We start from the raw sequence: 576,716 nt of genomic DNA, 5'->3' as shown, positions 1-576,716 counted from the left end.
GAATTCTCTAAGCAATGTGTTAACCATTCAGTTGCAATCTAAATGCACGTTTATCGTGCAAATTGGAGAGCTTTTTATCTGGCTGAAATTTGAGGCATTATCAACTATAGGGCCCAATTGATAGATGTTAATAACATTCAATAATGCGAAAATACTTTGTACAGAAGTTATTGTACCTTGGCCCGCACACTCGAGTCTACTCTAAAGGTGGAGCTAGTCATAACACATGGGGGCCAAGAGTGGATACAACCATCATCTGGCTATTTCTGCTCCTAGGCCTTTCATGTTGTGGGTATGCCTCTGGACTAGTCCCCAGGGAGTTATTTTTTAAGTCATTTGAAGGAGTTCTCTGCTCTTCATTGGGCAGTGTGCCTTCAAGGATAAGATTCAGCAGTATGTATGTCTTTCCAGAGTTCTTGTTTTCATAGGCTTGTTGATCCTGATGCAGCCTTATTAGAATCACAGTAAAGGAGAGATGTTATGCCAGGTTGGGGCAACTAGGCTCGGTTGGCATTCCCAAGTGGTAGCCAAACCTTGTGTGGAAGAAACGTTCCCTCTGGATTTAAGAAGACTATGGAACATGGCCAGGTCTGGGTAGTCTACCATCGACTGTATGGTCAGGTCACTGGTCAGATAACCATGACCAAACATCTTGCAAGTGCAATGGTATTACCCATGAAACAATGCACCATTTGTTGCTATTCCGCCCCTTTTATATGTACACTTGTTAAAACTGTTCAAGCAGCCTATCTCTTTTTGCCCTCTACGCATACCAAAGTTTAACACTTTCTTGTTGTGCAGTTCCTGGGGCAAAATTGGGTCATAAATGGAAACTGGAGTAGCACTATATTGTTTGTTTTCTTTTCTCCAATTTAAGCTTTGGTAGGTTGAGTTGGCTTGAGCTCACGTATCCCCTGATGTTTCGGTTTGTTGCTGCTGCAGTGTTTACGTGCTGGTTTTAAATGATCTTTTATCCAGATGAATAGTCGTAATGTACATTGTAATGACTTGCTGATGATAAATTATGAAGATTTATTAGATAGCTTACTGTACTTCACCCGTTTGTAGCAAACCCTGGCATGATTGAGAATGCCATTAACCTCCTGCCACATGGCACTAATTCATATCTGAGGCACAGCAGTAGAAACATGTCCACTGTGAGAAGCTGCTGTACTGGAAGTCAATGTAGACAGCTATGGTTTGGCTGTAGGTATGTTGCCAGTTCTTGATGGCCGCACTACGGTGATTCTTCTGCGGTCTCCCGGTAGCAGGAGGACGCTTGCAACACTTTCACACCAATTTCAGTAGAGTTCAGCTAAGAGTGTGTTGCAGTGTGCAGTGCAGGTTTTGTGCACTCGGCATGGATCACAGGCACAGGCAGGCTGCTGCGCCTGTCTGATGTCGGCTGGAAGAGATTGAGCTGGACAATGTCTCTATGAGCTAAATGAAGCTTCAAACCTTATTAGTATTTCCTTGCTATAGTACTCTCCAGAGTTTCTAAAACAAATGGCTTTTCAAATCTGTGTTTGATCTTCTATAAGTAGTCTCTTAATATTTACTTGTCTTTACTCAGAAGAGGATAGCTTTCACTTCTTGTCCTTCTTAAGCCAGTCCCGAGTCTGCTTTGCTAGTTTTGCTCCATGTGCCAACTAAGGGTTATGCAGGGGTGCTACTAAATAGGCGCCATATATTAATGGGACTAGTATTGAATGCAGCACACATGGAAAGAGGAAAAAGCAAGAAGTAAATATATTTCTTCTTATTCCGCCTCCCCTGGGGAGGCTTAATGTCTTGGCGCATCCCCAGGTTTGCATGGTCTTGTAAATCTAGGGATGCATTTAGATCCATGGTTGTTGCATGCGTTGCGCCCATGGAGTGCCTCCCTAGTGCAGAGTAAGGCAATGCAGTGATTTGTGCTGCCTTGCCTTACCCCATATCTATGAGGCCATTCACAGCCATGCAAAGTGGCTTTGCATGACTTCATAAATAAGATTTTGTACTTTGCCCCTAAGTGCCCTTTGCTCCGATCTCAAAAATACTACATCAAGAGACGTTTGAGTGTGTTCAAACTGCCCTTCAAACTAAGAATGAATGGGCCTGTTTACTTAACCAGGTTCTACCATCCAAGGCAATCAGTGGTGCCCACATATATCCCAACAGCAACTACTTCATCAGTATTGCGATTGACATTATTTTAGATTGTATTCGTCGTTTTGGCCCTTGGAACCATTTCTAACCCAAAGGGCTTTGGTGGTGTTGTCTAATAACACTATCTTTTCACCAATAGGATGGCTTATTATTGCTGCAATAGTCGCCTATTGTGCTTAAGTCAACCAGATTAATTTGACTGCATGTGATTAGCTGATCTCGAACAATGTTCATACACTTTACTGGCTCTTGTTGTAAATGCTGATGGATGATGGTCTATTATAAGGAGTTTCGAAAAGTACGAGTTAGATTTTCAAGGACTGAATATTGCATAAGAGAACAAAAGTTTAATTGGGGGAATTGAAAGTGTCATTGGGGGAAGTAACTACAGCACTGAGAGCACATGTAGCTGTGCAGTACGCACTCTCAGTTACCTTTTAACATTTCTAGAATCTGATGCAGCTGAAAATGCAAGGAAAGTGTTTCTAGTAGGGGTGGGCAGTAAACTCCGCTCCGCCGGCGGAGTTTGCAGAGTTTTTTTCTACTCCACACTCTGCTTGGAATGCGGAATTCTGCAAACACTCTACCAATCACCACGGTGTGCACTTTACCGACCTTCTCACCCCTAAACTTAATTCCTCAACAAGTAGTGTGTCATGAGGTGCATTTGCAGTGGTTGAGAAAGTGGGCGGGCCGCCGACGAGGTATCAGTAATCCCATTATGGGGGACTTGTTGTTGGTAACAATATGGGTTCTTGGCCCCCAATGATCCCCAGCACCCAAGGGAATTCATCCCCCAACCAGTAGTGTGCCAGGAGGTGCATTTGCTGAGTGGTTGAGAAAGGGGCAGGGCCTGCAATGAGGTCACAGCAGTCCTGCTGTGGGAGACTTACTGGTAGTAACAATATGGGTTCTTGGTCCTTGACGACCCTCCGCAGTCAAGGGGACTTCATCCCCCAACCAGTAGTGCGCCAGGAGGCACATTTGCCGAGGTCTCAGCAGTCCCGCTGTGTGGGGCTTACTAGTGGTAACAATAGGAGTTCTTGACCCTCCAACTACTCCTAGCATCCAAGGGGACTTCATTAGTGGTGGCAGAGCAATACTCTGCCTGCTCACGGAACTCCGTGGAATTTGGGGGAGTTTATCGGTAACCCTGCAGAATTCCACAGAGTGAAACACAGCAAGCTACTCCCAGGCCGAGTTTTCAGTTCTCTTGAGGATTTGTTTCAAAGAGAGACCGCGGATGCACTTTGTGCCCCAAAAAAAACTAACTACAATCCAGATGGAAGAATACAATCCTAGGCGAAAGAGCATGAGGACCTTCTTATGGCTATTGAATGCAGAGCTACATAATGCAACTAGCACAATATTCAATAGCACCATTATTTAGGTACCCTGTGAACAGGGGGCTTGGCCTGAGCTGATGCAGCTGGACGCCTCCATGTTTTCTCTTGACTGTACAATGCTCACTAGCTACACAATCCTGCCAAATTCTGGATAATGGCAGCCTAGAAAACACCAAACAGACTGCGCCCACAACTGGAATGGCTAATGCAGACAACACAACAAAGGTACGCCCCCTACTGTAAGCCTCTGCCACGCTGCAGCTATGAATGGTTTCTTTGTTCCATGAATTAGGAAATGTTGATGTCCAAAGCGGACATAGGTAGTTGGGGACTTTGGCAGATATAACATCAGTGACGTGGCTAGGCTGCGTCCCATCTTATTCTGGTCGAGGATTAGAAGGTCCCCCCAACTCCACCACTTTGCCTTAGCCCTAGATGAGTTATTAAACTTGGGAGCAGACCACAAGATCCCCTGGATAATAAATTTGAAAAAACAACTGCAGAAGATTGGTTTGGAAGAAGCGTGGTGACCCAGGTCCCACCCCCCAAACTAATGCTAAAAAAAATCTACTGGGATTGTGTTATGGCCGAAAAATTAAGAAGCCAGGATGGTGTCCTCACTGTGCGTTTTTTAGATATGAAACCAGCTCCTAAATTGGAGCTTTTTCTGGATTTTATTGAATCACCGCACGACCGATCATTATACCTCAAGCTCCGGTATGGTACCCTTCCTCTCTATGATTTCCAATCTAGTTGGAACAAGGTAAATGCGCACCCAACAGGTTGCCCTGGCTGTGCTTCGCCCACCGAGGCCATCGGCCACTTTATGTTTGCTTGCCAGGCATACAGGCAACCCAGACTAAGGTGGCTTAAACCTGTTTGTAAAAATCTGGGCATAAGGTCTGCAAGGGCAGCATTGCGCATTTTGACATACGACACAACTGTCCCAAGTGTAATCTGCGGGACTGCCAAGTATCTGGGTTGGGCTTGGAGGTTAAGACGTAGGTTGCTTAAGGTGCATCATCTGCAAGAATACCATCCACCCACATGAATTTGCAACCTTTTTCTGCTTACAACACCAATGTTAGAGGTCATGTGAATATAACTTGAGCATATATGACTTTTTTATTCTTTTTAATTTCATATGAATTTTAGTTGGTTGCTGTAGTATGGTCTATTTTAAAATGTTTTCATATACATTGTGATGAACTTTTTTATATACATTGTGATGAACTTTTATGACATTTTTTGCTAATGTCGAATAAAGTACTACAACAACAACAAAGTTGGGGATAGACCCTGGGAGAGAATAGTTGAGGGCTGTTATGTACAGATCCTAGTACAGAAAGTAAATTCTAGTGGCAACAGTAGGAGAAGTGGAAACATTGCATCATCACAGAACGGTAGTCCACTAAATTATGGAGGGAATGGAAGACTGGTGTGATAATGCCGGATTCTTATCTTATCTTACCACCTCTTACCACTCATAAGAATCCTCAGGTCGACTGAATCTTTTTGTCTGTTGTGAAGTGTAAAGGGGAGAAACCAATTCATTTAGACAATACAAATAGCCAATCAATACCAACTCTGAAGGATAACTGACTCTGAATCAAGTTTTAGGGGATTTATTACAAAGCCATAAACAAATGAATATACTAGCACCTCATGACGAGGTTAAAAAAATACATGGGTACTAATACAAAATTTAGTCTACTCAACAACCTAATTCGATGAAGCATAAAAAGGATAATAAATTCCAAAAAGATTACGCTTGCTATGATTGCTCCAATATCTAAGTCAGTCTTCATTAGGCTGCAAAAGAAACAATTAGTCTGTCCCTACACTAACACTAAAGTGGCATCCCTACTTAGGATGTATGACGTTACAACGCACACTTTTACAACGCATGCACTTACAACGCATTTTTTACAACGCATAATCCATTACAACGCATGACATTACAACGCATGACACTACAACGCATTTTTAAAAAATACCTTTACAACGCATTGCCATTACAACGCATACTACCTTTACAACGCATACCATTACAACGCATTATATTAAATTACATTTAAGGTAAGTATTAGATAGTATAGGGGTAAAAATAACTTTTCTAACTCCAGGGGGTGCAACAGTAGGGTAAGAGTTGGATAGTATAGGGGTAAAAATTACTATTCTAACTCCAGGGGGTGCATCAGTAGGGTAAGTGTTGGATAGTATAGGGGTAAAAATTACTATTCTAACTCCAGGGGGTGCAACAGTAGGGTAAGTGTTGGATAGTGTAGGGGTAAAAATTACTATTCTAACTCCAGGGGGTGCAACAGTAGGGTAAGTGTTGGATAGTATAGGGGTACAAATTACTATTCTAACTCCAGGGGGTGCATCAGTAGGGTAAGTGTTGGATAGTATAGGGGTAAAAATTACTATTCTAACTCCAGGGGGTGCATCAGTAGGGTAAGTGTTGGATAGTATAGGGGTAAAAATTACTATTCTAACTCCAGGGGGTGCATCAGTAGGGTAAGTGTTGGATAGTATAGGGGTAAAAATTACTATTCTAACTCCAGGGGGTGCATCAGTAGGGTAAGTGTTGGATAGTATAGGGGTAAAAATTACTATTCTAACTCCAGGGGGTGCATCAGTAGGGTAAGTGTTGGATAGTATAGGGGTAAAAATTACTATTCTAACTCCAGGGGGTGCATCAGTAGGGTAAGTGTTGGATAGTATAGGGGTAAAAATTACTATTCTAACTCCAGGGGGTGCATCAGTAGGGTAAGTGTTGGATAGTATAGGGGTAAAAATTACTATTCTAACTCCAGGGGGTGCATCAGTAGGGTAAGTGTTGGATAGTATAGGGGTGAAAATTACTATTCTAACTCCAGGGGGTGCAACAGTAGAGTAAGTGTTGGATAGTGTAGTGTAATATTATGCGTTGTAATGGTATGCGTTGTAATGGTAGTATGCGTTGTAATGGAATGCGTTGTAAAGGTAGTTTTTAAAAATGCATTGTAATGGTATGCGTTGTAATGTCATGCGTTGTAATGGATTATGCGTTGTAAAAAATGTGTTGTAAAGGTAGTGCGTTGTAAAAGTTGCGTTGTAAAGGTTGTTCCCCCCCTACTTAGCATTTCCCAGGCAAAGTCAAGAAAAGGTGTCAGTTTGTGAAGACTTCCTAAGAAGTGCATTCACGTTAAAAGTCGGTAACCAAAGCTTCCAAACTAATTCTAAGTCTCCTTCTCTGTTCTTTACCTTCTCTCATCTCTCTACTTCTTGCTCTCTGCTCTGCTCCCTTCTAACCTGCGTTCTGCCTCTCTGTCTCATCTCCTAACTCTTCCCTCGGGGGACTGACCCTAATACAAAATGCACATCCTGAAAGACACGCCTCCAGAACACCTCCTCTGGGTGGACACCTTCAGGGGGTAGTTTTCCACCGAAACCTGCATCTTGTCCAGCAACGGTCCATGTGTCCTTGGATCCCAGGCCCTTCCAGCGCAGAAAGTATAGGCCCAACCTTATCTGCATTCTTGTAGAGTATTGTAACTATCCTCCTTCGTACCTAACTCCTAAAACAAAAGGTTAGTTCAGCTAACGAGGACGATGTCCTTGCACTTGCAACAGAAGCCTGAGAAACCAAAATCTATGCACGCACACCATCCCAACTGAATTTCTATATGAGAGCTCTCCAAGGAAAAATACATCTCGGCCTGCACAATTCAGCTAACATAAGAAATGCGAATAGGCCTTCTCATAGCAATATATGAACGTTCCATTAGGCCTTTACACATTAAAACTACACGCATTAATAAACATTAGCACTATTTTCCATTACACTAGATACATAAATAATCATTCCTACGCACGCAACTTAATATGGTGCACGTTTAAATCTAATGCATTACATTACACATGAACGAATTCATTAGGCACTTGCAATAAACAATTACATCTAAAAGGCATTTTACTCTTTCAACTAACACGAAATACATTTCAAACATTACATTCACGATATTTATTATTGCATGTTACTCTTCTAATGATCATCTGTTAATGAAACACGAAAATATGTGTATATATTTATGTGGGTGCAGGCTATGCACGATTATGATGCACCCCTACAATTTTCAAAATCTTATGGTGCTCTATCAGGTGCTCCCCAGTGCCAGGTGCACGGTATGCACAACACTGTGCAAATCCAAACACCATAAATCACGATCAAGACGGGCAGTTATACTATTATTGGATGGAACATCGGATTGGTTACAACATGCTATTAATGTTATACTATTGCTTTGGTGAGGTTACAGTAAGTACTTCCTTACTGCACATTCAAAAATAACAGATTTGCCAGCAGCAGAAGCTGCTTTTCCAGTCCTGGCAGCGGTTTCCCACTGAAGGCTCATTGTCTTACCAGCAGCCCTCCACCAGCTCAGCCTCCGTGCTATAAGCGGCTTTGCGGGATTATTAGCTACCTACAGAGCTTTTTACACAGTTCACGGCGCACGTGTTGGTGTTGCCAGTGCTTGTTTGGATCTTGTGTTCTGTCCATGGTGCCTAGTATGCTGCACCTGATAGCACTGCAGCTGCCACATCTGCTCAGTTCCGCCAGGCGCCAGACTTCATCAGTACCTGGCCACTTCATTCTCTCAGACAGGGATTGGAAAACCTACCTTTTGAAAAGTGTTGAATCAGAAACCGCACAATTGAATTCAGATAGATATTTAATACAACATGGGAGACTCTTCCGGATCCTAGGGACCCGAGTCTTTTGGGTGTGTGGGAGAAAAATCCTGTGATGTCACTTCCTGTAATGAAGAGTACCCACACTAGCTTAAGAAATTAATTATGTTGTGCCTGTGGGGCAGACTGGCCTATTTTTACACTGCAGTTTACTGTGGAATGGGCAGGGTTCTTTCTTATGTGTCGTGTTCGGAGCATCCTTGTTTGCCCCTTTCACACTTTATCAGTTGTGCTCCTAAATTTGATTTCAGGTGGCAGCTGGCTTCTGGGAAACGGTGCACTGAAATGGGCAGCATCACCGGCTGCGGCTCTGTATCTACTCAGGAGCTGCACTCCCACGTGCAGCCAGGTTGTCCAAGCCTCACTCTGGCTTCCTTCCCCCGCTTCCTCCACGTGGGCTTCGTCTGCCACAACAAGGCTGCAGAAGTAGAGGTCGGCAGTAGTGTCTGTCCTAGGCGCCAACACCAGAGGCATTCTTTCATAAGCAGCGTGGGGATATTTAAGGTCCTTCTTTCCCAAGATACCTCAATAAAAAACGGATTATTTAATTTGATAATAAAATGCAGGCTAGGTATAAGCAGGCATCCTGGCTCGACAATGCTTGCGCCCTGACTGTGGCAGTGGCGTAATGCAGAAAAATGGGGCCCCTCCTGCAAAATGTGATGAGTCGCCCCTAAGCCTGCCATATCTCACCGATATTTATTGGCTGTGAGCTGCATGGGGTCCCCTGAAGGTTTGGGGGCCCTCTGCGCCGCAGGGGCCTGCATTACGCCGCTGGACTGAGGTGCATTTGGCACGCTCACCACAGGCGGAAACATCTGGGGAGGCAGAGGCCTCTGTTCCTTCTAATGACAGGAAGCACAGAAGGAAGGAGCCCCAGGAGGAGATTAGGGCCAGCTCTGCAGTCTCGTGGCAGACAGACAGCGCTGTGCCCATCTGTGTTTCTTTTTTTTTTATCCCTTTCTTGTATTTTTCCATGTCTCCCCCATCTACGTGTTCGACCCTAATCCCACACAGATCCTGTTTATCGACAACTCCTGATGGGCTCCTCCGAAGCCCTTGGCTATTACCAGCCACGGTTTAGGAGCCATTTGTGAATTATGCATGCATGCACTAAGAGCACAAGCCCTAAAAAAGAAGTGGGGAGACTAACCAAGGGGCATATCAACAACAACCGGCGATAATTATCGCTGAGCGCACTTAGCGCTCGGATAATTATCGCCGGCTAGCGCCGATTTTTATCGCTGAGTTAGCGTGCTATTAGCAACGCTTATCTCATCAGCGATAAAAATCCTAGCGCTAACTGGCTAACGTGACATTATCGCTGGAAACCCAGCGATAATCTCACGTTAGCTAGTTGATAGGGACTCACAAACTTAGCCATGATATCCACCTTCCATAGGATATCATGGCTAAGTCAGTCCTGAAGCAGGTGTTAGGAAAGTAGCGATAACAGGTGTTATCTCTACTTTTCCTGACGCTATGCTTCATAGCGTGGGGCTTGATGATAGGAGAAATGTCGCTTAGTGACATTTCTCCTATCAGGTCAGGAACGCCCACTTTGCATCTCATTAGAGATGCAAATCTGGGCGTTAGACATCCCCACGCTAAAACAAGGTTTCACGCGTTAGCGTGGCCTTGCTAAAATAGCGATAAAATTATCGCCGCTTTTCGGCCGAAAACAGCCGCTAAAGCGGCGATCATTTTTTATCGCCTTGTTGTAAATATGCCCCCATGTGAGATAGTGTGCAAGTGACATGATGGCGCATGACATCACAGCGTGTGAGATCACGGCGCGTGACATCGCACGTGGCATCACAGGAAGTGGCTTCACACCCCAGGACCTCCAAGTAAGTGACATCACAAGAAGTGACATCAGATCTTAAGACCTCACTCATATGTTTAGCAGGTGTATTGTGTACATTTGCCCGCATTACAATATTTAACAAATGAGATTGTGCATCAGAGTTGTGCCAAAAAAGGGACGCAACCCCAAAGTGACGCAACCCCAACGCAAAATCCGGGCCACCATTTATACTTTTTTTTTTTTAACTCTGCCAAAAATAATTCGGCAACAAGGAGAAACATGGCAGTAAATCTTTTCTGCTTAATTGGTTGCAAAGTCTGCATTTTAAAAGATCTTTATGTGTCAACCAAATCTTGGAGAATAATAATAATATTTGTAAGATAACTCTGGAGGTTAATGCATTTGCTGAACAGATCTATCTGTGTTTTGTCTAGTCCCAGTTTTGAATCAAAGTAGCATAGAGGGTTGACATGTCTTCTGCAAAACACATTGGGTAACACGCAGATGACAGATTTTTGTTTTACGTAAATGGGTAAGTGGGCTACTGCTTTTAACAAAGCGATCATTTTGTTACTTCTAGTTTATAAATCGTAATCCTCTTAATATAGCACAGTGAGCTATGTAGGACATGTGGCTCCTACACCTTGTAACCCTCACTGTCTCATGTAACGCATCCTACATACACATTGATTTACTTACACATATATGATTTATGATCAATGTATAACGTGTATGTGTGATGTAAAGCCCTCTGACACCCAGCATTAGGATGTGTAGCGCTATAAAAGAAATAAAGCAAAATAGTGGTATTTAAATTGTTATTTGTGTAAATACTGGGAATTAAAAACCCATCTGGCATTCTGACAGTGCATGCATATCTCTTATGTACAGGGACTGAACAATGTCTAAGTATGCGTCTTTTAAGTACCTGTGCAATGATGAGCTGTGTGCCATTGTTTCCCCGCTACTGCCTTAAGTGTGAGGAGCTTGATAGCTCCCAGCCAGGATACTCCTACAAAAGGATGCCTGATGTCTCCTCAACTTTTTTTTGCATCTTTTATATAGCGCCAACTCAACCCGAAGGTATTGGAGCGCTTTACATAGCACCGTATTTACATTACATATTCAGGCACAAGGAGATTAAGTGATTTGCCCAGAATCACAGGATGTGGACGCGACCTCGAGGCTCGAACCCTGGTTTCCTGCACCCAAGTCGGCAGTTTAAGCCGACGGACCACATCGGCCTTTGCTATGGGCCCAGCTGTAATATGACAAGACCCCTCCCCACCTGCACGTTGCTGATCGGAACGAAAGCAGACAAAGTTCAGGTGAACGTGCCCCAGTGTCTGAAAATTACACAGGACAAATGTAGCATTTTTCTGTTGGGCCCAACCTCTTTGCAGGGTAGACAGCATCCATCCTGTGAAAAGAGTGGGTACATGTCATCTACACATGTGTACCCTCAACTTGTGTCCTGTATGTACTTATGTATGTGGTATTTGCATAGGGCAAACTTAGCCAAAAGGCACCGGAGCCCAGTGTAGGATGAAAGGCAAAGATAAAATCAGTGAGTGATTAAAGGGAAGCTGGGTTCTGAGAGAGGAAGTGGACTGTTACTATAGCCTTATAGTCCGCCGTAGCGGGCTATACCGGCTATTAAAGGCCAGCTGCAGCGTTAAAGGCCCGAGCCGAAGGCGAGGGACTTTAACAAAAGCAGCGGGACTTTAATAGCGGTATAGCCCTGCTACGAAGGGCTATAAGACTATTAGAACATTCTGCCACTAGAGGGCAGAATGTTCTAACAAATTAAACAAAGGCTTCTCGAACCTCGAGGGGATTTAAATCCCCTCGAGCTTCGATAGGCTTTTGTAAAACATTGGAATGTTGCTCTGCGGGCCTTTACCGGCCCGTAGAAGCATGGAGCACTCCATTGTCTACAATGGAGTGCTCCACATTCCAATGTTCTAATTTGTCATAATGTAGTGCTCTTTAACAAGGTGTATCTTCAGTGCTTCCAAAAATTGCAGCAGGGTTGGGGCAGTCCTAATGGATACAAGGATGTAGCTCCGGGTCCTGGTGCATGGCCTTTTGCCTGGTTTTTTTCTCCATTTTTACACTTTTTTTGTGGCCAGTATGATGCTGGCATGGCTGAGGGTGAGCGAAGCACCACTAGAAGTGGTGAACTTGTCAAGCAGAGCGGTGCAGGTGCTGGTTATGTGGCTTTATAGATGATGCAGCTGGTTTTGAAGATGGTGGGCGCGGTTGTGGTGGGTACCCTGAGACTAGTTCACATTTTTTGGTTTTTATACATGTAATTCGGATTCAGTGGTTCAAAATAATATTGAGAGAAACAGCAAATAGAAAGAGAAACAGACTTGAAAAAGCACAGCAGATAGAACAACTAAGCACAACAAGCACTGAGAATGCCAATAGGACTTGTTTTACAAGAATGTTGTATGGCAATATAGAGCATTACAAGTAAATAGCTTGGAAATGGATGTGCACTTGTATTGAAGCAAAGAACTGTAGAATAATACTGGTGCAGGTTAAAAGGTCGTGTGACAGTTTCATTGTCAAGACAGACCTAAACAAGCATTGGCATAGCCAATAGGTCTCGCCTTTGGGACCTTATAAGTGTTTAGCCATGCAACAGTTGCATAACTAAATACTTATAAGGTCCCAAAAGCGAGACCTATTGGCTATGCAAAGTGGCCGTGTGGCCGCCAAAGTGATCGCGATCACGATCAAACATCAAAGCGGCCGTGTGGCTGCTAAAGTGAAAGTAATCGCGGTGAAGCGCGGCCCGCGCACATGCACTGTAGCTCCAGGCTGGCCTGGTAGCACTTTTTGGAGCCCTCTCAATAAGTCTCGCCAGACCAGTGCATGCGCTGGGTCAGGCGAGACCTAAAAAACATGTAGGTTAATGAGGTTAGGAGACACATAGTCACTCCCGGGTGTGCAGTGGAACTAGAGCTGCTATGAAGGTTGGATGGGCCACGAAACCTCAGTCTATCAAGTCACGAAATCAGCCTACGTGAGCAGCAAATAAGTCTCTAACAGGTACACAGAAGAATTACTTTTGCTAAGAAACTTGTCTTCAGAACATCCTGTAAAGCCTATGCCTTCTTAATCTACTAGTTAAAGAGTGCTGGAAAATTGTAGCATTTTAAGAATAAAACTATAGGGGCGGCGAAGAACCCTCTCCTTGAAGTCCCATTGCAGGCGCCCAGGCTACCTCCTAGCCCACTGCAGTCTATGGCTAGTATTAACATAGGTCCCAGGGCCAGGGGTGCTCTTGGCTCCCGGTTCATGCTGGTGGCGAGGCGGGTACTCGTGATGGTCTGAGCTCGGATTTCCTCCATGTTGCGGGTGTTTGAAGCTGATTGAGTTATGGTGTTAGGAGGACATATCTTGATTCATGCAATCCGCTGTTTTCGGAAGGGGGGGGGGGGGGGCTAGTCTGTCGGCGTCGTTTCCTCAGGCAGGGGGACGTGCATTGGCGTGTCTTCAGCTGTCGGCTAAATGCGGAGTCATTCGGTTAACTCTTAAGGCCCTGGAATGCACGTGACAGCTCGCGCATCAGCTGTGCTCCGCTTATATATACGCATGACAGAGGGCAGCAGATATGTGGAGGTTTGACGGTTGGAGAGGTGAGTCAGAGGCGTAACGGGGGCCGCTGTAAGCCTGTAACCCTTGTAACGGCCTCCGCGCAGTCCAAGGTATTGGTGTGTACACTACATAACAGACAGGCAGCCGACGTCATATTTAAGGACACCTCGCCAACGTATCAAAGTGACAGGGCCTCAGCGTGACTCCTTGTCATAAGTGCTACCAATTTTTGGCCTGGCTTTGCAGCGAACAACATAATGCATTTTGGGTCTTGTAGTTTTGCATTGAAAGTAACTCAGCTAACAATGGGTTGGGAGGGGGGGGGGAGGAGGTAATGGCAGCTATGCTATATGGAAAGAGAGGGAGGCTGGAAAAGGAGGCGCGAGATGACAGATGCCCATAAAATCAGGAGATAACTCATTTGGAGGTACTGAGACACCTCTAACTTGCTCCCTGCTACTCCCAGTACCTCCTTTGCGACCCCTGGTCTCAGATGGGGCAAACGTTTTCCCCCCTCTGAGGCCAGGGGTGACAAAGGAAATGCCTGGGGTAGCAGGGAGCAAGCTAGAGGTCACAACTGCGACCCCTGACTACCTCCAAATGACGTTCACGAGAGAATGTATGAGAGTGACATTGAGCAAGAGGAAGAAAAGAGGAGGGGCGTGAGGTGAAAAGTCTAAACAGATGGAAATGGTAAGAGGACATGGGTGCACGACAGTGTGTGTTATGAAGATAGGCCTCGGCACACCTGTCTCTTTCTGTCAGGGAGAGGCCCAATACATTTCCCAGGTGGCCTGGACACACCAGGGTTCAAGTTTGTAGATACCCTCTGCATAACAAGTACGGGTGTGTCTAACAACCCCCCAAAAGCTAAGAAACCAATTTGCCATGCTTATATTAAGGCTAAAGACACCCTTGATACGCCTTTGTCTGTTTGAAAGCTTTAGTTCAGCCATTTTCAACCCTTTGACTTCTGTGGAACCCCACTCAATTAGTACTGGAAGTCAGGGACATAAGCAGTTTCTAGGATTTGAGCCTTAAAACAATATACAGAAATAATTACATAACAAACGTGTTCACAGATTATTAAATATTTAATTTAATTCACATAGTAAAAATATACAAAAGAGACGTTTTAATGTGAAAGATGGTGCTTTTTCAAAATGTGCTTTTATTTTTAAAAGATGGAGCAATATTCTAAATTCTAGTGTATCACTTTCATATTTTTGCTCCTAATGAATGCACTCTTTTTTGCTGCCTTCTTTCCAGCTGAGGCAATCGTCCATGATAGATTGAGTTTGTTGTACTTGCTTTGCTCCCACAAATCAAGTTAAGGATACCAACTTAATTTTAGCCTCAACATTTAAATCGCTTCACATTTACAGAATGTTTTAAAATTTTCAGTTAACATTTAGCTTTTTTTTGTTTATATATGTTATGAATCTGTTAATATTATTTAATTTTTGAAACGGTTGCGGACTCCCTCAGTAGGCCTTGCAGACTCCAGGGTTAAAAACCGCTGTTTCCAAAAGGCCTCTATCTCACATCATTCTGTCAACTGTACTGTGTTTGGGGTTAGGCAGCATTTTTGCCTCCACTAGGGTCTGATGGGACTATACTGTCCTGTAGGGTTGGGAATCTGTTGTTAATAACAGGAATACGGTTTGGTGACTGGCGCAAGCAGTATTTATGGGATTATTTAGCTTTTGTGATCTTATATGCAGAAGTGTAACATTTGCGCTTCTGACAGAGGCGACTTCCTGACTCGTTCAGCGCTAGAGCAAATCCACTCTTTTAGCTTCCATTTCTTGTGCCAAGAAAATCAAAATGAACAACAGAATATTCAAGTTCATCTCTGTACTTCCTTAAAACACACAGAAGAAAAAGGATGGAAACAAGGAGGGATAAGACCAAGAGTCATTTTACTTATTTTGTACTACTCAAAGACTGATTTCTCAACTTCAAAGGCTTTCTCTGTCCAATTCCCAGATGTTTAGCATTGTCCTTCTTATGGTGGGGTGTGTGACCGTCATGGCTAAGATGGCCAACGTAGCTTGAGCGAACTCTTGCCCAATGCTCCCAATGCCTGCCATTCTCCTCTGCATCTGTCAACATCCTCATGCTCCTGGCTTCAATGGCAGCGGAGAGCTGTGAGAGCATGACAGGAACTCCCCCGACGTAGAGTATCCAGCTAGCTGGTTGGCCTGCAGGGGCCTCGGCAGGGCGAGCCTTGTGGCTCAAGGCTTACCTATTTGGTGACTCTGTTGGCGGCTCGGCAGGCTGGTAGCAACTAGTGGTGGACCTTGGGAGCTTGTGGTGGCCTGCCCTGACCCTGGCTTTTTCAGTGGACCTCTTTTATGCTTCAGCGTTTGGAACACCAGGGTTACGGAGCGAGCTGTTGCTGCAGGTCCTCTTCCCCAAATAGGCCTTCGGCCTCTGGGCCTGGTGTTTCCAGGGGGCGGAGGGGGGCAGAGGCCCACACCCGAAGGGTGCCTAGAGGGGCGGGCGCAGTGAACCGTGCCAAGGTCTGGACGTAAGGTGGTGTCCCAGAAGGGACAAACAAAAGAAGAGGCCGGAAGTGGAATCCCAAACTCCAAAGGGGGAGGTAAGGGGGGGCAAATGCACCAAGAGAAGGAAAAATGGCGCAAACCCCTCTGGTCAATGGGGGGGGGGGGCAGATCATGTTTCAGAATTGGCCCTGGAGGCATGGTAAGCGCTTTTAAGGCTCTGCTGTGGCGGAGTACCATACTGTCGGGACGGGTAGCGTGGCGTCAGGAAGACCCACTCAGCCACCCACACCTAACAACAGAGACTGTCACAGTGAGCAAGGGTCGTCGGTAAAGGAGATGAGCTCCAGGATGATTTGAAAGGCCACACTCGAACACGGCAGGGTGGCAGACCAGGCTACTTACCTTGGGATGTCTTACGACAGGGTAAGGTCAGAGATGGGTACACGAAACACGGCACTCACAGCCCAGGCCTGCAGGACAGCGGACCAAACAGTGCAAGCAAAGGTAGCCAGTTAAGCCTAAAAGTGGTTGTGGGATTACCCCTCACACAGAAAGAAAACTCCAGCTCAAAGACTCCAATGACATCGCTAACAGTCAAAATGATTTATGGTATGATTTATGACTGTATGACAAGCCTGCAATAATCCTGTCTAGTTATTTTATGACGTGATTGATGATGGCCTGAATAGTCTTATGGCTTGATTCATGACAATGCTTAACCATGGATGGTAAGTACCTTGACAGTTATTGATTTATGACCTGCAGGTAGGCAGAATGATTTGTAGCCCCAAACAAAGCAAAGGGGGCACATGCTGCAAATGCGTTTGAACTAAAAAAAATTGTGACCAAATACTTCCAAACATATACAAGTGGTGGTGTGCTTCATTACAATGGGAGTGGCCGTGTGTGAGGTTTAAAGACAGGCGATCTTGTATTCCGGTCGAGATTTATAAGGCCTTTGAAGACCTCTTGGTCCCTAAATTGCTGGGGTTTTATTAAGTGGTGCTTGAGGAAGTAAGTTTCCCTCTACCTAATCCCTCATAGTCTCATTGGCGAAACCTGACAAGGACCCACTAAAGTGACGTTTTACCGTTCTTTGTCAATGTTAGGGACGGATTATAAGATACTTAGTAAGGTTATTGCGGGTCGCCTCCTAGAACATATGCCCCAGCTAGACAACATAGACCAGAATGGTTTCATCCCGAATCGTTCAACCACTCTAAATATTCGCATGTCTTATAGAGTGTTGGAGCTGGCGCCGGCCAGCTGGTGTAAGCAGCTTGCCTAGTGATAGATTTGAAAAGGGTGTTTGACACGGTGGACTGGACCTGTATGTTTGCAACACTCTCGAGGTTAGGCATTCCCAGACACTTTCTGCGACTCATCTGCCTCTTTTATACAGCCCCCACGGCCCACGTTAAGATTGACAAATTGATCTCAGCTCTATAACGATCAGCCAAGGTACACGTCAGGGGTGCCCTTTATCGCAGCTCTCGTTAGTGGTGGAATCGTGAACCCAACGGCTTCGATGTGAAGGAGAGGATTGAAGTATATCCCTGGGGGTAAGAGCTGCATGCAGTTTCCCTCTATCCGGACCATCTCCTCATCTACATCTGGGACATCAGGCGGGGGCTTGGAAGAACTGAGACAGCCCTTGAAGAATTCAGGGCTTCTTCGAGACTGGAAGTGAAGTGAAATAAGACCTGTCTGTTCCCTCTGAGCCCATATTGTCTGCCAGATCACCCAACGGTGGGGCTCTCCCTGTACGGTGGGAGCCAGAGCGAGCAATCCAGGCCCTCCTATAAAAATAGTACTGGGGTAAAAAAAAAAAACATGCTCTACAGTTTCCTTGGTGCCAACACGAAAGGGACAACTCATCTCCTACTTAGGAAGGGATCTCGCCTCTACCATATAAAGATCCTTTATAGAACAGAACAATGTTTTATTAATAACTGAAAAGGGCTCCCATGAAGTGGCTACATGAGAGTTCCCTCCCAGCGCAAGAACTGCTTCTAAGGCAGAAACAAGCAACTGAAAGAGTTGCAACTGGATAAGAGAAGTCAAGGTAATAACAGACCATTTAATCCTGCTGCGATTAGTAGTGGGAATCAGCCTCCTATCAAGTGCTTCATGTTGAAGTAAGATAAAGTAGCCTTTTAGGTTCAAAGATAAATCCAAGACATTGTGGTCACTATCCTGGCGTGGGACCACCTCCATATCAACAACCTGCTGCCACATCCTAATATCGACCAAGATGTAATCGATATGGCTTGAGCCGCCTGTCCAGTTAAAGGTGACCTTCCCCTCTTTATCTGAGGATGTTCTCCCATTACAAACTCTCAACCCATTGTTTAGGGTGTAGGCATTGATTTGCAAGGCAGCTGCCGTCCACTTCTTGACAGGGTCTAAGGAAAGCTCCAAAACAGCCCAAACTTCATCCTCATTCCGCCAAGTGTGACAATACCAATACCAAAAGGTTAAAATTACAATGTAGGTCACCAACCACAATTTTATAGACGTCAGCCGGGAGACTTGGTAAATAGGAATTAACTATATCAATAACAGGTATGATGGGCTTGCTGCTTCCGTGTCTACATTGCACATTGATCAAGCATACCCTAAGCACATTAGCAAGTTGTAAAATTACACTCAGAATATTGGGTGAGCAAAGATCAATCACTTTTAGAGAACAAATAAGAGTGGATTTAAACCAAATAACAAAGCCCCCTGATGGCCTGCCACTTCCAGATGAAAGGGCTGGTCGCTCAAAGTCAAATAACCCTGACCGAAATGGCGCAGTTACTGCCCAAGTCTCCGGAAACATGCAAATATCATATTGATCTACAAAATCACCCTACTCTTGACATGCAAGTTTACTACTAATAGTGGCAAGGTTCCAGGAAACAAGCTTGATTGAGCAACCACTTCTAGATGGAGAATCACAAATAATGGGCACACATGGTTCAGGCGTTTCAATAGAATGCAACTTAAATGACGGACAAGAATACAACGCACTATCAACAGAAACTATAATAGCATTGGGTGAGGAATGGCAATCACCAACAGCTTCGTCTCTCAATCTACTATTGAATCTATTGCCATCATCCTTGAGACTCTGTGGACTAGACATCCTCAAAAGAAGCGATAGTTCTTCAAGTCAATCGTGAGTATCGAGATCTGAGAGTGGCAAAATTCTGTTGGAAGTAGGAAGAGTAGGGAGTCCCATTGCTTGAGTTTGCAGGTGAGGGGATACCCTCATTTTCTCATTACTAGGGGGATAAGGGCAGCGTGTTCAATAAAAGAAGCCCAGGGGGGCAACACTTGCCACAAGACCAAAGTTAGTAGGCCTGTGGCCTGAGACAGCCAACCTATGAGCCAGGACCGGAGCCCTACAGTTAATAGCTATACAGTCCCCCTCAACTGATTTCGGTGAGCTGCCAATTCACCTAGTTCTCCTCACCATAAGGATGTCATTGTATTCAGAAATATCTCAGGTGGTATTGCGTGTAAGCCAATGGCAGACTTTGTTTTTCAGTTCCCATTGGGTTTCCATTTTATTGGAATTCCGAGGTGGTACTCCAACCAGAACCGCCAGATACAGGCAAAGAAATCGATGATAGGCTGCCTTAAATTGGGGTGAGGATGGGGTGTAGGAGAATACCTGGGATTGGTCACAGCTGCCCTAGAGTGTCCGGAAACCACTGTGCCCATGCTTTGTATGCACGCGGGCTCTCCCCCTACAGGTGGCGTAGTCACTGTCGAAGTATTAGAGGGTGCCTTTGAACCTGAAAGAGAACGATGGGAGCAGCCAGTGGTGGCAGCGCAAGGACCATTGGTAAGGGGTGCTTGGGCTTGAAGCTGTATAGGGGGTGCAGGCGGTGATAAATGATCCGATTTGTATGACAAATCCCGAATAACTCCTTCCAGCGAACTAATCCTCTCCAAAAGGGGAAAGAACGCTGATACAACTATTGTTTTTACTTACGCCAAAACATCATCATCATTGGTTAGGACCTTTCCATTCCTTGTTATGTGGGTTTGGGATGACGTATCCTCAGCAGCAGAACCAAGCACAAACTGTGGGTTGGTAGAAGAGAATGCAACAGGCCTTGATTTTCCTTTTCTTCCTCACTGCAGGTGTGCAAAAACTATCAGGAGGTAACGGATCAAATGCTTCCTCAACAGGTTTCCTAGTCACTGGTGTCAGAGAGGCAGAACGTAGCGTGGATGCAAGCTTTAGACTCGGGCGTCTCCCAGAAGTGAACCCAGGAGAGTCAGACCTGGTAGATTCCAGGTTAGGGGAAACGGCCAAGTCTCTCCCCCATGACCAAAGAAAGGCACCTTTCCGCCAACTCGATCTCCTTGGCAACAACGCTGACAGTTCGAACCAAAAATTAGTCCAGAGATTTAGTAGTGGCCACCTCCTTCCCCACAGTCAGCTTACGCTTGCCCATTTTAACAACAAAATAAATAAATTGTGGGCTTTATTAGCACAATGTGGCCTTGGTTCCCACACGCCACAGGGACCCCACTCCCTGCTGTCAGTTGCTGGGGTGCCTTTCCGGTGGTCAAATCACAGACCAAGTGCCCAAATGTGGTGACAGAGTTGGCCATTGCAGAATGCACATCACTTCAAACAGTCTAATTTCTGATCCATCTTTGGCAACTCCAACCCCCCAACGCAGCGCAGCGCCACTTACCACCTGGTCGCCGACCGAGCACACCACTCCAATGCGAGATGCTGTGGCAGGCTTCGCCCTATTGTCCTGTCTCCAGTCAGACAGCTCCTTGTGCGCGTGTCAGACCCTTTGCTCTGAGATGGAGCTCTGCTGTTGCTGGGGCTGGCATTGCTGGAGAGCCACTGTTGCTGCGGTTGCTGCTCAAGGGTTGCTGCTGTGACTTCTGGAGCAGGCTTAGCATAGCAACTCAGTGTAGGGAAGCAATGGCGACATTATGTGAGCCATTGCCTCCCTGTGACAACAACTGACATTTTGGAGTACACTTCAACTTACGGTACAAGGCTGGCTATCAGTGTCCAAGATGGCGATGCTCCCACGTCTGCTTTACTATATCCATAACCTACCAGTCCATATTCCATGCTCCACATTCCATACTCTCCAAGGCATTTTAGGGACCTTTATTTGGAATGGGGGGAGAAGGCATGTAGCCCTTCGGAAGCTCCAACTGCTGTTTGATAAAGAGGTCTGGGTGGCCTAATTTCAAACATTATTATTTGGCATCGCAGCTGCAATGGCCATGTAGATGGTTAGCGGGCCGCCACTTGGAAGAGCTGAGCATCCCAATGTTGGATTGTGCTAGCCGAGCGATCCATGACCTGTTGTTGCCAACCAGCAAACTTCCTATGTGATTGAATAAGTTGCTGACGGTAGTGCATGCCAGCTACACTAGAAGCCTGCAGCTGTCCCCTACTCTAATACTGTACACACCGGAGATCTGCATAAGCTCCTTATGCCTTTTCAGGAGTTTCTCGGCAGGGAGTTGATGGAGCTCTGGAAGTCAGAGGGATTAAATACCCTGGGTGCTGTATTCCAAAATTCCACCCTTGTTCTATTCAAGCTACTGTGCACAGACCACAAGATGCCTTTGGGCCATTTTCTTGCCTCCAGCGCCTTACTGGCTGAGCTGCAGGTCAACTGACAGATTACGGACACTAAACCAGATGGCCATCCCCTAATACACTCTACACCATATGGGCAGTGGGCGTCGCCTGATCACGTGGTCACCCGTGCGTTGGCATAAGCCCTCAAGACTTCCTGCACCACATCAGTCAGGATTCGGAGCATGATATTGGTTGAACCCTGTCACAAAAAGAGTGGGATAATGTTCTTCTGTACCCGCACAAGCTTTCTCGCAATGTAAAATTCCAATATATCGAGCACGACATTCTGCATAGAGCGTACCTCATGCCTGCGCGCCTACATAGAATATATTGTGCTGTGACGATGTGGCATTCAAGGCGCTGACTTGTCCCATATGCTTTGGACTTGCCCGCAGGCAATGTCACTGTGGAAGGCGGTCACAGATGTCCTGACAACCATCATGGGGAGGGAGAACTTATGCATTATGGAAACAGGACTATTGGGGCTGTACAGGCGCAGGAAGGCGGGAAGCGCCACTAATTGACTTGTAGGCTTGGCATTGCTAATAGTTCGGAGAGTAATTGCAATGAAGTGGAAGGACTGCCTTACTGGTACACGGTCACTCTGAAATGGGGTAAAGCCGAATCATAAAACAACACAGAGATTCCCTTCTCCTAAGATTCAATTATAAGGGTTGGATCCAACTAATACTAAGACCCAAATAACTTAACAGACACAATCAATCAATCCGTGATCTGAATCAAATATAAAAAAAAATTATAATAAAAAAAAGGGGGGTTTCCAGGTCGCTAAATTACAAACTTCTATATACTCAAATAAAGAAGACAATAATATCAAATGATAAATTCTGAAAGAGAATGTTATATCAAAATAAATTTTATTTTTTAGTGAAAGCAATATATCATACATAAACATATGCACGAGTTTCATATGTTTTCAGCTAATTCACATCATTAAAAACACTTTAAAGATACTTGAACATATTATTAAAAACACATTATTAAAAAACAATGCAAAATAACAAACTGTCAACGCGGCATTTCGGTGTACAGGTGTTTCATCACCTTCTTCAGGACAATACTTCATTTATTAAAAAAATCTAGACATCCAGTATAAAAAAATTATGTTAGAGACCAAGTTAGATGCAATTTAATGAAAACATTCCCTTTTTACAAATTATTCTTTTAGCGCCATGGAAAAAGATTTTTAGATATCCTGAGTAAAGCCGAATCAGTTACTCTCCGTAGGGAAGAAGTTTGAGGCTTGCGCAAGGCCCCGATTGTACTGGAGTGGGACACGATCCTCCATGAGCTGCAGGTACTCTCAGAAGAGCCCTAATATCATGAGATAGGTGGGGAGCTGAGATGTCCATCATACTTTCTTACACGTTGTGAGGATCCTTTGCTATGTCCGCTTCCCCGACCTTCATGTCCACTTCCATCTTCTTGGTCAGGACACCGTACCTGCAATCTGTTGTACTTCTGTGTAGCTCTTACTTTATCACACTAATCATGACTAGATAGGACCTATATGGGTTTTGCCAACGAGTGCCGCTGTACATATATATAATTTTTGCTGTGATCTAGAGTAACTGTGACTGTTATAACTTGCCAGTTGTAATTGTTTACAGGTTTGTTCATTTATGCAATGTTCTGTACCAATGCCTCCTGTAGTGTACAATGCCATTGCTAATGGTATCCGGACCCTTTGGGAACAAGTAATGTGATGTTGCTCGTCATAGACTACTGTAATTGATGCACAACTGTCTGTATTAATTAAATTAAAAAACAATGGTTAAAAAAGAAATAAGGACATGCGATCTTTAGATAAACAAGACAGACTGCCTGAGACACTGCGGGGGCACCGGTGCTGGACTGTGGTGCCTGTACCCACTTTTTATATCTTGTTATTTGTCTTCACGCTCTCTTTGGGGACTTTGGGACTTGGCCCACTGCTGTGGCTCCTCCACTGCACCGGCACTTAGTCTCTGGGCCCTGCAATCCCGTGGGATTATTGGACTTGCACCCATTGGACAGTACATGACGGATTGCCAGGAATAATACGGGGCCAGCGGCGTGGGATGGTAGCCTCCACCCCCTTTAATATTACTTTATGTGGGTGCTTGCTCTCCTCTAGGGTTATGGAAATGGTCCAATCCGGTGATTGATGTACCCTTGGCTACACCTGTGTCTGTCTGAGAGGAGTTTCATGAGGGGGTTCCCGCAGGACCCCTCTACCAGTGCTATGCTACTGGTGTCTGGCACAAACCTGGGTAGAACTTCCCGCATGGCAAAACTAGGCACTCTAGCTATATTATGTTATGTGTATTTGTATAGAGCACAACTCACTCTGGAGGTTTCCTGTCACTGCAGCAGGATCTGTATGGTACGAGCCAGAGTGAGGACTAGGAGAAGAGCCAAGTCTTCAGTTTCTTGTGGAATCCAAGAACTGAGGAGGTAGCTCTGATGTTCAGTGGCAGGCCGTTCCAGCCTTTAGGAGGGAGGTTGAAGAAGGCATGACTGCGGGATCCCGTTATTAGTACGTGGGGGTCTGTGCAAGTAGGAGTCCGGCTAAGCGTCTGGTAGGTTTGCAGAAGTATATGTGGTTGTTGAGGTGTGTGGGACCAATGCTGTGTACAAATATGGATGCATGAGGAGTTTGAAAAGTGCTTGTTTGTAAATTGGGAGATCTTTGAGGTGAAGTGTAATGTGAGGGTGGGGGGAAGGAGGGAGGTTGAGGGTGAGGCTGGAGGCTACACTTTGTATTGTCTAGAGTCTTCTGGTCACCTGAGTGTTGATTCCAGCATAGAGAGTGTTGCCGTAGTCCAGCTTGCTGATGATGTGAGCTTGGGTGACTGTTCTACCAGTGTTGATGGGGAGTCACATGAAGATCTTCTCTTGGAGTACCTTGAGTGTGTGGAAGCGGGAGAAGAGACTGCGTTCACTTGGCTGGTCATGGTGAGTTGATTGTCGATCACTATTCTGAGGTTCTTTGTGTTGGGTTGTTGGGAGGGGCGTGGGTCCCAGGAACGCAGTCCAGTAGGTGGAGTCCCACAGCAAGCTGCCTTTGCTGAAGATTATTACTTCCCTCTTGCCTGGGTTGAGCTTGATGTAGTTGCAGTCCATCTATGTCACCACTTCAGTCATGTAGGTGGAGAAAGTGGTCCGGGTGTTTGGTATCTGGTTGGAGAGGGAGAGTATGAGCTGGGTGATGTCAGCATAGGATATGATGTTGATTTCATGGGTATGGATGATGCGGGCGAGTAAGGTCATGTAGACATTGAACAGAGTGGGCTGAGTGAGGATCCCTGTGGAACTCTTCAGATTAAGTAATCTTGTCTGAGGTGATGGGGGCCAGGTTGACTTGCTGGGTGCGCGGCCTGTCAAGAATGAGCAAATCCAGCAAAGTGCGGGATCCTAGATGCCAGCTTCGTGCAGTTGTTGGATAAGGATGGGGTACGAGGTGGTGTCAAAGGCTGCAGAAAGATCAAGTAGGACAAAGGCCCCGGTACCACCTCTGTCCATGATCATCCGGATGTCATCCATGGTGGAAATTAGGGCGGTCTGTGTACTGGGATTGTGCCTGATTCTGAATTGAGTGGTGTTGAGGAGGTTGTTGTCAGTGAGGTGGGTGGCTAGGTGTTTGTTTATCATCTTTTCCATGAATATTGCTGAGTAGGGTGCCAGGGAGATAGGCTGGTAGTTGGCTATCATCTCCTGATCTGTTGAGGGTTTCTTAAGGGGGAGATACTGTGGCGTGTTTCTAGCTGTCCGGGTAGGTGGCTGTGATGATTTAGTTGTTCAGAATTGGGTTCAGGGCTGCGCTGATGGGGTCCAGTCCTTTGATAAAGACATGGTGCGGGAAGTGGTTGGAGGGTACTCCAGAGTTTATAGACTGCATAGTCATTGCGATTTCTTGAGTGGTGAACATAGGCCAGTTGTTCAAGGTGGACCTCTGGGTGTTGGTAGAGATGGGTAGGAGAGATGCAAGGGTGGATGGGTCTGGTTGGGGTTTGAAGTTTTTATGGATGCTGGTGAATAGGGACTGCTGGGAGCACAGGTCCAGATAGAGGGTTATGCTGGTACAGATTGCTGCCAGATAGGTAAAGTCTTTTCCTATGGCAAAGACTTTCTTGGTGCTGCTTTCAATGCAGTCAGTGGTAGCGTCTGAGGGCAGATTTTTAGGTGCTCTTGTTAGTGTCGTTCTGGCTTTGTCTCCATCTGGTTTCAAGTTGTTTGTAGTGGCATTTGGTAAAACTGAGCTCTTCAATGTACGGGATTGCCTGCAGTCTCGTTCTTGTGGCTTTGTAGGCTTTGAGAGGAGCCAGGTGCCACCAATGTTGTTCTTTAACATGAGGGTCACAAGTGGCTGGTAGAACGGTCGCTCAGTCAGAACTCATGATGAGTTTACCAGCGGGGTACCTCTTCTCGGCCAGATTCGCCTCAAGGGTGGGAGCTCCTGGCCGCACAGTTCATGTGCCAAAGATCCAAGCTTAACTTTGCCGGGCACGTTGGCCCTGTGGTTGCTTCTTCATGGTAGCAGGCCTAGAACAGCAGGTGATTGGCACTTGCAGTTGCAGCCTCCTTCCATGAGCTGACAAGGCTGACAAGGGCCTCGGCTCCTACAACAACTGATGCCTCAAAGTAAAGCTATTGCATTCATGCTGTGGTTGGAGCGCATAGGACACTCAAGAGGAAACTGCTCAGGACAGAGGGCTCTTAGATCCAAATGAGCAAGAAATGCCAGATGGAGCAGCTGTCAGAAATTCCCTCAACCCTGCGCGAGAGGATCAGACTGCTCTATCTGAACGATTGTGCTGCCTTGACTACATAGCCTACACAGTGAGGCCCATATTGAGGAGGACAGGGCGGGTAGACTACTGGCTTGGCTTGTGAATCAGGAGCACAAGTGTGCACCTCTCCCTTTGCTTCAAGCTGCACAGGGACATGTCTTGTGAGCACAGCAAGGCATCCATGTAGCAATCTATGAGCACTATTATGCGCTCTGCAATTGTAGAGCTGGAAACAGGAAGACAACAGCTGAGGAATTTCTTGGAGGGCTGCCCCTTGCCCAGGGTCTCCTCTGAGCTAAGGGAGTAAATGGCCACTCCTGTCTGGATGTATGATGAAACCACGCATGCCATTACCTTGCAGCCTTTACCACGAAAATGTAAGTATATATCAGGTAAATTAAAACCCTTGTGTCTTTAAAAGTTAAAAAGACAAACTACACCCTCAGAGGGTAAGCAGATGTGTATAAAAGACTGGTTAATCTGCTTTATGGCTCACCTTCAACCACCATCTCCACCACTTACACACACAGACCCATCAAAATACCTTCTGAAATGCTTGACGAGGAATACAATATAGAAAAGCAATACTATTGCTATCCTCATACAGCTAATACCAGCACTAATGACACTCCTGCTACAAGTTAAAAAAATACTGCCCACTCTTCTACAAATCAAAGTCACACCACCATCAAAACATAGTCTCTAAACTGCCCACTAATCAATGCTTGATCACTCTCTAAAAGCAAGCAACACATCTACGACCTACTTACTGACACACAACCTGACTTACTCTTCATACCTGAATCATGGTTGGGAGATGACATAGCTCCAGTGTTGCATGAAGCCGTTCCTCTAGGCTATTAAACTATCGCATAAAATTGTATAGGCAAAAGAGGAGGTGGACTGGCTGTTAAATTCAAGCAAACAATATTTCTCACTAAACCTGACGATGTTTCCGTACAAGGTTGTGAGGCCCTCTTCACCAGATGCAACCCTACACCAAACTTCTTCCTGTAACTTCCTTCTCCTTTACAGACCTCCACTTAGCAATGCAACTTTCCAAGACACATTTCTAGACACAGTTTCAAACCTAATAACACTACACTCCAACCTGTGCGTTCTTGGTGACCTAAACATTTTAATCGACCTATCCAATATTCCCCGTCCAAAAACTATCATCACTGGTCTAGACACGCTGAACCTATATCAGATCATCTACAAGCCCAAACACATTGCTGGACACATCCTAGGTGTCCTTTTGCAACTCCAGAACTAGTTACCTTTCACATGGTTACTCCAGTCATATAGTCAGACCACTTTTTGCTAGCTTTCCAACATAAAACACCACAAAGCAACACACCTAAATCCACCTTACATGCATCCATCTATTGACTGTGAAACAAACTCAATTTTGAATACTTAAAAACACAACTAACATCCAACACAGATCTAGACACAATGAATTCTGTTCGAAAACTATATGAGTGGCTACAGGAAGCTTTTGATATCCTAATGACACTCAGAAAAACAAAACAGGAAAAAAGAAAACAGGCACCTTGGAGAACACAGAACTAAAAGAGATAAAATAGCAAATTAGAAAGCTGAAGTGCACCTGGTTCAAAACAAACAGCAATTGTGACAAACTTCACCAACAGAAACTAAACAGATTATACAAGTGAACAATCAAAAAAGCTAAAAAAGGTTCTATTCAGACAGAATTCAAAATGCTAAATGTGCAAATAAAGAATTTTATAAAATTCTCACCAAATTTTGTAAACCCAAATGCACAGAAGGAACTCATCTCATTACTCAAGAATTCACTGACAAACTGGCAAATCATTACACAACCGAAGCAGACACATTGGACTCCTATTTAAAACAAAGGAAAACCATCAGCACCAACCCATTTCCAAAACTTCTCTCCAAGAATAGGCTAATCCAGCCTCTGCATTCCGTCAAACAAATACCACAAAGTTAATTTATGGATCTGGTTAAAGCAAAAAGGCCAAACAGCAGCCCTTCTGAGCCTTGTCTACCATAAAACATGATCTGGGGATTCAGGCTTGTAAGAATGTCTTTAGGGACAGACCATAGACACGCATGACCACTCCAGCATATTGCTCAAGATTCTTCAGTTTTGCGTTGAGAATAACTATTTTCTGTTCGGCAACCACAATGGTATAGACAACTGACGGGGACTGCATGGGTAGTTGCTTCACGCCTGTATGTTCATGGGGTGATGGTAATCAGAATTTGTGTGGTCTGAGGCTTTTGACAAGTACACCAAACAACTAGTCCAGTGCCAGATACATTGATGATATTTTTCACATCTGGGACGGGCCCCAACCCCTCTTAGATGAATTTCTGGATATCATTTTCAGCAATGACCTGAACCTCAAATTCACCAGCAAAACCAGCACTAACAGGATTGATTTCCTGTATGTTGTGGTTGAAAATGCTGGATGGGGCTATACAGACCAGTCTCCACAGGGAGAAGACTGCTGGTAACAGTATTCTACATGCCTGAAGCCACCACCCACCCAAACTCAAATGCAGCATTCCCTATGGGGAACTCATTAGAGCTAGGAGAAACTGCAGTACATTAGAAGCCTACGAGCTTGAGGAAGGGAGGATGGTTGAGAGATTCCTTCAGAGAGGATACACACCTAAGGTTCTGGAGGATGCTAGACGCAAGGTCAGAGGAGTGGCGAGAGGGACTTTACTCAAACCTAAGCCACGTACGAATGTCAAACTCGAGATCAGGCTCATAACTACATATAACTCGAGCTGTACTGAGGTTCAGGCAATAGTGAGGAAACATTGGCATCTGGTCAAGTCCCAACCCACAAATCACATACCGCAGGAGTAACTCTGTGAAAGATATGCTGGTGCACACCTTGATTGAGCCAGGCCAATCTCAAAGCAGCACTTGGTTGAGGGAACTCCCCGGCTTTTATAAATGCGGCAAATGTAAGGCGTGCACACGCAGTACCAACATCAAGTCTGTTTCCTTACCCAGTGGCAAACAACATAAGATTAAGCCTTTCATTAATTGTAACAGTGACTATGTTGTTTATGTGCTGATCAGTGTGTGGCATGAGATATGTGGCGAGCACAATCTTTCCCTTGAATAAATGAGTCCTAGAGCACCTCAGGGCAATTCGTAACAATGACCGGACATATCCCATGGCTAGACACTGTAACACCTTTCATGGTTCCATTGATGCTGAGAATCTCAAAATTTCATTTTTTGGAATTGACAGGGTGCTGGCCAATACAGAGGAGGAGACTGGGAACGAGCCCTCAGAAGTTTGGAATCCCGATACATAATCTGTCTCAGCCGTAAATACCCGGGAAACCTCAACCAGGATGAGGACCTTCATGGGGATAGCTCTCTCCGCTGTGTTATTAGTCTTTTTTACCCCAGTGTCACCACTGATGTTACACCGCCCACTTGATGTATTCTCTTACTTGTCTCACACTTCCGGCGGGTTGGGTGTTCTGCTGTACTACAGTCCTGCACTTGCATAGGAGAAGCTCTTGGCTTGTGGGCCTTTACAGGGGTGGGTGATTATAACCTCACTCAGGTTTCCACTGCCACTCTGGCTCTGAACCATCATTACCCCCCAACCTCTCCGCGAAGCAGTGCCCTCTCACCTCTCTCCCCCCTTCCCTCCCTCCTTTCCACCCCCCCAACCATACCACCCCCAACTGTTTTGTTCCCAAGGTCACGGCACTGGACCGATACTCTACTTCACTGGACTCAGGTCCGAGCACACCTGAGAGATACTGTTTTTCTAATGAGCACATGCACTTCCATGGTTTTGTATTATTTTCTGAGTTGTAATTTGCTGTTTTCTTTTTTGTTTTATAATTAGCTTTAAAATATATTTATACATGCATGATGAAATAACATGTTTATTTATTTTAAGGGAAGAAACATTTTTTTATGTTGGACACATGAAGTCTGTTTTCCAAATACTGATGAGCACAACTTTTTCAAGAGTGCATAAGTCTTTTGCCTATGTTTACTAATTATGCAACAGTGTCTCTGTGAGTGTATAGAGAACACTGTCACAATGTTTCCCCAGCTTTAAACAAGACCCTTTGGTTGAAAAGAGTCAGTGAAATAAAGAATTAATTTGGATTAACCTGGAGTGTGGCTGCCTTAGCAAGGGATCTTTGGAGATATATATACATATATATATATATTCACTGAAAAAAACATAGGTTTCAGGGGCGTCATAGTTAGCTGGACTTTTCACTCATACAAAACCATTGAAATTCCCCCGTTATAGTTAGTTCAGCTAACTATAACTCGCGCGCCCGCAATGCACTGCTGATGACGTCACATATTACATCACTCATGACATGGTCAGTGACATCACTCATGACATCACTGATGACATCTCAAATGACATCACTGATGACCTCACTGATGACATCATCCAGTGAATGTGTGTTTTTCTGAAAATTACATATGTTTTATATATGTATATCTCAAGGTCGATGGAAGAATAAATGGGTATATAAGTGTCTAAATGGATGATTTGTTTTTGAAAAATTGATTGTATAACTGACTGATTAAGTGTATCTTAGTGAATACATGGCTTAGTGAGTAATGTTTAAATATGTAAATATCTGTATCAGTCTCTCACTTTGTGTATAAGTGGTTGCATGGGTTGGGGAGTAGCTACATGAGTGTCTATATAGGTTATTAGTTGGTTTTTTGAGTATCAGTATGAGTGTCTGAGTGTCTGTATGGTTCGGTGGGGGGTATTACGTAGTGCATAGGTGAATGAATGAGTGACTCACTGTTTGTATGTGTTGAAGACAGCATGTGTGCAGGACTGTATGGGTGGATGCGTGTGTGCATGGGTGTGTTAGTGAGTGAATGACTGTCTCAATAGTTTCTTTATGAGTAACTACATATGTTTTAAACTAGTATATGTGACTATTGGTGTATATAAGTGAGTATATCTGAGAGTGAAAGATTGGAAGAGTTCCTGTATGAATAAGTATGTGTTTCTATAAGTGATTGTTTAAAAGACTAAGTATATGTAAGTTTCAGTAAGTGTGGTGGTGTGTGTATAACTGTATATGCAAGTAAATGGATGTTTGATTCTTTATTAGCATGAGTGACTATGTGTGTGAGTAACTCTATGGATGAGTGGCGTTGTGTAACAGGATGTATAGGTGTATGAGTACATATGATGAGTGAGTACATGTATGAGTAACTGTACAGGACTGTTGGTGAATGAGTGGATGTGTATGTGGATCTTAAAATTACTGAATAGGTTGTTGTAACTGGTATTGGAATGTCCATTGTTTTGAAAATTTCAGTTTCTATTTTTGAATGTGTGTATCAAAGGTTATATTAGGGGGAGAGGAGGTCTGCCACTCTATCACAAGGATGATGTCATCAGTGATGTCATCAGTGATGTAATTTGAGATGTCATCAGTGATGTCATGAGTGATGTCACTGACCATGTCATGAGTGATGTAATATGTGACGTCATCAGCAGTGCATTGCGGGCGCGCGAGTTATAGTTAGCTGAACTAACTATAACGGGGGAATTTCAATGGATTTGTATGAGTGAAAAATCCAGCTAACTATAACCACCCTGAAACCTATGGTTTTTTCAGTGAATTTTTAAGGTTTTTTTAAATGCTAATTCTTAACTATAACGTGCCTGAAACCTATGGGTTTTTCAGTGAATTTCAAAGGTTTTTTAAATGCTAATTTCTAACTATGCCTACAGAGATAGGACATGTGAAGAAAGGAGAAAAAACGCACAGAAAGAAAAATAAGAAATGCAGAAAGAAGCAGCAGAAGTCCTCAAAGACGAAGAAAAGTGCAGGAAGAAGGATAACGTGCAGAAAGAACAAACAGAAGAGCAGAAAGAAGCCTTGTTGCAAAATCATCCTGTACCCTCAACTTTTTCAGACGGATACTGGTGGTAACTGAGTCTGACTAACCAGTCCTAGAGCCAGTGCTATGTTAAAAGACACTCAGAATACAGTGAAAACACCTACATACACTAGGGAACACTATGCGTTGGGGTCCCCCTGTGATTAACATGACCTCCTCTGTAAGCCCCTAGTATATAATAGGGCAGGGGATTAAAACTACCTCTTAAAACATGCCACGGGCGTGTTTGCACACGTCACCTCAGGCCACGTCCCCTCCCTTCCCCACTGTGTAAACACGCCCTGTGGCCGTTTTAAGTTGGGAGATTAAGTCCCCTTGAATCCTGAGGGTCCCTAGGATCCAACTAGCCCACGAGGTACCTCCAGTAAGCGCCACAGAGCTGCGTTGCAGAGAGGTGTAAAAAGTGGCATGGCCTGGACCACCTCTCTGCAGCGCAGCTCAGTGGCGCTTACTGGAAGCACCTGGTGGGCTAGTTAGCCCCCAGGGGCCCTCAGGATTGAAGGGGAATTATTTCCCCAACTTAAAACGCGCCTTAGGGCGTGTTTGCACACGTCACCTCAGGCCCCGTCCCCTACCTTCCCCACTGTGTAAACACGCCCTGTGGCCGTTTTAAATTGGGAGATTAAGTCCCCTTGAATCCTGAGGGTCCCTAGGGGCAAAATAGCCCACTAGGTACGTCCAGTAAGCGCCATTGCAGAGAGGTGTAAAAAGTGGCACGGCCTGCACCACCTCTCTGCAACGCAGAGCAGTGGCGCTTACTGGAAGCACCTGGTGGGCTAGTTGGCCCCCAGGGTCCCTCAGGATTGAAAGGGAATTATTTCCCCAACTTAAAACGCGCCACAGGGCGTGTTTGCACATGTCACCTCAGGCCCCGTCCCCTCCCTTCACCACTGTGTAAACGCGCCCTGTGGCCTTTCTAATTTGAGAAATTAAGTCCGCTTGAATTCTAAGGGTCCCTAGGGTCAAATTAGCCCACTAGGTACCTCCAGTAAGCGCCACAGAGCTGCATTGCATAGAGGTGTAAAAAGGGGCGTGGCCTCAGAACACCTGTCTGCAACGCAGCTCCCTGGCGCATACTGGAGATACCTGTTGGGCTAGTTGGCCCTCAGGGACCCTCAGTATTGAAGGGGAATTAATTCCCCAACTTCCAACTGGCCAGGGGGCGCGTTTGCAGAGTGCTGCAAGGAGGGGGCGTGGCCTCCGGCGCGATGCCGGTCTTTTATTTATTTTATTTTTTAAAGAAGGAGGGCTGTGTGGCCCCCCTTCTTTTTCTAATTTATTGGCCCTGGGGACCCCATCCCCCCAGGGCCTGCACCCTCATTTTTTTTGTTGAAAAAAAATAAATTTGGAAGGGGGCCGCGTGGCCCCCCTCCCAAGGCCTTAATTGGCCCCGGGGACCCCAACCCCCGGGTCATGGCCTTTTTTTTTTTATTCTTTAGGAGGGGGGCTGCGTTGCCCCCCTCCTCAGGCCACTTATGGCCCCAGGGACCCCATCCCCCGGGGCCGGCCTTTGTTTTTTATTATTTTAAAAAATATATATATTTATGGAAACACCTAGGACATGCTGGACAAACCGTATGTACCTATCACCATGACAATTTGCGTGATATTCATTAAAAGGCGACTATGCATACAATGAATCCACGTAGAATTTATTTACACCGCTAGTGAAGCTCTGACGTGTCTGATGCCCTACCGTGCCTAATCCTGGCGCCCCCGCCGGTGGGTACTCTCCAAGTAGACACCCTTGTTGTTTATTTTTACAAACATGGGTAGCTATTGACGGGCACATTTAATACACACGCACACCAAGCCATTGAAAGGGGATTCGACAAAAATTCGACCAAACTATGCAAGAAACCCCCCTCACGGTTAATAAAGCATACATCCACTGCTGGATGTGTAATACTTTTTATTTTACTCTCTGGAAAGAAGACAAACCTCACTTAAGAGTCACAGCGTGCTCCTGGCTGAGCCCAATGCTCTGTTACACCCACCAGTGCCCGCCGAGTGCCACACACCTCTGTGTTGTATTCCACCAGCTAGTGAGTATGCTATGACACTCTCTAGCCCATGTGCACTGTAACACCACCCCGTGAATATGTCATGCCACACTTGCCTTCGCACGGGTTATATTGCCCCATCTAACCTGCCTTCCTCGATGCCTATGTTCTAACGCACAGCACTATGCCATACATATTACAATCTGGGATCCATATCTTTGTCACACTGCATGTGCAACGTTACACTCCCCAGCACATATTTTATATTACAACTTTAGAGACTAGTTAGGTTAGACAACACTGCCCTGTGCATATTACACTCCAAGGCGCATATCGCATTGCACGTGCTAGTGCCTGTGCTATCTCGCGCTCTCCAATGAATCTGTCATTGCGCACAATGTATTGCATATTATATTTCACGCCCCGGTTCATCTTATATCGCACTATTTGGTGCATAGTTTATACCATATACTATATCTAGTTTTCATTTTCAATCGTGCTCTCAGGACTATGTTCTATATAACACTGCGTCCACCTACCCTTTTCACAGGCATTACATTTTGCGATGGGGTGGAGGGTCAGGGGATGTTTCTGCCAAGTGAGCCCGGAGTCACAGTCACAAACGTCCTCTTCTTCCTGAATAAAAGTGAGATTATGCTGCATACTTGTTCATATTTTAAGTAGTTCGCACAGACACACATTTTAAAAACAATAAAGTTCCTAATACCCACCTTCTCTGAACAGTTAGCTTGCTGCCCCATCCACCTCCTCCCTATCCTCTGTTGTCTGAATCCATGGACTAGCCTCCTCCCTCCTGCCATGCATGGTCTGATGTGCTGCCACTGCCCTCCATTTAGCATGATGTACCAGTCCACTCCTCCTGCCCTCCATTGTCCCAATTCTATGGCCCATCATTGACCTCCTGCTTAGCCTCTGTGCTTAGCTTGCTGCCCCTATTCTCCTTCCCCCTGCTCTCCGATGTCTTTGTGCATGCCCCTGCTCCATCCTTTTTGCCCACAATGTTCCATGGACCACGCCACTCCTATCTACTCTGAGTGTTCTGTTGAGCTGCCACTCCCCTCCCACCTGCCTAGCATTGTCAGATGACTGTAACCTGTTCCTGCCACCTCCACCCTACCTGTCCACATGCCATGCCCCTATCCCCTTCCTCCTGTCCTCCATGGTCCATTTTACTGCCACACCCTTCTGCCCTCCCTGGTCTGTTGTGCGGCAACTGCTCCTCCTGCCTGCCCCGCCTGGTCTGTTGTGAGGCCCCTTCCCCTGAACTCTCTTGCCTGTGCCCAGGTCCTGACCCTCCCTTCTATCCTCCATGGTCCTTTGTGCATGCCCCTGCACCCTCCTTCTTGCCCATCATAGCCATTGTGCTGCCACTAACCCTCCTGCTTGCCATGCATGGTCTTCTGTGCTGCCACGGCCCCTCCCACCTTCCCTGCGTGGTCAGCTAGCTGCCCGTGACCCCCTCCCACCTTCCCTCCATGTTTTGTGTGTATGCCATCATAGTCTCACTGTTGCTCTCCATGGTGTGTCTTGTTTCTAGTGCCCATCCTGCCTGACCTCCATGGTCATCTTGCTGCTCCTGCCCTGCCCCTTTGCTCCCAGCCCTCTGTTTCCATGTGCAGACCCCTATTCCCTCCCTCCTGGCTTGTCTGTTCCATTGTAATGCCCCTGATCCATCCCTCCTGCCCTTTATGGTCTGTTATGCTGCAGCTTTCTCTCCTGTCTGTCCATTATGGTCAGCTAGCTACCATTGCCTCTTTCCCCTCTGTTCTCTGATGTCCATGTGCATGGTCCTGTCCCCTCCCTATTGCTTTCTATGGATTGTTGTGCTGCACTCCCGTCCCGCATGCCCTGTGTGGTGGATTGTGCTGCTGCAAACCCTGATGCCTGCCCTGTAGGATCAGTTTGGTGCACCTCTCCATGTCCCTCCTGTCCTCTGTTATCCGAGTCCATGTCCCTACCCCAATTCCTCCTGCCTACCATGATCCAATGTACCATACTTGCGAACATTTTGAACTTGGTAAGAGGGAGATTTTGAAAAAAAACTGGGGTATTGATTTTCCCCTTTGAGTTACATTGAAAAAGAGGAGATTGTAGAGAGGAGACAGATCAAATAAAGCCCATTTGAGCTTAAAAACATTGGACGTTTCCTGGCTGAAACGGGTCTGTTGGCATGTATGGTTGTACTACCACTGCCTCTTCCTTCTGCCCACAATGGTCTATTATATTGCCACAGCCTCTCTTGCCAGTCCTGTATTGTTGGTTTGTTGCCCCTGCCCCCCTTTCCACTGCCCTCCATAGTCTGTTTTGCTGCCACTGCCCTTCCTGCCTGCCCAGTGTGGTAAAATATCTCAAATATTTTATATAAAAAACAGGTTTCCCTTACCTGATATATACGTATATTTTCGTTGTAAAGGAATGCATGGTAAAGGCATTGTGGTAATGACTACGTGGTACAGATAATTTCCCCTCCGGTCTCAGTCCAAAATATTAGGGAGACTATCCGGAGTTGCCACAGGCATAACACCAGGAACATACTGGCTGTCGGTGGAGTGTTATAAAACATTAGCCAGGCAATTAGCACAAGAATTTGCCCTTCTATATGAAGCAGCAGCTTCAGAGGATGAATTGTCAACTTTGCTTAGTGAGACTAATGGTATTGATACCTAAACCAGTATATGTCCCCTTTGAGCTTTCTTCCTACTGACCAATAGCTATTTCGAACTCTGATTATAAAATTGTCAGGAAGGTTCTGGTTATCTGACTCATTAAAAAAAACATTATTGAGCAGAAACATAGATAAAACAGGAAATTAATGCAAACAGTTTGACAAATAAATGTCCCTGTATACATATTGAATTCAACACAACCAGTATGTATTAAGTGCAACATGCCAAATTTAACAAATATGTATCACTACACCAAAATTAAGGTAGGCTCCTATAAGTGCATCTTTCCATAAAGTGCAATGTGCCAATTTTCCGTCTGAATATGGTGGTTGAGATTATTCTTCAACGGAAACTTGCGAAAGTGCAACCAGTTGCAATTTAATGCAGTGCTTACCAACCCTGATAATACTAAAGTGCAGTGCTAAAGTGCATTTTTTGTTCTAATGGAAGCTTCGCATGACCTTACAGCCCTAATTTTCCGGAATGATCTCTGGCCTCTCCATATATTTCCATATATTAGTAAGTCTTTTATTGGCACCTACTCTCTTAGCATATGCTTCTTCAAATATCCTAGTGCATATAATTGTATTAAACCATTCTGGATAAATGGGTACCTTAGGGGTTCTCCAATTCTGAAGTATCAGAGAATGCGCAACAAGGGAAGCAATTGCTATAAAAGTCCCCTCACCTCTCGACGTTACTAGGTTTGGACTCAGACTAGCGATACTAAAAAGTGCCACAGCTGCCTCAGGATCCAGTCTTTTCTGTAATTCACGACTTAGAGCAGAACAATCCTTTCCCAAAATTGTCCTAGCTTTGGGCAGGTAAAAAAAGTGTGGAGAGAACGTGTTAACTGGTGATCTGAATCATGTGGACACTTCCCAACTTGATCCATTATGCTCAAAATGGCTTTGTGCCTGGTGGAGGGGCGTCCTTGAAAATTAGGAGGTTTTACAGAATTAAGGAGATGGCTCCTCCAGTGTAGTCTCATTTGGACTGCCAGGTGTTTGTCCTTGAAAATGCATTAGACACTCTGGACTGGGAGAATTTTTTCCAGGTGATGGGCAGATTTGGTTTCAGCGAGCACACCACGCAGCTCATTCAGTTGCTTTCCACAAACCCACTGCTGACGTACAGAGGGGCCAGATGACCTCAGCTCTGTAGGAAAGTAGGATCTGCTTCTATGGGTACCCCTACTTTTTGCCTGGTGCTAAGCTGTATTTGACTAGCCTGAATGGTATCCTGCTAATCAAGGCCCCAGTCTATCTGTTTTCTCCCTAGATTGTTGTCTTCAGTACTTAGGTACATCCCATATTGGATACTGGGGTGCCCATATAAGTCCCTAGTTTATGGTACTAAGGTACCCAGGGCATAGGTACCCCAGAGGTCCCCCATGGGTTGAAGCATGTATTATGCCACCCAAAGGAGACCATTCAAAATGGAACTACAGGCCTGCCATTGCAGCCTGTGTAAGCTGCTGCTAGCACCACTCACTAAATATATAGCTTTACGCCGAAGCTTTGGCACCGCAGAGGGAACCGCCGCATCGCCGCACCGCAACCCAGGTCTCACCGGCGGCGCCTGTTGACCCCGCCACCAAGCCGCTGCTTTCACCGCGACCTCTGGGCACCGCGCATTGCCTCGCTTCACACCTCGCTTTGGCACCGCAGAGAGCACCGCCGCCACATCGCACCGCGACCCTGGTCTCACTGACGACGCCTGTTGACGCCGCCACCGAGCGGCTGCTCGCACCGCGACCTGTGGGCACCTCACTCTGCACCGTCTTGCTTCATGAGGACGCCTTGGCCTGCCTGACACCGCCACTTCCCGCCTCATCCTCCCCCGCAGTCTTGGCCTACCGACGCCGGCGCCATCAACTCCAGTTCGTCCGCCGAAGAAAGCGCTTCAGCAACAACTATACCGTTGCTTGCACCGTGGCCTGCTAGTACCATGGCGAGCACTGCCTTCATCTCGCACCGCGACCCTGGTCTCACCGACGACACCATCTGACGCCACCACCGAGCCGCTGCTCGCACCGCGACCTGGGGGCACCACATGCCGCACCGCTGCACTTCACACCGCAGCACCTGATGCCTGCCTGCGCCAGCGCTCCTGATTCCACCAGAGAGGAGCTCGACCTGCAACGCGAGTGACTTCAAGGGCCTCAACGCCCTGCATTTCTCACAGGTACTGTTTTGCGGGTCTTCCCGACACCATAGCTGGCCAGCGAACCAGCGACCAGCCAGAACTGTTGGATTTGTTGTTCACGACGCCATGGTAGCCCAAATGGAGCTATCCACACAAGGAACTCTTTTTAATCAACGTATTTTTGGGAACTGTGAACTTTTAAGTTTAGTATTGTGGGCTTTTATCGTTTTTGGTCTTGTCTTAATTATATAAAAATATTGGATTTTTTTCTAAGCTGGTGTGGTGTCCTTTTGTGGTGCGTACACTGTATTACTGTTGGTTATGTGCAAATGCCTTACACACTGCCTCTAAGATAAGCATGGCTGCTCATGCCAAGCTACCAATGGGGTGAGCAGGGGTTATTTTAGAAGTGTAACTCCCTTATCCTGACTAGAGTGGTGGTTTTTGCCTGGCTTTGGCCCACGCCCTAGCCTACCAAAAAAAACATTTCTAACATTGGTTGTCAACGGTGTGGATAGGACTTGTGTTTGCACTTGACCTGCAGTGATTGGTGTGCACTACTACCATATCGCAGACCATTACGTACCACATAGTAACCCGTTTTCCCTTTGGCCGATTTTTGTGATCTTGCCAGGTGAACTTTCTGCTTCATCATGCCGGAATCAATAGCATCATCCATTGCATGCATGGACATTGCTTTTGAGGAGGATAGGTTGAAGCTCTACACTGTTCGGGAATTGAAATCCGTTTGCAAAAACCTAAAAGTCCAAATCAGAGGCCTCACAAGAAAGGAAGAGCTACAAAAGGCGCTGAGGGCCTGGGTAGCAGCTAGAGACGCAAGTGGGCAATCTGGTGACCTTAGTGGAGAGCCGGGGGAGCCTAGACCTAAGATGGATGTGCATTTGGGAGGAGGGAACCCTTCCGACCAGGCAGCAGTGGCATATCCCTAGAGGAGCTGGAGGACAGGCGGGAAGCAAGGAGAGCAGCCACGGAGCTAGAAAGATTAGATTGGCCATGGAGGAGAAGAGAATACTATTGGAACATGAACAAGGTCTTAAAGAGCTGGAGCTGAAGAGTACTGCCCGGCTCAGATAGTGGCAGCAACTGGTCAAGGCAGACAGACCGAATCGTACACATCCCTAAGAATGTGGGCAGAGAGTTCAAGAAGGGGGATGACATACAGAGGTGGTTTCAGGGTTATGAGGCAGCGATACACATGAATGGGGTCCCTGAGGAGAATTGGGGAGCAGGATTGTGGTCTCTGTTTCCAGAGGAAGCCAGGGATACTTTGACAGCATTGGGCAAGGGGCCTAACCTCACCTATGCTGATATGAAGGAAGCCCTTCTCACTAGGTATGGTCTCACTCCTGAAAAGTACAGGGATCAGTTTAGGTCCTGGAAGAAATCTGATGCCAACACGGGGCTGGAATGTGTGGATGGGTTTTGTCGGTCGTTGGATGGCTGGGTGAAGGGCAGTAATGTGACAGATTTTCGGGGGCTCTACAATTTGATTGCGTGGGAGCACCTGTCTAGTCTATGTTTTGCAGATCTGCGCTAGCACCTGGTCGATAGTAAGCTAACTGACCCCAGGAATCTTGCTATGGAGGCGGACCGCTGGGTGAGTACCAGGGTCCACAATAAAGCGTTTGGGGGAGACCCAGTCAAAGGTGGGCAGGTCCCCAGCAGAAAAGTGGGGTGGGGCAAGGGTAAAACACAGGAGTTCTCGAGAGGGCCCCAAAATAACACCCAGGGTAAAGGTTCCCATCCCCACTGTCATGGTTCCAGCCAGGGAAGAGTAGCGGTGCGTGTGGTGGTATGTTTGGCAGTTACCGGTCTATGGTTGGTGCGCAGGACGGCAGGGCAGGTCAGCGGTCTAGCGCTCCAACCATGAAGCGCACTCAGTCTGGTGGGATGCACTACCGGGTGAGACCGCATAAAGCTGCGGTACTCTAACCCTTCGGTGCTTCCAGTACTGTTCCTGATGAGCCTGCCCATGTGACCCACGACCAGCCTACGGACGCCTTGGAGTTCCCGACCAGCCCGAGACCTCCGCCCTTGCCGCCACATGTTGACGTTCTCCCTGCCGACAACAGCCCCAAGGCTCTCTGGCGCCTAGACCACGACACGCATTATACGCGTGGTCACAGGTTTCTTGACTTCTCCCCGCGGCGCAGGAGCGCCTTGTTTTATGAGCCCCGCGACACGCACAGAGAGCACGTATTCGCTGCTTCTTGTTTATTTCCCCACAGCGCAAGAGCGCCTTAATTTGTTGCATATTATTTGCCCTTGTGGAGCAGGAGCGCCTTATTTTGTTACAGCGCGACATGCACAGGGAACGCGTATTTGTTGCTTCTTGTTTGGTCCCCACAGCTCAGGAGCGCCTTGCTTAGCGACACCACGACACGCACAGGGAACGCATGATTGTGGTTTCCTTTGTTCTCCTCACCAAGTAGGAGTCTTCCTTGTTTTTCTTTACATTTCTACCCTGCTGCCACGCAGGTGAGCGTGGTAGCCCTTCCTTCTCCCTTCACTGACGTTTGGATCGCTGATGCCATCTTCTTCCAGTGCTTCAGGAACTGGGGTATATCGTGCCTGCCCTCGAGTTGTTCCTTCTCCAACCTTTGTTTCAGGTGACTATACTGACCTTTACTCAACGTTCCTTATATTGGTGTGAGTGTTGTGTGTATGACCAAGCTAGAAGTGTGGGCAGGCGCACTAACCGATTGGTTCCTCTCTTATGTAGCTGGCGATACCGAGACAAGTGCCCTCACCAGGTCTTCACAGGCGACATCCCTTCCCACCACCTTTTGACTCCTTCCCCTGGTCCCATCCTTGCCTTGGTCTGTATATCCACCTTGATAGGGTAAGGAGGGGGACGGTGGAGGTTGTTCGCGTCGTCCCTGCGAGATAGCCCCACGAGCATCCCAGGTAAGCCTTGTGGGGTTCTGACAGAACCGGATGCCCACGTATTATATCTCGCCTGGACTACATGAGCAACCCCGACATCACCCTATAGGACATGGCAGCCATGTTGACCTGTATACAGGCAGAGAACCTGAGCTTACGCCAGGATATCACGGCACTACAGGGCCAGATAGCGGTAGGGCAAACAAGGGCTTGGGTCCCGGACCCTGCTGTCAGAGCCAAACAGGGGGGTGTGTTGCGCTCTCCTGTGTTCAATCCGGGGGGGTCAGTACCCGACTCCTGTGACCACAACTCACCCATACAGGTGATAACCCCTCATCCCGTCCAGCTAGCACCCCCAGAACGCTTTTATGGTGATAGCTCCAAGTACAGCATTTTTCTAAACCAATGCCATCTGCACTTTATGGCGCATGCTTCTGCCTTCCCTAATGACGCCTCCAAAGTCGCTTTTATCTTGTCCTATCTCGGAGGAGAAGCCGCCCAGTGGTCCATACCATTGGTCGAAAACGATGACCCTATGCTGTATAGTCTACCCGTCTTCAGAGATACCTTACGATGGATGTTCGCTCACCATACATTCGTGCAAGCTGCAGACAATGAGCTTCTCAACCTGAAACAAGGCTCTTCTGACCTACTGCACTATATTACCACCTTCAATCGGCTTGTTATTCAAGCCAGATTGCCAGACTCCAAACAGATATCCGTGTTTTACAGAGGATTGCGAGATGAGATCAAGGACCTCCTCGCACAACACTCCGATCCCCCATAAGACATCGGTTCTTTTATCGACTAGGTGCTAAGGATGATTTTCAGGCTGCAGGAGCGAAAGAATGAAAAAGCCAAAAGCACTGACTCCCGATACCTTGCGTTCCGAGAGAAGGCCAGGAGTGAACCAATAAAAGCCCATGAAGCACCCGAACCTATGCAGATAGGTGGAGTCCGTGGCCCCCTAACCCGGGAAGAAAAAGAAAAAAGACGAAAACAGAATCTATGCCTGTACTGTGGCAAAAGCGGACATTTCGTCAGAGAGTGCCCTGTGAAACCTGCCAAAACAAGGGCTAATAAACCCTACACTCTTTCTGTATCTCACTGGGAGGGTGCGGGAAAGGACGAAACCCAGCAGGAGAAGGGGTCGCTCTACTGGGTTCCTACTCCATGCGGACCCCCTTTGCCGGATCCCTTGTCAATGTCCAACACATGGGTATAACAGTGACATTACGGTCTTTGGCATGTCAGGTATGGACTGTTACAGCCCTCATCGACTCTGGTGCCACAGGAAATTTCATCGACACTCGGTACATGGAAGGATTAGGCATACCAATGGTGACCAAGGACAAACCAGAAAGCGTGAAGGCTGTAGACGGCACCGACTTAACCTCTGGGCTTATAAGCTTCCAGACAGAATCCATGAGGATGACATGAGGGAACGGACATACAGAGACCATCGCCTTTGCCGTGATTGACGCACCTCAGTTAAAGCTCATTTTGGGTCTCCCATGGTTGGTGACTCACAATCCACACATCAACTGGGAACCCCGAATCATGGTTCTGGATTCCTCTCATTGCACCGCTACCTGTTGTCCACAGGAGAGCGCATCCAGCATCCAGAAGATACAAGCCCACCAAGTGCCCTTGGTTGGAATGGGTACGGTTACACAAGAGGACATACCTGAAGCGTATGCTGACCTGGCCTCTGTGTTTGACAAGAAAGGGGCTAACACCTTGCCACTACACCGCCCTTTCGATTGCAGGATAGATTTCATCCCTGGTTCAACCCTCCCATGTAGCCGTGTTTACTCGCTCACAGAGAAAGAAAATCTCCACTTACGCGCCTATCTGGATGAGTTCCTGCAAAACGGATTCATACGCCACTCCAAATCACCCGCCTCTTCTTCCCTCTTTTTCGTGGCCAAGAAGGAGGGAGATCTAAGAACGTGCATTGACTATAGAGCCATAAACACCATAACCATCAAGAACCGGTATCCCCTACCGCTCATTTCCAACCTCCTAGACCAAGTGAAGGACGCCACAATTTACACCAAACTGGACCTACGGGGTGCCTACCATCTTGTCAGGGTCCGAGAGGGTGACGAATGGAAGACCGCGTTCAGAACCAAATACGGTCTTTTCGAATACAGAGTCATGCCCATCGGACTCTGCAATGCCCCGGCGGCCTTCAAGTACTTCATCAACGAGGTTCTAAGGGAGTTCATCGATCGTTTCTGTGTCGTTTACATCGATGACATCCTGATTTTTTCCAACAGCATTCCTGAACACATCGGTCACGTACGTGCTGTCCTGCAACAACTACAACTCCACGGCCTCTATGTCAAGTTGGAAAAAAGCGTGTTCCACACCACCATGGTTGAGTTCCTGGGACACATCCTAACCCCTGAAGGGGTCAGAATGGACACCAGACAAGTCGAAGCGATACTGCAATGGCCATCGCCCTGTTCCATCAAACAAGTCCAAAGATTCCTGGGGTTCGCCAACTACTATAGGCGCTTCATCTCCGGATTTTCTAGCATCGCTAATCCCATCACCAGCCTGCCGCGCAAAGGGGTGAAATTTTGCTGGAACCCCACAGTAGAGGAGGCGTTTCAGGATCTAAAGAGGAGGTTTTCCAGCGCTCCCGTCTTGAGGCACCCAGACCCTGGACAACCCTTCATCGTGGAAGCAGACGCATCACAAAACACCTTGGGAGGTGTGTTGTCACAACGCAACGCTGAATCAGGTTTGTTGAATCCGGTGGCCTTTTATTCCCAGAAACTGCTACCAGCCGAACACAACTACACCGTTTCCGGCCGTGAACTTCTCGCCATCAAGGCTGCTTTCGAAGAATGGCGCCATTACCTCAAAGACGCCAAACACCCGGTGACCATATACACTGACCATAGGAACCTGCAGTTCGTTCGTTCCGCCAGAGCCCTCACTGCCAGACAACTGAGGTGGACCCTGTTCTTCAATGAGTATGAATTCTTAATCACCTATCGCAGCGGAAAAGAGAATGCCAAAGCAGATGTCCTATCCAGATTAGACGAAACCGAAGAAGACGTACCAAAAACTGAGCCCGTATCTATCCTACCTGAACACAGCTTTCAAGGGGTAATCCAGTCCTCCTCCTTCTTTCACATATTGCATGAAGACCTGGTTGGAATCACGGTAAGGGACGGTTACTTATTCAAAGGAAACCAGTACTACCTTCCGCTGGAGGAGCACCAGTTACAAGCCTTGTACCTGTGCTATGACCATCATCTGTCCACACATCCAGGATTCCACAAAACCTTGGACCTCTTGCATAGACACTTCTGGTGGCCTGCCATGGACACTGCCGTTCGTTCCTACTTAGACCGTTGTTCTGTCTGTGCACAAGGAAAAATCCATTCCAGTCCTTTGGTAGGACTGCTGAACCCAATCCCTGTTCCTCCTCATCCTTGGCATACGGTTTCCATGGATTTCATTGTTGAATTACCCAAGACCAAGACGGGTTTTACCACCATCCTCACCATTGTGGACCACCTAACAAAAATGGCACACTACGTGCCCCTGAAGAAGCTGCCGTCTGCAATCGAATTGGCCCTGATCTTCGCCCACAACGTGATCCTGTTACATGGTGTGCCCTCAGTGCTGATCACAGATAGGGGCTCCCAATTCATATCCAGGTTCTGGGGTGAGGTGTGGAAAAACATGGGCATGGAAACACGTCTCTCATCAGCATATAACCCCCAGACAGACGGGCAGGCGGAACGAACAAACCAGATCATGGAGCAATACCTACGTTGTTTACTGCTGTCCATAGAACAAGAATGGTCAGAGGTGCTCTGGATGGTGGAGTACGCATACAATAACAGCAAACACACGTCAATAGGAATGTCACACGTCTTCTGTCTACAAGGGCGACACCCGCGATCAGAACCTTGGGAAAAGCCATTGGTCTGCCATATGCCTACCGTACAAGAGTACCATGCCCTTCTACGCGACCTATGGCAGGAGGCACGGTTCGAGCTCGCCAAAGCCAAAGACAACTATAAACAAAATGCCGATGCTCACAGACAAGCGGAACCCGATTACAAGATAGGGGACGAGGTATGGGTGTCCATAAAGAACCTCAATGCACACAGACCCAAAAAACTACTGCCACGATACGTAGGTCCTTTTCCCATCGAGAAGGACATCAATCCAGTGGCGGTGAGACTCACCTTACCACAGCAGATGAGACAACACCCAGTGTTCCATGTGTCCCTCCTACGTCCTGTCCATCCTGAGAAACATGTTGTTAGTCCTCCACCTCCCATCCTCATGGACGATCATGAGGAATATGAGGTGAAGGCCATCCTCGATTACCGTAGAACCAGGGGGAGGCTGTTTTACCTAGTGGACTGGAAAGGGTATGGGCCAGAGGAGCATTCATGGGAACCCTTGTCTCATGTGCATCATGCTCCCCTGTTGGTTCGTGCCTTCCATGCTCGACATCCGCACAAACCTCGCCCTGCCACCCCTGTGTAGAAGGGGGTTCCTTCTTGGGAGGGGGTACTGTCATGGTTCCAGCCAGGGAAGAGTAGCGGTGCGTGTGGTGGTATGTTTGGCAGTTTCCGGTCTATGGTTGGTGCGCAGGACAGCAGGGCAGGTCAGAGGTCTAGCGCTCCAACCAGGAAGCGCACTGAGTCTGGTGAGATGCACTACCGGGTGAGACCGCATAAAGCCGCGGTACTCTAACCCTTCGGTGCTTCCAGTACTGTTCCTGATGAGCCTGCCCATGCGACCCACGACCAGCCTACGGACGCCCTGGAGTTCCCGACCAGCCCGAGACCTCTGCCCTTGCCGCCGCATGTTGGCGTTCTCCCTGCCGACAACAGCCCCAAGGCTCTCTGGCGCCTAGACCGTGACACGCATTATACTCGTGGTCACGGGTTTCTTGACTTCTCCCTGCGGCGCAGGAGCGCCTTGTTTTACGAGCCCTGTGACACGCTCAGAGAGCGCGTATTCGCTGCTTCTTGTTTATTTCTCCACAGCGCAGGAGCGCCTTATTTTGTTACATATTGTTTGCCCTTGTGGCGCAGGAGCGCCTTATTTTGTTACAGTGCGACATGCATAGGGAACGCGTCTTTGCTGCTTCCTATTTGGTCCCCACAGCGCAAGAGCGCCTTGCTTAGCGACACCACGACACGCACAGGGAACGCGTGATTGTGGTTTCCTTTGTTCTCCTCACCACCTAAGAGTCTTCCTTGTTTTTCTTTACATTTCTACCCTGCTGCCACGCAGGTGAGCGTGGCAGCCCTTCCTTCTCCCTTCACTGACTTTTGGATCGCTGATGCCATCTTCTTCCAGTGCTTCAGGAACTGGGGTATATCGTGCCTGCCCTCGAGTTGTTCCTTCTCCAACCTTTGTTTCAGTTGACTATACTGACCTTTACTCAACGTTCCTTGTATTGGTGTGAGTGTTGTGTATATGACCAAGCTAGAAGAGTGGGCAGGCGCACTGACCGATTGGTTCCTCTCTTATGTAGCTGGCGATACCGAGACAAGTTGCTTTGCTTACAGTGGAGGTTGTTCGCGTCGTCCCTGCGAGATAGCCCCACGAGCATCCCAGGTAAGCCTTGTGGGGTTCTGACACCCCCGGAGATAAGAAGCAAGGGATCTCCACAGGAAAGCCTGCCGAGACTGGCCCCCGCAAGTGTTTTGCCTGTGACCAGGTGGGGCACGTGAAGGGAGACTCCAGGTGCCCAAAGGGGACACAGCCACCCACCGGTGGACTATCCAAAGTGTTGGCTAGCGTAGCGCTTGGGGAGGAGGAAGTGACCAAACAGGAGAGTGGAGACCCCGCAGAAATGACCCTCGTCTCACTAGGGGAGAGTGAGATGGTCCCAGGAGCCCAGGTGCCCCCTAACACAAAGAAATACAGCACCTGGGTGACCATCAACTGGAAAAGGGTAGAGGCTCTCAGGGATACTGGAGCCAGCGTGACCTCAGTTCGGTGTCACCTGGTACCTGAGATGCAGGTAGTCTCTGGGGCATTCCAGCAGGTGATTGCAGTCAACAATTCAGAGCACCAGTGTCTGGTGGCACAGGTTCCCTTCGAGTGGGGGGGGGGGGTCACAGGTCCTTTAAGGGTAGTTGGGAGCCCTTCCATGCCTGTTGATTGTCTGCTCGGTAACGACCTGGAGCAGTCCTTATGGAAGGATGTTGAGCTCAGGTCTCACTTGGAAATGCTGGGGTTGCCAGAGTGGGCCTGCATGTCCACTCAGTTGATGGCGGCCAAGAGGGTGATCAGAGGGACCTGGAGCCTGAAACAGTGGCCCAGGTCCCTGCCAAGAGCAAGCGCAAGGGGTGCAGGAAACCAGCTCCTGAAGTTCCGACGGCCCGGGAGGAGGCGGACCTCGAGGGGGACGCCCCGGTGCCCACAGGGGAACAGGTAGCCGAACTGGGAGACATCTCTGAGCTGACCCATTGGCAGCAAGAAGGGGGTCCCACCAGGGAGTATTTCTGCCGGGAGCGGAAAGAGTGCCCTTCTCTGGAGGGTCTGCAGCAGCAGACCACAGCCCAGGCGACTGGTGATCAGTCCGGATCACATTGGATATATTGGGAGAATGATCTCCTGTACAAGGGGCCTAAGGTCGCGGAACCTGGGTCAGCCCTTGTGCTGGTGGTACACCAGCGCTTCCGGACCTTCCTACTGGGTCTGGCTCACAACGTGCCATTGGCAGGACATTTGGGGCAGGGCAAGACCTTTGACCAGCTTCTCACCCACTTCTGGCCTCAAATGCGAATGTGCATTGTCGGTCTTGCCAAACTTGCCAGGCAAGTGGCAAGAGTGGGAGGAAGGTCAAAGCTCCCCTCCAACTGTTCCCCGTGGTGGGGACACCCTTTGAAAGGGTAGGAATGGACATTGTGGGACCACTGGACTCCAAGACAGCCATGGGCAACAGGTACATCCTGGTCTTGGTGGACCATTCCACCCGGTACCCGGAGGCAATCCCTCTCAGGACAGCAACGGCGCCACTGGTGGGCCGGGCGTTAATGGGGATCTTTTCCCGCGTGGGGTTCCCCAGAGAGGTGGTTTCAGACAGGGGGACTAATTTCATATCGAAATATATGACATCCCTATGGAAGAAGTGTGGTGTTACGTACAAGTTCACAACTCCTTACCACCCCCAAGGTAACGGTCTGGTGGAAAGGTTCAACCAGACCTTGAAGGCATGATCAAGGGTCTCACTGAACCCATGAGGCGTAAGTGGGACGTCCTCTTACCGTGCCTTCTCTTTGCGTACAGGAATAAGTTAGCTCAGGACAATAAATACATTACAGGAATAATTTAGATAAATACAATAAATACAGTACCCTCAATAAATAATACCAGCCAACAATGACATTTGTAAAATCAGATCACATTTAAAATACTATGGGCTGATTTGGCCCAGTCACAGCTTGTGGTTAGGTGGATGGCCTGTGGGTGTCTCACCTAGCTTGGGTAAGGCTGAGGCTAAAACTGAGGTAGATCAAGGGTAATCTAGGAATCTGGCTCTCCCAAACTACACCACCCCTCACACAGGTCACTGTATCAGTCTCAGTCCACCCCTGGCACTTCCAGGCTGGTTCTAACACCTCTTTATCCCTTAGGATGGTCTCTTAGAGCTCCACAGGGCCTTAGGCGCCCTCTATTCCACTTACTGCCCTTTTTATGAAGCTCCGACGCCGCTGGAGTCGTGTCGACGCCGTGAGGCGGTTCCGGTTCGATGTCGGCGGCCTCGGCACAATGTCAGTTCTTGACGACGCCGGTAGGCGGTTCCGGTTCGATGTCGGCGGCCTCGGCTCGATGTCGACCTCCGATTCGATGACGTCGGGCTGTCTTGGCTCGATGTCGACTCCCGCCGGCTCCGGAGTGCGACCTCCACTCCCGACCTCCGGCACGATTCTCTTCAGGTTCCGGCGACTCCGGAGTGCGACCTCCACTCCCGACCTCCGGCACGATTCTCTTCAGGTTCCGGCGACTCCGGAGTGCGATCTCCACTCCCGACCTCCGGCACGCTTCACCTCGGTCTCCGGCGACTCCGGAGGGCGGACTTCACTCCCCCGTCGACGCCGCTCACTCGACCTCGGGTGACTTCCTCCTCGACCTCTGGTACTCCTCACGACCTCCGTCGGCGCCCTCTCTCGACCTCTGGCGGCTCCGGGTACGACGTCTGCTTTCCAGTCAGCGCCGCTTCTCCACCTCGGGCTCCAGGTCTCAGACTTCTCGACGTCGGACTCCAGGGAAACCAATAAACAGGTCAGATTCTTGCTTTTCTTTACTTCTAAGGCCTGTTCCTGCTGTCCAGGTCCTTAAGATGGTTTTTCTTGCTTTGTCCCACACAGGGCTCCAGGCTGGGCTCAGTCAGTAGGGACTAGTATCAAGGGTGGGTTTATGGACCCCACTCCAGGCACAAGTTTCCACCCCTGCTTCCTCACTCCTTCCTCCTTCAGGTTTCTGCTCCTCTCTCTTCACCAGTCAGGTGCCAACTGCCAGCTCCAACTGTCAACTCTGGCTTTAGCTTCTCAACATTCCAAACCGCCTCCAACTGTCACAGGGTTCTGGAATGTTCTGGAAGGTGCTGGTAGGTTCCAGTGGGTTCTGATGAGGTCACAGGTGGCCACCATTTTGTGCTCCAGGCCCTCAGACAGAAGTTCCAGGGGTAGGTAAAATGGCTCCCTGAATCTGCATCAATACGAAAAAGTCTGGTGGTTCCCAAAAAGGAAAAATACTAACAGGGTTTGAGGCAAAAGTGGGACAAAATAAATAATGATGAGGAGGGACCCCCCAAAGGGCTGACAGGTCTAAAAGGGAGGTACCCCAGAAGTCTCTCTGGTTCAGTCCCTTCCAGCTTTTGTACGGTCACCCCGTGCAGGGACCTTTAAGCATGGTGAAGGAAGGCTGGGATGAGGCTCCCAGGAAGACACCCTAGGATTTGTTCAGCTACATGCTGGCCTTCCGCAACCAAACTGCCCACTTCAGGAAACTCGCTCAGGCGAACCTCGAGGCCAGCCAGGAAGAAATGAAGAAGTGGTATGACCAGAATGCCACTCTGGGCGAATTTCAACCTGGACAGAAAGTGTGGGTCATGGCCCCTGTGGAACCTTGTGCTTTGCAGGACAAGTGGACCGCACCCTTTGAGGTGGTGGAGCACAAAAGTGAGGTCACCTACCTGGTGGATTTGCAGGCTCCTTGGAACCCGTTACGGGTCCTCCACGTGAACCACCTCAAACCCCACTTCGAGAGGTCCGAAGTGAGCATGCTCTTGGTGACGGACGATGGGGAGGAAGCGCAGAGTGAGCCTCTCCCGGACCTCCTGTCTGCCCAAGAGGGGGATGGGTCGGGGGATGGTGTGACCCTCTCTCCGGCCCTGACCGCTGAGCAACAGAGCGAGTGTCGCCAGTTGTTGGGGCAGTTTGACCCCAGGTGTACTCACTGGTGTACCCACGACGTCGATACCGGTGACAGCCCACCGGTGAAACACAAAATTTACCGGCTGGCTGACTGGGTCAAGGCCAGCATCAAAGAGGAGGTCTCAAAGATATTGGCGTTGGGGGTGGTTGAGCCATCCCGCAGCCCATGGGTCAGCTCCGTGGTCTTGGTCCCGAAGGCAACGGCACCCGGTGCCGCCCCAGAACTGCCGTTCTTTGTGGACTATCGGGGGCTCAATGCCGTCACGCGGACAGACGCCCACCCCATCCCCCGAGCTGACAAGCTCATCGACCGGTTGGGAGTGGCCAGATTCCTGAGTACATTCGATTTGACGTCAGGGTACTGGCAGATCGCTCTAACTGAGGGAGCCAAAGAGAGATCAGCATTCTCAACCCCGTATGGGCATTAACAGTTCCGGGTGATGCCCTTCAGATTGAAGAATGCCCCAGCCACCTTTCAGAGGTCAACCAGGTGTTGGCTGGGCTGGAGGAATTCAGCGCCGCATACCTGGACGACGTTGCGGTGTTCAGCTCCAGTTGGGACGAACACCTACAACACCTCAGGGAAGTGTTGAGGGCGCTGCAGACGGCAGGCCTCACGATTAAGGCCAGTAAGTGCCAGATCGGGCAGGGTTCGGTGGTGAGCTTGGTACACCAGGTAGGGAGTGGCCAGGTGGCGCCCCTACAGCCCAAGATTGACACCATTTTGGCTTGGGAGCCCACCAAGACCCAGACAGAGGTGAGGGCCTTCTTAGGACTCACCGGATACTACAGGAGGTTCGTTAAGGGGTACGGCACAATCATGTCCCCCTTAACTGAGTTGACTTCCAAGAAGCAGCTGAAAAAGGTGATCTGGACTGAGTCCTGCCAGAAGGCGTTTGATACCCTGAAGGCCGCCATGTGCACGGCCCCCATGCTCAAGGCCCCCGACTTCTCCAAAGAATTTGTCATGCAGACCGACGCGTTAGAGCAGGGAGTGGGAGCGGTGCTCTCACAACTGAACGGAGAGGGCCTAGATCAGCCGGTAGTCTTCCTTAGCAGGAGACTACTCCCCAGGGAGCAAAGGTGGAGTGCCATAGAAAGGGAAGCTTTCGCTGTGGTCTGGGCACTGAAGAAGCTGAGACCATACCTGTTTGGGACTCACTTCCGAGTTCAGACTGACCACAGGCTCCTCAGGTGGTTAATGCAGATGAGGGGGGAGAATCCAAAACTGTTGAGATGGTCCATCTCCCTACAGGGAATGGACTTTACGGTGGAACACCACCCTGGCACAGAGCACGCCAACGCAGATGGCCTGTTCAGGTTCTTCCGCCTTAGTGAGGAGAACTCCCAGGCGAGTGGGTAGTTCCCCCTACTTTCAGCTGGAGGGGACGTGTGTTAGACTTGCCATCTTTTGGTGTGTTTCCCCTGAGTTTTTGCTTTCTGCCCTCCCGGGTTTTGACTCTGTTTTTTTGCTGGTGTAACGTTTCTGCCCGCTTTTCGCACTGCTGATCAGTGGTAAAGTGCTGGTGCTCCTGTGGTAAATTGTGTTATGATTGGATGTTTGATTTACTTGTGAGTCCCCAGTAAAGGGCACTGCGGGTGCCGGGGCTTGTTAGTCAACTGCTACTCGTGGGTCTGCTGCACGGATTGTGCCACCCACGTACGTAGCCTTAAAAAGGTATCAGTGAATGAAGATTGGTATGCCTGAACTCAGCGTCTAAAGACGCAGCCTTTAGCAAGGGTGCTCTTTTCATTCTGAGTTCATATTACTTTGCTCGGTCATCCCGTGTGCCTCTGCTGGAATGTGGATTGTCTGTCTGGGTTTTGGACGACAGATGGCTAGGAAGCAGGATGGCTCCCGATAATCTAGGTAGGTCGAGAAAAGGGCTAAATAAACTTGGGCTGCGATGGGGGAAGAGGAAGGAGATTTCCTTGCACCTCAAAGGGCCTGGTCTGCCTCTGACAAAGCCGTCTCCACCTCCTGCCAGGAATTCACACCAGAGAAGGCCGAACTGGTTCTGGCCGGGAACAGACACCCTCTGCCTGGAAGATCAAAGGATTTTTGTGTACAAATACTGTGGCCCAGACACCTGAACTTTAGAACTCATCTGGATCAAGAAGACCGCCAAGAAGAAGAGCCGGAGAAGCTGCAAGAAGGAACGACTGCTTTGTTGCATGCTCTGCTGGGCTGACCTGCACTGGCTACTTCTGTCTTGGGCAGTGAAAGGCCTGGACTGGACTTTCTGCAACCTAATTTGTGAGTCTCTCCAAGGGCTTGAGGTAGAGCTTGCCCCCTGTTCACGAAGTCTCAGGAATAGCAAAGACTTCAAGTTCTTCGACCCACAGCACTGGGGACTGTGCGTTTTGTGCTGCCACCCGAAGAACACCAACTCGACGACGTCTACGACGCCACTGCCGACTCCATGTCCTGAAGGCACCACAGAGGGCACCGCCACAATGCCGAACCGCAACCCTGGTCTAACCGACGACGCCTGTTGATGCTGCCACCGAGCCGCTGCTTGCACCACGACCTGTGGGCACCGCACTCCGCACCGCCTCGCTTCACGCCGAAGCTTTGGCACCGCAGAGGGCACTGCCGCACCGCAACCCTGGTCTCACCGACGACACCTGTTGACGCTGCCACCGAGCCGCTGCTTGCACTGCGACCTGTGGGCACCGCACTCCGCACCGCCTTGCTTCACGAGGACGCCTTGGCCTGCCTGACACCGCCACTTCCCGCCGAAATCGACGCTGCTGTTTGCACTGTGGTTCGAGGGCACCGCTTGTAAGTCACATGAAGCACCGCCCTCATCCTGCCCCACAGTCTTGGCCTACCGACGCCGGGGCCATCGACTCCAATTCATCAGTCGACGACAGCGGTTCAGCAACGACGCCACCGCTGCTAGCACTATGGCGAGCACCGCCTTCATCTCGCACCGCGACCCTGGTCTCACCGACGACGCCATCTGATGCTGCCACTGAGCCGCTGCTCGCACCGCGACCTGGGGGCACCGCACGCCACACCGCTGCACTTTGCACCACAGCACCCGACGCCTGCCGGCGCCAGCGCTCCTGATTCCACCAGAGAGGCGCTCGACCTGCAACTCGAGTGATTTCAAGGGCCTCAATGCCCTGCATTTCTCACAGGTACTGTTTTGCGGATCTTTCCGACACCGTAGCTGGCCCGTGACCCCGCGACCAGCCAGAACTGTTGGATTTGTTGTTCACGACGCCGTGGTAGCCCGAACTGAGCTATACACACAAGGAGCTCTTTTTAATCAACGTATTCTTGGGAACTGTGAACTTTTAAGTATAGTATTGTGGATTTTTATCGTTTTTGGTCTTGTCTTAATTATATAAAAATATTGGATATTTTTCTAAACTGGTGTGGTGTCCTTTTGTGGTGCGTACACTGTATTACTGTTGGTTATGTGCAAATGCTTTACACACTGCCTCTAAGATAAACCTGGCTGCTCGTGCCAAGCTACCAAGGGGGTGAGCAGGGGTTATTTTAGAAGTGTAACTCCCTTATCCTGACTAGAGTGGTGGTTTTTGCCTGGCTTTGGCCCACGCCCTAGCCTACCAAAAATCCCATTTCTAACAACACCGTATTGTGTGAACCGTGGCCTGCATCTTTTGGTGAGCTGCTTGAGGTCTTCTTGCAGCTCCAGTGCCTCCAGCCTGTGGGTTTACTTGAGGTTCACACTTGTTTACTTTGGGCTCCCCCGATTGCTCGGGCCTGCCCTGACTCCCCTGCTTTTTGTGAACCCCCTTGCTGGTCCCGGAGTTGCCCCTTCTTCGATCCCTGTGTTGGTTGCATTTGCCAAGGCTTGTTGGTGCTCCCGCCGGACACCGACCCCCTCAGCACTGAACATTCTCCGTGGGACAGCTTGTGCATGGCTCCTTGTCCTCCACAGCGTCGCCTGGTCCTCACAGCTGCAGAGTCAAGGTCATTATCATCCATCCCTCAACACCCGACATCGAAGGGCATTCGTCTTCCAAGTCTCCTGGTCACTCCTGAGTGACATAGACTCTGTCCCCTCTGCTTGCAGGTAATTCTCACCTATAATCCACCTTCAGATCCCACCGGACACTTTCTCCTTGCACTTTCCTGAAGTCCTCCATTGGGTTCGACAGTGGTTTCCGACACCACTTCACACGTATGCATCCGGATTCCCTGGTGTAGGTATCGTGGGTACTGGGGGGTCCACGGGTGGGGTGGCTCTCCAACCTTCTGTCTTCCACGGGGTTTCTTCAGGGTCCGATAGGAAGGGTCCTTAATCTTAAAAAATGCAACAGAGACTTACAAGTAGAGTTGTACGGAGCACGCGGTCGTGTTCCCACACTGCACATGCTCTCCATGGGGTTCCTATCTACTCACCTTGGGTGGTTCCTTGGGTCCCCAGCACTTCTACATCCTCTTGATATTGTCTTGACCCGTATATGGTTTGGTCCCCCCGGGGTCCACTGTGTATTTCGTGCTTTTTACTGCATTTCTTTGCTAAAGTATTGTGTGCAATGTGCATATCTCCGGGTAGGAGATATTTGTATGTGTTAGAGAGTATTATATAATAAATACATATTTTTATAAATACCTTGTGTGGTTCTTTTTCACTTAATCTATAACTATAAGTTTGCATTCTGGTAAAACAAGCTGCTTTACACTCCTTCTGGACTGAGCCTAAAGGCTGCTATCCACAGCTACCACTTAGAGAGCTTTCTATGGTTGTGTAAGACCTCTTAAATCACCATAAGGGTTGTCTGGACTGGTGCAAGGTGTCCACTTACATAAGTGTACATCATATACCAGGCCAGCTTCTGAAAAGCCCCCTCTGAGATGCAGAAGGGAGAAAGTCAGGTGCCTCTTGTCCTGTCTATCATACCCTACTACCTAAGAAACCCTAGCCAACAGACTGAGATTGAAAGGACATGCCTGAGGCATCCCATTAGCTGATCGAACCCACGGGATAGCTCTGTACGCAGCTGACATTATGGTCCACCTCAGAGACTTGGAGGGTGATCATACGATCATAGGTCATATCCTCATGGAGTACAATTCTGCTTACAGACTGCGAGTCAATTGGGCTAAATTCTGTCTTGTCCCACTGTACTCTGACACTGCTCCAACCAGGCTCGATCCCGACATGAATAGCCTTTTGGAGAATGCTCCCTCTATCAGTTATGGAATGCATTGCTTTGGATACAGTGGTACTTCCCTTGTCTCCCTTGTCTGTTCATGAAGAAGGTCTTCTGAGACCTAGAAGTCCAGCTTGGGAAACTAATATGGAGCAGATGGAGGCACAGGGTTGTCTTGGCCAAGCTGCATGTCCTGGTGTAACATAGTGTATGGGGTGCTGTGAACTTTGACCATTATTACTTAGCAGCACAACTCCAATGGATAAGCCATTGGCTCTCAGGACATTCGCTTGTAGAAACATGTTCCGGCAGAACCCTCCTTTGATTTGGAAGGCTGCATGAGCTGCTTCTACTGGACTCCAAGACCGGGTGAGACTGCCCAGGTTGTTACACGTGACTCTGGGCTGCCTCATACAAAGCGAGCTCCTCACCAAGCTCATCGTACCCTATGCCCGTCCACCATCTTGCTTGGTCAGTCCAAGCACCTACCTCATCTTCCACCTGGCAATCTACTTGTTGGGAGGACCTGAGCATCACATCTTTGAGGGGCCTATTTCAGGACTGCCAGCTCTTCTTGTTTCCAGAACAGTTTAACTTACACAAAGGATAGTTCCTGACATACCGGTTCCTGGTGAAGGTCGCTAAGGCTAAATGGCACATTTCAGAATCTGAATCAACGACACATTCACTGGTGCAGGTGTGATGGGAAAGCGAGCTATGCAGAGCGCTTATAGATAGGGAGTTGGGGTGGGAGAAGGCAATAGAATATCCACACACCTCCTCATGAAATGCCAGGTTCAAATACATACAATTTAACATTTTAAACAGGACCTACTTATTTCCCCGACTAAGTCAATCAAATCTTCGTATGTGCCACCGCCTCCTTTCTACGCTGCACAGCACCTTCAGTGAATTTCCATCATATGATCAGGAATTTTGGTGGCCTACTAGTTTGCAGCTAGCAAGCTGACCGCCATCACATAATTGGTTAACATTAACTGTTGGAAGGCAGACTATTTAAAAGGGACAAAAAAGATAAAGAGCCCGATTTGGAGTTTGGCAGAGAAGGTACAGCGTTGCAACAGAGATGGGGTGTGGATTATGAATCAGATTTACACTAACGGAGTAAATCTGCAGGGCCTTCCAGGCAGTGACATAGGTTACAGAAGAAAGATCTCTGAGTGCATGACCAGTTCGTATTTTTGGTCCTTCACTTGTAAATGCAGCTGCAGGACTGCTCTAGCAAATAGCTGAAGCCAGGACTGCAGCCTGAATGATTTGAATGTTGAAACAGGGAAAATTTAGGGCACTAGCTTGCAGGAATGGAGCAAGAGGAAAGGAACTTTAGAAATATTCAGGAGCTAGCAACTTGCTGTCCAAAGGCGTGGACGTTTTTTTATACCAATTACAAAGGAAACATGTGACAGGAAGAGGCAAACTGAGGAGCAGCCATAATTAATTGTTCTAAATCAAAAGTGGAAAATGGGCTAGGGGGGAGTGGTGAGAAAAGCAATGTCTTCTACAACAAAGAACTACCTCCAAATTGCACGTGCCACCTTATAGTAAGAGTGGATGCTTAAGGAGTGATTTAGAGCAGGAACTCAGTTCCTCTAGATACCTTCATCATTAATAAACCATACTTACCAACCACCATTAATCTGAAGTTAATGGGACACAGGATAAAAGGTAATGGTATACCACTTGTTCTCCACGTTTCTGGCATGTAAAACATGTAAAATACTACCAAACTAAAAATGGTGCCCAAAGAAAAGCTGCTGGTACCCAAGAAAGCTTATTAGGAGGATATCCTTTCAAAAATGTAAGTCTCTCGAAGAATGTAAGAATAACCAATATTTTCTACCTCAAACGGAGGATTCCTATCTACAATGATTAACAGAAAGTATAGAAAATATTATAGGGTTTCCGAGAAGCTTGTGGAACACAGGATGAACACTCCAAGAATGGGGAAGACGTATCCAGGCATCAAGTAATTAACTAAATATTTCGCAACAGTAGAACCAGGGTGCGAAAGGGGCCATTGTAAAAAAGGGTGCAAACTTTGTTGTATTAAATGTAAAGGCAAAATAAATGAAGAAAACAAGATCTCCCCCACCCCCATGAAGTGGAACCGGACCTCTGTGGTGATCAATGGACGAATTGGTAGCGTGCTTGAAATGTTGCTTTTGTGACCACCATGACAGGAAGGTCTGATAATTTCTGCAAAAAGGCATCAGCAGCGGGAGCCACATACTCAGGAGGAAGAATAGCGGGCAAGACTAGAAGAAGCAAATGGTGAAAGCTCTGTGTCAGAATGAACCATTTAATTAAATGCAAATTTGTCCACTGAAAATAGTAGTTTGAACTTAGTGTGTGGGATTCAAAAAATAATAAGGGAATTGCTCTAACACTTGATTTAAACATGGGGAAAGTAACGAATGTTAGAGCACCCCATATTCCTAACCCAAAATAAACAGCCTACCGAAACTTGAGTGAGGAATAAAGCAACAGACTTTTATCGATTTCTGTGGCAGGCTGTTAGACCTGGTATCTTTTGGCGTGTTTCCCCTGTCTTTTTGTTTTCTGACCTTCTGGTTTTGACTCTGCGCACTTTCTCGCTGCTGTTCAGTGTTAAAGTGCAAGCACTCCTATTGTAAATTGTATTATAGATTGGTGTTTCCGTGATTGGTATGTTTGATTTACTGGTAACTCCCTAGTAAAGTGCACTGAGTGTGCCACGGCCTGTAAATCAAATGCTGCTAGTGGGCCTGCAGCACTGATTGTGCCATCTACAGAAGTAGCCCAAAGGTATCTCAGACCTGCCACAGCAGTGTCTGTGCGTAGTTTTTACTGCCATGTCGACTTGGTAAGTGCACCTACTTGCCAAGCCTTAACCTTCCCTTTTCTTACATGTACGCCACCCCTCAGGTAGGCCCAAGGTACACCTGTGGGCAGGGTACAGTGTATGTGAAAGGTAGTACATGTACTGGTGTGCGTGACATGTCCTGATAATGAAATACAGTGTATTTCGTTTTTCACTATTGAAATGCTATCTGCCCTATAGGATTGAATGGGAGATGCTTTGTACTATCTTACAAGTATAACTTGCCACTGGGACAAGATAGAGAAATGGAGTTTAGTATGCCAGAACTCAGAACGTTAAAATGCATCTTTTAGTAAAGATGATTTTTATGTTCTGTGTTTGAAAATACCACTTTTAGAAAGTGGGTATTTTCTTGCTTAAGTCGTCCTATGTGCCTCTACTGGTTTGTGTATTGAGTGTCTAGTTTTGGAGTGACAGGGACTGCACAAAGCCACTGTGGGGGTTGAGGTGTATCCTGCCTTTCCTGGGTGACTCAGAGCTTGGCTGAATAGACCTGTGCTGCATTTAGAGTAGTGGGAGGAGTTTCACTAGCACCTGAATAGGCCTGGTCTGAATTTAGAGCGGTGGGGGGAGATTTTCATTGCACCTGAATAGGCCCTGTCTCCCTTGCACAATGCTGTCACCACCTCCTGCCAGGAAGCTGGGCCAGAGAGGATCAAACTGATTTGGACTGAGCACAGACACTCTCTGCCCAAGAGAACAAAGAGAAACTGAGCATACATATTGGGGCCCAGACCCCAGAACTTTAGAACTCTTTTGGACCAAGAAGACTGCCAAGAAGAAGAGCTGGAGAAGTTGTGAGGAGGAATTACCACTTTGCTGTGTGCTTTGCTGTGTTGGCCTGCAGTGGCTGCATTTGTCTTGGACAGTGAAAGGACTGGACTGAACATTCTGCAACTTCTTTGTGTGAGTTTCTCCAAGGGCTTGAGGTAGAGCTTGCCCCCTGTTCAAGAAGTCTCAGAGACAGCAAGGACTTCAAGTTCATTTGCTAACAGCACTGGGAACTGTGTCGTTTGTGCTGCAACAGAAGAAAAAGCAACCGGGCGCCGTCAACGCCGCCGCTGCCGACTCTGTGTCCTGAAGGCACTGCAGAGGGCACTGCCGCACTTCACACTGCAACCCTGGTCTCACCGACAATGCCACCCAATGCCGCCACTGAGCTGCTGCTTGCATCGCGAGGTGTGGGCACGGCACTCTGCACCGCCTTGCTTCATGCCGCCGCCCTGGTTTCACGGACGCCGCCGCTCCACGCTGACATCAACACAGCTGCTTGCACCGTGGTTTGAGGGCACCGCTCATAAGTTACACAACGCACTGCCCTCATCCTGCACTGCATCCTTGGCCTACCGACGCCATCAACTCCAGTTCGGCAGCTGACGACAGCGCTTCAGCAACAACGATGCTGCTGCTTGCACCGTGACCTGTCAGCACCACGAGTACCACATAAATTCTCACCGCAGCCCTGGTCTCACCGACACCGCTGGCCAACCGTCACCGAGCCGCTGCCTGCACCGCGGCCTGAGGGCACCGCACGCCACAGCGCTGCACGTCAATCCGCATCTGCGATGCCTGCCTACGCCCCCGACTACAACCGTGAGGAGTTCGATCTGCAACACGTGTGACTTCAAGGGCTTGACGACTCCTGCACTGATCTCTGGAACCGACGCTTGCAGACGCTGGCTCTTTGGAGCTCAACGAGAGGTCGCCGACGCCCTGCATTTCCAAAGGTACTGTTTTGAGGCTCTTCCTGACAACGTAGCTGGACTGCGACGACATGGTCAGCCAGAACTGTTTGGATTTCTTGTTCACGGTGTCGTGATAGCCCCGGATGGAGCTATCGACTTCAAGGAACTGTATTTTATGTCTGTTTTTGATTCGTGAGATTTCGGAGAACTGCATGTTGGATTTATGTCGTCTATGGTCTTGTATACACAGATAAAATATTGGTTATGTTTCTAAAACTGGTGTGGTGTCCTTTTGAAGTGTTTTCACTGTATTACTGTTGGTTATGTGCAAATGCTTTACACACTGCCTCTGAGATAAGCCTGACTGCTTGTGCCAAGCTACCACGGGGGAGAGCAGGGGTTATTTCAGTAGTGTATCCCCCTTATCCTGACTTTAAGGAAAGGGTCCCTATTTGGACAAAGTAGAGTAGTAGAGAGTGAGTAGTAGAGAGTAGTAGAGAGTGAGTAGTAGAGAGTAGTCAGTCAGTGTCAGTCAGTGTCAGTCAGTCAGTGTAAGTGTAAGAGTCAGTGTCAGTGTCAGTCAGTCAGTCAGTGTCAGGCAATCAGTGTCAGTCAGTGTCAGTCAGTCAGTGTCAGTCAATCAGTGTCAGTCAGTCAGTCAGTGTCAGTCAGTCAGTGTCAGTTAATCAGTGTCAGTCAGTGTCAGTCAGTGTCAATCAGTCAGTGTCAGTCAGTCAGTGTCAGATAGAGCAGCTCTGCTGACCTGGTTCTCTGGCTCAAAAGCAGATCTGCTGACCTGATTCTCTCCCTCTAAAGAGCTCTGCTGACCTGGTTCTCTGGCTCTGAAGCAGTTCTGCTGACCTGGTTCTCTGCCTCTAGAGCAGCTCTGCTGACCTGGTTCTATGGCTCTAAAGCAGCTCTGCTGACCTGGTTCTCTGGCTCTAGAGCAGCTCTGCTGACCTGGTTCTCTGGCTCTAAAGCAGTTCTGCTCACCTGGTTCTCTCCCTCTAAAGCAGCTCTGCTGACCTGGTTTCTCTGGCTCTACAGCAGCTCTGCTGACCTGGTTCTCGGCCTCTAGAGCAGCTCTGCTGACCTGGGTCTCTGAATCTAGAGCAGCTCTGCTGACCTGGGACTCTGGTTCTAGAGCAGCTCTACTGATGTGCTTCCTAGGCTCTAGAGCAGCTTTGCTGATCTGGTTCTATGGCTCTACAACGGCTCTGCTGACCTGGTTTCTCTGGCTCTACAGCAGCTCTGCTGACCTGGTTCTCTGCGCTCACGATGCACGCACCCGACTTCGCGAAAATATATTTAAAAATAATATAAGTTTATTATAAGTACAAATATATTATTTTTATGAATATCTTAGATAATCCCTTGCCTTAATATGTATATTAAAGACACATACATATCATTTTGGAACATACATTTTTTTTGCGGGAGTCGCCCACCCAGCGCGCCCCAGCATGTATATGACGTCACGCGGGACCTGCCACCGCGCAAGCATCTCGTACCGTAATGCGCATGTGTCGTGAATGTGCAGGAGCAGGAGTCGCGGACTGGTCGCATACCAATCGCGCACATCACGTAATATTAAATCTATATGATGTAACTGAAAACCACGAAGCCGTCGCACACCGTACGCGGATCCTTCACAACTTTTCTAAAATGGCGGTTAGAATCCACTGTGATGTGTACGCTTTGAGTGCGCGACTCCGAAAAAAAAAAGATTTTTTTTATTAAAAGAAAATAATATGAATGTATTAAAATACAAAATGAAAACAAAAAATGTATCAATATTTCAGTTTGAATGTTTGAACATTTTTTTTTTGCAATTTTCAGAAAAATATATAATGTTATTTAATGAATAAAATATTTATAAATAAAAAGTTAAAAAACTGTAGAAAATCAGTACAAAAAATAGGTATAACTACTATCACACTTAAAATTTAGCATTTAAAAATCCTTTGAAATTCGGTTTCAGAGACGTTATAGTTAGAAATTAGCATTTAAAAAAGCTTTGAAATTCACTGAAAAAACCATAGGTTTTCAGAGACGTTATAGTTAGAAATTAGCATTAAACCTTAGAAATTCACAGAAAAAAACATCGTTTTCAGGGGTGTTATAGTTAGCTGGCCATTTCACTCGTACAAAACCATAGAAATTCCTCCGTTATAGTTAGTTCTGCTAACTATAACTCGCGCGCCCGCAATGCACTGCTGATGATGTCACATATTGCATCATTCATGACATGGTCAGTGACATCACTGATGACATCACTGATGACATCTCAAATGACATCACTAATGACATAATCCATGTGACAATCTGATACACCTCATCTTACACTAGTATAACCTTTCATCACTCACTGTAAAATACAGAGTACCATATTTGAAACCATTGACACACCAACACCAGTTACTACATAACTACTCACCAATTCCTAAGTCTACACACACAACTCCCCATTCAACAACAGAATCCTTTATACATGCAGTCACTAATTAATAAAACACTATCAAATGCACTTATACACATATATAGACATTGACACATCAGCAGTCATCTTAGTCAGTTATGCAGTCCTCCTACTCACTCATGAAAAAAATTCATCACACTTACATTTACTCACTTACACAATTATCCAACAACACCTCATTTATTCAAACACATAGTAACTCATAGTTAATATGTTAAAAAATCACCATTACAATTATACACTCATTCATATAGTTACTCTCACAATCACTGACTCTTACACATACTTATTTATATACATCAACTCTCACATACAATGCCTTTTATTTTTTTACTTTGTTGAAGATGTACATCTAAAACATATATTCGCTCACCAACACACAAATAAATACACTCAGTCACCCAAACAACTGTTTCCACATGCACTCTTAAACCTATACACCTAGTCAATCAACCATTCACACATCTATGCAGAGTTACACACACCCCATCCAACCACACACAAACACAGTGTCCCATACAAATACTCACCCAACTAATCAATAACTAATATACACACTCATGTAGTTAGTGACCAACTGATGCAGCATGTTATACAACAACAGAGACAGTGATGCACACATTCACATAGTTTAGTTACTAATCCATGTATTAAGTGAGATACTTTTAATTACTCACTTAAACAGACAGTCAGACAGCTACTAAATCCTCCATCCAATTATATATCCACTCAATTTTCAATACAGATTGGTATATATATAATACATATTTAAATTTCAAACTAAACCACATTCACTGGATGATGTCATCAGTGATGTCATCAGTGATGTCATTTGAGATGTCATCAGTGATGTCATCAGTGATGTCACTGACCAGGTCATGAATGATGCAATATGTGACATCATCAGCAGTGCATTGCAGGCGCGCGAGTTATAGTTAGCAGAAGTAACTATAACGGACAAATTTCTATGGTTTTGTACGAGTGAAATGGCCAGCTAACTATAACATTCCTGAAAACTATGTTTTTTTTCTGTGAATTTCTAAACTTTTTTAAATGCTAATTTCTAACTATAACGTCTCTGAAACCTACGTTTTTTTCAGTGAATATATATATATATACATATTACCTACTGGCGGTCGCCAGTAGGTAGTTATAGTTAGGACCTCTTAGCCATAGGGAAATCGTAACATTCTTTTCCCAATAACTTTGGTGTCGGTTGACGAATCTTTGCGAAATTTTCAAAACACATGGGGCGCTCCGGTCAGCTCCTATCTTAAAAGTTTCTGGGTGATTCGTCAAGCGGGGGCCGAGAAAAAAGGGGGGTCCCAAAACGTGTTTTCTCCATGTTAATTCCCATAGGAAACTTTAGACACGCTACAGCCCGAACTGCTGAACGGAATTACACCAAATTTGGTTAAAAGGTAGCCCTTGGTTCAGAAAGATCCCTTTTTGTGAAATGGTGTAAATCCGTTCAGTAGTTCATGAGAAATTAGAAAAAGATAAAGTTTAAATGTCTGGGCAGAGCCTAACGATACATCTCATTGTGAGATCTGATTGGCTGTCAGCACTTCATCCTGGAATTGCTGGCAGCCATCTTGGGACCAAAATACATGAAAGTACCCCATTGAAATGCATTGTAGTGAATCAAAGATTTTGAGGGTCACCTAAAGGAGAACTATAAAGGGTGATAACAGACTTTAGTTACATTAGAATTCATTTGTTGATTGTACCATACTAATTTCAGGAATTGTGGTGTGTTCTAAGGTGATTTTACCCTGTGAAAAACCTTCTGCTGGGATATCATGAATCATGCTTGAGAGAAAACTGAAGCTAAAATGAGAGCATATTTTCTGTAAATTCACATTATATTTCTCAGTCATCTGAGAATGAAGTCTGTCATTCTCACTAAATCATGTACATCCAACAAGGGCAGAGACTGACAGTTGATTCCTTTGTGTTCTACTGCAGCTTCCCAGAGTGTTCTAAAGAACAACTAGAGCGCTAACAGCCCTACTTATGACAAACATATGGCACACCTGAAGCCATCTTGATTGGAATAAACTGGTAACACTTAAAACATTTAATTTAAAAAGGAACAAAATGATGGGGTTCATTTTGTCATAGAAATTATGGTTAGTGCTGTAGAAAGAAAAATTAGGACATGTTTCAAGTGTGATCTCAAATATCTTCCTGTTATATTTCAACAGGAGCAGCCTGTCAGTTGATGCCTTTGTGTTCTACTGCAGCTTCCCAGAGTGTTCTAAAGAACAACTAGAGTGCTAACAGTCTTACTTATGACAAAAGTATGGCACACCTGAAGCCATCTTGATTGGAATAAACTGGTAACACTTAAAACATTTATTTTAAAAAGGAACAAAATGATGGGGTTCATTTTGTCATAGAAATTATGGTTAGTGCTGTAGAAAGAAAAATTAGGACATGTTTCAAGTGTGATCTCAAATATCTTCCTGTTATATTTCAACAGGAGCAGCCTGTCAGTTGATGCCTTTGTGTTCTACTGCAGCTTCCCAGAGTTTTCTAAAGAACAACTAGAGCGCTAACAGTCTTACTTATGACAAAATTATGGCACACCTGAAGCCATCTTGAGTGGAATAAACTGGTAGCACTTAAAACATTTATTTTAAAAAGGAACAAAATGATGGGGTTCATTTTGTCATAGAAATTATGGTTAGTGCTGTAGAAAGAAAAATTAGGACATGTTTCAAGTGTGATCTCAAATATCTTCCTGTTATATTTCAACAGGAGCAACCTGTCAGTTGATGCCTTTGTGTTCTACTGCAGCTTCCTGTTGCGGAAGAAGTCAAATACCAGTGGTGGGTGATAAATTAGTATTTATTTTAAATATATGTATTAATAAAGGCCCACAGGCAGCATAAGATAAAACGGACTTAACATCTTTATTGCCTCTTGGTATTCATCCAATGGAATAAACACACCTGGTGGACTTTCATATTCTGGCAGACTATCAAATATCTCTTGCCCAGCATTTCCAAGGAGACCAAAAAGCAATGCTTGTTTTCTTTCTGCTTTATATTCTTTACCATCAATTGATACTATGTAATTTTCAAAAGATCTTAACCAGTTTTTCCACTTTCCTGGTGGTTTTCCTGGCTCATTCAAGAACTGTTAAGGAACAAATATGTTATTGTTTTGAGCCACTATGTTTCTTTTATTTTATGATATAGTCACAAAATATATATTCACAACGTCGTATATTTATTTTTTTCCAAATATTTCCTTTGTTAAGAGTAAATTCAAAGCTTTACAAATGCGCTGCACATTGCCTTTTTTCAATTATTTTCCTTTGCGCGCTAGCCTTCGGTGTAATTTTAGTAATTTTCAATCTGTTGACAGACTTCAAAATGGCCGCACGCTATTACGCGTATGCGTGCGTGTGACGTTTCCGGCATCCACTCCACAAGAAGCAGAGAAGAAAACCTACGTCTCAACAACTCGCATGCGCAGGGGCCGGTTCACTGTTAACGGTAACTGTCAAAGGTAAATCCAAGTTATATAGAATTATACAGCGACTTACTGTTATTTTGATCTTCAATGATATTCGCGTTGAACTTGCAAAATGAAGAGACCAATACTTAGCCACTCTTGAACTTCGCCGTAACTCCTCACAATACGATGTCGATAATAAATTGTATACTTCTCTGTGGGCCTCGGTTCTCATCCCATCCTCGTCGCCAAATTGTTGCGGAAGAAGTCAAATACCAGTGGTGGGTGATAAATTAGTATTTATTTTAAATATATGTATTAATAAAGGCCCACAGGTAGCATAAGATAAAATGGACTTAACAGCTCTACAGGGAATAGACGAGTGAACGAACGTTCTAATGCGTCACATAAATACCCGGAGAGGGTTCCACGGTGACACATAGACGCGCGAGGCACTCAAGAAAAGAAAGAGAAGAAAGACATGAGTTGAGAGTAAGTAAGGTAGAAATGAAAAGAATACATAGCAACAGTATAAAGAAAAAATCGGAGGTACAACACTTCCCAGAGTGTTCTAAAGAACAACTAGAGCGCTAACAGCCTTACTTATGACAAAAGTATGGCACACCTGAAGCCATCTTGATTGAAATAAACTGGTAACACTTAGAACATTTAATTTAAAAAGGAACAAAATGATGGGGTTCATTTTGTCATAGAAATTATGGTTAGTGCTGTAGAAAGAAAAATTAGGACATGTTTCAAGTGTGATCTCAAATATCTTCCTGTTATATTTCAACAGGAGCAGCCTGTCAGTTGATGCCTTTGTGTTCTACTGCAGCTTCCCAGAATGTTCTAAAGAACAACTAGAGCGCTAACAGTCTTACTTATGACAAAATTATGGCACACCTGAAGCCATCTTGATTGAAATAAACTGGTAACTCTTAAAACATTTAATTTAAAAAGGAACAAAATGAGGGGGTTCATTTTGTCATAGCAATTATGGTCAGTGCTGTAGAAATAAAAATTAGGACATGTTTTAATTGAGATCCCAAATATCTTCCTGTTATATTTCAACAGGAGCAGCCTGTCAATTGATGACTTTGTATTCTACTGCAGCTTCCCAAAGTTTTCTAAAGAACAACTAGAGCGCTAACAGCCTTACTTATGATAAACGTATGGCACACCTGAAGCCATCTTGATTGGAATAAACTGGTAACACTTAAAACATTTAATTTAAAAAGGAACAAAATGATGGGGTTCATTTTGTCATAGAAATTATGGTTAGTGCTGTAGAAAGAAAAATTAGGACATGTTTTAAGTGAGATCTCAAATATTTTCCTGTTATATTTCAACAGGAGCAGCCTGTCAGTTAATGCCTTTGTGTTCTACTGCAGCTTCCCAGAGTGTTCTAAAGAACAACTAGAGAGTTAACAGTCTTACTTATGACAAAATTATGGCACACCTGAAGCCATCTTGATTGGAATAAACTGCTAACACTTAAAACATTTAATTTAAAAAGGTACAAAATGAGGGGGTGCAATCTCTAACAAAATAGTTGGAGCATTACAAAGCTCAAAGGACACTATCCTGCCTCTGCAGTAAATAATGGTGTACACTTTACTGTGCACCTCTAATAGATTCCAGAATGTAACTTATTAAGAATAATTACGATGCTATTCAATTCTCTGACTCCCCCCGATGAAACTCCTTTCTAGAGTCATTCTCTACAAGACAACGGGAGTAGTTCACTTCCACTGGTACCCATGCAAATATAGAGGATTGAAAAAAAAATGTTTTGAAAGTAAAAAACACTTTTCATCTTTTGAAGTCTTTGCAATCAATAAAGGGCATAGATTGAAATGTCTTCTAAGATATATACTAAAAACCAAGAAACAGCGGCAGGTGAATGAGAAGAGCACTGAGTCTTACTTTGATTCCTTTGGAGATGCTCTTTTGGTCTCATTTAGGCCTGAGTGGGTGCACCACATCTTCTCGTGCCTAAATGCTGCCACCTTTCTGCCGTCCAAGCTCCATGCCTTCCTGTGATAGTTGACCTTGTTTACTGGAGCAGCAAAGTCATGGCTGTAGAATAGCGAGGCGTAGTGGACAACAGTACAGTAGTGCAATCACTGCTATGTGAATGCCTCTGCTTCTGTCTGGAGTGAAATGATGTCCTGGCAAACCCTGATTGTTCGGCAAGGGTATCCCAGGTGTCCCATGTGCACTGGTAATCCCAAGCGGATCCTTTCTGGGGTGCTTTTGCTCCCCTTGACAAAAGGCGAATTCAGTTGAATCCCTTGCCGACACCATACTCCCACATGTAGCTCAAATGGGAACCTGACCTGCACAGTTTATCACCTCCCTCTGCCAAGTTTTAAATGAGGCTGTGTAATACTTTGTTTTGTTGCGTAAATTGAAAAGTTGCATCCAAATGAAACAACTGCAAAAGGTTTTGTATCCAAGGCACCTTTGCCTTCACAGTGCGTCCGTAATGTGGGTGTTGGAGAACGACCCTCTCTGAAGGGTCAACCCAAACTTTTTGCCTTCCTTCTCCTATTTTTCTGAACTTCTTTTTGTTGGCCTTAGGACATTGAGCACGTTACCACTGTTAACCAGTGCTAAAGTGCATGTGCTTCTCTCCTAAACATGGTTACATTGACTTCTCCACAACTGGTATATTTATCAGTAAGTCCCTAGTAGAGTGCACTGCGTGTGCCCAGGGCCTGTACATTAAAAGCTACTAGTGGGCTGCAGCATTGATTGTGCCACCCACACAGGTAGCCCTTCAAACATGTCTCAGGTGTGCCTCAGCAGAGCCTATAGGTGCAATTTTACTGCAATGTCGACTTGGCTGATTTCTCCTGTTTGGTGCCACATTAAGAACAATGAAGATTCCATTGGGGGTACTAAACCACCTGAAATTAAGACAATTTTCCATATGACTCTGGATATGGGAGAAATTTTGTACTATACTGGGATATATGGCACATGGGTACACCAACCCTGATGGAGTCCTCTTAGAATAATTGTTTATTTGATGGAATGCACAAAAACGTTATGTCCTGATCCGTTAATCTATTCAACTAATACGGAGATTTAAAGGGATCTATATGTAAAAACTGTGAACAGTGTATATAAAAGCAAAGTTTAGCCCGATAATAATAATTGATGTTTTATTGTTGACTAAGTACCACAGGTGGATTTGACTCAGTAGAATTCTGTAGGTTCGTGTAAGGTGATAGTCCAAACTCTAGAGGGTTACTAGCCATTCCCTGTACCATAAAAAAACAGCTGACCAGTGGCAACAGGACCTGGCCTAGACCCTCCTGTGGGCCTCTGTCTGAGTATGTGGCTCCCTATATATCCTGTGGGGATTGAGAAGCGTACTCCAGTGGTGGATTGGGATTTAAAGAACTAAAGTCAGAAAGTTAAATCTTTGACCAAGATAAACCTGGTTAGTGTATCTGAGCCGTACTCCATTGTGGTCAACGTCAGATTGCTCCTAGGTTCTGTCTACCACGACCATTGACTATCTTTGGCACTTTGAACTTCTTGACGCTATTTACAGCAGCATCTGGTGTAAGGGGAATGTGGTAGAGCAGCACGGGGAGTGCGGGGGGCTGGGAGAGTGCAGGGGTTGAAATAGTAAAAAAAAAGAAAACTTACCTGCTGGTCTTTTGCATGCCGTGCTCCTTTCCTGGCATCTCCTCTGGGCACTGGTTGAAGCTCCCAGCTTCCCCAGCAGCCAATCCCGACGTGGCTGTCACCATGAGAGCAGTGTAGGGATTAGGCGTAGTGCACTGGTTTTGCCCTCCATCGGGAGTTTGAAGCCTGTGCCTGCTGATCTCTCCACCCCTCAATACAGCTGGGTTGGAGAGATGACTGTGCACATGACGGTTTGGCTGGCCTGTGACCGCCGGCCAAACCGGCATGCGCACCGACAGCAGGGTCCACCACACCTCCTCCTCTCCTGCACTGCCGTGGACCTGCACCCAAGACTCAGTCGCATGATGAAAAATAAAATGCTCTGCAATAAGATAATTTTATTTTTCGTTTGCTTCAGCGGTAAGTGTCGCGACGTACCTCCGCTTTAGCGGAGGTGGCACCCCTGGCTATTTCTATGTAAAACTTTAATATTCATAGCTACAGTTCCCCTTGTTGGATTTTTAATTTGGTGTCATTTTGTTAATTACATTTCACTCAATTTATCTCATTTGTTTTGGATTTTTATTGTATTGCATTTCAATTTTATTACTGGTTTAGTACTGCATAAATACTTTACACATTACCTCCAAATTAAGCCAGTCAGCTCTGAGCCATAGTTACCAGGGGTTGAACTCAGGTTTATTCATTGCCTTTGGAGGCTCACCATGACAAGGACTGTGAATATTATTTGAAGTGGGTACTTACCCACCTCAACGAATAATGCAGTTTCTTACACCTGAGTTTTCCCAATCCCAACAGTTTCAGCAAATAATGTATTTGCCAAGGCACCCATGAACATTGCTGGAAGTCTCGCAGAGCTGTTCTGAAAATCCTTTAGCTTAAGGGTGAAGAAACATATAATTAAATAGTTGCATACCTCTTCAAATATGGACCATTAGTATTAACTACTAAACTGACTCAGGACAAGGCAGTGCTTGTTAGGCTACTTTAAGCTACTTTGACACAATCAGTAGCAAACTGAACCAGATAAAGCCTGTGTGGCTGATCTGTGTGGATAGAGGGATCAGAAATTCTCATATATTGCAACTTCCAACGGGTCAAAGGTAGAGGTCCTTAACTTTTGAGCCTTTCCTGAAGCCCCTCTGCAGTCCTGAGAGTAAAAGCGGTCAAAGAAGAATGTCTTTTGAAAATAGCACTAGCAAGTAAAACGTTACAGTGGCATAAACCCATCTGTGAGCAGGGACTGGTTTCTGTACCATATCTTATAGCTGGAACTTCTGTCTTCTGTATGCTGCTTTGGAGTAGCAGGATTGACATCATATTGAGCAATTGGCACCTTGAAACGCTGGGAATATGAGACAGAATGTTGCTGTGCTAGAACACTGATGCCTGAACCTTGAAGTGAAGAAAATGATGGCTCAAAGGTGCAGAATAGAAAGACAAGTTGCAATAAGGCTCGACTCAATGCCAGTGTATATGCCAATTGCACAGGAAACTTCTGATAGGAAGAACCAAGCCAAGAACCAGCCATGATGTACTGGTCTAATTCCAGTGTACAACAAGCACTGGAAAAGCCAACAGGACTCGCCTATGAGAGCTATTGGCTTTGGCAATGTTTTGTAGCCATGCTGTACAGCAGTGCAGATGCTTGTACTGTGACTAAAACTAATTTTAAAAAGCACTGTGATGCAGCCAGGGCTAAAGCGTTTTTTCAAGTGCATTAGAGCTCAATGTATCTTACTCCTATTTTTATTATTATTTTTAGCTATTCTGCACAGCAGCCATGCTGCTATGACTACAAATCATTGCAAAAATCAGCAATGCCCATGCACAAAAAGCAACAGCATAACCAGAAGTCTCAAAGCGCACGCGCACACACGCTGCAGGCTCAGCAGAGCTCCGGGAGCAGCGCGGCTCAGAGCGCAACAGGTGGGGGCAGAGCTCGGCGGAGTCCCGGAGAGGACCTCGGAGGAGAGCCCGGGACGGGTTTTGGTTGCGGGCGCAGGAGCAGCTGCTGAAGTTTTGGCAGAAGCATCCCCGCGGACACAGAATGCAGCATGAGGAGCTGCGCGCCTCCCTTCTCGTACCACGCTATGGCTCCTGCTGAACCGGAGGAGGCCCGGGGCTAGAGCACGGCCTTACCACGCAGAGAGGCGCTGCCAATCACAGCCGGCCACTGGAGCTCAACCTGCCTTACCAACCACGACCCCCGCAGAGCGGAGGAGAATGGGCCTCATGACCTGTAGACTGGACCGGAGCACCGCCGAACCAACCGAGGACGCCACCAGAGGTAGCGCTTACTTGTATTATTTATGTAGCGCCTACTCCCCCTGAAGAGGCGTTGAAAGCCGGCCTCCGAGAGTGGTTTGCTGGACCTGTGGGATTGTCCGCAGTGCTCCGGGTGCCCTGTTGGTGCCCTGTTGGACTGGCCTGTGAGGGATTGAGCCCCGGGGACGGTATCAAGTGAGTCCCCGGCTGTGTTGTGGCCTATGCGCTGCTCCCTGCTCCCTAGCCTGACCTACGGACCCCCTCTTTGTAAAATCGGACTTCTGTGCACACTGAGTCAGGCAGACAAACTCCTCCCCACACACCAGACCTGCTAGCTGAGGGGGAACCGGGGTAACGAAGCCGTGCTGGGGGCGCCACCGGTGCCGAGAGGGGGCAGCACAGTGCGTTGACACCCACGCACCCACGCAGCCTGAGTAACTTGGGGGGGCCCAAAGGAAGGATTATTTTACCGCTGAGCCAAACACCGAAGGAGTTCCAGAGGATATAGGGACTGCGAGGACCACAGGCCAGTGCGAGGAGCTCCTGATGCATCTGGCCTGCTACACGCCCTCTTCCCGCCCACATCTCTTATTTATTTTACCGCTGAGGGAAACGCCGAAGGAGTTCCGGAGGGCATAGGGACTGCGAGGACCACAGGCCAGTGCGAGGAACACTGACGTATCTGGCCTGCTACGCGCCCTCTTCCCGCCCACATCTCCTATTTAATCTATCAGCCGCTCGCGCGGGACGCCTGCAGGACCAAGCCCGGGCAAAGGTCGTCGGAGGCTGGGTCGGATTGGGTCACTTTCCTAAACGCCCTACCATCAAGGTTGCCTCTACAGTTCCGCTTGGTTGTCAAGAAGCTTGGATTCAATAAAATGGCCACTAGAAAAACTAGAAGTAAGACTGTTTCCATGGTTTCAGGTACTTTGGATAATTTTCTGGTTAAGGCTAATACAGTGGTCAATAAGAGACTCCCTGTGTTGGGAAAGCAAATTGCGGAGGGTTTGGAAAACTCGCATCTGGCTTTATCAGGGACACCGTCCACTGTTGGATCATCGCTACTACTTGATGCCACGCACTTATCGCTCATGGACAGCATTGATCAAACCATAGAGTCGGTCCTACACCAAATAAGGTCACCATCTAATTCTCACAGGGACAGAGACTCAGTACGTATTATTGATGAGGTGGAACCCCCCCCCCATTGCTGAGTTAGTGCCATCTAGGGCTCTGGGGGACGGTGCCACACCAGTGGAATGTATGGGACATAGAGAAGACGCTTCCCCGAAAAGGAAGAGATCTAGGAAGTCCAAAGGCGCCAAAAGGGCTAAAGTTGATCCCATAATGAATGTTACTGTAGATAGCCCGGATACCCCCGTAACATCCACCACGGGGAATGACACGGAAACGGTGAGGACCCCCCCCCCACCTCAATACCCATGTACACCGGCCCATTTATTTTTGGTGGTGCTGCCCCCAACATCTCAGAGCACATTATCCGCTCATTTACTGGTATCCTCAAAAGCCTGCTGGATCCTCTCTCCCTCAAATTAGACTCTATAGAGGCTAGACTTCTAGCTATAGAAAGATTAGGTAGTGGGGGTAGGGATCAGCTAGGGCAAAGAGCAAGTACACACGGAGCCCATGGGACAAATGCTGGGACTCCTCACACCTCAACTGATTCAATCACTGTGGCTCCTATTTTACCAACAGCTACCTCCCGGGAAAACACCACTATAGTCCCCTTGCCACAACTTGCCCCTGTACCTCTCCCTAGGCAACTGCCTCCGGCACCAACTGCCAGGAGGTCGACGCCGTCTGCTCCGGCCTCTACACCAGGCCAGGAGAGACCAACAAATGACACAGTTAACTGCCCATTCCGGGCAGTTAGCCCTCATAACTGGCGAAAAACAGTTAAATTGCCCCCAGAGGCGGAAGCCTATACTGTGATTTTGAAGGGGGTACCAGAGCTCTCCGGCAACATGGTGGAATCCTATGATTCCCTACGTAATAAGGTTACTAGCTGGTTAAACATCCAAAGGCCTCTACCACCTAATCTAAGAGGAGAAATTCTTATGGTTAGAAGGGTTCCATGGGTCGGGTACACCGTCAAGAAAAGTGTGGGGGATTGTATAATTGTAAGCTTTAAGAGTCCGCAGGTTGCGCCTTATATTTGTAATTGGCTTGGGAGTGTAGGAGCCACATCCATCAAATTGGTCCATCTGTCATATTTTTACCCCAACGCACGTGACTTGACTACGATGAGGGACGATGGCTGGACAAGGGTGGGTTCTGCTGCTGATGGGTCTAGATACAGGACCACCCGTAATGTTATCACTGCTCATGGCAACTATATACACTCTAATAGGTAACGTTGTCTTGACCAGGTTGATTGACTATATAAGGGTGCATCCTCACGGCATACCCAAGGTATCACTAGTAAACCCGTAGGACAGGGGACCGTGAGAGGTGATATAGATGCTATCACCCGAGAATTTGATGCACCCCGTCGGGAGAGCTTAACTCTTATTAGCTCCCGGGGCCAAGTAACCAATTTACTTCAGAGCCCACCTAGTCACAACTTAACATCGATAGTCCCGCCTGGTCCCAATGCAACATCTACTGCCCCATCCATTTTTGAAATATCACTGCAAGGGCCCCTAGTCTCATCACTGGACATCGCATCTGAGAAAACTGGGGGATTGGGATTAAAACCTCCAGTTGAAATCCTGAAGGTTCTCTCTTGGAATGTGGCGGGTATTGCCAATAAACTATATACAAATGACTGGGACTCCCTAGTAGGCAACAGTGACATCTGCCTTTTTCAAGAGACCTGGGTCAGGGAACCGCTGTGTAGAGTAGGATATGCAGTTTTCGAAATTAAAGCCAGTTGGACTGGTAAAGGGAGGCCTTCAGGTGGTTTGGCGGTTTGGGTAGCTAGTCACATTGGGTGTAATGAGGAGAATGTAATTACGCTCTTGCAAGACATACAGTGTGTTCTACTCAAGTGGCCCAATGCCTTAAATCTGGCAATCATTAATGTGTACTCTCGCCCAGTCAGTGCGGCTATGGAATCACCCACACTAGATGATCTCTCGTCTTTTATGGGCCAACTTCCAAACGATTGTAAGATAGTGATGGGCGGTGATTTTAATTGTCACTTCGAATCCCTGGAAGGTCTAAAGGAAGGTGCCCTTACTGCTGAAGACGACTTTTGGGGTGTTCCGCCATGTCAATCCCCCCACCCCAAATCTTGGTCCCCTCTCGCAGTACAAATTATGTCCCTAACACTAAACTTTGCGCTAAGGGCCTGTAATAGACGCACTCCTTCTGACATTCCTTCATATGTACCTTCAATAGGAAGGATCATGAATCGCGGCTGGACTACATTTTTGTAGACATTGGTTTGTGGTCCAAGGTCCAGGATTTTAGAGTAATTGTAAGAACGGACAGTGACCACAACGCACTCCTACTGGATATGGTGCACCCCGCATGTGCTGTTGGATTACTCCCCGCTGAGCCCAGTGAGGACCCAGGGAATTTGGTTCTTAGTTCCAACAGATGCAGGGTAAAATGGGGGAAATTGGTAAATTCAGAAGAGAGTATAAGCAAAATTTATCAGCTAGCACTCCCTAAGCTAAAAGAATTGGATGTATTAATCAACCAGCCCAGACCCTTAGAATTTAACGAGAAGCTAGCCCAAATCCACGAAGACTTAGTGGGAGCCTTAGGTGAAGTTTTCTACCCAGTGGTACCGCCACGGAAGAAAAAGACTCAAACCCCAACCTGATACAACTCCTCCTGTAAAAAGATCAAGACAGTTCTAATAAACACAATAAAAATAGGTTCTGACAAGGGCAAGGTCATTGAGCTCAGGCGGAAATACAGGAAAGCCATGGCATCAGCAAGATCGGAATGGGACTGGAATAGATGGCAGGACCTCTCCCTAGCATTAGAAGCGAGGGACTCGAGAAGATTTTGGTCTTTGGTAAATACTGGCACAGGAGAACCTAAAGCTGCAGTGGAGCCAAACATTGCAGCTTTTGTTTGGGAGGCCCACTTTGGCAAATTGTACCAAGAAATCCCTGAATTTGCTAATGATGTGGCTTCCGATGCTTTATCCAATCCTGTAGCTGGATTGGAATTTACCCTCGGCGAGGTGGTCAGTGCAATAGAGGGACTGGCGATGGGGAAGGCCCCGGGACTCGATAGATTGCCCGGTGACCTCTTTCGACATCACTCAGAGATCTGGGGCCCTTACCTCCTTATTCTCTTTAATTCCATCGCGGCAGGTATGGAGATCCCCTGTACTTGGTTGGGGGCGGAGATAGTACCTATTTTTAAAAAGGGCCCTCCTCTTCTCCCAGCCAACTACAGGCCGATCAGCCTCATAGACGTTCCCCAAAAACTATTCTCTCGCCTCCTCCTGGACCACCTCTTAGATTGGATGGAGGAAAATGAAATCCTTAGCCCCCTCCAGGCTGGCTTCAGGAAAAACACGTCCACCATGGATCAGATTTTCCGCCTCGTTCTCCTCTACTGGAAAACTGTGAGGATCGAGGGGTGGAGGCTGTACATGGTGTTCGTGGACCTGAGGTCAGCCTTTGACCTGGTCCCCCGCAAGAAATTATGGGAGGTCCTAAAGGAGCTGGGTGTTCCTACCCATCTATTACACGCCATAATTAGGCTTCATGACAACAACTTTGCTTAGGTTAGGTGTGGGAGGGATGGAGCGCTGTCATCTAGGTTTCCAGTCCTTAGAGGGGTAAGATAGGGTTGCGTTTTGGCGCCAACCCTGTTTTGCCTCTATGTTAACAGTGTCATATCTCATCTTGACAATGTTGGGGACAATGACGCTCCCTTTTTGGCGGGCAGGAGGGTCCCGGCCATCATGTTTGCGGACGATACCCTCCTGCTCTCAAAATCCCCGATGGGGATTCAACGGATTCTAGATGGATTTGGTCTTTTCTGTAGACAATATGGTCTAGAGATCAATACAGAGAAGACCAAGTTCATGATATTTAACCCCTCACCCAAAACCAGACCTAACCCATCACTGAGTTCAGTAAGACTGGAGAGGGTAAAAACTTTCCAGTACTTGGGGGTAACCCTACATGAGAACCTATCTTGGGAACCCCAAATAGCAAGATGTCGGCTTAAGCTGTCCCAATTGTCTGGGGCAATTTTGAAGGTTGTAAACACTTCTACTTTTAAACCTATCAGTCCAGCAGTAGAAGTGTACAAAACCCAAGCTAAAGCGGCTGCATCTTATGGTGGTGAGCTATGGGGGTACAAAGCAGGTGCAGAACTTGTCACTGTAGAAAATAATTTCCTCAGACGTCTCCTGGCCCTTCCTTCGTGGCACACCCCTGTTCCCCTTAAGATTGGATATGGGTCTTCCCTCTATAGGAGAGGATTTGGAACTAATGCCATTAAGATTTTGGCACAGGCTCTGGTCCACTGGCGAGCTTGTACACTATAGGCAAGAGCTCATCCATATAATGAACTTGAACCAGCGTGATAGAATCCCGTGGTTGGCCTTTATAAAGAAAGAACTGTATCGGTTGAGACTCCGTGAGCTATGGGAGTCTCCTGAACAAGGCTGCCAAAGGGTCCCTCGAAAAAGACTTGTGGAGATATACAAGGAGAAAAGTCTAGCTTCTCTGGTCTCTGCATCCAACAATGGTATTTTAACTGATCGGTTCCTGGATTCCAAAAATTCCTATCATTTTGAAGGTTTTATGGGCATTATTTTCCCTATTTTAGCAAGAAAATTGTTCATTCAATGGAGGTTAGGCACTTTGCCTATTAAAACTTTTACCTGCAAATGGACAAAGAGGGATGATAAAATCTGTCCAGGGTGTAGTAATCATGATGAGGAGGAAATCCATGTACTGTTCTTCTGCCCAGCTTACAACAGACCAAGGAAATATTGGCTAGCGCCACTATGCAGAAACCTGAGTATAAGGAGCCACTTGTACTCGTACAGAATATTGAAAACAAGTACCCTCCCCCATATAGTTTTTGCAGTTGCCAAATTCATAATGGCCATGTGGCAGATAAGGAGAAAATTACTAAAAGACTGAATATTGATGATATGAACTGTAATTCCCTCCCGTGATTAGAACCCCCATGCAAATGGATTTTTACGATTTTTATGGAGTGGTCTTAATACAAGTGGATGTTTTTATGTTGAATTATATTATTTTATTGTATCTTTTATGGCCTAATAGGCCAATATAAAGAAATAAAGAAAGAAAGAAAGTAGTCTCAAAGGTGAGAGCTATTGGATGTGCCATTGCTTGTTATGCCTCGGCACAACACTCCTGTGATTCTGAAAATCAGTTAATCTCCCATACTTGAAAAAGATAAAAACATAGGTCAGTTGGCAACAAATCCTTTCACATAAAGAAAGCAGTTGCATCCATGTCCATGTCTTCATGAAAATACATTTGGAAGCAGATAACATCTATTGTCACATAAACATCCATTTCAAAGGAGAAAATGGCTTATATAAAGTCTGTGTGTCATAGTAGAACACAAATGGTAAGAGGTTCAACAAGAACAGGGAAGAAGATCAATTAAAAGTAGTACCTCAATCAGGGTGTGATCAGCGGAAGGACAGCAGTCAGGCTGAAGCAATCAGTACTTGGTCCATGCTCCAGGCAAAAGAAGGAATAGGAGGTGTAGTCAGCACGCACCGGCCAATTAGAAGGCAGCAATTATGAGTGACAATGAAGTCAACAAATGTTTAGCAATGGGAGTGCTTCAAACCCCTTATTGTATACAATAGCTCTTGTAAGTGAGAGTGCATGTAGGGCATGTGCTGTCGCAGGAGAGACCTAAAAAGTAAACTGTGGGAGGAGGAGCCTAGCGCGCACCCAAGATGGCCGCGTAGGTGCGAGGCTCCCGAGGACCTCCGCGACCTCCTGCATAAATCCTGACCGAATCCTGTCCTAGATGAGGGGACTGTGTTTGTGAACCCGAGTTGAGGTGACGCCCGTTTTCCGTTTTCAATTCGGACTTCGGACACCGACGGGAGCACCGATTAAGGTTTGCGGCCTTCTCCACACCGGCCCCCCGTACTGGAGTTGTGGGGCGATCCGGCGACAAAGTGAATAACAGCGGCGGGCAAGGCTGGGCGACTCGCGCACCCCGCACTTTCACTTTCGCTTTTGCGCCCTCCTTGCTGCCAGGCGAGGTAGGGTCGCGAAGCGGTGTGCGGTGGTGTGGCCTCGTTGGGGTGCCCTGCCGGCCCGCCGGCTGCGGTCCGTCCTGCGGAGCGGTGGTCGCCCCCCCCCAGAGCCCTTGAACGGGATTTTCTACCCCCTTTTTGAGGAGATTGGCTCGATTTGGGGACCGCGACCATGGCCACAAAACAAGATGGCGACCGGGCTAAGGTGAAGTCGACCCGTCGTGGCGCGGCCCATCAATCCAACAACATGGACCGCTACACCCTCCAGAAGGGATCTCCAGAGGCGCTGCGTAGGTCCCCTACGGGCCCGACTGATGCTCCTGCTCTGCCCACGGACCTGACCCTCCGAGACGTCATGGGCGCCATCGCCGAGATGAAGGCCTCGGTGGACCAGCGCTTTGACACTCTGGCGCAGAAGATCGACTCGGTCCTCGTGGACGTGGGCCTCGTGAGAGCCGATCTGTCAAAAACAAATGACCGGGTCGATTCTTTGGCCCACTCTACCTCGGGCCTCACATCTGACGTGGCGGCCCTCCAACAGGAGGTGCGCAGGCTTGGCCAGGCGAGCGCCCTGATGCATCGTCGACTGGAGGATTCCGAGGGTCGGGCCCGGAGAAACAACGTCCGCATTATCGGGGTGCCGGAGGGACGCGAGGCAGAGGCAGCGGATCTGTTTGTGGAGGACTTGGTCCTCACCCATCTCCAGCCTCGGGGGCTGAGTAAATTCTTTGCAGTGGAACGTGCCCACAGGGTCCCCGGGGGTAGGCCTAAGGCCGGAGCCACTCCGAGGCCTCTCATCGCCCGGATTTTCAATTTTCGGGACAGGGACGCTATCCTGCAGACTTCCAGGCTACAAGGGCCGGTCAGACTTGACAATATGGATATAAATTTCTATCCTGACTTTACTCCGGCGGTCCAAAAGCAGAGACTGAGCTTTCTCGGTGTCAAGCGTCGCCTACGGGACCTGAATCTCAAATACGCGATGCTTTTTCCGGCTAAGTTGAGGGTGGAGGTTGATGGCCGCACGCACTTTTTTGATCGTCCCGAGGCGGCCGGGGACTGGCTGGACACTTTGCCCGGAGATCGGGGCCGGGGGGGTGGGGGGGAGCGGTTGGTGGGGAGGGCCCGCCGGATCAGGACTGAGGGACTAATGGTAGGCCTTGCTCTGGACTGTGTTATTGTCACCATTGACTGTTAGGGTAAGTTCCCCTCCTGTGGAGGTCGTGTGGGGTCTCTTGGGGGATCTCCCTCCTCCTCTGGGGGACCAGTTAGTTTTCTTTCTATGGGGCGACAGGCACACTGCACTTTGGGGGGGCTGTTTGGGCTCATGCAGGGGTGCAGGGTGGGGGGAGTTCTGTTGGGATGGGTGGGTTGGGGTGGGGTGTGGTTCGTTTCTACCGCAAGGCAAACCCTTCATTGTATTGGTGTTTTTGAGATGCTCTCGGGGGACAAATGATGGCTTCTGTATGTGATGGGGGGTAGGGACCTGACTTTGTTGTCCTGGAACATTAACGGACTGGGTGATAGGATTAAGCGGGGTGTGGTCCTGCAATATCTGAAACGGATTTCGCCTGATGTGGTCTTTTTGCAGGAGACACACCTCATTGGTAACTCCTTTTGTGCCATGAATCGACGTGGCTATCGTTTGGTGGCCCATTCGGGCTTCACATCAGGCTCACGAGGGGTGGGCATTATGGTCAAGACCTCGCTCCCGCTAGAAATAGACGAGGTGCGCCATGATGAGAGGGGACGCTACACTGTCTTGGTGGGGAGAATGGAGGGCAAAGTAGTCGTCTTTGTCTCAGTGTACGTCCCACCGGGGTTACAGTCCACCACCTTTGCGGACCTGGGACGCCTCCTGCTTGACCTTCCGGGGGGGCTTCTGGTGGTTGGGGGGGACTTCAATGCGGTGGCCTCTGGGACTATGGATCGCTATCCCCCTAGGGACCTCCCCCGGGCACAAGCGTGGCTGTCTGGCCTTTTGGACACACTGGGATTGGTGGACTGTTGGCGTCTAAAGCATCCCACTCAGCTGCAATACACCTTCCATTCGGGGGCCCATGGTAGCCTTTCGCGGCTTGATCATGTCCTTGTCCCTGCGGCCTATGCCGGGAGAGTGGGGGAGGTGCGCCATCTGGCGCGGGGTATTTCAGATCATTCCCCACTCCTGTTGCACTTCGATGTCTTCCCGAGGGGGGAGGGCAGGGTAGCTCCAATCAATGCCTGGTACCTGCGCGACCCCACTATTCGTGCTGACTTGATTAAATCCTTACAACGGTATTTTGAGGAGAATGTGGGGTCTGTCCCGTCGGCCATCTCCCTGTGGGAGGCTTTCAAGACAGTGCTTAGAGGGGAGGCCCTCTCCTTTATTTCCCATGCCCGGAGGCGCGCACAGGAGGAGGTGACCCGGGTGGAGGCTGAAATTACTGAACTGGAGGGTGATCTGGGGAGTGGGGTGACTGACGCTGCGCTGCACGTCCTACACCTTAAGCAGGCGGCCTATAGGTCCCTCGTCGCGGAGGCGGCCAGGGGCCTCAGCAGAGAGCAACAGGGGCGATTGTATGATGTGGGTGATAAGGCTGGCAAGTTGATTGCGTGGTTGGATAAGAAGGAGAGAGCTAGTCGTGTGGTCCCGCTGATTGAGAGAATGGATGGTGTACGTGTTACTGAGCCGGAAGGCATTGTCTCTTGCTTCGCGGATTATTTCCGCGAGGTATATTCCCCGGTTTCTCCCTGCCCGGAGGAGGATTCCCATGCCCTGCTGCGTGACATCGCGCTGCCCTCCCTCTCAATGGAGGACAGGGAGTTGATGGATGCCGCCCCCACCTCGGACGAAATTGCCCTCGCCATCCGCTCGGTCGCTTCTGGCAAGGCCATGGGCCCGAACGGCATTCCTATCGAGTTGTATAAACTGCGACCGGATGTACTGGCACCCCACCTCCGCGCAATGTTCCTTGCGGCCCACTCGCGGGGCTCCCTCCCGCCGGACCAGCGTCTGGCTACCATCGTGGTTATCCACAAGGAGGGGAGACCGCGAGACCGGGTTACATCCTACCGGCCTATCTCGCTCTTGAACGCGGAGCCTAAAATCCTCGCCAAGGTGCTCGCCAACCGGCTGGTCGGCGTGGTGGGCGATTTGGTCCACCAAGACCAGTCCGGCTTTATTCCCCATCGCAATACGGCCCTTAATCTGCGGCGCTTGCACGGGGTGCTCGCGCGTGTTCCGTTCGTGCGGGAGCCGGCCATCTTGGCGTCCTTGGACGCCACCATGGCGTTCGACACGCTCGAATGGCCCTACATCTGGGCGATGCTGGCGAAATTTGGATTTGGCCCGGGATTCATCAGTTGGGTCAAATTGTTGTACTCGGACCCATTGGCACAGGTGGTGGTGAATGGTCGAGTCTCGGCCTCATTCGTGCTGGGACGGGGCACGCGACAGGGTTGTCCCCTGTCGCCGCTCCTTTTTGCACTGGCCTTGGAACCCCTGGCGGAGTGGCTGCGGTGGCACCCTTCTATCCGAGGTCTCCGTTGGACCCCCGAGTATGAGGACCGCGTGTCCCTCTACGCTGACGATATCCTTTTGTACTTAGCCTCCCCGCGCAAATCACTGATTGTCCTGGTCGATGTTCTGCGCTCCTTTGGCCGTAATTCAGGCCTTGTCATCAACTGGGCTAAATCCTGTGTCTATGTGCTTTCCGGGGAGGCTCCTGTCCTCCCTCGGGGCTGTCCGATCCAGATTGCCTCGCAGGGATTTCGATACCTGGGGGTCTATATTACGCTGGACCCGGTGGCCCGCTACGAGCAAAATTTGCTTCCCCCCCTCCAGCGCTTGAGGGAGGACGTCGCGCGCTGGCGGCGCTTGCCGCTTTCGCCGCTCGGCCGGGCGGCATTGTTCAAGATGATGTCATTGCCGCGCTTTCTGTACGCTCTCCAGAACACTATGGACTTGGTCCCGGCGCGCTACTTCCGTGAGGTGGAAAGCTTACAGCGCCGTCTGTTTTGGGACGGGAGGCCGCGTATAGCCCTGGCAAAATTGACGCTCCCGTGGTACGACGGAGGGATTGCCCTCCCGGATATTAAGCGGTATTACTGGGCCTCCCAGTTAGCTGCAATTAATCACGGCTTCTATGGGCCCGCCCTAAACCCGGCATTTGAAATGGACAAAATGCTCCTGCCCGGTGGCGACTACAATCGAGCGCTCTACACTAGCGTGCCCGATTCCCGCTTGACGGGACCCACGCGTGTCATGGTGCGAGTATGGCACGCGGCTAATGCAGCTATGGGATGGAAGGACCGTTTGACCCGGGCGTCACCGTTGTATGCGTCGGAGAGGCTGGGCTCTTTGTGGACCTCGAATGGCTTCGAGAGGTGGGACATGATAGGCATCAGTACAGTGGGAGATCTCTGGACGAGGGGAGGATTCAAAACATTCGAGACGCTGCAGGCGGAGTTTCAGCTGCAGGGCAGTGAATACTTTCGCTACCTGCAGGTCCGTCACGCATTGGGTTCCGTCTTCCCAGACGTGGCCTCCATCCCGGAGTCCTCCCCCCTGGAGGATAGAGTGCTAGATGGCCACGTTCCGGACAGCACGATCTCCCTCATTTACAAGAAATTGATAAATGACCGCTCGAGCTTACTGACTGGCCTCCGCGAGGCTTGGGTTGCCGATGGGCTGGAGTTGGACGACGAGGACTGGATTTCCGCGGTGGCCTCTCCGAAGGAGGTGGCCATCCCGGCTCGCCTTCGCTTCGTCCAGCTTAAGATACTCCACCGGGTGTATATGACGGGGCCAAGGCTTCTGCGTATGGGCTATGCCGAGGATGGATTGTGTAAGCGTGGGTGTGGTGCTTTGGCGACTTTTTTGCACATTCTGTGGGAATGTCCGAGGGTGGAGCGATTCTGGCGTGGTGTGCATGAGGTCCTGCGAGCGGTTACACATGTCGCGCTGTTGCCTGAAGCGAGGAGATGCTTGTTGAATGTGTGGGAACCGACCGATTACTCGGTTCCGCAGACGCGATGGGTGACTCTGGGATATATGATAGCTAAACGTGACATTGCTCAACTGTGGGGATCCCAGAGGCCCCCGGCGGTGTCGGCCTGGAAAGAACACATGGATTGGTGTATGTTCCGAGAAAAGGTGGTGTATGTGGCGCGGGGTAAGCCTGGGGCATGGGTGAAGATATGGGGCCCCTGGAACGCCTACCGCGGGGGTATTTGCGAGCCGCCGTTGTTGCCTCCCGCTTCACCAGCTCCATATCCCTAGTTGACCCCCTCCCTCAGCCCCGGGCACATTGTTCTCCCAGTCCCGGATCTGTTTCCCTTCCCCTCTCTGGATTTCTTTGGATGGTTGGGGTCCCCCACTTGAGGAGCACGTGTTGTCATTTTCGATCGCGGGTTGCCTTGCGGGTGTGGTTTTATGTTGTTGTGTTGTATAAAACGAAACTGTATTGTGGGCTCAGAGTCGTGTGGCCCACGTTGTTGATACCTCCTGCTTTATCATCTCTGCAAAGCCAAGTGCCTCATTGTATGTATGTCATTTGCTTCTGTCACTTTAGCGGCCGGCCGGAAGGTTGTAGGCCCATACCTGTATATATTTGAGATTGCAATAAACGGTTTCAAAAAAAAAAAAAAAAAAAAAGTAAACTGTGTACCAGAATTGTGAAAAGAAAGTGCTGTCTTGGTAGAACTACTGCTAAAAAGCACTTGCTATCCAATGGTAGTACCTGCAGCACTTCGCCTACCACCCAAATGCCTGGAACACAAAAGTGAGCTTCCTGAACGCTTGTTGGTGAACAGGAAAGTACACAGAGGTCCAATGCTGATGCAGCAGCGCTGCAAGTATTGTGAATGCGTTATGGGGGAATGACTGCTCAGTACAACTGAAGATGATAAAAGACATCTTCACTGCCAAAGAATGAACACGGCCACCACCGGTAACTCTATACAGACACATAACAAACTGTAACCGCCACAGCCATCCTTCTCACAGAATGGTGCCCTCTTCTTTTTATGACTATGGCCCCTCCTCCTCCTCCTCGTGGGATGATCTAGAGCCTCCCTTTCTCCCAGACACCATGCTTATGTCAGGTCTGGAGAGGATTTCACAGTTGTAAATATGTTTTTATTCTTTTTGGCACCTTAATATCTTGCCCTTGTCTCCAGTTCATAACAGTACTGGAGCTTCTCTCAGCACTGCTCACACACCGTTCATTCCTCGCTCCTGTTCAACCAACTCCTTGTGCAGTCCTCCAGGCAAGCAGTATCTCACAGCCCTCTCTCAGAGCCATCCTTAAATCTTCTTCTCTGTTTATATCTGCCCATTGTCTCCCTCGTTTGCAGTGCTGTAGATGTGCCGGAGAATACACACTGTGAAAAGGGAGTCGCTATGGTCCACTCAGTGAAGGCAGAACCCCAGTCTTATATTCTTCAGTCAGTCTGTGTGAAATTCAGCAAAAGAAGTGCTTAAACATTTCAGATTTCAAATCTTTCCTGAAATTGGTGTAGTTCAGAACTGCCCTTTGAAATCTTGTTGGGCAATGCCGTGTGCGGTCACCGAGTGAAGGCTCATCTTGGGCATTCTGTAGATGTTTTTTCAGTATCCTAGTATGGTCCAAAGAACTTTGAACATGGCCCTGGGTGCAGTAGATCAAGGTTGCATTCATATGGTCACACGCCTACAGGCTGAGGCCTATTGTGGCTGCTACATTTTGTAGAGTTTTACATTGCCAAAGAGCCCTTTAAGAGCCTGGTGTAAACAATGTTGTAGCAGTTTAAGTGTGCCTTCACCTGAATCGGCTGCTACTGCTCCAGAGCCCTTGGAGGGGGCTCGCTCAGGAACTCTGGCCTCTGCGGGATGCAAGTAAGACTGATTTTGGGCCAATCCGCCCCGGGGAACTTGCTGCTAATGAGTGTTGCAGCACTAGAATACTGTTGTGGCATATCAACAACGATTAGAGATAAACATCGCTAAGCGCGTTTAGCGATGTTTATCCTATCGCTGGATTTCATCGCTGTGATAGCGCTGTATCAACAACGCTTTTCACAACGGCAATAAGAAATCCAGCTATATCGGGGAAATCGCCGTTTTGCAGGGAACATCGCTGGTTTTCCAGCAATGTTCCCTGCAAAACGGCGATAACCTTGCTGATACAACCGTGTGGTCATATCAGCATAATCCACCCCCTATGTTAAGCATAGGTAAGTCAGGATTTTAGCAGACGTTAGTTTTTGGCGAAAACCGCTGTTTTCGCCAAAATCTAACGTGTGCTAAAATCCTGTGGGCTGCCTTGTAAATATCGCAATGTGAACATCAGCGATATTTTACAAGGTAGTCCATCCGGGGTATGCCCAGTTACGCCCACTTTGCATCTCATTAGAGATGCAAAGGGAGGCGTCGGGAGAAAGGGTGCCAACATGCGATTATGCATGTTAGCACCCTCTTGTAAATAGGGCAATAGTTTTATCTCCGCTTTTTTGGCTTTTTAAGCCCTTGTTAATATGCCCCGTTGACTTTTAAAATAGAGTGAAAGTGGGGTCTTGAGACTCTGACTGGGGCTTACGCCGGATGTTGCCTAGTTTGAATGGGGAATAACCACTACTGCTAGAAGTGAGAAGGGAGTAAGACCAGAGGGACTGCCTAATGAAACATGAGAGGCGGATCCTCCATGTGAGCGGAGGAGCGTCGCCCACAAGCCCCAGAGCTGGGAAAAAAAATGGTAATAAAGTTGATTTATTAGAATTTTCATTTTCAGCAACCCGTCCCGAACTAAGTGTCAGGAAGGGGCAGATTCAGCACTGCCCAGTGACAGCAGCAGGAAGCTGTGTGCTTTAAAATGCTCATGTCTCTTTGGCTGGCCATCTTGGGAGGGGCGGCCAGCCAGCCAGACATGCACATTTTAAAGTTCTCTAAACTAGCTGTCTTAGAAAGCTGGGTTAGAGAAAGTGCAGGCCGCCAGTGCTCTTAGGAGCGCTGAGAAAGCCTGCTCTATCCAGTCCTGCCGCTGCTCTCATGTTGTGAGAGCAGCACCAGGATTTGGGTAGTGCAGTTTCCTGCGTCCGGAGCTTCCTGAAGACATCTGGGAGAGAAGGACGCCTCGCTGCTAAGGTGAGTCAATCTATTACTCTTTCTTGTGTGCCCCCCCCCCACCAACCTCGGTACAAGCCAGTCGCCACTGCAAACACTAAAACCCTAACATCAGGGAGACTGCATAGTTGTTTGTGAATGTCATAGTTCTCCTTTGTGTCGGTAACAGTAAAAATAAAATACTTTTTTTTCTTCATAAAAGTAACTGTCTAAATAATGATTTATTGCCTCTACTGCACACATTTTGAGTTGTGAGCCAGTGTTCACTTCCCTGTATCCACCTACCCCCTGAGGTAGCCTTGGACTGCTCGAACATGTTAATACTGAAAGTCAAGTGCAGAGGACGTGCTTGGCCCCAGGGTCGGACTGGGAACCATAACCGGCCCTGGCAAAGAGCTCGCTGCCCCCAACCCATATCCCCCCCCCCCCAGGTGCCGCCGAGCTCTTTGCTAGGGCCGGTTTTTTAGCCTTGTAACAAAACGGCCCCTGGGGGCCCATAACCGGCCCCCACCCGTGCAGCGCACCGGGGGATTGCCCGGTGCCCGCTACAGCCAGTCCGGCCCTGCTTGGCCCAGTGCTCAGATTCCATAGTAGTTCTCCCCGGGACATCAGGGATAAAAGGCCTCGACCCCCACAGTGGGAACAAGTAATCCCAGCTTGCCCATTGGACCACTGAAAGGGGTTCTGACACTTGAGAACTCGCACTGACTTATGTGTAGATGATCAAGAATGAGAGAGTGGCATGAGGACACAGTAGTAGGACATTCCATGTCCTCTATTACAGTATTTACCGTAGTCCAATGTTCCGTTTTGGAGACATATTTCCAGGAGCCTGTCACAGTCCTGGCAAATGAGGAGATAATGTAGCAAAATACAGTATCTGAGAGAGACATCTAGCTGCAGATTCCTTACTGTAGAATCTTCCCCAGGCGCAAGAATAGATCCGGAAACTTTTTTCCCACAGTACATCTGCGCGCCAGCAGAGAGCATCGAGCGACTCCGCCGTGACAGCGTCCCCCGAATGTCACGTCAGGGGAGTCCATATAACCCCTCCGCCGACGCGCTGATGTCAGTTCCTTTTTTTCTGCGCTTACAACGCAGATCCGGAGAGGAATTCGGGCCCTTATTGGGCCCTTCCTCTTTCTTCATTGGCAATGAACAGTGAGCCAATACAATGTCTTCTGGGTTTAAACCCTGTTGTTCCTGTGAAAGGCAGATATAGATCACAGATTCACATACTGTCTGCTTGTGGTCTCTGGGTGAACACTACTACTCCGCCGACTGCGCCTCCTGTCAACGTCTCCGGCCAAAGGCATTGAAGGAACGCCGTATGAAACTCCTCACGGCGCAGATGTCGGATGAATCACTGTGCCGTTCGTCTTTCACGCAGTGGCCTTTGGATGAGCCGCTGCGTCATACGTCTCCCCCGATGCCGGGAGACAGGTCGAGGAGTCTCTCAGGTGAGGAGCCATTGCCCTCCCAAAAGGTGCTGAAGACCCAGCACTCCAAACGTAAGTGGGACGTCGTCCCCCACCCTTCGGTTGCAGAGGCCTCTCAAGCGACCCCGTGCCTCCCTGAATACAGTGGAGCCTGGGCAAACTTAGATCAGTGGAAAGAGTATTTTCTTTCACTTCAGCGGGTCTTCGACCCACTGACTTCCTCTGGTGCGGTTTCCAACTCCAAAGAGGTAGGGACTACCCTGGCTGCAGCGGGCCCCCTGAATCAGTTAGCGGATTTGACACGGTGCCGGTGCATAGCCCTCCAGGGTTCACACCTTCGGCGTCGTTGCCTCTTCAGCCTGCAACGTCGGTGGCACCGCTCAATGTGCACCTCATTGCCATGTCTAATGACGAGTCGGTGCAGCAACGACACCGGGTGGCGTCGAGTACGGCATCGGCAGCGACGCTCATTGTAGATATGTCTACTTAGGATCTTATTCAATCTCTAACGGGGTTCTGTGTGGGAAATCCTCATTTTGCAGGCGAAGAGGAGGATGTGGGGCAAACTCTCTTGGCGCTCTTCCCTCACAACCCGTGGGAGTAAACTAGCTGACTGATCAGGAGGGGTGCTAGAAGCCTGCTTTTGTCCCCAGCCTCAGACATGCTCTCTCCTCTGGCCATTGCAATGAAGGATAGCTCCTCTCTGTGAGAGGTTCTGAGAAGAGCAGCTGTAATATTGCATTGCCAGTTCCCTTCTGTGCAACTAACCACAGATCCTTTAATGCAGATTCTCCACCAAGGTGAGATGGGAGTCGTCCTGTTACTCCCTGTTGGACCTGCGATGGGCAAGCCCAGCACAAAGGGGGGTAGCTTGGCTCGAGTGACAAGGCGGTAGAAGGCTGTTGTGTTAAGCCGGCTATGACCAAATAATAACTCCCTGCACACCACATAAAAAGAAGGACACCACACCACTGTTATAGAAAAATAAGTTTCGTTTATGTAAAAGTTCTCTGGGTTGGAAGAAGTTCAATTAGTTAATCACATTCACCTTTCTTACATTGGTTTGATTAGCTGTGTACTGGTTGCGTAGGAATAAATGGTTGGACTCTAATAAATAAATATACTGGATAAATATCAGGATTCAATACATTTGGAATAAATATCAGCAATGACTGGAATAAATATCAGCAAAACATCACAGTTGCATAGCAAGTTAGATACCGATCGTTTCACATAAATATCTCAGGGTCATACTGGTATCGCTGCCACCAATTAATCACTTTCAGGGTAAACACATTTGGATTGCCATTTAATGCGGAATGCGCGCTCTTACAGTTTTTGAAGTGTTCACGGGTTTGGGCTCTCTGGGCACAAGATACTCGTGATAATCCTTTAGTTGCACTTAAGCATATTGCGCGTGTATCTGGAAGATAAAGACATACAATGACTACGGCAATTACACTCCGCGGCCAGCCGGTTTAATACTACTGCGGCCGGAGGAGTCTGTGCGCTTCTGTCAACGCAGGCGGGGTCTCCGAAGGCGGCTTCAGTTCACGAGTCCTCAGACCGTTGAACGGGCTGCCGGAGGGGTCAAACTACCTGCGCGCACAGTTCAAAATTGGAGCCGCACCTCAGTCCCGGAACAATGCGGCAACTTCAGGGGAAGAGACGGTCCCACCTCACTTTAGCTGCGCCGGTAAGCGCTCCAGTCGGTATGGCCCTTCTCCCAAGGGCGAAGGGGGGTTCCAGGGGCTCCGCGATCCTCCCTCCGATCTCACTCACGGGGGGGCTCCCGCCCACAACAACAGTCCCCAAGTCACTCGGGCAGGGCAGAGACGGTACTCTCGCCCAAATGAAGGCCAGCCTTTCCCCGCCCCAGCGCAGCACCTCACCTTCTGTCCACGATCAGCGCTTCGACGGCGGTGGGTTCGGGACGTCCGAACGCCCGCCAGGAGGCACTTAAGTTGAAGGGGCCCTGTCAAGGGTCGCAGTCGCGATCTCACCACTGGGGGAGGCGGGGAGGCTCTAACTATGGCCAAAGTCTCTGAGGGGCAATTGGGCACTCGCTGGCCAGGCGCTGAAGGCGAGAGGTCACTGCTCGCGCTTCTGACTGGAACGCCAGTCAGGGTCCACGCCAACAACCTCGGCTGTGCTTCTGCCTGCGCTATCAGCTGCCTCGGGGGGGGAACAGGGCAGGTGTCAATCTGGTGTCAAGTCCTCTTCTATGTTTCTTCTCTTCTCCACTTTTTCTCCTCATGGCCGCCAGGGACTGGGCCTTTTATAGCCAGTGCCCTGGGGTGCCAGCATGAGCCAGAAGGTTCTAGAACCTTCCCTGGCTGTGTCAATGACATGGCCCTTCCAAGGTGTCTTTTTGGTCATTAGGAGCCACCATACTGGGCTTCCTAAGGCAGCCATTTTGTGTACTTGTAACTTCTGAGGGGATTCCTGTCAGGTTTGCAGGTTACACAAAGTGCGCCAAAACCTCCAAAGGGTCAGAGGTCAGAAGGACTCCAATGGGAGTCACTCTCATAGGGGACAATGGTGTCCACCATTTTAGGGTTGACAACCTCAGTGTGTAATGCCACCGGTTCCGTCAGGCACCTTGTACATAGGTGCCAGGAACTTGGTGAGCAACTGAGCGTCAAGGAGCATCTAACCCCATGGGACAACACACAAAAAGGTCCTGGTAGACAAATAAAAAGCGACAAATTTTAGGAGGCACGGGGGAACAAAATAAATCATGGTGTGAGGGGACTCTCAGAAGCAGACAGGTCTAACACGCGTCCCCCCCAGCTGAAAGTGGGGAGAGCTACCCAACCCCTTGGGAGTCCTCAACACCAAGGCGGAAATACCTGGAGAGACCGTCTGCATTGGCGTGGTCAGCTCCGGGCCGATGTTCCACCCGAAAGTCCATTCCCTGTAGGGAGATAGACCACCTCAACAGTTTTGGGTTTTCCCCCTTCATCTGCATGAGCCAACGAAGGGGTCGGTGGTCTGTCTGAACCAGGAAGTGCGAACCAAACAGGTATGGTCGCAGCTTCTTCAGTGCCCAGACCACCGCAAAGGCTTCCCGCTCAATGGTACTCCATCTGTGTTCCTGGGGAAGTAGTCTCCATGACAGGAAGATCACGGGCTGATCCAGACCCTCTTCATTGAGTTGCGATAGCACCGCCCCAATGCCAATGTCGGATGCGTCTGTCTGGACAATTAATTCCTTCGAGAAGTCTGGAGCCTTCAAAACTGGAGCGTTGCACAATGCCTGTTTCAGAGTGTCGAAGGCTCGTTGGCAAGCCTCGGTCCAGATGACTCTCCTGAGTTGCTTCTTGGCCGTGAGTTCAGTAAGGGGAACCACGATAGTGCCATACCCCTTCACGAACCGTCTGTAGTAACCTGTGTGGCCCAGGAAGGCTCGGACCTCAGTCTGGGTCTTGGGGGGTTCCCAGGCCACGATTGCCTCAATCTTTGCCTGAAGGGGTTGCACCGTTCCCCGGCCCACCAAGTGACCTAAGTACACCACCGACCCCTGCCCAATCTGACACTTGCTGTCCTTGATCGTCAGACCAGCTTGTTCCAGGGCCTGGAGAACGTCTTGCAGGTGCTGCAAGTGATCCTCCCAACTGCTACTGAAGACAGCAATGTCGTCAAGGTAAGCAGCAGAGAAGGATTCCTTCCCAGTGAGGATCATGTTCACCAGCCGCTGGAAGGTTGCAGGAGCGTTCTTGAGCCCAAAGGGCATCACACAGAACTGGTAGTGTCCATCAGGTGTGGAGAAGGCTGACCTTTCCCTCGCTCCACCAGTCATAGGAATCTGCCAGTACCCTGCTGTGAGGTCAATGGTACTCAGATATTGGGCAGCTCCCAACCGGTCAATTAGTTCATCCGCCCGAGGGATCGGATGAGCATCGGTCTTCGTGACCGAATTAAGTCCTCGATAGTCCACGCAGAATCGCAATTCTGGCGTGGTGCCAGGTGGTGCAGCTTTAGGAACTAAAACCACCGGGCTAGACCAAGGGCTATTTGAAGGTTCAATAACTCCGAGCTCCAGCATCTTAGCTACTTCACTTCGGATGCTGGCCTTCACCTTGTCCGACTGCCGGTAAGACTTAGACTTCACAGGTGGGCTGTCGCCGGTGTCCACGTCATGAACACACAGATGGGTCTTACCCGGGACAAGGGAGAACAGAGGAGAGAATGACCCCAGGACCTGGCGGCATTCCTCCTGCTGCTCCGGAGTTAGGGATGGTGAGAGTTTCACTCCCTCCAATGACCCATCCTTTTCTTGAGACGCCAACAGGTCGGGGAGAGGCTCAGTGTCCTCTTCCTCCGATCCATCAGTCACCAGGATCAACATGACTTCGGGCCTCTCATAGTGGGGCTTCAGGCGATTGGCATGCAGCACCCGACGTGGATGCCGTGGGGTCTTGACGTCCACCAGGTAGGTAGACTTGCCCATCTTTTCCAATACCTCATATGGGCCTGTCCAACGGTCCTGAAGAGCGCTTAGCTCTCCCGGTTCCATCACCCACACCTTCTGTCCAGGCTCCAGCTCCACTGGGTGAGCGTGTGGTCATACCACGCTTTCATCACTGCCTGGCTGGCTTCCAAGTTGTCAGAAGCTTGCTTCCACAACTTAGCCATTTGGCTCCGGAAGGCCAGCATATAGCTCACCACGTCCTGGGGAACTTTCCGGGGAGACTTTTCCCATGAGTCCCTCACCAGGCTGAGAGGTCCACGTACAGGGTGCCCATACAGAAGCTCGAAGGGGCTAAAGCCCACTCCCTTCTGTGGCACTTCCCTGTAGGAAAAAAGTAAGCAGGGTAGGAGGAAGTCCCATTTCCTCCGCAGGCTTTCGGGTAGACTTCTGATCATACCCTTCAACGTCTTGTTGAACCTTTCCACAAGGCCATTGGCCTGTGGGTGATAAGGAGTGGTGAACCGGTAGGTCACTCCACACTCCTTCCATATTGCCCGCATGTATGCTGACATGAAGTTGGTCCCCCTATCAGACACAACTTCCTTGGGGAAACCCACTCGGGTAAAGATCCCCATCAGGGCCTTTGCCACCACCGGTGCAGTGATGGTGCTCAGAGGAATTGCCTCTGGATACCTTGTTTAAAGTCACAAGAGCAACCCTTATGTCCCTGCGAACCGGGTAAGTACAATGTACCACAAAACAATGTTCACAAGGAACTCATTTGAAAGTAGTTATCTATCACATACAACATCAGTAGTTGTCTTTGAGTTAATCTCTCACCAAACTAACATAGAGTTAGCAATTCACGCAGTAAGCCTGTACACAACCAATATTTTACAAAGCCTCAGCCGAGGTCTTTTATTTAGCAAAAAAACTTTTTTCAAAGCACATATAAAAACATATCATATATACAATACTCCTCTCTTTTTCTTACATTCACAGTGCAAAGTGACCCCAGTGAAACCATAACCATACAGACACAAATAAACAAAAACAATTTTTGATAAAGATGCAAAGGGTTATTGGAAAAAATTAAACAAGGACAGTTTCGTAAATAATATAATAATTCAGTCAGAGCTGTCTCTTATTTTGTTTGTCGACGGCGTTTCGACCCACTTCTAAATACCGGGTCTCATCAGGACTGTAAATATGGGGACTAGTGGAGGGAAGAAGAAGAGGGCGTGTATAACTATATTTGAATCAGAGTAAAAATGTATACAATTAAACACTTTGAATGTATTACATATAGTTATTCGTAGGCTTACCTAGTTTACGGCATACACAATGTCCATTTCGGATCCAGTATGCAAATTAAATAATAGTATCCACACCTATAGATAATGAACATACACATATTATAGTTCAATGTTCAAATGAAATTTTGACGGTTTTTTGTCAACTCACCACGAAGTGGAATATTTAAATATACTCACTTTGACTTCGTTAGAAAATAAAGCATATAATTATATCTTCCACTGATATGGGTTAATTGGTAGGTCGAATAATTCGCGGAACAAAATTCCTATTAAGTGAGGAATAGGGGTAGTTAATTGTGTTTCCATGATATTTTAAATTAGCACCACGGTGTCACTAATTCAATCAAAACCACTTACTTGGGATTTTATGTTAATATTAATCCCTATTTTCAGGGTGCCCCATCGTTTTAGGGAGATGCGACCTGTTCTTGTAATGCTTTTGCTGTAATGTATTGGAAACAATATCAATACAATGCTCCATACATCACTACCTCAGACTATTGGCACTGCCGTAGTGATTGCAAATACTCACATTTCTGTTGAATTGTAATGTAGGAAAAGGGGTCCGCAATACATGGAACAACTTTAGCCACTACAAGATGGCCGCCATTATTTCCTTTTCTGAGGTCGATAGAAATAGAGATCGTCTGATCGTTTTCCGAGTCTAGGAGCCAGCGTGATTCAGTCCGTTACTGGCGAGACACGGACTAAGAGCGTGTTGAGGGTGGAATCAATCGGCTATTGCCCGTTTGTATTACGGACCCCTTTTCCTACATTACAATTCAACAGAAATGTGAGTATTTGCAATCACTACGGCAGTGCCAATAGTCTGAGGTAGTGATGTATGGAGCATTGTATTGATATTGTTTCCAATACATTACAGCAAAAGCATTACAAGAACAGGTCGCATCCCCCTAAAACGATGGGGCACCCTGAAAATAGGGATTAATATTAACATAAAATCCCAAGTAAGTGGTTTTGATTGAATTAGTGACACCGTGGTGCTAATTTAAAATATCATGGAAACACAATTAACTACCCCTATTCCTCACTTAATAGGAATTTTGTTCCGCGAATTATTCGACCTACCAATTAACCCATATCAGTGGAAGATATAATTATATGCTTTATTTTCTAACGAAGTCAAAGTGAGTATATTTAAATATTCCACTTCGTGGTGAGTTGACAAAAAACCGTCAAAATTTCATTTGAACATTGAACTATAATATGTGTATGTTCATTATCTATAGGTGTGGATACTATTATTTAATTTGCATACTGGATCCGAAATGGACATTGTGTATGCCATAAACTAGGTAAGCCTACGAATAACTATATGTAATACATTCAAAGTTTTTAATTGTATACATTTTTACTCTGATTCAAATATAGTTATACACGCCCTCTTCTTCTTCCCTCCACTAGTCCCCATATTTACAGTCCTGATGAGACCCGGTATTTAGAAGTGGGTCGAAACGCCGTCGACAAACAAAATAAGAGACAGCTCTGACTGAATTATTATATTATTTACGAAACTGTCCTTGTTTAATTTTTTCCAATAACCCTTTGCATCTTTATCAAAAATTGTTTTTGTTTATTTGTGTCTGTATGGTTATGGTTTCACTGGGGTCACTTTGCACTGTGAATGTAAGAAAAAGAGAGGAGTATTGTATATATGATATGTTTTTATATGTGCTTTGAAAAAAGTTTTTTTGCTAAATAAAAGACCTCGGCTGAGGCTCTGGATACCTTGTGGCATGATCCACCAGTACCAGGATAAACCTGTGACCGGATGTTGTCGGTGGATCTAAGGGCCCAGCAATGTCGATGCCCACCCTTTCAAAGGGGGTGCCAACGACGGGAAGTGGTTCCAGGGGAGCCTTCAGCTTCGTCCCTGTTTTCCCACTGGCTTGGCATGACACACACGACCGACAATATGCGTCGGACGCCACCCTCATTCGAGGCCAATAAAAGTGGGGGACAAGCCTGGCAAAGGTCTTGTCCTGACCCAAGTGTCCTGCCAAGGGAATCTCATGAGCCAACTCTAACAGGAAGGCTCGGTAACACTGTGGGACTACCAGGGCCCGTGACAATCCGTGTACTGGCGCCCTGGGTTCACTGTAGAGGAAGCCATCCTCCCAGTAAATACAATAGTTCCCAGACTCGTTACCCGCTGCTTGGGCTTCACCTGTTGCCTCAGACCCTTGAGGGTGGGACATTCCCTTTGTTCCCCTGCTCAGTTCCTCCCTGGACGGACCTCCCTCCACTCGCCAATCAGCGGGGATAGGTAAGTTCTCCAACGGAACCATGTCCTCCTCCGTGGACTCCGGGTCCACCTCCGTAGGTGGCCTATCCATCTCACGGGGCACGGACGTCGAGGCAGGCTCCTCCTGTCCTCGGCATGCTCCCTCATCAGCAGCTACGGGGTGGGCCATTGTTCCAGACTCCGACCCCTGCGACTTCTCCTCCCGAGCAGTCGCCGAACTGGTACTCACACAGGCCCAATCAGGTGTACCCAGCATCTCCGAATGAGTCCGGTATTCCACCTCCTTCCAAGCATTGTGCTCCATATCATTGCCCAGCAAACAATCGACTGGCACGGCGGGGCTTACGGCGACTCGAAGTGGACCTGCAACCCCTCCCCACTCAAAGGGAACCTTGGCCACAGGATAGTGGCCTATTCTGCCGTCAGCCAGTGCGGCTGGATGAAGTACGCCCGGAACCACCTGCTCCGAGGACACCAGATGACTCCTTACCATAGTCATACTGGCTCCTGTATCTCTCAGAGCTTCCCCTCTATGGCCATTGATGGTGACCCACTGCCCATACTTGGTAGTATTCGAGGGCACCTGGATCTTTGGAACCATCTCCCGATCACCCAGGGACACTAAGGTGACTCCCGCCCACTCCCTTCCCTCACTTAAGGGCATCTCCTCCCCGAGCGCTACACTAGCGACTCCCGGGGCCTTTCCTCCAGCGGGAGGGGGTGGTCTCTTTGGGCATTTCGGGTCTCCTTTGTAATGTCCAATACCACCGCACTCAAAGCAATGGACAACCCTTGGCTGCTGACTCTGGCCAGGGTTAGGGTTCTTCTGCGGGTTAGCCTTAGAGTTGGAAAAGGTGTTTTTCCCCTTAAAGTTATTTTGGGGGCCTTTGGAGAACTGCTGTTTCTTGTTATCTCCCCCCTCTTTCCTTAGGGGAGCGCCCTGTCCGGACTTCTGAGAATCTCCTCCAGTCCCCTTCGTGGACACTCGGGTACTTGCCCAAATGTCCGCCTCCTCAGCAAGCTTACGGGGGCAAGTAAGTTTGCTGTCTACCAGGTGTTGCCTCAGCTCGGGAAGGCATTTCTCGAGTAGATGCTCCTTGAGGATTAAGTCATACAACCCTTGATAGTCCTCCACCTCACTACCTTGGACCCACCCTTCCAGGGCTTTCTTGGCAAAATCCAGGAAGTCAACCCAATTTTGTGAGCTCAGCTTGTGGCTACCCCTAAACCTTTGCCGGTATTTCTCCGGGGTCAACCCAAACTTCCTAATGAGCGCCACCTTCATTGCGGGGTAGTCTACCTGTTCCTCCCGGTCTAGGGCCAATAGGGCATCCCTTCCTGTCGGAGGCATGTACCGGTATAATCCACCACCCCAGTGCTTCTCATGGATCCCATGGGCTCTTAAGGAGACCTCATAGGCTGCCAGCCACTTGGCTATGTCGTCCCCAGCGGAATAACTGGCGACTACGTCCTTTGGTGAATGGGGCCTGGGCTCCCTGGCAATTTCCTTGGACTCGACACCCCCCGGAGTATTGTTAATGGTCTTGAGGTCGAGTTCTCGTAACTTGAACTCATGTTCCATCCTCCTCCCTTCCATCTCCAGCTTGGCCAACTCCCACCTTAACTGTCTTTCCTCTCTCCTGTCGGCTAACTCGGTTTCTGATAACCCTCTTGATGACACACTACTGCCCTCCCGTGAGGCTACCTTGGGGCTGATAGACATCGCACCCACCCCCAGGGGACATTCTGTAATCATCTCCATGACAGTTTCCCTGTCTGATTCCTCCTCCTCTACCGTTCCCTCCATGTGTGCTTCCACCCAGGCTCGCAGACTAGTACGGAGCTCCTCTCTCTTGGCTCCTCGCCTAACGAACACTCCCCTTTCCTGACAGAACTCCCTGAGATGTGCCACAGTATAGGTCTCCAGCTCTGACATTTTGAATTCCATTTTTGTCAGTTGAAAGTGTGGACCACCACCCCGAAGTAGGTTATGAAGATAGGAACTTTCTCTGAGGATCACCTCCACCCACCACCAGGAAAGAATTTAAAAAAAAACAAAATCACAGAATTAGAAGGCCGCTGGGAGAATACTCCGGGTGTGTACCTGTGATGCACACTGAATTATTATGAGGTTCACAACAGCACGGCTCGAAATCCCACCGCTGCCACCAATTTTATGTTGGACCTGCGATGGGCAAGCCCAGCACAAAGGGGGGTAGCTTGGCTCGAGTGACAAGGAGGTAGAAGGCTGTTGTGTTAAGCCGGCTATGACCAAATAATAACTCCCTGCACACCACATAAAAAGAAGGACACCACACCACTGTTATAGAAAAATACGTTTCGTTTATGTAAAAGTTCTCTGGGTTGGAAGAAGTTCAATTAGTTAATCACATTCACCTTTCTTACATGGGTTTGATTAGCTGTGTACTGGTTGCGTAGGAATAAATGGTTGGACTCTAATAAATAAATATACTGGATAAATATCAGGATTCAATACATTTGGAATAAATATCAGCAATGACTGGAATAAATATCAGCAAAACATCACAGTTGCATAGCAAGTTAGATACCGATCGTTTCACATAAATATCTCAGGGTCATACTGGTATCGCTGCCACCAATTAATCACTTTCAGGGTAAACACATTTAGATTGCCATTTAATGCGGAATGCGCGCTCTTACAGTTTTTGAAGTGTTCACGGGTTCGGGCTCTCTGGGCACAAGATACTCGTGATAATCCTTTAGTTGCACTTAAGCATATTGCGCGTGAATCTGGAAGATAAAGACATACAATGACTACGGCAATTACACTCCGCGGCCAGCCGGTTTAATACTACTTCGGCCGGAGGAGTCTGTGCGCTTCTGTCAACGCAGGCGGGGTCTCCGAAGGCGGCTTCAGTTCACGAGTCCTCAGACCGTTGAACGGGCTGCCGGAGGGGTCAAACTACCTGTGCGCACAGTTCAAAATTGGAGCCGCACCTCAGTCCCGGAACAATGCGGCAACTTCAGGGGAAGAGACGGTCCCACCTCACTTTAGCTGCGCCGGTAAGCGCTCCAGTCGGTATGGCCCTTCTCCCAAGGGCGAAGGGGGGTTCCAGGGGCTCCGCGATCCTCCCTCCGATCTCACTCACGGGGGGCTCCCGCCCACAACAACAGTCCCCAAGTCACTCGGGCAGGGCAGAGACGGTACTCTCGCCCAAATGAAGGCCAGCCTTTCCCCGCCCCAGCGCAGCACCTCACCTTCTGTCCACGATCAGCGCTTCGACGGCGGTGGGTTCGGGACGTCCGAACGCCCGCCAGGAGGCACTTAAGTTGAAGGGGCCCTGTCAAGGGTCGCAGTCGCGATCTCACCACTGGGGGAGGCGGGGAGGCTCTAACTATGGCCAAAGTCTCTGAGGGGCAATTGGGCACTCGCTGGCCAGGCGCTGAAGGCGAGAGGTCACTGCTCACGCTTCTGACTGGAACGCCAGTCAGGGTCCACGCCAACAACCTCGGCTGTGCTTCTGCCTGCGCTATCAGCTGCCTCAGGGGGGGGGAACAGGGCAGGTGTCAATCTGGTGTCAAGTCCTCTTCTATGTTTCTTCTCTTCTCCACTTTTTCTCCTCATGGCCGCCAGGGACTGGGCCTTTTATAGCCAGTGCCCTGGGGTGCCAGCACAAGCCAGAAGGTTCTAGAACCTTCCCTGGCTGTGTCAATGACATGGCCCTTCCAAGGTGTCTTTTTGGTCATTAGGAGCCACCATACTGGGCTTCCTAAGGCAGCCATTTTGTGTACTTGTAACTTCTGAGGGGATTCCTGTCAGGTTTGCAGGTTACACAAAGTGCGCCAAAACCTCCAAAGGGTCAGAGGTCAGAAGGACTCCAATGGGAGTCATTCTCATAGGGGACAATGGTGTCCACCATTTTAGGGTTGACAACCTCAGTGTGTAATGCCACCGGTTCCGTCAGGCGCCTTGTACATAGGTGCCAGGAACTTGGTGAGCAACTGAGCGTCAAGGAGCATCTAACCTGATGGGACAACACACAAAAAGGTCCTGGTAGACAAATAAAAAGCGACAAATTTTAGGAGGCACGGGGGAACAAAATAAATCATGGTGTGAGGGGACTCTCAGAAGCAGACAGGTCTAACACTCCCCTACAACGAGTCTCTCTTCGACATACTGTTGGGGACTTGGGCTCAACCTGTCACGGGCCACCTGTTGTCCAGGCAGTGGGCCACATGCATCGCCCTGCCCCAGTCAATCAATCAATCAATCAGTGACACTTGTAAAGCGCGCTACATACCCGTAGGGTCTCAAGGCGCTTGGGGGGGGGGGGGTGCCGCTACTGCTCGAACAGCCAGGTCTTCAGCTTCTTCCTGAAGGAGAGGTGGTCTTGGGTCAGGCGCAGGTCGGACGGGAGGGAGTTCCAGGTCTTGGCGGCCAGGTAGGAGAAGGACCTTCCTCCTGTAGTCGCTCTTCGGATGCGGGGGACGGCGGCGAGGGCGTGGTTGGCTGATCGGAGGTGGCGTTTGGGAGCGTAGAAGTTGACTCGGCTGTTGAGGTAGCTCGGGCCTTGGTCGTGTAGGGCTTTGTGTGCGTGGGTGAGGAGGCGGAAGGTGATTCTCTTGTTGATGGGGAGCCAGTGAAGGTCTCTCAGATGTCCGGAGATGTGGCTGGATCGTGGGATGTCGAGGATGAGTCTGGCTGAGGCGTTTTGGATCCGCTGGAGTCTCTTCTGGAGCTTGGCGGTGGTCCCGGCGTAGAGGGCGTTGCCGTAGTCCAGTCGGCTGGTGACGAGGGCCTGGGTGACGGTCTTCCTGGTCTCTGTGGGGATCCACCAGAAGATCTTTCGTAGCATGCGTAGGATGTTGAAGCACGCCGAGGAGACGCTGTTGACTTGCCTGGTCATGGAGAGGGAGGAGTCCAGGATGAAGCCCAGGTTTCGTGCATGGTCTGTCGGTTTGGGTGCGGTGCCCAGGGCGGGAGGCCACCAGGAGTCGTCCCAGGCGGAGGGTGAGGAGCCCAGGATGAGGACCTCCGTCTTGTCCGAGTTCAGTTTCAGGCGGCTGGTCGTCATCCACTCGGCTACCTCTCTCATCCCTTCGTGCAGGTTGGCTCTGGCGGCGGCGGGGTCGTTGGTCAGGGAGAGGATCAGCTGGGTGTCGTCGGCGTAGGAGATGATGCTGAGGTGGTGTTTGCGTACGATGGCCGCGAGGGGGCTCATGTAGACGTTGAAGAGGGTTGGGCTCAGGGATGATCCTTGGGGGACGCCGCAGATGACTTCGGAGGCCTCTGACTTGTACGGTGGTAGGCGGACTCGCTGTGTTCTTCCGTCGAGGAAGGAGATGATCCATTCCAGTGCCTTGTCCTGGATTCCGATGTTGCTGAGGCGCTGTATTAGGGTGCGGTGGCAGACCGTGTCGAATGCCGCGGAGAGGTCTAGGAGGATGAGGGCCGCTGTTTCTCCCTTGTCCATCAGGGCTCGGATGTCATCGGTGGCGGCGATGAGGGCGGTCTCGGTGCTGTGTTTGGCTCGGAAGCCGGACTGTGAGGGGTCGAGGGATCCGTTCGTCTCGAGGAAGGCGGCCATCTGCTTGTTGACGGTCTTCTCGATGACTTTGGCTGGAAACGGGAGAAGCGAGATGGGGCGGTAATTCTTGAGGTCGGTGGGGTCCGCTGTTGGTTTCTTGAGTAGAGCGCTGAGTTCGGCGTGTTTCCAGCTTTCGGGGAAGATGGCGGTGTCGAAGGATGTGTTGATGATTTCTCGCAGGTGGGGTGCGATGACAGTGTCGGCCTTGTTGAAGACGTGGTGAGGGCAGGGGTCGGTCGGTGATCCGGAGTGGATGGAGTTCATCGTGCGGATGGTGTCTTCGGTGCTGATCGGGGTCCAGGCGTGGAGGGTGGTGGTGGGGGGGGGGTGGCTGGTCGGTCGTGGTGTGCGTTGGTTGGTTGTTGAAACTGCTGTGTATGTCCGTGATCTTGTTGTGGAAGTACGAGGCGAGGGAGTTGCAGAGGTCTTGCGATGGGGTGATGTCGTTGTTTCCTGCGCTGGGGTTGGAGAGCTCTTTCACGATGTTGAAGAGTTCCTTGCTGTTGTGTGCGTTGTTGTCCAACCGGTCCTTGTATGCTGTTCTCTTGGCGGCGCGGATCAGCTGGTGGTGTTTCCGGGTGGCAAGTTTGTAGGAGGTCCTGTTGTCCGGTGTCGGTTCCCTTTTCCAGACTTTCTCGAGGGCTCGGCAGTTCTTCTTGGAGCTCTTGAGTTCGTCGGTGAACCATGGGGCCTTCTTGCTGCCGGGTCTGCTAGGCGGGGTCCTCAGCGGGGCGAGTTTGTCCGCGCAGTCGCTGATCCACTTCGTGATGTTCTCGGCGGCCTGGCTGGGGTTCGCTGAGCTGGCAGGAGGGTGTTGGCTCAGGGAGGTGGCGAGCTGGTCTGCTGTGATCTTGTTCCAGCTTCTGCGGGCGGTGTGTTGCTGGTGTTGGTGGGTCGTCGTTCTCTTGAAGGTGAAGTGGACGCAGCTGTGGTCCGTCCATTGAAGCTCTGTGGCGTGGCTGAAGTCGATGTCTGTGCTGGATGAGAAGACGGCGTCGAGTGTGTGTCCGGCGAGGTGGGTGGGGGTGGACACCAGTTGCTTGAGTCCCAGGTTGGCGAGGTTGTCGAGCAGGGTGCTGGTGCTGTGGTCGTTGTTGTTCTCCAGATGGAAGTTGAGGTCTCCCAGGAGGATGTAGTCAGCGGAGGGGAGGGCATGCGGGCTGATGAAGTCGGCGATGTCCTCGCTGAATTGCGTGCGTGGTCCAGGGGGTCGGTAGATCAGGGTGCCTCAGGAGATCCCCCTGCCTCTTACACCATCCCGCCACTGGAGGATTGGTGATACAGGCTACTACTGCATCAGCGGACTCTTCTATCATTCAGGTGGATCCTCTTGGCAGGGGCTCCAGGTGGCTGGATAATTGTGGTTGGAGTCTCTTCTCTTCTGCCAGTGCAGCCTTGCGATCTTTAAATACTGGCTGTGTTTTAGCCAGAATGTCTCATGCTCTATGGGACTCTTTCAAATAGCGCTTGCCCTCGGTGTCGGAGGAAGCTAGACAGGAGCTCCTCCAAGTAGTACAGGATGGCCGAGAAGCCGCCAAATTTGTTATTAAGCATAATTAGGACACCAATGATTCTGCCGGTAGAGGTATGGCTCAGGCTGTGGTGCTACGCAGGCATGCGTGGCGGCAACAGTTGGGATTTTCGGAGCCTGTCAAAGACAGTCTTCAAAATATGCTATTTGATGGTATTTATCTCTTTGGAGAGCAGGCTGATTCAGCCCTGCGTCGGTTCAAAGCTAACCGACCTGATAAATCACCCTCATAGGTTCATTGTTATATATAGTATTCAACTCAGAGCGGTATTCTACAGATCCAAGTTCCGCCTGTTTTTGTTATATGCTGCCAGCACCATTTTGAGGTAACAGAATGATTCTGTTTATGTTACCTGCACTCCTTTTAGGAAGTCCCTCTCTATTCCACTTGTTAGTTTCAAGTAGGTGGCGCACAATTAGTGCTGTGTTGCCCTTCTCTGCTAGGTGCAGAATTGCCTCCTATGTTGTCTGCAACAGATCCAGCTGCTTTATTTGTAAGGGTTTTCTTACGTCCTATTGAGTTGTACCTTCGTGGTGTAGCCTATACCCTATGTAGGGTATCTCTAGTATGCTTTCGTCCAGCATTTCTAAATTCATATACATTTTGTATATGCATGTCTATTCCCTGCATCCCTACATGGGAAGACGGGTTATTCGCCTAGCGTAGGCGTAGTGTATGTTGTATACTCTGCTTCTTCAGATGTGTATTGCATGTAGGTATGGATATATATCTATGGATAGCTGTCCTTCACTAGACATGTCCGAATGTGTCTTCATGTATTTAGCACAGTGGGCTTTCCTGATGTGATGTTTCTAGGGCCCTTCGTCCCACTCTTTCCAAATGATTGTAGTCGTACCGCTGGTGGGTACTGGTCCTTTTTTTTACTCATATGGCCTGAGGAGGTCCTCTACCCTATATGTAAATTTGACCACACCTTAATGCGTTCTGCGCATACTTGTTGTCAGGCTGCTATACATATGTGTATATATATATATATTCACTGAAAAAACCATAGGTTTCACACACGTTATAGTTAGGAATTAGCATTTAAAAAACCTTGCAAATTCAGTGAAAAAACCATAGGTTTCACACACGTTATAGTTAGCTGGACATTTCACTCGTAAAAAACCAATGAAATTTCCCCGTTATAGTTAGGTAAGCTAACTATAACTCGCGCGCCCGCAATGCACTGCTGATGATGTCACATATTGCATCATTCATGACATGGTTAGTGACATCACCATTTTTTCAAGTAATTTCAATTACATTTTAATTAAAAATTAAATTGTTGGGTGGGTCAGGTAACTGAGAAATTAGAAGGTCTCTTTCTTCCACTTTATCTCAAAAAGATTTTTAGTATTTAGTTATTAATTCCTCAAGGATCTTGAGATGTGGTAATTGATTTTTAGTGTTTTAAAAAAAAAAAAAAAAAATACGCTTACCGTACGCGTACGGTAAAAAAATAAAAAAAAGTTTTTTTTTTTTTTGTTTTTTTTAAATCTTTTTATTAGATATTTTAACATTTTATATACAGGGCACAGTGCGTTGTTACAAAAGAAAAACAAAGAAGGAGAAAAATAACAGCAGAGAGACATCCAGTAAACAATGAGTACAAATAGGGCAAGAGAGAGATACATTAATTGATTGCAATACCTACTATCCCCCACTCTAACGAGATACAAACTGTACAGCTTCTAGGCATCAAGGAAAGCAAAGCGTAAAAAAGAAAAAATTAGCAGGCCTATTTAATTCATTAAGCTAAATTAGAAGTTCCCTTCTTTCCATCTAGTAATAGGATCCCAGATTATCCTGCCCAATTTCCTCCCTTTTTTGCCTTTCCTAGCATATATCTCTTTCTCAAGGTGATACACATAGAGTAATTTAGCAAGCCACTGATGATATGTGGGCGGTGAAGGACTAAGCCAAGCAGTGGCTAAGCACAATCTAAAAACTGCAACCGCTACAAACAAGAACTCTCCCCCTGACTGCATCCCTCCTTCCTCCTCATTTATGCCTAACAAAATAATTGGGGGAGTTAACGAAAAGGCATTTATTCCTAAGACAGTCTTTATGAAGTTCCCAGCGTCTTTCTTCAGCATATCTAGGTGCGGGCACGTAGCAAACACATGCTCTAAGTCTGCTACATCGCTTCCACATCTAAAACATTTTGTTCCTAAAGTTCCTCCCCATTGGGCTATTTTGAATGGGGTATAGTACAAACGGTATAACGTTTTATAGTGCTGTGCCTGCAGAGATGCAGAGCATAGGAGCCTGTGCCCCTCTTCCAGGGAAGATTCAAAACAACCCTGACTAACACTCAGACTATCCTTCCACTTGTCACTCCACTTTACTAAATCATCCTGCTTTCCCTTCATTAATTCGTAATAAAATCGTTTAATCGAACAATCTTTCCCTATCCGAATCAGTTCCATTACCGAATTCTTATCAAACCCCGAAGATCCACCTATTTTATTCATCAAAAAGCTCCTAATTTGCAAAAACTTAAAAAAATGATTATTTTGCAAATTGTACCTATTCTGGATTTCGAAGTATTGACAAATACCTGAGTCCCCCATAACGTCCCCTATGCTTCTCACCCCCTTAGCTACCCACTCTGTAAACACCGAGTCCGCGAAGATCTCTTCAGGAAAATTAGGATTATCATTGAGTCTAGTATAGCGGTTGAACCTTCCCAAGCCTGCCCTTTTCCGAAATGCTTTCCAGACTGCAAATGCTGCCATGAGAGTCTTAAATTTTGTGCGCTTATAGTAGCTGGGCTCCGTGAATTTTAATAACACATTTTCAGCCTCCATGCCCAAAACCAACCCATATATTGCACCCGTACCTAGATCGCTACCCCCTTCAGCCTCAGCACCCCCCACCAACCCTAACATGTTTTGGAACGTTGCGGCCCAATAATACAATTTCAAGTCGGGCACTGCCCACCCTCCCCTTTCCTTTGGCAATGTCATAAATCTAAGTGCCCTTCTTGTCTTCCCTTTCCCCCAAATAAATCTATTAAGCATATGTTCTATTTTTTTAAACCACTTAGCATCAAACAATAGGGGGATTGCCCTGAATAAATATAAGAATTTAGGGAGAATTAGCATTTTGATTATATTTGTCCTCCCCACTAAGCTCAGGTGCAAGTTCTCCAGTCTGTCCAAATCTTTTCCTATTTTACCCATTAATGGAGCAATATTCATTTCCACTAAGGAATCCAGATCAGCCGAGATAAAAATTCCTAAATATGTACCTGAATGAGTGACACGATTATCATTACAGATCGCAAAACGATTTTCTTTGTTTTGTTTTTTTTTTTTTTTTTGTTGAAACCGTTTATTGCAGTTTATAGAAGTTACAGGTATGGGCCTACAACCACCCGGCCGGCCGCTAGAGCATCAAAAGCATATTACATACATACAGCAAAAATTTTCTCAGCGGTGCACAGTAGGAAAACAGGAGTGATCAATGGTGCAGGTCTCCAAGCTCCATGCCCACAGTACGGTTCCATTTTCTTAATACAAAACAACATAAACAAACCACAACCGCAAGGCAACCCTCGATCCAAGTGACAACACGTGCTCCATAAGTGGGGGATCCACACCAGCAGCGAAATTCTGAAAAGGGGGACGGGAGTAGATCAGGGACTGGGGGACCGCGCGCCAGCGGCCAAGGGAGGGGCGCCATCTAGGGAGACGGAGCCGGCGACGCAAAACGATTTTTAATTATTTGTGTTTTTCCCACATTCAACTTATATCCCGAAATATAGCCAAATTTTGTGGCCTCAAGCTCAATTTGATTAATAGACTCCGTTGGTAATGGTGTAATCACTGCCACATCATCAGCATAAGCTAACACTTTACACTGTCCAGTTAAAGTAGGGAGAGCACTGACCAATCCACATGCCTCAATTCGGCGAATAAATGGGTCCATGTAAATGGCAAACAACAGTGGCGAGCAGGGACACCCCTGCCTAGTTCCACGACTTATTTGAAATTGGCTTGTACATCCTGCATTGACCCGAATGAAAGCGGCAGGATTCAGATACAGGGCTTTAATTGATTTGATGAATCCCTGTTTTACACCCGACTTTTCCAAAGCCCCCCATAGATAGCCCCAGGAGACCCGATCAAATGCCTTTTCCGCATCCAAGAGCATAACAGCCATCGGGTCTCCTGCGACTTCCATGGCGTCGAATAACGTGATCACTTTACGAATGTGGTGAGTTGTCCCCCTTTCTGGGATAAAGCCATGCTGCATTCTACTCACAATATCCGTAATCACTCCTGCAAGCCTTGTAGCCAACACCTTAGAGAACACTTTTGCGTCGGAATTCATTAAAGTGATAGGTCTGTAAGTCCCAGGCTCCTCCGGAGGTTTCCCTTTTTTAAGTAATAATACGATTGCCGCACCCCCCCATGATGCAGGGATTGAGGATCCTATTTGCGCCTGCTGCATTGTATCAGTTATAACCTCCTTTAGTGCCCCCCAAAAGACCCGATAAAATTCTACAGGGATTTGATCCGGCCCTGCTGCCTTGCCTGCCGGCAATTTCCAGACTGCCTCTTTTATGTCTTCTAATTGCAACGTCTCCTCTAAGCGCTCCGACGCATCCTCCTCCAATGCTGCCCCCGGCAACCCTTCAAAGTACTCATTAAAAGCCCGGTTGTCAAATTCCCCGAGATCCTCGGTATATAACTTTTCATAAAAACTCCTAAATACGTCCCGAATTTCCTCTGGGTCTGTATGTAACCTACCCACAGTGTCCTTTATCTCCCTTATTGTTCCAACAGACTCCTGTTGTCTTGCCCGCACAGCAAGGTGCCTACCTACGGCTTCACTGCACTCATAACACTTCTCCCTCTTTGCTGTGAGCAACTCTGCTGCTTTAATAGCCACGCCCCTTTCAGCCTCGCCTTTCAATTTCAGTAGCTCATTCCATGCGTTATCGACTTGGATACCATTCCGGAGACAGTCTTCTAGTTCCGCCTCAGCCAGAACCAGCTTTCCCCTTACCTCCTCACCCCTCAAGCGTTCTTGTTTCCGCTGATAAGAACTAAAACTCATTGTCTCGCCTCGAATTCCTGCCTTAAAGGCATCCCAGACCACTCCCGCTGTAGTGCTGCCTCTGTTAATCAGAAAGAAACCTTTAATCCACCTGACCATGTGCTCTACATAGGCCTCATTTTTTAACAATCTCCTCTCGAACGTCCAATTACTGCACTGTCTCTCATTTGTTTTATTTGGTTTATTTACAAAAGTAAGTATTAATGGGTTGTGGTCGCTGAATAGCCTTGGTAATTTATCTATCTGCACATTCGTTGCGTCTGAGCTAGGGATCAGAAAGTAATCCAACCTAACACACACTTGATGCGGGGCCGAATAGTACGTGTACCCCTTGTCGACCACCCGTTTTATCCCCCAAACATCGATTAAAGCATTATTGACGATTAGATTTTCCAATGCCCGGCTCACTCTTTTCTTTCTTCCTTTATATTTACCAAAAGAACCTTGCCCTAGCCCATCTGCCCCATTAATATTAAAATCTCCTGCTATAATAACTCTAGGGGCCCAGGTAGCCATCTCCACATCCAAAAATTGAAAAATTTCGGGGTCATCTTCCGTTGACCCGTAGACCGATATAAGTGTAGTCCATACCCCATCCAAAAGACACTCTACCATGGCCCACCTTCCCCACTGATCCTGCGCTTTCTTCCTTACCACGATAGTCCTATTTCTAGCAAGAATAGCGACACCTCTCTTCTTCACCCCCTGTTTAGAACTCACCTATAAATGGAAACCCAGCTGGTTCAACAAATATACCTGCGTATCCATTATATGTGTCTCCTGTACAAAAACCAAATCAACATTCATTTGCCTTAGAGCAATAGAGATTCTCATTCTTTTTTGTGCATCATTTAATCCACACACATTCCACGTTACGCACCTGAAACCCATAAGAACCCATAAACATCGTTACTCAAAACCTCTCCCCTTTCTTTCTTTTTCCTTAAATTATCTTTTATTGCATCCTGACTCGCCTCCCTTAGAACAACATCCCTCTGTGCCCAATCACCTGCTTTTTCCAAGTTACCTGAGCCTACTAGCCCTGGTACCACCTTTCTTACCCTCTCATTAAATCCTCCTTGCCCGTTTTGCCTCACTTTCTCTGACTCCACCTGTCCAATACGTACCGTGCCCTGTCCCCCCCTGAGTGCCACAGCCCACTCTCTCCTCCCCCCTTCCCCCCCCCTTACCGGCAATTAGGTCGATCCCGACCTAAGTGTGACGGCCGGCCCTCCATGGAAACACCCCCAGCCTGCCCGTGCCCATGCCTCTTAAATCTTCATTTTGCTGATGCGATTAGCCACACTGTTGTGACCAAGTCTAATCTTCCCCTCGTTCCATTTTGTTTCATTTCTTTCTACTCTTCACAGAATTACAATACTGTAGATAGATAACCCTATGTTAGGCGTTCTGTATTTCTAATAGCTACACCTCGATCATTTTGCCTGCTTTGTTCCCTTTCCCCTCTTCGCCCCTTCTCTTCCTTTAAAAAAGTTAAGTATTCCTGTGCCACAATTTCCGAGTAGAACACTCTGGTCTGCCCATTGACGATAACCTTGAGACGTGATGGGAACATCAAATACACTTCACACCCAATGTTCTGGAACGGTGTAATAAGTTGCCTCATTTGCCATCTTCTCTCCACTGTTTTGGGGCAAAAATCTGGGCGAGCAAAGAAAGAAATGTCTTTATATGTTTGCTTCTTCATTGGCTTAGCTTTCGTAATTATCTCTTCCCTCAGCAGATAGTTCCCAACATAAACTAATATGGCTCTCGATTTGGCTCCTGAATTGTTCTTCCTCTGAACCAGCGGGAATCTATGTGCACGCTGTACCTCCTTGTCCCAATCCCAATTACCCAGCTCCGGGAATGCACCTTTCAACAACTCCACCACGAACACCCTCATATCTCCTTCTTCTCTTCCTTCTTCCACACCAAGGATTCTTACATTGTTTCGCCTCTGCCTATTCTCGAGATCTTCTAGCTTCCAGAGGACATCCAGTGCTGTCTTCTCCTGCTTTTGTCTGAACTCTTGTAGCATCACTACCTCCTCCTCCACCTTGCACGTTCGGAATAAAAAAAAGTTTTAAAGAAAAAATAAAAAAAAGTTGAGAGGTAAGGTTGGCTCTTAAAAGAGCCGTTGTGTTCATGCAGGGACAGAGGAAAGGAAGTATGGGAACATTAGCTGGTTGGACATTTGAGCTGGTCTATTTTGTTGTTAATGAGGGGAACACTGGTCTCCCGATGAACAATTAGACCATGGCAAAATGAACACCGCATAGTAACCCTACCAAACCGAGGGTTCGTTTCCAAAGGATCAGAAAAAGGTGAATGTGCCCCCACAGATGAAGGGCTCTGCGGAGTTTCCGAAGAAGAACTCGGCTGAACTGCTGTGGATGTGCTTGGTTGACTTACTCTAGGGTTGCCCCTAGTATGTCTAGCATGTGTCCTAGGGTGTACGTCGTGAAGGTGTCTCAACATAGTGTGATTCCCGAAGGAATACTTCTTGTTGGGATTACCTCGCGAAAGTACACGCTGGCACAGCTTGCAAGTCACCAAGGCAGCATTGACTTTTTTCTCACCCTCTGGAAAACTGAAATACTCCCATATGAAAGAGCTCTTCTGTTTCCTCTTTCTCTGCCTGATGGTGGTGCTGCTAGCCTCACTCTCAGTAGAAGAGTGCTGGTCTGCCATCGTATCACAAAGACAAGTCAGCTCCTTCTCCTAAGGGATCACAAGCAGAAATGAGGGGAATGGGTGTGGTGTAGGAGAGTTCTAGAACTGAAAGTAGTTTCAACCAATCAAAAGTTGTGTTTCATGATCACATGACCCACCGTGCGCGTACGTTACGCTTACGTTACGCTTACGGTGCGCTTACGGTAAAAGTGCGCACGCGCGTAAAAAAGACACGGAGGAATTTCTATGGTTTTGTATGAGTGAAATGGGCAGCTAACTATAACACCCCTGAAACCTATGGTTTTTTCTGTGAATTTCTAAGGTTTTTTAAATGCTAATTTCTAACTATAACGTCTCTGAAACCTATGTTTTTTTTCAGTGAATTTCAAAGGTTTTTTAAATGCTAACTTTTAAGTGTGATAGTAGTTATATCTATTTTTTTGTACTGATTTTCTACAGTTTTTTAACTGTTTATTTATAAATATTTTATTCATTAAATAACATTATATATTTTTATGAAAATTGCAAAAAAAACCCAATTTTTTTTCGGAGTCGCGCACTCAAAGTGTACACATCACGGTGGGTGCGCGCATTCTAGCCGCCATTTTAGAAAAGTCATGAAGGATCCGCGATGGTGTGCGATGGCTGCGTGTTTTTCAGTTACATCATATACATTTAATATCACGTGATATGCGCGATTGGTATGCGACCAGTCTGCGACTCCTGCTCCCGCGCATTCGCGACACATGCGCATTACGGTACGAGATGTTTGCGCGGTAGCGGGTCCCGCGTGACATCATATACGTGCTGGGGCGTGCTGGATGCGCGACTCCCACAAAAAAAAATTCGGTTCCAAAATGATATGTATGTGTCTTTAATATACATATTAAGGCAAGAGATTATGTAAGATATTCATCAAAATAATATATTTGTACTTATAATAAACTTATATTATTTTTAAATATATGTTCGCGAAGTCGGGTGCATGCATCGTGAGTGCAGAAAACCAGGTCAGCAGAGCTGCTGTAGAGCCAGAGAACCAGGTCAGCAGAGCTGCTCTAGAGCCTAAGAACTAGGTCAGCAGAGCTGCTCTAGAGCCAGAGAACCAGGTCAGCAGAGCTGCTGTAGAGCCAGAGAAACCAGGTCAGCAGAGCTGCTTTAGAGGGAGAGAACCAGGTCAGCAGAGCTGCTTTAGAGCCAGAGAACCAGGTTAGCAGAGCTGCTTTAGAGCCAGAGAACCAGGTCAGCAGAGCTACTCTAGAGCCAGAGAACCAAATCAGCAGAGCTGCTTTAGAGCCATAGAACCAGGTCAGCAGAGCTGCTTTAGAGCCAGAGAACCAGGTCAGTAGAGCTGCTCTAGAGCCTAAGAACCAGGTCAACAGAGCTGCTCTAGAGCCAGAGAACCAGGTCTGCAGAGCTGCTGCAGAGCCAGAGAAACCAGGTCAGTCGAGCTGCTTTAGAGGGAGAGAACCAGGTCAGCAGAGCTGCTCTAGAGCCAGAGAACCATGTCTGCAGAACTGCTTCAGAGCCATAGAACTGGGTCAGCGGAGCTGCTTTAGAGCCAGAGAACCAGGTCAGCAGAGCTGTTGTAGAGCCAGAGAACTAGATCAGCAGAGCTGCTCTGTAGCATAAGAACTAGGTCAGCAGAGCTGCTCTAGAGCCAGAGACCCAGGGCAGCAGACCTGCTGTAGAGCCAGAGAAACCACGTCAGCAGAGCTGCTTTAGAGAGAGAGAACCAGGTCAGCAGAGCTGCTCTAGCTGACACTGACTGACTGACACTGACTGATTGACACTGACTGACACAGATTGACTGACACTGACACTGACTGACACTGATTGACTGACACTGACTGACTAACACTGACTGACTGACTGACACTGATTGACACTGATTGACTGACACTGACTGACTGACACTGATTGACTGACACTGACTGACACTGATTGACTGACACTGACTGACTGACACTGACTGACACTGACTGACTACTCACTACTACTCTACTACTGATTCTCTACTACTCTCTCTCTACTACTCACTCTCTACTACTCACTCTCTACTACTCTCTACTACTCACTCTCTACTACTCTACTACTCTCTACTACTCACTCTCAACTACTCACTCTCTACTACTCTACTACTCACTCTCTACTACTCACTCGCTACTACTTTCTACTACTCACTCTCTACTACTCACTCTCTACTACTCACGCTCTACTACTCTCTACTACTCACTGTCTACTACTACTCTCTCTACTACTCACTCTCTACTACTCTCTACTATTCACTCTCTACTACTCACTCTCTACTACTTTCTACTACTCTCTACCACTCACTCTCTACTACTCTACTACTCACTCTCTACTACTCACTACTACTCACTCGCTACTACTCTCTACTACTCACTCTCTACTACACTCTCTACTACTCTCTCTCTCTACTACTCTCTCTCTCTACTCTCTACTACTACTCTACTATTCACTTTCTACTACTCACTCTCTACTACTCTCTACTACTCACTCTACTACTCTCTGCTGCTCTCTACCACTCACTCTCTACTACTCTACTACTCACTCTCTACTACTCTCTCTCTACTACTCACTCTCTACTACTCACTCTACTACTCGCTACTACTCACTCTACTACTCTCTACAACTCACTCTCTACTACTCTCTCTCTACTACTCACTCTCTACTATTCACTCTCTACTACTCACTCTCTACTACTCGCTCTCTACTACTCTCTACTACTCACTCTCTACTACTCACTCTCTACTACTCTCTTCTACTCTCTCTGCTACTCACTCTCTACTACTCTATCTCTACTACTCTACTACTTACTCTACTACTCACTCTCTACTATTCTCTACTATTCACTTTACTACTCTCTCCTTCTCTCTACCACTCACTCTCTACTACTCTACTACTCACTCTCTACTACTCTCTCTCTACTACTCACTCTACTACTCACTACTACTCACTCTCTACTACTCTCTACTACTCACTCTGTACTACTCACTCTCTACTACTCACTCTCTACTACTCTCTACTGCTCACTCCACTACTCATTCTCTACTACTCGCTCTCAACTGCTCTCTACTACTCACTCTACTACTCACTCTCTACTACTCTACTACTCTCTCTACTTCTCACTCTATACTACTCTCTCTACTACTCACTCTCTACTACTCTCTACTACTCACTCTCTACTACACACTCTCTACTATTTGTTCTCTACTACTCTCTAGTACTCACTCTCTACTACTCACTCACTACTACTCTCTACTACTCACTCTCTACTACTCACTCTCTACTACTCTACTACTCTCTACTACTCTCTCTACTACTTACTCTCTACAATTCTTTCCCCTCTTCGCCCCTTCTCTTCCTTTAAAAAAGTTAAGTATTCCTGTGCCACAATTTCCGAGTAGAACACTCTGGTCTGCCCATTGACGATAACCTTGAGACGTGATGGGAACATCAAATACACTTCACACCCAATGTTCTGGAACGGTGTAATAAGTTGCCTCATTTGCCATCTTCTCTCCACTGTTTTGGGGCAAAAATCTGGGCGAGCAAAGAAAGAAATGTCTTTATATGTTCGCTTCTTCATTGGCTTAGCTTTCGTAATTATCTCTTCCCTCAGCAGATAGTTCCCAACATAAACTAATATGGCTCTCGATTTGGCTCCTGAATTGTTCTTCCTCTGAACCAGCGGGAATCTATGTGCACGCTGTACCTCCTTGTCCCAATCCCAATTACCCAGCTCCGGGAATGCACCTTTCAACAACTCCACCACGAACACCCTCATATCTCCTTCTTCTCTTCCTTCTTCCACACCAAGGATTCTTACATTGTTTCGCCTCTGCCTATTCTCGAGATCTTCTAGCTTCCAGAGGACATCCAGTGCTGTCTTCTCCTGCTTTTGTCTGAACTCTTGTAGCATCACTACCTCCTCCTCCACCTTGCACGTTCGGAATAAAAAAAAGTTTTAAAGAAAAAATAAAAAAAAGTTGAGAGGTAAGGTTGGCTCTTAAAAGAGCCGTTGTGTTCATGCAGGGACAGAGGAAAGGAAGTATGGGAACATTAGCTGGTTGGACATTTGAGCTGGTCTATTTTGTTGTTAATGAGGGGAACACTGGTCTCCCGATGAACAATTAGACCATGGCAAAATGAACACCGCATAGTAACCCTACCAAACCGAGGGTTCGTTTCCAAAGGATCAGAAAAAGGTGAATGTGCCCCCACAGATGAAGGGCTCTGCGGAGTTTCCGAAGAAGAACTCGGCTGAGCTGCTGTGGATGTGCTTGGTTGACTTACTCTAGGGTTGCCCCTAGTATGTCTAGCATGTGTCCTAGGGTGTACGTCGTGAAGGTGTCTCAACATAGTGTGATTCCCGAAGGAATACTTCTTGTTGGGATTACCTTGCGAAAGTACACGCTGGCACAGCTTGCAAGTCACCAAGGCAGCATTGACTTTTTTCTCACCCTCTGGAAAACTGAAATACTCCCATATGAAAGAGCTCTTCTGTTTCCTCTTTCTCTGCCTGATGGTGGTGCTGCTAGCCTCACTCTCAGTAGAAGAGTGCTGGTCTGCCATCGTATCACAAAGACAAGTCAGCTCCTTCTCCTAAGGGATCACAAGCAGAAATGAGGGGAATGGGTGTGGTGTAGGAGAGTTCTAGAACTGAAAGTAGTTTCAACCAATCAAAAGTTGTGTTTCATGATCACATGACCCACCGTGCGCGTACGTTACGCTTACGTTACGCTTACGGTGCGCTTACGGTAAAAGTGCGCATGCGCGTAAAAAAGACACGGAGGAATTTCTATGGTTTTGTATGAGTGAAATGGGCAGCTAACTATAACACCCCTGAAACCTATGGTTTTTTCTGTGAATTTCTAAGGTTTTTTAAATGCTAATTTCTAACTATAACGTCTCTGAAACCTATGTTTTTTTTCAGTGAATTTCAAAGGTTTTTTAAATGCTAACTTTTAAGTGTGATAGTAGTTATATCTATTTTTTTGTACTGATTTTCTACAGTTTTTTAACTGTTTATTTATAAATATTTTATTCATTAAATAACATTATATATTTTTATGAAAATTGCAAAAAAAACCCAATTTTTTTTCGGAGTCGCGCACTCAAAGTGTACACATCACGGTGGGTGCGCGCATTCTAGCCGCCATTTTAGAAAAGTCATGAAGGATCCGCGATGGTGTGCGATGGCTGCGTGTTTTTCAGTTACATCATATACATTTAATATCACGTGATATGCGCGATTGGTATGCGACCAGTCTGCGACTCCTGCTCCCGCGCATTCGCGACACATGCGCATTACGGTACGAGATGTTTGCGCGGTAGCGGGTCCCGCGTGACATCATATACGTGCTGGGGCGTGCTGGATGCGCGACTCCCACAAAAACAAATTCGGTTCCAAAATGATATGTATGTGTCTTTAATATACATATTAAGGCAAGAGATTATGTAAGATATTCATCAAAATAATATATTTGTACTTATAATAAACTTATATTATTTTTAAATATATGTTCGCGAAGTCGGGTGCATGCATCGTGAGTGCAGAAAACCAGGTCAGCAGAGCTGCTGTAGAGCCAGAGAACCAGGTCAGCAGAGCTGCTCTAGAGCCTAAGAACTAGGTCAGCAGAGCTGCTCTAGAGCCAGAGAACCAGGTCAGCAGAGCTGCTGTAGAGCCAGAGAAACCAGGTCAGCAGAGCTGCTTTAGAGGGAGAGAACCAGGTCAGCAGAGCTGCTTTAGAGCCAGAGAACCAGGTTAGCAGAGCTGCTTTAGAGCCAGAGAACCAGGTCAGCAGAGCTACTCTAGAGCCAGAGAACCAAATCAGCAGAGCTGCTTTAGAGCCATAGAACCAAGTCAGCAGAGCTGCTTTAGAGCCAGAGAACCAGGTCAGTAGAGCTGCTCTAGAGCCTAAGAACCAGGTCAACAGAGCTGCTCTAGAGCCAGAGAACCAGGTCTGCAGAGCTGCTGCAGAGCCAGAGAAACCAGGTCAGTCGAGCTGCTTTAGAGGGAGAGAACCAGGTCAGCAGAGCTGCTCTAGAGCCAGAGAACCATACTCTACTACTCTCTCCTACTCTCTACCACTCACTCTCTACTACTCTACTACTCACTCTCTACTACTCTTTCTCTACTACTCTCTACTACTCACTCTGCTACTCACTCTCTACTACTCTCTAATACTCTCTCTCTGCTACTCACTCTCTACTACTCTCTAATACTCACTCTCTGCTACTCACTCTCTACTACTCTCTACTACTCACTCTCTACTACTCACTCTCTACTACTCTCTACTACTCACTCTCTACTACTCTCTACTACTCTCTACTACTCACTCTACTACTCACTCTCTACTACTCACTCTACTACTCTCTGCTACTCACTCTCTGATACTTTCTCTACTACTCTCTACTACTCACTGTCTACTCTCTATTACTCGCTCTCTACTCTCTACCTCTCTCTACCTCTCTCTCTACTACTCTCTACCTCTCTACCTCTACTTCTCTACCTCTACACCTCAACCTATACACCTCTACCTCTCTACCTCAAGTTCAAGTTCAGGAATTTGTATAGCGCACTACTCACCCAGAGGGTCTCAAGGCGCTTGAGGGAGGGTGGGTGCATTACTTATCGAATAGCCAGGTTTTTAGTTGCTTTCTGAAGGAGAGGTGGTTCTGTGTAAGTCGGAGGTGAGTGGGGAGCGAATTCCAGGTTTTGGCCGCTAAGTAGGAGAAGGATCTTCCTCCCATGGTGGATCTGTGGATGCGCGGAATTGCGGCGAGGGCTTGATTGGATGATCGTAGTTGGCGGGTGGGTGTGTAGAAGGACAGTCGTGTGTTGAGGCATTCGGGTCCTAGGTCGTAGAGGGCCTTGTGTGCGTGGGTGAGGAGACGGAACATTATTCTCTTGTTGACGGGGAGCCAGTGGAGATCCTTCAGGTTACCGGAAATGTGAGCATGACGGGGAATGTCCAGTATGAGTCTGGCTGAGGCGTTTTGGATGCGTTGGAGTTTTTTCTGTAGTTTGGCTGTGGTCCCGGCGTAAAGGGTATTTCCATAATCCAGTCGGCTGGTGACCAGTGCGTGGGTGACTGTCTTTCTTGTTTCGGTGGGGATCCAGCGAAAGATTTTTTTGAGCATGCGTAGGATGTTGAAGCATGAAGATGAGACGGCGTTGACTTGTCTGGTCATCGAGAGGGAGGAGTCTAGGATGAAGCCCAGGTTACGTGCGTGATCTGTAGGTATGGGTGCTGTACCCAGGGCCGGTGGCCACCATGAGTCGTCCCAGGCAGAGGGGGATGATCCTAAGATGAGGACTTCCGTTTTGTCCGAGTTAAGTTTTAAACGGCTGTTCTTAATCCATTCGGCTACTTCTTTCATTCCTTCGTGTAGATTGGTTTTGGCGGTGTTTGTGTCTTTGGTGAGGGAGAGGATCAGCTGGGTGTCGTCTGCGTAGGAGATGATGTTGAGGTTGTGTTGGCGCGCGATGGATGCAAGGGGACTCATGTATACGTTGAAGAGGGTGGGGCTGAGTGAAGATCCTTGTGGTACACCACAGATGACTTCGGTGGCCTCTGATTTGAATGGGGGGAGGCGGACTCTCTGGGTTCTTCCGGCGAGGAACGAGATGATCCAATCCAAAGCTTTTCCTTGTATTCCGACGTTGTTGAGGCGTTGTATGAGTGTGCTATGACATACTGTGTCGAAGGTGGCGGAGAGGTCAAGTAGGATGAGGGCAACTGTTTCTCCGTTGTCCAGTAGCGTTCGGATGTTGTCTGTAGCTGCGATGAGGGCGGTTTCGGTGCTGTGTTTGGCTCGGAAGCCAAACTGTGAAGGGTCGAGGGAATTGTTGGATTCAAGGAAGGCGGCGAGCTGACTATTGACGGCTTTCTCAATGACTTTGGCAGGGACTGGGAGGAGTGAGATGGGGCGGTAGTTCTTAAGTTCAGAGGGGTCTGCTGTGGGTTTCTTAAGAAGGGCGCTGAGTTCGGCATGTTTCCAGCTTTCCGAGAAGGTAGCGGAGTTGAAGGAACAGTTGATGACATCGCGGAGATGGGGTGCGATGATGGAGTCTGCTTTGTTGAAGATGTGGTGGGGACATGGGTCGGTTGGCGAGTGTATGGAGTTCATCAGGCGGATGGTGTCTTCAGTGGTGATTGGGTTCCAGGCGAAAAGGTTGTGAGAGTGCTGTTTTGGTTCGGAGGTGGGTGGAGTGGGCTGTTCATCGGACTGGTTTTCAAAGCTGTTATGTATGTCGGCGATTTTGTTGTAGAAGAAAGAGGATAAAGAGTCGCAGAGGTCTTGGGAGGGAGTGATGTCGTTGGTGCCGGCGGTGGGCTTGGTAAATTCTTTGACGATGTTGAATAGTTCCTTGCTGATGTGGGCGTTGTTGTCGAGTCGATCCTTGAATGCTGATTTCTTGGTGGATCGGATCAATTGGTGGTGTTTGCGGGTGGCGTCCTTGAAGGTGGTCAGGTTGTCAGAGGTTGGGTTTTTTCTCCAGGTTTTCTCGAGGGCACGACATAACTTCTTGGATTTCTTAAGGTCATCGTTGAACCAGGGGGCCTTTTTGCTACCTTGTTTGATCTGACGGTTTTTCAAGGGTGCTAATACGTCAGCGCTGTGGGTGATCCATTGTGTGAGTTTGGTGGCAGCTTGGTTTGGGTCCGATGATATGGCAGGAGGGTTTCGGTTTAGCGATGTGAAGAGTTGGTCGGTGGTGATTTTGTTCCAGTTTCTTCGAGGAATAGGTTGTGGGGGCTTGTGGGTCGTGGTCTTTTTGTAGCTGAAGTGAACGCAGTTGTGGTCCGTCCAATGGAGAGCTGTGGTGTGATCGAAGGAGATGTGTTTGCTGGAGGTGAAGATAGGGTCGAGCGTGTATCCGGCAAGGTGGGTGGGGGTGTCAACAAGTTGTTTGAGTCCGAGATTGGCCAGGTTGTCCAGAAGGGTGGTGGTGTTGCTGTCGTTTTTCTTTTCCAGGTGGAAGTTGAGGTCTCCCAGTAGAATGTAGTTCTCGGAGGTGAGGGCATGTGGGCTGATGAAGTCGGTGATGTCTTCGTTGAATTGTGTGCGGGTTCCTGGTGGTCTGTAGATGAGGGTGCCTCTAAGTGTGGTCCTGGGGTCGGTGTGGATCTGGAAATGAAGGTGTTCGGCGGTCGCGAGGTTATCGTCGGAGCTGGTCGTGATTCGGATGGTGTTCTTATGGACGATGGCGATGCCTCCTCCTGTTTGGTTGGTGCGGTCTTTTGGATGATCTTGTAAGCGTCCGGGATGGCTATGGCGATGTCGGGCGCTGATGAAACGTTCATCCAGGTTTCTGTAAGGAAGGCAACGTCCGGCGATGCAGTGTTGAGTAGGTCCCAGAGTTCAGTGGCGTGTCTGTGGACCGAGCGGGTGTTCAGCAGGATGCACTTCAGGTGGTTGGAGTTGGAGCTGTGTTTGGAGGTAGTGGATTTGGTGTGGGTCCTGGTGCAGGCGAACTTGCAGGAGTGGCAGGCGAATGGACCATGGGTGTGTCCTGGGGCAGCTTCGCAGCATTGTGGTGTGCGTCCGGGGTTAAGGGCAAAGAGGGTAGCGGCGTCATACGTTATGCGGGAGGAGTGGGTTTTGCGAGGACCAGGGGGTCTGGCGCTGGGCGCGGTCCAGGCGCGGACGGGCGTAGACGGGCTTACCTTTGACACACCTTCGGCGCGCATGGGGCACGATCGCTGCGCGTGAACGCTGCGCGCAAAAGCATCTGTCATAAGTGGATGGTGGAGGGGGGTGAGGCGTGGGAGGAGCAGCTGGGAGGCGGTAGCGGGGTGGAGAGACGGGCTGTGAGGCAACAACAACAACAAAATGGCAGCAACAAAAAGAAAGCGAAACAGGGCGAGACTGGGGCACAAACTAAGCTGACTGTATGGGCAGATGCACAATCGGGCAAAGATTACTTCAAAAATTAAATTAATGCGAGCAGAGCAATGCGAGCGCTACAGTTACAAAGCAGGCAATGGCGCACAATCACACTGAGATAGCGCCACAGGTACAGACAATGGCAGCAGAGCGAGCGGTGCTTTAAATTATCCTGAAAGCGCTACGATACCACGGAGCCTCGTCAGCAGATTGGTGCGCTACGATGTCACAGTGCCTTGGGAGCAGCCTCTCTGTACATGCACACATATGCACATATATATATGCATATATATGCATATTCATTTATATATATGCATGTGTATATATATACATATATAAACATATAAATATAATCTGCATATCTATATAAATATAAATGCATGCAAACATATACATATACATATATGCATACATATGCATGGTATGTACATGAAAGTTTGAAAAACTCTAATACAAGCAAAGCTAAAAAGCCACCTAATTACAAACAGAATTGCTATAACTTAAACGAGGGCGAGACCTATTGCATTTTCAATGCTTGTTTACTTTGATCCATCAAGAAGGCATTCAGATGTGTCACACATTTTTCATAAATTCTGAATGATAGCACTCTAGTTGCTCATTAGATCACTGTAGTAAAGCTACTGCTCACCAGGGAAGTCTGCTGCTGGTATTCAAAGTGCATTTTTCAGTCTGCATGTCAGAACTTTTTAATGAAATGGAAGAGGATTTGAAAAGTCAAAATGTGCCCTAAACTTTCTTTCTGCAGCACTAATCATAATTTCTATGGCAAAATGAACCCCCTCATTTTGTTCCTTTGCAAATTAAATGTTTTAAGAGTTACCACTTTATTCCAATCAAGATGGCTTCAGGTGTGCCATACGTTTATCATAAGTAGGAGTGTTAGCGCTCTAGTTGTTCTTTGGAACACTCTGGGAAGCTGCAGTAGAACACAAAGGAATCAACTGACAGTCTCTGCCCTTGTTGGATGTACATGTTTTACTGAGAATGACAGACTTCATTCTCACATGACTAAGAAAGATAATGTGAATTTACAGAAAATATGCTCTCAGTTTAGCTTATAGATCACCTTCCAAACCTCTGTGGGAAAAGCATGTGAAAATAGTTTTCTCTCAAACATGATTCATGATATCCCAGCAGAAGGCTTTTTCACATGGTAAAATCACCTTAGAATATACCACAATTCCTAAAATGAGTATGTTACCATCAACAAATGATTTATAATGTAACTAAATTCTTAAAACCTTCTATTAACTGCAATGCTTTTTAATGAGGTGCTATCATGTATATTGGTCCCAAGATGGCTGCCAACACTTCTTGGATGAAGTGCTGACAGTCAATCAGATCTCACAATGAGATATGTGGTTAGGCTCCGCCCAGATATATATGTGATTTTACTTTTGATTTTCTCAGGAACTACTGAACGGATTTACACCATTTAAGCAAAAGGCACGACTCTGAACCAAGGTCTACCTTTCTGCCAAATTTGGTGTAATTCCAGTTCGGGCTGAAGCTGCATCAACAGGTCCTATGGGAAATTGCATGGGAAAAACGTGTTTTGGGACCCCCCTTTTTTCTCAGCCCCCGCTTGACGAATCACCACGAAACTTTCAGGATAGGAGCGGACCGGAGCTGGCCAAAAGTTTGGACAATTTTGCGAAGATTCGTCAACCGACGCCAGACGTATTGGGAATAGAATGTTGCGGATTTCCTTTGGAAAATAGGTCCTAACTATAACTACCTACTGGCGACCGCCAGTAGGTAATATATATATATATATATATATATATATATTCACTGAAAAAACCATAGGTTTCACACACGTTATAGTTAGGAATTAGCATTTAAAAAACCTTGCAAATTCACTTAAAAAACCATAGGTTTCACACATGTTATAGTTAGCTGGACAGTTCACTCGTGAAAAACCATTGAAATTCCCCCGTTATAGTTAGTGCAGGCAACTATAACTCACGCGACCGCAATCCTCTGCTGATGACGTCAGATATTACATCACTGTATTTAGACACTTATTTACCCATGTCTTCTTCCATTAATTTTTAGCTATACATATATTACAAATATATTTTTTTCAGAAAGACACATATGTCATCAGTGATGTAATATCTGACGTCATCAGCAGAGGATTGCGGTCGCGTGAGTTATAGTTGCCTGCACTAACTATAACGGGGGAATTTCAATGGTTTTTCACGAGTGAACTGTCCAGCTAACTATAACATGTGTGAAACCTATGGTTTTTTAAGTGAATTTGCAAGGTTTTTTTTTTTTTTTTTTTTTTATTATTTTGTTTTTTTTTAAAACCGTTTATTACAAGTCTCAAGAGTATACAAGTATGGGCCTACAACCTTCCGGCCGGCCGCTAGCAATGACAGGAACATACGACATACATTTATGGAACACGTGGTGTTGCAGAGGAGCATGCTCAGGAGGTAACAACGTCAAAAGCCACATCATCCAGACCCCACTATACGGTTTCATTTTAAATTAAGAACAACAAGAAAACCACACCCACAAGGCAACCCACAATCGGAAATAGCAGCACGTGCTCCCCTAGAGGGGGGATCCCAACTATCCACAGAAGTCTAAAGAGGGGGAAGAGAGCAGAGCGAGGACTGGGGGAACCCAATGCCCGGCAGAGGGGGAATGAGTCGGCTAGGGGGATGGGGCTGGCGAGGTATCAGGCAGCAACGGTGGTGCACAGATACCCCCGCGGTAGGCGTTCCAGGGGCCCCATACTTTCACCCATGTCCCAGGCTTACCCCTCGCCACATACACCACCTTTTCTCGAAACATGCACCAGTCCATGTGTTCTTTCCAGGCCGAGACCGTCGGGGGCCTCTGGGATCCCCACAGTTGAGCAATATCACGCTTGGCTATCATATATCCCAGAGTCACCCACCACGTCTGCGGCGCCGAGTAATCAGTCGGTTCCCACACATTCAACAGGCATCTCCTCGCTTCAGGCAACAGCGCCACATGCGTAACCAGTCGCAGCACCTCATGTACACCACGCCAGAACCCCTCCACCTCCGGGCACTCCCACAAAATATGCAAAAAGGTCCCCAAAGCACCACACCCACGCTTACACAACCCATCTCCAGCATAGCCCATACGCAGAAGCTTTGGCCCCGTCATGTAGACCCGGTGGAGTATCTTGAGCTGGACGAAGCGAAGGCGAGCCGGTATGGCCACCTCCTTCGGGGAGGCCACCGCGGAGGTCCAGTCCTCGTCGTCCAACTCCAGCCCGTCGGCAACCCAAGCCGCGCGAAGGGCAGTCAACAGGCCCGAGCGGTCATTTATCAGCTTTTTGTATATCAGTGAGATCGTGCTGTCCGGGACGTGCCCATCCAGCATTCTATCCTCCAGGGGGGAATATTCCGGGATGGAGGCAACGTCCGAGAAGACGGAGCCCAGCGCATGACGGACCTGCAAATACCGAAAGTATTCACTGCCCTGCAACTGAAATTCCGTCTGCAGCATATCGAACGTTTTAAATCATCCCCTCGTCCAGAGATCCCCCACTTTACTGATACCTATTATGTCCCACTTCTCAAAGCCCTTAGAGGTCCACAGGGAGCCTAACCGCTCAGACGCGTATAGTGGTGACGCCCGGGTCAAACGGTCCTTCCACCCCATAGCTGCATTGGCCGCGTGCCACACTTGCACCATGACACGCGTGGGGCCCGTCAGACGAGCGTCGGGCGCGCTAGAATAGAGCGCTCGATTGTAGTCGCCACCTGGCAGGAGCATCTTGTCCATTTCGAATGCCGGGTTTAAGGCGGGCCCGTATAGGCCATGGTTAATTGCAGCGAGCTGGGAGGCCCAATAGTACCGTTTAATATCCGGGAGGGCAATCCCCCCGTCATACCATGGGAGCGTCAACTTCGCCAGGGCAATACACGGCCTCCCGTCCCAGAACAGGCGGCGTTGCAGACTCTCCACCTCACGGAAGTAGCGCGCCGGGACTAAGTCCATAGTGTTCTGCAAAGCGTACAGGAAACGCAGCAGAGACATCATCTTGAACAATGCCGCCCGGCCGAGCGGCGAAAGCGGCAGGCGCCGCCAGCGTGCGACATCTACCTGCAGGCGCTGGAGGGGGGGAAGCAGGTTCCGTTCATACCGGGCCTCCGGGTCCAGAGTAATGAAGACACCCAGGTACCGAAATCCCTGCGGGGCGATCTGGATCGGACAGCCCCGCGGGAGAATAGGAGCCTCCCCAGAGAGAACATACACGCACGATTTAGCCCAGTTGATGACGAGACCGGAGTTACGACCAAATGAATGTAAAACATCAACCAGCACTATAAGTGATTTACGTGGGGAGGCTAGGTACAGAAGGATGTCATCGGCGTATAGGGATACGCGGTCCTCATACTCGGTGGTCCAACGGAGACCACGGATGGAAGGCTCCCACCGCAGCCACTCCGCCAGGGGCTCCAAGGCAAGCGCAAAAAGAAGCGGCGATAAGGGACAGCCCTGTCGCGTGCCCCGGCCCAGCTCAAACGGGGCCGATACTCTTCCGTTCACCACCACCTGCGCCAATGGGCCCGAATACAACAATTTGACCCAACTGATGAATCCTGGGCCAAATCCAAACTTCGCAAGCATCGCCCAGATGTATGGCCACTCAAGCGTATCAAACGCCATGGTGGCGTCCAAGGACGCCAAAATGGCCGGTTCCCGTATAAATGGGACGCGCGCGAGCACCCCATGCAAACGCCGCAGGTTAAGGGCTGTGTTGCGGTGGGGAATAAAGCCGGACTGGTCCTGATGAACCAGATCTCCCACCACCCCGACCAGCCGATTGGCCAGTACCTTGGCGAGAATTTTGGGCTCCGCATTCAGTAGTGAGATAGGCCGATAGGAAGTAACCCGGTCCCGAGGTCTCCCCTCCTTGTGGATCACCACGATTGTAGCCAGACGTTGGTCAAGCGGGAGGGAGCCCAGCGAGTGGGCCGCCAGGAACATTGCGCGGAGGTGGGGCGCCAGTGTATCCGGTCGCAACTTATACAACTCGATAGGGATACCATTCGGGCCCATGGCCTTGCCAGAAGCGACCGAGCGTATGGCGAGGGCGATTTCGTCGGAGGTGGGAGCGGCGTCCAGCGACACCCTGTCCTCCCCGGAAAGGGACGGCAGCGCGATATCCCTGAGCAGGGCACGGGAATCCTCTTGAGAGCAAGAAGAGACCGGGGAATACACCTCGCGGAAATAATCCGCGAAACAGGAGACAATTTCTTCTGGCTCAGTTACACACACACCATTCGTTTTCTCAATCAGCGGGACCACACGATTCGCTCTCTCCTTTTTATCCAACCACGCTATCAGTTTACCAGCCTTATCACCCACATCATACAGTCGCCCCTGTTGCTCTCTACTAAGGCCCCTGGCCGCCTCCGTGACGAGGGCCCTATAAGCCGCTTGTTTGAGTTGGAGGACATGTAGTGCAGCATCCGTCACCCCATCTTCTAGATTACCCTCCAACTCGGCTATTTCAGCCTCCACCCGGGTCACCTCCTCCCGCTCGCGCCTCCGGGCGTGGGAAATAAGGGATAGGGCCTCCCCTCTGAGTACTGTTTTGAAGGCCTCCCACAGGGAGATAGCCGAAGGCACTGACCCCACATTCTCATCAAAATATCGCTGGAGGGATTTAATCAAGTCAGCGCGAATGGTGGGGTCGCGCAGGTACCAGGAATTGATTGGGACCACCCTGCCCTCACCCCTCGGAAAGACATCGAAATGTAACAGGAGCGGGGAGTGGTCCGAGATACCCCGTGCCAAATGGCGCACCTCCCCCACCCTCCCGACATAGGCCGCCGGGACAAGGACATAATCAAGCCGGGAGAGACTACCATGGGCCCTCGAGTGGAAAGTGTACTGCAGCTGCGTGGGATGTTTTAAGCGCCAGCAGTCCACCAATCCCAGTGTGTCCAAGAGGCCGGATAGCCACGCCTGTGCCCGGGGGAGGTCCCTAGGGGGGTGACGATCCACAGTCCCAGAAACCACCGCATTGAAATCCCCCCCCACCACCAGAAGCCCCCCCGGAAGGCCAAGGAGGAGGCGCCCCAGGTCTGCAAAGGTGGTCGACTGCAGCCCCGGTGGGACGTACACTGACACAAAGACAACCACTTTGCCCTCCATTCTCCCCACCAAGACAGTGTAACGTCCCCTATCATCGTGGAGCACCTCATCAATTTCTAACGGGAGCGAGTTCTTTACCATGATACCCACACCCCTTGAGCCTGACGTGAAGCCCGAGTGGGCCACAAGGCGGTAGCCACGCCGATTCATGGCACAGAAGGAATTGCCAATAAGGTGTGTCTCCTGCAGAAAGACTACATCGGGCGAGAGTCGCTTCAAAAACTGCAGGACCACACCTCGTTTGATCCTGTCCCCCAGTCCATTAACGTTCCAAGACAACAAAGTTAATTCCCTACCCCCCATCATACACAGAAACCATCATTCGTCCCCCCGAGAGCACCTTAGAACCAACACAAAAATAAGTTTGCCTTGTGATAATAACGAACAACACCCCATCCCTGCCCACCCACCCCAACAGAACTCCCCCCTCCCTGCACCCCTGCATGAGCCCAAACAGCCCCCCCAACGTGCAGTGTGCCTGTCGCCCCATAGATAGTTAAACTAACTAGACCCCCAGAGGAGGAGGGAGAACCCCCAAGAAACCCCACACAACCTCCATAGGAGGGGAACTTAAGCGAACAGACGTATGGTCAAAAGTGGCATCATTTTTGTCCCGAGCGAGGCCTAATATTAGTCCCTCAGTCCTGATCCGGCGAGCCCTCTCCCCCCGCCGCTCCCCCCCCGCCCCCCCGATCCCGATCCCCAGACAGAGTATCCAGCCAGTCCCCGGCCGCTTCGGGACGATCAAAAAAGTGCGTGCGACCATCCACCTCCACTCGCAGCTTAGCTGGGAAAAGCATGGCGTATTTGAGGTTTAGGTCCCGGAGACGGCGTTTGACACCGAGGAAGCTCAGTCTCTGCTTCTGGACCGATGGGGTGAAATCAGGATAAAAATTAATGTCCATATTGTCAAGTCTAATCGGTCCCTGTAGTCTGGAGGATTGCAGGATAGCGTCTCTGTCCCGAAAATTAAAAATCCGGGCAATGAGAGGTCTCGGAGTGGCTCCGACCTTAGGCCTTCCCCCGGGAACCCTGTGGGCCCTCTCCACAGCAAAGAATTTACTCAGCCCCCGTGGCTGGAGATGGGTAACAATCAGGTCTTCCACGAAAAGGTCCGCCGCCGCCTCCTCACGTCCCTCAGGCACCCCGATGATACGGATGTTGTTCCTCCGGGCCCGACTCTCGGAGTCCTCCAGGCGGCGATCCATCAGCGCACTCGCCCGAGCAAGCCGGCGCACCTCCGTTTGTAGGGCCGCCACATCTGTCGTAAGGCCCGATGCGGTGTGGGCCAAAGAATCGACTCGGTCGTTGGTCTTGGAGAGATCGGCCCTTACCAGGCCAACATCCACGAGGACCGAGTCGATCTTCTGCACCAGTGTATCGAAACGCTGGCCCACCGAGGCCTTCATCTCGGCGATGGCGCCCATGACATCCCGCAGAGTCAGATCCGTGGGCAGATCGGGGGCATCAGTAGGGCCCTCAGGGGACCTGCGTGGCACCTCGGGAGATCCCTTCTGGAGGGTATATCGGTCCATGCTGTTGGACTGATGGACTGCGCCACGCCGGGTCGATTTTATCTTTGCCCGGTCACCATCTTGTTTCGTGGCCATGGTCCCAGTCTCCCGGTCGCACCAGCCACGTCGTGAAGGGCAGGCAAGCCGGTCCACGGGCTCCGGGGGGGGGCCACCTCAGATCTGCGGGGCGGATCACAGCCGGCGGGCAGGCAGGGTCCCCCGGCGAGGCCACACCAACACACAAAGCCCCGCGACCCAACCTCGCAGAGACAGCGAGGGGGGTGCGAAAGCGAAAGTGAAAGTGCGGGGTACGCGAGTCACCAAGCCCTGCCCGCCGCTGTTGTTCACTTTGTCACTGGATCGCCCCACAGCGCAAATCCGGGGTTCGGCTAGGAGAAGGCCGCAAACCTCGATCGGTGCTAAAGCCGGTGTCCGAGGTCCGATTTGGAAGCGGAAAACGGGTGCCACCTCAGCTCAGGCTCACCAACACAGTCCCCTCATCTGGGACAGGATATGTTCAGGATAATCGTAGGAGGTCGCGGAGGTCCTCGGGAGCCTCGCACCTACGCGGCCATCTTGGTTGCGCGCTAGGCTCCTCCTCCTGCAAGGTTTTTTAAATGCTAATTCCTAACTATAACGTGTGTGAAACCTATGTTTTTTTCAGTGAATTTGTACGGTTTTTTAAATGCTAAGTTATGTATTTATTTATTAATTTTTTTAAAGGTTTTTCACCGTGCGCGTAACGTACACGCACCATGCGCGCGCTGTGGGCGCGCTTCGCACACCGCGCGCCCATGTTACGCAGTTCGTGTAATTTTTCCGTTTCTATCGTACGCGCACGCTACGCGTACTCCGCGATTTTTCGCAAAAATATTAAAGGAAATTTTGGCCCTTGGGGGTCCTTCTGGGACCCCCTGACAAAGGCTAGGGGGTCAGGAACTGTCCACCCTGCCCCCTTTTCACATTGTCCACCTTTGTTTTTATCCCCCTCAGACTGCGAGAGACAAAATGGCGGCCAACACTTCCTGGTTTCGACCGATTCGAATGTTTACTAAGATCTAACAACCAATCAGAATCGCGCTCGCGCACGGCAGCGTGCGCGTACGGTAAGTTTTACCGTACGCGCACGGAGCGCGCCTATAGATATATATATGCTTTTAAATGCTATTTTCTCAGGAAATACTGAACAGATTTACACCAGACCTGCAAAAGGCACATCCCTGACCTGAGGACTACCTCTCTGCCAAATTTCAAGTAATTCTGTTCAGCCGTTCGGGCTGTAGCTTGGACTAAAGGTCCTATGGAAAAATGCATGGGGAAAACGCGTTTTGGGACCCCCCTTTTTCTCAGCCCCCGCTTGACGAATCCTCCCGAGACTTTCAGGGAAGGAGCGGAGCGGAGCGCCCCACCTATTTTGAAAATTTTGCGAGGATTCGTCAATCGGCGCCAAAGTTATTCCAAATAGAATGTGGCGGATTTCCTATGGAAACACGATCCTAACTATAACTATCTACTGGCGACCGCCAGTAGATAATATATATATATATATATATATATATATATATATATATATATATATATAGATATATAGATATATTCTTTTATTCTTTTATCATATTTATGACACCAACAAGAATATTTATTTATATACTTATATTTATGTATATATTTATATATAGTTCTTTTAACAACCGAACAACGTCATTGCCCTTCATTAGTAATATGATTGAATGTTGCTTATAACAATGTCTTTTGCCATAATTGGGCACAACAAAATAAGTGTGTTTTAAAAAGATTGTTCATTATGATTATTTAACAATTATGATTTTTTTTAATTTCAATGTTTTTATAAAAAAAAGACATACAGACAACAAGAGAAGATTGAGAAATTGTTTCTATGTCTATGGTGCTTCATTAAGTATTCATCACGTGATTATGCACTGGCACTTTAAAAATGTGGCTGTTTTCCTCACATGTCATGTGATCAAGGCCTCTGGTAGGCCAAAACGCGTAATGGCGGCAGTGCTTGGTGAAAATAAATAGAAAATTCTTGCACTGATACCTGGGTCTGTGTTCGTATTTTCCTGAGCAACGTGGAAGCTGGTGACGAATTATACAACATATATATATATATATATATATATATATATATATATATATATATATATATATATATATATATATATATATATATATGTATATATATATATATAATTCACTGAAAAAACCATAGGTTTCACACATGTTATAGTTAGCTGGACATTTTACTGATAAAAAACCAATGAAATTCCCCCGTTATAGTTACTGTAGGCAACTATAACTCACGCGACCGTAATCCTCTGCTGATGCTAATACTGTATTTAGACACTTATTTGCCCATGTCTTCTTCCATTAAATTTTAGCTATACATATATTACAAATATTTTTTTTTCATAAAGACACATATGTCATCAGCAGAGGATTACGGTCGCGTGAGTTATAGTTGCCTACAGTAACTATAACGGGGGAATTTCATTGGTTTTTTATCAGTAAAATGTCCAGCTAACTATAACATGTGTGAAACCTATGGTTTTTTCAGTGAATTTGCAAGGTTTTTAAAATGCTAATTCCTAACTATAACGTGTGTGAAACCTATGGTTTTTTCAGTGAATTTGTACGTTTTTTTAAATGCTAAGTTACTTTACGCCATTTGTGGCGTGCGCGCCCACTTAACGCAGTTCGTTCCGTGCGCGCACGGTGCGCTTCGCGCACCGTGCGCGCACAGTGAGCACGCGGTGCGCTTCGCACACCGCGTGTCCACGTTACGCTAGATGGGCCCTGAACGCACGATGCGCTTCGCGCACCGTGCGCACATGGAGGAAACATATGATGAGCATCGTTGTGACAGGTAAAATATATGTTTTGTAATGTCTACATGAGCCATGCACAACTGGTGCCCTTCGGGCACCAGTTGCACACGTGGTGGGGAGAATGTGGATATTTTTTTTTTATTTTAATATTTTCTACCGTACGCGTACGGTAAGCGTAATCGGCGAAATTTTCAAAAAATACAAAATTGCTTTTTTTCACTTGGGGGATCGTTGGGGACACCCTAGACATGGCTAGGTGTTTGGGAGCTGTCTAAACAGCCCCTTTACATGTTTTTTCACTTTATTTTTCAACACCCTGACAGAGTGCGAGAGAGAAAATGGCGGCCGCCGCTTCCTGGTTAAGACCGATTCGAATGTTTACTAAGATCTAACGGCCAATCAGAATCGCGCTCGCGCACGTCACCGTACGCGTACGGTAAGCGCACCGTAACCTGGCTCAGATATATATATTGATTTAAAGGCTATTTTCTCAGAATCTACTGAACAGATTTACACCAAACCTACAAAAGGCACTTCCTTGACCTGGGGACTACCTCTCTGCCAAATTTCATTAAATTCTGTTCAGCCGTTCGGGCTGTAGCCCTGTCTAAAGGTCCTATGGAAAAATGCATGGGAAAAACGCGTTTTGGGACCCCCCTTTTATCTCAGCCCCCGCTTGACGAATCCCCCCGAGACTTTCAGGGTAGGAGCGGAGCGTAGCGCCCCACCTATTTTGAAAACTTCGCGAGGATTCGTCGACCGGCGCCAAAGTTATTCAAAATAGAATGTTGCGGATTTCCTATGGAAACGTGGTCCTAACTATAACTACCTACTGGCGACCGCCAGTAGGTAATATATATATATATATATTACCTACTGGCGGTTGCCAGTAGGTAGTTATAGTTAGGACCCCTTTTCCATAGGAAAACCTCAACATTCTATTTTGAATAACTTTGGCGCCGGTCGATGAATCCTCGCGAATTTCTCAAAATAGGTGGGGCGCTACGCTCCGCTCCTACCCTGAAAGTCTCGAGGGGATTCGTCAAGCGGGGGCTGAGATAAAAGGGGGGTCCCAAAACGCGTTTTTCCCATGCATTTTTCCATAGGACCTTTAGAACGAGCTACAGCCCGAACGGCTGAACAGAATTACTAGAAATTTGGCAGAGAGGTAGTCCCTAGGTCAAGGAAGTGCCTTTTGTAGGTTTGGTGTAAATCTGTTCAGTAGATTCTGAGAAAATAGCCTTTAAATCAATATATATATCTGAGCCCGCTTACGGTACGCTTACGGTACGCTTACCGTAAGCGTACGGTGGCGTGCGCGAGCGCGATTCTGATTGGCTCTTAGATCTTAGTAAACATTCGAATCGGCCGAAACCAGGAAGCGGCGGCCGCCATTTTGTCTCTCGCACTGAGTGTTGTTTATCAAACAAGATGGCCAAAAACATGTTACGGGGCTGTTTTGACAACTCCCTTCCACATAGTCATGTTGAGGGAGTCCCCAAACATCCCCCAAGAGCAAAAACGGTTTTATTTTTTTTTCGGCAATTTCGCCGAGTACGCTTACCGTACGCTTACCGTAAGCGTACGGTAAAAAAAAAATAATAAAAAAAACACTATCCACACTTACCCCACCCCCTGTGCTTTTGGTGGCCGTAGGCCACCAAATCTACAGGGCTTATTAATAGGTAAAAAAAACTAAATTTTGGCAACATGAAATTATAAAATCGAAATAAAAAAAACACTATCCACATTGACCCCACCCCCTGTGCTTTTGGTGGCCGAAGGCCACCAAATGTACAGGGCTTATTAAAGTTGATAAAAACCGTGCACGGAACGAACTGCGTTAAGTGGGCGCGCACGCCTCGAATGGCGTAAAGTAACTTAGCATTTAAAAAAACGTACAAATTCACTGAAAAAACCATAGGTTTCACACACGTTATAGTTAGGAATTAGCATTTAAAAAACCTTGCAAATTCACTGAAAAAACCATAGGTTTCACACATGTTATAGTTAGCGGAAATTTTACTGATAAAAAACCAGTGAAATTGCCCCGTTATAGTTAGTGCTGGCAACTATAACTCACGCGACCGCAATCTTCTGCTGATGACATATGTGTCTTTATGAAAAAAAAATATTTGTAATATATGTATAGCTAAAAATGTATGGAAGAAGACATGGGCAAATAAGTGTCTAAATACAGTATTAGCATCAGCAGAGGATTGCGGTCGCGTGAGTTATAGTTGCCAGCACTAACTATAACGGGGCAATTTCACTGGTTTTTTATCAGTAAAATTTCCGCTAACTATAACATGTGTGAAACCTATGGTTTTTTCAGTGAATATATATATATATATATATATATATATATATATATATATATCGCCAAGAGATCCTGTAGTGTTGTCAGCAGAGAAAAGCACACGAGCACAGACCACAGTTGCAATTGCAGTAGTTTAATCCGATGTTATATGAACACGTTTCGGCCACCGAACTGCTGCCTTGATCACATAACGCGCTATGTGCAAGTAGCGTCATTTAAAGGCTGGTAAGTTTGCTTTACGATAGGTTATCAAGTTACATTGCTTTACGGTTGTTTTACCTGTATGAGATGCATATGCTTTGCTGTTTTTACACACGTGTTTCCTCATAGACTGACTTACGTCAGTGCCCCAAGTCATCATGAGAGATTTCGACAGGCAGGTAGGTCAACAGGCGTAACGATAGAGAAAAGACTGGAAAATGGCAAGTAAGAGTGTGAAAAAAAAACAAGTATGACAGTAGTAGTCTGACCCAAACATATGAAGATGTATACTAGCGTGTAATGGGCGCTGTACACATATTACTGCTAAATGCTGAATGTTAGTACAGAACGCCTGAACAGGTGGAGAAAGGAATCTTTGAGCTCACATAAAACGTAGTCAACGGAACATAACATGGAGACATGTTGCAATATTCACATAAGGCCAAAAGAAACAGTACAGAATAAAATCACAAAGGAAATGGAAAAAAGATGGAAACAAATCCGGCTATTGGGCTGTCAGCGCACAGCACAGACTGTGTGGAGAGACCCGAGGGTGGAGAGAGCCCAAAGCATTGACTGGTGGTGACATACTGAAACCAACAGAAAATATATATCCTCTTATATGTATATGTATAGTGGCCCATTCCTCAGTGCATTGGTTCACACACATTGTCTTCTGCGTTGCAGTTGTTTCATTGCACATGGACACTGTCTACCCGTCAGTACTTCAGTGGGGCCGCCTGTGGCGGCATGTTTGCCTCCTGTGGATGGCACGTAAAATTGCTGTCTATCAGGGCCCTGGTGACCCTTCCTGCTTCTGGGGGTTCCAAGTTATGAACCGGAACACTCTTTAGTTGTGTTTTTGGTTCCCTTATCTTTGTTGGCTCATGGCTGTGCTGTAAACTTGCACTTCTTTTGCATGCTCTTGGAGTGCTATAATGCTATGTGTAACTCCTTACGCTCCCTTTTCGGGAGCATGAATTCCTCTATTGGGTGTTCTCTATGGCTATGCGGATTTCTTCACCATTACCTCGTCAGGCAACTGCTTTTTGCTTGCTTTCGTCTTAGAGTGATGTAACGTTCTGTGTTACTATTCTTGCCTCCCTTTTTCAGGAGTGTTAATTCCTCTATTAGGATTTTTTTCTGGATATGATGGTGTGCATAACCATCGTCCATCAGCAGTAGAGATGCTAGCCTTCTGTTTTTTGCCACTGGTCACTTCTTCTTCTCTTCTCTCATTCAGGTTCTTGTCCCTCTGGGGATGGTCCCTTTCTTTTCTTGCCTGTTTTGCAGATAGTTGGGACTGGATTTATCGTTATGGTCCCTGTTTGCCTATATATGGCATGCTTATGTATCTCTATTGGCTGCCTTGTACTTTACATACCTGCCAGCTACTTCCATACGGATTCATTGCTATGAAATCCATCTTTTATTACTTCTGCGGTCTGGAGACCTTTTTCTACGTCAGCTGGTCGATTCTATGTACAACATTTGTGGTCAAGCACGACTGCACTTGAGGTCCGGCACTGCATTGTGCTCTAGGGGTTTCCTTCAGTTGCACCCCTTTTTCGTTATTATGTTACCTCCTTTTTGGGTGGTTTCCATGCACCTTTCTCTCCCCTTCGTGGCAGACATAGGGTTGTTTTCTATGTACTGTACTACTCCGTTTTGCTGTGTTGTCATATCGGTGCTTCGCAGCGTTATTCCTGTCATTCTTCCATATTATTAGGATGTCTTTCCCTTGGGATAGCGTAAGCTTTCTATTACGCTCTACCCTTTTTTCATGGGGATATACGTGTATATCTAGATACCACTTGTGTATCTTAATAAGATTTCTATGTCTGTATACTTTTATATATTTATTCAATTTCTTCAAGTAAATGCACACTCGGAGTCTCAGGTATGCATTGCAGCCGTTTTATTGCTCGTTACGTGTTTCGTCCGTAGACTTGATCACATTGTGTGATCAAGTCTACGGACGAAATGTGTAACGAGCAATAAAACGGCTGCTTTGCATACCTGAGACTCTGAGTGTGCATTTATTTGAAGAAATTGAATGAATGAAAATTGCCGGTTTTCGGGCATAACCGGTGTCATGCACCACCTGACAAGGGGCTCGGTCTCTGAATGATCCGACTTTGAGGAAGGAATACTTATATATATATATATATATATATATATATATAAATTCACTGAAAAAACCATAGGTTTCAGGGGTGTTATAGTTAGCTGGACTTTTCACTTGTACAAAACCATTGAAATTCCCCCGTTATAGTTAGTTCAGCTAACTATAACTCGGGCGCCCGCAATGCACTGCTGATGACGTCACATATTACATCACTCATGACATGGTCAGTGACATCACTCATGACATCACTGATGACATCTCAAATGACATCACTGATGACATCACTGATGACATCATCCAGTGAATGTGTGTTTTTCTGAAAATTAAATATGTTTTATATATGTATAGCTCAAGGTCGATGGAAGAATAAATGGGTATATAAGTGTCTAAATGGATGATTTGTTTTTGAAAAATTGATTGTGTAACTGACTGATTAAGTGTATCATAGTGAATACATGGCTTAGTGAGTAATGTTTAAATATGTAAATATCTGTATCAGTCTCTCACTTTGTGTATAAGTGGCTGCATGGGTTGGTGAGTAGCTACATGGGTGTCTATATAGGATATTAGTTGGTTTTTTGAGTATCAGTCTGAGTGTCTGCATGGTTCGGTGGGGGGTATTACGTAGTGCATAGGTGCATGAATGAGTGACTCACTGTTTGTATGTGTTGAACACAGCATGTGTGCAGGACTGTATGGGTGGATGAGTGTGTGTATGGGTGTGTTAGTGAGTGAATGACTGTCTCAATAGTGTCTTTATGAGTAACTACATATGTTTTAAACTAGTATATGTGACTATTGGTGTATATATGTGAGTATATGTGAGAGTGAGAGATTGAAAGAGTTCCTGTATGAATAAGTATGTGTTTCTATAAGTGATTGTTTAAAAGACTAAGTATGTGTAAGTTTCCGTAGAAGTAAGTATGGTGGTGTGTGTATAACTGTATATGCAAGTAAATGTATGTTTGATTCTTTATTAGCATGAGTGACTATGTGTGTGAGTAACTCTATGGATGAGTGGCATTGTGTAACAGGATGTATAGGTGTATGAGTACATATGATGAGTGAGTACATGTATGAGTGACTGTATAGGACTGTTGGTGAATGAGTGGATGTGTATGTGGATCTTAGAATTACTGAAGAGGTTGTTGCAACTGGTATTGGTATGTCCATTGTTTTGAAAATTTTAGTCTCTATTTTTGAATGTGTGTATCAAAGGTTATATTAGGGTGAGAGGAGGTCTGCCACTCTATCACAAGGATGATGTCATCAGTGATGTCATCAGTGATGTCATTTGAGATGTCATCAGTGATGTCATGAGTGATGTCACTGACCATGTCATGAGTGATGTAATATGTGACGTCATCAGCAGTGCATTGCGGGCGCCCGAGTTATAGTTAGCTGAACTAACTATAACGGGGGAATTTCAATGGTTTTGTACAAGTGAAAAGTCCAGCTAACTATAACACCCCTGAAACCTATGGTTTTTTCAGTGAATTTCTGAGGTTTTTTAAATGCTAATTCCTAACTATAACGTGCCTGAAACCTATGGTTTTTTCTGTGAATTTCAAAGGTTTTTTAAATGCTAATTTCTAACTATGCCTACAGAGATAGGACATGTGAAGAAAGAAGAAAAAATGCACAGAAAGAAACAAAAGAAGTGCAGAAAGAAGCAACAGAAGTCCTCAAATACGAAGATAAGTGCAGGAAGAAGGATAACGTGCAGAAAGAACAAAAAGAAGAGCAGAAAGAAGCCTTGTTGCAAAATCATCCTGTACCCTCAACTTTTTCAGACGGATACTGGTGGTAACTGAGCCTGACTAACCAGTCCTAGAGCCAGTGCTATGTTAAAAGACACTTAGAATACAGTGAAAATACCTACATACACTAGGGAACATTATGCATTGGGGTCCCCCTGTGATTAGCATGACCTCCTCTGTAAGCCCCTAGTATATAAGAGGGCATGGGGATTAAAACTACCTCTTAAAACAGGCCACAGGGCGTTTTTGCACACGTTAACTCAGGCCCCGTCCCCTCCCTTCACCACTGTGTAAACACGCCCTGTGTCCATTTTTAGTTGGGAGATTAAGTTCATTTGAATCCTGAGGGTCCCTGGGGTCCAACTAGCCCACTAGGTACCTCCAGTAAGTGCCACAGAGCTGCGTTGCAGAGAGGTGTAAAAAGTGGCACGGCCTGGACCACCTCTCTGCAATGCAGCTCAGTGGCGCTTACTGGAAGCACTTGGTGGGCTAGTTAGCCCCCAGGGGCCCTCAGTATTGAAGGGAAATTATATCCCCAATTTAAAACGTGCCATAGTGCGTGTTTGCACACGTCACCTCAGGCCCCGTCCCCTCCCTTCACCACTGTGTAAACGCGCCCTGTGGCTGTTCTAAGTTGAGAGATTAAGTCCCCTTGAATCCTAAGGGTCCCTAGGGTCAAACTAGACCACTAGGTACCTCCAGTAAGCGCCACAGAGCTGCGTTGCAGAGAGGTGTAAAAAGGGGCTTGGCCTCAGAACACCTGGCTGCAGCGCAGCTCCCTGGCGCATACTGGAGATACCTGTTGGGGGCGCGTTTGCAGAGTGCTGCACGGAGGGGGCATGGCCTCCGGCACGATGCCAGTCTTTTATTTATTTTAGTTTTTTAAGAAGGGGGGCTGTTTGGTTCCCCTTCTTATTCTAATTTATTGGCCCTGATGACCCCATCCCCCAGGGCCAGTCTCCTAATTATATTTTTTTGACCCCAATCCCCAGGGCCGGCCACTGTTTTTTATTATTTTTAAAAAATATATATTTATAGACACACCTAGGACATGCTGGACAAACCGTACGTACCTATCACCATGACGATTTGCGTGATATTCATTAAAAGGCGACTATGCATGCAATGAATCCACGTGGAATGTATTTACACCACTAGTGAAGCTCTGACATGTCTGATGCCCTACCGTGCCTAATCCCGGTAGACACCCTTGTCGTTTATTTATACAAACTTGGGTAGCTATTGACGGGCACATTTAATACACATGCACACCAAGCCATTCAAAGGGGATTCGACAAAAATTCGACCAAAACTATGCAAGAAACCCCCCTCACGGTTAATAAAACACACATCCACTGCCGTATGTGTAATACTTTTTATTTTACTCTCTGGAAAGGGGACGAACATCACTTGAGAGTCACAGCGCGCTCCTGACAGAGCCCAATGCTGTGTTACACCCACCATTGCCTGCCGTGTGCCACACACCTCTGTGTTGTATTCCACTAGCTAGTGCATATGCTATGACACTCTCTAGCCCATGTGCACTGTAACACCACCCCGTGAATATGTCATGCCACACTTGTCTTCGCACGGGTTATATTGCCCCATCTAACGTGCCTTTCTCGATGCCTATGTTATAACGCACAGTGCTATGCCATACATATTACAATCTGGGATCCATATCTTTGTCACAGTGCATATGCAACCTTACACTCCCCAGCACATATTTTATATTACAACTTTAGAGACTAGTTAGGTTACACAACACTGCCCTGTGCATATTACACTCCAAGGCGCATATCGCATAGCACGCGCTAGTGCCTGTGCTATCTCGCGCTCTCCAATGAATCTGTCATTGCGCACAATGTATTGCATATTATATTTCACGCCCGGTTCATCTTATATCACACTTTTTGGTGCATAGTTTATACCATACACTATATCTAGTTTTCATTTTCAATCGTGCTCTCAGGACTATGTTCTATATAACACTGTGTTCGCCTACCCTTTTCACGGGCATTACATTTTGCGATAGGGGGTGGAGGGTCAGGGGGTGTTTCTGCCAAGTGAGCCCGGAGTCACAGTCACAAACGTCCTCTTCTTCCTGAATAAAAGTGAGATTATGCTGCATACTTGTTCATATTTTAAGTAGTTCGCACAGACACAATGTTTTAAAAACAATAAAGTTCCTAATACCCGCCTTCTCTGAACAGTTAGCTTGCTGCCCCATCCCCTTCCTCCCTATCCTCTGTTGTGTGAATCCATGGACTAGCCTCCTCCCTCCTGCCATGCATGGTCTGATGTGCTGCCACTGCCCTCAGTATGATGTACCAGTCCACTCCTCCTGCCCTCCATTGCCCAATTCTATGCCCCATCATTGACCTCCTGCTTAAACTCTGTGCTTAGCTTGCTGCCCCTATTCTCCTTCCCCCTGCCCTCCGATGTCTTTGTGCATGCCCCTGCTCCATCCTTTTTGCCCACCATGTCCCATGGACCTGCCACTCCTATCTACTCTGAGTGTTCTGTTGAGCTGCCACTCCCCTCCCACCTGCCTAGCATTGTCAGATGACTGTAACCTGTCCCTGTCACCTCCACCCTGCCTGTCCACATGCCATGCCCCTATCCTCTTCCTCCTGTCCTACATGGTCCATTGTACTGCCACACCCTTCTGCCCTCCCTGGTCTGTTGTGCTGCAGCTGCTCCTCCTGCCTGCCCCGTGTGGTCTGTTGTGAGGTCCCTTCCCCTGAACTTTCTTGTCTGTGCACAGGTCCTGACCCTCCCTTCTATCCTCCATCGTCCTTTGTGCATGCCCCTCCACCCTCCTTCTTGCCCATCATAGCCATTGTGCTGCCACTAACCCTCCCACTTGCCATGCATGGTCTTCTGTGCTGCCATGGCCCCTCCCACCTTCCCTGTGTGGTCAGTTAGCTGCCCCTGACCCCCTCCCACCTTCCCTCCATGGTCTGTGTGTATGCCATCACAGTCTCACTGTTGCTCTTCATGGTGTGTCTTGCTTCTAGTGCCCATCCTGCCTGACCTCCATGGCTATCTTGCTGCTCCTGCCCTGCCCCCTTGCCCCCAGCCCTACTCCCTCCCTCCTGGCTTGTCTGTTCCATTGTAATGCCCCTGATCCGTCCCTCCTGCCCTTTATGGTCTGTTATGCTGCAGCTTTCTCTCCTGTCTGTCCATTATGGTCAGCTAGCTACCATTGCCTCTTGCCCCTCTGTTCTCTGTTGTCCATGTGCATGGTCCTGTCCCCTCCCTCTTGCTTTCTATGGATTGTTGTGCTGCACTCCCGTGTGGTGTATTGTGCTGCTGCAAACCCTGATGCCTGCCCTGCAGGGTCAGTTTGGTGCACCTCTCCATGTCCCTCCTGTCCTCTGTTATCCAAGTCCATGTCCCTATCCCATTTCCTTCCATGATCCAATGTACCATACTTGCGAACATTTTGAACTTGGTAAGAGGGAGATTTTGAAAAAAAACTGGGGTATTGATTTTCCCCTTTGAGTTACATTGAAAAAGAGGATATTGTAGACAGGAGACAGATCAAATAAAGCCCATTTGAGCTTAAAAACATTGGACGTTTCCTGGCTGAATCGGGTCTGTTGGCATGTATGGTTGTACTACCATTGCCTCTTCCTTCTGCCCACAATGGTCTATTACATTGCCACAGGCTTGAAGGAGGGTAGATTTTGTATCACAGGGGGCCCCTGGCCCGTTCTGTCCACACCTGAAGTATGAGACCCTTGTCCTTGCCCTGCCAGCTGCATTTGTAGGCCGTATTAAATTGACCAGCGGGTCCTGTGTTGCTATATAATTATCCTGAGACATCCTTACCACTCAGCCAGTATAAAACCCCTGTGTAGGCCCTTCTGTTCAATATGTAGGCCTCTTTGTTAAATTGACCATAGCTCTGCAATTTTAGTGTATAGCAGTCTGAAGGCAGGTCTGCGAGGCCTTCTGCTCCAAACCAGTAGCCCCCACCCTACCCGAGTGCTCCGTGCTCGGTATCAAAGTTCAACATCCCCCTGAAGCTGTCGACATACAGTAGGCTGCATCCTGGACTGGTACTTGCTTCCTGGGCAGGTTTCCCGCTTTTAAGGAAGTGGCAACCGCAGAGCGTCAAGTTAGGAGAACTGAGGAGATTTTATACATGAATATATTGAATTCCCGTACAATACCCATTATTTTCTGCTTGCTCTATGGAACTTACGATAAGCGATTGGCCTGAGAGACTGACCTTTTCACCCAGTCCATTGTCAGCATTAAGTGGGTAAATGACGAAATGTCTGGTAAAATCTGCAGACGAAGCTTTTGGGTAGCATACGTAGGTAGATGTAGCGTGCAAAGGAGCCCACAAAATGATATAAAAAGGGAGCACCCACAGATATCGACGGACTACCTCGCCGTCTGTATGTAGGTTAACAGGCAGTGCAGGTTTTCCCCAAGAGCTGGGAGCTCTTGTCTTCCTTTGCTTAAAATGTCTTGCTCTGCTTTGCTTGAAGTATCTTATTCTATTTTACCTATATGAAATGTCATGTTATGTTTAACCATTGTTCTCTTTACTTTTGCATTTAAAAGATTTTGTATTGTAATTGCAGGAATGCTTGCTCTAAGAGTAAACGTGAGTGTTCCTAGGTAACATTTTCCTTGGTGTAACTTGTTTCTCATGATGCATTTATAGATGTGTTTTCTCTCTCTCTCTGTCAGTACATTAATTGAGATACAGAGAATATCATGACAGCTGTATGATTATCTGGATTCTGTATTTTGTACTTTATGTCTCTATTCTGCGGTTTCTTTGAAGTTGCATCTTCTCATTAAACTGCCATTGTATTCTGCCTCCAATTCCATGTCTCATATGTCTGTTTTCTTCATTTTTGGAGCAAGCGTTCCTAGGCACCCCGGCTCAAATTAAGGTGCCCCTTTTGTCCCTGACTCACTCTCCTGCTCAGTTCTGTGGTGGCTCCCGGGGATCTGGGGACCGCCCCTAGCTTCCTTGACCCGTAATAGATCTTGCCTCCAACAGCCTCTCTTGCAAGTCCTGTATTGTTGGTTTGTTGCCCCTGCCCCCCTTTCCACTGCCCTCCATAGTCTGTTGTGCTTCCACGGCCCTTCCTGCCTGCTCAGTGTGGTTAAATTGTTGCCTTTGCACCCTCCTACCTGCCTTCAATTTTCAGAGTCCGTGCCCCTGGCCTCTGCCTCTCAACAGTATCCTAATGAACAACTAGATTGCTAACATTCTATATTTATTACAAAAGTGTGGAACGCCTGAAATCATCTTGATGTAATCAAAACTGTAATACCTAGAGCATTTCCTTTAGAAATTACATATATGAGAGGGTCTTATTGGCATCAAAATTATGGTTAGTGCTCTAAAAGGCTAAAATAAGGACATATTTTCTGAGTTTTCAAATAGCGACAAAGCACTTTTAAATTATTTGTTATCTTTATGTTTTTTTATCCAGTTGACCACTTGATTAAATGTTGCACTTAGGGGAGATGATGTGGTGTTACTTCCAGAACTGCAGACTTTGCAACTGGGGAACCAGGTTGAAGTTTCTGCTTCAGCTCGACATTCTGTGATTCTGGTCAAATCACTTAGTCTCCCCATGTCTACAACCAAAATGAATGTGTTCTTGTGTGATGTAACCAATGCTCATGTAAAGCACTCCAATACCTGACAAGTCTGCACTATATAACACTGCAAAAACACAAAATAATAAGTGTTTTGCACACTTCTGTCATTGGGCTATATTTGGGCTACATCTGGGTGATTTTGGGCTACATTTGGGCTCTTTTGTCTCCTGTGGCCATCTTGGGAGATTTATTTGTTATGAAGTTTCCTAATTTCCTCATGTACTGCAGTCTCCTCAGTAGGAAATGCTTTCAGTTTTTTACTTTGATTCCATCATGAAGGTATTCAGATATGTCACACATTTGCCATAAATTCTGAATGTTAGCACTCTAGTTGCTCATTAGATCATTGTAGTAAAACTACTGCACCATGGAAGTCTGCTCCTGGTATTAAAAGTGCATGTTTCAGTCTGCATGTCAGAATTTTTTTAATGAAATAGAAGAGGATTTGAGAAGTCACTCAAAATGTGCCCTCATTTTCTTTCTTCAGCATTAATCATAATTTCTATGGCAAAATGAACCTCCTCATTGTGTTCCTTTTTAAATTAAATGTTTTAAGTGTTACCAGTTTATTCCAATCAAGATGGCTTCAGGTGTGCCATACTTTTGTCATAATGAAGACAGTAAGCGCTCTAGTTGTTTTTAAGAACATTCTGGGACATTCTGTCATTGGGCTATACTTGGGCTACATCTGGGTGATATTTGGGCTACATTTGGGCTCTTTTGTCTCTGGTGGCCATCTTGGGAGACTTATTTGTTATGAAGTTTCCTAATTTCCTCATTTACTGCAGTCTCCTCAGTAGGAAATACTTTCAGTTTTTTACTTTGATTCCATCAAGAAGGCATTCAGATGTGTCACACATTTGCCATAAATTCAGAATGTTAGCACTCTTTTTGCTCATTAGATCACTGTAGTAAAGCTACTGCTCACCAGGGAAAACTGCTGCTGGTATTGAAAGTGCATGTTTCAGTCTGCATGTCAGAATTTTTTAATGAAATAGAAGAGGATTTGAGAAGTCACTCAAAATGTGCCCTAATTTTTCTTTCTGCAGCACTAATCATACTTTTTTTTGAAAAATGAACCCCCTCATTTTGTTCCTTTTTAAATTAAATGTTTTAAGAGTTACCACTTTAATCCAAGCAAGATGGCTTCAGGTGTGCCATACGTTTATCATAAGTAGGACTGTTAGCGCTCTAGTAGTTCTTTGGAACACTCTGGGAAGCTGCAGTAGAACACAAAGGAATCAACTGACAGTCTCTGCCCTTGTTGGATGTACATGTTTTACTGAGAATGTCAGACTTCATTCTCACATGACTGAGAAAGATAATGTGAATTTACAGAAAATAAGCTCTCAGTTTAGCCTATAGATCACCTTCCAAACCTCTGTGGTAAAAGCATGAGAAAATATTTTTCTCTCAATCATGATATCCGAGCAGAAGGCTTTTTCACATGGTGAAATCACCTTAGAACATACCACAATTCCTAAAATGAGTATGGTACCATCAACAAATGATTTATAATGTAACTAAAGTCTTAAAACCTTCTTTTAACTGCAATGCTTTTTAATGAGGTGCTATCATGTATATTGGTCCCAAGATGGCTGCCAACACTTCTTGGATGAAGTGCTGACAGCCAATCAGATCTCAGGATGAGATGTGTAGTTAGGCTCCGCCCACATATATATATGCTTTTAAATGCTATTTTCTCAGGATCTACTGAACAGATTTACACCAAACCTACAAAAGGCACTTCCTTGACCTGAGGACTACCTCTCTGCCAAATTTCAAGTAATTCTGTTCAGCCGTCCGGGCTGTAGCTGTGTCTAAAGGTCCTATGGAAAAATGCATGGGAAAAACGCGTTTTGGGACCCCCTTTTATCTCAGCCCCCGCTTGACGAATCCCCCCGAGACTTTCAGGGTAGGAGCGGAGCGTAGCGCCCCACCTATTTTGAAAAATTCGCGAGGATTCGTCAACCGGCGCCAAAGTTATTCAAAATAGAATGTTGCGGATTTCCTATGGAAACGTGGTCCTAACTATAACTACCTACTGGCGACCACGTTTCCATAGGAAAACCTCAACATTCTATTTTGAATAACTTTGGCGCCGGTCGACGAATTCTCGCGAATTTCTCAAAATAGGTGGGGCGCTACGCTCCGCTCCTACCCTGAAAGTCTCGGGGGGATCCGTCAAGCGGGGGCTGAGATAAAAGGGGGGTCCCAAAACGCGTTTTTCCCATGCATTTTTCCATAGGACCTTTAGAACGAGCTACAGCCCGAACGGCTGAACAGAATTACTCAAAATTTGGCAGAGAGGTAGTCCCTAGGTCAAGGAAGTGGCTTTTGTAGGTTTGGTGTAAATCTGTTCAGTAGATTCTGAGAAAATAGCCTTTAAATCAATATATATATCTGAGCCCGCTTACGGTACGCTTACCGTACGCTTACGGTAAGCGTACGGTGGCGTGCGCGAGCGCGATTCTGATTGGCTCTTAGATCTTAGTAAACATTCGAATCGGCCGAAACCAGGAAGCGGCGGCCGCCATTTTGTGTATTTCACTCTGAAAAAAAAGAGTGAAAACAAGGAAAGGGGGCAATGAGGAGAGTTACAGACCCCCTAACATTTGTAAGGGGGTCAAAGAAGGACAGAAAAGTACAAAGAAAACATTTATTGATTTTAAAAAAAATCACGGGGTACGCGTACGGTAAGCTTACGGTAAGCTTACGGTAAGCGTACGGTAGGAAAAAAAAAAAAAAAAAAAATGAAAATCAGATTTAAGTGTTTAGATATTAGGGGGCTCTAAAAAGAGCCGTTGTGTTTATGAAATGATTTTTTAGTGGTACCTACAAGTAAGTACCGATGCAGAGTCTAAGGTTCAAGAGGAAGACTCTGTTCCCTTCATCATTGAAGTGCACACCATCTCCTCTATAAATGTCTTGCATGTCATAACGCAAGTTGTTGTGGTAAATGGCACCCATACCATAGTCACGGAGGAAAGCAGAAACAGATTTGTTGACGTGCTTTCTTGCTTTGTCATCGCACCGCGTGCCCACCGTGCGTGCACGGCACTAACTGCGTAAAGTGGGCGCGCGGTGCGCGAAGCGCACCGCGTGCTCACTATGCGCGCACGGTGCGCGAAGCGCACCGTGCGCGCACGGAACGAACTGCGTTAAGTGGGCGCGCACGCCACGAATGGCGTAAAGTAACTTAGCATTTAAAAAACCGTACAAATTCACTGAAAAAACCATAGGTTTCACACACGTTATAGTTAGGAATTAGCATTTAAAAAACCTTGCAAATTCACTGAAAAAACCATAGGTTTCACACATGTTATAGTTAGCGGAAATTTTACTGATAAAAAACCAATGAAATTCCCCCGTTATAGTTAGTGCAGGCAACTATAACTCACGCGACCGCAATCTTCTGCTGATGACATATGTGTCTTTATGAAAAAAAAATATTTGTAATATATGTATAGCTAAAAATGTATGGAAGAAGACATGGGCAAATAAGTGTCTAAATACAGTATTAGCATCAGCAGAGGATTGCGGTCGCGTGAGTTATAGTTGCCTGCACTAACTATAACGGGGGAATTTCATTGGTTTTTTATCAGTAAAATTTCCGCTAACTATAACATGTGTGAAACCTATGGTTTTTTCAGTGAATATATATATATTCACGTGTCCCCTGATAAAAGACATTTAAAGCTACAACACGCTTTTATATAGCAACATGATGTCGGCCGACAACATGATGGAACGGGAGGAAGCAGCATTGAAAATGTTCGCAGACGGTCCCCAAGTAACAACAAGCACACGGGACAAGACGAGCGGCGAACCAACGACTCTGAACAATACAGTGAAAGAGAAAATAAAAATACTAGAAAAGAAGCTACGTAATGAACAAAGTAAGTGGTGGGAAGCCAAATCATTACAAAGTTACCTGGACGTTAACCGGATACCGAGGGGATTACGTATCTTAATGGCGCCGAACTACGAGAGCCCCAACCCGGAAATGATGAAGGAGTGGGCAGACAGCAATTTGGAGGCTTCCAGACGTCTAGTCCAAATCCTTGTTAAATACGCAGACATTGACCGGGCTAAATTACTAAAAGATATCTCGGTAATACAGGATGAATTACAATCTATGGAGGACAACGAGGAAAAAAGAAAATTAATGGACGAAATGAAGGAAAGATTGAAAAAAGAACAAACTAAGATAATGGACAGAAAGGCGTTTAAATTTCAAAGAGACCGCAATGACTACGAGCTAGGCCAAATCTTTACCTTCTCAAGGAAATACGATGCTTTCAGAGGTCCGAAAACCAGAGGCCCTAATACTGCAAAAGGTATGGCCAGCAACAGAGAACAAAATGAGTCAACGGGATCCGACATCAGTGCTTACACCAGTGGCAATGAATCGGAAACGGAACAACGATCTGAAGCTGTGGGCACTATAACCAAACCTCATCCAGGGGAAGAAATGCATTTTTTATGCCAGGAGAGAATGCAGTCCCTACGCCCCCGCATTCCAAAGCAGCAAGAAGAAAACTCGCCAATTACAAACGTAGGCAGAGGTACAGGGCGCGGAAGGGGCACCTACTACAGAAGGAGAGGCAGAGGCCAGTGGAGAGCGAAAAATCAGCCTCAGTAGATGATACAACCATCGTAAATTTAACGAATACTGACCTCACCCAGGAGGAAGAGCAGATCTTGAAACTTGGCCTTTCCTATGCGGCTCATTCCAGGTTCAACTACATCAATACAAGATTTGATACCTACAAAGCCATACGTAAACTTAAACTTCGCAAATTTCATGCTTTAAGAAAAACAAATACGTTGACATCGGATACTGGTGTTATACCTGATACAGGAAGTATCTTGACATCACAAATACCCAATGAAATTGTGGAACTATGGCAGAATGAGGATATGAGCACACAGGTTGCCTCACAGACCCAAGGCAATAATGCAATTGGACAACAGATGACCGAGCAGCAGATCTCTCCCTTAACGCCATTCAAACCAATCTCTACTTTTGTCCCAATACTTCTACGTGATTCTATCGATATATACAATGAGATTGTCACAACCCAGATCAAAGAGCTGCACAAGCGTACTAGCGTTAAAAAAAACCCCTTCAATGCCAAGCAAGCAAGATACTTTGCACTTATTAAAAAATTAAAAACGGATAAAAAAATGATTATAAGGGGCAGTGACAAAGGAGGAAATATCGTGCTGATGCCAAGAGCAATGTATGATGAAGAAGCATATTCTCAGTTGAACAATAGACAACACTATGAACGATGTAATATATCCGATTTGAAGACCTTACAATTGGAATATCACAAGAACCTTTTGAAATGGAAAAATAAATCTCTCCTATCCAATGATGAATATGCATACTTGAAAACTGACTTTCCTAGAGTTCCATTCATCTATTTCATTCCAAAGGTACATAAGGATATGACTAATCCCCCTGGCAGGCCTATCATATCAGCCAGGGGAGGCCTTTTGGAAAAAACCTCTGTATATATTGACTATTTTTTACAAGGTTATGTCAAGTCGCTCGATTCTTACATTCAGGACACGGGTGATTTTTTATTGAAACTTCAAAAAATTGAATGGAAAACAGGATATTGGATGTTAGCATTGGATGTATCGTCCCTGTACACTAGCATAATACACAAGGATGGCTTGGCAGCGATTAATTTTTATTTATCTAAAAGGGACAATGTCTTTTCTGACCATACCACAATGCTATTAGAAATGGTGAAAATCTGTTTACATAACAATATTTTTATGTTTAATAATTTGATGTACCGACAGCTCCAAGGAGTAGCCATGGGGGCCAGCTTCTCTCCAAGCTACGCATGTTTACACATGGGAGCTTGGGAGGAGCTGGTCCTCAGAAGGGAATACAAGGCGATAATGGATACAAACGTTGTAACATGGTATCGGTACATCGATGATCTATTTGTGGTATGGGACGGTACTAGAGAAGCAGCTGTTAACTTTGTGGATCTAATCAATATCAATAATTACAATCTCAATTTCACGGTGAATCTCAGTCAGTCCGAGGTCACTTTCTTGGATACTGTAGTGTATATCCACAATGGGACCATTGAAACTAAACTGTTTAGAAAAAAAACAGCTGGCAACACTATCCTGCACGCGACTAGCGCACACCCCCAACATCTCATCATGAGCATACCTTATGGTGAGATGCTTCGAATTCGAAGGGTCTGCAGTGATGAAACCGAATTAAAAGCGGCCCAAGAATCCAGCAAATCTAGATTCTTGCAAAGGGGGTATTCTGTGAAAACTATTGAGGGGGCCATTAGTAGATCTCTAATGAAATCTAGACAAGAGCTACTCAACAATTATGACACAACTAAGGTCATTCAGCCCTTTAACCCATCTCAAAGTAAACCTCAAAATACTTTCAGGATAATAACAGGATATAGCAAACAACATGCGGATCTTTATCGCATATTCAAACGTAATTGGCCCATTTTGCTAAGTGATCCTATCATAGGTCCAACTTTACCACGCAGAGCTACTTTAACTTTTAGTCGGGCATCCTCCCTAAAAGATCTTATTGTTGATACTAATCCGGAGGTGATGGAAAAAACTGGTTGGCTCCAATCAAATGGAGGATTTTTTAAATGCAAAACGTGCAAAGCTTGCACACATGGGGTCAACACTAAGTATTTTAAAGATGGTTTTAGTGACAAAAAATATAACATAGAGAAGGTTTTAACTTGCAAAACCGAATACGCCATATATGTGCTTCAATGCACATGTGCACTTAAGTATGTAGGGAGTACGAAACTGGAGGTACACAAACGTATCCTCCAGCACTTGAGAGCGATTACAAATCAGGACAACACCTACCCGGTGGCACGACATTTTAAGGAGGTACACCGTAGCAACAACAAGGACCTATCTTTTTTTGTCATTGACTCGGTGCCACCGAGTAGACGTGGGGGAAATCGGGAAGCGAGGTTAAGACAGATGGAAACAAGATACATACTCCAGCTGAACTCGAAATCCCCCATTGGGCTTAACGTCACTGAAGATATGCATACTATCTTACATTAAACCGCTCTCAGGACACATATCTATTTACTTATGTATTCAAATATTTATTGGAACCAATAGAGTGTAATCGTTAGTAGCAATATGAATGAATTCTGGCCCAAGATTTGGGACTATAATAAACCATTAAGGGTTTTTATCAAAAGGTTATTTTAAAGGGGGAAATTATTTTTACCTTTTTGTAATTTATTTATTGTTTTAAAATAATAAATATAGTCACCATCCCTTGGGATGAATCATGCCAGAATCATATCAATAAGATTGCGCAGCAATACATACCACATCACCAATTAGGTTCCCTAGGGTTGATGGTATGCTGAATTATATGTACTAACATATGGAAAGCACTCGTCCATCTGTGTTTCATTAAATATATCTCAGCCTATTCTCTTTGATATCTTTAAATACTGCAAACCCATGATGTAGATAATTTCCATCACTCTTAATCAACTATCTGGACTACTCATAAGTATTGTATCCTGTATCAGAGATTGGGAAGGCAGGTCTGAGGTCATACTAAAATAATTTGGCAGCTGGGATCAGCTAAGGCCATCCTTTCCCCATTTGCACTTACATTGCACAGAGTTGTTGTTTTTTATGAAATTGCCAATGTTTTTTAACGTATCTTAATTGGTTTTAAGGTTTTTTTCATGTATAACTGTTTTTTTAATGCATTGTATTTGAGTGTTAAATTATTGAATTCTGTGTTAATTTATTAGCATAAATTTTGCACTCAACGAACTACCTCATACCGCAAGCACGACTGTAGGGAGCTGCAGTTTAATTAATATTAATGAAGGTATTAGGAATCATACTTGGAGGATGATGTGGGATTTATCCCGATAGCTGATTTTATAACAATATATACAAATATCGGATATTGTTTCGTGGATATTAATCCAACCAGTAAACAACTTTGGGTGTTTATTACAAAAACCTAAATGTAAATATCGTTTGGTTTATAGCAACATTCCAAACTAAAGTCTGTCTTCCATTCCTATACCCCAATGATATCACGTGCTTAGCAAGGTTCCTCCTATTTAAGGAAGTGATGTATTTTCATTTGTTGTCATGTGATCAAGGCTCAAGGGGAGCCGAAACGTTATGGCGACATCAAGCAGTTGAGCGAATAAATTCCTTGCACTAAAGAAGGTGGTCCGTGTTTGTGTTGTTGCGCGGGGGCTACGAGGAGGCTGCCCTGCCAGGAATGCTATATATATATATATATATATATATATATATATATATATATATATATATTATATATATATATATATATATATATATATATATATATATATATATATTATCTACTGGCGGTCGCCAGTAGATAGTTATAGTTAGGACCGTGTTTCCATAGGAAATCCGCAACATTCTATTTGGAATAACTTTGGCGCCGGTTGACGAATCCTCGCAAATTTTTCAAAACTAATGGGGCGCTACGCTCCGTTCCTACCCTGAAAGTCTCGGGGGGATTCGTCAAGCGGGGGCTGAGAAAAAAGGGGGATCCCAAAACGCGTTTTCCCCATGCATTTTCCCATAGGACCTTTAGTCCGAGCTACAGCCCGAACGGCTGAACAGAATTATGTGAAATTTGGCAGAGAGGTAGCCCTCAGGTCAGGGATGTGCCTTTTGAAGGTCTCGTGTAAATCTGTTCAGTATTTCCTGAGAAAATAGCATTTAAATCAATATATATATCTGTGGGCGCGCTCCGAGCGCTTACGGTAAGCTTACCGTACGCGCACGCTGCCGTGCGCGAGCGCGATTCTGATTGGTTGTTAGATCAAAGTAAACATTCGAATCGGTCGAAACCAGGAAGTATCGGCCGCCATTTTCTGTCTCTCGCACTGAAAAACAAAGGTTGATAACATAAAAAGGGGGCAACGAAGAGAGTTGCAGACCCCCTAGCGTTCGTCAGGGGGTTCACGAAGGACCAAAAAGTATGAAAAATAAATTTAATAATTTAATAATTTACGCGTACGGTAAAAAAAAAAAAAGAATTAACAATCACATTTAATATATAAATCTAAGGACCCCCAAGGGAGAAAAAAACAATTTATATTTTGTAAAAAATGGCGAGGCGTGCACGGTACGAAATGCGCAACGTGGGCGCAAAAATTACAAATAAATACATAACTTAGCATTTAAAAAACCGTACAAATTCACTGAAAAAACCATAGGTTTCACACACGTTATAGTTAGGAATTAGCATTTAAAAAACCTTGCAAATTCACTTAAAAAACCATAGGTTTCACACAAGTTATAGTTAGCTGTACATTTCACTCGTAAAAAACCAATGAAATTCCACGTTATAGTTAGATCAGGTAACTATAACTTGCGCGACCGCAATGCACAATGTGTCATTTCAGATGTCATCATTGATGTCATGAGTGATGTCACTGACCATGTCATAAGTGATGTAATATGTGACGTCATCAGCAGTGCATTGCGGGGGCGCAAGTTATAGTTACCTGATCTAACTATAACGTGGAATTTCATTGGTTTTTTACGAGTGAAATGTACAGCTAACTATAACTTGTGTGAAACCTATGGTTTTTTAAGTGAATATATATATACATACATATATAAACATATATATATAATCTGCATCTCTATATAAATACAAATATAAATGCATGCATACATATACATATACATATATGCATACATATGCATGTTATGTACATGAAAGTTTGAAAACACTAACAAAAGCAAAGCTAAAAAGCTACCTAATTACAAACAGAATTGCGTTAACTTAAACCAGGGCGAGACCTATTGCATTTTCAATGCTTGTTTACTTTGGTTCCATCAAGAAGGCATTCAGATGTGTCACACATTTGCCATAAATTCTGAATGTTAGCACTCTAGTTGCTCATTAGATTACTTTAGTAAAGCTACTGCTCACCAGGGAAGCCTGCTGCTGGTATTCAAAGTGCATGTTTCAGTCTGCATGTCAGAATTGTTTACTGAAATAGAAGAGGATTTGAGAAGTCAAAATGTGCCCTAATTTTTCTTTCTGAAGCACTAATCATAATTTCTATGTCAAAATGAACCCCCTCATTTTGTTCCTTTGCAAATTAAATGTTTTAAGATTTACCACTTTATTCCAATCAAGATGGCTTCAGGTTTGTCATAAGTAGTACTGTTAGCGCTCTAGTTGTTCTTTAGAACACTCTGGGAAGCTGCAGTAGAACACAAAGGAATCAATTGACAGTCTCTGCCCTTGTTGGATGTACGTGTTTTACTGAGAATGTCAGACTTCATTCTCACATGACTGAGAAAGATAATGTGAATTTACAGAAAATATGCCCTCAGTTTAGCTTATAGATCACCTTTCAAACCTCTGTGGGAAAAGCATGAGAAAATAGTTTTCTCTCAAACACGATTCATGATATCCCAGCAGACTGCTTTTTCACATGGTAAAATCACCTTAGAACATACCACAATTCCTAAAATGAGTATGGTACCATCAACAAATGATTTATAATGTAACTAAAGTCTTAAAACCTTCTATTAACTGCAATGCTTTTTAATGAGGTGCTATCAAGTATATTTGTCCCAAGATGACTGCCAACACTTCTTGGATGAAGTGCTGACAGCCAATCAGATCTCACGATGAAATGAGTGGTTAGGCTCCGCCCAGATATATCTATCTATTTTTCCTTTAATATCTAAAAAACTGCTGAACAGATTTACACCATTTAACCAAAAGGCACGAGTGTGAACCAAGGTCTACCTTTCTGCCAAATTTGGTGTAATTCTGTTCAGCAGTTCGGGCTGTAGCTGCGACTAACAGTCCCTATGGAAAATTGCATGGGGAAAACACGTTTTGGGACCCCCCTTTTTTCTCAGCCCCGCTTGACGAATCACCCCGAGACTTTCAGGATAGGAGCGGACCGGAGCGGGCCACAAGTTTTAAAAATTTTGCGAAGATTCATCAACCGGCGCTAAAGTTATTCTAAATAGAATGTTGCGGATTTCGTATGGATAATAGGTCCTAACTATAACTACCTACTGGCGACGGCCAGTAGGTAATATATATATAGATATTCACTGAAAAAACCATAGGTTTCAGGCACCTTATAGTTAGGAATTAGCATTTAAAAAACCTTAGAAATTCACTGAAAAGACCATAGGTTTCAGGGGCGATATAGTTAGCTGGACTTTTCACTGGGATTTCTTTTTTTTTTTAAAGAAAATAATATAAATATATTAAAATAAAAAATGAAAATAAAAAAATTAATCACTATTTCAGTTTGAATTTTTTTTTTTTTTTTTTTTTTTTTTTTTTTTTTTGAAACCGTTTATTGCAGTTTGAAAAGTTACAGGTATGGGCCTACAACCACACGGCCGGCCGCTAGAGCATCAAAAAACATATTACATGCATACAGCAAAAAGTCTCACAGCGGTGCAAAGTAGGTAAACAGGAGCAATCAATGGTGCAGGCCTCACGGCTCCCTGCCCACAGTACGGTTCCATTTTCTTAAAACAAAACAACATAAACAAACCACAACCGCAAGGCAACCCTCGATCCAAAGTGACAACACGTGCTCCATAAGTGGGGGATCCAAACCAGCAGCAAAACTCTGAAGAGGGGGACGGGAGTAGATCAGGGACTGGGGGACCGCGCGCCCGCGGCCAAGGGAGGGGGGCCATCTAGGGAGACTGAGCCGGCGAGGCAGCCGGAAGCAGCGGCGGCTCACAAATACCCCCGCGATAGGCGTTCCAGGGGCCCCAGAGTTTCATCCACGCCCCAGGCTTACCCCTCGCCACATACACCACCTTTTCACGAAACATACACCAATCCATATGCTCTTTCCAGGCCGACACCGCAGGGGGCCTCTGGGATCCCCACAATTGAGCAATATCGCGCTTAGCTATCATGTATCCCAGAGTCACCCACCGCGTCTGCGGTGCCGAATAGTCATTAGGTTCCCAGACATTCAGCAAGCATCTCCTCGCTTCAGGCAGTAGCGCGACACGCGTGACCACTCGCAGAACCCCATGCACACCACGCCAGAATCGCTCCACCTTCGGGCACTCCCACAGTATATGCATGAAAGTCGCCAACGCGCCACAGCCACGCTTACACATTCCGTCACTGGCAAAACCCATACGTAGAAGCCTTGGCCCCGTCACGTAGACCCGGTGAAGGATCTTGAGCTGGACGAAACGAAGGCGAGCCGGGATGGCCACCTCTTTCGGAGAGGCCACCGCGGAAATCCAATCCTCGTCGTCCAGCTCCAGCCCGTCGGCAACCCAAGCCTCGCGGAGACTAGTCAGTAGGCAAGATCTATCGTTAATCAATTTTTTGTATATGAGGGAGATCGTGCTGTCCGGGACATGGCCATCTAGCACTCTGTCCTCCAGGGGGGAAGACTCCGGAATGGATGCAACATCCGGGAAGACGGAGCCCAGCGCATGGCGGACCTGCAGGTACCGAAAGTACTCACTGCCCTGCAGCTGAAACTCCGCCTGCAGCGTCTCAAAAGTTTTGAATCCCCCCCTCGTCCAGAGATCTCCCACCGTGCTGATTCCGATCGTGTCCCACTTCTCGAAGCCCTTCGATGTCCACAGGGAGCCCAACCTCTCAGATGCATACAACGGAGACGCCCGGGTCAAACGGTCCTTCCACCCCATAGCTGCATTAGCCGCGTGCCAGACACGTACCATGACACGCGTCGGTCCCGTCAGACGGGAGTCGGGCGCGCCAGAGTAGAGCGCGCGATTGTAGTCGCCACCGGGTAGGAGCATCTTGTCCATCTCAAATGCCGGATTCAGGGCGGGCCCGTAAAGGCCATGATTAATTGCAGCTAGTTGGGAGGCCCAGTAGTACCGTTTAATGTCCGGAAGGGCGACCCCTCCATCGTACCACGGGAGCGTCAGTTTAGCCAGGGCAATACGCGGCCTCCCGTCCCAGAACAGGCGCCGCTGGAGGCCCTCCACCTCACGAAAGTAACGTGCCGGGACCAAGTCCATGGTATTCTGGAGGGCGTAGAGGAAGCGCGGCAGGGACATCATTTTAAATAAGGCCGCTCGGCCGAGCGGCGAGAGCGGCAGACGCCGCCAGCGCACCACGTCCTCCCTCAAACGCTGGAGGGGGGGCAGCAAGTTCCGCTCATAGCGGGCCTCCGGGTCAAGAGTAATATATATACCCAGGTACCGGAAACCCTGGGAGGCAATCTGGATCGGACAGTCCCGTGGCAGGACCGGAGCCTCCCCGGAAAGCACATAGACACAGGATTTCGCCCAGTTGATGACCAGGCCTGAGTTACGACCGAAGGAGCGCAAAACATCAACCAGGACGATCAATGACTTGCGCGGGGAGGCGAGATACAAAAGGATATCGTCAGCATAGAGGGACACGCGGTCCTCATGCTCGGGGGTCCAGCGGAGGCCACGGATAGAAGGGTGCCACCGCAGCCACTCCGCCAGGGGCTCCAGGGCCAGGGCGAACAGAAGAGGCGACAGGGGACAACCCTGTCGCGTGCCCCGCCCCAGCGCGAATGGGGCTGATACTCGCCCATTCACCACCACCTGCGCCAACGGGCCCGAATATAGCAATTTAACCCAGCTGACGAAACCCGGGCCGAACCCAAACTTCGCCAGCATCGCCCAAATATATGGCCATTCAAGCGTATCAAACGCCATGGTGGCGTCCAAGGACGCCAAGATGGCCGGCTCCCGCAAAAAGGGGACACGCGCGAGCACCCCGTGTAAGCGCCGCAGATTGAGCGCCGTGTTGCGGTGTGGTATAAAGCCCGATTGGTCTTGGTGGACCAAATCGCCCACCACTCCAACCAACCGGTTGGCCAACACCTTGGCAAGGATTTTGGGCTCCGCGTTCAAAAGCGAAATCGGCCTATAGGATGTGACTCGTTCACGGGGCTTCCCCTCCTTATGAATCACCACAATTGTAGCCAGACGCTGGTCCAGCGGGAGGGAGCCCTTCGAGTGGGCCGCAAGGAACATCGCGCGCAGGTGGGGCGCCAACACGTCCGGGCGTAGCTTGTATAGCTCAATGGGAATACCATTGGGGCCCATGGCCTTGCCGGATGCAACCGAGCGAATAGCCGAGGCAATTTCGTCCGAGGTGGGAGGGGCGTCCAGCGAGTCCCTATCCTCCACCGTAAGGGAGGGCAATGCGATGTCCCGAAGCAAGGCACGGGAATCTTCCTCCGAGCAGGGAGAAACCGGGGAGTAAACTTCGCGGAAGTAATCCGCGAAGCAGGAGACAATGGCTTCCGGCTCGGTGACACACACGCCATCCACGCTCTCAATCAAAGGCACCACGCGGCTCGCTCTCTCCCTCTTATCCAACCACGCAATCAATTTGCCAGCCTTGTCACCCACATCATACAATCGCCCCTGCTGCTCTCTACTGAGGCCCCTGGCCGCCTCCGTGACGAGGGCCCGATAGGCCGCCTGCTTTAAATGCAAAACATGCAACTTGGCGTCTGTTACCCCGCTCCCCAGGTCACCCTCCAGTTCTGCAATCTCGGCCTCAACCCGGGTCACCTCCTCCCGCTCGCGCCGCCGGGCATTGGAAATAAAGGAGAGGGCCTCCCCTCTAAGAACCACCTTGAAAGCCTCCCACAGGGAGATGGCAGACGGGACCGACCCCACATTCTCATCGAAATAGCGCTGTAAGGATTTGATCAGGTCGGCACGAATGGTGGGGTCGCGCAAATACCATGCATTAATCGGGGCCACCCTGCCATCCCCCCTCGGGAAGACATCGAAATGCAACAACAATGGGGAGTGGTCTGAGATACCCCGTGCCAAATGGCGCACCTCCCCCACCCTCCCTGCATGGGCCGCCGGGACAAGGATGTAATCAAGCCGCGAGAGGCTACCATGGGCCCCCGAGTGGAAAGTGTACTGTTGCAATACAGGATGCTTCAAGCGCCAGCAATCTACCAGGCCCAGCGTGTCTAAGAGGCCGGGCAGCCACGCCTGTGCCCGGGGGAGGTCCCTAGGGGGATGGCGATCCATAGACCCAGAGGCAACCGCATTAAAGTCCCCTCCAACCACCAACAGGCCACTCGGAAGGTCCAGAAGGAGGCGCCCTAGATCCGCAAAAGTGGTGGCTTGTAACCCAGGCGGGACATAGACTGATATAAAGATAAACACTCTACCCTCCATGCGTCCCACCAGAACAGTGTAGCGTCCCCTCTCATCATGGCGCACCTCGTCAATCTCAAACGGGAGCGAGTTCTTGACCATAATACCCACCCCCCGCGAGCCCGAAGTGAAGCCGGAGTGGGCCGCCAAACGATAACCCCGCCGATTCATTGCATGAAAGGTGTTACCTATAAGGTGCGTCTCCTGCAGGAAGACAACATCCGGTGAAATGCGTTTTAAATACTGCAGGACCACACCACGCTTAATCCTATCCCCCAGGCCGTTAACATTCCATGACAACACAGTCAAATCCCTACCCCCCATCATACGTCGAAACAATCGGTCGTCCCCCACCGAGCATCTTAAGAACAATAAAACAGTTGCGGGTTTGCCCTGCGGTGCTAACAAACAACACACCCCCCCCACCCCCCGGTCCCAACAGAACTCCCCCCTCCCTGCACCCCTGCATGAGCCCAGACAGCCCCCCCAAAGTGCAGTGTGCCTGTCGCCCCATAGCTAAGTACTAACTAGTCCCCCAGAGGAGGAGGGAAGCCCCCAGCAGACCCCACCCGACCTCCATGGGAGGGGAACGTACGAAAGCAATATGTGGTAAAGGAAGAACATCCCGAGCAAGGCCTATACAGTCACCCCTCAATTCTGATCCGGCGGGCCCTCCCCGCCAGCCGCGCTCCCCCCGCCCCGATCTCCAGGCAAAGTGTCCAACCAGTCCCCAGCCGCCTCGGGCCGGTCGAAGAAGTGCGTACGGCCATCCACCTCCACCCTCAGCTTAGCCGGAAAGAGCATTGAGTACTTGAGGTTTAGGTCCCTTAGGCGACGTTTAATACCAAGAAAGCTCTGCCGCTGCTTCTGGACCGCCGGAGTAAAGTCTGGGTAGAAGTGTACATCCATGTTGTCCAGCCGGACCGGTCCCTGTTGCCTGGAGGTCTGGAGGATGGCATCTCTGTCCCGAAAATTAAAAATCCGGGCAATAAGAGGCCGCGGCGGGGCACCGGTCTTAGGGCGGCCCCCGGGGACCCGGTGGGCACGCTCCACCGCAAAAAGCTTACTCAGCCCCCGGGGCTGGAGATGGGTCAGGATCAATTCTTCCACGAAGAGATCCGCCGCCTCCGCCTCTCGGCCCTCCGGCACACCAATAATACGGACATTATTGCTCCGGGCCCGACCCTCGGAATCCTCCAGTCGCCGGTCCATCAGGGCGCTCACCTGGCCAAGCCGGCGCACCTCCTTCTGGAGGGCCACCACGTCCGTCGTGAGGCCCGTTGTGGTGTGGGCCAGGGAGTCGACTCGGTCGTTTGTTTTTGACAAGTCTGCCCTCACAAGGCCCACATCCACCAGGACCGAGTCAATTTTTTGCGCCAAGGTATCGAAACGCTGGTCCACTGAGGCCTTCATCTCTGCGATGGCGCCCATGACGTCCCGGAGGGTCAGATCCACTGGGTGAACAGATGCCTCCGTCGGGCCCACCGGGGGTGACCGCGATGTCTCCGGAGAACCCTTGTGGAGCGTGTAGCGATCCATACTATTGGCCTGGTGCGCCGTGCCACGGCGGGTTGTCTTCATCTTCGCCCGGTCGCCATCTTGTTTGGTGGACATGCTGGCCCTTCCACCGTCGTGCCAAGATCTCCAAACAGGCCACTATACCAATTCACGGGCTCCGGGGGGGGCGGGGGCGACCACCGATCCGCAGGGCGACCCACAGCCGGCGGGTCAGCCGGGCACTTGGACAAGACCACACCACCGCACCCCGCTCCGCAGCCCGACCCCGCTATAAGCAAGGAGGGCGCAAAAGCGAAAGTGAAAGTGCGGGGTACGCGAGTCGCCCAGCCCCGCTCGCCGCTGTTGTTCACTTTGTCCCCGGATCGCCCCACCACTCCAATCCGGGGGGCCGGCGAGGAGAAGGCCGCAACCTTTGGTCGACGCTCCCGCCGGTGTTCGGGGTCCGATTCGGGCCCAAAAAACGGGTGGCGCCTCCGCTCGGGTTCCCAAAGACAGTCCCCTCAACAAGGACAGGATATCACCAGGATTAATTCAGGAGGTCGCGGAGGTCCTCGGGAGCCTCGCACCTACGCGGCCATCTTGGTTGCACGCTAGGCTCCTCCCCAGTTTGAATTTTTTTTAAAGTTTTGTTTTGCAATTTTCAGAAAAATATATAATGTTATTTAATGAATAAAATATTTATAAATAAACAGTTAAAAAACTGTAGAAAGTCAGTACAAAAAAATAGGTATAACTACTATCATACTTAGAAATTAGCATTTAAAAAACCTTTGAAATTAGCTGAAAAAAACCATAGGTTTCAGAAACGTTATAGTTAGAAATTAGCATTTAAAAAAGCTTTGAAATTCACTGAAAAAAAGCATAGGTTTCAGAGACGTTATAGTTAGAAATTGCATTTAAAAAACCTTAGAAATTCACAGAAAAAACCATAGGTTTCAGGGGTGTTATAGTTAGCTGGCCATTTCACTCTTACAAAACCATTGAAATTCCCCCATTATAGTTGGTTCAGCTAATTATAACTCAGCCGCCCGCAATGCACTGCTGATGACGTCACATATTACATCACCCATGACATGGTCAGTGACATCACTCATGACATCACTGATGACATCTCAAATGACATCACTGATGACATCACTGATGACATCATCCAGTGAATGTGTGCTTTTTTAAAAATTACATATGTTTTATATATGTATATCTCAAGGTCGACGGAAGAATAAATGGGTATATAGGTATCTAAATGGATGATTTGTTTTTGAAAAATTGATTGTATAACTAACTGATTAAGTGTATCTTAGTGAATACATGGCTTAGTGAGTAATGTTTAAATATGTAAATATCTGTATCAGTCTCTCACTTTGTGTATAAGTGGCTGCATGGGTTGGTGAGTAGCTACATGAGTGTCTATATAGGTTATTAGTTGGTTTTTTGAGTATCAGTATGAATGTCTGAGTGTCTGTATGGTTCGGTGGGGGGTATTACGTAGTGCACAGGTGCATGAATGAGTGACTCACTGTTTTTATGTGTTGAAGACAGCATGTGTGCAGGACTGTATGGGTGGATGAGTGTGTGTATGGGTGTGTTAGTGAGTGAATGACTGTCTCAATAGTGTCTTTATGAGTAACTACATATGTTTTAAAGTAGTATATGTGACTATTGGTGTATATAAGTGAGTATATGTGAGGGTGAGAGATTGGAAGAGTTCCTGTATGAATAAGTATGTGTTTCTATAAGTGTTTGTTTAAAAGACTAAGTATGTATACGTCTCTGTAGAAGTAAGTGTGGTGGTGTGTGTATAACTGTATATGCAAATAAATGGATGTTTGATTCTTTATTAGCATGAGTGACTATGTGTGTGAGTAACTCTATGGATGAGTGTTGCTTTGTGTAACAGGACGTATAGGTGTATGAGTAAATATGATGAGTGAGTACATGTATGTTTGACTGTATATGACTGTTGGTGAATGCGTGGATGTGTATGTGGATCTTAGAATTACCGAATAGGTTGTTGTAACTGGTATTGGTATGTCCATTGTTTTGAAAATTGTAGTTTCTATTTTTGAATGTGTGTATCAAAGGTTACATTAGGGTGAGAGGAGGTCTGCCACTTTATCACAAGGATGATGTCATCAGTGATGTCATCAGTGATGTCATTTAAGATGTCATCAGTAATGTCATGAGTGATGTCACTGACCATGTCATGAGTGATGTAATATGTGACGTCATCAGCAGTGCTTTGCGGGCGCACGAGTTATAGTTAGTTCAGGGGAATTTCAATGGTTTTGTACGAGTGAAAAGTCCAGCTAACTATAACGCCCCTGAAACCTATGGTTTTTTCAGTGAATTTCTAAGGTTTTTTAAATGCTAATTCCTAACTATAACGTGCCTGAAACCTATGGTTTTTTCAGTGAATATATATATATATATAGTTATAGTTGTGATCAAGGCCGTGGTAACACGGCCGAAACGCGTCATGCCTACTGACTCTATGGAATAAACCTTTTCTACGACAATATTCAGCGTGCTGTGGTCTGTACCTGTTCCAGCTATCTACTGGAGTCTGGGAACTCCTCTTGTGATATATATATATATATATATAGGTATTACATACTGGCGGTCGCCAGTAGGTAGTTATAGTTAGGACCTATTATTCATAGGAAATCCGCAACATTCTATTTGGAATAACTTTGGCGCTGGTTGACGAATCTTCGTGAACTTTTCAAAACTGGTGGGGCGCTCCGGTCCGCTCCTATCCTGAAAGTCTTGGGGTGATTCGTCTAGTGGGGGCCGAGAAAAAAGGAGGGTCCCAAAAGGAGTTTTCCCCATGCAATTTTCCATAGGAACCTTTAATCGCAGCTACAGCCCGAACTGCTGAACGGAATTACACCAAATTTGGCAAACAATTAGCCCTTGGTTCAGAGTCATGCCTTTTGGTTAAATGGTGTAAATCCTTTCAGTAGTTCCTGAGAAAATCAAAAGTAAAATCACATATATATCTGGGCGGAGCCTAACTACACATCTCATCATGAGATCTGATTGGCTGTCAGCACTTCATCCAAGAAGTGTTGGCAGCCATCTTGGGACCAATATACATGATAGCACCTCATTAAAAAGCATTGGAGTTAATAGAAGGTTTTAAGACTTTAGTTACATTATAAATCATTTGTTGATGGTACTGATGGAGCAGGTAAAGCAAAATTTTGTATAGCTTCTCTATTTTGCATGAAAAATACTAATGACGTAACCAATTTATATATTAATTTGAATTAACTGCGTGCTGTGATAAACTAATCCACAATGTGCATTTTTGGTAAACACACATTACACGTGGGACTTATTGCTATTTGCATGGCAGAATAACTTAATAACTAATTTTTGTACGCCTATTAATAATAGAAGCTGGGGTGATAGAAAATTGCATGATTTATGTTGCTTTAGTGACGTTTGCGTTCCTGTTGGAGCCAAATGGTGAGTATTATTGCTTTAAATGTCGCTATAAGCTATGAAAATTACTAATATATAAAGGGATTAGTGTAGGTTTAACATTAGAATCTTCATTTCCACATATGAATTATTCTTTTGTGTTTGTTTTGCTTAAGTTGGCATTCGGGCCTACCAAGCCATGACATACAAAATGGAGTTCGGAAGTGGCCACCGTCTTGTGAGCGCGAAGTCTACTGCACAGACTCGGATGGCTCCGAAGATCTCCAGGCATCCTCAAATCAGAGCACAGTGTTCCTGGTCAAGGATAGGAACATGGAGGACTGCCAGATTTCAGTCAGTAAAACCACCCGGACAAACAATAGTCACCTATGATGAAGATTTAACTTTGTTGCACGAGCATGACATAAACTGAGGATATGACCAGGCGAATTCTCTGGGAACCCAAGACAGTGGAAAAACTGGACGAAATTACTAAATTTGCCAGATGGACCAATCATAATACTTCTCAGCTCCATAAATGTTTCATGTTGCCCAGAATGTTATTATAAAAAGGGTAGATGAGTAGGGAGGGGTTAGCTAAGTGTGTCCCGAGGGAGGAGTGCGTTCCAGAGGGGTGTCTCGAATTTGCGTGATCGACTTGCTTGCAGGATTGCTTGGTCCTTTGGATATCTTTGGGACTATGCTATGCTGAGCAAAAGAACTTTTCGGACATTTTGAATCTTATCCTGCATTCGATTGGGACGATTTATCAAAAGAGATTTGAATTATGCAGAGCTAACAGAATTAGAGGAACGACCGCAATAGCAAGAATAGGTAAATATAAATGTCATGCAAAATTGTGTTGATTAATTAAATTGGAACTTTGATGACAGAAATGCTAAATTATGCAACTAAAAGCACGAAATTAGATAAACTACATATTGATTAACAGAAAATGAGTTTGTGGTTCTTTAAGTAAGTCACTGAAAGGATTCCGAAGCTTTAATGTGTTTTAGCTGGTTCTAAATCACCATCAACCAGTCCAACTAATTGGTCCGTCGCCAAGTGGTGGAGTGCCTTGATGTTTAGGTTAGGATTCTACAGGGGTTAATGTAAATATGTATATTCTGTAATAACATTTTCCTTCCCTATATGTAATAAGGTACCCCCCCACATGTCCAGCGCATTACTCATTTTCCCCTCCTGCGTGCGGATTCGAGAGACATATGAATGTTGGTGTTATGGGCCCCACCAATGAATGCTTGCGTGAATGAGCTTGTGTGGGTGACGGATCTGTGACGCAGGGAGGATATGTAAATTTGCCCTTTTCGCGCAGGATCAGTACCATACTCATTTTAGGAATTGTGGTGTGTTCTAAGGTGATTTTACCATGTGAAAAAGCCTTCGGCTGGGATACCATAAATCATGTTTGAGAGAAAACTATTTTCTCATGCTTTTCCCACAGAGGTTTGGAAGGTGATCTATAAGCTAAACTGAGAGCATATTTTCTTTAAATTTATATTATCTTTCTCAGTCATGTGAGAATGAAGTATGACATTCTCAGTAAAACATGTACATCCAACAAGGGCAGAGACTGTCAGTTGATTCCTTTGTGTTCTACTGCAGCTTCCCATTGTGTTCTAAAGAACAACTAGAACGCTAACAGTCCTACTTATGACAAACGTATTGCACACCTGAAGCCATCTTGATTGGAATAAAATGGTAACTCTTAAAACATTTAATTTAAAAAGGAACAACATGAGGGGGTTCATTTTGCCATAGAAATTATGATTAGTGCTGCAGAAAGAAAAATTAGGGCACATTTTGACTTCTCAAATCCTCTTCTATTTCATTAAAAGTTTCTGACATGCAGACTGAAACATGCACTTTGAATACCAGCAGCAGACTTCCCTGATGAGCGGTAGCTTTACTACAGTGATCTAATGAGCAACTGGAGTGCTAACATTCAAAGAATGTATGGCAAATGTGTGACACATCTGAATGCCTTCTTGATGGAACCAAAGTAAAAAACTGAAAGTATTTCCTACTGAGGAGACTGCAGTAAATGAGGAAATTAGGAAACTTCATAACAAATAAATCTCCCAAGATGGCCACCAGAGACAAAAGTGCCCACATGCAGCACAAATATCACCCAGATGTAGCCCACATGTAGCCCAATGAAACAAGTGTGCAAAACACTTTTTATTTTTTGTGGTTTTGCAGTTTTATATAGTGCAGACTTGTCAGGTATTGGAGTGCTTTACATGAGCATTGGTTACATCACACAAGAACAAATTAATTTTGGTTGTAGACATGGGGAGATTAAGTGATTTGACCAGAATCACAGAATGTCGAGCTGAAGCAGAAACCCCAACATGGTTCCCCAGTTGCAAAGTCTGCAGCTCTGGAAGTAACACCACATCCTCTCTCCTAAGTGCAACATTTAATCAAGTGGTCAACTGGATAAAAAAACATAAAGATAACAAATAATTTAAAAGTGCTTTGTCGGTATTTGAAAACTCACAAAATATGTCCTCATTTTAGGTTTTTAGAGCACTAACCATAATTTTGATGCAAATAAGACCCTCTCATATATGTAATTTCTAAAGGAAATGCTCTAGGTATTACAGTTTTGATTAAATCAAGATGACGTCAGGCATTCCACACTTTTGTAATAAATATAGAATGTTAGCAATCTAGTTGTTCATTAGGATACTGTTGAGAGGCAGAGGCCAGGGGCACGGACTCTGAAAATTGAAGGCAGGTAGGAGGGTGCAGAGGCAACAATTTGACCACACTGGGCAGGCAGGAAGGGCAGTGGCAGCACAACAGACTATGGAGGGCAGTGGAAAGGGAGGCGGGGGCAACAAACCAACAATACAGGACTGGCAAGAGAGGCTGTGGCAATATAATAGACCATTGTGGGCAGAAGGAAGAGGCAGTGGTAGTACAACCATACATGCCAACAGACCCGATTCAGCCAGGAAATGTCCAATGTTTTTAAGCTCAAATAGGCTTTATTTGATCTGTCTCCTGTCTACAATCTCCTCTTTTTCAATGTAACTCAAAGGAGGAAATCAATACCCCAGTTTTTTTTTCAAATCTCCCTCTTACCAAGTTCAAAATGTTCGCAAGTATGGTACATTGGATCATGGTAGACAGGAGGAATTGGGGTAGGGACATAGACTCGGATAACAGAGGACAGGAGGGACATGGAGAGGTGCACCAAACTGACCCTACAGGGCAGGCATCAGGGTTTGCAGCAGCACAATACACCACAAAGGGCATGCGGGCGGGAGTGCAGCACAACAGTCCATAGAAAGCAATAGGGAGGGGACAGGACCATTCACATGGACAACAGATAACAGAGGGGAAAGAGGCAATGGTAGCTAGCTGACCATAATGGACAGACAGGAGAGAAAGCTGCAGTATAACAGACCTGAAAGGGCAGGAGGGACGGAGCAGGGGCATTACAATGGAACAGACAAGCCAGGAGGGAGGGAATAGGGGTCTGCACATGGAAACAGAGGGCTGGGGGCAAGGGGGCAGGGCAGGGCAGGAGCAGCAAGGTGACCATGGAGGTCAGGCAGGATGGGCACTAGACGCAAGACACACCATGGAGAACAACAGTGAGACTATGATGGCATACACACAGACCATGGAGGGAAGGTGGGAGGGGGTCAGGGGCAGATAGCTGACCACACAGGGAAGGTAGGAGGGGCCAGGCAGCACAGAAGACCATGCATGGCAAGCGGGAGGGTTAGTGGCAGCACAATGGCTATGATGGGCAAGAAGGAGGGTGCAGGGGCATGCACAAAGGACCATGGAGGATAGAAGGGAGGGTCAGGACCTGGGCACAGACAAGAGAGTTCAGGGGAAGGGGCCTCATAACAGATCACATGGGGCAGGCAGGAGGAGCAGATGCAGCACAACAGACCAGGGAGGGCAGAAGGGTGTGGCAGTAAAATGGACCATGGAGGACAGGAGGAAGGGGATAGGGGCATGGAATGTGGACAGGCAGGGTGCAGGTGGCAGGGACTGGTTACAGTCATCTGACAATGCTAGGCAGGTGGGAGGGGAGTGGAAGCTCAACAGAACACTCAGAGTAGATAGGAGTGGCAAGTCCATGGTACATGGTGGGCACAAAGGATGGAGCAGGGGCATGCACAAAGACATCGGAGGGCAGGGGGAAGGAGAATAGGGGCAGCAGCTAAGCTCAGAGGCTAAGCAGGAGGTCAATGATGGGGCATAGAATTGGGCAATGGAGGGCAGGAGGAGTGGACTGGTACATCATGCTAAATGGAGGGCAGTGGCAGCACATCAGACCATGCATGGCAGGAGGGAGGAGGTTAGTCCATGGATTCAGACGACAGAGGATAGGGAGGAGGTGGATGGAGCAGCAAGCTAACTGTTCAGAGAAGGCAGGTATTAGGAACTTTATTGTTTTTAAAATGTGTGTCTGTGCGAACTACTTAAAATATGAACAAGTATGCAGCATAATCTCACTTTTATTCAGGAAAAAGAGGACGTTTGTGACTGTGACTCCGGGCTCACTTGGCAGAAACACTCCCTGACCCTCCACCCCCCATCTCAAAATGTAATGCCCGTGAAAAGGGTAGGTGAACGCAGTGTTATATAGAATATAGTCCTGAGAGCACGATTGAAAATTTAAACTAGATATAGTGTATGGTATAAACTATGCACCAAAAAGTGTGATATAAGGTGAACCGGGGCATGAAATATAATATGCAATACATAGTATGCAATGACAGATTCATTGGAGAGCGCGAGATAGCACAGGCACTAGCGCGTGCTATGCGATATGCACCTTCGAGTGTAATATGCACAGGGCAGTGTTGTGTAACCTAACTAGTCTCTAAAGTTGTAATATAAAATATGTGCTGGGGAGTGTAACATTGCATATGTACTGTGACAAAGATATGGATCCCAGATTGTAATATGTATAGCATAGCGCTGTGCGTTATAACATAGGCATCGAGGCAGGCACGTTAGATGGGGCAATATAACCCGTGCGAAGTCAAGTGTGGCATGACATATTCAAGGGGTGGTGTTACAGTGCATATGGGCTAGAGAGTGTCATAGCATATGCACTAGCTGGTGGAATACAACACAGAGGTGTGTGGCACTCGGCGGCCACTGGTGGGTGTGACACAGCATTGGGCTCAGCCAGGAGCGCGCTGTGACTCTCAAGTGAGGTTTGTTTCCATTCCAGAGAGTAAAATAAAAAGTATTACACATCCGGCTGTGGATGTGTGTTTTATTAACTGTGAGGGGGGTTTCTTGCATAGTTTTGGTCGAATTTTTGTCAAATCCTCTTTGAATGGCTTGGTGTGCGTGTGTATTAAATGTGCCCATCAATAGCTACCCATGTTTGTATAAATAAACGACAAGGGTGTCTACTTGGAGAGTACCCACCAGCGGGGGCGCCGGGATTAGGCACGGTAGGGCGTCAGGCACGTCAGAGCTTCACTAGCGGTGTAAATACATTCCACGTGGATTCATTGTATGCATAGTCGCCTTTTAATGAATATCACGCAAATCGTCATGGTGATAGGTACGTACGGTTTGTCCAGCATGTCCTAGGTGTTTCTATAAATATTTTATTTTTTTAAATAATAAAAAACAAAGGCCGGCCCTGGGGGATGGGGTCCCCGGTGCCATAAGTGGCCTGAGGAGGGGGGCAACGCAGCCCCCTCCTAAAGAATTAAAAAAAAAAAAAGGCCATGCCCCGGGGGTTAGGGTCCCCGGGGCCGATTAAGGCTTCGGGAAGGAGGGCCACGCGGCTCCCTTCCCCCCAAAATTTTTCTAAAAAAAAAATTAGGGGGCAGGCCCTGGGGGATGGGGTCCCCAGGGCCAATAAATTAGAAAAAGAAGGGGGGCCACAGAGCCCCCGTTCTTAAAAAAAAATAATAATAAAAGACCGGCATCGCGCCGGAGGCCATGCCCCCTCCTTGCAGCACTCTGCAAACGCGCCCCCTGGTGAGTTGTAAGTTGGGGAATTAATTCCCCTTCAATACTGAGGGTCCCTGTGGGCCAACTAGCCCAACAGGTATCTCCAGTATGCGCCAGGGAGCTACGTTGCAGACAGGTGTTCTGAGGCCACGTCCCTTTTTACACCTCTCTGCAACGCAGCTCTGTGGCGCTTACTGGAGGTACCTAGTGGGCTAGTTTGACCCTAGGGACCCTTAGGATTCAAGGGGACTTAATCTCTCAACTTAGAACGGCCACAGGGCACGTTTACACAGTGGTGAAGGGAGGGGACGAGGCCTGAGGTGACGTGTGCAAACACGCCCTGTGGCGCATTTTAAGTTGGGGAAATAATTCACCTTCAATCCTGAGGGACCCTGGGGGCTAACTAGCCTACCAGGTGCTTCCAGTAAGCGCCACTACGCTGCGTTGCAGAGAGGTGGTCTAGGCCATGCCCCTTTTTACATCTCTCTGCAACGCAGCTCTGTGGCGCTTACTGGAGGTACCTAGTGGGCTAATTGGACCCTAGGGACCCTCAGGATTCAAGGGGACTTAATCTCCCAACTTAAAACGGCCACAGGGCGTGTTTACACAGTGGGGAAGGGAGGGGACGGGCCCTGAGGTGACGTGTGCAAACATGCCCTGTGGCGTGTTTTAAGAGGTCGTTTTAATCCCCTTGCCCTATTATATACTAGGGGCTTACAGAGGAGGTCATGCTAATCACAGGGGGACCCCAACGCATAGTGTTCCCTAGTGTATGTAGGTGTTTTCACTGTATTCTAAGTGTCTTTTAACATAGCACTGGCTCTAGGACTGATTAGTCAGACTCAGTTATCACCAGTATCCGTCTGAAAAAGTTGAGGGTACAGGAAGATTTTGCAACAAGGCTTCTTTCTGCTCTTCTGTTTGTTCTTTCTGCACATTGTCCTTCTTCCTGCACTTTTCTTTGTCTTTGAGGACTTCTGTTGCTTCTTTCTGCATTTCTTTTTTTTCTTTCTGTGTGTTTTTTCTTCTTTCTTCATCTTTGTAGGCATAGTTAGAAATTAGCATTTAAAAAACCTTAGAAATTTACTGAAAAAACCATAGGTTTCAGGGGCGTTATAGTTAGCTGGACTTTTCACTCGTACAAAACCATTGAAATTCCCCCGTTATAGTTAGTTCAGCTAACTATAACTCGCCCGCCCGCAATACACTGCTGATGACGTCACATATTACATCACTGATGACATCTCAAAGACATCACTGATGACATCACTGTTGACATCATCCTTGTGATAGAGTGGCAGACCTCCTCTCACCCTAATATAACCTTTGATACACACATTCAAATATAGAAACTAACATTTTCAAAACAATGGACATACCAATACCAGTTACAACAACCTATTCAGTAATTCTACGATCCACATACATATCCACTCATTCACCAACAGTCCTATACAGTCACTCATACATGTACTCACTCATCAAATGTACTCATACACCTATACATCCTGTTACACAACGCCACTCATCCATAGTTAGTCACACACATAGTCACTCATGCTAATAAAGAATCAAACATCCATTTACTTGCATATACAGTTATACACACACCACCACACTTACTGGTACAGAAACTTACACATACTTAGTCTTTTAAACAATCACTTATAGAAACACATACTTATTCATACAGGAACTTTTCCAATCTCTCACTCTCACATATACTCACTTATATACATCAAAAGTCACATATACTAGTTTAAAACATATGTAGTTACTCATAAAGACACTATTGAGACAGTCATTCACTCACTAACACACCCATACACATACTCATCCCCCCATACAGTCCTGCACACATGCTGTCTTCAACACATACAAACAGTGAGTCACTCATACATGCATCTATGCACTACGTAATACCTCCCACCGAACCATACAGACACTCAGACACTCATACAGACACTCAGACACTCATACTGATAGTCAAAGAACCAACTAATAACCTATATAGACACTCATGTAGCTACTCACCAACCCATGCAGCCACTTTTACACAAAGGGCCCGATTCACAGAACTAACTTAAGACAAAATCCTAAACTTACTACCATTTTGGTATTCACAGAAGGCACTTACTCATTTTGGTATTCACAGAAGGCACTTACTCATTTCGGTATTCACAGAAGTTAGGAGTCCTAACTATAGGACTCCTGAATGCCATCTGTGAATACCGAAAGTCTTAAAGTTAGGATTTTTCTCAGTTTAGGAGTAGTAAAGTTTGGATTCCTAACTTTACTACTCCTAAACTGAGAAAAATCCTAACTTTAAGACTTTCTGTATTCACAGAAGGCATTTAGGAGTCCTAAAGTTAGGAGTCCTAACTTTACTACTCCTAAACTGAGAAAAATCCTAACTTTAAGACTTTCGGTATTCACAGAAGGCATTTAGGAGTCCTAAAGTTAGGAGTCCTAACTTTACTACTCCTAAACTGAGAAAAAATCCTAACTTTAAGACTTTCGGTATTCACAGAAGGCATTTAGGAGTCCTAATGTTAGGACTCCTAACTTCTGTGAATACCGAAATGAGTAAGTGCCTTCTGTGAATACCAAAATGAGTAAGTGCCTTCTGTGAATACCAAAATGGTAGTAAGTTTAGGATTTTGTCTTAAGTTAGTTCTGTGAATCGGGCCCAAAGTGAGAGACTGATACAGATATTTACATATTTAAACATTCATCACTAAGCCATGTATTCACTAAGATACACTTAATCAGTCAGTTATACATCAGTGATATCATCAGTGATGTCATTGGAGATGTCATCAGTGATGTCATGAGTGATGTCATTGACCATGTCATGAGTGATGTAATATGTGACCTCATCAGCAGTGCATTGCTGGCGCGCGAGTTATAGTTAGCTGAACTAACTATAACGGGGGAATTTCAATAATTTTGTACGAGTGAAAAGTCCAGCTAACTATAAAGCCCCTGAAACCTATGGTTTTTTCAGTGAAATATATATATATCATCCCAAGGATTCACTTCGCAGTGAATCAAGTAGCACGCACTCACAGTCTGTTAGATTATCCCAATTTCTTTATTTTTCTTTTAGTAGTTCTCCAGTTTCCAAATCAACCAACGCGTTTCGCCATCCACCGATGGCTTGGTCACGGTTAGCATTGTACATTACATTTGCCCAATAAAAACATTTGTTGTTAGTCATGTGGGTGTTGATGTCACACCTTCCTCAAAACATGGAATTCTGGTATATGTATTTTTTCACCATACATTGTTAACAAGGTATTTGCAACTACAACCAATTGTCGATATGTGGGTCCCTTGCCGCTATTATGTTTTATTTATAACAGAGAGCCGGTTCTCAATGAGTTTCACAGGGAACCCATTATTTTGGTAAGTGACGTTTCACTGATTATATGCAAGGTCACCAACTTGTGTTAGTGTGATACCCTCTAGTGGGTTAATCCTTCCAATATTGATGTAAAAACACATTTATTTGTGTCCCCTCTAGTGGGGAACGACTCTCGCCGGTTTAGTACATAATAGTTCTTACTAACTGGAAAAGATATGTCTATATGGTGTCGACCAAAAAGTGATTTTAATGTGTATTAATTACATGTGTGTGTTTTTATGTGTTTTTTTGGCTATAAGTGTGTGGGTTTTGTGTGACTATGTAAATGTGACTAACAAAAGGTTAAAAAATCATTTGTGCTTAAAAAACGACTTCCTCTCCTGTTCACAGGTATCCCACTCATTAAAGCAACATAGTGAGTCAATGTTTCTACAAGTGGGCGTACAGTTCCTCACTTTGATTAAGGCCCCATGGCGTAAAGGTCCTGAAATTAAGAATCTGGTATGATTCTCTCCGTCTTAAAGTCTTTTCCCGGTCACCCCCTCTTTCATGTAGGGGTATGGTCTCCAGGGCATAAAAACATAGGGATTTCCAATCTCCTCCATGGTTGGTCTCCATATGTTTCGCCACAGCATTACTCCTGTCTTTATTGATTGTGGCTCTGACGTGTTCCAAGATTCTCTTTTTGAGTTCGCATTTCGTGCTTCCTATATACTTCAACGAGCATGGACACTCGATTACATATACCACAAACTGGCTTTTACACGTGATTAGTTCCTTTATCTGCCACATTTTGCCGTTTGGTAGTTTTACTTCTGTTGTATTTTTGGCAATCTGACAAACTTTACACATGTGGCACTTTTTAAAGCCTTTCGTTGTTAACCATTGTGTGTCTTTCTTTTTAGTTTGATCTTGATGGTGACTATGTATCAGTTTATCTCTCAAATTCTTTGCTCGGCGATAAGTAATTTGGGCATGCTTGCCCACGATTTCTCCCACTGTCGAGTCCAATTGTAGAATTTTCCAGTTTCTCCGAAGAATGTTCGCTATTTCTTTTGATTCCTTGGAATAGTCCAAAATTAATCGGATTGTTGTGTTTTCTGAATGATTCACATTCCTGTTGGTTATATATATATATACATATATATATATCAAAAGGAAGATCACTTGGCTGAAAGCAATCCAAGGACACAACGGGGAAAGTTTCAGGAATCCTTTATTCACAAAGCGAATTGCGGCATAATGCATTTCGGCTTCCTAGCCTTCGTCAGATGCCGCTTTCAACTGGTTCACATCTTCTCCCTCCTTTGAAGTTGCTACGACGCTCCCATTGGTGGGAGAACAGCTGACCATGCACCTATCAGGATAGCCGTAGTCAAATGGGAGACTACAGATCCCAGCGTGCATCTGGATGGTATACTGCAACAGGGTCAGGGTCAAATTGTGCTCGAATGAGCGCTGTGTTTGCCTCGCAAAAGGGGGGGCCATGTAGTGGCAGATGTTCTCCATAATAAAAGTGTCAGGGATTCCCTCCAGTCCCCAACGTACAGCCACAATAATTGAACAAGCCGGGCCGTGGGGCAAGCTGTAATAAACTTGCCTCCCCGTGCAGTCACAGGCTGCTCCTGGCAGCGGCACTGGCAAGGCCCATTCTCATGGCGGACCTGGGATGAATCAATCCCTTGATGCAAAAAATATATATATAAATGTTACAATGGATTTTCCTAGATTTCTTCCATTGTCTATAGCTCTTTATTCTGTTTATGGCCACTTCTTGCAGGTAGGTATTGTAATTGTTTCTACTTTGCTAGCATGATTACTCTGCGATATTAGGAGATTGCTCAGAGGCTTTTCAGAGGTTCTGTGTTCCACATGGCCTATTCAGGTGTTGTGTTTCGATTTAGATACCCGTATATAGGTTTCCCTGAATCATGTCCTTATATAGGCACAACACGCTTTGCCCTTATTTAGGCATAGAATCCCAGTCCTTGTTTAGGCATTAGTCATGCTAACCAAATACAGGCATGGTCACCTACATCCATCCATCTCACGTCACAACGAGTTCTTAGAAACCAGACCCTTAAGCCGAACGGGACTTTCCCTAGCTAGGATTATTGATCTCTCCAAGAACTCATATATTATGCATGAACTACTATTCCTTAGGGGTTCATCCATGACGTCTTCCTCTGCCCGACTATACGTCAATGCTAGCATTCCTAAGCACCTTCCAGGTATAAATATGCCTTCCCTTACCATGGCAAACCACGGCACGACTCAGCATGACTTAACTGCACGGTTCGCCACGGCAAGTTTGGAAGAGACCATATCCCGGCCTGACGAACTGACCAGACGCTGTCATCCCTGCTCGCAGAGAATCTAGCTTCCAGTGTTCTGACTCCCTTCACGGGGTGATAGAGTTTGAGACCCGGATAGAGATTCCCACCTCGCTCATTCAAAAGGTATGGAGCCGACTAGAACCTAGAGAGACTCTTGGCATACTAAACTTAGTATATACCATACTATAGAAAACAGCACCTACTTCTTACCTCGTAATACACTTAGGATAGGTACACTAGGGTAGGACTATTTTAGAAGTATCAGACGAGTATTCACTTTTTAGCCTGTGTTATTTATGTGTATATATATATGAATATATGTCATAGCTAAAAGACAATGCTATTGCAGTATTATTTCTTCTTACTGTTTACGCTGTGCGTATTATATCTTGCTTACTGTCTAACGTTTGTAACAGCTCTTATCTCTTACACGAGAAACAAGACTGTTCGATAAACCCCTTTTATTGAAATGCCCGTCTATCTATTTCTGTGTAACTCTGAAGAAACTGGGCATGCACGACTGACTGAGTGAAACTGTTATCTATTGTTTCCACGATTCTGAGTTGCGTTCCGATTCTAAGGGAAACAAAGTTGTCATGTTTATCCGTTTGTCAGAAACTACTCCCTTCTTGTTTATTCGAGAAGTTTCTAGTGACCTCTGAGTTAGCTGGCACACACAAGTAATTAAGTTTAATGTACTCGATAGGAGCATACTGACCTTAGCCCTATGCAAAAACTATAGTGTATATTATTCCAATGCGCAGACCCTATAAGGAAAATAGGAACTATACTACACATGGTCCTAGCTCAGTGGCTTTTCATAGGTTCTGTGTTCCACATGGCCTATTCAGGGTCCTAGATTCGCTCTATCATCACTATGTCCTTTTTGGGTCAATTAATGGCATTTCTTCTTGCCATGACTAATTTCTCTTCACACTGTGGGTGTTATCTTGTCTACCCTGTGGTTATTTCAGTTGTGGGCGCCTTATATATCTGGGTCTGATGCTGTTGGGTCGAAACTTCTTGTTTCTCCTGTTGTATTTCTTTTGACTTGGTGTGGCAGGTCAACCGGCATTCTGCTCCCATGGTTTTCATCTTACAATTCTTCGACACCTGGTTCACTTTTTGTGACTACGTTATTATGTGCTGGACTTGTGTGACTGAGTGTGATAATCTCCTAAGTCCTCCTTTTCCCCGGTCTCTTGTTTTCTGACAGGGTTAATATTACTTGTGCATTCTTTGTAGTCCCTGTTCGTAGACCCTCCTCAGGGGATGGTAAGGCTTGGGTATCTGATTCTAAAATCACGAATATTTGGCTAAATGTCTCTATCTGGTGAACAATTTACTTAGCTTTGGTAACAATGTAACTGGTAGAGACAGGATCTAGCCGAAGATTCCTTACACCCCTTCCATCCTCCCCGCACTGCGAACTATTTTTCTTTCTTTTTCCTTCATATTGAGCCTGTGTTGGGATGTCCTGCTTGTAGACATTTTTGTTGTATAGTAGGCTCATGGGATATCCTACCTGGGGATATCCTGGTTGTGTTGCAGGTTTGTTACTGCATCATTTCTGCATACTCCTCTGTTCAGTATGGTAGCACCTTTGGTGGTTATGTCTATCTCTTGGAGGGACAGAAGACCATTGCTGTTCATGTTTTCTGTCCCGAGTCTTCTTGGACCTCTTGCATCCTTGACTGCTTCATTATTTCTTTTGCATTCAATAGATATGGGACACATGGTGTCTATTGTCTTGGCAGACTGTTCCAATAGGCTATTTCGGTATGTGGCACCACGTTTTGAGTGCGGACTCTAGTCTCAAAGAAACTGACATCAGCGTGTCAGCGGAAAGGTTATATGGACTCTGCTGACGTCATATTCAGGGACGATGTCGCTGCGGAGTCGCTCGACACCCTCTGCTGGCGCGTGGCGGTACTGTGGGGAAAAAAGTTTCCAGATCCAGTCTAGCGCCTGGAGAAGATTCTAAAGTATGGAATCTGTGTGTAGATCCTGTCTCTACCCAATACATAATTGCCAAAGGTAAGTAACTTGTTCCATTTTCACTGAGAAAAGTGACCTGTTACAGAGCCAAGGCGATCCCCCCTTGCGTTTGAACAGAAAGTAGCACCAGGAAACAGCAGAACAAAGACCAAGGCCAGGGAGTCATAAGGTGATCCTGAAGAGTGGTGAGTCAATAGCAGGGGAAGGTATAGTTGACTGAAGTATATGGAAACCACTGTTTTGAGGGCAGCTAGTGGTGGATAGCATTTAAGGACAAGCACAATCCCTGATGAAGCTTGTTTAAACAGTTACATGTCACTACACAGAAATCAACAATATTGCCCTACAAAAATATTGTATCCACTAAATCTCCTATGTCTACATCATCTATGTAAGTATAATTACAATTCTTAACTCAACATCTACATAGCTTGATGATGTTGTGTTAGTCGATGGAATGGGTGCAGTATTTTTTGCCATGTGATGAATTGCATGCTATATATTGATCCCTACACCACATTGTAAAAATGCAGTGATTTGAAGCGAGTATCCTAAGAGCGATGTAGGGTAAGTGTGGATGAGATAAGAATTGAGATGGTTCTCGTATTGTTGGATTCGGTGTGATTTGTATGTGGGGTGACTGTGCTGTTTGAAGCAAGGGGGTAATGACTGCTATATAGCGAATAGTGAGAGAGCCAAGAACAAGGATGGACTACCGCCAAAGTGAAGCATTAAATTGCAGGGGAGGAGAGGCATCAGATGGGGCAGAAAGGATTAACCTAGACTGGCAGCAAGACCAGTGTAGCTGCAATGGAGGAAGCCCTCTGTGTTTAGAAGAAACCACCCTCACAGAAGTTGAGTATAATTGTACCATAGACATACTTCGACCTTAGTGTGGGACGTTTCAACTCAGATGGAGGGAATCATATCGCTCTTCCGCATTGGGCAAACTGATCCTATCATTTTGTGTTATGTTACTGCTCACTTTACCTCTTCCAGACTCCTTACCTCAACACTGCCCTCCTTACCTCTTACATCCCCTATATATTAAGATACCTTTCATCTATCACCTCAATGATTCTTTCAGATCCTCCTTGCCGCCTCCCACCCCTTTGTACCTCCTTTCCTCCATCCTCTCCCTCTCGCCTCTACATAGTCCTCTTTACATTCTCTCCCCCAAGACTTAAGACATTCTTTTCTCTTCTTCTGTCCACATTCTCCCTTATCCCATCACCTCTTGCATTCTAAGCCCGCTCCCCAGCACTGTCCGATAATCACTGGCCCCTTTTTTGACACTACCTCCCACCTATCTTCTCTCCCTCGCATCTTTGCTCTTAATGTTTCCTTCTTTCCTTAACTTTTCCTAGATTATATATCTCTCCAAACCCCTCCTCTCACCACTTTTCTGTCCAAGACAACCCACCCACTTCCCCCTACTTAAACTCCGAGGTTTTTCAGTTTCAGGGGGGGGGGAGCAGGGATGTTTTCCCACCTCATGAACTGTATATCATCTCAGTGATTATGTGTTTCAAGGCACTGCTTGCCGCCTTACTGATTGTTTCAAAAGAGAGATTTAATAGTAGTCCTAAAAGGTGGCCTGTTGTAGGAGAGTAGGATCTGCGCTTATGTTGCCCCCACTTTTTTTCTGATGTATACACTGGTTTCTGGCTATAGTCTGGCTGGGTCCCTGCTAATCAGGGCCCCAGTCTCTCTGTTCTCTCTAAACGACTTGGTGTGCATATTAGATGCACTAGTGATTGGATACTGTGGTACCTTATGAGCCCCTAATATATGGTACCTTAGGTACCTAGGGCATAGGCACTTCACAGGCCTACCATGGGCTGAAGCATGTATTATGCCACCCCTGGGAAGCAGACTCAATCTGACACCACAGGCCTGCTACTGCAGCCTGGGTGAGGTAGTGTTAGCACTCCTCACAGAGGTATAGGTTCCTATATCTCACCATACACACACATATAAACCTATCAGCCACCCCTATGGCAGGCCCTATCAATCCTGAGGGCAGGGTGCTTGGTTTACAATGTGAGGGGGTGCCTCCGCATGAGCAGGACCCCTCTGCAGATGGCAGAGTCTATTCTCTGTGGCTGTTTGTGGATGCGGTTAAACCATATACTCTTAAGTGCATTATAATGCTAACTTTGGAATGGCTGCATCAAAACATGTTGTGTTTGGTGTCAAACAACTTGGAATAATACCCCCACATCAGTCCATGATGTGGGAGTATGATCCCACCCTTCTAGAGGGGACGACATGTACCTACTGTGGTAACACAGTAGAAATCTGAAAGAGCCCTGGCATCACAAAATGGATGCCACCAGCACAGACTCTGGGCTGCCCTCCTGCTGCTGACTGAAACTTGCAGTGGAGGAGGCCCAACAATAGGCATCCTGTCACGGGGAGGTGTCACCACCTTCCAGACAGGATTTAGTGTATTGGGGCTGGGTGAGTGCACTTCTAGAGTGCTTTGAAGTCCTGCACTGGGGGAGCAGTAGGCTCCTCTGCATATGCCAGCTCAAACCGGTTCAAAGACTACCTGTCCCTGCTCTGGCGCGAAACTGGACAAAGGGAAGTGGGTGTAACCACCCCCGACCCTGACCCTCCCAGAGGAGTGGTCATAGAGCTAGTCCCTCCCCTATCTTCAGTATAAGATAGCAAACCTTGCCATTGCAAAGCAGATAACCCTGGAAGACGCTCTACAAAGAAGAATCCTGGCCCCTTCGACATTCCACTACCTTTGGAAGACAGAAGAATCTCCCTTGGAGTCAAAGAGTGACTCCCCTGCTTGGCAGGCACCAGAAACTCTAATCAATGGTCGCAAACTTTCCCACTCTAGCCAGAGTTCGAAGTCCCTGCAGCCCCGGAAGTGGATTTTCTGACTTCTTGACGGCCATTGTGAGTCCCCAGCAAAGCTGAGGCGAGTGGACCCCACGAGTGACGAGCAACTGCAATACCTGGGTACCGTGCACTATTGTCGAGTGCAACCCCTTCACGACATTCTACGAACCTGTGCTTTGGACCATTTGTGGCCCACGCTTCCAGCAGATTGTGCACTGAAAATCAGAGGCCTACCCCGTCCCGAGTGACCGTGGGCTCCTGTAAAGCATTTCCTCACGAGGCGTCTTCGCGATCCCCTGCCCGTTGGCTTGTGGGTCCCCCGAAGACTTTCTTATCGACTCAAAGGGCTCCCCCTGGTTGCTCCAGGCCTGCCCTCGCTGGGTGAGTCCCTCCGACCTTGCTGGTCTGCAACGCTGACCTTCTTCGATTTCCACGAGACTTGCTGTTGCCAAGGCTTGTTGGCTCCAATCCGGTTGCCGACACCTCAGTAAGCTGCAGACGTCGTGGAACATTCCGAATCCAGCTGCTGGTCATCGTCGATCCTTCCTGGACTTCGTGACCGAAGAGTCAAAACACCCTTGATCACCTGAAATCACCCGACTTCCGTGGGCAACCAGCTTCCTGGCCCCCGGTCACTGGCAATTGACTGTGAACACTGTCCCCTCAATTTTCAGGTCATCTGCATCTCGAATCCATCCTTGGATTCCACCGGACACTTCTTCAGTCGACGCAAGCAGCAAGTCTTCTTTGGTCTCCATAGAAAACAGCGACGCGACCCGACTCCAAAAGACACCTATGCACCCGGCTTCCCTGGGTGAGGTAACTCGTGCACTCCGGTGCCCTAGTGTGTGTTGGCCCTTGAATTACTCACCTTGTAAGTGGCTTGCTTGTAGACTTCCTCGAAGTACCCTAAAACTTTAAAAATCAAACCGCGACTTGCTCCATTATAATCAATAGGGAACCCGCTGCTGTGTTCACACACTGCATGCGTCTCCCGTGGGTCTGTTACTTACCTGCTTTCCCTGCAGTAGTGAAGCCCCAGCGATTCTACAGGCCCTAGGCCTTGTCATTCTGCAAGTCGACTTTCCTAAACCTCTTTTTTAGTATATGGTCTGGTACGCCCCTAGGGCCCCAGCCATATTTGTGCTTAACTTATTGTGAAACGTTGATATTTGAATGTGTTCTTGGCTTCTAATCTCATAAAGAGATTAGTAGAGTGTGTCTAGAAATAAATACATATATATTTGATATATATACCTGTGTGGTGTCCTTTCATTTGGTAATTCAAGAGATTATAAGGTAAAACAAGCTGCTTTACATTCCTCTGAGACTTAGCCTGAAGGCTGCTCTCCACAGCTACCCCTAGGATAGCTTTCTTTAAAAGGTTGTTTTAAACCTATCTACCATAAGAGTCGAATTGGACTGGTGCAAGGTGGCCACTATAACTAGTGACCAGCATATGCCAGGCCAACTTCTCACACCTGTGTTTTGACATCTGTTTTGTAAAGGCAATAACCCACTGAGCTATCCACGTAAAATACAGTTTGCTATCTGCATGTCACAACTGCCACCAGGCAAACCGCAGATTGCACTCCAGCAGGGTCATTAATCAACCGAGTTGTCTTGATATTTTTATTGTTGCCTCGCATCTGTCTGCCATGATAATAATGAAGCAACGATTTTGAATGAAGTGTACAGCAAGTATATGTTTTGCCGAGCCTTTGCAGATTCTAAAAACATGAACAAATAGCCACACACTCCCGCAGCATATCCTTTCTAACAATTGTAGAGCGCTTTGATACCCGCGAGGGTCATGTTCGCGCTATTTAAAACTCTTCGAATAAATAAATAGAAAATAGGGATTCTATTAAGGGAGCTGCATTGACTCCCAGTTGAGAAGCGAATCCAGTTCAACCCCCTGTGTTCAGTGCAGAGGAAGAGCAGGGGCTGGCCCACGGTACCTGCAGGACTTTGTCAAACCATGCCAGCTCTTCGCTCTAGTGGGCTGTCCCTGTGTGTGTGATCCCCACAGTGAAACGGGCAGGTACGGGAGGGCGATCGTCTGCCTGTCAGGGCCCTAAGCACTGAACAGAGCCTCTTTCCCTCCTATAGTGCGGCTGTCAGTACCTACCGCGGCTAAGGCCACGGTGACTCACTTGAAAGCGTCACCAGAGCGTCGGAGGAGGCACACCCAGGGCTCCCCTTGCCCTATAACCTCAGCACGAGTGTTTTTCTGGTACAGATCCTTGCCAACAGGCCAGTACGCTACAGACAAGGCCTTTTAAACATGTTTGCATTGCAATAAAACCTCTGAAAAAAGCGAACAAAGGCAGAAACGCCTTCCTAACAAGGAATACATGGCACTTTAGATAAATTCGTATTCAAATACCATCTCGCAGACCCCCTAGAATCTCAGACACGAACAAATAGTCGTTAATCCTATTTACAAAAAAAGGTGGAAACTCTATCTGCAGCGACCCGTCCCAACAGAATATCATACCCCACCAAGATGACTTAAATATAAGACGGACGAAGGAGAAAGGTGTGGCCCCCGTCTGAATTTTCTTTGTGGCAGGGAGGGCTATTCCAAACGACTTCATGCAGGTACCGGAATACAGTGCGATAAAGTAGTGCGCGAGCCCTGCGGGCCTCGCGTGTGGGGCAGGCAGCCCCCACCTCTTGCTCGTCGCGGGGAGCCTCGGCCTGTCACTCTCTGCGTGCACAGTAAAAACTTTCCGGCGCAGGCAGGGGAGCCCGTGAGCAGGCCCTGCCCTGCCTGCCTTCGCGGAGAGGCAGGAGGCCGGCCCACTTCTCTTCTTCCCTTTAACCTCTTCGAGCCTCACAAGTGACAGGAAACCCGGCAGCCGGAGCGCGCGGCCAGAAGAAGCCCCGGAAAGCGAAAGAAACGCCCGGGTGAGGGAATAAAGCAGGGCAAACTATTTCATTTCACGGGAGCTTGCTTGGGCAAGGGGCGCTCTCCGTGAAGAATGAAGTAACGCTGTGGGGAGTAAGGAAGACTTGGCAGCCCCTCGGCACCTGGGGAGGGCACACTTCCCTTTCTAAAAGAAGCGGCATGTGACAGAAAATATCAGCCAGATGAAGTGCGGGAGGGGTCATTGCGGCGGGCACGGATAAAGCTTGAATATCTCACGTGTGCGTCGACTTAAGGCTACGGTTAAATCATCGTGTCCTCTCTTCTTCAACAGGGTGCGTCGGTGACCCCGAAGGACGGCGGCGGCGGAAGGGGGTCCCGGAGGTGTCGTGGAAGGGCCGGGGTGACCTTCGGGAAGAGCCTGGAGTTGGCAATGGGCACCGCGCCCCAACGGGGGCCTGGCATGGAGGTCGCGTGCTGAACGGGCGCTCCGGCAGCCGGGGCTCCACACCGCTTAGGAAGTGGGGGACATTTGTGGTGGTCAGTGAGAAGGAGCGTCCTGCAGACCAGATAAAATGACTTCGGTGTGGAAGCGGCTGCAGCGGGTGGGCAAGCGGGCCTCCAAGTTCCAGTTCGTGGCCTCCTACCAGGAGCTAATGCTGGAGTGCAACAAGAAATGGTAGGTCCAGGGGTGTGGTAGTCGTGGGGGAGGGAGTATATCTCTATGGAAGAATGTGAAGTTAAAGCGAACTGTGGGAAATGATCAGTGCTATCGATGTGATATTAATATGCTTCGTTTTGTGGGTTTGCGTTGGCATGCAGCGCCTGGCTGCATGCTGGTACTGTTGGGCACTGAGTGGTGCAATCACATGTGAAAGTAAACCAACGTAGAATAGCGCAGCAGAGTAGAATAAAAGCAGAGTATACCACAGCGTATAATGACGTAACCCAGGATTAAATGAAGTATCGCACTGCACCACATTGGACAATGCAACACGGCATAACAGAAGGCAACCCAAGAACGCAACGCATGGCTTAATGCAGCATAGTTTCTATAGCAGGTCAGAGCATTGCACAGCTGCATAAAAGGCGCAAATGACAGGCCATATGGTGACATAATGCAGCACAAACGCATACATTGACCCAGCGTAATACAGCATGACAGAACAGGTAGCAAAGGTTAGCATAGCAGCATGACGTAATATAGCATAGTGTAACAACGAACAGCCTGAAGTAAACAGCGTAACAATGGAGCGTAACACAGCCTGCACACTATATCATAAAATCACGGAATTGCAGAATAGCGCACTGCACCGTAGTGTTTGACATAGCGCCTCAGCCTAGAAAAGTATAACGCCCCTCCTTACTAATTGCGAGCACTCACCTAAGGAATGGACAACGGCTGGCACTGCTGCCCCAGTTCCAGGAAGTGACGCGAACACCATTGGTTTCAGACCTACACTCGTTTGTTTAAGTTTTAATCAGAGCTTGTATTTTTCTCAACAGTTTTATGATGAAGGTATTCGCAAACCAGTACCTGGGTGTTGTGTCAACACCAGGTGCGAGTAGAGGCATGCTGCCAGTCTGCGCCGGGAGGGGTCATTCAGGGGGATCTGTTTGACAGCACCTGCTGAGAAGTGCTGGCACAGCCTTTTTAAAGTTGTGCACCCCTTGAGAAGTTTGTGTTTATGTGCTGTACAAAGACGCCCTACCAGCCAACCTACTACTGTCGATTAAAAAATCTCCAAAGACAACTTTGTTGAGTAACCTTTTCCAATAGCTGAAGCGCCTAGCTGTATTTAGCGCCCTAGAAAGGTGTGACTTGACCAGAAAAGAATCGCAGCCCTGCTGAGAAGTGAATGCGCTGCCCCCATTAAAGTGCTGCAGAAGTGCACGTGGCGTCCAGTGAAAAGTGCCATATTAGCGGCCACTATTCTCGCTGTTTGAAAACGAATTCTGTATTTTGTGAGACTTTTCGGCCCTTTGGGAATCATGTTCACAAACATCAGGACCTTGGTATTATGTTATCGATAATTCCATTGCTCAAAATAAAAGTGTGGGTGCCCAATAACTAACATATTTACTGTGCTCCTCAAAAAATATTATTGGGGGAGGGGGGTACTAATGTGAGACAGAACACTGTCTTTTTTTATACATTAGAAAAGAAACATTCCACTTCAATCAAGTTTTCACCAAACTATAAACACACCAGCAAAACGTGCAAGTGGGAAAATGTAAGAGGGTGGTGGGGGGCTGTTTGGAAATGTTGTTTGTATGTAGGTCAATTATCTTATTAATGTTTGTGTCCAGCTGTGTGAACCGGGAAGTTTGGGGAGGGGAAGAGGGGTATGAGTCAAGAGTTTTTCTATTTCAGGAAGCATTTCTGGGCAGGCCTCTTCTGTGCCCTGTGGACCCCCCTCCCCCCCTCCCACTGGCAGACAAGTGTGATCCACCCTTCCGTCTGCTGAGTCAGTCAAACCTTGCCCCTGCTCTCTTCACTGAAATACTGTGGCATGAGGGGAACAGACAAGCTCAGGGGCAGCATGGGCCCGTCGACCTACTAAACTAAAAACCCTCTAAATACAGGGCCGGCGCTAGGCATTGGCAGTGTGGGCAGCTGCCTAGGGCCTCGCCACTCAGCCTACCAGCATGTGGCACTCACAATTGCAACACACCACTAGTCCGCATGTACCCCTGCCAATCCAATTGAAAGAAAGGTGTTTCTTTGCATCTGGGTTCATGGGAGGGATGGTATGGGTAGGCCTACGGGAGGGGGACACTTCCTCCTGTCCCAGTTGTAAGGAGACACATTTTGCAGGTTTGCCCTGCAATCAGGCCTCCTACCCGGCTGCCCATTCAGAGACACTGCAGGATGCCCTTTGTCCAGCGCTTTAGTGTCCCCACAGTTTTAACTCTCAGCCTCCAAGCAATCCTCACACCTTTTGTCCTATTTGAGCTGTAAAATATGTGCTTGTAGGTGGCTGAGAGGAGGAGCTGCGGCCCAGGAGAAGTCTCCACAAAGCAGCTGCTGGAGCCCTGAAGGTGTCACTTTGAAAATTAGAGGGGCCTCACACATTTCCCTTCGCTCGGGGCCCCAAAAATCCTAGAACCGGCCCTGTCTAAATATCCTAGAGAAAGACTAACAGGAGTGCTTTCCAATCAATGTTTCTCAGCTGACAATAGGAGGAGACTGAGAAGCCAAGAGGGAACAAGAGGTCAACCTGTGAGGTAATTGGTGGTCAGAGTGTGCTTGGTTCCACGTTTACCAACCCTAGCATTTTGACAGATTGAAGTCCTCAAATTAAAGGGCAGTGAATATCCGTGAATGAGATCTTGTACAACATGGCCTCCGAGCTCACCAAAACACCAAATACTTGAGGGTCTAATGCAGGGTTTGGTGGTAATGGAAAAACCTCTAATTTCTGGAGGTGCAAGTGGAATGTCCTGCACCATACTGTGCCTGAAATTGAAGAAGAGAGCATAAACCAGTAGATATTGTACTTGGGGATGTATGGTACCTTTACAGAAGACAAGCTAGGATGTGTGGCCCATTCTTGGAAACAAAACTTTAAGCATACATGCCACTAGACCCGATTCACACGGGAGACTCTAGATTGTGGAAACCAAAGATGACTTTATTTTTACTGTCTCCTGCCTGAAATTGACTTTGATTCAATAGAAGTCAATAGGGAAAATACAGTCTCCCGACTATTTTTTAAAGATCTCCACTTACCTCTCCTAAAATGTTGGCATGTGTGTTTAAGGGTTTAGGATTGGCTTCAGTAGTTTAATCTGCCATCCTGGTCAACTTTCTGGAATTCCTGGGATTAACTCCCCTGGCTTGTTACCATTAAGTTTGTTTGAGTAGTCCCCTCCTTCTATCCCCAATCCATAACAGAATTTAGATTTTAAGATGGAACACGTGAATCAGTCAACCACCAGGGACAAGCAACACAGGGAGAGAGTTCATTCTCACTCCTGGGAGAGTTACTGAGGATTCCAGCAGCACACGGACCCAGTGATTTTGAAGGTGATTGGGGGTGCTGTATTAAATATAGTAATGAACCCGAAAAACAATAGTTTTAAGTGAGTTTACAACTGCCATTTTCCTTTTATTCTTTTGGAGGCAGTGATTGCAGACCAATCAAGTACAACTCTCCTCAAGGGTTAGGGGGCAAAGGAGTTGTCCCCGCTCCTGAAATTTGCTTTTTCAAGTAGAGCTGAATTAACTCTTGAAATATTCCAGTGCTTTAACATAAGTACCCTGATCATTCTCTCTCTGCAACAGGAAGTTGTGGGCTGCATCCTGATGACTGAATGGGCTGAGGACACCGCATACCTAAAAGTGGTCCACTGTCCTTCCCCTCTGGGTCTAGTCTTTGCAGCCTGGTGATCCATTTTACCCACCCTTTCCTTGTTATTCGCAAAAAGAGCGATCATTTATCCCAGATTTGAATGCTAAAATGGTTTCTGCCCTAAAATTTATTTTAAAAATCTAACAACCATTCAAAATATGCTAGCTGTTCCCTGGAACTCACCCCAGAGAACATGTCCAACGAGGCCTTCCCACCAGCTAAACCTCCACTGAATAGATGGACCGATTTTGAGCCATATGCCTACTTTACTTTGGCCTTCCACAGGGTCCAACTAGCTTACAGAGCAACCAGGCAGTGCCCGAGGCGCTTTTCTAAAAAGTTAGTGTATGGGCCGTTTTTAGGTCTCGGCTAGCGAAGGCTGCGCTTGCGCAGTCTCGGAGATTTAATGACTTGGAGAAGAGGGGCTTGAACCGGCCTCTCTTCTCTCCTCTTCTCCATTGGCTGGCCTCTTAAATGCTGGTCAGCCATTGGAGAAGAGGCTTGTCTCTCCAAACAAGCCCCGTCGTTTTGCGATTCGGGGGCGTGTTTTTTGTCGATTTTTCTCTGGGCGTGTTGTTCGAGAAAAACACGCCCCCGAATCCGAAAACGCCGCTGCCTTTCTCCGAGGCATTTCTGCTTTCACCTCGGAGAAAGGCAGTGTTGTGCTTGTTTTCTTCTGGGAGTAAGCCTCTCTTTATTCAGATGCTGCCTGTGTGCCTGTTTTCTGCCTCGCCGTGTGCTGGAATCCAGAGTTCGTCCCTCGGGGTCACGTCCACATCCTTCCCCGTGCCTGAATGGGTGACGTAACCGGCGCTCATGTAAGGCGCTACTAATCTCCCCGTGCCGAGATGTGTAATGAAAAAACGGTGCTATGTGGCGCGCTCCAACACCTTCCGGTCGAGTTCACGCTATATCATTGCTTTGTCCGTCGGCTAGACTGCCGACTTTTGTGCTGGAGACCGGAGTTCGTGCCTCGGGGTAGCGTCCACATCCTTCCCCGTGCCTGAATGTGTAACGTGACCGGCGCTCATGTAAAGCGCTACAAATCTCCCCATGCCGAAATGTGTAAGGTAAATACGGTGCTATGTAAAGCGCTCCAATACCTTCCGGGCGAGTTCACGCTATATCATTACTTTGTCCGTCGGCTACACTGCCGACTTTTGTGCTGGAAGCCAGAGTTCGTCCCTCGGGGTTGCGTCCACATCCTTCCCCGTGCTTGAATGTGTAACGTAAATACGGGGTTATGTAAAGCGCTCAAATAACTTCCGGGCGAGTTCGCGCCATATAAATATATAACTCTGCCAGCTGGTGCTTTCGTTCTACTGCTGCCTACATCGGGAGAATAAAGGGGGTTAAGAGTGCTGGTTAAGTGTTGTGTTGAGGGTCGTGTCCACATCCTTCCCCGAATGTGTAACGTAACCGGCACTCATGTAAGGCGCTCCAAATCTCCCCGTGCCTGAATGTGTAATGTAAATACGGGGCCATGTAAAGCGCTCCAATACCTTCCAGGCGAGTTCACGCTATATCATTACTTTGCCCGTCGGCTAGACTGCCGACTTTTGTGCTGGAAGCCAGAGTTCGTCCCTCGGGGTCGCGTCCACATCCTTCCCCGTGCTTGAATGTGTAACGTAGCCGGCACTCATGCGGGGCGGTCCAAATCTCCCCGTGCCTGAATGTGTAATGTAAATACGAGGTTATGTAAAGTGCTCCAATAACTTCCGGGCGAGTTCGCGCCATATAAATATATAACTCTGCCAGCTGGTGCTTTCGTTCTACTGCTGCCTACATCGGGAGAATAAAGGGGGTTAAGAGTGCTGGTTAAGTGTTGTGTTGAGGGTCGCGTCCACATTCTTCCCCGAATGTGTAACGTAACCGGCACTCATGTAAGGCGCTCCAAATCTCCCCGTTCCTGAATGTGTAATGTAAATACGGGGCGATGTAAAGCGCTCCAATACCTTCCGGGCGAGTTCACGCTATATCATTACTTTTTCCGTCGGCTAGACTGCCGACTTTTGTGCTGGAGGCCAGAGTTCGTCCCTCGGGGTCGCGTCCACATCCTTCCCCGTGCTTGAATGTGTAACGTAGCCGGCACTCATGTGGGGTGCTCCAAATCTCCCCGTGCCTGAATGTGTAATGTAAATACGGGGTTATGTAAAGCGCTCCAATAACTTTCGGGCGAGTTCGCGCCATATAAATATATAACTCTGCCAGCTGGTGCTTTCGTTCTACTGCTGCCTACATTGGGAGAATAAAGGGGGTTAAGAGTGCTGGTTAAGTGTTGTGTTGAAGATTTGTGGTGGGGGTTATGAGCAATGCCAATAGCTCTAACTTTAACAATGCCGAGACCGTTGCATTGTAAATGCTTGTTTTAAGGCTTTTGGTCCTGTTTTGATGGTCTGCTGGGCTAGTTTGTACAGTTGATTTCCACAATATTACCACAAGCATTGGCTGCAGCAAGCACAAATGCATGCATACCTTGCAAAACACCTATACAAAGTGTCTTTACAAGTTCAAAACTGCCCCTTTTGCAAATGTGGGCCATTTTTTAAACTATCTGTTACACTCATGGAGGCCACTTTTAATTTGGTGCCCGGACCTATTTTCTGTCCTAGTCCGAACCTGGTCTTTCCCCTACAATAGGGATGAACTCAAATATGCTCCTAACATGCAGCTTTAGCCCCACCAATGAATAACCTGTTTCCAAAAACAGACTCGGGGAACCCCATGCCGTTCAAGTCACACTCTCTCCAGTGGCAAGCCGCCAGAGGCCCAACTAGAGCCAAATTTCGGGGGGGGGGGGGGGGGGGGTTTGTGCTAAGAAAAAAATTCGGGGGGGGGGGCTGAATCTTTTAAGCCATAGGCAGAGTGGAGCTGCGGGAGCTCTTAGAAGGGGTGAAACAACAGCGAGGCCTCATTAACATGCAAATTGTCTTTTAAAGACCTGTGAAGTGCTCGGGTGCGGCTGTGTGTGCGCCGGGAAGCTGTCTCAGCACGGGCTGCCACACGCGACGGGGGGGGGGGGGGGGGGGCTGAAGCCCTGTGAGTCCAATGGGTGTTGCGCCTGCAAGCCGCCATGAGAAATAAAATGCATTTCCGCTGAGCACAGAAGAGTTGCCACTCGGTCGGTCTTTTTCTAGTGATCAGGGCCTGTGCTTCTCAGAAACAATGCTGGACTGCAGCCTAGGGTGCAACAGGAAAACAGGAAGAGAGCACAAGAATACCAGGAAGAATATCAAAACAATGGTTGTTCTTAGAGCGCATATGCTGTTAGCAAATTCAGGAGGCACAGTGCTTGGCTGGTGTAAGCTTGGCTGCCTCACCAAGCCAATTATTAAGACACTCTGATCTTTCTAATCCCTTCTGCACACTTATTGTGTTTGTCCATGCGGTGAGGAGCATGCCAGAGCATGCCTTGTCCAGGAGCTCTGGGCGATAGTTAACCAATGGAGCTAGACTCAAGGCCCTGAGCCTGAAAGACCCTCCCGGCTCCACCATTGCCTGACAGAGTCTGCCTTTACTAGAGATAGCTGGACCGCTCCTCGGCGGCCATTGTGGGATGGAGCCACTCAAGTTTCTGAAAATAGAGATGGTTCCAGCCGCCATTGTGTGACACACGGGCAGTGAGGGCCTCAAGTGAGTTTATTAGAAACAATTTGGCCCCTGGTCATCTGCCATCGCGGAACACAGTGGCTGTTAACGCCTTAAGGGCCTTAATTCGAGATAGCCGGCCTGCCACAGCCAGCCATTGTGTGACTCACAGACCACGAGGTCTTCAAGTGACCTTATCAGAGGTAGCCTGGCCTCGCTCCAGGCCGGCCGCCATTGTAGTGACAACAGTCTGTCAGGCCCTGAAGGGCCTTTATCAGAGAAGTGCCAACAGAGTAGCCACTCAGAGCCTCTTACGCGTTATCGGCCATGATAAGTCGTCTCGGGCTGCCTCTGCAGGGAGTGCAGCAGGACTTTGGCCTTGTTATAAAACTGCGCACACCTGGCAGCAGAATGGGGCAGAGCAGAGGGAAGAGAGTAGGAGTCAGGGGGAAGCACTTCGGGTGAGAGAGCAGGGGTAGAGGGGAGAAGGGGAGTCTAAGTCAGTAGGACAGCTGAGAAGGGTGAGGGTGGCAGCCAGAGGCCGAGGGCAGGCTGTGAGGAACCAAGCGAGGGGATAGGACACATCTAAGGGATACCGGCGAGGCCTGAGGGGGAGAGCGGCGGCAGTCAGGGGAGGAAGCGCGCGCGGCGGCCTTGCAGGACTAATATTGTATTAACTCCCACTGGGTCTCATAACACGCGCTCCCGCGCGCTGGGCTCCGGATGCATCCGAGGGCCGAAAGGCCACGCGAGCCCGTTGAATGCCTTACAAGGGGCTGGACGGCTATAAATGGAACAATGCATCACCAGATGCCGGCCGGGCATCTCTGTGTAAATTATGCCACCAGGCCTCGGAGAGGCGGGAGCGGGGGACGTGGATATTCAGGAAGTACGGAGTGTGAGGGTGTGGAAAGGAGAGCGGGGCTAAGGAAGTATCGAAGGACTGTGAGGGCGGTACGAGGGCAGACCTGAAGATTGACGAGGAAACATGGAGTATTAAAGGGTTACGCAGAAAACCATAGCGAATTAGAGAGTCACGCAGAAAGCCATGGCGAGTAAATACGCAGTGTGTGGCCTAATGATGACACGGTGGGAGATACATGCCAGACCCGATTCAGGCGGGATACTATTGTTTAAGTCCAAAAGCGCTTTATTTTCCATTGTCTGACGCCTAAAATCTCATCTTCAATGTAAGTCTGTCAGTGTGGAAAAGCAGTTCCTTCCAGTTTTCTTCTTCAGAATCTCCCTCTTACCATGCACAACATGTTGGCATGGAGAGTGCCTCCACTGTGGGCGGACTGGTGGGTGTAAAGAGAGAGAGAGAGAGAAGAGGATTAAATATGCAATCCGACATTTGATGGAGAGGAAAGTGTTGGGGAGAAATTAGAGAGAATAGACGCGTAGAAATGGAGAGAATGAGACCAAAGGATGAAGAGAATGAGGAGGGAGAGTATAGTGGGTAAGGTAGTGGGTAAGGGAATAACGAGAACATAATGAGTTAGACTATGTTTTCAGGGATCTGTGAGGAAATAGGATTGCATGTGAATGTACAGTGAAGGCTGATGAGAATATATGTCGTGGGAGTTGTACAGGCCAGGTGAAGAAGGAGAGAGATGCAACGGGGTGTAATGATTTTAGGAGGTTTTAAAGGTGTGCAGGGAGATGTGTTGAAGACACAAGGAAGAAGAACTTGAGATTCCCCTACTGGTTAATATTCAAGCGGACATCTTTAAATTCTGGCAGGCTTTCAAATAAAGTGACCGAAATGCCACCTGCTCTAAGATTTTGAAAGACCTCGTAATATAATCTGAAAGGACCGCCAGGAGTGTGGAATTTAATAAAATATCTACTTGTCCTCGGGACAAATTGCTTCATAAATCTACTTATCCTGTAACAAAATGCACTTGTCCCTTTTGCGCCATGTAATGTGGAGACAAATTATGTCAGCAATCTCATTATATAAGAGCTCTGATAATAGCTTCCCTGATTATGCCAGGGCTCATACCATAGTAGGGTATGAATACTAACCATTTCAAACCTACTAACTTGCATGTTTTAAGGGTTTTCACAAACTCTCTCTAATCTTTTCCCATACTGAGAAAGGTTGGAAATTTACTCCTGACAGTGGCAGATGTAAAACTTTTTCCAGGGTTGGGAAAATAGTGGTTGGTGGAAAAGTTAACTTGCAAACAATCGAATTTTCGCATGAGCAAATCCACAGCAGCATATTTTCTCATGCTAAAATGCAGTTCACAAATATTTTTCAAGAGTATTATTTCTTGCCCTACTTCTGTAAATTCTTGCGAATACACTACATTTGTATATCTGCATGTAACACAAGGATATATACAACGGGGCACTTTTGAGATTTTCTTTAATAATTGGGCCCCTAACTAGGTCTAGCGTTAACCATGACCTTTTGTATTTATTAATTCTCTGTCTCTCTCTCTCTCTCTCTATTGGCTGCTTTCACTGCGAGTGACAGCATTCTGCTCTGTCACAAGGAGCATGTCGGCAAGCATAGTAGTTTTGTTCAGTGCCAGAAACTACTGTGGCAATGTTTGCTTTTTGAGACCAAAACATGTTTTGTTTTGCCAATGTTTGTTATAATGGTTAGAGCCCAGCAGCTCCCACATCAATAAGGTTTTACAAAAAGCTTGCCAAAACAAGTCACGCACTGACAAAACCAAAAGGCTGACAACCAATTTCAGACCTACTGGCTTTGCCAATGTTTATTTTTGTTTCCTGTAATCTTCTTGAAACTGGTTACACTGATTTCCCATTATGAATGTTTTTGGCAAATACTAGCATACATCAACACATTTTACTAAATGATGCTCCAAAGAAATGATACCTAAAATTTTAGAGTAGTTTAGTAAAAGTTTTTTCTCCTACTTGCCTGTTTTTTGTGAACATTTTATTTTGAAAGCAAAGAATCGTCAATCTTGCTTTCAAGCTTCTGCAAATATTTGCATCTAATCAGAGAGAATTCTGGGAACATTATACATAGCCTCATTTTGATAAACTTTGAAAACGTGTGCACCCATTTTTATACTGAAACCACTGTCAGTAGCGCAGTCGGAGCTTACATTTACTTAGAGCACTCACCCTAATAATAAAGATTTTGCATTAATGAACCAAAAATACAAGTTTTAACAGCGTTAACACATGGAAAAAAATATTACCTTAACTTCAGATGATGCCCTTCCCTAATCCATAATGTGGTACTGTAAACTGGCAGCCAAAGGGTTCATGCTGCAGGAGGTTGAGCCTAATTATCCCAAGTACAAAATACATATGAAATCTTGTTGCCCTTGACTCCAAACAATATGTCCTGGGCGTCGGGCTATAGGAAATCCACATCCCTGGATCACTGTTGGAGAGTTACAAATATTTAATATACTTTACATGTTTAACTTGGCCCCACTTGTCTGACTTGTCATTGTCATGCTAACAACGGATCATATATTGGATTGTACTGAATTAGGAGGGCGGGGTGTCCTACAGGAGAGACACGAATGATGAGCGATTGATGCTTCGGGGTGTATGGACAAGAAATGAAGAGGAGGAGTGATGTACAGGGAAAGGTGGCAAACAAGATAAAGGGCTTAATTAACATTGCCCCTCTAATTCCGATACGGCTGGTACCACATGGGCCACTTCGCGTTGTTTTGTGTGGCTGTTGTCTCCACAGTAAACTCTTTCTTCCAGAATTTCTTCTGGGAATACATGTCCTACTGGAATTCTGGCAATTCGTGATGGACACATTCCTTTTGGACTTATGTCCATTCATGGAGTCTTGGAAATTACTGTGCAATTTGAAGAACATTTTAGAAGTATCTTTTGGAGGTTCTACACGTTTTGCTTGTGTTGCCGTAGACATTTGTTTTTGTTTGCTACCCATCCGCCATCTAAGAACTTTATTTCCTTATGTTCAGCAGTATGCAAGTCAGAGCAGCTCATTCTTTTTAGTTGGAAAGTTGTTTCACATGAAAAAGGGTAATGAACCCTTCATAGGGTATTACCCTTCTCCTGGCCATTCGGCCACACTCCTCTGTGCATTATGCATCCAGATCTCCTATGAGGTATGACTTGCTGTCTACAAGTCCTTGAATTCGTTTAGATGCTGAGCAGGGAAAAGCCCAACTTCCATACAAGTGTGCCTTTAAAGTGTGCATATTTTTTCTCTTGCCATCAGCTAATTCCAGAATTGGTCCAGTAGGGCTGGCCTATGTTTATCAACTGTTTCCCAAGCATTTCACTTGCACTGTGGCAACGTGTTCAGCCATGCCCTCTTATCAGAACCTATGAAGTGCTTCCTCTCTAGACCCTCGTAGAATTGGAATGAGTGATGGAAAAGTTAACAGCAGCTAGAGCTTCCTTCAGTGGGGACCTGGGCTGCCATTTGCTGTCTATTGTTCTAACTAGAGTTGCAGGGCATTCTCAAGTGACTTTCCTTCCATCACTCTTTTCACTATGTTGCTTTTACTCTTTCTCTTTGTGCTCTATTTTTCTTTCTCTCATTCCTCTCTTGCTCTCTTTCATTCCTCTCTGTCAAGTTGAGCTTCATTTACTCTTTATTACTCCAGCCCTTTCTCAGGGCCTCTTGCATCTTGTCCTCATGCTTCCTATGTCAGAAGCAGTGAGTGAGGGTAGAAACACGACTCACCCAGGAGACAGGGTTGTGAATGGTAGGAGAAGGGGCAGCTGGAGGAGGGGGCTCTGTACTGGGGAACAAATCACACCACCTCCTGTCCAGTCTTTTTGGCCTGCCCGAGTTTTCTTACAGTCTTTTTATCTGTCTCTAGGGGACTCATTGTTGAGTTCATCTATAGTCATGATGGCCAGCACAGACTTTTCTTTTGCCTGTGTGCCACTCATCTCGTATCCGGCCTTCACTGTAAAGTGACTGAGCAAGAGTCTGGGTATTTCTTTTGTGTTCAGAATCACTTGAAATAACTTGGTACTCAGTTCTTTCATGAGACCCCTGCCAATGAAACAGAAGTCACAGACACATTTCTTCAAAGTATTTATGACACAGCTGCCATTTATACTAGTTTCTGAGTGGCCCTTGGTTCAACTTCCTGAGAATCTGCCAAAAATATCGCTACGGATAAACGCGAAAAAAAAGAGCTGGTCTAAAGTCAAAATGTCAACTTGATGGGGTTGTGGATGTGGATACGGGCAGAACTGGATCGAGTGGTTACAAAAAGTTAGTGGTTTATATTTCACTAACAGTTATTCACACTTTTGGATGCAGGGGCAACTACATCACCTTCTATTTACTAAAGACAACCATGGAATAAGTTCATCTTTGGTCCAGTTGAATTTTGAAGCCATGATTATCTCTGGAACTGCAAGGACTGCAACGATGGGTCAGATCGTTTCAGAAACAGACTGGCTGCCCTCAGCCGACACAACGCTATCCTAAGACATATGGTCAAAGGGGAAAACACTTTATTTCTCACAGCCTAGAAAAGGTCTGATAAATAGTCTCCAAAAGTCATTGATTTGTGGGGAAAGAGTAAGGGAGTTGTGGGCTCACTCCACTTGCAATTCTGGAAAATCTCCTGCAGCTCATAAGTTATTTTGCAAAGCAAATGTGTTCAGTTGGCATCTGGCCAGATGGGCTGCAATGTCTTTGTGGTTGCTGAGTTGCTCTCTTCCACACATTCTCCAGTGAGTTGTGACTGTATGAAGCTGAAAACTAACAAGACCTATATCGTGATCTTCAGGTAGCGAAATTCACCATGGGGCTCCATGTGGTGGCCAACAGAGCTAGGGCTGACACCCCCCCCCCCCCACCCATACCAAGAACCTCAGGCTTGTTATCAACAGCAAGATCAATCAATAAACAACAACCAACCCCTTTCAATAATATTCACTCTAGAACTGTCCCACAGAAAAGATAACTCTAAATCTATAGCATTATTTTATTTTATTTTCAAAATTATTTTTCTTTTTTTATAGGTTAATATCCATAATTTATAAAATATACAAATGTCCATTTAGCCAAAATGAGAGAATCTCAAAAGACGACAAAGCTATACACTTTGTTAAAAGTACATGATTCAACAATATATAATAAATAACAACACAAACAAAAAACAAAGGAAAAGTATCAGTCGGTCAGAGACACAAAATAAACAGTTGACCAAGAAAACAAAGACAATATTAACAAAGCAATACATAACCATAATTTACATTACAAACAGTATATACAACACAAATGCGCCGAGGCGCGTTTCGGAATTCCATTTCCATCCTTCCTCAGGGCGCTGATGGTGAATTCAAAATAATCAAAATTAGCTCATACACGAATTTCATTCGGTACACTGATACTTCCAAATATAAGTCAAAGCTCCGTCAATAGTATTTGTGGGAACAGTTACAATATATTTCTGCTATCTGAATTAATCATATATTTAACATAAAATGTCTCTAAAGAGCTAGGTCTGAAAGTCAACAAGTCAGTGTATCTCGATAGGGTGAATAAAAAAGAGCCAATCCAGATCCATAGAACTTGCGGAATCTGGGTCTATAAGAGTCAAGAAGAATAATAGAAAGAACCATAGAACAGTTACCCAGTGGGAAAGAGTAGACTGGTGAGTATAGAAAAACCAAATACACCTAAATTGAAAGCCAAAAACTCAGATTCTACATACTTGTTATTGCCAGGAACAGTCTATCAATAAGCAATGGCTGAGTCTTTAGGGCTTTCTTCGTATGAATCAATATATATATATATGCCTTCAAATAAAGATATGGTAAGAGGACACAGGCTGTTAAGTCAGAAAATGTCAGACAGCGAAGTAAATGGATATTCGCCGAGGTTGAAGGTTAAGGTCTCAACAGGCCTCCACTACAAAAGAAGGGAATAGGTATTCAAATTTCGATCTAAAAAGTCATACAAAGAAGTTCTATGAGAACCAAAAGAATGGCGACGGCTCTGCGTCGTGTTCCCAGTATCTCCGCAGACTATATGACCACTTAGTACTCAGGTGAGGTCTATTTGTTAATTCAGTTGACATACTAGACCTATATATAGAGGTTCTAAGATGGAGACCCAGTATGTCTGGCTATGTATAAGCCGAAGCTGCATCGCGGACCCCCGACTCTAGAGGAACTCCACTATCGAGTAAGTGCGATCCCATTTGGGTGCCTATAACATTTGCTTGTTTCGCTAAAAAAAACTTTTCAGCTATAGTATATAATCTCTGTGGAATATTTTGTCATGATGGACTGTAAACGGTCTTTATATCTGACATTATACCCTAGATGTTATATTAGCCTTACTTTTGGCTATCTATACTAGCCGCAAGTATTTTTGAATATACGATCGCCGAGGCGGATATATGTTTCTAACTTTATCGCTATTTTTTCTTTTTTCTTGTTTGTGTTTAGATCTGTTGTATTTTTGAATTATTACAAGGCTGTGCTAGCTTTTTGTCATAAAAAGCACGGACCAGATGGGATAATACCTTTACCATTCCAACTACTCTAAATATCGAGTAAGCCACTTTGACACTAGTAGGTGTTCCGCTACCATAGTAATACTAAACAGAACTTTTAACAACTTTTGCTCTATTGTTCACTTATCGTATAATTTCTTCTGGTTATTGTAATTTCCGGATTTGAATGTGTCCTTTTCAAATTGTATCGCCTAATCCAGTGTGTTACTCGCTTTGGACACATAAGCACTTCACCCGATATAGGTTGGTGTGTGTTCTTTTGGTTCTTATAGAACTTCTTTGTATGACTTTTTAGATCGAAATTTGAATACCTATTCCCTTCTTTTGTAGTGGATGCCTGTTGTGACCTTAACCTTCAACCTCGACGAATATCCTTTTACTTCGCTGTCCGTCATTTTCTGACTTAACAGCCTGTGTCCTCTTACCATATCTTCATTTGAAGACATATATATATTGATTCGTACGAAGAAAGCCCTAAAGACTCAGCCATTGCTTATTGATAGACTGTTCCTGGCAATAACAAGTATGTAGAATCTGAGTTTTTTGCTTTCAATTTGGGTGTATTTGGTTTTTCTATACTCATCAGTCTACTCTTTCCCACTGGGTAACTGTTCTATCGTTCTTTCTATTATTCTTCTTGACTCTTATAGACCCAGATTCCGCAAGCTCTATGGATCTGGATTGGCTCTTTTTTATTCACCCTATCGGGATACACTGACTTGTTGACTTTCAGACCTAGCTCTTTAGAAACATTTTATGTTAAATATATGATTAATTCAGATAACAAAAATATGTTGTAACTGTTCCCACAGATACTATTGACGGAGCTTTGACTTATATTTGGAAGTATCAGTGTACCGAATGAAATTCGTGTATGAGCTAATTTTGATTATTTTGAATTCACCATCAGCGCCCTGAGGAAGGATGGTACATGGAATTCCGAAACGCACGTCGGCGCATTTGTGTTGTATATACTGTTTGTAATGTATATTACGGTTATGTATTGTCTTTGTTAATATTGTGTTTGTTTTCTTGATCAACTGTATATTTTGTGTCTCTGACCGACTGATACTTTTCCTTTGTTTTTTGTTTGTGTTGTTATTTATTATATATTGTTGAATCATGTACTTTCACCAAAGTGTATAGCTTCGTCGTCTAATGAGATTCTCTCATTTTGGCTAAATGGACATTTTGTATATTTGATAAATTATGGATATCAACCTATTGAAAAAGAAAAATAATTTTGAAAATAAAATAAAATAATGCTATAGATTAAGAGTTATCTTTTCTGTGGGACAGTTCTAGAGTGAATATTATTGAAAGGGGTTGGTTGTTGTTTATTGATTGTGTTTCCCTGCTCCTCTTTCCCTGACTTTGATGGTACAGGGACCCTCTTCTGTATTATTAATCAACAGCAAGATCGACATGACCACCCAAGTCAATACCATCACCGCCTCATGCTCCCATTCCACGAAAATGCTGAGGAAGATTTTCAAATGGTTCCCAATCAGCCCTTGGAAACCCGTCACACACACACACTCGCTTCACAAGCAAGCTTGACTACGGTACCACCCTCTATGCTGAAATCAATAAATAAACTCACCAGAGGGCTGTTGATCATTCATAACTCAGCGTCCAGAATTACTCTTAACATCCCACTCTGCACTGACATCACACCCCACCTGAAAAAGAAAGATCTCCACTGACGTTTCATACACAAACAAGCACAATTCAAACCATACACTAACACTTTCAAGGCATGTCATACCAGTGGGCCAGCATTACTCAAGAGTCGCATCTTCTTTCACAAACCTTAAAGACACGTCCACTCATCCTGCAGATAAGGAAAGCCAGATCCAGTTGTCAAACCTTCTCTTTCATTGCTCCTAAAACGTGGATGCCCTGCACATAAACACAAAAACCTCCTTCTCATTTCTTGAATTCTGCTACAAGCTGAAGACCTGGATTTTCGAGCTGTCCCACTAGGCCCTAGGTTTGGCTAGAGTCCATGGGTACTCACAAACATTTTCCCGGGGGCTCCAAAGTTTGGTCTTAGGTGAGACCGAGGGATGCACTGATGCCAGCAGGGGAGGAGGGGTGTAAAGAGGGTGTAGGGGAAGCAAAGCATATATATCTAGTGGCTGAACTGAATTGAGCAATGTAAAACCAGAAAACCTAGACAAATCCCGGCTTCTCCACTTGACTAAATTGTGTGACCCTGTGCAATTGTTTTTTTTCTCTCCAATTTCTCTCCTTTTTCTTCATTATCACATGTAAAAGGACCTTGAAATACATGACTACTGGATGTATGCTGTACAAAACTTCTCACTCAAAGTTGCACAAGCGTGAAACCCTTGGCCACGAGTTCCATGCAGATGGACTTCGACCTGAGCATAGTGTCAACATGAAAGGAAGACCCAAGATAACGCTAGGAACCGACCAAAGAACCTCCACCGAAATAGGGAACAACACAGGGTACTGACCCATGGACATAAAACAACCTCCCCTAGATAGGGTACACCACAGAGTCCTAGCCCTGAAAAAATAATATGGGGCATTGACTACCCACATACCACACAGCTTCCCCTAAGTAGGGTAAACCTATAAGGGTACACTGCAGGGTGATCACTCTGGGAACTGCTACGAAGCATTGACTACCCACTAACGACAAAACCTCAAGTAGGGTAGTAACCCTGAAAAATAACACAACAAAACTACCACCTCATGGCAGAATACACCAAAAGGCATACATCACCCTAAAAGAAAACTTGCCTCCCCATGGCAAGGTACACCAAAAGATATACATCAGCCTAAAAAAAACGTAAAAACCTCCCCTGATAAGGGTACACCACATGGTAAGTCTGAAATGGGCACAAAACACCCTCACGGCCTCCCCAAAAGAAAAGGGTACACTCCAACTTTAGTGACACAACACACCGTTCTTCAAAACAAAGTTGGAGCACTGGGGCATTAAACACCCGCTCAAGACAGAGTGTTAAAACATGAATTGAGATAATGAGTTCCCCATGCCCCTTACACGCCAATACAAGAAACGCTATGTGAGTAAAGGCAAGAAGAAATGTTAGGCACCGGTGATCGGTTTTTCACCCGAGGTCTCCAATCAAAGAAGTCCCGCAGCTACCAACATACCATGCAAAACATTTGAGTTTCTTCAGTGTGCACTCGCTGAATTCAGCCATAAAAATAAAATGTGACAACGTTGATAGGTCCATCCTAAGTCACACACCTGATCGTGAGTCAAAAGTTCCAAAAGGCGCAACATCCTCCGCTTTTTATGCCGCGCCGCTCGTTGAACACAAGAGAGAACTGTGTGACTGGTAATATGTTGTCCGCAAACCTCATTAGTAACGCGGTTGGCAAGATAAGTATACCGCAGCGAAGATTTCCATGGAAGAAGAAGAGTTCCAAGCGCAAAATGGCGGCACGCATTTTGACGCCACGCCGGATGGCTATCGGCAAGGGCGTGCACCACAACGTAGACCACAGTAGGCAGCTTGAAGGAGATGCGAACGTCATAGGAGGCACGAAGGTAAGATTGCGCGTGTTGAAATATGCGCGTGGTGGGAGATATTTGAACGGTAGCAGTTTAACTGTAAGAGTGTAACGCCACCACTTTTAAGCAGCCCAAAAAAAGCAAAGTAAACTGTGTGCACTCACCGCACAACTCACTGCACAACACGCGATTTCTGCCCCCGCTGACATGGACGTTTCGCGCTCACAAAACAAGACGCCTTCCTCCAAGGTGCAGTGGCAGTGCGTTTAAAATCCACACAAACAAAATCGACCCATACTTTTGGTTCCTCTGCGAAGCTCTATGTTTCTCTCGAGTAGGCGGTAACTTCCACACTCAGGGTGACCACAAGAAGGTTGACACGACCCGTGAGGAACAGATGGAGGAACTCCCTCACATGTAACACTGCCAAGACTCACACATAGTTCAAAATGAATGTAGGCAAAACAAGCTGTCAGGCCACAACCCTTCCCACTCAGATTGAGGGCCAGATAAGGTAGATAAACTCTGCATGCCTCAAGAAAGTCTGATGCTGGAGAAACTACTTCAGACGTCTTCCAGAAGGCAGCAGGGTGACAGCAGGCTCACCATTGACAAACGCCCAGACTGCAGGCTGTCCGGATGGTACAGGACACTGGTGGGGCTGTCCAGGGCGTTTCTCTGATATCCAATTGACGTTTTGAAAGTCTTTAATTGCCTTGGTTCCTTGTCCTTTAGTTCCTTAGTTGTCCTTACTCCTTACTGCTTGCGTAGGTTCAAGATCGTCGCCAAAATTGTTGTAAAGGATGATACAAAGTCCATATGTACATGTAGGTTACTTCTTTATTAGTAGCTTGGTTCCAGTATAGGAGATCAGGATGGTAGGAGAAGATAGATGGTACAAAGACAACCCCACCAGGAGCAGGCTCCTAACAGCTCAGCCTGAGTTGACTAACTGACACTCTAACACAGAGGGGCACTCAGGCATTCTATGATGTCATGGAACATTCTAGCAGAGCAGTACAGTGGAGAATAGTAGACAAGTAATTTACTACACGGTACATGTTTAAGTGATAATTATTTTTACTGACCATCTTGACTACTTATTGATTGTGCATGCAGTAACTGAGCTACTGCATCTGGCTCGGTGTGCTCATCACCTCCCATGAACTGGGCCTGGGCTGCTCGATCTTGCTATCTAGATGTGTCGTGGAGGCGCTGATGGCTCTTTTTTACTTCACAGACAACGTACTCGGGACACCCCGGTCAACAGGGAAAAGGTGTATTTTCTCCTTACCTGACCTGGCGTTTACCACCTCAGAGCAGTTCCAAAATTCGAAGTCTCTGCCTTCACCCATGGCATGTGTACAGACCTAGCCTGGGGCTTCAAGCTGCAGGTCTTGTTTAGCTCCTATTTACATCCTTCCTTACTCTGCAGTCGCAAAGTGCTTGGGTCCTGTATCTCTCTAGTACTGGAGTTTCGCTGCATTAAGCTTTCTGGCCTTCTAATCTTCATGACTCCCTCTTGTGAAAGGTCCGTCTTCCGCTCGGACTCAGAACAGCATATCTGTGATTCCTTCAGGTGCTTTCTCTTTTCAGAGAGGGAGTTTGAGACCCTTTTGGGTTCTCTGCATTTCCAGGATTTATAAGCCAGGTCTGGGCAACATCTTCCAACCAAAGGAATTCTTCCACAGCATCCAAGTCCTCCTTTTCTGGCAGGATTATGCAGAAGTCATTTAGTGCTTCTCTAGCCATCTGCTTTACATATACGGGAGTCATGACCTTTCCTTTACAGGAGACATTTAGTCAACAAGTTGCACCTCTCTTCCACCAAAAAGGTATTTCTTCTCCTTCTGTGATATGATGTCTTATCCCTTTTTCTACTGGGTTGCATTATAAAATACCACTTGTGGCATCTGGTGACCAGTCCTGAGGCTGCTTTCTTTGGGCCATTATATGGCCAGCCAGCACCTGTCTGTCATCCTCCCCTCTCTAAAGTAGACACAGAGGCTATTGCATGTGCTGACCTTACTTTATTTAAATGTGGCTCCTGTGGATGCTGCTCAGATGAGCCATCCTGTATTCTCTTCTGGCTATTGATTCCTTTCTGATCAACTCTGCCATAATTTGTTCAGCTGTGTCTGATGATCCTTGTGTTAGATCAGTTTCTTTGTGTAATTGGCAGCTGACATCTGCTGCCTGTACATTCCTATTTGTTTTTAGGTGTGGCGTTAGCTCAGACCTTTTGATTGTAATGAAATTATAATGGTGCTTTCAGCCAGCCCGCTTTATCCATTGGTCGACTGTAGTATCACTCATATTTTTATTCCCCCTCACAAAATACAGCATGGGGCTGCGCTTCAGCCACTAACTAGCTGACTTTACTGTGTGACAGCATTCTGCTCTTTCTTAAGGAAAACATCCACATACAAAGTAGTTCCGTTCAGTGGCATGGACTAATATGGCAATGGGTGTTTTTTAAACCAAAAATATATTTTTGTTTTTAGCAAATGTTCCTTTTTAAAATTAACTAGGGCCTGCCAGCTCCCCTGACACCGTTTAAAAAAAAATGATGACAAAATAAAAAAACATTGAGAAACCGAAAAGGGTGGCAGCGAACGCCAGATGTATCGGCTTTGCCAATGCCTTTTATTAAAGCTCTGGTTACAGATATCCGTGATGTGTGTGTGTTCTTGTATTGATTTCCCATGTTCCTGTTTTGCTCAACCAGGATTTCCGGGAGCTGAGTGGGAACTGTGGGCTCCAAAAGCCTTCACCGGTTTGATTGAAACACACTACAAAACCAAATAAGACTTGTGAATGGGGCGGATATTGTTCTTGGTGAAACACGTAAGCTGATAGGTCACCTGACAGAAATAGTGCAGTGACCTCTGGCATAAAGTAGCCAGCTAGTATGACTTTCTCCAGTCCCTTACCTGCCATTTGACAGGCTTCATTCTCGTTTCAGTGGCATGCAGGCTTGCAAAAAGCAACATGCCTCCATGGACTTCCATAAGGTCTCCCTCTGCATACATTCATAACTCTCCAAAATGTGTTTTTTCTCATTCACTTTAATTGGATCAACCTTGCAAACATCTAGACTTATCCTCATTCGAGAACTAACAGGTTGGCATGTATCCTGTCGGCGTCAAGATCCCCAATCTCCTAAGTGCAGCCCATAAAATCTAAAATAAAGTTACAACTGGGCTCATCCATCATCTTGGTATATAGAAATCAAATAATGCTTTAAGAACACAGATCTATATTCTATTGCAGCTATAGAACCAGCTGGAGTCAGCCAGCAAAAGGCTCTAAGCAGTTTCGCGGTAAGGTCCAGTAATTCCAAAGTTCATGAGTTTTGTGAAGGGTTGCTTCTTTGTACAGTGCCCAGTCTCTGTCAGTCAATGAGGGACATTTGCAATGCACATTGTCATGATAAGGACTGTGCAACTGAGTTCCACTGAATGTAAATTTGTCTCATGTGGATTTCCTGAAACTCTGAATAGAGCTCTCCTAACCTCACCTTTGGATCCTCACTCTTAAAGGTCTCCGGCAAACCTACTATGGCACAAAATTGACCAACTGGACAAAGTCCAAGGAAGGCACCATTGGGACAAAGCTAGGCATAACCCAACACCATTTACAGAGAGCAGAGTAGTAGAAACAGGAATATCACGAAACACTATGTTTCGAGTTGAAGGCCTCCTTAGTCCGATGCCTCTAATTGATAGTCTGTGTCTCGGAAGTGTTCCTTCCTTTGATCTGTGTTTTTGCTTGTACCTGGATCCCACTGCAGCTGCTCATTGAGCATGCTTTCTCAAATCATGCTACTACACTGCACAGATTCCATGTACACAATAGCCAACCATGGCCAGTAGGATTATGAACTGAGCGATAATGTTAGAAATCCAGTTGGGAATATTTTGGAATGGTTCTCTGTGGTAAACTCGCCATAACTCTAACACCAGCGACCGCCTCAATTCCACAAAGATGCATATATTGCACTTTCAGTTCTCTAAGACAGATAACATATAACGAATGGTACACATTTATGAAGTGTGCATGTACAGTATATTCTGGACCTCCAACCTACTATGGCCCAGTCTAGAGCCAGGTATTTGACAGATGTACAAAGGAAGTCAGTGAGAGGAAATAGAAAGAAGACAGCAACGGGTTATAGAGAGTGATGGTGAGATGACGTAAGAACAGAAAGACATTTGTACAAGGAGACATGGAAACCAAGAAACAACAATGGAAGAGGGAGGTCACAGCGTAAAAGTGAGCCTCGGTAAGAGTAAATAAGGAAGCTATATAAGTGTATGGAAAGGTGGTACTCGATTTAATGTGGTGGAGAAGAATATTTAGAGAAATGTGCGTTGAAATATGGAGAACAAATGGAGAGAGAGAGTTGTACAGCAAAGTCAAGTCCTTAATAAATATGTCAGTGAACTAGTAATTAGCATATTCACTGTTCAATGACATCACATGAAGTGACATCATATGAATTTCGCTTCCACAAAATCGCAGGGAGTGGCATCACAGGAAGGTGCTAGCAGAGGGGGACATTATATTCATTGTGAAACCTAACCCTTGGCGATTCCTGATTTAATTGGACTTGTGTTAAAAACAGCACATTAAATAGCTATCTCTAGATTGTTAATTTATGTATCTGGAGAACTGGACACCTACAATTTGTCTGTGTATCTTTCAAAACAATAAGGGCCAGATTACGAGTTCAGTGGTCCATCGGACCGCCAAACCTGTGGTGGAGGTGTAAAAAGTTTGCATTTATATAGCTTTTGCTACCCCTGATGGGTTGCTTAAGTTCTTTTTCGACAAGTAGCGTGCTACTCTGGAACCCATACAGTGTTAGTGGTGAATTAGTATTGTGAAATATTAAATCGATTTGAGTGGTGGACATGTGGACTGTTATTTGGATGGAAAAGGATAGTGGAGGGATATGAGGGAGGGATTTAGAATTTTTTGTTTGTTTGTTTTGGAACTCATAGCAGTAGGAGGAGCCTTGGTATGAGTAAAAGGGAGGTGGAGTGGGATGAGATAAACGGAGGTGGAGGGGGAAGAATCAGAGGGAGGGTTTATGATGTTGGTGGGTTCGACACTGACGCCACGTTGGTGTCTGACCCCACGACATCTGGCCCTGCGGTCCACCCGCTGCGTTATGATGTGACAGGTGAAGGGACCGTCCATGGCATTTCCGACGGGCACAAGTAGCCCGTCGGTGTGTCGGAAACCAAACATAATCTCTTCATGACGGCGACTCCGCCATCGGGATTATGATGTTGGTTTCCGACAGCCATTCCATGTCGGCCTTTCCGACATGGAAAGGCTGTCGTAAAGCAGCATTGAGCCCACTTCTGTCCTGGCCCTCCACTCTGGGTTCTGGGGAGCATCTATGGTACGCCCTTAAACATCCTTGCACTGTGTGGCCCCGTGTGGTGCCTTCCACACGGTGAATTGATGTTTCAAAACATCCATTTCACTATCGCTGCTTGTACTGCGGGCCTTTTCCTCCCGTTGCATAAGCTGCCATAATGAAATGGATGTTTCCAACCGCCCCATGGGTGGTCGCATCTAAATTGGAATGTCAGAACTGCGGACCTATGGTCGGGCGGTTCTAGACCGATATGGTGACATCGTAATTAGGGCCAGAGTGTTGACATAAAGACATTCTGTCTCGGAGAGCTACTTCTTTGAATGTCAAACAATTTCAGTGGAGTACTTTTATTCCTCAGATCATATACAAACATTTCTGCATTTGACATATTCACCATTATATCTAAGAGCCTTCAGCACTGTAAATGTTACAGGGGGTGTTTAACTGTGTTTGCTAGAAATATCTACCACCCTGCAGATGGGCCGAACTGAATACGGGCTTATCACCTTTAGATGAGCAACTATATAGTCTTATTTACATCTTCATTTTTTGTAACCTTTATTTATTTATTTAGATAATCCTCCTGTGAGGGCCAGTAATTAAATACATTGATCTCAAGTGACGAGGACATGATCATTCCCTATTCCTTGGTGACGTATGTTGTATGACATGAAATCAAGTTGCATTGAATCTGTGCTCTCTCTCATTAACAGTATGGATGACTGACTCTACAAACAAATATTTCAAATTTTAGTGGTGAGGCAACTGCAATTTTTCCTAAAGGAGAAACAATGACATGCTTAGTTATAAGCAGTATGTAAGTAAAAACATACTACTGTTTGAGCTTGAAGGATGAAACTGACATTCCAAGGCACCTAGTGAGATAATTACTGGATTTGGGGAAAGACTGAACCCTGTGATCTCTTACGTTACATGATCTGCCTCACGTGCTATCCATCCTTTTACTGCATATCATGCTCTTTACCTCTTTATATTGTATCTTTTGTTTGCACATCTAGCATTTCAAACACTTCGTTAAACCATTTTTCTAATCTGTCAAGCGCTCCATTTGATTTTTGTTCCTTTTCTGTTTTCCATTGATTCTGATTTACTATATGCAACATCAGGCCTAGTTCGCAATATTTTTTTCAGAACTTTTTCAGCATTGTAGTCCACAATGCTTCTCTGTGATATTTTTCTATTTCCCTGTGCTTGTGTATTTTATCAATGGATAAATGTGTATTTTTCTTTTCATTATCCCCATTCATGTGGCCATGTCTTATTTCTCCTGGATACACCTTGCAATGCGTACTTTTCCCTCTTGCTTTTGTAGAGACTTTGGTTTTGGGCTTTGCTGTACCAGTTGGCCATCTCTGCTGACAAACGAGCAAATTGTGGACTCTGGTCACTTTATGAGCTGTGGAGTTTTATCTACAGGATAACGTGGTTCTAAAATTTACTTTTCACATCTTTGGCTCTATTGTTATGTCATTTTGATTCCGTTTATGAGCTGCTTACCTCTGAAAAGCTGCTTCGCCACATAGCACCCAGACGTAGGACCCAGGATAGACATTTTAAATGAATGACAAAGCTTGAGAACAGTTAAATGCTCAGTGAAGACCGTATATAAGGGAAGTTGTTAGATGCTTTGAAGTCAATTGTGGCATCAAGAAGGATGAGATTACCTGGCCAGAAATTCATGTAAATGGGGGGAAATTATATCAACCTGCATCAGAATCCCTGTTTCTTAAACTCTGAATAGCTATGAATAGAAGACTTGTTTTTTAGGATGTCTTTGTACCATTTTAGGTCGAACCTGGGCAGCGCATTCGCTGCTCTGCGGCATGCTGTTTTGGAGTATGGAATAGAAGCCCTGCCCACTCTCCGCCCATATTTGTCAGTGGCTTGTCTCATTGCCCTTCATAAATGCTGGCTTCTGATTCGTTAATAGGCTTGTTAGTCCCTCCTTAGTACCGCCTTGTCTTTTTCATTTGTAACCTCCCATGAGGACTGGCCCTTTTAGTTTGGTTGTTACACGGTTTTTAGTCTGCAAACACACATTGCAAATGCTTGTTATATACGTAAATGAGTTGTTCCTCTTGGTTGTTGATGAGCGATACAAAATAAATAAAACTTGACATGCCTTATGACTGACAACCAGTGCAGCTGGAGCAAAATTATCTACACTAAGGGCCTGATTATGACATCGGCGGTCATATCGCCAGAACGCCTATATGGTGGGTGGGAGTACGCCACCAAGCCTGCGGCATCCCGACTTCCGTATTATGAGAACACTGCTTGGCTGGCGGTGTTGTGTTGGCGGTGCCACGGCGGCGGCATGCTTTGGCTCATAGAGAGCCTGTAGCATATGCTGCCGCCATGGCAGTGCAGCTTGACCATCGGTGCACTATGTACCATACACCATGTTGTGCATGGCACAGAGTGCACTCACAACAGTGCAAGCAGAGAGATGCACAACATGTCCCCCTCATGGGCTAACATGCCATGGGACCCTGTTTGGGGCCCCTTCGCTTTCCTTTCCGCTGAACTTTCCATGGCGGGGTCCCAGCCATGAAATCTCGTCGGAAAGGCAGGTTGTAATCTGTATGGCGGTGCTCTCATCAGCACCACCATCACAGACCACTGATTTCCCCACTGCTGCCCTGTCTGTATCCAAGATCCTGTCGGTGGTGGCAGACTTGCGTCGGGCTTGTATCGGTCTGACCACCATCCTCGTAATACGGCGGTCAAATCGACAAGGTGGTGGCAGTCAACCACATCCGCGGGTACGGTGGTCTTGGGACCGCCGTACTTGTAATCAGACCCACAGTTCCTAAACTTGGCGGGAGTGATGGTCCTGGCTTCTGTGCTTTAAACCAGATGCTGCCTGTGAGGTGACCAACTTAGATGTGGTTGTTGAAGTCAGTCTTTTAAATGGTTTATTTAGATTTCAGGTAAAACAATAACAAAAAAGAGACAAAGAATTGATCCAAACATATTAAAACAGGCCAAGCAAATCTTCTCTGAGTGCACTTGGTTGCAGTTATTTGTGTTAGAAGGAAAATAAGAAACAACATTTAAAAACAATGGTGCCATCATAAAAAAACAGAAGCGAGGCAACCAAATGCATGCACACTGTAAACCTGCTTGTATTTCAGGACTACCAGCAAGTCAGTCCCCCCTCTTGCCAGCCCAGTGCCCACATAAATCCACACACTGCCAAGGAATGGGTCAGTCCAGTAAACCAGTCCAAATTTCTTGGGTAGCCACTTTTCTGCTGCAAAAATTCTGCACCTTTTTTTGAGAGGTGGGTGTTTGATGCTTTAGAATACTGGTTAACCTGGAGCATGGTGGAGAGAGAAAAGAGGCCGATCTCTCTCCTCTCGTCGTCGTAAATGCCCCCGTCCTGGATGCCTCCTAATGACGTCATGAGCTTCCTGACACAAATGATGGACTCCTCATTCTGGGTACTCCTGCCCATAGGCAACTAATGGCGCCCCTTCTGCTGTTTGGGGGGGGGGGGGGGGGGGTGCCTAGCCACTCAAAATTTTCAAACCGAATTCAGTGTGAGTTGGGGTTATGGTTTATATCAAGAACTGAAGAATATGAGTACTTGCAACTAGCATGTCTAATCAGTGTTAGTATGGCAGTACCAGGAGGCATCATAATTGCATTACAGTTGGGCGCACACCGTGAGTTAGGCAAATAAAAGTACTTAAATGTGTATTTAGAGCTCAAATAGGCATAAGAATACCATGCAGGAATTGGGTAATGGGAAGACAGTGCTCAGTAAAGAGAGAGGGACTGACTATTTGACACCTTGGACAATAACATTTGTAATAAAAGACATTCCCAAATCGTGTATATACATATGTCCCACCAGTGTTAATTAGCAAGGGCTTGTTTGAATCAACTTTGTTTGAATTAGCTATGCAATATTACATCTTTAGCTAAACTGATATCAGATCAGCCTTTTTGACACTAATTTCACCAAATCATAGCCCTTCTTCCACTCTGTTGTTAAAAAAAAACAGTGAGGGGCCGATTCTGATCCGGGTCAGAAGGGCACCGAACGCGATCCGGCCGGAAAAACTACGCGCCGTACGCGTGTTTTCCACCCGACTCGTACAGCTGTACGAGCGAGCAAGTACGATGCAAGCTACATGACATTCACCGACCGACTCGTTTACGGGTCCGAACCGCTCTGTACGTCTCGGTCGGAAGCTAACCGTGGCATGCAATGGATGCGATTCACGACCGAGCCAGTACGATGCACGCGTCGGAAAGCCTGTGCGAGCCGGAGTGTCCAGCTCGCAAATCGTCCGGGTGGTTGCCTTTGGGGGTCCGCGTCGGACCCCCTGTCACCCGCAGCCCTACGACTCGGACACAGGGGGAGCCCCATGGGTCTCCTCGACACAGGCATGTACGGTGCGGATGGCACCGACACGTACTCACTGTAGGGGGCACCCTTGTCCGCGACGTACCCATTCAGTCAGTGGGAGCCCATGTACGCGTCTTACGACTGGCTCCCATTGACTTCTATGGGAGTCTGACCGAACCGAGTCCGACCGCATACGGCCGCATCGTACTCGCTCGGTCGGACTGCAGGATTCCGGCTCGGTCGGAAAACACTCCGGATCCGGCTCGGTCGGAGTGCTTTCGGACCTGGATCGGAATCGGCCCCTTAGTATTCACTTGCATTAGCCCTGCATGAGGAGCTCCTGGGAAAGACCCAGGTAACAGAGCACCTTGTTCCATAGTATAGTAGGGACAAACAAGACAGGTTTATGGGAAAGCCTGAGAGGGTGCAAGATATATTAATATTTCCCACCTCTTGCGTTATATGGAGATTGGAAGGCTCATTTCCCAGAATGTACGAGGCAAGTTTCCTGTAGGCAGCTGTCAATTCTTGATAAAATGACATCAAAGCCGAGATTAGGGAGCTCCTATATGGTGCTGCAAATGAGTAATGCTCCAGGCCAACTTAACATGTTTGCCTCACAGAAAACATCTGACCTTAAAATAAAGCCAAAATGTCCCGTTGTTGGTTATCAGATGAGGGACAGCACTCAACTCGGTTGGCTGGGAAAAAATAGTGCTGTTAATGTTTGAGGAACCAGCAATCATCGCTTCTGTCTTTAACCATTAAGTAAAAGGCAAATGTCCCTCACCCAGATTCAGATGTTCTTCTCCACCATTAGATCTGCCGCGCCCCCTCACAACAGCTTTGCACGGTCCACATTCATCTGAATATTGAGACAATGCTCATGGACAATGATTGTCAGTGACTTCACAAAAGATTTTAAACACTAGTTTTGAGACACCTGATCCCTAAGAGAGGCCACAGGTTATAATCATAACTGGAGGCCAGAAAAGTTTGTGTTTCACTTCTGACGCTCTTCCTAGATATTAAGCACCACTCATGGAATAACTGACCCTTGAGGGTGGCGACTGGCGATAAAAATATTCAGATCTGACTCATGGCACTTTAATCTATTTCGGAATGAGTGCAGCCAGGATGGATCCATCCTGTCAAAAGCAACCAAAGGCCAAAGGGCTCTCAACTTGGCTGCACCGATTCAATGTGCAGTAAGAAGCTGACAGATCAAGTCATATTGAGAGATACCCATTGCCTGAAGTCTAGCGAATGCAGTATGTATTCCCTCATGCTCCACAATGCCCGCTCAGTACCCTGGGTTAGATGGCATCCAGACAGGTTAGAGTCCGGAAGCAGCTTGTTCTCAATTTAAGGCTTCAGTGGTTTGTTCTCAGTCTGCTTTGTTCCTTCTCCCTTGCACTGAAGCTGCGCTCGTCGAGTAACAGAGATAGTGTCCCCTCAGGCTACACCACTAACTATACTATTCAGTGCCTCGACACCCCCAGCCCAACCCTGCACCGTTGGAATAACGAATAAATTGTCTTTTTCATCACATCTTCGTTTTTGGCAATATTTCGATTCCTCAGTTTTGTTCAATATTTTGTAATGGTCAAATTGTCCATTTTTAATCAGTCCGTTTTAACCTCTTGTTTGTTTCGTACTTGCACTTAGAAGGCAATACATTTCTTGACCCCTCCTTCAGTGGTGAAACATCAAATTCGCTTTTATTTGTATCAATTAACTAAGACGTTTTCAAATATTTTTAAGAAGCATCTAAATCTTCACTCTCTAAACAGAGTACTTACTATGTGTTCATAGTTTGCTCACTTTCACCATTGTTCCACCGTCTGAAGTGGATGTTCCGATAGCCAGGCCTCTGCTGGTCAGTGCTGCCGCTGGGTTCTAAAACAATGACATATTCTATCTTCTTTTTCACGTTGTGTTTCCAGTTGCCACTCTTTGTGCTGTATTTTCTCTGTCGTGCCTCGCTCAGAAAATGTCACAGTGGTTCTCTAGTAGGCTATAGAAACAATCTTCATTGAAGTGCAGATGCGTCTCATTGGTATGCAGAAGGTGCTGTTTCAGTGCCCACCTAGTTCACTAGTGGACAGGAGGAGCTTTGGCAGTGCCCATGTCGTTCACTGGTAGTCAGCGGAAGCCGTTGCAGTGTCTACATAGTTCACTGATGGTCCCCAGTAGTCATCTCAGTGCCCAGGTAGTTCAGAGGAGCTGTTTCAGTACTAACCCAATTCCATTAAAGGCTTGAGGAGCTGTCTCAGTTGGGTGTAGCAGTTTTTGCATCACGTCTGCTTCAGACATTCGACCATGCCCCATTCTATGCCTTCAGCATCGACAAAGAATCAAGTAGTAGTCCTGAATCCTCAGGTTCTGTTATGTCTGGAGCCAGCACGCACGGCACTCGCATACTGGAGGAAGACAACGCAATATGCGCATGACTGTCCCCCGTATGCTGATAACACACCACGCCTCGGTATTCCCACACCAACGGGCCTAATTACCAAATGCAGAATCCTCGAGTGGTTGGAGGGGTGGGGTTGCCACAGTTGGGGCGTTATTTAGTGATGGAGCCCTAATAGATCATTAGAACTTTGTCAGTGAACCTATCTTTAAATCATGCTGCAATACAACACTATGTCAAGAAGCACTGGGCTCCAATGAGGGTAGAACCTCCAACACATGCTCTGGTACATGCAATTTATTTAATGGGGGAGGGGGGTCATCTTACAAAATGGCTGTATAGAGGTATTAGGGCACATGCAGGGATCCCACTTTCTGGGGTGCGCAATAAATGGGCTGAGGATCTTGAGAAGGATCTTACCGATAAAGAATGGGCGGGGATGTTAAAATACCCCAAAAAGGTGTCCCGCAACGGCGAATTTAAATTCATCCAAAACATGGTATTACATAGAGCCTATCTCACCACGCACCGCCTGCAGTGTATGTTTCCCAATTCGCAACAGTCCTGCCTGAGATGCAAACTGACGTAAGCGGATCTCCTCCATATGCTATGGTCGTGCCCGGTAATCAATGAATTTTGGAATAAGATAACCATAAGCATTAAAACGGCGACGGGCCTGCCAATCCGGGAAACGGCTGGCATCTGCCTGGTGGGTATGACTAGACGCCCGATAACACAGTAAGTACAATTACGCTTTGTTGACCTAGCGAAACACTGCATAACAATGCGGTGGAGATCAGCCAGATCCCCCACTGAGGAAGTGCCGAAAGCGCGGCCATAAGACGGGAAGAAGCCCGGGTTCTCAGCAAAAGACCTATTTCAATGGAATGGGACCTTATAATGGAAGTATTTACGTCCCTTGCACCTGCACCTGTCCACATGGCCCAAGAAGAATAGATGTGCACTACATCTCAGTCTCTGCACATGAATAAGACAACTTTATATATGATAATGCTGCGTATAAGCACTACATGAGCACAGGCAGCCCTAACAAGTATGGCTGGGTGTAATACGGCAGAATTTAGTGAAAATGACATGTACAGGGGTGAGACCAGTAGAGGTGGGAGGGATGGGAGGGGAAGGGGTTGGGGAAGTTACTTAAGTTTCGGAATAATGTTGAAACACTTGCATATGAATCTAGACAATATGCTGCAATCGTGAGACAAGAACATCTGTTAAATGTATGATAAATCACAAGAATGCTATGTCTCGCGAAATACATTCTGGATAGAAGTGTCAATGTAATAGTTCTGATTACCACTGTTCCAAGCTGCATCATAGACTAATGGTGGCGTGATGTACTGCTTGTACGATGTATAAAACTTGAAAAACCCATTAAAGTGTGTTTAAAAAAAAAAATGTCTGGAGCCAGCGTTGGAGTTCCCAAACTGGTTGTGCTTGGGGCGGGTACAGCCAACAGCACTCGGCTCCTCCCCTTCTGCTCTTCGAAATATGGGCTGGTGTTGGAATATAGTAAGCTAAATACTAAAGGTTTTGCGTGATTTTGTAAATTACTGAATTTTGTTTGGAAGGAAGATTCTACAGACAAGTCGTGAGGTTCCACCAATGTCTCCAGATGTTGATGTGCCCTGTAATTTTCAAGATCAATGGATTACAGATTTCCCTTGTGGTTGTCAAGAAGCCCTGCTTGGCCTCAATTTCCTGGGCTCATGGGACATGTGTGGCAGTAGTAACTACATTTTCAAGCAAAAGGGTACTTCCGTTCCCAGAATAAGGTAAAGACGTTGACAGCATCAGCTACCTTGTCTGAAATTCCTGTTCTGGATTCTTAACATATCAATGTAACTGGCTGCGAAGCAACTTTGAAAACAATGACAATAACTCGTCATATTAGAGAAGGACACAAAAGGAACACTGGTGCGGTGAAGCAGAGATGCTTCAAGGCATGGGCAAAGTGGGCAATTGCGCACGGCCCCCACTTTGGCAGGGTGCCTCTGGTAAAGTCCCATTCTATTATGCCTTTGTCAATTTCTTTATCCGAACATCTGTTTGCCTATCTCTACCTCTGACTTTCTCTACCCGCTGTCATTTTTAGGAATTTTGGTGTCCCGGGAAAGACATGTATTTGTTTTTCTGTTGAAGTTAAAGTTTAATCCAATAGTGTTTGGCATTGGGTAAACATAACATGTGTATTTTTGTAAAGCGCACGTTCACCACTACGGGTATCTTGGCGCTGAATAACAGATGTTTATTGTTACCCAACTCAATGGTACTCATTTTATCGACTCAAACACAGGCCCCTGCAGCAGACGCATTAGTCCACTGAGCCACCAGACCCGGCTACTTAAACTAGTCGAAAATAGGTAATACAAATCCATTTTTTTCTGAACCGGGGCCCCAAAATTATTCCTTGCCTAGGGCCCCGAAAATCCTTAAGATGACACTGGGGTGAATGATGGAAGAAGCATGACCGAGAAAAGTAGGAGGGTTGCCAGTAGAGTGTGAGAGAGAGGGGAGATAGAAAGAGAGAGAGAGAGAGAGAGAGAGAGAGAGAGAGAATCAGTAAACGCAGAGAAGAGCCACATGGTTACAGACGGAGAGATGAGACATCAAGGTGAGAGACCGGTTGGCATCAAGAAGCAGGGAACGGAGAGAGAGGGAAAGAAGTGAAATAGACTGTCGGAGGGCGTGTCAAAAAGTTGGGGAAGAACGGTATCGTTCATTCATTCATTCAAATGGTATATGAGGCAGAGAAAAGTTAGTGTAATAGAAAGGAAGTCGATAAAATGTGACAGAAGAGAAACACAAATATCAAAGAGAGAGCAGGATCTCGAAATGAATGAGAGCGCGCTATGGAGACGGGAGATGGGGCCCTGCGAGCGAAGAGGCGAAATGACAAACACTGCGTCAGACCTCCTGCCGGTCTCATGATCCTAAGCAGGGCCAGGAGGCCTGCCCTCTGCGTCTCGGTTTACAAGATGCGACACTCGAAGCACAGGAGGGGAAGGTATAGTAGTAAAGGAGGCGGGAGATGGTGCCACAGAGAGAGGACAGGAAAAGGCTGGTGGCGAGGGAGAGAAAGGTAACATAGGGATGGATACCCACGGGAAATGCGGTCCAGTGAAAGGAGAAACGGAAAGAAAGTTACCCTGTTGGTTATAGTTTTGCATGACAATATATATAGGGGCCCTCAGGCCATCCTAGGATCGCTCTGCTTCCGACTTATACATCTTTCCTCACCTTAATAATTTTTTCTCGAGGTGGCAGACTGGTCTGGAAAAACCTCCCCCTAGCGGTAACACTCCAGCACCTCAACATGGCACCAAGAGGCTCCAGTAGAGCCTCCGCACGTCAGACATGACGTCACTGGCTTGAAATAAGGGCCACCTTCTTGCTGAGATCAGTTCTTGTTTCTCCACACCTCATCGACATGGTCTAGAGCCCTCTCTCAGTGCTTCATGGATTACATTATTGCGTGCTTTAACAGTGACCAGGTCAAATGTCTCCCCCAAAGGGTGCACGGTACAAAGCCTGCCGCAAGTGGATGTCTTTACCAGATCCTTACGACAGCTGCATGTGGTGTCTTGGGTACGACCATGAAGCCACATCTTGAGATTCATGTTCCAAGTTATTCTGGCGAGTCCTGGAGGGACACGCCAAAGTGCACTTAGTCTTCTACAGATTAGTTTCTCGATAGGGTGCAAACCCCCAATAGATTTCCCCACAAGAATCACAAAAAGTGCCACAGGAAGGAGAAATCTTCTTCCTCCTTTAGATAACGATCCTGTTCCTGGGAACGCTTGAAGTAAGGTGTTCTTTGTTCCCTGCCGCCAGGCTCTTCCTTGTGCTTGGAGTTGATTCTAAAGCTGTAGAATATTCACCATAGCCCTGCTCTGGTAGACCCCACATTTTTGTCCTCACACCCATTGTTAGAGAGCCTGGGGGTTCAAACAGTATCTTCCAAATCGAACCCCAGTGCCTTCCTTATGGCCCTTTTTCGCAGGGCGTTAAAACTGCTATACAGCGTGAGTAGGAAGGTTTTTGCTTCAAGCTGTCCGACTTTCTATATGCCGAATGCTACATTCATGGCTTGTGGTCATTGGTAAAACTGGCACGCATAAGTCTACAGGAAGAGAGAATCCCTTTTCCAAATTGGTCAGCGGTGGCTTGAATGGCTCAAAACAATTCTGAAGTGCAGCTGAGGATACTATGTCGCAGTTCACGGGTACAGCGTTACATTATGCCAACATGCCTCGATGTGTTCTACCTCCTTTTATGCTGTTGTCTAGGCCACTCTAATGGACATGCCCTTTAATAGCGAGAAGCCCTTTGGTGAAAAATTCGAAGCATCCCTAGATTGCTTCTAGAATAACAGGGCTATTCTTTGCTTGCTTGACCTGGCTTTGCCTATGAAGCAGTTCCATTATCAATACCAAATGGTCACAGGCAACTCCAGACCCCTGCAGTCCTGGATAGCTGCTCCAGATATGTCAGCATTGCTCCACTCCTTTTGTGGCAGGGTTGGATCAAAAGGTGGCCATCAGCAGCAGATTCAGTACCCTCCATTTTATGCCTCATCTCTCTAAGTCCTCCCATTTACAATACCATCTACCCATGGGTGGTGTGGGAGAGGGTCTCTCACTTTTCCACCAGTTGGGAACCAACCATGATGGATTGCTGGGTTTCAAGTTGATTTGCAAGGACAGCGTCCTACTCTTCTTGCTCTTCCCCACAGGCCTTTCTCTGTTCATCAATGTGCTCTCCCTAGCTCACACCTCGGTTCTGGAAATGGAGGTCTTTACCCACTGAGGAAGGGGCCACATAAGTGGCACATCTTGAAGAAATGGGAACAGGATTTTACTACCTCTACTTCTTAATCACCAGGATGGAGAGAGTTAGAACCCTTCCAAAAGGTCAACCTTCTGAACTTGTTCACTCAGCAGGACAAGCTCAAAATGCTCTCTCTAGGCCATTTTCTTCTGGCCCAGGATGCAAGGAATTGGTTGGCATGCCTGGACTTCCAAGACGCCTACTTTCATCTTCAAATTTGACTAGCTGATGAAGGCGTGGCACAGTGACTCTTCTCCATGACTTGGGCATCATCAACACTCAAAAGTCTCACCCAACGCAGAGGTTGACTTTTATAGGTGCTTGATATGTCCTTCAAGAAGGCATTTTTGCTTCCTTCCATAGAGTATACAGCGGTGGCTCCTCCACAATGGTGGAGAAGCGTCGCCACACTGCCTGGCTCAGAGCCATCAAATGAAAAATAAAACGATGTTCCTTCATTGTTTTATTTTTCATTTGCCGGCTCTGAGCCAGTGCTGTAGGGCGAGGCCGAGACATGGGAGGGGGGAGGAGGAGTGCTATGTGCACTCGCTAAGTGCACATGTGTGTTGGCCTGCCTTCTCAGGCCCGCCAAACACACATTAGCACTTAGGTTTCTCCAGCCCGGCTGCATTGAACAGCAGGGCAGGAGAAACCTCACAGACTTCCTGTTCTGAATGGAGCCTCTTTCCAGCCCGCTCAGGCCAATCCTTGTGCTGCATGTGGATTGGATGGGAGTCTGTCCCAGGGGCGGCTGGGACCAGGATGAGGACAGGAGACGTGACACGGGAGGCATCCGACAGCTTCAGGTAAGATCTTTATTTTTTTACATATATCATTATTAACACCCCCACCCACGTGTTCCCCCTCCCGCGCTCCCACTCCCTTGTTCCTTCCATCCACCTCACCACCCTTTGTGGCGGTCGCCAGTGAGAGACTCATGTATTTTACCTGCATGTTTTTATGGATATTTATTTTTCTCTTTTATGGTTATTGTGCACAACTGAATAATGATTTATGATGATGATGAGTATCATTTATATTTGGGAGATAATGCCAAGATTTAATACCTGAGTACAGATCTCGGTCCTACAGATCTTTAATCTGCTTGGCCTCATGGTTTCATGCACCCTGTTGGTGCCAGACGGGAGTGAGGGCCACAATGGCAGTGGTTCCAACACCAAGGGAGTCCCTCAACTCAGATCTTTCCGTCTTTTTACCTAGACCTGCCCATCCAATCTTGAGTTGGATCATCCATTCAAACCTCTGCACACGCTGGCTACCATAGTTACGGGCACTTCCTTGCTGGGCTGGGGCACCCATCTTTTTTTTTTTTTTTTTAAAAACCTTTATTGACATTTCAACCAAAGACAAGTATGGGCCTACAACCCCCGGGGCCGGCCGCTAAGCAGTTAGAGTAACAGAAAGCAAATTTTAATCACATGCAGCACCTCGGGGAGCAGATTCTCCACGCTAGTATACTCTTAGCCACTGAACAGCACTAGTAGGAAACCAGGATATAAAAGGTTTTCATTTTATAATAGAGGATGGAAGGGTCAGGTGCCAAACAATTTCCCAGGAGCGAAAAATGGCAGGCAGAATAGTAAACGTCAACAATAAACAGCAATCGATCAAGTCAATGGCGCTGAAACAGGAGGTTCAGGATGTGGAGGAATATCACGAGCAATTGCGCCTGCAGTCCCCTGCCCTAAGACCCAGAAAACACCACGGAAATTGAGGCACAGATGAAAAAGCAGTGATTGACAGCGAAGGAAACCTACCGTACTGACCCCAGAAAAGAAAAGACAAAGAAGGATAAGAGAAGAAAAAGGAGGCCATAGAAACAAAGTAAAAAACTAAAAAATCCCCTCCCCCAACCCCCCACCCTGCACCCCTGCAAATGACTACGGCTCCCCCCCCAGCAGTGTGCCTGTCGCCCCAGAACCAGACCCGAAATATAGAAGAAACAGAGAAAAAGGAGAAAGAAAGGAAACCCCACCTGACGGGGAAATGGAGAGATTATTAATAAGCTGGAGGAGGGCCTTCAAACATGCCCCCGGCTTCTCCCTCCCGCACAATATGTTCCTCCCCAAGGTAAACAGTAAACAACAAAAATCGACCATGTCAAAGAGAAATGGGGAGCATTATTCACCTACTACACTATTAGTTATGCCGTGAGAGCACGCATCCCCCGCGCCCGCCCGCCTATTAAATGACAACCTCTGAAGGATCAGCCTTATCCTTGGCCTCTCTTTGCGAATCCACCAATGCATACCCCTCGACCCATTGCCATGTCTAATGTGACGAGGAAGAGGAGCGTCCAAAAAAGACCAGAAAGCGACACACACATGTAGTGTGGACGTCGCTGAACACCAACACAGTCATCATCCTGGAGGATCATCTTTCCCGGTACTGCCCCAGGACATGCGTTGCACACAAGGTCCAGGAAGGAGGAACCAGCCAGAGCAGGCGACCGTTGCTTGAATATTGCCTGGGTCGCCGGAGGCCGTGCGCGGGACAAAGTCACCACCTTCTGCTCAAATCCAAAACCTCCGGAACAGACCAAACCCACAGCCAGCCGACCACACGCTGCCACATTGTCCGAAGTTTCCAGCTTTCCCTTATTCACAGGGGCGGCCATGACACTTTCCTCCTGTGTAAAGTGAAACAAATCCTTGTGTACCGGGGGACAGGCAGATCGCAACTGTTCCGACGCTGACGCGATACCATCAAGCTTTCTCCCCAATACCCGGGCGCCGTGAACCAGGGTGGAATGAAGGGCACCGAGAGCTTCGAGAAGGTCGCCGTACCCCAGCACAGCTCCCCGCGCCCGCTCCGCTACGCTCCTCTTCGCCACACACTCCCAATCTTGCTGAGACCCAGTATACAGGATGATAGACTCCATCCAAGATGGCCGCAGGGTAGTTCCACCCCAGATTGGGACCGGGACTCAGGCACAAGCGCATCCAGTTCCATGTCACTGCAAACAGGGTTCCGGGGGCAGGCAAAATATGTGTCCAGTGTGTGGTCACAGGTAACAGCCATCCTCACCCTGGACCAGTACCCGCGAAAATTCGGGAGTAGCCCGCGAAAATCGGGATGAGTTACAGGCAGCGTCCGAGCAGCTCACTGGCGAGGGCTCAGGCAATTACCGAAGAATCTCGGAATTGCCACCTCGGGCATGCACTCGTTCCGCTACGCTCAGTGGCAGGAATGACCACAGCGAAATTCAGGCCAATATTCGCACCGCTCCGGTATTCCGACTCCACCCAGTCACCAATGGCCGCTGTTATTGAACTGCTACCCGGCCATGTTGTCCACCCGAGGTCCCGGTTCCAGGGTTGCACAGGCCGCAAACTTCAAATGAACATTTCTCCGGCGGTACCGCCGCCAGAAACTTCAGAATCACACGATCGGTCGCAGCTCTCAATCACCAACACGGGCATGTAGCGCAGGCTAAGGATCTCATGCAGGATATCTGTGCGGGATGTGGAGGTTCACGGAGCCGGGAGCCTACGCTGCCGTCCCGATCGCCATCTTGGCTCCTCCCCCCTGGGGCACCCATCTTGGTGAGATCGTGATAGAGCAGCGAAAAGCCTGTGGACGCAGACCAAGTAGGTGCGCACACTGGGAAGGACCCTTGACGTTAGTTTGACTAGAGGGCTCCCCAACAACGCTGCGATCCCTTGAGAAGCGGATACCTCCCCAAGTTGGGATGGGATTTTACATACCTACCAAAGAGTAAGATAAGTGATCTTTTTTCGGATGGGTTAGACTAAGGAGCAGCTATTTGCCCTTATAAATATAGCGATAGGTTTTCACCTTTTGCGGTAATCACCAGGGAGGACATTTTTGCCCTGAAGAAAGTCCGGGACCTGTTAAGGCCAATTTATTTGGACTGAAACATGTTGGCACTAGGGTCATAGGACCATAATACTCCTTGCGACCCACATAGTTTTTGTATTTTAATATCCCCTGCAGCACCACTAATAAAGGGATACCGGGTTCTGCAGGAGGATTTTTAATCTTTATACCCCCTGGCCATGTCTCACTAAGTGCTCCCTGAAATATGGTCGAGCCCACCGTGAACTTTAGGAGTCAGGGTGAACCCGATGATGAAGCATGACACTACTAGAGTGTGTGAGGGTTATTCTAACAAAAGGAATTGCTTCCTTTCCCACCATCTAGTGGGTAATAGTGGAAAGGTCTCTTTCATTTTTCCTATTCCGTTGCGCTTTTCGACGTTCGTCTAGTAGCCCGTGGGGTACTTAATATGGCAGATAGAGCAGCGTCTGCACATGAACATGCTAGAGTGCTCTGCCTTGCCCCAAAGGCATTTCTACTTCAGTATTAGGGAGCACCATTAAGATCCTGTCGAACAATACTACCATCATCCATTATACCAATAGATAGGGCAGAGTGAGGTGTTCAGCTGTGCTGGTAGGCGATTTGCCTGTGGCAGTGTGTGCAATGAAGGAAAATGTTCCTGATAGTGGCCTATCTGGCATATTCTCTTAACCTGAGAGTGGATGCTGTCAGTCACCTCTCACTGGAGAACTATGACACAGAACTACACCCAAGGAGATCTTCTCAAGATTGGGTTGTCCATCCATTGACTTCTTCACCACATCTCAAAACAAGAAGTGTCCTCAGTTTTGTTCCATACAATTGCCTCTGAAAAGTCCCTGGGGCGATACACTTCGGGTGAGTTGGTCTCAGAGCTTTTTCACACATTTCCATAGATTTCACCTATACCAAAACACCTGTGGAATATGCAGGAGGATCATGTACTCTGACCCCAACCATCCTGGATTAGGCAAGAAGGAAGTAGTACGCCAATCTGTTGGTATCCAGCACCAAGCCACCTTTCTCTCTCCTTCTCTCTCCTCCACAAGGCGGACCTGGTTTTGTAGCAGGACGGTCAGGTCCCCTACCCCTATCCCCAAATGTTCAGCTTCATGCATGGAGATTGAGCCTGCTAGGTAGAGTTCTTTTACCTCCCTTATGCAGTTGCAGACATCATCTTGACTCGTAGAAAACCCGGTATGAAGTCTATTCATGTGGGTTGATGGAACAGACTTGTGCAATAGTGTCTATCCAAAGGATTTAATGTTTTTATCCACACCAGAAGCCAGCATTTCTGATATCCAGCATTTCGCACAGCAATGTATGACAGTGGCTTCTCTCAAGGGTTAGCTTTCTGCCCATGGTACTTTAATTTAGCTCCTAAATGAGCCATCATTGTTTAGGTCTTCATTAATGGCATATTTTCTGAAAGTTTTGCGTTACGTTTTTCGTCCCACTCTGTTCATTATTCCTTAGTGGGATTTAAATGTTGTATTGACTTTCTTGATGGCGTATCTTTTTGAGCCAAAGCAGAGTTATACAGTTCGATATCACACTTTGAAGATAGCTTTGTTAATTCCATTAACTTCTGAACTAATGTTAGAGAATTTCAGTCCCTTTCAGTTTCTCCACTTGAGATAGGCTTTCTCCTAGACAAGTTAACCCTGCTAACTTGTCCATTCTTCTCGCACAATGTGATTTTGCCCTTTCTTAGCACCCATTCAATCACTCTCCCAACATTATTTCCTCCCCTGAAGCCCACCAAGGAGGAGGAGAGAAAGCTTGGACTGGAATGCAGGCTTGCAGTCATATACACATAGACAGCTTTCAACAGGACAGAATTTATAATCATCTCTTTGTGCGCTTTATTGGGCAAGGTGATGATCAAACACATCAGTTTGGGTTGGATCATCCTCTTGATCCTTGGCCTAGAAAGCCTGTCCAGAGCGCATTCTTTCCTGCTCCACTAGGACCACGTCTTCTTCATCGCTCTCAAAAGAGGTGTTCCTGCGGCTACTTTGTGAACCATTGACTGTTACTTTGAGCCCTGCTCCACCCATGTGGAGCTCTGTTCGCATTCTCCCAAATCACATATTTTTTTGCATAATGTATTGGTACGTTGCTGAATAAAGCAATTGGTTCATTTGCTGCCAGCACACCTCTTTACTGCCAGCACCCCACTATCAGGAGGCCGAGTACCACGACTTCTTTTGGTGATGTCAGGTGTTACCGTTATGAAGCTTTATTTGGCTCCGCTGATATGTCGGGGGGCAGGTGCTCCTATGACTTCCACTTTTCAAGCCGGGTCACACCACATAGAAGCCCATGCCAAGCAAGCCGCAACATTAATGGCAAGGCACCTTTTCTGAATATTGCCTGTTTTTAGGTCTCGCCTGGCTATCGCGTAAGCGATCGCTCAGCGAGACTCTAGTAAAGGGGCTCCCAAAAGCGGATTGCATGGCGAGCACGCGCACAATCACGTGCATCGTGCCGCCATGCAACCCGTTTGGCATCGTACTTCAAAGGGTCCGCTCCCCCGCCTGGAATGCGCTCCCCCGCCCCCGCCAAGCGCGCGCACCACGCTCCGCTGGGCTTGTCTTGTTGTTTTTGTCAGTAAGCACTTTCAAATCCAACCTATATCACGCAGTGATATATAAAATCTATAGTGCAATACATGACTTATATCCCAGCGGATTTTCTTAATTTCTCTTGGCAACTAGAGAATCTAGCAGAGTGAAAATTGAATTTATAACTCCCTCCAATCCTGCATGCAGCTGAAGCGATTACACTCATACCACCACATGCATCTGTATATGGTGATGTTTCTGTGTATTGTTAATGCAGCGGGAAGTGTGAGACACAGCCGGCCATTAGCGATGGAAAAAGCAGAATCATAAAAATTACAGAAAGTGAAAAGATTCGCACTTTCTATTGGATTTGTCCATTTACTCCAATCGCTGGAGATGTTTAACCCATTTTACGAGCTCTGATCCTGGACATAAAATGCGTGCCTTCAACTAGAGGGGCGCAAAGAGGGCCATTAAGCATGGGTGCCACCCATGAAGTCATACCCAGCACCATCATTACCAAGCCGGAGCAGCCCCACCTGGCGAGTTATGGACCATATTTATCTTTTGCTGATGACCATCAAAGGAAAATCGTTTTACCTGAGGAGGGAAGCAGTATCCAGCCAAGCCCAAAGTAGAATAAAAATGAAACATGGTGCCAATGTCAACTTTCATAGTGTATGGTGATTTATTTTATAATAGTGACAGGGAAAATGAGCCCCTATGATTAGTGTCAGTATAAGATTAGGTTGATTTAGAAATATTCTTTTTCAGATGTGAATTCTTTAAAAGTAATGGAGAAGTACATTTGCTGGCCTTTCAGTGGTAAAATGCCTTTGTCCTTTCTCACACTTCTTTCTGCTTAAGTTTCCTCAGCTCAGGATCCGAGGCTGTAGCAGTGAAAAGTTTAAGGATTTTATTTCATGATAAATCACTGGGTTTCCAAATCAATGCAGGTGCAGCATGGGGATCGGAGCGTAAGAGAAACATGGCCATGCAAATGTACCCCGACAGGAGTTAAAGACTGCAATCCCCTGTCTGCTCATTTCCTGAATGGGTGCAATGCCACAGACTGGTCAATCTCTATCGATGGATCTCCTCCAGAGCCGAACTGGGAACCAAACGCAGCCATGGCAAGAATGTTCAAAACTCACTCCCTCACTCACTCTCTCGCTCTCTCTATCTGTCTCTCTTATCTCTCTCTCTCTTCTCTTTCTCTTCTCTCCTCTCTCTCCCTTGCTTCTCTTTATCTCTCTCTTCTCCAGCTCTCTCTCTCTCTTCTCTTTCTCTCTCTCTTCTCTCTCTCTCTTCTCTCCCTGTCTTCTTTCTCTGTCCCTCTCTCCTCTCTCTCTCTCTCTTCTTTCTCTCTCTCTGTCTCCCTCTCTCTCACACCCTCTCTTCTCTCTATCTGTCACTCTTATCTCTCTTTTCTCTACCTCGTCTCTCTTCTCTCTTTCTTTCTCTCTTCTCTATCTCCTTCTCTGTCTTCTCTCTCTCTCCCTCTCTCTCTTCTCTTTCTTTCTCTTCTTTTTCTTTTCTCTGTTTCTCTCTTAGCTCTCTTCTCTCCCTTTCTCTTCTCTCTGTCTCTCTCACTCTCTCTTCCCTCTCTCTTTCTCTCACTCTCTCTTTCTCTCTCCTCTCTCACTCTCTCTCTCACTCTTCTCCCTCTATCTGTCTCTCTTCTCTCTCCCTTCACTCTCTTTTCTTTCTCTCTCTCTTCCCTTTGTCTCTCTCCTCTCTCTGTCTTCTCTCTCTCTCTTCACCCTCTTCTTTCGTGTCTCTTTCTATCTCTCTCTGTGTCTCCGTCTCTATCTCTTCTCTCTGTCTCTCTTCTCTCTCTTCTCTCTCGCTTTCTATCTTCCTCTCTCTCTCTCGCTGTGTCTCTCTCTCCCTTTCCATCCATCTTCAGTCTCTCTCTCTCCTTGTCTCCCACTGAGACAGCTCTCTCTGTCCTGGGCCCCCCACCGCAACTGCTGCAACCAACAATGGGGAGCTGGAGAGACAGAAAGTGACGCAGTGATCATCAGCAGCCCTTGATCTTCGAAAACCAGTCTCCAATGATTCCCACTTCCCCTCCCCACCGCCACCCCAAAATGGCCGATATGATAAATGGCACTGCACTTCACTGATGTCTGTTTCACTCTTTATATATGGCTAAAGGAGGTTTGAGCTCTCTCACGTTCAAAGCCAATAGTTATGGTCTTGGCAAGTCTGCAATTTATTTTGCAAAAGGATGCAACGGGGATTGAAATAGTGACAAAAAGTAACAAGCATTTGCAATGCAATAGGTCTCACGTTATCAAAGTGTGAGCAGTTGGCATTGCTAATAATAATGCAACACTAGCTATTGGCATTGTAAATGATAATGGCATTTATTTATGGGTTTGTTTTATGAAATAGATAAAAAAGGCATTATCATGAACAATGCCAATAGCTTAAACTTTTGCAAATGCGAGACCTATTGCATTGCAAATGCTTGTTCATTATACTAGAGGAAAGTTTTACTGCGGACCACCTTGATTGCTGTTTTAGGTGGAGTATATTCTATGTTGATAGTCTCAGCCTAATTCAGGCAGACTCTCTCATACTCAAAAGCCTCCGTCCACCACAGTTGTTAAGTAAAATGTATGCTTTAGCTGGTGGTTGCACAACTGAGCTAGGAATTAAATATCCACAGACACTCAAGACCCCTCAGGAGGAGGGATTAGTAGTTTGGGGAACTTGTGCAACAGCCCAGTCAGTAGAGCTGAAGATATGAGCACATATGGCCATGTAGTGCAGCAGCGTGTAGGGAGAATGCTCGATCTTCATTCCTCTGCCCCTTTCACTCCCTCTGGGTTTTGCTAGTTGTGCATCGCTCTCCCGGATGCCGCTCCCCCTGACTTCTCATGATCTTTTCATGTTTTCCTTCCCACCGTTCTGTGTTCATATTTCATGTGCCCCTCACTTCATCTAAGGCTTGGACTGCCCTATATAGCAGTAGTGCAGTGTCACAACAGCTGATCCAAAACAACCAATGTGGTTTCGTAATGTTGGATGCATTACCACGGTAAGAGCGGGCGCAGATGAGCAGACCTGAGGATGGGGCTGATGTTCCCGATGGGCCTTAATATAGTAGGCAAGGCGGATGGACTGAAAGTGATTCCGATACACGGCTTGGGCTAGGTGAGCTCAGCGATGCGCCTCCGCATGCCTTATTTGCCTCTCTTTTACTCCCACATTGGTTTACCATATACTCCGGGACCCCCTGTAAAGATGCCTATAGGGTTACTGTTTCAAAATGTCTTTAAAAAACGGGTTTGCCACAAATTTTCAGCATTGATGCTACCAAAACAGTGTCATGAGAAGCCTCCATCCATCTACAGTTTATAAATATATGGCCAACCTTTTTTGTGGCTTAGGGCCTTGAGTGACCCAGTCCAACCCTGCCCTCTTCCCTAGGCCATCTCCCTTCACCCTCTCTTGTACACCCTTTTCCACCTTAAAACCCCTCTCTTCCTTCTCTCCTTCTGTGCTGTCACCACCTTTACCGTCTCTCTCCTCTCCCTGCCTCTACCATCACTGTCACCAGTCTCTCCCATGTGTTGTCCCTCGCCCCCCCCCCCCCCTCGGTTTCGAGCTACCTCCACCATCGCTCCCCTCTCTTTCTCTCGTTTCCTAGCCTACCCTATAACCATCTTTCCCGTTCTACTCTTCATTCTTTCACTATGTATCTACTATTATAAGATGCTTTATCGTCCTCTCTTCCTTCCTCTGCCGCCACCGCCCTTTATCTCTGGTTCACTAACTCCCTCCCTCCCATTTCCTCCTTCTGGGCCCCTTCTCTCGTTTTTCCTCATCCTTCGCCACCTCTCCACCATTTTCTTCTGTTTGCTCTAAGTTCATTCCATCAGTTCTTTCTGGCTCCCCTCGTTGCTTTCGAGCGCCTGCGGCGTCAGTCCGCCCGAGGCCTCGGTGACTCAGCTTTCTGTTTGGCAACGGAAGGGTGTGGTGGGTGCTGCACGTCTTGAGACGGAATGGTACACTGTACACGCGCTGCTGCAGGCGGGGGTGGGGAGCGGGGGGTGTGTGGGTGGGGAGGGGGTCTGAGAGCCCAGGAACAGGACACCATGCATACTGACAGGGATTTACTGTCACAGGGCACGGAAGGGGCTGGGTACAGACCAGGAGTCTGCAAACCGTTAATAACGAGCAGTAACGCACGCCTTGTCCTGTCTGCTGTGGCGCGTGCTTCGTGTTCCAAGTTGTATAGGGGGACTTAGAGAAAATGACTCTCTTTAAAGGATTTCCCTTCCCCCTACAACGCTCACCTGGCATGACGTCATGCCGTCAAATCTCCACTAGTCAGAAGTGAGCAGTGTACATCGACGTGCTTGCTGTCACTGCAGTCCGGAAAAAGAACGGACCGCCCCCGATAGAGGCTCGTTTCGAGGCCCCGTTTAAAAAACTGTCCACTTAAAGCCCTGCTTCTAAGCACAGACCAATATATACAGAGGCAGAGGCGCAACTGGAGCTAAATTTCGGGGGGGGGGGGCTAAGGAAACATTTCGGGGGGGGGACTGAATCTAAGCCATAGGCAGAGTGGAGCTGCAGGGGCTCTTAGAAGGGGTGAAACAACAGCAAGGCCTCATTAACATGCAAATGGTCTTTTAAAGACCTGTGAAGTGCTCGGGTGCGGCTGTGTGTGCGCCGGGACGCTGTCTCATTCCGGGCTGCCAGACGAGAAGGGGGCAGCTGAAGCCCTGTGAGTCCAATGGGTGTTGCGCGCCTGTACAGAGGCCTGGCTCTTTGGACACTCAAAACTTTTCCAAAGGGTCACAAAATATGGTCTTTGGATTCTGGAGGGCCTAATTGATGCCAGTGGTATGGGAGTGGGGCTTTGCGGCCTGGGTGTAAGGTGGGCGTTGGGGAAGCAAAGCATGTACATAATGTGGTCAGTGAGTCATGGAGTTAAATGGAGGGTTTTAGTCCATACTGCCCTCTAGATTAATCCCCTAGTCTCTAGAAGAGTCATAGATTTGACAATACTGTGCTAAGCAATTTCTGAATCGCTATCCCTTTACCAGCATTCTCCAGACTCTTGCTATCACTACCCAAGGAGAGTCAAGTGAAAAAAAAAAGTAACTTCATTGTTGAATTGGAATGAAATAGAATTGTGCAATGTGAAACCAAAAAGCCAATGATCGGTCCCGGCTTACCCACTGTGATCCTATGCAATTGTTTTATTTCGCTTTGCCTCCTTTTTCTTTATTTCACATGTAAGAGCACCTTGAAATATCCGTCTTCACAATATACATGGTACAAAACCTTCTATTGTGTTTGATTTAATAAACTATAATATTGTCCATGTTTAGTTAGAACCCAAGCCACCCAGACGGTTCAACAGGACAACTAACGTGCCTCTTAGTTCACTATTCGCATTATTGTCCGGGTGGGGGGGAGGCATGAATGTTACTTCGTTCTTTTTTTAAAACCATCACTTTTAAAAAAGACTTCTAAATGCACTGATACAATCTTATGTATTATGATGAAACGCTTTTGCATGTTAATGGAAAAACAGTTTGAATTTTGACAGAGGCTTTGTCATTTTTATACACGTTTATTGTAAGATCTCTTCAAAATTAATGAGTTCCGAAAGTTAAGTGGTGCAGGATACCTTTTTAGGTCTCGCCTGACCCAGCGCATGCGCTGGTCTGGCGAGACTTATTGAGAGGGCTCCAAAAAGTGCTACCAGGCCAGCCTAGAGCTATAGTGCATGTGCGCGGGCGCGCACGCCGCGCTTTACCGCGATTACTTTCACTTTCGCGGTCGCTTTGATGTTTGATCGCGATCACTTTCGCGGCAATAGCATAGCCAATAGGTCTCGCTTTTGGGACCTTATAAGTATTTAGTTATGCAACTGTTGCATGGCTAAACACTTATAAGGTCCCAAAGGCGAGACCTATTGGCTATGCCAATGCTTGTTTTCTTCTGTTCCTTTACTTCCATTTTCTTGTAGATAAACGCTTGTCCGTTTACATACCATCTTTGTGAAAGTTAGGGCTCTCTTAAGTAAACAGGGGATGCATGTGAAGGTCAAGAGGGCTGCAATCGGCCGCGGGCCATACTTTGAGTATCACTGCGTTAAGCGATACTGATAAAGATATACCATCACAGGGATAGTGACTGTGCATGCCACAGGCAACCTGCAGTGCACTTGGACAAAGAAACACTATCCCTGTTCCTGGAAAGGGAAGGGGATGTTTTTCAGACCTACAGCAGTCAAAGTGCATTAAAAACAGTAAGGGAACTGTGATGCTGTGCACAATCGGGGCGGGGTCAAAGGCGTGGCTAAAAAACGAAATATTCTGTAACTTTTCAGCCTTTCACCTTCAGGTATGTACATATAATATAACACACAGTTTAAATGTAAAATAAATGCAAGTTAAGTTAAGCAGTGGGAAAGGCAGTTTCCTTTATTAGTTGATGCACTGCAGAGGTCTCTAGATGTAACCAGAGCAACACAGCATTGAATCCTGGTTGGATCAATGGTGAATAGTTAGGAACCGAACACAGGGCCCTGCAGGCCTTTGTTTCGCCCCTTTAAAAAGCACATACTTCACAGCTCAGCCGGAAACTCCTTTCCAATACCTCAAAAAGAATAAATTGGTCTCATCAGGAAGCACAAGTGAATCCATTATTTAAAGCCAATATGACTTTCCGAGCTCCCTTTCAATTTGCAGATTGACCTGTTGTTCACATTTACACTTCTTACAGGCAAGCAGACACTCTGGAAAGAAAGATTGTTTACCTGTCTGGAGGGGTGGAGCCTAGCCGGGTAGCAAGATGGCTGCTCTGCAGGCCGACTTCACTATCTGACAGATATCCTGCTCCAGCGGGCTCCCATTAAGCTCACAACCGAATGGCAGAATGCCTGACATTGCCGCCGATGTGCTTGATGAGCCTTTTTGGTGTCCGGTGGGACAGCTCGGCGACATGCTTGCCTAAGGCTCGCACGGATCCCGGGCCGCAGCCTGAGTATCGCAGTCACATTGCGGCCTGGAGTCTGAGGGGCGTGCACGTGCCTGGTCTCCCTGCTACACCCTGCAGAGGTGGGCGCTTGGGAATTGCCCTTGAACCATTATCCCAGCTGCTGTGCTGATCCCCGAGGTCGTCGGAATCCGGCCCCTGGGACTGTGTGGTCCAGAGTGCTGGTGATGCTGCTGGAGCCTCCTGAGGCCTACTCCGGGACTGACTGGGCCTCCGGCCTGACTTAAACGGCACCAACCACACTTGATCTGGGGGAGACGGCATGGGGAATTGCATTGGGCCGCCTCCTCCGTGTCTGCTGCGACATCCTGCTAGCTCGCGTTTCTGACGCAGATGATGACACTCACGCCACCTCCAGTGAGCATGTACATCTCCTATAATTGGACAAAGTTCACGACCTCATCAAAGCGAAGTACGAAGACCCCGAAGTGCGCTCACAATGCAATAACCTTTGCATCACGAGGGTTCCGGAGTCCACAGCTATTAAAAATGGAGGACTACTATGTTGAGTCTATGCTCTGCACATTATTTGATGAGGTCCTATCTCTGATCTCTGATCTTTATTGTGGCGCGTGCCTATCGCTGCCCTGGACCGCATCTCCCCCCCCCCCCGCCCCCAGGAGCCCTGGACCAGCCAATAGTCGCTAGACTCCTTAATTACAGGGACTGGGACGCCATCCGGTGCATAGCCAGGGAGCGCTGATCAGTACAGTTCAAGGGCAACGCAGGTTAATTTTGCCCTGACTTCACATTAATAGTACAAGCTGCCCAGTGGGAGCTTTCTACCGACCACCAGAAGGCAGAGATTCAGTATGCACTCTTACACCCGGCCAAACTCTACATTCCCTATGAGGGGAAACCTCACTACTTCTCAAATGCTAAGGATGCGCTCAAGTTTGCTAAGCACATCACCGCTGGGATAAGAATGCTCAAGGGATCCCTCCCTGCAGGGAAAGGAGGAAGCCTACCTAGGCGACAATGATTAACTCTCTGGGGCCAGGCAGGTGTAGATGCACAGTTGGTGGGGGGCTGCATGGCCCCTGTTTGGCAGGAGCTGGCCTAGCGCTTCCTGGCGACCAGTCTGTGCGGTGGGTGTACCTGCATAAGCGCACAACTGCCACTGGGATCTCTTCAGCCGCACTACACAGAGAGCTCCTGAACTAATGCTGGGAGCTTTGAGCCGCGTCGGCCACCCAGTCAACTCTTGACTGGGAAGGTCACCAGGACGGCTGCTGCCCTCAAGAATGATTACCATGCCAGCAAAATGTTTCTGGGACAGGGTCATGGGAGAAAGGTGAGATCGCTGCATTCAACCATATTTGGGGGTCGCAGTGTGTGCTGGGTGGGTTTTGTTCGCGTTCAAATGTTTGATTTTTCCTTCTCACCTAGCATGTCCCCCACACAGCTACACAGCAAGCTCCTTACCGCCCTAGTGACAAACTGCCGTTGTCCCCCCTAACAGTACCCTGATATCCCATACACACATTGCTGTGACTACAACTAGATGTCTGACCTGGAATATCCGAGTGCTTAATGATCAAAGAAAGGCACGACTGTTCCGGGAAACAACCATTACAGCGCAGTCTTTACAACGCAACAGCCTTTACATCGCATGCCTTTACAACGCATGTAACTACAACGCGTGCCATTACAACGCATTATAAGGTAAGTAATGGGGAATAGTAATTTTTAACCCTACACTATCCAAAACTTACCCTACTGTTGCACTCATTGGAGTGGGAATAGTAATTTTTACCCCTACACTATCCAACACTTACCCTACTATTGCACTCACTGGAGTGGGAATGGTAATTTTTACCCCTACACTATCTAGCACATACCCTACTGTTGCCTTAAAAGTATTATGCGTTGTAATTGTATACGTTGTAAGGGAATGCGTTGTAAATGTAGTTTCTAAAAATGCGATGTGATGGCTTGCGTTGTAAAATCATGCGTTGTAATGGATGTTGCGATGTAAAAACGCATTGTAAAGGCATGCATTGTAAATGTTTGCATTGTAACCTGTCCTATTCGACTAGTCCATGCCTACCTCAACAGACACCACATAGATATTTATTACCTCCAGGAATTACACCTAACACAGCATACAGCGCATAGGCACTGCTCGGTGTTGGGTGGGGAGGCCCATACATCCCTATACTCCAAGTATGCATGAGGGTAGCAATACTGATGTGCAAAGGCATACAGTGGCAATTGAGGCAAGCCCTCTGCGATGATAACGGGAGCTACGTACTCCTTGCCGGCACATTATCCAAACACCCTGTCATACGAGCTGCAATTTATAACCCCAACACAGACATTCCTAACTTTTATTCTGAGGTCTGGAGGCTAAATGACAGCCTGGGCCTGAGGGTCCATCCTGTTTGGGTGAGACTTCAAAGTAACACTAGACTGGATGGACCGATCGGGCGCCTCTAGACGCCCTGATCCTAAAGCTGCATCCCAACTCAAGATGCTCATGCAGGACAGCTACTTGAGCGATATTCGGGGGCTTACATACAAGACTAGTACAGAGAGCATTCGCATTACATCTTTTCACAACGTGTGGTCACGAACTGACTACTTACTGGCTATTATCAGGCAACTCACAACCTAGGCCATCTTGGTGGCACAACTGCCTCACATTATCGGCCCACACCCCTGTTTTATTGGAGCTCACCCTGCTGCAGGTGGCCCCCGGGGCGCTCCGTGATGCGGTTTTCTGCTACGAGATCTACACTGCAATTGTGGACTACTTTACAATCAACGAGGGCTCCGTGACCTCCCCTTCGACACTATGGGAGGCGTTCAAGGTAGTTCTTTGCGGCACATGTATCACAAAGCAATCGGGCATCCTCAAGTTAAGAGGGTAACTTGCCAAGCTGCAAAGGGAACTTCGTTCCTTAGAGTTGGATTATTACACCTCAAAAAGTACTGCCACTATGGCTGAGTTTAGGGCAAAAATAACCGAGTACGACGAAGAGGCAGCACACGAACTGGGCCGCGAGGCAATGGCGTGCTGGTCTGGGGAGGGCGATCGCCATGGCAAACCGTTGGCTGGCATGCTCCGCAGGCCCCGGGCCTCTGCCTTCATGCTGGAGCTGCTGGGTGAATGATAGGAGCTCCAGACCACCCCTATCTGGCTCATGCAAACAATGATCTCCTTTGCTCTAAGCTCTACAAGGCCACAGCAGTACACGCTGCGGAGGAGCAAAACACTTATCTAGACTCCATCCAGCGGCCATGGTTGGACAGGTGCGCTGGGCTACCTAGACACGCCTTTTAAAGTGGAGGAGATCGTGCAGAACATTCAGAGCCTCCGGGGCAACAAAGCGCTGGGGTTGGATGGGCTGACCACCACTTTCTACAAAGAATTTGCTTCTATATTAGCCCCTCACCTATTCGCTATGTATGAGGACTCCTTGCAGGTCAGGGCACTGCTGCCGTCTTTGCGAGAGGTGGTTATATTATCACTTTTAAAACTGGACTAAGCAGCGGACCAATGTGACTCCTAGGCTCAATGTGGATAACAAACTCTTCGCCTAATTGATAGTTAAATGCCTCCTCCCTCGGGTGCACACTATTGTGCGTCCGGATGAGTCGTGCTTTGTACCGGGCCGGTTCACCTCACAAAACCCCCCGTACAATTATTGCCCTCATGATCACCCTGAACCCTCAACTTGCTGCCACAGTTTTGGACGCCACAAAGGCCTCCGATTCGCTTTAATGGCCACATTTGTTCCTGGTACTTGCACAAAAGAGCCTCAGCCCTCGATTTCTTGGACAGATCCCGCTCTTGTGCACCTCACCTTCCGCCTGTATCCAGCTCAATGGTATGTTGTTTAACACTCCCGGGTGTCTGCTGTGTCCGCTCCTGTTTGCGGTGGCAGTGGAGCCCCTCGTTGCCCGATTACGGTAGCACCACACCCACTGCAGGCTTAGATTTACAGCCAAGGGTCTAGTGGTATCGATGTGTGCAGACGAGGTGACACTATACATCAGTAAACCACAAAGGAACCTCGCCCCAGTAATTAGAGAGGTAATACACTTTGGGAGATATTCTGGCATCCAAGTTAATTGAACTAAAACTATACTTTTCTCAATGACTGATTGCACACGGCTCTTCTCTTCTGAATACCAATGGGCCTCTGACCCAGTTCACTGCCTGGGCATCTGGATCAGTTGTGACCCAGATGAGCTCTGGAGGGCCAAATATGGCTGCATTATGGCGTAGCTCGAGGACAGGATCCTACATCATGGCGTGGCTGAAGGGCAGGGTCCTGATCTGGACCCAGCTGCCATTATCCGTCGTGGGACAGATAGCCAGTGCAAAGATGGTCATCCTGCCCACATTTGTATACCTTTTTGCGAACCTACCCCTCCCTCTGGGACGCGTCTTCAATGAGCCAGGGAGCAAACCACAACCCCCAGGCTCCTCCACTTCTCGGCAGCCTCATTCTTTCACGCCTGGAGGCGCTTATAGCCAGCTCAGAGGTCCGGCAGCAGGGGACGCGCGTGAATTGCGCCTGGGCCAAGGGAGAGCCAGTTCTTGCCCTTCACTGACAGGAGGAGACCGGGCCGGGCCCTCCCCTGACATCGGCGGCTCATTTTTACTGGAAGGGGCCGCATATCTTCTTCTCCTCATCATTCCGCAACTGTTGTCATTGTTTCCTGTAGCTGTGTGAGAGACTCGGCCCATCAGCATCCTATTGGACAGGGGTGGAGACAGGAGTTGTGCACCTCCAAAAAAGCCCAGAAGCAGTCATGTCCGGAAGAGGCCAGGCTGGGCCAATTTCTCTTATCTCTTATCTGGAACTAAGTAAGTCGTAACTTTCAGGGCCAGATGTACGACCCTTACATTTTGCGACTCGCAAATTACATCGCTGTGGGACTCGCAATTTGCGACGAGCAAAATGCAATTTACAACAGTGTCTCAGGCACTGTTAGCGATTCCTAATAGGGTGGTAAATTGCCTGCCTCATTATTATTCAAGGTACCAATTCTTTTATTTGCAGATGATTCCCTTCTCATTTCCAAGACTCCTGTGGGGCTCCAGCTCCTGGTTGACAAATGTTTAGGTTTTTGTGTGTCAAGGGACTTGGAGCTCAATGTTAACAAGACCAAATATATGGTGCTTGGGAAGAAAGTGGCCAAAAACTCAATTATTCGAGTAGGTCGAAAAGCCTTAGAGAGGGTGCGGAGATTTGATTACTTGGGGGTCAAAAGTAAAGGAGAACTTAAGTGGAAAGGACAATTTAGCAAAAGCTCACTACTGGTTGAGCACAGAGCAAATGCTATCATTAGACTGTATAGGCGAAAAAGCTCACATGCGGTCTCACCGGCCCTTGAAGTATATCGTGTTAAGGCACAAGGGGCCGCTGTTTACGGTGCTGAGACCTGGGGTTGCACTGATGTTTCTTCACTTACCACTGCAGAAAACAAATTTGGGCGGCAGCTGGTCTCTGTCCCAACTAGTTCACCGTTAATTCCCCCTTTCTTTGACCTAGGACTAAAAAGAATTGCGGGTCTGGCCGCACTCAAATGTTTTTTAGATATTAAACCGTTCCCTCGTTTTGAGGAATTTTTAGATTTTGTTTCTTCTCCCTTGGCGAAAAGTCTCTACATCCGTTTTCGATTTGGTACTCTACCCCTGAGATCTTTTACTACTAAATGGAATAAGGACCTAGCCTCTACCACTTGCTCGGCGTGTGGCTTGGCAAATGAAGAAGTGATACATATACTGTTCTTTTGCCCCGGCTATCTGGGGCCGTGCCGGAAATGGTTCGCTGCACTGTGTCGTGGTCTGGAGCTGACCAGATATTTAGTGACTCACAGAATTTTAAAGAGCAACACCTCTCCTGTAATTGTGATCGCTATTAGTAAATTTCTTCAGGCGGTTTGGTTTAAACGTGGTAGACTGCAGTCTGAGATTGCTAGGGAATATGATGCACTTTGATTATTATTCAATTTTCACTAAATACATACTTTTTAATGGAACTTAAGGAAAAACTCTTGGACCTTTCTTGTTGCTTGTTTGCACACTGCCCTAGTACATTGTGGTACTTTTTTGTATATAGCAATGATTGCAGGAATACATTTGTAGTAGTATTTTCTTCTTGTTACACAAATGAGTTATGTGTTGTTTTAAACGTGTATTTTAATGTTATTTATTGTAACACTTTGTGTTTGTACACTTTGATGGTGTTTGGATACCAAATAAAGTATTAATACTACTACGACCCCTCCCTCTCACTGCCCAGTTCCTACGCCGGCTGCGCTCTATCTTTGTGTCACTGATCTAAGCCAGCAGACCGCACAGGATCTCATGAGCAATTCTCACCTTACCTCTTGAACAGGGGGGATTGGGCACCCTGGTAATAATGGCCCTCTACGCGCTAAGCGCTCAGACACAATACACTCACTGTTGGCTCTACCCTATGCAGTTCCAACTACACACCGCCATCGAGGCGGATCATGCGTACCCTGCCCTCTGGCCACAGTGCTTTATGCACCCTACAAACTGCTGCGAGCTGTAGTGAACACAGTGGCGTGCGTACGCTGAGCGTGGGATGTCATGAGGTGGCACGCTGGGCTCCTGCGTCTTTTTGCGCCTTCGATGCCCTTCCGAAACAATCCTCTCTTGCCACCCCTGCAAGACATGGATTCCAGGATGAGGGTGCGCACGACCTTGTAACCATTGCCGATCTATACCATGACTGCCACTTCTTACCCCCATTTGCTGGGCCGACACATCCCACTGCTTTCGAGATCCTACTGTACCATCAACTCCATGCCACTTGCCGCGCAACACTCACCGATCTAGCTCCTCCCACGCTTCAAGCACTAGAGCACATCCTCACTACTACCTCACCACGCAAACTGGTCACTCTTCTGTACTCTATCATGCAATCCAGGGCACCTGTCCGGGTGCCAGTAGCATGTGCGGCTTGGAAAACAGACACAGACCACCCCACCACATAGGCTCAGTGGTCCTACTGCTTTGGCCTGACGGTGGCCCTTTCCCCTAACTACAAACTGTGGCTTATACACTTTAAGCTCCTCCATCGACTCTATAGTACCCCAATGCAGCTTCTTCGAATGGGTTTGGCAACGGACGTGCAATGTTTTTGGTGCATTGCTCCTCAGGCCTCCTTCCTACACCTGGCATGGAGTATCCACAGGTGGCAGATTTCTGGGCTGAGGTATTCTCCACCATACACCCCATCACAGGTCACTCCCTACCGCAGAGCTGCATAGTTGGTCTACTGGGCTATGTCAGCCACGTCCTCCGCAGGGATCGCCGACTAACAGCCATACCCCTACTCCTGGCCAAACAACGCCTGGCTATGCATTGGGGAAGAAGGCCCGACCCCACCACAGAGACATGGCTGCAAGACGTGAAATACTACCAGGGGCAACTATCCAACTACTGGGAACTCATGCCACCATGTAATCGCCCAAGGACATCTGGGAGCCTCTATTATCCTTCCAAAGACGAAGAGACCCAGCCCCCCTCCCCCGCAGGAAGCCAGGCACACCCAAAACCCTGGAGATGTCTCTCTACCCATGCTCTAAACATGCTTGCCAGTGACATCTTAAGGATTCCGGGGGCCCTGGGCCAAACTTATTTTGGGGGCCCCCTTTCAGCACAGCTGTGAATTTAGGATCCAATGGCTCTTTCATGACCTCTTTGGCCAGGTCACTGCCAGTGCGTAGGCACACTCGTCCAACTCTATATGTGTTTACATCCAATAGTCAGGAATAGTGACGTGTTTCCAATCTTGTAACACAGCAGCAGCTCTCTAATGTTGCTGCAAATAACCTGTGACACCCTCTCTTTTCTCATTTGTGAAGTGCTCTTTTTTGATCTAAAAGAAACTTTTTTTATGGATGTTGCATGAAATATAAACACAATATTTCTCTGCAAAATGTCTGTAATAGACTCACACGTCACCCATATTAAAAATAAATTAAAGGAAAACAGTGTTTAAAATAATCTGTTTAAGAATTACTGACGGTCATAAGAGCAAGACTCTGTAGAAAAGATGGCCCTATCAGGGGCTCCCTAAAAGGCTGTGGCCCCCGGGCCAGAGCCCACTTTGCCCATGCCTTAAAACGTCTCTGACGCTTGCCACTAGGTCCGAGACTGACCCCGTATAACCGCACCCCGATACTTGTGAATAGGTCACTGGGCACCTGGCAGGGGTATGCTTCATTGAATAAGGATTGTAAAACAGTGAATATTGTATATGGGGACACTCTAGCTGCAGCTCTTGTATGTGCGACCCTCGTGGATGGACCAACGTGTTAGTAATGCTGTACCTATGATCGACTCGTGCTGTGCAATTCCCCCCGCACTCCCCTTTGCTGTTGTTGCAGTAATGTGTTCACTCTCTAATACCAATAAAGATTCTTTTTATCGTGCCCAGACACACTTTCAAAGGGTTCGGGATCAATTCTGATAGGTCTGTAGGGCTTGGGGTGCACCGGCACGCTGTGAAAAGATTTCCGATCTTTAGAGGACACTTTGAGACAGCGCTGCAGGCACACCGCCGGGTGTCTCACGAAGGTTCGCCGTGACTGGCTGCATGTTGGGACATGGAGGAGACGCTTTCCAGAGCTGAGCCCGCGAGGAAGGGTGGGGCGAGCAGGGAGCCGATGAGAGGCGAAAGAGACAAGCATTGGCAAAGCCAATAGGTCTTGCCTATGGGCTAGCTATTGACTTAGGAAATCGGGTGTGGGCAGTGATTTAAATGGGCTGGTACTGTCCGATATGGAGTACCGGCACTTTTTTATTTTGATAGGGAGAGCGCTGACACTTCTCAAGAGAGAGGTAATACTTTTAATTGGGGAGTACCGGCATGTCTCAGAAACAAGCAGGTACTCTGGTACAGAGTACCTGCACTTCCATTTTTCCATTTCAAGCACTGGGTGTGGGTGTTGTTAGGGGGTGGTAGGCAGGTGGTTGTGAGTAATGGGACAGTTTAAAGTGGATAGCGCTGGCCGCTTCATAGGATTTTAAAAATATTTTTACTTTTGTCAGTGGGAGAGGGGAACAGGCCCGGCTCCAGGAACTTTTATTTGGGTGGGCCAAGGGTGCATTCGGGTGGGCCACTGCTTGCCCGATTTGTCACTTATATATCTAGCAAGGCCTGCTTCCAGGCCCTCCTTTATCTCTTCTTAGTCTTACAAGGCCCAGTAAAACGCACTCTTTTCCAAATCTCTTTCTAAATGTTATCACTCTCAAAAAGTGTTTTTTTTCCCCATGTAATGACCCTTTGATGGGAAGATGAGATTTCTAAGGTGGGAGTATCAGGCAAGTGACACTACTAGGGCTCCCTCAGGGAGAATCCCTCTTCATTACTACCTCCACCTGACACCAGACTCTGCAGTGCGCTCCCTTGCAGGCTTGATTATCCAATTTTCTACCACCCCTCTTCAGTGCATCTTATCTCACAGCTGACCTTTGCTGACCTTGGGCCCCAGCCCCATATCAGCTACCATCTGGTTCCACTTCCATTATTCCTGGTAAAAAACATTAGTAAAATCACTTTCAAACTTGAAACATTGAATTTAGCAGTAAATGTAATTAGCATGCACTTTAAAGTATGCTCCCCAGTTTTCCTAATCACCCGACTGTTAATTAAATAAACAAAAACAGAAAAACCATGACAGGGCAGGCTTTAGTGTTGGTGCAAAAGTCTTTTTTGGGACCCCAACAATGACCTCTTTCTCTGTAGATACCTTTACTACCACCCTCCAACAGTGTCCTTCATCTCTCCGTAGCCCCTCCCCCTCATGACCTCCTTCACAGACTCCATCACTGCCACCCACCACTAGTGCCCCTCAGCTCCCTCACCCCATGAACTCCTCCTTGGATTCCCTCACTTCCACCCTCCATTAGTGCCCCTCATTCTCCGTAGCTCCCCCCAACCCATGACCTCCTCCTCAGCTTCCCTCACTGCCACCCTCCACTAGTGCCCCTCATTTCTACGTAGCCCCCCTACCCAACGACCACCTCCTCGGATTCCCTCACTGCCACCCTCCACTAGTGCCCCTCTTTTCTCTGTTGCCCCCCCACACCATGAACTCCTCCTTGGCTTCCCTCACTGCCACCCTCCACTAGTGCCCCTCATGTCTCCGCAGCCCCCCCTACCCCATGACCTCCTCCTCGGCTTCCCTCACTGCCACCCTCCACTAGTGCCCCTCATCTCACTGTAGTTCTCCCCACCCCATGACCTCCTGCTCGGATTCCCTCACTGCCACCCTCCACCCGTGCCCCTCATCGCTCCGTAGCTCACCCAGCCCATGACCTCCTCCTCGGCTTCCCTCATTGCCACCCTACACCAGTGCCCCTCAACTCTCTGTAGTTCCCCCCACCCCATGACTTCCTCCTCTGCTTCCCTCACTGCCACCCTCCACTAGTGCCCTTCATCTCTCCGTAGCTCCACCCCCACCTCAGGACCTCTTCCTCGGCTTCCCTCACTGCCACCCTCCACTAGTGCCCCTCATCTCTCCGTAGCTCCACCCCCACCCCATGACCACCTCCTCGGCTTCCCTCACTGCCACCCTTCACTAGTGCCCCTCATCTCTCCGTTGCCTCTCTCTCATATGCTTTTCATTTGTTGTTTAGCGCTACTCATATCAGTGTAGGGTGTCACAGTACTTTACATCGCGCACACATTATACAGAGACAATAAATCAGTCTACGGAGAATGTCACATAAGCCAATGAGGATTACAAGGAATCACATGTCATCCATACTGGTGGGCAGTATAGTTTACGAGGGTTTGGTCTGGAGAAGCTCAAACTCAGGATTTAAAGAGTATTCCAGTGGTTGGGGGTTGGCTTTACTGATAAAAATGTAAAACTGCCCAAACAAACTATTTTTACCAACATTAGAAAAATGAAAGACTAGAGAAGTTCTAACTATATCACAACACAAAAAGCGAAGTTTGTATGCAGCTCTTTGATGACAGTTTCTAGGTCACTGTCTTTTTTTAGGATTGTAACTCCTGAACTGCAAGTAACACAAGAATCTCTTTGAGAAAAGTAGTAACCCTCTGAGCTATCTGCATAAAATTCAGTGTCCCTGCATTTAAAAACTACCAACAGACAAATGATTCCTCTCCAGCAGGATCATAAATCACCAGTTATCTGAACATTTTGTATTGTTGTTGTACATCGGTGGCAGATTTATTGCCATTGCCAAGGCTCATGTTTGGGTGGGCCAGGCTCATGTTTGGGTGGGCCTGGACCTAGAACCGGGCCTGGAGGGGAATAAGAAATAGGGATGGATGGGCGGGCGGACGGATTAGGAGTGAAAAAAAGGATTTGAAAAAACGATGGGCGGAGTAAAATACGACAGGCAGGTGGGGGAAATAAAAAAATGGCACTATGACATGGCCAGCGTTCACCACTCCCTAGCGCTTTAAAAAACACAGAAGAAAGAAATAGTACCTGAATCACAGCGCGAGCAGTGGATGGCCAGTGGAGGGACAATAATTAAACTTAATTAATCTGTGCGTGGTCCATGCGCCACCAAAGGGGGGGAAAAGTGACGCATGGCAAACACTGTCCAATTACAAGGCAGCAAAGTAGATTAAAGACTATAGGCAGTGTTCTTCTCACAGTAGCTCATAAGAATCCAGTTTAGCCCCTTTCCTTGCTGCTCATCATGGTGTGCGAGGCCCGTGCACTTTGCAGGAGGGTGCAGGCGTGCAGTGAGAGATGCAGTGAATCCCTGAACTAGACCCTCTGTCTATATTCAGAGCTACTAAGGCCATATTCACATGTGGGTGAATGCCAGATCTCTGGGGGCAGCTGCCCCAATGTAAAGATATTGATTTCCCCATTGAACGTTAGATGGCCTGTTCTAGGCTTGTTTGTAAGCAGAGCCACTGTAATTATGCGGGTTGTCGCATTTGCCACATAATTCATCGTCTCCTGCAAAATTTGCAGAATTTTTACCATTTTTTTTTCTAAATGGATCAAAAGCTTTCAAAAGATGCAGCGGCGTGTGTTACCATGAATTGGAAGGCCCTTTGCTTCATTTGGGTATTGAACAGTTTCTAATGAAGAGGAACCTTTGCTCAGACACCTTTAACTTGTAAAAAAGACATAATAACGCATTAATACTGTGACCAGATGTCCCGCATAATTTGCCTTTTCTTGCCACATGATTTAGTCATTCCTGACTCATAATTTGATCCTCCCCTGTCGCATAGTTCCAATGACCAAGCCTGTAAGGCCAGAGTGTGTCCCACACACACAGTCAATCATGTGGGAGTCTTGAGTTCACAAGTGTGATGAGCTCCTGGGCAGTAAGATGCGGTGCTGTATTAAGTTTGGAGGTAGTGATGTTCTGGGGGTCGAGTCCACATACATATATATGGCTTAGGCATGTGAACACTCACCTATGGCGGGGTATACTGGGCAGCTCCAGTGGGGCATACTGGGCACCGCAATACAGAGGCTGCTAGGTGTGGCGAACAGGGGGTTATATTAGGAACAGGGCTTTAAGAGGGCCGGTGCTGAGCACCGGCAGTTTTTTAAAGGAGGCCTCGAAACGGGTCTCTAGCGGGCTCTGTTTTGTGCCCAGGGACAGAAGGTCCGTTTTATTCCAGACTGCAGTGACAGCAGGCACATGATATGCGCATGCTCACACTGCTCACGTCTCACTACTGAAGGAGTTACATCATGACGTCATGCCAGGTGAGCGCTGTAGGGGAAGGGAAATCCTTAAAGAGAGTCATTTTCTCTCTGGATTTCCCTTCTCTTTTTGAAACTCAGAAGCAGCAAAATTGTCGTGGTGTCACCAGGGCTTTAAGTGGAAGCTTTTTCAATATTATATACAAGCCACAGTTGTTGCTGATATATCTTATGCAACTAAAAACCTTTGACAAAGGCAATAGTCCTGACTTGTTGTAGGTATGATGTTACTTGTTGTTTCATAAATCTGGACATAAACAGCAAAATACAAGTCAGTCAGCACACTATGCTAAGCACAGATTTTTAGCTTACGTGTTTTTAAGCTACGCCCTTAATTACACTGGCCACGCCCCTTTGAGAGAGCCCCCCAGTTTTTTCATCCCACTTAAAGCCCTGATTAGGAAGCAATCCTTAATACTGGCTGAATGAAACAAGGTTGTATCATCATCATTATCATCATCGCTTGTATTTCGTCTATAAAACATAGCCTCTCATGGTGTGTCAATGAAGATAGGATTAGGATAATTATCCAGTACATTCCGTCTGCTTTAATCCACGTCCATATACTTTTTCTCCTCCCCTAAACTTTTGTTTGTGCACCATGGGAGGAGCCCTCACTCTCAAATATGGAATGCCTAGCCAATGCCAATTGGACACAAAACACATCCTGTTTTACAGCTCAGACCGTTCCTAGCTCCTCTCCACTTGAGCAGTGGCGATAGTTAGACCAGCACGCAGAGACAGGCAATACCAAAGATCGATCGATCGATAAATCGATCTATCCATCTATCTATCTCTATCTCTCTCTCTCTCTCTCTCTCTCTCTCTCTCTCTCTCTCTCTCTCTCTCTCTCTCTCTCTCTCTCTCTATCTATCTATCTATCTATCTATCTATCTATCTATCTACCTGTCTACCTGTCTACCTACCTGTCTATCTGTCTATCTGTCTGTCTGTCTGTCTGTCTGTCTGTCTGTCTGTCTGTCTGTCACATGTGGGTCATAGATTTGATTCCGTGAAAGCCAGACTCATCCCAGCCCACCAGGAATTGTACAACCAGTCTTTGAGATAGTATCCATACCACTGAGATGGTCTCCAAGAAAGCTAATATTCATGCTAAAAGAGACATTAGCCTTTCTGTGATCCCTTCCACCCAGACCAGGCGGCGGTGGAGAAGCCATGATCCTGAGTTGGTGTATCGGAACTAGAGGGATTTTTAGTGTGCAGCTGGATGGGCTTGTGGGTCGAAGGTCAACGTAGGGCATGGAATTAATTTTAGGAAAGAGAGGCGGATCATTGCTTCCAGTTAAGGAGGCATGCGAGTGAAACATTCTACTGAGCACTGTTATTCTTTCCTGTTTTGCCCAACCGTGTTAACGTGAAGCCAGGTTTGTCAACAGATTCTTGACTGTCGTGTTTCTTTGAACTAAATTGGTTTACAATGTGTGCACCTTGCTCTTTTTTCACCTGCAAGCTAGTGTTTTACTTTAACTTGTATCTGGTGCTGGACCACCAGTCTAGGGCAGTGCAGGGCTGAATGTCTCGGAGTCGCCATGTTTGTAGACCCGTATGTCGCAGTGGTCATGTAGTACCCTGGTAGTCTGGAAGGGTTGTCAGAATGCACAAGTAGTTTACTGGAATCCCTTGGAAGGTGTCAGTGCACCCAGCCATGCTTTGCTATACAAGATAAATTGTTGCAGTGCTCTGGAAGATGTGTGGAAGTGGCCTAATGCAAAAAGATGGGGCCCCATGCAGAATGTAAAGAGGGGACCCTGATTTGCTGTTATCTCACAGATATCCATTGGCCTTGGGATGAAGGGAGAGCCTCATGAAGGGTTTGGGTCCCCTTGCAAGCAGGAGCTGCAGGGGCCTGTGTTACGGCACTGGGGAAACAGCAAATACTACAACCGCCGAACAACGTGTTACCTTAGCAATGCGGGCGGAACAACGAATGCGTCTGAGCCACGCATTTCATTTACAACTCAAGTTGTTCGGCATGCGTTAGGTAAAGTGTCGGGGACTGAAGTTCAAATAGTAAATGATACTATTCCAGAAGTCCTGCGCTCTCCTAAGGCAAATCGTTATAACAACTTGTGTTGTAAATGGAATGCGTGGTATAGACGCATTCGTTGTTTTGCCCTCATTGTTAAGAAACAAGTGGGAATGGAAAGAGTGGTTTTATCATGCAAAAATCGGCCCGGATACACCAAAAAAGAGTGGCCCACATTTGCGTATTGCCTTTCCGCAAAACACAGCTTCAGCGAAGTTTTATGAAAAGAAGGGTGGTTGGAGGCATGTTTTATTAACTTCACTTAGAAAAAAAAACAAGCATTGGCATAGCCAATAGGTCTCGCCTTTGGGACCTTATAAGTATTTAGCCATGCAACAGTTGCATAACTAAATACTTATAAGGTCCCAAAAGCGAGACCTATTGGCTATGCCAAGCGGCGCTGCCGTGCGGCCGCGAAAGTGATCGCGATCGCAATCAAACATCAAAGCGGCCGTGAAAGTGAAAGTAATCGCGGTAAAGCGCGGCACATGCACTGTAGCTCTAGGCTGGCCTGGTAGCACTTTTTGGAGCCCTCTCAATAAGTCTCACCAGACCAGCGCATGCGCTAGGTCAGGCGAGACCTAAAAAGGAACAGGTTAGTTCACACTGCTGAGCCACACATGAATGCAAGTGAGATCACTTCTGCTCAAGCCCCCTGCCCCGCTCAATCAGCATACATTAATGGGCCGGCCCAGCGAGAGAAAAGGAGTGATACCTCCACCCATCTGCCTCTAGAAAGGCCACTCAGGCACCCACTGTGCCGCTGGCAGCAGCTTAACAGCACAGACAGCCCTCAGGCTGCCCAAAAAAGCAGCCCACAGCTACAACACGGCTACCGGCCCTTCGGCCATTTCCTGAGGGCACCCGTTACCAATCCGACCCTGATTAAACTGAATCACGGTAAAGTCTCAGGCGGGCATAATGGAGTTTATCCAAAGGCAGCCTTTCGAGGAGAAAGACAGACAGACACACACACACACACAAAGTTGTTGCTTGTTTTCAGAGTAGCACCGAAATCACTTGCCTTGGATAGGGCAGTGGACAAAATGGGGAATGTGTGTGAATATTAGGGGCCGCCTTTACCTGAATGGGGGAGTCTTTATGTTGGATGGGGCTTTGGGTACAGATGGAGATTGAATCAGATCTCGGTTTGAGAACTGCTGAGGTCTGTCATAGGAATGAAACAGTACTCTTTGCAGCTGGGCCTTTAAAATTAGTATTTAGGTAGGTTCATCCTTTTAATGTAAATACAGTGAATGCCGCGGCACTGGGTAACAACTACTGTTCTTTGCGGTTCTTAGAAGAGGTGACTTGCAATATTAAACGCTGTTTGAACTGGTAACATCATTATTTAAGTTGCAGGCAGAATGTCGCACTAGATCTGTTTGCTTCTCAGTCGATGCTCAACTCTCTTGGGCGTCTCGTCTCGTCCGGCGGTGCACATACTGTAGTAAAGTGCAGTATTCCTCAGGGCGCTCTTTCAGTGAAGGCGTTGTTGTACATTGCTTCCTAAGGAGCTCAGGGCTGTAGTGGTCATTGCTCTTATCATCTCACATCTTGACTACTGTAATGCCCGGTATCTAAACATCAATCAACTTTCTCTAAACACACTCCAAGTCATCCAGAATACGGCCGCACGTTTAGTCCTGGGAATACCTGAACACACTTTGGCCAGAGATGTGAGATCCCTCCACTGGATGCCGATGAAGAAACTGGTGTCTTTTTTCAAGAACTGTGCTTGACGCATAAAGCCCTATACATGAGGGGCTCAAGTTATCTTAGGACAACCAGGAAGTGGTATGTTCCCAGGAGAGAGCTGAGATCCGCTGGACTTTACAAGGTAGAGGTTCCAAGAGGCAAGAAGGTCAGGTGGGGAGAACGCACCTTCACGACAGCAGCCGGCAGGCTATGGAACTCCCTACCGGAACATATTAGGAGTTAGAGCTCCTATTTGAAGTTCCACTGGCAAATCAAAACCTGGCTGCTTGCAGATTAGGCCAGTTAGACATTTTTTTCTAGGAGTGATGATCTGTTGCAGGCTTCCACCTTATGCATCTGTTTCTTCCTCTGGTTTAGCGCTTTGATGCCTACTGGTCTAATGCGCTTTAGAAAAGCAATAAATAAATTAAATAGGAGATTTTTTCCCAGTCTTCCTTCCAGTCTCCATTAGTTACTTCTGCTCACCCCTTTTTTTCCATTTATGGAAAATGGAACAAAGTTAAAAAATATGCTGCAATCAGTGCTTGACATGGAAATATAAAAATACAGATACACTATACCGGAGTACCCTCCAATTTAAAGTATTGCACCTCTGAAGTGCAGGGACTCCCTCTCAAATTAAAGAATTACAGTGACTCAGTATGTGAGAGTACAAGCTCACGTACTATATGTTTAGCTTTAATTTTGTAATACATGCGGTCACAAACATGCACAATTCTGTTTTCTTTACATTACCACATTAGCCCAAACCTCTTGGCTTTGCCACTAATTTGCGTTGTTCACTTTGCTGTTTAGAATCGGCAACAGGAATTGGCAAAGCTAAAAGACTGGTTAGCAAAGGCGAGACCTATTGGCTTTGCCAATGCTTGTTTGCTTTTGTTAGGGGTTTGCCAACCAGACAGCCCAGCTTGCGCTGTCTGGGATGTGAAAGTCCTATTGTGAATTACTGCTCGCCCATTGATTCCTTCTGGTTCACTTTATTGCCACTGTATCATTTGCTTGCTTCTTATTTGATGACTTGCCTTCCTCTTCTTGTGCTTGTCCCTCCAGTAGTTGGATGACTTGTATCCTTTCACCGCTCAGATTTAGCGAACTACTTTTTCTTTTTCATTCAGCACTTCTTGAAAAGTGCATGTGTTTTGTAGCTCTCTCCTTTATGTGCTGCTTCCCCCACCCAAAATCCCTCTCCCTGTGCTGTGTTGCTTGCCACTCCTCTTCGCCTATTTGTAAAAACACAGTAATCGGATATTTATGCTGGAGTATGAATGAAGAGCAGACTTTTCAAGTGGTTTTTATTTCATCTCCTGCATTCAACATATTTCATGAAAGCACAAGCTTTGGCACACAAGGGCATTTATGATGTTGTGGGAAGACCATTTGTTGCACACGCACAGCTGGTGCTTGAGGCAGAAGGTTTACTTAGCATGAAACTTCTCTTGGAAGCCCATAAATGTGTTCAGAGGACTGTATAGCCAAATCTTGTAAATTAGGCCCTGGCAAGCATTTCTCTTTACATTCTGACACTGTCTTATTCTCTTTTAAATAATACTCATTCCCGGATTGAAAATTATTTAAAAAATAAACCATGCCATTCATAAAGATTGAATATACTGATCTGAGTGACCATTTTTGAGATATCAGAAGAACTTTTCCTCCAGAATGTAAATTTTTTTTCCTTCTACTTTTGTTAAATAGTATTTCACAGATAAACATTGGTAAAGGCAAACGCTCAGCACTCACATTATAGAGGCGAGCACTGTTGGCTGTGCCAGTGCTGGTTCTGGTGAGCTGTTGAGGTACCTTATTTCATCCGTGAGAGGCCAGAGGAGCACACGTAGTGCTTTTGTTGTGCCCTCGTGAGTCTGGGGAGCAGCCGCAATGATGGCGTCTTCCCTCGTAGGCCGGATTGGCTGCATCCGTAACACCCTGGTGGGCTCGACATGAGGCCTTCTTGTTCTTGCTGTGAAAGATCAAGCTGCTATTGCGTGAATGAATTGTCCATGCATGATGGAAAGAAATGTTGCTTTAACCTTTTCAAGCTGGTAAATCCTAATGCCCTTAAAGCGGAGTCAGATCGTGTCTAGAGATACCCCCCCTCACCACTGACACCGAGGGCTCACCCGGGCGTTCCTGGAGAAGCACCCCCCATGAACCAGGTGGCCAACTCCAGTCGTTATTTTGAAGAACGCCTCAGACTCCCTCCACTTCCCAACTTTCAGGTAAATTATATAGAACATTTTGCTCAATATTTATGGTCTGCCCTAAAATCAAGGCAGGCATCAGCCTAACCAAGAAAGCTATGTCTGTGATTTTGTAGAACACGCACACAGTATCAGAGGTAGATGTTTTTACACATCCTTTAAACACTACAGGAGTTTCCAGAACAGCAGTTCATGAGTCTCATGATACTTACGAGTGAAACAGTTTATACTACAGATTATCGAAAGTACTGTGTATGTAGTCAGTTTCTGATGTCTGGAATTAATACACATACTATGTTTAATCCTCTGTCTTTGTGTGCTGTCCCTGCCTTTTTTACCTCCCTTATAGGCTCCCTTTCTCACCAAAGCTTCGTGTTTTGTACCCAGGCAGCTTTTTGGTTCCCCATATTGCAAGCTACTTGTGCTTTTGCATGAGACACATGGTAATAGCAGCTCCCAATTTCCCCAAAACCGTTACCTGGCAATTAACAATTCATTTTGGGGCACTTTGCCGCTCTCCCTCTGCCCCGTCTGTGCTTTTCCTCGCTGAGCCAGATGTTCTCTTTGGCAACAGTATTAAGCGCCATTCCACTACATACATGCAAAGAAAGTGTTATAACACGTCACACGAGTTTCTAAATCCTTATGCTGCCACCATTGTATTTTTGCCCCTTAGCTGGTTGCCCTGTTTCACATTCCTGTGGACTAACATTACCCCTAAGGACATAACCTCCCTAGTCTTCTAGAGCACTCAAGGTTTGGGGTGGAAGCTCGGGGCACCAGCAAATCCAATGCCCTGTGCCGCGTCTAAGTGGCTGGGGTTCCATGCTACGACTCGAGAGCGCATCCCTTCTGAAGTTTGTGTTTGTTATTTATGTATTCATTTTGGAATTTTATAATACACCAAATGTGGCTTTGGGGCCACTTCAGGCCACTAAGTAAAGAATCAGATTGCTCAATGGGCGATGGACGAGGATTGTTAGGACTGAACCCCTTCTGGCATTCCTTAGTGTCACTACCCTCACCTTTGCAGATCCTCAATCGATGGCCATTCTGAATTGCTCTCTGCTTTCAGAGCCTTCTAAAATGAAGATATGTGTTGGCCTCAGGCCAGGACTCGAATTGTTGCAGAGTTTGGGGTGCTATATAAACAGTGATCTGCTCACATATTTTTGCATCCTTAAGAGTTGGTGGCTCAAATGAGCGGTGGCTGACTTTAGGTACTTGGCTGGCATGCAGTGGGGTGGAGAGGCAGGTAGTGGTGGTGTTTTTTGCAAACAACAAAAGCCTTTGACCGGTAGGCCTTCTGCATGCTGCTTCGGATGCTTTATAGCACTGGGAACTGATAGGGCGTTTAAGGACTGGATTCACATGGTCCTTTTCCCCACGGTTTATGCCACGTCTGGTGGTTCTGTAGTCGTTACAGTCTGCCAATGGTCTTTTGGGCAGTAATAAGGACATTCCATTACAGTAGCACAAGAGTGCCCTCACCCAGGGTCTCTTAATATACACTTCACGATCAGATTAATGAAGCAGTGTGAATTCCTTGATCACTTTGTTTGTGGTGTGAGCAGAATGCCAGTCTTGGTTGTATTCCTTAGGTGTTGCTGGCTGTTTAATTCCAAAGTTAGAACATTAGAGCCTTTTCCTCCTGCATTTGGCAGTGCCGAATCGTTCTTCCATTGTAATATGTGCTCTAGGCATTTGCTATATATGTCAAGCTTCATGGTATATTTTGTAATCACGTATGATTTGGCAGTACTTTAGGGGTGCTGACACAGTTGCTGGCTAACGTCTGTGCCAGCAGCCACACGTAGATGGTAAGCAGTAGCGGATTAAGGGGCAATCCTATAATTCTTTGATTGATACACTTCCCATCAACAATTGCTGCCCACTCCATGCAGACATCCTATTGTTGAATAAGAAGGTAGGACCAGATTCAGTTTAAGTCATTTAAGACTTTCTAGGGCATTCCATAACTCTCCCGGGTAAGATGTGTCAATTAGGGCTCAGAATTTTTTGGTATTTAATTCTGGGCATTTTTGTCTGGACTTATGCAAATTTATTTTTGTGCGCATTTTATAATTGTTTATCCATATTTTAGTTTTTTTCTGCAATAATCTAGATCCAGGTCTAACTGGTATATTTGCACATTTGTTTAAACAATGCATGCACACATACATTAGTGTTACATCTGTCGGTAGCCATACATAATATTTCAATATACAGATGTAAGCAAACACTGGCGGCACATCTGTAGGTACATAAATGTCTTACGAAACCTTATCAGTTTTTAGACTGCTCAGCATGTCAGTCTGCACAGCTATGTGCCTGTCTGACATGACTGACAGAATAAAGAATCGTTTGAAAAATACAGATTTTCCATTTTTATCCATATTTAAAAATAATTAAAGTCGGGGACATAGATGTTAGTTATAAAAATGAATACAAATGGAAAGCTGGAAGCATGAGAGAAATTCTAGTGTCTCTGAGCGTAGAGTGCATGGGAAGGTTGTTGACCTTCGCCAATGGGGACTAAATGGAGTGTATTTATACCTGTAGAGCATGTATATTTTTCTAATCTGTCTGGCAAGCAACAGAGCATTGTAAGGGTCTTTCTTATGTTCGTTAAAATTCACGCTGTAACAAGTCATACCTTCAGTGTGGTTTACACGCCAATCATGGACAAGATGTAGGATAGTCGATGACTAATTATGTACAGTTTGTGCCACATAAAGCTCTTGAATCACTCTTGCCACCTCTCTTTATGGTATTTTGAAAGAGAGAAGAAGATCAGAAAAAAATGACAGATACCTTATGCCAACCATAGGAGTTTTCAGAAGTGTTGTGATTATTGGGTGGTTGAAGAAGTCGCAACGTTGACCTTTGAAAAGGACACATTAATAATGCTGGTGATTCCAGATGGAAGTGTAGGGAGCTGGACCAGCCTCCCATTACAAGACTATTTAAAAACATTTTTAAATTGTTCTTGCTTCTTCAGTCCCTCATGAGGTTTAAAAGAAGAAACTGAAGCATCTTGTAATAGCAAAGATTGGGCAAGAGTTGAGGGGAACACAGGTGATGTCAGATTTTTTGAAATCTACATGCTATTTTTTAGGTCGAGCATTCAAGACCTCTTGTATATACTTTAGTATATACTTATTATAAACTTAAATGTGTATGTACTTTGTGGGCTCTGGAGATCAGCCCTAGGACTTGTCTGCTTCCACATAGGGACTTTTTTTGTGTTCAACTGCCTCTATTAACTGTTTTGATAGAAAACGACCAGCAGAGGTCAGTAAAATACCAGAGTCGCTTTCTGCTGAGAAACTTTCTTTTCTTTATTTTTCTGGCACCTGCCTCTATTTAACTTTCTTGATAGAAAGTGACCAGCAGAGGTCAGTAAAATACCAGAATCACTTTAGCATTCTCTACATTCCAGTCTATAGAAATGGTCTTCCACGAGCACCCATAGACAATTTTTCAAATCTTGTATTTTCAGAGATATGACCACCAAAGGCCCTGCATTTATATTAAAAACAGAGCTTTGGACTATACCATTTCTCTCTGAAAGGCAATATTTCTCTCCATGTGTTCCCATACCTGGCGTGTCACGCAGTTCGGTGCTTACTTTCCCTCCATGTTAAAGAACAGTAGCTGTTTCAGCACCCAGGCTAATGTGCTGCATAGCTAAATACATATAAGGCCCCAAAGGCGAGACCGATTGCATTGAACATGCTTGTATCTATTTGCTGCTTGACAAACAACAGGGATTTTCCTTTGTGTTACATGGGCTGAACATGAGGCCTTTTCGATGTTTTTACTTGAATCTGTATTAATTATTGTAACCCTTTATCCAAAGCGTTTATGTATGTGAAGGAAAATCAGTACAATAGATTAAGATAACAACAAGAAACAACTTTCAGTCACATGATCACGGTTTATTGGAGAATTCAATGAGATGGGCTTTCAACAAAGTCTGAATGTAGATAGGTTTGATGCGTACTTAATGGGAACCAGGGTTTATTCCACAGTGTCGGTGTTAGAAGGGCAAAAGAACTACTGTGAGATTAAGTGCACTGAAGCCTACGGACCAAGGCAATTAGCCAGGAAATCAAGGAACATCGATAAGGGGTCTGGGAGGAACAGAAATATTTGATTATGAAGGGAAAAGGGTGACTGGTGTAGTATGGAGAAGAAAGTGAAGGATACAGACGAAAATGCTGGGAACAATAATAAGTACAGAATGAGGTGCAGACACAGAACCTTTTCAAAATAATGAGAATGTGCAATCATTCAGAAAAAAATATAACCATTTCCTGGCAGATCCAGTGATGTCTGATGAAAAAAAAGAGAATTCAGAAAAGCAAGATGAAAGTTGATCCCCTTTGTCAAATGCAACAGAAAGCATTGATAGGCTTAAAACAGGAAACCATCTTGTTTCCGACTGGACCCTTGTTTATGCTTTTGCTGAACTGTTCATTTTTGTGACCTTGCTGACCTTTGATTTGCCAATCTTGTGCAATATGCACTACATCTTATCCGCCTCAGCCTGCAAACTATACCAGCAGCGATTCAGTTTACATTATGATCTCTTGAACTCGAGCAGCTCCCTTTTGTACCGTGTGTTAGTCACTTTTATCCCCTTCTTGAAGGAATATTATCTGGTAGCATCTTCAGCTTTTAAGTTACCCTGGGCTAAACTTGGCAGTTTTATATATTTAGTCAAACAAACTCACTTATGTTCTTGAAGCACCGCACTGGGATGGAATCTACTTACACCCTCTTGTAAAGTAGTAGGTGGCATAGGAGGTTAGTTAGGCTGTATGAGATGAACACGAAATGTCAAACAAGTCTGTGGTTGAACCATCAGGATGTTGGTTGTAATGTTGCAGGAACACCAGCTGAAATGTGTGATTGACTGCATGTGTTGTGAAACTCGCCAATATTCTGAAGATCAGCATTACTATTTTTGAGTGGTTCTACAGGCATCTTTCCTCTCTTAGCTTCCCTATTTGTTGATAGTTGTGCATTGTGGAAGGAGCCGCTCACTGCAAATGTTAATCAAACTGACTCTGAACCGTATTTTGTCAGGATAACAATGCTGGATTCATTTCAGCTCCTATATCACATGGATCAAGAGGGTGTTTGAGGGCCAAGTGCCTGTTGACTCGACCCATTATTAAAGAGAGAAAAAAAAGTAGTGAGGGGGATACGCCTGGTTCGACTCTTTGATTGGTTAGGGGAGAGCCCTTATGCTTGTGGGGTGGCACTGTGCTCAACAGGCTTGATAGTGGTTTTGAGAACACATGAGTGGGATCGGTGAGGCAAAACGCCTCCCCATAGGTGGCTTCGCAAACAGAAACGTCTAGGTGGTTGCTGGGGTGGCCTTGTCATTGATCGATTAAGTGGTGAGACATGGCCTGTCCACACAGTTTAGGTTCAATTGTGTCTGGTTAAGAGGAGGTTTTATTGTCATGTAATGGATTGTATGTGAAGAAATACATTGTTTTTGGCTTTATACACTGCTGCCATTGAAACCCACTGGGAGACTCCGTGGTCGCCACCTTAATTTTGGGTCTTGGTGAGAGGTAATGGTGAGGGTCTCATATCAATCCATGGATTACCACAAATTCGACAGTCATCTTCCTACAAGGCGAGACAGAAATACTTGTGTCTAACAATCAACAGTCAAGGGCTAATGTGGATGGCTTCATGACAAAGCCATTTGAACCTGTCTGGGCTGTTCCACAGGGGCATGGGCAGCAGCCCCATTTGTATTTTCCACCACATCTTTCCTACCAAACATCTTAACCACATCTTTTTGTGTAGACCCTGAAAGAGAGGGGTGCTCTCTACTGCCCAGGGTTAGGATTTGAATTATTACTCTCAGAGCCCTCTGGCTGATATGATGGAAGGGTATGCCCTCTAGTTCCCTTTGTGGTTCATGCCCGTGCCTTACCATGATCAATAAAAGGGATTTCCTCCCCACAAATACCAAAGTTATTCACTTTTCAGGTCGCTCAAGTTGGGACTTTTTTCATGAACTTTTGAATCTTTCACACATATTTTAATAGAATTCAGCTGACTTCCTGCATTCGCTTCCCAGTAAACAGGAACAACGCCTACATTCCTGGCAACGCTTTCTATTTTGTGTGACAGGGCTAAGGACTCAATTTAATTTTGCTCAGAATTCTCTGACCACGGTCTGAACAAAACCACGATTCACGCAGATTTTGCTGAAGGTTTCTTTTTGTTCAGGTGGTAGCCCCCCCCCTTAGAACTTTTGTAAATGTGCAGTCTTGAAAAGTGAGGAAAGGAAAACCATGATATATTTTAATTGAACTAAATATTAAATAATTATTATCCGTTTTTTATTACATCTTTTCTTTTATTCTAAAATCTGGCTAGCTTCACCTCCTTGTCTCTTAGCATTGGCTCTGGGGGTCATGTGCATGGCCTCTATGGCGGGGAGAGAAGGTGGCCGAACAGGGCCACAATGCCAGCTGTGTCTGATCACCACTTTCTGCTCAAGCATTTTGCCTTCCTGGGCAAAATTATTCTTTGTACTTTGGATGTCCATAGGAATTATTTGCAATGTTATCTTTTGATTATTTGGGTAGTTCTTTTACTACCATTTATATTATCCTGCACCACTTTCTTATTTGTGCACCATTTATGGTGCTGAGGTACTTTTTACATTGTATTTGGTTGTGTTTCATATTGTTTAGAAGTGAGTCACTTTAGTGAGTGGCTAGCAATATTAGAATATGCGAATACATTGTTTACTAGTAGATTAACAGCTGCTAGATCCAGTTATGAATCTAAGTAGAGCATTACATGGTTGGACATTAGTGTTAAATGACATATCTGTTCTTTTTTGCTCTGCTGGGGTGTACAGTTGTCCATTGTTAGGCCTCAGGTTGTTATCATGTTATGGGGCATCTCTGCTCAGTATCTAGCTTTGAAATACAGCTATGTTGGTGTGGTTGTTGAAAGTTAATTTCGGATTGATACATATAGGTGGATGTGTGGTTGAGGTTTTTAATGCATATATGACTTGAATCCATGTTGTGTGCATGAAGGTGGCACAAGCAGAGTCTAATGTGTAATGTTTGTGCAGTGCATGCTATGAATATCACCTAATATGGCTGTGCTGTTGGTGTGGTAAAAGTGTAGCCGCTATATAGCTTGGTCCAAGTTGTGCACATGATGTTACTAGGGGTCGTGCCTCATCTGTACTCTCGACTTAAATCAAGGTATGAAAATAATTTGATCTGGATGTGCTTTTGCTGTGTAAACACATAGCTAACTGTATGCCATGTTGTGCATGTGACAGTGGCAGGGGTTGTGTCTAATACGTATTATTATATTGAAAAGTATAAATATAATTTGGTTTGGATGTGCTGTTGTGATGATGGAGCCATTTTTTGTGCATGATGGTGCTGAGGTTGTGCCTAGCGTGTACTTTTGTTGTAGAGTGATAGGTAAGTTTAGGGAACTTTAATTCACACAGTTATAGTGGTTCATTGTGGTGTACCCACATTATATTGATTGCACATATTAAGACGCATGACAATCATATAGCATCATTTTCAACCCAACCACTACTTCTCAAGGTAAATAAAGACAAGTATGATAGGTGAATATACTATCTAAAATGGTTAGGTACCTGAAATAACAACAGTAATAATGCACTTACCAAGATGATGTAGTTGCAGGCAATGCACTGAATACAGTATTAATGTATTGACTGATACCATGTCGTGCAGCTCTTATTGTCATTGCAAACATCGGTTGTGTATCTGTTGACTGTTGAGTTGTGTTATTGGAGAGGAGCATACAAAAGAGTCATAGGAAGCAGTCCAGTCACGATTTCCGGCTAGTGGTACATCAGACCCCACAGCACTTAATATCAGGACATCAACAAAATATTGAAATAATTAGACAGTACATTAGTTGCCATTTCACTGAGGATTAACATCATGAGATTGGTGACAGTTCTGTAGTTCTGCAGTGGCTTGGTTAGTTCTCCTATAGATGCTTGAGGCCATGAGATGCTGTTATGAGATGCACTGGAGTGGGTAATGGGCATCCATTTTCACCAGGGCCTGTACAAAGTGCCATCCCTCTTGGTGAGCCTCTCCCTCCCCTTCTGCGTGTTAGCGCCAGTGGCAGTGCCTCCATAAGAGCGGTGGAGTGTTGCCCCTCCGCTGGAGAGCAGGAAACATGAAAAACAAAATGGTAATAAATCTGTTTAATTTCATGCTGATAGCAGCCAATTCTCAGGGCAGGGCAGAATCAGGGAAGAATAGTGTGTATTTCAGTTTAATGTGTACGTGTCACTTTGCCGGCTATCTTGCGATGGCCAGCCTGGCATGCACACATTAAATATGCCAACCCGGTCTGTCTTAGACAGCTGGGTGGAGAGAATCCACAGGCCCCCAGTGTTTCAAGTAGCGTTGAACGAGCGAGCTCCAGCCAGTCCTGGTGCTTCTTTCATGCTGCATGAGCAGCATGATAGCAGGGCCAGGATTGGTAGAGAGGAATTGCTGGCTGGAGCTCTGGAAATCTGTGCTGCTGAGATGAAGAAGAGTACAGAGAACAAGGCACTAGGTAAGTTAATCTTTTTTTAAATTTATTTTAAATCGTTTAACTGACTGACGGGCACTGTGAGAAACTTGCAGTGCCTTCAGTCTCAACTCCAGAGCTCTCAACGGTGGCCCAGTATAAACATTATTTAAAACGAACCACAATTGCGGGCTTTTGCTTTGAGCCTAAGGGCACTGCTGGTTTTTATTAGTGTCCCTCAGTGGGTTAATATTCGTCCGTCACCCTACTTGTTTTAATTGCTGCTGTCCGCCACTGGTTAGCGCTGAGAACCCTGCTGATGGCGGGAAAGCCATCCTACCTCAAGGGCTTTTTCCCACTAATTTGCATCTCTCTCTCAGATTTGTAACTATAAACCTGGTTGCAGTATTTTTAAAACCAAAGTTAAAGTATTGCACTCATTTTGTGTCTGTGTCTAGTTTATTTTGTGTCTTCAAGTTTTTCTGTGAAAGTTAAAGTGATGGTATGAAAAATATGGCTGGTAAGGAGAACTTTGTCTTGCATTCAAAGACAGAGGTCAGATGTGAGGCTATGCCTGCCATCAAATTGTTGTCTTTTCCTTTAACATGTGAGAGTGGTGTTTGTTTTTAAAGTGAACTATGTGACAATCTTGCTGCAGTACAGGAAGTGTAAAAGGAAAGGGTGTAGGCTGTTTTTTCTAACAAACAACATTTAAAAACCTAATAAATGAACTGTACAAATATTTCAAAATATATCTGCAGTTAAGAAACCACTTTTTGTAATTCTGAAGCGAGTTGACACAAACATTTTAATAGGAACAAAACAAGACATTTTACTTAGTGATGTGCAAATAATGATTATTCACTGAAACCCGATTTCCATTCATTGCCATTTGTGAACTTTATCATCTTTTCAGTAGAACTGCCTGTCTGTTTAAATTTAGCAGCCATTTCAGTGAAAAATGTGCTGCCTGTAAATGACAGTGTGCTTCCACTCCATGGTTTAGTAATATATTTGTGACTGTGTGCTCTAAAATGCACCACAAGCTACATACCACTGTCCTGCTGAATAGGCGTGGCCCGATTGCTACACTTCTTCTTTGTGTGAGACTTGGATTTTCCCGATTTCTATTACTCAGGTTATGTAACATTGATAGCAGGACCCATACTCTGAAAATGGTTCCAGCACCACTGACCAGAGAGGTTAAAACGGATGGGTCACGGGTCCTCCACACTTCTCATTGGATGCCAAGAAGAATGAGCATTTGCAATGCAATAGGTCTCGCATTTACGAGAATTTGTGCTAATGGCACTGTAAATGTCAAAAGCTTAAATTCTCGCAAATGCGAGACCGATTGAATTTCAAATATTAGTTGTTTCCAAGCGCCCCATGCAGCGCTAGCATTTAATAGAGGCCACGCCCCTTTCTTTAGACAAGCCGCGTCTAAAGAAAGGGGCGTGGCCTCTATTAAGTGCAAGAGCCATGCCAATAGCTCAAACTCTCCTAAATGCTGACCTATGGCATTCCAAAGAAGCGCCCGCCATTGCCCCGGCTGTTTAAAAAGTGAAAGCACGCATGGCACGCTGAATGTTGTTGTGAAGCTCGTCGTGCCTGTAGTAAGACAAAACTCACTAAAGAAATAGTGCTTACAGACTAAATAACACAGAGGGTGTAACAACAGAAGTAAAAGGGCCAGTCCTCATGGGAGGTTACAAATGAAGACAAGGCGGTATTAAGGAGGGACTAACTAGACGATTACTGAATCAGAAGCCAGCATTTACAAAAGACAAAGACTCAAGCCAGTAAAAAATATGGGTGGAGAGTGGGCGGAGCTTCTAGGGCATACTCTAATACAGCATGCCTCGCAGAGCAGCACATGCACTGCCCAGGTTCGACCTAAAAACAGGGCCTGCTTCACAGAGTGTAGAATTGTAGAGAAATTCCAATATTCTGTTAGGCAGTAGATATGTTACTGGGAGACATCTTTGTCTGTCCACACCCCAAGCCGTGCTTCGGATCATTGTGGGTAACGTTGGGGACAACTGGCACAAGAAAGCATTTTTGTCTCGAGCTGGTGTAAGCCAAAAGGGGTATAGTTGAAACTGGAGTCAAGCAGAAGCCCCAACGATTAATAGATGGGCGACAGATATGGACATTTGCAGATTTAGAGAACTGCCTACTTAAATTGTCCGGGGATGCTCCAAGAAAGGTGCAAAATGTGAATGATGGAAACAATGCAGTGGTATTCAGGGGCAGCTTGGAGTTTGATCGCCTCATTTCAACCCTGTAGACAAGATCAGAGACTGTACAGTAAATGTGTTGCACTATTTCCTTATCGAATGCCTTGATTCATGTGTGACTGAAGCTATACATAGGGTGTTATTTTCTTGGTTAAGAGCTATAAATTCAAAAGATAAAAGGCTAATAAAAATGTTTTGGAAAAAAATATATATATTTTCTTGATATGAAAGTGTCAACCTGGAGGAAGGAGAACCGCCCTCATCTATCAGAACAATAGGAAAGTTAGGAAGGCAAGAGGCTTCAGGTGGTGTATTTTCTCCACATTGCTACAAGGACCCCATGTTATGTGACACCTTCAACAGGTCCTGGCTGTCTAGCCAAAGGCAAGTGGCGTTCAGGAATTTGTAGTTTCGCATATACCTATGTAAAGTACAATGGTGGACTGGGCTTCCAAGCAACAGTTGGTTCCTAAACACGCAGCAACCCATATTGCTGCATAGTGGAAGGTTCCTCGCAAAGGTTGACTGGTCACATTTTGATTGCTTATTGCTATATCTGGGGATTAAACTGGTACTGATGAGGTGAAACCTATCCCCGGACAGTGATAAGTGTAAACATGACAAAATAATAAGTAATAATACTAACACAACGTGTACCGCTTTATGCAGTATAATTTGCCTTTTTCCGTATAATGTAGGCAACCCTGCAACATTATGTGGTCCTCACTGCCGCATAATTGCAGTGGCCGTGGCTATAGGGGGATTGTTCAGCAATGAAAGCCACCCTCTGCCGATGCCCATCAGTCAGCAGTGCTCCAGAACTTCAGCAGCCAAGAGGGTCTCTCCCACAGCTTAAGGACTGAAGCTGCGAGAGGAATAGGGGAAGCCTCTATGCACTCCACAGCCCCTCTTGCACTGCTATGTCCTGTGCTCTCTGTATGTAGAGATTTCCAAGCTCAAAATCGGCTGCTGCGTTCGAATCCTTGTCCTGAACTCCACACTTCCCCTGTACCCAAGCAGGAAGGAGGTCAAAGGAAAAGTGGAGGAGAATGAGGATAGGCGATACATTAAGGTAAAGAATGAAAGAGCAACCAAGGAATAGGTAGAGTAGGATAGATAGAAAGGGGCGAGCAAGCAACAGTGGGAGCTGAAAAAAGGTAGGCAAAGAGGTGAAAAGGAAAAGCTAGCTAATGGAGGCAGAAAGGAGAACAACACAAAGCAAAAAGCAACAGAAAACACAATACAGACAAGTGAAAGGAGACAGAGATGTAAACTACATGGAATACGACTAGGAAAGTAGATCAGGAAATAATACTGTTAAAAGAAAGGAAAATGTACTAATTGGACATTCCTTTAGGTAATCTGCAGTTCAGTGGTTCCACTTGTTATGAGATAGGACTCTAGGTTAATCTACCGACTGCGGACATCTGCGCGGCATTCAGACAACATCTTTTTATCTGAGGCACAACACTGTGCTTACCTGCGCCTGCTACAAGCATCTATGTTTGTGGTGTAGGTCATAAACTGTAAATCTACTACGAAAGTTCAGTGGGTTACTGCACCTACTGCAGGTTGCAGCTATGGCCTAATTCTAATACATCAGTGAGTCATTGCACCTACTGCAGGATCTGTGTGTAATGTGTGTGTCTGATAGATCAGTGAGTCATTGCACCTATTTCGGGATCTGTGTGTAATGTGTGTGTCTGATAGATCAGTGAGTCATTGCATGTACTGCAGGATCTGTGTGTAATGTATGTGTCTGATAGATCAGTGAGTCATTGCACCTACTACGGGGATCTTTGAGTAATGTGTGTGTCTGATAGATCAGTGCGTTATTGCACCTACTTCCGGATCTGTGTGTAATGTGTGTGTCTGATAGATCAGTGAGTCATTGCGCCTACTGCGGGGTCTGTGTGTAACGTGTGTGTCTGAGAAATCAGTGAGTCATTACACGTACTGCGGGATTTGTGTGTAATGTGTGTGTCTGATAGATCAGTGAGTCATTGCACCTACTGCAGGATCTGTGTGTAATGTGTGTGTCTGATAGATCAGTGAATCATTGCACCTGCTGCAGGGAGCTGTGTGTAATTGTGTGTTTGATAGATCAGTGAGTCATTGCACGTACTGCGGGAACTGTGTGTGTCTGATAGATCAGTGAGTCATTGCACCTACTGCAGGATCTGTGTGTAATGTGGAGTCATTGCACCTACTTTGGGATCTGTGTGTAATGTGTGTGTCTGATAGATCAGTGAGTCATTGCATGTACTGCAGGATCTGTGTGTAAGGTGTGTGTCTGATAGATCAGTGATCGCACCTACTTCGGGATCTGTGTGTAATGTGTGTGTATGATAGATCAGTGAGTCATTGCATGTACGGCGGGATCTGTGTGTAATGTGTGTGTCTGATAGATCAGTGAGTCATTGCACCTACTGCTGGGATCTTTGTGTAATGTGTGTGTCTGATAGATCAGTGAGTCATTGCACCTACTTCGGGATCTGTGTGTGTCTGATAGATCAGTGAGTCATTGCATGTACTGCAGGATCTGTGTGTAAGGTGTGTGTCTGATAGATCAGTGATTGCACCTACTTCGGGATCTGTGTGTAATGTGTGTGTATGATAGATCAGTGAGTCATTGCATGTACGGCGGGATCTGTGTGTAATGCGTGTGTCTGATAGATCAGTGAGTCATTGCACCTACTGCTGGAATCTTTGTGTAATGTGTGTGTCTGATAGATCAGAGAGTTATTGCACCTACCTCGGGATCTGTGTGTAGTCTGATAGATCAGTGAGCCATTGCGCCTACTGCGGGTTCTGTGTGTAACGTGTGTGTCTGATAGATCAGTGAGCCATTGCGCCTACTGCGGGATCTGTGTGTAACGTGTGTGTCTGATATATCAGTCAGTTATTGCGCCTACTGCTGGATCTGTGTGTAATGTGTGTGTCTGATAGATCAGGGAGTCATTGCACCTACTGCGGAATCTGTGTGTAATGTGTGTGTCTTAAAGATCAGGGAGTCATTGCGCCTACTGCGGGGTCTGTGTGTAGCGTGTGTGTGTCTGACAGTGTTAAGTGAATCTGATGTCTCTGGTTTATGAACTTTAAGTTGTTAATGGGTACCATAAATGAATACAATATCTGTATTTTCTATAGATTCCTAAATGTAAAGTTTTCGTTTCTTTGAGTTGATTATTTTTTTTCTATCTTTTGCAAACAATATGTATAAAAGCTTGATAGTAATTTTCTTTCAAGATCAAATCAATATTATTTTGATCAGTTGTCGTTGGGTACCTATAAGGAGTGGGGCCCATAGGTCGGTGCCTACATAATCTATTTGGTAATCCGGCACTGCTAATGATACTATCATGACGGTGGTGCTTCGTATACTGGGGTTTTGTGGTTAATGGCCTTTTGTTATTTACTTTGCGTGATTTTGTCTCATTGATACTGCCCTGGGGAAAGTTTATTACATACTGGAACATTTCAGATACTGCTCTGAGCATGAGTACGGTGACTTACCTACTGTAACATGTTTATACTGGCTTAGGGGTGGGGCTTTAAGTGCTGGGGTAGTGCCGCCAATGCCCTAAATAAATAGGCATTAGAAATTGTGACAGTGAGTTTTCTGTACTAGAGAAGGTGCTTTCGGAAAAGTAGGTACTTACCTGGGGTTGTGCTGTATATACCAGTTCTATGTGGAATCTGACTTAGTCATGGAACTATTCGTCCTGGGACAACGCTGACTTGGCTTCACATATTGAGATGATAGAAAATGTCAAGTCAGTGTCCTGGAGAAGAGGTATTATTGGCCCTTTATGTACTGTGCCATGTGGCTACTGTTTCAGAACTGTCAGTAAATTATGTTGATTCAGAGGCAGTAGATGTGATAAACTATTGTAAAATACATTTATTCTAAATGTTCTATAGGGGGTAGGCTATAGTGCTTCCTCTTGGAAAAAGTCTGGCTTTGCTTGCTACAGTCATGTGGTGAATGCAATTCATGGGTGCTGTTAAAAATAATGTTTCGGTGATCCTGGTAATGTATGGACTGAAAGGACTGCAGCAAGCAAACCAGGACTGTCTGAAGGTGTCACAAAAGCTATTTGTTTACTTGTCAGTTCAGGAAAAACTGTAGACACATCTAGTCACAGAACTCCACCTGTCTTGTCTGCCTGCCAATCTTCTGCGTTTCAAAGGTGGGTAGTAACCTCACCACAGTCCCCTGATAGATGCATGCATCAAACATGCTTCCTTCAGTTTGTCAGGCTGCTAAGTACATCCGGGCACACCACCACCAGCCGACTGGGTAAGGTAAAACAGAAAGTCAAAAGTCTGTAGTCAAGAAAGTAGCTGTGCAGTGTAAATTGTCCCATTGCCCACCTACCCTGTTTCAGCCTACGTGTATTAAGCAAACAATAATGTTTAGTACCCTGGATTAATCCCTCTTTTCTTTCTGTTTGATAGGCAACCGGACAAGCTGATTGTGGTCTGGACCCGGCGGAACCGACGCATCTGCTCCAAGGTGGGTCATATGCTTGCATTTCCACTGGGCTCCCCAAATCTTATGCAGTTGCGGCCGCTATGTAGCCAGCTAGGGCTCTGAGTAGCTGCCAACCGGCCTCCGTCTTTGGTGTGACTTTAAATCAGTCTTGGTTTTACACTTAGTCAGAGAAAAGCATGCCTGGAAGTGAAGGCTCACTCTGTTCACGGAGAAAACAAAAAATACAAGTTCTAGCCCAATGAGTGTCGAATTTTCAGTTTTTCAGGTTCGCTGTCTTATTCTTTTGACGCAGGAAATATTGATAGCGCATTGCGCTGTTTCCTCCCCCGGGGAAAATTACCTCAGAATTTTGAGTTTTCCTGTTCGCAATGAGGGGTAACTGTCTACAGCAGAGTTGTTTAACCTTAAGTAATTACGTCAGACTTTCTCTTTTTGCGACCAGTTTCCCTTGTTCAAATCTCAGATTTTTCATGACAAAGTCTGAACAGGGATGATTTGTGGATAATTTACACATCTTTGTGAGCAGATTTAGGTGCAACCCCCTTTGTATTTGTGTTGGTATTACCAGTTTGTAAACGTGGTTCGGCGCTCAAACAGGAATTGGCCGCCTGGGCATGTTCTCGACCGGCCGGCCAAACATTCATACACACTTACAGAGTACCCACCAGTCCTACCTCTGCGCCTCTGCCAGCAGAGCAGCCACGCCCCACCTGCAAAGCTGCCGCAGCAGTAAAAAATTAAACGATAATAACATTGAGTAATTATCATTTTATTTTTCCTTTATTTACACTGCTGAAAGCAGTGGGGCGACGCTCCTCCACTTAGTGGAGTAGCCGCCACTCTGTAATATGAGTACTGGAATAACAGGAAGTGATGCTAGACAGGGTCGAGGTTCATCAGCAGATCTGAATGTATGACGTTACAACGCATAACTTTACAGCGCATGCCTTTACAACACAGTTTTTACATCGCAACATCCTTTACAATGCATACATTTACATTGCATGCCGCTACAACAATTTTTTTTAACTACATTTACAACGCATTCCATTACCTCACATTATACCTTTACAACGCATACCAATACAACTTATACCATTACATTGCATTTAACCTAAGTGTTGGATAGTGTAGGGGTAAAAATTACTATTACAACTCCAGGGGGTGCAACAGTAGGGTAAGTGTTGGATAGTGTAGGGCTAAAAATTACTATTCTAATTCCAGGGGGTGCAACAGTAGGGTAAGTGTTGGATAGTGTAGGGGAAAAAATTACTATTCTAACTCCAGGGGGTGCAACAGTAGGGTAAGTGTTGGATAGTGTAGGGGTACTATGTGTTGTAATGGTATGTGTTGTGATGACATGCGATATAATGCCTGCATTGTAGTGACATACGTTGTAGTGTCATGCATTGTAGTCACATGCAATGTAATGGCTGCGTTGTAGTGACATGCGTTGTAAAGGATGTTAAGATGTAATGGCTGTGTTGTAAATGTAGTGCGGTGTAATGACTGCGTTATAAAGGTTGTTTCCTGCAGATCTGTGTGTGAGTACCAGTGTGCTGAAATAAATAGAAAGGGACGCTGCTGAGCTGTGTAGTGATCTATCCAACCGCTAGTATTAAGATGTACTCAGTCACATGCACCTGCAGGCTGGGCCCGGTCAAGGGATAAATAAGTGGGAGTAGGAAAGCCTGTGGTCCCTTCCCACTGTCCCTCCATGCATCTGTGTGTTGCGTGCCAGTGCTGCGTGTGAGACCCAGTATGCTGGCTCAGCGCTCTACATTGCTCACTTAGACTGACCCATGCCTGGCAGCCTCACCTGCAATGAAGCGATCGACACAGGAGCAGTTGAATCATCACAATGCTGCTTGCCGCAGATGTGCCAGCCCAACCCAACATGTCCCGTGCAATTTGCATGGCTGCAGCAGTCACTCATCTCCCGTCATGGGTAACAGAGGCCCAGCATGGAAGATATCACACCCACCATAGACTAAATCATTGGAGATATCAATAGAGCCAAATGGTTCTCCAAGATGGATCTCAACGCTGGCTACCACCAGTTACTCATACCGCTGAGTCACAATATAAACTTTTCAAAGCAACTGGGGCTTATGAGATATAAGAGAGTAAACTTTGGGATTTCATCGGGCTCTGAGCTGTTCTAGAATGCAGCGATAGAAACACTATCAGGTCTTTGTCTCACGCTACATCGAAAGAAGTGCAAGTTCTTCAAAGATGAAGTTTAATTTTTTAGATTCGTAGTTTCTGAAGAGGAGATCAAGATTGACCCGAAGAAGTCAGACGACATCTGGAATGCCCTGGCTCCTGAATCGGTGACCAAAGTCAGAAGCTTCTTATGGATGACGAATTACTGCAGTCACTTCATCCCAAACCTGGCAGCTGTAATAGAATTACTGTGAGTCCTCCTGAAAGCCTAGGCCAGGTGTGACCCACTCACAAGGACTCATTCCAAAAAGGGAAAGAAACGCTTCTTGATACTCTAACTGCATTTTTCAATCCTCATTACAAGAGGTGGGGCTCTGAGCAGTCCTTGTACTGAAGCAAGGAAAATACATATTGGCTCCAGTGGTATTTGCAAGCCAGCCAGCCAGTGCAGTGGAAGCTCGATATGCTCAAATCGAGAAGGAATCTTTTGAAGTTAAATGGGGATGTTGCTACTTCCATCTATACCGATATGTCAGAAGTTTCTATGCCAGTCAGGCCATATAACCTTATGTTTCAAAGCACTTACTACCAAGGGCCCACTGAGAAGAATAAAAAAAATGGGTAGTACTGCTCCAACAGTAAAACCAGTCCAGATCAGCTATCGACCAAGAATTCACAACAGCACCCACTATCTTTCAAGGCACCACAGGGGAGAGCACAGACAATAGCCATGAGACAAGCAAGAGAAACCAAGGAGTATGAAAAACTATCATGAAGGCAGCCTGCCGTAATGCCATGAAACTTAATGACATAGCCCACAAAACCCAGCAAGACGAGTGCCTCCAGAATGTGAAACTAGTGCTTCAGCAAAACTTGTAGAAGAGGTTCTTGGCCCACCTTTGGGTACATGATACCCAGACCCAAATGACATTCCTGCGGCTGCGAAGAGCACAGAACTGAGCACACCAGCAAGGGGCTCAACCGTAGAGGGCATCACATCATGGTCCTCTGAGAACCTCAAAGTACATGCAGTTAGCGCTCTTGCCCAACAAGGGCACCAAGGGGTGGCCACAACTAAAGTAAGACTTAGAAGTTGTGGTTGCCTAGAGGAACCACAACCTGGATGTAGCTGTGGAGGAAATGGTTACTGAATGTCAACTGAACAGCTATGCAGACAAACCGGTCCCTATTATAATCGGGCATCCCGTATGTCACTGTTGACCAAACCCAGTGCCGATGCTGGTCCTCAGGTATGTATGTATAGGTATTTATATAGCGCCGATCACCACTACGGGTATCTCAGCGCTGTACTCATACCGCTGTAGGAACCCTTCCTGGCTTTCCGTGTGGAGTGTCCACTCCTGGGCACCTCCATGGTGAAGCCAGGCATCCCAGCGCTGTTGGGGCTGTTGTGGAGATTAAGCAAGCTATTGCCCAGAGTTGCAGCGTGGGACCCATGATTAGAATAGGCACTGAGACGAGAATATCCGGTCCGAGGAATTTATAGCCCGAGACCCTGCCGCGGCAGGAATCAAACCCTGGTCCCTGACCGGTGCTCTGCATCGAGGTCTGCCGCTCTAACCATTGAGCCACACTTCTCCACACTTCTCATTGATGCCCACCATCATTTCCTGTGGTTGAGCTGCTGATTATCACAGTATTTGAGCAAGGGAGACCACAGTTGGAAAATATCCTTGCTGCATGGCACTGGAAATCAAGATGAACAACTGAACCTCTTTTCTAGGGTAGCAAATTCCATAACTACCTTAGGTGCTTAGAGATCAGCCACTGCAAGGTCATTCCTAGGTGGTCACAAGACAAATGACACAGTGGAGCATTTTATGCACATCCTTAACAAGTCATTTCACATAGGGGTTGAGCAAGGTGAAGACCCAGACTAGGAACTTTATATGTATTTGGGAATTTACCGCAACACCCCTCACTGTGTAACCCAGTGCACCTAGGCCACTCTCCTGTTTTTCAGGGCCGCTCGGAGATTCCATTTCAGCTGTTCTTCAGTGGTCTGCCCTTTCTGAGTGCAGATGCCAGTCGACTGTGCCGGGAGAGCAGTAGCTTTGAAGCGAGATGACGAGGAGCCACCAGCCAAAGCAACGAGAAGGAGAGCAGGAGTTGATAAGAGACTGCCCCCAGGGTGAACATTCCAAACCGGTTTCGAAAAGGGAGATTGAACTGTTATGAAAGTGGGGGGAACACAGATAACAGCCTAAAATGGCTGAGAAATTCTGACCCTGAATGTTTCCTGGATGAAGATCATCCAGAAGAATGAAGAAATAGGACCACGAATAACACGGGGAGCGCTCCAGACTGCCAGCCGCACAGGAGCCTGTGTCTGGCAGGAGGGCAGAATGAAAGGAACAGGCAAAACTTGCCCACCGTCCCAGCCTTACCTCTGGCCCAACCAATGTTAGCCATGCAAGATAGACTCCCTGCACTGAACGATGCGACCCCTGCCACCTGGAGAGGGTGGAGGACTTTTGTGCTCCAATCAGCAGTATAACCTGAGGCCCCATCAGGTACCTAACCAGAAGCTGAGAGACTATGTGTGCCAACTGGCGGGGACTCTACAAGCAGGAAATTCCCTTGAAAACCATCTGGGTATAATCCCAATTACGTAGAGAAGTATTGAGTAACTCGGCCACAAGGGTAAGGCTTCCCCGCGTTATAGGCACCTGGAGCCTGGGCTCTGCTAAAGGAATAAACAAATGGGACAGGAACCGATCATGGCTCCCCACCACAATGTATGACTATGCACCTGAGGATTGTGTGCCAGCGCTGAGTGTGACCCTGCGCCTGCCTCTGCCTTCCGCAGGCAGACTGGGGTGCCTCAGTAGAGCTGAATATGGTGGCCCCAACACTGTAGGTGCGGGAGCTGTGCTGATGGATGCATAGGCGCTGGAAGTAGTAGTGCAGGGGTGTTGCAGCGTACCCGAAAATAACCATGCTGGAGTTCGAAAGGTGAATGATTGTTAAAGATTACCTTAAATTTTGTTTTCCTCTTGTCACACTTGCTGTGCGTTCAAAGACTGATGTCAAATGTCAGGCTAGTCTTCTGACAAATTGCCGCTTATTCTTTTAACATGGAGACTTGTGTTTATTTTTCTTTCTCTGACTGCAAAATGTGAGAATTTGGTAAAATGTACAGTAGCGGATGAAGTGAGGGAAAAGTGGTGGAGAAGCGCAGGGGGCTGGACAATAACAAATTAAAGCAAAACAAATAAATAACTTATCTGCTGCCTCGCTGCTCTTTCTCCTTTGGCTCCACTGCAGCACAGGCTTAGGCTCCAAGACTCCCCTACAGCCAATCCAGATGCTGCTCTCATATTGCTAGAAAACAGAACAAACAGTTCAAGCTGAGAGATACTCAACACAATACTTTAATAGCTCCTAAAAAGAAATGAAACTGAGAAGGAGGGTTTTATAAATTTCCTTATTATTTGACGGAAATGATTTGAATTTATTTCATATTTCAAAAAATGATTTTGCGCAGAAACATTTCTTTTGTTGCGCTAAGGTCTTATATACAAAATTTTACAAGACATATATTACAATGACACATAACTGATGATCCCCTGGAAACAAAGAGAAAATATATGCAAACATTCATCAAACACTCATGGCCATTATACTCATGCATACACGGCAAACATACCAAAACTGTCAAGAACTGGGTCCTTGTGGCGACCTTTCTTCCCTTGTACAATTTATTACATCTCAATTTAAATGTCCAAAAACATTTCATTATTGCATTGCCCAAATGAATATAACAAATTGTTTTAAACTTCACATGGAAATAGAATTTTTTGAAAGCGGTGCGACACAAGGAAATGAGAACTGGTCGACGCGTTTCGAACCCCAGAATTATGGGTTCTCCTCAGGACCAACCAATTTCTGAAATGAACAATAGAAAGGTTTTAGGATGTGATATTGGACTCAGAGTAACTACGAAGCACCAACAGGGCTTCACAAAACCCACCTTAGAACGTGGAAATCTATCTGCCTGAAATTGATGCAAGTCGTTTCCAATGCAGAGGGACCTAAACATAAAAACACCGAAACCAACTATATTAAAATTTCAACTTGTCTACCACAGGCTATACAAATAGCACATGACACACAGCAGACTTTGGACAAAGGTAGGTAATGTTCGCTCGACTTACTGGAGCATGAGAACGTGTCCTCTTTTCCGGCTGCCAATGATTGAATACTTGTGTATCTAAAGGGAGGGAGAACGGTCGAAATGAATTCCGTTAACTATCGTCGTCTCTTTTACAACTCTAAACAAACGTTAACATACGCATTCGAAAACCTGGACCGCAACCAGCTGTATGGAGTTTAGAACTTACTTAGATAAGTTTCTCAGTCAACTTCAAGATGCTTTTCCCGCGCCGGAATCTGAAAAAACGAAACGAGCTGTGTAAGTCATCAACGGAGACTCAAACGACCTGATATCTCAGAGCTCCTGTTCCCTAGACATGACTAATCCTTGTTTCCCTGCAAGCTTACCGGGAGTACATTTTCCATCCGTCCACAACCTTGTCAAACCACGAGTGAGGATACACACAGCCTTGTGGGTACTAGTGACGTATGGCTCTCATTAGGACTGCCAGAAGCGCGAAGCTTACTGGTACATGTAGTTTATGCTCAGCGACCCTACAGGTGTGTTTTTGAAAATGTGGCTAGGATTTCATGAACCTGAAGAACAGTGTTTCGAATTTGAAATACTAAAGATGAAAAAGACAAGTGGCTTCCGGGTGTTGTGGTTAAAAATTCTTCCTATATAGTTGTATATTCACAAATGTAGAACAATTCCTTTGCTACGCACCTAAACTACGGGGAAGGCTTCCCCAAAGCGGGGAGTAATGCATGGCTCAACAAATGATCGGAACTCTCCATCAATTATAATTGTGTGAAAAATTGAAGCAGCAGAACAGACCAAGCCCAAAACATAGAGACAGCGACAGAGAAAAGGTGTTCTTTTTACATTAAGCAATTGGTCTGAAAATCTCAGCGACTTCATTCAGGCCATTAATAGCCGTGTTGTACTTCATGATTAATAATGCCTCGCGACGGCTTAATTGGCCTTCCAAATCTCCTCCACGTGGATCTCTTTCAATTTTAGACAAAACTGTCCATCTCAAATCTGCCTCACTGTGTGAATGAGAGACCCAATGATGGACTAAAGGGGCATTCTCAACTCGACGTCTGATCCTAGATTTATGCTGGATGATGCGTAGTCGCACCTCCTGCGTTGTTTTCCCAATGTACAGCTTAGGACACGGACAAACTATTGCATAAACGACATTCTTCGTTTTGCAATTACTGAATGTGTTATGCTTCCAGTGCGTGGTGTTGAATGAAAAAACCTCGCCCTCTATGGTCTGATCACAGTTTATGCATGTTCCACATTTGTGGTGTCCCATAACTGGTGGTAGGTTGAGCATACTCCTTAATGTACGCTGTTCTTCTTTCGGTAAGGCAGCACGTACTATGTAGTTAGCTACACTTTTCTCCTTTTTGAACGCAAACATCGGAGGTCTCGAAAAATCCTCATGGAGGTCCTTGATTAAATGCCAATTGCCCAGGATGAGTTTGCGGAGTTGGTGACTGTTAGGGCAAAATGTTGTCACACAGACCGATCTGTCACCCTTTCTCCTAATTCTTTGCTCCAGCAATGTCTCTCTTGGTGTCCACCAAGCTCTTTTCAAAGAATGTTTAATTAATTTCTTTGGATATCCCCTTTCAAGGAGGCGGTCTCTTAATTTGTTTGCATGCCTGAAATATTCCTCTTTTTTGGTGCAGTTCCTGCGAATTCGCAAGAACTGACCATAGGGTAGATTTTGTCTCAGACTGCGAGGATGGTTGCTCGTAAAATGAAGGGCCTTATTCCGATCTGTCTCTTTTCTAAAAAGTGTGGTCTCGAGCTCTCCATCCGAAGCCACTACCTTGACGTCCAGAAAAGTGATTGAATCGTTTGACGAGACACTACTGAATTTGATGTCATTTGATCTTCCATTGAGCCAACAAATAAACTCGTCTAGTGATTGCTGTGTACCAGTCCAAATTAAGAAAATGTCGTCGATATAACGCATATAGTTGGAAATATTAGCAGCGAACGGGTTGTTATTATGTATGAAATTATTTTCATATAAACCCATGAATAAAACTGCCAACTCAGGTGCGAAAGGACAACCCATGGCCACGCCTCGTATTTGGTAAAAAAACTCTGAGTCAAAAGAAAAGTAATTTTTAGATAGTGCAAACTTAGCCAGAGACAGGAGAAATTCCGTGGGAACTTGTACTGGTCGCTCTCTTAAATTTAAAAACCACTCTAAGGCCTCCAAAGCTTGATCTTGTGGGATTTGGGTGTAGAGTGACACCACATCCATTGTAACCATCAATTGTGTGCTTTTGTTGAAATGCACGGATGTGATTCTATTCAGGAAAGCAGTGGTGTCTTTCAAATGTGCCGGAACCTGATTAATGAATGGTTTCAGAAAAAAGTCGATATATTGAGCCACTGGCTCAATGAGTGATTCACACCCAGAAACTATGGGTCGTCCTGGGGGGTCCAATTCATTTTTGTGGAGTTTGGGTAAGGCATAGAAGACCGGTATCCTTGGGTTCATATTTTTCAGGAACAGGCATTCTTTAGGTCCCACGAAACCTTGTGAAAAGCCTTCCTCTGTGGAACATGCATAAACTGTGATCAGACCATAGAGGGCGAGGTTTTTTCATTCAACACCACGCACTGGAAGCATAACACATTCAGTAATTGCAAAACGAAGAATGTCGTTTATGCAATAGTTTGTCCGTGTCCTAAGCTGTACATTGGGAAAACAACGCAGGAGGTGCGACAACGCATCATCCAGCATAAATCTAGGATCAGACGTCGAGTTGAGAATGCCCCTTTAGTCCATCATTGGGTCTCTCATTCACACAGTGAGGCAGATTTGAGATGGACAGTTTTGTCTAAAATTGAAAGAGATCCACGTGGAGGAGATTTGGAAGGCCAATTAAGCCGTCGCGAGGCATTATTAATCATGAAGTACAACACGGCTATTAATGGCCTGAATGAAGTCGCTGAGATTTTCAGACCAATTGCTTAATGTAAAAAGAACACCTTTTCTCTGTCGCTGTCTCTATGTTTTGGGCTTGGTCTGTTCTGCTGCTTCAATTTTTCACACAATTATAATTGATGGAGAGTTCCGATCATTTGTTGAGCCATGCATTACTCCCCGCTTTGGGGAAGCCTTCCCCGTAGTTTAGGTGCGTAGCAAAGGAATTGTTCTACATTTGTGAATATACAACTATATAGGAAGAATTTTTAACCACAACACCCGGAAGCCACTTGTCTTTTTCATCTTTAGTATTTCAAATTCGAAACACTGTTCTTCAGGTTCATGAAATCCTAGCCACATTTTCAAAAACACACCTGTAGGGTCGCTGAGCATAAACTACATGTACCAGTAAGCTTCGCGCTTCTGGCAGTCCTAATGAGAGCCATACGTCACTAGTACCCACAAGGCTGTGTGTATCCTCACTCGTGGTTTGACAAGGTTGTGGACGGATGGAAAATGTACTCCCGGTAAGCTTGCAGGGAAACAAGGATTAGTCATGTCTAGGGAACAGGAGCTCTGAGATATCAGGTCGTTTGAGTCTCCGTTGATGACTTACACAGCTCGTTTCGTTTTTTCTAGATTCCGGCGCGGGAAAAGCATCTTGAAGTTGACTGAGAAACTTATCTAAGTAAGTTCTAAACTCCATACAGCTGGTTGCGGTCCAGGTTTTCGAATGCGTATGTTAACGTTTGTTTAGAGTTGTAAAAGAGACGACGATAGTTAACGGAATTCATTTCGACCGTTCTCCCTCCCTTTAGATACACAAGTATTCAATCATTGGCAGCCGGAAAAGAGGACACGTTCTCATGCTCCAGTAAGTCGAGCGAACATTACCTACCTTTGTCCAAAGTCTGCTGTGTGTCATGTGCTATTTGTATAGCCTGTGGTAGACAAGTTGAAATTTTAATATAGTTGGTTTCGGTGTTTTTATGTTTAGGTCCCTCTGCATTGGAAACGACTTGCATCAATTTCAGGCAGATAGATTTCCACGTTCTAAGGTGGGTTTTGTGAAGCCCTGTTGGTGCTTCGTAGTTACTCTGAGTCCAATATCACATCCTAAAACCTTTCTATTGTTCATTTCAGAAATTGGTTGGTCCTGAGGAGAACCCATAATTCTGGGGTTCGAAACGCGTCGACCAGTTCTCATTTCCTTGTGTCGCACCGCTTTCAAAAAATTCTATTTCCATGTGAAGTTTAAAACAATTTGTTATATTCATTTGGGCAATGCAATAATGAAATGTTTTTGGACATTTAAATTGAGATGTAATAAATTGTACAAGGGAAGAAAGGTCGCCACAAGGACCCAGTTCTTGACAGTTTTGGTATGTTTGCCGTGTATGCATGAGTATAATGGCCATGAGTGTTTGATGAATGTTTGCATATATTTTCTCTTTGTTTCCAGGGGATCATCAGTTATGTGTCATTGTAATATATGTCTTGTAAAATTTTGTATATAAGACCTTAGCGCAACAAAAGAAATGTTTCTGCGCAAAATCATTTTTTGAAATATGAAATAAATTCAAATCATTTCCGTCAAATAATAAGGAAATTTATAAAACCCTCCTTCTCAGTTTCATTTCTTTTTAGGAGCTATTAAAGTATTGTGTTGAGTATCTCTCAGCTTGAACTGTTTGTTCTGTTTTCTTGTATTTTCGGCTCAGTTCAGCTGAGTTTTTTTGAGCCACAACCCGGTGTTGTTTTCTAGCTCTCATATTGCTGTCAGCATGAGAGAAGAACCGGAATTGGCCTGAGCGGGCTGGATTTGTGCTCCAATGGGGAATGGGAGCCTGTGCCTGCTGTTTCCAACCCGGCAGCGCACCTCGGGACATCTCAGTGCCTATGTTGGCTTGGCCAAACCCACATGCACATTTGCAGCAGTGCCCACCACTCCTCCTCCATGCCTATCGTCACGATATCCCCGCGCCCAAGACGGCTCTGTGAAGAAAAAAAAATGATAATAAACCTAGTTTATTATCATTTTATTCTTCCCATGTTTGCATCTGCTGTCAGGGGGCAACGCCATAACGGAGGAGCCGGCCCTGAAAGTGAACTATGACAATCTTGCTGGCGTGAAAGGAGAGGGTCGAAGAAAAGGCTGTAAGATGTTGTTTCTTGTTAACACATAACACAATTTATATACCTATAAATGAACTGTACAAATATTTCAAAATAAATAAGCAGTTAGGAAAGCAAGTGAAACAAAGATTTTTTATAGGAGCAAAACAAATCAAGATAGTTTACTAGATGATGTTCAAATGACAAATTTTCACTGAAGCCCAATTTCCACACATTATTGCTTGTGCTCTACATAGTTTTAACCATAAAACTGCATCTGTGCAAATTTAGTGGTCATTTCATTTGAAAATGTGCTGTCTGTAAATGACAGTTACATTACACTTCAGTAATATATTTGTGGCAGTGTGCTCCAAAATGCAACTCCAGTTACAAACTACACACTTACCACGTTATTACAAATTGGGCATGGCTCATTTGTGACACTTGTTCTTTGTGTAATGCTCAGTGGCCTAGCTAGACCTTCAGACGCCCGTGGCGGCCCCTTCGTTTGCTGCTACGTGGCGGCGTATGAAAGAGCGGGGTGCTGGCGATTCCTGCGGCGACCGCCCCCGCGACAGTTGCAGGTTGGGGGGAGGCCACTGCCCCCCAAAACGTGTGCCACCCGGGGTGGATCCCCCTGGTGACACTTGGATTTTTCAGAATCCCTATGACTTCAGTGGTGTAACATTGTTGGCAGCACCCCCACTCTGAAAATTGTTCCAGCAGCACTGGCTGAAAGGTAGGGGCTGTGCTGCAGGCCGTGGCTGTGCAGTGTTGGTCATTGGAAGTCAATGCAAGGGGTGCATTGGTAGAGGGCTGCCAAGGCCAGTATTACATTGACATATCCGAAGTGGAAAATGAGAGAGAGCCGCTCGCCCGCCGATTGAGGGGCAATGGCAAGGTTGCGGGAAAATGCCAATAATACATGATGAGAAGCCAACTATTTTGCATGGTTACTTTTATGGGGAGTCGCGGGCAGAGGCGCAACTAGGCACATTTCGGGGGGGCTAAGAAAAAAATTCGGGGGGGCTGAATCTTTTAAGCCATAGGCAGAGTGGAGCTGCAGGGGCTCTTAGAAGGGCTGAAACAACAGCGAGGCCTCATTAACATGCAAATGGTCTTTTAAAGACCTGTGAAGTGCTCGGGTGCGGCTGTGTGTGCGCCGGGAAGCTGTCTCATCCCGGGCTGCCACACACAGGGGGGGGGGGGGGGAGGCTGAAGCCCTGTGAGTCCAATGGGTGTTGCGCGCCTGGTCGCTGGCATGGTTTGCGCCGGCCACCCACAGTCTAATTAAATTTCATCCTCGTCTTTTCACGTTGCCGAGGACTTGACTAACTGACAGAAAGAAAGGAAGCTGTTTTGTGTGACATTATACGCTTGTGACATGCTCCAATATTTCTATGGATGTTAGTCATTCTTGCTAGAAAAAACAATAGACCTCTTTTAAAATTTTAAAAAAAAGGACGCTGCTATACGCTGCACCTTCAGTGCCACGTGGTATACGTATCAATACCACACAAGAGAGGACACGCAGCCTAACAGTCAGTCATGCACTATCATTTACTTTAACGTTAATTCACCCAACTCTCAAGCTCTGAAGTCACCCACCATGAAAATACGAAATGTGCGCCATCATCAAGTGAACGATCCCACTGGTCTTGTCTTCTTGAGCAAAAGTGACGCCACAAGTCAGGCGAAGGAATCTGTCCGTGTCTACGATTTAGCAGACTTTTCATTCTCCTACGAACCCCCCTCCCCCGCATCGGCCTAATCAAAGGCGGCAGATTTAGTGGCAGGGGATAACTGTTGTTTATGATGTGCTGGTTTCAGGGCCGACGCGCGCCGGCCAACCTTTATTTACCTCTAGCCTTGCCATTATTATTGCAGAGACCCATAGCGTCAGTGCGAAAGGTTACCATCGGAGGTTAAATGACATGCCTGGAGTCAGACGTGATCTAATACGCAGGGGCGGGCCTTGGAGGCTCGCGGTGTTAGCGTGCTCTGCAGACGTCAGGCTCCTCTGAGTGCGTCTTGTAAGTTGTTGAAAAGCTGTGTGTTCGGTGAGGAATTCCTAAAATGGAAAACTGAAAACATCACGGGAGTCATATAAGCGAGTCAAGGGAGCTGCCTTATATTTGGCTAGTCTCAGTGCTGGTGAACAGTGCTAAGACTTATGGACGACCATAACCTGTGTAGAGACCTACACAACAAGGATATTTGAGAACCATCCCTCGACTGCTTTAATACCCTGAGCATCAAACATCTTAGCACTAAACCAAATAACGCCAAATGCAACAACATTCTCGGCATAGCGCTTAGTGCCATATTATGGCTGGGATACGACTCTACAACAGCACTTGGTTGATTTACCATGCCCGCTTTCATCCATCTCGCTCCACCTATCAAACAGAGTCTACCAAAGCCCATAAAACAACAACAATGCTCTTTCAATCTTACTTCCCTTTAACATTCCCACATACATGACCTAATCACCCTGGTGCACACTACATACCCCACAAGTAGCATCTGCTCTCATTGAGTCTCCCGATCACCCTGAATGCCACTGGGGATCCATGTGCCCTAATGGAGCTCTGATCCACAAAACCCAAGTCGCCATATTCCAGGACACCAAAAAGGTCTCTGATATTGAAAAAACCAACAGCAGGCCAGAAAATAAGTAATGCAAAACCAAATCATTTGATGATCTAACATGTGTGAAAGTTTTCTGTCCTTCTTACAAAAAACATATTATCACAGCCAAAGTAACTCACTACAAAGTAACTACCATAAATGCCTGCAGCAAAACCAAAGCCCTCTTTAAAGCAATCAAAATCAAAATTGTCACCAATCCTGTCCGAAACCCATCCATCCTGCCTGATCGACAAATATGAAACATCTGTCAGCTCTTCACAGATAAGAAAGAACAGACACCACATGGACGACATGGAGTAGACTACAACCGTTCCATTCAACCCCAATTCAACATCACCACATTGATTACCGTCCAGCCGACCTTAAAGCAGACCTCCGTGACAACCTTATGGGTCTGAAAGCCACTATGAAAAAAGATGACAACATTCTCTACACCAACATTTTGTCCCTTGCTTGTCTCACTGAAGGCATCTTCCTCGGCATACGAACAATGGGTTAGATTCTTCCATTCCTAAAGAAAGCAGCACTGGACCTATACATCTTGCCATCCTACACCTTCCATTCCTCATTAAGGTAAATAAAAAAGCAGTTTCCATCCAGCAGATGGATCAAATATTCAACAAGTATTTCCTACAATAATAAAAGTCTGGTTTTGGCCCATATTGCAGCACCGAGACCACAACAATTAAGGTGGTGCCCACTTCTCATCAATCACAAAAGCGCCACGCTCCTTCATCTTTAAGTACACTTTCAGCTGTCACTCAGCAAGTTGAGATCAACCCGCTTGCATTACGCAAATGATTCACACAGAGAGTGCTTCAGTAGTTTTCCTACATCTTGGATTGATACAGTATTGTCCTGATATACCCCAGAGGCTCAGTGCCTACCACTCATTTGCTGGGTAACCAATCTTATTTCTTTAAAGCTTCAACTTGTACATGGAGTCCTCCTTACTAAGCTTTGGGGTCTCTTGCGGACAACAGAGCTTGGCATCTTCCCAGCAGCACCTACCTGAACTCCAGAGCAGCTACCCCTGGTACAATCGCGCTGTGTCTCCCCCGCCGCCTTACGACATCAGAGGCCGCCGTAGGGGGAGACTACAGCTCCCGGCATCCCCCATGCACCGCCCACTTCCGGCGGAAAGAGCGCCCGGAGGCGCTACATCATCTGCGGCTCCCTCGGCGTTGCGGGCGGTGCGCGGGCGGCGCCCGGGCAGAGGGCGGGCCATCTGTGGCCGTCAGGGGCAGGAGGAGGCGAGGCAGGGCTGGGCCACCCCTCTTGCGCGTCATATAGAACATCAAGGTACTGTGTTGTTTGTACTATCCATCTGCTCATGAACAGTGTGACCATCGTTCTCCTTGTTGTGATAACCGTCTCGAAGGATTGAAGCTTTCATTCCACCACTATACCATTCTAGTTGTAAAATCTGCAAGAACTGTTTGTACTGCCTATTACGTAAAATTCTATTTACTATTTGTGCATGGCTAAAAGAAAATCCATGGAGGGAGGTGGGGGCAGCTCTAACAAAAAGGGGAAAAAGGCCAAAAAAGTCACCCATACGGCAGCCAATTGTGTGTTGGATAGGATCGAAGTTATTGTTGAGGATTGTCAAGTGTTATTGGAGGAAACTAGGCCTCCATCTACTGTTGCAGGAGAACCAGTAGTAGATCCTTCTCTTGGCATCCTCAACCGTAAGATTCCAACTATGTTTAATAAAATTAGACAAGTTCCATCTACAACACTTCCTCCTTCCATATCCAACGCCCAATCCGAGCTCTGTCAGGGAGCTAACCAGGATATCACGCACTCTATATTTAGCACTGAATCTCAATCCTCTACTTCCTCACCTGAGCTTGCATGCTCAAATAGGTTTGCTATTTTGGAGGGCTTAGAGGAGGAAACCCCTGTGCTCTTAACATGCCCAGACCCTAGTTTACTAGTCCCCAAAGCAGTACAGACTCTCAATTTCCAAGGAATATCCCTGGAGCAGAACATTGACCAATTAGTCAAAGAGGTAGAACTGCTGAAAAACATAGTTATGGAATTGAGTAAGAGGGTCCCTTTAATTCCTATACCGAAGAACATCTCAAGCAGCCTTGGGAATTCAACACCATTCGTACCCTCAATATCTGTCCAGTCTGGCCCTCTCCCAATACCACATAGGGGGACTCACTTAGCCTCCAACATGATCGATCTTGCAAGAAAGTCACCCTTGCCCCCTGTCAATAGCAGCAAATTCTCATATACGGATATTGTGAAATGTAAAACTACACACAATGAATCTCCTCCTATTCTAAGTATGCTCAAACCTGCTGGGCCCTTGAGACCCAGTCATCAGGAGGTCCAGGTTCATTTTGGAGACAACATTGCACCGAATTCTATCTCAGGTGGCCACTTGGCTAATCCAAACATAGCCTATATGGTTAAAGTACCTAGACTTGCTACTACCCAATTTTACGAAAATGAAGACTCAGTAAAGAACAAAGCCATACACTGGATTAGGTATGTCAGGGGGTGCAGGTCAATCATTCGTGACGATATCACCAAAGCCAGAAGAATCTCATCCCATAATAGCCAATTTGATTGTATCGAGCTTACATTTTCTAATACTACTCTGGCTGAGAACTTGATTCTTTTGGAATATCGCACATCTGCTCCAGATCATTCCCGTATACAGATAAGGCGTACTCCACTCTGGGTCCCAAGAGGGCACGAGTCAGAGGGTAGAAATAGGGTTCTAAGCAATGATTCAAATCTGAATAGGGTAGATTGACTGGAGCAAGAGCTATCTCTGGGTCATACTATGGAGTCAGATCTTATCGCTGCTAATCTTACCTGTGTACCACTCCAGAGCCCACCACTTCTCTCGCAATCCCCCCTACCCTGCGAGATGCCCCCTTGTAGCCAAGAAAATATAATCCCTAAAAATTCTATGCCATCTTTAAACTTCGTTTCATGGAACATCGCAGGGCTCTCCAAAAAACTCTTAATCCCGGAATGGCATGATTTCATTGGTACATTTGATGTTTGCGTATTCCAGGAAACATGGAGTACTATCCCTCTCCATAAATCAGGGTATACTACATATCACCTACCGGCTTTAAGCTCAGGGAAAGGCCGCCCATCGGGGGGACTGCTTGTGTGGGTAAATATTAAGAACAACTGGGTGGTAGAGACCCACAATAGTGTCTCCCCCGATCTACTCCATTTGACCATAAAAGGTCCATGCGGTGGTCCTACCCTAGAACTATTCAACATCTATGCTAGAGGCAATGTGGGTGGACAAGCCTCCCAGACAGTTTCCGCCCGGGATCACGAACTGACTCTTATTGATCCCCACTCTAGTATCATCATTTGTGGGGATTTCAATTGTACATTTGAACCCTTATCCTCGGAAGATCTAATGGGGACCAGTGAGTTTGATCTCAAATGGGGCATTCCGCCCCTAGAGCTTACTCCTATTAAGAAATGGTCTCAAAGGGCTGTTCAATTGAATGCCTTTACTCAAGAGTTTAACTTACGAGCAGTGAACGGTAGATCCAAATCTGATACGGGCAGTGCTTTTACATTTAATAGGCTAACCACCCCGTCACGTATCGATTATATCCTTGTTGACATCTATTTCTGGGGGAATGTTGTGGATATGGTAGTTAAAAATACCATAGATAGCGACCATAACCCACTGTGTTTACAAATTAAAGATGTCTGGCTGACCTCAGACCATGAGAACAATCGACCACCTGCGATGTCAACTAAAGAAGTTTCGCTGGCAGGTTGCAATAGACGCCTCAAATGGCATGGAATCTCTCAACATGAGGGGAAGCTTGCTTCAATTAAAGAATTATTAGCCAGGAAATATATTAAGCTCTCTGAAGCCAGTAACAGAACGGATAACCCCCAACTTATATCCTCCCTTTACTATGACACCATTAATAAGATAGGGGAATTTTTTATTCTGGGAGAGAATCCTCCCCGTAAAGTGGACCCCGTGCAAGGCTCTAATCCATGGTATTCTAAAGATTGTAGAAGGGATAGAGCGACCTTATCAAAAGCCCTAAGGAAACAAGATATCAACTCAATTAGAAGGGCGAGACGGGACTACTCTAGATCTTTGATAGTCGCCAAACGAAATTGGGAGGAAATGCACTGGCAGGAACTAAAAGAGGCAGCATTAAATCGAAATTCCCCGGTCTTTTGGGACCTCCTAAACCGAGGCAAACGGGCTAAAACCACATCTGTCCCAAATCATATAACAGAGCTGCAATGGTTTAACCATTTCTCTGCTATACATGCGGGAGAGACTGCCTCCGTAGACCATGTGGAGGAGTATCATTCGCCCCCTGCCATAAATTATCCAGCCGAGACCAACTTCGGGACCCAAGAAGTTATCCTGGCTATCAAAAGTATTGCACCCGGCAAAGCGGCAGGCCCAGATGGCCTTCCAGGTGATCTTCTTCTACACGATCCAATCCCATGGGCTTCGTTCATTTCTGTTGTAATGAACGCTATAGCTAAGGGCTCTACAGTACCTGAGTCATGGAAAGCTGCAGTGGTAATTCCCATCTATAAAAAGGCCAATAGAGAGGACCCTGCCAACTATAGACCCATTAGTCTAATTGACGTAATACAGAAAGTGGTTGGCAGGGTTCTCCTCATGAGATTGAGGTCTTGGATTGAGAACATGAATGTTTTATCTCATTTTCAAGCAGGTTTTAGACAAAAGGTAGGCACTAAGGATCAGGTTTTTAGATTTTTTATGATCTACTGGAAAGTGGTAGTTTTAGGCAAAGGCACATTATATTTAGCTTTCATAGACCTAAAGTCTGCTTTCAATTTAATTCCCGGCCAAAGATTGTGGCAGGTCCTATTCCAATTAGGTGTCGCCGAAGAGATTCTTGCCTTTTTAAAACTTATCCACAAGAACAACCATGCAAACATCAGATGGGGTGCTCAGGGCCAGCTTTCAGGGAGTGTCGCGGTGAACAGGGGGGTTCGCCAGGGCTGTGTATTAGCTCCCACCCTGTATTCTCTATACATTAACGGGGTGGTGGATCTCCTTATAGAGGTTCCAGCTGATGCTCCAGTCCTGGCTGGTGAAAAAGTTCCTACTCTCCTGTTCGCCGACGACACTCTCCTGATTTCCAAATCTCCGGCTGGCCTGCAAATTTTTTTAAATAGGTTTGACTCCTTTTGCAAGTCCCATGGTCTCATCATAAATACAGAGAAAACTAAATTAATGGTTATTAATCCCCCAAGACGATTTAGATATGCCCTTAGTCTGGATGGCACACTGCTAGACTTCGTGGACTCCTTTGACTACTTAGGCATACGTATTGTAAAAGGGATAAAGTGGAGCTCGCACTTGACCAAGATGCTCCTATGCCACAAGAGGGTATCTGGTGCCATTATTCGAGAACAACATCTCTCTACTAGTCGACCAGTGGCACCGGCCCTTGTGGTATATGAAGCACAGGCATTATCTAGCTCTATGTATGGGGCTGAAATTTGGGGTTATGAAAACATCCATGACCTGGTCATGTCTGAGAACAAATTCATGAGGAATCTTATCTCTGTTCCCACTTCATCTCCTCTAAAACCTTTGTTTTATGACCTAGGCAGACACTCCATTCAGGACATTGCACGACTCCGACCTTTATTATTCTGGGCAAGACTCTGTCGGACACCGGAACTTGCCAAATATGCTGCAGGCTTAACTGAACTCATTTCTGCTGATACTGGGAGGAGGTTAAAATGGATTTCCCATGTAAAACAAACGCTGAGAGTCATTGGTTATGCAGACTTTTGGGAATCACAGGTACCCCCCTCGAAACAGGACCTCAAGAAGGCTTATTGGAGTTGGGTTAATACAAGAGAGCTGAATAATATAAAGATGGGGAAGATGAGTGAAGCATTTTTTGAGCATAAGCCCTTTTGTAAATTGGAACCCTATCTTGACTTTATTCTAACTCCACTTGACAGATCACTATATGTGCGCTTCAGGTTAGGGACCCTTCCTCTCAATTTTGTTACTGCTAGTTGGAAGGGTCTTTCCCCTATGTCTGTCGGCTGCCCGAGCTGCACAGCACCCCAAGAGACTATTCCCCATTTCCTATTTGCTTGTTTTCATTACAGAAGAGCGAGAGCCAAGTGGCTGAGACTGATTTGCAGAATGCTGGGTAGTCGTGACTACCGCATTGTGTTACGCATTCTACAAACAGACACCTCGTCCCTCACTATTGTTTGTGGAATTGCTAAGTATCTGGGTTGCGCTTGGTTACTGCGGAAAAAAAACTCGCTCTTCATATGCACTAATTTATTCATGTGGCCTGTTTTTATTATCTGATTTTTATCCAATCATAATGAAATCTCGGTCTTTAAGCTACCTGTACTTTGCACATATTGTTTTTATCTTGTCTATAGTCTTTTTAGATATATTTATGATCGATCAATTCTTTTTATTGTTAATGTCTACTTGATCCCTTTTTATATTATTCTATGTTGTGCTTTTATGATAATGTTTTATTGAATAAAGCTTTACCTACCCTACCTACCTACTAAGCAGGAATTATGATCCACCAATATGCCAATGACATAACTCTGTCTGAAAGTCCATAATCAAGACTTCCATCTACTCAAGGAATGCTTTGTCCAAATCCATGCCTGGATGTCAGGCTCCCTTCCAAAGTTCATTCTGACTAAAATGAATGAAACATGAGATGAAGCAAATGTATAAAGCGCACAATTATCAAATGGCATCAAGGTACTAGAGGCAATAGATCCAGCTAAGAAAAGAACCAGAAAATAAACCTAGGAGAACCACAAACACTCTAGGGAAAAAGCCAGGTTTAAAAGGGCCTATTTAAAGGGCAGATGGTCCTTAGGGCTCGTTAAGTGGTGTGTAAGGGTGCTCCGCAGCTTAACCGTGGTCACTGAGAAGGATCTTTCTTCTCATCTTACCTTCCGAAATGTAGGAACCACCAACATATTATGCTAGGCAGAGTGGAGTGGCCTGCTCTGCATGTTCCAATTAAATTTGGTGCTGATAGCTCAACGTGCTGAACTGTACAGGGCTTAATGAGCAATACACAAGGCTTTAAAACTGATTTGCTTACTAACTGGAAGCCAGTGCAGCTTAGCAAGCACAGCAGAAACTGACTGATACTTGGGAATTCCTAGGATAAGCCTTGCCGTTGCAGCCTGAACAGTTTGAAGTTTCTTATGCGAATACTTGTTGATCTTTAGATAAAGGGCATTGCAGTAATGAGTCTTCGAAGAGTTCAGTGCCAAAACTGCTAATTGTGGGATGTAAAGAAAAAGTCCCACAATATTCCGACCATATTAAAACAGAATGATGCTGTCCGGCTTATCGGTAGATCAAACGAAAGTAAAATGTCAACTATGACCCCAAGAGTTTTTGCAGATTTCACTGGAGAAGGGAAACCTCCCAACTCATCTGGCTGCCAGTCGCTGCTCCAGATCGAGGGCTAACCTCCAAAGTAAAAAATCTCAATTTTATCAGCATTTAACGTAAGGCAATTATCCCTCATCCAGACGGAGATTGCCTTCATACAGTTAATAAAATTAATGGCTATTGAGTGGCTATCCTCTGTGATTGATACAGTGATCTGCGTATCATCAGCGTAAGACAATACCTGAAGACAAAATGATTGGATCAGCTTTACTAGGGGGGAAACATATACATTTAACAATTTGGGACTTAGTGAGGATCCCTGTGGACCCCACAAGGAAGGGAAAAGGGTTTAGATTTCAGCTGACCACAGGCCACTGTCGGTGTTGGATCAGTTAAGATTGACTTTAGAATATTCAAGGCAGTGTCTTTAAAGCCCAACTGAGCTAAGTGAGACATGCGTAACACCGGGGACACCATATTGAAGGCTGCAGACAGATCTAACTAGATCAGTGTCGCAGCCTGACCCCCCATCAACCAGCGATCCGATGTTATCTACCACCGAGACCAAGGTGGTTTCTGTACTGTGGCCTCTACAAAACCCAAATTGTGAAGGGTCCAGTTACTCGTGGTCCTCCATGAATGTCATCAACTGCACATTTAAATGTTTCTAGAATTTTTGCAGGAATTGGAAGTAGGGATACAGGCCGGTCGTTTTTCATGTCTTTAGGATCCAAATTCGTTAATTTAAAGAGAGGTCTAACTGCTGCCTCTTACCATGGCTTAGGAAAGCATCCAGTCAAGATGAAGTGGTTTATGATAGAGGTCACTGGCCCTGCAATTTTTTGTGCAGTCAGATGAATAATTTAGGTTGAAAAGATGAAAATATAGGTTCATTTACCAAGTTCTCTTCCCTCACTGTGGTATGAACTGTCTCCTGCGGGCCTTGTTCTCTGGAGTTATGCTTCTCCTCCTGATCGCACTTTTTCACAAATTCAGCATGTATAGTCAGAATTTATCACTAAAATCCTGTGTGACATCTGAATTATTTAGGTTCTTGGGGGATGACATTGTATTTATTATCTTAAACAACTCTCTGGACGAGTTTGGGACAATAATAATTTTCTCAGTGCAACATTTTTATTTTTCCTCGACAATGGCATGCTTATAAGTCTCTTATCAGAGCTTTATAAAAATAAAAAAAATCCAGAAGTTCTCATTCTCTTCACCAAACTCGTTCTTGACTACGACAAATTTCTCTCAGAGATTTAAGTCATTCTGAAAATCAGGGAAAAGTGGGCTTTTCCCTGTATCAATATCTTACCTTAGTTGGAGCAACCAAATCCAAGACCTAGCTAAGCCAGCCTGAAAATTTACATCAGCATTGATATTTAATTTTCTGCTATTAAGGGCACTTGAGAACCCTGTCTCTGTCAGAACTTTCCAATCATTGCTTAAACATTTCTTGACCAGTTTTCTACAGGCCCCGTAAGGGGGCTTCCAAGTCAATGACAAAATGACTGCGTGGTGATCCAACCAACGTAGCGGGAGTGCCTCCTCAAACCCCAGCAGTGGATTGTTAGAGAAAATTCCATCCAACGTGTGTCCTGCACAATACGTTGGCACATCAACTAATTGGGTAAGGCCAAAGCTAGTCATGGTTCCAGCAAGAGAACTCTAGTCATTACATCCTTTCTCCTCTAATTAATAAAATACGTCCACTAAATGTAGTGAATGTGCCAAAAGAAGAGCATATTCAGAAATAGATTTCAAACTTGAACCTGAAGGATTCACCCACTCTGCCCCAGTCCCTCACTGACTATAATTCTCTCGATGTAACGATCATCAAAAACTACTCCTTCAAAATACATGTTATGAAGAATACTCATAAAACCTGTCAACAATTCACCCTTCTATTCATACTACAAGTCTGACTCCAGAACTACCACCCAGCCCTGGTCGTCTCTCACCCAGACAGTGACAATGCCTTCTTCTCACCTGGCTTCACATTGAGACCACGTACATACATCTTACATGCTACCTCTCAACTCACGAAAGGGCTGAAAACGTACAGCTATATACCCACGCCCCAATGACCTGCATTGATTGATCCTCTAGGCCTTTATCACCTACACGACTAGTTACATCACATATGAGCACTACCACCTATTGCACAAGCCTATCGTATCGTAGTAGGCTAATGCAGCACAGGAAGCCATAATACTCAAAATGAAGGCATGTAAGAAAATGATCAGGAGACACTCTTTTTTCGCCAGCGTATATACGATCTGTAACAACATCATTCACGTAACAAGCACGTAACAAGCTCATCACATCTGGAGTTAAGAAAGGATGCTAAAATCTTGTCTCATTGAGCACCTAATCATTCAAAATTTAGAACCCTTCGTGCTCTACAACCTTCTAGACCACAGAAAAGAACTACCTCAGTTTTCCTCACCGATTATAAATAATTACGACGCACTCCCATTTCCCCAGGCTCACAAGCTAAAATGCTTCCCTACTTTATTAGTGTGTATAGCAGTTTGTTCTGCAGTAGCTAGGTTTGCCTTCAACTTATCTACAATGGTTTGTATTGAGAAGGCAAAGGTTGAGTTAGTTCAGTCTCTGAATTTGTGTAAAACCCTTTACTAGGTCTGTCAGATCCTTGGGTTGAGAGAAGTCATGTTTAGTAAAAGTCTACTGAGCAAGTATGTCAAAAAGCTGTATGTTGGATGATTTCGTTTAACGGTCTGATTCCTACCTTTTTTGGTGCAATTATACCAAAATCAGTAAATACTGAAACTGTGGAGTGCTGTATTTATGGGTGCAGTATTACTGCACTGTTCTGAGTTCTGCTCCTTGAAATGGGAGATAATGCAGCAATACTGCAAGTTTACTCACGTTCCAAGGTGCTAAAACTTGGAATAATGTGCTTTTTTCACCGCAAACATGCCAAAAGATTTTATCGAGTGATATTGATGCTGGGAAAAACTCACATTAGTGCTTTAGTTGGGATTTTTGCAGTAGTAAGAATATGGTCTTACAGGTTTATGGAAAAATATTTTGTTCTGTGACTCCAATCCCTGAGTTCTGATAGCTTCATCAGTTTAGTCGGCCATCATAGACATATGGGGAGCCAGAATTGTAGAAGTGTATGCTGGAATCAATTGCCCGTTTCTAGAAAGTTATGTGTTGGGGGAGTGTGTTCTATGTGTTGTGGAAAAGCCATGTAACAGGTGCCTGTGTTCTTGGGATTTGTACAAAAGACTTGAAAACCATTTGATGAACCTTTTGACAAGTCATTCGTTGGGTGAATGCATCCATGCATTTGCATAAAAGTTATTTTCTGGAACATTACGTCGCATGAGTCTGAACCCAGGCACGCCGTGTGTTTGCCTTGTCTTCTATATGATATTTTGTGTAAGATAATCTGGTGGGGGAGTCCAATGAGTGATCTACTAAAGGATTCATATGTTGGCGGAATCCGTTGAATAATCTTTTAGTGGTTTGCCAATTGTATGACCTTTTTGAACTGTATGACCTTTTTGAGTATCCATGTGTTGGAATAGTATTCGTTTTGGAACAGTGCTATGGATGAAAACTGAGCATTTTTATGTACTCAGTGAGTCTAATATATTATCTCTGGACTTGTTAGTCATTAAATTCCACCTCTTTGTAAATCTACTAAGAGCCTGGGAAACGTTATTGTTGAGTTGTGGTCATTTCCTGAGTTTAGGGGAAAAATGTAGTTTTGTTCAGTACTTTTCCTGAGTTAAAGTCAACGTTATGTCTCAAGCATGCCCATTCCAAGGTACATGCTCTGGAAAGCAGCCAATTGTTGTGTGGATTCCTTACATGCGTTTCTGAGGAAGCTGTATTGAATGTGCCCGTTACGTAAGTACAGGAAGACATCAATCATGTGTTGTAAGTGTACAAATACATCATAAGTAAGTGAACAGAAGTCAGTAGTTCAAAATAGTCTGTTCTGTCATTTTGTTCAGTAGATGTGCCGGAGATGAAGGCTGAATCATTTACCTAAGTTTGGGAACATGACATAGCTTGCATGATTTTATGATAAGTATTTAAGCCTGACTCATTCACAGGGCAAGTCCCTGTTATGAGTTTTTGCATATCTTCAATTGAAAGAATTCCTTCTATGGTTTAGTGGTAAAGTCTTGAGTTGATAGAGGCTAAACTTCTTTCTTAGAATAAAATGACAAGTCAATTTTCTGTGCACAGGGAGAATCTCTGCTTGGGTAATCCAACTGGTTACGGTTTGGTGTGTCTGCTCTTAGTAGCTATTGGGTGGGGGAGTAGGAGGGGCATGTTTTTTTTTTATAAACTCTTTTTATTGAAAAAGTGGCATGTTGAATATCAGAGACACCGCATTTCCCATGTAGATATTGGCATACAGTGTTATAGCACATCAAAGACCATTTCTCCCCTCTGCAGCATAGTTGACATCAGGAATAACACGTTAATCGACATTAATAGCCTCTTCCCCTCGACCCTCTGGTGGTTCACATATCTCTCCCCGGAAAGTGTTCCAAGTCCCCCAAATTTGCGACCACTTTTTCGGGCAGCCCCTGGAGACATAAATAGGTATCTCAGTCACCATGCACCAGTCCATGTCCTTGGCCCAGTCCACAATGTTCGGTGAGGTCGGAGCACTCCACAGTCGTGCGATATTTCGCTTTGCTACCATGAAGCCCAATGTGACCCATGTCCTCTCTCTGGCTGTAAGATCAGTAGGGTCCCATATGTTCAACAAAATCAGTTTTATATTGCACTGTAACTGCCGCCCCATCACTTCCCCCATCACTGATACAATCCCCTCCCAGAATATCTGAATTGTATTGCATTCCCAAAGTGTGTGGATGAAGGTGCCCTCTTGGCCGCAATGCCGTGTACACCCACCGTCTGGGGTGTATCCCATATGAATCAATGAGGGCCCAGACAGATACGTCCTGTGGAGGATTTTTTAGCTGAACCAGTCGTAGTCTGGAGGAGATGGCCACTTCACGGGGGGGAAGCCACCGCGGCTCGCCACTCCTCATCCTGCAAGCCGGCAACGTTGTGGTCCCATTTAACTCTGAGCCGTGTTAAGGGATCGGTCATGTTGTTAATAAGCTTCTTGTAAATAAGGGATATGGCCTTTTCCGGCAGATCCCCATCTAGAATCCTGTCTTCCAGAGGGGAGGAATCATGGAGGGCCGTACCCTTGGGGAGAGCCGATAGTAGCGCGTGCCTAATTAAAAAATATCTGAACTGCTCGGAGCTGGCCATTTCATACTCTTGACTTAATTGAGAAAACAATATGACATTCCCGGATCTCCAGAGGTCTCCAATTCTAGAGATATCGATGGTGTTGGAAAAACACACTCCCACACTGGAAGGGTGGTGGTGGTCTTCCGGACACACTGTGGTAGCTTGGCTCGAGTGGTCAGGAATCAGGCTCCGTGCTAAGCATACGACATACCCAAACAATAACCATGCGTGCATCCGTTCCAAAAACGACTCTACACCGTAAAAAATTGTGAAAATATCTTTCTTTATCTTCTTTTTCTCTTAGTTGCTGATTGGATAAAATAAATAACAATCACAATATACAAACTTTTTAGATAGTGCAGGTCAAATAAATACTGGCTTAATGATTCAATAAATAGGGGTGGTCATAAATAATGAAGACATAAATATAAATGCAATACATACAGGCAATTAAATATTCTGAGGCAATAAATACTGTAAACCAATCAATATTGTGCATCAATAAATACTGTGGACCAATAAATACAGTGAAGCAATAAATAGGTTAAATACAATAAATACAGTGCCCCTAATAAATACTTAAAAGCTGACAGTGACACTCATAGAATCAGTTCACTTTTGAATTCCTAAGGGCTGATTTGGCCCAGGCACAGCTTGTGGGGATGTGGAAGGCTTGGGGGTGTCTACTCCCTGGCTTGGACAAGGCTGAGGCCTAAACTGAGGTAGATCAAGGGGGGGGGATACCAGAGACCTGGCCCTCTCCCTCCACACAGCTTCTCTAGATTAGTCCCAGCTCACCCCTGGCACAGTCAGGTTGGTTCCAGCACCTCCCTAGCCCCTTAAAGCAGTCTCTCAGGTCTCCACAGGGCCTTAGGCGCCCTCTACTCCACTTACTGCCCTTTTTCTGATGCTCCGGCGCCGCTGGAGTCGTGTCGACGCCGTGAGGCGGTTCCAGTTCGATGTCGGCGGCCTCGGCACAATGTCAGTTCTCTGACGACGCCGGTAGGCGGCTCCGGTCTCGATGTCAGCGGCCTCGGTTCGATCTCGACCTCCGATTCGATGGCGTCGGGCAGTCTTTACTCGATGTCGACTTCGGGCGGCTCCGGTCCGATGGCGACCTCGGATTCGATGACGTCGGCCGGCCTTGACTCGATGTCGACTTCCGGCGGCTCCGGAGTGCGATCCTCACTCCCGACCTCCGGTGCTCCTCTCCTTAGGTTTCCGGCGACTCCGGAGAGCGACCTCCACTCCCGACCTCCGGCACGATTCTCACAGGTTCCGGCGACTCCGGAGTGCGATCCTCACTCCCGACCTCCGTTACACTTCACCTCGGTCTCCGACGACTCCGGAGGGCGGACTTCACTCCTCCGATGACGCCGCTCACTCGACCTCGGGTGACTTCCTCCTCGACCTCTGGTACTCCTCACGACCTCTGACGGCGCCCTCTCTCGACCTCTGGCGGCTCCGGGTACGACGTCTGCTTTTCCAGTCAGCGCCGCTTCTCCACCTCGGGCTCCAGGTCTCAGGCTACTCGACGTCGGACTCCAGGGAAACCAGTTTCCAGGTCAGGATCTTGCTGTTCTCTGTTTCTAAGGCCTGTTCCTGCTGTCCAGGTCCTTAGGATGGTTTTTCTGGCTTCTTCCCACACAGGGCTCCAGGCTGGGCTCAGTCAGTAGGGACTAGTATCAAGGGTGGGTTTATGGACCCCACTCCAGGCACAAGTTTCCACCCCTGCTGCTTCACTCCTTCCTCCTTCTGGTTTCTGCTGCTCACTCTTCACCAGTCAGGTGCCAACTGCCAGCTCCAACTGCCAACTCTCTGTCTTAGCTTCCCAACATTCTAAACCGCCTCCAACTGTCACAGGGTTCTGGAATGTTCTGGAAGGTGCTGGTAGGTTCCAGTGGATGCTGGTGATGTCAAAGGTGGCCACCATTTTGTGCTCCAGGCCCTCAGACAGAAGTTTCAGGGGTAGCTAAAATGGCTCCCTGAATCTGCAGCAACACTAAAAAGTCTGGTGGTTCCCAAAAAGGAAAAATTCAAACAGGGTTTGAGGCAAAAGTGGGACAAAATAAATAATGATGAGGAGGGACCACCCAAAGGGCTGACAGGTCTAACACGCGTCCCCCCCAGCTGAAAGTGGGGAGAGCTACCCAACCCCTTGGGAGTTCTCATCACTAAGGCGGAAATACCTTGAGAGACCGTCTGCATTGGCGTGGTCCACTCCAGGCCGATGCTCCACCTGAAAGTCCATTCCCTGTAGGGCAATAGACCACCTCAACAACTTGGGATTCTCCCCCTTCATTTGCATCAGCCAACGAAGGGGTCTGTGGTCGGTCTGAACCAGGAAGTGCGAGCCAAACAGGTATGGCCGCAACTTCTTCAGAGCACATACCACTGCAAAGGCTTCACGCTCTATTGCACTCCACTTCTGTTCCCTGGGAAGTAGTCTCCGGGATAGGAAGACCACGGGTTGATCCAGACCCTCTTCGTTGAGTTGCGATAACACTGCCCCAATGCCATGTTCTGATGCATCTGTCTGGACAATGAACTCCTTGGAAAAGTCTGGGGCCCTTAAGACCGGGGCCTCGCACATGGCTTTCTTCAATCTCACAAAGGCTTGCTGACAAGCCTCCGTCCAGACTACCCGTCGAGGTTGTTTCTTGGACGTGAGCTCCGTGAGGGGGGCTACGATGGTACCGTACCCCTTCACGAAGCGGCGGTAGTATCCCGTGAGACCCAAAAATGCTCGGACCTCAGTCTGTGTCTTGGGGGGTTCCCAGGCCATGATGGCCTCGATCTTCGCCTGGAGGGGTTGCACCGCTCCCCTACCCACCAAGTGTCCAAGGTACACTACCGACCCCTGCCCGATCTGGCACTTGCTGGCCTTGATCGTCAATCCAGCTTGTCTCAGGGCCTGGAGAACAGCTTGCAGGTGACGCAAGTGATCCTCCCAGCTGTTACTGAAGACGGCTATGTCATCCAGATAAGCAGCAGAGAAACTCTCCATTCCGGTGAGGATCTGGTTTACCAGGCGCTGAAACGTGGCAGGTGCGTTCTTGAGCCCAAAGGGCATCACACAGAACTGGTAGTGGCCATTGGGCGTGGAGAAGGCTGAACTTTCCCTTGCTCCATCAGTCAACGAGATCTGCCAGTACCCTGAAGTAAGGTCAAAGGTACTTAGATATTGGGCAGCTCCCAGCCGGTCAATCAATTCATCCGCCCTAGGGATCGGATGAGCATCAGTTTTGGTCACTGAATTCAGTCCCCGATAGTCCACACAGAACCTCAGTTCTGGTTGGGCACCCGGTGGTGCAGCTTTTGGTACTAACACCACCGGACTGGACCAGGGGCTGCTAGAAGGTTCGATCACTCCTAGCTCCAGCATCTTAGTGACTTCACTATGAATGCTGGCCTTCACCTTGTCTGACATCCGGTAGATCTTGGACTTCACAGGTGGGCTGTCTCCTGTGTCCACGTCATGGACGCACAGGTGAGTCCTACCCGGGACAAGGGAGAACAACGAAGAGTACTGCCCCAGGACCTGGCGACAGTCCTCCTGCTGTTCAGGAGTTAGAGATGGGGAGAGAATCACTCCCTCCACCGACCCATCCTTCTCTTGAGACGCAAACAGATCAGGGAGAGGCTCGCTTTCCACGTCCTCTCCTCCGTCAGTCACCATCATCAAGATGACTTCGGGCCTCTCGTGGTGGGGTTTGAGGCGGTTGGCATGCAGCACCCGCAGGGGCTGACGAGGGGTCTTCAGGTCCACCAAGTAGGTAGCCTTACCCTTCTTCTCCAACACCTCAAAGGGTCCTGACCAGCGATCCTGGAGGGCACTAAGCTCTCCTGGTTCGATCACCCACACCTTCTGGCCAGGCTCCAGCTCCACCGGGTGAGCATTGTGGTCATACCACGCCTTCATCACTGCTTGGCTGGCTTCCAAGTTGTCAGAAGCTTGCTTCCACAACTTAACCATTTGGCTCCGGAAGGCCAGCATGTAGCTCACCACATCCTGGGGAAGCTTTCTGGGAGTTCTTTCCCATCCGTCTCTCACCAGGTTGAGAGGTCCACGTACAGGGTGCCCATACAGAAGCTCGAAGGGGCTGAAGCCCACTCCCTTCTGTGGCACTTCCCTGTAGGAAAAAAGTAAACAGGGTAGGAGGACGTCCCACTTCCTCCGCAGGCTTTCAGGCAGACTTCTGATCATGCCCTTCAAGGGGTTGTTAAACCTCTCCACCAGACCATTTGTCTGGGGGTGGTAAGGAGTGGTGAACCGGTATGTCACTCCACACTCCTTCCACATGGCCCGCATGTACGCTGACATGAAGTTGGTCCCCCTGTCGGACACAACTTCCTTGGGAAAACCCACTCGGGTAAAGATTCCCATCAGGGCCCTAGCCACAACAGGTGCTGTTATGGTCCTCAGAGGTATTGCCTCTGGGTACCGTGTGGCATGATCCACCAGAACCAGGATAAACCTGTGACCAGCTGTAATCGGTGGATCTAACGGACCCACAATGTCGATGCCCACCCTTTCAAAGGGGGTGCTAACGACAGGAAGTGGTTCCAGGGGAGCTTTCAGCTTCACCCCTGTTTTCCCACTGGCTTGGCAAGACACACATGTCCGGCAGTAGGTATCGGACGACACTTTCATCTGAGGCCAATAAAAGTGTGGGACAAGACGGGCGAAGGTCTTGTCTTGCCCCAGGTGTCCTGCCAATGGTATCTCGTGAGCCAACTCCAGAAGGAAGGCTCGATAACGTTGAGGGACTACCAAGGCTCATGACGATCCGTGTAGGGGTGCCTTGGGTTCACTGTAGAGGAGGCCATCCTCCCAGTAAACACTGTAGTTCCCTTCAACGTTCCCTGCTGCCTGGGCTTCGGCCTGTCGCCTCAGCCCCTCAAGGGTAGGGCACTCCCTCTGGCCCTGGCAGAATTCCTCCCTGGACGGGCCTCCCTCCACGTGCCACTCGGCCGGGATGGGTAGGTCCTCCAGGTTGGTAACGTCCCCCACCGCAGACTCCTGGTCCACCACCTCCGGTGGCCTATCCGTCCTACGGGGTGTGGACGCCGAGGCAGGCTCCTCCTGTCCTCGGTTCTTCCCTTGACTGGCAGCTGGCTGGGCCTTTGTTCCAGGCTCCAGCCGAAACGAACTCCCTCTTCGGGTAGTCGCGGACCTTGTGCTAACACAGGCCCAATCAGGTGTACCCAGCATCTCAGTGTGAGTCCGGTATTCCACCTCCTTCCAAGCGTTGTGCTCCATGTCATTCCCCAGCAGACAATCGACTGGCACGGCAGGGCTTACGGCAACTCGAAGTGAACCTGCAACTCCCCCCCATTCAAAGGGAACCTCGGCCACGGGATAGTGGCCTGTTCTGCCGTCAGCCATCGCGGCTGGGTGGAGTACATCAGGAATTACCTGCTCTGGAGACACCAGTTGGCTACGCACCATAGTCATACTGGCTCCTGTGTCTCTCAGAGCCTCCCCTCTTTGGCCGTTGATGGTGACCCACTGCCCATACTTTGCGGTATTTGCGGGCACCTGGATCTTAGGAACCATCTCCCGTTCTCCCAGGGACACTAAAGTGACACCCGCCCACTCCCTTCCCTTAGTTAAGGGCATCTCCTCCCCGAGCACTACACTAGCTACTCCGGGGGTCTTTCCTCCAGTGGGAGGGGGTGGTCGTTTCAAGCACTTCGGATCTCCTTTATAGTGTCCAACGCCACCGCACTCATAGCAATGGACAACCCTTGGCTGCTGACTCTGGCCAGGATTAGGGTTTCTGGGTGGGTTAGCCCTAGGGGTGAATCCCGTTCCCTTCCCTTGGAAGTTATTTTGGGGGCCTTTGGAGAACTCCTTTTTCTTTTCCCCTCCCTCTTTCTTCTGGGGGGCGCCCTGTCCGGCCTTTTGAGTATCCCCTCCAGTCCCCCTTGTGGACACCCGGGTACTAGCCCAAATGTCCGCCTCCTCAGCAAGCTTCCGGGGACTGGTCAGCTTGCTATCCACCAGGTGTTGCCGCAGTTCAGGGAAACATTTCTCGAGCAGGTGTTCCTTCAGTACTAGGTCAAACAACCCCTCGTAGTTCCTCACTTCACTGCCCTGAATCCAACCTTCCAGTGACTTCTTTGCATAGTCCAGGAAGTCCACCCAATTCTGTGTGCCCAGTTTGTGACTACCCCTGAACTTCTGTCTGTACTTTTCAGGTGTTAGTCCAAACTTTCTGATGAGCGCCAGTTTCATGGTGGGGTAGTGGGTCTGCTCATCCTCTTCGAGGGCCAATAAAGCATCCCTACCAGCTGGAGGCATGTACTTGTACAATCCCCCTCCCCAGTACTTCTCTGGAACCCCATGGGCCCTCAACGAGACCTCATAGGCCGCTAGCCACTTGGCGATATCATCGCCCACTCCATAGCTAGCTACTATGTCCTTTGGCAGGTATGGTTTAGGTTCCCTGGTGATCTCTTGGGTTTGGCTGCCACCATTAGGAACATGTTGTGCCCCGATTCTCAGGATCTGAAGATCTATTTCTTTCAGTCGTAATTCATGGGCCATCCTCTGTTCCTCCTTCTCCTTCTCCAGCCTTGCTAAGTCCCATGTGAGCTGTCTTTTCTCCCTCCGGTCTGTTAACTCCACTTCAGACAAGCCACCGCTAGAGGCACTGCTGCCCTTCCTAGAAATGGTTCTGGGCCCCGCTGACAGGTTCCCCACCTCAGGTTGGTACATCTCAGCCCCCTCGGTGTCAGGCTCTCTATCCCTGTCCTCCTCCTCAGCCTTGCTTTCTCAGCGTGCCTCCCCCCAAGCCCTTAAGCTGGTTTGGAGTGCACCCTTCTTTGCTCCTGGGGGACAGTACACCCCCTCCCGCTGGCAAAACTCCCTGAGCTGGGCCACAGTGTACGTTTCTAGATTTTCTAGTACAAATTCCATCTCGCCCACTCAGGTTAGAGGACAGGTTTTGTGCAGTAACTATGCAGGGGGGTACCTTTAATAATACCTCCTCCCACCACCAGAGTAAATTTGGAAAAAACAAAAACCCACAATTAGGAAGGCCGCTTTGAGAAAACTCCCGGTGTAGGCCTATGGACTACCCACAGTTATTGTTGAGTATACGTAGGCACAGCTCTATCCCACCACTGAACACCAATTTATGTTGGAAAAACACACTCCCACACTGGAAGGGTGGTGGTGGTCTTCCGGACACACTGTGGTAGCTTGGCTCGAGTGGTCAGGAATCAGGCTCCGTGCTAAGCATACGACATACCCAAACAATAACCATGCGTGCATCCGTTCCAAAAACGACTCTACACCGTAAAAAATTGTGAAAATATCTTTCTTTATCTTCTTTTTCTCTTAGTTGCTGATTGGATAAAATAAATAACAATCACAATATACAAACTTTTTAGATAGTGCAGGTCAAATAAATACTGGCTTAATGATTCAATAAATAGGGGTGGTCATAAATAATGAAGACATAAATATAAATGCAATACATACAGGCAATTAAATATTCTGAGGCAATAAATACTGTAAACCAATCAATATTGTGCATCAATAAATACTGTGGACCAATAAATACAGTGAAGCAATAAATAGGTTAAATACAATAAATACAGTGCCCCTAATAAATACTTAAAAGCTGACAGTGACACTCATAGAATCAGTTCACTTTTGAATTCCTAAGGGCTGATTTGGCCCAGGCACAGCTTGTGGGGATGTGGAAGGCTTGGGGGTGTCTACTCCCTGGCTTGGACAAGGCTGAGGCCTAAACTGAGGTAGATCAAGGGGGGGAATACCAGAGACCTGGCCCTCTCCCTCCACACAGCTTCTCTAGATTAGTCCCAGCTCACCCCTGGCACAGTCAGGTTGGTTCCAGCACCTCCCTAGCCCCTTAGAGCAGTCTCTCAGGTCTCCACAGGGCCTTAGGCGCCCTCTACTCCACTTACTGCCCTTTTTCTGATGCTCCGACGCCGCTGGAGTCGTGTCGACGCCGTGAGGCGGTTCCAGTTCGATGTCGGCGGTCTCGGCACAATGTCAGTTCTCTGACGACGCCGGTAGGCGGCTCCGGTCTCGATGTCAGCGGCCTCGGTTCGATCTCGACCTCCGATTCGATGGCGTCGGGCAGTCTTTACTCGATGTCGACTTCGGGCGGCTCCGGTCCGATGGCGACCTCGGATTCGATGACGTCGGCCGGCCTTGACTCGATGTCGACTTCCGGCGGCTCCGGAGTGCGATCCTCACTCCCGACCTCCGGTGCTCCTCTCCTTAGGTTTCCGGCGACTCCGGAGAGCGACCTCCACTCCCGACCTCCGGCACGATTCTCACAGGTTCCGGCGACTCCGGAGTGCGATCCTCACTCCCGACCTCCGTTACACTTCACCTCGGTCTCCGACGACTCCGGAGGGCGGACTTCACTCCTCCGATGACGCCGCTCACTCGACCTCGGGTGACTTCCTCCTCGACCTCTGGTACTCCTCACGACCTCTGACGGCGCCCTCTCTCGACCTCTGGCGGCTCCGGGTACGACGTCTGCTTTTCCCGTCAGCGCCGCTTCTCCACCTCGGGCTCCAGGTCTCAGGCTACTCGACGTCGGACTCCAGGGAAGCCAGTTTCCAGGTCAGGATCTTGCTGTTCTCTGTTTCTAAGGCCTGTTCCTGCTGTCCAGGTCCTTAGGATGGTTTTTCTGGCTTCTTCCCACACAGGGCTCCAGGCTGGGCTCAGTCAGTAGGGACTAGTATCAAGGGTGGGTTTATGGACCCCACTCCAGGCACAAGTTTCCACCCCTGCTGCTTCACTCCTTCCTCCTTCTGGTTTCTGCTGCTCACTCTTCACCAGTCAGGTGCCAACTGCCAGCTCCAACTGCCAACTCTCTGTCTTAGCTTCCCAACATTCTAAACCGCCTCCAACTGTCACAGGGTTCTGGAATGTTCTGGAAGGTGCTGGTAGGTTCCAGTGGATGCTGGTGATGTCACAGGTGGCCACCATTTTGTGCTCCAGGCCCTCAGACAGACGTTTCAGGGGTAGCTAAAATGGCTCCCTGAATCTGCAGCAACACTAAAAAGTCTGGTGGTTCCCAAAAAGGAAAAATTCAAACAGGGTTTGAGGCAAAAGTGGGACAAAATAAATAATGATGAGGAGGGACCACCCAAAGGGCTGACAGGTCTAACAGATGGTATCCCATTTGTCGAACCCCTAGGAGCGCTACAACCGACCCAGCTGGTCACAGTGCCAAAGTGGCGTGGCCTGAGAAAGCTTACCCTCCCAACCCAGGCTTTTAGTGGCTTCTTGTCATATGTGCACAGCATGTTTTGTGGGGCTGGTCAAGACTTTTTCCTGAGATTTTGTATAGAGTGCACCCGCGAACCCACCCCCCAGGAGGAGCCATCGATCAATCCGAAATGCTGGGTCATCATGTCGCTTGTAGGTGCATTGGTTAATGGCAGCAAGCTGCGAGGACCAGCAGGGGCATGTTTTAATAGGGACCAGCGCATGACGTGGAAGACAAAGAAGCATCAGGGTTTTTTTTAGTTTGGATACAAACCATGCATGGGTGAATCAGTGTCAGGGTTTTGGAGTCATTTGATGTCCTGGGAAAAATCATTTTGTGAGTTTGAAACGATGTTGAGTTTTGAGCATATCCATTCCAGGAATTTGTTGTGAAGCCATGTCCCAAGCAAATCCGAATTTGAAACTTTGAAACTGTGTGAATTTGGAAGAATGTGTAAATGAGTGTGAGAAGCATTTATTCCTTTGTTGAATCGATTAGCGTGTTTATAATAAATTCAGACTGTGTGCAAATCCATTCAGTGACTGTGGTGCATCGTTGTCTTCAAAACATCTATTACATATGTGAGGGTAGATCAGTTCAATTAACTTAAATTCATTCCATGATTTTGGAAGCAATGGCATCCTTGGGCAAAGGTATTCCCTGAATGTAAAACAGTAACATGCTTTGGGCCTGTCAGTGCATTTAGTACGGTGCTGTGCCTGGTATTTGGAGAGTGTTTACCTTCAGTTTGAAGAGATACCATTTCTAGGTTGAGTCCTTTCTGTGTATAGACATGGAAGTCACTGATTGAGTTAATCCGTTCCCTTGAATTGTTTATGGATAATCCTGTGGGTGCATTAATGGTCTTTTGAGGTTATATTATCTCAGATGAGGAAATTAGTTAACAATGAGTAAAAGGCTGGAGGACCAGCGTGTGTTAGATTGACAAAAATATCTGTACCAACTTCAGCCTAGTCATTACACAGCTAGGTATAATCCTCTTCTGTTCTCTTTCTTTTCCTTTAGCCTCACAGCTGGCAGCCGGGCATCAAGAACCCCTACCGAGGTGTAGTAGTGTGGATGGTGCCAGAGAACGTGGACATAAGTGTGACTCTGTACCGGGTAACAACTCTCTACTTTTCCGCACAGCTATCAAAGACTTTATCTACACACAAGACTTTACTGGACTAAATGTTTCCCTGTACTTTTCTACTCTCACTACACCTGTGTGTCGAGACAGCTTTTAATTCATATGCCTTGCTTTATTATCTTTATAGTTTTCTGAGAAAGTACTCATTACTTTCTCTATTTCTGCAATCTTGTGTCTTGATGGCTGGTTCTATAACAATTGCCCTTATGGGAAAATACCCACCTTCTGTACTTCATTTATCCTGTTGAGATGTTTGCATGTCTCTTTCATGTTCCATTGTTCCTCTGCAATTTAATATTTTAATTATCTCTGTCTTCTGGGCTATCCTTAACCTGTTTTATTCTTCCCAATATGTGTTCCGTAAATCAGCACTGCACACAGTACTCTAGATGTGACGAATAACACTAGAAACATTTACCAGCGGTGGCAATTACAATGGCAAATAATACTGTTGATGTGGTCATCAGATATGCATCCAATATTCGAAACTTTGTGCTCCAGATTACGCCTCAACAATTGGGCACAGTGGGTGGATACCCACATTCAGAATGGCGCGTTACTCAATGGTACCCCCTCAGAACTGAACGGAGTTGTCCGCACGAGACCACCAAAACCACACACCGCACTGCAGATTAGCACCTAGAGTCAGTTACAGTAATACAGATGAGGCCTCCATCCAGTATCATATGTATCAAAGGCATTGAAGCCCTGTAGGTGGTCAAAGACATTCACTGTGTGTGATTAGAGAAGTATCTGGATTCTAAGAACGAGAGTGGGCAGTGTTCTTTAAATTGGTGTTTTTATAAGTAGTTTCCTAAATTGGAGCAGGGTTAGGGCTTTCCTGATGGATACGGGGATGTTGTTACAGCTTTGGACGAAATATTCCAGATGAGGTCTACCCATAGTTCTTCTTTATTCTACTTATGGCGACCAAACATGGCAAAATATTCTAGTTGAGATTCTGAGATTTGAACAGAGCACTCTAGATAATGTCACTGGCCACAATTATCCAAACAAGGTCTTACTAGTCCTTTATTGTCTCATTTTAGTGTGGTGCACCATTTTGAAAAATATTTGATGGCAGAATTGTATTTTGTTCAGTTCCAGTCTCCTATATCATGCATGATTGTTAACCTTGTGGTGCAATGAGAACTTGTAGTTGTTGAGTGCGGCTTTTCTCATCAGTTGACGTTTTGTATTCCAGGACCCCCACGTGGATGAGTTTGAAGATAAAGACTGGACCTTTGTAATCGAAAACGTACGTCAGTCAATTTCATCTGCTAATGCAAGCAAATAGTGTGACTGGGTAAGGGACTTCAAAGCAGAAGTTCCACATGGAGAAATGCAAGAGAGAGGAGAGCAGAAGTGTGGTAAAGGTTTGAAGCATGAGGAAGAAGATGGAAAAGCAGCATAGAAAGCATGAAAGAGAGGGTAGAAAGCTAAACGATAGACCAGGCCTTCTCTCTGGCTTGATGTCTGTGTGAGGGCTGGCTTGACCTTTCCAGTGCTCCTTATCCCAGCTTAATCATTTCCCGTAATTGTGAGGTTAAACTGCATTGTACTAATGTGACATTGTCACCACACTTACAGTACCAAGTTTGTATAGCCCCAGTACTACAGTCTCCTGAGTCCCACACTCACTGACCCATGCGTATCTCTCCTCAATAGCATATTCTCTTAGGCCCCACACTCACTGACTTATGCCTATCTCTTCCCAATAGCGTATTCTCTTAGGCCCCACACTCAATGACACTATGTTTATCTCTCCCCAGTTCTCTTGAGCCCTACATTCACTGACCCATGCCCTACAGTCTTGTGGTCCCCACCAAGCACCGCTGCTCGAGATTATAACATTCGGGGCACAACACTCACTTACAGAGCGCTAACCTCCCCACAGGTCTATAGTCTGTTTGAACCCACAATCATGCGCTCTCCTTAAGGCTGCATGGGTACTTAACTCAAGGACATACATTTTAGCCTCTCCTATGCCACATGCTGACGTATTAATCTGTCATCAGCTCCATAGCTTACAGACCCCAACACTGGCAACCTACTTTACAAAGCTTTCTTCCTTGAGCAGGTAGTAATGATGCCTGAGAATTCAACAATCAAGAGTAAGCCACCCTAGTCACATAAAACGTTTTGTATATAGGTCCCTTAGTGATACAGAATACACCAAATAGTGTCTGATGTTTGTTTTCACCCACATTCTATCCTCAGGAGTCAAAGGGCCAACGGAAGGTCCTTGCCTCAGTAGATGTGAACATGAAGAAGTTTGTGAGTGCGACTCCTACGCAGACGGAGCTGAAACTCAAACTCAAGCCACGCTCGGTCAAGGTAGTGGCTGCCACCCTGCAACTCTCCTTGTCCTGTGTCTTCCTACGAGAGGGCAAAGCCACGTAAGTCATACAAGATTTTAGCTCCCTTCTATCTCCACCACGCTCTCCATCCAGTATTTGTGGCACATGGTAGCGGGAGAATAAAGTTCCCAAGTTATATGAAATTGAAGGTTCCAGTCTCATCTTGGTTACTGAATTTATATCTTTGGGCTTGGGTGGTGTTTGTGATAATGATACAGAAACGTGCATCCTTTCAAACGTTGTATCCAGTAGAAGCCGCTCCTACTGATTGTAGCCAGTAGAAGCCACTCCAACTGATTGTAGCTAGTAGAAGCCACTCCTACTGATTGTAGCCAGTAGAAGCCACTCCTACTGATTGTAGCCAGTAGAAGCCACGCCTACTGATTGTAGCCAGTTGAATCCCCTCCTACTGATTGTAGCCAGTAGAAGCCACTACTTCTGATTGTAGCTAGTAGAAGCCACTCCTACTGATTGTAGCCAGTAGAGGCCACTCCTACTGATTGTAGCCAGTAGAGGCCACTCCTACTGATAGTAGCTAGTAGAAGCCACTCCTACTGATTGTAGCTAGTAGAAGCCACTCCTACTGATTGTTGCCAGTAGAAGCCACTCCTACTGATTGTAGCTAGTAGAAGTCACTCCTACTAATTGTAGCCAGTAGAAGCCACTTCTACTGATTGTAGCTAGTAGAAGCCACTCCTACTGATTGTAGCTAGAAGAATCCTCTCCTACTGATAGTAGCCAGTAGAAGCCACTCCTACTGATTGTAGCCAGTAGAAGCCACTCCTACTGATTGTAGCCAGTAGAAGCCACTCCTACTGATTGTAGCTAGTAGAAGCCACTCCTACTGATTGTAGCCAGTAGAAACCACTCCTACTGATTGTATCTAGTAGAAGCCACTCCTCCTGATTGTAGCTAGTAGAAGCCACTCCTTCTGATTGTTGACAAGAGGCAAAGGGGCTGTAGTTCAGTGAAAGGAAATTTGATAAAGTAGTTGTTGCTCTTGCTCTCCTCTAAGTGATTCTAAAACATATGGAGTTCTGCAGAAATAGGAGCAGTCCCTCACATAAGACATAATTAAAAAAAACACTCCAATCTCCGGCAGCAATCCCTCGTGTTCCTTGGCAGTAGCCACTGTTTCAGAGATGGCTTTCTAGGCCCTTCCCTTTGATTTTGCTAAGAGAAAAGCCCAATCAGCCTCTACTTTCTTTTGTTGCTAAATGGGTTTCTCTCTTAGCAAAGCACGGTGAGGAGCAGAGACAGCCTCATGAGGAACAGATAGTATTAGGAGAGCATGAGGGTGTATAGCAGGAGAATAGAGCAGTATATCTAACTTTTCTTGCAGGTAAAAAGCAGCGGCTCTTACTCCCACAGTGCTTCTGGGTCCAACAATGCCCTGTGGGATGATGGGAGCTGGCGGCATAGAATGCTCCCTCTGCAGGCCTGTAACAGTGACAACCAGGCGCGAAGCTTGGTCAGTACAACTGGGTCTGGGGGTGGGGGGAGGATATGAGCTTCAGATTTCCTGACAATCATGCTTGCATGTAATGTTGAAATACATTATATGCCAAGCAGGGCGCATGAGAGGGTCGTAAGAGGCAGGGGAAAGGGAGAGGAATGCGGATTAGTATGAGTACTACGTGAGAGAAACAAAATATTTTGTAAAATAATCAAAATGTTTCAGGACGTTCAAAACAGAAATGTGAAATGGGGTGTGTGTTTTTGTCAGTGTGTGCGTACAAAAATCCCAGGTGAAATCTGACAGACAAATCACCATACTCGACTTAAAGCACCTGTACCCAACTAATCATCAGAAAATACATTTATTAGAGGGGTGTAACACCCCAAACACTTCCCCTGAAGCTGCGCCCCTGATAACAGCCCACAAAGCAAGCATTCTGCTTGGCTAGCTTGCTCCCAAAGTTACATCAGTGGAATTTCCTTTTAGTGCACATTGTTTTAAGACAGAATTCTATTAAACCATCTCTGTTTTGTATCATATTTGTATTTATATATAGCTTTCCAACTCTGAGGCGGCTTTGACGCACTTTCTCAGTGGATCTCAAGCTCCACTATCTGATAAGTACAACATTCATCCAAATAGAACTACGATTTATCATTCTTTGTATGACTTAGATGTATGTATGTGGTATTTGTATAGCGGAAACCTAGTCCACAGTCGCGGTGTAGGGTAAAGGCAAGCATACAGTCATTGAGTGACAGGAGAGGTAACTGCGAACTGGGAGAAGAAGTGTACTGTTAACACGTGCTGTAGTGAACACGTTGTGATGTAGTGTTCTTTAAAGAGGTGTGTCTTCAACTCTTTCTTAATTGGATAAGCATTGAGGTGGTCTTTCTGGTTACGGGGATTCCGTTCCAGATACTGGGTGCACAGATTAAAACGATCTGCTGTCTTGCTTTTTCTGTTTTTTACACTTCTTAGTCTCCAGTCTTATGGTGCCCTGGTTGCTGGTGTGCTGAGATCTTCCAGAGAATGGGTGCTTGTCTGCAAGATCAAGTGGGTTGGAGGTCATGATGGTTTTGTAAATGATTCCGCTGGTTTTGAGGATAGTGTGTGCCGACAAAGGGAGCCAATAGAGCTCCATCAGGATCTGGCTTTACCCTTTTCTTTCTATCAGTTTTCAAGGGAATGTCCATACGAAATTGACCTTTAGTTGGTACAGTCGGCCAGCTGGGCTATATTTGTTCTGTTTTTACCATGTAGGATACCTCAAGTTCTTCTGGAGATGTGCATATAGTTGGGAAATTGTCCTTTTTTTTTTAATGAGTTTCATATAGCGCCATCTTGATCCGAAGGTGTCAGAGCGCTTTACACGAGCACCAGTTGCGTTACACAAGGACACATTCATTTTTGTTAGGCACGAGGAGATTAAGTGATTTGCCCAGAATCAAAGGATGTTGAGCGTTATTGCTGAGACTCGAACCCGGTTCCCCAGATTTGAGATCGACCGCCCTCGCCATTAGGCCACATCCTCTCCCCAAATGAGTCTCCCCAAATATGAGTCTATGTCACAATATTGTGTATTTTTTTTTATATTGACCTACCAAAATATTGTATCCACAATATTGACTGGCAGCCTATGATCAAGGTAAGTATCTATAGGAAAGTATAGATGTACTGTTCTAAGCTCCACATCTGTGCACCAAATGATATTTTGGTAGTCGTCCTTGTGGATACAATATTTTCGCAGATAAATGTAAAAGTCATGATATTGTGGTATTGCTCATTGTTGGTTATGTTCATAGCAGATATTGGGACTGTTGTTGATAGAGTTCCTTGAAAAACTGTGGCAGGCATGAGTCTGATGGTGAGGACCACTGACCTTCACCAGTTTGTAGAATTAGAAAAGTCATGGTTGCTAGAACTATGCAAGCATATTTATTTTTCTTTCTTTCTTTTTTCTTTCTTTCTTTCTTTCTTTCTTTCTTTCTTTCTTTCTTTCTTTCTTTCTTTCTTTCTTTCTTTCATTCCTTCTTTCTTTCTTTCATTCCTTCTTTCTTTCTTTCTTTCTCTTAAAAACATAAACCAAACAATGTGAAAATAATGAAATTCACATTTGAATCCATTAATTTGATAATAGTGGATAAAAACAGTAGGATGACACCATTCACAAGTAAACAATCGAAGTGCAAAAAATCAAATTGGGCATATTGCAAACTCTCCTTAAAGACTAAAAAGTGAGGTAAAACTAATAAAGTGCTGAGTGCAAGTGGTAAATAATATCTGAAAGAGACACGTTAGTGATAGATTCCTTACCTTAGAATATCCCCAGTAGTCAGACTGGATCCCGAAAGTTTTTTTGTCAGCAGTACCCCTGCGCGTCTGTAGGCGTCATCGTACGGCTCCGCGTACGTCGCTGGCGTCGTAGTCGCCGAGATGATGTCACTGGAGCTACTTAGACACGCCCACGCGCGCTGATGTCAGTTCTTTCTTTTTCCGTGCCAGCAAGCGCAGATCCGGAGAGAGCAGTACCCCCAGTCAATTTTTGACTGAGTTTTTGGGATTTGTCTCTGTTTTCAAGACGTAATTCATTGTACAGGTGCATAGTGATGCCCGGTTTTAAGTCCTGCGCGGCCTGTCCCTGCACAATGTCAGTGACATACCTGCCCCGTGAGTGTCTCTATTGTCTGGGGTGCGACCACGACTCAGAGTCATGCCCCCACTGCCGGGCCATGTCTCCGAAAACTTTGCGGGAGCAGTCCCGAAAGTGGCTGGAGGCCCGGGAGTTGGTTCCGCGCCGCTCAAGGTCCCGGTCGCGAGGGAGGTTGAGGGACCGGCCGCGGAGCCATCACCATCATTCAAAGTCTTCGCACTCAGAGTCAGGTAAGGCGAAACACAAGAAGTGGAAGAGGCGGTGGCGCGCTTTGCCTTCCCCTAGCCGATCGTGCGACACGGCTGAGGGTGCAGGTGGCATCGCCCCTGCGGCTCCGGCGGAGCCTATACAGTTGCCGATGGACTACCCGCACTTTCTGGGTCCATCGGCGACTCCGGCCCAGCTGCAGGAGTTCCTGTCAGCCATGGCACGTGTCTTCGGATCGTCCGGCCCCGTGGCCCCGGGTGGGGGTCCTCGTCCTTCAACGTCGCCGGCTCCGGCCCCGATGTCGATGACGCCGAGGGACCCCTGTGGATGCATGCCTGGATCCCCATCCATGCCAGTTGGCCTTGTACGACCTCCACCGGCATCGACGGTGCTGATACCGGTCGCGGCCCCGGCCGACGCCGTCACCGATTTCCTCCCTGGCGTGGAGCCGGTGCCGGAAGGTTGTCTACCAACGCCGATTCCGATGCCGTTTGGGAACATCTATCCCTATATCCATCTACGTCCATATGTTCCACCTGTTCAGCAGACTGTGGAGGACGGGAAGGACTGGGAGGGGTCTGAGGACCCTCTCGCAGCTCAATGCGAGTTAGACCCGGACTGGGATGAGGATCCGGGGGATGCAGGTGACCAGTATTATGCTCCGGAACCTGGCACACTGTCTCCTTCTACCGTGGCTACGGAGGAGGGTGGTTCATATTCTATGGTGTAGGGCAGCCGAGGCTCTCCACCGCGAGCTCCCTACTGTGGCCATCAGGACTAACCTCCTGACAGAAGTTCTTCAGCCAGCTTCTGCTTCTATGGAGCCGCTGCTGCTTTTTAACGATGCACTCTCAGACGTTCTTTTGGGCACCTGGGCCAGGCCCAACACAGGGGCTCCTGTGGACAAGAACGTGGCCCGACGCCATCGCCCGGCCCCGGGCGACCCTGTTTTCCTCTCCCAACACCCCACCCCGAGAGCTTGGTTGTCCAAGCCTCTGCTTCCCCAAGCGCGTTCCCTTCCGCACCTCCGGATAGGGAAACCAAGAAACTGGAGCAGTTTGAGAAGAAAAGTTTTTCTTCTTCCAGTTCAGGCCGGTGGTCTTTGAACACCGCATGTCTCTTGGGCCGTTATTCCCATTTTGTGTGGGATACAGTTGCGCAAGTGCTGCCTCAGTGTCCGGTGGAGGCTCGGACGATCCTCTTCCAAGCTATTGCTGAGGGGAGAGACGCAGCCAAGTTCACCATCCGTTGTGGTCTTGACACGGCTGACTCGCTGGGCAGGGCGATTTCAACGACAGTTGCCGCGTCACGCCTGGCTGAGGATGACTAGCTTTTCTGGGGATGTCCAGAACATGTTGATGGACATGCCCTTTGATGGCACTCGCCTGTTCGGCGATGAAGCAGATTGCGCGTTGGAACGTTTTAAGGACTCACGGGCTATGGTCAAGTCCTTAGTCCTTTCGGTTACACGCACTCCTTCCGCTTATGCTTTTCGCTCCTTTCATGGTGAAGGAAGGGGCGCCCAAGTACGTTCGTTTCAAAGCCACAGGCCTGCGCAGCAACTTTCTCAGCGCAGCCGCGGACATGGGACCCGTAGAGGCGGGTCACGGGGCCAGCGTGCAGGTCAGTCCACCACCCCCCTACTTCCCCTGCCTCCAAACCTTCCTAGTCCGGTGTTTCAGGCCCACCAGACACCAGTGGGTGGCAGGATTCGCCATCACGTTCACCACTGGCGCACCATCACATCGGACAGGTGGGTTCTGCAAATTGTCCGAAGGGGTTACTCCCTCCCTTTCGAGACAACCCCCTCAGCCATGCCACCACAGTATCACCGCATGTCGGGGATCACTTGGAACTTCTCCAGCAGGAAGTTGGCCTCTTGGCCAAGGGGGCCATCGAGCGCGTTCCGGTGCCAGAAGTAGGTCATGGTTGTTACTCCCACTATTTCTTGGTTCCAAAGAAGGACAAGGGCCTGCGTCCCATCTTAGACCTTCAGAACGTCAATCACTTCCTCCGGAAGGAGAAGTTCAAGATGCTCACAGTTGCTAGGGTCTTGTCTGCCCTCGACCCGCAAGACTGGATGGTAGCGTTGGACCTGCAGGACGCGTATTTTCAAATCCCCGTCCTGCCAGCCCAACGGCGTTACCTCCGATTCACTGTAGGCCAGGAGCATTTTCAGTTCACCATGTTCCCCTTTTGCCTTACCAGCGCCCGTCGGGTGTTCACCAAAGTGATGGCGGTGGTCGCAGCTCTTCTGCGCAGATCAGGGGTTTCAGTCTTCCCCTATCTCGACGACTGGTTGTTGAAGGCGAGCTCGCCACAAACAGTCCTCTCCCACCTCCAGACTACAGGTGACCTCCTGCATTTGCTGGGGTTCTCCATCAACATGCCGAAGTTGCACCTGAATCCCTCTCAGAAGCTCCTCTTCATCGGAGCGGTTCTGGACACGGTGCAGTTTCGGGTTTATCCTCCCGAGCAGCGAGTCCGGGACATTCGGGCTATGATTCCGATCTTTCAGCCCTTGTCCTGGTTTTCGGTCAGGATGACCTTGAGGCTGCTGGGCCTCATGGCCTCCTGCATCCTGCTGACCAATCATGCCAGGTGGCATATGCGGGCTCTGCAGAGGGACCTGAAGTTCCAGTGGGCGCAGCATCAGGGGAACCTGTCCGACTACGTCCAGATCTCGGAGAACACTGCACGACAACTGCAGTGGTGGCTCACGAATCAGCATTGGGTCAGCGGCAGATCCCTCTCCCTTCCCCAACTGGAGCACACAGTGGTGACGGATGCGTCTCTCCTGGGATGGGGCCGCCACATGGGAGAGGCAAAGATCAGAAACCTCTGGTCTCGGTGGAGTCCCGGCTCCATATCAACCTTCTGGAGCTTTGGTCGATTCTTCTTGCACTGAAGGCATTCCTTCCCTCTGTCAAGGGGAAGGTGGTGCAGGTGTTCACAGAGAACACCACCGCCATGTGGCACTGCAACAAACAGGGCGGGGTGGGGTTGTGGACTCTGTGTCAAGAGGCTCTGCGCCTCTGGACATGGCTGGAACGTCAAGGCATTTGCTTGACGGTTCAACACCTGGCAGATTCTTTGAATGCCAGGGCGGACGAACTCAGCCGCAGGTGCTTGATGGATCACGAATGGTATCTTCACTCGGAAGTGGCTCAAGGTCTCTTTCAACAGTGGGGAGAGCCTTTGTTAGATCTATTCGCCACCGAGGAGAACGCGCAATATCATCACTTCTGTGCGTTGGAATTTCCAAGGCGGCACTCGGCGATGCTTTTTGTCGCGAGTTGAGTCGCAGACTGTTGTACACTTTTCTGCCTATACCACTTCTACCCAGAGTGCTGAAGAAGTTAAGGTGCGACCGGGCCCAAGTCATTCTTGTGGCCCCGGACTGGGCTCGAAGAGTTTGGTATCCCGAACTACTCAGTATGAGCATGGATCTCCCGATCCGACTGCCTCTTCGGGAGGATCTTCTGTCGCAGCAGCAGGGGACGGTCCTCCACCCGAACCTGTCCAGCCTCCACCTACATGCGTGCAGATTGAGCGGCGACAGTTGATTCCATTTGACTTACCTCCTGAAGTCTGTGATGTCATTCTGGCACGCTGGCGTCCCTCCACTAAATCGGTATACGCCTGCAGGTGGAACAAATTTGCGGCATGAAGCACAGCAAAGGGCGTGGATCCCCTTTCTGTCCCTCTTTCAGAGGTCCTTTTGTCCTTCTTTCTTTGGCCCGGCAGGGCTCTGCTCTGGGCACTATCAAGGGCTACCTTTCTGCAATCTCGGCCTTTCTCAGGCTTCCTGATCAGCTCTTTGTTGGCTACGTAGGCGCCAAGAAAGGCCGGGCTGTACACAAGAGGACCATCTCCCGCTGGGTCGTCTTGTGTATTAAAGCCTAGTATTCTCTGGCTAAAAAGGAACCTCCAGTGGGGTTGCGCACCCATTCTACCAGGACGACAGCAGCTACTACTGCATTGGAATGTGGTGTCCCCCTGCAAGACATCAGTAAGGCAGCCATGTGGGCCTCGTTGCACACCTTTACTAATCATTATTGCCTTGACAGTCAAGTCCGGAGAGACGGCTTCTTTGGCCGTTCTGTTCTCTGTAACTTTCTGGTGTGATCTTAGTTTGCAGACCCAGGTTGGTATTGCTGGGGTATCTATTCTAAGGTAAGGAATCTATCACTAACGTGTCTCTTTCAGATGCACAAGTTACTTACTTGTGTAACAATATATCTGTAAGAGACATTAGTTAGTGATAGATTCCTTACCGCCCCACCCATCCTCCCTGTTCTGCGAACTGATTTCTAGGGTTAAGGTCATCCCTTTCAGGGCACTAGTTTCAATGCACCAGTGGTCAGTATCTTGCATGGCTCTGCGTTCCTGGCGCGGATAGTCGTGTACAGAACTGACGTCAGCACGCGTGGGCGCGTCTAAGTTGGTCCAGCGGCGTCACCGCGACGACTACGACGCCAGCGACGTACGCGGAGCCGTACGATGACGCCTACCGACGCGCAGGGGTACTGCTGACGAAAAATCTTTCTGGATCCTTTCTGACGCCTGGGGATATTCTAAGGTAAGGAATCTATCACTAACTAATGTCTCTTACAGATATATTGTTACACAAGTAAGTAACTTGTGCATCAGTGCTCTTTTGAGCATCAGGGGTACTACAGACACACTCAGACACAATCGTGCTTTGCCCTTACTTCAACAACTACACTGGCTACCCATCAAGCAGAGGGCCAAATTCAAAGGCCTCTGCATTACACACAAAGCCCTGTTTGGGCAAGCCCCCAAATATATCAAGGAACGCCTGACAACCTACACCCCCTGTCGTACTCTTAGGTCTTCCACGGAGGGCCTTTTAAAATGTCCACGCTTCCATTACTCCACGAAAGGGGGCCGAGCCTTTTCCACTCTCATGCCTCAAATCTGGAACAAACTGCCAAGCGAATTGCGCTCTGAAAGCGGTCTCCTAGCCTCCAGGAGGAAACTAAAAACTCTCTTATTCACGGAAGCTTGGGCTTAAATGCCTACTCGTGATACTCTCGCCCCCTGGTATTTCCGTAGTTCTGTTCGCAGCGCTTAGAGGCCTGATGGTATTAAGCGCTATACAAATTCAAAATAACATAACATAACAAGGGGGCAGATATTCAAATACTTGTCAAAAATATAGTGAGTACAGCTCTTTTCCCAAACAGTCCCCAAGAGCCCTTGCTTGAGTACCATGGATGTTAGTTTGTTAACTCAACAGAGAGTCTAGTAGCAAGTTACAAGAGGAACCCGTTTGCGAACTTTTAAAGACAGCACTGATGGAGCAACGATGGTCATTGAGCCGTTGAGCTTCTCAGATGATTGAAAGTAACTCACAAAGGCAATGTATGCGACCTAAATACGTTCGCCGGGTGATGGATATGCACTGCTTACAAACAGCACTGTCTTAAATGTGCCAAGGACATAAACCTTGGGTACATACATAAGGATAAAAACACTGGGGAGAGTCAAAATAGTTAAAAGTAGATGAATACCATCGACATAAAAGTGCGTAAGACATACTATGATTGATGCAATACAGTTACGGTGACGCCAGTGAGCGCAGGTAAAATACGCTATGTGAGAAATTGTAGGTTGATTAAAGTGCATTTTTAACTTTGAAAATCGTGTCGTTAAAAAGTGATATGGCAACAGTGAACTACTAACAATTATGGCTCTCTTAGAAAAAGGTCACGTGGCTTTCCATGCTGCATAAATGTAATATGCCACTGTGTTAAAAATACAGTCAATATCATCTCCGTGATTTTGCAATTTGCCCAAGTTGACTTTTTGCCTTTTGATTCTTACTTGTGAATTGTGTCAACCTACTGTTTTTATCAATTGTTGTCGTATTAATGCACTAAAACGTGAATTTCATTATTTGCACATTGTATAGCTCGTGTTTATAAGCTGACACAATAAATAAATAAATACTATGCAATTGGAATTTGATCTTACATTTGCGTGATCTCTGTTGCCTCCGAGTCAGATGGAGAGCCCATTGTTTTGTGGGTAAAAAAGTGATCTGCCATTGAGTTGTGAAATGTTGTGTTTGAGGAGTCATTACTGAGGTACATTCAGGGTTGAGGAGCTCTTCTTGAGCGTTCTTAAGAGGGACACTTATCATTTGAGACGATGCTTGACTAATGAGTTTGTTTACTTCTTTGATTGTAGATTTATAGATCTCTTGAGTTTCCGGGGTGAATTTTATCAATCGGGTTCAAGATGAGGTCCAATCATGTGATATTAACAATAGGGTTCTTTATTTGGTCCATTCATGTTGGTGAAGGTACAGTTTGTTCTATCTTTCTTATGTTATTCACTGAAGAACAGCATTTTCTGTCTTTGTTTTGCTTTCGAGTCGATGGAACTTACGAACGGTGTCAGCTTGTCAGAAATTTTTAGATATTTGCTATTTGTTCCTGGTTTGAGCGCTCAGTCATATGAGACACAATTCCTGCTGTTGAGTTTGTTCTAGTGACTGTGTGCTGCAGAGAATGGTATTTGGGTGATAGCATGTTTTGTTGGGAAGACATGGTTGAAAGAGTTGAGATGTTGATCACTGCAAGAGATAAGTTCACCTGTTTTATCATTGGCATATTCAGGAGGGCTGTAAATGATGTCAGTTGTATGGCCTACTGGGAGTGCGTGTGTAGGCCTAGGCAGTGCTTTAAATGGGCCGGTACTGTCCGGGACGGAATACCGGAACTTTTTTATTTTGAGTGGGAGAGTACCGGCCCTTCTCAAGAGAAATGCAGAACTTTTAATTGGAGAGTACCGGCACTTCTCAAGATAAATGCACTACTTTTAATTGGAGAGTACCGGCACTTCTCAAGTGAAATTCAATACTTTTAATTGGAGAGTACAGGCCCTTCTCAAGAGAAATGCAATACTTTTAATTGGAGAGTACCGGCACTTCTCAAGTGAAATGTAGTACTTTTAGTTAGAGAGTACCGGCACTTTTCAAGAGAAATGTAGTACTTTTAATTTTGGAGAGTACCGGCACTTCTCAAGAGAAATGCAGTACTTTTAATTGCAGAGTACCGGCACTTCTCAAGAGAAATGCAGTACTTTTAATTGGAGAGTACTGGCACTTCTCAAGAAAAATGTAATACTTTTAATTGGTGAGTACAGGCACTTCTCAAGAGAAATGCAATACTTTTAATTGGAGAGTACCGGCACTTCTCAAGAGAAATGCAATACTTTTAATTGGAGAGTACCTGCACTTCTCAAGTGAAATGCAATACTTTTAATTGGAATGTACCAGCACTTCTCAGAAACAAGCAGGTACTCTTACCTGCACTTCTATTTTTCCATTTCAAGCGCTAGGCCTAGGGACATGTTAACAGATTGTGAACTCCCAGACTTGGTATGATGCTACTTATTTGAGCCATTGTTGGTCTGTCTAACCGAACATTCATGTTGCTATACATGCACCTGTTAGTATGTTTGGTTGATACTTCGGGTTTAGCTGCGGGTAGGGTCTCTATAATGTTGCACTGCTTGGCAGAGTTAAGTATATTATTAGGAACACACTAGAAAAAGCATTTGCAATGCAATAGGTCTTGCATTATTAAAGTTTGAGATATTGTCATTGCTAATAATAATGCCAACAGCACCCATCTCATCTTGCTCCAGCCTTGTCCCTGACAGTTCCTTTCGGTCTGACTCGCCAGTTTAATGTAGTTTTAGGCCTTCATTATCACAAGGCGGCGATGTTTTAACACCCCTTTAACGCCCTTCCTTGCCCTCTCTTTAGCCCCCCTTCCTTGTCCTCCCTTCACCCTCTGACCCTGCTGGTACACATCAACAAAACCATTATCTGTGTGAGGTAGCGAAGCTATCGGTGATTTAGGGACCCCCTGCTGCAATTCACTACTATCAGCAAGGGCGCCAAATTTCTCTCCGCCCACGCCCAGGGCGCTATCTTAGCAAAGGTTGGCTCTGATGTCTTCAGTGACAGGGTCTCCACACAAAAAATAAAGTGATCACGTTTGTTTGCACGGCTTTCTCTCATCAAAAAAGTAGAGCAATTCTTGCTTCCGAAAATGTTGCATCCAACAAAAGCGTTACATTGTGTTAAATGTTTCCATAGCTAGTGCCCCTGTGAAGCGGAGACCTTTACTTAAACATGTTGAGTCATTTACAGAAAACACACTGGAGATGAGTAGGTTGATCGGTGGGCGGGAAACCCTATGTCATCTGGGGCACACCCTCGCCTCAGAATGCGGACATCCGCGAAGGGACTTTGCAAGAACTTCAGCAATGAATAATGTATATAAAGCGAGTTCAGTGCCGCACTGACGGCCCGCTGCTCCCTGCTGAGTGGGGGAGGGGAGCCACAGCTGATCAAAACACATTCCAAAGAGTCCCTTTTCGGCCGCAGGTTTTTCGCTTGCCCAGCCAAGCGCGACAGGACATTGTCTCGGGACCTCTCATGCAGTGGACATGCTGGGGTTAGACGGTAAAACCCGTTTCCACAGCACACTGGGCGCACAAGCCCCAACGACTGAGTTACAGGTTCAAATCGCAAATATCGGCCAATCAGACTTGCACATTCATTCCAAGGCTGGTGACGGGTACACCCACTAAATAATGGAGAAAAAAACGTTATACCGTAGCCAAGTGTTTTGCTGATCCCTGCGGATGTTAGAGGCCGAAAAGAACATGAGCGCCACCACACCGAACGAGAGGCCTCACCCTTCCTTCTCTGTCCCCCTTTCCTGCTCGATCCCCAAAACAAAGGGAATGGCCAGGGCTCCCGATGAAGATTTGAATCTAAAGTATTTTAATCCCCATGTAGGGGTGTTCGGGGTAAGGTGATTTTCAGAGAGGAGCTAAGTAGTTCTCATTCTCAATGGGCGTATGTTTGAGGGAATAACATAATATTTTAGAATCACAGTGCTTTTAGATTTGGTACATTCCATGGCTTCTTTGTGGCCAATATCGGAATAATAATTTATAGTTCTAATTATTGCATATGCGATAAACTATGAAAATGCAGCATAAGGCAATTTAAAAAAAAAAAAAAAACACATGGTAAACTTAAAAGTAAACCAGTGGTGCGCGCGCACCACAGAGGAGCGGTGCGGGAATCAAAACCAGTGGTGCGCGTGCACCACAGAGGAGTGGGGGCGAGGGAGCGCAGCATCGAGGCGAACACGCGCTGCTGCACGTAATAGACACCGATGGGAATGGGCGGAGCAAAGCCTGGACATGCGCCCGCCTTTGCCCAATTGCGTGCCTTATTCTTTTTTTTAAAACACGCTAAAGCCAATTGCAGCCGGCGAAAACAAACCCACACACACGAGCGTGTGGTTAGCTTTCAGAAACCCCTTACATGAGGTCTCGTACTGTGCGAGCAGTGCTACGCACTGCAACGCTAGGCGCAAGACCTAAAAAGCAGGGGCAGGTGTCCCTCTTACTAGCAATGATTTACAGACGCAAGTAAACATTTGCCCTTTCTCCCCTTTGCAAAATTGGGAATGACTTCTTTATGTCCAAGCCATGTTTCGAAAACGAAAAGCATATCTGTTCCTTGTTTTCAACACATGGATGAAACAAAAACACTACTGAGCAAACACTGCTTAAAATCTAATGTAATCTAATGTAAACTATGACAAAATAGTATTGGTGACCTGAATCGCTTTCAGGTTTTTTTCCGTTCGCTGGAGTGCCTTGTGGTACAAGTCACCAAAACTCTAAGCACTTCAGTAATATGAATATTATTGTAGTGCTCTGTGTGGGCTCGCCCAGGGGCATAGCTTCAGGAGGGTGTTACCCTCCCCCCCCCCTCCCCTAATAAATGCAATCTGTAGTAAACAGTTCGGTACAGGTGCTTTAAATAGGGTATGGTGAGGTATTTGTCGGAATTCACTTGGGATGTTTACACACACATGCAAACAAGAACGCACACACACCCCACACTCTTGTGTCTGTTTTAAAGGTCTTTAAAAATGTGTTATTTTACAACATATGGAGTTATAATATATAACCTCACGTTTGTCAAGAATTCTGAAGCCCTCCCACCCCCCTCCCTCCTCAATTTTACTGACCGAGGTACGCCACTGGGCCCGCCCCTTGTTTCTGTCTTTCAAATGTTGAGAACCGAGAGCTGTGAAGCATAGTGAGACAAAATATGACAACGATTAAAGGGTTTGGTGTAGAATTCGAGTCTTTATTTATTTTTTAGTATTATTAACTCGATTTGATATAGCGCTCGAATTTTACAATGTTCGAGTTAAATAACTAGACGATATTTCTGCCACAAAAAAGGTCACCGTGCCTGTTAGCTACAATGTGCTCGACTCTATCTCTGTAACTCAAAATCCAAACTGTAATTTGTGTGCGTCCGTAGTTGTGTTTTCTACCGATCATATTCTCGTTCGTATCTTCTGGCTGCTGTCACGCATGAGGCGGGAGTTATGAGTGTCTATGTTTAAAGGGGGTCCTTGGCCCAGGAATGTGGCAGGTTTTTGTATGGCGCTTGGCGGTGCCCCTGACAGTGCCCGTCTTTGGTGCAGGGATGAAGACATGCAGAGCCTGGCCAGCCTGATGAGCGTGAAGCCCGCGGACATCGGCAATCTGGATGACTTTGCAGACAGCGACGACGAGGATGATAAGCAGTCTCGCCAGGATGACCGTTCGTCCCCCGGAGCAGCACCCGTAGGTGGGGACCCAGCTCGCGCCCGCTAACACCTGCCTTTGTGGCGTTCTTTCTGCTTGGCTGCACCATGTTACGCGCACACTGATGACGCATCTCCAGTGGGCCTGCTAATGCTCACCCTCATATGTTCTGGAGTAGCGTGCTACTCGCCGAAAAAGTGCTCCAAGTCCTCATCAGGGAGAGCAAGCACCATATAAATGCAAACCTTTTCCCGCTTCTATCCCTCCGCTATCCTTCTCAAGCCAAATAACTGACTAACATATCCATCATTCAAATTACTTTCATATTTCACTATAATAATTCACCAATAATCCTTTATGGGCATCCGGAGTAGCATGCTACTCGCCGAAAGAACACTTTAACACCCCATCAGGGGTAGCAAGCGCTATAGAAATGCAAACCTTTTTCCTCTCTTATATCTCTTTATTATCCTTCTTAATCCAAATAACTAACATATCCACCATTCAAATTACTTCCATATTTCTCTATACTAATTCACCACTAATCCTTTATGGGTTCCGGACTAGCGTGCTACTCACCGAAAGAGCACTTTAACACCCCATCGGGGGTAGCAAGTGCTATAGAAATGCAAATAAATGACTAACATATCCATCACTCAAAATACTTTCGTTTTTCACTATACTAATTCACCACTAATCGTTTATTGATCCCGGAGTAGCATGCTACGCACTCACACCCCATCAGGGGTAGCAAGTGCTATAGAAATGTAAACCTTTTACCTCTTCTATCCCTCTACTATCCTTCTCAATCCAAATAACTGACTAACCTATCCACCCCTCAAATTACTTTTGTTTTTCACTATACTAATTCACCACTAATCGTTTATTGAACCTGGAGTAGCGTGCTACTCACTCGCCGAAAAAGCACTTTGACGCCTCGTCAGAGATAGTAAGCGCTTTATAAATTGAATTACAATAGGTTTGACAGTGGGGACTAATGCAAGGTTAATACTTATTAGCTCCCTGTTCATAGATAATGCGCAAGTTCCAATCATTCCTGCTTCTGTCCGCACAGGAGAAGGGTTATATTTCTCAAATTTTATTTCCTGCGACCGCACCCCTCTCACAACCCCTTCTTAAATTGCATTTCACCTCTCATGCATTTACCCCTCCGCCATATTATAGCAACAATAATGACCCTTACCTGGCATTTTATACTGCACTTCTACTGTGCCTTAACACTGTAAATAAGAACTAATGTTACCCAATTGAATGGTACACATTTCACCGACCTCCGAAAGATGAGCTGACCCTTGTTTGGATTCCAACTCATTACCTGCGGGTAACCGCATATGTCAGCAAGGAGCATTTAACTGACAGAGCAGTCCAATCCTGGGTACCATCTGCTTGTCCCCCTCCTGTATATTTATGCGATCATGGATGCCCTCTCATGTGTACAGCGCCCTGTGCCTTGTAGGAAGGTTGGTGCTTAATTGTAAATCACATACATACTTATTTTCAGGGTGCCACTCCCAGCCAAGACTTAGTTCCAGGTTTGTAAGCATTTGTGGCTAAAGTCAGAAACGTGAGACATTGGCCATCCTCTGGTTTTATAGCGACACCAAGTGGCGGCAAAGGGTATGTGCCTGATTTATAGGAAATCACAAAATCCGGCTAATCCTACTGTACTCACCTCAGCTGCATCTCAGAGGCTGCGGCATCTAAACAGCACTCGGAGCTGCCGTCAGCTCAGGCTACTGTAATAAGAGTTTTTGATTATTCGATCCCGAGGGGTTGTTTTACTTCTGCCGGATCTCATCCCTCCGAAGTCAGAGTAGAAACCGAATTTGACACACCCAAACCCATATTCCATGGCCAGTGCTATTCCTAAACCTAACCATCACGCGACATCATAAAATCAGCCCTTCCAGTTCGAACTAGCAGCTGGCATTGTATAAGAGTGTTTCCTTTCCGAACAACAGGTACCAAGGGGTTCAGCGTTCCAGTTCCAGGCTGCGGATGTCCATATAAGAGCAATATTTCTGGCGGAAGGTGTTAATGTAACATCAGTATCCTAGACCCAGGCAGAAATTGTTAATTTAAGAGCAGGACATAGACCCGGAAAGCACAGTATCTTGGACCTGTGCCGAAGATGTCAATGTAAGAGGAGTATCCTAGACCCAGAAAACACCAGTATTCTAGACCCAGAAAACACCAGTATCCCAGGCCCAGAAAACACCAGTATCATAGACCCAGAAAGCACCAGTGTCCCAGGCCCAGAAAACACCAGTATCATAGACCCAGAAAACACCAGTAGCATAGACCCAGAAAGCACCAGTATCATAGACCCAGAAAACACCAGTATCCCAGGCCCAGAAAACACCAGTATCATAGACCCAGAAAGCACCAGTATCATAGACCCAGAAAACACCAGTATCCCAGGCCCAGAAAACACCAGTATCACAGGCCCAGAAAAAAACTAGTATCCTAGACCCAGAAAACACCAGTATCCTAGACCCAGAAAATACCAGTATCCTAGATCCATAAAACACCAGTATCCTAGGCCTGGGCAGAGAGTGTCAATGTAAGAGCCTGACATAGACCCAGAAAACACAGTATCCTAGACCTGTGTCGAAGGTGTAAATGTAGGAGGAGTATCCTAGACTCAGAAAAAACTGTATCCTAGACCCAGAAAACACCAGTAACCCAGGCCCAGAAAACACCAGTATCATAGACCCAGAAAACACCAGTATTACAGGCCCAGAAAAAACTAGTATCCTAGACCCAGAAAACACCAGTATCCTAGACCCAGAAAACACCAGTATCCTAGGCCTGGGCAGAGAGTTTTAATGTAAGAGCCAGACATAGACCCAGAAAACACAGTATCTTAGACCTATGTCGAAGGTGTAAATGTAAGAGGAGTATCCTAGACTCAGAAAAAGCAGTATCCTAGACCCAGAAAACACCAGAATCCTATATCCAAAAACACCAGTCAGTATCCTAGACCCTGAAAACACCCAGTATCCTAGACCCAGAAAACACCAGTATCCTAGACCCTGAAAACACCAGTATCCCAGGCCCAGAAAACGCCAGTATCCCAGGCCCAGAAAACACCAGTATCCTAGGCCCAGAAACCACCAGTATCCTAGGCCCAGAAACCACCAGTCTCCTATGCCCAGAAGACACCAGTATCTTAGGCCCGGGCAGAAGGTGTCAATGTAGGGGAGTATCCTAGATCTGAGAAGATGGTGTCAATTTATAAGCAGGACATAGCCCTAGAAAACACAGTATCCTGGACGTGTGTCGAAGGTGTAAGTGTAAGAGGAATATCCTAGACCCAGAAAACACCAGCATTCTAGACCCAGAAAACACTAGTATCCTAGACCCAGAAAGCACCAGTATCACACACCCAGAAAACCCCGGTATCATAGACCCAGAAAACACCAGTATCCTAGACCTTGAAAACACCGGTATCCCAGGCCCAGAAAACACCAGTATCCCAGGCCCAGAAAAAACGAGTATCCCGGACCCAAAAAACACCGGTATCCTAGACCCAGAAAACAAAAGTATCCTAGATCAGGGCAGAAGGTGTCAATGTAAGAGCAACATTCTAACCCAAACAGTTCTCACCGAAAGAGCAGAATAGCACACCCAGGCAGCAGGTGGTACCATAAGATTATATTCCAGATCTGGGAAGGAAGTTTCAATGGAGAAGAGCATCCTACACCCTGGCGGTAGGTGTCAAACTGAAAGAGCAGTATCAGTCTCAGGCAGCAGTTACCCATGCAGCAGCAGCCTTCGAGGCCTCCAGCAGTATTTGTCATTGTAAGAACATTTCTTGCTCGCCCAAACTCCCCTCCCCATCAAGGAGAGCCTTTGTATTGCCTTGCCTTACTTATGTAATAACACTTCTCTTTTGTTTTTGCTTTCCTATTTCTGACCTGATTTCTGGCTTGAATGTGCATGGATTTCAGTAGTGTTCAGCACAAAACCTTGTGCATTTGGTTACAGAGTGTGTGATATTCAAATAGCTCATAACATTTGAAGGTGTCATTGTGGGGTGTGTTGTGTACAGCTGTGCCACGGCTGCCCCCTTCCCACTGGAGTGTCCCGGGGCACAAAGCAGGAATAGTCACATTCAGTTGCCATTTAAGGTTTCCGTCCCTCTTAAAAGCAAACTGAATTGTATATGTTTTGGTTGTGCACTATTTCCTCTTGAGGTGAAGTATGTAATATAAATGTACTTTAATGGGTGGATGTATAATCTGTCCTTTTTTGACGAGGGTGTAATATTCTCTATTGGGATTGTTGAGTTATTTGTCTGCTTTGTGCAGGGTGCATAACATGTTTCCTATAAATTGAGCATGTTATATAGTGTCCTTTGTATAGGAGTGTAATCATTTCCTTTTGCAGTCTCTCTGATTTGGTCTCCTTGCCCAGATCTAATGATTTCCCTCTGGATGGGACTGTAATATGTTTCCCTTTGGATGGGTGTGTACTATTTTCTCGTGAGGCTGTTTGTGCAATTCTTTCCCTTTAGATCACAAACTTGGTATTTCCACTTTTGGCAGATGTGCATTATTTTCCCTTGGAATGATGGGTAATACTTTTCAAGTTGACACGGTGCCTATAATATGTCCCACTGACACCCAGGGTCTGGTATTTCCGTACTGGAAGGCGTAATATGTCTCTATTAGAGCATGTGTGTGATATTTTTAACTTAGAGTGTTTATGCAACAATTTTCCTTTGCACGAGTTTGTATTGTGTTTTGTCCTCAGACTGGGTGCAAAAGTATTTTATTCCCCTTGCACGCCACCTTTGTCTATCAGATTGGGTTTGTAAAACGGTCCTTTAAAACAGGTGTGTCATATTTCCCTCTGGGCAGGTGTAGTATTCCCCATTTCTTTGAGTTTATGCCGTTTTCCTGGGAGAATTGACTGTGTGTTGAATTTTACAACATACATGTGTCTGTGCTTTTCTGTTACTCTTGCTTTCCTTTCTTTTTTCCTTCTCTTCTTCTTCCTTAGGTTTTGTTAAAAGCGTCTTGTCAGAATACTTTACAGGTAGGCAGCCTCTCTGACTTGTACGTCACTGCGATCAACTTTCTAATTTCATTTCTCAGATTTTTGTATCATTGGCCTCTCTGATTCCTGTGTCTCTTTGAATTACTCTAATATGTGCAATTAATTCATCGGTGTCTCTCTGATCATTATGTCTCTCTGATTCGCGTGTTTTGATCATTGTCTTTCTTATACTGTTTTGTATGTAGTTCCAGTTATATGTCTGTGATCTGTCTCAATGCATCCCTCTAAAAGATGTTAGTCTAATTAGTTTTTCTCCTCTGCCTTCTTCCAAGGACCCCCTATGTTTATGTCGCATTCCCCTTCGATTATTTGACGCTATGTTACTCGTCTGCTGCGTCTTACAACCTCCTTGTCTCTTGCAACCACACTCTTTTTTACTCGCTCCTCTTTAAAGTTAAGCTTCACACACAATGAGTTTTCACCCTGCAACCCTGAGCCTCATCTACATCTTTCCTTACTGTTCCAGCCCTCTCTCCCCTTATACACAGTTTATATTTCGATTAGAGAAGTGACCATATACTGTGTCTTCTCCCTCTAGATCTAATTGTCTCTCACAATTCTCCTCTGCCCCACAAACTGCCATCCTCCTGCTTCCGTTTTTTTTCTTTCAAACCCTTGCCCTCAGCTCCTTTATTTCTGTGCCCTCCATGTGTCTCAGTGAGATCAGTAACTATATACCTTTTCGCCCCCCGTGGTTCTTTTCCCTGGTTTCACAGACACCAGCAGAGAGCTGAACACACTGACTGAGGAAGAGGAAGATCCTGCTCAGCCGGGGAGTAGTAAGGCAGCCCGCGGGGCTCCCCAGAACACAGGTGAGACCCCTCATGCCTTCACGGTCTCTCAGAGATACCTTTAAACCATTGTCATGTCTGTGGCGCGAGTGCTTGAGGAGACGCGCAAAGAAGAACCTCTGTTTTAGTTTGAGCTGTCACACTCATTCTGTGGCATACAAATTGGCATACTAATGTTCCTGCACAAGACACACCAGTCATGCCAGAAGTGAATTCTGCACTGTACATTGTGCAAGTTTGCACTGGCATAGCAAGTTACAATGGCACTAATCCCATTTAAGACAATGGGCACCTTCTCCTCTGGTTGCATAGTAAAACAAGCGGTGGCAAAGCCAATAGGTCTCACCTTTTGGGTCCTATTGGCTTTGTCAGTGGTTTTTAGCGAAACAGTACAGCATCCCTAATGTTAATGCAGCATAGCTAAAGAGAAAAAAAGGAGCTGTGACACAGCTGCTGCGGCAGTATCATTTTGTAGGCGAGTGCATTCATCAGCACACGTGCACATGCCTACAAAATGGCACTGGCACTTTTTTCCTTCTTATTTACCAAGATAGATTGGTAAATAATCAATAAAATAAAAGTGTAGAACAAAAGCATTTTTTTTAAAGCAGGTGGGGAAGCCACACAGAGGTTGGGGGCTGAAGCACATGCCTACAAAATGATGCTGGCACTTTTTTCTTTGTATTTACCGATCCAAGATGGACTGGTAAATAAAACAAAAAGTAACACAAATGCATTTTTTTCCTTCCAAGACTAGGTGGGGGAAGCAATTTAGAGGGTAGGGGTAGGACAAGCCCACAGGCGAGAGAAAGGATCATGGAGTGCAGGGCGGGAGCGAGTAAAGAGCAGCTTGAGGGACAACAGATGGGTGAGAGAGATCAACGAAGAACAGAGCACAGAGGCGAGAGAGAGCAGCATGAGGGCAGCTGGGGGAGAGAAGCGCACAATGGAGACAGCTGGAAAGACATGGACTCTCATGGAGTTCTTAAGTAAAAAGAAAAAAGTAGTTCAATAGAAATGAACAATGGAGTTAAACAAGTAAACAAGGCTATGCTCCACCAGAGGGACAGACACAAGATGGACAAGGTAAGCTATCAAATTAAAATCCAGCAAAAGAGTGACAATAATGCCAACCAATTGTAAGAGAAAATTGGTCTTTAAACCCGCTGTAAGATCTGGTAAGCTGACAACTAGTCTTTTGCAACCAAATAGCTACTCTGTCTAGAATTGAAGACCCACCCTACAAAGAGCACATCTCAGGGCAGTTGATGAAGTCTGTGCCTGAAGCAGCCCAATGATAGATGCACCCCTTCATTTATCATTCAGCACTCTTGCCCCCATGCCTGAGCTGTCTACCTAGCACCATGGGCTAGCTTAAGTTTCCCATCTCTGTCTCAGGTGGCACCACCCAGATCCTGAAATCAACAGCAAGCAGTCAGCCTCAGCAGGGGCGGGAGAGGCCAGCCCTGCCATCTCAGCCACCCCCTCAAGTCCGTCATGCCTTACGCCCCCCATCGGAGACTCCTGCGAATGCCAAGGGAGCACCTGAACCTCAGTCTGAACATGAGCTGACTAGTGGGAGCGCCTTGATAAACAGAGTAAGTTGCACGGAGGAGCTGCCTGCCTCTGAGGGTGTTGAGCTTAACAAACCTGCTGTGTTGAAGCGCCGTTCCCGGGAGTCTCGTTCAGAGACACCAGTAGACCCAAAGACCTCTGCACCGCCAGTGATGTCAACGGTTGGAGCCAATGCAGCAAAGGTAGAACATCAGCAAGAAGCAGATATCCCAGGGTGCCAGATGGACACAGTGGAGTCAGACATCTTGCAAGAAGATCCACAGCGAAGGGCGGCACCCGGGGGACAGGCAGCAGAAGCAGAGAACAGGTGGGTGTTTTGTTTCCAAACCTTCTTTCAAGTTGATTAACAGTGCCAGGGCACTGGCCAGAAGCCTGTCAAATGTAGCAGAAGTCTAATAATTTGTTTGTCAGTTTATTCTTCTGTATACTATATAGCTTTTAGTTAAGCATAGCAGATCATTATATCTCTCTGAATGCATCACAGAGGCAAAATAGTGTCAGACTTGGAAACAAGCTGGGCTAGAACGGCAAGGTTCTTAATGGCGACCTTCATTTAAAAGATAAATAATGCAGTCTTATTGGAATGATCTACTTTCCATTTTTGTAAAAGCTCTGGCATGAAGTCAAGACAGTAACAAATGCTTTCAATATTTCAGTTAGTAATGGAATACCTTTATTTTTACAAAAAGTGTGTTTTCTCTGCTTTACACTGCTCTGTTTAGATTGTCTTTGGGCGCCATCTTGAAAGTAACCAGTCTAGTTCTTTGTAGCTGCTAACTAGTTGCCCTAAAAATGTGCAGGGAGGCACGTTTGTGCAGTTAACTCTGGGGACAAAGTTTGTTTGATGCTCTAAGGCACTAAATCATTGTTATTTTTGCACCAGGTTATTTTTTAACTGTGTGTTTTAAAAAGTTTGTTTCCTTTGCTTTACCTTGCTCCGTTTAGATTGTGTTTGACCGCTATTTAGAAAGTTAGCAGGTTAGTTCTTTGTGACTGCTAACTAGAAGCCTTATAAATGTACAGGGCACAATCGGGGAGGGGAGTTAGCTTGCTGCTCTGAGGCACTAAATCATCACTATTTTTGCATCTGCCTATTTTTTTAACTGGCTGTTTAATTTATTTTTTCATCTTTACCTTGCTTTTTTTTAGATCGGGGGTCTTCAAACGGGTGACCTCAATTGATCGGGGGGGGGGGGGATGCACCAGGCTCTGGCCAAAAGAAGCATTGTTTTGATAACAGTGCTTTGTTTTAAGATGAAAAAAATGAGCGGCACCAAGCGGCCCCGTAATGGGCCATCACTAACATCTTTTGCTATTTATATCCTGGCTGAGAGAAGGTGTCAAAAGGGGAGGGACTCCAAATATTCTTCAAATCCCGCCCACCCCCACTTCTAATAATCACACTGTGGATGCTTGTACGTGTTAGTAAGGCCTTCCTGACCAGAATAGTATGTTTGGCAAACATGTCTTTGATTGCATTTTTAAAACAGTAACAGAACGAAACTGCAGTGTTTAAATATGAATAGACATATTCAAACAATGACAATTTAATAAAATAATTGTGAAAAACTCTTGAGGGTGGCCAATGATTTTTTTTCCCTACTGGGGGATGGGGGGTGGCATCAAAAAGTTTGAAGATCACTGGTTCAGATTGATTTTGGCTGCCATCTTGAAAGTTAGCAGTCTAGTTGATCCGCACCACCAAAAGGACATCATTTAAAGAACGTCTAGACAACAACACCCACAACAGCAAGGAACTCTTCAACATCGTCAAAGAGCTCTCCACCCCCAGTGCCAGCAACAACGACATCACACCATCACAAGAACTCTGCGACTCCCTCGCCACGTTCTTCCACCGAAAGATCGCAGATATACACGACAGCTTCGGACCCCAGACTCCGGCTCCAGTCACCGAACCAGTGACCCCCAACACCACCCTCAGCGCCTGGACCCCCATCAGCACTGAAGACACCACCAACGTCATGAACCCCATCCACTCCGGCTCCCCCACTGACCCATGCCCCCACCATATCTTCAACAAAGCCGACACCATCATCGCACCCCATCTCCGGAACGTCATAAACATCTCCTTCGCGTCAGCCACCTTCCCCAAGAGCTGGAAACATGCAGAAATCAACGCCCTGCTGAAGAAACCCACAGCGGACCCCAAAGACCTCAAGAACTTCCGCCCCATCTCTCTTCTTCCCTTCCCGGCTAAAGTCATTGAGAAGACCGTCAATAAACAGCTGACTGCTTTACTCGAGGCAAACAACTTGCTCGACCCATCCCAGTCCGGATTTCGAGCCAACCACAGCACCGAGACCGCACTCATCGCAGCCACCGATGACATCAGGACCCTGATGGACAACGGAGAAACAACCGCCCTCATCCTCCTGGACCTCTCAGCAGCTTTTGATACAGTATGCCATCGCACCCTAATAACCCGCCTCTTCAACATTGTGATCCAAGGAAATGCCATGGACTGGATCACCTCGTTCCTCTCCGACAGAACCCAGAGAGTCCGCCTCCCTCCCTTCCGCTCAGCGGCCTCCGAGATCATCTGCGGCGTACCCCAAGGCTCCTCGCTCAGCCCAACCCTCTTCAATATCTACATGAGCCCCCTTGCTGCCATCGCACGCAAACACAACATCAACATCATCTCCTACGCCGACGACACCCAGCTGATACTCTCCCTCACCAAAGACCCAGCCACCGCTAAAACCAACCTCCAGAAAGGAATGAAAGAAGTCGCAGAATGGATGAAGCTCAGTCGCCTGAAACTGAACTCAGACAAGACGGAGATCCTCATCCTCAGGCAATCCCCATCCGCCTGGGACGACTCCTGGTGGCCCACAGCACTGGGCTCCGCACTGACACCCTCGGACCACGCACGCAACCTGGGATTCATCCTGGACTCCTCCCTCATGATGACCAAGCAAGTCAACGCTGTCTCGTCCTCTTGCTTCAATACCCTGCGCATGCTCCGGAAAATCTTCAGGTGGATCCCCACCGAAACCAGAAAGACCGTCACCCAGGCCCTCGTCACCAGCCGAATGGACTACGGAAACGCCCTATACGCAGGAACCACCGCCAAACTTCAGAAACGACTATAACGCATACAGAACGCCTCCGCACGACTCATCCTCGACATCCCTCGCCACAGCCACATATCCGCCCACCTGAGAAACCTGCACTGGCTCCCCGTCAACAAGAGGATCATGTTCAGGCGCCTCACCCACACACACAAAGAGCTCCACGACATGGGCCCCAAATACCTCAACAACCAACTCTCGTTCTACACTCCCACCCGCCAGCTCCGCTCCGCCAGCCTCGCCCTCGCCACCGTCCCACAAATTCGCAGAACAACCACCGGAGGAAGATGTTTCTCCTACCTGGCAGCCAAAACATGGAACTCCCTCCCCGCACACCTACGACTGACCCAGGACCATCTCACCTTCAGGAAACACCTCAAGACCTGGCTTTTCGAGCAGTAGCAGGACCCCCCCCCCCCCCCCCCCCCCCCCCTTCAGCATCTTGGGACCCTCACGGGTGAGTAGCGCGCTCTATAAATGTGTTTGATTGATAGTTCTTTGTGCCTGCTAACTAGAAGCCCAATACATGTACAGGGCAGCAAGTATTAGGACGTGGCGCTGGACAATTTAAAACAAGTCGGTCCTCCCCTTGATCGAAAGGCAGCTGAGACCTTGTGGAGAGCAGGCTTACCTAAAAACCCTCCCTCTGTGGAGTGTTCCCCTGTCCCCGCCCCACCTAGTTCTCCTCCTCTGTTTGCCTACCCTAACAATTCCCTTCAATCCCTACACATGACAATACCGGGTCCTTGAGTAAACATAGCACTAAAATCTATAACTTGCTGGAAAACAACTAGATATACTCGGTCTTATAGAAACTTGGCAGAAATTTTGAAGGCGCTATCTTCTCAAAATCTAATTTTAAACTCCAGTAGAGGCTCTCACAAGTGGAGGCTCACAAAGGGCCCGCTGTGCCCTTAACTCATCTGTTGTGACCTGTTCTACTGTCTCTCAAGCTGACATTTAGACAGTAAAAAGTAATTTTTTCTCTTTAGTCTAGTGTGCATGGTCGTATGTGGGCCACCGCATTACATGCCCAATTTTACTAACTCCTTCTTTGAATTAATATGCAGCACTGGATCTCATATAACCATCGGTTGGTGGCTGGGGATTATAAATTCCAAGGACAAAGAGTTCTTTGACCTCATATCTTCTTTATCTTTCCGCAGCAGGCCCAATTACCCACCTATTGTAAGGAGCATTTTTCGGATTTGGTATGGTCACACAGCACACATATCACGAAGATGTAGGTTCTCCCTTGCAAATGGTCAGATCATCACCTCGTTATATTTGAAGCATTTCTAAGAAGCGGCTGTGCATTGAGTAATCCATGCCTTAGTTCCTTCCGCTACAGGAACAGGGTAAATCTCCAGGAAATAGCTAATACCATTCACAAAACCAGCCCAGTCCCCACCCATATGTTGGACAGACTTTAGTGTTTTTTACCTGGCTGCAGCATGCCAGTCATGCACATGTTCCAGAGCGAACTTGAATGATGTGGCCTCCTTCTAAGCACTCTCCGTGGTTTAACTATGAATTGAAAGTGGCAAAGCTCAGGCTTTGCTAACTTGAAAGGCAGTGACGTAAGAGCTATGGCACTTTAGAAAGAGAACATTTTAGTGAGGGCTTGAGGAAGTATAAAAGCTTGCTCCTCACTACCAAATCCTCATTTTATTCTAACCGTATTAACTTAGCTGCTAATAAAGAAAAGGAAACCTTTAAGATATCTACCAGTAGAGACGAAGTGGACCTCAATGTGCGGGAAGGATGATGTAATTTTAATTTATCCCTAAAATATAATAGGCCCGTATTGGAAATAGCTTAATGGACAAAACAAAGGGCTAAAATTGAGAACACTTTTTAAACGTCAGCCAGTGGAGGTACCAAGATGTGGGGGGATGGATACCAAGGGAGGTAGGCTAGGGGTCTGGCTAGCTGTGGAATTCTGGACACTCTGGAGCCTGTGTGTTTGGTAATTGAGGAGGCCCAGCTAAATAGCTTTACCATAACTAAAGCATGATGTGGTGAGTGCGTGGATTGTGGTTTTTTGTATGGATGCTGGAAGCAGAGGAAAGGTTTTTCTGAGCATTCGAAAAAAGATTAAACACGTGACGGAGACCTGGACTGATGTATTTGGCATGGGACAGTTCACAATTGGGGCTCCCTGTCTTCCGTTTTTACTGATTTTTGCAGATCATCTCTATCATTAAAAGCTTTATTTGATACAAAATTAACCAGAAAAGCAAATAACATTTAAACAAAATACAATTTCATATCATAAGTGATAAAAAAGTCCCACAAAATAAAGTCAGATTAAGCAAGCACTCAAATCCCGTTATCATTAATTCATATACTAATTTACTATTTGGACAAGAGTAAAATACTGTTCTGAATTATTAAAATCTGATCATTTAAAAACCCAAAAATTAAGATGACATAAAGAGCAACCGAGGGCAAGACATATTTCCTTGCCCACCATCTTTCTAGCTTTCACCACAGCAGGAAGATAACTGTAGACCATAAAACAAATTTGATCAGTTAGCAGCAGTTGAAGATGAAACAATCCTGATTTCCACTGTTTAAAATTAAGGGACTTTAATAGAGGTATTAAAAACTGTGGTCCATCGTCACAATATAAACTACAAAAAAACAACTTATCAAGTTGCGATTGGGGAGTAATCTATTCACATGGACAAGGTACCAAGTTCTTCACAATATACTCATTTGTAGGCTATACCTGCAAAAATTGGGCCAGACCAAGCCTAAACCTTATCAAAAGGTATCTGTGATGTCTAGGTACCCTTAATAAGCATGACTCAACGTTAGGAGTGGTACATAATGGGAGAAAAAATGTCACTAAACCCTTTTTTGCTTCGACCTCCATTCTCTTTAACTCAAAGTGGTTAAAAGTTTCCCGTCTAATAGTTATTTTGTCATGTGGCATAATAGTCTCAGGGTTAGTAAAAAGTTCAAATCTTTTGATATCCAATAAGATGTTTTTAACATACATAGACATTTGTACATCCCTGCAAGCCCCAAACAATCAGACAACAGTGACTATTCAATGCAGCTTCTGGTCTGGCCCAGACTGAGAGCCAGAGTACTACTGGAGCAAGACCCACTCTGTTCACCAAATACTGGAGGCCCACCTCTTCATGAGCTATGCACTCAGAAACACTGCTAGGCAATGGCAGCAATTTGTTTCAGAAATGTATTCTCACTGGTCTGCTAATGCGGAGAGCCTATATGCCCCCACAAGCCAGCACCATATGTACGATGGAAATTGGTCTAGTATTAGAGACGGTAATAGCAGCGTCAAGGGCCATAGAGTCCAGTTTAGATGCAAATCTAAAGAAAGATGCCATTGCCTGTTTAAATTGGGTACTTCTCATAGAGTTTAGGTAGCCCCATGTTAAGTTTCTGTCAAAAAGTAACCCAGGTAGGTGAAAGTGGATACACACTTAAGTGTGAGTATCACCTACAGAAAAAGAAGCTATCCTACTTTTTGGGCACCTGCATATCATGGAATAAGACTTAGATGTATTTGTAGAGAGGACTAACTCAGTCATAAAATGTAAAAACATGTTCGAGGCATATGAGCTGCACATTACACACTTTTGCATAGATCGCCATCTGGTGTTGGGCCCGGATGTTTGCAGTTTGTTTTTCCTCTTGGAAAGTCTTTGGAAGTCACAAGGTTGGTGACTCCTCCTTCATGTCTGGGCGACCATCACCTCAGACAAATGGGTGACCCAAATAATTCGGTCAGGCTACTGCCTAGAACTAACATCTACCCCCCCAAACATTCCACCCAGGCAACGCCCAATGTCACAAGAACATTCAAAATTACTAAAGCAGAAGGTAATCTCCCTCCTACAAAAACAGGCAATAGAACACGTTCCTGTCAATCAACAAAATATGGGGGTCTACACCCTATATTTTCTCATACCAAAAAGGGACGAGACTCTACGACCTATTCTAGATCTCCGGCCCCTAAACACATACATACACTCAGACCATTTTCATATGGTAATGCTTCAGCAGGTACTTCCGCTCCTCTCCCAAAACGACTTCCTCACCACTCTGGACTTGAAAGACGCATACTTCCACATTCCAGTGCACCATGCTCACAGAAAGTACCTCAGATTTGTAGTGGACGGACAACACTACCAATTCAAAGTGCTCCCGTTCGGAGTCACAACAGCACCACGGGTATTCACTAAGTGCCTGGCAGTGGTGGCGGCACACTTGAGAAGACAGCACATTCACGTCTTCCCATACCTAGACGATTGGCTGATAAAAGCCACTTCATACAATCAGTGTGTACAACACACCGGCACCACAATCAAACTACTTCACCAACTAGGCTTCACGGTGAACCACCAAAAGTCGCAGCTACAATCATCCCACATAAAACAATACCTCGGTGCCACCATAGACACCTCAAAAGCGATAGCCTACCCCAATCCGGCCAGGATTGCAAGCATTCAGGCTTTACGACAAAAATTCATACCTCAACACTCCCTTCCAGCACGAGTGTTCATGCAACTAATAGGGATGATGGCCTCTTGCATTTTCATAGTGCCCCACGCAAGACTCCAGATGCGTCCCCTCCATAAGTGCTTAGCGCACCAGTGGAACCAGGCCCAAGGTCAACTGACAGATCTGGTGTTGGTAGACGGTCGCACCCATCGCTCTCTGCAGTGGTGGAACACCACAAACCTCTCCAAAGGTTGACCGTTCCTGGACCAGGTTCCCCAGATAATACTAACAACGGACGCATCGCTCTCTGGCTGGGGAGCTCACCTATTACATCTCACCATGCAGGGCACATGGACGCCTCAACAAAAGTTACTCCATATCAACCATCTGGAGTTACTAGCAATCGTTTTAGCCCTAAAATCTTTTCAAACACAGATTTCAGGCAAGGCAGTCCTCATTCGCACAGACAACATGACTGCCATGTATTATATACAAAAACAAGGCGGCACACACTCTCCACAGCTCTCTCAATTAGCACAGAGCATATGGAGATGGGCAATTAGCACAGAGCATATGGAGATGGGCAATTCCCCCCAAAATCTTTCTCCTAGCTCAACATGTCCCAGGAGTCCAAAACACCGTGGCAGATCTGCTCAGCAGACAGACACAACAAATCCACGAGTGGGAACTTCACCCACAGGTTCTTCATCCGTTCTTTCAAATGTGGGGGCATCCACAGATAGACCTCTTTGCCACCCACGAAAACACAAAATGCCCAAGCTTCGCCGCCAGATACCCACACCCATTGTCCAAAGGAAATGCGATATGGATGAACTGGTCATGCAATTTTGCGTACGCTTTTCCGCCTCTCCCGCTCATTCCATTAGTGGTGCGCAAACTACAACAGCACTCCCTCACACTAATCCTAGTAGCTCCAATGTGGGCCAGACAACCGTGTTACACCACGCTGCTGGAACTCTCTGTAGTACCACACCAAAAACTACACCTCTCACCATGCCTCCTAACCCAGAACTATGGAGAGATCAGACACCCGGACCCAGCTCAGCTCAACCTTGCGCTCTGGCTCCTGAAATCCTAGAATTTGGGTACCTAAATCTTCCCCCTGACTGTATGAACGTCATCAGAGAAGCTAGACGACCTACCACTAGAGCGTGCTACGCTGCCACGTGGAAACGATTTGTTGTTTATTGCCATAACAACACCATCAATCCCCTGGATGTGTCCATTGAACACATCATAGGCTAATTACTCCACCTACAAAGGTGTAATCTAGCCTATACGTCCATTCGACTACATCTCGCAGCAATTGCAGCTTACTTACAAAACAGGCAACATCTATCAATCTTTAGAGTACCTGCCATTAAAGCCTTCATGGAAGGCCTGAAAAGAATAATTCCCCCCAGAGTACCACCCTCACCTGTGTGGAACTTAAATATCGTTCTCACAAGGCTAATGGGGCCTCCCTTCGAACCTTTGCACAAATGCGAACTACAATTCCTAACATGGAAAACAGCTTTCCTTGTAGCCATCACTTCCCTTAGAAGGGTCAGTGAGATACAAGCACTTACCATACAAGAACCTTTTCTTCAAATGCACCATAACAAGGTTGTTCTCCGTAACAAACCAAAATTCCTACCTAAAGTCATTTCTCCTTTTCACTTAAACCAATCTGTAGAACTACCAGTATTTTTCTCGCAACCACAGACCATTGCAGAAAGGGCTCTGCACACACTAGATGTCAAACGAGCCTTACTCTACTACATCGAGAGAACACAACCTTTCCGCAAGACCAAACAACTGTTTGTCTCTTTCTCTCCACCACACAAGGGCAACCCCATCTCAAAATCAGGGATAGCTAGGTGGATTGTAAAATGCATCCAGATTTGCTACCACAAAGCAAAACTAACGCTATCCGTTCCCCCTAAAGCCCATTCTCTTCACAGAATAAATATGGATTTATACCAATAAGATGGTAAAAAAAAAATATGGATAGATACAGATGGAAATGTTAAAAAATAAATACCATAAAACCCAGAGCCCTATTCACAATCAACAAGTACGTCCAAGTTTCTGACCTGGGTAGAAGAGGCCAGATCCTAACTCAGCCAGCCCACCAGATCCAGCCCTGTGCCCGCTTGCCAAAGGGTAACATTTCAGATTTGTCTCTAGATAGCTTGAAGCACTTGTCATTCATCTAGCGAGTTAATCTATGACATAACTTGGAGTGAGTGAAATTCAGATTGTCTGAAATTGATACACCTATTTGGGTGTCCTCGGTGTGCGAAACTATGTTGAAACCATACGATCGGACCAGAGCAGCCAGTTGGAACATGTAGGCATTGTAATGTGTAGGGCTCTAGGGTGATCACTCTGGAACACCCCATGTAACTTTCAGTACCTTTGATTACAATGTAGGCATGTGCGCGGTCTTATATCTGTCTCATAGAAAGTAGTCTAGCCAACAGAGAGTCCTCTTGCAGATAACCAATTAAAAAAGTTCATGAAATAAAACAGAGTTGTATACCATCTAGATAGTATGGAAATATAAGGCCAAAACAAAAAAGTTGCTGATCTTGGTGGCATTCCAGCAGCAGGACAGGTATCTTCACTTTCAGCAATGTGAAACATGCTCAGTTTTAATTTGGCAACCCATTATTTTTTTGTTCAGTTGCATGGGTTTGCCACAGTCAGTTGGTACTTTTAACCACTGTTACTTTTCTGTCAAAATCAAACAAGCACCAATGAACCTCCCATTGTTAAATCTTGCTTTTCATAGCCCCATTCTATAGCCCTTTGCCCTCTCAATTTTGATGTTCTGCTTTCTTGATCTAGCTCGCCTCCCTCTCTGGCTATTTTGAATCTGTATTTAAGTTGGTGCCTTGTCATTTGTATCAGCGACTGTTGCATTATTTTATTTTTTATAGTGTTTATGAAGCAACTCATACCGCTGACAAAGTCCTTAAGATCTTCCAGGTGGTGAAGTTAGAGACTACCACTTTATTGTGCTTGGTTGGTAGGTTTGAGTTTTTAGTGTTTCCTGTGTAGTAAGCGTTTATAGTATGACCTGTATCCGACCTGTGTAAGGTTCAGAAGGGTGCTTCATTTGTTTGTTTGTGATTTTGTGGCTTCACTTAGGCATGGAATGAAGCAGATTGGTGTAAGTAAGAATCAATATTTTCAAATATGAACCATCTTTTGGGTGGTTGGGTAAGAAGCTAACCAGATTATTCTGCTAAACTGGTAGGGTGTGGATTTGTAGTCTGACCAGTGATTAATCTGTTTGGGACTAGCCAGACCTTTACTGCACTCCTGAATTCCAGCTGGTCGTTTTTGATCTTAATGTTTGCCAGAAATGTATTCCAGCTATGACTGTACTGTGAGTATTACCAATGCATGTTTTCGTGAAGGGAGGGATAGCACAGTGGTTCGAACGACTATGAAATTGACAATGCAGAGGTGTCTGGTGACTTTGTCAAATCTTTGACTGTTTACATAAAATTATTGTTCTCCTACTGGACGTCTTTGATTGGTTCTGGATCACTTGATTTTGTTCATTTTCATACATTTGTTATTGTAGATTTACAACATTGTTGTCAGTAGTTAGTTAATTTTGTTTGTGGTAGGCACTGACAACAATGGATCTACAGACGTTTTGCTCTTTCTCCAGGTTGACATCTTATTGGGGTACCGATTAAACAATAAGACATTTGCTATTATTCCGAGGCATAGTCAGCCGTATCTGTGTAAGTAGTCTCCTTATGCAAGGCATATTTGTGGCAGGTAGGCTGCATATTATTTCTTGATTATTCATGCAAGTATGGTACATTGTGGTTTTCTCCAGTGTCTCCCACATTGTAATTTGATTTACTAAATGTTTTTTGGTTAGACTTCTTGACCAGAATAATCTCCACTTCCTTCCCTACCACTTGAATTTAAGGCACAACCCAACAAGTGCTTCTGGTACTAAGCAGGTGGCTACGTTACATGTCTTCATGTATTTTCTGCCCCCATTCGTAGTTTTCCCTGTTCATTTACTTCCCTACCTCTAACCATTCTCTACCATCCTGACTCCCCTGTCTTTCAAACTGAAGCGGCCTAACAGTATATTGACACTTCAGCATGCACCTGCAAATTCCCTGCAACCACCACAGTGGCAAATGGCAACTCATGGCAGCATGCCATTTCCAGAGCAAACCTCCTATACTGCGTCCGTGACTCCGTAGCCAGATGATGCATTGTGAGAGCATGGAAATTTGTTAAAAGTTTCCTAAAATGGTGAGATTTGAAAGAGAAGTGGTTTACTAGTCACAAGTAAAGAGTACAATATTGCATACCGAAAGAACAATAGGATATAGGGAAAGAGATATGGGCCTGGCTTTGAATATACTGTAATTGATGTTCAGAGATAGGGAACTATGATAGCAGATCTCAGTGATATAGGTAAAGAGGAGAAAAGCAGGCAGAGGCACCATAGAGAAGGAATAAGGTAACACATCCTGGACTATAGAAAGAGAAGTTCTCCAACATTGGATCTTTCATAGATTCACATGCTTGAATCATTCCCTGTCGGGGAATGCCTGCTAAATGTATATAGCAGTTAACAGTGTTAAAATGGCCATAGGCCTCAACAGCAGTGTCTCAGTAGTGCACATCCAGCTCTTTGCAGAGCTTCATACTCCGTCTAGAGGCCTCCATAGCTCAGATTTCTGCGGCATGTCTTCAGTGGGGGAGATCTCCACTCTAACCTGTATTTGACATTATATTGGTTGCGACTCGACCTTAACTTCGTCCTCTCTGTACTTCACCTACCCTAGACTTCACATTTCAGCACATTTTGAGCTGTTTCTGATGGACACTTCTAACTGCAGATTCTTTACCTTAAGAATGTCCTCAGGCACAGACTGGATCCGGAACATTTTTCAGCATAGACCCTGATTGCCAGTATGTGGCAATGTTTGGTTCTGTATTGACTCTGCTCTGCCCCGAAAGTGGTGGCTGGAGGTGCATACTGGCGCCGCCCAAGCGCACTGGCATCAGTCCCTTTCTTTCTGCACATTCGTACAGAGATCAGAAGCTACCTCCTGATTTTTCTCATACGTTGATGAGCTTTTTTCCTACGGTTTCTTCTACCTGCAGATTTCTCTCCATTCTGTGCAGTGGCCCCTTTTACATCTGAAATGGTCCCAAATTGGAGATCTTCACACTGGCATGAACAATTAATTTTGGGCACAGAAGGTGTCCAGAAAGAAACTGAAGCCAGCGTGCTTGGGTGGTGTTATATATGTGTCTCCAGCCATCACTTCTTGGGTTTAGCAGAATCAACGCGGAGCTGCATGACGTCACCTGCTGACATGCAGGGGCTATGCTGAAAAATCTTCGGGATCTAGTCTGGCACCTGGGGATTCTAAAGGAAGGGAATCTGCAGTTGCATAGAGTATCCACCCGAAAGAGTGTTTCCAAAGGTAAGAAACTTGCTCTTTTAGGAGATTTATGAGATTTTCATCTCTGTACTTGCCTAGGGGGGCTATTAACTGCCACCAACTAACACTACAGCTGAGAAAGAGAAATAATCTTTAAGTCTTGCCCAGAATGTGGGTATAAAAAACACTTCTGATTCTCATGATGATTTAATTTATTGTCTTAATCCCATGCATAAAATGTTCTTCCGTGAAATCTGCAAGACCTACCTTTCAAAGATGCTTAAGAACAGAAAAAGGAACCTTGTTGTTTATTTGTTGGGGAAGAAGAGAACCCCCACCCCACCCCCACCTCTGGGGCTTCCCCGCCTACCTGGGGAAAATTCCCCAAAATGTTCCTCACCGAGCACTTCCACGCAGACAGAGCAAAAAAGGAGGCATGTGGAACTTCCTCAGCTTGAATTCCCCTACTCCAAATATAAGATATAGGGCCACATGTATCACTGAAAATAGCTGTCGCAAAGGGGCAGATTCACATGAATCTGCCCCTTTGCGACCACTATTTTTACATTTGGGATGCATCATCCCAAATGCAAAAATCGCAATTTAAGTAATCGCTAAATTTGCGATTACTTAAATTGCGATTGCATTTAGGGAATCGCAAATTGCGATTCCCTAAATGCAATGGAACAAGAACAAAACAAATTGCGATTTCACAATTAAGAAACGCAAATTACCTTCAATTCAAAGTTGATAGTAATTTGTGAGAACTTTGAAAAATGCTCAAAAGAGCATTTTTCAAAGTTATATGTTGCACACATACATGCCCTTCGGGCATGTGTGTGTGTGTGCAACATGTGTTGACATTGCACTTTCAGGGGTGCATCAGGGTGTCCTTTTGGCACCCTTGAAATTGCATGTACAATGTGCGAGTACCTATATGGTATTCCCAAATTGCGCATGCAATTCCCTTTGATTCCAATGGGCCTATAGGCCCATAGGAATTAATGGGAAGCAATTCCATATTTGCGAGTCGCAAATAAGGAATGTGTAGGAATCGCGAAATGCAAAATTTATTGCGATTCCTGCATGCATAAGCATTTGCGATTCCTAAATTGCGATTTCTTAAAAATGGCTTTGGCCATTCTTGGACAATAAGATTGTCAGATGTGGCATGAAAACTTGCTCGTTGTAAACCTCATTGCAGAGGACAAAAGGGAAGAAGCTAAGGTCATTGTTAAGGAAGGTGCAAATACACTGTCCATCAGCATTGATGCAGCAATGGATGTTTTCACATAAGTGACCACATCAGCTGTGCACTATACAAATAATCTGATAGAGACTATTAGCCGCAGATTCCTTAACGTAGAATTATCCCCAGGCATGGGCGTGACGTCAGCGAGGTCACATAAGCCCCACCCCGGCACGCTGACGTCAGTTTTCTTCTTTTCTGCATGCAACGCGGATCCGGATCGTGTTCCTGGCCTGTTTCAGGCCTTCTTTTTCCTCTTTAAGCGTTTTTTCTTGAGAACAGTGTGCGAATGCCTTCGGGCTTCAAGATGTGCTCGTCTTGCGCACGCCAGATGTCGGCGACGCATCCTCACCCCATCTGCATATGGTGTTTAGGGGAGCACCACGACTCCACGGACTGCGAGGTGTGTCAGCACATGAAGCCAAAGTCCCGGCGGGAGCACCAGATGAAACTCCTTTCGGCATGCATGTCCAGGTCGGCATCGTCGGCGCGCCCGTCCCCCGCGGAAGGCTTCAAGACTCGCCGCTTCCGTCTCCGACATCGTCCCTCTCCCACACCGCAAGGGCATCGCTCACCTGTTGATAAGTGTCGCAGTTTGTCCCCGAGGCCCGGTCCCCGGCCTGCTGGGGGCGCGGGTTCTCCGTGGGTGGTGCGGCCCGCGCGTCGCCACCCTATCCGCCGTTCCCCGGCACGGGGGCGACCAGTACCCAGATGGAGGCCTATGCAGCGGCCTTGCAGGCCTCTTTGGCTCTTTCCTCTTCTCTCTCTCTACCTGGGACATCTGCGGATCCCTTGCCGTCTGCGGGGAATTCTGCAGCGTCGCCGGTGGCTAAGGCTCCGGCGCCGACCAGTTCGGCTCCAGGTTCTGAAGATGTGGTGTCGTCAGGGTGTGGCCCTTCGGGGTTCCCTCCTTTGGACCACGGCGCCTCTGCCTCACGGCAAACCCCTGTGGGGGTCCATGTGGTGTCGCGGGAGGTTGCCGGGCCTCGGGGCGTGTCCTCGAGTCCCCCTCGGTCCTCTGGGCAGGTGGCGGCCTTATCCGAGGCCGAGGTGACGCCGCTCAGGCGCCGGCCTCTGGCCCTGGTGGCGCCGCAGGGGCGGCTATGGGTCAGGGTGTGTCCCCGGGCCCCCTCGCTCCTCCACGCATGCGGCTGCCTCGTTGGAGATCGAGTTAACGCCTTTTTTGGCGCCGTTCCTTAGCCACCCCGGCTCTGACCCAGCCCCGGTCTCCGCGCCGCGCGTTGTGGCGGAGGTTGTTCCGGCGTCCCCTTCAGCGCCGGTCAATGTTGACCTGACGCCATGGGCGGACTCTACGGCGCCATGCTGGTGTCGGGTCGTTGATTCATTCTTCGGACGCCCCCTCTTCTCCAGAGGTTCGGCGGTTGTTGGTTTCATCCTCTTTGGAGATGGGTCGCCGCGTCGTGGCTCTTCGCCGTCACCGCGCCCGCAGTCTTCGCCAGAGGCACCTAAAGTTCCCCATTCCTCGATCCACCTTCCCCTTTTCCGGACTTGGCCTTTCCTTCCTCTGGTTGGGCTGGGGGACAGCCGCCTTAGCTTGCAGCCGTCGCCCACGGAATAACTGCTATCCCCACCGCGGGGCCCTATGGAGGTGAGTGCTGCCTTGCGCTTGGACGATCCAGCTGTCCATTTCCCCACGGATCATCTGCTGGAGGTCCTCCATCAGGGCTCTGGTGGTCGGGAGCTGCTTCTTCCCTTCGAGGCTTCGCTCCACACTTCTTTTTGGGGGCATCCTGCCACAGGGGACCCGGTGCCCCAGCCCCTTCTGCACCACCACCGTCCTGCCCCACATGATCCTGTCTGTCTTTCCCTCCACCCCTCTACCAGGGGCCATATTTTACAGACTGCCTTTCCTTCTCTGCCATCGGTGTTGTCTCCCCCGTCATGGGAGGCCCGCTGGTTAGATTCCTGGGGGCGCAATATCTTCGCCTATTCCAGTGCGACTTTGCGGGCCCTTAACACTCTTTGTGTATTGGCTAGAGCCACTTCTTGCTTATGGGATTTGGTGGAGTCCCTTATGTCTTCCGCTTCTCAGGAGGGTGCCTGTGTTGATCTGCGGCACCATGTGTTGGATGGCTGGGAGCTGGCGGCGTTTATTCTTCGCTCGGCTCTGGACGTTTCGGAGGTGCTTGGTCGTACCATGGCTTCTTCGGTGGCCCTTCGTCGCCATGCCTGGTTACAGGATAGTGTATTCCCTGAGAACGTTAGAGAACGGCTGGTTGACCTTCCCTTTGATGGCGCTCTTTTGTTCCACACCCCTGCGCATTCTGCCATTCAGAGGGTTCTTGTGGGGCTTCGTCCTCCCCCCCCCCCCTCCCCCTCAGTGACCTGTACTTCGGTCTGTGTTTTGGGAGGTGTTCTTCCGTTGTTTTCCTGTGGTCTTGTAACGAGAAGCCCCGGTTGCGTGTTCTGTGTGGTTGATGTGTCTTAGGGTCCCCCCTTTTTTTTGGGACCTTGGTGCTGTTGGCTGCTGGTCCGGCCCTTTTTCGACTTGTGGTTTTGGCTGTTGGTAAGCCTGTGTAGGCCATGAGATTAGGCTTTCTGTGTATTGTTTATTGGCTGATTGGCAAGCCGTCTGCAGTTTTCTCCGCAGGTCTTCTGTTTGTCTTCTGCTGCGGAAATATTTTCCTACGAGGTGTTCCCATGTTCTTGGGACGTAACGTACCCTATGTGGGGTAATGGTAGCTATTACATAACTCTATCATGTTCTAGGGAGGTGTGGTCGCACTTCGGGCTTCTGCTCTTCGTGGCGTTGCGGTATGTCGCAGGTGCGATCTTCTTGCTGATTGTTTTGAAGCAGCTTGCGTTGTGCCCCGGTCCGTCCTTCTCCTGGGTCGCTATGTCGCTAGCCCAGTCTGGCTGCTGTCTGCGGCATTGTGTTGTAGCTGTTCTGCATTTCTGTCCGGTCCTCTGTCTGATTTTCCGGGCTGACTGGCTTTCCTTGGTTTTTGTGTTCTGGTGGACAGTTTGGTCCGTCCTCCGTCTCCCTCTCTCTCTCTCTCTCTCTCTCTCTCTCTCTCTCTCTCTCTCTCTCTCTCTCTCTCTCTCTCTCTCTCTCTCTCTCTCTCTCTCTTTCTTTTCTGCCTGGTTCCACTTCTTTCGTGGGTCAGTGTGTGTGTTTCTGGACCGGCCTCTCCCTTGGGGTGTGTCCTGGCCCTTCCTGGCCTCTGCCTTCGGCTGGCGTCTGGCTTATCCTGGGTGCACCGTTCCGTGGTGTTGCCTGCTGCTGGCTGTGTATGCCCATGTGGGCCTGCTTGTTCTACCCACCGTTGTGGCCTTTGATGTATTCCCTTGTGCCCTGCCTCTGGTTCCGCTGGGGCTTTGCGCAACTGTGCCTTTTCTTCTCCGTCTACGCTTTGGCGGTGGGACTGTTCCTGCCTTGTCCGCTGCTTGCGGCTGAGGTGTGTTCAGCTTTTACTGTCACTGTGTCTGTGTTTCTTACGGTGGGCCCTGCCTCCGGTTCTAACTCTTCTTCCTGGAGGTTGAGGTGTTCCTTGGGGCTTTCAGGCGCGGTCCGCCCCTGCGGGGTGTTAGGCAGTTCTCCCTTGGTTGGGCTTAGGATATCCTGGCCTTTCCCTTCTTGTCCCTGTGACCTGACCCCTGCTGGGGCCCTGTGTCTCTTCTGGTGGGGAGGCTCTCTCGCAGGCCCTCCTCCTCCTCCTTTCTGGGTATGGCTAGGGTATCTATTCTACGTTAAGGAATCTGCAGCTAGTAGTGCCTATCAGATGTACAAGTTACTTACCTTCGGTAACGATGTATCTGGTAGAGAGGAGTCTAGCCGCAGATTCCTTCACGACCCGCCCTTCCTCCCCGTTCTGCGAGGACCCTCTGTTTGGGTTTTTGCAGTCGCCTCCCTCTGGGTGGCTTGTCTTCTGTGGGTGTCCTCTTCGTTTTCTTCTGGTCAGGCATCCCTCCAGCTGGTTTCTTTCCAGCGTGAGGGCCTACTTCTGCTCTTTCCCTCTGTTGTTCGATTTTCTGACCCCCACCGGTCTTCTTCGTTGGGGGTTCTTTTACCTGTCCTTTAACCTCCTACTCCTTTCAGGGGTTATGGCCCTCCTTGGCAGTGTGGTCTGCGGATCGCTTGCCTGCTCTTTGTCCTCCTACTCCTTTCAGGAGGTAGGGCCATCCTTGGCGGTGTAGTCTGGGGATGGGTTGCTGTTGCTCCTCTGTTCCGGGCTTGTGGCCCTTCCCCTTGTGGTTGTGCTTGCAGACTCTCTCTGTTTCTGTCACAGCGTTTTCACATGCTTGCGCCTCCAGGATGGCTCTCGCCTTGGTTTGTGAGGTGGTTCCAAGGAGTGGTGCTTTGCCCTTTTCTTGCGATGGCTTCGCTGCTCTGGCCTTCTGATGGTGCTTTACTGCCACCTGCTGCTTTTTCCTTGGCTTGCACGGTTGTTCCTCAGTGGTGCTCTGTTCTTTTCCTGCTCTGGCCTGCTGTTGTCGCCTTTTGGTGCCTTGGTGCCACCTGGTGATGTTTCTTACCTTTTGTTTCTCTCTATTTTTATTTCTCTGTTTTTTTCGCACACTGTTCCCATGCTCTCCTCAGTTTTGTTGTGATGGCTGCGCGTTGTGCCGCGGAAAAGTTCTCTGAAGCAAACTGACGTCAGCGCGCCGAGGTGAGGCTTATGTGACCTCGCTGACATCACGGCCGCGGAAGACGTCGGGGTGGAGTCGCGTGGTACCGCCCCCTGGCGCGCAGAGATGCTGGGCAAGAAAAGTTTTCCGGGTCAAGTCTCACGCCTGGGGATAATTCTACGTTAAGGAATCTGCGGCTAGAATCGTCTCTACCAGATACATAGTTACCGAGGGTAAGTAACTTGTACTTTACGACATAAGGAGTTACATGTTACCATGTGGTCATTCTCTAGCCATTTCTGTGGGACATGCTGCATAATTTGCAAACCCCTCCACATGAAAAAACCTGCTTCACTGGCAACAAAGATCAGAATCACTGTCTTCATCTAGAACAGAAACGGGAATTCCGTAAGAAGCTGAAGACATGGCTCTACAACTAAGACCCTGCAGACGCCCTTCACACGTGCTCCAGCACCTGGATACTCCTCGGGTGATTAGCCGTGCTTTACAAATCCCAACATAACATAATCAAGTGTGGAAACCAAGAGGTGCAAGAAAACATGCCAGTGATCCTTCTTCTTCACCCTGAGACTCTGTAAGAAGACCCCACTCCAGATCCACCCCAAATCCTCACATCTTCAGTCTCACAAGCAAATAAAGACACTTGTCTTTGAAAGACAATTCCCTAAACTCTAATAGCTTTTCTGATTGAACCTCTCCACTCCCAAAATCTCGAGGAACCCATTCTCCTGTGTAACCCCTATTTTTATGGCCTTCTTTCTGTCTTGTAGCTCCACAACTCCTTGTATACAATGCTCTGCTGCTTTGCAGCTACATTTGTGTTTTCTAAGTCCAATACATGTATATCAACAATCACATAATTGAAGACATTAAATTCTGTGTTGATTGAAGGTATTGGTATTTTGGGCCTGCTGTCAAATGTTTGTACTTTCTTATGCAGCAGATCAATAATGCCATGCCTCCAGGCTGTAGCAGATGTTAAAACTATAGCACAGTTGCTATGCAGTGTTAGTAGAAAAGGATCCTCTATTCTATAAGTAACTGAAAGAAAAAGCAATTGGGTTCGGGACTACTTCAGATTTCAGTGACTCATCAGTCAACATTGTTTTGTACTGCTCAGAAGCCTTTCATTTTCTTCCTTTGTTCTTATGCTTCTATATTGCTGCCACTGCTTCCTGAGCTGCCCTTTCATTATCCATGTGTTCAAGCATTAATCCTGGAAAATAACCATTTGAGGTGCGTCAGCCAAAATAATTGCCATGTCGTCAGCCTCATGTGACTAGGATCTGTTTATATGGTTTGCCATAGCTGCTTCTTTAAATTTCTCCCGTCTTCTGTGCCAAGATGGTGCTGTATTTAATCCACTAATAAGAGATAAAAGTTTGTGGATTATTTTACCAGGTCCTTTCCCTTTCACAGTCGGGATGCAAGCTTTCTTTTCTTGTGCAGACGGTCTGTATTAAAGTCTAATTATTTTGATAGATTTTTTTATTCTGGAGTCTTCAGGCCCTTCTCATCTGCTATGCTTGTTTCTTAAGAAATCCATTGGCTATGCTTCTTCAGCGCATCTTCCTGCAGAAGTATGAGATACATATTTCCTGTCAGTATCCTTTCTTCACCTAGTATGTTGTCTCTTTCTTAGGTTGTGTTTCATCTTACATTTACCCATCCAAATACTTCATGTTTACTCCCAATGATTTGGTTTGACATCATAGTTAACTTTAGTTAGCCCATTTGATTTTCCTAGACACATCTGACACTGTACAAAGGGCCTGATTTTGAGGTGAATGGATGGGACACTCCATCACCAAAGTGACGGGTATCCTATCTGCTGCATTTCAGGTTCATGATATCCTATGGCACTTTTGTGTCTGAGTATCTCATCCACCAGACTCTAAATTAGGGCCAAAGTCACCAAGAGATGGTTACAAAAGATTTTCTGTCTGTTGCTAATGTTGTTAAATCAGGTTGTTAATCGTTCTTTAAGTGGGACCAGAGAGAAATAAAACAGCGCACAGAATCCCTCTCTTTATCTATTATCACTAATACATGTGGAAAGATGTTATGTTATGTTAACAGATTTGTTAAGCGCGTGAATACCAGGGGGTGTCTTGGCGCTGGCCCGTGGACTATGCCAGTTTCTGTAAAGATGAAGATGACTATTTATTAAATAGCCATGTTTTCAAGGCCTTCCTGAATGCAAGATCAAGGTTAATGCTTTTCTTCTTGCCTCTAGGTAGCCTTGATCCATTCTAAGATCACTTTTTTTTGTATTTAGGTGTATTTATTGATTTATGTTGTCCCATTTTATCCAAAGTTTTGGCTTATTCCTGTATATATGATAGAGACTTTTAGTTGCAGATTCCTTACCTTAGAATTATCTCCAGGCGTCATACTGGATCTGGAAAAATTTCGTCAGCAGTACCCCTGCACGCTAGTAGGCGGCGACTTTCGGCTTCGTGTGGCCTCGTCCATGCCAGAAGTAACATGTGCAATCCCTGTTAAGGCACCACCCATAGCGTGCTGACGTCAGTTCTTTTCTTTCCGCACCAGTCAGTGCAGACAATTTTTGACTGACCTTTATTCAATTTTTTGTTGAAGTCTTTTTGAAAATATTCTCCTGGTGTGGCAGAATGTCCACCAGGAAGGCCGACTTCAAGCCCTGTGGTGCCTGTCGTCGCCAGATGTCGATGACAAACCCACATCTTGTTTGCCTTTGGTGCCTCAAGCGCGACGACCTGTCTCACCCTGTGTTGACTGCCGCGCTTTGCGCCCCAAGGCCTTGAGGGACCTCAAGCTTCTTGCTGCCTGACGTACGACTCCCCGACGGCCTCGATCCTGGTCAAAAGGACGGTCCCAGGATCGGTTGCGGAGCCGGTGATTCTAATCGCACTCCAAGTCATTGGTTAAGTTTCACTAGCGCAGGAAAATTAAGAAGTCAAAGTGGTCTTCGACTTTGCCCCATCCGTCAAAGTCATCTGACAAGACGAGAGAGCGTTGTCATTCGAGGCCTGGCTCCAAGATTGAGTCTGCGCCTCTCAGGGTTTCTAGAAGCCGGAGGGACCGCATTTAGGCAGGCCGCTCCCGCTGACATGTCTTCGGGTCAGGGATAGATCCGGACCAGTACTAGTTGTACCACTTCGACCTTACCCGGCACCAGTTCCGGTGCTATCCCAATTCTCATCTCCGACTCCGCCGCGGAGGGGCGACGTCCAACGCCAACTCCAATGCCAATTGGAGCCATTCCTTCCAGTCCTATTCTTATGGGCTGTGACTTGGGAAGGATTGGGAGGGGTCGGTGGACTCTGAAGAATACCAGCCCCTACACCCCAACATGGACTGATGTGAGGATTGGCCACACCAGCGGACTGGCCACTTCTTCAGAGACTGGCATGTTCTCGCTTTCTACCGTGGCTACGGAGGAAGGGGCTTCTTTTGCTATGGTGATAAGGAGGGCATCCGAGGTCCTGGACTTTAACCTACCCTCAGTTGCAGCCAAGACCAACATCTTGACGGAGGTGCTTCAGCCAGTACTGAACCCCTCAGGGAAGCTTCTCCCATTCAGTGGGGCCCTCAAGGACGTCCGGTTGGGACTTGGTCCAAACCCTGCACAGGGTCTTCTGTGAATAGGACCCCGATTTTCTCACACAACACCCTACCTGGAGAGCTTGGTGATCCTAGCCTCCAATTCCTTTGTAAATCCTGGCACAGTGTAGGGAATGCAAAAGGCTGGACACCTTAGGATTTTTTTTTTTACACCGGCCTAGCACTGCAGACCATGATCACAGCATGCCTTTTGGGCCAGTACTCTCCTTCTTAGTGGGATTCAGTTGCACAGGTGCTGCCGATGATCACTGAGGATGCCCATAGCATACTCTTTCAAGCTATGGCTGATGAGAGAGATGCAGGTAAGTTCATGATTCGTTGTGGGCTGGACACGACCGACTCGCTGTGCAGAGAGGTTTCTTCGTTGGTGATCTTACGGCACCATGTCTGGTTGAGAACAGCTGGATTTCCTGGGATGTCCAAGCATCGCTTATGGACATGCCTTTGATGTCTCCCCTCTGTGCGGAGACAAGGCAAACTCAGCGCTGGAGCGTTTCAAAGATAGCAGAACCAAGTCCTTGTCCCTTTCCATGGCCCCTCGTCAACCCCAGTCTGCCTTTCATCCCCTTCGCGTCCACGGAAGGAGCTTGCAGACACGTCTTTACCAGCCCATCCATCACGATGTGCAAGCTTCACAGCCTCTGAGTGGCAGAGGACACGGTACCCACAGACCCTGTGGGTGGGGCTGCCAGAGGTCAGGCCAGTTCCTCCCCAGCAGTCCCAGCCTCCAACCCCCTTCAGTTTGCCCTCTTACCTTCATAGGCACCCAGTGGGAGGCAGGATTTGCCATCACCTGCCCAGGTGGAGGTCTATAACATTAGACCGCTGGGTTCTTCAGATTGGCCAAAGGGGATTGTCCTCCCATTTGTGACTACACCTCCACCCATGCCACCTACTTGTGACAGGCTGATGAAGGACCATCTCTGCCAGGAAGTGACAGCTTTCTTGGCCAAGGGAGCCATAGAGAGGATGCCAGCGCCAGAAGTAGCTCATGGTTGTTATTCCCACTACTTTCTGGTGCCAAAAAAGGATGAAGACCTTCGTCCTATCCTAGACCTGCGCACTCCCAATTTCTTTCTCAAAAAGGAGAAGTTCAGAATGCTCATGTTTGCTCGAGTCCTATCTGCCATGAACCCGGTAGACTGGATGTTAACTTTGGACTTGCAGGACGCACATTTCCGCATGCCCGTCCTGCCTACCCACAGGCATTACCTGCGGTTCACGGTGGGTCACAAGCCCTTTCAGTTTGTCGTGCTTCCTTTTGGCCTTACCAGTGCCCCTTGAGTTTTTACCAAGGTGAGGGCGGTGGTTGCAGCTCATTTGCAGAGATCAGGGGTGCCAGTCTTCCCCTATCTCAACAACTGGCTGTTGAAGGCAGACTCACCCCAGGCTGTGGTCTCCCACCACCAGACTACAGCAGACTTCCTGCATTCACTGGTGTTTACAATCAACGTGCCAAAGTTACATTTGACTCCCTCTCAAACGCTCCCTTTCATCGTAGCTGTTCTGGACATGGTGCAGTTTCTGGCATATTCTCCCAAATGACAAATCCAAGATATTCAGGCTATGATACCGATGTTCCAGCCTCTAGCCTGGATTTCAGATGGACTGACTCCGAGGCTGCTGGGCCTCATGCATTCTGCTTGTGACACATGCCCGCTGGCGTGTGTGGGCTCTGCAGTGGGACCTGAACATTGGGCGGAACATCAGAGGAATCTCTCCAACATGGTCCAGATCTCGAAGGAAACTGCAAACGTTCTACAGTTGTGGCTAACAAACTGCAATTGGGTCAGTGGCGGACCCCTCTCCCTTCCAATGCCAGATATGACAGTGGTGACAGATGCATCATTGGACAGCCATCTGGGAGAGGTGGAAATCAAAGGCCTCTGATCTCCGGTGGAGTGCAGACTCCACATCAACCTACTGCAGCTCCAAGCGATCTGGCTAGCATTAAAAGCCTTTCTGCCCTCCATCAAGGGAAGGCTAGTGCAGGTGTTCGTGGAGAACACCACCACCATGTGGTATTGTAACAAACAGGATGGTTGAGGTTGTGGCCCCTCTGTCAAGAGGCCCTGCGTCTCTGGACATGGCTGGAATGTCAGAGCATTTCCCTGGTGGGTTAACACCTCGCAGGCTTTCTGAACGTCTGGGCAGGTAAACTTAACCAAAGATGCCTAACGGATCACATCTCCATCCGTAGGTAGTAAAAGGCCTCTTTCAGCTGTGGAGAGAGCCTTGGTTAAATCTGTTTTCCAACACAGAGAACGGGCAATGTCAGCAGTTCTGCGTGCTGGAGTTTCCAAGGTGGCTCTCGCTTGGAGACGCTTTTTGTCTCGAGTGGAGGTCAGGCCCTGTGTACGCCTTTCTGCCCATATCACTCCTGCCCATAGTTCTCAAGGAGATCGGGAACAAGCGGGCCCAAGTCATCTTTGTTGTCCCGAACTGGGCTCGTAGAGTTTGGTATCCCAAGCTGTTGAACATGGCGATCGATCCTCTGATAAGGCTGCCTCTTCGGAAGGGTTTGTGTCGCAGTAGCAGGGGAGGGTTCTCCAACCAAACCTGTCAAAGTTCCGCTTTCATGGTTGGAGATTGAGCACCAAAGGTTGACAGCCTTTGACCTTCTGCTTGAAGTCTGCAGTTTTATCCTGGCAGCCAGGCATCCCTCCACCAAGACTGTATTAGCCTGCCGTTGGAGACACTTTGTGGCCTAGTGTGCAGAGAACCATGTTGACTCTCTTTCTGCTCCCCTCTCTGAAGTCCTTCTCTTTATCCTTTTTCTTGCCCAGCAGGGCTCTGCTCTGGGTACCATCTCAACTTTTCTGTGGTTGCCATATCAGCCATCCCTCTTCAAACCCCCTGTTGTAAAGAGGTTCTTGAAAGGTTTGCGACTCGTTTGCACCCTCACCCTTCAACATGCCTCAGTGGGACCTTAATCTGGGCTTAACATTTCAGACGTGTGTTCTCTTTGAGCCATTTCACAATTGTCCTCTCCGGCTCTTACCATCAAAACTGCCTTCCTGGTGGCAATAACATCTGCCCAGTGGGTCAATGAGATTCAGGCTTTGTAATCCAAGGCTCCGTCCCTGAAGCTCTACGCAGACAAGCTGGTTCTTCGCACTAGAGCTTTCTTTCTTTCTACTGCTTCTCATGTAGGCTAGTCCATCACCCAGCCTAGTTTTTAGGCTCCACCACATCCCTCCAAGGAGGGGGAGCGACTTCACTGTCTGGACCCAAAAAGAGCGTTGTCATTCTACCTTAACTGCACGAAAGAGTTCCGGGTGGACGACTATCTCTTCGCGGGGTATGTCGGAGCGAAGGAAGGAAGAGCTGTGCAGAAGTAGACCATCTCTCGATGTTTCGAACTCTGCATTAAAATATTCTAGCTATTGGCCAAGAAGCACCCGTAAGGACATGCAAGCTGCGACCACTGTGTTAGTACGCAGAGTCCCGGTTCTGAACATTTGTCAGGCAGCAATGTGGGCCTCTCTGCCCATGTTCACCCAACTCTACTGCCTGGACAGTCAGTTCTGTTGAGACAGGCACTTTGCCCGTTCAGTCCTGCTGGACCTTTTGGTGTGAATTGTTTCGCAGACCCACTTCCAGGAAGTTATTGTTTGGGTATCTATTCTAAGGTAAGGAATCTGCAGCTAGAAGTCTCTATCAGACAGACAAGTTACTTACTTTTGGTAATACCTTATCTAGTAGAGACTCTAGCTGCAGATTCCTTACCATCCCACCCATCCTCCCCACTCTTATAACGGATTTCTGGAGACGGATCTTTCTCCTTTCCGGGACCTAGTTTTCCACAACAGTGCTTCGTGGCTCAGTGTGTCTGACGTGGAAAGTCGCGAAAAGAAACTGACGCCAGTGCGCTGGGGTGGCACCTATATAGGCACTTTGTACTTCACTTCCAGCATGGACGATGCCTCAAGGAGCAGAACGACACCTCCTGCTGGCTCGCAGGGTACTGCTCACTAAATATTTCCGGATCCAGTCTGACGTCAATAGATAATTTCAAGGTAAGGAATCTGCAGCGAGATTGTCTCTACGAGATAAGGTACCAAACTTAAGTAACTTGTTCATTATGCCTACGTAGGTTTTTGTGCTTCATTTAAATCTTGTACTCTACCCATGCATTCACTGCTCTAGAAGGTGTGGGTAGGAGTGAATGTCTGCTGTTAAAATCCAAGAAGAGTGACATCCACTTTAGCAAAATATAGACCTCCAAGTTGTAAGCCCTATTTGTGTCCAGAAAGTTTCTTGTTTTCTTTTACTCTCCACAATGACGTTAACATTCTTGTGCCCCATGCTGCAGTGCATATTGGTACAGGCGGGGCACACTGATCATGCTCTATGCAAATCAATGTTTACAAAGATATTAAAGCTTTGGCATGTGTTTTTTAGATGAATAATAAGAATAATTTATGGAGAAGGACCAACTGCGTATGCCGACCATTGACTCCAAACATATAAAAATACTAGTAAACTGAACTAGTAACTGGTGGAGCAGAAAAGATCTCAAAGTCAGCAGAGCTGTTTGTCCTCCTTGATTCGATCGCTTGCAAAGATACATGAGATCCTCTTCCTACTTAGACCTATTTTCCCTCCCACCATAACACTCACACTGGCTATAGAAGTGTACACAATGGCCGTGTTAGTTTGGGATACAGTATTATATGAAACTTGAGTCACTGTCTCCCTAAATAAGGTGCTTGTAACAAAACAGTCTATAGGGCAATATCAGCCTGAAGAAGACAAAAACAAAAAATTCAACAATACATAAAAAAAGGTCCAACCATTGACAGAGAGATACAGAGAGACATCGAAAAAGAGAGAGCAAGACAGGGGAGGCTTAGTAAAAAAGTGCTCTCGTCCTCACAGACATCAGAAACCAGAAAAACAGCATTCCTTCGTTCTCTTTTTCCTACTAGAACTTTAGTCACCTTTTTTGGGAGGGTGGTCCTACATATTTTATTCTAAAATATGAAAGGCATTCCAGTTTGGGGAATTTAAAAGGAAACATGCATAACGGTTTGATAATATGAGACTTTCATTACAAAACATGGAATGTAATAACTAGGTGATGTGCAGGAGGAATCACTCTGCTTTCCATGTTTCAAGACTGAGAACAAAGTGGTATAGACGCAGTTCAGATTTGTAAGAGTCCGAGTCTGGGCACAGGGAGTGGTGGGTGATAATCAGGAAGACAGTCAAGCAAAAATTGTTCCATCAGCCAGTTTTGTAAAATTAGGGTTTTTGGCAAAGCGGGGTGTGTTACTGTTAAAGCAAAAACCAAAGGAAATGATGGACGGAGTGTTGAACATTGCAAGCACTCACCCCCAGTCAACTGATCTGGGTTTAATCCATCACCGTTCTTTAGCCCACTCTGCCACCCCAGTTCAGACATGGCCATATGCAAATCAGTCTGACCCTGTGTCTCATGGGAACAGTCCAGCCCGAACTGCCAAGCCATGTCTTCCCTGGACCAGAAACAAGCTTCCTAGGACCGGTTTCTGGCATTTCAGCCGTCTTCAGCCAGGCTTGCTTGAATCCAGTGGCAAAGTGAGCAAGGGACTCGCGTCTGAGCATACCCTGCCAACTTATGGCGAACAAAGCAAAAACCAAAGGAAATGATGGACGGAGTGTTGAACATTGCAAGCACTCACCCCCAGTCAACTGATCTGGGTTTAATCCATCACCGTTCTTTAGCCCACTCTGCCACCCCAGTTCAGACATGGCCATATGCAAATCAGTCTGACCCTGTGCCTCATGGGAACAGTCCAGCCCGAACTGCCAAGCCATGTCTTCCTTGGACCGGAAACAAGCTTCCTAGGACCGATTTCTGGCATTTCAGCCGTCTTCAGCCAGGCTTGCTTGAATCCAGTGGCAAAGTGAGCAAGGGACTCACGTCTGAGCATACCCTGCCAACTTATGGCGAACAAAGCAAAAACCAAAGGAAATGATGGACGGAGTGTTGAACATTGCAAGCACTCACCCCCAGTCAACTGATCTGGGTTTAATCCATCACAGTTCTTTAGCCCACTCTGCCACCCCAGTTCAGACATGTTACTGTTAAGCCACCCCAAAGGGATTTGGGTAGGAAGAGTAAAGGCATCCTACTGTTGCAGTAAACATGGTGCCACAATTAAGAAGTGAGTCGTAGCAAGTGGAGGGTGAATATGAAAGTGCCAGACCCAAAGGACTTCTACAGAACACATGGTTTGTGGAACTAGCCTGTCTTGGTCTAAGAGTGGCAGAATGACAAAGCATGAGTGGCATGGCTTTCAGCAAGTGATGGTCCAGAAGATGAATATCCTTAAGGAAAGCTAAACTGAATAGATGTGTTTTGCTCTATTTCTCAGGAACTCTTGTAAGACTTCTTCAAGTCTGATACATGCAGAAAATGTGTTTTAGAGAATAGAGCTTTGGCAATCCAAGGACAACTGCCATATCTTCTGTCTGTAGGTAGATAGCCATTAAGTTCTGGAAAGTTGGTCTCAGATTTCCAGTACAAATTTAAACAGCATAAATTTAGACAGGCGCGCGGACTGTGTTTGGTGTTGCACACTTTCTTTAATTTGGATCCAATGTAGAGCTTTGAAGATGAGTTTGATGTGGTCATGGCTCCTGAGGCAGAGCCTGAGTCTGACCACGAGAATGTGGATTCGTTTGAAGGGGAAATAGGTCCTATGACTCTTAGCCATGAGCTATCAGTAACTGTGTGCATACCCCTCATTCTGTTGAGTGGAGTGGTCTTTACTAGAGGGTATAGGTCTCTGCAGGTTTTCTATGTATTTCTTGCAGTTCTTGTTGAGATTTTATTGATGTGCCAAGAAACCACAAGTCAATGCTCTTTAATATGTGCCTGCCGCTCTTCTGTCTTAACACTCCAGATAGGCCACAGACTGGAAACTTGAGACTGAAAACATGAACTCCTTGATCCCACACAACATTTCATTTTTCATTTAATACTTTGTACCTCCATCAAAGCCATGTATTTAAGCGTATTGTCCAGCCCTTTTTAGCTTAATTTCCCTGTATGATTTTATTAGGCATGGAGATGTTGCTTAATGGGCAATGTCTTACTGTTTAGAACAAGCTTAAAATGGTAAATTTCCTTGGATGCTAAATACTTAACCCCCAATGAATAATGATGTGGTCTAGGACATTTTTACCCACTATTCTAAGAGAGGACCTGTCCCTCAGCCTTCTTCCACTCCTAACAATGACTTAAAGACTAGATGATCACAAGGCAAAAAATGTACCTAGATATAACCTTCTCCTCAAAAAAATAAATGACAATTAGCTTATGGCATTGTATAACCGGTGGACTTGGGACAGTAGAGGCAATTCTTTTTATTTGCTCCCTTGTATATCTGCTGAAGTGATTTTTTTCTTTGAATGCAAAGATACTATTTCACAGTGACTTTAAATAATTACCAAAATAATGTAACAGCATAAGCATTAAAGGAAGCTCATTGAGACAAAGGCATATTTTGTTACACATCCTTTATCTTTGTTTATATGTACAAGACAGGGCTTTAGATTTTTCTTTTTGATGTGAAAATATTTTTATTCACTACCTACGAAAAAGTAAGGGGCCTATGTAGGTCCGAGACAATCTGTGACCGTGGCCCAATGCATTTATGTACTTGATTTAATCAGCTGAGTGCAAATAGCACTTGCTCAGTGGCATTTTACACCGTAAGTAACAGCGTTGTTAAGAAAGACTTAACAACTCTTCTCATAACAGCATATAGACCTGAAGTTCATTGAGGCTTCTTTTTGAAACAGGGTTTTTTGCTTCACATAAATATTTTTAAAATGAAGAACAATAGAGTGCGATAAGTTTGCTTCTGATTTGTCAGTGGGGATGTAGTTTTCGAGCCAATTGGACTGCTTGAAATGGTTCGTAATGCTTTCCGTCCGGTCCCTCTAATTCACATCTGTATTCAGAAGTTCAGGAGGTCAAGTGGCTTGAAAGTTAAACCGTTAGTCCATTTTTGACTTCAACAGTTCTGGTTCTCAAATCTGCTTTTTTTTGCCAGACAGCAGCTTTCACATATCTCCTCTTGTTTCATGTCACCTACTTTAACAGAGCTGTGTTATTCTTCACCAAGACGCCTCCGGGCATTCGTTGTGCTCTACACGTTTCTTCTTTCATTCATGCATTCCCTTCTTTTCGTTGCTAAACTTGAGAGCCAGGTGTCTGAAAATGCTCTTAGGTATGTCTTGTCATTGTCTCAATGCATATCCCTAGTGAAAACTGCCAGGAAGCAGTATAAGAAAAGTGGCTAAAATGTCACCATGTTTCTCTGAAGAAGAGGCTGGCTCTTTGGCATACCCCGCTTGATGATGCAATGTACGTTGTTTTTATTTGGCTGGTAATAGGGTTTAATGGATGCAAGTAAACATTATCGGTGAAAATCTGCTTTGAATTTTAAAGACCTCATTAGATCCAACTTTACAAATTAGTCTGTGGAACCACATTTTGATGCTTTACTCCATCCTCTCATTAGAGACACAGGAGCTCATTTACAAGCCCAGTGCGCTGCCGGAATGTTACATTTTGTGACGTTCGTGTGGCGCATGGGGCTTAGTCATATCTGCATCAAAATCCCACGCCTCCCCAGGGGTGGCGTAGGGAGGCGCAGCGGGAAGAAATAAAATTATTTCTTCTAATTTTTCCTCTTTCCATGTGTGTTGCATTCCGTAGAACACATAGATAGAGGAAATCGCCTCCATTGATTGTTTTTGTGCAGAAAGGTGTCCCTTCCGGCACAAAAACAATCATCCCTACAGTGCAGACACCCGTGCACCATGGCGCAGGACTTCCTACGTTGGTGCAAGGCAACTAATTGAGCACCAGCACAGGGACAGAGGACAAGAATGAGCTGTATCTGCTAGATACGGCGCATACCTGCCCTTTTCTTTTGCGTAAGGCAGCGCAGCAGGAAGGCTTGCGACGCTGCCCAGCAGCAAAATATTGTAAATGAGGCCCCCAGCTTCTTAGAAGTGTGATGCTGACTTTGAATGTGCTCCAATGATGAATTTCTAGCGTTTTCATCCAGAAACATTATATCATCTTCCACAAAGACCGAATGGTCCTTAGATGATCATTCTTGCATGCCTAATGTTGTAGCAGAGTTTCAAACCAGGCCAAGAGATGGTTCTACAAATTTCTAGGCGAGGCCCCATATTTCCTCAAACTGTTCACAACTAGGATATTTCCAAAGCTCTTAAATTTTACTTGGCAAGAACAATTGCTTTTTCACACTATTTACCATTTATAGTGTCTCAACTCCTATATCTAAATCAACAAATGTCATTGTTAAAATATCCAGATGTCACGTCAGTTTGTAGGTTTACATCTTCATGCACTCTTCACGTTCATTCAACAAGAGCAACCGAAGCATAAGCATCCTTTCTAGGACATATTCTGTTTAAAAAATATTTTAGGCTAGACCTTGGGTTATTCTTCCTATTTTTGTAAGTTTTACTCTGTAGATGTATCATTCATAAAGTATGAATTTTAAAAGGGTATATGCACCCTGATCGCTTAAGTTTTCTGAGTATATGCTTTCTCTCTCATTATTTTGTGACTTTATAAACAGATTCACACCCAGCTGGAGAGAAGGGGTGAGTGAAGAATGAAAGCATAACTTCATAGGACTGCCAGGATTCTTAATCCTTGTACTCCCCTTCACAATGCCCACCTAACTACCCTTCAACACTTATACTATGCTTCAATTATGCATGCTGTAAAAAAGTGTAAAGAATATTGCAAGTATGTACTAGTTGATAATGTTCACATGGAGACGGGGCCTTGTGTGAAGAGGAGCACCCATAATGGGAAACTGCTAAGGCTATTGAAGTGCAATCTTTCTTTAGGATACGTTTTTCCTTGCTCTAGTGAGTAAGGATTAGGAGCACTGACTCTTCATAAAGGTAACCTTTCATTCCTTTAACCTCCTACTGTTTGAGTATATGTTTTTGTATGTAGGTGTAGAGGTATTGAAATTGTGCTTACTTTTGTTACAGAAGTCTGTTTCTCCTTTGTTTAGGTCCGATCCAGTATGGAAGACAAGAGAAGACCACCCTCAACCTGCTCCAAGGCTTAAGAAACCTCAAATTGCGAGTCAGCTAAAAGAAGCCACGAGTACAAAGCCAGAACTGCCAGCTCCTCAGGTGGAGGGCGGAAAAGACACTTCAGATATTACCCATGTAGTGGTAGTGGCGGAATCTCCTTCTCCTGTAGAGTTACCTCCCGTGAGAAAACGCAAGCAGAAGACTAGGTCTGAGGAGAATCCAAAAGCTCTTGAAGATGATACTCCCATACACACCAGAGCCTCTTCCCAAACTGTTTTAGCTGAAAAAGTGTTGCCTTCTGTAGAATTGAGTATTGAAGGAGTTAATAAGGAGGTGATTTATCAAGATGATGTTGGTATGAAGACCATTAAAGAAGTCAGAATGGTGGCAAATCTGCCATCTGTAGAGATTCCTGATACAATCGTTGAGGACAGAGTTAGGGAAGAGGTATCCTCTAAAGTAGATACTGTGGTACTGGTTAAAACCAATGTTGGGTTGGTGGAAGAGTTCCCTTCCATAGAAATCCCTTCTTTGGACAAAGATATTAAAGGAAGAGGAGGTGAGAATTTCAAAGAGTATGCTGGGGCATTGACATCCAAATATATTGGGTTTGTGGAAGAGTTACCCAACATAGAGGTGCCAACATTGAACAGTGAAAAGAGCCATAATGAAGTTTCTTGTCAAGAAGATGCTGGCTTTCCAAGTACACACCCAGTTGGGTTTGTCGAGGAGATATCTACTGTTGAGATATATTCTCTGGACAGTCAGAAGGAACACACACAAGACTCTTCTCGGGGGGAGGATGTGTCACTGAGTACAAAACAAGTTAGTTTAGTGGAGGAGGCATCGTCACCACAGATTTGTTCAGTGGAAAGTCGGAAAATTCACACACATGATTCTTCTAAAGGAGATGATGAGTTGTTATATGAAAAACCAGGTGGGTTGGTGGGCAACATATCTCCAGTAGAGGTACCTGCTTTGGACAGTCAGGAGACTCATAGAGGAGCTGAGTTGTCTGAAAAGGACCTTGATTACCTGCATACAAAATCAGTTGTGGTGGAGGACAATTCGTCTAATGTAGATGTACCTGCTTTGGATACTGATAACAGTAATAGAGTTGACTTTTCTGAAGTTGACGCTGTAGTCCAGACTACAAAAGCTGTAGGGTTGACAGAAGAGGTTTCTAGTGTAGAGGTTCTTAACTTGGACAATGTAAAGATTAGTAGTGAAGACTTACAAAAGGATACAGAGGTTTTGACTAAAAAGGACTTTGGATTAGAGGACAGTTTACCATCTGTAGAGGTACAGTCTGTGAATGGTGATGAGAATCATAAGGGAAACAAGCTTACTCAAGAGGATGACAAGGGTATTAAGCACATGAAGTTAGTGGAAGTTGAAACTTTTCAGGAGGAGGCTGTAAAACTGTCAACAAAAGATATGGGTATATTGGAAGCCTCACCTACCCTACATATACATACAATGGACGACTTGGAGAATCATGGAGAAGTTGATCCATTTCGAACGGATACAGAGATACTGACTACAAATGCTATTGTGTTTGTAGAACATGCACAACCGTCAGTGGTACATGTTATGGACAATGAGAAGAATCATACAAGTCCATCTTCTCAGGAAGATGCTGAGGTACGAGCATTATTGGAGAACGTGTCTTTGGTGGAAGAGCCTTTGGACAGTGAGAAGAAGGGTAGAGGAGAAGAGACTTCTCAAGATGATGCTGAGGACCTTGAGGTAACGATGTCTACATTAATGGATGATTCAATTCCTGTAGTGGATTCTGCTTCCTCGGAATATAAAAAGTTAGGTAGGCTCATAGGTACTTTACAGGAATCTCCTGAGATACTTGATACAAGAAGTGTTGTGCTAATGGAAGAGAATGCAGGAACAAATACTAGAAAAAGTGTGGAATTTGTGCAAGAAGTATGTTTCACAAAATCGTGTGAGAGTCAAGTGCTGGTGGGTGAGACATCAGTGGAAAAGGATGCTAATATGCTCACAACATATGTGGCTGGGGTGGAAAAGTCTTTGGTGGCGATGCCTGTTGCTTTTCAGTGTGAGGATAAAGTTACACAACATGAGTCAGAGCCATCTACTAAGGAGGTCCATGCAGATGATTTTGCAGTTGTATCAGACGTGCCAAGTTTTGTGGAAGTGCTCCGAGCCATGGTGAGCGAGGAGAGAAACAGAGAGACAGTAGGGCTTGCGGAGCCAGAGGAATGCCTCTTGTCTTCTGGAATCCCTACAACAGAACAGCATACCACTGCTCTGACTTCTGCAGAGTCTATAGTGGCAGCAGAAAAGAGCAGTGCAGAGTTTAGAACAGCACCAGATCTTGTGTATTCTGGGGTAGGCTCTGATAAAGCGATAGAAGATATGGTTTCTAGAGGCAGATTAGAAGTCTTAATTGCAAGAGAACATCTAGTCAAAGGGGAAGCACTATCTGCACTAGCTTTAGAATATGACACACAGAAACAAAAAGAAAAGGGAACTTTGTTAAGGGGCAGTTCGTCTTTTACAGAAGTACTTCTCTCAGATGCTGAAGTGAAAGGTAGAATGGAGGGCGACTTTATAGGTACGGGAAAGCATGAGGTTGAAGATGAAAGATTAGTGGAAGAGACAGTGTCGTCAGGCATTCCTGTTTGTAGGTCTGAGGAGAAAGTAAGACTAGAAGACAGTTTAATTACTTCTGAAACACATGAGTTTAAGAATGTGGGATTAGAAAAAACAACTTGTTCTTTAGCAATAGTGCATTCAGGGTGTGAAGAAGACATTGGTATAAAAGATGCTTTTATGCATAGTGGACCATTAGACAGAAATGGTGGTGAATTACAGAAAACGTCTTACTTAGTGGCCGATGCTGCTTCAGTGATTGAACAAAAGGCTATTGTTGGGGGACCTGAGGTCAAGGATGTTGATATGGAAGTGGTGTCTTCTGTAGAAGTACCTGTTTCTGCAATTGAACTGGAGAAGGGTGGAGAGAAATGTGCTCCTAGGTTTTCTGAAACACGTAGGATGAAGGATGGAAAGATGGGTACATTATCTCAGATAGAGGTTCCTCCTTCAGAAAATGAGACGGACAGTAATATAGAAGACACTTTCGTGCATACAAAAACACACATGATCAAGGATTATGGGTTTGTAGAAACTCCATCTTATCTAGAAGTCGCTCATGTAAAAACTGATGATAATGGAAGGGTAAATGATACTTTCCAGACTAAAGAACCCAATGAAATCAAGGACATTGGGCAAGTAGAAGACCTTCATTGTATAGTGAAATCTAATTTAAATAGGGAACCTATGGAAGAAGACCTATCCAGGTACAATACCACGCAGAATACAATGGATGTTGGCTTAGTGGATCCTTTGTCTTCCATAGAAGTACCGCCTTCTTCATTGATTGAGAAGAACAGGTTGGAAGATGCAGATTTGATCAAGGATGTTGGCTTTGTGGATGTTTTGTATCCTGTAGAAGTAACACCTCCTTTGGCAAGTGAGAACAGCAGTGCAGTAGATGACACTTATAGGTATATTGGAATACATGACATCAGGCATGTTAACTTGGGAGAAGAGTTACCATATGTTGAGGAGCATCCTTTGAGGAGCGTGAACTTAAGTGGTGTAGACAACAATTTGAGATATTATGGAATGTTTGAGGACAAGAATTTCTCCATATTGGAGGATTTATCTTGCACAGAGATACCTCATTCAGAAGAGGATACAGGGAGGGTGGAAGATACTTTGAAGAATACTACTTCAAATGAGGTCACAGATGTTGAGTTTGCGAAAAAAGTATTTTCTCAAGGGGCCCTGTCATCCAAGAATGAGGAGACAGCTCCGATGAAAGATATGGACTTCAGGGAAGATTCAGCACCTATAGAGATGTCTCAGTCACAAAGTGAGGTAGATCCTTGGGTGGTAGGTGCTTTAAAGAACAGCATATCACATTTAAACAAAGATGTTGGATTAGGAAAAGTCTTATCTGCTTCGCATACTCTTGTACCAGAAGGTGAAAAGAAAGTTAATGTGGAGAAGTCTGTCATGCATTCGGAAATACATGAGATTGAGAGTGTTGATTTAACAGATGCTTTATCACACTTGACCAGTGACAAGAAAAATATGATAGATCTCATTTTAACAGTAGCTTCGCCATCTGCTGACATACAGGCTTGTGATATGGAAGCAAAAGACTGGATATCAGATACTTGTAGCTATACACATGAGGTTAACAATGTGAGGTTATCAGAGACCTCAACTTCTGAAAAGTTAACTGTTGCAGGCATTGAAGAGCAAGCAAGTGTTCAAGACACATTTAGGTATTCTGAAACACACGAGGTTAAGGATACTGGAATAGAAGTGCTACCTTCTGGAGAGGTAGCTGTTTCAAAGATTGAAGAGAATGATAGAGCAGAAGACACTTTCTGGTCTTCCAAACCGCATGAATTTGAGAATGTAAAGGTAGAAACATTATCTCCTGTGGAATTTCATTCATCTGAAAATGAAGCAAAAAAAGCACACAACACTTTCCAGTACACAGAAATGCAAACAATTGAGAATTTTGGGTCTAAAGAAATGATATCATATTTAGACGTCACTCCTTCACAGAGTGAGGAGAAAGCTAGAATGAAAGATATTTTTGGCTCTCAAGAAGCCCACAAATTTGAAGACATTGACCCTGTGGAACATGTATCTTCTCTAGAGGATTTAAGTTTAAGTGGAGGAGATACAGATGGAATTAAGTTAGGATTTTCAACATCTGTGAATACTAGTGCTTTTGAGTTAGTGGATACCTTGCTTTCCTTAGAAGTGGCACCTCCTTTAGCAAGTGTAACGGAAGATGTGGTAGAGGGCTCTCTGAAATGCATTGGAACGCTTGATATCAAAAATGTTAATTTAGTGGAAGTGCTGCCTATTGTTGAAAAAACTCTCCCTGTGACTAATGGTCAAGGTCCGGTAGAAGGCACTTTCAGTTATTATGGTATCCAAGAGAACAAGGACAGCAACCTCTTTGAAGACATATCTTCTACAGAGGTACTACGTTTAGAAAATGAGATAGAAGCACCCACTTTGAAGTCTACTCCAAAGGTTGAGGCCAAGAACATAGACTCTATAGGAGTATTATCTTCTCTACAGGCTCAGCAACCAGACAGCAAATGGAAAGCTCAGGCGGATGGCACTGTTAGGTGTACAAGAAAGCATGAGCTTAAAAATCTTGACTCTAGAGACCATTCAGTCAAACCTCCTTCTGAGAATGAAATAAAGGCTTGCTTAGCAGATGCTTTCGAATATACTTTTACCCTACCAGCAAAAGACATTGAGCAAAAGGAAGTGTTACCTACCACATCCATTGAGGTTACAGATAGTGCAGGAGACATTTTCAAATATCCTGGAATGCATGAGATCGTAAATGTAGTGTTACCAGATGTTTTAGTTTATCCAGAGAGTGAGAAAAAAGATGTAATGAGTACCACGGTAATAGATGCTTCGCTATTTGTTGAAGCACCTTCTTCCAAGGTTGAGGAGAAAGGTAGGTCAGAAGATACTCTCATGCAAAGTGAATCATGTAAGGTAGGGAATGTTGCATTTTTGGAAACACCATACAATTCAGAGCAATTTGCTTCAAGTTTGATAGAAGAGGCTAGTATTAGAGATAGTGTCTGGACAGCTACAGTGCAGGCGGTCAAAGATGTTGGAAGGGAGGTTCTGCCGTTTGTACAGGTACCTATATCGGAGGTGGAAGAGAAGGGTAGAGTGGAAGACACATTTGAGTTATCTGAAACACATGGCTTCAAGGACGAACTCTTATTCTGTAAAGAGTGTTCTGCAGAAAGTGAGGTGAAACCAAGCATAGAACATACTGACATAATTAAGGATTGTGGGGATGTAGGAATGATATTGTATCTAGATTTTACTCCGACAGAGTTTGAAACACAGGACAGTTTAGTAAACACATTTGATTTATCAGAAACCCATGAAATCAAGGAAGTTGAACAAGACCTATCTTCAGTAGAGGCACCCTTTTCAGACAAAAAAGCTAAAGAAGAAAGCATGCTTGGATTTAATTCAGTGCATGATGCCAAAAATGTTGCCTCAGTGGATGCTTTGTATACCACAGAGTTAACACTTCCTTCAGTGGGTGAAAGAAAGGATGAGGTAGAAAAACCTTTCAGGTTTATTGAAACACATGACATCAAGAATGTTATCTCATCGGAAAGGTCTTCCATTGAGAAACCTTTCCCAAGAAGGGAGAGTCAAGGTGGGCTAGAAACCACTTTAGGATGCTGTGGTTTGCATGAGAACAATGTTTTTGCCCTTTTGGCAGATGTATCTTCTGGAGCAGTACCTCCCTCAGAAAAGGAAACAATTAGGGTAGAAGATACTTACAAAAGTATTGACTTACATGAGATTGAAGGTGTGGAAACATTAGCTTCTGTAGATGTTCTTCCATCACAGAGTGAGAAAAAAGCTAAGATGGAAGATACTTTTTGCTGTAGAAAGTCACACAACCTCAAAGATATTGATGTGCTACCTAAGCTCAATGATTTTGGGGTACCTCCTTCAGAAGGCAAGGAAAAGACTTGTGTAGAAGACACTGCTGAATATACTGCAGCATATTTAATCAAAGATGTGAGTTTAGGAAATCTGATCTCTTCCCCAATGAGTGATGGGAATAATAAGACAGATGAAATTATGAGGTATCCTGTAAGGCATCAGGTTAAAAATGTTGTGTTAAGTGATGCTTCATTTACCTTGGATGGTGATCCGCATCGTGTGATAGGCGCCGATTTAGTTGAAGATTTACCATCTGCAGCAGGTCCTGCATTTGAAGTCAAAGAGGACGATAGCAGGGAAGACAATTTCAGGAATACAAAAACAAAGAAAAAACAGGATGTTAGCGTAGTGAAAGGACTTTCTTCTGTAGAGTTGTCTCCTTTGGAAAGTGATGAGATGGTTAGGGTAAAAGATGATCTGGTCTGTTCTGGAATAAACAAGATGACAGATAAAAGATTTCTGGAACCGTTGCTATTTGTAGAAGTCCTTTCTACAGAGAGTGAAGAAAAAGGTAGGACAGGAGACATTTTCAAGTATACAGCAACATATGAAATCAAGAATGGAGTATTAATGGAATTGTCATCTTTTGTAGAGGAACCTCCTCTCCGTAGTGACAGGAAGGATAAAATAGAGGATTCTTCCTTTTCCCCTGAAACACCAGAGAGTTTGAATGTTGGGTTAATGGAAGCTTCATGTTCTTTAGAGTTGCTTTTGGAGAACAAGGAGGATGAGGAAGTCGACACCACGCCTAGATATACTGTAACATGTGAAATCAAAAGTACTGGCTCAGTGGAAGGACCATCTTCCGTAGAGGTACTCTCAGAGACTGAGGAGAAAGTTAGCGTGGATGACACCTTTCAGTATTTTGGATTATCTTCTGAAGATGTTTGTCCCTTGGTGAATGATTGGATGGATAGGGAGAAGGATGCTCCAAAATATGCTGACAGACATGATATCTTGGATGTTGCTTCAGTAGAAACATTATCATCTATAGTTAAGTCTCCTTTGGAAAGTGTTGAGCAATGTATGGTTGAAGATACAGTCAGATATTCTGAAATACAGGAGATTGAGGATGTTGATGCAACACAACCCTTATCTTCAATAGAGGTACCTTCTTCAGGGGGTGAAGACAAATGTCAATTTGAAGGCACATTCAGGCATGCTGCAAAACGTGAAGTTAAGGATGTGCTCTCAGCAGAATCAATGATTTCTGTAGAAGCCTCTTCTTTATGGAATGAGGAGGAATGTGACATCAAAGACACTTTCCGACACTCCATACTTGAGCCTACAAATGTTGATTCAGAAGAAAATATAACCTCACTAGAGGTTGCTTCTTCATGGACTGCAGGGGGAGTTGATATAGAAGATGCATTATATACTGAAATGCATAAGGTGACAGATGCTGGACTCACAGAAGCTGTGACCTCTATAGAGGTAGGTTCTGCAGAGAATGAGTTGGCAGATGCAATGAAAGACTCTCTATTGTGTAGTGGACCAAATGAGATCAAGGGCTTAGTTAAAACTTCAGATTTTGTAGACGTATGTTCCACAGAGAGTGTGGAGGAAAACAGTGCAGAGGATATTTGCAGTTGTACCAGCGTGCATTCAATTAAGGAATTTGAGTTAGTGGAAGCTTTATCTTCTAAAGAGACAGCTTCTTTAGGAGTCACATTCAGCGGTACAGGGGAAGATTCCTTGAAGGTGTCAGAAGTTTGTGAGATCAGAGATGTGTTATCTGATGATATTTCATCTTTAAGGGAACAGCTTTCAGGAGGTGAGGATATTATAATGATAGAAGACATTTTCAGGTACAATGAACCAACCAAGAAAAAAGATATTGGTGTAGGGTCAATTTTATCTTCTGTTGAGGAACCTCCTTTGGAAAAATCTCATCATGATTTTGATGGCAGTTTCACATGTGTTACAGATGTTGATCAAACAAAAAGAGTAGAGATTAGTGGGTTAGAGGGAAAGTTCAGATCTTCTGGGATTGAAGGGAGCAAGGAATATGGATTAATGGGTACGCCCTCGTCAGTTGAGACACATTCCATAGAAAGTGAGGTAAGACAGGAAATGGAAGAAAATGTGAGAGATATAGAAAACTTTGAATTTGTGGCGTCAAGGCCATCTTCGCCTTTTGTGATGGTATTACCCATAGAGTGTGAAAGGAACGGTAGAACAGAGAGCACTTTAGATGACTCTGGCAAACACAAAGCCAAATGTTATGGAGCAGGGGCAGAGTGTGCCACCTATGAAAGAGAAGAAAAGGTTGAAGACAGTGTGGAATATGCTGGCGAGTGTCTTATGAAAGATGCTTTTTTAGTAGAAGGGATGTCATCGATAGGAAAAAAGCCTTTCGAAAGCACTGAAAGGGAAAGAGTACAGAATACTTTCAGATTCACAGAAAAGGAGGAGACAAAAAATGTTGGGCTTGTTAAAGATGTATCCTCTTTTGAGGTATATGCATCAGAGGCTGAGGATGAAGAAAGGATAGAATTAAATTTGGGAGATGTGCCTATGCTTGAGCGTATGAATGATGAAGCTTTAGAACCTATTTCACGTGTTGGATCATCTATAATACACAGTCAAAGAGACGAAAGGTTGGAGGACGCATTGGGTATGTCTGAAATGTGTATGATGACAGATGATATGGTAGAGTTAATGTCAACAGTGAGCAAAGATAAAGATGAGCCAAAAGACGCTTTACAGTATTCAGGATTGCATGAGTTTGCGGATGTAAGCTTCCTAGAATCTGGGGAAATACTGCCTGCTAAAGTTGAGGAGCAGTGTGGAAATGAGGAAATGTTCACTCATATAAGAAAGGATAACTTGACAGCTACTGACTCATTGAGAGAATTAGTGTCTGTAGTGGTATACCCTCAAGAAAGTGAGAAAAAAGGTAGACTGGAGGACACTTTGGAAGGTGATTGGTTATTGGAGTCAAACAATTATGACTTTGTTGCGGATGCAACTATTTTCAAGAGCAAAATGGAAGTAGGGGGTAACAGCCAGGGGGATACGGGAACATGTAGTGAAGTGGAGTTAGGGTTTCTAGAAATGTTGCCTCCTGGACATTTTGCAACTGTGGTGAATGAGCGGGTCGATACTGTGACAGAGGAGGTCTTTGAGGTGACAGATGTTGAGCCAGTGGAATCATTGTCTTCATTGGGTTTAGCTTCTTCAGACCACAGGGGGCGAGACAAGGTAGAGGAGACTCCATTGCTGGGTGCGGGAGAGGCTTGGATAGTTGATGTAATGTCTCGTTTGCAGCTGAATCACACTATAGAAGCTGTGGTCAAGGGTAGCACAGAGGAGGCAACCGAGCTGAGACTTGAGGTCCCTGCGACGACAGAAGGAGGGTTTGAAACAGTACCGCCTTCAGATGTTTTTTCTAGTCAACTGAATGAGAAGAAAGTTGGATTGGCACAGGCTGAGGTGTCTGCAGAAGAGGAGACTGGGGCATTCTCTTCCACTGCCCCATCAATGGTAGAGGATGCACCCTCCTCTTTGGAGTCACCTTCTGCGTTGAGGCGCATGAATGAGGTTCACTGTAAAGCATCAACACCAACTAGCGGAGATACTGGGATACCGCCTGCAGCCAATTCCATGCCTCTTGTAGAATCTCCTTCACCTACGTGGAAGGCATTGTCCACAGAAGCTGCAACATCCTCAGCAGACAATCAAACAACCAGAGCCCTCTTCTTTCCTATCCAGGAAGTAGATTTACCACCATCAATTGCTTCGGAAACTGCTGACCTGTCCCCTGAAGCTGCTCCTTCTGTTTTTGAGTACAGTGGATGTCTGGCATACGCTTCCACCACAGTTGAGAAGAGCTCCTTCCAGAGCGAGAAGAAGAATGAAGCCCAGGCTTTGCCCACTAGTTCTCTAACACAGCATAGCATACCTCCTGCTGAGATCACTGATACAGAGGGAAGTGGGGAAAAGGTGAAAACTGAGGAGTGCACCCAGGTATGAATTCGTCATTACTCACACCTGCAGACTTTGCACCTACGCCACAGTCCGTAACGTTTTGGTTTGCTTGAACTAACATCCCTAAACTTCCTCATGGTGTGGGTCAGTTATCAGAGTTAGCATATTTTAAATGGGTGGCAGCTTAGGTAAACTGACACACAAGCTCATGTAGTTTTCATGAAAATATTGCTAATGTCCATTTTGTTCCTTTTAAAGGAGCTGCAGCATTGAATGGCATGTAGAAGTGAGCAGTTTGCGCCCTTCAACAGAATGATGAATAGGCAAAGACTGCAGTGTTGATCCCTTTACAGGAGTGAAAACTTCCACAGGCCCCTTAAAGTGAGCAAAAACACATATCAGTTTGTGTTGCTGTCCATGTTAGAGGTCATTTGCTTTTTACACAGTGAACAGTGACTCAAGAATTGGTTTGAGATAGCCTTTTCCTTATTGTGAAGAAAATGGCAGACACAGAACTGGGAGTTGTCCTTTTACTTTTGGTAGTTGGTAGTTGAGCACAAGAACAGGGAACGCATGGAAGCATGGTTTTGTTTGCAGTTAACAGGCGCCACCAGCATTGACTTGTCTTACACATGGTATAACAGAGGCTGACCCCAGAAAATAATTATTCAAGCAAGCAGTAGACACTGTAAACCAGGAAATGATGCATTTGTGGCTCCAGACAAGGGAAAAATATGGCTGCAGAACATAAAAAGTTGGAAAGGGAAGGAGAAATAAGTTACAGAAACAATGTTTTTTCATTGCAAGTCCAATATACTTATAAGGTTTGTGGATAAGTTTAGGAAGGCTAATGTTAGGAGAGCACCAGACTCCTGGAAACAGAACTGCTCACCTCCAATCTGCCTAAAGGACATGGATTACTGAAGAAAGGTGATCAACATCTTCCCCGGCACAGAATATGCTTTGCGAGTCATCCCCCGAGAGCCCTAATGCATGCTGCAGTGGACGTGAACTTTTGCATGGGTTTCTCTTGGCTTTTTGTTGCTTTGGATATGGTTTGGTTTTGTGTACCTTGTAAATGCTCTGTAAAGTCTAGCACAAACTGGGGGCTGTTAAACTTCTCCTTTTTTCCTCTTCCTTAACCCCTAACCTTCAGGTGTCCCTAGGCCAAAAAATGCCGGGAATTATTGCTGTAGTAATTTGTAACCGGAAAAATCATGGGGCTAAGGCTTGCTTTGCTGGTATGGTAGTAGAATAATGTAACCAAAATATTGTCATTCATAAATGCTCTGTTCTAAATATTGTTTACAACAATATCACCCACTTGGAGTTAATAAGAGAAAAACTACACACAGAGACAATATTTTTATAAACAATATTTAGGAAACAATATTTCTGTTAGACAATATTCTTGATAACCATATTGATATATACACTCATTTTGTGTAATAGGCCATTGCTGTACTTTGGCCTCCTTCTCAGAGAGTAGAGGCAGATCACTTGTGCTATATTAATTCCAGTATGGGATTTAAACAATTCAATTGGCATTTATTTGCCCCCTCTCTTTTTCTCTATGTATGCCAGTGTCATTCAGATTATCTTTCTTTGGTTGCAGATAAGCCTTTTGGATAGCTCAGACCTGGTCAGTACCAGCCACTCCCTGCTGCAGTGGTGCCGAGAAGTCACCAAAGGCTATCGAGGTGTGAGAATCACCAACTTTACCACATCCTGGCGCAACGGGTTGGCCTTCTGTGCAATCCTGCACCACTTCCACCCAGACAAGATGTAAGTAGACCACTGTTATCCATACCGCTGGATGAGTGATTAAGAAACATACTTGGAATTAGCTAGGAAATGCCAGAGCAGGGCACAAGGCTACTGTGTCAACTGTGGGCGGGGTAAAGTCACACCAGCAAGGATGTGATTGTCGTAAAATGGAAAATGCGCACAAGAGACAATACTTTTTTTAAAACAGGGATGATACTTTAATAATTTCTTCTCTACTTTTTATTTTATAGTAATTATGACTCACTTGATCCTCTGGATATCAAACAAAACAATAAAAAAGTAAGTATGTTTTGTTTCTTCATAAACCTATTCAATAAACTTTTGTGGATCAGTGTATATAGTGTATTCGGTTATATCTCTGTGCTTAGTTGTTTCTCTATGAGTGAATGGATGAATACTGTGACTTTTTACTTTTAATACATATATCTGTTTATCTGCAGCTGTTTCCTTAAATTCTCTGTCTCAGGATTTGGCCCCATTAGGAATACTTGCCTATAACCTCTTTGAGTAGGCAATACGCTCTCTTTCCAAGCTGCCAACCGCTGACTTGCTGTTTCTCCTCTCAGGGCTAGTGCAAGTACCGTTTACACTCCAGGCAAAGAGATATTTTCTGATATCCTGAGTTTCTCTCTTGCTGGTCTAAGGGCAACACTTAATGGATGTAAGGGCAATCTGGCACAGCAGCTGGTGGTACCCAAGGCAGGTTTCAAGGATTGCGCTCTTTAGAACTGGTGCTGCTTGCTCTCTGGCACATACAACTGGTAAGTGTAGCACCATTGCCTGAGTTACAAATTGAAAACACCTTCCATGTCTCCACTCAACATCATCATTTGACTGACCACAAGGTGTGATTGTCTTTTTTATACCATGGAGATGTGATAGTGACGTACCTGTTGTGGAGGGATACGATCTCTAAGCTTCTGTTGGAAAACAATTCATTCAGACAGATGTCAACTTGAAAGTGGTGGATCACTCTCTCACGAGTGCAACAATCAATGAAGAGATTGTAGATACTCAAGTGCAATAGAGATTGATCTGATGAGCACCGGATAGGATGGATAGGCAGAAATGATAGGGTTGGAGGCCCTTATGCCTGAAATTCAGAGTCAGAAATATTGTTGCAATTTGATGTGATTGCACTTCCTCCCTAAGTCCATCAGTTTGAGCAAGTATTGGCTAACCCAAGTGTTTGAAAAGTAAAACAAGGAATGAGTTGTAGCTCAATTCTCACAGGCTCAGAAAGGGCTCACACATCATTCCACTGAGTTTGTTTAATTGTTTCCAGTCTACCCCACATGAGTATGTTGCTACCTCAGGTGTCATTGGGAACAGTCTAGTTCCAAGTTCACAGATGGCACCTCTTTTGTTTTTAACTATGCACCTGACAACTTCATTGCTACTTCTCTAGAATATGTCCTCTAAACAAAATAGATGATGGAGGATTGTTCCTCTAAGTGAAATATTGTCTACCCACAGTCACGAGAGGGGTATTTTTTCCTTCGGGTGATATGATGTGCTTCTACAGGTAGGGGTAAGGTAGTTATGTACTATGGGTAATATGATCTATTTCTGTGAGGCCTTTCTTCTCGATGAAATAGCACCCTTTTAGAGGCGGTGAAAGGACAGGGGTCCTTTGACAAGCAAGGGATGGGAGTCCTTTCTTTTTCGCGGTGACAGAGTGTGATACTACCAGACATAAACAGCACAATTGTCTCCTCTGTATGATACGATGCCTGTTAAGCAAAGCATGATGGGATATTCCCTCCTCTGTGCAATACTTTTTTTTTAGTTATGCCTGGAATTATTAAATCCTCTCTGCTCCACTCCAGGCCTTTAGCTGTTGCCACCTTCCTAAGAGAAGGAGAGGAGTGAGATGAAGTGATGGGCCTGCAGCTCACATTTGATGTTGATCAACCATATTATTGCTGGGGCTCCAAGTAGATACCTGTGCAGTGCAGTAGGCTAATATAGTTAATCTGCCTTCAAGGCATGGGGGAATGGGAAGAGTGTCCATCATTGCTGAGCTTACCCTGCTTCTCCAGTATTCAAGATAGATGCATCATAACAATTACAATTTAGGAAATTGGGAAGAATGGATAAGTTATGATGTGGGTTGTCCTTGCATGGTTTGTAATTCTTGATGTCCTGTAGTAACACTTTACATTTTCTATCCTCTCTCTAGGCATTTGATGGGTTCGCTCTTTTGGGGATCTCACGACTCTTGGACCCATCAGATATGGTGTTTCTGTCTGTGCCAGACAAGCTGATCGTCATGACATATTTGTGCCAGATCCGGGCGTTCTTTACCGGACAGGAGCTTAACATCATTCAGATTGAGCAGAACAGCAGCCAGAGTACATACAAGGTGGGCAAATTTGACACAGATGACCACTTCTCTGTGGATCCAGCATGCTTCTACTCTGAGAAAATACACAGCACCCCTGGCGGCACCATTGTCCTCAAATCCGTTGGCAAGAAACAAGAGGACAAGGAGCTGCAGATGAGTGCAGACAAGAATACGGATGGACGCAGTGTGCCAGAGACCAGCATAGCTGTGCCTATGTCGAGCACTAGTATTAATGGTGCTCAGCCATCGGCTGTGGACACCCCTGACACTGCTTTCAAGGATTCTGGGACTGCTGCCCGAGCAGAGGAGGGTGTGAATTTAAATGGAGGTGTGACTTCAACTGCTGGGGCTGTAAAATCAGATGGGGTACTGCCACCTCCAAGGACTAAGAAACTGAGAATAAATGGAGAGCATGACCTGTCTACTGCCGACGATAAAGGAACTGTTCAGCAAGAGGGTACAGAGGTAGGCTCAAGCAAGGAGAGACTCCACCGCAGCACATCCACCACTAGCCAGGGCACACCTGTGGCACCCCCACGTACCCACGGCAGCAAGTGTAGCTTCTCCCACGTGAGAGATGCCGACCTGGTCAAGAAGCGACGGTTGCGCCTGAAGAGCGAGTCTCTGTCGCTTGAGGATAACGAGGTGGGAGCTCACATGTCTGAGAGTTCACGACGAAAGTCAGAGATCCTCACTGTGGTAAGTGTGGTCCTGTATTCGGTGAGGTGAGGAGGTTATTTGTTGGTTTATGTGGCTTAAAGACATATAAGCATAAAGCATTTTACGATATGCTGAATCAAAAGCACATGATGATCCAGACAAAACCACAGCTTTGATGTAAACACAATGTTTGTGTCCTTAGCAGTTTTGTAAGCTACAAGGCGTTATAGACAGCGATGATGCTAGGAATTACTGATCCATCTTCAGCTGTGGTCTTAGTTATGCATAATTATCCAATGCTGTGTCGTAAACAATTAATCGTAATTTACAGTGGTTCTGTGACCGAGAAGACATTCACAAATGAGATGCAGCCAATGAGCCACTGTCCTCACACATGGCGCTTTCTTGTTTTAAGTGATGAGGGGATAATCACACTTGAAAGCATCAACAATTTTCCATGTTGCTGAGTTGTTGCCCAGAACTTTGAAGTAAAGAACAGTTTGTACATGAAAACAAGTAGTTTAGTCGTTATTCAGACCGGTAAATGAGGTATTGATCTATTATCCACAGATCTAACGAAAGCATTGAGTTGTCACCTACAATTGTGATGCGATAAGCAGAAAGCAAAAGCCATTAGATTTATTCAAGAGATCAATTATTTCTATCATATTTTTAATTTACAAGAGAAGCTGGGAATTACCTAAGGTGTGAGTGAACATTCAATGGAGAGTAAACAGTGATGCAAAAATGCAGGAAAGTTAAGATGCAGATGTATATAATTTACAGTCTCAAGGCAAAAACATTGCAGAGAATAATCTCATCTGAGATGAAACAATGTAAGTGTATGGGAGATGCTTTTCTCTGTGACATCCAATATTTCTACAGATGACAGTGAGAACGACTTAACTATCCCTGAATGCAAAAATAGGGGCCAGTTTGGGAATCCACTGTTAAGTAATTAGTTGCAGAAACAAGGCAGTTTTTGTTAGCATTCTGTACTCCCACTAAAGAAGCTTGGAAGTACTTGTACCCGCAGCCTATCGCTGCAATTTGAGATTAGTTATTTCTTTGTATCCTCACTGTATTTCAGGAACAACAATTACGACTTTCATTATAAGGCTTTAAATAAAGATTTAGTAGGCATTAAGAAGTTAGTTGAATGAAAGGATGTGTTAAATCATTTTGTGTTTATCATTTCTGGTTTAAACTACTGGAAGTGGTATTTAGCCGAAATTATATTTACAATGCAGTGCATTGTCATGCTCTAGCCAACAGTACTCTCTCCACTGACACCCAAAAGCCTAGGACTTACTTCACTCAATACTTCAAAATCTTTCACTATTTTACTATTTATTCTTCAGAAGACTTACAGTATCTTGCTTGTGTGTGTTGTCAAAAGGCTTTCATAGTACTTCTGAGTCACAAGTGGTCCTTCTCTCACTGGTAACTTCACAAAAATATAATTTCCTCAAAGGTAACTATGTGGGTTATGGATATGCAGTTGGATGTTTATATATTGCTCTTGAGGATGCGGAAACCTTAACATTTGTACACAAAGACCAGAGATCAGATGGTGTGGATGCTGTGGCGAGTTTCTCCATGGTGTGGCAGTAAAAGGGAAGGTAGGATCATTATGAGCTATTTCCTTGAGGTCAGAACAGTTGTTAGCAGTTTCAGTTGCATATAAAGTTCATTCAGGAGGTTGGGGGTCATAGAAGGAGAATGATATTCCCTTTGCTTTCTCTGTAAAAATGTAAATGTAAATCCAGTACTTGTATAGCGCACGAATCACCCCCGAAGGGGTATCTCGGCGCTGGGGGCCGTTGGGAAGATTAAGCGAGCTACTGCCCAGACTCGCATGGTGCTGGGCAGACCCCTGCCGCCGGAGCCAGGGATCGAACCGTGATCCCCAGCGTCAAGCGTCAGTCGCCCTGGCCGCGTCCCCACACCTCTTCCCTGTCCTCTTTACATGCCTTAGGGATTTCCAATTGTTTTGGGCGGTGCATATGCAGCCAAGGAGGGAAAGGCTGTTAGGTAGGTGGTCACATTTGTTGGTTTGGATACATTTGAAAATGGTGAATAGTGATTTATCTTGATGTGTGCTGGAAGGAGGAACCAGTAGAGAGTCTGGAGGATGGCAGTGAGGTTGTTATTTTGCAGGCCATTGATCGAACTCTTTTTGCACATCACTATGAACTGATAATTTTTCACACTCACTTATTTTGACTTGCTGCAATTCAGTTTGGACAATTAAGCATAAATTCCTTAGAAGGAGCACCGTGTCTCATCTACCGTACCTTTGTCTGCTGAGAGGGTACTAGGATACAGCAGTAAAAAGTTGCCAGAAATTATGGTTGTGTAACCCTAAAAGCCACATCCCTTTACTTTCTGCATGAGCAATCCAATTTTAGTGAAGGACAGCCCTACTTTTCATCATCAGATGATTACTTTTACCTGCAGATTCCTCACCTTGTGATTCTCCTCCAGATGCTAGACAGGATCCACAAGTGTTGAAGTAGCTCTCCTTCTCAGTCAGACCCCTTTAGTGGGGCCATGGTTCAGATGGGCTACTGGGTCCCCAATGTGGTGGTTGAGGATGTTTGCCAATCGTCTCCTTTGGTCCATCCATCTATAACTCTGCACACTGGGCCAAGTACACCCCTTTCCACACTTGACTTTTAGGATAGCAAGGGTGAGCAGTCAAAGGCCTCTCAGGGAGGTAGCATGGGGATTAAGAGCTCAGGAAGCCCCGTGCTTACATACTTTCTTGTTGTTGCAGTGCAGGTGGGGCAGGATAGATGCGTGCTGTGGCCCTGCTCCAGTGGTAGATGCTCTTGATCCATAGGGGCGGTGGTAGATGTACTCAGAACTTCACAGCTGGAAGATGTCAGCATGGCGGCGCACACAGTGACATTTATCTTCATCAGTAGAGGTCACCCTAGGCCAGCTGTACACAAGGCTGATTGTAAACCTTGGGATCGATGGGAAATCTCAATTTTGGCATCAGCAGTGGCAGCAGTCTTTCGGTCCCATGGCAGGCCAGTCACACATGATGCTTTCACTTCTAGGATTCTTGGTGCAGTTCACGACAAAAACCACTCAGGGAGACCAGGGGACATTTTCACACATGGTCACTCTTGTCTTAGCTCACTTGCAGTCACTCTCTATCTCTGTTCATTCTCCATACTGGGAACATGCTGGGCTTCTCATCCTGTACAAGGCTATCCAAAATGGATCCCATTGGTCCCAGTATGCGCTTTCATCACACACAGAGTCCTACAACCGGACTTTATGCTTGTCTTTCACCCTATACAGCACTCTGCTGCCTTTTGGCTAGGGTTGAACTATAGAAATACACGAAATGTCAGTGCAAGAATCTGGGGTTCAAATGGGGTTATTCGTCCACCCTGTCCTTGACACACAGAAAAAAGTCTGGTCGTACTATTGAGTCATAAAAGCACAGTATGAATCCACCACTGCTTTGTGTAATTTACCCAAGACATGACCAATAGTCCCATACCCACTATGAGGGTCCACTTGGTGCTCCCCTGCAGGTCACCAAATAGGTTCTGGACTTCTCATTAGCGGGGCGAGGCCGACATCTCACTGCAAATTCCTTAGGTTAGCATTATGCTAGGGTCAACAAAAAGGCCTGATAATAGATTTACAAAAAGGGCATGGCTACATGCCTGGTCGCAATACAGGGGACATTCCTGGCCCAATAGATGCTCATCCATGGAGAGATTACCTTAAACTTTTCTCCACTATTGGAGAAATCTTGTCATTGAAGTCGCAAAACTGGCAGGAACGTCCATCTGCATTCGCCATATGCATTCCAGCGTTGAACTCCACCATGAAGTGTAGGCCTTGTAATGAGACAGTCCAACTCAATAACTTCAGATTGTCACATATCAAAATTGGCTTGTGATCTGTTCTGCCCACAAACATGGTATCAAATAAGTAAGGTTGGACCCTCCTCTCGACCCACAATACTGCTAGTTATTCTTTTTTAATGGCTGCTGAGTTTTATTCCCTAGAGGCAGCCTGACTAATAAAGACCACTGGACGCTGACCACCCTTGTCATCAAGTCAAGCTGGTACTGCTTGAAGTCCGTCTGAGGACTCAATCTGTAGAATGAAGGGCTTACTATAGCCAGGAGCTTTCAGTACAGCGGAGTGTTTCAGGGGTCTACCGTCAGGTCCTAGAAGGCCTTATGACACTCTGCATCCAAATTACTTTCTTCGGCTGGGCATTATCCCTATTAATAACTTATGCCTCCCCAGCATTTTCTGGACGTTTAAGCTATGAGCCTGATGTTTTTGGTGGGAGCTCTTCCTCCTGCCCTGACAGTTCTGCACCTGCTTGCTCTGGTCACTTCTTGCATTTTGCTGGTTCCTTACAATGGGTGGCACACAGGAGCTCTTCAGTGGTGCCTTTGTTTTCAATGGGCTGTTTTCAATGGGCTGGCACTGGGTGGTTCATGACAGACAAACATTCGGATCTCCCTGTAGGCGGCACAAGACCTGTAGTAGTGGATGATGATGGAATATATCACTTGCGGGAAGCCATCTATTGGCAGTGGTCATGGTGTGGACTGACGTCTCCTCCCTCAGCTGGGACGGTCATCTTGAGGCCTTGGATATCAGATGACTGTGGACTGTCATGGATCAGTAGCCCCACTATAACCTGCTTGACCTTCGGGCAAGTTGCATTCCCCAAGGCTTTCCTGTCATAAATTTGGAGATGGTCAGTTCAGGGCCTCACAGGCAGCACAACCAGGGCGTGATATGCAGCAGACAGGGTGAGGCAGACTTGCATCCCTGTGTCTGGAGGCTCTGAAGCTGTGGCCTTTGATACAGTCTCATGGTGTCTGGCTAATTGTAGACCTTCTGTTTTGCTCCTTGAACATGAAGCAGATGCTCTCCATCAATGTCATTCTGCTCATCACAAGTGACATCTCCACCCAGAGGTGGTTCAGTCCATCCTTGCCATTTGTGGTACCCATTGAGTAGACCTGTTTGCCACTCATAAAAATGCACACTATCTTCTGTTCTGCGGCCTCCAGTTTCCATTAAGAGGGCTTCTGGAATATGTGTTCCACCTGAGGTGGAACTTCCAGCTTCACTACACCTTTCTGGGCATCCCTCTGATTCCTTGTGTTCTGAGGAAAGATGCATCAGGGCCGTCTGCAGGTGATCTTTATGGTGCAGGTCTTGTCACTGATGGCATGTTATTCAGATTTGCTCCGCTTATCAATTTGTTCTCCTCTTTTAATTCCATCCTGGGTGGACTTCCTCTTGCAGTGGGAGGGACAGTTTTTGCATCTGATCCTCAAGAGCCTACACATTCATGCCTGGAGTGTGAGCAGTACAACCTGAGTTATTTTGATCTGCTCTTGGAGGTGGTGAGCATAATTCATCAGCTTGTTGCCCCGCGACTAAGGTTGTTCGTTTTGGTTGTCGTAATGCAGCCTAGCCTACTAAGTCAGACGCTTTTGCTTGGTTCAATTTACATGTGTTTACCAAAATTGAAAACGTGTGTTTCAGATGAAAATGTGTGTGTTTTCAGAACTCTTAAGCTTATGTTTGAAGATTTTTTTTTAAATTTCCTAAATATAGCTGTTATTTGAGTGATAAAACATGTGGTGCTAAAGAGGCGTATCTGAAAGAGACAATTAGTTATGGATTCCTCACCTTAGAATTACCCCCAGGCGTCAGACTGGATCCGGAGAATTTTTTCCTCAGCAGTACCTCTGCGCATCGATAGGTGGCGTCGGTCGACTCCGCGTTCGTCATTGGCGTCGTGGTATCTACTTAGATGCCGCCCTCGCGCACTGATGTCAGTTCTTTCTTGTTCCGCGCCCGTAAGCGCAGATCTGGAGAGAGCGGTACCTCGAGTCACCTTTTGCATCCAATTTTTTCGACACCCTTTTTTGAGTCGATCGACTCCTCATGCACGGAGGGATGTCACGTCGGACCCGGGTCAAGGCTTGTGACTCCTGTCACAAATTGATGTCGGTCACGGACCCGCACCTCGTGTGCCATTTGTGCCTGGAGCGCAACCACGACCCGAAGTCCTGCTCCGGCTGCCGGACCATGAATCCAATGTCTTTGCGGGAGTGGTCTCGAAAGCCTCTCAAGGCCTGGCAGTCCGCTCCGCGCCATTCGAGGTCCCAGTCGAGAGGGAGGTTGCAGGAACGGTCTGGAGCCACCACCACCACTCGTCATCAAAGTCTTCGTCTTCGGGTAAGTCGAAGCACAAGAAGAAGGCAGAGAAGCATCATCGCTCTTCGTGTTCTCCCCGTCCGTCCGCTGACGCGACGCCGGACGCCAAAGGGAGTTATCCAGCTCCGCCCGCGAAGCCTGTTGGGTCGACTCCGGCCTTCCCTTCCTTTCCGGGACCCAGAGCAACCCCTGCCCAGCTTCGAAGCTTTTACAAAGCCTTACATTCTATCTTCAGGCAGCCCAACTCTGCCAGCCTTGGACTCAGTTGGAGGCTCAAGGCCTTCGATGTCAGAAGCTTCGGCTCCGGTGCCGCAGGGCCCCCAAGGATCCAGATCGGCACCAGTCGACCTTGTGACATCTCCTCCGGCGCCGAATCCAGTGACAACACCCCCACCACCTCCGATGCCGGTTGTGTCCCCAGCCGGCGTCTACTCCGGCCTCCCCCTTGATGAGAACACAGGGCCGAACCGACGTTGCCCGACGTCGGGACAGGCGCTGACCGGTACATTTGTACTCCTGTTCTCTCCTGATGTTTCTTACCACTCTGAATGGCTCACAGGAGAAGGTGAGGAGGACTGAGAGGGTTCTGTGGACCCTCTTGCAGACCAGTTGGAGGAACCGGACTGGAGAGAGGAGTTGGGTGAGGCCAGTAGTCTGTACACCTCCCCAGACCTTGGCTACAGAGGAGGGTGCATCTTACGCAGAGGTGTTGCATAGGGCAGCCGAGGCCCTAAACCTCGAGCTTCCTACGGTGGCGGTCAGGACTAACCTCCTGACAGAGGTGCTTCAACCGGCAGCGTCCTCCTCGGATCCCCTGCTGCCGTTCAACGAGGCCCTTTCGGACATCGCTTTGGGCACTTGGTCCAAGACCAACACAGGGGCTCCTCTGGACAGGATGATTGCCCAACGCCACTTCCCGGGTGTCCCCATTTTCCTCTCTTTTCATCCTACCCCTGAGAGCTTGGTAGTCCAACCCTCCACGTCCAAAGGCACATTTCCTAATGCACCACCTGATAAGGAATCCAAGAATCTAGACCACCTTGGGAAGACGATGTTTTCTTCCTACAGCCTGGGGCTGTGGTCGGTGATCACCACATTTATTGACACGTAAGGTCAAGTTACGTATTGGGGAGCATCGAAGCAACATTCGGTGCAGAAAGAGTACAACGAAACTAACGGAACATTTCCTACGATTCCAACATACCACGGATGATCTACACTGGACCATCATAGAGCAATCTAAACCCTCCATACTGTTTGAGAAAGAACAGCGATGGGTTTATCGCCTTTCGACACACCTCCGGGGACTCAATGATATGATCCCTTGGGGATCTGTTTTGAGACGAACAAACTAATGTGTGCCTGGGTGTATGGATCGTATTGTCTTAGTACTATTTCCCAACAAAGCCTGAATAGTCCCGATTTATTTTATTTCACCACCCGACTATTTTGGTCACCTAGAGGGTATTTAGTACATGCCTGATAAGGGCCGTTACTGACTACATTGATCTGGGGTGCTGGGAACATGTCTGATTATTTCCGGATCATTTTTAATCCAACTTTGGGTTTTTGTTTGCGCTTAATCGAGGTTGTCGATAAAGTTTTTAACAAAGGCAAATTGGAACTTAGTCCTTCATCTCACTCTAGGACTAGCGTGATAGTCCGCTTTCCATGTCCATAGCACGGATGCGTGCGCATACCGGCAGTGGTAGATCCTTCCTGGTTTCCCGCCATGGCTACTATTTAAATGCGAATACTTTCACTTCACCTTGACTCCGGGCTCGGCGGTCATATGTAGGTGAATTTGCCTGGCTGAGGACTTGGATGATGTGAGTACCGCTGTAAAACTATCTTTTAGTTCCCTTCGAAACGGAACTTAGAAATTTATTGGGTTAACGGACTATAGGAGTCTGACATTTACCTCTTTGTCTGTCTCCACTACAGTTGTTTTGTAGTCCCGCCACCCGTTCGTTTGCCCAAGGAGCACTTCCTCGTCTTCATTTACGTAAGCCTCATTTTTAACAATTTTTCAGTTGTTTTAATTCCGTCTTTCATAATTATGCCGCAGTATTGGGGATTATGCATTGCCCCTTTCAAACGACATTTGCACGTGCCAAAAAATTCTTAACAGAGATCACCGCATAGTCAATAAGTAATCTTTTACATACCCAGACTCTTGAGAGAATCGCTCAAATGTTATTCTGCCCCTAATTGGTTGCAGATATATCTGGATGATTGAAATGACACTGAGTTTTTGTCTGTTTGGACTGCCCCGTGTTTTATTACGAGCCATGTAAAAACATAGGGACAATCTGAATGAGTGTTTGTTTGATACTTGATCTTGTCTTTTTGATATACACTGTATACTCAATACTTGTATGTGGATTCTAATATACATACATCTTTTCCAGACAGACGAGGTTGTCCTCGAATTAACAGAAGACCCCTGATGTAACCGTGAGTGTATCGGTTCAATCACACCTGAGGTTTGGATAAGCCTTAGCGCGCTTATACCGCCAAGGTGTTTGTTCTTTTGATTAGGTCCTGATGAAAGCTTGGTGAATACACAACAAAAAGCTGAAACATGTTGACCACTTGATCATTAGTAGGATTGACCTGACCAATTTAAAGCTCAGGAATTGATATCCACCACTTTTTTTATCTTGTTCACATGACGCCATCATTAAAGTTTTCTGGCTGACGCCATGTGACTTTTAAATTCACTTTTGGTTTATCACACACCCCCCTTCAATCTGATTACAGCTGCTCCGCCATACTAAAGGCGTTGAAGCACACCAGAGGCGCACAAGGCACCACTGGCAAAACCCCATGATGAAGCATGTCACCAACTATGTTGGTGAGTGAGGGTTTTATTTTAATATTAGATTGATTCTGTCTCACTTACACTCAGAACTGTATTTTAGAATCCAACCGGCTGGTTGTACTTCTATTTATATACACTCTTACGTTGTTGATTTTTTGGTGATCACCACATGCCTATTGGGCCATTACTCCCACTCAATGTGGGACACGGTTGTGCATGGGCTGCATCTGTGCCCGGAGGGCCGTGCTCTCCCGTGCTGTTGCCGAAGGGAGAGACGCAGCGAAGTTTACCATTCGGTGTGGGCTGGACACCGCTCACTCACTGGGCAGGACAAATTCCACATTAGTAGCACTGAGACGCTACGCCTGGTTGAGGTCCACTGGTTTTTCAGTGGATGTCCAAGCAATGCTTTTGGACATGCCCTTTGATGGCCGTCGCCTTTTTGGCGACAAGGCAGAGAACGAGCTCGAGCGCTTTAAGAATTCCAGGGCTATGGCCAGATCCTTGGGCCTTGCTTCCACCTCCCACCCGGCGCAGTCTGCTTTTTGCCCCTTTTGTGACTTAGGAAGGGGTGCCCCGCCACGTTCCGCCCAGAGCCACAGGCCTGCACAAGCTGTCCAACCTCTGCATAGCCAAGGACGTGGATCCCACGGCCGTGGGGCCAGCGGACGGGCCAGTCCACCAGTGCCCCCTCTGCAGCAGCCTCCAAACTCTCCTAGTCCGACCTTTCAGGCCCATCAATCGGCAGTGGATGGAAGGATTCGCCATCACCTCCCCCACTGGCTCAACATCACGTCGGACAGGTGCGTTTTGCAGATAGTCTGAAGGGGCTACTCCCTCCCCTTCGAGACTACCCCTCCATCCATGCCACCTCAATTCCATCGCATGTCGGAGGATCACCTGGCCCTTCTCCAACAGTAAGTTACAACTCTCTTGGCCAAGGGAGCCATCAAGCGTGTTCCTGTCCCAGAAGTAGGTCGTGGATGTTATTCCCACTACTTTCTGGTGCCCAAAAAGGACAAGGGCCTGCGTCCTATCTTGGATCTCAGGAACATCAACCGCTTCCTCCGAAAGGAGAAGTTCAAGATGTTGACACTGGCTCAGGTCCTGTCTACTCTCGACCCAGGAGACTAGATGGTAGCGTTGGACTTGTAGGGCACTTATTTTCACATTCCCGCCCTGCCGGACCACCGGCGCTCCCTGCGGTTCATGGTAGGCCACGAGCAGTTTCAGTTTACAGTGCTCCCTTTTGGCCTTACCAGCGCCCCTCGGGTGTTCACAAAAGTGATGGAGGTCGTCACAGCTCATCTGCGCAGATCAGGGGTTCCAGTCTTCCCCTGTCTCGACGACTGGCTGTTGAAGGCGGGCTCTCCCCAGGCAGTTGTCTCCCACCTCCAGACTACGGTGAACCTCCTGCACTCACTGGGGTTCACTATCAACATGCCAAAGTCACACCTGACTCCCTCTCTGAAGGCATTCCTTCCCTCCGTCAGGGAAACAGTAGTGCAGGTGTTCACGGACAACACTACCGCCATGTGGTACTGCCTCAAATAGGGCCGGGTGGTGTCGCGGACCCTGTGTCAAGAGGCTCTCCACCTTTGGACATGGCTGGAACATCAGGGCATAGCCCTGGTGGTTCAACACCTGGCAGGTTCTCAGAACGCCAGAGCGGATGAACTCAGCCGCAGGTGCATGATGGATCGAGAATGGCATCTTCACTCGGAGATGGCGCAAGGTCTCCTTCAGCAGTGGGGAGAGCCTTGGTTAGATCTATTCGCCACCGAAGAGAACGCGCAATGTCAGCAGTTCTGCTCATTGGAATAACCAAGGCGGCACTCGCTAGGCGACGCTTTTCGTTGTGAGTGGAGTTGCGGTCTTCTATACGCCTATACCACTTCTGCCCAGAGTGCTGAAGAAGATCAAGCACAACCGGGCCCAAGTCATTCTTGTGGCTCCGGATTGGGCACGAAGAGTCTGGTATCCCGAGCTGTTACACATGGCCATGGATCCTCTGGTCAGACTGCCTCTTTGGGAGGATCTTCTGTCGCAGCAGTAGGGTACGATCCTCCACCCGAACCTGTCCAACCTCCACCTCCTTGCGTGTAGATTGAGAGGCGGCAGTTGATGGCTTTCGACCTTCCTCCCGAAGTCTGTAATGTTATTTTGGCAGTCAGGCATCCCTCCACTAAAACGGTATACGCCTGGAGATGGAGCAAATTTGTGGTGTGGTGCACAGCAAAGGCTCTGGATCCCCTTTTTGCCCCTCTATCTGAGGTTTGCTTGTTCCTCCTTTCTTTGGCCCAGCAGGGCTCTGTTCTGGGCACTCTAAAGGGCTTCTCACAGCCATTTCTGCCAGTCTTAGGCTTCCTGATCAGCCTTCTCTTTTAAAGTCCCCTATTGTAAATAGATTCCTTAAGGGCATTACTCATCTCTTCCCTCCTATTCCTTTCGTAATGCCTCAGTGGGACTTGTACTTGGTTCTGACTGTGCGCTCCCTTTGAGCCGCTACATAATTGTGCTCTCAGACTTTTAACTTTGAAAACTGCCTTCTTGGTTGCCATCACCTCTGCTCGCAGGGTTAGTGAGCTTCAAGCCCTTTCTTCTTAACCTCCTTTCTTGGCTGCTCATCCGGACAAGGTTGTCCTTCGCACTAGGCCTTCTTTCCAACCCAAAGTGGTTAACCCTTTCCACATAGGACAGATCATCACTTTGCCCACCTTCTTTCCGCCTCTGCATCCTTCTAAAGAGGAAGAGCGGCTCCATCGTCTGGATCGAAAACATGCCCTTTTCTTCTATCTGGATCGCACAAGACAATTCCGGGTGGATGACCAACTCTTTGTTGGCTACGTGTGTGCCAAGAAAGGTCGGGCCGTACAAAAATGGACCTTCTCTCGATGGGTTGTTCTATGTATAAAAATCTGCTATTCCTTGGCGAAAAAGGAACCTCCAGTGGGGTTGCGTGCCCATTCCACCAGGGCAATGGCAGCTACTACTGCTTTGGGACGTGGAGTCCCCCTTCATGACATCTGCCAGGCAGCTATGTGGGCTTCACTGCACACGTTTACCAAACACCACTGCCTGGACAGCCAAGTCTGGAGAGACGGCTTCTTCGGCCCGTTCGGTTCTCCAGGACTTTCTGGTGAGAACTTGGTTTGCAGACCCACCACCGGGGTTGGTAATGCTGGGGTATCTACTCTGAGGTGAGGAATCCATAACTAATTGTCTCTTTCAGATGAACAAGTTACTTACCTTCGGTGACAATATATCTGTAATTGACATAGATTAGTTTTGGATTCCTCACCGCCCACCCATCCTCCCCGTTCTGCGGACTGACTTCTAGAGTAAGGGACTCCCTTTCAGGGTCCTAGTTTTCATGCACCAGTGGTCAGTGTCTTTCATGGCTCTGCTCTTCTGGCGTGGAATGTCGTGTAAAGAACTGATGTCAGCATGCGAGGGCGGCGTCTAAGTAGATACCGCAACGTCATTCCTGCGACGACGACGCCAACGACGTGCCCGGAGTCGACCGACGCCACCTATCGACGCGCAGGTACTGCTGAGGAAAAATTCTCCGGATCCAGTCTGATGCCTGGGAGTAATTCTAAGGTGAGAAATCCATAACTAATCTATGTCTCTTACAGATATATCATTACCGAAGGTAAGTAACTTGTTCATTAGTCTTATTATAAGCTTGTTGCCAGGGCTTTGCGACAAGGGCTGTTACGCGTTACTCCTGTATAGGCATTACAAATAGGAACAGCCTTTTCTGTTTTACTACCGGCAACCCAGCCTAATCAGTAATTCCAATCAGTGTCCCATAGTATCACTGCCGGTGTACCAGAGGCTTACAATTTTAGTAATCCCTGTTTCTTTGTCAGGTTAATTCCAAATTCTTTTTAATTAAAATGTTGCTCTTGTGGAATAGAATTTCTCCTTTGTCAGTTGTACCTGGATATCAAATGTAAATATTCTAAAGTAGGTCCTTGTATAAAAAAGACTTGGTTCTGCTAGCTAGAAAGAAGCAAATGGTGTTTAAACACACTTAAAATTACATTTATTTAACAGTTGTTCAGAGAGTTTTTTTAACAAAACCTCTTTCCCAAGTGACCATCATTAAGAGCCAATATCACCCCTATCTTGATGGAACTCTATTGGCTCCCATTGCAGGCATGAACCATGTTCACAACCAGCTGCATTATTTATAAAGGAACCAGCCCTGACAATCAGCTCGACAAGCCCCGGTAGCAGGGTGGGGGGGTTGCTGCTGCTGAGAAGTACCGCTCCTGCTGTACCGCTCCCGCTTTTGTTACAGGGGGCCGATATTGCAGCCCTGCTGCACAGCTGGCCTCCACTGGTCCAAAACTGGCCCCCACACTTCCGGTCCACCAGAAGGACGCCCGGTGCCCGCTATGGCCATTCTGGCCCTGATGGCTTTTATGGAGAGCCATTTGCATGACTACAGATTCCAAATCTGTTTATTCACTACTATGATGTAGTAACAGTGAAATAAAGAAGGTGTTTTTCCTCTGGGTCTATGCTTAAAGGGGAAGAACTTGATTCCCCCTTAGTCTCCAGAGACTGTGGCAAAGTGGTATAAAGGCGGGTGATGGTCTTCAATCTTGCAAGTCTTCTCCTGCCTCTCTCGTGTCTCCACAGTTCAACAGAAGCTGAGAATTTCAATTACCACAGTCCAGCGTATTTCAGGCTATCCTAATGCACTGTCAAAGAGCATGTCCTGGGGGGGCGTGGCCAAGATGGCGGGGTGAGCGGACGCTTCCTCCCGTAGCTCCTCCGGCCCGGCCAAGCTTGAGCCCTTTTCTTATGCTTTTCTCCCCCCGCTGAGGCTCAGCGTGGAAGAAGAGCGTGGCGGAGCACCTGGTGCGCACGTTGTTGCCGTTTTGGTTCTGATCGCCTCGGGGGAAGCCCCCAAAAAGTCCGATCGAGCTCGAGGAGCGAAGGAGGGCCTGAGAGGCGGAGCGCATCGGAGTGCTGTCCGGGCGCCTCGGCTGGGCCTGGTGCTGAAAGTGGCGATCTGGAGGGAATCTGGCCCGTCGCTCGACGGAGGGTGAAGGAGCCCTGCGGGAGGGAACCCGACGGTGCGGAAGACGTAGGACGGGTGCTTTGGCACTCAGACCTGTGTCGGCGACACTTCGCACTGTGTAGGCCCCTGTCCCTTGGCCGAAGTACGGCGGACTCTCTGTTGGGGTCGGACCATCTGGGCCCCTGCGTGTGACAGACTGAAATCGGCGGTGGAACCTATTTGATTGCTGTGCGTTTTGGGGGCCCCGGTGGTGTCGCCGGGCCTGGTCGCTCTGCCCTGCCTCGCCCTGCCGCCATCTTGTCCCCGTGGGATCAGTGGTGTTGGCCTTCGCCGGAGCCCTTGCTGGCGGATGTCTGGGACCGCCGCTGCTGCCAGGCTGACTTTTTGGGGGATGTGCTGATGAGGAGCCCCCCACTGTAGCTTCCATTCCTGTCACGGATGGGCACCCGCGGCTGGCGGTGACCGGGCTGGACCGCCATTTTGTCACCTGTGACGCAGCGACCCTGCTTGCGGGGGGACACCCACGTCGAGTGCTTGCCAGCAGCTGGGCATCCCTGGGGCGGCTGGACCAGTGCCCGACCGTAGTGCTTGCGATGTCTGGAAGAGGAGGCTCGAAGAAGGGGGACCGCACCCTGCCGGACATGCTTGGCAGGGCCCAGCAACTGCGGGATAGAACACAGCCTTCGCCGGGGACCTCCCAGGCCTCGGCGGACGTGACTAGGGGGGAGCCACCCGTCACGAGGACCTTTATGGAGGAACTGTTTAGCTCCCTCAGGGAGGACTTCCAGACACTGAAGCGGGAGGTGGCCAGCGAGGTCCGGGAAGTGCGCAGGGAAGTGGAGGGCCTTGGCGAGCGCGTTGAAACGGTGGAGACGGAGGCCCAACGCCGGGAGGAGGAGATAGTCCATCTTCAACAGGACGTTCTCCGCCTCCGGGAGCAGTGTGTTGAGCTCCAGGCCCACTCTGAGGACCTTGAGAACAGATCACGGAGGAACAACATTCGAGTGCGTGGTGTGCCGACCGCAGACGAGGGGTCCGATCTGGGGAGCTACCTGCGGGACCTTTTCCGAGAGATCCTGGGGGAAGCTGCGGACTTCCCCATTAGCATTGATAGGGCACATAGGGTTGGCCGGCAGCGCCAATCATCGGCACCCCCACCGGACATTCTGGCCTTCCTGCCCGATTTCCCGCTGAAGGTACGCATCATGACTGAGGCCCGCAGGAAACAGCCCCTGACTTTCCGGGAACGGCCGGTGGCGCTTTACCAGGACCTCTCCGCCATCACGCTGCAGAAACGCAGGTCCTTCAGGATTGCCACTGACTTTTTGCGCGAACACGAGATGCCGTACTCTTGGGGACATCCCTTCCGCCTGATCTTCCGATGGAACGGGGTGCTACACCAGCTACGCTCCTTGCAGGACATTTGTGGAGTCTTGGGGCTTACGGCGGCGGAGGAGGAAGGAGCTACACCGTCGTGGAGGGCCTCGGAGAGACGGAGCCGGCGGAGGTCGGCGAGGCGACGATCAGCGGCCAGCGCAGGGCGTCCTGATTCCCCTACCATCAGGGCGGACATGGCCGACGCTTTGAGGGCGGCGGCCAGGGACTCGGCCGGCTCCACCGGCGTGGCCTTGACGGCCTAATACTCACTCCGGGGGGAGATGCCTTTAGCTTCTTTAAATGCTGGGTACGGGGCGGGGGGGTCGGGGGGAGCGGCTGGAGGTGAGTGGCTGGACGTCCACTTCGTTCTTTTCTACGGACTTGCCCGTTTCGGGGCTTGACTGGGACAATGGGGTGTTTGAGTTTGCGTTTGGCTAGTTGCCAGGGTTGTGTTTTGGGGGGGGTGTAGGGGTTGTTCTGGGGTTGGGGAGGTCCCGTCCGATGTTGTCCATGCCCACGCTTGGTATGTTATGGCTTGTCCTGTGCGGCTGCCCCGCGCGCCCCACCCGCTGATCCCCTGCCCATTGCACGGCGCTCCCGATCCCCGAGAGGAATGTCGGCCCTAAAGGTAGTGACCCTTAATGTTCAGGGTCTGAATAACCCCGTGAAGCGCAGAGCGATCTTATCTTTGCTGGAGGGGACGCAGGCGGACATTTGCCTTTTACAGGAGACCCACTTATTGTCCCGGGATTGCCATAGGCTGCGCTCTGCTAAGTTCCCTACCCAGTTCTTCTCCTCGGCAGCGAACAAGACGGCGGGGGTAGCCATTCTTCTAGCGAGCTCTTTTAGGGGGGAGGTTTTGTATAAGTGTGCTGAACAGAAGGGGAGGCTTCTTGCGTATCGCATGCGCTTAGGGGGCATAGCGTTTACGGTCGGCTCCGTTTATAGCCCAAACGACCACCAAGAGCGTTTCCTAGACTCCGTGTTGGTGGATGTCACTGCTTCCCCCGACCGCCACGTCATTTTGGGGGGAGACCTTAATATTGTCTTCGATTCTGTGATGGACAGATCGGCGCAGCGCTTCCCGCAGACGGGGGAACTGTCCCAGGCTGTGAAGGCCCGGATTGCGGAAATGGACTTACACGACCTTTGGCGCTCCATGCACCCCACGGATAGGGACTACTCTTACTTTTCACACGCACATCGAACCTACTCACGGCTGGACTACCTTCTGGTGAGTGGACCGATGCATGCCGCTGCCACGGCGGCGGACATCGGGGTCCTGACCTTGTCTGACCATTCACCAGTCACCAGCGTTTTCCAGTGGCCGGCGGCCTCCCCCTCTCGGGGGGTGGGGCGCCTCCGGGATACCCTTTTACACAAAAAGTCTGTAGTGCAGCGTATTGGGGAGGTCATACAGGACTACCTAACTCACAATAGCAACACCGACACTTCACAGGCGACACAGTGGGCGGCATTGAAGGCAGTCCTCCGGGGGGAATTTATCTCTATCTCCGCAGCCGAAAATAGGGAGCGGCAACGGAAGAGGGACGAGCTGTCCGTTCAGGTCCGGGACCTTGAGCAGGTCCACCGCCGCACGGGGGCGCTAAGGGTGTGGAGGCAGTTGAAGGCTGCGAGGAAGCTCCTGTCGGCATTGGATCTTGATAGGGCGGAGTATGCCGCCTTGCGCTTGAAACACGCCTTCTACACTGGGGGGGACAAATGTGGCAAGCTTCTAGCACACCGGCTCCGGGTCACGCAGCAGCGTGGCGTCGTGAGGGAACTGGTGGGCACGGACGGGGTGGTAGTCTCCGGGGACGCAGCGGTAGCGGAATCTTTCCGCGGCTTCTACGAGGCGCTGTATGCGGAGGAGCCCTCCTCGCCACGGGACGCCGAAGGCTATTTGGAGTCGGTGACCCTTCCGGTGCTGGATCCGGCTCAGGCGGACCACCTGGAGCGGGATATCCATGTTGAGGAGGTGATTTCCGCTATCGCGCGGCTGAAGCATGGTAAGGCCCCGGGCCCGGACGGGTACACGTCTTTGTTTTATAAGACTTTTTGCACGGCTGTGGCCCCTGTCCTTACTCGGCTATTTAATTCCTTTTCCGAACCGGGAGCCATCCCACCGGATCTCCTGAGGGCGACGGTCGCGGTAATTCCGAAACCTGGGAAGGACCGGGCCCTCTGCGGTTCGTATCGACCCATCTCGCTCTTAAATGTCGACCTCAAGTTGTATACAGGGATTCTAGCGTCCAGGCTGGGTCCACACCTCCCCGGATTGGTGGAGGCGGACCAGGCTGGCTTTGTACCTGGCAGACAGACGGTTGACAATACCAAGCGGGTGGTGCATGTTCTGGAGAAGGCCTCGCGGATCCCGGGGGAGCGGATGTTGCTGTCCGTCGACGCGGAGAAGGCCTTCGACAGAGTTCACTGGCCGTATCTCGAGCTGGTTCTCAAGAAATTGGGAATCGGGGATAAGTTCCGCACCATGGTATTCAACTGTTATAAGCATCCTTCAGCGTCGGTGCGGGTCAACGGATGCAGCTCCGGTGGATTTGCCATCGAACGCGGCACGAGGCAGGGCTGCCCCCTCTCGCCGCTCTTGTTCGCCCTCTACATGGAGCCGTTTGCTCAGAGGATTCGCGATAACCCGGATGCGGTTGGGGTCCGGATGGGCCAGTATGTCCACACTGTCAGTCTCTACGCGGACGATGTCCTGCTGACCTTGGACGACCCTAGGAGGTCGCTGCCTGCTTGCCTCCAGGAACTATACGCCTTTGCCTGTGTGGCCGGCTTCAAAATGAATATGAGCAAGTCGGTGGCGTTAGACGTGTCCCTGGCTGCGGACACCAGGAGGGACCTTCAGCGACTCTTCCCCATGCAGTGGTCCTCCTCCACGGTGCCATACCTGGGGATTCTGCTGGCGCCCACATTACCGGAGATGGTTACGGCTAACTATGCCTTCCTCAGCAGGAAGATCAAGGAGGAGCTTGGTCGCTGGAGCAAAGGCCTACTGTCCTGGTTGGGGCGAATCGCGGCGGTTAAGATGACGGTGTTGCCCCAGATACTGTATCTTTTCCGGGCCCTCCCTCTCCAGCCCCCGGTGGGCTGGATACGACAAATGCAGGCTGACATCTCCCGCTTTGTCTGGCAGGGCCGCAAGCCACGAATGAAGAGGGTCCTCTCCACGCTTGCTCCGGAGGCGGGGGGCCTCGGTATTCCAGACCTCCGTAAGTACTTTCAGGCGGCACAGCTGCGATATTTGGTGGAGTGGAGCAGGTGGGAGTCCGACAAACACTGGCTCTTTCAAGACCAGGCAGTGGCGGGCCGCACTTTACAAGAGGTTCCATTCTTGCGCCGCGCGCACCGCCCCCCTAACCTTTACGCTTCTTTTATTACGCGGGTCCCCCTGCGGGTGTGGGACGCAGTCTGTGAGGCTCGGGGCCTCACCACCTTCCCTTCGCTGTTCACACCCATAGCGGGCAACCCGGACTTCTCCCCAGGGATGGAGCCGGGAGTTTTCTCCCATTGGGTGCAGGCGGGCTGCAGGGCGCTCTTCCAGATCTATGGCCCGGAGGGAGTGATTCCGTTTCAGCAACTCCGCCAGGAGTTCGGCCTGACGGAGCTGGACAGATTGCGCTACATGCAGGTTCGGCATTGGGCCCTCCAGCCCCAGGTGCGTGACGCCGCTGCTCGTCAAATTACACCGTATGAGAGGTGGCTGGCTACCCGGACCTCCGACGCTAAGCTAATTACCGATCTGTACAAGTACCTACAACCCCCGCCGTTTCACTATTACAATCCGGGGAGGGAGCGCTGGCACAGGGAATTGGGTAGGACACTCAGCCACAAGGAATGGGACAAAATTGCGTATCGGGCGCGGCACTCTGCATATCACACGGGCCTTACGGAGACCTTCACTAAGGTGTCCACTTATTGGTATTACACCCCGGAGCGACTGTATGAAATGCATAAACACACTGACAAGGGGTGCTGGCGGGGCTGCGGGCAGGAGGGTACCCTCTCACACATTCTTTGGGATTGCCCCGTGCTGACCGCTTACTGGAAGGAAGTTTTGGATGAGGTGGATAAGCACTTTGGGATAGAGCTGCCGCGCTTCCCGGCGTATGTCCTGTTGGGCCTCCCCAATGACCTAATGTACCCACTGAAGTCCCGCAGGGGCAGGCAGATCGCGATTGCGCTGGGGTCTGCGGTCCAGAACATCCTTATCCACTGGCGCACCAACACTGTCCCCTCCATCACGGGTTGGTTGCATAGGCTTTGGCATGTGCTGGGAATGGAGAAGCTGTCGCTCACGGTGGCGGGGGAAATAGACCAATTTGAAGAGCTGTGGCAACCCTTTCTAGCGCTGCTGTCCACCGAATTCCGGGAGCTTACCTGTCCGAGGTATCTTAGGCTTCTCAGGCTGACGCCGCCGGTGATCCCGGCGGACTAGATCACATGTGAAACAGGGGCCTCCGGGGGGGGGGGGGGTGCGGGGCTTCTTGGTGAGGACTAATCTGACGCGGGACCATAGGACGGGGGGGGTGGGGTATTGTTTTTTCTTCCTTCCTTTCTTTACTGGGATGGGGGGGGGGTGGATTGTGCTTTGTCGAGTTGCTGCTGGCTTTCATTGCTCAGATTTGGGGTGTTGGATATGCACGCAGGGATTCCACAGTTTGCATTTCTAGCCTTTCATTTACTGTGCTTTTCCCCTGGCCCATCGAGCTATCCATCGCCAACCCTCTTGAGTTGCACCTTTTTCTTTGATTGTATTAAATGTACCCTAACCTCCTATCCCCCTCCCCCATGTTTGTTTTGTTTCAATAAAAACGTTTTAAACATAAAGAGCATGTCCTTGGGATGCCACCCCTCTGCTCTGTTTACCGCAGAGCACGTTGCTTCTGCTCTGAAGAGAGAAGGAAGGCCCAGAGGGTGGTGGGGTTGTATTTTAGGAGACCAGGTATCAGTTTTATTTTACATTTTGGTATAGTGTGTAGAGATTGTTTTTTACAGCGGTGGGTGTGGTAGGATGGCAGGAGACTAGGGTCCAGATTTACAAAGGTTTTATTTTGAGGTTGCGTTACTTTTAAAACGCAGACCTGACGCAAAATTCTCTTTAGGGTTCACAAACCAACGTAAATTAGTATTTGCATTGGTTTTTAAGAAAAAGTAGCACAAACCAGCGCGCAGCGCTGCTTTGCGTTAGTCTTCTTGAAGGTGATGTTCCATGGGTGGTACATGGGTGTTTCTGTGTAACCACCCATGGGTTTTGAGGCAAAACCCTATCTACTAACAATAGGGTTTTGTGCTAAATATGAACGCCACCTGAAAATAGTAGGCATCTAAACGGAGAAATCTTTTATTCTCTTACGTTTTCCACCTTTGCGTGTGTGCTGCACTGTGCAGCACACATACAAAGTAGGAAAAATGTTAAAGTCGATCTAAGCATAGTATTTTATACTGGAAGGGCACAAAGTGAATAGGACACGTTATTACGCTTGCCATTGCTTCCCATGCCATTACTACGTGGTTATTACTCAGCAATAACCGTTACTAGGCAAGTGTTTAGTTTGTTTACCATTACATTGAAAGTGTTCATGTATACGAAGTAAAAACTTGCCTAGTAATAAAAATGGTATGCGGAATAAGGTGTCATATTAAAAAATGACATTTAACCCCTTTTTTATACTACACTACTGAAACACCACTACACTACCCTAAACCCCAAATCACTACCCCCTGCACGAACATACGCATTCTCCCACTCCGGTCCCTACACTCATTTACTACCCATCCCAACCCCGACACTATACTAACTACTAAAACAGTAACCTACACTACACTAATACTACCCATAACTCTAAACACTACTCCCAGCATGACCCTGCGCTGTGCCCCAGTCCGGTCCCTACTCCCAAACACTACCCTGCAGGACCCCCGACACTACCCTAAACCCTACAACAGTACCCTACACTACACAAACTCTACAACACTACCCTAAACCCTAAAACACTACCCCCATCACGACCCTACCCCTACTCCCAGTCCGTCCTCTTCACTTAAACACTACCCTGCACAACCCCCTGACACTACCGTAAACCCTAAAACACTACCCTACACTACGCAAACACTACTACACTACCCTTAATCCTAAAACACTACTACCAGCACGACCATGCCCTACCCCCAGTCCATTCCCTACACTGAAACACTACCCTGCACAACCCCCCGACATTACTCTAAAACACTACCCTACACTACACAAACACTACAACACTACTCTAAACCCTAAAACACTACCATAAGCATGACCCTGCCCTTACTCCCAGTCCTGCCCCTACACTCAAACACTTCCCTACACGACCCCCTGGCACTACCCTAAAACACTACCCTACACTACACAAGCACTACTACACTACCCTAAACCCTAAAACAAAACCCCAAGCACGACCCTGCCCCTACCCCCAATCCGCTCCCTACACTTAAACACTACCCTGCACGACCCCTCTGACACTACCCTACACTACACAAACACCGCAACCCTTAAAGTGAAAACACTACTCCTCAAACACACACACAACAAAATTAAACAATCCCTCTTACCTCTCTCCTTGGTGGGTGCTCGGAGACCCTCATTCGATGCTGTTGTCACCTGTTCTCCTTCCACCACGCCGCCATTCCTGCCTCCTCCTCACTGCAATTAGTCTTTGCTGCCTCCTCTACTCCCGTCATCCATGCACACATTACTACGCATGCGTTGTGACAGCGCATGCGAAGTAATAACATGCGAAGTAAAGGCTACGTGTTATTACAGCGCATGCGTTATAACGCATGCGTAGTAATGGTACGCGGTGTAATGACCTCATACAAAAGGATGTTTACCGCACAAAGCCTGTGCTAGATTCACAAAGACACCTTTGAACTTTGGTGCAAAGGTGTGTGCTTGGAGCCAGGCAGCATGATTCTGTACAGCGCAGAGGAGAGAGCAGGATATTGCCATACCTCTGTAGATAGGGTGCGTTCCTGCTCTCTCCCTGTCAAGCAACGCAGCTTAGCAACTTTGGTTGCTGTGCTGTGTTATGACAGGGTCGTAAATCTGGGCCTAGGCATTGTCCTTTACATTTTGGGAATGGGTGTATTTTAAAAAACAATTTAAGAGAGTGGTTGCAAGGGTGACAGAACGTCAAGTAAGTTTTTTCAAATGTATTTTTAGATGAGTGAGTCTATTGTTACTTGGGTGGTGGTGGTGGGGCATTTTGAGGGTAGTAGGACACCTGGAATTTAGATTTGAAAAAAAAAATCTGGATTGTGCTGTGGGAATGTGTTTTCGAAAAAGGTGTGAGAAGGTGGCAGGACATCAAGCTAATGCTTTTTAGAAACTATGGTAAGATGGAGGGTGCTGGAGGAGCTGAGGCCATGTTGAGCATGGCTTTCCTTTGAGTTCTCTTCCCCTGAGGAGCTCATTCATAGGACCAGCTATACAGTGGAAATCGATGGGGCACGTGCATAACATGGAAATGGGTAGCTGGTAATGACCTGAGTGTTTTTCACCTCGGTTCTGGGTGACATTGTAGACAATTGGAACATTTATCTTGCTGTCCATTTAATGTTAATTGGGACCCCTAGGTGCAAAACAACCCGTTATTGACAGCTGCTAATCTATCATCCAATATGTTCTTATAATTTCTAACCATACTATTTAGCTTCCTTCAGAAATCACATTCAGAGTCTTTTTTTTCTTTCTTCCTTCTTATTGCTCTTTCTTACTGTGTGTAACTATGGTCTCTTTTGGACAGGATGTGTCGGGAGAATTTCAGAGTTCCTTCACTGCCAACCCAAGGTCCACTCCATCCCCACAGCAGCTCCGTTTAGGTAAGACGTTCTTGCCCATTTTGGGTTTGGGAAGCATTCATTTCTCTTAGTGTATGCGTTGCAAAGTGTTTAGGCTTCCTGGACTCTATGGGGTGCATCATGATGCCACTTTCTGTGCTGCTCCGGGGCTGAAGCTGGGTATGCTCTTCTTTTTGTCGTCTTTAGTTCATACATTCTTCAAGTTAATGTATATGTTTGTGACAGCAAAGGTTAGAAACATAAAAAGGCAAATATGGCCCTTTGTTTCTGAGTTCAGTGGTTATCAAGACTTGCATTAACTCTGAGAAGCGCTCAAAATTCTAAATAGTAGTGCCCAGATACTGCCAGAAACAGCATCTTCATACGGCCCTATGTGCATGAAGAATAGGCTTGGGCAGGGAACGCTGCTCCGTTGAAGGAGTTTACAGAGTTTTCTGCACTACGCGCTCCACGGAGCATGCGCGGAGTAGTGATTTTTCCTAGCTACATCAGTTAACTAGCAGGGAAAATCCACCTTCCGGTGAGATTTTTTAACATGGGCAGTCTGATTTCTCAAAGCAGGCGGTCGTGACAGCTCGCGTTGAGATTGATACCTTCCGTTCACGTTGAGAAAGCTGCCGCTAGGGTAGAAAATCTTCTCAAGTGGCAAGAAAAGAAGCAGCTTCCTCTTGCGCTGTTCATGGTGTCATTCGTGCTGATTTTACAGCACGGGACAAAAACTCAACATGAACGGCATGACTAAACGCACTCCGCTGCTTGCAGAACTCTGTGTAGCGCTGCAGAGTTTTTTGGTATGCGGAACTCTGTGAACTCTGCCCTGGCCTAATGAAGAAGCCTTAGAGGGCATTGTTGTCTTGGCGAGGGAGGATACTGTGTATATTTAACCACCCCACCCAAATCTCTTTTCTGCAGCCTTTTTGCCATTTCATGAACATCGTTTTTTACACCCCTTCATGGTTCCTTCAAGTACCTACCACGGCCACTATTCTGCATTTCTACTCTACTTTTGTGCTCATAACTTTTTTGCTTGGGTCTCATCGAGCAGTGTTACGAAGAGTTACCCTTCCACCCCGGCTTTCTCCTGTTTCAACGTTGCAGATACTGTCATCTGCTGGTGCGGACAAGAAACTGCTTTCCAGAAGTTGGTTTTACTAAAGTTATGTGAAACTGGTACTGCATGTGTGCTTACTTTCATCAATTTGCTACTTCCCTTGCAGAGCTGCTACTCCCTTATGTACTCTGCAGAGTTTGGCGAGCCTTGCCAGAGAAAAAGGTGCGGTTTGCTAAACTCAATGTTCGAGGCATATGAGCTGCAGATTACACACTTTTGCATAGATCGCCATCTGGTGTTGGGCCCGGATGTTTGCAGTTTGTTTTTCTTCTTGGAAAGTCTTTGGAAGTCACAAGGTCGGTGACTCCTCCTTTGGATCGTATTGCGCATGGACTTCGGCTCCATCCTCAGACTGTTTTTTTCCGCCATCGGGCTCGGATGTGATCTTCGCGCTCCGGTTCCGAACAGCTTCCAGTTCGACGATCGACGCGCAATCCTCACCCTAATCGCTGTATTGTTTCGATCACGATCTCTTCAATCAACGCGCCTTCTCATCGACACAAACCTTCGGTTCCAGTCGTCGACGGCGGCCTTCGGTCCTACCCAGGCTCTGGTCCCGGCTCATGGAAAGAACTCCATTTAAAAAGTGCCCTCAATGTGGGTCCAAATTTCCCCACACCGATCTTCATGAGGTATGCAACCTTTGCCTCTCCCCGGAACACGAGGCTCGAGACTGTCCGGCCTGTAAGTCTTTCCGATCCAAAAAGACTATTCGGGATCGAAGAGCCAGAAGGAACATGGCACACTCTTCGACGTCCATTCCAGTCGACATCTTCGGAGACGACATCGACGATCCGGAACATCATCGTACCGAAGAGGACCTCGTCAGCGCTTCCAAGGCCGACGAGTCAGATGTGGAGGACATCACCCCGGCGCAGAGGGTCGTGAGTACCAATCTACCCCCTCCCACACCCACGCCGACACCCAAAAAGGCTTCGGTCACGCCTTCGCTTCCGGGCCAACGCAAGACCAGAGACACTGCTTCACACACCCCACCTTCGGGCCCGGTGAAGAAGCCAAGTAAGCCTTCCGGCGGCTCGGGCTCGATCCAACCTGCCAGCGCTGCCGAGAAACACACTTCGGCACCGAAAAAGAAGACGGCCTCCACCTCGACACCGTGCTCCGCACCGAAAACCTCGGGGTCGAAACCCAGCCCTTCGGCACCGACGCCATCTTCGGTACCGACCAAACCACACAAGGCCACCGGCACCGACACTTCCAAGCCAAAGCACATCTCGGCGCCGACCAAGAGACCGGAGGGTCCCAAGCCGGGTTCTAAACATCAAACCGGCACGGAAAAACCTAGAAAATCATCGGCCCGACGCCTTCGGCGCCGACGGACCAAATTACCTCACCAGAGTTATTTACACCGGACCCCTTGCAAAAAACTCTTACCAAGGATCCAAAAAACGGGACATTTGACGCTCTCTACTAAGAAGAGACATTTGGAGAAGCCTGCTACGCCTCCACCTCCAAAGAGGAAGGACTCTGCTACCTCTCAATTCAAAATACCTTCCCCTCCTCCTCCACCTCCTCCTCCTTCCCCACCTCCACCTCCTCCACCCTCTCCACCCCCACCTCATCGTTCTCCTACTCTGTCTCCAGACGATGATGATCATGGGGACCTATATTATGATACAGGGGATGTGCCACAAGACCCCACCCCTACAGGATCTCCAGATCCATGAGACGATTACCATATACCAGATATCCCCAACGTCCACAAGACGATATTTACCGTTCTAGACCATCTCCACCTGAAGATTCACTAGGGTTTAACCATCTTCTGCAAAGAGCAGCACATTATCATGGGGTGGACATGCATAATGACCCTGTGGAGGAAGATTTCCTCCTAGACACATTCGATACTACACAGAGGTCCACCTCCATACTGCCCATGCTCAAAGGGGTAGTAAAGCATGCGGCAGAAGTTTTTAAAGACCCAGTTAGAGCCAGTGTCCTTAACCCACGTATAGAAAAGAAGTACAAATCTGCTCCCTCAGATCCCTCTTAGATTAGAGAACCAGTGCCACTAGATTCCTTAGTGGTCTCTACGGCACGTAAAAGGGCAAACTCACAAGCGTCAGGCGATGCACCACAATCTGACAAGGAATCAAAACTGCTAGATGCTTCAGGCAAACGCACAGCATCCCTGGCCGTCAACATATGGGGTATTTCAAACACTCTGGCACTGCTGGCCAGATATGACAGGGCTCATTATGACGAATTAGAGAGCATAATGCAACATCTCCCTGAAAAATATAAAAGTAAAGCCAACGAGTTGATTCAAGAGGGTAAAACAATCACAAACACCTCTGTACGTTGTGCCCTAGACGCAGCAGACACAGCCTCCAGGGCCATTAACACCAGCGTCCTTCTCTGCCGTCATGCTTAGTTAAGGGTACTGGGTTTAAACCAGAAGTACAAGCCTCCATCCTTAACCATCCCTTTGACCAGGAACATCTATTCGGGCCAAAGGTGGATGAGGCCTTAGAAAAGATGAAAAAGGACACGGATACAGCAAAATCCATGGGGGCCTTACAGTCTCACCAGCCCAGACGCTCCTTTCGCCGCTCATCCTTTCGGAGTGCATCCAGAGGCTACTCCTCAGACACAGCGTCCACATCGTACAAGACCCCTACTCAGACCACCTTTACAAAAGGTTACCAAAGAGGGGGCTACAGGGGTAACAACAACAAGGGCAGAGGCAAAACAAACAATGCCCGTTCTGCCACACCTACTACCCAATGACTTCCCCCCGCTCCCCCCAGACCATTCCACTCCAGTCGGGGGCAGACTCACAAATTTCCTTCATGTCTGGGAGACTATCACCTCAGACAAATGGGTGACCCAAATAATTCGGTCAGGATACTGCCTAGAATTAACATCTACCCCCCCAAACATTCCACCCAGGCAACGCCCAATGTCACAAGAACATTCCACGTTGCTAAAGCAGGAGGTAATCTCCCTCCTACAAAAACAGGCAATAGAACACGTTCCTGTCAATCAACAAAATTTGGGGGTTTACTCCCTATATTTTCTAATACCAAAAAGGGACGAGACTCTACGACCTATTCTAGATCTCCGGCCCCTAAACACATACATACACTCAGACCATTTTCACATGGTAACGCTTCAGCAGGTACTTCCGCTCCTCTCCCAGAACGACTTTCTCACCACACTGGACTTGAAAGACGCATACTTCCACATTCCAGTACACCATGCTCACAGAAAGTACCTCAGATGTGTAGTGGACGGACAACACTACCAATTCAAAGTGCTCCCGTTCAGAGTCACAACAGCACCACGGGTATTCACCAAGTGCCTAGCGGTGGTGGCGGCACACCTCAGAAGACAGCACATTCACGTCTTCCCATACTTGGACGATTGGCTGATAAAAGCCACTTCATACAACCAATGTGTACACCACACCGCCACCACAATCCAACTACTTCACCAACTAGGCTTCACGGTGAACCACCAAAAGTTCCAGCTAACACCATCCCACATAAAACAATTCCTCGGTGCCACTATAGACACCTCAAAAGCAATAGCCTTCCCCAATCCGGCCAGGATTGCAAGCATTCAGGCTTTGCGACAAAAATTCGTACTTCAACACTTCCTTCCAGCACGAGTGTTTATGCAACTGATAGGGATGATGACCTCTTGCATTTTCATAGTGCCTCACGCAAGACTCCAGATGCGTCCACTCCAAGAGTGCTTAGCGTGCCAATGGAATCAGGCCCAGGGGCAACTGACAGATCTGGTGTTGGTAGACGGTCGCTCCCATCTCTCTCTGCAGTGGTGGAACACCACAAACCTTTCCAAAGGTCGTCCGTTCATGGACCAGGTTGCCTAAATAATACTTACAACGGACGCATTGCTCTCCGGCTGGGGAGCCCATCTATTACACCTCACAGTGCAGGGCACATGGACGTCGCAACAAAAGTTACTCCATATCAACCATCTGGAGTTACTGGCAATCTTTCTAGCCCTGAAATCCTTTCAACCACGGATTTCAGGCAAGGCAGTAGTCCTCATTCGCACAGCCAACATGACGGCCATGTATTATATTCAAAAACAAGGCGGCATACACTCTCCACAGCTCTCTCAATTAGCACAGAGCATATGGAGATGGGCAATTCCCCACAAAATCTTTCTCCTAGCTCAACATGTCCCAGGAGTCCAAAACACTGTGGCAGATCTGCTCAGCAGACAGACACAACAGATCCACGAGTGGGAACTTCACCCACAGGTTCTTCATCCGTTCTTTCAAATGTGGGGGCATCCACAAATAGATCTCTTCGCCACCCACGAAAACACAAAATGCCCAAGCTTCGCCGCCAGATACCCTCACCCATTGTCCAAAGGAAATGCGATATGGATGAACTGGTCAGGCAAATTTGCGTACGCTTTTCCACCTCTCCCACTCATTCCATTAGTGGTGCGAAAGCTACAACAGCACTCCCTCACACTGATCATAGTAGCTCCAACGTGGGCCAGACAACCGTGGTACACCATGCTGCTGGAACTCCCGGTAGTACCACACCAAAAGCTACACCTCTCACCATGCCTCCTAACCCAGAACCATGGAGAGATCAGGCACCCGGACCCAGCTCAGCTCAACCTTGCGATCTGGCTCCTGAAATCATAGAATTCGGGTACCTAAACCTTCCACCTGACTGTATGAACGCCATCAGAGAAGCTAGACGCCCTACCACTAGAGCCTGCTACGCTGCCAAGTGGAAAAGATTTGTTGTTTATTGCCATAATAACACAATCAATCCTTTAGACGTGTCTATACAACACATCATATGCTACTTTCAAAGGTGTAATCTAGCCTATACCTCCATTCGGCTACACCTCGCAGCAATTGCAGCTTACTTACAAAACAGGCAGCACCTATCACTTTTCAGAGTACCTGCCATTAAAGCCTTCATGGAAGGCCTCAAAAGAATAATTCCCCCCAGAGTACCACCCTCACCTGTGTGGAACTTAAATATCGTGCTCACAAGGCTGATGGGGCCTCCCTTCGAACCTTTGCATAAAGGAAAACAGCTTTCCTTGTAGCCATCACTTCCCTTAGAAGGGTCAGTGAGATACAAGCACTTACCATACAAGAACCTTTTCTTCAAATGCACCAGAACAAGGTTGTTCTCCGTACCAACCCAAAATTCCTACCTAAAGTCATTTCCCTTTTTCACCTAAACCAATCTGTAGAATTACCAGTATTTTTCTCGCAACCTCAGACCGTTGCAGAAAGGGCTCTGCACACGCTAGATATCAAACGAGCCTTACTTTACTATATCCAAAGAACACAACCTTTCAGAAAGACCAAACAACTGTTTGTCTCTTTCTCTCCACCACACAAGGGCAACCCCATCTCAAAATCAGGGATTGCTAGGTGGATTGTAAAATGCATCCATATTTGCTACCACAAAGCAAAACGAACGCATTCCGTTCCCCCTAAAGCCCATTCTACACAGAAGATAGGGGCTTCCATGGCTTTCCTAGGAAACATCCCACTAGATGATATCTGCAAAGCAGCTACATGGTCAACACCGCACACTTTCACTAAACACTATTGTGTAGATGTGCAAACCAAGAAACAAGCTAGTGTGGGCCAGGCTGTATTAAAAACACTATTTCAAACCACTGCAACAGATACCGGTGGTCGCCGCTAAGGTTGGGAACTGCTATATAGTCTATGCAAAAGTGTGTAATCTGCAGCTCATATGCCTCGAACGGAATATGCTACTTACCAGTATGCATCCGTTCTTGGCATGTAGAGCTGCAGATCTACACACGCCCACCTGCCTGACCGGCTACCTGTATCTGTTCCAGTCTATCTTATTTAGATACAACACACATGGGTTTCTTCACTGTTGTTACTACGCTCCATCTTTCCCTGCTGGCGAAAAACAATCTGAGGATGGAGCCGAAGCCCATGCGCAATACGATCCAAAGGAGGAGTCACCGACCTCGTGACTTCCAAAGACTTTCCAAGAAGAAAAACAAACTGCAAACATCTGGGCCCAACACCAGATGGCGATCTATGCAAAAGTGTGTAGATCTGCAGCTCTACATGCCAAGAACAGATGCATACTGGTAAGTATCATATTCCTTTTTTAATATTTTATTAAGTTTTTCTTAAGCAGCGCCACACACCACCTGTGCTGCCTTGCTTACTAAAAGTATATAATATTGAAAAAATTGAGTTTGGTGAGCTGCCCCAGAGAAAAGAAAGATGCAGCCGCTATTATTAAAGATGAAGGTGTGCCTCGCTATGTGTGCATAGTGAAGAGGGAGAGCTTGTCCTGCCTGCATCAGCAGCTAGGATAACGTCATTAGTAAAATAATGCTCACAGACTGTAAATAAAACATACAGAGTAACAACACACCTAAGAGAGCCAGTCCTCATGGGAGGTTACAAAAAGAGAAAAGGCGGTACTAAGGAGAGGCTACTAAGCCTATTTACGAATCAAAAGCAACTATTTAGAAAGGACAGTAACAGGAACCAATTGGAAAGATGGGTGGAAAATGGGCATAGGTTCAAGTCCATACCTGAATGCAGCATGTCTCGAAGAGACAGCACAAGCGCTGCCTAGGCGAGACCCAAAAATCGACATCTAGGTCTACATGCTGGGTGATTGTTCAGAGAAAATCTTGTCATCAGCTGCAGGGTTCTGAGAGAACAGGTCATGCAAACAGAGCAAAAGCATTCATCAGTGTCTTTTTTAAAGATTGGTTGGGCAGAGAATCTCACAGACCTCCCCTTTTTGGCAGATTACACTTCCTGGATGGTTTGTTGCCCAAAGATCCTCCTTTTCGCAAATACGTTCTCTGAAACAGATTGCATTTAGTTTGTCAGGCAACTTCTTTCGATCTTTAGCAATTTTTCTTGATTTTTCAATCTTGGAAAGGTTGTTGAAATAGAGAGTTTTTATATGGGAGTTTAGAAAAAAACATTATAGTAAATCAGTGCGCTAGTTCTAAAGCTCTCCCCTACTACCAGTGCCGACCATAGACCCCCATCTGTTCATTGGTCTTACCGTTTTTTTCCATTTGGCCACTGATAGGGAACTAAAGCCGTAGGTAGTAGTGCATAGAAACTAACATGGTAATGCACATGCAGGGGATGCATGCTCTGTGCCAACTATACTTTTTGAAGGAAGTTTCTCGGCCTGTTCCACAGGTGACAGGATACATACAAGCTGATCATAGGAGATGAGTTACAGAAGCACACCAAATGTAAATGCGTCTTTTTCTTGGCATTGAAGCCACATTTTATATTGTGCTGGTGACACAGCATACTTTACCACTTATCTAGACTACTGGCCTAAATTATCTGTTTTCCTCCTTTTTTAGATGGTAATAGGAAGAGTGCTTCACTTGAAGAACCACCACAATCCACGGAGACTGGCATGGAAGCCCGCATTCCAGAGGAAGAGAATCCGGTATGATGGGTTAGGTTCTGCCTGTGTGTCCGCCACTTTATGTCTACCTATCTTAGAATAATGGTGTTAAGGACGCTTGTCCCTATAAGTGACAAAATGGAAATGACTCAGCTGATATTGGGCCCATTTGCATTCATTCCATTTCTTTATGTTTAGTGGTGTCAATCTTTTCATTTCACAATGTTAGTTCTGCATATTCAGCTTTTAATATGGATGTTCTGCTTTATTGCCTCTCTCATAGTTCAATGCGCTTGTGATGGGTTGGTGTGCAGCAGCTTTACAGTTGCTCGGTTAGAACCTTGACATTTGGTACGTGAGTTTCACTTGCAATTGACTTCTCCTTCTCTAGCAGAGGTTCCACGACACCAGTCAGTATGTCCTGGCAGAGTTACAAGCCCTGGAGAATGAACAGAGTCAAATTGACAGTCGCGCCTCAGTGGTGGAGAAAGAGCTACGACGCCTCATGGACTCAGGTACTGTTGGAAGCAGTGTACTATGTGGTCCTGGATCAATGGCCTAGGGAACATCGGTGGAACGTGGCAATAGTGATGATGGATGCACTTAACTTGTGTATTCTTCAGCATTGTTCCTACATATGTTCATATCTTCTTATGATACTGAAAATCCAGGTATGTGCATGCCTAACAACTTCAGAAACAACACTAAAAAATTTAAAATGTTAGCCAATCCACATTTATTCTGTTTTCAGGAAGTGAGTATATGGGCCCCACACTCTGCTCCTGAGATAATGACATCTTCTTTCATTGCATGTTGAGTGGGTGACTCGTCCGCTGAGCTTTTGCTTCATTCAAAGAAAATGGAACGGACCAGGCCAAAATATTTTTGTTTGAAACGTACCCCTGTTTATAAATAAGAGAGAGTGAGTATAAGCCAGTCTCATGAGCAAATACCAAAAACAGCAGGTGGTACTTGTATGGTAAAAGGACATCTTTTCATCTTTGACTTCTGTAATGGCTCTCTATTAAGGCCACACAACCTGAATAAGCCCTAGTTTTATGGACAACTGAAGCCATGCCAGGATTGGATGCAACCAAAGATAAGTAAAGGAGGCGTAACTACATGTCAGTCTTGGCATGCATATTGTGACTGCATGACCTCATTGGAATTCTCCAGCAGTTAGATTGCCATCAATGTAGGGTAGTATAGCCGTAGGGAAAAACCCAATATACCCTTGAGGGCTTGGGCAGATTTGATTGAAAAAGTAGTATGCCAACAAGGGATTTTGTTTGGAGAGATTATATCTTTTTGTAGATTGTGGAAAATTAATTTGTAAATGAGTTAGACTGAATTCAATGAATCATAGGAGTCCCTTTTAGAAATTTCCACTGTCCTGAAGATGGTCTGACGGATTGACGCCATCATAGACCGAAACGTCGACTACATTATCCATATCCACAACATCTATGTACAGTTGATTGCTCTCCCAATATGAGATAGATCTCTGTGTTCTCTTTTGGATTGGATATTTTGTTTCATGAAATGTGGATAACATTCAATTTTTTCTCTTTTCATGTTATACTGCACATTCAATTGTTTATTTGTACTCCTTTTTATTGATTGTTTATATAAAAAGATCGGTGATTTTTTCACGAAAAAGATACCCCGTGTGTGTTGTATATCTTTGATTAATTCAGTCAAATAATGTGTGGTTGAGTTTCAGTTCTGAACTCATTTACAAATTAATTTTCCACAATCTACAAAAAGATATAATCTCTCCAAACAAAATCCCTTGTTGGCATACTACTTTTTCAATCAATGTAGGGTGGTAGTTTTCCTGAAATACTTGGTTGTGTATTGATATATAAAAGCCCACCTTTGACTGCAGTTGGACAGTCATTAACTCAAGTCTTTTAACAAGCTCAGCATCCCTGTGGAAACTCTCCCTGTGTTGCACTTAAAACCAATGTTCACCTTCACAAGCCAGGTAAAATATTCCTCATACAGTTGCATCAACATTAAAGAAGAGGTGAGTTATAGCTTCCCTTTATCTTCAGTGCTCTAAAAGCAGTAATTCACCACTAAAGAGCAGACTTTAATGGTTGTTTTTGTTTTATCTTCTACATTTAATATTGCATGAAAGCAAAAGCTTTGACACACAAGTGGTTTTACGGCACTGGAAAAGGGCAATATGCTGCACTTGCTCAGCTGGTGTCTGGGGCAGAAGGTGTACTTAGCATGACACTGATCCTGTGGACCCTTAAATCTACTACCTAGGCTACTAGAGAGGACCAAATGGCTAAATTAGGTGGAAAGTAAATGAGACTTTGGAAAGTGATTCCCTGTACATTCTGACACTTACTTATTCTTTTTAAATTCTGCTTAGTGTTTCTTGAGTGAAAATAATTTGATAAAATAAACCATGCCATTAATACAGAGAGAAAACATTGTACAATGTACTATTTTGAGATACCATAAGATATATGTGTGCTTTTTCTCCCGTATTTTGAAAATGTTTGTTCGAGGCATATGAGCTGTAGATTCTATACTTTAGCATAGATCGCCATTTGGTGTTGGGCTCGGATGTCTGCAGTTTGTTTTTGTCAAAGAAGTCTTTGTTAGTCACGAGATAGGTGACTCCTCCTTATGGTGACAGTGCGCATGGGCATCAACTCCATCCCCAGATTGTTTTTTTCCGCCATCGGGTTCGGTTGTGACGTGCTGCGCTCCGGGTCGGTGTCGTTATCGTAACCCCCTTCGACGCGCAATCACCTACCACTTGGCGGTATTGTCTCGATCGCGTTTCCCTTTCTCGACGCGCATCTTCTACAATCGAAAAAACTTTGATAAACTTCGACGCGGGCCATTGGGCCGACCTGCGCCGATTCCGACAGAAATCGATGGAAGGGACTCCCTTCAAGAAATGTCCTCAGTGTGGTGCTAAATTCCCACACTCGGACCTACACCCAGTGTGTAATCTCTGCCTCTCTCCGGAGCATCAAGAGGATACCTGTGAGGCTTGTCTATCTTTCAAGTCTAAGAAGACCATTCTTGATCGTCGGGCTCGACGCCACAAAATGTCCAGAGGAAGCGGCTCCATTCTGGACATCTTCCATCCAGGCCCGACAACATTCCGGAACAAGCCCAGGAGGAACAGGTCACAGTCTTCGAAGCAGATGACTCCGACGTCGAGGACGAAGTCACCTCAGCTCAATGGACTGTGAGTACCGAGACCCCTGCCCCACCCAAGCCCATACCAAAGGCTCCGGTAACACCTTCGCCACAAGGCCCAGGTCCACACCGGCCGAACATTTCAGATGCCCCACCCTCGGGCTCGGCTATGAAAAGTAAAGACAAACCTTCCGGCTTGGGCTCGAGCCAACCACACTCAGGTACCGGAAAACAACCTTTGGCACCGAAGTCCAAGGCCGCCGATATGCCACGCCCTCCTCCATCGGCACCAGAAAACCCTCTGGCGCCGAAACAGCTAAAGGACAAACCCTCGGAGCCGAAGCAAAATGGAAAAACTTTGACACCGAAAACGTCGGAGCCGAAACAATCCAGGGAAAAATCTTCGACTCCGAAACCACCGAAGCATAAGACTCCGGAGCCGAAACAACCGACACCGAAGTCTTCGGAACCAGAAAAGGCATCTAAACCGGACACTATCCCTATGCCTAAACAGTCTAAGACTCCTCATAGGGAGAAATCTTCGGCACCTAAAAAGAACACCGGTTCCGAAGAACTTTTTGTCCCGGATCCAAACCAGAAAACAATGTTCGAGGCATATGAGCTGCAGATTGTACACTTTTGCATAGATCGCCATCTGGTGTTGGGCCCGGATGTTTGCAGTTTGTTTTTCTTATTGGACAGTCTTTGGAACTCACGAGTTCGGTGACTCCTCCTTCGGTCCGTACTGCGCATGGGCTTCGGCTCCATCCTCAGATTGTTTTTTTCCGCCATCGGGCTCGGATGTGATACTTCGTGCTCCGGCTTCGAACCTTTCCAGTTCGACCTTCGACGGAAAATCCTCGTCCATCGAGATTCTTAAGAGAAATCATCTTCTTCATCTCTCTCGGCGGAACTTTTCGATTCCAGACATCGGCACCGGCCTGCGGGCCTCCCTCGACTCCGGTCTCGGCCGATGGAAAGGACTCCCTTCAAAAAGTGCCCAAAATGTGGGTCTAAATTTCCCCACACCGACCTCCATCAGGTGTGTAACCTATGCCTCTCTCCAGAACACGAGGCTCGAGACTGCCCCGCCTGCAAGTCTTTTCGATCGAAAAAGACCATCCGGGATAGAAGAGCTCGACGCACCATGGCGCACTCATCGACTTCGGCTCCACCCGACATCTTCGGAGACGACACCGGAGCTTCGGGGCAGCAGCACACAGAGCAGGAGGAAGAACTCGTCAGCGCTTCCGAGGCCGACGACTCTGACCTGGAGGAGATAACACCGGCGCAGAGGGTCATGGGTACTTTACCCCCTCCAACTCCCCTACCCACACCGAAAGAGACTCAGGTTACACCTTCGCCTCCGGGCCTAGGGAAAACCAAACATACAGCTTCTATCACCCCACCTTCGGGCCCGGTGTCGAAGCATCATAAGTCTCCCGGCGGCTCGGGCTCGAGCCAGCCTACTCCTGGTGCCGAAAGTTCGGCTCCGAAGTCATCTGGCTCGAAACCTGCACTCTCGGTGCCGATAAAGCATAAGCATAAGTCCCTCGGCACCGACGCTCCAGCGCCGAAGACCGCCTCGGCACCGAAGAAATCGGAGACCCCGAAAAAGCATGGCATGGAGAAACCATCGAAGCCCTCGGCTCCGAAAACATCGGCACCGACAGATCATTCGGTGCCACAAGAACTATTTACGCCTGATCCTTATCAAAAAACTTTAACAAAGGATCCAAAGACTGGTCATTTAACTTTGTCTTCCAAAAAGAGACATTTACACAAGCCAGATCCTCCTCCACCGCCAAAACGGAAGGACTCTGCCACATCCCCCTTCAGAGTACCCTCTCCACCACCTCCTCCACTTTCTCCACCTCCTCCACCTCCCATATCTCCACCACCTTTGCCTCACCGCTCTCCGACCCCATCTCCAGACCCTGATTATGGAGATCCAGATTATGACCCGGCAGACGCCCCAATAGACCCCACACCTCCAGGGACACCAGACCCATGGGAGGATTACCACAACCCCGATGTGCCAGATGTGCCTCAGGATGACATTTATCCATCCAGGCCGTCTCCTCCAGAGGACTCCCTGGGGTTCCACCACTTAATACAGCGGGCGGCACACTACCATGGGGTAGAATTACATAGCGAGCCAGTTGAGGACGATTTCCTGCTGGACACTTTTGATATACAAGATAAGGCCTCAGCAATATTGCCCATGCTAAAAGGGGTAACCAAACATGCTGCAGAGGTGTTCAAGGACCCAGTCAGAGCTAGGGTACTAAACCCCAGAATAGAGAAAAAATATAAAGCAGCCCCCACAGATCCTGCATATTTTAAAGGACCTGCTCCCTTGGACTCTTTGGTGGTATCCACAGCTAGGAAGCGGTCTAACTCTCAATCCTCAGGGGAGGCTCCCCCACCAGATAAGGAGTCAAAGCTCTTAGATGCGTCTGGTAAACGCACTGCCTCGCAGGCCGCAAATATGTGGCGCATTGCCAACACACAAGCTCTGCTTGCACGTTATGATAGAGCACATTACGATGAACTGGAGGCTATCATGCAACACCTCCCAGATAAACATAAACACAGTGCTCAGGAGCTAATACAGGAGGGAAAGCTCATCACCAATACCTCAATTAAATGTACCCTTGACGCAGCAGACATAGCTTCGAGAGCGATAAACACCAGTGTTTTGCTTCGTCGTCATGCCTGGCTCAGAATCTCAGGGTTTAAGCCAGAAGTCCAGGCATCTATATTAAATCACCCCTTTGACCAACAACACCTATTTGGTCCAAAGGTGGACGAAGCATTGGAAAAAATGAAAAAGGACACGGATACGGCAAAGTCTATGGGGGCATTACAATCCCATACCCCTAGACGCTCATTTCGTCGTTCCTCATTTCGGGGCACAGGCAGAGGTTACTCTGCCGATAACGCCTCTACTTCCTACAAGTCCCCTCCTCAGAATACCTTCTCAAAGGGCTATCAGAGAGGTGTTTATAGGGGAAACAATAATAAAGGCAGGGGCAAAACCAACAACACCCGTTCTGCCACACCACCTGCCCAATGACTTTCCCCCGCTTCCCCCAGACCATTCCACTCCAGTCGGGGGCAGGCTACAATATTTTCTTCAGACCTGGGAGACCATAACATCAGACAAATGGGTGACACAACTTGTTCAGTCAGGCTACTGTCTCGAACTAACATCTACCCCACCCAATATTCCACCCAGGCACCGTACAATGTCACAAGAACACACCATACTGCTCAAACAGGAGGTGATCTCCCTCCTCCAAAAACAAGCTATAGAGCAGGTCCCCGTCAATCAGCAAAATCTAGGGGTCTACTCTCTGTATTTTCTAATCCCAAAGAGAGACGAGACCCTACGGCTCATTCTAGACCTCCGGCCTCTAAATGCATACATACATTCGGACCATTTCCATATGGTCACCCTCCAACAAGTTCTCCCTCTCCTGTGTCAGGGAGACTTTCTCACTACACTGGACTTGAAAGACGCATACTTTCATATTCCAATACACCCTTCTCACAGGAAGTACCTCAGGTTTGTGGTGGACGGTCAGCATTACCAATTCAAGGTTCTCCCCTTCGGGGTCACAACCGCACCACGGGTGTTTACCAAATGCCTAGCAGTAGTAGCAGCTCACCTCAGAAGGCAACACATTCACGTCTTCCCTTACTTGGACGACTGGCTCATAAAAGCCGTGTCCTACAGCCAATGTGTGCAACATACAAACAGCACCATACAACTGCTCCACCGGCTAGGCTTCACGGTGAACCATCAAAAGTCCCACCTCATACCATCTCACACAAAGCAATATCTCGGGGCCACTATAGACACCTCCAAGGCTATAGCCTATCCCAATTCAGCCAGAATCGCAAGCATACAAGCCTTGCGCCAAACATTCACTCTTCAACACTCTCCCAGCACGAGTGTTTCTGAAGCTAATAGGGATGATGGCATCTTGCATCTTTATAGTGCCCCATGCAAGACTCCACATGCGTCCACTCCAAGAGTGCCTAGCACGACAGTGGAACCAGGCCCAGGGACAGCTGACGGATCTGGTGTTGGTGGTCGGCCGCACCCATCACTCTCTGCAGTGGTGGAACACCACAAACCTTTCCAAAGGGCGGCCGTTCCTGGACCCGGTTCCTCAGGTGATTCTAACGACGGACGCATCGCTCTCCGGCTGGGGAGCGCACCTTCTACACCTCACAGTGCAAGGTCTATGGACGCCACAGCAAAAAGTACTCCACATCAACCATCTGGAGTTATTGGCGATCTTTCTAGCCCTGAAATCCTTTCAGAAACAAATTTCAGCCAAAGCAGTCCTCATTCGCACAGACAATATGACTGCGATGTATTATATTAAAAAACAGGGGGACACACACTCTCCCCAGCTCTCCCGCTTAGCACAGAGCATATGGAGATGGGCAATTCCACAGAAAATCTTTCTCCTGGCACAGCACGTCCCAGGTATACAAAACACCATGGCAGATCTGCTCAGCAGACAAACGCAGCAAATGCACGAATGGGAACTGCATCCACAAGTTCTTCGCCCATTCTTCCACAAGTGGGGGAATCCTCAGATAGACCTCTTCGCCACCCACGAAAACAAAAAATGCCTAACCTTCGCCGCCAGATACCCACACCCATTGTCCACAGGCAATGCGATATGGATGAACTGGTCAGTCAAATTTGCATACGCCTTTCCACCGCTCCCGCTAATTCCATTAGTGGTAAGGAAGCTACAACAGCACTCCCTCACACTCATTCTGGTAGCTCCAACATGGGCCAGGCAGCCGTGGTATACCACACTGCTACAGCTATCGGTAGTACCACATCAAAAACTGCACCTGTCCCTATGCCTCCTAACACAGAACCATGGAGAGATCAGGCACCCGGACCCAGCTCAGCTCAACCTTGCGATCTGGCTCCTGAAATCTTAGAATTTGGATACCTTAACCTTCTCCCTGATTGCATGAACATTATCAAGGAAGCCAGACGTCCTACCACTCAAGCATGCTATGCCGCAAAGTGGAAGAGGTTTGTTGTTTACTGCCGCAACAATGCAATCAACCCTTTAGATGCATCCATACAGCATATCATATGCTATCTGCTCCATCTTCAAAGGTGTAACCTGGCATATTCATCCATACGTCTACACCTCGCATCAATTGCTGCTTACCTACAAAACAGACAGCATTTATCACTGTTCAGAGTTCCCGCTATTAAAGCCTTTATGGAAGGCCTAAAACGAGTAATTCCACCCAGGGCACCACCTTCCCCTGTATGGAATCTAAACGTAGTTCTTACACGGCTAATGGGTCCGCCTTTCGAACCAATGCATAAATGTGAGCTACAGTTACTCACCTGGAAAACAGCTTTCCTCATTGCTATCCCTTTCCTTTAGAAGGGTTAGTGAAATACAAGCGTTCACTATACAAGAACCCTTTTTGCAGATACATCACAGCAAGGTGATACTTCGTACAAACCCAAAATTTCTGCCCAAGGTCATTTCCGCCTTCCACCTTAATCAATCGGTGGAATTACCGTTTTTTTTCTCGCAACCTCAATCTGTTGCGGAAAGGGCTCTACATACACTTGATGTTAAAAGGGCTTTGTTGTACTACATACAAAGAACGCAACCTTTCAGGAAGACCAAACAATTGTTTGTCTCCTTCTCTCCACCGCATAAAGGTAACCCCATCTCTAAATCAGGGATAGCTAGGTGGATTGTTAAGTGCATACAAATTTGCTATCACAAAGCAAAAAGAACATTATCTGTCCCACCTAAAGCCCACTCTACAAGAAAGATAGGGGCTTCTATGGCTTTTCTAGGGAACATACCCTTAGATGACATCTGCAAGGCAGCCACATGGTCAACTCCGCACACCTTCACAAACCATTACTGTGTAGACGTGCATTCCAAGCAACAAGCTAGTGTGGGCCAGGCTGTACTAAAGACACTATTTCAAACCGCTGCAACGGATACTGGTGGTCGCCGCTAGGGCTGGGTACTGCTATATAATCTATGCAAAAGTGTACAATCTGCAGCTCATATGCCTCGAACGGAATATGCTACTTACCAGTATGCATCTGTTTTTGGCATGTAGAGCTGCAGATCTGTACACGCCCACCCGCCTCTCCGGCTACCTGTATCCGTTCCAGTCTATCTTATTTAGATACAACACACATGGGTTTCTTACTGTTATCACTACGCTCCATCATTTCCCTGCTGGCGAAAAACAATCTGAGGATGGAGCCGAAGCCCATGCGCAGTATGGACCGAAGGAGGAGTCACCGAACTCGTGACTTCCAAAGACTGTCCAAGAAGAAAAACAAACTGCAAACATCCGGGCTCATCACCAGATGGCGATCTATGCAAAAGTGTACAGATCTGCAGCTCTACATGCCAAGAACAGATGCATACTGGTAAGTAGCATATTCCTTATATCCATCCAAAGACTGGTCATATTCTCTCCAAACAACCTACAAAAAGGAAACTGGCCCATTTGCAAAATTCACCCGTTACGGTTAAAAGAATAGACATGGGCACTAACACCTCTCCACCACCTCCACCTTTCTCCACCTATTGATCCCAATTTACTTACCTCTCCAGAACACACTTTTCCACTCTCACAACCAAAGGATAGTGATAATGGAGATGGGGACGGACAAGGGAATGATAACATAATCCCACAACGAGACCATGATGACACTGATGATCTCACACAGGAACCAGATCCATGGATGGACTATAACACAGATCCTGACTTAACAGACCCAAATCTTTATCCCTCTAAGCCATCCCCACCAGACGATAATGTAGGTTTTGCCCAACTAATCAATAGGGCCGCAACATATCACATTCTGACCCTGTAGAGGAGGATTTTCTCTTAGAGACTTTTGCTCAGCCACAAAAAACCTCACACGTCCCAATGTTAAAATGGCTCATTAAACACGCACCAGACGTGTTTAAGGACCCTATTAGGACTAGGGTTCTTAACCCACGGATAGACAAGCAATACAAAGCTGCTCCCAGTGACCCTATATACATTAAGGGTCAGCTTCCTTTAGATTCCCTGGTAGTGGCTAATGCATGTAAAAGGGCCAACTCTCAAGGTTCAGGTGACGCCCCGCCCCCAGATAAAGAATCCAAATTATTAGACGCATCAGGCAAACGTATGGCGTCTCAAGCTGCAAACTATTCAACACCAACCAGAGCAATACAAAGACAAGGCCAATGACCTCATACAGGAAGGCAAATAAATCGCAAACACATCAATCAAATGTGCTCTAGACGCCCGGGTCACCGCGTCCCGAGCAGTCAATACTAGTGTATTGTTACGCAGGCATGCTTGGCTCGGGATATCGGGAGTTAAACAGGAGGTGCAAACCAGTATCCTTAATCAGCCCTTCGACCAAGAGCACCTCTTTGGCCCTGCAGTAGACACATCTTTAGAAAAGATGAAAAAGGACACTGAAACTGCAAAGTCTATGGGAGCCTTGCAGTTATCTTCGTCTAGAGGCTCCTGTCGATGCTCCTTTTATAGAGCTGGCTTAAAAACCAACACACCAGAGCACCCATCCTCATCTTACAAAAGCCCCAATCAGAGTTCCTTTTCTAAAGGATACTTTAGGGGAGGTTACAGGGGTAACAACAAGGGCAGAGGCTGAGGTAATAACACCCACAGCTCCCCTACCACCAAGCAGTTTCTTCCCTGCGCTTCCCCCCGACCACTCCACACCTGTCGGGGGACGCCTTTCACAGTTCCTACCTGTCTGCAATTCCATCACCGCAGACAGGTGGGTGAGACAAATTATCCAGTATGGGTACTGCCTGGAAATCGTGTCCACTCCCCCACACATTCCTCCCAAACACCGTCCAATGTCCACAGAACATTTGACTCTCCTCAAACAGGAAATTCTCCCTCTACTACACAAAAATGCAATAGAACCAGCCCCCTTACCCCAACGGGGCACACGGGTTTATTCACTCTACTTTCTGATTCCAAGAAAGGATGGCTCTCTCAGGCCAATATTAGACCTCAGACCCCTAAACGTCTATATCCAATCAGACCACTTCCGCATGGTCACTCTCCAACAGGTGCTCCCACTACTTCAACAATGTGACTTCCTCGCCACTCTGGATCTAAAGGACGCCTACTTTCATAATCCTATTCACCCCTCTCACAGAAAGTATCTCAGTTTCAAGGTGGACGGACATTATCAGTTCAAAGTCCTTCCATTCAGAGTAACCACGGCACCGAGAGTCTTCACCAAATGCCTCGCAGTGGTAGTGGCTCATTTAAGAAGGCAACACATTCATGTGTTCCCTTATCTGGACGACTGGCTCATAAAGGCCAAATCCCACAATAATTGTGTGCAGCACACACACAAAACTATCCTGCTACTTCACGGCTTAGGTTTCACACTAAACCGCGACAAGTCTCACCTTCAACCATCCAAATACAACAGTATCTAGGGGCTACTCTGGACACCTCAAGAGCTCTAGCATACCACAATCCAGGCAGGATTCAATCCATGCTGGCACTAATATTACAATTTTGACCTCAGCACTTGTTGCCAGCTCGAGTGTTCATGCAGTTAATCGGAATGATGGCTTCTTGCATCCTCATCATTCCTTATGCAAGACTCCAGATGCATCCCTTGCAGGAATGCTTAGCACATCAGTGGAACCAGGCTCATGGTCAGCTGACATATCTGGTGTTGGTGGACAGCCGCACACATCGCTCTCTGCAGTGGTGGAATACACAAAACCTTTCCAGAGGGCGGCCGTTCCTCGACCCGGTTCCACAGATAATACTAACAGACACGTTGCTCACCGGCTGGTGAGCTCATCTGCAAAGTCAAACTGGTCAGGGCTTATGGACCCCTCGACAGAAACAACTCCACATAAACCACCTGGAGTTACTAGCAATCTTTTTAGCACTAAAGTCTTTCCAACTTTTGCTACTAGGCGAAGAAGTCCTAATACGTATAGACAACATGACAGCAATGTATTACATTCAAAAGCAGGGGGGACACACACTCTCCAACTTTCACACCTAGCACAAACTATAACGGAGATGGGCTATTCCTCAAAAGATATACCTCCTCGCAGAACATCTCTCAGGAGTACACAATCAGATTGCGGATCTGCTCAGTCGACAAACACAACAAATCCACAAATGGGAACTTCATCCTCAAGTTTTTCTTCTATTCTTTGAAATGTGGGGACACCCAGACATAGATCTGTTCGCCACACATCAGAACGCAAAATGCCCAAACTTCGCCTCCAGGTATCCACACCCATTGTCCAAAGGCAATGCACTATGGATGAACTGGTCAAACAAATTTGCTCACGCTTTTCCGCCTCTCCTGCTCATTCCGTTAGTGGTTCGGAAACTCAAACAGCATTCCCTCACAATGATCCTAGTTGCTCCAACATGGGCCCAACAACCATGGTTCACAACCCTCTTGGAACTATCAGTAGTTTCACATCAAAAGCTACACCTCTCACCCAAACTTCTTACACAGAACCATGGAGAGATAAGACATCCAGATCCCAATCAACTCAATCTTGCGATCTGGCTCCTGAGATCCTAGAGTTTAGTGACCTCAATCTCCCACCAGATTGTATGACTGTCATCAAAGAGGCTAGACGTCCTACCACAAGAGCATGCTATGCAGCAAAGTGGAAGCGATTCGTTGTTTATTGTACAAATAACAAAATCAACCCACTAGATGCTTCCATTCAAAACATTATCTGTTATCTCTAGCATCTACAACAATGTAATTTGGCATATACATCTATACGACTACATCTAGCTGCAATAGCCGCTTATCTCCAAAACTGACAACACTTGTCTCTATTTCGAGTTCCTGCTATCAAAGCGTTCATGGAAGGACTTAAAAGAATAATTCCACCTAGAGTTCCACCCTCCCCAGTCTGGAACCTCAATATTGTCCTTACCAGGCTCATGGGCCCCCCGTTTGACCCTCTACACAAATGTGAGTTACAGTTCCTCACTTGGAAAGTAGCCTTCCTGGTAGCTATCACATCCCTCAGGAGAGTGAGTGAACTTCATGCATTAACCATACAAGAACCATTTTTACAAATGCATCATAGTAAAGCGGTTCTTAGGCCTAACCCAAACTTTCTACCCAAGGTAGTTTCTGCCTTCCACCTTAATCAGTCTGTTGAACTCCCAGTTTTTTCCCTCAACCAGACTCAGTGGCAGAACGTGCTCTTCACACACTAGACGTTAAGAGAGCGTTACTATGCTACATAGAAAGAACTAAACCTTTTAGAAAGACTAAACAACTCTTTGTATCTTTCTGCCCACCTCACAAGGGCAGTCCCATTTCAAAAACAGGAATTGCAAGATGGATTGTCAAGTGAATCCAAATATTGTATTGTATTGTAATTGCATTTGTATAGCGCTTACTACCCCTGACGAGGCGTCAAAGTGCTTTTTCGGCGAGTAGCACGCTACTCCGGGACCCATAGAGGATTAGTGTTGAATTAGTATAGTGAAACATGAAGTATATTTTAAGTTGTGGATAGGTTAGTCCGTTATTTGGATGGATAGCAGAAGGATAGAATAGGAAAAAAGGTTTGTATTTATATAACGCTTGTTACCCCTGATGGGGTGTTGAAGCACGCTACACCCATAAAGAATTAGTGGTCAATTAGTATGGTGAAATATGAAAGTAATTTCAGTGGTGGATATTAGTCAGTTATTTGGAGTGAGAAGGATAGCGAAGGGATAGAAGGGGAAGAAAGGTTTGTATTCATATAGCGCTTGTTACCCCTGATGGGTGTTGAAGCGCTTTTCTGGCGAGTAGCACGCTACTCCGGAACACATAAAGAGTTAGTGTTGAAAATTAGTATAGTGAAATATGGAGTAATTTGAGTGGTGGATATGTTATTCAGTTATTTAGATAGAGAAGGGTAGGTGACGGGATAGAAGAGGGAAAGAGGTTTGTGTTTATATAGCGCTTGCTACTCCTGATGGGGTTTTGAAGTGCTTTTTTGGCGAGTAGCACGCTATTCTGGAACCCATAAGGATGTGTTGAATTAGTATGGTGAAAAATTAAATTAATTTGAGTGGTGGGTATGTTAGTAAGTTATTTGGATTGAGAAGGGTTGGGGAGGGGTAGAAAAGGGGAAAAGGTTTGCATTTATATAGCGCTTGTAACCCTGATGGGGTGTTGAAACGCTTTATTGGCGAGTAGCACACTTCTCTGGAACCCATAAAGGATTAGTGGTGAATTAGTATAGTGGAATATGGAATTTGAGAAGTGAACATGTTAGTTTTATTTTGATTGAAAAGGAAAGTGGAGGGATAGAAGAGTGAAGGATTTATTTATTTATTTATGTATTTATTTTTTAAATATCAGGTCATAGCAGTAGGAGGAGGCTTTTGGATGAGTAAAAAGGGATTTTGGAGGGGAAGAGTCAGAAGGAAGAGTTTAGAAAGGTTTGTTTTGGGGGATCGGTATAGTAAAAGAGGTGTCAGATGATTCAAGGAGGGGTAGAGTAGGAGAGAGTCTAGAAAGGGTTATTTTGGGGATCATAGTAGTGGTATCGAGTTTGGGATAAATGAGAGAGTGGATGTATATGCTATGTCAAAGCTAAACGCACGCTAACCATTCCCCCTAGAAATAATTCCACACGCAAACTAGGGGCTTCTATGGCATTCTTAGGGAACATTCCCCTAGATGACATCTGCAAAGCAGCAACTTGGTCTACACCACACACTTTTACTAAACACTATTGTGTAGAAGTACAAGCAAAGCAACAAGCTAGTGTGGGCCAGGCTGTATTGAGAACACTTTTTCAGACCACTGCAACGGATACAGGTTGCCACCGCTAAGGAGACAAACTGCTATATAGTCTATGCTAAAGTATACAATCTACAGCTCATATGCCTCGAACGGAAAATGCTACTTACCAGTATGCATCTGTTCTTGGCATGTAGAGCTGTAGAATTGTATATGCCCACCCACCTCCCCGGATACCTTTATCCGTTGCAGTATTATCTTACTTAGATACATTACACATGGACATCCTTTTCTACTTCCTACTAACTCCATCATTACCCTTCATGGCGAAAAACAATCCTGGGATGGAGTCGATGCACATGCGCACTGTCACCATAAGGAGGAGTCACCTATCTCGTGACTAACAAAGACTTTTTCGACAAAAACAAACTACAAAAATCCAAGCCCAACACCAGATGGCAATCTATGCTAAAGTATACAACTCTACAGCGGTACATGCCAAGAACAGATGCATACTGATAAGTAGCATTTTCCTACTTTTACCTTTTATTTACAATACTTAATAGGCATACGGCAAAGCAAACAGTTCAGCACTCACATTATAAAGGCGCAATCTATTGGCTTTGCCAGTGCATTGTTAAATAATGTATGCTGGCATACTGGACTTCACCATAAATCTCTCTAAGTAGATGCTGGGTTGTATTTGATTTAGCGAAATGTTTTTGTTAAAAAGTGTTTTTTTAGTGGTAGGTAGCTGGTCTTGGTTAAACATTTTGAAGGCATGGGCGAGGTCTTCTTTAGATTCAAAATTATTTTATGGCCAGTTTGAGTGACAGATTGTGCTGAGCAACAGGTGAAAAGTATTTCCGACAAGAGGACTTATTGAGTGATGCAAAGCGGGTGAGATTTCTTTGCAGAATAAAGGTATAGTGTTGTTTCTCTTGCCTGACTGATATTTTTTTTTACCAGGATCAAACAAATCTCAGGAAGAAGAATTTATTCAGGAGTGGTTCACTCTTGTGAACAAGAAGAACGCACTGATCCGGCGCCAAGACCAGCTTCAGCTGCTGTGAGTGTTTTTTTAGACAATGGGGATAGGAGGAAATGGTATGTTGGTAGTGGAGAGCAGCAGTGGAGGGGACAAAAGAGGTACATTGATGATTGTAAAGAAGTGGTGTGATCCCTGGGTTGTCAGAAGTGGGTGGCCCCCAACTAAAAGTGGTGACCCATCATTCATGATTGATCGAAATAACAATTCTCAGAGATTTTGTGTGTGTTTGATCTGTTAATCCTCTTACTTTTTTCTCTGCTCCCTCATACCTGCCACCTCCAATTGCCCATGCTGTTTGTCAGGATGGAGGAGCAGGACCTGGAACGACGCTTTCAGCTGCTGAGCCGAGAGCTGCGAGCCATGATGGCTATTGAAGGTATGTGTCCTCTACCTTTTTAAGTGGGTGAGGAGAAATGGAATATGGAGGTAAGAAAAGAAAACAAATGAAGGGGCACAGGTTAAACTATGTAAGAGAGCAAAAGATAGCTACCCAGTGAAAAGGAAGATTTCACTACTGAGTACAAAAGGGTGCCTGATAAAAGGGGCAGGTATAATATCTGGATTAAAAACAAGAGGTGAGAAGAAATTAAAGAGCCCTGGAAGGGGCCTGTGGACAAGTGCAGTAGAAGGAACTCTGAATGATTTCTCAAGAGGTAACAATCCATACAAACTTCTTTCTCATTTATCTTCTAAATAAAATATCAGCATCTCATTACCTTTCCTCACAACTTCAATTTTAAAACACTTTGCTGGTATGCTCAACAAGATGGCTTTTAACCATGTGTTCGAGGCATATGAACTGCAGATTGTACACTGTGCATAGATCGCCATCTGGTGTTGGGCCCGGATGTTTGCAGTTTGTTTTTGTTCTTTGGACAGTCTTTGGAAGTCACGAGTTCGGTGACTCCTCCTTCGGTCCGGTCTGCGCATGGGCTTCGGCTCCATCCTCAGATTGTTTTTTTCCGCCATTGGGCTCGGATGTGATACTTCGTGCTCCGGCTTCGAACTTTTCCGGTTCCAGCCTCGACGGAAAATCCTCGTTCATCGAGGTTCTTCATCTTCTTCATCTCTCGTAGAGGCACTTTCTCGATTCCACACATCGGCACCGGCCTTCGGGCCCTCCTCGACTCCGGTCCCGGCCGATGGAAAGGACTCCGTTCAAAAAGTGCCCAAAATGTGGGTCTAAATTTCCCCACACCGACCTCCATCAGGTGTGTAACCTTTGCCTCTCTCCAGAACACGAGGCCAGAGACTGCCCCGCCTGCAAGTCTTTTCGATCAAAAAAGACCATCCGGGATCGAAGAGCTCGACGCACTATGGCGCACTCATCGACCGCGGCTCCACCGGACATCTTCGGAGACGACACCGGAGCTTCGGGGCAACACCACACCGAGCAGGAGGAAGACGTCGTCAGCGCTTCCGAGGCCGACGACTCCGACCTGGAGGACATCACACCGGCGCAGAGGGTCGTGAGTACTCTACCCCCTCCCACCCCCGCGCCCATATCCAAAGAGACTCAGGTTACACCTTCGCCTCCGGGCCTAGGGAAAACCAAACATGCAGCTTCTATCACCCCACCTTCGGGCCCGGTGTCGAAGCATCCCAAGTCTCACGGCAGCTCGGGCTCGAGCCAGCCTACTCCTGGTGCCGATAAACACCGTTCTGCACCGAAGAAAGTGACGTCCAGCTCGACTCCGAAGCCACCGGTGCCGAAGCCTGGACTCTCGGTGCCGACGAAACACAAGCACAAATCTCTCGGCACCGACGCTCCCGCGTCGAAGCCTACCTCGACTCCGAAAAAACCGGAGGTTCCAAAAAAGCATGGCGCAGAGAAACCACCCAAGTCCTCGGCTCCGAAAACATTGGCGCCAGCGGACGATTCGGCGCCAACGGAACTTTTTACACCTGATCCTTCTCAAAAGACCTTATCAAAGGATCCAAAGACTGGGCTATTGATCTTGTCTATCAAGAAAAGACGTCTTGACACACCTGCTCCTCCTCCACCGCCCAAACGGAAGGACTCTGCCACATCTCCTCTCAGAGTGCCCTCCCCACCACCTCCTCCGCCTCCTCCACCTCTTCCACCTCCTCCCCTCCCCAGGTCTCCGCCACCCTTGCCTCATCACTCCCCAACCCCGTCCCCGGAACCGGATTACGGGGATCCAGATTATGATCCAGCGGACGCCCCGATGGACCCCACACCCCCAGGGACCCCAGACCCATGGGAGGATTACCAAAACCCTGACATACCAGATGTGCCTCAGGATGACCTCTACCCATCCAGGCCATCTCCCCCGGAGGACTCACTAGGGTTTCACCACTTAGTGCAGAGAGCAGCACACTATCATGGGGTGGAACTACATAGTGGAAGACGACTTCTTACTGGATACATTTGATATTCAGGATAAATCCACAGCCATCTTGCCCATGCTTAAGGGTGTTACCAAACATGCTGCAGAGGTGTTCAAAGACCCTGTCAGGGCCAGGGTCTTAAACCCCAGAATAGAAAAAAAGTACAAAGCAGCACCCACAGATCCTACATACATTAAGGGCCCTGCTCCTTTAGATTCCCTGGTTGTGTCCACAGCTAGAAAGCGGTCCAACTCCCAGTCCTCAGGTGAGGCTCCGCCGCCAGATAAGGAATCAAAACTCTTAGATGCGTCTGGTAAACGCACTGCCTCGCAAGACAGAGCACACTACGATCAGCTTGAGGCTCTTATGCAACACCTCCCGGAGAAACACAAACTTAAAGCTCATGACCTAATACAGGAGGGAAAGCTCATTACTAACACCTCCATTAAATGTGCCCTCGATGCAGCGGACACTGCTTCTAGAGCTATAAATACTAGTGTCCTGCTTCGCCGTCATGCCTGGCTCAGGATCTCAGGCTTCAAGCCAGAAGTCCAGGCATCCATACTAAATCACCCCTTTGACCAACAACACCTATTTGGGCCAAAGGTGGACGAAGCATTAGAAAAAGGACACAGACACAGCAAAGTCTATGGGGGCATTACAATCCCAGACCCCTAGACGCTCCTTTCGACGTTCGTCCTTTCGTAGCACAGGCAGAGGCTACTCCACCGATAGCGCCTCTACCTCCTACAAGTCCCCTCCTCAAAATACCTTCTCAAAGGGCTACCAAAGGGGTGGATACAGGGGCAACAACAATAAGGGCAGGGGCAAAACCAACACCACCCGTTCTGCCACACCGCCCGCACAATGACTTCCCCTCGCTCCCCCCAGACCATCCCACTCCGGTCGGGGGCAGATTGCGACACTTTATTCACGCCTGGGAGTCCATAACATCGGACAAATGGGTGACCCAAATTATTCGGTCAGGGTACTGTCTCCAGCTAACATCTACCCCACCCAATATCCCACCAAGGCACCGTCCAATGTCACAGGAACATTCCACACTGCTCAAACAGGAGGTAATCTCCCTCCTCCAAAAACAAGCTATAGAGCAGGTCCCCGTCAATCAGCAAAATTTAGGGGTCTACTCTCTGTATTTTCTAATACCGAAAAAAGACGGGACCCTGCGGCCCATTCTGGACCTCCGGCCTCTAAATGCTTACATACATTCAGACCATTTCCACATGGTCACCCTACAACAAGTCCTCCCACTCCTCTGTCAGGGAGACTTTCTCACTCCCTTGGATCTGAAAGACGCATACTTTCATATTCCAATTCACCCTTCTCACAGGAAGTACCTCAGGTTTGTGGTGGACGGTCAGCATTACCAATTCACGGTTCTCCCCTTCGGGGTCACCACCGCACCACGGGTGTTTACCAAATGCCTAGCGGTAGTAGCAGCACACCTCAGACGTCAACATGTTCACGTCTTCCCTTACTTAGACGACTGGCTCATAAAAGCCGCGTCCTACGACCAATGTGTGCAACATACAAACAGCACCATCCAACTGCTCCACCAGCTAGGCTTCACGGTGGACTACCAAAAGTCCCACCTCATACCATCTCACACAAAGCAATAACTCGGGGCCACTATAGACACCTCCAAAGGTATAGCCTATCCCAATTTAGCCAGAATCGCAAGCATACAAGCCTTGCGCCAAACGTTCATTGCTCAGCACTCTCTCCCAGCAAGAGTGTTCATGAAGCTAATAGGGATGATGGCATCTTGCATTTTCATAGTGCCCCATGCAAGACTCCACATGCGTCCACTCCAAGAGTGCCTAGCACGACAGTGGAACCAGGCCCAGGGACAGCTGACGGATCTGGTGTTGGTGGACGGCCGCACGCATCACTCTCTGCAGTGGTGGAACACCACAAACCTTTCCAAAGGGCGGCCGTTCCTGGACCCGGTTCCTCAGGTGATTCTAACAGCGGACGCATCGCTCTCCGGCTGGGGAGCGCACCTCCTACACCTCACAATGCAAGGTCTATGGACGCCACAGCAAAAATCGCTCCACATCAACCATCTGGAGCTCTTGGCGATCTTTCTAGCCCTAAAATCCTTTCAGAAACAGATTTCAGCCAAAGCAGTCCTCATTCGCACAGACAATATGACTGCAATGTATTATATTCAAAAACAGGGGGGGACACACTCTCCCCAGCTCTCCCGCTTAGCCCAGAGCATATGGAGATGGGCAATTCCACAAAACATCTTTCTCCTGGCACAGCACATCCCAGGCATACAAAACACCATGGCAGATCTGCTCAGCAGACAAACGCAACAAATACACGAATGGGAACTGCATCCACAAGTCCTTCGCCCATTCTTTCGCAAGTGGGGGCATCCTCAGATAGACCTCTTCGCCACCCACGAAAACAAAAAATGCCCAAGCTTCGCCGCCAGATACCCACACCCATTGTCCAAAGGCAATGCGATATGGATGAACTGGTCAGGCAGATTTGCATACGCTTTTCCACCTCTCCCACTAATTCCATTAGTGGTCAGGAAACTGCAACAGCACTACCTCACGCTCATTCTGGTAGCCCCAACATGGGCCAGGCAGCCGTGGTACACCACACTATTACAGCTCTCAGTGGTACCACATCAAAAACTGCATCTGTCCCCATGCCTCCTAACCCAGAATCATGGAGAAATCAGGCACCCGGACCCAGCTCAGCTCAACCTTGCGATCTGGCTCCTGAAATCTTAGAATTTGGGTACCTTAACCTTCCCCCTGACTGCATGAATATTATCAAGGAAGCCAGACGTCCTACCACTCGAGCATGCTATGCCGCAAAGTGGAAGAGATTTGTCGTTTACTGCCGCAACAATGCAATCAACCCTTTAGATGCATCCATACAACACATTATATGCTATCTACTCCATCTTCAAAGGTGTAACCTGGCATATTCTTCCATACGCCTACACCTAGCAGCGATTGCTGCTTACCTGCAAAACAGACAGCATTTATCACTGTTCAGGGTGCCCGCTATTAAAGCCTTTATGGAAGGCCTTAAACGCATAATTCCACCCAGGGCACCACCTTCTCCTGTATGGAATCTAAATGTAGTTCTTACAAGGCTAATGGGTCCGCCCTTCGAATCACTGCACAAATGTGAGCTACAGTTCCTCACCTGGAAAACGGCTTTTCTAGTAGCTATCACTTCCCTTAGAAGGGTTAGTGAAATACAAGCGTTCACTATACAGGAACCCTTCTTACAAATACATCACAGCAAAGTGATACTTCGTACTAATCCAAAATTTCTGCCCAAGTTCATTTCCCCCTTCCATCTCAATCAATCGGTGGAATTACCTGTTTTTTTCTCGCAACCTCAGTCTGTTGCGGAAAGGGCTCTACATACACTTGATGTTAAGAGGGCTTTACTGTACTACATACAAAGAACGCAACCTTTCAGGAAGACTAAACAATTGTTTGTCTCCTTCTCTCCACCGCATGAAGGCAACCCCATCTCTAAATCAGGGATAGCTAGGTGGATTGTAAAGTGCATACAAATTTGCTATCAAAAGGCAAAAAGAACATTATCTGTTCCACCTAAAGCCCACTCTACAAGAAAGTTAGGGGCTTCTATGGCTTTTCTAGGGAACATACCCTTAGATGACATCTGCAAAGCAGCCACATGGTCAACACCGCACACCTTCACAAAACATTACTGTGTAGACGTGCACTCCAAGCAACAAGCTAGTGTGGGCCAGGATGTACTAAAGACACTATTTCAAACCGCTGCAACGGATACCGGTGGTCGCCGCTAAGGATGGGTACTGCTATATAATCTATGCACAGTGTACAATCTGCAGCTCATATGCCTCGAACGGAATATGCTACTTACCAGTATGCATCTGTTCTTGGCATGTAGAGCTGCAGAGTTGTACACGCCCGCCCGCCTCCCCGGCTACCTGTATCCGTTCCAGTCTATCTTATTTAGATACAACACACATGGGTTTCTCACTGTTATTACTACGCTCCATCATTTCCCTGCTGGCGAAAAACAATCTGAGGATGGAGCCGAAGCCCATGCGCAGTATGGACCGAAGGAGGAGTCACCGAACTCGTGACTTCCAAAGACTGTCCAAAGAACAAAAACAAACTGCAAACATCCGGGCTCAACACCAGATGGCGATCTATGCACAGTGTACAACTCTGCAGCTCTACATGCCAAGAACAGATGCATACTGGTAAGTAGCATATTCCTTCCTGTTGTTGCTGTCCATGGCTGCTATGACAGGTATTGAATAGCTTTCTGTGGTACCTGGCAGTGATCTTCAGCATACAGAAAATTAACTAAAAATGTCTACTACGACACATTACTTTACTTTCTGTAACCACTATGCACTGGTTAAATGCACAGGCAGACATTGTCTCTCCAATGTCACAGCTTGCTTATCTGCTATACAAAACGTTTAGCTTTCTGCAACCTGAAAGTCGCTGTTGCTCTTTTAAGATGGTTAACTTTCGCTGGCACTTGTCACACATCACAGTGCATTACCCGTCCACAACCAAACTTCCTCTCCTATTACTTTTGTCTTTATGCTTGTCTTTGACCATGTACAGTGCTCTGCAATTTGGACAGGTTTGTACTACAAAAATATGACATATTCATACTTGGCAGCACTAATCGTCACTGTGCCTGCATTGCCAGCAGTACTGACAATTGAAGTATGTATTATGTCACAACATCAGTACATCCTCCCATATTCTTCAGCAACGCTGATAAATTACATTCCTGCTCCATCTTAGCTTTTTTTTAAATTGTCAAATGGTGTTTAACATACACACCATGTTTGATGGCTTTAGGTGGCAGGTTCCCACAAACATGGGTGCAGTTTTGGGTACCAATAGCCATCTTCTACACGGATGTGGGAGAAAGGTGTGTGGAAACCTACCATTAATAAACACACGTAGCATGCACGCAGTAAGATTCGAAGTGTAATTTTATAATCAATAGTTTTGAGGAGCCAAGTGGCTTGAAATGCAGAAGTTTGCATGAGGGTTTATACGTTACAAATCCTATTACTATATATGTTGCAATAGGATACACACCCAATGAGAACCATTTGCTCGGTGAAAGGATAGAGGTTTCCAAGCTTTTACCCAATCATTAATCAAATAATCAAAATAAAAAAATGTACTATTTATGGGCTTTGAAGGAGTCCCATACTCCTTCTTCCAGTATATTGTGTGTCTCCTTTCTTATCTGAATGGTCTCTATCATATTTCCTAGGGCAGCTGCTGTTTCATCAGACAAGTCCTCAATCAATTTGGCCAACTGATTTATCCTATGACTCTTATGTGACACTCCTAGTAGTAGTATTGTATCCGTAGGCCTGTTAGCATTTTACTAACCCAATTAGCCATTCTCTTGTGCCTCATCATTATGACCTTGTTATCTTCATGCACGAGACACTCAGTATCGGCTCAAATGTCAGAATTCAGGGATCCTGAATGTTGTTTTCCCTGGCTAAACGAATGGTTAGACCAGCCCCCCACCCCCCTTAGGGTGTGATATTTCTTTCTCCTCTGAACAAGAGTGCACTGGTACTGGTGGAGTATACCTTGGAACTTTTATTCAATCGATCAATATATTTCACTGGCTAATAATAGATGTTTAGAGGTGATGACTCGGGGATTTGTACTGACTTGGGTCCTATATGTTTATAGGATTGCAGCCATAAAAGGTGGTGGGACTTTGGCCATTTACATGATTGCAGGTCCAGCCTGCAGGGCTTTGTGAAGATAAATGCTGGGAATATTATGTTATGCTATGTTATGTTACGTTAATGTGTAAAGTGTACTTCCCAGTAAGAGGTTATCCTGGCACTGTGCAGGTGTATGAGGCCAGTGCCAGTGATAAGGAGAAGAGTTACTTCAAGAGCCAGGATTCAGATTCTTGCAGAATACAGGAAGAGAGGAGAAGGCTCTGATGTGTATTGTGAGGTCGTTCGACAGTTAAAGAGTGATGTATGAGAAGCCTCGACCTCCGGTTCTGCATCTGTTTTTTGTGTGGGACGTGTGCAGGTACAAGTCCGGTTGAGCAGATGTACCTGGTAGGTTAACAGGAAGGTATGCTTCTGTTCAGGTAGGATGGGCCTGAGTTGTTTAGTGCTTTGAATGTGTGGATGAGGAGCTTGACCTGTGTATCGGGAGCCAGTTGAGTTCCCTCCGGTGTGGTGTGATGTGTGTCCTCCATGGGAGGTTGAAGAGAAGTCTGGCTGCTGTGTTTTGGATGGGCTGCAGCCTTCTTTTGAGATGTTTGGTGATTCTGAAGTAAAGAGAGTTCCAATAGTCCAGCCTACTGGTAATAAGTCATGGGTGACGGGCTTCTTGGTGTTGTCTGGTAGCCAGTTGCAGATCTCCCTCAGCATCCTAAGAGTGTGGAAGCAGGACATGGTGCCGGCGTTAGCCTGCAATGTAGCGGATTCGTCCTCCAATAGGGATGTCTTGCCTTATTTGTGAACCCTTCACCACGCATGATTGGTCCACTTAGGAGAATCACAAAAATGAAAGGTTGGATTGCAACAGTTGTACCAACAAATCTAGGAGATGGTACCTGTAGTATCAATCTTTTTATGGAAGCTAAGTCTGAGGCAAAAAGGACTTTTTTAACCAGGGTGAGGGCTCTTTAGGAGACTGGTATTTTCATTGGCTGGCAAACAGGCTTTTCGGGGTGTGTCGTTTTGGCAGGGTTAGAGAGCCACAGAAAGAGAGGTTAAAGGAGCTAGGTGCCTTGATAAAGTGGATTGTGGGAGGGGGAGAGGTCTAGGGTGTTGATGGGATGGCACAGTCCCAGTATGCTTTGCCTTCTTAGCAAATCTTGAGTCTTTTTCTTTCAGACTGGCTGAAGACCGAGGCCCAGCAGAGACGAGAGCAGCTATTACTTGAGGAACTTGTATCACTGGTCAACCAACGAGATGAGTTGGTGCGGGACCTGGATATTAAGGAGAGACGGTGAGTCCTACTTTTAAGTCAAGGTCTGTGGCACCCACCACTGGGGCCCATGTAGATCGTCTAATATATCTCAAGTGGGCCTGCAGGACTTGCATACGCTCACTTTACCAGTGCACCTCAATGCTACTGCACTCTTGGGTATTCCTGCACAGAGGTTGAATATCTAGTCCACACTCAGCCCTGTCTCTCCACACCTACTCAGTCAGATGTTTTTCCAGTACCTACGGGAGAGGGCATGTACTGATATTTCTTAAATACTTGAGGTGGTTGCTTTAAAATAATTTGGGGCATTTAGACCAGCCCACTATGTCAGTATAGACCATGTCCTCGACTCTTCTGGATCCTAACTTATTAAGAGATCTCCAGTAGAGATCCAGGGATTTCTCTGAATTTAGCAGAGACTGTGGTGCGGTGGCCCTGGGAAAGGCACTAAACTTAATGAAGTGGAAGCCATGTTTGTTATGCCTGTTCGGCAAATTTGTTTTGTTTTGAAGAGACAACCTTCGCCAGCAGGAGTTTCTTTCATGAAAATGAAAAAAACAATGGCCCTAAGCTGCCTCTCAGGAGCAGGGTTCCCTGTAATCTCACATTAGTGAGAACTCCCTTTCACCAAAGTACAAAAACGTATACACCAGCAAATGTAATTGCTGAAGTACACTCTTGTGCTATGTGCTGTTGCACATTTATGCTAAGTGTCTTTTGTGCCTGATAGTGCCTCCACATAAGTCACTGTAGCCCTTATCACTATCTCTACAGGTCTTTTAATATGTTTGTGAGGAGTAAAGTTCACAGACTTAGAGACTGTGGTGCTTATTTATAAGCCCCTTGCGCCGCTGGCGAATCACTTTTTGTGACTCTCAGGTGGTGCAGGAGCCTGCTCCATATTTACCAGGCAACACTAAGTAACTATTTTTGGTTTAATGCTGCCTTGTAAATATCGTTCACTTTAACGCAGTTTTCTGCATTAAAAGGGCGTGCAAAAGGGGGGAGGAGTAAGGGAGGCACAATGAAGAGAAATATCTGTTCGAGGCATATGAGCTGCAGATTATACACTGTGCATAGATCGCCATCTGGTGTTGGGCCCGTATGTTTGCAGTTTGTTTTTCCTCTTGGAAAGTCTTTGGGAGTCACGAGGTCGGTGACTCCTCCTCTGGTTAGTATTGCCCATGGGCTTCGGCTCCATCCTCAGATTGTTTTTTTCAGACATCGGGCTCGGATGTAATACTTCGCGCTCCGGTTCCGAACTTCCCAGTTCACCGATCGACGCACAAATCCTCGCTCATCGAGCTTCTTCAAAGATATAAATCATCTTACTCATCTTCTCTCGGCACTTCTTCGATTCCGGTAGTCAACGGCGGCCTTCGGGCCTATTCCGGCTCCGGTCTCGGCTGATGGAAAGAACTCCCTTCAAGAGGTGCCCTAGATGTGGGTCCAAGTTTCCCCACACTGATCTCAATGAGGTGTGCAACCTCTGCCTCTCCCCAGAACACGAGGCCCGAGACTGTCCCGCCTGCAAGTCTTTTCGCTCAAAAAAAACCGTGCGAAATCGACGGGCTAGACGCAACATGGCGCACTCCTCGACCTCCACTCCAGTCGACATCTTCGGGGACGACGTCGAAGCTCCGGGACAGCAGGACATAGAACAGGAGGACGACGACCTTGTCAGCGCTTCCGAGGCCGACGACTCAGATGTGGAGGACATCACCCCGGTTCAGCGGGTCGTGAGTACAATTCCCCCTCCCACGCCCACGCCGATACCGAAAAAGGCTTTGGTCACACCTTCGCCTCCGGGCCTAGGCAAGACCAAGGACATTGCTTCTCACACCCCACCTTCAGGCCCGGTAAAGAAGCCTATTAAGCCTTCCGGCAGCTCGGGCTCGAGCCAGCCGTTCACCGGTGCCGAGAAACACCCTTCGGCACCGAAGAAAAAATCGGCCTCCACCTTCACACCGAACCCGGCACCGAAGTCTTCGGTGTCAAAACCTGCTCCTCCAGCGCCGACCAAACATCACAAGACCCTCGGCACCGACACTCCCATGCCGAGACCTGCTTCGGCACCGACCAAAGGAGGTCCCAAGGAAGCACGGCTTCGACAAACCAAAAGCCGTCGGTCCCGTAACCTTTGGCGCCGACCGAACAACCGGTGTCACAGGAGCTCTTCACACCGGATCATTTGCAAAAAACCCTCACTAAGGATCCAAAGACCGGACACTTGACATTGTCTTAAAAAAAGAGACACTTGGACAAGCCAGCTCCACCTCCACCTCCAAAGAGAAAGGACATTGCTACCTCTCCTTTCAGGGTGCCTTCCCCACCTCCTCCTCCACCCCCTCCACCTCATCGTTCCCCCACCTTGTCTCCTGTCCCAGACGATTTGGGGGACCCTTACTATGATCCAGCAGATGTGCCACAGGATCCCACCCCTACTGGATCTCCAGACCCATGGGATGATTATAACAATCCGGACATCCCAGATGTCCCACAGGATGACCTTTATCCATCTAGGCCATCCCCTCCTGAAGATTCCCTCGGTTTTCACCATTTGTTACAACGGGCGGCACACTACCACGGGGTGGAGTTACATACCGACCCAGTGGAGGAGGATTTTCTACTAGACACCTTTGACGATACACATAGGTCCACTGCCCTTCTACCTATGTTAAAGGGCGTAATTAAACATGCCCTTGAGGTTTTTAAAGACCCAGTCAGGGCCAGGGTCCTAAACCCTCGGATAGAGAAGAAATACAAAGCCGCCCCCACAGACCCTTCTTACATTAAAGGCCCTGCACCATTAGATTCCCTAGTGGTATCTACAGCCCGGAAGCGCTCAAATTCTCAGGCGTCAAGAGTCCCAGCTCCTAGATGCGTCACGGAAGCGCACTGCGTCACAAGCGGCCAATATATGGCGTATTGCCAATACGCAAGCACTGTTGGCCCGATACGACAGGGCGCATTATGATGAGCTAGAGACCATCATGCACCATCTCCATGAAAAGTACAAGACTAGGGCTAATGAACTTATCCAAGAGGGAAAAACAATAACCAATACCTCAATACGATGTGCCCTAGATGCAGCAGATACAGCCTCCAGGGCCATAAACACCAGTGTTCTTCTACGTCGCCATGCCTGGCTCAGGGTTTCAGGGTTTAAACCAGAGGTTCAAGCCTCTATATTAAATCACCCATTTGACCAAGATCATCTATTTGGCCCTAAAGTAGACGAAGCCCTTGAAAAAATGAAAAAAGATACAGACACAGCAAAATCTATGGGAGCCCTGCAAACACAGACTCCCAGGCGCTCCTTTCGCCGTTCTTCCTTTCAGGGCACGGGCAGAGGCTACTCCTCGGACAGTGCATCCACGTCCTATAAATCCCCTCCTCAATCTACCTTCACGAAGGGTTATCAAAGAGGCGGATACAGAGGCAATAATAATAAGGGCAGAGGCAAAACAAATACCGCCCGCTCTGCCACACCTCCTGCCCAATGACTTTCCCCCGCTCCCTCCAGACCATTCCACTCCGGCAGACTACAACATTTCCTTCACGTCTGGGAGACAATCACCTCAGACAGATGGGTGACACAAATTATTCAGTCAGGGTATTGCCTAGAATTAACATTTATTCCACCCAGGCACCGCCCTATGTCGCAAGAACATACTGCGCTACTAACACAAGAGGTGATCTCCCTCCTGCAAAAAAGAGCAATAGAGCAGGTCCCCATAAATCAACAAAATTTAGGGGTCTATTCCCTGTACTTTCTAATTCCAAAGACGGACGAGACCCTACGACCTATCTTAGATCTCAGACCTCTAAACACCTACATTCATTCAGACCATTTTCACATGGTAACCCTCCAACAGGTTCTTCCACTTCTCTCCCAGAACAATTTTCTCACCACTCTGGACTTGAAAGACGCGTACTTTCACATCCCAGTACACCAGTCTCACAGAAAGTACCTCAGGTTTGTGGTAGACGGACAACACTACCAGTTCAAGGTGCTCCCGTTCGGGGTAACAACAGCACCAAGGGTTTTCACCAAGTGCCTGGCTGCACACCTCAGAAGACAGCACATTCACGTCTTCCCCTATCTGGACGATTGGCTGATAAAAGCCACATCCTACCAACAATGTGTGCAACATACCGCCGCTACGGTCCAACTACTTCACCAGCTAGGTTTCACAGTGAACCATCAAAAATACCACCTGGTACCATCACACACAAAACAATATCTCGGAGCCACCATAGACACCTCGAAAGCCATAGCCTATCCCAATCCTGCCAGGATTGCAAAAATACAGGCGCTGCGTCAAAAATTCCTATGTCAACACTCTCTCCCAGCAAGAGTGTTTATGCAGCTCATAGGGATGATGGCCTCTTGCATCTTTATAGTGCCCCATGCAAGACTCCAAATGCGTCCACTCCAAGAGTGCTTGGCGCGCCAGTGGAACCAGGCCCAGGGGCAACTGACAGATCTGGTGTTGGTAGACGGTCGCACCCATCGCTCTCTGCAGTGGTGGAACACCACAAACCTTTCCAGAGGTCGACCGTTCCTGGACCCGGTCCCACAAATAATCCTAACGGCAGATGCATCGCTCTCCGGCTGGGGAGCTCATCTGTTACATCTCACAGCACAGGGCACATGGACGCCGCTACAGAAGTTACTCCACATCAACCATCTGGAGTTACTGGCGATCTTCCTCGCCCTAAAATCTTTCCAGGCGCAGATTTCAGGCAAGGCAGTCCTCATTCGCACAGACAACATGACTGCCATGTACTACATTCAAAAACAGGGGGGCACACACTCTCCACAGCTCTCTCAGTTAGCACAGAGCATATGGAGATGGGCAATCCCACAAAAGATTTTTCTCCTAGCCCAACACGTCCCAGGAGTACAAAACACCGTGGCAGATCTGCTAAGCAGACAGACACAGCAGATCCACGAGTGGGAACTTCATCCACAGGTTCTTCACCCGTTCTTTCAGAAGTGGGGGCATCCACACATAGACCTATTCGCCACCCACGAAAACAAAAAATGCCCAAGCTTCGCCGCCAGATATCCACACCCATTGTCCGAAGGCAATGCGATATGGATGAACTGGTCAAACAAATTTGCATACGCTTTTCCACCTCTCCCACTAATTCCATTAGTGGTGCGAAAGCTACAGCAGCATTCCCTAACTCTGATCCTAGTAGCTCCAACATGGGCCAGACAACCGTGGTACACCACACTGCTGGAACTCTCAGTAGTACCACACCAAAAGCTACGCCTCTCGCCATGCCTCCTAACCCAGAACCATGGAGAGATCAGGCATCCGGACCCAGCTCAACTCAACCTTGCGATCTGGCTCCTGAGGTCCTAGAATTTGGATACCTTAACCTTCCCCCTGATTGCATGAACATTATCAGGGAAGCTAGACGCCCTACTACTAGGGCGTGCTATGCAGCAAAGTAGAAAAGATTTGTTGTTTATTGCCACAACAACGCAATCAATCCTTTAATTGTATCCATACAGCACATTATATGTTATTTACTCCATTTACAAAGGTGTAAACTAGCATATACCTCCATTCGGTTACACCTCGCTGCAATTGCTTCCTATTTACAAAATAGGCAGCACCTCTCACTTTTCAAAGTGCCTGCCATCAAAGCCTTTATGGAAGGCCTCAAAAGAGTAATTCCACCCAGAGTGCCACCCTCACCTGTTTGGAACTTGAATATAGTCCTCACACGATTAATGGGACCCCCTTTCGAACCATTACATAAGTGCGAGCTGCAATTTCTCACATGGAAAACAGCTTTTCTAGTGGCCATCACTTCCCTCAGAAGAGTTAGTGAAATACAGGCACTCACTATACAGGAACCTTTTCTTCAGATGCACCACAACAAGGTTGTACTCCGCACCAATCCCAAATTTCTACCCAAAGTCATTTCTCCATTCCATCTAAACCAGTCGGTAGAATTACCAGTCTTTTTCTCGCAACCCCAAACAGTTGCGGAAAGAGCCTTACACACACTGGATGTTAAAAGGGCTTTACTTTACTACATCCAGAGAACACAACCTTTCAGAAAAGCCAAACAGCTATTTGTTTCCTTCTCCCCACTACATAAAGGCAACCCTATTTCCAAATCAGGGATAGCTAGGTGGATTGTAAAATGCATACAGATTTGCTACCACAAAGCAAAATTAACGCTATCGGTTCCCCCTAAAGCCCACTATACAAGGAAGATAGGGGCTTCTATGGCTTTCCTAGGGAACATACCACTAGATGACATCTGCAAAGCAGCAACATGGTCAACACCGCACACCTTCACAAAACATTACTGTGTAGATGTGCAAACCAAGCAACAAGCTAGTGTGGACCAAGCTGTACTGAAAACACTGTTTCAAACAACTGCAACGGATGCCGGTGGTCGCCGCTAGGGTTGGGTACTGCTATATAATCTATGCACAGTGTATAATCTGCAGCTCATATGCCTCGAACGGAATATGCTACTTACCAGTATGCATCTGTTCTTGGCATGTAGAGCTGCAGATCTATACACGCCCACCCGCCTCCCCGGCTACCTGTATCCGTTCCAGTCTATCTTATTTAGATACAATACACATGGGTTTCTTTACTGTTACTACTACGCTCCATCTTTCCCTGCTGGCGAAAAACAATCTGAGGATGGAGCCGAAGCCCATGCGCAATACTAACCAGAGGAGGAGTCACCGACCTCGTGACTCCCAAAGACTTTCCAAGAGGAAAAACAAACTGCAAACATCCGGGCCCAACACCAGATGGCGATCTATGCACAGTGTATAGATCTGCAGCTCTACATGCCAAGAACAGATGCATACTGGTAAGTAGCATATGCCTTATTTCTCCTTGTTTTTTTTTCTATGTGTGCTACATTCTGCAGCACACATAGCAAGAAGAAAAGGCCTCTTGTGATTGTTTTTGTGCAGGATGGTTTCCCTTCCTGCACAAAAATAATCATCCTGCCTGCGTTGGTGCATGGCAGCCCATTGTGCTCCAGTGCAGGAGAAAAGGACAGGAATGCACCGTATCTGATAGATATGGGGCATTCATGCCCTTTTCTTTTGCCGTAGGGCAGCGCAGCACGAAGGCTGTGGTGCTGCCCTACAGCAAAAACTCATAAATGAGGCCCTGGTGTGTACCACACCAGGGAATAGAACTCTGAGCAAACTCCCGTGCAAGCATTTTACTTTATCTTCTTTTTTTTTTTTTTTTTTTGTCCTCATGCGCCGCTTTCCACCCGTTCTTTCTTGTACCGCCCTAGGGTGTAGTTTATCTTATAATTCAAGAGACTTGCTAGACGGAAAGCAGAAAAGAGAGAAGATACAAGATCCTCACTCAAAACTTCCAAGCAATAATTCTCCAGAAGATAAAAAAGCAACTTAATCATAGGACTGGATTTCCAACATTACAATTATTCAAATCTAAAGAAAAGTCTTACCCAACCCATCACCCATAATGATCAAAAAATAACAACCAAAATCTATGCTTCTTTTTCAGGGGAACTACCATGTCCAGTTTGCCAATGTCTCTCATAGCTCTAATCCACATCAAATCAGTAGGGGGGTCAGGAGAAACCCAAAGTTTACAGATTTCCCGGCGGGCCAACAATATAGCGTAGAACACCAACTTTGTACTGTCATCCAAGCCCTTAGCTTGTAGATCCAATCTACCTGTAATAATATTTTCAGGGCTTACCTCAATCTTTTGCTTGAGAATAACTGACAAACAGTTACTTACATCGTCCCAAAAGATCTTGATCGCTGGACACGTTACAAACATGTGGATATCATCTTCATTTAAACTGTGACATTTAGGGCATCTTACATTACCGCCATCTTTAAATTTTGCCAGCCGTTTTGGAGACCAATAAGCCCTGTGGAGAGTGAACAAGTGATTTCTTCTTAAATTCGCAGGTTTCACCAATTTATATAGTATCAACATAGTTACTTGCCATTGGTCTTCTGTCGCAATCCTCGGCAAGCTCTCTCCCCAAAGAATTTCCGGCAGTAGAAAGGGTCCATCTTCCAGTTCAATTATAGCCCAATACCACATGGCCACTTCTTTTTTAAAGCAGCCTTCCGAGGCCAGTTTCTCCTCAAAGTCATTATGGCGTCCAATAAGATGGTTTTTCCCAATAGCCCAACTTTGAATCTGGAGATATTTGAATTTAGAGAACTTTGAGCCCCAACTTAGATCACATTCAGACCATGGCAACAAATATCCATCAACAAATAGCTCCCCCCATTTCTGGGGGCCTTCTGTTTTTAAAGTCTTAGCCAATGCGTCATCTGACCAGCTTGGAGCGCCCGGAGTTTCCCAGATTGGTGCATTCACGCTAAAGTATGGAATTTTTGTGGCCCGTCTAACCCGATACCAAACCATAGCCAGGTCCCTTAAAACCTTCAATCTGACTTTTTTGAAAAATTTTGGGTCGGAAAATTTGTACATAAAGCCAACCTGTTTGACCCCCTCAATACTTAACAATATCGAAAGTAGTTCCCCTATCACTGAGCTACCTGGAGTTCCCAATAGCATTCTATAGTTTTTAAGCAAAAAAGCCCAAGAATAAATTTGAAAGTCCGGAGCTGCCAATGCTCCCTTAATATGTTTCCTCCTTATCTTCTTCCATGATAACCTAGACCCCTTAGAAGACCAAATAAATGACCCAATCTCACTTTGCAGCCTTGCCAAACCCTTTTTCTCAAACATCAAAGGAATGGAATCAAATAAAAAAGTTAACTTAGGCAGCACTACCATCTTAATCAAGTTAACTCGACCAAAAATAGTGAGTGGGAGATGGCTCCAGCCTTTCATTAGAGTAGAAATATCTTTCCTAATTTTTGCCAAATTGATTTTTGCAATTTGTGAAATATCCTGTGTTATTTGAACACCCAAATATCTGATCTGTTTTTTCGTAGTTATAGAATCTGTTGCCAGATTCCAAGACATAATATCCGTTTTATCCGTGTTCAGTCGATAACCTGAAACCAATCCAAAATTATTTGTGATTGTTTCTATCGTAGGCAATGCTTGATTCAAGTCTGATGTTAAAATAACTATATCGTCAGCATAGAGCCCAATCTTCCTAATCCAGCCCTGAAATCTAAAAGAAGGAATGTCCTCTGTCTCCCTAATTCTACAGGCTAACGGTTCAATATATAGGTCGAACAAAAGAGGGAATAGGGGACAGCCCTGTCTCGTTCCCCTCATTACCTTAATACTTTTGGTTAGAACTCCATTTACTAATATTCTTGAGGTAGGAGATTGATATAGAGATAGTAGAGATTGACTAAAGTTTTTCCCCAATCTAAGGTGCATAATTACAGCCTTTAAAAAAGTCCAATTTACATGATCAAAAGCCTTAGCAGCGTCTAAAGCAATAATCGCCAAAGGAAGCTTTCGATCAATCGCGACATCAATGCTTGTTATTAAAGAGAAAGTTAATTCTTTAAGAAACCTACCTTTAATAAACCCCTTCTGGTCTTCATGAACTATACTGGGGATCACCTTAGCCAACCTATCTGCTAAAATTTTTGCATAAAGTTTATAATCACTATTTAAAAGTGAAATTGGTCTGTATGAATCCATATACCTTGGTGATTTCCCAGGTTTAGGGATAACAATAATATTAACTTGATTCCAAGAGGCAGGAAGCTCTACATTACCTCGAAAAACCCCATTAAATACCTTTAATAATAACGGTGATAAGCTGCTAGATAGAACTTTATACACCTCCACCGGAAGACCATCTGGACCTGGTGCCTTGCCCTTCTTCGCTGATTTAATAACCAGGTCTAGTTCCCCTTGATAGATCTCTTGATCCATCATATTTTGTAGATCATCAGTCAAAGGTTGTAAAAATTTTAACCACTCGTCTATCGCTTTCAAATCGGGGAGCAGATCTTCCCTGTATACCTCTGCGTAATAATTAAAGAAGGCGTCCACCATATCCTTGGTCTCTGTCACAATATCACCTGATGGTTCTACTTTTACTTCTTTACTTATATTCCTGATCTTAAGCATTTTACTTTATCTCTTGTCACTTTTTTCACACATTCAAGACGATAGTCCCTCGCTAGGCCCTATTCGTACACCTCGGTAGAACACAGGATGGAGGATCTTGTTATTAAGTGCCTGAACACCCCTTACCATATATCTGTGCCATATATACAAAAATGCTCTTTGTTGAACTTGGCCATCACTGTTGGGATTTATTAATATATTTCTGCACTTTTTAACACAAGCATATAATCTCTGAAATGCAATGTAACTTCTGTACCCAGAAAGAAAAGGTGATTGGGTTGAGGTGATAGGGTTGGATAGGATCAGAGATATTAGTGGCGGCAAAGTAGGTGAAAGGGTGTGTGTCTTTCTTCATGAAGAGCTGACAAAGATTCTTTATAGTCCCTGTGCTAATTCATCAAAGTTACCTAGTCATAATGTTCCTAATGAAGGCAGTCCCCATCCTGCATTCCCCTTCCAATAAGCTCTTATCCAAATAGGCAATGTTTGTACTTACTTCTGAATGTTAGCTACTACAAGTGTTATCTTTGGTTGTGACAAAGTGTGGTTTCTTTCACAAAATGTAAGTTATTTTAAGCTTCCTATGTTTGTTTGTTGGTTGTAGTACCTTAGACCTACTGTTTGAGCAGTAATTTAATTGATCTAACTCCCATCACACTCTTCTTCTACATAACATTTTCCTTCTGTTTTTCTCACATGAGTATTAGCAGAATTATTAAGTCGTATTACTTAATCAGCTCTGCAATGGGGACATGTCTTAGGATCTCAGTACATGAACTCTCAGCTCGAATTTACTGTGAATTTAGTTGAATATTGGTCACTTCTTGAGATCCTTTGTTTCCTACAGGGAGCCTGACTGTACTTTGTTTTTCCTGCTCTGTAGGGCAGTAGAAGAGGATGAGCGTCTAGAGCGGGGCTTGGAGCTGAGGCGCAGGAAATACAGCAAAAAAGAAAAGTGCCGGATCAGCTAAAGCAGCCATGCTTTTCCCTTTCTGGGGAAAACCACCAGTAGAGCAAACTGAGAATCAAATTTGAATGTGGCCATAAGTACTCTTGCTGTACCCCTATCAACCGAGGATTTGTAGATTAATGCTTCTACAATGAACTCTAGGTGCCGTAATGGGTAGGGTAACAAGTAGACCATATGGTCTCTGTGGTCTTGTTCTTCTGTCACTTTCTTTAAAACCCCACGCTATGTACTTACCACACCAATCATAGAGGCTGGGGACAGTAAAAGCAAAAAACCATGTCTTCCAATCCTAAGTGTACCAAGAGGCGCAACGTCCATACAACAATCCCATGCAACCCAACATATACCAACCAGCGACAGTGACAGCTCCACCACCTATTAAGCTACTGCCTGCAACCTTAAACAACCAACTGTAAATAACCGCCACTTTGTTTAGCCTTAACACTCACTGGCCAGTGAGACTAGGAACCCTAAAGCCATAAAGTCACCTTCTGTACCACCCTTCTGACCAAGAACATGACGACCTTAACACCACCTCATAAGGCCCTAACGCTTCTAGAGGCAATTACAGTATAAAGTCACCAAATGCCGCTCTGTCCCTAGGAACTATTTTATCCACAGTCATAGCACCACCTCCAGTTGCTGTGTCCCCACCAGTCATGGGTTCCACTGCCATCAACCACCTTCTTCACTCTTATCAACAGTGAAACCAGCCATAACACCAATTCCTGCAAATCCACTTCCTGCAACCTGCCTCCTACTAATGAAAGACAGCTACTAATTTCTACTGTCCAACTACCACTGATCGGTGGAACAACAGCTGGGCTACCACTCCATCCAAAGATAAATAAATATGGGACACCACTTTGTTAAAGTCCATCCACACCAACCAGAGGAAACACATCTGCATCACCTTCTTCAGCCTTATTCCTATGAACGTGAGAGGTCCAAAAGCATCCATTAAGCTACTCCAAGTGCCAGAATATTCCAACTGTTTTCACTTGAATTTTCCAATGGCCAAGATGGCAGTTTTTAACCGGATAAAAGTGGGTGGGGTGGAGAAGTGAAAAAACACACTACGGGAGTAAAAGAAATATAGCTAGTGTCAGGAAGTGTGTAGGACATCTTTGAGGGCTGACATATTTTTGCAATTTTATAAATCACCAATATTGCCGAAGGCTTTTAGAATTCATGCCCTTTTGAATCCTTTTCCCGTCCGTTTTTACTCCACTATTACAATAGGGGTTAACAAAATATCTTGAATGGATGAGAAATTAATGTATTCTTGAAATGGATTTTCCATGGTCCTTCATTACACATTTGAACTGCCTCATCCTTCCTACGGGGGAGATCTGTGCTCATTTCGCACCAAGCAAACTGTCTTATCTATAGTCTTTCCCCTCTACGCCGTCTCTCACTTTAGCTATGATCTCCAACTTTCCAAGCTAGGCCATGTGCTCTCCACAGTTTCTCTCTTCTCCAGTTATTTCCCAAAATGGCTCCTTCTCCAGAACTGCACTGTGTTCTTACTTTCCTGCAGCAGACATTGTATACACTTGCTCTTCCCTACATACTGTATACCTCCAGCCGGCGTGATCCTTGTATCCTTAGGGGCGAACGCACAAGCATACAGGCAGTTGTAGAAGATCCATTTGCAAGCTACTTCAAGAGAGCATGGTTGATGTTTTAGATCATGGAAGGCAGCTAGTCAAAGTAAAAGAACTGCTTTCCACGCAGATATCTTCCATCATAAACGCCTTTGCCAAGGACAGTGTACCACACAACACAATAAAATCAGCACAGTGGTGTGATCCCACCACTCAATGGATTCCTATATCCAGGAAAAAGCCATCTCGTGCAGACAAATGATAATGTTGCTTTGAAATGATTTACAAACTTCAGAGTTTTAAGTTTATTTATTTTATGTGTATCTGTGTGTGTGTGTGTATGAGTGTGTTTATATGTGTGTTTTAAGATTTTCAGAATGTCACCGAAATATGAAGGGGGGTGAAGACCTCTCTTTCAATAGTGCCTTTGAGTACTGGTACGAGAAGTTACCTAAGCGCCTTAAAACTGTTATGCACTGGATGCTCTTGTCGTCCCAGCACCTGTTTTTGCACTCCATGTAGACAACGTTTGAAATAAAACAAAGGAAAAAATTCAATGGATTTTGTAGCCTTTCTGCACACAAGTTGCCTGCCTCAGAATGTGCGCTTACAAGATGGCTTCTGTGTTTTTTGTGATTTGTGTTAAGTGATAAAAATAGTGTTTGTGGCAGCCTTCGATGATACAAGATGTCTGTTGTGACTTAAAGTAGCTGCCTCTGCATATGTGACGGTAAGATTGATGCTTAGGTATGGGTGAGTCCCAAAATACAGTATGTTGGAGAACAAGAAAGTTGACCTTATCTAAAGAAGGTCGAGTTGTAAAAAGGTGTCTTTTTTTGGAAATAATATGATTGTTGTAGTCTGTGGATCCTTTTCACAAACTGCATTTTGTACTAAATAGTGTTAATCGCTTCCTACAAAATGCTATTCACCAGCCTCTATCCTTCCTATGTTTTCTGTGCGGAGATCTCCGCCATGATGGCAGAGCCCTCCACACACACATAAGTATATATTTGGTAGTAAATGTAGGAGGGACAAGGGGGAGTGACTTGAACATGGGGAATACTTACTCCTATGTTGTAGGGTGTGAGGAAAAATTAAAGAGGTATTGGGTGAGGGACATGCTAATACAAACATGCATCCACAAATGAGTAAGACAATTACTTTTCTCAAACTTAACCTCTAAAGTTACTACAGGCCTGAAGATGTCAAAACAGGTGCAAATGTATTCCAGACCAGCCTTGGAGTAAGTCGAGCACCAAAGCATCACCCACCGTCACTCCCAGGTACTGCAACACACTCCCCTAGAAAGCAATGGAGGTGAAGAAATAATATAACCCCCCAAAGGAACTAATGTTAAAAACAAATTTCAACATTTAAATGATGTACATTTATGTTCGTAGAATAGGTGACTGTAGATACACATGCTCTTTATTCTCCTGCCATCTAGTGTTGGTCCCAGACGTTTGCAAACAGTTTTTCTTTAAATAAGTTTGAGCCATTAGACCTGTTGTGGCTCCACCCTTGGTCCACAATGGACCAGCACATTGGCTCTGCCTCTGGTTGTTTTCTTCCACTATGGGGCTTGAAATTTCAGGAGCGCTGCTGTGTGAGCAATGTGTTGCCCACTGTTCACGGTCCTCTCACCTGAAATACCAGGGACTGCGGAAGCGGAGAAGGTCCAACCCCTCCCCAGGTGCTTCACCCTCCATGCTGACTGGAAAAAGCAGCCGTGGGCGGAAATTAACCGAGGGAAAGGAGGTAAACAGAGAAAGGGTCCAGGTTTTCAATATATTGGCATTGGAAATTGGAAGAGGTGTGTCTCCATTGTGAGGCCAAGAGGAAAATGTCAATAGGTATACCTTAAAGAAAGAAGAAGAAAGTTTTTAGTGTGTTATATCTCAAGTACACATCATGTATAACCAGAAAAGCACACAAAACTGATGTTCCAGGTATAAGTTATTTGTGGTTACTCACCCAGAAGTTCATTGTAGGTTAGACAAAGAGGACTCTAAGTAGATAAAGCAAAACCTCTATACGTCAACAAAAAGGTGGGTTAAGAGAAGCAGTTCTCCAGTTCTCAAAAATAGGTAGAAAAGAACGGATGGTTGTACCATATATAGTGTTTTTCAAAGTTCCAGATTTCAGAAACAGCTCTGAAGGAAATGAGCACTAAAGAAAATATAAAAAAATTGAAACAGTACACTGAGCTCCCTAAGCAAAATATATCTATATATATATATCACACATCCCCTTGACTTATCTGACCAACAAGGTGCAAAATCCCAAGGGAATCCTGGAGTCCATCCAACGGGAGTGCCGAAAATAGACAGTAGAAGTGCGGTACCAATGCCACGAGGAAATCGTCAAAAGCAGGGGAGGGCACTGAACAGAACCAGCCTTCCAAGGAAAGTTGCCTCCTGGCGAGAAGATGCAGAACACCAGCTAGGACAAGCTAGCGGCAGGAAATCCTTTCGGGTACAAGTCCCGGAAACAAAAGCAAGTGTAGAGGTCACAAATGACGGTCCCTAAATAGTCCCCGCCTTCTGCGCCAATGCACTTGGTCATGTGATGAAGCTCTATGCGTCTCTAGCAATCAAAAGAAAACGTCCTCAAGATCCCAATCACACCATACTGCACACGCTTGTGTAATATGCAAAAAACAGCCAGACAACAAATTGAGAGGTAAGGGAAAAGAAGTAACAAAGGACAAATAAATGTAATGGGAAAAACATAAGTCCTTACCACAATCGCATTCAGACAGATTGGATTGTGATCGAGGAGCCGGTTGCCTGGGACGTGACACACACTGGTCTTCTCAGTTCCAGCTATTCTCCCTTTCAACTTTATGACAAAAACCACACTGCGCTGCTGAGAGAATCCACCCACAATGCCAAGGTTTCAACCCCAATGATTACTGCCTGTTAATCCTCCATTTACTGCTTCTTTGGGCCTCCGTTTGAGTCTTCTTGGTTGTTTTTTGTAGCATGGAAGAGGGTATGGCACATGCACCTTTCCAGTCCTGCCATGGATGCTATGCCAAATACCCTGGAGCGACCAGAGAGGCGTTTGTAATCTCTGCCTCTCACCAGACCATCAGGAGACACCCTGTGATGCCAGCCACGTCCTGTCCTGCAAGCAAATCCACTGGTACTGTGGAGAGGGGGCTAAGATGGTGGGCTTCCCACTAAATGCAGTGACAAGAGTCATTGAAGACGCTGGACAGCCTCAGGGCTGAAGACCTGCCCGGTTCAGAGAAAGAAGCCTGGGCCAAAACAAATAAAAAGTAGAAAACACAATAAAAAAAATCACACTCCAATTTATAAAAATAGACTTAATTTTAATGAGCAAGTAGACACCAATACAACCAAAATCTGATGGAGCGAACAAGAGACATTTTACATGTTTCTAGTGCCAAAAAGCACAAAGCACTAGACGGGGTCTAAGTCAAAAGTTAAGGGTGATGGAGTACGGGTCAGATACAGAGACCAGGTTCATCCTGGTGGAAAGATAACCTTCTAACTTTATTGTTTTTCTGGAGAAAAGTCTGTATCAACAGGGTTGTTGTTGGCTCAGAGTGCCAACTGTATCCGGAGAGGAACTCACCAATGGGAGCCAGGTAAAGTGCACGACCTCAGTGGCGGGAAAACTGGAAGCTGGCTCAGAAAGCTGTCATGGTCAGTGTGGTGCTGCTTGGCATTGGCCCTGGTGAAGTCCTGTATATTCGGACTTAGAAACGTTTCAGGAAAGCAGTATCCTTTCAACTGGGCAACCAGCAAGTTGAGTCCAAGTGGCAGTTCAATGTCGTGGCTGTGGCTACGCAATGATTCATGGTAGCCTCCGGTTGTTTTTACAGAAAGTTCAGAAAAGATACGGTACGTTTTGCAAAAAGTTCATAAAATATTCTAAGTGTCCAGTCTTGCAATATTAAGGAGGGGAAAGAATACATTCTAACACCAACCAAGGTACTAGGACCTTTTGGGCAGGCACCACTTGGGGGGTTAGAACTCAATCTCCTAGAGGCCACCTGTAGGGGCCAGGGCAAAACCTGTTGGAACTGGTCAGCTGGGCTTAGCAGATATTTGGGCTTCTTGCAGTTTTTGTGTGCCTGAAGCTGAACAGGAGGCTATCCAACGAGCCATTGGAGTCCACAATTTTGTCCTGGGTACAAGTAGGGAGCAGGTCCAGCCCTTAGGGTTTCTCTTCACAGGTTCAGCAGCCAGTGTAGTCCTTCTTCTGCCCTCCACATGTCCAGAGATATCCTGAAGTAGGCCTGAGCCTGCCACTTTATATGTCTAGAGTTGGCCTGTGGGTGAGGGAAACTCAATGGTGTAAAAGTTCCCAGGGGTGCCTACCCAATGTGGCACCGGTTCCTGTGCATTTTACTGTAAGCTATCCCGCATAGCCCCTCTCTACTTAAAATCAATATGGCAGAACCTTCTCTGCCCCCTGAGATGTGTCATAAGGAAATGTCCCGCAAACCAGTTCTGAAATAGGTTCACCCCACCCCACCCCACTAGGATTGGTGCTACTCTGGCCACTTGGACAATGCCAGGGACAAGGTTGTGTCAAGGACTTGCTTGCAGAGAAGCCGATGGCAATTCAAGTTCCATTGCAGACTCCATCCAGCCTTATTGTAGTGTTTGGTGCAGTTTCAGCCTGACCTAGCCAGATGATCTCCTTAATTCACTTTATGCTCCAGCAAGATAATTCATCTCCCATGCTGCCAGGTAGCATTTGAGAGCAGTGAGACCACACAGACAGGAAGAAGGAACTGTGAGCTACTGGCCAATGATGTGCTAACTTTTTTAGTTCACTGAATCATAGCAGCCCAAAGCCAAATGTGCAGTTTAGCCAGAAGTACCTGACCCATTCCCCGCACCCCCTTTGGATCCAGTTCTTAGAGGCACAGGAGTTGGTGCTGTTCTCTTTAGCACAATCACACGGCTCCCTGGAGCCTCTGATGATCTTCTCAGGAATCAATCTCCTCTTAATCATCCCTTTAAGGTAGAGGGATTTCTAAGTTAGTCAGGCCAGCCTAGTCTTTTCCTTCGAGCCACGTGCAGCAGAACCAAGGACTGCTGAACCGAACAAGCTGTTTTCAGACTACACGGGATACTTTGCCTGAAAGCTATAAGAATTAAGTGAAAACCTTTTGAAGGTTTCCTGGTGCCTGATCCTCTAATGCTGTTGCAGTTCCTGCCAACTCCTATGCAGGTCTTCCTCAAGCCGGTGTAGCATCTTAGGCATGAGGACCAGCCCTAGCTGCATGTCCCTTTGACTTATTTTACACTTTAAACACACTGAGGCTTATCAGGAATCAATTAGCTGAGTCTCAAATCGCAAACTCCTTGGACAATATGATTTTGGATCCCAAAGTAAGTGAAGCTTTTGTCTCTGGGATAGTCCCAGTTCATTCTCCTTCTGTGATGGTCACTGCTTTTCTAAAGAGCAAGGCACCACTCTCACGTAGCCTAGAAGTCCAATACCCAAAGACATAAGTTAAGGCTCAGTAGCAACCTAAGGGTCTCTTTGAGAACGATGATTGCAGCACTTGTGGTACCAGTATATAACGTCCACCTTCTTGTACCCAGACTGTGCCAAGGATGACTAGTCCAAGTCCATTACAGTCTTACCATCCTTGGCTTAGCTTTGTAATGGATGGCTCATGTGAGCAGCCTTTTAGGGAGCATGCTCATATGCCAGGCCTGTCCGCAGTTCACATTCACCATCGACTTAGAGTACAATTGGAGAGCTTATTGCAAGTAATTCTTCATCAGTGATTTCTGGAACAAATCTGATGGATTCCTTCACCTACATGTTTGAAGGAACACATCAAATTTGACACAGAATACATACATCACACTGACACGCTTTCTCTCTGTACTGAAATCCACAGCTGAAAGTCTGGAGTCGTCCAAGCATAGATGTGTTTGCCACTTACCTGAACATAAAGTTTTGCAAAGGCACTTGGTCCAGACCCCAGGAAACCAGAAGAAGACTATATCAAGGGTTTTAACAAAAGGGTTTTAAAGAAGCAAGCTAAAAATGGAGCGTCGGGAACTTTGTTGCAAATTAGTATTCCCAGTTGTCATGTTTTTTGGAACAAGTATTTAGTTTATGACTACATGCACTTTTTTATTTTCTAAGAATATGTATGTACATATATGGACGTTTGAGTAGGAAAAACTTTGTTAGTTTTAGTAATAAGTTTGGCACCGTTTGCCGAAACGTCACAAGCCTTTCCCAAAAAAGGGAATTTACCTTACCTCCTTCATGGAAAGTTTCGGAGTGATCTGTTAAGGTGTGCAATAGAAAAATTGGGATCCCAGCAACACAATTTCCAGATGCAATTTCTATAGGGATTTTGCACAGCGATGCAGTGAAAATGGCTGAACAAAGTTACACCAAATTTCGCAGAAAGCCAGTTCTTTACCTAGAAAGCGTGCCCTTTATGATTTATTGTAAAACTGTCTAGTCATTATGGAGAAATTATGGTCACAAAAATAGAGATATATGGACAATAGGTGAAAAGGTAATTCATAACGTCACATTTTAAATGTAGAAAAAAATCACTGAAGTTCACCAGTTATACAGTTATAGTTTACTGAGCTAACAATAACTTGCGCCCCGCCATGTTCTTTTCTCAATGAATGCATATATATATATATATATATATATATATATGTATATATATATATATATATTTATATATACATTACCTACTGGCAGTCGCAAGTAGGTAGTTATAGTTACGACCTATTATCCATAGGAAATCCGCAACATTCTATTTGGAATAACTTTGGTGCCGGTTGACGAATCTTCGCGAAATTTTCAAAAATGGTGACGCGCTCCGGTACGCTCCTATCCTGAAAGTCTCCGGGTGATTCGTCAAGCGGGGGCTGAGAAAAAAGGGGGGGGTCCCAAAACGTGTTTTCCCCATGCAATTGATCGTAGCTACAGCCCAAACTGCTGAACGGAATTACACCAGATTTGGCAAAAAGGTAGCCCTTGGTTAAGAGTTGTGCCTTTTGGTTAAATTGTGTAAATCCGTTCAGTAGTTCCTGAGAAAATCAAAAGTAAAATCACATATATATCTGGGCGGAGCCTAACCACACATCTTATCGTGAGATCTGATTGGCTGTCAGCACTTCATCCAAGAAGTGTTGGCAGCCATCTTGGGACCAAAATACATGATAGCACCTCATTAAAAAGCATTGCAGTTAATAGAAGGTTGTAAGACTTTAGTTACATTATAAATCATTTGTTGATGGTACCATACTCATTTTAGGAATTGTGGTGTGTTCAAAGGTGATTTTACCATGTGAAAAAGCCTTCTGCTGGGATATCATGAATCATGTTTGAGAGAAAACTATTTTCTCATGCTTTTCCCACAGAGGTTTGGAAGGTGATCTATAAGCTAAACTGAGAGCATATTTTCTGTAAATTCACATTATCTTTCTCAGTCATGTGAGAATGAAGTCTGACATTCTCAGTAAAACATGTACATCCAACAAGGGCAGAGACTGTCAGTTGATTCCTTTGTGTTCTACTGCAGCTTCCCAGAGTGTTCTAAAGAACAACTGGAGCGCTAACAGTCCTACTTTTGACAAACTTATTGCACACCTGAAGCCATCTTGATTGGAATAAAGTGGTAACTCTTAAAACATTTAATTAAAAAAGGAACAAAATGAGGGTGTTCATTTTGCCATAGAAAATATGATTAGTGCTGCAGAAAGAAAAATGAGGGCACATTTTGAGTGACTTCTCAAATCCTCTTCTATTTCATTAAAAAATTCTGACATGAAGACTGAAACGTGCACTTTCAATACCAGCAGCAGACTTCCCTGGTGAGCAGTAGCTTTACTACAGTGATCCAATGAGCAACTAGAATGCTAACATTCAGAATTTATGGCAAATGTGTGACACATCTGAATCCCTGGTGAGCAGTAGCTTTACTACAGTGATCTAATGAGCAACTAGACTGCTAACATTCTGAATTTATGGCAAATGTGTGACACATCTGAATGCCTTCTTGATGGAATCAAAGTAAAAAACTGAAAGTATTTCCTACTGAGGTGACTGTAGTAAATGAGGAAATTAGGAAACTTCATAACAAATAAGTCTCCCAAGATGGCCACCAGAGACAAAAGAGCCCAAATGTAGCACAAATATCACCCAGATGTAGCCCAAGTATAGCCCAATGACAGAATGTCCCAGAGTGTTCTAACGAACAACTAGAGCGCTAACAGTCTTACTTATGACAAAAGTATGGCACACCTGAAGCCATCTTGATTGGAATAAAGTGGTAACACTTAAAACATTTAATTTGCAAAGGAACAAAATGAGGGGGTTCATTTTGCCATAGAAATTATGATTAGTGCTGCAGAAAGAAAAATTATGGCACATTTTGACTTCTCAAACCCTCTTCTAGTTCATTAAAAAATTCTGACATGCCGACTGAAACATGCACTTTGAATACCAGCAGCAGACTTCCCTAGTGAGCAGTAGCTTTACTACAGTGATCCAATGAGCAACTAGAATGCTAACATTCAGAATTTATGGCAAATGTGTGACACATCTGAATGCCTTCTTGTTGGAACCAAAGTAAAAAACTGAAAGTATTTCCTACCGAGGAGACTGCAGTAAATGAGGAAATTAGAAAACTTCATAACAAATAAGTCTCCCAAGATGGCCACCAGAGACAAAAGAGCCCAAATGTAGCACAAATATCACCCAGATGTAGCCCAAGTATAGCCCAATGACAGAATGTCCCAGAGTGTTCTTAAGAACAACTAGAGCGCTTACTGTCTTACTTATGACAAAAGTATGGCACACCTGAAGCCATCTTGATTGGAATAAACTGGTAACACTTAAAACATTTAATTTAAAAAGGAACACAATGAGGGGGTTCATTTTGCCATAGAAATTATGATGAGTGCTGAAGAAAGAAAAATTAGGGCACATTTTGAGTGACTTCTCAAATCCTCTTCTATTTCCTTAAAAGATTCTGACATGCAGACTGAAACATGCACTTTTAATACCAGCAGCATACTTCTGTGGTGAGCAGTAGCTTTACTACAGTGATCTAATGAGCAACTAGAGTGCTAACATTCAGAATTTATGGCAAATGTGTGACATATCTGAATACCTTCTTGATGGAATCAAAGTAAATACCTCAAAGCATTTCCTACTGAGGAGACTACAGTAAATGAGGAAATTAGGAAACTTCATAACAAATAAATCACCAAGATGGCCACCAGAGACAAAAGAGCCCAAATACAGCACAAATGTCACCCAGATGTAGCCCAATGACAGAAGTGTGCAAAACACTTTTTATTTTTTGTGGTTTTGCAGTTTTATATAGTGCAGACTTGTCAGGTATTGGAGTGCTTTATACGAGCATTGGTTACATCACAAAAGAACAAATTCATTTTGGTTGTAGACATGGGGAGATTAAGTGATTTGACCAGAATCACAGAATGTCGAGCTGAAGCAGAAACTCTAACCTGGTTCCCCAGTTGCAAAGTCTGCAGCTCTGGAAGTAACACCACATCCTCTCCCCTAAGTGCAACATTTAATCAAGTGGTCAACTGGATAAAAAAACATAAAGATAATAGTGCTTTGTCGCTATTTGGGGGTTTCTTGCATAGTTTTGGTCTAATTTTTGTCGAATCCCCTTTGAATGGCTTGGTGTGCGTGTGTATTAAATGTGCCCGTCAATAGCTATCCATATTTGTATAAATAAACAACAAAGGTGTCTACTTGGAGAGTACCCACCGGCGGGGGCGCCGGGATTAGGCATGGTAGGGCGTCAGACACGTCAGAGCTTCACTAGCGGTGTAAATACATTCCACGTGGATTCATTGTTTGCATAGTCGCCTTTTAATGATTTTCACGCAAATCGTCATGGTGATAGGTACGTACGGTTTGTCCAGCATGTCCTAGGTGTTTCTATAAATATATTTTTTTTTAAATGTAAAAAAACAAAGGCCGTCCCCTGGGGATGGGGCCCCCGGGGCCATAAGTGGCCTGAGGAGGGGGGCAATGCAGCCCCCCTCCTAAAGAATTAAAAAAAAAAAAAAAGGCCATGCCCCTGGGGTTGGGGTCCCCGGGCCGATTAAGGCCTCGGGAGGGGGGCCACGTGGCCGCCTTCCAAATTTTTTGTTTTACTGAACAAAAAATTAGGGGGCAGGCCCTGGGGGATGGGGTCCCCAGGGCCAATAAATTAGAAAAAGAAAGGGGGCCACACAGCCCCCCTCTTAAAAAAAACAAAAAAATTAAAGACCGGCATCGTGCCGGAGGCAACGCCCCCTCCTTGCAGCACTCTGCAAACGCGCCCCCTGGCGAGTTTAATTTGGGGAATTTATTCTCCTTCAATACTGAGGGCCAACTAGCCCAACAGGTATCTCCAGTATGCACCAGGGAGCTGCGTTGCAGACAGGTGTTCTAAAGCCACGCCCCGTTTTACACCTCCCTGTGGCGTTTACTAGAGGTACCTAGTGGGTTAGTTTGACCCTCGGGACCCTTAGGATTCAAGTGGACTTAATCTCTCAACTTAGAACGGCCACAGGGTGCGTTTACACAGTGGTGAAGGGAGAGGACGGGGCCTGAGGTGACGTGTGCAAACATGCCCTGTGGCATGTTTTAAGTTGGGGAAATAATTCCCTTTCAATCCTGAGGGACCCTGGGGGCCAACTAGCCCACCAGGTGCTTCCAGTAAGCGCCACTGCGCTGCGTTGCAGAGAGGTGGTGCAGGCCGTGCCCCTTTTTACACCTCTCTGCAATGGCGCTTACTGGACGTACCTAGTGGGCTATTTTGCCCCTAGGGACCCTCAGGATTCAAGGGGACTTAATCTCCCAACTTAAAATGGCCACAGGGCGTGTTTACACAGTGGGGAAGGGAGGGGACAGGGCCTGAGGTGACGTGTGCAAACACGCCCTATGGCGCGTTTTGTAAGCGCCACTGCGCTGCGTTGCAGAGAGGTGGTGCAGGCCGTGCCCCTTTTTACACCTCTCTGCAATGGCGCTTACTGGACGTACCTAGTGGGCTATTTTGCCCCTAGGGACCCTCAGGATTCAAGGGGACTTAATCTCCCAACTTAAAATGGCCACAGGGCGTGTTTACACAGTGGGGAAGGGAGGGGACAGGGCCTAAGGTGACGTGTGCAAACACGCCCTATGGCGCGTTTTAAGTTGGGGAAATAATTCCCTTTCAATCCCGAGGGACCCTGGGGGCCAACTAGCCCGCCAGGTGCTTCCAGTAAGCGCCACTGCGCTGCGTTGCATAGAGGTGGTCTAGGCCGTGCCCCTTTTTACATCTCTCTGCAACGCAGCTCTGTGGCGCTTACTGGAGGTACCTAGTGGGCTAGTTGGACCCTAGGCACCCTCAGGATTCAAGGGGACTTAATCTCCCAACTTAAAACGGCTACAGGGCGTGTTTACACAGTGGGGAAGGGAGGGGACGGGGCCTGAGGTGACGTGTGTTGTAAGAGGTAGTTTTAATCCCTCTGGCCTGTTATATACTAGGGGCTTACAGAGGAGGTCATGCTAATCACAGGGGGACCCCAACGCATAGTGTTCCCTTGTGTATGTAGGTGTTTTCACTGTATTCTAAGTGTCTTTTAACATAGCACTGGCTATAGGACTGGTTAGTCAGACTCAGTTACCACCAGTATCCGTCTGAAAAAGTTGAGGGTACAGGATGATTTTGCAACAAGGCTTCTTTCTGCTCTTCTGTTTGTTCTTTCTGCATGTTATCCTTCTTCCTGCACTTTTCTTCGTCTTTGAGGACTTCTGTTGCTTCTTTCTGTATTTCTTTTTTTTCTTTCTATGCGTTTTTTCTTCTTTCTTCACATGTCCTATCTCTAAATTCACTGAAAAAAACATAGGTTTCAGGCACGTTATAGTTAGGAATTAGCAGTTAAAAAACCTTAGAAATTTACTGAAAAAACCATAGGTTTCAGGGGCGTTATAGTTAGCTGGACTTTTCACTCGTACAAAACCATTGAAATTCCCCCGTTATAGTTAGTTCAGCTAACTATAACTCGCGCCCCTGCAATGCACTGCTGATGACATCACATATTACATCACTCATGACATGGTCAGTGACAACACTTATGACATCACTCATCCAGTGAATAACACCCCTGAAACCTATGTTTTTTTTAGTGAATATAGATATACATATATATATATACATATATATATATTTTTTCAAAGAGTTGCTCAGAGATGGAGCCGCACTCCGTGTTCAGGTAGGTAACAACCTTTTTATTTGAAAAACAAACTGCTTCCCATTCCGTGATTGTCTTTTAGCCTTACGCGTTTCAGGGAAAGCATTCCCTTTCATCAGAGGCCAAACACGAGCAGCTTCATTACATGTGCCTGCACTGTTCCCTGCATGTTGCTTCAGTGATAATTATCAGCCTCCGGTGTGCCACTTAATTTATTCACTCTCCCGCTGCCTGCTGGAACCTGCAGTTTAATTTAGCACTTTCTGACCCTCCAGTGGGTTAGTTGCTCCTGTTTAAATCAAAAGACCCGATGGTGCAGCTCCATATTGAGCCTCCGAAATAGACTCAGTTTGTGTGCAATGAATTTCCTGTCCACGCCGATCGTAAGGGAAACCTTGTCCCCCACGCAAACCCCAATTAGTCCAAGGGCGGTGCGTCGCTCCCACGGCCTGGAGCCACCGTGTGTCCATTTTTTCAAAGAGTTGCTCAGAGATGGAGCCGCACTCCGTGTTCAGGTAGGTAACAACCTTTTTATTTGAAAAACAAACTGCTTCCCATTCCGTGATTGTCTTTTAGCCTTACGCGTTTCAGGGAAAACATTGCCTTCCATCAGAGGCCAAACACGAGCAGCTTCATTACATACGCCTGCACTGTTCCCTGCATGTTGCTTCAGTGATAATTATCAGCCTCCGGTGTGCCACTTAATTTATTCACTCTCCCGCTGCCTGCTGGAACCTGCAGTTTAATTTAGCACTTTCTGACCCTGCAGTGGGTTAGTTGCTCCTGTTTAAATCAAAAGACCCGATGGTGCAGCTCCATATTGAGCCTCCGAATGAGACTCAGTTTGTTTGCAATGAATTTCCTGTCCAATATATATATATATATAAACACATGTCTATATCACGGAGGCAGAAAGGCAACTCAATGACTCTCTGTGTTATAGGAAGGCCTCCTTTAATGAATTAAATAAAGTCAAGGATTTGGTTCACAAGCAGCTGGCCCATTGGAAAAGGGTAGGTCTCATTAGCAAAAAAGAATTTTGTTTTCTAAAAAACTACCATCCTATTACACCCACTCTATATTTGTTACCTAAAGTTCATAAGGGTGTACTTCCTATACCTGGGCGGCCTATTATTTCAGCCCAGAATGGGTTACTTGAACCTATTTCTAAATATGTTGACTTTTTTTTGCATGATTATATGGAGGCACTGCCCTCGTACATTAGAGACACAGGTAATTTTCTCACTAAATTGAAGGGGGTCTCTTGGAGTCCAGATTATTATTTTATTGTGATGGATATCTGTTCTCTTTATACCTCTATTGATCATCAGGATGGTTTACATGCTATTCAGCATTATCTATCTAACACAGATATCAAATTTAATTAACACAGTAAGATGCTATTGAAAATGATTGAATTGTGCCTGTATAACAATTTTTTCCTTTTTAATAGTGACGTTTTCCAGCAGTTACGTGGCGTGGCGATGGGAGCATGCTTCTCCCCCAATTATGCGTGTTTACACGTGGGCTGGTGGGAGGAGCATGTTCTGGATCGCGCTATATTTAATGCTGATAGCCTAGGATCAGGTATAGTTCACATGTGGCGTTTCATAGACAACGTATTCATAATATGGCATGGGTCTAAAGAAACTGCTGAAGATTTTGTGGCTAGCATCAATATAAATGTGCTCAATTTGGAATTTACAGCTACCATCAGCAATGAGAAAGTTGAGTTTTTAGATGTTGAAATTTTTATTAAGGTCAGCACTATTCAGAGCAGATTATACAGGAAAACTACTGCGGGTAACTCAATTCTCCATGCCTCCAGTGCTCATCCCCGACATCTTATCAAGAGCATTCCCTACGGGGAATTTTTAAGAATCAAAAGAATTTGCAGCAATGATATTGATCTTAATATTTGTCTCAATTAATCATTTCAAAGATTTCTGGCCAGAGGTTATAAAGAAAGTGATCTTAAAGACGCTTTGAGCAAAATGATTTTAAACACCAAAGAATCCCCACAAGCCTCTAATATGGAAATATCTATTTCTAATAGAGTTAATACTCCTAAAGGGGAAGATATTGAAGTTAGACTGATTACGACTTACAGTTGTTATGAAAAAAAGATCAGAAACATTCTGAAGTCTAACTGGCCTATATTAAGAACTGATATTACTTTGGCTCCACTCCTCGGTGAGGTTCCATCTATTACTTTTAGGAGGGCACCCTCTATGAGGGATGCTCTTGTCAAAACTAGTCCTGAAGTGGTTAACACTTTGAATTGGCTCTCCAACAGATCCGGCTTTTTTAAGTGCAGTTTGTGCAGAGCCTGTAAATTTGGAGTTAACACTGTGGAATATCAGGATGCTTTTTCCCACGATGTCTTCAAAATCAATGGTTTGTTTACCTGTAAAACTGATTGTGCAGTTTATGTACTACAATGCACTTGTCATCTTCGATATATTGGTAGTACTAAACTCCAAGTTTTCAACCGGATTCTGCAGCATCTTTGGGCTATTGTTAACTCCGATCCCAGCTATCCTGTGGCGCGTCATTTTAAACTGGCTCATAATAATAATCTTAAAGATTTTAGTTATTTTGTTATTGATGCAGTTCCATTATCCAAAAGAGGAGGGGATAGAGAGAGGAAACTCAGGCAGTTGGAGAGCCAATATATTTTGCTTCTGGACACTAAGATACCTAATGGCCTGATTACAGGGGAAGATCTTTATAATTTTTTATAAATAGTGATCCTTTCATGGGGCAGGCTTGTCCCATCGTCTCTTTAGTGTTATCTTTTACCCCAGCCATTCTATGATCTATTTTGCTGCTATTTAGAATTCTATGCTCTTTTATTGTCTTAAGTGAATTTTTACCTATGGTTTTCCATGTCTTGTTTTTATTGGATGGTAACTGATTTTACTAGTTTTCTAGTTTTATTTGTTTTATTCATTGAAGATAGGATGTGGGGACAGGGTGGCCACTTAATTTGACAATAGCAGGCTTTTAGCACCACCATTTTTTGACAGAATTATACCATCTACGGATTAATCTTTTTGGGACTATAATGTTGGATATCAAATTGCGTGTTCTTTTTGCTTTTAACATCATAATGTAGTGCCTCTAAATTTCTTGGACACTGACTTTTAAGTCGAACTGGTATAAATAAATTCCCTTTTTTGCACTAGGCACTTTACTTTTTTGCACTTTAGCATCTGCTCATAAGAAAAATGTAAATTTAAAAAAACAATATATTCACTGTTTATATGATTGTGATTTGTATTACACTAATGCACTAATTTTTTATCTGCTGTTATATATTTTTTTTCATTGTTATTGTACTTCAGGCCTTTATATGAACTTTTTTACTGCAATTTTTTCGGTATTTTCCCTGGTATTGTATTCATTGGGCACTTGCCCTTAATTGATTTACCATTGTTTTACCACTGTTTTTTAAGAGTATAAAATAATTTTATTTTCTCTTGAATCAAATGATATTTATAATTTTATTTGATTAGCAGTGGTTTTTTGAAAAATTAGCTTGATATTATGCTAAATTCCAAAACTTTTTGAAGCTATTCAAAATCCGATTTTATTTTGCAGTATGTTTTCAGTGTTTATGGCTAGAAGGAGGAGCTTTAACTATGTACCTTACAGCATTGAAACTCGTTGGTCTTTAGCCATGTCATGTGAACAAGACCGGGTTTACCCGGTCGAAACGCGTCATGCTGCTATTCATGTAGCAAAAAAGCACTTTCATCTTTTTTCACGTAATTGAGTGGTCTGTACCTGATTTGCGCGATCTGCATTCCTTCAGGATTCCTGGTTTCTATATATACACACATATATATGCATAGGCGTCCTGTGTTGGGTGTATTGGGTGTTGCAGCAGAATGAATGCAAATAAAATGCATGACTAAAGAAAGCGGATTCACCGGTTTGTTTTGGCTGCTTGGCAAAGTGAGTGCGGCTGGATCGCTTTAGACGAGCGATCACTCTTTTGAAAAAAAAAGTATATATTTATATATATATATTTTCGAGGCATGTGTGCCTGTAGCTTCACATGCTTAGCATAAGTCCGCCTTCTATGATTGGACTCGAAAGTGTACAAGTTTTTTTTTTTTTAGAAAGACTTAGTTTAACGAGGTATTGTGACTCCTCCTCTTGCTGGTAATGCGGATGGTCATCGACTCCATTGTTAGATTTTTTTCTTCCACCATCGGGTTTGTATGTGTGCTTTTCTGCTCTAGTTCTAGTCTGTTGTGCTGTAACTTTCTCAGCCTATACCTACTCCTCGTGGGTATTGTGTTCGATCGCAGACCTCTTTCACTCCCTCCGGTTCAATTCAACGACTTAACATCATCGAGGAACCTCGCATCGGCCACGGCCCCTAGTGGGCCTTCGTCCTTCAGGGCACTCATTTTCATCCTGAGGTGTTCAACCAGCATCAATTCCATTTAGTGATGAAACGGACACCTTTTGTATTTTGTCCTCGGTGTCAATCAAACTTTCCTTGCACCTACCTTTGTCAGTTACGTAATTTGTGCTTCACACCTGATCAAAACAAGACCAGCTGCAAAGCCTGCTGCTCCTTCAGGTCCAAGAAGACTCATTTTGACTATCGGGTTAGATGTCTTGAGATGTGTCACAGGATCATGGATGACACACAGGACCTCTTCAAACCAGAGGACCTCCAGGAAGCTTCCAGGCACAAGTGTCGGCGGCAGATGAAGAGATCTTCTCCCATAAACGATAGACATGCCTCCTGCTCAACTAGTCGTGAGTACTGTGCCCCACCACCTCTACCCCAGTAAACCTCCACAAAGGGTCGATAGACTGTCCCAGAGAGACTTAAATCTATGTCCAGGCCTCCACTGCTTTTGGGCCAAGGTCGGCACCGACGACTTCTTTAACTATGCCCAGCTCAGAGCTGAAACCATACTTGAAGAGGACCAATCCTGCCTTGGAGCAGAGTCAACCTTCGGAGCCGTAACCTTTTGCGGCAAAACCTTCGCAATCAACACACCGGCCAATGTCAGCACTGAAACCAGTGCCGCAGAGCTCAAACCTTCAGCACTGACAACTTCGGCATCAGAGCCGAAAAATGTTCCACCCCCCCCAAACCACCACATGAGGTGGAGACTGCGGAACTTTTGTTTCAAAAACTCCAAGAAGAACTTTACTTTAGATAGAAGCACACCATGATACATCCTGACACTGAGCTTTTAATTACAAGACCCCCCACCACACTACTGCCCAACCCCCCAAGAGACAACTTTCTTTTGAAGAAGCTTTGGATGTTTCAATTCCAATCAAGCATAGAAAGAAGATGGACAAGGCCACAAGCCCTGTACATATAAGCCCATCACATACATCTGCACCACACCACACGCCCTAACCTGTGGCTACTCTAGATGTTCCACCAACATAATCCCCAGAACGGTTTCTACATTTGTACATGGGGTGGAGATGATGGCACACTTTCGATATCCCACCACAGGATGTCCCCTGGGATACATACGACACCAAACCACCTGCTGACCCCGATCTGTATCCTACCAAACCATCTCCCCATGACACTACTACCCACAATAATTTATTAGGTAGAGCTGCTGCCTTCCATAAGGTGCAGTTACATACAAAACCCTGAGAGGATGACTTCTTATTCAAAACACTTTCCTCTACACAACCTTCTTCATAATACCTGCCTATTCTCAAAGGCTTGCTCTGCCATACCACTGACAATTTCACTGACCCGGTTAGATCTATGGTCATAAGACCTAGGGTCGTTACAAAATATAAAGCATCACCTAATGACCCTATATATATATATCAAAGGTTAACTTCCACCAGACTGTTTGGTTGTGGCAACAGCATGTAAAACGGCCAATTCGCAATCATCTGGTGAAGTCACCTCCTCCAGATAAGGAGAGTAAAAAATGTTGACGGAACAGGAAAGAGGGTGGCCACCCAATCTACCAGTCAGTGGTGAATTGCAAATTCTATTGACTTCCTCTCAAGATATGATACAGCTCACCGGAAAGAGATGGAGGAGATACTCTAATATCTCCCAGATGAACATAAAAAAGTCCATACTAAAGTGCCTCAGAGAGGAAATTCATATCTAACACTATAAGTTGATGTGCTCTAGATGCTGATACCGCAGCTAGAAGAATAAATTCTAGCTTACCTTTTTGAAGGCATGCTTGTCTTCAGATCTCGGGTTTTAAATCTGAAGAACAGCAGAACAGAACAGCAGAACCTTCTGGCCCTACCATTTGATGGGGAACATCTTTTTGGTCTTCAAGTGGATATCCTACTTGAAAAAATAAACAATTATAATGAGATACCCAAAGCTATGGGTATGCTGCAGGCGCCATCTCATCGTGGCTCCTTGTGTACAGCCAAAATACCTCATGGCAGACTCAACATGCGTCAGTTACAGGACTTCTTATAGCACCAATATACTCAAGCTGGGGGTCTATTAGAAGATCAAGGGCCTAATTACAATGTTAGTCGAAAAGCCTCTGACCACTGGTTGGAGGCTTTCTGACCTACATTGTAGGTTTAAAGTCCCACTGCTGCATTACGTTGATTGTGGTCAGAGTTTAAACTGGCCGGGGATTCGGACGTAGTTCCGATGGGCTCAAGGAGCCTGTTGGCCAGTGGAAAGGCCTCATAATCCCTTAAGGATAGTGTTTCCACTGTCCGGATTATGATAGCACTTTCCAACAGCAGTTCCATGTCAGCCTTTCCGACCTGGAACTGCTGTCTGAAAGTGTCTTTGGGGCCTCCACATACTGCCCTACACAACGTGGCAGGCACCATGAGGTGCCTGCCACATGGTGCAGGGGTATTTGGAAACATCAATTTTTCTATGGGAGCTTATGCTGCAGGCATTTTCTGCCTGCCGCACAAACTCCCATAGAAAAATGGATGTTTCCTCCAAATGATGTGGTCAGAACTGCTGATCTGAGGTCGGTCGGTTCCCATTCCGCAATGGTGTTGGGCGAACATGAGTGCGCCTGACATCGTAAGCAGGGCCCTAGTGTTGATCAACCTTCAAGCTTGCCACTTAGCAGTGGTGGAACACCAACAACCTGTTAAAAGGATGGCCTTTCCTAGATCCATTTTGGCAGAGGACAGTAACAACAGACGCTTCCTTTACAGGATAGGGAACACATTCCCAACATTTTACTGTCCAGGGCCACTGGACACTTAGTCAGTTACTAGCTGTTCACCTAGCATTGAAAGCCTTCCTTCCTCACCTAATTGGCAAGGGAGTCCTCATCAAAACAGACATGACAGCCATGTATTATCTTCAAAAGCAGGGGGCACCAAGTTCCCACAGTTAGCCCAAACTATTTGGAATTGGCTCTCTGATACAACATGCGCCTTTTGGCGGAGTATCCTCCGGGTGTGGACAATGACTTTGTGGATCTCCTTAGCCTGAGACACCAACAAGTCCACAAGTGGGAAGTCAACCCACCAGTCCTCCTCTAATACTTTCAGCATTGGGTATAACCACAAATAGACTTCTTTACCCCAGCAGAAAATGCAAAATGCTCAAACTTCGTCTCCAGGATCCCACACCCACAGTCCAAGGGCAATGCACTATGGATCACTTGGTCTGGGATATTTAAAAATTTATATATTTCTACTTTAAAAAAAAAATCTTCTCTGGGATGTACATCACATTTTACTAAAAAAACTGTGTACACTCAGTGCCAAAACCAGCATGTACATACAAATCATAAGAAACTGGTGTACTTCCACGATTTCCATTATATCAGCACAGCCATCTCTTACTCAAAATGGCTGCAATTCTAAAAGGGAACATGAAAACCAACATCTTACACAGTACATTAAAAATGTACATTCAGACAGGTTCTAAATAATGCAGAATATACAATTCCAAAACATATTTTCTTTTACATTTTCGTTAACCCCTAACAAATGTATAAATTCAGCCGACCACCATTTTGTGATCAGTGTACACTGACTTTCCCTGTTTCCCACACGCATCTGGATTAGAATGAGAAAAGAGACAGCTTGGGCTTCAAACACTGCCATCTATTGACTAAAGTAAGGGTATCTTTTAAACGAAACAGAATTATATAGAAAATGATTAATTCACAAACCTAAAATTCCTTTTTTAATTTTTAATAAATTCACAGATCTTGACCATACAGATACAGCAATAAAAGACTTATCTTCTGTGGAAAGTAAGTAACTGTTAAAGACAAATCATATTTAATTTTGAGCAAAATAAATCCCCATATTTTTCTGATACATTCACAGGCGTTGAACATACGGTTATCAACCTTAAGTAAAGTTTTTGAAGAACTTTTCCTGTAAGCTTACGCCAATTTCTATTAGAAAAAATATTATAAATTACATTTTTAAATAACTAAGGGCCCCATTATGATGGCGGGCGGACTTTGTACGGCCGCCACCGTAACGGAAAACAGGACCGAACGCCAGAGGAGCGGCTGTCCCACGAGGCCAATTAGGATGCGACCGCCACCCTGGCGGTTGCATCCAGCATCTTTAACATTTCAGCGAGGAGTGCTGTAAGCAGCACCCGCCGCAATGTTAAAGCGGCATGTTGTGCATTACCATGCACAACGTGACAGGCACCGCGCGGTGCCTGCCACCTTGTGCGTGGCAATGAAGGGGGGGTACCATAGGTACCCCCCAAGTGCAGCCACCCCCCCCGGGGGCCCGCAACGGGCCCCCAAAGTGATTTACCGTATGCCTTTCCATGGCGGAGTCTCCGCCATGGAAAGGCATACCCACCACAAGCATCATAATGCACCGCCGCCATATTGTGGGCCTTTCCCACCCGGCCGGCAATCGTGCGGATTGCCGACCGGTGGAAAAGTGGCAGACGAACTTTCCGTCCGCCGCAGTACCCCCCGCCATGGTAATATGGCGGGGGTAAATGTAGTTGTGATGGCGGGCGGATCGCCACCGCCGGCTGGGCGGTGGCAATCTGCCCACCATCATATTAGGCCCCTAAATTATCTTGTGGAAGGTGCTGGTCCGTGGTGGGGGCCAAAATTACTACTCTAACTCCTCAGGGTGCTTACCTCCGGGAAGGTGCTGGTCCATGGCGGGGGCCAAAATCACTACTCTAACTCGACAGGGTGCTTGCCACAGGGAAGGTGCAGGTCAGTGATGGGGGCCAAAATTACTACTCTAACTCTGCAAGGTGCTTGCCACTGGGAAGGTGCTGGTCAGTGGTGTGGGCCAAAATTAATACTCTAACTCCGCCGGATGCTTACCTCAAGAAAGCTGCTGATTTGTGATGCGGGACAAAACTACTCTTCTAACTCCACCGGGTACTTATCTCAGGAAAGGTGCTGGTCAGTGGTGGGGGGTGAAATTACTATTTCAACTCCGTCAGGTGCTTATCTCAGGGAAGGTGCTGGACAGTGGCTGGGGTGCAAAAATACTATTCTGACTCCGCCTGGTGTTTACCTCAGGGAAGGTGCGGGTCAGTGGTGGAGGCCAAAATTACTAATCTAACTCTGACGGGTGCTTACCTCAGGGAAGCTGCTGGTCTGTGCTGGGGCCCAAAATTACTACTTTAACTCAGCCAGGCGCTTGCCTCAGGGATGCTGCTGGTCAGTGGTGGGGGCAAAATAACTATTGCAGCTACACCAGGTGGGTATCTCAGGGAAGACGCTGGTCAGTGGTGGGGGGCTAAAATACAATTTTATCTCCGTAGGGGGCTTATCTCAGGGAAGGTGCTGGTCAGTGGTGTGGGGCAAAATTACTATTCTGACTCCACCAGGTGCTTACCTCAAGGAAGGTGCAGGTCAGTGGTGGAGGTCAAAATTACTATTCTAACTCCGACGGGTGCTTACCTCAGGGAAGCAGCTGGTCTGTGCTGGGGCCCAAAATTACTACTTTAACTCTGCCAGGTGCTTGCCTCAAGGAAGATGCTGGTCAGTGGTGGGGGGATAAAATTGACATTCTAACTCCGCCAAGTGGTTGCCTCAGGAAAGGTGCTGGTCAGTTGTTGCTTTATGAAATCTAATCACTAAAAAGTAAAACATACAGTCACAATACATTTTTTTCACAGGTTGAATAAAATAAGTGTAAAAACCAATACAATCAAAACCATCAACTGGACTGCAGTTGTTCAACAAGCAGAATGCCTTTCACAGGTAAAATTGTCCAAAAACCTAATGTTACAACCAAACCTAATCAAAACATTTCATATTACAAAGCAAAAAGCAAAGCAATCAACAAAGCAAACAAAGCAATCTGTTAAAATTATCCAATTAAAAAATGGCAAAAACAAGCAAAACTAACAATCATTTTTAAAACCTCTGAAAAAATAAATTTTTCCATTTAGAACTATCCAACATCACCCTGAAGGGAAAAAACAAAATCAGCGAAAACACCTGAAGAAAAAATCTATAAGCAAAAGGACAACCAAGCAAACAAAGGAGCCTTACTAAGGTGAGGCAAACTACATTAACTATGTAAAAGGCCTATTTTTCTTTTCACAAGAATCAACTACAAACCATAGTACATAATCATAGGTGCAAAATCAAATTCAAGCAATAAAATAAACAAAATGGGGCCAATCACGATGTCGGTGGGACTGACATCGACATACCCTCAGTGTCGGTACCACCAACATCTCTATCCGCAGTCAAACTGCCGCATTACAATGCGGTTGGTCAGATAACATTGCCTCCGGGACCGACCGACCGACCGACAGCTTCCGACAGGCTCAAGGAGCTCATCAGGCGGTCAGTCAGGTCACATTACCCACAATGGAGGCGGTGCCTTCTCGAGCACCGCCACTGGAATTTGATCCACCTCTCCACCAGCCATTTCACCGACGTGAAAAGGCTGTGGGAAAGGCTTTATTGAGGCCCCTGGATGGGCCCCTGTCCCCCGTGGCCCTCTGCTATGGGCCATGGAGGGCACCTGTGGTGCCTCCCTAAACATCCTTGCATCGTGTGGCAGGTACCGCGTGGTGCCTGCTAAAGGGTGCAGGGATGTTTAAAAACATGCCTCTTTGCATTGGGACTTGTGCTGCGGCCTTTTTCCGGACCGCAGCGTAAGCCTCAATGCAAAGAGGCATGCTTCCGACCGCCTCCTTGGCACTTGAATCCTAATTTGGTTGTTGGGACCGACGACTATCTGTCAGCCGGTCCCTTTACCGAGACGATGCCGGTCGGATGCCCAGGAGTTATTTGAAATGTGTGCAGTATTACTCGTCACATTGCACAGGGAGCGCAGTTACTTTTGTTGGCAATGCTGAAAGGGCCACAGAGCATAACCACTCTGCCTCTACATCGGAGATAGAGGTTAGCAAAAACATAAATCAAATGTAAGAACTTGAATTCATCTCCAATGAACCATGTGGTGCAGTTTTAGGGAGGTATCCCACGACATTGCTATGCATGTAGCAAGTTGTATGCCCACAATTCCTAATTTACACAGCATTATCTAAAGGAAAGGCAAGTAACCCCAACCCATAACACCCCAAACATACTCTGATATTAACATTCCTCCTGAACTAACTGTAACCATTACTATTGAAACCTTTCTTTGCATGACTACAAAAACCCTCAGAAAAGGATAATAATCTTTAGCACACCCATAACCTTGTTAAATTGAAGACTAGTGATATTTGGATGATGGAAGAGACGTTTAAATCCACAGCCCATCCATTCACCCAATATACACTATTCACGCCATCATTAATAACACTGTAGTTCCCTCAGTGTATAGTATACTCCCTGATAAGCAAATCTCAACATACGCTGAATTTATCCTGATACCCAAATTCAAGGATGCTTTTTTCACTTTTCACAGGCGTATTGGAGAAAAATTCCAAAAACATCCTTAGTTGAGGAGTACACATCAGACAGTAAACTGCAATTTGAGTTAAAGAAATTAACTGCCTCATGTTTTGTTCCTCCTGACAGTGTGGATGAATATCACACATCAATTACTGAATCTGAGTATCTGAATCCGAGTATTTTACTGCAAATGAAGACAAATTGGGCGCCTTACTAAATTACTTTGAGGACACATGGATTGGCTACCTAAGCAGGTCGGGTCGCAGAAGGAATCCAAGGTTTACTGTGAAATGGTGGAACTGTTACATCACCTGCTTAGAGGGAGGAGCAAAGACTAATAATGCCATAGAGGGATGGCACAACTCTTTCAACAAATCAATCACCCAAACCTTTAGCATTTCTTGGAAATTTTGAGGAAGGAACAAAGTTTCCAAGAAATGAGAATAGTGCAATCATTGACTGGTAGTCTGAACACACAAATTTATAAATGGACAAAAGAAATGTCAGAGTGACTACTGGGACAAATGCAATAGTTTTTTTTATGGTGGCTTCCGGCTACCTAGACAATATTGCACACATACTACACTTCTAACTGACACTAACACCTACTAGATCTTACTTGGCTGTTTTGCAAATCATTTATAAAAATTAAATTGACATTTTCAAAACATTTTTCCAAATTAAACAAATGTCAGGTTTCCTACCTGGAGTTGTCTTCTTTCTTCAACTCTTGGTGGTTCGTAAAGTTCCACAGTTCACCATAAATCTTGAGCAATCTAAAGTTTTAAATCCATAATCCATGATGCAATCCAAATCATAAGAGACACAGATTGGCATAGCCATATTTTCCAGCAGAATCACAACTGCAAAATATAGGGGCTTATTATGATGGACCTTTGCGGAAAAGAAACCGCCCGACCATAAGTCGGCGGTTCTGACCGCACTATTACGATGCGACCGCCCATAGGGCAGTCACAAGCCTCTATTTGTCAATGGAAGCTTTAGCGGCGGGTGGAAAAGGCCTGCAGCACAAGCTTCCCATGACAAGTGGAGGCTTTGAAATATCCCTGCACCATGTGCCTGCCACACAGTACAGGGAAGTTGAAGGGGGCACCATAGGCCCCCATCCCCTGGAGGGATGGGGGCCCTGCTAGCGCCCCCCAAAGACACTTTCTGATGGCAGTTCCGTGTCAGAAAGGCCGACATGGAACTGTTGTCGGAAAGTGGCATCATAATCTCGCAGGCAGAGCCAAGCCTGGCTCTGCCTTCATTGTGAATTATGGATGGCTTTCGAAGCACCAATGGGCTCCCTCTGACCTATGCCTTTGCCTGGTGCATCATGATGCGGTGGGCGGACCGCTGTGTGAGATGTCAGTGGGTCCGACAATGACATGGCGTCTGTGTCGGAACAACCGACATCATTATTAGGCCCATACTGTGTAAACTAAAAAAAGCACTACCCAAAAAAAAAAAAATCAAGTGTTTTTGGCAAAAAGCGCAACAAGAAATCCATCGCTGCAACTCGCTGTCCATTCGTTTTAAATACAACCATAATCTGGCAAGAGAGTTTCGAAACCCAAAAGTCCAAACGTTATCATGCAGTAAAAATCCAGCATAAAGTAAAAATCCACAAAAAAACCAAATAGTTCACATCATCCATTCAGCCAACCAAGCCATCCGTGCTCTTCAAACTTTCATGTGATGAAACTGCTGTGAATACGGTATACTTTGTTTTAAAAACACAACGCAAAAAGAATTAAAAACATATTACTTTCTTTACATTTTGGTTTAAAAGAAATCATAATCTGTTTTAAAACTTATTTTTAAAACTTATTTTTTTAAACCAAAAGTGTAAAAAAAAAGCAATCATCCCGACATGGGCCTACAACCGCTACCTGCATTGGAATTAAAATGGTGGTTAAAACATGCAAAACAGACATCAAAATGCATACATAAATCTAGCTACATCCCTCCTCTCTCCTTACAATAAAATATGTCTTACCTGACTGCAGCTCTTCCTTGCTTCTCATCTTGACCGAAACGCTCCACCGACTGTAGAAACAGACGCACAACCGCAAAAGTCAACTCTGAAAGTAAAAAGGAAAACATGACAATTCCTCCCACTGAATTCAAAGGAAAATCATCGGAAAGTACAGAAAATAAATGTTTAAAAAATGGTAAATGTACTAATTTGAAAACGCTTTTATTTAAAAAAATATATATATTGAAACTTATTTTTTTTTTTAAATTCCACATTTTTAATTCAGTGTTATATTTTTTAAATAAATAAATCTTTTTACTATTACATTTTATGTGTCCTATTTGATTATTTGGATAAAAATAAAAATTGATAAATGTCTAATTATTATAATAATATTTATTATATATTTATAAATTAGTATGAGTGTAAATACCCATGTTTGCCTAATTTTATATGTTTTATCAATTTATATGATATTTACTAAAATTAATACATATATTTTTTTATATAGTACACTCCCCTACACAAAACCCCTATTTATCCAACAACCATATGCCACATTATAAGGGTTAAACCCTCATAACTATTGATTTTAATTATATGAAATATTATAAAATTAATATTATTAATACTATAATGTATTAAAATTAAAACATCGGTATTAATACACTCCCCCACCCAAAACCCCTAATTCCCTTGCATCCCGCGCCACAGGATGGGTGTTACACCCTCATAAGTAATCATTTATTTTTTTATTTTTTTTAATAATACTAAAATTATTTTTCTATAATAAAACAAATTAATACCCAGATGGTAAAATTTATATCTGGGTATTAATACACTCCCCACCCAAAACTCCTAATTCTCTGACATCCTGTACCAGAGGGTTGATGTTACACCCTCATAAGTATTAATATTAATTCTTTTAAAATTGCTAAAATTGATATTAAATTTATAACTGATTGATAGCCAGGTATTAAAAGTAATACCTGAGCATTAATACATTCCCCACCCAAAACTCCTAATTCCTTGCATACCGTGCCAGAGGATGGGTGTTACACCCTCATAAACATTAGAGTTTTTTTTTAAATTACAAAAATTAATATTAAAATAAAAACTGATTAATAGCCAGGTATTAAAATTAATACACTCCCCCACCCAAAACCCCTAGTTCCCTTGCATCCCATGCCAGACGATGGGTGTTACACCGTCTTAAGTACTAATTATAATAATTTTAAAACTACTAAAATTAATAATAAAATTACAACTGATTAATACCTATATATTACAATTAATACATGGGTATTAAAAACACTCCCCCACCCAAAACCCCTTTTTCACTTTTTAGAAAAATACAAATTCATTAAATACATTATTAATAAATCAATATTAATAAATCAATTAATGATTAATAAAACAATAAATTCGAAAAGATTTGGAAAATTCAAGACCACAACCTACCTAAACTACTTACCTAAAATTGCATTGTAAAAGCATGTGTTGTAATATCATATGCGTTGTAATAGCTTGGATGTAATGGCATATGTATTGTAATGGATTCTCTGTAGAGGCATTACGATGTACTTTCTCCTAGAGTTCCACCTACTCCCACATGGAATCTCAATAGTGTATCAACAAGATTAATGGGCCCTCCATTTAAGCCCTTCACCCCTGCCCCCTCCAGTTTTTATCCTGCTAATTACTACCACTTCATGCAGATGTGTCAGTGAGCTTTAGGCATTCACTTTAGAATAACCTTTCTTCCAAGTACATGGGATAGTTTTGTACTTCGTATCAACCCAAAATGTCTTCCTAAGGTGGTCTCACAATTCCATCTTAATCAATCTATTGAACTACCTGTCCTTTGTCACCAACCTGATTCAGTTGTAAAAAGGGCTCTCCATACCGTAGATGTATAAAGACCTCTCATTTAATATATTGACATGACTAAATCATTTAGAAAGTAACAACAGCTATTTGTCGTTCTCTCAAAACCTCACAAGGGAATGGCCATTACTAAATCCAGCATTGCACGCTGGATTCTTAAATACATCCAGACATGCTATGCTAAAGCTAAAAAAAAACTTTACCCATTCCTCCTAGAGCTCCCTCCACTCACGAAAAAGGAGCTTCAATGGCCTTCCTAGGGAACATATCCATAGCTGATATATGTAAAGCAGCTACATGGTCTAGCCCATATACATTTACTAACATTACTTAGTAGATGCACTGGCAAGCCAAAAAGCCAATGAGGCTCAAGCAGTCTTACGAGTACTATTTCAAGCAGCTGTAACAGGTTAACCACCGCTTATTGAGGAGAACTGCTTTACAATCTATGCTAAGCGTGTGTATCTTCAGCCAGACAAGCCTCAAACAGAAAATATTACTTACCAAGTGAGCCTCTGTTTGTGGCATGTAATGCTGTAGATCCACATGTGCCCACCCTCCTCCCTGGTCACGTGTGCATGTTACAGTTAGTTTCACAATTGCTTCACAAATTCCTTCTGCATGGACATCACCTTATACTACTCTTTACTTCATATTCTATCCTCACCCGTCATGTGGGAAAATAATCTAACCATGGAGTTGATAACCACGCGCATTACCAACAAGAGGAGTAGTCATAATACCTCCTGACTCAAAAGACTTTTTCGGAGAAGCAAATGCACACATCCGAGCCCAACACTAAATGCTGGACTTATGCTAAGCATGTGAATCTACAACACTAATAGGCCGATTCTGATCCGGGTCGGAAAGCACTCCAACTGAGCCGGATCCGGAGTGTTTTCCGACCGAGCCGGAGTCCTGCAGTCCGACCGAGCAAGTACGATGCGGCCGTATGCTGTCGGACTCGGTTCGGTCGGACTTCCATAGAAGTCAATGGGAGACGGTCGTACGACGCGTACATGAGCTCCCATTGACTGAATGGGTATGTCGCGGACAAGTGCGCCCCCTACAGTGAGTACGCGTCGGTGCGATCTGCACCGTACATGCCTTTGTTAGGGAGACCCATGGGTCTCCCCGTGTCCGAGTCGTAGGGCTGCGGGTGACAGGGGGTCCGACCCCCAAAGGCAACCACCGGGACAATTTGCGAGCCGAACACTCCGGCTTGCACAGGCTGTCCGACGTGTGCATCGTACTGGCTCGGTCGTGAATCGCATCCATTGCACGCCACGGTTAGCTTACGACCGAGACAAACGGCGCGGTTCGGACCCGGAAACGAGTCGGTTGGTGAATTTCATGTAGCTTGCATTGTACTTGCTCGCTCGTACAGCTGTACGAGTCGGGCGGAAAACACGTGTACGGCGCATAGTTTTTGCGGCCGGATCGCATTCGGTGCCCTTCCGACCCGGATCTGAATCGGCCCCTACATGTCAGAAACAGATACTTACTGGGTTAGTAACATTTTCCACTAGCGGCACTAACTATGATACAGGCACCGAGGGTGTGGTATTTTCCCTTCTATTGCTCCGGCTGGTGAAATTCCTCTGTATAAGGCAATTAATTACAAGGCGTCATTGTTCACCAACGGGTGAGACCATGGTGTTTTTAATTTTCCATTGGTATGGTTATCATTCCGGTTTATCCCTAATATTCACAGTGGATCTTTAGGATGGCAAATTGCATTTTATGATCGGCTCGATTTACTTCTCGAGTGTCACTGCCACTGGTTTTCAAAAACCTTTTGCCGGCTATGTTCACATAAACTATTTTATTAATAGTTTTGTGTTTCTCAGGTGGAATCCACACTGGCAGACTTGGACAGTCACCTTTAGTCCTTTCCGATTTGTATTAATACGGAGTGACAGGGTCTGTTTTAAGATGGCAGTGCTGGTTATCTGAGTCTCCCTGTTACCAATACCTGAGCACAGGTGTGATGTATTTGGACCCTATGAACCACCTCTAAAAATGGATATAGGGGTGTCTGATTTGGCTGTTCGGTCTGGACTGTTCCCATGAGGCACAGGGTCAAGACTGATTTGCATATGGCTGGGTCCAAACTGGGATAGCATAGTGGGCAAAAAAATGATGGATTTAACCCAGATCTCTTGACTGGGGGAGAATGTTTGAATCATTCAGAATTCCGTCCATCATTTGTTTCAGTTACACTTTTCTCCCTAAGTGGAATGGGTATGCCCAGATGTGGGTCTCTTGCCCAATGTGCCACTGGACTCAAGCTAGCATGGCTGATGAAGGGTGACATACCCCGAAACTGGTCCCTAGATGCTTGTTTCTGGTCCAGGGAGGTCCTGGCTTAGCAGTTGGGTCTGGACTGCTCCCATGAGGCACAGGGTCAAAACTGATTTGCATATGGCTGGGTCTGAACTGGGGTGGCGTAGTGGGCAAAAGAAATGCATATAGGGGTGTCTGATTTGGCTGTTCGGTCTGGACTGTTCCCATGAGGCACAGGGTCAAGACTGATTTGCATATGGCTGGGTCCAAACTGGGATAGCATAGTGGGCAAAAAAATGATGGATTTAACCCAGATCTCTTGACTGGAGGAGAATGTTTGAATCATTCAGCATTCCGTCCATAATTTGTTCCAGTTACACTGATTCCTTATTACAGCACCCAATGCAATGTGAGAGGAGGACCTATGCAGCTGCATGGTGTTTTATTACATTACGATATGTTGAATTACCTTTGGAATGGATTAGTAATTTGCTTTCGTGTTTAGTTACACTCCTTCCGCCTATCTCCTGATATGATCACCATCATTATGTGGGGGCATATTAACAAGCACGGCGTTAAAATTATCGCCGCTTTAGGGGCAGAAAACTGCTGCTAAAGCGGCGATAATGGGCTTGATAATATGCCGCAGAGAATTGTTTGTAGAATGCTTTTGGTGCGCAATAGGGTCTGGATGCACTTGGCTACCTTGGCATGGACTTCCCAGCTCTCTAAATGTGGTTCTTATTTACTTAAGTGTTGTCTCAAATTTATGTACAAACGTGTTTTGGGGGCTACTATATGGTGCCTTCATAGATAACCTGATTGACTACATTTACCATAATGCATTTCTGCCACCTAAGAAAGACGCACATGCATGGATTCTCACAAACAGATGAGCTTGTTATTTACATCTGATGGCGTTCTTCGCCGTATTATATGACTTTCTTTCGATGTACGCGTCAAGCAAGGGGGTCTAGTTGTGCTTGACAATTCTGCTACGGGCATATTGTATTTTTTTGTCATTTAGGTCCCGTTTTACACAATCCTTATTCTTTACTTCTCTGAACCTTATGAACATATTATTTTCTAATGTTCACGCCGGGGATGAAAAATGGCAGGGTGAGCAACTAACGATAAGTCAAATGATTTTTGACAGTCGGATTTAATACTGATGGTTCTTCAAAGTTCTTTTTGCATTATTTGAGCACTAATGCTCTCGTAGAATTATTGGAGATCCATTGCTCATTTTAGGGGCATATTATCAAGGACGGTGTTAAAAATATCGCCAGTTTAGCGGCAGAAAACTGCAGCTGAAGCGGCGATAATGGGCGCGATAATACGCCCTGGAGAATTCCAATAGAAGCCCATGTTCACACCAGAACATGGGCTTCTCTTGGAATTCTCCGGAGCATATTATCAAGCCCATTATCGCCGCTTTAGCGATAGTTTTCTGCCGCTAAACCGGCGATAATTCTTAATGCTGTTCTTGATAATATGGCCCTTATTTCTATAGGTTGTGATTCGATGGTTATCAATCTTTACTATCCACAGGGGTTGCCGTGCTTTCATCTTGCCTTTCTGGGGCATATTAACAAGGAACAGGGAAAATTAACGCTAAGGGCGCTTAGCGTTAATTTTTTTAACGCCCGCTATCGCTGGATAATATCGCCTGGTTATCGCGTTACTAACAACGCTAACCGCCTAGGCGATAAAAAATCCAGCGATAGCGGCATTTTGGGAGGTTATCGCTGGTAAAGCAGCGATAAAACTACAAGGATAAAGATATCCTTGTTGATAGCCCATGGTGGATTTAGCCATGAAATCCGCCTCCCATTGGATTACATGGCTAAGTCTGAAAATTAGCAGACGTAAAAAAGCAGCGTTAACCATGGTTAGCGCTGCTTTTTTTGTCTCTGTGGGGCATATCAACAAGGACTTTATCTCTGCTTTTTTGGCTTTAAAAGCTAAAAACGCAGAGATAAAATTAGCACCCTATCAACAACAGGGTGCTAACATGCAAATTTGCATGTTAGCACCCATTTACTCTACGCTTCCCCTTGCATCTCTAATGAGATGCAAAGGGGGCGTTCCAGAGTAAAATAATAGGAGAAATGTCGCTAAGCGACATTTCTCCTATTATCAAGAATATCGCTAACCCTGTTAGAGACAAAAAAAGCAGCGCTAACCGCGGTTAACGCTGCTTTTTTACGTCTGGTATTTTTCTGACTTAGCCATGATATCCTATGGAAGGAGGATATCATGGCTAAGTTTGTCTGTCCCTATCAACAAGCTAACGTGAGATTATCGCTGGGTTTCCAGCGATAATCTCACATTAGCCACTTAGCGTTAGGATTTTTATCGCTATTGAGATAAGCGTTGCTAATAGCACGCTATCTCAGCGATAAAAATCAACGCTAGCCGGCGATAATTATCCTAGCGCTAAGTGCACTTAGAGATAATTATCGCCGGTTGTTGTTGATATGCCCCTAACAGGGTTAGCGTAAAGCTTGATAATAGGAGAAATGTCGCTTAGCGACATTTCTCCTATTATTTTGCTCTGGAACGCCCACTTTGCATCTCATTAGAGATGCAAAGGGAAGTGCAGTGAAAAAGGGTGCTAACATGCGATTTTGCATGTTAGCACCCTGCTGTTGATAGGGCGATATTTTTATCTTTGCTTCTTTGGCTTTTTGGAGCCAAAAAAGCGGAGATAAAGCCCTTGTTAATATGCCCCTCTATTTTTTAGGTTATGGTTACATATATTATTTTTTCATTTTTTTCCCGCACTGTTTTTAAACATGCCCTCAAATTATATTACCAGGCACCGGCCTCGGGGACAGATCGTCCTGAACCCTCTTATCATTGCAAGTTCCAATCTGGTCACTTCCCGTCCATGGACAGAGAAATACTTTTTGTGCCGCGGGATGGATGTTGAACGCCCATTGGCCCTTTGATGATTATAATCAACGTAGCTATGGTATGTAATGGGATTTGTATGATCCATGTTCATTCAGGCATATATATAAATAAGAGTTGATTGATTAACCCCCATTTAGGATACCTATCTCCTTCAGGTGAATTGATTTGATAGTAGTTGCGATCCTTGGGACATATTTACAAGGGCTTTATCTCCGCTTTTTTGGCTTACAAAGCCAAAAAAGCGGAGATAAAACCAGCACCCTATTTACAAGAGGGTGCTAACATGCAAAATCGCATGTTAGCACCCTTTTTCCCAACGCCTCCCTTTGAGATGTAAAGTGGGCGTTACTGGGCGTACCCCGGATGGACTACCTTGCAAATATCGCTGATGTTTACATCACCATATTTACAAGGCAGCCCACATGATTTTAGCAGACGTTAGATTTTGGCGAAAACAGCCGTTTTCGCCAAAATCTAACGTCTGCTAAAATCCTGACTTAGCCATCCCTAACATAGGGGGTGGATTATGCTGATACAACCCTGTGGGTCGTATCAGCAAGGTTATCGCCGTTTTGCAGGGAACATCGCTGGAAAACCAGCGATGTTCCCTGCAAAAGGGCGATAACCCCGCTATCTCTGGAATTTTTATTGCCCTGAAGAAACGCTTTGTTAATAACGCGCTACCAGGGCGATAAATTCTAGAGATAGCCTGCGATAATATCATTATCGCTAAGCACGGCCAGCGATAATTATCGCTGGCCAGCGATAATATGCCCCCTTGTCCCTGCTTCCCTCCAACCACCATCTCTGATTGAATTAACTATAAAGTTTTGCTTTACACCAAACATAATGGAACGTTAATGCATGACTTATGACTTACGAATATATGAAGAAATGTGACATGCGTTTCACCACAAAATAATTGCACTTATTACAACCAGTACAGATTGGGGTTATCCTTCTCCCCTATTCCCATTTTAACTTTCTGATAAAACCCACAAGGGAGGTGCCATGGCCATAATTTACATATCTGTATCGGTGTTATATATATGTGTTTTTGCTTGTTTTTATGCATTGAATGCTTTTATTGTTCATCACTTTTGAGGCACGTTAACATCTTGGTGAGAAATGGTTGTAGGTGGTATGTGTCCCTGTCCTTGGGTTTGGAGCAGGGTTTTTGTTTATGTGATGCTTTAGTCGGCAAGTTAGATGTATTGTGCTGTTGTCTTTTGTGGAATGTTATATGCACACCCAACAAGTACATTGTATTCATGCACTGTTTATGTCTAATTATGTTACAGCCCTGAAGAAGTCCAGTCTTTGGATGAAACGCCTTGGCTGTTTTGTACTGGAACCATTGGATGTTTTATATGGGAAGCAGCGTTTACATCGCATGCGGTACAACGTATGCGAATACAACGCGGTTGTTACAATGACCGCGTTGTTACAACGTTAACCATTACAACACATGTCGTTTCTAAGACTTGCTGTAGGGGGTGCTCTAAACTAAGGAATAGTATAATTTACAATTCCAACACCTTCCATACTGTTGCGCACGCTGGAGTTGGAATAGTAAATTATACTATTCCTAAGTCCAGCGGGCACCCTACAGCAAGTCGTAGAAATGACTCGCGATGTAATGGTATGCGTTTTGATCACATGCGTTGTACCGCATGTGATATAACATCGCATATTCCTTTTATACAAGCAAAAATAAATAAGAGTTAGAAAAATTATATGGAAAATTGATTGGGGCAAATTTTTGTGAAAATACTATTTGTGGTGCACCACTAGTTGTGTTAGCAGTATATATATTCAACAGTTATAGTTTACTGAGCTAATTGCAACTGCTTATGACCTTACATAGTACATCCCTCATGACATGTTAAATGACATCATAGATGTCTTCCATGGTGACCTCTGAAATGATGATACCTCATCATTGATAACATCACTGGTGACATCTCAAATGACATTGTTTAATGACATTACTGATGACATCAACCAACAGACGCAAAGTTTTCTATAAGCTTTTCGTTGTGGAAGGTATTCTTTCAGTAAGATACACCTAGGCCCAATTTTCCATAACCTCTGTGGTACTAATGGGCGTAACTTTTTTCGCAACAAGCAGAAGATGAAGTATGTATGTGAAATCCCTCACATTCAGGTGCCGATCACGATCCTGTAAAAACCGGGTACGAACCGTCGGACGGAGCAAATTCTCCATCCGACACGTACCCGGTCGTCAAAATGTACAAACATGGAATTACGATTCGCACGGAAACACCATTTCCGTACGAATCGTACAAAACCCCGACCGCCGAAAATAAACATACAAATGCGATCTGGGAAAGCGCCGACGTGACGTCGGGACGCACGCAGCCTGCCATTCACGAACCAGGAATTACGATTCGCACCGACGTCATCCCGCACGGTGAATATTTTCCAGCTGCCAAAAACTGCCGGGAAATCAGGACGACGCAAACAAGGAGGACCTGTACGCGACGGACAGACATGGACCCGAACCTACGTGTCATCCCGGCCCTCATAGCAGTCGACCTCCTCTACAGGTTACGACACAGACGCCGCAGAAGGTCAGAACAACTAAGGGAGGGTGGGAAAGGGGGAGAAAGGGGGGGGACAGGACCAGGGGCAGGCCACAAAACCACCACCAATGTCACACAGCACACATGCCCTGGACATACCTGACCCCCATGCCCTGGTCACCACGAGGGGGTGGGGGTGTGTCCAGCAAAGCCAGCGTCCGCCACAAAGGAAGTGCCTCACGACGCGAACCGGCAACACAACTATACAGGTACGTCCCGTACCCACGCCTTAAGAGCGTGGGTACGAGTCGTACCACGCCCACACCTACGTCACCCCAACAATGGCGGGACGGCTGTACCCACGTGGCAAAGGCCTGGGTACGGGTCGCACAAGCATCACATAGCGTGGTTACGGATATGTACGTACCGTACCCCCACCACCGTATGCATGGAGCGTATCCCCCAACCCCAACAGTGTAAGTACGACCCGTACCCTCACCCGCGTACGTATACGTCCCACCCCAACAGTGTAAGTATGACCCGTACCCTCACCCGCGTACGTATGGAGTGTACCCCCACCCCAACAGTGTAAGTACGACCCGTACCCTCACCTGCGTACGTTTGGAGCATACCCCCCACCCCAACAGTGTAAGTACGACCCGTACCCTCACCCGCGTACGTATGGAGCGTACCCCCACCCCAACAGTGTAAGTATGACCTGTACCCTCACCCGCGTACGTATGGAGCGTACCCCCACCCCAACAGTGTAAGTACGACCCGTACCCTCACCCGCGTACGTTTGGAGCGTACTCCCCACCCCAACAGTGTAAGTACGACCCGTACCCTCACCCACGTACGTATGGAGCGTACCCCCACCCCAACAGTGTAAGTACGACCCGTACCCTCACCCGCGTACGTATGGAGCGTACCCCCACCCCAACAGTGTAAGTACGACCCGTACCCTCACCCGCGTATGTTTGGAGCGTACCCCCCACCCCAACAGTGTAAGTACGACCCGTACCCTCACCCGCGTACGTATGGAGCGTACCCCCACCCCAACAGTGTAAGTACGACCCGTACCCTCACCCGCGTACGTTTGGAGCGTACCCCCCACCCCAACAGTGTAAGTACGACCCGTACCCTCACCCGCGTACGTATGGAGCGTACCCCCACCCCAACAGTGTAAGTACGACCCGTACCCTCACCCGCGTACGTATGGAGCGTACCCCCACCCCAACAGTGTAAGTACGACCTGTACCCTCACCCGCGTACGTTTGGAGCATACCCCCCACCCCAACAGTGTAAGTACGACCCGTACCCCCACCCGCGTACGTATGGAGCGTACCTCCACCCCAACAGTGTAAGTACCACCCGTACCCTCACCCGCGTACGTATGGAGCGTACCTCCCACCCCAACAGTGTAAGTACGACCCGTACCCCCATGGAGCGAACCCACACATGTGTATGGACTAAGCGTACAAATTGTTAAATAGGAGGGGTGTGTGCCTATCACTCCCAGCAGTGCCCAGACACAGGAGGGGTGTGTGCCTATCACTCCCAGCAGTGCCCAGAGTCAGGAGGGGTGTGTGCCTATCACTCCCAGCAGTGCCCAGGGACAGGAGGGGTGGGTGCCTATCACTCCCAGCAGTGCCCAGACGCAGGAGGGGTGGGTGCCTATCACTCCCAGCAGTGCCCAGAGACAGGAGGGGTGGGTGCCCAGTCCTCCCAGCAGTGCCCGGAGACAGGAGGGGTGTGTGCAGAGTCCTCCCAGCAGTGCCCAGAGACAGGAGGGGTGTGTGCAGAGTCCTCCCAGCAGTGCCCAGAGACAGGAGGGGTGTGTGCAGAGTCCTCCCAGCAGTGCCCAGACACAGGAGGGGTGGGTGCCTATCACTCCCAGCAGTGCCCAGAGACAGGAGGGGTGTGTGCAGAGTCCTCCCAGCAGTGCCCAGAGACAGGAGGGGTGGGTGCCTATCACTCCCAGCAGTGCCCAGACGCAGGAGGGGTGGGTGCCTATCACTCCCAGCAGTGCCCAGAGACAGGAGGGGTGGGTGCCCAGTCCTCCCAGCAGTGCCCAGAGACAGGAGGGGTGTGTGCAGAGTCCTCCCAGCAGTGCCCAAACACAGGAGGGGTGTGTGCAGAGTCCTCCCAGCAGTGCCCAGACACAGGAGGGGTGTGTGCAGAGTCCTCCCAGCAGTGCCCAGACACAGGAGGGGTGTGTGCAGAGTCCTCCCAGCAGTGCCCAGAGACAGGAGGGGTGGGTGCAGAGTCCTCCCAGCAGTGCCCAGAGACAGGAGGGGTGTGTGCAGAGTCCTCCCAGCAGTGCCCAGACACAGGAGGGGTGGGTGCCTATCACTCCCAGCAGTGCCCAGAGACAGGAGGGGTGTGTGCAGAGTCCTCCCAGCAGTGCCCAGAGACAGGAGGGGTGGGTGCCTATCACTCCCAGCAGTGCCCAGACGCAGGAGGGGTGGGTGCCTATCACTCCCAGCAGTGCCCGGAGACAGGAGGGGTGGGTGCCCAGTCCTCCCAGCAGTGCCCAGAGACAGGAGGGGTGTGTGCAGAGTCCTCCCAGCAGTGCCCAGAGACAGGAGGGGTGTGTGCAGAGTCCTCCCAGCAGTGCCCAGACACAGGAGGGGTGGGTGCCTATCACTCCCAGCAGTGCCCAGAGACAGGAGGGGTGTGTGCAGAGTCCTCCCAGCAGTGCCCAGAGACAGGAGGGGTGGGTGCCTATCACTCCCAGCAGTGCCCAGACGCAGGAGGGGTGGGTGCCTATCACTCCCAGCAGTGCCCAGAGACAGGAGGGGTGGGTGCCCAGTCCTCCCAGCAGTGCCCAGACACAGGAGGGGTGTGTGCAGAGTCCTCCCAGCAGTGCCCAGACACAGGAGGGGTGTGTGCAGAGTCCTCCCAGCAGTGCCCAGACACAGGAGGGGTGTGTGCAGAGTCCTCCCAGCAGTGCCCAGACACAGGAGGGGTGTGTGTAGAGTCTCCTACGGCCCGGTCTCTGGGCACTGCTGGGAGGACTCTGCACCCACCCCTCCTGTCTCTGGGCACTGCTGGGAGTGATAGGCACCCACCCCTCCTGTCTCTGGGCACTGCTGGGAGGACTCTGCACCCACCCCTCCTGACTCTGGGCACTGCTGGGAGGACTCTGCACCCACCCCTCCTGTCTCTGGGCACTGCTGGGAGTGATAGGCACCCACCCCTCCTGTCTCTGGGCACTGCTGGGAGTGATAGGCACCCACCCCTCCTGTCTCTGGGCACTGCTGGGAGGACTCTGCACCCACCCCTCCTGTCTCTGGGCACTGCTGGGAGTGATAGGCACCCATCCCTCCTGTCTCTGGGCACTGCTGGGAGGACTCTGCACCCACCCCTCCTGTCTCTGGGCACTGCTGGGAGTGATAGGCACCCACCCCTCCTGTCTCTGGGCACTGCTGGGTGTGATAGGCACCCACCCCTCCTGTCTCTGGGCACTGCTGGGAGACATCAGGCATCCCCCCCCCCTGTGACCCCCCCTACAGTACATAGCATGTGTGTCACACCTGGACACAATGGCAGAAGTCACAGTCACAAAAAAGGGACACAGTCTGTGCTAGTAGCTCTGCACTCACCTGATACCCATACAACATGGGGTACTGTGGGAGGATCACATCCAGCAGAGCCATGTTCTCCTCCAGGGTGAAGGGCTGTGACCTCTCCACAGACCTTGACATGGTTCCAGGGAATCAGTAGCAGCAGCTGGGTCGTGGAATACAGAGATGTGCAGGCAAGTGCTCCCTCATGGGACCTGGCTGCCTTATATCTGCCTTGCTGGCCTGTTTCATGCACAGGAGTACAGAGTGATTGGTCACTCACCTTTGCATCCTATGTTTCCTCCAATCCCTTCACACCTAGCACAGTCAGTGGGTTCTTATTGTGTTTTTTTCTTCAGCATGATGTCAACCCCACAAACACATTGCAACAAAGTAGATTCATTCCAACTGACTTCTGCTGTGCACCTTCCAGAACAAATTCAAACTTAAAACTTGGTCTCCATGACAACCAGCATGCATGTAGGCCTTAATACTTGTCCCTCATGTGTCCCCTATGTAATTTTGAGCTTCACACACAGGTACGGTGCGTTCTGGGGCCCTAGGGCACCCCAAATGCATAGCAACGGCCCGTACAGGCGTACGTACTTTCACTATCACCATGGGTGTCCTCGCGTATGCGTACTCGCAGTGGTACGGCCCGTACACACGCCTGTACGCTCACTATCACTATGGGTGTCCTCGCGTATGCGTACTCGTAGTGGTACAGCACACAGGAAGGAATAGGGCTGACATACTTGTCCATGGATGGACATCAAGGCATTGTCTGGGCAGTACTACATGTGTGGGGCACAGGTGTGGCAGGCTGTGATGTGGCACATTACTCCTGAGTCGAGAAGGCACCAGATGTATGATGAGATGTGTACAGATGTAATGTGTGACAGTGCAATGTGTGCCAGGCATGCCCTTGACTCCTTTGACATGTGTGCATGTCGTACTGCACACTTGGGATGAGCGTCACTGGCATGGCACGGACACCAACACACGGAAGTGTCCCCTGATGCCCGGTACAGGGGTTACCACACCTGACATGTCACAACCCACGGTGCACGATGTGACTATGTCATGTATGTGTGGGGGGTTCCCATGAGGTTGATGTTGGAGCACCCTCAAAAGCTGCAGCTGTTGCAGCAACCAACATGTGTCTGTGTGTAGATTGACATTGCACACTGTTCCGCACACCATGCCACATGTGGTATCGGATGTGAGGTGCATATGTATGCATGGGACACGGAGTAGCGTAACAAGGACATGTCTGCATCCTCTCTATGAATGTGTGGTGAGTCATCACATGTACACCCTCATGGCAAGGTGTGTGGGCTGTCCTAGTGTAATGTCATGTGACCTGTGGCTCTAGTGTTCCGCTACCAGTCTCTGCAATCGACATCCTACTTCTGCTGATGTGTGGATGTATGTCACTCCTGTGTTGCGTCTGGCTGTTCACTTGCACTGGGACACAGCTAATCCCATGCCATGGCATGTGGAGGTTCACAATCTCCGTGTGTAGCTGGGTCTTGGTAGGAGTGTCACCTGCCAGCCATACGTGTCCAGGGCATGTGGCACATACCTGACTCCGTATGTAGTATATGTGTATAGACAGATTAACATGTGCTCAGTACATATAAATTGTTGTTGTGGTGCACTCACTCTTCCTTGTCACTTCCAAATTACTGCAGAGCGCCGCCTCTTCCCCGAGCAATTCCGGACTTGGCTGCCATGCGGGAGAATGACTGTATCCGGTGCTACCGCTTCCCCCAACGGTTGATTCTGGATTTGACGGCGAGACTGGCACCACACCTGCAACCGCTGCACAGGTATCCTACGGCACCGACACCCAAGCTGAAGGTAATGGCAGCCCTACATTTTCTAGCCACGGGTACCTTTCAAAATACCATAGCTCATGTTGGTGGCATGTCCCAGAGCATGTTCTGCCGTGTGCTGCATGATTCTATGCACTGGGAGGGATGCCCCATGTCATTGGGTCCATAGATGGGACACATGTTGCTTTGGTACCACCACAGGCACAGGAGGTAGCGTACCGGAATCGCAAGCACTACCACTCAATCAATGCCCTTGTGGTGTGTCTGTCCAACATGGTGATTTCACATGTCTGTGCACACGATGCCTACATCATGAGGCGTAGCAGGGTGCCTGAAATGATGACGCAGCTGCGCAACGAACGAGCATGTGTTGTTGGTGGGTACACTCTGGCAGTCCTGTATTTTGCGTAGACTTCCAGCACGACCGCTTCTCCTGTCCTGCTTATGTCCATGTGCTTTCCATGTAGGGGACGCTGGCTATCCCAACATGCCATGGCTGATCACACCTCTCCGCAACCCCATCACGCCGGCCCAGCTCCGCTACAACACCGCCCATGGCCGGACAAGGCGAGTGATAGAGAGGACGTTTGGCCTCCTGAAGAGCCGATTCAGGTGCCTACACAAGACCAGCGGCGCCCTCCCATATGCCCCGGCGAAGGTCTGCAAAATCTTCATGGTCTGCTGCATGCTGCACAACATGGCAGTTGAGAAAGCTGTGCCACTCATCCTGGATCAAGATGACGAGGACCATCCACCCGTGGAGGACGAAGGTCTTGGCAATGGGGCTAGTGATGTGGAGGATGTGGAGCCGCAAGAGGACATCCGGACTCGGCTCATACGCGACTTCTTTGCTTAGTGGTGAGTACCAGTGTCTGAGTGTGCACGCATTGGTCCCCATGTGGCATGTGTTGTGATGTGTGTCTCCACATGCATGTATGGCACGTGAGTCAGAGGTGTGTGTGGGTGTGTCACTGGAGTGATGGTGCCAGTGATGGTTGTATTTCCCCAGTCATAATTGTGACCTAGCATGTTGTCATCCATACATGTGTCGAGTAAATGCACATGCAAGTGGCTGTGCTTTTTGTGGCTGACTTCTTGTGTGTCTCTCTTCCCCAGGGACTTGCGCATGCCGTCTGCTGCTTGCATTGTTGTGGCACTGCTATTCCTCATGGACACGTCATCGTGTGCTGACTCAGCGTTACAGGCACGGACACGTTTGGAAGTCTCCGTAGGGTAAGGGATGCATCAGGGGTGTATTGGGTGGGGCAGTTGTTCACGATGCATGCACACTGCCCCTGTCGATGTTTGGTTCCTCTGCAGACATGTTGCATCACCATGGTACACATGACATGTAGCTGGGTACACCTGAATAGATGGTCAGACTAGTTGACAGTCATCTGTGATAGGATAGTGGATTGTGATGATGGCATCAATGTGTGTAACACTGCCCTCGGACACATACAGTTTGCATTGGCTTGACATGGTGTGGGACTTCCACATCAGAGGATCAATGGTGTATGGCAGCCTCTCCGGGAGCAGCAGGGGGTGTTTAGCTGTTAGCCGACACTTGTGTGCTAGTTCCATGGCTATCACGCATTTGTGCTGCAGAAGGGGGGTGCCAGTGTTGGACCCACATGTTACTCCACATGACCTGTGTATGTGTACTCCGAGTTGCCTCTGCATTCCCGAATACATGACTAATAAAGGTGTCCCTATGCCTCCAAGGTGCCTCTTCTCAGTCAATGCTGGTGTGTTGCCACGGTGCATCCGGCATGTCTGGCGTGGTTTTCCGTGATAGTGGCTATGTGTCTATGTGTCGAGTAGCAAGATGCAAGCTGTGTGTGTGGGATGAGACTGTGTATTGTGCATGATGTCCATGACTGTGTGGGTATTGTGACATGTGCCATCCCCATGCATCCAACGTTGGCCAGGCCCCCATTATCTGCATCCACCGGACTCAAGCTTGCAGGACATGGTTCTGCCACCTGTCTACACATACCTGGGTGCCCCTAAGGACACTGGACATGATCCCTGACCTCTGCGCATGACTGTTGCTGTACTCAATATGTCTGTCGGCACGGTTGTGCGGCCACCCCCTCAGCTGGTTGGGCCCATCACGGGTGTGTATGGTGCTCCATGTCTGTCTTGCCTAATACACTGTGACCCGTGTGTCCTGTGCCAGACTCAGGCCCCAGGGTGTGGATGGTTGAAGTCAAAAGAGAACTCAGGCATGTTTAGACTTTACAAAACACATGTAAGGTAATAATGCAACCAGCAGGCATCTTCTCTTCATGGTGTGACTTTTTATTTTTGTGGGGGGGGGGGTATGACGTGAGGGGCTTTCCGGGAGTTTGGAATCCAAAGTTCAGTAGGGGAGTTGGTGTCCTTGCCATTGGAAATCCTCAGAGTCCATGCCACAGTCTTTGTCAACATTGGTGAGACAGTGACCAGCAAGGCCATGTGGCAGAGAATGTCTTTTGATGCTGTGATGCTGTTGCTCCAGTGGGCCAGGTGCCAGGCCAGGTGTCCTGGGAGATGGTGATGTAGCGCCGACTCTCACGGTCTTTTCCGTGGACGACCCGCCCTCCTGCGGGGACCCTCAGAAGCAGGCCGTGACGATGTTTGGGATGCTCTATCGGATGTTTCCTCCTCCTCCTCCTGATCCCTCCCTGTGAGTGGTGATGTTCTACGCTGTCTGTCCTCCATCCTCCGTTGGTGTTGCAGTAGACAGGCATGTAGCTCCGCATGTTGCTGGGCCTGCTGGGTCTTGATCCCCTCGAGGACGGACACAACCTGGGCCATGCCCGTGGTGTCCTGCCGGTATGTGTCCAGGATGTTACGGACATGGGAATATATCGGATACCCAGCCAACTGGTCAGGCTGGCGCCTCCGCCGTCCTCCACTCCCACCACCCCTGCCCACTTGCACCTGGCCTGCCCTTGTGGGCACATCGGGTCTCCGGGACCCCTGAGGGGTGGCATTGGCATTGTCGCCTGCCTCCTCCTGGGTGCCCGGGACACCATGTCCCTCCTGGCCAGCCTGGCTGCTTTGTGGTGGTGGGGCAGGGATCCTGGGTGTCTCCTGGGATGTGGCAGGAGTGGGGGTGGTGGTTGGCCCCGTTGTACCTGACGCAGGTGCTGCAGGTCGTTGGACACCAGAGGGGCCAGGTTGGTCGGGGTCGTCCACAGAGTGGTGAGAGTCGTCGCTGCCGGTGGGATCGGCCTCCCGCAGAGCCGGGTCCTGTGAGTCTTCCCCCCCAGTGTTGGGGGGTGAACCACGAGGTTGACCTGTGTGTGAGAGAGACAATGTTAAATTTTGTTCCATGCAACATCCATGTTTCATTAGTTTCAAAGTTGGAACATTTCCTCTGGGAATTTGGATCTGTCTTGCATTCCACTCACAGTGCACTTGTGCATGGGTGTGTCCCTTGGGCACAGCTTTGGCGACTTTAACTATGTGTGGCACAGTCTTACTTGCTGGGTCAAGTGTGACTGCAGTCAGCAGTGGAGTGGGCAGGTGTGGCGAGCCGTGCATTGGCGCCTTCCGTGTAGCACTGTACGTGGGCACATGGAGTTGTTCCACACACTTATATGATGCAGGTAGCTGTCGTTGTGCTCGTACACAGGTTGTGACATGGCCCTGTGTTTTGCCATGGAGGAGAGGGGGGGTTCTGGCACTGGCCACCCTTGTCTACATGCACGCAGTCCACCTGCTGACGAGCAGACATTCCCACACACCACAAGGCTGATTTGCTCTCCCTGTGTCTCCCTCCCTCTCTGTCCCCCTCTCCCTCCCCTCTCCCTCCCTCTCTGTCCCCCTCACCCTCCCTCTGTGTGTCAGCCTCCTCCCTCTGTCCGTCTCCCTGTGTCTCCCTCCCTCTCTGTCCCCCTCTCCCTCCCTCTCTGTCCCCCTCTCCCTCCCTCTGTGTGTCAGCCTCCTCCCTCTGTCCGTCTCCCTGTGTCTCCCTCCCTCTCTGTCCCCCTCTCCCTCCCTCTGTGTGTCGGCCTCCTCCCTCTGTCCGTCTCCCTGTGTCTCCCTCCCTCTCTGTCCCCCTCTCCCTCCCTCTGTGTGTCAGCCTCCTCCCTCTGTCCGTCTCCCTGTGTCTCCCTCCCTCTCTGTCCCCCCTCTCCCTCCCTCTCTGTCCCCCTCTCCCTCCCTCTGTGTGTCAGCCTCCTCCCTCTGTCCGTCTCCATGTGTCTCCCTCCCTCTCTGTCCCCCTCTCCCTCCCTCTCTGTCCCCCTCTCCCTCCCTCTGTGTGTCAGCCTCCTCCCTCTGTCCGTCTCTCTGTGTCTCCCTCCCTCTCTGTCCCCCTCTCCCTCCCTCTGTGTGTCGGCCTCCTCCCTCTGTCCGTCTCCCTGTGTCTCCCTCCTTCTCTGTCCCCCTCTCCCTCCCTCTCTGTCCCCCTCTCCCTCCCTCTGTGTGTCAGCCTCCTCCCTCTGTCCGTCTCCCTGTGTCTCCCTCCCTCTCTGTCCCCCTCTCCCTCCCTCTGTGTGTCGGCCTCCTCCCTCTGTCCGTCTCCCTGTGTCTCCCTCCCTCTCTGTCCCCCTCTCCCTCCCTCTCTGTCCCCCTCTCCCTCCCTCTGTGTGTCAGCCTCCTCCCTCTGTCCGTCTCCCTGTGTCTCCCTCCCTCTCTGTCCCCCTCTCCCTCCCTCTGTGTGTCAGCCTCCTCCCTCTGTCCTTCTCCCTGTGTCTCCCTCCCTCTCTGTCCCCCTCTCCCTCCTTCTCTGTCCCCCTCTCCCTCCCTCTGTGTGTCAGCCTCCTCCCTCTGTCCGTCTCCCTGTGTCTCCCTCCCTCTCTGTCCCCCTCTCCCTCCCTCTGTGTGTCACCCTCTGTCACCTCAGCCCAGCTTCCTGGGCACACACTGTTAGCAGATTTTTGAATGGCCCTTGGCTTGTTGATGTGAGTTTGTTTCTGATCTCCAGGCACCCATTGGGTGTAGTGTCTGTGTGTGCGCTGCTGCTGTGGTGGTGTGTGCTGCCACTCTTTCACAGTGTTGGCTGTTCATTAGCTGCTGTCATGTGCAAAACAGTGCCTTCACCCCCATGTGTTAATGCAAGGCGTCCGTCATTTGCTGGCGAGTCTTTCCTGTGTGGGGACACACTGTTTGTCTGGCTGTGACCTAGGCCATATGGGCAGAGGGCATTGTTGTCTGCTTCTGAGTTGCACTATGTGCTTTTTGGGGCCCACCCTCCCGCCATCCGGCTTACCGTGTCATGTGTTGGTGTCTTCTGTGGCCTGTGACTTGACATTGTCCAGCTGGGTGCATGGGGCATGGTGGCGCCAGTGGCATGTGCGTGTTCATGGAGTGTGGTTGAGTCCTGCGATAGCTTGGGGTGGTTGCGTGCCTGTTTGTGAGTTTGGTTGTGGATGACGTTCCCCCCATGTGAGGTGCGTTGTTTGTGTACTCACCTGGGTCTCGGAGTCCTCCTAATCCTTCGACTGCCTCCACCGGCAGTATGGCCATCACCCTCTCCTCCCAGGGATGGTAGTGTACGGGTCTGCGGGACGGCCCTCCTCCAGTGACGTTGGCCTGGTTGTGTTCATCCGTCATCTTGGCTCGGACCCTCCTCCGCAGATCGTACCACCTGGCTTGGCATTCCTGCTTGTTCCTTCTGGTGTACGCAACAGCATTCACAGCATTGACGATGGTCTGCCACATGGCTGTTTTTGCTGAAATGCTGGTCTGTCTGACCAATGTTCCAAAGAGGTGTGGTTCGACTCTGAGGATTTCATCGACAAGGACCTCCAACTCTCGGTTACTGAACTTTGGATTCTTGTTAGTGGGCATGGTGAGGGGTGTGGGTGTGGATGGGGGGGGGGTTGTGTGGATGGTTGTGGGTGTGTGGGTGTGGTTGTGCAGGTGTGTGTGTGTGTGAATGTGATGAGGGGGTGTTTGTGAAGGTGGTTGTGTGAAGGTGTGCAAGTGTAAGGTGTGGTAAAGCTTGTAGTATGGTGCTGTAGGTTGTCTGTGGGATCTGGCAGCAGTGAGTCTGTTGCAAAGGCTCATGGTTTGTGTGTGTGGGCCCTTTTTATTGGTCCATTGGTGGGTGTGGCTGTGTTTGAAGTTTGGGTGGGTGTGTTATAAGGAGTGGTGGTGTTTTGGGCCTCTGTTTGTTTTTGGCAGTTGCAGGTCAGTGAATGTGTTGTTTTAGTGGTTGTTGGACATGTTTAGTGGCTTTGTGCCATTCGAATGGTGTATTCTTGTGTTGTTTTGGTTTGTCCTGGTTGTGTACGTGCGTTTTTAGCGTGTGTACGGGGTGTACATGGGCCATTTTGTTGTACAGTGCTGTCCTTGTGTGTGGCTTGGTACGACTCGTACATGCGGTTGTGATGTTGGGGCCTGGGGTGCGCTCCGTACTTAGGATGTTGTGGTGGGGGTACGACTCTGACGTACACGGGTGTACATACACGGGTGGGGGTACGACTCTAATGTACATGGGTGTACATACACGGGGGGTACGACACGTACACGGGTGTACATACAGGGGGGGGTAGGACACGTACACGGGTGTACATACACGGGGGTTCGACACGTACATGGGTGTACATACACGGAGGGGTACGACACGTACACGGGTGTACATACACGGGGGGTACGACACGTACACGGGTGTACATACGGGGGTACAACACGTACAGGGGTGTACATACACGGGGGTTTGACACGTACACGGGTGTACATACACGGGGGGTAGGACACGTACACGGGTGTACATACATGGGGGGGTAGGACACGTACACGGGTGTACATACAGGGGGGGTAGGACACGTACACGGGTGTACATACACGGGGGGTTCGACACGTACATGGGTGTACATACACGGAGGGGTACGACACGTACACGGGTGTACATACACGGAGGGGTACGACACGTACACGGGTGTACATACACGGGGGGTACGACACGTACAGGGGTGTACATACACGGGGGTACGACGCGTACACGGGTGTACATACACGGAGGGGTACGACACGTATACGGGTGTACATACACGGAGGGGTACGACACGTACACGGGTGTACATACACGGAGGGGTACGACATGTACACGGGTGTACATACACGGAGGGGTACGACACGTACAGGGGTGTACATACACGGGGGTACGACACGTACACGGGTGTACATACACGGGTGGGGGTACGACTCTAATGTACACGGGTGTACATACACGGGGGGTAGGACACGTACACGGGTGTACATACACGGGGGTACGACACGTACAGGGGTGTACATACACGGGGGTATGACACGTACACGGGTGTACATACACGGAGGGGTACGACACGTACACGGGTGTACATACACGGGGGTACGACACGTACAGGGGTGTACATACACGGGGGTACGACACGTACACGGGTGTACATACACGGGTGGGGGTACGACTCTAATGTACACGGGTGTACATACACGGGGGTAGGACACGTACACGGGTGTACATACACGGGGGGTACGACACGTACACGGGTGTACATACATGAGGGGTTCGACACGTACACGGGTGTACATACACGGAGGGGTACGACACGTACACGGGTGTACATACAGGGGGGGGGGGTACGACATGTACAGGGGTGTACATACACGGGGGTTCGACACGTACACGGGTGTACATACACGGGGGGTACGACACGTACACGGGTGTACATACACGGGGGTAGGACACGTACACGGGTGTACATACAGGGGGGGGTAGGACACGTACACGGGTGTACATACAGGGGGGGTAGGACACGTACACGGGTGTACATACACGGGGGGTTCGACACGTACACGGGTGTACATACACGGAGGGGAACGACACGTACACGGGTGTACATACACGGAGGGGTACGACACGTACACGGGTGTACATACACGGGGGGTACGACACGTACAGGGGTGTACATACACGGGGGGTACGACACGTACACGGGTGGGGGTACGACTCTAATGTACACAGGTGTACATACACGGGGGTAGGACACGTACACGGGTGTACATACACGGGGGTAGGACACGTACACGGGTGTACATACACGGGGGTAGGACACGTACACGGGTGTACATACACGGGGGGTAGGACACGTACACGGGTGTACATACACGGGGGGTACGACACATACAGGGGTGTACATACACGGGGGTATGACACGTACAGGGGTGTACATACAGGGGAGGTAGGACACGTGCACGGGTGTACATACACGGGGGGGTCGGCGCGTACGTACGGGGGCGGGGGGGGGCAGCGCGTACGTACGGGGGCTGGGGGGGTCGGCGCGTATGCGGACACATGTCTCCATGGTTGCTATGGGAGTTCGGTGCGGACAGTGTTTTTTCCATACGGTTGTAACATCGGACGCACGGGATGGATCGTGATTCCGCGGTCGGACTTCACTTTTCACATTTGTACGGTAAATCGTCCGAGGACGTGTCGGACACATTTTCCGACCCGAAGACGTGTGGGGAATAATTCCCAATGCGATTCGTATGGTCTTTTTCCCATGCGAATCGTAATTGGCAGTTTGTACGGCACTTGTACGATTCGTACGGTAAAAAGACCGGATACGAGTCGTACGGGGAATTTTTTTGCCGGATCGTAATTGGCACCTGAGTAGATAATATTTCCTTGTATAGGAGTGTTGCAGTGTATGAGAAGCATAATTGCTCTCTAGAGATTAAGGGAATCATCAACTTTTGAAACCTTGAATACCATTCAAAAACAGTGTGTGCCTGTTATATAACTCATTTGACATATAATGTCAGCAGCTTGACATCTGTACATTTGCCAATGATAAAGCATGCACAACTAGGCACTATGGACAACCCTACACAATTAGTCAAAGTACCTCAGCACATATTCCTGAAATGAGCAGAATGACGTGCACCATTTTGACAACATTACAGTCATACTGTGGCTTGAACCATCTGTGAGTCTCCCATACTTTATAAATTCTTCAACCATGTAAAATGCTCAGAAGTTTCACTGAACTTATGGAGAATATATCTGCACTTTACAACTCTTCAGTTTATATGAAATTGTTTGGAGCACTACCTGAAAACTCTTTAACGGCAGTATGTCCACAGAAATTCACTAATGGACAATCTAATGTAAGGAGAAGCTTTTGTTTTTCGCACATGTTTTGGCAACAGACCTTTGTATTACCCAAATATTTATTTGAAACGTATGTCTACAACTCGCATTAGTTGAACTCAGTCTCTACATTGTTTAACTGAAGTACTGCTTGCTCCTAAAACTTAACTGGCAGCTAAAGTGTTCACCAAGTAACTTTTACCATACTGAATCAGACTTTTTACAGTACTACACAGTTTTTTAAAAATATATATTTTTATTATTTCTTTTTTGAGTTTTTACAACGATGTACAGTAGTGCATTCAAATTTTGCTGCATGGTACATATGTCCACATTTAAAACAAGCAAGCCAGTGCTGTAGAGCCCGTGTTTCCAATGGTATCCCATGAGGGTGCATACAATGAGTAAGTGTGATTGCCCCTTAAATAACCTTAGCAGACCACTGGGTGTGCTGGAAGGCTCAAAAGTGCGCCTCTCGTCGATGCAGGAGTGTGTTGCATGATGTTGGGAAGTAAGTCTGACACAGCACCTCTTGCCATGGGTATTTGGGTTAATCCTGCCCTCATCATGGCATTATACCTTCCTCAATGTATATTCAGGTATCCTAAATCTCCATTGTCAGTAGTGTGAAGCGACAGTCTGCACCCTCTCTCAAATACCTCAGCAGGGGGTTCCAGATGACCCATGGATGGGAAGGCAATGGCAAGAGCTCTGCAAAAGTAGTCAGTTGTTCCCTGCAATATGTTAGGTTGTTCAGCCATTTTTTAAATTTGGGGCCTTCCCTTGGCTCCAACGGCATGCTACCCTGCGTTTTGCTAAAAGCAGCCCCAGTGAGATACATTTCCTGTATGTGGCTGGTAGTTCTTCTCTGTAACATAGGAGTGCCATGACCGGGGGGAGGGGAATGGGGATGCTCACAATTCGGGACAATGAAGTTGTCAACTCCATCCAATACCTGTGTATCCCTCCACATTGCCACGCTAGGTGTAGAAAGCCCACTCCCTCCTGTCTGCATCGATCACAATGGTCATCAGGTTGTAATTTGTATATATAGAGTCTTGCCGGTGTGTAATACACACAACGTAAAGATTTGAAGTGTATAATGCACAGCTGGCTTCTTCCAGTTATCATGCCTGTTTGTTTGCAGCAATAGAGCCATTGTCCATCAATGAGTGGTGTGCCCAGTGTGGAGTTTCCTATCCTCCCTTCGTCACAGACCAGATATCATACTAACGCTTTCACTCAAATACATTCATTGGTGGGGCCCATAACACCAACACATACTCATTTGGTCTGCTCTTACTGGAGAGATAGATGTTCCAAACGGTGGCGTGAAAAGAATATCTTTTAGTCTAATAAAATTCTATTTACATATATATATACACTGAATATCCTCGATCCAGCACATCTTAATTCTGAATCTCTAGATATCCCTTCCACTTAGCCGATGGATCAATTAAGTGATTCTAATCCTTTTCATTTATATTCAGATGATAATAAATAACCCAACACATTTGCTGGTTAATCAATAATATTTTTATCTAATAAATGCAAATTTCTTTAGTAAGAATTTTAATCAATCCACAAAACATCATAGTTACCTAATCTGGCTATTAGTCGTCCTCTTAAATCAATCGATTCGTCATGCAACATGCTACAGTCCCAAAGATTGGTATGGACCATAAATGTGTCCGCATTAATCAATGCCCATCAATATAAGTGTCCTCAGTTCGTCAGGAAAATGGGCGACAATCTAATCTGTCAAAGATTCGGGAAACAGCTGTCCAGCAGTGTCACCGTCCTCTCCATCAGCATAACATCAGAAAACAGGAAAAGATCGACCGACTCACTATTCTATCGTCTTTTTATAATGAAATTAATGACAAAATGTAGCAAAAGTCAGTTTTTAGGCACGTCTGATTGGATGGTTAAGATCGTCTGTTCCGGTTTCTCATAGTCCATGATGTCACACTGTCAGACATGATCCATCCGGTTTTACAAAGATTGTCCATTGTTAAAGCTCTTGGCAGTAGTCCAGTCACAACCTTGTCAGTGGAACAGGCTGTGTGGGTCATCTTGAGGCCACTTGTTCAGGAGCCTGGGGCATGCGCATTTAGTTGGAAACCTCGTGGAATGGTAGCTTTTTCGTCGAGTCCGTAGGTCGGCCATTTTAGCATAGGCCAAATTGGTCAACTTAAGCAAAACAAACACAAAACGTAATTAAAACATGGAAATAACTAATAAAATGTTTAACCCTCATTAATTCCCGTATGTGTGTGTAATTATCTAGGATATTAGCGACATTCAAAGCGTTTATACTCACCCAGTAATGTCATCTGGTGCAACTTACAATTACATCACAAAAGCAACATATACAACTTAATATTCTATTTTTCTAGTGTTATTATGCGTACAAATATTAGTTTACAAATTATTTTAGCCATGCAAATGCAAATCCCGCGTGTAATTCATACATTAGTAGGGTTGATTAGATAGCAAACAAACACATTAATACTTATTATAATTAATAGATTATTCTAATTAGTATGAACATGCAGAATGGGGGGGGTATACAAAATTTTGTTTTACCCGCTCCATCAATCCCCCCTTTGGTGATTTTATCACCACTCCATTTAGAATTTTCTATTCCCTTTTTCAAGGTGTAAAAGTGAATTCTTGCTTTTATCTTTAGATTTCAGTCTCCCCAAATTCCTCAATTTTGGCTGTCCTATATATATCTTCTTTTATCTCCTCCAATTCAATTTCTTCAAATTCCTTCTTCTGTCTCTTATTCTGTCTCCTTAAATTTTCTCTTTTTAACTTTTTCTGAATTTTCTTCCTTTTATAACAAAGACATCCTAAATCACACATGTTAATGGATATAAAATTTTACCTATCAAGGTACTACCTAAATTTATGAAGAAATCTTTAATAGACGTTATTTTCTTAACCATCTTTTCCCAAACACCTTCAACCTCCAGTGGTGCAATTTCGTCATGCAATTCAGTTATGTTTTTAATATACATTTTCAAATCTTTACTTTCATCGGGTATGTAAGTACAACAATGTTGAACTTTCAACATTCCACAGACTCCACCCTCTTTTGCCAATAAAATATCAAGGGCAAGTCGATTCTGCATTACCATGGCCCGCATAGCAACCATTTCAGTATTTACCAATAAAAATCCTCCAGTGGTGCATGTTGACAAGCGATCCACTACTGTTGACAGTTTTCTAATTTTATTTGCATTCAGAGATATTCCCACTGCTGGTATCAATGCTCCAAAGATATCACCTACAATTTCTGACCAAGATTCTCTCTTTCTACGCGCTAAATAACTACCTAAAGTATGTACACCATCTTCTCCCCTTTCCATGTGAAAGATCTTTGGGAAAACCAGGCCTACATCACATGTGTCATACCAATGATCTGGCAAACGATAATATGGCCTGTTCCCACAGATAAAATATAATCCTGGAAAAACTGGATCATCTCCTCCTTTAAATCCCCATCCACCCATGATTCGGTATGTATCATGGCACTCACTGTCACCTACAAAGTAATTGTCATATGCAGTCTTATTCCTCCTTATTCCTCCTAATACACAAATTTCCTTTCTGAGGCCAATCTAAAGCCATAGTTGGACTAGCTTTTCCCTCTAAGTGTTTTTCCATATCTACATCCCAAACTGTCTTTTCTGTTTTTCCTTCATAGACCTTCCTTTGCATTTTCAGTCTTCTTTCTTCAACCATATCTAAAAAAGTATTTTCTTCTTTCTTTAAACTGCAAGTCAAATTATTTTTATATATATATTCTAATGTTAATTCTTTAGTTTCTAAGAAAAATTCACCTAATACCTTTGCAGGTCTTACCTTATTTAGAGGCATATCAACAACAACCGGCGATAATTATCGCTAAGCGCACTTAGCGCTAGGATAATTATCGTCGGCTAGCGTTGATTTTTATCGCTGAGATAGCGTGCTATTAGCAACGCTTATCTCAATAACGATAAAAATCCTCACGCTAAGTGGCTAACGTGAGATTATCGCTGGAAACCCAGCGATAATCTCACGTTAGCTTGTTGATAGGGACAGACAAACTTAGCCATGATATCCTCCTTCCATAGGATATCATGGCTAAGTCAGAAAAATACCAGACGTAAAAAAGCAGCGTTAACCACGGTTAGCGCTGCTTTTTTTGTCTCTAACAGGGTTAGCGATATTCTTGATAATAGGAGAAATGTCGCTTAGCGACATTTCTCCTATTATTTTACTCTGGAATGCCCCCTTTGAATCTCATTAGAGATGCAAGGGGAAGCGTAGAGTAAAAGGGTGCTAACATGCGAATTTGCATGTTAGCACCCTGTTGTTGATAGGGTGCTAGTTTTATCTCTGCTTTTTTGGCTTTTAAAGCCAAAAAAGCAGAGATAAAGCCCTTGTTGATATGCCCCATTGTTTGTTAATTGACGGTACTTGTGAAAATATGTTATCTATATCTGAGAAATAATATTCTAACTTTCCTGTTCGATAAAATAAACTAGCTATTACACTACATGTTATTCCATAAGTTACAGGAAGGTGGTGATAAATCACTCCCTCTGAAACAGATGCAGGTAACTGCATACAGACGTAGCAGTCCCTCACGTCCATTGTCTTTACATATTCATACAGTAATTTCGAAAATACATTGTTCGAAAAATCAGTTATTGACCTATCTTTATGCATATAAATTTTATCTATTCTAGTGTGATCTATCTTTTGAATCTGCTCCATATTAGTCTTGTTTTCACTATGTTCTCCTATTGTGTCAAAGCTAATCTTAAATGTAATCATTAAAGCTAATATACTCCACAGAAGCATTAGTAATCCCGTACAACAACCCATTCTGCACCATCGTTTCAAAAATATACATCTACCTTTTTCTACCATCTGTGTCAGCCATTTTCATGAAATGAACAGTGACTTTTGACTTAGCCTTTTCTACTTCACAACTAGTTCATCTAACCCAAGGCTCTAAGCACCTACTTAGTTCTACCAGTTTTATCTTTTTCCTTATTTATTGTCTTTCCATCAGCAGCATTCTTGTCTTATTCAGTTTGGCATCTCATCATTCTTCACTTTTCCTTTGTTGTCTAGAAATAGGATTTCCTGAACATCCGTCTCTTCTCCAATATCGGATAAGATAACTCTCAGGATTTCTGATTCTTCGTCTTCCCCAACCACTTCTGGTATAGTCACCTCTGGATTTTCCTTCTTCTTTGACTTCACGCAGGGTTACATATGTGCATTCTGGCGACTTATACTTCTGGTTAGGCTTCCTCGTTCTTTTACTTTCCTCAATTGCAACTATTTCTCCGTCTTTTGATTTTTCTTGACTCGTTATTTCATTAACCTGTTCAGTTCTTGGTGATTTTACTCTTGTCAGTTGGTATCTTAACTTCTTTATCTTATTCGGCCAAACTTCATCTTTTGCTGATCTTTTTAGTTTATTTCCTTTATCCTTCCTTTCAGTCCTCCAAGCTCTCTTTCTTAAGACTCTACCTTCTGGTATTTCGTCTTCACTTTCTTCAGACTCTGTTTCAACTTGCTTTTTGTTTCTAACCTCTTTTCTCTCTTTTGCTTCTTTCGTTTTCCCTACTTCTGTCCCTCCTCGGGTTTCTTGCGCACAATCTTCCTGCTGGCTATTTGTCCCTTTCTCTAACTGGATGTTGGAATTCCCTACACCTCCTCGAGGGTCTTCTGCATGAATCTTTCCCTCTCTTTCTGTATCCGGTACCTGTCCATCTAATTGTGTTACTTCAGGTGGAATTTCTCTCAATCTTTCATCTGGAATTTCTCTATCCACCGTTTCTTTAATTGTCTTTTCGCTGTCTTTTTCTTTTCTCGAATGTAAAGTTGTTTCTTCAGTTTCTGAGTCTGAGCTGGTATCAGAAATTTGCAATCTTCTTTTTAAGGAAACGCTTCTCGGGACAACTGTTTGATCTATCTCCAATTCCCCCCTTTCAGGGTTTTCTTTTGTTCTTGTCTCCTCTTCGTCTGATTCAGTACTTGATTCTGTCTCATCATAATATTCCTTTTCTGTGCTATCCACTGGATTTGGGATTCTCAACGTGTGACTTGCATGAATCCAGTTTTTGATTCCAGCACACTTTACAGCTGTAGTTGTAGTCAAAATCACATGTCGTGGTTTTCCCCACCTTGGAACCAAACAGTTTCTTCTTCTGTGTACTTTGATTCTTAACCAGTCCCCTGGGCTCAGGTCATGAGCTTGCTTCCTTTCAAGGGTGGTGGCATCCGCTCCATCCCAATGAAACACAGAATAAACTGCGTCAGCCAGGCTTTTACAGTAATCCAACACCATGTCATCAGTTATAGGCAACAGCTTGTTGACTGGTATGAACAGGTGGCGCATGGCTCTTCCCATGATAATTTCATGGGGGCTCAGCCCTGTTGTTCTGCCTGGAATTGATCTAATTGTCATGAGTACTAGAGGCAAGACATCTGGCCATTTCATACCCGTGGCTAAACATATTTTCCCTAGCCTGTTCTTGATAGTACCATTCATTTGTTCCACCACACCAGAAGCTTCTGGGTGATAGGCACAGTGTAGTTTTTGCTGTACACCCAATGCTTCACAAATCAGTTTTATGATCTCATTCTGAAAATGTTCACCTCGATCTGATTCAATTGTTACTGGGAACCCGAATCTAGGAATAAATTCCCTCAAAAGCAATTTTGCCACTGTGATTCCATCATTTCTTCTAGTTGGGTAAGCTTCTACCCATCTTGAAAACAAACAGACCATATCTAGAACATACCTCAACCTGTTACAAGGAGGCATTTCAATAAAGTCTACTTGCATTCTGGTAAAAGGTCCTCCTTCTCGACCTATTGTTCCTAGACTCACCACTGTCTTTCTTCCTGGGTTATATTGCTGACATATGAGACATCTCTGACATAGACTTTCTGCTACAAGTCTAAATTTTGCATTGTACCAGGTCTGTTTAAACGACCTAATCATAGCATCTCTCCCTATGTGTCCCTGTCCATGATACATCCGTGCCATGGCAGACATCATGCTATCAGGCATAACTGGTCTTCCATCCCGATAGACCCATACATGATCCTTCTCTCTTGGTGCACATCCTGCTTTTACCCACTGTTTCATTTCCTCATCTCCTGCTTCTTCCTGCACTTGTCTCACTTCCTCCCAGGTACCCACAATGTTAGTAGACAGTAAGGAGCAAGAAGTCACTTCCTTTTCCTTTCCCCTATTGATTGAATTCTGATTTTGTGCACAATATTGAGCCATATCATTGGCATATTTATTGCCTACAGCAATGTAATCGCTAGACTGATTATGTGCAGCACACTTCACAACAGCCAATTGCTTAGGCAGCTGTATCGCCTCAAACAATTTTCCAACCACTTCCGCATTCTTTTTTTTTTTTTTGCAAATCTGTTTTTATTGAGTTTGAATTTTAGTACAGGAGTATATTGTACGGCATCATGTTTCACATACAGTAAGACATAAACTTATACAGGCTGATAGATCATGCCGACTGTCAAGGGTGGGGGACAACATGATGTCTGTTTGCGCGCCCACCACCACCATCCTGGGAGCCAGCCACTTCACCCTTAGCAGTTCCGATGACCTCTCTTGAGGAGGGGCCAACACCACCACCCACCAGCCATTGAGCCGTACAAAGGTAACTAATCTCACCTACACAACTGAGGCATCAATAAAGTCGAAAAGGTTACATGCAATACAAAAGGAAGAACCCATAACAAAGCCAACCACTTCAGCATTCTTAATGGGCGTTCCACTTGATGTCAAAAATCCTCTCTGTAGCCATATTTGGCCAAAATCGTGCACCACACCAAAACCATACTGGCTGTCAGTGATTACAGTCACTCTCACACCTTTCCCAATCTTACATGCTCTAGTCAAAGCAACAAGTTCAGTTACTTGGGCTGATTTTACTCCTTTCAGATAGGATGCTTCCATTACTGCTGCAACCGTACATACTGCATATGCTGCACTCAACATTCCATCATCTGTTCTCAAGCAAGAACCATCTACAAACATCACAAAATCATTTCTGATAATGGTACATCTTTTATATCTGGACGTGGCTTGGTACAGAAATCTAGTACATCCAGACAATCATGATCTACTTCATCTATGACTTCCACTTTCTCAGCATCAGGCAATAACGATGAAGGATTTACATTCAAACACCTCTCAAGGCTCACATTCGTTGCACCTAATATGACTTTCTCATATTTAGTCAGCCAACTATGTGTCATGTATTGAGTGCGACTCCTTGTTAAAAGGATTGCCACATCATGAGGTACAAACACTTTCACAGGATATCCCATCACAATCCCTTCACTTTGTTCCAGGCTTCGACAGGTAGCAGCTACCGCTTTCAAGCACCCAGGTAGAGCTACAGCTACTGGGTCTAGCATTGATGAAAAATATGCAATTGGCCTTCTTAGTTTTCCATGTTTCTGAATTAATACAGCAAGTGCACATCCATTCCTCTCACTGCAGTACAACTCAAACTCTTTCTCATAGTCCGGCATTCCCAACGCTGGCGCTTCACACAAACTCTCTCTCAATTGTATGAAAGCTGACAATTCTTCTTTGCTCAAATCAATGGGATCTCTCACATCACTTTTTGTCAAACGTACCAATGGCTTTGCGATTAGGGAAAAATTACTTATCCATTGACGACAATATCCAACCATTCCAGGAAACATCCTTACTTTTCTTTGTGTCATAGGGGCTCTCATTCCTTTTATTATCCTGATTCTGTCTATTGTTATTTTCCTCAGATCTTTTTCGAGGTTATGGCCTAAGTAATGTACTTCTTTCTTACAAAATTGCAATTTTGTTGGCGACACCTTAAGTCCTTCATCGGCCAGATGATTCTACATTGTTGTAGTGTCCATTACACAGGCCTCGCGAGTCTTCGACGCCACAAGTAAGTCGTCGATATATTGTACTAGCACTGAATTTTCGGGCATCTCTAGGCTTTCTAAAGATTTCTTCAATATCTGATTAAAGATTGAGGGGCTTTCTGTATACCCCTGTGGAATTCGGCACCATGCCAAAATACGCTCGCCAAAACGAAACGCAAAAATCTGCTGGCTGTCATGGTGCAAAGGAATGGAAAAGAAAGCATGGCATAAATCAATTACTGTATACCATTCTGCTTCATGGGGAATCTGATACAGAATCACAGATGGATTTGGTACAATGGGACAACATGGCACAACGATTTTGTTTATTTTTCTCAAATACTGTACTATCCTGAACTTTCCATTTGTTTTTTTCAGTCCCATAATTGGGGAATTACATGGGCTACTCATTATTTCCCTCAAAATACCTTGTTTTATCATTTTCTCAATTATAGGGTTAATTCCTTCAATTATCTCAGGTGTCAATTTATACTGTGGAATATTCGGATAATTTATTCCCTCTTTTACTGTTATTTTTACTGGGTCTACATTTCTCATTAGTCTCACATCTTCTCCCGTGAAGTCCCAAACTTCTGCTTTTACAGTTTGTTTCAATTCTTTTGGTAGGTCATCAGGGTTAAATACAGCATAGGCTTCGGTAACCTCAGTTTCTCTGTTCGCTATGGTCATCTTATACAACACATTTTCATCAGGGGTCTCAAATGCTATACCATCGGGAGTACAGAATATAGTGCAATTCATCTTGCACAATAAATCCCTTCCTAACAAGTTCACAGGACTGGTATCACACACAACAAAGCGGTGCATTTCAGAAAATTTCCCTATGCTAACCTTTACAGGTTCAGTCAGATAAGTTTTAATCTGTCTGTTGGATACACCAACTACTTGGATCGTTTCATCCGAGAGAGGAAGATTTTTAACATCAGCTGACCTAACAGTTGATCTAGTAGCGCCAGTATCTACCAGGAAAGTAACATTTTCATTATTTATCTTTCCATCCACAAATGGGCCTGTCTGGTCTACTTCTAGAGTTGCGCCAAGTACGCACTCTTCTTCCTCCCTTCGGCACCGTCAATAACCTTCTTCCGAATCACTTGCATCGCGTTGTAACCAATACTGCGAAACAGCGTTAGCGTGCGGCAGTTTATTTACCTGTTCTTCGTTGTAGAATCCTGTTTCACTACTATATTTCTGGGAGTTTTTGCTCTGTGGAAAAGGTGGTTTTGGCACCTGATTCTGTTGGGTTACAACCTGCTGCTGTCACTGCGGTTGGCCACTCACCTCATTCTGCACCTGTGGATTCAATGATGCATTTTCATTGTTAGTACAAGGGGGAAATTTACACTCGGATTTCCAATGCCCTATCCTACCGCAATTATGACATGGGAATTTCTTTTTGGCTTCTTCTATGTTAAAATTTCCCTTACCTTTCCCAGGAATGAACATTTTGGGACCTATATTATTCGCTTGTTCTACTAACTGGGCTTCCTGTCTCTCTGCCACTTTTACTTGTGCCCACATGGCCTTTTCTTTTAACTTTCGTTGTTTGGCCTCAATTTCGTCACTGAACTATTTTGCATGTCTCAATACTTCATCTATTTTCTTATTTTGCCAATCTACGGTATGTTGTTTGATCATTTCACTAATTTCTGGACGTAGACCATACACAAATCTATATACAAAATGACTCAAGTCCTTTTCGCTCAAATTTTCATCACCACTAAATTGTTTAAAAGCCAAAATCAACCTCTCATAGTAGGCATGTACTGACTCCTTACTTTCCTGATGAGTTCTATCAATCTTTACCCAATCTGTTTCTTTAGGAGGTACTTTGTTTTTCAAAAAGACAATGACCTGCTCATATTTCTTCATTACCTCGGGGTCTGTGGCTCCTGTCTTTGGATCCCAAGGGTATTCTTGTGTGGGCCAATTTTTCTTAAGTTTGCATTCTGTCCATTAATCTGCTGGTACTATTATGTCAAACAGGCTGTTTAGATCAATCCATAATACTTTAGACAATTTTACAAATCTGTCTACCTGCCTATACCACTCAACGGGTTTTTCACATAGTCGAGGGAAATCATTTGTGAATGACAAAATATCTGGTCTAGTCCATGGGACATGTACATATCCTCCTCCTGGAATTTCTCTCATGGGGCATTCTGTTACTACCTTCTCTTTTTCTCTCACAGGGTAAGCTGCAAAGGTTTTCTCTCAGGCATCATCTTGTTTCCGATACCATCTGCTTCTCCATTTGTCCACATCTCCCCATTTTCTCAGCAGGATAATTATTTCCTTAATCTGACTCATTCGTCCTGCGGTATTTAAACTTTCAATGTCCTTTTCAGTGAAATCTATTTGATATGGTTTCTGTAGAGCCTTTACCTTTTCAATGTCTATACCCATCTCATTTGCTACTTCTTCTAATCTTTCATGGAGACTTTTTGCTCTCCAAGTTATGCTTTTACACAGAAACAGCAACTCCTCATCCTGGTAAGTTTTTAACTTCTCTGTGGAATAGTTCCTACTATTAACTCTTCTAGTACCATTCGTAGTTTGGCTACATCTATTGATTGTGATTCTATGTCTTTTCTCTGCAGACTTCTCAACCATTCACTCAGTTCTTCTGAAGATGGGCCTACTGGTCTCTCTACATTAGGTTGGTCTAAGTTCCTTTGGTTTTCAAATACTGATTCCATCTTCTCAGTAGGGCTTTCTGCTACTTTTGGGCCTAGAAATGGGTTATTTGAGGCATTTGGCTCCATCGTACCCATTGTCTGTCTCCATTGATTCTCATTTGAGCTCTGTCTTGATTTTTCAATTTGTTTATTACTGTTATAAGGGACCATTAAACAATGTTCACTATCCTTCTATTTGTCAAAAATAGGTATTACAGGGCCTGGAACAGTTACAGCTTCTACATTTTTTGTTAATTTTCTTATCTTTTCAGTTAATTCTAAGGTTGTTTTCGCTACTCATTTTATCATTTGATTTCCTCTCTATTTCTCCCATTGTTTTACTTTCCCTTAATTCTTGAGGTACTTGTTCTGTTTTAATGACTTCCAAAGTTTCTCTCATTGGGGCACTTGGTGTCAATATTTCAGATTCTGGTTGGTACGGAGGTGAATTTTATAAAACATATCATCAAGAACATTATCCTCTAATTTGTTCACTCCATACCCCTTTGGTTCCAAATTATGTCTTTTTTCTGTACATTTTTTCTCTCCAACTCCTTCAATCATTCTTATAGGAAAGAACCCATCGCCATACTCGCACTCCGCCACCTTCTCATTTTCTCATCATGAGTATCATGCCCGTATCTGTCAAACATGTATTTATACTTTCCGCCACTCCTCTGTCTTTCTCTGTCATGCATCTCATTTTCCCATTCTGTCAGTGCTTCAAACTGTGTTGGTCTAGGTCTTGGTTCTAGATTCATCATTCTTTCTCTCAAATTTCTCAAAACCGCTAAATTAAATGAACCATGCTCTGGAAATGCTAAATTTCCGTCACTCCTGGTATACTTTACCCAATTGTCTAACCAAATACTAGTGTGATATCCATATTTCGCAACCATAAAGGACGCAGGGCTTTTCGGCGGGGGAAGCAACTGTCCTTCCCTAGTCACAATCGGTTTGTCCTTTATAAACCACTTCTTGATTTTTCCAAACCAGGACTTTTTCTCCTTTTCAGGTGGATCATAATACATCATTTTGTCTTTTTCGTGTATCAATAGTCTCTCCTTTACGACTATTCTGTTATTTTAGCCAATCGTAGCGCGACTCACACTAACGCACCAATCTAAAGCGTCTACGTCACTCCGTAATTCTCCACTCCTACCGCACCAATCCGGAGCGTTTACGTCACTCTGTAATTCTCCACTCCTAGCGCGACTCACACAAGCGCACCAATCAGGAGCGTTTACGTTTCTAGCTGACTAGCCAATCCCAGCGCGGTCTTTCTGACGTCAGCAGCTGCTGCTTTTACTCTGACTTCTACTGACCCCTCCTTTACAAAATGTTCTCGGTAAGCTCTTTTTGCTTGTTCTAATTTACCAATCTGTTAGTAACAACATAAAAACGCCACCTTTCTCACAAGAATTCCGTCTTTCCCGAGAGCAGCGCTTACCTCTGCCCTACTACGGAATCGTTACTTCCGTTGATAAAGTAGCACATCCCTCTACCTTACCCTTCTAACAAGCATTAGCTAACCATTTCTCCAGAGTTAAGACACCTAGTTGGAGACCCAATGCTCCTGAGAAATAAAACCAGAGTTTCACGATTAACCCGAATGCTATTTCATTCATGCGCTTTCATACGGAAAATGTAGTTCATTCACACAGAATTCTGTCTTTCCCGAGAACAGCGAACAGTCTGTCCTACTACAGAATTATGGCTCTCGTTAACAAAGTAGCGCTTCCCTCTACTTTATCCTTCTATCAAGCTTAGGGAGCACCTATTACCTTTCCAGTGATAAGCGTTATCGGAGTGCCATCTGGACCCCTGGTACCTAAGACCAAACTTTCACAGGTGACCTTCGCTACCATACACTTCCTTCATACAGGAGATATCTCTAATTGCAACACACAACGATGTTACCGAATCGAACCCAGACAATGCGTCGTGCAACTTCAATTGTCACACGTTTTCCCTATATACCTATAGGGCAACAACAATTCCATCTTTCCCGAGGGCAACGCTTACCTCTGCTCTACTACGAACCCGTTACAAACTTCCGACTTCCTACATCCCAAAAGTAGTGCAAACAACATAGAACTCGACGCGACTTAACATAGAGTGTTAATACATAAACCAATACCTATCCACAAACAATAATCAATAAGCTATGTACAAGCAATAATCACCAAACCAAAACAATAAAAACCATAACTCTGCTACCAAAATAAACTGCTCCAGTGTGGAGTTTCCTATCCTCCCTTCGTCACAGACCAGATATCATACTTAGGCTTTCACTCAATACATTCATTGGTGGGGCCCATAACACCAACACATACTCATATGGTCTGCTCTTACTGGAGAGATAAATGTTCCAAACGCTGGCGTGAAAAGAATATCTTTTAGTCCATTAAAATTCTATTTACATATATATATATTCACTGAATATCCTCAATACAGCACATCTTAATCCTGAATCTGTCGATATCCCTTCCACTTTGCCGATGGATCAATTTAGTTGAATTTGGATAAGTCATTCTAATCCTTTTCATTTATATTCAGATGATAATAAATAACCCAACACACTTGCTGGTTAATCAATAATATTTTTATCTAATAAATGCAAATTTCTTTAGTAAGAATTTTAATCAATCCACAAAACATCATAGTTACCTAATCTGGCTATTAGTCGTCCTCTTAAGTCAATCAATTCGTCATGCAAGACGCTACAGTCCCAAAGATTGGTATGGACCATAAATGTGTCCGCATTAATCAATACCCATCAGTATAAGTGTGCTCAGTTAGTCAGGAAAATGGGCGACAATCTAATCTGTCAAAGATTCGGGAAACAGCTGTCCAGCAGTGTCACCGCCCTCTCCGTCAGCATAACGTCAGGAAACAGGAAAAGATCGACCTACTCACTATTCTATCGTTTTTTTATAATGAAATTAATGACAAAATTTAGCAAAAGTCTATTTTTAGGCACGTCTGATTGGATGGTTAAGATCGTCCGTTCCGGTTTCTCATAGTCCATGATGTCACACTGTCAGACATGATCCATCCGGTTTTACAAAGATTGTCCATTGTTAAAGCTCTTGGCAGTAGTCCAGTCACGACCTTGTCAGTGGAACAGGCTGTGTGGGTCATCTTGAGGCCACTTGTTCAGGAGCCTGGGGCATGCGCATTTAGTCTGAAACCTCGTGGGATGGTAGCTGTTTCGTTGAGTCCGTAGGTCGGCCATTTTAGCATAGGCCAAATTGGTCAACTTAAGCAAAACAAACACAAAAAGTAATTAAAACATGGAAATAGGGAGGAGCCTAGCGCGCAACCAAGATGGCCGCGTGGGCAGAGGGCTCCCGAGGGCCTCCACAACCTCTCACGTCTATCCTGAATATATCCTGATTCTATCGACGGGCTTCTAAAGGCGAACCTATGCGGAGGTGATACCCGTTGTCCAAATTCAAATCGGACTTCAGGAACCGGGATAGCATCGATTTCAAGTCTGCGGCCTACTCCTGACCTTGCCCCGGATTCGAGTTGGCATGGTGCCCGGGTAGAAAGCTGGACCTGGGCCGGTGCGCACCCCCTACTTTCACTTTCGGTTTCGGGTCTCCTCGCTGAGACTGACGGAGGGACCCCGGATTGTCAGCATGCATTGCTAGTGGGTAGATCGGGTATCCTGCCTGAATCTTGGACCCTAGTCTGGACCGCCTTTCGTGATCGCCGAGGCTCCCTAGATCGGCTCTCCGAGGATCATTAATCGTGTTGGTGGACGATAACCTTGGCGACCATCAGACCATGGTGGCTAGATTGGACGGCGACAAGCAAAAATCCAAGACGACTAGGCTGGGAGCTCATACCCAAGCTAATAACATGGACCACTATACCCAGCCAAAAGGATCTCCTAGTGGCCCGCATAAGTCACCGGAGAGATCCAAGGATGGCCCGGAATCGTCTACGGAGTTAACATTGCAGGACGTCATGGGCGCCATCGATGAGATGAAAGCAGCAGTCGGCCAGCAATTCGACACCTTGGCCCATAAATTGGACACGGTTTTGATCGACGTTAAACTTCTCAGAGCGGACCTTTCACAAACGAATGAGAAGGTCAAATCCTTGGGTCTGACAACGTCGAGTCTGGCAACGGACGTGTCTGACCTGCAAACCGAGGTCCGTAATCTGCAGACGTCCAATGATTTGTCTGTCCATCGGCTGGAGGATTTTGAAAGTAGGGCTCGGCGGAATAATGTGCGCATAATTGGGGTACCGGAGAAATCGGAGGTCCCTGCGGCTGACCTCTTCGTGGAAGACCTTGTGATCAACCATCTCGCACCCAAGGGATTGAGTAAATTCTTTGCGGTCGAGCGGGCCCATAGAGTCCCGGGTGGTAAGCCGAAACCGGGTGCTCCCCCACGGCCACTCATTGCCAGAATTTTTCATTTCAGGGACAGAAACGCTATCCTGCAGGCCTCGAGGGTGAGTGGGCCGACGAAGTTTGAGAACACTAATATAAGTTTCTACCCGGACTTTACACAATCGGTCCAAAAGCAGTGACAGGGGTTCATGGGTGTTAAACGGCGACTGAGAGACATGGACCTGAAATATGAGATGCTCTTTCCGGCCAGGTTGCGAGTTGAGTTTGAGGATCGGACATATTTTTTCGATCGGCCGGAGGAGGTAGGAGATTGGCTTGATACCCTGCCCCAGCGACGAAGTCGAGAGGGACCGACCGAGGAGAACGGAGTGGACCTGGCTGGACAGGAATAGACTTTGGTTCCCGGTGACTGACCATTGCGATGACACCTCCATATTTTGGTTCGATGTTTTTACTCAGTGCCTTAGCCTTAAATGCCCGGGGTTGTGGGGTGCTCAGTGATGCTCTTTCCTCCTCTGGGGTTTCCCCTTTTTGTAGCTTAGTTAATGCTAGGGCGACAGGCACACTGCAAGTTGGGGGGGCTACACGGGCTCACGCAGGGGTGCAGGGAGGGGGGAGTTGTAACGGGAATGTTGGAGGGGAGGGGGGGAGTTGGGGACTGTTTGAATGTTCTACAAGGCAACGTAACGCTATACGACTGGTGGTCGGGTTCGTGTACTCTGGGGGGGGAGTTGTGCGCAGGGTTGGGATGGGGGGTAGGGGATTGAGAGTACTTTCGTGGAATGTGAATGGCTTGGGGGATAGGATTAAACGTGGAGTAGTGCTGCAGTTCCTGAAACGGCTGTTGCCAGACATTGTCTTTCTGCAGGAAACGCATCTCATTGGGAATTCTTGCCATGCTATGAATAGGCGGGGGTACCGTCTTGTTGCTCATTCTGGTTTCACTTCTGGCTCGCGGGGGGTGGGCATCTTGATTAGAGCCTCTCTCCCGTTGGAGGTAGACGACGTGATTCATGATCCTAGAGGGCGGTATGCTGCACTTGTAGGCCGATGGGAGGGCAGAACCGTATCGCTTGTTTCTGTGTATGTCCCACCGGGGTTGCAGGCCATAACTTTCGCTGATTTGGGGCGAATGGTCTTGGGGCTCCCGGGGGGGGTTCTGGTGATGGGGGGCGATTTTAATTCTGTCGTATCCGGTAGGGCGGATCGTCACCCTCCCAGGGACCTCCCGGGGGCACAGGCCTGGCTGAGTGGGTTTATAGATACCCTCGGGCTGATAGATTGCTGGAGACTGATGCACCCGGGGCAGGCGCAATACACTTTCCACTCAGGGGCTCATGGCAGTTTATCGAGACTTGACTATGTCCTTATGCCGGCGGCCCAAGCTGTGATGATTAGGGAAGTAAGACATCTGGCCCGGGGTATTTCTGATCATTCCCCACTGCTGTTGCACATTGAGGTCGTCCCCGGGGCTGAGGGGAGGGTAGCACCGATTAATCCCTGGTACCAGCGTAATCCTAAAATCCGGGCGGACCTGGTCAAGTCCCTTGAGCGCTATTTCAATGAAAATGTGGGGTCAGTGTCATCTGCTGTCTCGTTGTGGGAAGCCTTCAAAACAGTGATCCGTGGGCAAGCACTTTCTCTAATTTCCCACTCCAAGTAAAGCAAGACTGAAGAGGTGGTTCGCCTTGAAAACGAAATAGCCAAGTTGGAAGGGGACCTGGAGTTGGGTGTTACGAATGATAAGTTGCATGTTCTCAGTCTCAAGCAGCTTGACTATAAAGCGTTGGTTACTGATGCTGCCAAGGTGATGAGTAGGGAGCAACAAGGGCGCTTATACGATGTGGGGGATAAGGCTGGAAAATTGATTGCATGGTTGGACAAGAAGGAGAGAGCGAGTCGAGTGGTGCCGGTTATTGAGAGAACGGATGGCGAGCGTGTGACTGACCCTGTGGAAATTGTTGAATGTTTCGCGACTTATTTCCGCGAGGTGTATTCTCCAGTCTCGGATGGCCTTGAGGATGACTCTCATTTGTTGCTGAGAGATATTGCGTTGTCGTCTTTGTCAGAGGCGGACAGGGTACTGATGGATGCGACGTTGTCGCCTGATGAGATTGCTTTGGCTATTCGCTCGGTCGCTTCTGGCAAGGCCATGGGTCCCAACGGCCTTCCCATTGAACTGTATAAGCTGCGCCCGGACAAGATGGCGCCTCATCTCTGCGGCATGTTCCTTGAGGCACGTGACGTGGGCTCCCTCCCCTATGATCAGCGCCTCGCTACAATAGTCGTGATTCACAAGGAGGGGAAGCCATGGGATCGGTGTGTTTCTTACAGGCCCATCTCATTTTTAAATGCTGAGCCTAAAATTCTGGCTAAGGTTTTGGCTAATCGTGTGATTAGGGTCGTTGGCGACTTGATCCATCCGGACCAGTCCGGTTTCATACCCCACCGTAATACGGCTCTGAACCTGAGACGTCTTCATGGAGTGCTCGTCAGAGCGGCGCACATACGTGAACCGGCCGTTTTGGCGTCCTTGGATGCCACAATGGCGTTTGATACACTAGAATGGCCGTATCTTTGGGCGGCGCTCGCGAAATTTGGATTTGGCACCGGGTTTATCGGTTGGGTGAAGTTGCTGTATGAGGAACCGTTGGCTCAGGTAGTGGTGAATGGCAGAGCATCGGCGCCCTTCGAGTTGGGAAGAGGCACGCGGCAGGGTTGTCCATTGTCGCCCCTCCTCTTCGCACTTGCATTGGAGCCTCTGGCTGCCTGGTTACGATGGGAGCCCTCGTTGCGCGGCATTAGGTGGACGCCTGAATTTGAGGACCGCATCTCTCTTTATGCGGACGACATTCTCCTGTACCTCACATCTCCTCGGCAGTCTTTGATTGTACTAGTCGATGTTCTGACCTCATTTGGTCGTAACTCCGGTTTGGTCATCAACTGGGCCAAGTCGTGCGTCTATGTTCTCTCTGGGGATGCTCCTCTCCTCCCGCGTGGCTGCCCTATCCAGATTTCGCAGTCAGGGTTTAAGTACCTGGGGGTATTCATATCCTTAGACCCTGTGGCCCGTTATGAGCGGAACTTACTCCCCCCACTCCAACGACTGAGGGCTGACGTCTCGAGGTGGCGACGGCTCCCGCTTTCGCCGCTCGGACGCGCGGCGCTGTCTAAAATGATGTCGCTACCACGATTCCTATATGCACTGCAAAATACACTCGACGTCATACCGGCCCGCTACTTCCGTGAGGTGGAGAGCTTGCAGAGGCAGTTGTTTTGGGACGGGCGATCGCGAATCGCTCTTGCAAAATTGACACTCCCTTGGTATGATGGGGGTATTGCACTCCCGATATCAAACGATACTATTGGGCGTCCCAATTGGCGGCGGTGAACCACGGGATGTACGGACCGGCCCTGAACCCGGCGTTCGAGATGGATAAAATGCTATTGCCTGGGGGGGATTACAATAGAGCACTCTATTCGAAGTCACCTGGTGTGCAGTTGACAGGCCCAACCAAGATAGCGGTACGTGTGTGGCATGCTGCTAATGCCGCGATGGGTTGGAAGGACCGCCTGACTCGAGCGACCCCACTGTATGCTTCAGAAGGGCTGGGCTGTTTGTGGTGAACTAAAGGATTTGAGAAATGGGATATGATTGGCATATGTAAGGTGAGTGATCTCTGGGTGAAAGGGGAGTTTAAAACGTTTGAAATGCTGAAAGCGGAATATAAGCTGAGCGATAGGGAGTACTTCCGGTATGCTCAGGTCCGTCATGCGTTGTGCTCCGTTTTCCCTGATGCTACTGCTATCCCGGAAAATTCCCCACTGGAGGACAGGGTGCTCGATGGCTACGTGCCTGACAGCACAATCTCCTTGATCTATAAAAAACTTATCAACGACCGGGCAGACCTGTTGACCCACTTGAGGGAGATCTGGGTGGCTGACGGTTTGGAATTAGATGATGAGGACTGGGTCTCGGCAATAGCCTCCCCGAGGGAGGTGGCAATTCCGGCCCGCCTTCGGTTCGTACAACTAAAGATACTCCATAGAGTGTATGTCACTGGTCCCCGCCTGATGCGCATGGGTTTCTCCGTGGATGGGATGTGTAAGCGTGGCTGTGGTTCGCTGGGTACTTTCCTTCATGTTATATAGGAATGTCCTGAGGTGGCCCGCTTTTGGCGTCGGGTGCATGCTGTAATGGAAGAGGTAACTCATGTTGCTCTGCTGCCAGAAGCTAGGAGATGCTTGCTGAATGTGTGGGAGCCCAACGATTATAATGTGGCGCAGACGCAGTGGGCGACTTTGGGAAATATGGTGGCTAAATGAAACATCGCACAGTTGTGGGGTTCCCAGAGGTCGCCCACGGTCTCGGTGTGGAAGGAGAATATGGATTGGTGCATGTTTAGGGAAAAGACGGTGTATGTAGCGAGAGGCAAGCCTAGGAAATGGACTGGGGTGTGGGGTCCGTGGAATTCTTATCGCGGAGACATCTGTGCCCCTCCCCTGGCTATTGTATCGGATGTCCCTTTGTCCCCATAGCTGACCATTCCTCATCCGTCATGTTATGAGTAGGTTACAGTTTGATTTTTCCTCTGTTCCCAGGCCCCCCTCCCTTCTCTGCCGCAGGTCATTGATTTCCTACCCCGGGGAGCGCGTCCTGATATTCACACTGCCTATTGCCTTGTTTGTGTGTAATGTTTATTAGTTTTAAGTCGAAAATTGAAACCGTATTTAATATTGTCACTCAACTACTGCTTTTGCCTTCACTGGGAGTACTGATGGACTGACGGGATCCTCGGATTGATCAATCTGTATAACGGTGGAATGATACGTCTCATGCTAATTAGTGGCCGGCCCAAGGGGTTGTAGGCCCATGTCTGTAACTCTTTGAAGTCAAATAAAGGTTTCTTTAAAAAAAAAAACAAAAAAAAAAAACATGGAAATAACAAATAAAATGTTTAACCCTCACTAATTCCCGTATGTGTGTGTAATTATCTAGCATATTAGCGACATTCAAAGCGTTTATACTCACCCAGTGATGTCATCTGGTGCAACTTACAATTACATCACAAAAGCAACATATTCAACATAATATTCTATTTTTCTAGTGTTAGTATGCGTCCGAATATTAGTTTACAAATTATTTTAGCCATGCAAATGCAAATCCCGCGTGTAATTCATACATTAGTAGGGTTGATTAGATAGCAAACAAACACATTAATACTTATTATAATTAATAGATTATTCTAATTAGTATGAACATGCAGAATGGGGGGGTATACAAAATTTTGTTTTACCCGCTCCATCAATGTGTCCAGCTCCAAATCCAAGCCTGTCCGCGAACCAGTCTTAGTTTTGGGTTGTTATGTTAGGGCGGCTCGATAGAGCCTGGAAACCGCGTGAGCCGGTCTTGTTGCTTGTAGTAAGCCGTGAAGTATATCTAGTGTGGGGGACTCATGTGGAAAGGTGGGCATGGCCATTCTGATGTCATGCCTGAATCTTATGTATACAAAAAAATCCTGATCTTTAATGATCCCTCCTGATAGAGATCTCCCCATGTGCCAATCCTCCTTTTTCGCAGCATGTTGCGACAGAAGCCCTCAAAAGCGACTGGGATCAAATAATGGTAAGGAAAGGGCATAAATGTAGGGGTTTATTGAGTCTTCTGACTAACCGCCGCCACACAAGTTTGGTACAGGCTACAGTGGAATAAATAGTGTCCTCACCTGGAAGCCTAGCTCCCAAAAAGAAGATCAAATGGTAGGGGGGCCATTTAGCCTTGCTCAATGGTCAGGTGGGCATGTAGGGTGGCGGTTTAAGCCAATAGGTCGTATGGTTGGCCTGCGCACATAAATAGTATAGCTCCATATCCAGAGCCTCAAAGCCCCCCTCCGAAAAAGGCTGAGTGAGTGTGGTCCAACGCACCCTGGGTTATTTGCCTCCCAATGTCAATCCAATTAGCTGAGTTTGTAGCATGTGGAAGAAAAAGTGTCCAAGAGGGTAAGGTATGTTGAGGACCTGCTAATGATAAGGGCAGCGATATCCAGCGAGAAGTTGAGGTCGTAATCGAAGTGATGGCGGTGGCATAATTTGCTCGCAGCCTTTCCTCCCTATCCCTGGATATCACCACTCCCAAGTATTTTACCTCTGAGTTGCACTACATTAGTGGGTAATCTAATGCAAAAGGTGGGGTATTAGGAGTAAGGGGAAATATCTGAAATTTGCTCCAGTTTATATTTTTCCCAGATAATTCTCCAAAGGGGATGAACTCTCTGAGTATGGGATTTAAACTGACGTGTGGGTCTCGGATGTAGAGAGTTATGTCGTCAGCATAGAGCGACACTTATAGGTGCCGAGTGGGGTATTGCAGTGCGTATTCTTTGTGGTGTTGCTGGCAGCTAGTGGCTCAACTGCTAGGGCAAGCAGGAGGGGTGATAGGTGGCACCCATGCCTGGTGCCTTGCTAGGTGAGGAAAGATCTAGACTGACTGCCGTTGATCTGTACTGTGGCTCTCGGTTCACAGTAGAGCAGGGCAATCCAGGATAGAAATGGGGAGGGGGGGGGGGTATCCCATTCTCCGGGGTACTGCAAACATATAATCCCATTCAAGCGAATCGAAGGCTTTGGTAGCATCTAGAAAGACCGCCACCGCAAGGTAGGTCAGGATCTATGTCTTGTATCAGAGTGAATACAGTACATAAGTTATGGGAGTTGGCCCACCCCAGTATGAACCCTGCTTGGGCCGGAAGGACCAATCCCGCCATTAATACCTTAACTAGTATTTTTGCATTGCAATTAATTAGGGATAGTGGCATATAGGCATGGTATGTGATGGCAGTCTTCCCTGTTTTAAGAATGGGAATGATCGATGCTTCTCGCATGTTGAGGTGGAGGATTCCCAAATTCCTGGCTTCCTCTTAGACTGTTTTTAGGATGGGAACTAATGCTTCCACGTAGCATGTATAAAAGTCAGCCAGTAGGCCATCTAGCCATGGTGCCTTGCCTGAACTCAATTGCATTATGGCTCACGGATTTCCTCTTCTTCGATATCCGCAGAAAGGAACTCTCTATGTGCCTCACTGAGCCACCCAAGGGCTATGTCCTCAAAGTAACCAGACACTTCTATTTGTCTAGTCCTGCACGTGGAGTAGAGAGAGTAATCGAAGGCTGAAAAGGCACATAGAATGTCTTTAGTGTCTCTTTGCAATGAGCCATTGATGACTTCCACTGCAAGAACGTAATTGGAGAATCTGGGGATCTGCCAGTGCCCTCACTGGTCTCTCCCCTTCCCCTTTTCTGCGGGCCCGATGATATTTGGATCTAAAGAGCCTTCCAGCTCCGCCATGGCTTGGTATTCCATTGTCAGTTCACAAATTTGGGCATGCCTCTGTCCATCAGGGGCACCTGCAACTTGGGTTTCTATAGCTTTAATTTCTGTTTTGAGCTTCTTAAGCGTTTTCCGAATATCCTGCAGGATCCCCCCTCCCTTTGCAATACACATACCATGAATGGTTACATTAAAGGCCTCCCATATGCAGCCCAGTGTCAGGACTGATTCAAAATTTCTGGGGAAGAAGTCTTGTATTTCCTTTTCTATCTCTGCCCGAAATAATCTTTAAGAAGGGTGGTGACCTGGAGCTGCCAAGACTGGTAGGTCTGTTCCCCGGGGGTCGCAGCTGTAGCAGTACCAGGGAGTAATCCAAGTATGTTTTCATAAAATGTTCTGCTCCAGCTAGCCAAGTACCTGGCCCCTGCTATAGTAACCAGTAGTCAATGCAGGACCAACTATAATGTGCTCTAGAATCGAAGGTACCCTTTTTTCGCCTGAGGTACAGAGTTCTGCATGCATATAAAACCTGGTGGTCAGACATGATTCCTGTTAGGTGCTTCCCTGCCTTAGTGTGGGGACCTGAAGTGCTACATGATCAGTCTATGTTTGGATATAGCGTGATATGAAAGTCACCTCCCCATATTAAATGTGTAGAGCCAATGTCTAATATGAGTCCTCAAAATTTTACCAAAGAAATCAGCATCATCTACATTGGGTCCGCAGCTATTTAGCAGTGTGACAGAGTGTGCAGGTAAGTGTCCCCACATTACGCAGTATCGACCTTGTGGGTCTTGTATAGTGCCAGATGGGAGATACTGAACTTTAGTTTTGATCAGTATAGCAGTTCCTTGAGCATAAGTGAAGTATGAGGCAAAACATCTGTGGGCTGCCCATTTCGCAGCAAAAGTGGCAGGTGCTGTGGGATCAAGGGGCGTCTCTTACAGCATTGCTATTTGGACGTGGTGTCTGTCAAGGTATACGAGAATATGTCTGTGTTTGCCGGGACCCTGCAGTCTGTGCACATTTCAGGTCAGCAAGTTAATAGAGGGGTTATCCAGGAGCCTGGGAGTGGTGTCCATGTGGCGGTTTGGGCAATTGTACTGATTGGGTAAGTACGTGTCATGGGGAGTTGTATCTGGTAAAGTGGCAGCGAAGTGCATTTATATGAACGTGGACAGCATTGCAGTGCCCTACAATAACTAGTTATGTTATTCCCCTCCCTCATCCACACCAGCGGCCCAATCCCACTGGCGAATGTGTACCCACCGTTATGCCCAACAAAAGCAGAAACATAGAAAAACTTTTCAGCTAATGGTAAACAGTAAAGCAAACCAGGAAGTGGGCGCCAATAGGGATGACAGTTAGGAAAGATTAGGAAGAGCGGGAAAAGAGAAGAGTTAGCTTGACAGATAATAAAAGGGAGAGGGAGGGATTTGAGGGGGTTGATAGGAGAAATTGCTTTAAAGAAAGTTGGAAAGCAAAACAATAACAACTTAATCAATAGCATTGTGAAGAAAATTCCTGCTGGAGGTGTTCGCCGGAGCTTCAGGCAGTTCACCTCAATGTAACCAAGGTCTAAAATGTGTGAATGCAGATCTGGAGCTGCTTCCGGCTTCATTGTTCGGGGATGTGCGTCGAAGTCGCTCCCTTCAGGAAGTCCTAGGCCTGTTGGGTAGTATTGAAGAAATGCTGCTTTTCCTGAAAGGATATGGTGAACTTTGCCGGGACAAAATGGCATAGGAGTTGTTGGCCTGTTGTATCTTGTGTTTCACCAGGACAAATCTCTTGTGGGCCTCCTGTACTGCCATTGTAAAGTCAGGGTATATTGAGATGGAGTTGCTGCCATAGCTTAAATTGTGATTCTCCTGTGCCAGCCTCAGTACATTGTTGCAGTCTCTTTAGTTAAGGAAGCGGGCAATGATGGTTCTGGGGCTGGAGCCAGGAGGAGGACTAGCAGTTAATGCGTGATGCACCCTCTTCACAACCAGTAGTTTGGAAAAGGATGCAGCCTCAAACATTTCAACCAGCATGCTCTCTACATAGTCTTCCATGCGCCCAATAGCTGTAAGCTCAGGTATTCCAAGCATGCGGATATTGTTCCTGAGCGAGCATGCCTCCAAATCTTCATTTTTTGTGGTGATGACTTTCAAAAGGCTTTCCATGCCCTGCAATTGCTCCCCCCTTGCTGAGGCCTTGTCTTCCATCTTGGACTCAATCGACGTGAGACTTTGTCTCATGGTAAGTAGCAGGGACTTCATATCTATGTCTTCTGACTGTGAAAGGGGCTAGTATCCGTCTGCCATAGTTGTTTCTGTATCTCTGGCTGGGGCTTGTGCAGATTTACGGTGTTCAAAAGCCAGTTTAGACTGCTTGCCCTTAGTCCTGCCCATTTCCACAAGGTCGACCCAATAGCTTCAAAAAGAGGATTCTTTCCTGAAAAGAGTCTGGGGGACTATAGGGCATTGGTATATGGGCCTATTTCCTGAAGCTGAGGCGTTATACCATGCCCGGTGTTTGCCAGGCCTGAGGAGAGTGCTGGCAAGTGACGAAGAGACAGAGGGCCTCAGCGTGGCCTTGATGGGGCTGTTTCACCTTGCTGCATTGGTGGGCAGACTGACCTTGCCCCTCTGTTACATGCCAGATCATAAGTGTAGCTCTGATTCCTTCTGCAGCTGACTCTCCCCTGATGACATCTGCTGCACTAGCCTGTTAATTTAATAGCATGGATGATTCGGTGTTTGCAGCAGTCGCACAGCAGCCCCACCTGCCCGGCGTCTGCCTCCGCAGCACGGTGGGCAGAGATTTCCTGTGCCCATAGGAGGCCGTGGGTGCAGTGTCCAAGGCTGGCGCACTTAGGTCTCTCTCCGCAGCTCAGTCCCGGGTGGTTCATGGTCTCACCTCTTCGTTTGACGCAGCGTCTGCGCCAGGGCAGTGTCTTCCACCTAAAGATTCAGCGGCCTGAGGGGGCATTCTCACCTCGCTGACTCGATGCGAGGTCTGGCCTTGCCCCTCCGTTAAAGGCAGGATCGTGAGTTTAGCTCCGATTTCCCCTGCAGCTGGCCCTCACCCAATGGCGTCTGTAATACAAGTCTGTTATTTTAATGGTGGGGTGGGGTGAGCCGGTTTTCACTGTATTCTCTCAGCAGCACAATCAGTCCAGCATCGGTCTCCACAGCGAGATGTGGCAGTGATTTCATTCAGCCGTAAGGGGCCAAGGGTGCTGGTACTATGGCCTGCGTGCTCGGACCTTCTCAGCAATAGCACAGCTTGGCCCTTGCGCAGGTCGGCTAAGGGTGGCTCCCGTCCTCACCTCTTCGTATTATCTTGCATTCACACCAGGGCAGTGGCCCCAGCCTCAGGATCCCTCGGCCCGCAGTAGGATGGGTTAGGTGAGTCCTCAGCAGGCATTCAGGAGTCATCAATCACCGGCGTCAACTTACTCGGATATAACCTTGCATTGTCTCTTGCCGAGTTGTTACAGGTGGGCCTCCATGCTGTGAGGCCAATCATGTGGCGATGCACACCAGGCCCCAGCGTGTATCACCTCATCGCCGTAAGGGTGCAGTCCCGCTGGCCCGTTGCTGCATCAACGCACAATGGGCTACTTTAGTGAGGCATTTTGGGTGACTTCCAGTGTAGGATTATGCAGGATTTCAGTCCCGGGCAGCATGACCCTCACTCAAGTGCGGCCATCTTGCTTACCGGCTCTCTGGTGCCCCCCCCAGGTACTACATTGTTTCTATTTCATACATATACACATGAACATAAACTCAATATATGCGTACATGTTAATGGGCCTTTTACTGCCTATTTTCTTTTCTTTCAAATGATCAACCACTTTATAGAGCTATATGAGAAATAGTAGGTTGGATGATGTCATCAGTGATGTCATAAATGATATAATCAATTCTGTCGTTTGAGATGTCATTAATGAGGCCATCAGAGTAAAATCAGAAACAGCTATAAAAATAGTTTATAGGGCCAAGATCCTCTAGTAACAGTCACTTTGTATTGAAACCATATACTGCAGGCTGGCTCACTGTCAAAATCAGGAGGCAGTGGAAAGGCACATACATAGCCTGAAGGAGGTCACTTGCTACTGCTCCCAGCTCAAGAGACCACTGACTGGTCTACCTCCATAATCCATTCTGCCTTTCCACTGCCTCCTGATTTTGACAGTTAACCAGTCTGCAATACATAGTCTCACTACATAGAGACCGTTAGAGAAGGATCTTGGCCAAATCAACAATTTTTACAGTTGTTTATGATTTCATTTTCTACCAAGCTAACTATAACTTGGGCCTCCACCATGCACTGCTAGTCTGGTTAAGGCATCACATATTACATCACTCATGACAAGTTAAATAACATCATGCATGACATCACTAACGACATCTCAAACGAAAGAAATGATGATATCATTGATGATATGTAATCTCTAATGTAACACCAGTAAAACAGAGTTTTTGGAATCCCTTCCCCATTCTTGGGGTGGCAAATGTTGGCCTAGCTCTGCTCCTTTGCCTCTGACCTCTGCAACAGTGGCTCACAATCTTGGAGTGAAGTTTGACAATAATTTGTCTTTTAAATCACAGGTGGAGAGTGTAGTTGGGTCCTGTTTGGATCTTCTCCGATTTCTGAGGAAACTGTTGTTCTTGCTTCCTTTTTCGTGTCAGAAGACAGTAGTCCATGTCCTTATAACATCTCGGCTGGACTACGCCAATGCCTTATTCTGGGGCCTCCGTCTGTACCTACTCAAACGTCTGCAGTTGGTACAGAGTGCTGCAACCCGACTCTTGTTTAACATCTCAAGAAACACTTCAATTTATTTCTATCACAAGGATTTGCACTGGCTGCCTGGTGGGAAAGAGTGATGCGCAAGGGTTTTGTGTTGGCCCATAGTGTTTTTTATGGCCATGGTCCAAGCTACCTTACTAAGACTCTCACATTATCATGCCTCGAGAACCTGATCGGACACTCTGTTGGCGGTACTTTCCAAGATCAAGCGGAAGAAATGGGATGCACCTCATTCTCAACAATGGCTGCTATAGGATGGAATGCTCTTCCTTTTCATCAGCGTGCGACTAAGGACGCAGGCTTCTTCAAACAAGGCCAAAAAACAGTGCTTTTTGATCTGTGCTCCGTATTTGTGAGACTTTGGGTAGACATACTGTTAGTGCTGGGACACTCTATTGAGTACCAACACTCTTTATAAGTGCCACTTTGATTGATTTACTTCACTGATGACATCATCCAAGCTTCTGTCCTCATAACTCTATAAAGTGGTGGATCATTTAAAAACAATAGTTGGTAGTAAAGGGCCCATTAACACAAACACATAGATTGACTTTATGTACATATCTACATGTATGAAATAGAAACAGTGTAGTTCTAGAAAAAGTCTGATTAAATATGGTAAAAGTTACATGTCCACATGGGTGCTTCAGGGTAGCTGTCAGGTGTTGCTGGTGTTTCTCCGCTGTGGCCGAATAGATCAAAACGCCACTGACATTCATGACACCTTGCAGACCAGACCGCACCTCCCTTATCACATTCTGAAATACCTCCACTGCGGATATTTCAAAACTTAGCCACTTGTATCTTCACAGACCCAGTGTATAGAGAACCTTGTTATGTATCGTCTCTCTACCTCTAGCTAGAGTTGGCGATATCCAGCTTTGAGGTCTAATTTAGAAAAACATCTGGCCACATTCAAATCAGCTATACTATCGGCCATTGTGGGGGTGATGTGTCTCTCGATCTTGATGGCCTTATTTGGAAGGTGCATGTCAATACACAGCCTTACCTTTCTGGTCTATTCATGTTTCTTAGCGATCACCATCGGTGACACCCAGGGGGTTGGACCCGATACCTTCTCAATCACCCCCAAGTTTCCAGCTTGCCCATTTCCTGCTCCACTAGTGGGCGCAAGTGGAATGGTACATGACGATGGGGTAGGGCCACCGGCTTGACTGATGTGTCGATGTGCCGAATCCTAATCCCTTGAACAACTCCGGTAACTGGTTCAGCAGTTCATCCACCTGATTTGCCTGCACATTCCTGGCAAAGGACACAAGGCTCAAGTTTCCCGCTGTATGACATCGCAGCATCGTGTCTGCGCTTTCTCAATGCCATGGAACAATGCCATTATTTCCTGGCCGATTGACCGTGCACACATTTCATGAGTACTTTGAGTGGCAGTGGTTTGTGACCCCCCCATACATGTAGATCTCGGTGTGTGACGGGGACAGGCTGGGCTCGGATGGAGGCGTTGATGTTGTTGGATGCCATCACATTCACAGAGACCCCTTTGTTGATGAGAGCCTTGACCTCCGACCCAGTAATCTCCACCACACATGTGCGTTGCTGCCTCCTGTGTCGCTTAAGGTACCCTGGGAAGGAAATAATGAATGCCTCCTCCTCCTCTTCAGAGGGTGACTCCTCCTGTTGGTATCCAACCTACGTATTGCGTTTGGCCACTGCCTGGAGCTCCGGGTCATCATGCGATGGCTGTCGGATGACTTTTGTTGGGGTCTGCCTCCCATGGACCCATCTTCTATTTGAGCACCCCTCCACACCTAAGCGAAGTGTGGTGGCATTAGGTCTGGTTGCTTTCCTTCTTGTGTTCGCAGCATCCGCGTGCTCCATTTTCACACTGTAGGTTTTATTGGGTGTCTGCATAATTGCCATGTTCATCTCTGTGGCCATCGCAGCCGACAGATTGTGTGATCTTGCCATGATGAGGATGTCATCTAAGCTGATGTTCGGCTGTTGCAGGATGTGGCCTGAAGGTTCTTACTTCAGCACCATTGTATGATTTGCATCTGGATCTCCTTAGGCTAATCATCTGCCATGGACGTGCTGGCCAGCTTGCAGAGGCAGGCATAGAAGGTGTCATTAGATGTAGCCTCTAGCTGGTAAGCCTGGTGAAGCTTGAGCATTTCCAAATCCGGTATCAGCTGCAGCTCAAAATGGGCGTTGAGAGGCCTCACCCCGGCATTATAGCAATCCGCTGCTCCAGTGCTAGGGAGATGTTCGAATAGTTTATAGATTTCTTCCCCCGCATAGTGAAGCAGAAGTGAACATTTGACTGTGCCATCATTCTCCCAGGTGGATACAAAGTAATTATTCAGTCTCCCCGCCCACTTCTTCCACCTGGGTGCAGCCGTAGCACAGTCAACAAGTTCGCCAGTGTGTGTGGCTGGGGGACCTGGCACAGGTTTGGCCCTTGGGCTTGCATTGCATTGTCCTCATCTGCAATGGCCCCCAACTTCCCAAGAGAACTCCACGCCTTGCTGCAATGTTCACTGTCACTTGTCTCTTGTGCCACACTTATGGACTCTCCTTCCTCCAGTCAGGTGCCATGCGTTGTCCTGGGACCCCAGTCACTTCGCACTTATTATGTATTCTCAGCAGGCTACTATCTGCTTGATTGCACAGGCCCATCAGGCTGCCCTCGTCATGTGAGCACAGGCCAGCAAGTCAAGAGTGCAGGGGCTTCGGTTGGTTTCAGTCACCATGAAATGGGGGCGTGGCCGGCATGCTCACAGGCCTCTCTTCGCTCTCCCCTGTGGCAAGCTGACCTTACTGTACCCGGCACATCTCTTCAGGCACCAATAGGCATCAGGGAAGCTCCAGATAGGGCCGTGGTGAGCACGCTCCATAGTACGATGCTGACCGTCTTGTGCACAGTGTGCCTCCTCAGCCACCTCGTGAGCCTTGACAAGGCCACGGTGAGCGCTTTCCTCAGTGTGACTTCCACTGCGTTTCAGGGCAGAGCCGCCAGGGCCAGCAACCAATCTTGAGGCAGCAGGCCAAAACCCTCTGGGCAAAGCTGTGGACCACAGGGGCCGCTCAAACAGCAGCTAAGTGACTCTGATGCTGCCCAGGTGGCGTCCTCAGAGAAAGGCGGGGCCGGTATCGGCCCCGCCGCAGATATGGCGGGGCACCGACCCCCTCCCCCCCCTCGCCTGCTCGCCCGGCCCGGTGCGTTCCGCCGCGTCAGTATGACGCGGTGGGCGCGCCGCGGCGGGGATTGGCTGGTGGCGGCGAACCTTTGGCCCGGAAGCGATTAAGGCGCTTCCGGGTTAAGGGGGGCAGGGGGCAGGCCAGTTAGAACTGGCCTGCCCCCAGTATGAAGAATAAAAGGCCGGGGAGCGCGGGACTCGGACTCTTTGTCCCGCGCCCTCAGGCATACTGCACGCAGCCTCTGGGAGGCTGCTGATTTTGGTTTATGTGTTTTTCTTTCAGGTCTTTGTGTTTGCGGGACGAAGTGTGGCGGATTCGTGGATTGCAGCGATCGTGTGCGACCTCCCTGCATATACGGGAGCATCAGCGGTCGGCGGTGGGAGATTGGATCGGCGGTGCGAGGAATTGTGGAGGATCAGCATCTGCGAGGCATCGGCGGTGTGAGCGGACTGTCGGGAGCTACGGGCGGTTTCGTTTTAGGCACGCGCACGCGCCGATAAGGTATTTGCAGAAGGAGGGGGGGCCCGGGGGCTGGTGAGCAGGAGCCGTAGCTCGCAGGTTCTGTTGTCAGCCTTTGGTGCCTATAAGACAAGGGTTCAATCCCCAGCAGTGTGAGGCTAAGTCATCTCTGAGGGGAAAAAATAGATAGCAATTGTTTTTCCAGCGAGGTGAGCGCTCGGCAGAGTGCACGGTGGCATAATGGTTAAGAATTGAAACTCTTACTCTCAAGGGTACAGGTTCAGTTCTCAGTGACTCTGTTCAGGTAGAATTACAAAGGATTGCTCATGTGGATTGAGGCATAATGGTGAAGTTGTTGAGAGGGGGAGCCAGGCTTAATTGTGTGTGGGTCCTATTATTTAGAACAGTTAGCTGTGTTTTTGAGGGCTGTATAGAATTTTCGAATTCTCAGTGATTCTGTGCGGTTTAATTTTTATTCACAGGGTTACAGGTTTTCACGATTGATGCTGTCTAGGGGGTTGGTTTGTAAAGTGTGGGTATAACACCGTGGTTTTAATATTGCAACAAGGCCTGTGCTAACTTGTTTTTCACCGTAGGAATACTGGGAGTGTGCGCATCACTCTAGACGAAGGGGGTGTGTCTGACGGTGTCGCAGCGAGGGTGCACAGGCAGGCCAGCACTTCACTGCTTCTGTGGGCGGTGGGGCTAAGAGTTAGCTCGTCTTATCGCCCAGGTTAGCTGGTGTGGTGCGGTCCCAGTTGCGTGGTGCTTGTGGCCAGCTTGTGTACTCCCAACGTCAGGTAAGGGCCCGTTGGGTCCCGGTAAAGGAGCAAGTAGCATTGTATTTGCAGGATATTGAGGGACCGGTGTGTGGGTTTTCGGATATTCTGGCATGTCGGGTAAACGCGGAGCTAAGCGTTCCCGCATGGAGCATATGCTGGAGGCCATGATGCGCAGGATGGCGACTATGGATAGGAGATGGGGTAAGGTAGAACAAATGGGGCACAGCCTAGCGGAGCTCAGGCAGAAAGTGGAGGATCAGGGCGGGCCGTCAGGCAGGCCTAAGCGGACAATAGTGCCCCCAAAGCCCAGGGGGGAATTGGAAGCTCTCCCCAAGCGTGTTAGAAACAAGAAAGGGAAGAATCAGGACCCGAAAACAGGGCAACCTTTAGAGCCACCGGATGGGGGTGGTCCCTCCAGGCTTCCTGTAGCGCCAGAGACCCCGCAAGGAATTCCTGATTTAGCGCCCAATGTGCCAATACCTGCACCAATTCAGTGCCTCCAGCAGCCGAACCGGTTGTACCAAGTATCATACCAGTGGTGCCCACCCCAGGCCCAAGTGTCCCGGTCCTGAACCCCGTTGCCCCGGTCCCGGTGTTAGCGCCAACAGGGGGTGGGCAGGTGCCGCTGGAATTAGCTTCTCAGATAGCGGCAGTCCTTCCTTGGTTAGGTAAGGGGGGGATGTTACCACTGTCCGTGGGCGCCAAAGAAGTAGGGGAGGACCCACTGGCAGAGGCACAACGAATGGTGGCAAGGATTATGGCGGCCCCGATTGGGGAGCCAAGTCCGGGCGCAGATAAGGCCAGTCAACCCCAACCAGCGCTGCAGAAGAGAGACAGTGGAAAAGACAAGACGGTGGAGCCAGCGGGAGTTGGGGCAAATGGTAAGGAGCTGGCTTTGCCATTATTGGGCGCAGGGGTGTTACCCTCCAGGAAGGAATATTTAGCACGGCATGTAGCACGCGATGTGAAGGAATTGATTTGCTCTGGTGCGTATGTAAACTTGTTTTCTTTACTGGCTGACAACAGGGAAATGGAGTATGCTAGGAGGCAAAAAGATTGGATGCTTCCCAGTGATTGGCGGGTAGAAATGTCAAGATTCAGGGTAGAGGAGACATTGACCAATTGGATAAGGGCGTTTTTAGTGTTTATGGTGATAACTGCTGAACGTTCACCTAATCTGCAAGCTGAAATGGCATGTAATCAGAGCAGGGTAATGTTGACACATGATAAATATGGTGGCGTGGGTTGGAAAGAATATGATATGAATTTCAGGAAGGCGAAAGAATTTGACCCTTCACTCACATGGGACCGGGTGGATTCTATCTCATGGTTTGACCAGTTTGGCCCAGGACAGCCGGGCAATGCAGGCCAAAATTGGGGCAAGGGTCACACTTCTCAGCCACCTCAGTCCTTTCGGCCAACGCAAACCGGGGGCGCGACCCCGGGTGCAGGGAATGGGGGAGGGCGAAAAGGAGTATAGTGGGATTTCAATAGAAAGTCTTGTACCAGAGCTCAAGGCACCTGTAAATTCAGGCACGCATGCTCCATATGTAACCACCCCTCACACCCAGAGTCAAAATGCCTTAAAAAAGGGAATGCCTTTGCAGGAAATAGAGGGAGGAAGAAGCAAGAATAAAGGAAAAGGAGAAAAGGTAACGCATTCACCCATTGACGTATTTGCTATGACTCCCTGGTTAAATAGGTACCCCGACCATGCCACAGCTAGGATGTTGCAGGAGGGTTTTTTTTATGGTTTCAGGATACCAGTGGGGAATTACACAGGGACATCAGAGTGCAAAAATCAGTTGTCAGTAAGATCAAACCCAGGGGTGGCAGCGCAAACAATTAATAAGGAATTGCGCTTAGGTAGAATAGTGGGTCCATTTGACTTCGCCCCTGTGCCAAACTTTGTCTGCTCCCCCCTGGGGGTGGTCCCAAAAAAGGAAGAGGGGGAGTTCAGGTTGATTCATAATCTATCAGCCCCCAGAGGCAAGTCATTGAATGACGCCATCAATGAGGAACTTTGCAGTGTGAAATGAGCTTCCTTTGATCAGGCTGTGGAGATGTTAAGGGTTTTGGGACCAGGGGCCCTGCTGGCAAAATAGGATGTTGAATCTGCATTCCGGCTGCTGCCGGTTCATCCTTTAGATCATCACCTGCTAGGCTTTTCATTTCAGAACAAATTCTACATGGATAGGTGCATGCCCATGGGTTGTTCGTTGTCCTGTGCATACTTTGAAAAATGTAGTTCATTTTTGGAATGGGTTTTCAGGCAGGTGACGGGACATCAATTTGTCATGCATTATCTTGATGACTTTCTCTTTCTGGGGTCGGCGGGCTCCCAGGAATGTTCTGGGGCATTGGAGGAATTCTGTGTGCTAATGCGTACATTTGGGGTCCCCCTGGCACCGGGGAAGACAGTAGGGCCAACAACCACAATTGAATTTTTAGGCATTGAAGTGGATTCAGTACAGGGGTGTTTTAGGTTACCGGAACAAAAAATAATGAAATTTCGTGCAGCTTTGCAAAAATGTCTGTCAAAAGACAAAGTAACTTTACACCAGCTGCAGCAGGTTGTAGGACAGTTGAACTTTGCGCTACGGGTGATACCTATGGCTAGACCATTCTCCCGTTCCATCTCACAGGCCATGACAGGCCTGCACGAAAAACACCATCATACACGACTGTCATCTGAGGATCGCCAGGACATGCGGATTTGGATCGCATTTCTGGAGGGTTTCAATGGCAGGGTAGTGTGGCCCGGTCCCCCCAATACTTCTGCTGAGTTGGGTTTATGGACTGACGCAACGGGCAGTGTGGGATTTGGTGCCATACTTGGGAACCAGTGGGTGGCCCAGCGGTGGCCGGCTTGGTGGATGGAGAGTGGTTTAACAGCCAACATAGGGTTTTTGGAACTATTCCCCATTTGGGTGGCATTGACGGTGTGGCCCCATTATCTGCAGAATCAGTTTGTAGTTTTCTGGTCAGATAATATGACAGTGGTCGAATCCATCAATCAACAGGCGGCAAGGTGTAAGATGATTCTCCGCCTGTTGAAGGAGATAGTGCTGCTATGTATGAAGCTGAACATACAGTTTAGGGCCAAACATGTCCCGGGAGTGCGGAATAATGCTGCTGACGCACTTTCTCGCTTCAAGATGCAGGTTTTCAGGGAACATCTACCATCCGCAGAGACAGCATCAGCACACTTTCCCGAAGTACTTTGGCAGATTGGTGCCCCCAACTACAGAACCTCGTGGCTGCTAGCCTAGCACCCAGGACCAGGAAAGCTTATGAAGGGGCGTTTTGGTCTTACTGTACTTTTTTTGGGCAGGACTGGGAGGATAGATGGCATACGTCGGGGGCATTCCTCTTGTTTTTAGACAACTTGCATAGGGAGGGACGCTCCGCGGCAGCGGCCAGGCGACATGTAGCGGCAGTTTCTTTCTTTGCGCAGATCAGAGACACAAAAGATCCCACAAACAGTTTCATTGTACGGAAGGCATTGCAGGGGTGGCGACGCATCCAGGGAGCGGCTCCTGACACCAGGCAGCCGATAGGGTTCGAGCGGCTGAGTGCGTTGCTGACGGCATTGGGTGTCATCTGCAGCTCAAAGGGGGAGACATTACTATTCAGAGCTGCCTTTGCATTGGCTTTCTATGGGGCATTCAGGGTAGGTGAATTGGTGGCACGTAACAAGTTGGATGGGCAGGGTGGGCTCCTACTGGAGCACGTGAAGATACAGGGTGACACTTTGTTATTAACCATCAAAAAATCAAAAAACGATCAGGAAGCTCGGGGAGAGGGGGTGGTACTTCATAGGGCGCGAAACAACCCATGTTGCCCGGTAATGCACCTAGAAACGTACCTCAGGCAGAAGAGCAGTGCGTTAGGCGGGACATTGTTACTACACGCGGACGGTACCCCACTTACCATGTTCCAGTTTAAAAAGGTATTGGCAATGGCGATCAGCAAAGCAGGTCTGAATCTAAAGGTTTTTGGTACACATTCATTCAGGATAGGGGCTGCCACAGAGGCAACGGCTAGGGGGTTGCATTGTAGTTGTGTATAAAGGATTGGACGATGGGCTTCCAATAGTTATAAGCGTTATGTGCGGCTGCACATGTTGTAAATACACAATACAACTGTGGACTGATGCTTGTCTTGTTTGTCGATTTCCTTCACAGTTTCTCGAACCTGTCACGCAGGAGGGAAACTGCCGTCGCCACAACAGCAAGACTCTTCTAAACGGCGGTCAACATTACAGGGCAAAGGAACACGTAATGTGTGGGTCGTGGGTCATTCATATGTACGGCGTATGAAATCTGTTTTCCTTTCAGGTAATTACAGGCAAAGAGCAGAGCAGGGTGGTTTCACAGTATCTTTCCATGGAAAAGGCGGCCTTTGCCTTAGTCAGTTTAGGGGTTTTATGACTGATCTTCTGAAGAGACACAGTCCTCCGCCCACAATAGTTATTTTGCATTTGGGGGGGAGCGACTTGGTGACATTAGGCAGAAGGGTCTTGATTGAGGACATAATCTCTGAGGTTGGCTGGTTAGCCAAGGCTTGCCAGGGCTGCAACATAGTTTGGTCGCAGATGATACCCAGATTTAATTGGAGGGGGGGAACTCTGTGAGAGCGTTGAATCACTCGGTAAAGAGGGTCAACAATAAAATAGGGAAACTGTTCAGATCTCCTAAATTACAGAACATTGCACATGGGTGTGTCAGGGGGGAACCGTGCTTTTTAAAAGACGGGGTCCACTTGACTAGGTTAGGTAATGAAATAATGTTAGAGAATTTCATAACTTGGCTAGGGAGTTTAAGGGCGGGGGCATGACCTTTCTGAGTGACAGGATGGGGGGGCCAGATAGTCGGGCAACTAGGCTGGCCTGTGGCGGTAAGGTCATGACTGGTGAGCAGTAAATTTAAGGTCCTTAGGGGGCGGCGCCATTCTCGGATGGGGTCGCCCAGGGGGAGGGACAGGGGGTCTCTCCTATAACTCCAGGGGCGGTACATCCGGTTGGCTGGATGGGTGCGGGGAAAGGGGGGAGTCACGCTTTCTTTAGGCTGGTTGGCCACCCGCACTGGCATTGACGTCACTAAATGGCGCAGAGTGCAAGACCCCCCAAATTTGAATGGAGTTCAGGGAACGTATGGGGTACCCGGGGAGGGGAAGTACCCTCTCGGTAAGCGGGCCCTCTGCGCATGCGCAACTCCTATGGGAGGGCGTGGCTAATTGATAAGGATCTGACACCAGTTAGCGACCTTGCCGTAGGCCCAAATAGGATACGCAGAAAGTAATTAATGTATGATTATGATCCAGATGTTATATTCGGATAGGAAAACTATGTATTAGAGATATGTTAAGGTTAGCCATCTGATATCTGTGTATATGTATTGTACTCAAATGTCGTGTTATGTTTCTGCTATAATTGTGTAAATAATGTTTATTTCAAAAAGTTTGAATTTTGTTTTCATATTTTAATAAATACGACAGGGGGTTGTACGACCCCCGCCTCCAAAAAGAAATTCCCTTCTCATGTTCATCATTAGAAATGTGGTTATGCGCAGGGGGGAGGGGGAAATTCGGTAGTCCCATAGAGAAAGGTGGGGCCGGTATCGGCCCCGCCGCAGATATGGCGGGGTACCGACCCCCTCCCCCCCCCTCGTCTGCTCGCCCGACCCGGCGTGTTCCACCGCGTCAGTATGATGCGGTGGGTGTGCCGCGGCGGGGATTGGCTGGTGGCGGCGAACCCTTGGCCCGGAAGCGAATAAGGCGCTTCCGGGTCAAGGGGGGGCCAGGGGGCAGGCCAGTTAGAACTGGCCTGTCCCCAGTATGAAGAATAAAAGGCCGGGGAGCGTGGGACTCGGACTCTTTGTCCCGCGCTCTCAGGCATACGGCACGCAGCCTCTGGGAGGCTGCTAATTTTGGTTTACCCACCCTCCATCCCCTGTAGCAATATGGTCATTGGATAATGAAGTTGACTGTGTGGTTTTGTGTCTTAGGCGTTTTCCCGTTTACAGGTCATCAATCGTCGTATTTATTGCTATTCCTTGGTGAGGCGTTAAGGTCATGACTGGTGAGCAGTAAATTTAAGGTCCTTAGGGGACGGCACCATTCTCGGATGGGGTCGCCCAGGGGGAGGGACAGGGGGTCTCTCCTATAACTCCAGGGGCGGTACATCCGGTTGGCTGGATGGGTGCGGGGAAAGGGGGGAGTCACGCTTTCTTTAGGCTGGTTGGCCACCCCGCACTGGCATTGACGTCACTAAATGGCGCAGAGTGCAAGACCCCCCAAATTTGAATGGAGTTCAGGGAACGTTTTGGGGGTAACCGGGGGGGGGGGAAGTACCCTCTCGGTAAGCGGGCCCTCGGCACATGCGCAACTCCTACGGGAGGGCGTGGCTAATTGATAAGGATCTGACACCAGTTAGCGACCTTGCCGTAGGCCCAAATAGGATACGCAGAAAGTAATTAATGTATGATTATGATCCAGATGTTAGATTCGGATAGGAAAACTATGTATTAGAGATATGTTAAGGTTAGCCATCTGATATCTGTGCATATGAATTGTACTCAAATGTCGTGTTATGTTTCTGCTATAATTGTGTAAATAATGTTTATTTCAAAAAGTTTGAATTTTGTTTTCATATTTTAATAAATACGACAGGGGGTTGTACGACCCCCGCCTCCAAAAAGAAATTCCCTTCTCATGTCCATCATTAGAAATGTGGTTATGCGCAGGGGGGAGGGGGAAATTCGGTAGTCCCATAGAGAAAGGTGGGGCCGGTATCGGCCCCGCCGCAGATATGGCGGGGTACCGACCCCCTCCCCCCCCCCTCGTCTGCTCGCCTGGCCCGGCGCGTTCCACCGCGTCAGTATGACGCGGTGGGTGTGCCGCGGCGGGGATTGGCTGGTGGCGGCGAACCCTTGGCCCGGAAGCGAATAAGGCGCTTCCGGGTCAAGGGGGGGGCAGGGGGCAGGCCAGTTAGAACTGGCCTGTCCCCAGTATGAAGAATAAAAGGCCGGGGAGCGTGGGACTCGGACTCTTTGTCCCGCGCTCTCAGGCATACGGCACGCAGCCTCTGGGAGGCTGCTAATTTTGCTTTACCCACCCTCCATCCCCTGTAGCAATATGGTCATTGGGTAATGAAGTTGACTGTGTGGTTTTGTTTCTTAGGCGTTTTCCCGTTTACAGGTCATCAATCGTCGTATTTATTGCTATTCCTTGGTGAGGCGTTAAGGTCATGACTGGTGAGCAGTAAATTTAAGGTCCTTAGGGGGCGGCACCATTCTCGGATGGGGTCGCCCAGGGGGAGGGACAGGGGGTCTCTTCTATAACTCCAGGGGCGGTACATCCGGTTGGCTGGATGGGTGCGGGGAAAGGGGCGAGTCACGCTTTCTTTAGGCTGGTTGGCCACCCCGCACTGGCATTGACGTCACTAAATGGCGCAGAGTGCAAGACCCCCCAAATTTGAATGGAGTTCAGGGAACGTTTGGGGGTAACCGGGGGGGGGGGGAAGTACCCTCTCGGTAAGCGGGCCCTCTGCACATGCGCAACTCCTACGGGAGGGCGTGGCTAATTGATAAGGATCTGACATCAGTTAGCGACCTTGCCGTAGGCCCAAATAGGATACGCAGAAAGTAATTAATGTATGATTATGATCCAGATGTTAGATTCGGATAGGAAAACTATGAATTGGAGATATGTTAAGGTTAGCCATCTGATATCTGTGCATATGAATTGTAATCAAATGTCGTGTTATGTTTCTGCGTATAATTATGTAAATAATGTTTATTTCAAAAAGTTTGAATTTTGTCTTCATATTTTAATAAATACGGCCTCATATCCATCATTAGAAATGTGGTTATGCGTAGGGGGGAGGGGGAAATTCGGTTGTCCCAGACCATATCACCAGCTGTGCAGGGTGGCCCAACCTCCTGCATATACTGTCTAAATACCACAACCCTACACAATGATATGCCATACACAGTGGTCGAAGTGGGCAGGAACGGCAGGGCACGGTGTGCCCCTACTTCTTTAATTCTATAGATTCCGTTCCCCTACTTTATTTTGAACATGCGTCCCTGGACATAAGAAACATCCAAGGCCTGCAGTGAAGGCTCGCCATTTGTGGCTGTTCGGGGACGGGCAGGGAGCAGAGAAGGAAAAGGGCTCCGTCTCTTGCTTCCTGCCCAGACAAGACAAGGAAGGTGTCCGCTTCTGCTCTACCGTTGGCAGCTGCCTCTCCCCCCCCTCTCTTTCTCACTCTTATTCCCTCTCTCTGTCTAGCTCCTCCTCACTTACCGAAAACCGTGACTCACGAAATGGTGCTCACCCTCTCTTTCTTCCTGTTGTTCATTTGTTTCCCTGTGAAATGGATGCAAGAAAGAAAACCACTTTTGCTGGAAATGCCGTTTTGCCATTTTTCTAATCCAAAGTGCAGCCACGGAAATAAAAGGTTCAAAATATAAAAAAAATCAATAACTAAATAAAGCAAGACGGAGTGTTCTTAAAGTGGTCAGATCGGTTTTATTCAAACCCCAAAAACATTAGCGTCACTTTACTGAGTTTGCCAGTGACGCACTGTTTTTCCCCGGTGGGGGAAGTGCGCCAAACCTGGAGGTACTGCAATACCTACCTGGTTGATGGGTGGATTGGAAAACAAAATGTGTATGGCAGCTTTATGTTCACAAATGTGGTCTTTTTAAACCATACTGCTTACGTTTTGTAAGCATATAAGAAGTGGACATTGAAATGGGTCCTTTCTGGGCCCTGTAGTTTTCAGGCAGAAGCACTCACTGATTTCTGAATAGTGAGTGTAAAAGCGTTAAGTTCACCATGTTGTTTCTGCTTACATTTCACATGCTTTATTTAATCTTTCATTCCCTATGAGTGTTTGCTTTTTCCAGGATGTTGTTACTTTTTCCTTTAGGCAGCATATTGCTCTTGCCTAGTGCGTAATTTGAATTGAGTCGCATCCAGTTGTTTATAGCAGTTCAAATTGGATTGTAGTTGAAGGCAGTGTGAATTTCTCTCAGTGGGGCGGTATGGTGTTCAGTGAGGGAGCGGATGTAGCACTGGGGACAGAGGTGCCGAATTTAGTACTGGGGATCCAGGTTCAGCCTTTATGAACAGTCCCCCAGACCATTCTTCTGAGGGAGCACATTCCCATGCTAGACCTTAGAAGGACCCGCAAATCCGGAAACGCCCTGGTGTCTTAACACCAGCAGGTGGACCCTAGCAGTGGCAAGTGTGGGATCACCTTGAAGGATTGCCACCGCAATCTATGCTGAAGTTCACCTTCAGTCTTGCAGGCAGGCCTATGAAGTAGCAGACCCTAGAGCAACAGTGACTCTGTCACTGAGGTCACAGGACCCCTGAGAAGAGCTGGCTCTAGGGCAGTGCGACCGGTGTGACCGCAACGGGTGCTGACTTTGAGTGGGGGTGTTGTATATTATGGGTTTAAATCACTTGCTGCCTCCTTCCTGGCCTACAGCAATTTTCAGCAATAATAAAAATGTCATGATAACTCCGGTGAATAAACATCTTCCTAGAGTGAGGTCGGAGTTTTGTCTAGTGGAAGGTTTGACTCATGGAAAGATAGGGTTAATGTGCCTGCTGCTAAGAACATGTACCATGCCCATCACAAAGTGCACATATTGTAAATAGGTCAGTGGGTTATTGCTTTTGTCAGTGAGATCCTTTTGCTACTTGCAGTTTATAAGTTAAAATCCTAACAAAGAACAGTGAGCTATTAACTTTCATCTTAGAGCTGCATACAAACTGCAAGGTATAAACTAGAGCTTTATGAGTTTTTTCCCTACGCCTTTGATTCTCCTAATGTTGTAAAAAGTGTTCCTTTGGATAGAAATCAATAATGATTATTAAAGTGAACCCCCAAACATGGTATTAAGTTTTAAATTCTGAGTTTGTGTTTCTCCAGATCAATCACTATTAAACTACACTGCCTACTAATATGGTTGTCATGTGACTCCTACACCTTGTAGTCCTTTGTCTTATGTAACATTTCCCATACAGTGATTTACAGACGTAAAATTGATTGTCTCTGTGTATATTGCTGACGATAGAAAATCCATGGCTCGGAAACAAATGGCTTGTGCTGCCACTTTTAAGCGTATTTGGGACATTCTGTTATTAGAAACATATCCCACTTTGTGAATTTATTTTAATGGCAATAACTCATATTAAGCGTTAAATAATCATGTGTATCCATTGGTTGAATTACATAACATAATAAGCAGTAACTGGTCAGTGAAATGCCAAACAAATACTAAAGATTGGGATGTTTTGCCAATCCTAGCCACACCTCTGACTCCACCCACTGATCCAATCATCAGGTTAGTCCCACCCTCTGATTCTCCGCCCACAGTTCCCCTACTTTTTTCCCCCCACTTCGACCACTGCATACACCTCAATATTTTATGAGCAAGGACCACATAGGGTCTGGGACTCTTATTTATAGCCTCTGTCCGTGCCCAGCCAGAGGATGTAGTGTATATACATCCAGGGCAGTGGGACACCCCCAAAGTGTCCGGGTGGCTCACTACATTAACTACAAGATTTTTCTGAATTTTTTTAAATCTACAATATAACTTGCTTTCGCATTGATGGGAACCCAAACACTCCCCATCATCTGAAGTCGGGAGAAGGACTAAAATCTAACAGGGAATGCAGCACACTCTTGGGCCTGGCCCATTGCCTCGGGACAGAGATAACAATGGTGGCCCTTCCAATAACCTGGTTTCAGTCCTGGCAAATTTAGATCTTTTCTTATTGCCATGGTGTCAATCTGGTCAAGTGTGTGGGTCTCTTTCTGGCCTACACACAGAGTGCCAACTTTAGAAACATAAAATGATAATAACTTAGTTATTATCATTTTATGGTTCGTATCAGTCTGCATTGCGGGCAGGGTTGGGCGGTGCTGCTTTGCTCTTGGAGCAGGGGAGGAGTGGTTTGCCCACTCCTAAGTGTGCAATGACTGTTTGGACGGCCCTCTTGGGCCGCCTAAAACAGTCATGCACACTTCCCTGTTCTCTATGCAGGCTGAAATACTGCCTGCATGGAGAACATGCCCAACCCTCCAGCACCTGGCTGAGCACCATGTCACAGCACTCATAACAATCACAGTGCTGCATTGCAGCGTTGTGCTTGGCATAGGGGAGGGAGCCTGCCTAGCTGCTTCCTGTTTATGGCGGAGGCAGGAGAACCGGAGCAGAGAAGATGTGGGACGCGGCTTCAAGGTAATTTTAAGTATTTTTTTATTCCCCTCCCTTCCCCAGCGCGACACCCCCTGCGGCACCCCACCCCCTGCTGCCCTCCTTGTGATCCCCGCACCCACCCTACCACCCACGAGCCATGCTGGCTACCTCTGCGTACATGTAAGACATTTAAAGGATAATCAGTTCCTCTCTTATAGCATATATGGCATAAACGTGAAAGATATCACTGCATGCCTGGAAATCTCTGTCGCTGGGAGATCTGAATTTCAGATCATGTTGCCCTCACACACCTTTTTAGGGGTGTCATGCTTCATCATAGGGCGCTCCTCGTCGGACCGGCGCTGCAATGTCCAACGGGCCTGGTGGCTACTTTGGCGGAGTTCTTTTGATCTGTAAAACGCCGTATGAGAAGGGTGTATATGGGCAGTCAGTGTTATGTGTAGAGTAACGTGAATGCGTGATTTAAAAAAGGCTCCAGGTCTATAGAAAAACTTTATTCAGTATTAGAGCTGGGTCTCAGTAAAAACAGTGATGCCACCTACAGGGCTTAAGGTACCAAGGTGGCAAGTGGAGTGTATCAGGTCGACATGTTACGTGTCATAGAGGCTCCAGGTACGAGCGACACTTCTTCAGGACCTATGGTGTGTAGTGACGCATCCCCGTGTGATACGTCAAACAAAATGAGCCTCCAGAATCGGAAGAGGTAATAGGATCAAAGGGGAATCCCGGATAGGGACATCACCCTTCCTTTCCACCTTGATTAAGGCAGCGGGGTAAACAACATGGAGGAAGGGGAGTCAGCCCAATATACTAAAAGGTAGCCAACGTCTGAACCGAGGGCAAGCGCTCCTCGTGCCAGGTCTCCGCTGCTTCCACCGACACCCCCTGCGGCACCCTACCCCCCGCTGCCCTCCTTGTGATCCCCGCACCCGCCCTACCACCCACGAGCCATGCTGGCTACCCCTGCCTACAGGCTGCTTTAAGATCTCATTCTAACCTATTAGTCTCTTTTTGACTTGTTACCAGACTACAGGCTCCTTGTCAGTGAAGGCACACAAGCCCGTCCATGACTTACTCTAAGCCTACGAGTTTTTAAAGATTTTGTTCCAACCAGCGGGCCTCTTAAGAGTCTTCTTCCAGTCTGTGGACCCCATATCTGCACACAATACTAGCCCCACTAAATGGACAGTCTTTAGGGGAAGTGGAGGTGAGCTTTTGATATTAACCCTCTACTAATGGCACAGACCACTACTGTACAAAGCTTGATTATAGTCATGCATCTACTTATGTGACTGTTTCTTACTCATCCATTCACCCAATTTGAAGGCAATTGACAGTAGCAAATGTCAGTAAACTAAGGGGCTGATTACGATGTTGGCCGGAATCATGACAGACCGACTCACGGTCAGCGGCCCCCCCATCCAGTTACAATGCGACCAAACAATTTTTGTTCGGATTCCCTATGACTCCTATGGGAGCACGTGTCCCACCTGACAACACAGGCTCCTATGAAGAAATGGGGTGTGCGCGGAAAACTCTGCACCCTGTCGCAGGCACCCCATGGTGCCTGCCACACAGTACATGGTTTTAGGTACCCTCTCGGCCTCCAAGCAGAGGCTGCAGGATAAAGTCACTTTCTGACAGCCTTTTCGTGTCGGACAGGCCGACTCGGAAAGGCTTTTGGAAACAGACACCGTAATCGCTCGGTCGGAAACGCAGTCCTTAGAGCTGTATGATCTGAGTCCGACCGGCACGAATTCTTCGAGAGCTGGTCAGAACCAATTTAGAAAGACTGTGCGGTTTACAATTTGACCGCGAACATCATAATCGGTCGGGCGGATTGAAAACCGACCGAGTCGGTCGGAAGGGTTCCAACATGGTCTAGGAGATTCCGACTGTCGGGAGGAGGCTTTCCGCCCGACATCGTAATCAGCCCCTAAGTGTACTTCCCTATGTTTGCAGATGTTTCTCAGCCCAGCATGCCAAGTAGGCCTCTTCAGTGTCTTAATCAGGCTTTCAGGCTTTTGCAAAGACCTTTCCTCTTTGATGTTTTTTCTTTCACAATTTCCAACTCGCTCTAACATTGGTGGAGATTTTTCAAGAGTCGTAAGGTTTTGTCACACTTTGTTGATTAGATGATGCTTGCAGACAGCTGAAGGAGCCTGTCAGGTTGCATTTTACAACATCAACAGCGCAATGTATGATGATATGAAACTATTGTTGCCTTAATATTAACAACAAAACATTTGACTTTCAATAACCCTTTTTAAAACTCTATATCAACAACAGAAGTATTGATTAAAAAATAGCATCAAAAGTACAATATCAAAAATCTAGACAAAAATCATATTTTCCAAACAACACAATGGGATTGGTAAAATATCAACTAAAAATATTGCCAAAACATATATTTTTTAAAATGAATAAATCTATAAACCCAAAAACATAGGGCTTCTTACAAACTGCATTTTGCAGTGTGTTTAGTAGTACTAAAATAGCACTGCTCAGAGATGGAGTACCACCCATGACCACTCACAGGTACTGCAACATGCTCACATAGAAAATAATGGAGGTAAAGAATTCAAATAGAACCCCACAGGAAATATTGAAGATTACTATGGAGCTGAAAGAGAGTCCCCGATGAGATTCTCGAGGAAGGGCTATGGCAATGAAATATTATGTGGAGCAGTCAACAAGGTCAAAACCAAGGATAGACAGGAGTTACTAATAGGTAGACCCCCCCACAGACACAGGCACAGAGGAAGGTCAATCCAAAGTGAGGCTGATTTTAACTTTCTCTCCAGAGTTGCAGAGGATCAGGGATCTGGTCCAGAAAAGCTGGAATATCCTCCAAACAGATGACATAATAGGCAACCTGATAACTGATAGACCGGATGTCACATTCAGGAGAAGTGACTCGTTGAAGGATATTCTGGTACAAAGTCACTTTGAAGATAAATCCCGTAATAAGACCATCGTCACAAGTTTTTTCCTGTGCACGACATGTAAAACGTGCAAGAACTGCAAGAAGGTAAAGGATTATGCAGTACTGGGAAAGAAAGAGAAGAGGCCCATTAATAAGCTGCTAAATTGCAATTCCAATTTCGTGGTGTATTGTTTACTCTGTCCATGTGAACTGAAGTATATTGGAAGTACAATACACCCGGCGAAAAAGCGAATCCTCAAGCATAAGAGGGCGATAACCAACCTGGACAAAACCTACCCTGTCACAAGACATTTCTCAACGTTGCATGAGGCCAGGAGTGACAAATTGGTCTATTATTGTATTGACCAAATTCCGGCAAAAGAAAGTGGGGGAGACAGGGTCAAACTCCTGAGGCAGCTAGAGGCCAAGTACATAGTCGATCTGCGCACCCGTGTCCCGTGGGGGTTGAACTGTGATGAAGAACTGTGGTCTTTCATCGGTTAAAAACGTTAATAACATGAAAAACGTGAACCATCGCCTTTAGTTCAAACAACGCAATGAATTTCTTGAAATAATTTTTTTCCAATGAATTCTCACTTGGTAGTTTGATTTAGAGAAAGTAAGGTGTTGTATTAATAATTACAGTCTGACCTATGTATGATGAGCTAGGCTCATTCAGAGTGTAATGGTATTGACACTAATTGGGTCAATGGTATATTGAACAAGCATTTGCAATGCAATAGGTCTCGCATTTATGCGAGTTTGAGCTATTGCCATTGTAAATGACATTGCCTTTTATTTATGTTTAGATTTTGAAAACATAAATAAAAGGCATTTTTATTTACAATGCCAATAGCTTAAACTCTTGCAAATGCGAGACCTATTGCATTGCAAATTCAGAGCAGCTGCCTGGTCTGCAGCCCTGAGATGCGGGTCTGACAATTCCTTGTTTGTGCCTGGCTAAAAAAACAAGTACTTCCCTCCTCTTTGTCATTGTATTTACATTTGTTCAGGGATAAGAGGCCGTGCTCTGTAGAGAGGCTGGCAAGGGTTAGACTACAGGAATGCCCTGTGTGTCAATAGATGGGTATTTTTGTATGAGCAGCTGCGTCTGAGAACCAGAGGGCACTGAACACAATGCAAGACTGAATTAATGTATAATGAAGTGTTGCTTCATGTCTGTATCAATTGTACCCCCACCACACACAAGCTACTTATTCTCCATTTTATCCTGCATGCCACTTGTATGCCTCAGCTGAAAGATTTTTTTTTTATTCATATTATTCGCCCCGTTTTCTTATGGGAAGTGTCGCTGTTTATACATGTGATCCTGGTGCTTGCCACTGCCAGCGATGTCTCAGTGAGGCAATCGCTAATTAGCAGCTGAGAACGACATATAAAGGTTCCTCTGCAGCCGAGTTTTCCTTTTGAATGGCGTTCCCAATCTAGCTTGCTTGACAACAAAGTGTGGCTGTGGGGACACTGCCGGCAACATGCATATCAGACGCAATAGTTTCTTCATGCGGGGAACTACACCTTGAGAAACAAGCCCTGATGTATTGCTATTTTTCTCTCTCTGCACCCCACACGCACCTCAAAAGAAATCTACGTGTGGAATAGCTACAGAAATATTTCCACGACAAATAGAAACAAGCCCTTTTTACCAATGCACGTTCATGTTGCAGAGCGTGTCTGCTGTTCGCCTTCTCCTCCTCAATTGAATTCACGGCAGCCCAAGACAGACCAGTGTCTCTCAGTGCTGGACATACACGTCCGTTCGAAATATGTTCCCCTGCAGCAAGGGCTCATATATTTCAATTGAAACATGCCAAAAGAGGCAAGGTCTCCCCCTCATAAATGGGAGACAAAAAATAAAAGTCAGACTCATGCTTCTTTGATGCGGCCATTTCAGCGGTACATGTAAGGTGGCTGCTGATCCCTTGTGCATGTAGGTTAACCGTTCGGGCTGCAAAGTTACTAGTACTTAAACAAGCCAAACTTTTAATAAAAGTAAGCACTCATTTTGCATTGGTACACATTTTCAACTTGCTTACCGGGGCTCAGACCTTGAAGTTGCACAGTCTTTGATAATCAGCCACGTCCCTGCTCTCCAGAGCCTTTAAGCACAAGCGGCAGTGAAAGCGATCGCGAAAGTGAAAGCGATCGCTATTGCAAAACACTGAAACCCGCGAGTGGTGCGCGCGTGAGCTCCACAGCAAAACATGTGGTTTCAATTATCGCGCCCATGTCTGGGCACGATAATTGGAAACATATGCTGGTGCTGCGCGTAACAGACACCAATAGGTCATGGGCGGAGCAATGCGCCCGCCTTTGGCCTATTGCGTGCTGTCTTTCTAAAAAACATGCACGCAAAGGCCAATAGCGTGCCCCAAAAGGAAAAGCACACGCTTGTGCGTGTGCGATTCCTAGGTCAGTTTCTGAAACCCCCTACAAAATGTCTTGGGCTGCGCAAGCAGTGTTGCGCGCTGCAACGCTAGGTGCAAGACCTAAAAATGGAATTCAACTGTAGATTAATCATTGTACTGACAACATATCTATGGGCTATTAATTTCCAGTTATGATTTATGTATATTATAATTTTTTTTTTTTAACATTTTATTGGTTTTCAAGGTCTTGTAATACAAATAACACCATAGTAATCATTTGTAGCAACCTTATTCCGTACATATCTCACAGTAGTTTATACATAATACAATCACGTCGCTGCATAGATACATTATTTTGTGCTCTGGGATAAATGTTCCAAAAACAGAGTCCTGTCGGGGTATCAACCCCTATTGTTGATAATATCTTCATCACAGTTATGCATTTAAACAATCCCCAACTCCCCCCCACCCATTCTTCCCCGTCTCACTTGTGTGTCTGTGTCCTGTGCATTTTGCGTCTTCCACTGCATATCCATCCCAATCTGTGTATACTCATTATACAACACCCTTCTCATGTACTATCAACAAAAACCAGGCGCCCTTCTGTACGGACAGTAATGCACTCTGTGTAGGGTCTTAGACTTCATCTACCGATTTTATCGCTTCCATCATTATATCCCATTCCAGCGCTATTGGTATTTTTCGCAGCCCCTTAAGTTCTTCTGTACGTAGTGCCGCGCTTTCTGCAGCGCCCCATTTCAACATTTCCGTATGCCATGTCTGTATGTCTGGGGGTCTCCGCGATTTCCATCGCATAGTTATATTACGTTTAGCTAGAATGAGCACTAAATCTATAAAGCGGTATTGCACTTTATGTCTTGAGGCTTGTTTGTGGAGCCCTAAGATGCATTCCTCCAGTGTATTCTGTATTTCCTGGTTCGTCGCTTCCCCTAACCTCTGTCTGACAGTGTCCCAGTATCCCCGCACTTTAGGACAGGCCCATAGCATATGCATTATGCACGCTCCCTCTAGTAGGCATCGCGGGCAATAGTGTGGGGTATGTGGGAACATTCGATTGAATTTATGTGGGGTAAGATAAGCACGGTGCAATACCATTGTCTGTATGAATTTGAACTTTGCGTTCCTTGAAGTCTTCCTTGGGTGTTCCAGTATCCGTGCCCATTCTCTATCCGTGATGACCCTGCCCATGTCCCCCGCCCATGCTGCCTCAGTGTAGTAAGGTCGGCTCCCGTATGTGAGCTAATACCTGTGTAGATCCATCTAATAAGGTGTCTACCTCTCCCCATATAATATATCATCCTAACTAGCTCGTTGGTAGTGGGTTCCTGTCTTTGCGGGGCCCAGTGCATCCTGATGTATCTCAGCAGTGCAGCATGTATTATATATAAATGTGCCGGGACCCCCGTTTCACTTACGAAGGTGTCATGGTCTAATAATGTTCCATCGCCAAAGAGATCTGCCATCGTGCTAACTCCTGCTTCCAACCAGGGCTTCAACCTGCGCTTCATACGTGTGCCTCCTGGTAGGGGAGTCCCCAATAAGGGAATGTTGCCTGCATATGCTGGGGGTGCTTGTGTGTAGTGTAGCGCCGCCTTCCAGCAGCAAAGCGCTGTGACCAATAATGAGGGAAAATCATTCCGCGGTCTACTACCCGGTAATAATAGCTTATGTAGGACGCCTTTGTCTATGTCTGCCATTGTGAGTCCTATTTCCTGCAGATTACGTCCCGCCGTCCAATATGATAGCCATTGTAATTGGCTTGCATAATAGTATGCTCTCAGATCCGGGACACCCAGGCCTCCCATTCGTGTGCTTACTTGTAGTTTCTTTAGACTTATCCGTCGCCGGCCATTCCCCCAAATAAGTTCAGTGAGCATTGTGTTCAGTAATTTGAATGTGGTCTGCGGCACTTTTAGCGGTAAGTTCGTAAAGTAGTACAAAAGCCTCGGCAGCACCACCATTTTTGCTATGGCTACCCTCCCCATTACAGAGAGTGGCAGTGTCGTCCAGAACCCTATGCTGGACCGCAGAGCCCGGATTGCTTTGTGCAAGTTTCCATCTAACATGTCTTCATGAGCCCTGTATATTTGTATGCCAAGGTACTTAAAAGTATTCCGGGACACATCCAACTGAGCATCTCCAAAGGCCATACTGTCGATTTCCACATGATCTGTGAAGAAGAAAGCATATGATTTCCCAGCATTGATGGACAGCACAGATATCAGTTCAAATTGTCGGAACATGTTGTGTATTGAGCCCAATGGCACAGTAAGGTCCCGCAAATACAGTAGGATGTCATCGGCATATGCCGAAAAAAGATGTGTCAATTCCCCAATATTATGCCCCGGTCCGTGAAGTCTTTTCGCAGTGCTATTGCTAATGGTTCTAATGCTAGTATGAAAATTAGAGGGGATAGAGGACAACCCTGTCTGGTCCCTTTATATATGGAATATTCCTCCGAAATATGATTACCAGTTCTTGCTCGCGCCGTAGGAGCCTTATAGAGTAAACGCAACCAGGCGATATACCCCTCTGGGACTCCAAACTTCGCCAGGGCCTGGAACATGTACTCCCAGCTAATAGAATCAAAGGCTTGTCTTAGATCAAAGGAGAGACAACCCGCATGTGGGTAGAGGATCGGGGCTTCTGTCATTAAATGATGAAACTTTCTAATATTTAATGACGTGCTACGTGACGGAAGGAACCCTGTCTGGTCAATGTGGATTAGCCCAGGCAAAGATGGTAACAGCCTATTAGCTAGCACCTTACTTAGTATTTTATATTTCGTGCTGAGCAGGGACAACGGTCGGTAATTGGCCATATTCGTGTGGTCTCTTCCAGGTTTCGGAAGGGATATTACTAACGCTTGTGCCATTGTATTCGGTAAAGATCCTTTGTCCCATGCTGTTTTGTATAACATTTCCAATTGCGGGCTTCTGAATATGTGCTATAAAATTCTGCGGGGAGCCCGTCTATACCAGGGGTTTTATTACGCGGAAGTCCCTTTAAGGCTATTCGAATCTCGGATTGGGTAATGGGTCCTGTGAGATCTTTCTGGGCTGTCTCTGTGAGTCTTGGGTACGTTAGGTTAGAAAGGAAGGCTTCTGCATGGAGTTCAGGGGCCTGGTCTGCCATGCTGTATAATGCAGTGTAATAGTGTCTAAAGGCTGTGTTGATATCTGCCTGCGTAGTGACCTTCGTCCCATCTGCCAGCTTAATTTCGGGTACAACCACTGCTGGGGGGGGTCCCGGAGTATCTGGACAAGTAGCGCCCCAGATCTGTCTGCCTCAGTGTGCGCTCTTTTCGTGTATGCTTGATAATCCATGACCCGCAACGACTCTAATTCAGCATGCCTTATTCTCACTTCTTGTAGCGGGCCCTTGGAGTCAACGTTTGTTATGACCTCCTGTTCTAATTTTCCCATTCTGCCTTCCACCTCTATCAGTGCTCTATGTATTTCCTGTCTAGCGCCCACTATCGTGCCTATCGCTTTTCCCCGGATCACGGCTTTGAAAGCGTCCCATTCTACGAGACTGCTCTTCGCCGTGTCGCTATTTTCTGCAAAGTACTGCTCGATGGTCGCCGCTATCTCACTGCGGAATACAGAGTCCTCCAGCAGCTGTGGCCATAGTCTCCATATGGGCACCGGTGTAGGGATCCTCCCCCACGCTAAGGTCATTTCCATCGGGTTATGATCCGAGAAAGTTTTTGGCAAATATGTAACCTGTAGCGTTTGCATTGCTATCCTGTTGGAGCAGTATATTCTGTCTATTCGCGTATGTAGGTCGTGTACTGTAGAGTAGTAGGAGTATTCCCTGTGCGTGGGGTGTCTCATCCTCCAAACATCACATAAGTCCCACCCATTTGCCCATCTGCCCAATGCTTCTGCTTGTCTGTGAACACCTACTCCGTGCAGTGGCGGATGTGACCTACCTAGCGCTACATCCATTACAGCATTACAGTGTCCCCCCAGTATCCATGGTTGTGAGTCCCATCCTACCAGTGCTCCGCTCACTATATCCCAATATTTACCTTGCTCAAAATTCGGAGCATATACCGTGCCCAGGACTATTGGCTGTCCATCTAACATCCCTCTTACAAATATGTATCTCCCTAGTTTATCCACCCTCTGTTCCAACGCTGTAAATGAGACTCCATGTCTTACCCATATGGTGGTTCCCCTTGCATAGCTAGAGTAAGATGTTGAGGAGATTTGCCCCATCCATTTCTTTCGCAATTTTGCCACCTCGCTGTCGATCATGTGAGACTCTTGCAAGTATACTATTTGCGCCTTACGACATTGTAGCTGCGTATGTATCCTATGCCGTTTCTGCACGGTACCCATACCCCTGATATTCCATGTTATGATAGTGTATTTACCCTGTGTCGTCATTTCTTTTTCCTTGTGTTCTGTGGGAGACGCTTGTTTTGAGTAAATAAAGCAATCTTGTGCCCCAGCGCCAGACTGTGAGACTTCCCACCCCCCCAAACATCCCAATACTCAGTCTGTTCTTCCAACTATACCAGACCATACAACTTAACTGAAACAATAAAGACTCAATGGTCGTGTATAGCGCCTTCGCCATGTGGGGGACATCGCTAGCGCCCGTCATGCGGTGCATTCTGCTAAACAATAAGACGGTGAAGCTTCTACGGACCCTAGGCCAAATCATTAAACCACATTGTACGTGAACCAGTAGAACTGCTTAGTGTATACCAAAGCCCTTTGATTAGTTACATTACATATATGCATTCTTATACTTGCGTGTACAGTCAGCCATATAGATCTTTGATAACTTGCGGGGTCGCGGATGGGAACAGAGCTAGGCTGCCCTCTGAATCCGACTCGTGTGTTGCTTCTTCTTCTGAAGAGGTCTTGGCCGTTTTGCTCGAATCTTGCGTGAACGTGGCCGCCACCACCAGTGCCTGAGATTTGTCCTGTTGCATCTGCTGCGTTGTGAGGTATTGCCGTGCAGGAGTCCGGCGTGTCTTTGTCGTCTTTCGCCTTGGGGATCTCCCCGGTCCTGCCGTAGTCTTCACAGCTGGTCGAGAGGCCAGCGGTGTAGCGTGTGTCAGGTCCATCACCTCTATCCAATCTTCTGCATCACCGGGGCTTTCGAAGAAGTAGGATTTTTGGTCATATATAACTTTCAAGCGGGCTGGGGAAAAGCAGTGCATATTTCAGATTTAAGTCTCGGAGTTTCTTTTTGACTGCTAGGAAAGAAGAGCGCTGGTTTTGGACCATCATTGTATAGTCTGGGTATAGGGAGATTTTTGTATTCTCGAAATTTATAGGGAATGTCTCCCGAGCTTTCTGTAGGAGGGTGTCTCTGTCGCGGAAGTTCAGTAGTTTTACAATTAAGGGTCTAGGCGGGGCACCCGGCTTTGGGCGGCCCATAGGTATCCTGTGCGCTCTCTCAATACAATATTGCGTGGAGAGTCCTTCATTAGTGACGTGGTCCCGGAACCATTTCTCCACATACCTGGTCGCATCGTTCCCTTCACTTTTCTCCGGCAGCCCGATGACGCGGATGTTGTTCCATCTGGCCCGCCCCTCTGCATCCCCCACCCTGTCCAGCAATGTGGCCACTTGTTCCTGTAGTTGTGCAATCTTGGAGTCCGCTGGCGATTGCCGAGGAATCACTTCTTCTAGTGTTGCAGCATTATCTTTCACTTTGTCCGCGAGTTTTGCGTGATCCGCTTTAAGTAAGTTAAGGCCAGTGGTGAGGGTTCCAATTTGGAGTTCTATCGCCTTCTGAGAGTCGCGTACTTCCGGCAGGATGAGATCCAGCTTGTCCGCGTGCATCGGTGCAGCTAGTGTTGAGGTGTCCCCAGGAGTGCGGTGTGACGTCGCCATCGTCTCTGGGACCGCGTTGTGTTCTCCTTGTTCCTGAGGCTTCACCCCTTTGCGTCCCATTTTGTCCCTTGCTCCGGCTACAGGCAGTATCAGCACAGCTGTGACCAGGCCCCGGCCCGGGGCTCCGTTAGGTCAATCGCGTGCCCCCTCCTTCTTTATCCCGAAGCTCACCAAGCTGAGGCACTGATTACTTCTGACACTGGCCTCACGCCACACAGTATCCCGCACAACGCTGCTCAATCTATGCGCACTCACTGCGTATTGCGCCTGGTGACAGATCTTCACCGCCCCGCGCCGTCGTCGCTGTGCACGCCACGCTGGTCGCACAGTGGTCTAGCACGCACCGAGTATACCTTTCTCGGCATACACCAGGGGTATAAGGGCCGTGGTAGTGCAGGGCGGCACAGCAAATGGCCGCACCGGGGTTCCTCTCTGGCCACTCACGGGTCGTCCCGCCCCGGGGGCCCGCCAGATTCACCGCTGCCGCGTCAGTCCTATAAGGGGATTTACCTCTGTGTGCACTTCTGCAGCCAGTATCATCAGGGGAGCTTGCTCTCCATGCTCTTTTGGCTGGGCCCGCCGGGCTCCTCACGCAGGTCCCACAGCAGACATTTACACTCCTCGTATCATATCTCGCCCCGCTACGACTGGGATCAGGCCGCACCGCATCCCCGGCCTCGCGTAGCTGCCCTGTCCGCTGCTCTTCACCCGCTGCGGCACCTCATGCAGGGGGGGCTCCCGCCGCCCTACGCGTCTCCTCACCGCAGCAAAGCAACAGACCCTCCAGAGTCGCGGCCGCACCGCTCCAGCCCGGGTGTGGTCCCACCGTCTCGCGAGCTCAACGGAGCCCTGTATCCAGCGCCACCGCGGCCCCTCGCCTTCAACGGGCCGCCTGCATCACGGGGCCGTCGGGGGCATAGCTTGCGCTGCAGGTGTCCCTCCGACTTCCCGATTTCACCGGACCTTCTCCGCTGGCCCCCACTACTGTCCTCCGCGCTTTTGAGGGGCTTATTAGTTCGTTGCAGCACGCAAGGATCGTGGTGGTCCGGGTCCGGAGCTCCTCTATGAAGCAGCCGCCATGCTTGGCTGCAAGCCACACCCCCTTTATGTATATTATCATAATTTGAATTTTGTTTCACCACATTGTTGTTGACCCAGTCTAGCTGTAGCTGTTGCTGTAAATGGAAATGCGCAAACATTTGCCTACACATGAATTGCATTGAGCATTATAGTGGTCAGGTAATTTTGATAATGCCAAAATGGCCAACACGCTTTTATCCTGGGAGTGTGGTTTAACTATGAAGTCCCTTTTTGATTTCTTTTTCCTGCTGCGATCCAATTAAATGAATTGTTGTTAAAAGGCAGCTTTTTTAATGAATTCCCTGACATTGACGAAGGCCAGGAGGCTGAAACTTGTTTGTCAGTATGCCCAAGTTTGCATTTCTTTAAATAAATATTCATCTAAATCACAGCCAGAGTGCGCAGCGTTTTTGAACTGAGTTTGTTGCATATTACCCGAGTTCTCCCTCGCGGCTGCTGCACCCGCTGTTTGGAGAGCGGAGCAATTGGTGAGTAACGTGCAAAAAGAATATATATATATATAATATATATATATATATATATATATCACTGAAAAAACCATAGGTTTCACACATGTTATAGTTAGCGGAAATTTTACTGATAAAAAACCAATGAAATTCCCCCGTTATAGTTAGTGCAGGCAACTATAACTCACGCGACCGCAATCCTCTGCTGATGCTAATACTGTATTTAGACACTTATTTGCCCATGTCTTCTTCCATACATTTTTAGCTATACATATATTACAAATATTTTTTTTTCATAAAGACACATATGTCATCAGCAGAAGATTGCGGTCGCGTGAGTTATAGTTGCCTGCACTAACTATAACGGGGGAATTTCATTGGTTTTTTATCAGTAAAATTTCCGCTAACTATAACATGTGTGAAACCTATGGTTTTTTCAGTGAATTTGCAAGGTTTTTTAAATGCTAATTCCTAACTATAACGTGTGTGAAACCTATGGTTTTTTCAGTGAATTTGTACGGTTTTTTAAATGCTAAGTTACTTTACGCCATTCGTGGCGTGCGCGCCCACTTAACGCAGTTCGTTCCGTGCGCGCACGGTGCGCTTCGCGCACCGTGCGCGCACAGTGAGCACGCGGTGCGCTTCGCGCACCGCGCACCCACTTTACGCAGTTAGTGCCGTGCACGCACGGTGGGCACGCAGTGCGATGACAAAGCAAGAAAGCACGTCAACAAATCTGTTTCTGCTTTCCTCCGTGACTATGGTATGGGTGCCATTTACCACAACAACTTGCGTTATGACATGCAAGACATTTATAGAGGAGATGGTGTGCACTTCAATGATGAAGGGAACAGAGTCTTCCTCTTGAACCTTAGACTCTGCATCGGTACTTACTTGTAGGTACCACTAAAAAATCATTTCATAAACACAACGGCTCTTTTTAGAGCCCCCTAATATCTAAACACTTAAATCTGATTTTCATTTTTTTTTTTTTTTTTTTCTACCGTACGCTTACCGTAAGCTTACCGTACGCGTACCCCGTGATTTTTTTTAAAATCAATAAATGTTTTCTTTGTACTTTACAGTCCTTCTTTGACCCCCTCACAAATGTAAGGGGGTCTGTAACTCTCCTCATTGCCCCCTTTTCTTGTTTTCACTCTTTTTTTTCTGAGTGAAATACACAAAATGGCGGCCGCCGCTTCCTGGTTTCGGCCGATTCGAATGTTTACTAAGATCTAAGAGCCAATCAGAATCGCGCTCGCGCACGCCACCGTACGCTTACGGTAAGCGTACGGTAAGCGTACCGTAAGCGGGCTCAGATATATATATTGATTTAAAGGCTATTTTCTCAGAATCTACTGAACAGATTTACACCAAACCTACAAAAGGCACTTCCTTGACCTAGGGACTACCTCTCTGCCAAATTTCGAGTAATTCTGTTCAGCCGTTCGGGCTGTAGCTCGTTCTAAAGGTCCTATGGAAAAATGCATGGGGAAAACGCGTTTTGGGACCCCCCTTTTATCTCAGCCCCTGCTTGACGGATCCCCCCGAGACTTTCAGGGTAGGAGCGGAGCGTAGCGCCCCACCTATTTTGAGAAATTCGCGAGGATTCATCGACCGGCGCCAAAGTTATTCAAAATAGAATGTTGAGGTTTTCCTATGGAAAAGGGGTCCTAACTATAACTACCTACTGGCGACCGCCAGTAGGTAATATATATATATATATATATAATATATATATATATATATATATATATATATATATATATATATATATATATATATATATATATATATATATATATATATATATATATATATATATATATATATATATATATATTATCTACTGGCGGACGCCAGTAGATAGTTATAGTTAGGACCTATTTTCCATAGGAAATCCGCAACATTCTATTTGGAATAACGTTGGCGCCAGTTGACGAATCCTCGCGAAATTTTCCAAACTTTTGGCCAGCTCCGCTCCGCTCCTACCCTGAAAGTTTTGCGGTGTTCCGTCAAGCAGGGGCCAAGAAAAAAGGGGGGTCCCAAAACGCGTTTTCCCCATACAATTTCCCATAGGATCTGTTGTCGCAGCTACAGCCCGAACCGCTGAACGGAATGACACCAAATTTGGCAAAGAGGTAGTCCTCAGTTCGGACTCATGCCTTTTGCATATATGGTGTGAATCTGTTCAGTTGTTCCTGAGAAAATTAGGGTAAAAAAGTTAGTAATATCTATGGCCACAGAGGATCCGCGGACCCTACCCGCACCGTAAGCGCACCCTCCCCGAACCGAGCGCGCACCTTCCCGATCGCACTCTGAATGCTAATTGGCTGTCGAGTGTCTCTCTACATTCGAAACCAGGAACTGTTGGCGGCCACTTTCTGCCTCGGTAGAAGCGAGGCTGAAGATGCAAGGGGAATAAGTGTGTAAAACATATAACGGGGGCAGAGTGGAAATACTCTGACCCTCTAGAGGTGCTTAGGGGGTCCCAGAAGGACCCCCTGGGGCCCCCTTTTTTTTTAAAACACGGGGAAATGCGTGCACGGTGCGCGCATCATATCGCGTTGGATTCACGGATCCTCTTGCGGTGGGTGCGCGGATCCACGGCAACGTTTTTTGAAAAATGACAAGAAATCATTGGTTGTATGACAACTTTCTACACTGAAAGGTAGGGTGTATATTTCTGGTTTTTAAAGGTATGATTGTTATTGGTTAACAGATTGTAAGGAACATTATATATGATAAGCTAATATGTTGGAAAGTCAAGCACACTTCCTGTCTTGTGTAGGAACATTGTGTGCTGAACTTGTGACCTGTGAGCTCAGTGCAGTGTTCCATGAACTGTTTCTATTGTAACAGGCAGAAGGTAGATTGGGGGAAGGGTTGAAATGTATTTCAGTTGGAAAGGGTTGAAATGTTTAACCACTAGAAATGTGTGTTTGCTTTTGAGTTTATGTGCGAAGGATTGTGATTTGATGTTTACATGTATATGTGTGGAAAATGAAAGGGAAACTTTTTCATTCTTTGCTTTTGCTGAGAGGTGCACAGTGCAGAGATTCTGTAAAAGAAAATATGGTGAGTGATTGATATACTTCTTAATCTACATAAGAACTTGAAAGATGAGTTATTTAATTGTGAGGGGATGTATGTAGACTATTTTGATATTAATCAGACTAATGTATTTTTCCTGCTAAAGTGTAGGGAGTACTTTTTTTCTCTACAATGTGTGTGCATGTGGAAACCATTCTGGGATAAGCATTTGTGTTTTTCATGTGTTTGCAAACAGATAACTGTGCAGTTTTTATATTTTGGTAGAATTAGAAACCAGTCATTGTTTATGAATTTGAATTTGTGAAATGAGTTATGTTTCTACACTAAAATGTAGTACTACTTCTAGATGAAGAAATGTGTTTTGGTATAGTGCAAGGGATAGTGTTGTTTGTCTAGAATCACACAGTGAGTCTGTGTGCATTTGGGAACCCCTGTGAGAGAAGCATTTGGTAACATCGTGTATTTGCTGACAGATAACTGTTTTAAAACCTGTCATGTTGTCAAGTTTTAGTAGCATTAGAAGCCAGTCTTTTCTTATGCATTGATAAAATGGGTCATGCTTTGACACTAATGTGCTGTACTTTAATATGTAGATTGTTTGTAGTCTCCTTACCCCTTGCACAGTAGTGAATGAGTTTTGGTAAACTCCTAGGGATAGTGTTGTTTGTCTAGAATCACACTGTGAGTCTGTGTGCATTTGGGAAACACTGTGAGAGAAGTGTTTGGTAACATTCTGTATTTGCTGACAGATAAGTGTTGTAAAACATGTTATGTTGTCAAGTTTTAGTAGCATTAGAAGACAGTTATGGCTTATGCTTTCATTATATGAGTCAGGCATTGACAGTAAATTGCAGTTGTGAAATATGTAGATTGTGTGCAGTTCCCTTACCACTTGCACTGTAGTGAATGAGTTTTGGTAAACTAATAGGGATAGTGGTGCTTGTCTAGAATCACACTGTGAGTTAGTGTGTATTTGGGATCACTGTGAGAGAAGCATTTGGTAACATCATGTATTTGCTGACAGATAACTGTTTTAAAACCTGTCATGTTGTGAAGCTTTAGTAGCATTAGAATCCAGTCTTTGCTTATATGTTGATTAAATGAGTCATGCTTTGACACTGATGTGGTGTACTTAAATATGTAGATTGTGTGCAGTACCATTAACTCTTCCAGAGTAGTGAATGAGTTTTGGTAAACTCATAGGGATAGTGGTAGTGAAGGGGCATTGAGTCGAGTGGTGTGTTGCAATGCGGAGTGAGTGGCGTAGATTGGAGTGCCATGGTGTTGAGTGGCGGGCATGTCATGGAGTGTCTTAGAGTGGGGGGGCGTAGGGTGGAGGGGCAAGTCGTAGAGTGGACTGTCGTAGAATGGTGAGGCGTGGCATAGATTAAAAAGGCATAGAATGGAGTGGAGTGCCGTAGTGTGGAGTATACATGTTGTGGTCGCGCACTGTCATTACAGATTACACATTTTCAAATGAAATGACCATTACATTTGCACCGGAATATGGCTTTACTGCACACAAACTATAATGTGTGCAAATGTCATCACCTTGCGTATTGATGTGTTTTGATCGTATTCAAATATTTGTTTCCACCACACGTCAACATTATTTTAAAAAGTGATTCATTTGTACTGATTCTGATACATTCTGAAACATCTGCACTGTTCATTTTTTTCGTGTGCTTGGAAAAAAAAAACCTTACACCCTCTCCTCTTACAAAGACACTCAGCAGGATTGTCACATAAATTCTCTCACTTGGAAGTCAGAGAAAGAAAAGTAAACACCAAGCTCCATTGGAAGAGAGAGCTTGACATTTGACTTTTGTCTTTGAATGCACAGCAAACAAGATTTAAAGGCCTGTAACAGAAAGGAAGTCTGTGGAAGAATACACAAAACAAGGTTTGGGTAATGGGAGGGATGAACACAGGTTGGACAGCCTAAAGTAAATAAAGCCGGCAAATAGAAAGCCAGAAAATGTGAGTTACAAACCACAAAGCCAATGGTAAGCAACAGGCGGAATGTATTCCTGGGTCAGCTTTCTGAATGTCCTCAAGATGTCTTTAGCAAACTAGACAGCTGCGCTGTCTGGTAGGGGTTCAACCTAAAATGTAATAAAGACATTTCATCTAAAGTTCTACTTAGGAATCATATCCAGGACTTTGCAGAATCTAAAAACGTGAATAGATGGTCAGTATTTTTCTCTGGGAACGATGACAACCCTACCCCTGGCACACTCACAATGATGGTCTATATGAATGTCTTAGTATTCAAGCTGGTATGTAGTTAAATGTGGGTTTCCACTTAACATTGTAAACACAGCTTTATCATTATTAAAGTGGCCTTTTTCACACTGCTAGTGTTCGGGCCGTATTACAGAAGGTGCCCCGGGGGCATATCGGGCGTTTGCACCCACTTTGCGTGCCCCAGAGTGCACATTGGTATTATAGAAGGGGGTGCAGACGCTTGTGCATCCCCTTCTATAATACCGATAGCGCTGGCGCAACTAATAAGCCAGTGCTACCTTCAGAGAGTGTTCCATTATTTGCATAGGCGCGTGCCCTATGCAAATGAGGGAATTCCTTTGACTCTGTACCCACACCATATTACAGATGTGGGCGCAGAGTCAAAGAAGCCCTTAATAGCCCTCTACAGGGGGTGAAGGGGTCCCATGGACCCCCCAGACATCCCCTTGCAGGCGGGTGCAGTCACTGATTGCACCCGCCTGCAAGAGGAACTCTAATCCACTTTAAAAGTGCAGGCAGGTGTCGCCTGCACTGTGAAAACACAGAGCGACGTTTTCACATACTGTGGGGCAGATTTATGAGCCCCTTGCGCCACTTTTGCGTCACTTTTCCCATGTTAAAAGTGACGCAAAAGTGGCGCAAGCGGCTCATAAATCTGCCCCTGTGTTTTCACATGAATGCGCTGCCCCTTAGGGCAGCGCGAGTTCGGGGCAGGGCATAGATCATAATAGGGCGCATCGGCATTGTTTGCGCCCGGCGCACCTTTTGAAAGGTGCGCCGGGCGCCAACAATGCCAATGCTTAGTAATACGGCCCCTGGTGTTGCAGCTCCATTTCACTCTGTCACTATGCACGTGAAATGTCAGCACTTTCTGGCCAGACCAACATGGCTTAAAACGTCATTTAAGTCTGAAAAAGGATTTTCGAGGCAGGTCTTAATTAACCAACACCCCTGCTGTCACCTGAATCTATGATGTTATCACTCCAGTTATGCGTGGGCTAAAACATGAATAAGCTGGATCTGGGACTTCCTTGTACGATGACCTTTGACGTAAGCACGGCACGCATGAGAAGACCTGCGAGGTATGCACGCAGGGACATCCGCTCTGGCTAACGTAGCAAGCTAAACCAGTTTCTCTGAGCCGCAATGAGGTGGTTGCCTCGGTTGATCCTTTCAGTGCATGCAGTGGAGCTGACTACGAGGAGGGGCCGTGGGAGCGTGCCCCACTGATGACCCCGCACGATAATGAGATACAAGTGCGAAACCAATGCAGCTCTGCCAGTGGCCAACGTGACATGTCCACTGAGGTATCACTTCTATGGCAGGAAATGAACAAACAATACAATTGAGCGCAGCGGAAATAACCGAATAAATTAAGCTGCTTCAATAGCACACTTCATACCTTAAAGGGGAATGAGTACCTAGGCCGAACAAATATCTGCCCAGTCTGATCTAGAGAGAATCCGGAGAGGATGTAGCCTAACGGCTAGGGTGGTCGATTTCAAATCTGTGGAACCCAGTTGGGGTCTCGGTTGTGACGCTCAACATCCTGTGTGATTCTGGGCAAATCTCTTAGTCTCCCGGTGCCTAACAAAAATGAATGTGTCCTTGTGTAACGCAAGTGGTGCTTATGTAAAGGGTTCTGAAACCTTCAGGTCAAGTTCACGCTATATAATACTAAAGAGAGAAAAAAAAACTATGGCATCTGTCTGAACGAGGGGGCCTAGTAAGTTCATGTTTTGAAAGCGTTTAATAACATGGCTGAGCATGTTGAATTTGCCTTTACCGCCCCTGCAAGAGCTCTCCCAGCCAGTACCATGGACTAAATGGAATGAGAGGGCTTGTTCCATAACTCACAGTTGCCTTATGACCGCACTGCATACACACCTAGAGGACGGGGAGGAAATGAAGAGGGCCAGAGCTGCTTACTGTGCTGCCCGTTATGAAAAGGAATCCATTTTGGAGGGGGTGATGGTTCTTGGGTGTGCCCGTCCTTAATTAATGAGGTTATCTATGTGGCCACTTGTCCTTGGTAAATGGGAGACCCCTAACCCATTGAGACCGAAAGTATACAAATAAACAAGGACAGGTGAATATTCTTGAAATAATCGGGCAATTATGGCTAAAGTACTGGTGATGTTGCAAATAATGTGAGAGTAGTGTCTTTATTTTCAACGGTAAGCCAGAGCTCCAAAGTAATTCTCTAAAGTCAAAATCACTGAATCCAAAAGGTACAGCCAACACGTGTTTTGCCCCCTTAACGGCGTGCAGGCCTGGGGCTTTTTCAAGGCTGATAGTGGGTACATAAACAAAGATTGGATGGTCAACGTGTGGATGCAAAATAAAAATGTATAATGAAGGCATTTTGCGTTAATTTATATATTTTTCACGGTGACCAACAAAATACTTATTTTTTGTTTTTGGAGCTGTGGCTTACCATTGAAAATAAAGACACTGCTAGCACATTTTTTGTGACATCACCAGTTCTTTATCCAGAATTGCAGGAACATTTCAAGAATATTCACCTGTCCTTGTTTATATCTATACCGTTATGAAAGGAAGGAGTCTCTAAAGGAGAGTTGTGGGACAAGTTATTAGAGGCTTGTGTAGTGCGTAACATCACAGAGTTTTGGAGGGTAGTCAATCACTCAATTTTTTCTTCTGCCGTAGTGAGTGTGCAGGCTCTGACCATTCAGATATTATCGGAAGACTTTCGGGTAATTTATGATTCAGAATCTGGTCATCAGGATGTGCCTGGGGGCTGGGAGATCGCAGGATCTGGGAGACCTGCATCTTGAGCAAGTTAAGAAAGCTATCAGAGGGCAAGGCCCCAGGGTTTGACGGCATTCCAGGTGACTTATTTAAGACAGAGGTAGATGTTTGGGCCTCCCTTCTTACTCAACATTTCAAGGCAGCTCTAGGAGGGGGGATCCCTGTTTGCTTGAAATATTCTGTTATAGTTCCAATTTTTAAAAGGGGTAATGGAGCTGTCACGTTTGTTATTACCCCCATTTCATTGGTGGCTAGTGATGTTAAAGTGCTAGGCAAGGTCCTACCGGACCGCTTGTCCACTTGGGCATCTGATAAGAACATTGTTTCCGAAGTCCAATATGGATTTAGGGTAGGGAGAGGTACAGTCCAGACACTACATTTGTATCTGTTGATCACCAAGTACACAAGGGGGCAGATCATTTGGCCTTCATGGACCTAAGCTCAGCCTTCGATAGAGTAAATAGATCTAAGCTCTGGGCCGCATACGGATCCATAGGGATCGATCCACCACTGCTTTCCTTCTTGGTTTTTATTCATGAGGGATTATTTACCTCCGTTAGACATGGGTCAGAAGAGATATGTTCCCTGCCTCTGGAGCTGAAGAGAGAGGTGTGTCAGGGTTGCACCCTGGCACCATTCCTCTTTACTTTGCATATCAATGGCTTGGATCTGGCCCTGCTGGTTTTGGGGTTTGATGAGCCAACTGTGGGCGGGCATCGTCTGCCTGTTCTTTTATATGCAGCCAACGTTGTCCTTATGGCCTGTACAGCCAAAGGCCTCCAACGTTTATTAGATCTTTTTGTCACAAACATGGATGGCCATGACCTCACGACCAATTATGCCAAGCCACACGTTATGGCGGTGGGCCCTAGGAACACCAGAACCAACAATTTTACAGTGAAGGGTCATCTTATCACCAGGGTTGATAATATTTCTAACCTAGGGATACTTCTGGATTCTCATCTTTCATGGCAACCCCTTTTAAAGAAAAAGTCTTCCACATTTAAAGTTGCGGTTAGTGGGGTTGGTCTCTTGGCTAAATGTTTGGGTCACACCAACGTGGTGGCGATGATTAAAGTTATTAGGGCCGGTGTGCGCCGTTGGCATATTATGGTTGTGAAATCTGAGGCCATGTTCCTACATCTCAGATTCAGGTGGTTGAAAATTCGTTTTTGAGAAGGCTGCTTAAAGTACCAGCTAGCACTGCTTTCGGGATTCCGCATGAGGATATGGTCATTGGGTATATTTTAGACTTGACTGGACTTCGCCCTTTGCTATTCTGGCTGTCTATTTGGCTTAAGGAGGACCTATCTCTTAATAAGATCATTATACAAGACTGTTTGGCCCTGGATTTTAGGTTGAGCACCCCCTGGTTTGCTATGTTAGGCAAATCTTTAAGTCATTGGGTCGCCCTGAGTTGATTACGCACCCAGAAGTTATAGTTAGGAGGGACAGTCCATGACTCAAACAGGCCTTTTATGACATGGTGGCCTCAGATCGAGAGGCTAGGGCCCTCTTGGAGTGCTCTGTTCGTCATTTTGTAATGATTAAATCAGTTCCTGGAGGGGAAACATATTTGGCTTTGGAGATGTTTAATTTCCATTGCAGATTATTAACTTATTTTAGATTTATTTGTTTTCATCAACTCTTGCTGCACAAAGGATCTTGGTGTAAAGTTTTAAAACTTTCTGTCTGTATTTGCGATGAAATCTCCATTACTGACACATTTCATATCGTCATGGTCTGTCCAATTTTTAGCCATCTGAGGCATAGATTGATTCGCCCACTCCTCGTACCCTTGAATATACACAAGTGAGGGCTGCCTTTATTTTCTTGCAGTGGTAAAATCCCCCACCATTTGCTTTTGACCAGGCGCCCCCCTCATTTAGAAGAGGGGCGCGCTTAGTTGTGCCATGAAACCGAAGCTTAGTGAAGGGGCTAGTTGGGATGGTCCTTCATCCCGATGACGTAGGAGACACGTTTGGAAACCGAAACTTAATGTTAGTCGGTTATATAAGGAGGCGCCCTGGTTTCTCCTCCTCTTTGTTTCCTGGGACCCCAGGGAAGCCGCAAGAACATTCCCAGGGGTGCCGCCTTATATAACTGACTAACATTAAGTATCGGTTTCCAAACGTGCCCCCTACGTCATCGGGAAGAAGGACCATCCCAACTAGCCCCTCCACTAAGCTTCGGTTTCATGGCACGACTAAGCGTGCCCCTCCTCTGAATGAGGGGTGGGGGCGCCTGGTCAAAAGCAAATAGTGGGGGATTTTGCCACTGCAAGAAAATAAAGGCAGCCCTCACTTGTGTATATTCAAGGGTACGAGGAGTGGGCGAATAAATCTATGCCTCAGATGGCTAAAAATTTCCTTTGGTTTTTGCTAAAAATTGGACAGACCATGACGATATGAAGTAAAATCCCCCACCATTTGCTTTTATTTGATTCGTTTTTTTATCTGGGGTCATTTGGGGTGATGATATCCAGTGACTTTTGGTGTTTTATACTGTGTAAAAGTAGTCCGTTATTTACACTTCTGCTGACTTCTAATGTTTCCATTAATGCATTTTATAGTTTTTTTCTAATATATCTGAAGTTTTGTATATTGCTGATAGGTGTTTTTATTTTCTGTTATATTGTGTGCTGTTATGATTTCTTAAAAAATTTAATAAAGTTATTCAATTCAATTTAACCATTCCATCAATACATATGAAACGTCTGTCTGAGCAAAGGCTTAATAATTAATAATATCTTAACACAATATATGTCCTTGTAGGACAGGTGTCTGCTCTGATCCAAACTAGTAAGCTCCGAACGAAACGGACTGGTCAGGCCCATAACTAGTGCATTTCAATTGATAACCCTAGCCGGGAGGCAAAAAATGTAGTTGTGCTGATTTGGATTCTGCAGAATTAGAAACGTTCAACTTGAAGTGCATTTAAATGGTAAGTTGAAGTGGGTCCTGGCCCAATACATCCAATTGGGGGTAGCTAGTTTTGGGTTACAAGAAAAGGAAGTGAGGAGATGGGGTCCTAGAAGCTAGCTTTCGGTCTCAGTGTCATGATTATGATTTGGGAAGGTGGTCGCAGTGAGATATCAGGACTATAATGACTGAAAATTATAGCGTACACCTACTCTCCGTTGCCTGCCAGCACACGTAAAAAGCAGTAATCAGCTCCAGCAGTATGGGATATAGTGAAACCCAAGTGGCAAGCTACACTTCCTAGGCGACTATGGGTGGCTGCTTGGCAAAGGATCAGAAAACCCTCACTTTGATATACCCCACCACCTCTCCTAAAAAGTCAGAGAAAACAGGGTATAGTTGTTGTAATGTTTTCTCAAAGGACTTCTCATTTCAACTTGACATATTAACCTATATTTATGGCTTTGATGTAGCTCCTAAAAGGATTAAACAAAAAACATTGACATTAGATGTAAAATGAAAAAGAGAAGGATATACTTATTAGTGGCCAAACTGCAGAATCTGAATCCAGAAAATCTGTGATCAATGTCAGCTTCACTGCTTGACCAAATTGTCTGATTCTAGACAATTTCTTTATTTCACTGTGCCTCAATTTTCTTCACCATCACAATTGAGAACACCTTGCATTATATCATTTCAGGATGTGTACAGGTTGTGTACTGTAAAAAAATGCCTTTGCACATGACTGAAGAGATGATAATGCTGCTCCATATATAATACAACCTATGCCACATATGGGGTGCACAAGGCAACTGACCGGACTCTCGGTCCCCTAAATGCATCATCGTCAGTATTGTTGTGGGCTCGAGGGTGTGTGAAAGTTTATACAATCATGTTTAGAAATTGTTGCTTCAAATACATGTAACTGAAAGCAGTATTACAAGCTAATGTACAAAAGTGAATGACTTCCATGTGTCAAAGAAATACACGTTGTTGAACTTTGTAAAGTCTTTCTTATATGTGTGGTATTTCTACAGCGCAAATCCAGCTGAAATGCAGCTGAATGCTATACAGGGTACATGATGCATTTTTTGCATAATTAACATGCCAACAAGGTTGATGGCTCGGCTTCTGTTATAACTCTTAGAACCAGGCCAGACCCTCCCTTTGCTCTGCACTTCCTATTTGTTTGCTGGCTAGCTCATCTCTAGTCGATTTACAACTGCAAACAAGCTTTGTACCTAAGTAATAAGAAAGCAAGTAATTGGTGAGCCTGCGCTGTACAAAAACCCTTGATGTAATACAAACATTGGGGTTCTATGTAGTCAGCTGTTAAGAATTTTAGATGTATGGTTTTAGAAGTCTGCGTTGAAGGTAGGTTTTAATTCTAGATTTCGGAGACAGGCAAGGAATCTAGGTCATTATCAACACCCAAAACATTTTTCAACATGTCTTGCGATTTTTGCAAATAATCAAGTAATCGCTATCTCTCCACATCAGGCAGTAAAGTGTTATAGAGTTTTAAGGTGCTGGGCGTCCAGTGATAGGGGCTGATGATTTGGTCTTATAATGACAGGATATCTGGTCTTGCTATGATTTTGTCTGTAAAGGTTCTCAACAGAGAGACTGCATTGACGGTGCTAGTCTTTGGATTTAATATTTCGACATAGGATTTCAAGTGGCATAGTCCTACTGCATCATCACCTATCTGCACAGGAAGTGGCATCACTGGGTTTCCTATCATCCATCTGCACTGGACGTAGCATCACTGGTTTCCCATCATCGACTTGCACAGGAAGTTACATCACTGGTTTCTCACCCAAACTGTGTTGCGACTGAGCTCAGCACGTAGTAAAATCAAGTCTGTTAATGCGTCTCTCCTTTTCTTCTTGCTCTTTTTTCCATCCAGCTGTGAGACTAATGCGGGATGTTCTTTGCGGTAAGGTGGAAGCAAGAGGATCAAGGGAGCTGGCAAGACATTGTCCTGGAAGTCGGAAAACAGGCAAGTGGCAGGCAAAGAGGCTAAGCAAAGTGGAGGAGTGTGAACGGTCTCTAAATAAGACTGCTTTAGAACGTTCAGAAAGGTCATATTCTAATTGTTTGTAACAAGGAACAGGTACAGATAATTAACCTGATGAGTCTGACTTCTAGATGGTGCTTTAGAATGTTCACAAATGTTGCATTCTAATTGCTTATAGCAAGGAACAGGTGCAGATGATTAATTTGAGGAGGCTGTCTTCTAGAAGGTGTTTTAGAATGTTAACAAAAGTAACGTTCTAATTGCTTATGCATGGAGCAGGTGCAGGGCATTAATTTGATAAGGGCTGTCATCCAGAAGGTTCACATAGAGGTCATCTATGGCGGTTGCTTGATGGTTATTCTGGTGGATTTTCTGGATGTTTCTGTGGCGCCTGAAATCTGACCTTGCATATGCACAGTAAAACATTTGTAAAAGCTACTAAGCCTTTTCAGACAAACGGGGGAACACCAACTGCAACTAGCTATTATCAACATCATGTAATATGGTCAAAAGTCTGGGTACAAAATGTTTGTTCATTTACAAGTGATGGGAGGAATGATATGAGTCGTGCTGGTATATTGTGATAGTCAAGAGAGATGAGTTGTGGCAGGAATCCTAACAGTTACTTTCTGCATTGTTTGCAGGTGCTGGACCTACTGGGCTATCTTAGCAGCCGCTGACATGCCGCATTCACAGAGCACACAGGAGTCAGAGCCCCCTTTCTGTGGAAGCCTCTTTCTGCATTATTTATTATTGATAGGGGTCTGGGTAAAGTGTGGCACCGGCCCCCAGGCTAGGAGGCACACTCGAGAGGGTACATGGTCGCTGCTGGCTGGAGATGGGATGAAGCAGCGCTGGGGGTGAGAGAGAGTCCCTGGTGCGACTGCTGAAATGGCAACGCTGTGAAGCACCCCCTTTTCTTCGTCAGTGGAGAGGAGGGCACTGAAAAGAGGGAGCATGTAAGTCACAAACATTAGGGTAGATTGCAAGCTTGTTGTTCCTTCAGAAGATGAACTTAGCTTTTAAAGTAGGGGTGGCTGAGCAGTCTTCCGCCCATATGCAAAATCCTGCGAGCTCGCCCAGGCCTAGTATAATGTTATTGTTGTAATTTAGGTATTCATATTTTTCCCTGCAAAATAATCACAGGTTTTGTTGGAGTGCACTAATAGTCACTCAATTTGGTGCAAGCACACGATTAGGTCTCACCTAGTCAGCGCGCATGAGCTGCTCTAGAAGATGACCTTTACAAATTGGTCAGCTCTTTTCAAGCATTCGTGGTTGTGCTGGCATCCACCTTGCGGGAGCGAGCAGTGGCGCTAATTGAAAACAGATGGCCTGCACGCCGCTGCTCGCTCCTGCAAGGTGGATGCCAGCACAAGCACGAGTACTTGAAAAGGGCTCTTTGCATTTGCCTGCTCTTTTTTTTCCCACTGCTTGTCTTGCCGTCGCTTTGCCGTCGCTTTCTCTTCTGAACGTGTTTTATTAAAACTTCTCATGAGCTGTTTGCATTTCACGAGCTGTTTGCATGTGCCTGCTCTTTTTTTTCCCACTTCTTGTTTTCTAATTAGCTTTCACTGTTGTGCTTTTTGGATCTCGCATTTTCCCCTTTAACCTTTTTTTGTGAGCAGCGGTGCGCGCAGGGGCCCTCTGTTTTGTAATGAGCTTTCACTTTCATGCTTGGTTAAATATTGCTTTCTGCCAGTGGCAGGCTTCAATGGCACGCCCACCCCGTCTTCTTTTTATTTGTTTCTTTGCCCCAGCTGCACAGAAGAGTCTCGCATTTTCCCCTTTAACTTTTTTTTTGTTGACTTTTGTACCCCCACACCCTCAGAAACTATCAGATCTCTGGCTCGAACCGGGTTCCCCAGCATCAAAGTGCCGCTCCAGCCATTATACCATATCCTCTTCAGAACTCTCTTTTTTAAAGTATTGCTTTCTGCCGGTTGCAGACTTCAATTGGCACCGCCACCCTCTCTTCTTTTTATTTGTTACTCTTCCGTAGCTGCACAGAAGATCCACGCATTTTCCCCATTAACTTGTTGACTTTTGTACAACCCGAAGCTAGCAGACTGCTGGCTCGTACCCGGTTGCCCAGCATCAAAGTGCAGCTCCAGCCCTTACACCATATCATCTCCATTACCCTTTCTGCCTGCTCCCTCCTTCCCTGCACCAATCACAGGTACTTTTCAAAATAGCAAAAAATGCCATCTTGGAGAATACTGGGAACATGGAGCCTCGGGAACGACTTTCACATTATCAAAATCGTGAATATTTTTCTACAGAGCATTCATTTTTCCTTATATTAGGGTTGACATTTCAATGTCAACATTGTTTTTCTGTGCATTACTTATTATATTTTCACATTACATGTACATAACACTCCATGGTGTTTTATTGTTTAACATTGTTTTACAAAATTGTTAAATTTGGATATGAGATTGGCAAAAACGTGTGTTAAAATTTTACGTAGTTGCATGTGAGCACGGTAGGTTGTGCGGTGGTTGTTCACGTAATCTTTAATGTTTATTCAGGATTAGCTTTAACAGTTCACAGTCGCGTGTTGTTAAACTGCAGGGGGTGTTTAAATGGATTGGTTCCACCTACGCTTGTGAGAGTGGGTTTATAAACGACCAGTGGGTCTGGAGGACATTCTGTTGGCTCCATTGTGATTAAGCATATGTGGCTATGCTGCTGATTTTATTGTGAAAGATGTGAAAGTTTGCTAGCGCCGTAAGTCTATTTATTTTTATTTTCCCCATCTTTAGTTTACATTTGGTCTATGTCTAAGCACAATTGGGGCATGCACATGGTGGCATTCAGCATGGTGTTTATTGTTTACATGGGGTTAAATTATGTATATTTCCGCACTAAATGTTTGAATACAGTTTAGGTTTAAAACATCACTTGGGATTCTTTGGTGAAGGCACACTTTTTGAGGTGTAAGTATTAGGGGCAACTCTCCCTTGTTCGTTTATTCTCCTCTTTTTTCATTCTCTCTTGATTTTGTCTCTCACTTTAACTCTATCCTGTTCTGTTTTTCTCTCTCTTGGTTTCTCTATTCTTCTCTCTTTTTCCCACTTGCTTTCTCTCTAATTATGACAAAGGCAGATCCTGTGGTTTTTTTTTCAACACCTTAATAAGAATAACACTCGGCTTCAACGTACAAAAGTGGGGTGCTCCATCTAGGGCATATGATAACTTGGAATGGCTTTTCACAATGTGGCCTCTCCTGCCTCATAATTCCGGTGGCCCTGACTGTAGCTAATTTAAAACAGCCATGCTCTATAGCCATCAGCCAGGACCTTTTCAAACCATCTGCATTAGGCCCGAGTCTGAGGGGGAGAATAGGCCAGGCATACATTTGGGATTAAGGCTTAGGCGTGAAGGAGCAGGTGAGTTGAGACTTTACCCATGCAGCATGTTGTTGTGCAAGGCCGGCTTTAGCAAATAGGTCTCGCCTTTGGGACCTTATAAGTGTTTATTTATCCAGCACAATATCCTTGATGCAACAACATCAACTGTTGCATGGCTAAACACTTATAAGGTCCCAAAGGCGAGACCTATTGGCTATGCCAATGCTTGTTTTTCAATTTATGGGGGTCGCATGCCTTAAGCATTAAAGATTAATGCTATTTAACTGTTGTGATCTGTTCTATGGTGTTTATATGTAAAACATAAAGGGATGGAGCATTCTTCAATTAATGTTGACATGCAATACATTTTTGGGATCTGACTGAACTTCACTGTCTGTATCTAACTGAATAATTGTTGAAGCAAGTGGGTGAGGCACCTTTTGTATATATACTTCTAAAGAAAGTTGCCATTTTCTTGTCCTGACCATTCGGTGGCTGCGGATGTATGTCGTTACAACGCACACTTTTACAACGCATGCACTTACAACGCATTTTTTACAACGCACAATCCATTACAACGCATGACATTACAACGCAGGACACTACAACGCATTTTTAAAAACTACCTTTACAACGCATTTCTATTACAACGCATACTACCTTTACAACGCATACCATTACAACGCATAATATTAAATTGCATTTAAGGTAAGTATTAGATAGTATAGGGGTAAAAATTACTATTCTAACTCCAGGGGGTGCAACAGTAGGGTAAGTGTTGGATAGTATAGGGTTAAAAATTACTATTCTAACTCCAGGGGGTGCAACAGTAGGGTAAATGTTGGATAGTGTAGGGGTAAAAATTACTATTCTAACTCCAGGGGGTGCAACAGTAGGGAAAGTGTTGGATAGTATAGGGGTAAAAATTACTATTCTAACTCCAGGGGGTACAACAGTAGGGTAAGTGTTGGATAGTATAGGGGTAAAAATTACTATTCTAACTCCAGGGGGTGCAACAGTAGGGTAAGTGTTGGATAGTATAGGGGTAAAAATTACTATTCTAACTCCAGGGGGTGCAACAGTAGAGTAAGTGTTGTATAGTATAGGGGTAAAAATTACTATTCTAACTCCAGGGGGTGCAACAGTAGGGTAAGTGTTGGATAGTATAGGGGTAAAAATTACTATTCTAACTCCTGGGGGTGCAACAGTAGGGTAAGTGTTGGATAGTATAGGGGTAAAAATTACTATTCTAACTCCAGGGGGTGCAACAGTAGGGTAAGTGTTGGATAGTATAGGGGTAAAAATTACTATTCTAACTCCAGGGGGTGCAACAGTAGGGTAAGTGTTGGATAGTATAGGGGTAAAAATTACTATATTATGCGTTGTAATGGTATGCGTTGTAATGGTAGTATGCGTTGTAATGGAATGCGTTGTAAAGGTAGTTTTTAAAAATGCGTTGCAGTGTCATGCGTTGTAATGTCATGCGTTGTAATGGATTGTGCGTTGTAAAAAATGCGTTGTAAGTGTAGTGCGTTGTAAAAGTTGCGTTGTAAAGGTTGTTCCCCGGTGGCTGCTGCCTGTGTCCTTGATCACATGACTGTGAAATAGCTTAACTGTTGGGCTTTGTGTGTTCCTCCCAGGCAGTAATCCAGAGGGGGTTTGGTGTTGGCAGGATGATTGGGGCGAAGCTGTTCCATGACTTACATACATTTCAAAGGGCCCCTAGCCCACAAAAAAAGGAACCTGACAATAGCCTTTTGTCACCCCATACTTCTTAAAGCCGTTACCGGGGAAGGAAGGAACTTTGCAGAACCAAATGGGTGGGGGGGTAGCCTAGAAGATTCCCCTTCTTCAAAGGCTGGCACAGGTATAAATATTGGGCCTCTTGAACCACACATCAGTACACTCATGGACCTGTGGACACACGGAGAGGGATTGCCTTGTTGCCCAGATTACTGCCCTGCTGCTTCAGGCCTGCCTTCCACTCTGAGAAGGAAGACTGGATCTGCTCTCTTCATGCCAAGCTAACCTGATGATTCCAGGGGTCAGTATGTGACCTTCTGTTCTGAGCTACAGGGACACAAGATCTTCCAAAGGCTTCCCTGAAACTGCCCAGCTAACCTGCTGCAACTGGACTTACCTAAGCCCTGCTGGCCTCTGCTAGTGAGTACTTGAACCTCAAAGAGGTGCCTGCCATGGTCCTGGAGCCATGGCTGGCATCAGAGTGCACTCCTCTGGAAGAAAAGGAGAAATCCTGATGTTTTTGGCTCTTCGCAACCACAAACTGGCCCATTTGTGCCAAGACTGCTATAAGTGATGCCCTCAAACGCGAAGCTCCGGTGAACTCAACTCTTCACGCTAAAACGACTGCCAGCAATGACCAGCAGTGTAAGATTTGCACTTTGTGCTACAACAACACCATCACTGGTGACTGCAAAAATTAAGCTCCAACAACTGTCCACGATGCCTGACTGGTCTTTGTGCTGCAGTGGCAATCATCCCCGATGCCAGACCTGCTCTTCTTGCCACAGCGACGACCATCTACATTCAGGACTAACCTGGTCCCTGTATCTGGTCTGCACTATATTGGGATCAGCCTAAACTTGTGAGTTTGACTGGTCTAGCACGAACAGATAGCGGTGAGTGGCGCCTTGTGCTTTTAGGAAGTGTAACCATTCACCTGCCCTTTCCCACACAGCCTGGGGTGCAAATACTGTGTTTGCTCAAGTTAACAATAATTAAATCAATACTGTTCCAAAGTTCAAAACATACTGTTCACAAATTATCTATGTACATTTCTCATTTATTACGGGTGTTTTACCGTAATCCATTTATCATTGACATGTGTTTAACAAAAACATCTTATCGTTAAAGACATTCTATACATGATATTCACAAAAACAAATAAACTTTGATGTTGTCTTCCCAATGCATTTCGGGATAATCCTATCCCTTCTTCAGGGGGATTGCACAGCAATAGTAACTGCAGAATGATGCCCGCAAAGTTATGTTTGTATGACAGCTATCTTGTATTGTTGCAAAACGCGCGACGTGCCGTTCTGGGCTCTTTTGCAGGTCACTGAAACTCGACAATCTGAAGCTTTAACACTGTTGCGACCGCTTCTTGTTCTTATGACAAAACAGAAGTCTCCATTCACAGCCCTTGTGCTTTTAGGCACTATATATACCTAAAAATTAGAAATTATATTTCTCTGGTTCTACTGATTAGATTTTTGTTGCTCTAGTTTAATTTTATGTATTACAATTTCCTCTATTTTTCAACCTTGGTTTGGGATATTTGTGGCTGGTGTTTTCACTTTATTATTGTTTGTGTGCTGCATAAATACTTTAATAATATTATGAACAATGGTAAACCCAAAATGTAAGAGAGCCTGGGGTGATACCCTATGTCAGGGATTTTTTTAATTTCATATTGGCATTTTGATATTTTATCAAGAGATCCAGTGCTCATACACAAGTGAACAAAGAGTGCAGTGAGGTGTGTCATGTGAAGGAATAGTGCATATCTATTTATACGGTTCAGGAAGTGGAGTCTAATGAAATTAGATGTTAATAGACTCCACGCTCTGAACCTTATAAATAGAGAAAAGACACAAGGAGTCGTATGTCTTTTTATTTTTGATGCACCGTTCCTTCACATGTCACTTATCACTGCACTCTTTTTTCACTTGTGTGTGAGCACTTGATCTCTTATTTATTTATACTTATTGCCTGCTTCTCCTTAAAAAAAAAAGGTTTTCATTGCTCTGGGTATAACAGTGTCTTAATGCATAATTGATTTGTCATGTATACAGATAAATTGACTTGTTCTCTGTCATTAATATCTTAGAGGACCCTTGCTTTCCCTCATATAGCATAGATACTTTACACATTGCCTCTATGTTAAGCCTGGCTGCTTCTGTGCCAAGCTACCAGAGGGTTAAGCACAGTTTAATTTAGTGATTTTTGTTATTCACTCTGGCAAGGATTGTGGTTGTTGCTTGATCAGGATTTTCACCCTCCGCCCCCTCAATCAACAACCACAATTTCTTACAGATTTTCAAATGGTTCCTGTAAAACCGTCACACACACCGTTGTCACAAGCAAGCTGCCCTACGGGAACACCCTTTAGGATCTGTTACACTCACATGTGTCACAAGCAAGTTGCACTACGGGAACACCCTCTATGCCGGGACTGCAGACCATTCAGATCTTGTGTCCAGAATCACTCTCAACCTCCCACGCCGCGCTCACATCACACTACACCTGAAGGAGCTCCACAGTCTCCTCATTCACAAATTAGCACAATTCAAACTCCTCACTCACACTTCCAAGGAACTACATATCACTGGCTCAGCATACCTCGACAGTCTCATCTGCTTTCACAAACCTTCCAGACACCTCCGCTCATCTGGACTCCTACTGTCAGACATCCCACGCATACGGAAAACCAGATTTAGCAGTTGAGCCGTCTCCTACATCACTTCTAAAGCATGAAATGACCCGTTGCTGCTCATAAGAACCTCCTCTTCCCTACATGATTTGCGCAAGAAACTCAAGACCTGGGTTTTTTATTAGCCCCACTAGGCTCTGGGTGTGCCTAGACTCACACATGCTTAGTGCCAAGATACTCTCCATGTGTAGTGCGCACTACAAATTTGCATAACATAATATTATTTTTATGCTGTTACTAGGGATAACCCCTGAGAGGGTGTCTCTCATTCATGGGGGGGCGTCTAGCATTTTGTCCAGCATTTCGGGAGGGCGGCACGGTCTGGGAATAAAGGAGAGCAGGGATTGGTTAAGGTGGGCATGAGGAGCGGCGCTAGGTTAGCTAGGGGTCTCTTGCTGATAAGGCCCATTAGTGTTGAAAAGTTGCGCGGTTAGCGGAGTTAGGAAGGTTCCCCACCCACCCTCTACTTGAAAAGGCTAGATGTTACTGGGAAATTTGGACACATTTTTGGCTCGAGTCGCAGGTTTTTGGTGGGACAGGTGCGAATTTTGGGGGTTTATGTTGTGTTGAGTTGCTGGTTAGCAGGTTTTGGCGTTAGCGGGTAGTTGAACAATTTAAAGTTCTTTCAAAGACAATTGGCCGGGTTAAGACACAATAAAGAAATACAACGGAAGGGGGGAGAGAGGCGCTTGGAAACGAAAAAGGAAAGGAATGTTTGGGGGACATGCAGGATTTTTGGTTTGGTGAAATCTAGAGTGAGGAGAGACTGGAGAGTTGTGTTTGGCATTGGGTATGTGAGGCGTTCTTTAGAGGAGGGGGAAGGTGGATGGCATACATGCCAGCCCCCCCCAATTCAGGTCGGAGACTACCCTTTTCAAGGCTTGTCTCCCACCTCCCAATTCCTGATTACCAAAAAACCACATTCCTCGGGGGCTGGTCTTGCCTGACTAAGAGTATGCACTTGCAGTGACCTGCTCCTGCAGGCTAGTGCACAGCATTTTCCCATGCTGTCAATGCTTGCCATTCCCGCTTTCTCCGTGCTCCTGACAGGAAAAGAAAACGTATATATGGTTCTCTGGTATCCGATCCTGCCGCAGCACACTTGCAAGTTCCATATGAGAATAGACCTGATCCAGGCCACAGTAGAAGTCAATGGGAGAAATACATTGTCCCGATTCTTTTTTTAAAATATCCCTCTTTTCTCTTCTAAAATGTTGGTAGGCACGGAATG

The 576,716-nt window shown here is 46.5% G+C and overlaps 1 protein-coding gene and 2 long non-coding RNA genes across 12 annotated transcripts; 2 read left to right on the top strand and 1 right to left on the bottom strand.

The window, feature by feature from the left end:
* Positions 1–184,740: 184,740 nt before the first annotated feature.
* Positions 184,741–447,414, top strand: EHBP1L1 (EH domain binding protein 1 like 1). 10 transcript variants are annotated; one of them, XM_085625828.1, is made up of 22 exons: positions 184,741–184,938; positions 185,232–185,576; positions 268,256–268,313; positions 305,270–305,365; positions 306,598–306,651; positions 307,614–307,792; positions 322,638–322,783; positions 327,769–327,804; positions 328,542–328,637; positions 330,015–330,498; positions 362,734–364,507; positions 373,040–373,294; positions 374,871–375,040; positions 375,274–375,322; positions 377,226–378,089; positions 401,314–401,389; positions 409,848–409,936; positions 410,289–410,409; positions 425,856–425,955; positions 426,240–426,313; positions 435,200–435,314; positions 446,244–447,414. In XM_085625828.1, the coding sequence occupies exons 2-22, from the start codon at positions 185,473–185,475 to the stop codon at positions 446,329–446,331; spliced, it is 5,028 nt and encodes a 1,675-aa protein (XP_085481954.1). In that variant the 5' UTR covers positions 184,741–184,938; positions 185,232–185,472; the 3' UTR covers positions 446,332–447,414. The 10 variants fall into 10 exon arrangements, with proteins under 10 accessions (XP_085481954.1, XP_085481952.1, XP_085481958.1 ...); XM_085625826.1 differs by having other exon boundaries at positions 410,286–410,409; XM_085625832.1 differs by lacking the exon at positions 373,040–373,294.
* On the bottom strand, positions 273,944–274,869 carry LOC146798538 (uncharacterized). Its single transcript, XR_014969179.1, has 4 exons — positions 274,823–274,869; positions 274,637–274,692; positions 274,453–274,513; positions 273,944–274,367 (listed from the first exon to the last, which is right to left on the bottom strand). It is a non-coding gene; the product is annotated as an uncharacterized LOC146798538 (long non-coding RNA).
* Positions 278,175–279,123, top strand: LOC146798537 (uncharacterized). The gene is made up of 4 exons (XR_014969178.1): positions 278,175–278,225; positions 278,356–278,411; positions 278,535–278,595; positions 278,681–279,123. It is a non-coding gene; the product is annotated as an uncharacterized LOC146798537 (long non-coding RNA).
* Positions 447,415–576,716: the final 129,302 nt, after the last annotated feature.

The sequence above is a fragment of the Triturus cristatus genome, chromosome 9, assembly GCF_964204655.1.
Source record: "Triturus cristatus chromosome 9, aTriCri1.1, whole genome shotgun sequence".
Lineage (NCBI taxonomy): Eukaryota > Metazoa > Chordata > Amphibia > Caudata > Salamandridae > Triturus > Triturus cristatus.
The sequence above is the reverse complement of the archived record's forward strand: the minus strand, read 5'-3'. Positions and strand labels throughout refer to the sequence as shown.

Coding starts and splice junctions, on each gene's coding strand:
- EHBP1L1 (XM_085625824.1), top strand. CDS start 364,526: ATGGATGATTCAATTCCTGTAGTGGATTCTGCTTCCTCGGAATATAAA. Junction 373,295..374,870: donor AAACTGAGGAGTGCACCCAG/GTATGAATTCGT, acceptor CTTTGGTTGCAG/ATAAGCCTTTTGGATAGCTC. Junction 375,323..377,225: donor TCAAACAAAACAATAAAAAA/GTAAGTATGTTT, acceptor TCCTCTCTCTAG/GCATTTGATGGGTTCGCTCT.